We start from the raw sequence: 576,716 nt of genomic DNA, 5'->3' as shown, positions 1-576,716 counted from the left end.
CCCATACAGTCTAGCATCTTCAGTGGTGAGCTGGCTAGACTGTATGGGCTGCAGTCAGGACCTGGAAGGAGCCCATACAGTCTAGCATCTTCAGTAGTGAGCCGGCTAGACTGTATGGGCTGCAGTCAGGACCTGGACGGAGCCCATACAGTCTAGCATCTTCACCAGTGAGCCGGCTAGACTGTATGGGCTGCAGTCAGGCACCTGGAAGGAGCCCATACAGTCTAGCATCTTCAGTGGTGAGCTGGCTAGACTGTATGGGCTGCAGTTAGGACCTGAAAGGAGCCCATACAGTCTAGCATCTTCAGTAGTGAGCCGGCTAGACTGTATGAGCTGCAGTCAGGACCTGGAAGGAGCCCATACAGTCTAGCATCTTCACCAGTGAGCCGGCTAGACTGTATGGGCTGCAGTCAGGCACCTGGAAGGAGCCCATACAGTCTAGCATCTTCAGTAGTGAGCCGGCTAGACTGTATGGGCTGCAGTCAGGACCTGGAAGGAGCCCATACAGTCTAGCATCTTCAGTAGTGAGCCAGCTAGACTGTATGGGCTGCAGTCAGGACCTGGAAGGAGCCCATACAGTCTAGCATCTTCACCAGTGAGCCGGCTAGACTGTATTTGCTGCAGTCAGGCACCTGGAAGGAGCCCATACAGTCTAGCATCTTCACCAGTGAGCCGGCTAGACTGTATGGGCTGCAGTCAGGACCTGGAAGGAGCCCATACAGTCTAGCATCTTCAGTAGTGAGCCGGCTAGACTGTATGGGCTGCAGTCAGGACCTGGAAGGAGTCCATACAGTCTAGCATCTTCAGTAGTGAGCCAGCTGGACTGTATGGGCTGCAGTCAGGACCTGGAAGGAGCCCATACAGTCTAGCATCTTCAGTAGTGAGCCGGCTAGACTGTATTGGCTGCAGTCAGGCACCTGGAAGGAGCCCATACAGTCTAGCATCTTCACCAGTGAGCCGGCTAGACTGTATGGGCTGCAGTCAGGCACCTGGAAGGAGCCCATACAGTCTAGCATCTTCACCAGTGAGTCGGCTAGACTGTATGGGCTGCAGTCAGGACCTGGAAGGAGCCCATACAGTCTAGCATCTTCAGTAGTGAGCCGGCTAGACTGTATGGGCTGCAGTTAGGACCTGGAAGGAGCCCATACAGTCTAGCATCTTCACCAGTGAGCCGGCTAGACTGTATGGGCTGCAGTTAGGACCTGGAAGGAGCCCATACAGTCTGGCATCTTCACCAGTGAGCCGGCTAGACTGTATGGGCTGCAGTCAGGCACCTGGAAGGAGCCCATACAGTCTAGCATCTTCACCAGTGAGTCGGCTAGACTGTATGGGCTGCAGTCAGGACCTGGAAGGAGCCCATACAGTCTAGCATCTTCAGTAGTGAGCCGGCTAGACTGTATGGGCTGCAGTTAGGACCTGGAAGGAGCCCATACAGTCTAGCATCTTCACCAGTGAGCCGGCTAGACTGTATGGGCTGCAGTTAGGACCTGGAAGGAGCCCATACAGTCTAGGCTCAACCGATGTTATAATGAAGTCCTGAACCGAGCCGTGTCCTCATGATGTCCTAATTGGTCGGTACAATAAAGTTTATTGATAGCAGGACAACGAAACCTCTCCCACTATTGGCTGGCTGTAAGCCCCGCCCCTGGTTGCTAAGTAACAGCACTAGACATCCCGATAGACGCGGCCGGATGTTTATATTCAAACTTTGGCGTTGAGGAGACAGAGGCATACAGACAGGTGGGCGCAATCCCCGGAGCCGGGCTGCCAGGCCGTGCCCACCGCACCCTCCTCACACGGGGTGCCCGATACCTCACCGCTGGGGTCCGGCGTCCCCCGAGGAGGTTTCGTTACTGTTACCTCCCGGGCTGATGAGAGAAGCCGCGCGCACAGTGCGACCGCTTGTGGCGGCCTCTGCTGGCCGTTGCCGCAGCACCAGCCGCTGCGGTACCGCACAACATACGTGCTCAACTGCTCCATTGAGCAACTGCTCCAGAGCAGAAAACGTGTCTGTCAGCTCAGCGCCACCTACTGGCGGTATTGTGATAGATGAGGCTTTACATGTGATAAGAAATATTAGCATTGGGGAACACTACTGTCCGGCCCCTGCGGTAGAGGGGGGGGGGTCTGCGATGGTGTGACCCTGCACCTACCAGTCATAGGGAGGGTCACCAGCCCGGGGATCTGCGATGGTGTGACCCTGCACCTACCAGTCATAGGGAGGGTCACCAGCCCGGGTGTCTGCGATGGTGTGACACTGCACCTACCAGTCATAGGGAGGGTCACCAGCCCGGGTGTCTGTGATGGTGTGACACTGCACCTACCAATCATAGGGAGGGTCACCAGCCTGGGAATCTGCGATGGTGTGACCCTGCACCTACCAGTCATAGGGAGGGTCACCAGCACGTGTGTCTGCGATGGTGTGACCCTGCACCTACCAGTCATAGGGAGGGTCACCAGCCCGGGGGTCTGCGATGGTGTGACACTGCACCTACCAATCATAGGGAGGGTCACCAGCCCGGGGGTCTGCGATGGTGTGACCCTGCACCTACCAGTCATAGGGAGGGTCACCAGCCCGGGGATCTGCGATGGTGTGACACTGCACCTACCAGTCATAGGAAGGGTCACCAGCCCGGGTGTCTGCGATGGTGTGACACTGCACCTACCAATCATAGGGAGGGTCACCAGCCCGGGTGTCTGCGATGGTGTGACACTGCACCTACCAGTCATAGGGAGGGTCACCAGCCTGGGTGTCTGCGATGGTGTGACCCTGCACCTACCAGTTATAGGGAGGGTCACCAGCCCGGGGATCTGCGATGGTGTGACCCTGCACCTACCAGTCATAGGGAGGGTCACCAGCCCGGGTGTCTGTGATGGTGTGACCCTGCACCTACCAGTCATAGGGAGGGTCACCAGCCCGGGTGTCTGCGATGGTGTGACACTGCACCTACCAGTCATAGGGAGGGTCACCAGCCCGGGTGTCTGCGATGGTGTGACACTGCACCTACCAATCATAGGGAGAGTCACCAGTCTGGGGATCTGCGATGGTGTGACCCTGCACCTACCAGTTATAGGGAGGGTCACCAGCACGTGTCTGCGATGGTGTGACCCTGCACCTACCAGTCATAGGGAGGGTCACCAGCCTGGGGATCTGCGATGGTGTGACCCTGCACCTACCAGTCATAGGGAGGGTCACCAGCCCGGGGATCTGCGATGGTGTGACCCTGCACCTACCAGTCATAGGGAGGGTCACCAGCCCGGGTGTCTGCGATGGTGTGACCCTGCACCTACCAGTCATAGGGAGGGTCACCAGCCCGGGGATCTGCAATGGTGTGACCCTGCACCTACCAGTCATAGGGAGGGTCACCAGCCCGGGTGTCTGCGATGGTGTGACACTGCACCTACCAATCATAGGGAGGGTCACCAGCCCAGGGATCTGCGATGGTGTGACACTGCACCTACCAGTCATAGGGAGGGTCACCAGCCCGGGTGTCTGCGATGGTGTGACACTGCACCTACCAGTCATAGGGAGGGTCACCAGCCCGGGTGTCTGCGATGGTGTGACCCTGCACCTACCAGTCATAGGGAGGGTCACCAGCCCGGGGATCTGCGATGGTGTGACCCTGCACCTACCAGTCATAGGGAGGGTCACCAGCCCGAGTGTCTGCGATGGTGTGACGCTGCACCTACCAATCATAGGGAGGGCGCATGCAGAATGACAGGAACGCCCGATTCTTACACTATGGCTGGTCTGAACAACGAGAGCAATTGTTACATCCACGTTCCATGTCTCCTTTATTTCCTCACTAGATGGAGGCCCGATGCTATTGCATCGGGAGGGCGGTAATGTCACGATGGGGGCAGGCTTTGCAGCGTTGAGAATCTCCCCCCCCCCCATGTGCTCACTCACCTATCCACTCTCTTTCCCCATGTGCTGACTTCTACCGTCTGTGCTCTCTTCTTTGACCTGTCAACCCCATGTGCTATCCCCCTTGTCTGCTGTCTCTCTCTGTCCTGTGCTGTGTTCTCCCCTCATGTGCAGTCTCGTTTGAGCTGTGTCACCCCTGTGTCTGACCGTGTATAGAACATACCACAGCTCCTGGGCAGGGGAGGAAACAAAACACAATACTGACATTACAGCAGGGGATCCCAGAGGATACATTTTGTGAGGTAAAATATTGTTTAAAATCAGTCAGTGAAATATTTTACCTCACAAAATGAATCCTCTGTGATCCCCTGCTGTAATGTCAGTATTGTCTTTTGCTTCCTCCCCTGCCCAGGAAATGTGGTATGCTCCGTACACGGTCAGACACAGACAATTTTTAAAGTGAACTTTCATTTGTAGGAAAACCCCTTTAATGTGACCAGCTTCTTCTGCCTGTAGACATGTCGCACATCTGCAGCTGGGATCAGCCGAATGATTTACTGCGCCTGTGCAGCATTCACGCTGGCGCAGTAAATCAGACCGCCGCCATCTTTCTGCAGACAGATAGCGGCGGTCACATTAAAACTGCACATGCGCTCCTCCTGTACAAAGATGGCAGTGGTCAGTGAATCATTCGGCTGATCCCGGCGGCGGTGTGTTCGTGACAGTGTTCCGCTGTTGGTACTGCGCAAGAGGCTGCTTGCGGCGTATAATGTGTGTGTGTGGGGTGTGTACGGCGTATACAGTGTGTGGGGGGGTGCGTACGGCGTATACAGTGTGTGTGGTGCAGGCGGCATACACAGAGTGTGTGTGTGGGGTGCGTACAGCGTATACAGTGTGTGTGTGGGGTGACGGTGTTCTGCTGGTGGTACCACGCAAGAGGCTGCGTACGGCGTATACAGAGTGTGTGTGTGGTGCAGGCGGCATATACAGAGTGTGTGTGGTGTGACCGGTGTTCCGCTGATGGTATCGCGCAATAGGTTGGTACCACCTGCAGTTTCCATATTGAGACACCCATCACTTGGGTGTCCCAATTTGGCGGTTGGTGAACTTCCGCCGCTTGGAATTCTGGGATCCGGTGACATCTGGACAGAACAGGAATGTGAAGACAGTACAAGTTAATTCTATATTAGCTAGATTGTAGCTTGTGAGCAGCAGGGCCCTCTCTCCTCCTGGTATCATATGATTATTGGTATTCTCTAATGTCAATTGTCTGTACAAGTCCCCTCTAAAATGTAGAGCGCTGCGGAATATGTTGGCGCTATAGAAATAAAATAATAACTTATTGGTGCAGAGCTCCTGGCCTCACCTCTAGAGTGTGTGTGGGGCACTGAATGTTTTTGCGCAACGCTATCAAATGCTTGTGTTGGTGAATGCTGGGGCCGGCTGTGTGGTGGGGTGACTGTGGTGTTCTGGGTCCGGCTGTGTAATGGGGTGGCTGTGTGGCATGGGCCATTTGTGTGACAGGCTGGGGATGGCGATGGCTGATGCCAGCTGTGTGGTGGGCTGTGCCAGCTGACATGTGACTTGCATGTACGGTGGGTTCGTAAAGGATTCAGACCTAATTTTTCACCTTGTTTCATTGCAGCCGATTGGTAAATTAAAAAAAAGTTCATTTTTTTTCTCATTAATGTACACTCTGCACCCCATCTTGACTGAAAAACAGATGTAGAAACTTTTGCAAATTTCTTGACTTTGTGGCACTTTCTGCCATCTCCCTACTGCATCTGTGGAGCTCAGCCACAGAGATCTTGGGGTTCGTCTTCACCTCTCTGACCAAGGCTCTTCTCCCATGATTGCTCAGTTTGGCTGGACGGCCAGGTCTAGGAAGACGTCTGGTGGTCCCATACTTCTTCCATTTAAGGATTATGGAGGCCACTGTGCTCTTAGGAACCTTGAGTACTGCAGAAATTCTTTTGTAACCTTTTCACAATTCTGTCTCTCAGCTCCTTGGCCAGTTTCATTTGGTGTGACATGCACTGTGAGCTCTTATATAGACAGGTGTGTGCTTTTCTAAATCAAGTCCTATCAGTTTACAGCTGGACTCCAATGAAGGAGTAGAATCATCTCAAGGAGGATCACAAGGAAATGGACAGCATGTGACTTAAATATGAGTGTCTGAACACAGGGTCTGAATACTTATGACCACGTGATATTTCAATTTTTTTTTTTGTTTAATAAATTTGCAAAAATTTCTACATTTCTGTTTTTTCAATCAATCAGTGAAGATATGGTGCAGAGTGCACATTAATGAGAATAAAAATGAACTTTTTTGAATTTACCAAGTGGCTGCAATGAAACAAAGAGTGAAAAATTTAAAGGGGTCTGAATACTTTCTGTACCCACTGTACGGTAGCTGTTGGGGATGGGTTACAGACAAAGCATCGTGGCGCTGAGGCAGGGAATGAGTAATGTTACGTGGCGCTGGTTACATTAGTGCCGTTCACCACATTTCTAAGTGATGCGGGACAGATTGATTTCACATCTCCTGATGGAGGATCTGCAGTGTAAATTTAGTAAGGACTCGCTAGTTCTTCTCCACACTCTAGAAAGTTTGCCATGCTGTGGAGCAGCTTCTACATCCGCAGTGTTCTGATCCTGGTACAGTAGTGTATGGGGGGTTTCTCCAGGAGTGAGCTGTGCTGTACAGTGAATGCCGGCTGCACCTATCCTTACTTGTGCATGTTATTTCATCATTGGGGTTAGATGTAACAGATCTGCTGAGGGGTTTCGGAATGAAAACAGCACCAATAAGTCTGCCTGTATTAGGCTGGTTTCACACTAGAGTAAGGTAGAGCTGCGGAGGGCTGTGTAGTTCCTCCGTGAAGCTCCGCCCACTGCCGCACCTCCGTTCAGCTCCGCCTAGGTCGGCATGCGGCCTGTGTACCCTATCTTTAGCATTGGGTACGCAGGGAATGCCGATGTATGCGGATGCCTCCTCACGCGTCATTTTGACAGTGCGGCGACCGCAACAAGTTGCGTTTGGCGCAGGTCGCCGCACTGTCAAAATGACGCATGAGGAGGCATGCCGACGTAGGCGGAGCTGAACGGAGGAGGTGCGGCAGTGGGCAGAGCTTCACGGATGAACTACGCAGCCCTCCGCAGCTCTGCCATACTCTAGTGTGAAACTAGCCTTAGATGTCATACTTACTGCAGATTTTCTGGTGTGTTTATCATGGGACATAACCTCATGCATTGCTAAAAGAGAAATCTGCTGAAGAATTGACACTGCAGATTTCCTGATCCACAGCATAGGTCACTTTGTGCATGGAAAATGTCCACAGTTTTAGTTTTAAAATCCTGTTGACTTGGCTGCATGCGATTGACTATGAAATATCTGCATCGGATACGCACCGTGTGCATGCGCCATTAATGAATAACTGCAGCTGCATCCCCCTCCTCCCTGTGTTATTTAGTGCATTAATGTAGATGGAACTCGGCAGTGTGGAAAGATTCTGTAAACTATAGCTCTTAATAAATCCTTAAATCGCAAGGATACTCAAACTTAACCCCCAATAGATGCTATACGTACAGTTAGGTCCATATATATTTGGACAGAGACAACATTTTTCTAGTTTTGGTTCTAGACATTACCACAAAGAATTTTAAACAAAACAATTCAGATGCAGTTGAAGTTCAGACTTTCAGCTTTCTTGTGGTATCACTGGGGTTATATAGGGTAACGTTCCAACAAGTAATACTGGAAAAATATAGGAAAAGTCATCTTACCAGCACAAGTGTGTATCCTCCCATCTGCAAACCAACACCTCACCAGGATAAGGGTGAGGCAGCCACAACAGAGAATCCAAAGGGAAATCCAGCGAAGGGTGGACGTTGCTAAAAATAATTTTTTTTAATTTTTATTTCAAGCAGATAAAATCATTTAGCTAACATATTCTGTCCAGCACTGTATTATACTTATGAAACAAGATCAACGCGTTTCAACTTGCATCTTATTCATGATCTAACTCAAAGACCTTGTGAAAAAAATGTATTTTTCTTCTTCATTTCTCTCCTTTGTTTTCCCTTTGGAAATATAAAAAAAAGGAAAATTGTAAATGATAAATGGATCAGTACTGAGTTATATAGATCGTGTTTGGAATTTAAGCCATTTGGGAATAGTGTCCAGCATGAACATCCAGTAGTACAGGGCTGCCTGCCACTATGAATTTCGGGGCCCCATACTGGCAAAATTTTCAGGACCCCTTGAGACTCGGCCCAGGCTCCACCCCCGCCTCCACCCCTCGAACTGTCCATAGTCCCACCGCCCTCTCTTGGAAAAACTCCACTTCTCACCAATCACACATTAACAGTTCCCATCACCAGATCACACACATAAACAGCAGCTTTTGTTTTGGCCAAAAGATTTTTTAAAGCCGCCACCACCACAAGTTAGACTCTTGGCCGGTCCCTACTCTACTCTAGCCTATTAAACATTTGTTAAAATATACAATACAATTTAGGTATATTTTTATTTATTTTTCAATTTTTAAAATTACCAATAATATCACATACAGGGGACAAATACCACCGCACCATGTCCAGACCATATATTACCACCACATAGTGACCTATAATACTACATACAAGGAACAAATACCGCCCACACCATGTCCTGACAACATATTACCACCAAATAGTGATTGAATACTACAATACTGATTATTAATAAACAAAATACAATACTAATATCACCAAAAGTGCCATTATACACAGGAGATCTGTACTTAGTTTGTAGTGTCCTGGTACAGGTAATACAGTGATTACCGGTGACATTATATACAGGAACTCTGTATATAGTGTCAGTGTACAGGTAATACAGGGATCACCAGTGACATTATACACAGGAGCTCTGTATATAGTGTAGAGTGTCAGTGTACAGGTAAGACTGACTCACCAGTGACATCTCTTGGTTGAAGTCCTTCATCTTTGCTTTTCATCTTCATCTAGCAAGGACTCGTCTCTGCATGAAATAAGTTATCCAGAGCACTGCTTGCAGAACACATTACTTAATTTTTTCCCAAATTCTAAACTACACCAGATGAAGGGAAAAAAAAAGGTGACATAGTATCACTCTGCACAGTAACAGGACCGCCTCACTCATTTAAAACCGTATCCTCTCAAAAAAAAAAAATCACTGCAGTAATAATATCCCTTAATTAGCCCCTATGGTAATAAAATTCCCCATCCTGGCCCCCGTGTGTCTCATTCCTGGTTCCAGCCATATGTTCTCCTATCCTGCCCCTATGTGATGTCCCATCCTGCCCCATATGATCTCCCCATCCTGCCTCGTCTGTCCCATGATTCTGTCTCCATCATATCCATCCTGCCCCATGTCTCCACCCTTCCCCATATTCCTTCCCAACTCCCCCCCCCCCCGTGTCTCTGTGGGGAGGAGGACTCCCAGACAGTGACCGGGCCGGTACCCAGGGGACAGCCATCAAGGTTCCTGAGGGAACAATACTGGGAGAACAGTAAAGGGAGAGACATGACCGGAGTAGTCAGGGAAACGGGGCGGGACGAGGATAAAAGGAGCAGGGGGCGCGCTGAGTTGGCAGTTTGGAGAGAGTGTGACAGGAAGCTGGGTGACTGGAGGGGATACTGACAGGAGCCTGTGAGGAGGAGACTGCGCACTCACCGACAAGTGAAACGTGAGAGACTTTTACCGGAGGCCGCTTCCCGCCCACTTTCTCAGAGAGCCACGCCCGCCTTTGTGGGAGAGATCCTTTACATCAGGTCGCGGCTGTGACTACAGATAAAACGGCCACAGCGGCCTGGACACTGCCCCCCCGGCCTTCTCCCACCGCGGCAACCCCGTCATCACCGGCCTCAGGGGACGCCACTTCGCGATAGGCGACGTTAGAGGCGCATGTCCCAGTTACGGAGGGACCCTTAGCGGAGGACGGCCACCGGCCCTTTGGGGGAACTGCGTCATTACCGCACCCCACCAGCATCGCTTCTTCAGGGCCTGTTGCGCCCCACCGGCACCGTTTCTTCAGGGCCTGTTGCGCCCCATCGGCACCGTTTCTTCAGGGCCTGTTGCGCCCCACCGGCACCGTTTCTTCAGGGCCTGTTGCGCCCCACCGGCACCGTTTCTTCAGGGCCTGTCGAGCCTAAATCTTCCCGGAATATCGTGGCGTCAAGGCCACCGCATCAACGTACTCCAAGCGGCCGCATCTGCTTTCCCGAGTGACGCATGGAGGGATAAGTGGACTATAGCAATAGGTACCATAGTTTGGCCATATTCTGGCCTTCGACACCTGGACTAGCCGGGTTACTCCCAGTTACTGAGAAAAGAAGTATTGTTTATTTTGAGTCCCTGCGAGGACAGATTTGTGTTACCCCTTTTTGCCTGTTCAGCATAGCCCTAGTGGCTCCAATTTATAAAAGTTTAATTTACAAGTCATACCCTGTCTCGTGTCTCGTCACTGCATCCTGAGGACCTGCTCAACCCTACATCTCTATGCTGCCCCCATGTTTCTCCATCCTGCTGTCAAAACATATTGTGGCTTCCCGCTTTCAATAAAAATAAAATCAAAACCTTTCTCCTTAACTGGCGATGTTCCCTTCGGGCATTTCAAGCGCGGATTTGCCGGTGAATGACAATGATCTCATACGCCAGCGACGTGCGCGCTGATGTCAGCTGCCATCCTCCAATTGGCTGGCGGCTTTTAACTATTAGGCTGAGTTCACACGTGGCGTTTTTTTCGCGTTTCCGCGGCGGTTTTAACCGCGCGATTTTGCCGCGAAAAATAAGCATCCCATGCATTCCTATGGGATTCCGCAATGCTGTGCTAATGCTGCGGTTTTTACCGCGGCGGAATCGCTTCGCGGTAAAAAACGCAGCATGCTCATTATTTTGCGGAAACGCGGCGATCCCGCACCCATAGTAATGTATTGTTCCGCTTACTTCCCACATGTGGCTGTGCACAACATGCGGAAAGTAAGCAGAACAATTGCGGATGGTACCCACGATCCGGAGGAGAGGAGACTGTCCTCCGGGCTTTGGGTACCATATCCCTGCAAAAAATAGAATTTAAAATAAAAAATGTTGTTATTCTTACCTTCCGGCGTCCCGCGCAGCCTTCTCTCCACGTTCTCGTTCCCAGTAATCCTTTGCGAAAATGCCCGCGATGACATCCGTTCTCGCGGGATCGCGAAGTCTCGCGGTCATTCGCGCGACGTCATCGCGAATTACCGCGAGACGTCGCGATCCCACGAGAACGTACGTCATCTCGGGCATTTTCGCAAAGGATTACTGGGAACGGCTGCGCGGGACGTCGGAAGGTAAGAATAACACCGGTTTTTTTTTACATTTTATCTTTTACTACTGATGCTGCATAGGCGGCCTCAGTAGTAAAAAGTTGGTCACACTCGTCAAACACTATGTTTGATGAGTGTGACAACCTGTCAATCAGTTCTCCAAGCGATGCTACAGATCGCTTGGAAAACGCTATCATTCTGGAAGCTAATTACGCTTGCAAATTGCTAGTTTTTCCGCGGGAAAATCGCGGGAATTTAAAATGCGATTTTCCCGTGGAATGGAATTCCGGAATTCTCGCGGTAATTTCCGCTACGTGTGCACATAGCCTTACTTTGCCGGCCCGCATGGCAATAGAGTTTAATTGAATCGGCAGAAGCTACGCACGGGTCCTAGCGGCAAGAAGAGACTGGGCCCGACGCTGGTCCTCTCTGTTCATCGGGCTCCATTCGCCAGTCAGGACAGTAATGCCCTGATGGCGGCCCTGCAATAGTGTAAAATATAAATAAAATAAATATATAATTATATATATCTTTTACTGACACTTCTTCTGGTTCTTGTCTCTTCCCCTCCCTCCCCCCCATTTTTTTTCCTAGAGTGCTATAATTACACCTGTTTTAATTATGTTCACTAATTCTAATCAGCATGTATGCAAATTACTGCAGTAATTAACCAATAGGAAAGTTGTGTAACACTATATAGTTTACAACAGAAGGTCTTTTAGTTATTCATGAATAAGACACAAGCTGAAATGCGTTGATCTTGTCTCATAACTGTAATACAGTGCTGGACAGAATGTTAGCTAAATGATTTTGTCTGCTTGAAATAAAAATTAAAAAAAAAAATTTTTTAGCAACGTCCACCCTTTTCCTTTTGAATAAGTAATACTTGTTTAGGTTTTCCCAATTCAGCCGTGGAGACGTAGTCGCCCATGGAGCCCCATGGGAAGCCTGTAATAGGTGGACGGGCTATCTAACCCTGTCGTGCCCAGTGTATTGGCTCCCGCCCTAACAAGTGTCATACTGATGATGTAAGCCCCAAGGAAAAGACTTGTTTCCAGCGCGGTTCCACCTTAGCTACAAGGCGCCATCAGGGGAGTATACAAATCTCTCTAAAAAATGCGTCTAAGGAAAGGTCCTAAAGCGCCGGCCTCGCGTGGCGTGTGTGGGCGGAGTGCCGACCTCGCGTGGCATGTGTGGGCGGAGTGCCTGCCTCGCGACCCTTAAAATCGTCACAATTTTAAAACAGGTGGTGCAGCAAATCTTACTTAACCCTGGTAGATATTCTACAAATCATTTATGACCCTGCTGAATTGTCTCGTTTGCAGCTCTAATTGTGTCTCTGCGTTTTACATCATCATGAGTCCTCAACACCGCAGGAAGTCGAAGCAGCCGCAAAAGAGGCCTGCAGCTTCTCCTCAATCCTCCCAAAGTGCAAGGCCGTCAACTTCTCAATCTCCTCAAAGAAAGAGGCCTGCAACTTCTCGATCTCCCCAGAGTAAAATGCGGCCATCCACTCCAGGTAAAACAAAGTTGCATCTTTATTAAAGGGGTATTCCCATCTCCAAGATCCTATCCCAATATGTAGTAGGTATAATAATAGATGGGTGGACCCCTGGATGTTCGGGTCCAGCGGGTTCGGCCGAGCAATTAAGAAGGGAAAAAGAAAAAAAAAAAAGTTAGGGTACCCAAACCTGAACCCGGACATGTGTAGTGTCCCAGTACCTCCTCCTATCTGATGCAAAATATAGTTGTTGGGTGGTTACCAAAAACTTATGTCCTGTTATGTGGTTTATTCGATAAATTGTCCTGTACTGCTATCTACTGTCCAAAGTGTAAAGGTGCAAGAGTTGTGGTCACATGACACACTCTCAGCCTGGTTTCCCGCTAGAAGCTGCTGAGGGAAGAGTTGTGGAGGAGTTCCTGTCCTCCTGTGAGGAGCGATGTGAGGAGAGGGCTACTTCCTAGACTGCTCTGCCTTTAGCCTAGGTCCCACTTTCCTTAATCTTCAATCTGCCGTGAAACTGCCACAGCCTACCCCAGGAGGGCATATTTTAATCCTTATAGAGATAGAGCTGTACAAGGGCTCTTCTGCTACACTCCATGCCGTAAATGGTTCTGCCAGTGTGAGTGCCGCATGTGTACTGCATCTGCAACTGTACGCCCTGCGACAGGGACCCATATCAAGACTTATCATGAGTAAGCAGTAAACACTTTCCACAGTGAACGAAACGGTGTAGGCACATCCTAGGTGGTAGTAATATACCTGAAGGACTGTGTGAATTAATATAGTAACCCGGTATATAGCCGACAGTCAACCAATCACTTTATTCAAGCCATTAACAGGAAAGATTCCTTCATAAATGTCACGGTCACCATCACTCTTGCAACCTAAAATTTCAAGCTTGTATGAAGGACTGCGATACCATCGCTATGGACTATGTATTGTGAAGTGAACACAGTAAAGACTCACTTTTGATTACATTAATAGCCCTGTCCGCATTCATCCTTGAAACTACACACACACACACTAAGAGACAGTAAGGGCTCAGTGTGAGGGACACAGGGCTAGCAGGCCACAATGCCGCCTGTGACATTCCTAATCTTTTTATTATTGGCCGGCCCTGGCACCTATAACATCTAGTTTCCCGGGCTCTGCACATGTGCATGATAGTGCAGCAAACACTGCTTCTGATCGGCGATAAAATCATTACTGCTGTTCAGAGAATCTCTGTTCCCACATTGTCAAATGACAGTGTGTGCGCAGCTGTGATCAGAGGTATAAAGTTTTCCTCTGGTCACTGGCGCCAGCTGATGGGACTACTGCACCCATCAGCCTGCTATCGCTAATATCAGAGAGAGAGTAGGAGTCGGCTGATTGGAGTATTCTTCAGCCTGCGCTTTAAATAATTTAAAAAAAAAAAACGATATGGGTTTCCCTGGATTTATGATAACCAGCCAGGCAAAACTGACAGCTGGGGGCTGCAACCATCATCTGTCAGCGTTAACAAGGCTGGTTATCAAGAATAGAGGAGCTTTTTTTTTTTTTTTTTAAATTATTGAAAAAAAATGACGGTGTGGGGTCATTTTTAACAACCAGCCAAGCTGAAGCAGAAAACTGGGGGCTGGTATTCTCAGGCTTGTAAGGGCCATGGATATTGGGCCCATCAGCCTAAAAGTGGCAGCCTGCAGCTGCCCAGAAAAGGTACATCTATTACTTGCCCTGTAGCGGTGGCAAGTGGGGTTTATATTTGTGGGCTTGATATCACTTTTGTATTGTCTGGTTACATCAAGCCCACAGATTATGGAGAGGCCTCTTTATGACACCTATCCATTACTAATCCTATAGTTGTAAGGTAAATAAACACAGGCAAGAATAAAGTCTCTTATTTTAAGTAAAACAAAACACACTTTTACTTTAGTTTAAAACTACCTGAAGAGCCCGGCGCTGCCCGGGCATAGTAACTAACTAGGGTTAGTAATAACAAATTTATAATGAGAGATATATATATTCTCTGAGTGTAGAGCCCCGCCCACTCCGCATAGCCACATTCACTTTAATATCCCACATCATCCCGTCAGCCAGTGCCACCAGACAACTGCCACTAATATCCCACATCATCCCATCACAGACGCCAGACTACTCCCCCTAATATCCCACATCATCCCATCAGCCTGGGGTCAGAACCAGAGCGTTGAGTGGATTTGTCCTGACTTCCATACCAATGATCCCTTTAATAGAAGCCTGGGGTGAGAATCAGAGAGCTGAGGGATTTACCCTAACTTCCATACCGGAGATCCCTTTAAGAGAGGCCTGGGGTCAGTACCAAAGCGCAGAGTGGATTTGACCTCACTTCCATACCGGGGATCCCATTAAGAGAGACTGGGATCAGAGCCAGAGCGCTGAGTGGATTTGCTGTGACTTGCATACCAATGATCCCTTTAATAGAACCCTGGGGTCAGAATCAGAGCATTGAGGGATTTGCCCTAACTTCCATACAGGAGATCCCTTTAAGAAAGCCTGGGGTCAGAACCAAAGCACTGGATGGATTTGCCCTGACTTCCATGCCGGAGATCCCTTTAAGAAAGGCCTAGGGTCAGTACCAAAGCGCAGAGTGGATTTGCCCTAACTTCCATACCAATGATCCATTTAAGAGACCCTGTGGTCAGAACCACAGAGCTGAGTGGAACGGTCCTAACTGCCATACCAGGGATCCCTCTAAGAGAGGCCTGGGGTCAAAACCCTGATCCGTTTAAGAGGGAAGATGTGCCTATGGGATGGAGGATGTGTGATGGGGATATGGGCAGGGGGGGGGATTCATTTCTGTCATGTGCTCTCTGCTCCTTTCAGGGGGGCAGACAATGGCTGGGAGCTTATGTTCCCAGGGATGCTAGATTTCTCCCACCATGTCAGTGTCTGCTGAGGTGTTGTCAAGTGGGAAAGTTTGCTCATAGCAACCAATCACAGCTCAGCTACTTTTAACCAGCTCTGGTGAAATGAGAGATGCTTAGTGATTGGTTGCAAGGAAAACTGTTGCTCATAGCAACCAATCACAGCTCAGCTTCTTTTGAACAGCTCTGGTAAAATTAAAGATGCTTCGTGATTGATTTGTGTTACATACATACATACATACATTCACTTTTATATATTGAGATAACAAACAGTTAGGTGAGTGTAACTCCTAATTCCACTGAATCCCTCGTCTTCTGTAATAAAACAAAATAAAAACCAATATCCCTCACCTCTCCCTTGTTCTGTCCCATGCCGTAATCCATGTGAGGGTTGCTAGATTTCAACCTGGACTGAGCCAAGATATTACTGACCCGGCTGAGAGCCACTAATGAATGAAAGCACAGCTGAGAGCGCCAGGGCTGTGGAGTCGGAGCTCATTTTGGTGGAGTCGGTATAAAATGGACCGACTCCGACTCCTAAAATATATAATTGTGTACAGTAATTCAATGCAGAATGTGCTGAATATTTTTCTACAGGAATTTGGGAAAGTTATGAAATGTCCTATAAATGACTTTTCTATTCCTGACTTAAGGCTACATTCACAAACAGCGTTTTTCCTGCGTTTTTTGAGGATACGTTTTTCAGCTGCAAAAGCAGATCAGCTTTTTAAAAAACCGCATCACCTGAAAGGTTTTTGAGCTCATAGATAATGTTTTCAATAGCAAAAGCAAATTCGAAATCTGCTCTATCTATCCCTTTATCCATATCTGTCTATCCATATCTTTTCTGTACCAAAAAGAATGAAAGCTGGGTAGCACACAGACTAACACTGTAGGGGTGTGCAGTATGAGGTTCTGCAGCAGCCGGGGTGTGCAGTATGAGGTTCTGTGGAATAGTATGAGGTTCTGCCCCCCCCTAGGTTTGATCCTGGCTACGCCCATGGTGTGAATGTAGCCTGAGGATCTAGGGTTTCTTAGCTGAGATTGTGTGTGTGTGTATACATATATATATATATATATATATATATATATAGCTCAAAGTGTGTGTGTATGTCCGGGATAGGCATCCGCACCGTTGCAGCTACAGCCACAAAATTTGGCACAGTCACACGTCTGGACCTCAAGAGCGTCCTAAGCTATGTTGTGAGGCGAAATTTTAACCCCACGCGTTCCAATTCACCAAACAATTTTGCCCCTATCTACATACTGGGGAAAAAGTGTGTGCGCGTCAAGCCCCACCCCTCATTATGTCATAATGCCCCTATTTGCATACTGGGGAAACTGTGCGTATCAAGCCCCGCCCCTCATTACGATGGCACAATGGTTGCCATGGCGACGCTGATGTCATCATAAGTTGCAAGCCCTGCCGCCGCTCATTATGATGTCATAATGGTTGACTATGAGATGGAGGCTGTGTGATGGATATATGGGCACTGGACTATGGGATGGAAGATATGTATGACTGGTATATGGGCACGGGACTTTGGGATGGAGGATATGTATGATGGGTATATAGGCACGGGACTATGAGATGAAGGATGTGTGATGGGTATATGAGCACGGGACTATGGGATGGAGAGTATGTAGGATGGGTATATGGGCATGGGACTATGGGATGGAGGATATGTATGACGGGTATATGGGCACTGGACTATGGGATGGAGGATATGTATGATGGGTATATGGGCATGGGACTATGGGATGGAGGATATGTATGACGGGTATATGGGCACTGGACTATGGGATGGAGGATATGTATGATGGGTATATGGGCATGGGACTATGGGATGGAGGATATGTATGATGGGTATATGGGCATTGGACTATGAGATGAAGGATGTGTGATGGGTATATGGGCACGGGACTATGGGATGGAGAATATGTATGATGGGTATATGGGCATGGGATGGAGGATGTGTGATGGTATATGGGCACTCGACTAAGGGATGGAGGATATGTATGATGGGTATATGGGCACGGGCCTATGGGATCGTGGATATGTATGATGGGTATATGGGCACGGGACTGTGGGATGGAGGATAATTATAATTTGTTATAACTAACCACAGTTAGTTACTATGCCCGGGCAGCGCCGGGCTCTTCAGCTAATATATATATACACACACACTCAGTACAGACTAAAAGTTTGGACACACCTTCTCATTCAAAGAGTTTTCTTTATTTTCATGACTATGAATATTGTAGATTCACTCTGAAGGCATCAAAACTATGAATTAACACATGTGGAATTATATAATTAACAAAAAAGTGTGAAACAACTGAAATTATGTCTTATATTCTAGGTGCTTCAAAGTAGCCACCTTTTGCTTTGATTACTGCTTTGCACACTTACATAGTGTATTACATATTTAAAATTTATTACAGTTTTGTGTTCTAAAGTTGTATTCCAATAAATATATATTATGTTCTATCTAAATATCTTGATTATTGTATCATAAAACTGATTCAATGTCTGATGTTCACATTGTACTACAATACATTTTTCACTTAAATATAAGCAATATATGTGGGAGTCGGAGTCGCAGGTTTGGCTTACCCACTCCACAGCCCTGGCGAGCGCAGCCTCAGTGACTATTGGTGACCTCATAGTCAGACAGTTCAGGGGGCCCAGCTGGGAACGCAGCATCAGGGACCTGCGGTAACCTCTGATGTCACCAGTAGTCACTGAAGCTGCGCTCACAGCAGCTCATTAATCAGTGGTTTTCAGACTGTACGGTCGCATCTTGGCTCTGTCCAGGTTGAAATCTAGCAACCCTGAGACATGGATTATGATGTGGGAAAAGAACATCAGACAGTCAAGGGATATTGTTGTTTTTCATTTTTGTTTTAGTACAGGAGACAAGGAATTCAGTGAAATGGGCATTAGGTGAGTATGACTGTTATGTTATTTTTACAATTTTAATTTTTTAAATGTGTTTTTATTTAAAAAAAATATACTTTATACTTGCTGTTTTTATTTACAATATAGCTATAGGATTAGTAATGGATAGGTGTCTTAGACGCCGCTCCATTACTAAGCCATGAGTTTGATGTCACCGGACAATAGAAAGGTAACATCAACCCCACAAATATTAACCCCACTTGCCACCACTACAGGGCAAGTGGGAAGAGCCGGGCAAAGCGCATCTAATAGATGTGCATTTTCTGGGATGGCTGCTATTTTTGGGCTGGCGAGGGGGGACAATATCCTTGGCCCCTGCCAGCCTGAGTATACCAGCTCCCAGTTGTCTGCTTTAGCTTAGCTGCTTGTCAAAAATAGGGGAGACCCACACTGTTTTCTTTTTTAATTAATTTTAATAATTAACAAAACCGCATGGGGACCCCTCTATTCTTGATAACCAGTTTTGCTAATGCTGAGGGTTGCAACCTGTAGCTGTCAGTTTTGCCTGGCTAGTTATCAAAAATACAGGTGAGCCCACCCATCTCTAGTAGTACTATTATTAGCAAATGCCTCCAATTACAAAGGTAGTATAGTTTTTCTGTTTCGCTGTCTTTTCTCATGTGCAGGCATTGCAGGACCTTAGGTATCCATGGTTACGACCACTGATAAGTGACAGCTAGTTGCTAGTGGTCGTTACCATGGATACCTAAGGGCCTGCACATGAGAAAAGAAGCAAAGCGAATCAGAAAATCTAGTACATTTCTGATTGGAGGTATTTGTTAATGTTATTACAACTACTACATATTGGGATAGGATCTTGGAGTTGCGTATATCCCTTTAAATCCTTGTGTCAGTGCAGGCAGATGTAAACATTCCTGTTGCCACTAGGGGGAGCAGGTTGTATGTAAGGTGAATTTGTTAACAATGATCTCCCCCTAGTTGTCATTGCAGAAACCTTCTTATAAACTGTGATGAATTTCTTCTGGATAAACTAGGAAAGGGTAAAAAGAAGGCCACACCGCGGAAAAGACTCTACCGTCCTGGAGAACGAGCACTGAAGGAAATAAGGGAGTACCAGAAGTCTACGAAGCTTCTGTTACAGAGAGCTCCATTTTCCAGGCTGGTGAGTGGAATTGGTCTCTGTGGCTGATCTTCTGCATCTTCTGGTTTGTGATCAGTAAGAAAAGTCTTCCTTCTATCTCTTGTAGGTGAGAGAAATCTGCATGGCGTATTCCTGTGGAATGCCGTTCTCCTGGCAGGCTACAGCAATAATGGCGCTGCAGGAGGTCCGTATCCTTTCCAAATGCTTGTGTATAAGTAATGGGGGCTGAGCAGGGGCCCCCTCTGTTTTCAGAATGTCTATGTATAGGGGAGTTGCGTATTATTGGGGTCTCAGAAGCCGGACCTGAACACTTCCTTCAGCTGTGTAGTGACCATGGCTTTAACCCATTCCTTACATCTGATGTATTAGTGCGTCCTTTGTTGGGTGCTTGGAGACGGCTCCTTAGCTGAGCACACGCCACATGTCAGACTGATGGCTTCATTTAATGCTTGCGATGCATGGGGGGAGGTGTGCAGTCTCGTGCACCCATCGGCCCCATACTCTGATTTGTTGACATGGCACCCATACTGCTTGCTGTAAATTCCCGTGACTGCCATCATAGTATTGTACTATGAAGCCTAGACATAACAGCAGTGCTCATTGCTTCATAGGAGACAGGCAGCTTTCCTACACTGTAATACTGTGGTATTGCAGTAAAAAGAACAATCACAGGTTCAAGCCCTCTAAGGGAACATAAAAGTGAGGGGGAAACAATGTAAAATATAAACATTGGAATTCTGAAAAACCACAAGCATGTTTGGTATCTTTATGTGTTTTCTGTGAAAGTCCAGTCATGAAAAATAAGGCATTATTTAAACCATATGATAAATACCTTAAAGGCTCTTTCACACGTCCTGGTATTTCCGGTATCGGAGGTATCAGTGTACGTCTATGGCAATCATCTGCCGCATCAGTGCTATGGAAGCAGCTTTACTGTTTGCGCTGTTCACCGACGCTGGGTGCTGAAGATGGCTCTCATCATTCTCCCCTGCTCGCACTGCATTCAGCGCTAGCAGGGAAGAACGTTGAGAGTTGTATTCAACCGATAACAACGAGAGCAGTCAATTGCTGATGGGACTACTACTTAAATCAGCCTACACCTGCTGCCGCTAATAACAGTGAGAGCAGGAGCGGCTGATGGGAGTATTCATCAGCCGCCACCTGCGCTATAAATAAATAAAAAACAGCGTGGGTTCCCCTATATTTTTGATAGCCTTGCAAAACTGACAGCTGTGGGCTGCAACCCTGAGCTGTCAGCTTCAGCAAGGCTAGTTTTCAAGAGTAGAGGGATCCCCCCCACACTTTTTTTTTTTTTTTTAAATTAATTAAATAAATTAAAAAAAAATCTGAATAAGTTCCCAGTCCACCATTTTTTAAAACCAACCTTGCTGGTGTCCTCAGTCTGGTAAAGGGCCATGGATATTGCCCCCTCTAGGCTAAAAATAGCAGCCCACAGCCTACCAGAAACGGCACATTTAGATGCGCTTTGCCTGACTCTTTCCACTTGTCCAGTAGCGGTGGCAAGTGGAGTTGATGTCATCTTTGTATTGTCAGGTGACATCAAGCCCACGGATTAGCAATGGAGAGGCGTCTATAAGACACCTATCCAGTACTAATCCTACAGTTACTTTATACTGGCTATGTCTTTATTTACAATGTATTTTATTTGAAATAAAACAAACGGTCGGTCTGTCCCACGCCGTAATCCATATCTGGGAGATAATTCGATTTCAACCTGGACGTCTATCCAGGCTGAAAACCATTGGTGAATGAGCTACGAGCGCAGCCTCAGTGACTAGCGGTGACGTCATCGAGGTTACCACTAGTCATTGAGGCTGCGTTCCCAGCCAGGCCCTTTAACTGCGGTGACCTCAGCACCGTGAGAAAAAGTTAGTGATGAGGTCACCATAGTTCAGGGGCCCGGCTGGGAACGCAACAACGATGATGTCACCGAACCCACGCCATTTTATTTATTTATAGTGTAAGTCGGCGGCTGATGAATACTCCCATCCAAGGCAGCAGGTGTAGGCTGATGAGAGTAGTAGTCCCTTCATCCGACGCCTGCTCTCGCTGCTATCAGTTGACTATAACTCTCAACTTTCTCTCCTGCTCGTGCTGATCGCCGGCAGCAGGGGAGAATGATGAGCTATCTTCAGCACCCGGCGCTGGGTAACAGCGCTTACTGTACCGTTGCTTCTCAGGCGCCAGGTAGTGTCGCACTGAAACACGTGTGTCATCAACGTGCATGTGTGCAGGACATTTTGCGGCCTATGCTGCTGTTATACAGACATGTCAGCTTATTTTGCCCATGGACACACGGTCAGTGGAAACACAATAACGTGCACAGACCCACATGGTCTACGTGTGTAAGTGTCTCCAGTATATGTGAAAACTGTGTCCGCAACGACACACTGACATGTCCAAGAATGCTAAAGTACGTTAAAATCTGACCCATGGGCCAAGTTTGGCCCACACAGTGATTATATTTGGCCCATGATGCTTGCCCCATTATTCTGTTTGGAGGACTATGCGGGGCCCTCGTAATTTGTGGAGTTCAACATACTGTATATGTGCAGGAATTCACTGTGGGGGTATTGAACTGTGTTTGGGGGGTACTTTTGTTGGCATCATACTACATCTATAATATTCAAGCTTTTTATTATATAATCTCCATTTGCTTTTTACTGCTCGTACATAACATATTATTTCAGTACGCCCCATTTGTGATAATTATAATGTACTTTGTGGGGCAGGCCCTTTAAGTTTGTTTCCATGTGAAAAGGTTCATTATATTTGATCATGAGGAAAAATTTCTTCAATTGTAGATTCCCCCCCCTCCCAATATTTATCAAGGCTGGTCTGTGACGTTGCCTAAGTTTATTCTGGCCCTCTGTATATTTCTGTTTGACATCTCTCCCTTAAAGCAAAAAAATAATCAAAACTCCAGAATTGCGTTAATTTTCTGTCCCTGTGAGTAACCTGCGTGGCTTTACACGTGTGCCCATGGCTACAGAGTCTCTGGACTTGTCTCCCATTGAGCACATCACAACCTCCTTGTTTGGGGAATACACAGGAGCTGCCAGCAGAGGATCTTTATGTTTTGTCCAAGTGCATTCAGTGGCAGAACCTTTCTCAGACAGCCATTAATAACCTCAGTGATAGCAGCAAAGGCTGTAATTGCCGGGATTTCTGCACTTGTGTTACTGATACCTGATGCTGAATAAATTAAGATGTTTCCATATTTTTATATCGTTAATATGTCTATTCTTTTTGTGTTGCTGCTTCAATTTTGAGTAGTGTTTATCGGCTGTATTTATTTTAATATGGCACTATAAACGTACACACCCAAACACTGGGAGAACATACTAACTGACCACGGAGCCACCATCATAGCAGCTAATCTCAACCCACTAGCTCAGCAGAAAGTGAGAATTAGGATGCAGTCAGACACCTGCATTACTTGCCAGAGGATCGCACCGGACTGGCTGCCGGCTCTCCTGACCTGAGCATGACAGCTGCATAGAAATGCATCACACTGTCATACTGGGGTCAGGAGAGCCACCGGCCACACCGTGCATTGTGATGTGATCCTCGGGCAAGTGATGCATCTGTCTGACTGCACCCATCAAGGGGGAAACGGGTGAAAATGCCGGATACAAGTTATATAATTCTCTGAAATAGTGTTACCCCCTTGTGTACACATACATGGCAGGCACGCTTTAATGCTCATACGTTTTTCCTGTTTCCGCAGTCAGCTGAGGCCTTCCTCGTCCACCTTCTCGAGGACTCCTACTTGTGCAGTCTCCATGCCAATAGGGTCACCCTCCAAGTAAAGGACATGCAGCTTGCACGGAGAATCCGCGGCATGAAGGATGGGCTTGGATAATGTCATATTATAGGCATCTTTTCCAGAGTTCTTATGTTTCACAATGAGAAGTTCCCAAGAATAAAAAGTTCTTTTCACAAGTTTCAGAAAAATACAGAAGTTTAAAAAGTTTAAAAGGAAGCCAGCTTTAGCGCCCCCTGATGGCATTAGTTCAGTGCTGGCATGTTTCCAGTTACCATAAAATGTCATTTAAAACCAAAGGTTTTGCTGGTAGCAATGATAAGTAACAGTGAGGTTTTGGAAAGACACTAGTCTCATGTGTATTGGGGTTCTGAGACCTATGCAAAGCGGCACATTCTAAGTTATATTTGTATTATTTTAGTGCTTGATTTCCATTTTGTTCAGAGTTGTGTTGTGTATATTGATAATTATAATAAAGATTTCTGTGTTGTATTTCTCTCACACACGGCGGTGATCACTGACTCGTGCTTTGCTGCACTGTTCATTGGAGCAGAAGGTAGTCAGATATCCATCTTACTGTGGTATGAACCATTCTGGAATTTGGCATGTGCTTTATGTAAATTGTCACAAAGTCATGTGGGCGGGGCCTCCACTGCATATAGTCATGCAGCCCAGGCTGTAATTATACCCACATTATTGACATCCCAATGATTTCAGCAGATTGGCTCTATAAATCCTGTGCACCATTCTGTTTCCAGGGCGTGTACAATGATGTGGATGGGCTCTCTTTCAGGCCTCTAGGGCATGTGTAGTGATGTGGATGCGTTCTTTTTCCTGGGTGTGTGCAGTGATGTGGATGGGTTCTGTTTTCAAGTCTCCAAGGTGTGTTCACTGAGTGGAGGAGGTCTGTTTTCAGGCCTCCAGTGCATGTACACTGATGTGGATGGGTTCTGTTTTCAGGGAGCGTGCAGTAAGGTGGATGGGTTCTTTTTCCAGGTTGTGTGCGGTGAGGTGGAGGAGTTCTTTTTCCAGGGTGTGTGCAGTGATCTGGATGGGTTCTTTTTCCAGGACATGTGCAGTGATGTGGATGGGTTCTGTTTCCAGGCCTCCAGGCTGTGTGCAATGATGTGGATGGGCTCTCTTTCCAGGGCGTGTGCAGTGATGTGGATGGGCTATGTTTTCAAGTCTCCAAGGTGTGTTCACTGAGTGGAGGAGGTCTGTTTCCAGGCCTCCAGTGCATGTACACTGATGTGGATGGGTTCTGTTTTCAGGGAGCGTGCAGTAAGGTGGATGGGTTCTTTTTCCAGGACATGTGCAGTGATGTGGATGGGTTCTGTTTCCAGGCCTCCAGGCTGTGTGCAATGATGTGGATGGGCTCTCTTTCCAGGGCGTGTGCAGTGATGTGGATGGGTTCTGTTTTCAAGTCTCCAAGGTGTGTTCACTGAGTGGAGGAGGTCTGTTTCCAGGCCTCCAGTGCATGTACACTGATGTGGATGGGTTCTGTTTTCAGGGAGCGTGCAGTAAGGTGGATGGGTTCTTTTTCCAGGTTGTGTGCGGTGAGGTGGAGGAGTTCTTTTTCCAGGGTGTGTGCAGTGATCTGGATGGGTTCTTTTTCCAGGACATGTGCAGTGATGTGGATGGGTTCTGTTTCCAGGCCTCCAGGCTGTGTGCAATGATGTGGATGGGCTCTCTTTCCAGGGCGTGTGCAGTGATGTGGATGGGCTATGTTTTCAAGTCTCCAAGGTGTGTTCACTGAGTGGAGGAGGTCTGTTTCCAGGCCTCCAGTGCATGTACACTGATGTGGATGGGTTCTGTTTTCAGGGAGCGTGCAGTAAGGTGGATGGGTTCTTTTTCCAGGACATGTGCAGTGACGTGGATGGGTTCTGTTTCCAGGCCTCCAGGCTGTGTGCAATGATGTGGATGGGCTCTCTTTCCAGGGCGTGTGCAGTGATGTGGATGGGTTCTGTTTTCAAGTCTCCAAGGTGTGTTCACTGAGTGGAGGAGGTCTGTTTCCAGGCCTCCAGTGCATGTACACTGATGTGGATGGGTTCTGTTTTCAGGGAGCGTGCAGTAAGGTGGATGGGTTCTTTTTCCAGGTTGTGTGCGGTGAGGTGGAGGAGTTCTTTTTCCAGGGTGTGTGCAGTGATCTGGATGGGTTCTTTTTCCAGGACATGTGCAGTGATGTGGATGGGTTCTGTTTCCAGGCCTCCAGGCTGTGTGCAATGATGTGGATGGGCTCTCTTTCCAGGGCGTGTGCAGTGATGTGGATGGGCTATGTTTTCAAGTCTCCAAGGTGTGTTCACTGAGTGGAGGAGGTCTGTTTCCAGGCCTCCAGTGCATGTACACTGATGTGGATGGGTTCTGTTTTCAGGGAGCGTGCAGTAAGGTGGATGGGTTCTTTTTCCAGGTTGTGTGCGGTGAGGTGGAGGAGTTCTTTTTCCAGGGTGTGTGCAGTGATCTGGATGGGTTCTGTTTCCAGGGCGTGTGCAGTGATGTGGAAGGGTTCTGTTTCCAGGCCTCCAGGCTGTGTGCAATGATGTGGATGGGCTCTCTTTCCAGGGCGTGTGCAGTGATGTGGATGGGCTATGTTTTCAAGTCTCCAAGGTGTGTTCACTGAGTGGAGGAGGTCTGTTTCCAGGCCTCCAGTGCATATACACTGATGTGGATGGGTTCTGTTTTCAGGGAGCGTGCAGTAAGGTGGATGGGTTCTTTTTCCAGGACATGTGCAGTGATGTGGATGGGTTCTGTTTCCAGGCCTCCAGGCTGTGTGCAATGATGTGGATGGGCTCTCTTTCCAGGGCGTGTGCAGTGATGTGGATGGGCTATGTTTTCAAGTCTCCAAGGTGTGTTCACTGAGTGGAGGAGGTCTGTTTCCAGGCCTCCAATGCATGTACACTGATGTGGATGGGTTCTGTTTTCAGGGAGCGTGCAGTAAGGTGGATGGGTTCTTTTTTCAGGTTGTGTGCGGTGAGGTGGAGGAGTTCTTTTTCCAGGGTGTGTGCAGTGATCTGGATGGGTTCTGTTTCCAGGGCGTGTGCAGTGATGTGGATGGGTTCTGTTTCCAGGCCTCCAGGCTGTGTGCAATGATGTGGATGGGCTCTCTTTCCAGGGCGTGTGCAGTGATGTGGATGGGCTATGTTTCCAGTCCTCCAGTGCAGACGCTGTTCGCAGATAATGCCAAAGAGATTGGTCTTCACGAAACAATCACTGACCTCAGGGAGACCAGTCAAAGAAAACACTGCGGCAGCCGGCAAAGGCGCTCAATCAGTGAAATCCTAGGTGCATTGCTCCCTGGGAAATAGGAATGTGCAAATAAAGTCCGTGGAGCCTCATTTAAGAGTCTCAAACACAGGATCTTCCTCCAGGGAAGGAAGAGATAAGGACTAGAGAAGGACCCTTGGCTGGGTCCTTCCCTGGATGAAGATCTGGCTAGTCCCGTGGTTGAGACTCTTAAATGAGGCTCCACGGACTTTATTTGCATATTCGTATTTCCCAGGGAGCAATGCACCTAGGATCTCACTGTGATTGAGCGCCTTTGCCGGCTGCCGCAGTGTTTTCTTTGACTGGTCTCCCTGAGGCCAGTGATTGTTTTGTGATGTTGGTCTACTAGGCGTTGCTCCCACCTAGCCAGAATCCTACTCCACACTGATGAGGGGCAACACCCTGTAACAGCTGTCTGTGGATGGATACCTGGCCTTGGTATTTCCCTTGTCATATCTGTAAACTCGTAAAGAGTTGGATATTGACTTAAAGGGCCACTTAATATGGTGGTTTCCGAAAGGAGCCACTCCTTGGCTGGGTCCTTCCCTGGAGAAAGATCTGGCTAGTCCCGTGTTTGAGACTCTTAAATGAGGCTCCACGGACTTTAATGGCAATACAATAGGCAATTAGTTTGTGCCCGGAGCCCAATAAAACTGACAAATCAGCAACCAGTAGTTTAAGTATAGTGTAAAAAGCACTCAGGCCCTTAACAGGGGAAGTGAATTAATGCAAATTAGAAACACTAGAAAGACTATGCTAAGTCCCATAGTATATTGCACTTAGCCCTAATAGTGTGCATCCATGGTGCCGTGGCGATGAATGTAGCCCCCACTGGTACTTAGTCCAGTGTAATGTACTGTAACTTGTGGGTACAATATATGATAAATGGGGCAATGAACATCACCACAGGACCAGTGCCCACACAGTGACATGTGCAGTTAAATCAAAGCAGAGTAACGCCAGTACTACATGTTATAACCCATTGCACAACCACCCATTAGAGAAGGGAAGGAAATACCATCATGTGAACCTACCCATCATGTCCTGGTGGTGATAAGGCGCTGATATGTACACCCCAATGTGCGTTTCGCGGTGAAAATACCGCTTCCTTGGGGGGCGTGGCTAAAGATGTAAATAGGCCCTGTTTAAATATCTGTCCAGAAGCGGTCACATGATAAAGCAAACCAATCAGTGTGTATCGGGCATGCGCCCTGCCAGTGAGTGAGCGCTCATGAGGCTGTTACAAAGTGTGCTGACGTCACCTAGGGGGCGGCAGGTGCCGAGTCGTCACCCAGGCAACGGCCAGGATGCAAGGAAGGGAAATTCAGTGAGCTGCTGTCACGTGTGAGCGGCCGGCGCTAGACTTTCCCAGGCAACACCAGGTCCCGCCCTCCAGCAGTGTTCATAGTATATCACCGCTACTCAAAAGAAAAAAGATCACCCAGCAGGGCACATACCCACTGCAGAGGCCTGCAGGAACAGGAGAAGTCCCAATGGGACCGATTCAAGAGATGGATAGTTATAAATAGGGAAAAATAAGGTTTCCTTTCACACACACACATATATATATATACATGTCTCAAATACAATTATAAACAACAATTCTATAAATGAAAGGCATAAGACAAGTAGATAACCAGCACATTAAGAACAATCGACCACATATATTAAGAATATACCATGCATGTAAAGAAACATAATTAGATGATTCTGTAATCATTTGATCATCAGTCTTTGTTAAATCGTCCCCATAGTTCTTTGCAGGTTCCTGTGGTCATGATGGATGAAGCCTCTAGAAAACGAAATCACAGCTCGAACTACACATGTCGCTGTATCTAAGGCCGGATAAAAAATGAATGTAATAAGAAACAAACATAATTAAAAAAAATTAAAAAACAGGGAAAATAAAATTAAAAAGGAGGAAGACGCCTCTTAATGGAGAGCAGAACCACTAAAAATAGATGGTTTATAGAAAAGGTGAGAAGCTAAGCGACTCACTTAAACCATGTGGTGTCATGGTCCCAAGGACCATGATCCACCTGCATTCCTACTGAGCAAGGAGGTGTTTGATGTCGCCTCCTCGAATGCCTCTTTTGACATGCTGAATACCCCTTACTAAAAAGGATTTGGGGTCACAGTTATGCACCATCTTGAAGTGCCTGGGTATCGTTTTTAGGTGTGTCAAATTGGAAACTGCTTTGGCTGTCGAAATGTCACGGACATGCTCTCGGACGTGTATTTTGCGCTGATGGCTCGTCAAGCCAACATAAATTTTAGAACAACCGCAGGTTGCATAGTAAATCACCTGACTAGTGTTACAGGTTATATGTTGTCGTATACAGAAAGTTTTTGTGCCGTCAGCTGATTGAAATGATGATGTACGTATGACATTTCTGCATGCCACACAGTTTCCGCAAGGAAAACATCCCAGAGGGGGACCACGAGAATCAAAAGGATTTTTGGTGAATGGGATATAGTGAGAGCGTTCCTGCATATCTTTCAAGTTAGGGCTTCTCCGATATGTCATAAGGGGACGCTCAGAGACCACATTGGCCAATGAGGGTTCTGTTCTAAGAATGTTCCAATGTCTATTATGGATATCCCTCATCGTATCCCATTCCCCATTGAAAGTCGAGATGAATCTGACACTACCCTGTTGCTGTTGTTTTTTGGGGTTTGGACGTAGAAGGGTTTGTCGATTGGTCTTAGCTCTATTTAGACCCCTCTTCACACAACGATGACTGTACCCCCGGCTTAGAAAGTGGTCCCCAAGCTCACCCGCCTGATGTTGGAATTTATATTCTGATGAGCAGATGCGTCTAATACTTAAAAACTGTCCAACTGGGATGGCCCTAATGGTTGTCCGTGGGTGGCATGATTGAGCATGGAGAAGAGAATTAACCGAGGTGGGTTTTCTGTACACATCAGTCTGCAGGTATGATTGTGAATCAATCTGTATCTTGATATCCAGAAAATCCACCTCGGTATTACTAGAAGTATATGTTAGCTTGATGTTAAATCTGTTACAATTTAGACTCTCCATAAACTCATGTAATTGTTGTGATCCCTGCCACATCACGAACAGATCGTCAATGTATTGCAGCCAGCACTGCACACAGTCCACGGTCCGCCTCCCCTCCCCCGCAAAAACCTCCCGCTCCCAGTAGCCCAGGAAGAGGCCAGCGAAAGAGGGGGCACAGGCCGCGCTGTTATGAATGGGTCACCGAGGAGGAAAACAAGACCAAGCCAAGTCACAGAAAACCAGAGAGGTTGGCAACTACGTGGATTGCAGACACCTGATCCTAACCACACAACTAACAGCAGCCGTGGAGCGTACCTACGATGATTCTAGACGCCTTGTCACAGCTGGAGAACAACCTAAAGCAAGAAAAGGGGAAATCTAAAACTGCCCCAGAGCAGACACCAAAGGAAAAGACAGCCCCCACACGTATTGAAGGTGAAACAAGATGAAAACACGAACACAGGTAGGAAAATAGGCTGAGCAAACGATGGGGCCCACACTAGCTACAAAGGACAGGAAAGGAAAGATACTGTCTGCAATCATGCCAAAAAACCCTGCAAAAATGTCCAACACTTCTGATAGCAAAAAATAACCTGAAGTCACTAGACTTCTCCCACTATATCAGCACTCTGGCATTTCTGAGAACAGAACAAAAAGAGGCCAATCTAATAAGGGACAAAAAGCAAACTGGCACATACAGTGACATAACAGTGGAAATTCAGCACAGCCCCAGCCGGGGCTGGCTGACCACACAAAAAACTGAAAAAACCAAATCAAATGTGAACATTAGCAAAGACAACTTAGCTTGAGAAGGCAGGAACTGAGCTGGAAACTAAGACCTCAGGAGGCAGGAAAAAATCACCAGCATGGGAATAGGGAGTCGGCTGTCTTAAATCCAGTCTGAGACTCCAGATGTCCAATCCTCTTCCTCATTATCAGGTGGCAGGTCTCTGTCAATTAGATCAGCTTCAATACCTCCTGCCACCACCAGAGGGAGCCCGGAAAGAGAACTCACCCACATGGTGAGCGCCACTGATCGCGGTAGAGTGTCAGGGGTGGTCACGGACCGCCCCCGACACCTTAACCCCTTGCACACCGTGATCAAACACGATCGCGGTGTACCGGAGGGTTAAAGGGAAGCATCGGCAGGGAGGGACTCCCTCCGTGCTTCCCTGAGCCCCCACAGCAGTGCAATGTGCAGCGCTGCTGCGGGGGTCTCCTTCCCTGCAGGTCCCCGAATCCAGGATGGCAGGATCCAGGGGACAGATCAGCGATCTGTCACAGGACAGTGATGTCCCCCCTGGGACAACCTAATAAAGTTAAAAAAAAAAAAAGTAAAAATAATTTTTAAAAAATCGCTAAATAAATTAAAAAAAATATATATATTCCCTAATGAATTCATTTTTTGGAAATAAAAAAAAAACAATAAAAGTACACATATTTGGTGTCGCTGCGTCCGTAACAACCTGCCCTATAAAACTGTCCCATTAGTTAACCCCTTTAGCGAACCCCTTAAAAAATAAAAATAATAAACTAAGCAAAAAATAATGTTTTATTATATTACCGCCAAACAAAAAGTGCAATAACACGCGATCAAAAAGACGCATATAAATATCCATGGAACCGCTGAAAAAGTCATCTTGTCCTGCAAAAAAACGAGCCACCACGCAGCATCATCAGAGAAAAAATAAAAAAGTTATAGCTCGCAGAATAAAGCGATGCAAAAATAATTATTTTTTTTATATAAAAATGCTTTTATTGCATAAAAGCGCCAAAACATAAAAAAATTACATAAACGAGGTATTGCTGTAACCATACTGACCCAAAGAATAAAACCGCTTTATCAATTTTACCGCACGCGGAATGGTGTAAATGCACCACCCAAAAGAAATTCATGAAACGCTGGTTTTTGTTCATTCTGCGTCCCAAAAATCGGAATAAAAAGCGATCAAAAATGTCACGTGCCCAAACATGATACCAATAAAAGCGTCAACTCGTACTGCAAAAAATAAGACCTCACATGACTCAGTGGGTCAAAATTTGGAAAAATTATAGCTCTCAATATGTGGTGATGCAAAAACTATTTTTATAATAAAAAGCATCTTTTAGCGTGTGACAGCTGCCAAAAATAAAAACCGCCATAAATAGTAAATCAAACCCCGTGGTATCACCCCCTTAGTTAGGGAAAAATAATAAAATTTAAAAAATGTATTTATTTCCATTTTCCCATTAGGGTTAGGGCTAGGGTTAGGACTAGGGCTAGGGGTGTGTTGGGGTTAGGGTTGGAGTTAGAATTGGGGGGTTTCCACTGTTTGGGCACATCAGGTGCTCTCCAAATGCAACATGGCGTCTGATCTCAATTCCAGCCAATTCGCTGAATAAGTCAAATGGTGCTCCTTCCCTTCCAAGCTCTGCCATGCGCCCAAACAGTGTTTTACCCCCACATATGGGGTATCAGCCTACTCAGGACAAATTGAAAAACAACTTTTGGGGTCCTATTTCTCCTGATGCCCTTAGGAAAATAAAAAATTGGGGGCAAAAATATCATTTTTGTGGAAAAAAAATATGATTTTTTATTTTCACGCCTGGGCGTTATAAACCTCTGTGAAGCACTTGGGGGTTCAAAGTGCTCACCACACATCTAGATAAGTTCCGTGAGGGGTCTAGATTCCAAAATGGGGTCACTTGTGGGGAGTTTCAATAGTTTAGGCACATCAGAGGCTCTCCAAACGCACATGACACCCGCAGACCATTCCATCAAAGTCTGCATTCCAAAACATCACTACTTCCCTTCCGAGCCCCGACGTGTGCCCATACAGTAGTTTTCTCCCACATATGAGGTATCAGCGAACTCAGGACAAATTGGACAACAACTTTTGGGGTCCAATTTCTCCTAGTACCCTTGGGAAAATAAAAAAATTGGGGACTAAATGATCATGTTTGTGGAAAACTACGATTTTTTTATTTTCACGTCCGGGCATTATAAACTTGTGTGAAGCCCTTGGGGGTTCAAAGTGCTCACCACACATCTAGATAAGTTCCTTAGGGGGTCTAGTTTCCAAAATGGTGGCATTTGTGGGGGGTTTCTACTGTTTAGGTATATCAGGGGCTCTCCAAAGGCAACATGACACCCGCAGACCATTCCATCAAAGTCTGCATTCCAAAGCGTCACTACTTCCCTTCCGAGCTCCGACGTGTGCCCACACAGTAGTTTTCTCCCACATATGGGGTATTGATGTACTCAGAACAAATTGGACAACAACTTTTGGGGTCCATTTCCTCCTGGTACCCTTGGGAAAATAAAAAAATTGGGGACTAAATGATCATGTTTGTGGAAAAACTACGATTTTTTTATTTTCACGCCCGGGCGTTATAAACTTCTGTGAAGCACTGGGGGGTTCAAAGTGCTCACCACATATCTAGATAAGTTCCTTGGGGGGTCTAGTTTCAAAAATGGGGTCACTTGTGGGGGGTTTCCACTGTTTAGGTACATCAGGGGCTCTCCAAACGTGACATGGCATCCGATCTGAATTCCAGCCAATTTTGCATTGAAAAAGTCAAACAGCGCTCCTTCCCTTCTGAGCTCTGTCATGCGCCGAAACAGTGGTTCCCCCCCACATATCAGGTATCAGTGTACTCAGGATAAATTGCACAATAACTTTTCCAGTCCAATTTCTCCTTTTACACTTGGTAAAATAAAAAAAAATTGAACCTGAAGTATTTTTTTGTGAAAAAAAGTTAAATGTTCATTTTTTTTTAAATATTCAAAAAATTCCTGTGAAGCACCTGAAGGGTTAATAACCTTCTTGAATGTGGTTTTAAGCACCTTAAGGGGTGCAGTTTTTAGAATGGTGTCACTTTTGGGCATTTTCTATCATATAGACCCCTCAAAGTGGCTTCAAATGTGATGTGGTCCGTAAAAATAAAATGGTGTTGCAAAAATGAGAAATCGCTGGTCAACTTTTAACCCTTATAACTTCCTAACAAAAAAAAAATGTTGGTTCCAAAATTGTGCTGATGTAAAGCAAACATGTGGGAAATGTTACTTATTAAGTTTTTTGTGTGCCGTATCTCTGTGATTTAGGGGCATAAAAATTCAAAGTTGGAAAATTGCGAAATTTTCAAAATTTTTGCCAAATTTCCGTTTTTTCACAAATAAACGCAAGTTATATGAATTAAATTTTACCACTATCATGAAGTACAATATGTCACAAGAAAACAATGTTAGAATCACCGGGATCCATGGAAGCGTTTCAGAGTTATTACCTCATAAAGGGACAGTGGTCAGAATTGTAAAAATTGGCCCGGGCATTAACGTGCAAACCACCCTTGGGGGTTAAGGGTTTAATGGCCTGCAGCACCTCCTGCAGGTTAAGGGCATAGTCTCTAACAGTGTCCTGTGGTTTCTGTTTGCAGCTGAAAAATCGCATCTTTATTTTTGAAGCAGTATGAGTGTCAAATGTATCCTTTAACCCCTTTCTGACATCCGACGTACTATCCCGTCCACGGTACCCGGGTCCGTATGACCGTGGACGGGATAGTACGTCGGGCCCTTTAATGCGATACCGCGACTTTAGTCGCGGTGATCGCATTAAAATTCCGGCGCCATCTCACCTTACAGAAGATGGCGTTGGCCTCCCGGGCTGCGATCCCACCCCCCCGGCATTCAAAGCGCTGTGATTGGCTGTTCAATTCTGAACAGCCAATCGCAGCATTTCTCATTGTTTCAGCCAATCAGCTTGGCTGTAACAATGATGTGCTAAGCCCCAGATTAGCGCGATCGCCGATCTAATCGATCGCGCCAATCGCAGCGCACAGCGGCGCTATACCGCCGCTGTACCCTGCCAGTACCGACCCGGATCGGTGCTATATTAGCACCGATCTTAGCCTGGAGCCTGGTGCAGGGCCTGCAGGAGCTGGCTGGCGCGATCGATTAGATCGGCGATCGCGCCAACCACAGGGCACAGCTGTGGTCACATGTGACCGCTCTGTGCCCTGCTGGTGACCTGGGCATGACCTGCCTAGGAATCGGAGCTGTGAGCTCCGATCCTAGGCAGTTGCCATGGTCACCAGGCAGATCAGGGATTGGTTGATCGATGTAATCATTCGATCCCACCAATGACAGGTCACAGCAGCGATGTGACCGCTCTGTGACCTGCCCCTGACTTGCCTCTGACCTGTCTGCAGGCGTCCTCACTCTAGCTGAGGATTCCTGCAGAGAGGTCGGATGCAGCAAGTGCTCCTGCTGGGTATTGTGGTGCCACAACTTGTAGCGTCACAATACCTGCAGAAAGAAGAAAAAAAGAAAAAAACGCCAACCTTTAAGTGTTCCTGATCTCTGATCCCCTGCCCAATCTATCTTCACCCCCATCTATCTTCATCCCCCATCCCTCCTTCCCCCTCTTTCTACCCCCTTTTTACCCCCTCCGCCCTCCTTCATTTTTTTCACCCCCCTTTGTGCCACCTAACTACAACCCTAACTGATCCCTGCCCAATCTCTCCTCATCCACCCCAATCCCCCCATCCCCCTTCCCCCTATTTTTCCCCCCCTCCACCCCACTTTTGCACCACCTCCGTGCGCAGCCGCCGAGCGTTGATCGGTGACGCAGTTCACCGATCAACGCTCATGCTCGCTTTTTTTTCCTTAGCCCCCTTTGCGCCACCTCTGTACACATATCCCACAGCCGCAAAACTTGGATAAGTGACACACTTCACTTATCCAAGCTTGTGCCTGCCGTTTTTCATTTTTTTCACCCCCCTTTGTGCCACCTAACTACAACCCTAACTGTTGATTCCTGCCCAATCTGTCTTCATCCACCCCAATCCCCCATCTCCCCTTTTTTGTACCCCCCTCCACCCACCTTTGCCACTGATTCCAGATTTTGTGGCGGAATCATGAATCAAGTTTGACACCACCGGCCTCACAGAAATTGACCTTTTCAAAGTCTTTTTCTCTGAGGATTTTGTTAACCTCATGGTGGAGCAAACAAATTTGTACGCTCGTCAATTTTTGGAGCAAAACAAACGTTCATCATTTTCAAACTGGTCTCCTGTAGACGCAGTTGAAATGATGCAGTTTTGGGGCCTGGTCCTCCATATGGGGGTACTGAAGAAGCCGGAAATTCGGCCATATTCGAGTGTTGATATTTTATACAATACTCCAGTGTTCCGAATGGTCATGGTCCGGACGCGTTTTGAGGCCATCCACAAGTTTCTGCATTATACTGATAATGCACAGTGTCCCGCACGAGATGACCCCAACTTTGACCATCTTTTCATAGCTCGGCCGGTCATCGAACACATCAACAAAAAGTTTGCTGAAGTGTACGTGCCCCAAAGGGACATCTGCGTGGATGAGTCCTTGGTTCACTTCAAGGGAAGGCTGCGATTCCGTCAATACCTGCCCAGTAAGAGGGCCAGGTACGGAATCTAACTCTATAAGCTGTGTGAGAGTACCTCAGGGTACACCCACAGGTTTAGAGTTTACAAAGGGAAGGACACCAGGATTGAACCCCCTGAGTGTCCCCCTTTCCTGGGAGTGCGTGGGAAAATTGTGTGGGATTTGGTGCACCAACTGCTGGATAAAGGTTATCACCTCTTCACTGATAACTTTTATACCAGCATCCCACTCTACAAATCCCTCTCTGTACGAGGTACTGCAGACTGCGGTACTTTCCGCAAAAATCAGAGAGGCCTCCCGAAGACGCTACTTGGGCAGATGCTCCGAAAAGGTGAGAGCAAAGCCCAATGTAGCGACCACCTGCTGGTGGTCAACTACAAGGACAAGAGAGATGTCCATCTCTTGACCACCATACATGGTGATGGCAGTACCCTCTGCACTGTACGGGGTACCTTTACACAGGTCCGCAAACTGACATGTGTAGTGGGGTACAACAAAAACATGGGGGGCGTTGATCTCTTCGATCAACTCCTCCAACCGTACAATGCATCGAGGAAGGCCAAGGTGTGGTATAAAAAGCTGGCCGTGCACATCGTCCAAAAGGAAATGCTCAACGCATTCCTGCTGTCACAATGTGCATGCCCCAGCAATACGTCGTACCTTCAGTTCCAGGAGGTAGTGGTTAAGGCCCTGATGTTTGGCGCTCAGGAAGGAGCGGGCCCCAGTACTTCTGGAACTGAAGGTGCTCGTATTGTACCAGGTCAGCATTTTCCGGGGGTGGTCCCGCCAACCCCAAGAAAAGGTTAGCCGCAAAAAAGGTGTTGAGTGTGTTACAAAAAAGGAATACGCAGGGACACCACTTATCAATGCGACACCTGCCCCGAAAAACCTGGCCTGTGTATGAAGGATTGCTTCAAATTGTACCACACCTCCATGCACTACTAATTTACATTAGATTAGTTGGGGGCACATCTAGATTTGTTCTTTGGGGGTCTAGTATCCAAAATGATGTCACATGTGGGTTTTTTTTCCTGTTTAGGCACATCAGGGGCTCTGCAAACGGAACATGACGCCAGCAGACCATCAAAGTCTGCTTTCCAAAGCGACACTACTTCCCTTTCGACCCCCGACGTGTGCCTAAACAGTTTTTTCCCACATGTGGGGTACCAGAGTACTCAGGACAAATTGGACAACGACTTTTGGGGTCCAATTTCTCCTGTTACTCTTGGGAAAATTAAAAATTGGGGACTAAATGATCATTTATGTGGAAACAAAACAGGATTTTTCACGCCTGGGCATTATAATCTTTAGTGAAACACTTGGGGATTCAAAGTGCTCACCAAACATGTAGATAAGTTCGTTAGGGGGTCTAGTTTCCAAAATGGGGTCACTTATGGGGGGTTTCTACTGTTTAGGAACATCAAGGGCTCTGCAAACGGAACATGACGCCCGCAGACCATTCCATCAAAGTCTGCTTTCCAAAACGTCATTACTTCCCTTTCGAGCCCTGCCATGTGCCCAAACAGTAGTTTTCTCCCACATGTGGGGTATCAGTGTACTCAGGAAAAATTGGACAACGACTTTTGGGGACCAATTTCTCCAGTTACTCTTGGGAAAATTAAAAATTGGGGACTAAATGATCATTTATGTGGGAACAAAACAGGATTTTATATTTTCACGCCCGGGCATTATAATCTTTAGTGAAACACTTGGGGGTTCAAAGTACTCACCACACATCTAGATAAGTTCCTTAGGGGGTCTAGTTTCCAAAATGGGGTCACTTGTAGGGGGTTTCCACTGTTTAGACACATCAGACGCTCGTCAAACGCGACATGGCGTCCGATCTCAATTTCAGCCAATTTTAGGTTGAAAAAGTCAAACGGGGTTCCTTCCCTTCTGAGCCCTACCATGTGCCCAAACAGTGGTTCCCCCCGACATAATGGGTATCAGTGTTCTCTGGACAAATTTGACAACAACCTTTGGGGTCCAATTTCTCCTGTTACCCTTGGGAAATCAAAATATTGGGGACTAAATGATCATGTTTGTGGAAAAAATATGATTTTTTTATTTTCACGCCCGGGCGTTATAAACTTCTGTGAAGCCCTTAGGGGTTCAAAGTGCTCACCACACATCTAGATAAGTTCCTTAGGGGGTCTAGTTTCCCAAATTGGGTCACTTGTGGGGGGTTTCCACTGTTTAGGCATATCAGACGCTTGTCAAACGCGACATGGCGTCCGATCTCAATTCCAGCCAATTTTAGGTTGAAAAAGTCAAACGGGGCTCCTTCCCTTCTGAGCCCTGCCATGTGCCCAAATTGTGGTTCCCCCCCACATATTGGGTAACAGCGTACTCAGGACAAATTTGACAACAACCTTTGGGGTCCAATTTCTCCTGTTACCCTTGGGAAAACAAAATATTGGGGACTAAATGATCATGTTTGTGGAAAAAATATGATTTTTTATTTTCATGCCCGGGCGTTATAAACTTCTGTGAAGCCCTTGGGGGTTCAAAGTGCTCACCAGAAATCTAGATAAGTTCCTTAGCGGGTCTAGTTTCCAAAATGGGGTCACTTGTGGGGGGTTTCCACTGTTTAGGCACATCAGACGCTCGTCAAACGCGACATGGCGTCCGATCTCAATTCCAGCCAATTTTAGGTTGAAGAAGTCAAACGGGGCTCCTTCACTTCTGAGCCCTGCCATGTGCCCAAACAGTGGTTCCCCCCCACATATTGGGTGTCAGCGTACTCAGGACAAATAGTATAACAATTTTTGGGGTCCAATTTCTCCTGTTACCCTTGGGAAAATAAAAAAATTGTTGCTAAAATATCATTTTTGTGACTAAAAAGTGTTAGGGTCGGCGGAACGCACCAGATATATATAATAGGAGGTGCGTTTGCCGCACGGGGTCCACCGTGCGGTAGATGACAAGACCGCTGCTGGACAATGGCAGATACGCTAAAGGTGCGGTACAGCGCTCGGGTTAACGTCACCCGAGAGCTTAGGATCAGCTCTGCTCAGACACAGAGACGCCGAACATAAATAAGAGACAGTCGCTGGCCCTGTTAGCCTCACAGGAAACCAGCGGGTGGCGTTGCAGCCGCAATCGCCAATAGATACTGCTACTGCAGCGCGGCGGTAAGGATAGCCGCTGAATGACGGTGTCAGAGGAGCCGGACACCGACGGACGCTAGTGTAGGTGTGGTAAGCACAGTGGCGTGTAGCTTGCCACAACCTGGCGCTGACTAAACAAACATACTGTCACCATCTGTAATGTCAGAGGGAAGGGGTTTCATAATAAGTCAGTCACCAGTCCATGCATCCATCACCATACACACATATCAATCTGAGTCTACACTAGCGCATGACTGAGCCGCCATGCGGGCTTTTTATAGCCATGTGCTTCCGGGACCTTCCAGTACCCTGGAAAGGACCAATCAGATCAGATCCGACGCAGGGCCTGAGCATGTGACCCCTGCTCTCCAGTGAGAGGTCACCTTGCGGGCATGCCCAGTAGCACGGCAAGAGGACTTAGCCTCTGGAACGGTTCCCTGCAGAGCAGGTTGCGCTACCATTACTGCACCAGAGGTGGCAGCAACATCCAGGCTGTCAGAGCGAGTCTGAGCAGCACGCCTGGCTCGCCGTGATTGCTGAGCAGCACCCGGAGCGGTCAGAGGACAATGGGAGGCTGCTGGATGTCTGGCTGTGGATTTCTGCTGTGCAGTGTCAGGAATCCGACACCTAACATGGCCCCCGCTTCACTGCACTCAAAAGCCGCTATCAGGAGCGGTGCGTGGATGTTTTCCACCGGCTCCCAGGTTCGATCCTCGGGCCCGTGACCTTTCCAATCCACTAAATAAAATTTTTTGCCACGGACAAACCGGCGCCCTACGATGGCATTAACCTCAAACTCGTCAGACGATAAGTCTGACGACCCGGCCGATGACTCGGAAAACCGGGCCATGTGAACTGGTTTGAGGAGGGACACATGAAACACGTCCGAAATGGCTAAATGTGGAGGAAGAGCCAAGCGGTAGACCACCGAGCTAATTCGCTCGAAGACCTTGAATGGTCCAATATATCACGGCGCGAACTTAGGGGATTCGACCCGTAGTTTGATGTTTTGGGTGGAGCCACACCATGTCGCCAGGGGAGAAGCTTGGAGCGGGACGCCGATGCATGTCGGCGGACGTCCTCATCCTCTCCTTAGAGGCACGGATAGCATCCTGGGTCCGATCCCAGATGTCCCGGGCCTCCACTGCCCAGTCTGCCACCCTGGAGTCTGCGGAGGACACTGGCATCGGGACAGGGAAGCGTGGATGTTGGCCGTAGTTTAAGAGAAAGGGCGTCTGACCAGTGGAATCAGCCACCGCATTGTTTAGGGCAAATTCAGCCCAAGGTAGCAAGGATGCCCAGTCATCCTGCCTGGCAGAGACAAAATGCCGTAGATAGGTGATCAAGGTCTGGTTGGCTCTCTCGACCAAGCCATTCGTCTCGGGATGGTAGGCGGAGGACAGATTTAGCTCGATGCTGAGTAAGCTGCAGAGCTCCCTCCAAAACTGGGGACCTCAATCACTCACGATTTTGTCCGGCATGCCATGCAAATGGAAAACGTGCTTAATGAACAAAGTGGCCAGACCTCGAGCGGAAAGCAGGCAAAGTGGCACCAGATGCACCATTTTGGAAAAATGGTCGGTGACCACCCAGATGACCGTACTGCCACCAGACTTGGGCAGGCCAACTATGAAATCCATGCCAACCATCTCCCATGGTCTATCCGCCACTGGCAGGGGATACAACAGCCCCGCCGACCTCTGTCTAGAGGGTCTGTTTCGAGCACACGAGACGCATGCTTGCACGTATTCTTTGACATCTCGAGCCATATGTGGCCACCAATATGACCTTGCCAAGAGTTCGGTGGTCCGTTTATTGCCAAAATGACCACCCACCCTGGAGGCATGTGCCCAGGTGAGAACCTCCGGCCGTAGCTGAGGAGGCACCAAGGTCTTGCCTGGTGGCACTGACTCGAGAGCGACTAGAGCCACTGTCGTAAAACTCTCTGGCGGGAGAATTAACCGAGGCTCAGCCTCTTCCTCTTCCGCAGAAACCACCGAGCATGAAAGAGCATCCGCACGGACATTCTTCTCTCCGGAGAGGTAATGCAGGGTGAAGCGGAAGCGGGAAAAGAAGAGCGACCACCTAGCCTGTGGGAGTTCAGGCACTGGGCCGTCTGCAAATAGACCAGGTTTTTATGGTCTGTATATACCTGGAAGGGAACCGAGCCCCTTCCAGCAGATGTCTCCACTCTGAAAAGGCCAACTTCATGGCCAGCAGCTCCCTGTCACCGATGGAGTAATTCTTCTCCGCCGGTGAGAAGGTCTTTGAGAAGAAGAAGCATGGATGCTTCCGACCTTGAGCATCCTTCTGGAAGAGGACTACTCCTGCACCGACGGAAGAGGCATCTACCTCTAGAATAAATGGTTTATTCACATCGGGACGATGTAAAATGGGAGCGCCAGCAAAATGAGATTTTATAGCCGTGAAGGCCTTGGAGACCTGTTCAGACCAAGCGTTGGGGTTAGCGCCTTTCTTGGTGAGAGCAACCAAAGGAGCCACCAGTGTGGAAAAGTGTGGTTTAAACTGGTGATAGTAATTCACGAACCCCAAAAAGCGCTGCACCGCTTTGAGTGAATGAGGTTCCTGCCAGTCCATTACCGCTTGTATTTTGGCAGGATCCATGGCCAGCCCCTGGGCCGAGATGATATAGCCCAGGAACGGCAAGGACTCCTGCTCAAACTGGCACTTCTCCAGCTTGGCAAAAAGAGATTTCTCCCGCAGACAGTCGAAGACCCTGCAGACGTCCCTCCGGTGGGTGGTCAAATCTGGCGAAAAGATTTGTATATCATCCAGATATACCACCACCGAGGTAGAAAGCATGTCGTGTAAGACGTCGTTGACAAAATCCTGGAAGACAGCTGGCGCATTACAAAGGCCAAAAGGCATAACCAGATATTCGTAATGGCCATCCCTGGTATTAAAAGCTGTCTTCCATTCGTCTCCTTCGCGAATGCGGATCAGGTTGCATGCCCCCCACAGATCTAACTTAGTAAAGATCCGGGCCCCTCGCAACCTGTCAAACAACTCAGAGATCAACGGTAGGGGGTATTTGTTTTTAACCGTGATAGCATTGAGACCTCTGTAGTCAATGCAGAGACGTAACTCTCCGCTCTTCTTCTGAACGAAGAAGAACCCTGCACCAGCCGGCGACACCGACTTCCTGATAAAACCTCTAGCCAGGTTCTCCCGGATATATTGTGACATAGCTTCTGTTTCGGGGAGTGATAGTGGATACACACAGCCTCTAGGAGGTTCTGTGCCTGGCATGAGGTCTATCAGGCAATCATATGGACGGTGCGGTGGGAGCGTCTCCGCAGATTTTTTGGAGAAGACGTCCGCGTACTGGTGGTAGGGTTTAGGAAGCGGGGAGAGATCCACAGGCACTTCAGTGGAAGCCACCTGAAGACTGCCCTTCAGACATCTTCCCTCACAGTCTTTGCTCCAAGCCAGCATTTTCCCTGACGCCCTCTCGATATAAGGAGAGTGGCAAAGGAGCCAAGGAAGACCAAGAAGCACCTGGTCGATACCATCAGGCAAAATGAGCAGGGACAAGGTCTCTCGATGGGAGGGAGAGATAGAAAGCCTGAGTGGGGCTGTCTGATGTGTCACCTGAGTAGGCAAATGCGCACCATTAACCACCATGATGCTCAGTGGTTGGGACAGCAACACCTGGGGAATAGCGTGTTTCTGGGCGAAGGTTGAGGACATAAAATTCCCTTCGGCCCTGGAATCCACGATAACCTCTGCCTCCCAGGTGGAGGACCCACTGTCTAAGGTACCCCGGAATACCGGTTTGGGTGAGAAGGGTTTCATGTTGGACTGACCACCTCCTGCGGGCGTTTGTTCGCCCGCAAAGGACACGTGCTAGCCGAGTGACCAAACTGTCGGCACCGATAGCAACATACAGAGCTTCGCACCGGACGTGGCTTGGAATCGGTGTGGGACACCTCCATAGGTTCAGAGGGTACAAGCTCCTGTGCAGGGTATCTCAGCGGCTCGGTGAAGGTGGGAGCCAAATTAACCCTTTGTCTGGATTGTGCACGTTCCAGCCCGCGCTCTGTAAACCGGAGGTCAATGCGGGTGGAAACTGCAATCAGTTCTTCCAGACTTGTGGGAACTTCTCTAGTAGCTAGAGCATCTTTTACATGCTCAGCCAACCCTCTCCAAAACACCGGGACTAATGCTTTGTCCGGCCACTCTAATTCGGAAGCCAATGTCTGGAACCGGACTTCATAATGGCTGACAGAGAGTAAACCCTGTGTTAGAGATAATAACTGGAGTGAGCTATCGTGTGTGATCCGTGGTCCCAGAAAGACCTGCTTCAGGGCCGCGAGGAGCTGAGCAGCACCATGAACCACAGGATCATCACGTTCCCACAATGGTGTAGCCCACTGTAATGCCCTGTCAGACAATAATGATACAATAAACCCCACCTTAGCCCGCTCTGTAGGAAACCGTGCAGCCGGTAACTCGAGCTGAATAGAACACTGGCTCACGAATCTCCTACAGGTGGCGCTGTCACCCAAAAACTTGTCGGGGAGCGGGAGGCAAGAAATTGTCGGCGTGGGCAATAGTGTGGGCACACGTGAGACAGCCTCAGCGACTGTCTGGGCAGCAGCCAGCGCAGCGTTCACAGCTGAGTTGGCTCTCTCAATAGCCACCAACCTGCTCTCCAGCTGCCGAATGTAGCGCTGCAACAGGTCTGCCATTGCCAGCCAGACCCTGGCGCTAGTGTAATGTTAGGGTCGGCAGAACGCACCAGATATAAATAATAGGAGGTGCATTCGCCGCCCGGGGTCCACCGTGCGGTAGATGACAAGACCGCTGCTGGACAATGGCAGATACGCTAAAGGTGTGGTACAGCGCCCGGGTTAACGTCACCCCAAGAGCTTAGGATCGGCTCTGTTCAGACACAGAGACGCCGAACATAAATAAGAGACACGCTGGCCCTGTTAGCCTCATAGGAAACCAGCGGGTGGCATTGCAGCCGCAATCGCCAATAGATACTGCTACTACAGTGCGGCGGTAAGGATAGCCGCTGAATGACGGTGCCGGAGGAGACGGACACTAGTGTAGGTGTGGTAAGCACAGTGGCTTGTAGCTTGCCACAACCTGGCACTGACTAAGCCAAAATACTGTCACCATCCGTAATGTCAGAGGGAAGGGGTTTCATAATAAGTCAGTCACCAGTCCATGCATCCATCACCATACACACATATCAATCTGAGTCTACACTAGCGCATGGCCGAACCGCCATGCGGGATTTTTATAGCCATGCGCTTCCGGGACCTTCCAGTACCCTGGAAAGGACCAAGCAGATCTGACGCAGGACCTGAGCATGTGACCCCTGCTCTCCAGTGAGAGGTCACCTTGCGGGCATGCAAAGTAGCACGACACTAGGACTTAGGCTCTGGAGCGGTTCCCTGCAGAGCAGGTTGCGCTACCATTACTGCACCAGAGGTGGCAGCAACATCTAGGCTGTCAGAGTGAGTCTGCGCAGCATGCCTTGCTCCCTGTGATTGCTGAGCAGCACCTGGTGTGGTTGGAGAAGAATGGGAGACCGCTTGGTGTCTGTCTCTGGATTCCTGCTGTGCAGTGTCAGGTATCCGACGCCTAACAAAAAGTTAAATGTTCATTTTTTCCTTCCACGTTGCTTCTGCTCCTGTGAAGGGTTAATAAACTTCTTGAATGTAGTTTTGAGTAGCTTCAGGGGTGCAGTTTTTAGAATGGTGTCACTTTTGGGTATTTTCTGCCATATAGACCCCTCAAAGTCACTTCAAATGTGAGGTGGTCCCTAAAAAAATGGTTTTGTAAGTTTTGTTGTAAAAATGAGAAATCGCTGGTCAACTTTTAACCCTTATAACTTCCTAACAAAAAAAATGTTGGTTCCCAAATTGTGCTGATGTAAAGTAGACATGTGGGAAATGTTATTTAGTAACTATTTTGTGTCACATATTTCTCTGTTCTAAGGGCATAAAAATTCAAAGTTTGAAAATTGCAAAATTTTCAAAATTTTCGCCATATTTCTGTTTTTTTCATAAATAAACGCAAGTTATAGTGAAAACATTTTACCACTAAAGTGAAGTACAATATGTCACGAGAAAACATTCTCAGAATCGCCTAGATCCGTTGAAGCGTTCCAGAGTTATAACCTCATAAAAGGACAGTGGTCAGAATTGTAAAAATTGGCTCGGTCATGAACGTGCAAACCACCCTTGGTGGTAAAGGGGTTAATTTAGCAAAAATGTCTTTTACAGTCTTTTTATCAGTCGCTGGCCAAGATTTAACTTCTCTCTGAGCAGCGCCACTGAGCTGACTTGTAAGTATACTGACTTTCTGCTCCTCTGATATCGGGTAAATTTCAAACATGCCGCGCAGCTTCTCTTTGAAGTCACTTAAGGTGTGCGATTCGCCAGTGTACTGTGCAGCCATGTCGCACCCGGTATATAAGGCATGGTGAGAGGCAATATGGGAGCAGCAGCTGCTGCACCCTGAGTGTCGCCGAGATTAGACATCTTCCCCCCAGTTAACCCTTGCAGGAGTGCAACTCAGTTGATGCAGGTCATTGCTCCTGTAGGACTTTAGGCACGCACGGTATCCTGTTCGAATCCTGTTCATGACGCCAAAAATGACACGCTCCAGAGGCCATGGGATACTCGGCGCCGGGCCCATTAACTTCAATGGGAAATGTCACAGTGGCAGTGACCCGGTCCGTGACCTCAGGCGGTCATATAAAAGGGGTAGAATTGAATGGGAATAAAGTGATTCGTGACGCCTGTTGGAGTGTTCGACTGTAGTATAGCCGGCACTGCAGATGATCCCTGGGGGAGTAGATGGTGATGGCAGTGCAGATGTTAAACCCTCTTCAACCAGGGCAGACCCCCAGAGATTGCGATGAAAGTAGAAGGCACGGAGTAATAAAGCAGGAGACAAGGAAAGTCACTTTATCATTTACTGTAGTTCAGGTGCAGTTCAAAGGAGATATTACAACTCTCACCAGTTTACAGTCTGCTCTGAAGAATGGGAGTTATCCTTCAATCTGCTTGTGACTCAGTGTAAGCTTCCTGCTCTTCTAATCCCTTCTGAGACCAAGGCTTCCCAGAGTGTAAAACTTCCAGTATAGCCTCTACTCACTGTGTATTTCTCCTTTGGCAACTTGCAGCATGGATCCATTGTGTGAGCAGCTCAAGTTCCCACTTGCACTATCCTTCACTGATCCTAGTTCGTTGCAGTCTTTCTGGGGAGAAAACGCTATGCTGTTGGTTGTATAATCCCACACAGTCTCTCAGCTTACCACCCTGCTCTGAAAACATGGATGGTCTAGGGGCTGACACCCTGATGCTTATTAGCTCTCACTCCTGGATCAAGCACATGTGTCATCATGGCTTCCAAGAGTTCTTCTTTTCCTTCACACTGAAAACAACAGCTCTCAACTCCTTCCCCCTCCCAATTGGGGCATGTCTGCAAAGTTCTAAGCTTCAGACAAGTAAGGAAGTGAGGTCAATTGTGCATGTGTGTTGTGGTCTCTAGCAGAGAAAGCATAACTCCCATTGCTCACAAAACACATACAAAACAGTACACATTTAATCCTTTTGTGGCGATAAAGATGCAGGGCGCCACATTACCGCTTGGCTGAGGCAGTGCTACAGTGCTTCCAGGTTCTGACTGATGTGTTCATTTCAGACATGGAGGCTGAAGAAGAGGAGGAGGTGGTGCAGGAGCTGTAGACTGTCGGGGCAACCCTGACTGACGTAGGGCCCGCAATCCTCGGCATAAGGAGGATATGTTCCATCCCAAGTTCCGACAGAGTGTTGGCTTCCACTATGTTAACCCAGTGTGCCATCAGTGAGCTGTACTGTCCGTGCCCACCGGCACTTGTCCATATGTCTGTTGTTAGGGGGACTTTATCAGTAACAGCATTGTTGAGGGCACGGGTAATGTTGTGGGACACATGCTGGTGTAATGCCGGTATGGCACAATGAGAGAAATAGTGGCGACTGGGGACCGAGTACCTTGGGACGGCCGCCGACATCAAGTTGCGGAAACGTTCGGTCTCAACGAGCCTAAAAGGCAACATTTCGAGCGCAAGATGAAAAATGTGCGAATTAAGTACTGTGGCATAGGGGGCATTGACTGGGTATTTCTGCTTGCGTTCCAATGACTGGGGGAAAAAAAAGTATTATCTGGTGGATTCATGGCGCGGAACTGAGAGCTGGTGGAGAATATCCGAGCTCCACTACTCATTGCGGACTTTGAGCGTAGCGAGGCAATGTTAGGCATTGGGTTCCTGCCTCTGCACAGGAGGAAACTCGAGCCTTGCCTTCTGTGGTCTCCCATTCCTCTCCTGCCAGAGAGGAGGCTGCTCAGCAGAGATGTCAGTCCCAGTGCCTTGCCCAGGCTAAGGCTAGGCATCTGGTTGTTCCTTCTGGCTCTACTATTGAATCAAACGTGAGTCAGCAGCAAGCAGTCGCTCCTGGGACTAAGTCCTGCTTTTCCCCTACTAAGCATGCCCGTGGGACGACCTCTCATTGGAGGTCAGAGGTCACCTGCTCAGGTCCTGTTGCTGCTCCGATTGGACCACCAGGAAGGTCCCGGAAGGCTGCAGCTATAAATGGTTTACATGGCCGCCCGGCCATGCACTAATATAGAGACTTGTTGCTAAGTGGTGTGTTTGATGATGGATGTTTGAGACTGGTAAATTACTTATTACATTTCCCCTCCCTTTGATATGCATGTTTGTAGGGTTTAGGGTTCTTAGTCAGCACCGAGTACTGTCACTGCCTAGCACCGCAGTGCTCTCAGCTCCATTGACATAGTAGCGCATGAGGCCGCCATTCAGCACACGGCACCTCAGTACCGCATTTCTGCAGCGTCTGCCAGAGCGGCGCCATGCGCAGATAGTGCGCTTTCCAGCTCGAAGCTGAGGCTGGTTAGTGGCATCTGCCAGTGCGGAGCTGTACATACTTTGTTCGGTAAGCAACCGTCTGCGGCTCCCTGTGATAGTTAATAGGGCAAAGCGTACCTTAAGGGTATACCTCTGGCATCGCAGTAGCAATTCCATGCGAGAGTGGTTCTAGAGGGGCGCTGACTCCGTGTCTTGGGGCAGCGTCCTGAGACGTCACACTAGTGCTCTCCTCTCCGTAGCCTGTGAGGTATAAAAGGTTACGGTTTCTACGCCTGCAAGGGCGGACTCTGTGCAGTAATAGAGTTCGTTCCTGTTCACACTGGATCAGTAGTTTCCCGACGGTGTTCGGCTATCCCCCATCATATGCCGTCCGTTATAGTCCAGCAGCAGTTAACATGTCTGCACGGTGGACCCCGGACTGCGAACGCACCTAGCCGTTACGTATATTTAATCAGTTGCGTTCCGCCAGTCCGTAACACCGACAGTCATCATAAAAGAGAGCAACTGACAGTCATACTGTAACAGAGCGCAGCCGACAGTCATCATAAAAGAGCGCAACCAACAGTCATCATAAAGGCGCTCAATGACTGTCATCATAATAAAGTGCAACCGACAGCCGTCATTAAAGAGCACAACTGACAGCGATCATAAAAGAGCGCAACTGACAGTCGTCATAAGAGCGCAACCGATAGTTGTCATAAGAGCGCAACCGAGAGACATCATAAAAGAGCGCAACCGACAGTCATCATTAAGGAACGCAACCGACAGTCATTATAATAGAGCACAACTGACAGTCATAACAGAGCGCAACCGACAGTCACCATAAAAAAGCACAATCAACAGTCATCATAACAGCGCAACCGACAGTCATCACAAAAAAAATCAACAGTCATCATAACAGAGCACAGCCGACAGCCATCATGAAAGAGTGCAACCGACAGTCCTCATAAAAGAGCGCATCCGACAGCCATCATTAAAGAGTACAACCGACAGCCATCATAAAAGAGCACAACCCACAGTCACCATAAAAGAGCGCAACTGACAGTCATCATAACAGAGAGCAACCGACAGTTACCATAAAAGAGCGCAACCGACAGTTATAAAAGAGCGCAACCGACAGTGATCATAAAAGAGAGCAACCGACAGTCATTATAAAAGACCGCAAGCGACAGTCATCATAAAAGACAGAAACCATCAGCCATCATAAAAGAGCGCAACCGACAGTCTTCATAAAACAGCGCAACCATCAGCCATCATAAAAGAGCACAACCGACAGTCATAATATATATTTCTTCCATTTTGCTTTGTCAGCAGAAGTGGTGGTTGGCGGGGTACCTGAAGGCATACCAGTGTTTGTGGACAGTGGAGCGGGAGTCAATCTGGTGGACGCTCACTTTGTCCAGACCCATGACCTGAGGTGTAGGACGCTGGCCAAACCCCTAAGCGTCCAGGCCATTGACTCTGTCCCATTGCGCCAGGGGAGGTTGACCCAAGTCGTGGAAAATACACATCTGCATATAGGGACTCATCATGTAGAGTCCCTGTCATGCTACATCTTGGGGGGAATGCCATCACCTATCATTTTAGGCCTCCCTTGGTTGGAAAAACACAACCCGGTCATAGATTGGCGGTCTAGGGAAGTAGTCAGCTGGGATCAGTCGTGTGAGGGATGCTGCCTGGGCGCTACTGTCTCTGCCGTCTTTCTACAACCGTCCCCTTCTTCTCCAGTGGGGGCAGCAGAGGTGCTGCCAGGGAGTAGGAGCAAGTCTCAACCCTTGCCATTAGCCAACCCTGAGAGGCGGAGGCCTCATACGAGGAGGGATCGGAGGAGGGTGGTGGTTCCGGAGGAGGGTGGTGGTTGAATTGCGGGGGTGTGAGTGTGGTGACACAGGGGAACGCCTCTGTTGTCGGTGCTGTGAAGAGTTCACCAACTTGTGGCAAACGTGTGCATGGCAATAAACGTTCAGGTACGGACCTGTGTGTGAATGAGTACGTATGGCTGTCCACCAAAAACATCCGGTGGAGATGTGCTGCTGGGGTCTGGAGTTTTTGGGTGATCGGGACGTATCAGGTGTCGGCCATCCTCGGCCCGGGGACTTACCAGCTGGAGCTACCCCCAATAATGACTATACACAACTCATTCTCCAGGTCGGCGCTCTGGAGATTTGTGGTGCCTCCGGAGCATACGTTACCACTTCCATCTGCCCACGTTTGCCATAAACCTGCGAGTCAGGTGGTTGCTGAGGTGAACTCTGATGGATCTAGGCGTCCTCACCGTAGGTGGTTTACTGGTGAAGTGCAGTGTTGAGGGTCCAGATGCCGCTCATTGAAGGAGGGTTACTGTCACAATCAATTTTTGGATCTGTCAGATTCTGGATACTCTTTTATAAACTTTTTCTCTTTCAGGCCATCGGGGGGTTAATGTCAGTTTTGCCCCCGGTGGCCGCTGGTGTTACTACAACTGTAGTTGGTCTGCTGATGGGTTTTTCCCCCCGGTGGCTGCTGGTGTTACTGCATGGTGATTAATTATCTATGCAGGTGTGTGCCACTCCTTCCCTTTATAAGCCCACCTGGTGCTGCAGATTATGGTTGGTAATACTGTTAATTTGGAAACCAACCGTGGTGAAGACTGGACCTACCTGGTGCAGAGGGGGTTCAGCTTATCTGGAGCAGTGGTATTGCTGCTGAAGGGAGGAGCTATCGGGAGCAGTGGTGTTACTGCTGAAAGCTGAGTTCAGGAGCCTTACTCTGCTGCTTGGAGCATTGGCAGCAGATAAAGCTAAGTTTTGTTTTTTAGTTGCTTTAACCCTGTGGTGTCTGTTTTATCTTTCCTTTGTTTGCGGTGCAGTTCATTTTATTCCCTGTCTCACCTCCTGGGGAGGGGGCTGGGGGTTTAGCTCAGGGCTTAACAGGAGATAAGTGTCAGGAACACCGCACTGCACTTGCTCACTGAGCCAGTGCGCGTGTCCTGAGTACAAAAACTGTGCTCAAAGATACCTGTGGAGCGGGGCAGCAGCGGTGACGATGTGTGCTTCAGACTAACAGGACATGAAGCACGTGACTGCTGGGGGCGTGGCCTAAGCTCCACAGAGCTAGGAGCTGAGGAACACTCCTAGAAAGATAACTACGGGACAAGTTACCAGGGGGCATAGACAGGGACGTAAACCAGATCAAGCTGGGGTCAAAGCACGACAGTACCAAAGGGTTAGACAGAGCGAATAGTCAGGACGTAGCAATAGATCAGAAAACCAGGACGGGCAATAGACGGTACAATAGGGGCAAACGGTAACGGAGTAACGATAGCCAAGCCAGGAGGTCAGAACCGGAGAAGACAATAGCACCAAAACGTGAGACAGAGAACAGAGTCAGGGGACAGACCGGGTCATACACGGGAATCAAACAAGCAATGCAGTATACAAGCACACCAGGGGTCAGACACACAGCTAGAATAACAGTATAGCTGACAGGGAATCCTAGTCTGGAGTGAGTATAAATACCCCTCCCAGATCCAAACAGAGGCCAGCAAAATTAACCCTGAGAAAGCAGGACATTAACCATGTCCTAACCATGACAATAGGCACAGGTCGGGGACTTGGGCCTCACTACCATCAAGTGTACCCCCAAGTTAAGGAAAGTCAGGGCACCCCCTTAGCCTGAGGGGCAGTTCAGGGGCCCAGGTTCCACGTCTTCTGTTTTCCCCCTACTGCCCCGTGACAAAGGGTTTATCCACATCGGGGCGGTGGAGAATGGGAGCGTCAGCAAAATGAGTCTTGATGGAGAAGGCCTTGGAGACCTGTTCAGGCCACAACTTGGGGTAGGCTCCCTTCTTGGTGAGGGCAACCAAGGGAGCTACAAAGGTGGAGAAGTGGGGAAAGAACTGGCAGTAGTAGTTTATGAACACCAAGACGCGCTGCACCGCTTTGAAAGAGTGGGGTTCCTGCCAGTCCATTACTGCCTGCAGCTTGGCAGGATCCATAGTCAAACCCTGGGCCGAGATGATATAGCCCAGGAAAGGCAAGGACTGCTGCTCAATCAGGCACTTCTCCAACTTGGCGTACAGTGAGTTCGCCCGTAAGCGGTCGAAGACATTGCAAACCTCTCTCCGGGGGGACTGTATATCTGGAGAGAAGATGACGATATCATCCAGATAGACCACCACCGAAGAGGAAAGTATATCTCGGAAAATGTCATTTGCAAAGTCTTGGAAGACGGCCGAGGCATTACCAGATACTCATAATGGCCATCCCTGGTATTAAATGCCCTCTTCCACTCGTCCCCCTCACGGATACGTATCAAGTTGTAAGCCCCCCGCAGATCGAGTTTGGTAAATACTCTTGCTCCCCGCAACCTATCGAACAGTTCCAATAGCAGGGGCAGTGGGTATTTATTCTTAATGATGATGGCATTAAGACCCCTGTAATCGATGCAAGGTCGCAATTCTCCACTCTTCTTCTGAACAAAGAAGAATCTCGCCCCTGCTGGTGACACCGACTTCCTAATAAATCCTCTTGCCAGATTCTCCCTAATATACTGTGACATGGCCTCCATCTCCAGGAGAGACAGGGGATACACACGACCCCAGGGAGGCTCGGCACCAGGCAAGAGGTCTATAGGACAGTCATAGGGGTGGTGCGGCGGAAGAGTCTCTGCCGTTCTCTTGGAGAACACATCTGCGTACTGCTGATAGTGCTTAAGGAGCGAGACAAGGTCTGTGGGGACCTCTATGGAGGTAACCTGTACGTACTTCCTCTGACATCTACCCTCACAGGACTTGCTCCAACTAAGAATTCCCCCCGAGGACCACTCTATGTGGGGCGAGTGACAACACAACCAAGGGACTCCCAAGAGAACCTGATCAATGCCCTCGGGCATTTTAAGGAGGGACACTATATTGTGATGGGATGGAGACAGCAAGAGCCTTAGTGGAGCAGTCTGATGGGTAATCTGAGAGGGTAGAGTCGAGCTGTTCACCACCCTGATGGTGACAGGCTGGGGTAGCAAAACCAAGGGGATTGCGTGCCGTAGAGCGAAGGCCGAGGACATAAAATTGCCCTCCACTCCGGAATCCACGCAAACCTCTACTGCTAGGGTGGAGGAACCGAACTCTAGCATTCCCTTGAAGGTTAGCTTGGAGGAGAATGGTGTGGTGTCTAGTAGGCCTCCTCCTATTACCACTAGATGTGGGTGTTTCCTGAGCGCTGTGAGCACCTATTGGCTAAGTGACCAGACTGTCGGCAATGGAAACAAACTATGGAGGTTCGGTCATAGAGGGACTTAGACCCCGTACGTGACACCTCCATAGCCTCCGACGACTCGGATGCTTAATCGAGACGTTCCAGAGGTTTGGAGAAGGTTGGTGCCAAACTAAACCTCTGTCTGGACTGGGAGCATTCCAACCCGCGTTCTAAGAAATGGAGATTAATGCGGGTGGAGATGGTAATCAGCTCCTCCAGAGTGACAGGAACCTCCCGAGTGGCCAGAGCGTCCTTAACATGATCAGCCAAATCCCTCCAGAAAACTGGTATAAGGGCCTTGTCTGGCCATTCCAGCTCGGAAGCCAGCGTCTGAAATCGGATGGCATACTGGCTGACCGGGAGCGAACCCTGTGTCAACGTCAACAACTGGAGCACGGTATCGTGTGTGACCCGTGGTCCCAGAAAAACCTGCTTCAGGGAGACTAGGAATTGAGAGTTGCTCTGTACCACGGGGTCACCACGCTCCCACAGTGGGGAGGCCCACTCCAGAATCCTGCCCGACAAGAGGGGGATGACGAATCCCACCTTAGCCCGCTCGGAGGGGAATCGCGCGGCCAGCAGCTCTGAGTAGCGCATTGGCTCATGAAACCCCTACAAGAGACACTATCGCCCGAGAACTTTTCAGGCAGCGGAAGGCGGGACAATGTCGGAGCAGGGATGGCAGTGGAGACACAAGAGACAGCCTCTGTGGCCTCCTGAACAGCGACCGCAGTAACATCCGCAGCTGAGACTGACTGCTGCAAACCTGTCATCCGTCATTGTTAGCCAGACCATGGCGCTAATATGTTATAGACTGGTGGAACGCACCTAATTAAATATACGTAACGGCTAGGTACGTTCGCAGTCCGGGGTCCACCGTGCAGAGATGTTATCTGCTGCTGGACAATAATGGATGGGATATAACGGGGGATAGCCGAACAACAGTGGGAAACCACTGATCCGGTGTGAATAGGAACGAACTCTGTTACTGCACGGAGTCAGCCCTTGCAGGCATAGAAGCCGTAACCTGTTATACCTCACAGGCTACGGAGAGGAGAGCGCTAGTGTGACGTCACAGGACGCTGCCCCAAGACACGGGGTCAGCGCCCCTCTAGACCCACTCGTGCATGGAACCGCTAATGCGATGCCAGAGGTATACCCTTAAGGTATGCTGTGCCCTGTTAACTGTCACAGGAAGCAGCAGACGGTTGCTTACCGCACAGAATGTGTACAGCGCTGCACTGGCGGACGCCACTAACCAGCCTCAGCTTCAAGCTGTAAAGCAGGGGAAGAGTCCTGAGGAGATCATTTGCATATTCCCAGTGCCTTCTGGGATAAGTGAAGAGTCTCCACGAGCTCAACGATCACTGGGTTTTGGCCGTTGCAGCTGAAAAGAGGAAATCGGAAAACCAGGGGAAGAGTCCTGAGGAGATCATTTGCATATTCCCAGTGCCTTCTGGGATAAGTGAAGAGTCTCCACGAGCTCAACGATCACTGGGTTTTGGCCGCTGCAGCTGAAAATAGGAAATCGGAAAACCGCCTCATCTTTCATCGTTTTTAAGAAATCTCAACATGGAAGAGGCCAGGAGCCATTTGGTGAGCTGCATTTCTTGCTACATGTTCAAAGACTTACCAGTGGAAAAGCCAAACTTCACATGCCACAAATGCAAGCTTGTGTCCCTGTTGGAGGAAAAGTTGCAAAATCTCAAAGAGAGATTAGCTATGTTGAAGATCATTAAGGAAGGTGAAGTGTTCTTAGACAGAGCAGAATTATCTCTTCATGTTACAGAAAGAGAAGAAATTCTAAGTGCACCTGAAGAAACAGAGGAAAGGAAACATGTGACCCAGAGAAGCAGGATCAGGAGGCAGTCAGCACCCATACTTCTCAGGAACCAGTACCAGGCTCTCACGCAGGAAAACGATGAAGAAATACATCAGGATAAGGGTACCGTTACAAGTAGCGACGCACCATCGATTCCGACAACGATACGATCTGGCTAAGATCGTTTGTGCATCGCTAGTAAGCAGTCATACAGGCCCATCTTCATAACGAAGCATCAGCGATCAGCGATGTCAGTAACGACCACTGCGATCATTGGTACCGTGTCACACACAGTCTATAATAGCAATTCAGACTTTGAATAGGCGTCCTACAGCGCTATCTATATGAGTTCGGAGTCACCAACGAGGTCGCTCGTCGTTGATAAGGGGCGTCAAACACAGCGATGCATGCTGGTCAGCGTGACGCCAGCGATCAAAAAATGATCCTGAACGTTCGCGCACGATCAGCAACATCGCAGCAGGGAGCCGGTCGTTTCCGCGTGTCACACTTAGCGAGATCGCTAGCGATGTCGCTGTTGCGTCACAAAATCGTTGTCGCTTCAGTGATATCGCTAGCAATATCGCCGTGTGTAATTGGGGCTTAAGACTTTACCCACAAACAGCAACCTTGTACGCCTTCAGAGTCCTCCTGGATGGAGAAAGAAAAATGTTGTGAAGAAGTGGAGAGTGGTGGTCATGGGGGATTCCCTGTTGAGAGGAACAGAGGCCGCTATCTGCAGACCGGATATAACTTCAAGAGAAATGTGCTGTCTTCCAGGTGCAAAAATTAAAGATGTATCTGACAGGATATCAGGATTCTTCAGATCTACAGATGACTACCCATTCCTGCTACTACATGTGGGGACAAATGACACCACAAGAAACGAGCTAGAAACCATCTGCAGAGACTTTGAAAACTTATGCAAGAAAGTGAAAGAACTGGGAGTGCAGGTGGTCTTCTCTTCCATCCTCCCAGTGGATGGCCATGGAACAAGGAGGTGGAATAAGATTCTGCAGGTGAACAACTGGCTACGTCGATGGTGCCGTCGGCAACGATTTGGATTTCTGGATCACGGAGTGAATTACCTATACGATGGACTACTTGCTAGAGATGGGGTGCACCTTACGAAGACTGGAAAACATGTATTTGGAAGTTGCCTTGCTACAGTTGTAAGGAGCGCTTTAAACTAGAACAACATGGGAAGGAAAGCAAAAGGCCAGAAAATGCCATACACCTGACAAATGTTATTGAGAACTCTGCTATTAGAAGTGGAAAGGAAGAACAAAGACAAAAGAATCTAATTAATAACAATATTGGAGAAAGAGAAATCAATCACAAACTAAAATGTTTCTATACTAATGCACAAAGCATGGGCAACAAACAAGGAGAATTGGAACTACTAACACAGGAAAAGAAATATGATGTCATTGGAATCACTGAAACTTGGTGGGACAATACACATGATTGGAATACAAGACTAGAAGGATACAACTTATTTGCAAGAAACAGACTTGATAAACAAGGAGGAGGTATCGCATTGAATGTTAGAAACGCGTATATCTGCACAGAGGTTGAAGCTTCAGAGACTGGGAGTTCTGTGGAAACTGTTTGGGTAAGAATACAAGGACAGAACAATGGAAAGAACACCATTGTAGGCATTTCCTACAGGCCGCCTGTGCAAGCTGAAGATATGGATGAACTCTTTATGCATCAAATGGCCAAGTTCTCCAAAAAATATGACATAGTTGTCATGGGAGATTTCAACTATCCAGACATTTGTTGGGAATCACTCTCAAGCAAAACTAACAGGTCAAGGAAATTCTTATCCTCTCTTGCTGACAACTTTATCTTCCAAAAGGTAGGGGAGAAAACAAGGGGAACTGCTACCTTGGATCTAATCCTTATAAACAGGGAGGAAATGGTTGAGGAGGTAAAAGTGGCTGGAACCCTAGGAGGTAGCGACCATGCTATTTTAGAATTTTGGATAACTAGAGGAGGAAGACCTGTGAAGATTCAGACGTTAAGGTTAGATTTCAGAAAGGCAGATTTTAAGGGATTCAGAAAGAGAATTGGAGGGATCCAATGGCTGGATATCCTTAAAGACAAAAATGTCCAGGAAGGATGGGAAATCTTGAAAAATGAAATTCGCAAAGCACAATTGTTAACAATTCCGAAAAGAGGGAAGAATAGGAAGCATTTAAGGAAACCAGGATGGATGAACACAGAACTTAAGCACATGCTAAAAAGGAAGAAAAAAATGTTTATAAAATGGAAAGAGGGAGGCATATCTAAAGAAGAATATAATGCTGTCTGCAGAACCTGCAGGGCACAAATCAGATTATCTAAAGCTGACATTGAATTGAGGCTTGCAAGTGATGTCAAAAGCAATATTAAAGGATTTTGGGGATATGTCAAAAGTAAAAGAAAAGTCAAAGATGCTATAGGATTTTTACAGGATGAAAATGATGAAATGGTAAGACAGGATGTTGAGAAGGCCGAACTTTTAAATTCCTATTTTGCATCTGTTTTCTCTCAGAAAGGAAATGTAACATCAACTGTTCTTCACTGTCCTATTAAGGGAATAGAAGAATCCAGGATATCTATAAACAGAAAGATAGTGAGGAAACACTTAGCTAACCTAAATGAATTCAAGTCTCCAGGTCCAGATGAATTACACCCCAGAGTACTGAAGGAGATAGCAGAAGAAATTTTTGAACCCCTCTCCATAATCTTTGAAAATTCTTGGAGAACAGGAGAAGTCCCAGAAGACTGGAGAAGAGCAAATGTTGTTCCTATCTTCAAAAAGGGGAAGAAGGTGGACCCAGGCAACTATAGGCCGGTGAGTCTGACTTCTATACCATGAAAGATCTTTGAACAAATTATTAAACAACATGTATGTCAGTACCTGGATAAGAATGAAGTGATTAAACAGAGTCAGCATGGGTTTGTAACTAATAAGTCATGTCAGACTAACTTAATTTCCTTCTATGACGGAATCACTGATTGAGTGGATCAAGGAAATGCTGTAGATATAGTATATCTTGACTTCAGCAAAGCATTTGACAAAGTATCTCATACAATCCTTATTGAAAAAATGACTAAGTATGGAATGGACAAGGCAACTGTAAGGTGGATTCATAACTGGCTTAGTGATCGGACCGAAAGAGTGGTCGTAAATGGCTGCACATCCAGTTGGAAGAATGTCTCAAGTGGGGTACCACAGGGCTCTGTCCTGAGCCCTGTATTGTTCAACATCTTTATCAACGATTTAGATGAAGGAATTGAGGGTAAACTGATTAAATTTGCTGATGACACAAAGCTAGGAGGGATAGCTAATACTAGAGAAGAGAGAGAGAGGATTCAAAAAGATATAAACTGGAGCAGTGGGCAGCAACTAACAAAATGGTTTTTAACAGGGAGAAATGCAAAGTACTACATCTGGGCAATAAAATGAAAAAAGCATATACAGAATGGGAGGAATAGGGCTAAGCAACAGCACATGTGAAAAAGACTTGGGTATACTAATAGATCACAGCCTGAATATGAGTCAACAGTGTGATGCAGCAGCAAAAAAGGCAAATGCAATTCTAGGATGTATTAACAGAAGCATACAGTCTAGATCACGTGAAGTCATTATTTCCCTCTACTCCTCTTTGGTCAGACCTCATCTGGAATACTGTGTCCAGTTTTGGGCACCACATTTTAAAAAAGACATCAACAAACTGGAGCAAGTTCAGAAAAGAGCGACCAGAATGGTGACCGGTCTGCAAACCCTGTCTTATGAGGAAAGGTTGCAGGATTTGGGAATGTTTAGTTTGCAAAAGAGAAGACTGAGAGGAGACTTAATAGCTGTATACAAATATCTAAAGGGCTGTCACATTGTAGAAGGATCAACTTTATTCTCATTTGCACATGGAAAGACTAGAAGCAATGGGATGAAACTGAAGGGGAGGAGACACAGATTAGATATTAGAAAAACTTTTTGACAGTTAGAGTGATCAATGAGTGGAACAGGCTGCCATGAGAGTTGGTGAGTTCTCCTTCAATGGAAGTCTTCAAACAGAGGCTGGACAGATATCTGACTGGGATGATTTAGCGAATCCTGCTTTGAGCAGGGGGTTGGACCAGATGGCCGAGGAGGTCCCTTCCAACTCTACGATTCTATGATGACTGTCGGTTGTGCTCTGTTATGATGACTGTCGGTTGTGCTCTGTTATGATGACTGTCGGTCGTGCTCTTTTATGATGGCTGATGGTTGCAGTGTTTTATGATGACTGTCAGTTGCGCTCTTTTATGATGACTGTCGATTGCGCTCTTTTATGATGACTGTTGGTTGCGCTCTTTTATGACGACTGTCGGTTGCGCTCTTTTATGATGACTGTCGGTTGTGCTCTTTTATGATGACTGTCGGTTGTGCTCTTTTATAGTGACTGTCGGTTGCGCTGTTCTGATGACTGTTGGTTGCGCTCTGTTATGACGACTGTCAGTTGCGCTCTTTTATGATGACTGTCAGTTGCGCTCTTTCATGACTGTCGGTTGCGCTCTTTTATGATGACTGTCAGTTGCGCTCTTTTATGACTGTCTGTTGCACTCTTTTACACATCTCCCCGTGAAGCAATGCGTAATTATTTATATTCCAAAAAGCCACAATAAAATGTAAGTTTTGTACGTTGCTGAAGTTGGTTTCTTATTCGTCAGTTTCTTATTTGGCAATTTTTTCTTTTCTGTTTTTTATAGGTCATAGAATCATAGAATCATAGAATCGTAGAGTTGGAAGGGACCTCCTGGGCCATCTGGTCCAACCCCCTGCTCAAAGCAGGATTCGCTAAATCATCCCAGTCAGATGTCTGTCCAGCCTCTGTTTGAAGACTTCCATTGAAGGAGAACTCACCACTTCTCGTGGCAGCCTGTTCCACTCATTGATCACTCTAACTGTCAAAAAGTTTTTTCTAATATCTAATCTGTGTCTCCTCCCATTCAGTTTCATCCCATTGCTTCTAGTCTTTCCTTGTGCAAATGAGAATAAAGTTGATCCTTCTACAATGTGACAGCCCTTTAGATATTTGTAGACAGCTATTAAGTCTCCTCTCAGTCTTCTCTTTTGCAAACTAAACATTCCCAAATCCTGCAACCTTTCCTCATAAGACAGGGTTTGCAGACCGGTCACCATTCTGGTCGCTCTTTTCTGAACTTGCTCCAGTTTGTTGATGTCTTTTTTAAAATGTGGTGCCCAAAACTGGACACAATATTCCAGATGAGGTCTGACCAAAGAGGAGTAGAGGGAAATAATGACTTCACGTGATCTAGACTGTATGCTTCTGTTAATACATCCTAGAATTGCATTTGCCTTTTTTGCTGCTGCATCACACTGTTGACTCATATTCAGTCTGTGATCTATTAGTATACCCAAGTCTTTTTCACATGTGCTGTCACTTAGCCCTATTCCTCCCATTCTATATATGCTTTTTCCATTTTTATTGCCCAGATGTAGTACTTTGCATTTCTCCCTGTTAAAAACCATTCTGTTAGTTGCTGCCCACTTCTCCAGTTTATTTAAATCTTTTTGAATCCTCTCTCTCTCTTCTCTAGTATTAGCTATCCCTCCTAGCTTTGTGTCATCAGCAAATTTAATCAGTTTACCCTCAATTCCTTCATCTAAATCGTTGATAAAGATGTTGAACAATACAGGGCCCAGGACAGAGTCCTGTGGTACCCCACTTGAGGCATTCTTCCAACTGGATGTGCAGCCATTTACGACCACTCTTTGGGTCCGATCACTAAGCCAGTTATGAATCCACCTAACAGTTGCCTTGTCCATTCCATACTTAGTCATTTTTTCAATAAGGATTGTATGAGAGACTTTGTCAAATGCTTTGCTGAAGTCAAGATATACTATATCTACAGCATTTCCTTGATCCACCCAATCAGTGATACCGTCATAGAAGGAAATTAAGTTAGTCTGACATGACTTATTAGTTACAAACCCATGCTGACTCTGTTTAATCACTTCATTCTTATCCAGGTATTGACATACATGTTGTTTAATAATTTGTTCAAAGATCTTTCCTGGTATAGAAGTCAGACTCACCGGCCTATAGTTGCCTGGGTCCACCTTCTTCCCCTTTTTGAAGATAGGAACAACATTTGCTCTTCTCCAGTCTTCTGGCACTTCTCCTGTTCTCCAAGAATTTTCAAAGATTATAGGTCTAATTATAATTACATACAATGCAGCGAGGCGCCCTGATGTGAATACACAAAAAACAGCTACAAAATTATAAAACTGGCACAAAAATTGGCATCAAAGTGGGCACTGAAGGGCGTTAAATAAAGGGTTAAATGACTGAGCCACTGATCTCACACTGCAGACACATAGAACAGGGAGCCCCACATCAAACCCAGGACCCTCCAGCCTGGCCCAAATGGGTTCTGGGCATCAGAGTGGGCAGTCGATTTTCACAGATTTGAATAAGTAACTGATGTTTTTAAGGGGTTAAATGACTTTGGGCCACTGACCTCACACTAAGGCCTCTTTCACATTTCAGTTTTTTCCATGAGTCGCAATCTGTCAAATTTTGAAAAAAAAAAAACGGATCCGGCGAGTGATGCTGCTGGATCCGTTTTTTTCTCATAGACGGATTCCGACTGATGGCCTCACGTTTCATCCGTCATTCACCGGATCCGTAGAAAATTGTTTGTCGAGACGACGCTGTCCAATTTTTGCTAGTATGGAAGCCTATGGGCGCAGGAACCGTTGCTGTCCGATTTTTGCTAGTATGGAAGCCTATGGGCGCAGGATCCGTCGCTGTCCGATTTTTGCTAGTATGGAAGACTATGGGCGCAGGATCCGTCGCTGTCCGATTTTTGCTAGAATGGAAGCCTATGGGCGCAGGATCCGTCGCTGTCCGATTTTTGCTAGTATGGAAGACTATGGGCGCAGGATCCGTCGCTGTCCGATTTTTGCTAGAATGGAAGCCTATGGGCGCAGGATCCGTCGCTGTCCGATTTTTGCTAGAATGGAAGCCTATGGGCGCAGGATCCGTCGCTGTCCGATTTTTGCTAGAATGGAAGCCTATGGGCGCAGGATCCGTCGCTGTCCGATTTTTGCTAGAATGGAAGCCTATGGGCGCAGGATCAGTCGCTGTCCGATTTTTGCTAGTATGGAAGCCTATGGGCGCAGGATCCGTCGCTGTCTGATTTTTGCTAGTATGGAAGCCTATGGGCGCAGGATCCATCGCTGTCCGATTTTTGCTAGAATGGAAGCCTATGGGCGCAGGATCCGTCGCTGTCCGATTTTTGCTAGAATGGAAGCCTATGGGCGCAGGATCCGTCGCTGTCCGATTTTTGCTAGAATGGAAGCCTATGGGCGCAGGATCCGTCGCTGTCTGATTTTTGCTAGAATGGAAGCCTATGGGCGCAGGATCCGTCGCTGTCCGATTTTTGCTAGTATGGAAGCCTATGGGCGCAGGATCCGTCGCTGTCCGATTTTTGCTAGAATGGAAGCCTATGGGCGCAGGATCCGTCGCTGTCCGATTTTTGCTAGAATGGAAGCCTATGGGCGCAGGATCCGTCGCTGTCCGATTTTTGCTAGAATGGAAGCCTATGGGCGCAGGATCCGTCGCTGTCCGATTTTTGCTAGAATGGAAGCCTATGGGCGCAGGATCAGTCGCTGTCCGATTTTTGCTAGTATGGAAGCCTATGGGCGCAGGATCCGTCGCTGTCTGATTTTTGCTAGTATGGAAGCCTATGGGCGCAGGATCCATCGCTGTCCGATTTTTGCTAGAATGGAAGCCTATGGGCGCAGGATCCGTCGCTGTCCGATTTTTGCTAGAATGGAAGCCTATGGGCGCAGGATCCGTCGCTGTCCGATTTTTGCTAGAATGGAAGCCTATGGGCGCAGGATCCGTCGCTGTCTGATTTTTGCTAGAATGGAAGCCTATGGGCGCAGGATCCGTCGCTGTCCGATTTTTGCTAGTATGGAAGCCTATGGGCGCAGGATCCGTCGCTGTCCGATTTTTGCTAGAATGGAAGCCTATGGGCGCAGGATCCGTCGCTGTCTGATTTTTGCTAGAATGGAAGCCTATGGGCGCAGGATCCGTCGCTGTCCGATTTTTGCTAGTATGGAAGCCTATGGGCGCAGGATCCGTCGCTGGTCGATTTTTGCTAGAATGGAAGCCTATGGGCGCAGGATCCGTCGCTGTCTGATTTTTGCTAGTATGGAAGCCTATGGGCGCAGGATCCGTCGCTGTCTGACAAATGATGGAATCCGGTGACGTATTCCGGTTTTTTAACTGCGCATGCTCCGCCACTGTGTGCGGGCTATGTGTGTGTGGGGGGGCTGTGGGTCTATGCGGGGTCTGCGCAGGGGTATGGGGGTCTGTGCAGGGGTATGCGAGGCTTTGCTGGGTATTTCGGGCTGTGCAGGGGTTTGTGCTAGCCAGGCTTGAGGGTCCTGTGTTTGATGTGAGGTTCCCTGTTCTATATGTCTGCAGTGTGAGATCAGTGGTCCAAAGTCATTTAACCCTTTCATTAAGGCCCTTTTCGGACCACCTTGATGCCCATTTTTGTGCCAGTTGTTTAATTTTGTAGCTGTTTTTAGTGTATTCACATTAGGGCGCCTCACTCCATTTGTTATTAATGGGATCAGGGTTGGCCTGGCCCACTGGAGAATCCTCCGGTGGGCCCTGACTTGCTCAGGAGAGTTCATAGTGCAAACATTGCAGCTGTTATTGGCTCCTTGAGTGGGGGAGAACGATGGGCCTTCGGGATGAAATCCTCTGGTGGGCCCCAGGTTCTTCAGTCTGACACTGAGGCTGTGTGCACACGCTGCGGATTTTGCTGCGGTTCCGCAGCGGTTTTGGCCGCTGCGGACCCGCAGCAGTTTTTGCTGCGGTGTACAGTACAATGATTCCCTATGGGAATCAAAAACCGCAGTGCAGACGGTGCGGAATTTTCCGCGCGGATTATCTGCGGTTTTCAATCCGCAGAAAGAATTGACATGTCAATTCTTTCTGCGGATTCTCCTGCGGTTTGCCATCTCCTCCATTGAGGAGATGAAAAACCGCAGGGCAAAACCGCAGAGCAATCCGCAGGTAAAACCGCAGGTATTTTGACCTGCGGTTTCACCTGCGGATTGTACAAAATCCGCGCGGATGAATCCGCACCTTTTCCGCAGCGTGTGCACACAGCCTGATTGGGATGATTATTGTTTGTTGTTAGACCTATAAAAAACAGAAAAGAGAAAATTGCTGAATAAGAAACTGATAAATAAGAAACCAACTTCAGCAATGTACGTTTTAGAATTTAGGAAAAAAAATAATTTTGCCCAAATACATAAAATCTAACAGTGTGAAAACCTCCCCATCTGCCCTGTCCTGTCTGCCAGATGTTATAATGAAGTCCTGAACCGAGCCGTATCCTCGTGATGTCCTAATTGGTCGGTACAATAAAGTTTATTGATAGCAGGGAAACGAAACCTCTCCCGCTATTGGCTGGCTGTAAGCCCCGCCCCTGGTTGCTAAGTAACAGCACTAGACATCCCGATAGAAGCGGCCGGATGTTTATATTCAAACTTTGGCGTTGAGGAGACAGAGGCATACAGACAGGTGGGCGCAATCCCCGGAGCCGGGCTGCCAGGCCGTGCCCACCGCACCCTCCTCACACGGGGTGCCCGATACCTCACCGCTGGGGTCCGGCGTCCCCCGAGGAGGTTTCGTTACTGTTACCTCCCGGGCTGATGAGAGAAGCCGCGCGCACAGTGCGACCGCTTGTGGCGGCCTCTGCTGGCCGTTGCCGCAGCACCAGCCGCTGCGGTACCGCACAACATACGTGCTCAACTGCTCCATTCACTCCCAGAGCAGAAGGGAGGGTCACCAGCCCGGGTGTCTGCGATGGTGTGACCCTGCACCTACCAGTCATAGGGAGGGTCACCAGCCCGGGTGTCTGCGATGGTGTGACCCTGCACCTACCAGTCATAGGGAGGGTCACCAGCCCGGGGATCTGCGATGGTGTGACCCTGCACCTACCAGTCATAGGGAGGGTCACCAGCCCGGGGATCTGCGATGGTGTGACCCTGCACCTACCAATCATAGGGAGGGCGCATGCAGAATGACAGGAGCGCCCGATTCTTACACTATGGCTGGTCTGAACAACGAGAGCAATTGTTACTTCCATGTCTCCTTTATTTCCTCACTAGATGGAGGTCCATGCTATTGCAGCGGGAGGGCGGTAATGTCACTATGGGCAGGCTTTGCTGCATTGAGAATCTCTCCTTCCCATGTGCTCACCCACCTATCCACTCTCTCTTTCCCCATGTGCTGAGTTCTCCCGTCTGTGCTCTCTTCTTTGACCTGTCTACCCCATGTGCTATCCCCCTTGTCTGCTGTCTCTCTCCTTCCTGTGCTGTGTTCTCCCCTCATGTGCTGTCCCGTTTGAGCTGTCTCCCCCCTGTGCTCTGTCTCTCTCACCCCTGTGTCTGACCGTGTACAGAACATACCACAGCTCCTGGGCAGGGGAGGAAACAAAACACAATACTAACATTACAGCAGGAGATCACAGAGGATACATTTTGTGAGGTAAAATATTGTTTAAAAACAGTCAGTGAAATATTTTACCTCACAAAATGAATCCTCTGTGATCCCCTGCTGTAATGTCAGTATTGTCTTTTGCTTCCTCCCCTGCTCAGGAGATGTGGTAGGCTCCGTACACGGTCAGACACAGACAATTTTTAAAATGAACTTTCATTTGTAGGAAAACCCCTTTAATGTGACCAGCTTCTTCTGCCTGTAGACATGTCGCACATCTGCAGCTGGGATCAGCCGAATGATTTACTGCGCCTGTGCAGCATTCACGCTGGCGCAGTAAATCAGACCGCCGCCATCTTTCTGCAGACAGATAGCGGCGGTCACATTAAAACTGCACATGCTCTCCTCCTGTACAAAGATGGCAGTGGTCAGTGAATCATTCGGCTGATCCCGGCGGCGGTGTGTTCGTGACAGTGTTCCGCTGTTGGTACTGCGCAAGAGGCTGCTTGCGGCGTATAATGTATGTGTGTGGGGTGTGTACGGCGTATACAGTGTGTGTGGGGGGGGTGCGTACGGCGTATACAGTGTGTGTGTGGGGGGGGTGCGTACGGCGTATACAGTGGGTGTGTGGGGGGGGTGCGTACGGCGTATACAGTGTGTGTGTGGGGGGGTGCGTACGGCGTATACAGTGTGTGTGGGGGGCTGCGTACGGCGTATACAGTGTGTGTGGGGGGCTGCGTACGGCGTATACAGAGTGTGTGTGTGGTGCAGGCGGCATATACAGAGTGTGTGTGGTGTGACCGGTGTTCCGCTGATGGTATCGCGCAATAGGTTGGTACCACCTGCAGTTTCCATATTGAGACACCCATCACTTGGGTGTCCCAATTTGGCGGTTGGTGAACTTCCGCCGCTTGGAATTCTGGGATCCGGTGACATCTGGACAGAACAGGAATGTGAAGACAGTACAAGTTAATTCTGTATTAGCTAGATTGTAGCTTGTGAGCAGCAGGGCCCTCTCTCCTCCTGGTATCATATGATTATTGGTATTCTCTAATGTCAATTGTCTGTACAAGTCCCCTCTAAAATGTAGAGCGCTGCGGAATATGTTGGCGCTATAGAAATAAAATAATAACTTATTGGTGCAGAGCTCCTGGCCTCACCTCTAGAGTGTGTGTGGGGCACTGAATGTTTTTGCGCAACGCTATCAAATGCTTGTGTTGGTGAATGCTGGGGCCGGCTGGTGGTGGGGTGACTGTGGTGTTCTGGGTCCGGCTGTGTAATGGGGTGGCTGTGTGGCATGGGCCATTTGTGTGACAGGCTGGGGATGGCGATGGCTGATGCCAGCTGTGTGGTGGGCTGTGCCAGCTGACATGTGACTTGCATGTACGGTGGGTTCGTAAAGGATTCAGACCTAATTTTTCACCTTGTTTCATTGCAGCCGATTGGTAAATTAAAAAAAAGTTCATTTTTTTTCTCATTAATGTACACTCTGCACCCCATCTTGACTGAAAAACAGATGTAGAAACTTTTGCAAATTTCTTGACTTTGTGGCACTTTCTGCCATCTCCCTACTGCATCTGTGGAGCTCAGCCACAGAGATCTTGGGGTTCGTCTTCACCTCTCTGACCAAGGCTCTTCTCCCATGATTGCTCAGTTTGGCTGGACGGCCAGGTCTAGGAAGACGTCTGGTGGTCCCATACTTCTTCCATTTAAGGATTATGGAGGCCACTGTGCTCTTAGGAACCTTGAGTACTGCAGAAATTCTTTTGTAACCTTTTCACAATTCTGTCTCTCAGCTCCTTGGCCAGTTTCATTTGGTGTGACATGCACTGTGAGGTCTTATATAGACAGGTGTGTGCTTTTCTAAATCAAGTCCTATCAGTTTACAGCTGGACTCCAATGAAGGAGTAGAATCATCTCAAGGAGGATCACAAGGAAATGGACAGCATGTGACTTAAATATGAGTGTCTGAGCAAAGGGTCTGAATACTTATGACCACGTGATATTTCAATTTTTTTTTTTTTTGTTTAATAAATTTGCAAAAATTTCTACATTTCTGTTTTTTCAATCAGTGAAGATATGGTGCAGAGTGCACATTAATGAGAATAAAAATGAACTTTTTTGAATTTACCAAGTGGCTGCAATGAAACAGAGTAAAAAATTTAAAGGGGTCTGAATACTTTCTGTACCCACTGTACGGTAGCTGTTGGGGATGGGTTACAGACAAAGCATCGTGGCGCTGAGGCAGGGAATGAGTAATGTTACGTGGCGCTGGTTACATTAGTGCCGTTCACCACATTTCTAAGTGATGCGGGACAGATTGATTTCACATCTCCTGATGGAGGATCTGCAGTGTAAATTTAGTAAGGACTCGCTAGTTCTTCTCCACACTCTAGAAAGTTTGCCATGCTGTGGAGCAGCTTCTACATCCGCAGTGTTCTGATCCTGGTACAGTAGTGTATGGGGGGTTTCTCCAGGAGTGAGCTGTGCTGTACAGTGAATGCCGGCTGCACCTATCCTTACTTGTGCATGTTATTTCATCATTGGGGTTAGATGTAACAGATCTGCTGAGGGGTTTCGGAATGAAAACAGCACCAATAAGTCTGCCTGTATTAGGCTGGTTTCACACTAGAGTAAGGTAGAGCTGCTGAGGGCTGTGTAGTTCCTCCGTGAAGCTCCGCCCACTGCCGCACCTCCGTTCAGCTCCGCCTAGGTCGGCATGCGGCCTGTGTACCCTATCTTTAGCATTGGGTACGCAGGGCATGCCGATGTATGCGGATGCCTCCTCACGCGTCATTTTGACAGTGCGGCGACCGCAACAAAATGCAACAAGTTGCGTTTGGCGCAGGTCGCCGCACTGTCAAAATGACGCATGAGGAGGCATGCCGACGTAGGCGGAGCTGAACGGAGGAGGTGCGCCAGTGGGCAGAGCTTCACGGATGAACTACGCTAAAAGAGAAATCTGCTGAAGAATTGACACTGCAGATTTCCTGATCCACAGCATAGGTCACTTTGTGCATGGAAAATGTCCACAGTTTTAGTTTTAAAATCCTGTTGACTTGGCTGCATGCGATTGACTATGAAATATCTGCATCGGATACGCACCGTGTGCATGCGCCATTAATGAATAACTGCAGCTGCATCCCCCTCCTCCCTGTGTTATTTAGTGCATTAATGTAGATGGAACTCGGCAGTGTGGAAAGATTCTGTAAACTATAGCTCTTAATAAATCCTTAAATCGCAAGGATACTCAAACTTAACCCCCAATAGATGCTATACGTACAGTTAGGTCCATATATATTTGGACAGAGACAACATTTTTCTAGTTTTGGTTCTAGACATTACCACAAAGAATTTTAAACAAAACAATTCAGATGCAGTTGAAGTTCAGACTTTCAGCTTTCTTGTGGTATCACTGGGGTTATATAGGTTAACGTTCCAACAAGTAATACTGGAAAAATATAGGAAAAGTCATCTTACCAGCACAAGTGTGTATCCTCCCATCTGCAAACCAACACCTCACCAGGATAAGGGTGAGGCAGCCACAACAGAGAATCCAAAGGGAAATCCAGCGAAGGGTGGACGTTGCTAAAAATAATTTTTTTTAATTTTTATTTCAAGCAGATAAAATCATTTAGCTAACATATTCTGTCCAGCACTGTATTATACTTATGAAACAAGAACAACGCGTTTTGACTTGCATCTTATTAATGATCTAACTCAAAGACCTTGTGAAAAAAATGTATTTTTCTTCTTCATTTCTCTCCTTTGTTTTCCCTTTGGAAATATAAAAAAAGGAAAATTGTAAATGATAAATGGATCAGTACTGAGTGATTTAGATCGTGTTTGGAATTTAAGCCATTTGGGAATAGTGTCCAGCATGAACATCCAGTAGTACAGGGCTACCTGCCACTATGAATTTCGGGGCCCCATACTGGCAAAATTTTCAGGACCCCTTGAGACTCGGCCCAGGCTCCACCCCCGCCTCCACCCTTCGAACTGTCCATAGTCCCACCGCCCTCTCTTGGAAAAACTCCACTTCTCACCAATCACACATTAACAGTTCCCATCACCAGATCACACACATAAACAGCAGCTTTTGATTTGGCCAAAAGATTTTTTTAAAGCCGCCACCACCACAAGTTAGACTCTTGGCCGGTCCCTACTCTACTCTAGCCTATTAAACATTTGTTAAAATATACAATTTAGGTGTATATTTATTTATTTTTCAATTTTTAAAATTACCAATAATATCACATACAGGGGACAAATACCACCGCACCATGTCCAGACCATATATTACCACCACATAGTGACCTATAATACTACATACAAGGAACAAATACCGCCCACACCATGTCCTGACAACATATTACCACCAAATAGTGATTGAATACTACAATACTGATTATTAATAAACAAAATACAATACTAATATCACCAAAAGTGCCATTATACACAGGAGATCTGTACTTAGTTTGCAGTGTCCTGGTACAGGTAATACAGTGATTACCGGTGACATTATATACAGGAACTCTGTATATAGTGTCAGTGTACAGGTAATACAGGGATCACCAGTGACATTATACACAGGAGCTCTGTATATAGTGTAGAGTGTCAGTGTACAGGTAAGACTGACTCACCAGTGACGTCTCTTGGTTGAAGTCCTTCATCTTTGCTTTTCATCTTCATCTAGCAAGGACTCGTCTCTGCATGAAATAAGTTATCCAGAGCACTGCTTGCAGAACACATTACTTAATTTTTTCCCAAATTCTAAACTACACCAGATGAAGAGAAAAAAAAGGTGACATAGTATCACTCTGAACAGTAACAGGACCGCCTCCCTCATTTAAAACCGTATCCTCTCAAAAAAAAAAAATCACTGCAGTAATAATATCCCTTAATTAGCCCCTATGGTAATAAAATTCCCCATCCTGGCCCCCGTGTGTCTCATTCCTGGTTCCAGCCATATGTTCTCCTATCCTGCCCCTATGTGATGTCCCATCCTGCCCCATATGATCTCCCCATCCTGCCTCGTCTGTCCCATTATTCTGTCTCCGTCATATCCATCCTGCCCCATGTCTCCACTCTTCCCCATATTCCTTCCCCCCCCCCCCCCCGTGTCTCTGTGGGGAGGAGGACTCCCAGACAGTGACCGGGCCGGTACCCAGGGGACAGCCATCAGGGTTCCTGAGGGAACAATACTGGGAGAACAGTAAAGGGAGAGACATGACCGGAGTAGTCAGGGAAACGGGGCGGGGCGAGGATAAAAGGAGCAGGGGGCGCTCTGAGTTGGCAGTTTGGAGAGAGTGTGACAGGAAGCTGGGTGACTGGAGGGGATACTGACAGGAGCCTGTGAGGAGGAGACTGCGCACTCACCGACAAGTGAGACGTGAGAGACTTTTACCGGAGGCCGCTTCCCGCCCACTTTCTCAGAGAGCCACGCCCGCCTTTGTGGGAGAGATCCTTTACATCAGGTCGCGGCTGTGACTACAGATAAAACGGCCACAGAGGCCTGGACACTGCCCCCCCCCCCGGCCTTCTCCCACCGCGGCAACCCCGTCATCACCGGCCTCAGGGGACGCCACTTCGCCATAGGCAACGTTAGAGGCGCATGTCCCGGTTACGGAGGGACCCTTAGCGGAGGACGGCCACCGGCCATTTGGGGGAACTGCGTCATTACCGCACCCCACCAGCATCGCTTCTTCAGGGCCTGTTGCGCCCCACCGGCACCGTTTCTTCAGGGCCTGTTGCGCCCCACCGGCACCGTTTCTTCAGGGCCTGTTGCGCCCCACCGGCACCGTTTCTTCAGGGCCTGTTGCGCCCCACCGGCACCATTTCTGCAGGGCCTGTTGCGCCCCACCGGCACCGTTTCTTCAGGGCCTGTCGAGCCTAAATCTTCCTGGAATATCGTGGCGTCAAGGCCACCGCATCAACGTACTCCAAGCGGCCGCATCTGCGATCCCGAGTGACGCATGGAGGGATAAGTGGACTATAGCAATAGGTACCATAGTTTGGCCATATTCCGGCCTTCGACACCTGGACTAGCCGGGTTACTCCCAGTTACTGAGAAAAGGATTGTTTATTTTGAGTCCCTGCGAGGACAGATTTGTGTTACCCCTTTTTGCCTTTTCAGCATAGCCTAGCCCTAGTGGCTCCAATTTATAAAAGTTTAATTTACAAGTCATACCCTGTCTCGTCACTGCATCCTGAGGACCTGCTCGACCCTACATCTCTATGCTGTCCCCATGTTTCTCCATCCTGCTGTCAAAACATATTGTGGCTTCCCGCTTTCAATAAAAATAAAATCAAAACCTTTCTCCTTAACTGGCGATGTTCCCTTCGGGCATTTCAAGCGCGGATTCGCCGATGAATGACAATGATCTCATACGCCAGCGACGTGCGCGCTGATGTCAGCTGCCATCCTCCAATTGGCTGGCGACTTTTAACTATTAGGCTGAGTTCACACGTGGCGTTTTTTTCGCGTTTCCGCGGCGGTTTTAACCGCGCGATTTTGCTGCGAAAACGCGAAAAATAAGCATCCCATGCATTCCTATGGGATTCCGCAATGCTGTGCTAATGCTGCGGTTTTTACCGCGGCGGAATCGCTTCGCGGTAAAAATCGCAGCATGCTCATTATTTTGCGGAAACGCGGCGATCCCGCACCCATAGTAATGTATTGTTCCTCTTACTTCCCGCATGTGGCTGCGCACAACATGCGGAAAGTAAGCAGAACAATTGCGGATGGTACCCACGGTCCGGAGGAGAGGAGACTGTCCTCCGGGCTCTGGGTACCATATCCCTGTAAAAAATAGAATTTAAAATAAAAAATATTGTTATTCTTACCTTCCGGCGTCCCGCGCAGCCTTCCCGCTTCTCTACACGCTCTCGTTCCCAGTTATCCTTTGCGAAAATGCCCGCGATGACGTCCGTTCTCGCGGGATCGCGAGGTCTCGCGGTCATTCACGCGACGTCATCGCGAATTACCGTGAGACGTCGCGATCCCGCGAGAACGTACGTGATCGTGGGCATTTTCGCAAAGGATTACTGGGAACGGCTGCGCGGGACGTTGGAAGGTAAGAATAACACCGTTTTTTTTTTTACATTTTATCTTTTACTACTGATGCTGCATAGGCGGCCTCAGTAGTAAAAAGTTGGTCACACTCGTCAAACACTATGTTTGATGAGTGTGACAACCTGTCAATCAGTTCTCCAAGTGATGCTACAGATCGCTTGGAAAACGCTAGCATTCTGCAAGCTAATTACGCTTGCAAAATGCTAGTTTTTCCGCTGGAAAATCGCGGGAATTTAAAATGCGATTTTCCCGTGGAATGGAATTCCGGAATTCTCGCGGTAATTTCCGCTATGTGTGCACATAGCCTTACTTTGCCGGCCCGCATGGCAATAGAGTTTAATTGAACCGGCAGAAGCTTGCCGCTAGGACCCGTGCGCAGAAGAGACTGGGCCCGACGCGGGTCCTCTCTGCTCATCGGGCTCCATTCGCCAGTCAGGACAGTAATGCCCTGATGGCGGCCCTGCAATAGTGTAAAATATAAATATATAATTATATATATATCTTTTACTGACACTTCTTCTGGTTCTTGTCTCTTCCCCTCCCTCCCCCCCATTTTTTTTCCTAGAGTGCTATAATTACACCTGTTTTAATTATGTTCACTAATTCTAATCAGCATGTATGCAAATTACTGCAGTAATTAACCAATAGGAAAGTTGTGTAACACTATATATTTTACAACAGAAGGTCTTTCAGTTATTCATGAATAAGACACAAGCTGAAATGCGTTGATCTTGTCTCATAACTGTAATATAGTGTTGGACAGAATGTTAGCTAAATGATTTTGTCTGCTTGAAATAAAAATTAAAAAAAAATTTTTTTTAGCAACGTCCACCCTTTTCCTTTTGAATAAGTAATATTTGTTTAGGTTTTCCCAATTCAGCCGTGGAGACGTAGTCGCCCATGGAGCCCCATGGGAAGCCTGTAATAGGTGGATGGGCTATCTAACCCTGTCATGCCCAGTGTATTGGCTCCCGCCCTAACAAGTGTCATACTGATGATGTAAGCCCCAAGGAAAAGACTTGTTTCCAGCGCGGTTCCACCTTAGCTACAAGGCGCCATCAGGGGAGTATACAAATCTCTCTAAAAAATGCGTCTAAGTTAAGGTCCTAAAGTGCCGACCTCGCGTGGCGTGTGTGGGCGGAGTGCCGACCTCGCCTGGCGTGTGTGGGCGGAGTGCCTGCCTCGCGACCCTTAAAATCGTCTACAATTTTAAAACAGGTGGTGCAGCAAATCTTACTTAACCCTGGTAGATATTCTACAAGTCATTTATGACCCTGCTGAATTGTCTCGTTTGCAGCTCTGATTGTGTCTCTGCGTTTTACATCATCATGAGTCCTCAACACCGCAGGAAGTCGAAGCAGCCGCAAAAGAGGCCTGCAGCTTCTCAATCCTCCCAAAGTGCAAGGCCGTCAACTTCTCAATCTCCTCAAAGAAAGAGGCCTGCAACTTCTCGATCTCCCCAGAGTAAAATGCGGCCATCCACTCCAGGTAAAACAAAGTTGCATCTTTATTAAAGGGGTATTCCCATCTCCAAGATCCTATCCCAATATGTAGTAGGTATAATAATAGATGGGTGGACCCCTGGATGTTCGGGTCCAGCGGGTTCGGCCGAGCAATTAAGAAGGGGAAAAAAAAAAAAAAAAGTTAGGGTACCCAAACCTGAACCCGGACATGTGTAGTGTCCCAGTACCTCCTCCTATCTGATGCAAAATATAGTTGTTGGGTGGTTACCAAAAACTTATGTCCTGTTATGTGGTTTATTCGATAAATTGTCCTGTACTGCTATCTACTGTCCAAAGTGTAAAGGTGCAAGAGTTGTGGTCACATGACACACTCTCAGCCTGGTTTCCTGCGGAAGCCGCTAGAAGCTGCTGAGGGAAGAGTTGTGGAGGAGTTCCTGTCCTCCTGTGAGGAGCGATGTGAGGAGAGGGCTACTTCCTAGACTGCTCTGCCTTTAGCCTAGGTCCCACTTTCCTTAATCTTCAATCTGCCAGGAAACTGCCACAGCCTACCCCAGGAGGACATATTTCAATCCTTATAGAGATAGAGCTGTACAAGGGCTCTTCTGCTACACTCCATGCCGTAAATGGTTTTGCCAGTGTGAGTGCCGCATGTGTACTGCATCTGCAACTGTACGCCCTGCGACAGGGACCCATATCAGGACTTATCATGAGTAAGCAGTAAACACTTTCCACAGTGAACGAAACGGTGTAGGCACATCCTAGGTGGTAGTAATATACCTGAAGGACTGTGTGAATTAATATAGTAACCCGGTATATAGCCGACAGTCAACCAATCACTTTATTCAAGCCATTAACAGGAAAGATTCCTTCATAAATGTCACGGTCACCATCACTCTTGCAACCTAAAATTTCCAGCTTGTATGAAGGACTGCGATACCATCGCCATGGACTATGTATTGTGAAGTAAACACAGTAAAGACTCACTTTTGATTACATTAATAGCCCTGTCCGCATTCATCCTTGAAACTACACACACACACACACTAAGAGGCAGTAAGGGCTCAATGTGAATGACACAGGGCTAGCAGGCCACAATGCCGCCTGTGACATTCCTAATCTTTTTATTATTGGCCGGCCCTGGCACCTATAACATCTAGTTTCCCGGGCTCTGCACATGTGCATGATAGTGCAGCAAACACTGCTTCTGATCGGCGATAAAATCATTACTGCTGTTCAGAGAATCTCTGTTCCCACATTGTCAAATGACAGTGTGTGCGCAGCTGTGATCAGAGGTATAAAGTTTTCCTCTGGTCACTGGCGCCAGCTGATGGGACTACTGCACCCATCAGCCTGCTATCGCTAATATCAGAGAGAGAGTAGGAGTCGGCTGATTGGAGTATTCATCAGCCTGCGCTTTAAATAATTAAAAAAAAAAAACGATATGGGTTTCCCTGGATTTATGATAACCAGCCAGGCAAAACTGACAGCTGGGGGCTGCAACCATCATCTGTCAGCGTTAACAAGGCTGGTTATCAAGAATAGAGGAGCTTTTTTTTTTTTTTAAATTATTGAAAAAAATGACGGTGTGGGGTCATTTTTAACAACCAGCCAAGCTGAAGCAGAAAACTGGGGGCTGGTATTCTCAGGCTTGTAAGGGTCATGGATATTGGGCCCATCAGCCTAAAAGTGGCAGCCTGCAGCTGCCTAGAAAAGGTACATCTATTACTTGCCCTGTAGCGGTGGCAAGTGGGGTTCATATTTGTGGGTTGATATCACTTTTGTATTGTCTGGTTACATCAAGCCCACAGATTATGGAGAGGCCTCTTTATGACACCTATCCATTACTAATCCTATAGTTGTAAGGTAAATAAACACAGGCAAGAATAAAGTCTCTTATTTTAAATAAAGCAAAACACACTTTTACTTTAGTTTAAAACTACCTGAAGAGCCCGGCGCTGCCCGGGCATAGTAACTAACTAGGGTTAGTAATAACAAATTTATAATGAGAGATATATATTCTCTGAGTGTAGAGCCCCGCCCACTCCGCATAGCCACATTCACTTTAATATCCCACATCATCCCGTCAGCCAGTGCCACCAGACAACTACCACTAATATCCCACATCATCCCATCATAGACGCCAGACTACTCCCCCTAATATCCCACATCATCCCATCAGCCTGGGGTCAGAACCAGAGCGCTGAGGGATTTACCCTAACTTCCATACTGGAGATCCCTTTAAGAGAGGCCTGGGGTCAGTACCAAAGCGCAGAGTGGATTTGACCTCACTTCCATACCGGGGATCCCATTAAGAGAGACTGGGATCAGAACCAGAGCGCTGAGTGGATTTGCTGTGACTTGAATACCAATGATCCCTTTAATAGAACCCTGGGGTCAGAATCAGAGCATTGAAGGATTTGCCCTAACTTCCATACAGGAGATCCCTTTAAGAAAGGCCTAGGGTCAGTACCAAAGCGCAGAGTGGATTTGCCCTAACTTCCATACCAATGATCCATTTAAGAGACCCTGGGGTCAGAACCACAGAGCTGAGTGGAACGGTCCTAACTGCCATACCAGGGATCCCTCTAAGAGAGGCCTGGGGTCAAAACCCTGATCCGTTTAAGAGGGAAGATGTGCCTATGGGATGGAGGATGTGTGATGGGGATATGGGCAGGGGGGGGGATTCATTTCTGTCATGTGCTCTCTGCTCCTTTCAGGGGGGCAGACAATGGCTGGGAGCTTATGTTCCCAGGGATGCTAGATTTCTCCCACCATGTCAGTGTCTGCTGAGGTGTTGTCAAATGGGAAAGCTTGCTCATAGCAACCAATCACAGCTCAGCTACTTTTAACCAGTTCTGGTGAAACGAGAGATGCTTAGTGATTGGTTGCAAGGAAAACTGTTGCTCATAGCAACCAATCACAGCTCAGCTTCTTTTGAACAGCTCTGGTAAAATTAAAGATGCTTCGTGATTGATTGGTGTTACATACATACATACATACATACATACATACATTCACTTTTATATATTGAGATAACAAACAGTTAGGTGAGTGTAACTCCTAATTCCACTGAATCCCTCGTCTTCTGTAATAAAACAAAATAAAAACCAATATCCCTCACCTCTCCCTTGTTCTGTCCCACGCCGTAATCCATGTGAGGGTTGCTAGATTTCAACCTGGACTGAGCCAAGATATTACTGACCCGGCTGAGAGCCACTAATGAATGAAAGCACAGCTGCGAGTGCCAGGGCTGTGGAGTCGGAGCTCATTTTGGTGGAGTCGGTATAAAATGGACCGACTCCTAAAATATATAATATATTGTGTACAGTAATTCAATGCAGAATGTGCTGAATATTTTTCTACAGGAATTTGGGAAAGTTATGAAATGTCCTATAAATGACTTTTCTATTCCTGACTTAAGGCTACATTCACAAACAGCGTTTTTCCTGCGTTTTTTGAGGATACGTTTTTCAGCTGCAAAAGCAGATCAGCTTTTTAAAAAACCGCATCACCTGAAAGGTTTTTGAGCTCACAGATAATGTTTTCAATAGCAAAAAATCTGCTCTATCTATCCCTTTATCCATATCTGTCTATCCATATCTTTTCTGTACCAAAAAGAATGAAAGCTGGGTAGCACACAGACTAACACTCCTTTTTTTTTTTTTTTTCTTTTTTTCTTTTTTTTAGCACCAGTCAGGTACACCTTATAGCTGAAGGACGCCCAGGACAGGCATTGCTCGTCCTAAGTAACACATCAACATCAATTGATAGTTGGAATAAATAGACTGCATTCATCACCACATCTTCTTATGGTGCAGGCTTTATTTTCAAGTGTAGGGGTGTGCAGTATGAGGTTCTGCAGCAGCTGGGGTGTGCAGTATGAGGTTCTGTGGAACAGTATGAGGTTCTGCCCCCCCCTAGGTTTGATCCTGGCTACGCCCATGGTGTGAATGTAGCCTGAGGATCTAGGGTTTCTTATCTGAGATTGTGTGTGTGTGTGTGTGTGTGTGTATATACAGTGCCTACAAGTAGTATTCAACCCCCTGCAGATTTAGCAGGTTTACACATTCGGAATTAACTTGGCATTGTGACATTTGGACTGTAAATCAGCCTGGAAGTGTGAAATGCACTGCAGCAAAAAAAAATGTTATTTCTTTGTTTAATTTTTTTTAAAATTGTGAAAAGTTTATTCAGAGGGTCATTTATTATTCAACCCCTCAAACCACCAGAATTCTGTTTGGTTCCCCTAAAGTATTAAGAAGTATTTCAGGCACAAAGAACAATGAGCTTCACATGTTTGGATTAATTATCTCTTTTTCCAGCATTTTCTGACTATTTAAGACCCTCCCCAAACTTGTGAACAGCACTCATACATGGTCAACATGGGAAAGACAAAGGAGCATTCCAAGGCCATCAGAGACAAGATCGTGGAGGGTCACAAGGCTGGCAAGGGGTACAAAACCCTTTCCAAGGAGTTGGGCCTACCTGTCTCCACTGTTGGGAGCATCATCCGGAAGTGGAAGGCTTATGGAACTACTGTTAGCCTTCCACGGCCTGGACAGCCTTTGAAAGTTTCCTCCCGTGCCGAGGCCAGGCTTGTCCGAAGAGTCAAGGCTAACCCAAGGACAACAAGGAAGGAGCTCCGGGAAGATCTCATGGCAGTGGGGACATTGGTTTCAGTCAATACCATAAGTAACGTACTCCACCGCAATGGTCTCCGTTCCAGACGAGCCCGTAAGGTACCTTTACTTTCAAAGCGTCATGTCAAGGCTCGTCTACAGTTTGCTCATGATCACTTGGAGGACTCTGAGACAGACTGGTTCAAGGTTCTCTGGTCTGATGAGACCAAGATCGAGATCTTTGGTGCCAACCACACACGTGACGTTTGGAGACTGGATGGCACTGCATATGACCCCAAGAATACCATCCCTACAGTCAAGCATGGTGGTGGCAGCATCATGCTGTGGGGCTGTTTCTCAGCCAAGGGGCCTGGCCATCTGGTCCCCATCCATGGGAAGATGGATAGCACGGCCTACCTGGAGATTTTGGCCAAGAACCTCCGCTCCTCCATCAAGGATCTTAAGATGGGTTGTCATTTCATCTTCCAACAAGACAACGACCCAAAGCACACAGCCAAGAAAACCAAGGCCTGGTTCAAGAGGCAAAAAATCAAGGTGTTGGAGTGGCCTAGTCAGTCTCCTGACCTTAACCCAATTGAAAACTTGTGGAAGGAGCTCAAGATTAAAGTCCACATGAGACACCCAAAGAACCTAGCTAACTTGGAGAAGATCTGCATGGAGGAGTGGGTCAAGATAACTCCAGAGACCTGTGCCGGCCTGATCAGGTCTTATAAAAGACGATTATTAGCTGTAATTGCAAACAAGGGTTATTCCACAAAATATTAAACCTAGGGGTTGAATAATAATTGACCCACACTTGTATGTTTAAAATTTATTAAAATTTAACTGAGCAACATAACTTTTTGGTTTGTAAGATTTATGCACCTGTTAATAAATCCTGCTCTTGTGTGAAGTTTGAAGGCTCTAACTTATTTGCATCTTATCAAACCTGCTAAATCTGCAGGGGGTTGAATACTACTTGTAGGCACTGTGTGTATATATATATATATATATATATATATATATATATATGTGTATGTATATATAGCTCAAAGTGTGTGTGTGTATGTCCGGGATAGGCATCCGCACCGTCGCAGCTACAGCCACAAAATTTGGCACAGTCACACGTCTGGACCTCGAGAGCGTCCTAAGCTATGTTGTGAGGCGAAATTTTAACCCCACGCGTTCCAATTCACCAAACAATTTTGCCCCTATCTACATACTGGGGAAAAAGTGTGTGCGCGTCAAGCCCCGCCCCTCATGTCATAATGCCCCTATTTGCATACTGGAGAAACTGCATATCAAGCCCCGCCCCTCATTACGATGTCACAATGGTTGCCATGGCGACGCTGATGTCATCATAGGTTGCAAGCCCTGCCTCCGCTCATTATGATGTCATAATGGTTGACTATGAGATGGAGGCTGTGTGATGGATATATGGGCACTGGACTATGGGATGGAAGATATGTATGACTGGTATATGGGCATGGGACTATGGGATGGAGGATATGTATGATGGGTATATGGGCATTGGACTATGGGATTGAGGATGTGTGATGGGTATATGGGCACGGGACTATGGGATGGAGGATATGTATGACGCGTATATGGGCATGGGACTATGGGATGGAGGATATGTATGATGGGTATATGGGCATTGGACTATGAGATGAAGGATGTGTGATGGGTATATGGGCATGGGACTATGGGATGGAGAATATGTATGATGGGTATATGGGCATGGGACTATGGGATGGAGGATGTGTGATGGGTATATGGGCACTCGACGAAGGGATGGAGGATATGTATGATGGGTATATGGGCACGGGACTATGGGATGGAGGATAATTATAATTTGTTATAACTAACCACAGTTAGTTACTATGCCCGGGCAGCGCCGGGCTCTTCAGCTAATATATATATGCACTCAGTACAGACTAAAAGTTTGGACACACCTTCTCATTCAAAGAGTTTTCTTTATTTTCATGACTATGAATATTGTAGATTCACTCTGAAGGCATCAAAACTATGAATTAACACATGTGGAATTATATAATTAACAAAAAAGTGTGAAACAACTGAAATTATGTCTTATATTCTAGGTGCTTCAAAGTAGCCACCTTTTGCTTTGATTACTGCTTTGCACACTTACATAGTGTATTACATATTTAAAATTTATTACAGTTTTGTGTTCTAAAGTTGTATTCCAATAAATATATATTATGTTCTATCTAAATATCTTGATTATTGTATCATAAAACTGATTCAATGTCTGATGTTCACATTGTACTACAATACATTTTTCACTTAAATATAAGCAATATATGTGGGAGTCGGAGTCGCAGGTTTGGCTTACCCACTCCACAGCCCTGGCGAGCGCAGCCTCAGTGACTATTGGTGACCTCATAGTCAGACAGTTCAGGGGGCCCAGCTGGGAACGCAGCATCAGGGACCTGCGGTAACCTCTGATGTCACCAGTAGTCACTGAAGCTGCGCTCACAGCAGCTCATTAATCAGTGGTTTTCAGACTGTACGGTCGCGTCTTGGCTCTGTCCAGGTTGAAATCTAGCAACCCTGAGACATGGATTATGATGTGGGAAAAGAATATCAGACAGTCAAGGGATATTGTTGTTTTTCATTTTTGTTTTAGTACAGGAGACAAGGAATTCAGTGAAATGGGCATTAGGTGAGTATGACTGTTATGTTATTTTTACAATTTTAATTTTTTAAATGTGTTTTTATTTAAAAAAAATATACTTTATACTTGCTGTTTTTATTTACAATATAGCTATAGGATTAGTAATGGATAGGTGTCTTAGACGCCGCTCCATTACTAAGCCATGAGTTTGATGTCACCGGACAATAGAAAGGTAACATCAACCCCACAAATATTAACCCCACTTGCCACCACTACAGGGCAAGTGGGAAGAGCCGGGCAAAGCGCATCTAATAGATGTGCATTTTCTGGGATGGCTGCTATTTTTGGGCTGGCGAGGGGGGACAATATCCTTGGCCCCTGCCAGCCTGAGTATACCAGCTCCCAGTTGTCTGCTTTAGCTTAGCTGCTTTTCAAAAATAGGGGAGACCCACACTGTTTTCTTTTTTAATTAATTTTAATAATTAACAAAACCGCATGGGGACCCCTCTATTCTTGATAACCAGTTTTGCTAATGCTGAGGGTTGCAACCTGTAGCTGTCAGTTTTGCCTGGCTAGTTATCAAAAATACAGGTGAGCCCACCCATCTCTAGTAGTACTATTATTAGCAAATGCCTCCAATTACAAAGGTAGTATAGTTTTTCTGTTTCGCTGTCTTTTCTCATGTGCAGGCATTGCAGGACCTTAGGTATCCATGGTTATGACCACTGATAAGTGACAGCTAGTTGCTAGTGGTCGTTACTATGGATACATAAGGGCCTGCACATGAGAAAAGAAGCAAAGTGAATCAGAAAATCTAGTACATTTCTGATTGGAGGTATTTGTTAATGTTATTACAACTACTACATATTTGGATAGGATCTTGGAGTTGCGTATATCCCTTTAAATCCTTGTGTCAGTGCAGACAGATGTAAACATTCCTGTTGCCACTAGGGGGAGCAGGTTGTATGTAAGGTGAATTTGTTAACAATGATCTCCCCCTAGTTGTCATTGCAGAAAGCTTCTTATAAACTGTGATGAATTTCTTCTGAATAAACTAGGAAAGGGTAAAAAGAAGGCCACACCGCGGAAAAGACTCTACCGTCCTGGAGAACGAGCACTGAAGGAAATAAGGGAGTACCAGAAGTCTACGAAGCTTCTGTTACAGAGAGCTCCATTTGCCAGGCTGGTGAGTGGAATTGGTCTCTGTGGCTGATCTTCTGCATCTTCTGGTTTGTGATCAGTAAGAAAAGTCTTCCTTCTATCTCTTGTAGGTGAGAGAAATCTGCATGGCGTATTCCTGTGGAATGCCGTTCTCCTGGCAGGCCACAGCAATAATGGCGCTGCAGGAGGTCCGTATCCTTTCCAAATGCTTGTGTATAAGTAATGGGGGCTGAGCAGGGGCCCCCTCTGTTTTCAGAATGTCTATGTATAGGGGAGTTACGTATTATTGGGGTCTCAGAAGACGGACCTGAACACTTCCTTCAGCTGTGTAGTGACCATGGCTTTAACCCATTCCTTACATCTGATGTATTAGTGCGTCCTTTGTTGGGTGCTTGGAGACGGCTCCTTAGCTGAGCACACGCCACATGTCAGACTGATGGCTTCATTTAATGCTTGCGATGCATGGGGGGAGGTGTGCAGTCTCGTGCACCCATCGGCCCCATACTCTGATTTGTTGACATGGCACCCATACTGCTTGCTGTAAATTCCCGTGACTGCCATCATAGTATTGTACTATGAAGCCTAGACATAACAGCAGTGCTCATTGCTTCATAGGAGACAGGCAGCTTTCCTACACTGTAATACTGTGGTATTGCAGTAAAAAGAACAATCACAGGTTCAAGCCCTCTAAGGGAACATAAAAGTGAGGGGGAAACAATGTAAAATATAAACATTGGAATTCTGAAAAAACAGCATGTTTGGTATCTTTATGTGTTTTCTGTGAAAGTCCAGTCATGAAAAATAAGGCATTATTTAAACCATATGATAAATACCTTAAAGGCTCTTTCACACGTCCTGGTATTTCCGGTATCGGAGGTATCAGTGTACGTCTATGGCAATCATCTGCCGCATCAGTGCTATGGAAGCAGCTTTACTGTTTGCGCTGTTCACCGACGCTGGGTGCTGAAGATGGCTCTCATCATTCTCCCCTGCTCGCACTGCATTCAGCGCTAGCAGGGAAGAACGTTGAGAGTTGTATTCAACCGATAACAACAAGAGCAGTCGATGGCTGATGGGACTACTACTTAAATCAGCCTACACCTGCTGCCGCTAATAACAGTGAGAGCAGGAGCGGCTGATGGGAGTATTCATCAGCCGCCACTTGCGCTATAAATAAATAAAAAACAGCGTGGGTTCCCCTATATTTTTGATAGCCTGGCAAAACTGACAGCTGTGGGCTGCAACCCTGAGCTGTCAGCTTCAGCAAGGCTAGTTTTCAAGAGTAGAGGGATCCCCCCACACTTCTTATTTTTTTTTAAATTAAATAAATAAAAAAAAAAACCTGAATAAGTTCCCCGTCCACCATTTTTTTAAAACCAACCTTGCTGGTGTCCTCAGTCTGGTAAAGGGCCATGGATATTGCCCCCTCTAGGCTAAAAATAGCAACCCACAGCCTACCAGAAACGGCACATTTAGATGCGCTTTGCCTGACTCTTTCCACTTGTCCAGTAGCGGTGGCAAGTGGAGTTGATGTCATCTTTGTATTGTCAGGTGACATCAAGCCCACGGATTAGCAATGGAGAGGCGTCTATAAGACACCTATCCAGTACTAATCCTACAGTTACTTTATACTGGCTATGTCTTTATTTACAATGTATTTTATTTGAAATAAAACACACGGTCGGTCTGTCCCACGCCGTAATCCATATCTGGGAGATAATTCGTTTTCAACCTGGACGTCTATCCAGGCTGAAAACCATTGGTGAATGAGCTACGAGCGCAGCCTCAGTGACTAGCGGTGACGTCATCGAGGTTACCACTAGTCATTGAGGCTGCGTTCCCAGCCAGGCCCTTTAACTGCGGTGACCTCAGCACCGTGAGAAAAAGTTAGTGATGAGGTCACCGCAGTTCAGGGGCCCGGCTGGGAACGCAACAACGATGATGTCACCGAACCCACGCCATTTTATTTATTTATAGTGTAAGTCGGCGGCTGATAAATACTCCCATCCAAGGCAGCAGGTGTAGGCTGATGAGAGTAGTAGTCCCTTCATCCGATGCCTGCTCTCGCTGCTATCAGTTGACTATAACTCTCAACTTTCTCTCCTGCTCGTGCTGATCGCCGGCAGCAGGGGAGAATGATGAGCTATCTTCAGCACCCGGCGCTGGGTAACAGCGCTTACTGTACCGTAGCTTCTCAGGCGCCAGGTAGTGTCGCACTGAAACACGTGTGTCATCAACGTGCATGTGTGCAGGACATTTTGCGGCCTATGCTGCTGTTATACAGACATGTCAGCTTATTTTGCCCATGGACACACGGTCAGTGGAAACACAATAACGTGCACAGGCCCACATGGTCTACGTGTGTAAGTGTCTCCAGTATATGTGAAAACTGTGTCCGCAACGACACACTGACATGTCCAAGAATGCTAAAGTACGTTAAAATCTGACCCATGGGCCAAGTTTGGCCCACACAGTGATTATATTTGGCCCATGATGCTTGCCCCATTATTCTGTTTGGAGGACTATGCGGGGCCCTCGTAATTTGTGGAGTTCAACATACTGTATATGTGCAGGAATTCACTGTGGGGGTATTGAACTGTGTTTGGGGGGTACTTTTGTTGGCATCATACTACATCTATAATATTCAAGCTTTTTATTATATAATCTCCATTTGCTTTTTACTGCTCGTACATAACATATTATTTCAGTACGCCCCATTTGTGATAATTATAATGTACTTTGTGGGGCAGGCCCTTTAAGTTTGTTTCCATGTGAAAAGGTTCATTATATTTGATCATGAGGAAAAATTTCTTCAATTGTAGATTCCCCCCCCCTCCCAATATTTATCAAGGCTGGTCTGTGACGTTGCCTAAGTTTATTCTGGCCCTCTGTATATTTCTGTTTGACATCTCTCCCTTAAAGCAAAAAAATAATCAAAACTCCAGAATTGCGTTAATTTTCTGTCCCTGTGAGTAACCTGCGTGGCTTTACACGTGTGCCCATGGCTGCAGAGTCTCTGGACTTGTCTCCCATTGAGCACATCACAACCTCCTTGTTTGGGGAATACACAGGAGCTGCCAGCAGAGGATCTTTATGTTTTGTCCAAGTGCATTCAGTGGCAGAACCTTTCTCAGACAGCCATTAATAACCTCAGTGATAGCAGCAAAGGCTGTAATTGCCGGGATTTCTGCACTTGTGTTACTGATACCTGATGCTGAATAAATTAAGATGTTTCCATATTTTTATATCGTTAATATGTCTATTCTTTTTGTGTTGCTGCTTCAATTTTGAGTAGTGTTTATCGGCTGTATTTATTTTAATATGGCACTATAAACGTACACACCCAAACACTGGGAGAACATACTAACTGACCACGGAGCCACCATCATAGCAGCTAATCTCAACCCACTAGCTCAGCAGAAAGTGAGAATTAGGATGCAGTCAGACACCTGCATTACTTGCCAGAGGATCGCACCGGACTGGCTGCCGGCTCTCCTGACCTGAGCATGACGGCTGCATAGAAATGCATCACACTGTCATACTGGGGTCAGGAGAGCCACCGGCCACACCGTGCATTGTGATGTGATCCTCGGGCAAGTGATGCATCTGTCTGACTGCACCCATCAAGGGGGAAACGGGTGAAAATGCCGGATACAAGTTATATAATTCTCTGAAATAGTGTTACCCCCTTGTGTACACATACATGGCAGGCACGCTTTAATGCTCATACGTTTTTCCTGTTTCCGCAGTCAGCTGAGGCCTTCCTCGTCCACCTTCTCGAGGACTCCTACTTGTGCAGTCTCCATGCCAATAGGGTCACCCTCCAAGTAAAGGACATGCAGCTTGCACGGAGAATCCGCGGCATGAAGGATGGGCTTGGATAATGTCATATTATAGGCATCTTTTCCAGAGTTCTTATGTTTCACAATGAGAAGTTCCCAAGAATAAAAAGTTCTTTTCACAAGTTTCAGAAAAATACAGAAGTTTAAAAAGTTTAAAAGGAAGCCAGCTTTAGCGCCCCCTGATGGCATTAGTTCAGTGCTGGCATGTTTCCAGTTACCATAAAATGTCATTTAAAACCAAAGGTTTTGCTGGTAGCAATGATAAGTAACAGTGAGGTTTTGGAAAGACACTAGTCTCATGTGTATTGGGGTTCTGAGACCTATGCAAAGCGGCACATTCTAAGTTATATTTGTATTATTTTAGTGCTTGATTTCCATTTTGTTCAGAGTTGTGTTGTGTATATTGATAATTATAATAAAGATTTCTGTGTTGTATTTCTCTCACACACGGCGGTGATCACTGACTCGTGCTTTGCTGCACTGTTCATTGGAGCAGAAGGTAGTCAGATATCCATCTTACTGTGGTATGAACCATTCTGGAATTTGGCATGTGCTTTATGTAAATTGTCACAAAGTCATGTGGGCGGGGCCTCCACTGCATATAGTCATGCAGCCCAGGCTGTAATTATACCCACATTATTGACATCCCAATGATTTCAGCAGATTGGCTCTATAAATCCTGTGCACCATTCTGTTTCCAGGGCGTGTACAATGATGTGGATGGGCTCTCTTTCAGGCCTCTAGGGCATGTGTAGTGATGTGGATGCGTTCTTTTTCCTGGGTGTGTGCAGTGATGTGGATGGGTTCTGTTTTCAAGTCTCCAAGGTGTGTTCACTGAGTGGAGGAGGTCTGTTTTCAGGCCTCCAGTGCATGTACACTGATGTGGATGGGTTCTGTTTTCAGGGAGCGTGCAGTAAGGTGGATGGGTTCTTTTTCCAGGTTGTGTGCGGTGAGGTGGAGGAGTTCTTTTTCCAGGGTGTGTGCAGTGATCTGGATGGGTTCTTTTTCCAGGACATGTGCAGTGATGTGGATGGGTTCTGTTTCCAGGCCTCCAGGCTGTGTGCAATGATGTGGATGGGCTCTCTTTCCAGGGCGTGTGCAGTGATGTGGATGGGCTATGTTTTCAAGTCTCCAAGGTGTGTTCACTGAGTGGAGGAGGTCTGTTTCCAGGCCTCCAGTGCATGTACACTGATGTGGATGGGTTCTGTTTTCAGGGAGCGTGCAGTAAGGTGGATGGGTTCTTTTTCCAGGTTGTGTGCGGTGAGGTGGAGGAGTTCTTTTTCCAGGGTGTGTGCAGTGATCTGGATGGGTTCTGTTTCCAGGGCGTGTGCAGTGATGTGGATGGGTTCTGTTTCCAGGCCTCCAGGCTGTGTGCAATGATGTGGATGGGCTCTCTTTCCAGGGCGTGTGCAGTGATGTGGATGGGCTATGTTTCCAGTCCTCCAGTGCAGACGCTGTGCGCAGATAATGCCAAAGAGATTGGTCTTCACGAAACAATCACTGACCTCAGGGAGACCAGTCAAAGAAAACACTGCGGCAGCCGGCAAAGGCGCTCAATCACAGTGAAATCCTAGGTGCCTTGCTCCCTGGGAAATAGGAATATGCAAATAAAGTCCATGGAGCCTCATTTAAGAGTCTCAACCACGGGACTAGCCAGATCTTCCTCCAGGGAAGGAAGAGCTAAGGACTAGAGAAGGACCCTTGGCTGGGTCCTTCCCTGGATGAAGATCTGGCTAGTCCCGTGGTTGAGACTCTTAAATGAGGCTCCACGGACTTTATTTGCATATTCCTATTTCCCAGGGAGCAAGGCACCTAGGATTTCACTGTGATTGAGCGCCTTTGCCGGCTGCCGCAGTGTTTTCTTTGACTGGTCTCCCTGAGGTCAGTGATTGTTTTGTGATGTTGGTCTACTAGGCATTGCTCCCACCTAGCCTGAATCCTACTCCACACTGATGAGGGGCAACACCCCTTTGGTATTTCCCTTGTCATATCTGTAAACTCGTAAAGAGCTGGATATTGACTTAAAGGGCCACTTAATATGGTGGTTTCCGAAAGGAGCCACTCCTTGGCTGGGTCCTTCCCTGGAGGAAGATCTGGCTAGTCCCGTGTTTGAGACTCTTAAATGAGGCTCCACGGACTTTAATGGCAATACAATAGGCAATTAGTTTGTGCCCGGAGCCCAATAAAACTGACAAATCAGCAACCAGTAGTTTAAGTATAGTGTAAAAAGCAATCAGGCCCTTAACAGGGGAAGTGAATTAATGCAAATTAGAAAGACTATGCTAAGTCCCATAGTATATTGCACTTAGCCCTAATAGTGTGCATCCATGGTGCCGTGGCGATGAATGTAGCCCCCACTGGTACTTAGTCCAGTGTAATGTACTGTAACTTGTGGGTACAATATATGATAAATGGGGCAATGAACATCACCACAGGACCAGTGCCCACACAGTGACATGTGCAGTTAAATCAAAGCAGAGTAACGCCAGTACTACATGTTATAACCCATTGCACAACCACCCATTAGAGAAGGGAAGGAAATGCCATCATGTGAACCTACCCATCATGTCCTGGTGGTGATAAGGCGCTGATATGTACACCCCAATGTGCGTTTCGCGGTGAAAATACCGCTTCCTTGGGGGGCGTGGCTAAAGATGTAAATAGGCCCTGTTTAAATATCTGTCCAGAAGCGGTCACATGATAAAGCGAACCAATCAGTGTGTATCGGGCATGCGCCCTGCCAGTGAGTGAGCGCTCATGAGGCTGTTACAAAGTGTGCTGACGTCACCTAGGGGGCGGCAGGTGCCGAGTCGTCACCCAGGCAACGGCCAGGACGCAAGGAAGGGAAATTCAGTGAGCTGCTGTCACGTGTGAGCGGCCGGCGCTAAACTTTCCCAGGCAACACCAGGTCCCGCCCTCCAGCAGTGTTCATAGTATATCACCGCTACTCAAAAGAAAAAAGATCACCCAGCAGGGCACATACCCAATGCAGAGGCCTGCAGGAACATGAGAAGTCCCAATGGGACCGATTCAAGAGATGGATAGTTATAAATAGGGAAAAATAAGGTTTCCTTTCACACACACACATATATATATATATATATATATATGTATACATGTCTTAAATACAATTATAAACAACAATTCTATAAATGAAAGGCATAAGACAAGTAGATAACCAGCACATTAAGAACAATCGACCACATATATTAAGAATATACCATGCATGTAAAGAAACATAATTAGATGATTCTGTAATCATTTGATCATCAGTCTTTGTTAAATCATCCCCATAGTTCTTTGCAGGTTTCTGTGGTCATGATGGATGAAGCCTCTAGAAAACGAAATCACAGCTCGAACTACACATGTCGCTGTATCTAAGGCCGGATAAAAAATGAATGTAATAAGAAACAAACATAATTAAAAAAAATTAAAAAACAGGGAAAATAAAATTAAAAAGGAGGAAGACGCCTCTTAATGGAGAGCAGAACCACTAAAAATAGATGGTTTATAGAAAAGGTGAGAAGCTAAGCGACTCACTTAAACCATGTGGTGTCATGGTCCCAAGGACCATGATCCACCTGCATTCCTACTGAGCAAGGAGGTGTTTGATATCGCCTCCTCGAATGCCTCTTTTGACATGCTGAATACCCCTTACTAAAAAGGATTTGGGGTCACAGTTATGCACCATCTTGAAGTGCCTGGGTATCGTTTTTAGGTGTGTCAAATTGGAAACTGCTTTGGCTGTCGAAATGTCACGGACATGCTCTCGGACGCGTATTTTGCGCTGATGGCTCGTCAAGCCAACATAAATTTTAGAACAACCGCAGGTTGCATAGTAAATCACCTGACTAGTGTTACAGGTTATATGTTGTCGTATACAGAAAGTTTTTGTGCCGTCAGCTGATTGAAATGATGATGTACGTATGACATTTCTGCATGCCACACAGTTTCCGCAAGGAAAACGTCCCAGAGGGGGACCACGAGAATCAAAAGGATTTTTGGTGAATGGGATATAGTGAGAGCGTTCCTGCATATCTTTCAAGTTAGGGCTTCTCCGATATGTCATAAGGGGACGCTCAGAGACCACATTGGCCAATGAGGGTTCTGTTCTAAGAATGTTCCAATGTCTATTATGGATATCCCTCATCGTATCCCATTCCCCATTGAAAGTCGAGATGAATCTGACACTACCCTGTTGCTGTTGTTTTTTGGCTTTTGGACGTAGAAGGGTTTGTCGATTGGTCTTAGCTCTATTTAGACCCCTCTTCACAGAACGATGACTACCCCCGGCTTAGAAAGTGGTCCCCAAGCTCACCCGCCTGATGTTGGAATTTATATTCTGATGAGCAGATGCGTCTAATACTTAAAAACTGTCCAACTGGGATGGCCCTAATGGTTGTCCGTGGGTGGCATGATTGAGCATGGAGAAGAGAATTAACCGAGGTGGGTTTTCTGTACACATCAGTCTGCAGGTATGATTGTGAATCAATCTGTATCTTGATATCCAGAAAATCCACCTCGGTATTACTAGAAGTATATGTTAGCTTGATGTTAAATCTGTTACAATTTAGACTCTCCATAAACTCATGTAATTGTTGTGATCCCTGCCACACCACGAACAGATCGTCAATGTATTGCAGCCAGCACTGCACACAGTCCACGGTCCGCCTCCCCTCCCCCGCAAAAACCTCCCGCTCCCAGTAGCCCAGGAAGAGGCCAGCGAAAGAGGGGGCACAGGCCGCACTGTTATGAATGGGTCACCGAGGAGGAAAACAAGACCAAGTCAAGTCACAGAAAACCAGAGAGGTTGGTAACTACGTGGATTGCAGACCCCTGATCCTAACCACACAACTAACAGCAGCCGTGGAGCGTACCTACGATGATTCTAGACGCCTTGTCACAGCTGGAGAACAACCTAAAGCAAGAAAAGGAGAAATCTAAAACTGCCCCAGAGCAGACCCCAAAGGAAAAGACAGCCCCCACACGTATTGACGGTGAAACAAGATGAAAACACGAACACAGGTAGGAAAATAGGCTGAGCAAATGATGGGGCCCACACTAGCTAGAAAGGACAGGAAAGGAAAGATTCTGTCTGCAATCATGCCAAAAAACCCTGCAAAAATGTCCAACACTTCTGATAGCAAAAAATAACCTGAAGTCACTAGACTTCTCCCACTATATCAGCACTCTGGCATATTCTGAGAACAGAGCAAAAAGAGGCCAATCTAATAAGGGACAAAAAGCAAACTGGCACATACAGTGATATAACAGTGGAAATTCAGCACAGCCCCAGCCGGGGCTGGCTGACCACACAAAAAACTGAATAGACCAAACTAAATCAAATGTGAACATTAGCAAAGACAACTTAGCTTGAGAAGGCAGGAACTGAGCTGGAAACTGACCTCAGGAGGCAGGAAAAAATCACAAGCATGGGAATAGGGAGTCTGTCTTAAATCCAGTCTGAGACTCCAGATGTCCAATCCTCTTCCTCATTATCAGGTGGCAGGTCTCTGTCAATTAGATCAGCTTCAATACCTCCTGCCACCACCAGAGGGAGCCCGGAAACAGAACTTACAACTCTGTCAGCACAACCAGCTCCCTCACCAGAAGCCAGAGGCAGACCAGAAAATGAGTTCACAACACCGCCCCCATGGCAGTGCCGCACTGCTGCAGGTAAAACACGTCCCTGAACCCAAAAAAGTTGTGTGTAAGAATGTATTCAAGAAGATCACATATAGGACCATCCCAGTTGCTGCTGCTAAGAAAAAATCTACATGCATCAATGCCATCATGGTGGCGGATGCATGTATATAGCGACTCAATGTCTGCAGTGACAAGGAGCATGTCTGATTCCAAGGACATACCGTCGATCCTCGTCAGGACGTCCGTCGTGTCATGGGCATAGGAGGGAAGTGCCTCCACCAGTGGTTTGAGGTAGTAGTCAACGAATTGAAAAATGGGTTTGCACAGTCCCCCAATGCCTGACACGATAGGAAGCCCTGGCGGATCAAGGGTGTCCTTGTGAATTTTAGGTACAAAATATATAGTGGGGATCCTGGGGGACTTAGTCAGGAGGCCCTCAAAGATTTGTTTAGGAATAATACCTTGCTCAAAGGCCCTGAATAAAATTTCCTCCAAAGTGTCTGAAAACACCTTCAAAAGGTTATGGTCCAGCCTCCGGTATGTCACCCTATCTCGTAGTTGTCTGTTGGCCTCCCTTTCATAGATCTCCTGGGGCCATATCACTATGTTTCCCTCCCTTGTCCTCAGGTTTTATCACTATGTCTGAATATGATTTTAATTCATCAATTGCTTTACGTTGTTGCACTGTTAAGTTATCAAAATTCCGTCTTGTTGAAATTTCCCGGAAATCCTCCACAACCAATTTGGTAAAGATTTCCACTGCAGGACATAGGGACAAGGGAGGGAACCTAGTGGATTTTGGACATATGGACACGAGAAAAATACCTGAGGGGCTAGAATTCTGTTCATCTAGTAGTTCCTCCAGTGCACGTAGGGCCTTCTCCTCCAACTGAATGCTGCCAGATTGTTCTTGTTTATTGCCATTATGAAGTTTTTTAAGAACCAGTTTACCAGAAAATAAATGTAGGTCTTTTATGGCTGTAAATAAATCAAAAGAATGGGTAGGAGAAAAGGTTAGTCCTTTGGATAGTACATCAATCTGAATAGGAGTCAACACATGAGTAGATAAATTAATTACCTGAAGTGTTTGACTCTTGGATTTATCAACTTTCTTATGTGGAAAAGGTTTGGTTCTATTAGACTGTGCCTCTCGATTAGTACCGAACCGTGTCTCCAAAGATTTGGAGTTGGATCTAATCGACCCCTCACTGGAGGCATAGGAAGTAATTGAGGCAGATCTACCCTGATTAGGATTTCTAGGTTGTTTAGATCTACGATTCCATCTATATACTGTTTCAGATTGATAGTCGCCAAGATCTCTAGAGAATTTTTTTTGTTTTGGCCTCACAGATCTCCTCCTTGGTGAAATCAGTATCAAGCTCACAATTGAATGTCACCAGTTCATCGCCAGACATATCTTTTTTTAATGTAATTTTGTAATTCTTCTATCTCATTATCAAGGCTGGCAATTGTATTTCCATTCAGCTGGATGAGGAGTTCCATGAATCCTGTGGAACATGTGCTGGCCAAATTCTCCCATTTTTGTTTAATATCTGAATCCTCTATGGGAAAGGAAGGGAAGACCTGGACCCTAAGTCCACGTGGGATGAGACCCTTCTCAATGTATTTCTGAAGGATTGCACGGTTCCACCATGTTTTAATCCGTCTATTAAGAAGAGACCTCATTTTTCTGCCTGTCTCCTTAAGGTCTCTACCACAAGCAGCCACAAAGGTTCCGGGTTTATCATTAAAAACCTCGTCAATTTGGTTAAGTCAAGCCTGTTCTCATGCTCTATAGTTCATGTGAATCTTGGAGCGTGTAGCTATGAATAACACAGAAAAGACATATATGAAAGAAAACCTCCAAGCAAGCATTTTTAGCCCATTACTATAAAAATAAGAATTATGTCTCATGAAATCTCATTTGATAGAGACGACTCTCACCAATTTAGAGAGAAACAAGAGAATGCTGGAGTCTTTATCATGTGACCGCTTCTGACCGGATATTTAACCAGGGCCTATTTACATCTTTAGCCACGCCCCCGAAGAAGCGGTATTTTCACCGCGAAACGCACATTGGGTTGTACATATCAGCGCCTTATCAGCACCAGGACATGATGGGTAGGTTCACATGATGGTATTTCCTTCCCTTCTCTAATGGGTGGTTGTGCAATGGGTTATAACTAGAGTTGAGCGATACCGTCCGATACTTCAAAGTATCGGATCGGAATGGATCGGCCGATCTTTAAAAAAAGTATCGGTATCGCCGATTCCGATACCGGAAGTCCCATTCAAGTCTATGGGACTTCCGGTATCGGAATAAGAAAAACCCTGTTTTTGCCTTGTACAGCCTCTCTGGGGTCTGTACGGGCCTTTCGGGGGGTCTGTGCAGGCTCCGGTGGTCTGTGCCGGCCTGCCGGGGGGCTGTGCCGGCCTGCCGGTGGTCTGTGCAGGCTCCGGTGGGCTGTGCCGGCCTGCCGGTGGTCTGTGCAGGCTCCGGGGGGCTGTGCCGGCCTGCCGGTGGTCTGTGCCGGCCTGCCGGTGGTCTGTGCAGGCTTCGGGGGTCTGTGCAGGCATCGTCCGATGGGACTACAAGTCCCATCGGGCGATGCCTGCTACCATGACAGTGATTGACACATTAGCCAATGATGGGACAGTAGTAGTCCCATCATCCGGCTAATGTGTTAAATGTAAAAAAAAAAAAAAAAAAAATACTACATACATACTACATGCATGCTACATACATACTACATGCTACATACATACTACATACATACTACATGCTACATACATACTACATATATACTACATGCATGCTACATACATACTACATGCTACATACATACTACATGCTACATACATACTACATATATACTACATACATACTACATACATGCTACATACATACTGCATGCTACATACATACTACATACATACTGCATGCTACATACATACTACATACATACTACATACATACTACATGCATGCTACATACATACTACATACATACTACATACATACTACATACATACTACATGCATGCTATATGCATGCTACATACATGCTACATGCTACATACATACCACATACATACTACATACATACTACATGCTACATACATACTACATATATACTACATGCATGCTACATACATACTGCATGCTACATACATACTACATACATACTACATGCATGCTATATGCATGCTACATACATACTACATGCTACATACATACCACATACATACTACATACATACTACATGCTACATACATACTACATATATACTACATGCATGCTACATACATACTGCATGCTACATGCATGCTACATACATACTACATACATACTACATACATACCACATATATACTACATACATACAATACATTCATACAATACATACATAGACATACAGTACATATAACATAGAGTAACATACTTACCAATACTTGTCACATTGTTCCCCGAAGCCATTGTCTTTTCCGGAATAAATATTAACATAACAAACCACAAAAATACTCACCCACGATCCGAAGCAGTCCACGAGTGTGTCCCACGACGATCTTGGGTAGAGAACGGCAGCATCAGATGATGCTGCCGTTCTCTACGGGCTGCAGGAATCCAATGACGGAAGGTAGGTATCCTTCCGCACTGTATTCCTCCGCCACTTAAAAAAAAAAAAGTCCCTAGTCTCACTTTATGCCATTGCTGTGTGGGAATTTCCCACGCAGCAATGGCATAAAGTGAGACTAGGGACTTTTTTTTTTTTAAGTGGCGGAGGAATACAGTGCGGAAGGATACCTACCTTCCGTCATTGGATTCCTGCAGCCCGTAGAGAACGGCAGCATCATCTGATGCTGCAGTTCTCTACCCAAGATCGTCGTGGGACACACTCGTGGACTGCTTCGGATCGTGGGTGAGTATTTTTGTGGTTTGTTATGTTAATATTTATTCCGGAAAAGACAATGGCTTCGGGGAACAATGTGACAAGTATTGGTAAGTATGTTACTCTATGTTATATGTACTGTATGTCTATGTATGTATTGTATGAATGTATTGTATGTATGTAGTATATATGTGGTATGTATGTAGCATGTAGTATGTATGTAGTATGTATGTAGCATGCATGTAGCATGCAGTATGTATGTAGCATGCATGTAGTATATATGTAGTATGTATGTAGCATGCATGTAGTATATATGTAGTATGTATGTAGCATGTAGCATGTATGTAGTATGTATGTAGTATGTATGTGGTATGTATGTAGCATGTAGTATGTATGTAGCATGCATGTAGTATATATGTAGTATGTATGTAGCATGCATGTAGTATATATGTAGTATGTATGTAGCATGCATGTAGTATATATGTAGTATGTATGTAGCATGTATGTAGCATGTATGTAGTATGTATGTGGTATGTATGTAGCATGTAGTATGTATGTAGCATGCATGTAGTATATATGTAGTATGTATGTAGCATGCATGTAGTATATATGTAGTATGTATGTAGCATGTAGTATGTATGTAGCATGCATGTAGTATATATGTAGTATGTATGTAGCATGTAGTATGTATGTAGCATGCATGTAGTATATATGTAGTATGTATGTAGCATGTAGTATGTATGTAGCATGCGTGTAGTATATATGTAGTATGTATGTAGCATGTAGTATGTATGTAGCATGCATGTAGTATATATGTAGTATGTATGTAGCATGTAGTATGTAGTATGTATGTAGTATGTATGTAGTATTTTTTTTTTTTTTTTTTTTTAACATTTAACACATTAGCCGGATGATGGGACTACTACTGTCCCATCATTGGCTAATGTGTCAATCACTGTCATGGTAGCAGGCATCGCCAGATGGGACTTGTAGTCCCATCGGACGATGCTTGCACAGACCCCCGGACATCAGCACAGCCCCCCGGCAGGCCGGCACAGCCCCCCGGCAGGCCGGTACAGACCCCCACAGGGTGCACAGCCCCCCGGCAGGCCGGCACAGCCCCCCGGCAGGCCGGTACAGACCCCCACAGGGTGCACAGACCACCGGCAGGCCGGCACAGCCCCCCGGCAGGCCGGTACCGACCCCGGGCAGTCCACAAAGCCCCCCGGCAGGCCGGCAGAGACCCCCGGAAGGCCCGAAATGACGGCGCATCATGATGCGCACACACCGCTCATCATGATGACGTCAGGCCGTCAATCAACTTTGAACTTCCGATTCCGATGCCGAATTCCGATATTGAAAAAATATCGGAAGTCGGTATCGGAATTCCGATACAGAAAGTATCGGCCGATACCCGATACTTGCGGTATCGGAATGCTCAACACTAGTTATAACATGTAGTACTGGCGTTACTCTGCTTTGATTTAACTGCACATGTCACTGTGTGGGCGCTGGTCCTGTGGTGATGTTCATTGCCCCATTTATCATATATTGTACCCACAGATTACAGTACATTAGACTGGACTAAGTACCAGTGGGGGCTACATTCATCGCCGCGGCACCATGGATGCACACTATTAGGGCTAAGTGCAATATACTATGGGACTGATCATTCTTAGCATAGTCTTTCTAGTGCTTCTAATTTGCATTAATTCACTTCCCCCGTTAAGGGCCTGAGTGCTTTTTACATTATACTTAAACTACTGCTTTCTGATTTGTCAGCTTTATTGGGCTCCAGGCACAAACTAATTGCCTATTGTATTGCCATGACTGTCTTGTTTCTCTACAAATGCCTGTTTTTTGTCAATAAAATTTTGTACTGCTGTAGATAGATCTGGACTCCAGCATTCTCTTGTTTCTCTCTTACTGGAATCAGACAGAAGACCTTCAATGAACTGTTCTTTCAGCATTTTGTAATCATCTCTTACACTGTCTGGATCAATTTGTTTAACCCCTTACTGCCATGTGATGTGCTATCCCGTCCATGTGCCCTGGGACTTAATTCCCAGGGACGGGATAGTACGTCACAGTGATCAGCGGTGCCCACATGGTGAGCGCCGCTGATCGCGGTAGGGTGTCAGCTGATTATCGCAGCTGACCCCCGGCACAATGTGTCAGGGGTGGTCACGGACCGCCCCCGACATCTTAACCCCTTGCACACCAGAGGGTTAAAGGGAAGCATCGGCAGGGAGGGGCTCCCTCCGTGCTTCCCTGAGCCCCCACAGCAGCGCAATGTGCAGCGCTGCTGCGGGGGTCTCCTTCCCTGCAGGTCCCCGAATCTAGGATGGCGACGGGGACCTTCGGGGGCCTGCAGGGAGCTGGCTTCCTCAGTGCCTGCAAAGCGCAGGCAAGAGGAAGTCTTCTTCAATGCCTGTGACAGATCGCTGATCTGTCACAGTGATCTGTGATGTGACAGATCAGCGATCTGTCACAGGACAGTGATGTCCCCCCTGGGACAACCTAATAAAGTTAAAAAAAAAAAGAGTAAAAATAATTTTTAAAAAATCGCTAAATTAAAAAAAAAAATATTCCCTAATAAATTCATTTTTTAGAAATAAAAAAAACAGTAAAAGTACACATATTTGGTATCGCCGCGTCCGTAACAACCTGCCCTATAAAACTGTCCCATTAGTTAACCCCTTTAGCAAACCCCTTAAAAAATAAAAATAATAAACGAAGCAAAAAATAATGTTTTATTATCTTACCGCCAAACAAAAAGTGCAATAACACGCAATCAAAAAGACGCATATAAATATCCATGGAACCGCTGAAAAAGTCATCTTGTTCCGCAAAAAAAAGAAGCCACCACGCAGCATCATCAGAGAAAAAATAAAAAAGTTATAGCTCGCAGAATAAAGCGATGCAAAAATAATTATTTTTTATATAAAATTGCTTTTATTGCATAAAAGCGCCAAAACATAAAAAATGACATAAACGAGGTATTGCTGTAATCGTACTGACCCGAAGAATAAAACCGCTTTATCAATTTTACCGCACTCGGAACGGTGTAAACGCACCCCCCAAAAGAAATTCATGAAACGCTGGTTTTTGTTCATTCTGAGTCCCAAAAATCGGAATAAAAAGCGATCAAAAAATGTCACGTGCCCAAACATGATACTAATAAAAGCGTCAACTCGTACTGCAAAAAATAAGACCTCACATGACTCAGTGGGTCAAAATATGGAAAAATTATAGCTCTCAATATGTGGTGATGCAAAAACTATTTTTATAATAAAAAGCGTCTTTTAGCGTGTGACAGCTGCCAAAAATAAAAACCGCCATAAATAGTAAATCAAGCCCCCCGGTATCACCCCCTTAGTTAGGGAAAAATAATAAAATTTAAAAAATGTATTTATTTCCATTTTCCCATTAGGGTTAGGGCTAGGGTTAGGGCTAGGGTTAGGGGTGTGTTGGGGTTAGGGTTGGAGTTAGAACTGGGGGGTTTCCTTAATTTGGGCACATCAGGTGCTCTCTAAACGCAACATGGCGTCTGATCTCAATTCCAGCCAATTCTGCGTTGAATAAGTCAAATGGTGCTCCTTCCCTTCCAAGCTCTGCCATGCGCCCAAACAGTGTTTTACCCCCACAAATGGGGTATCAGCCTACTCAGGACAAATTGAAAAACAACTTTTGGGGTCCTATTTCTCCTGTTGCCCTTAGGAAAATAAAAAATTGGGGGCAAAAATATTTTTGTGGAAAAAAAATATGATTTTTTTATTTTCACGCCTGGGCGTTATAAATCTCTGTGAAGCACTTGGGGGTTCAAAGTGCTCACCACACATCTAGATAAGTTCCGTGGGGGGTCTAATTTCCAAAATGGTGTCACTTGTGGGGAGTTTCAATAGTTTAGGCACATCAGAGGCTCTCCAAACGCACATGACACCCGCAGACCATTCCATCAAAGTCTGCATTCCAAAACATCACTACTTCCCTTCCGAGCCCCGACGTGTGCCCATACAGTAGTTTTCTCCCACATATGAGGTATCAGCGAACTCAGGACAAATTGGACAACAACTTTTGGGGTCCAATTTCTCCTAGTACCCTTGGGAAAATAAAATAATTGGGGACTAAATCATCATGTTTGTGGAAAACTATGATTTTTTTATTTTCACGTCCGGGCATTATAAACTTGTGTGAAGCTCTTGGGGGTTCAAAGTACTCACCACACATCTAGATAAGTTCCTTAGGGGGTTTAGTTTCCAAAATGGTGTCAATTGTGGGGGGTTTCCACTGTTTAGGTATATCAGGGGCTCTCCAAAGGCAACATGACACCCGCAGACCATTCCATCAAAGTCTGCATTCCAAAGTGTCACTACTTCCCTTCCGAGCCCCGACGTGTGCCCATACAGTAGTTTTCTCCCACATATGGGGTATTGATGTACTCAGGACAAATTGGACAACAACTTTTGGGGTCCATTTTCTCCTGGTACCCTTGGGAAAATAAAAAAAAATGGGGACTAAATGATCATGTTTGTGGAAAAACTATGATTTTTTTATTTTCACGCCCGGGCGTTATAAACTTCTGTGAAGCACTGGGGGGTTCAAAGTGCTCACCACACATCTAGATAAGTTCCTTAGGGGGTCTAGTTTCCAAAATGGGGTTACTTGTGGGGGGATTCCACTGTTTAGGTACATTAGGGGCTTTCCAAACGCGACATGGTGTCCGATCTCAATTCCAGCCAAAAACGTCAAATGGCGCTGCTTCCCTTCCGAGCTCTGCCATGCACCCAAATAGTCATTTACACCCACATATGGGGTATAAGCGTACTCAAGACAAATTGCACAATAACTTTTAGGGTCCTGTTACCCTTGGGAAAATAAAAATTGGGGGTGAAAAGATCATTTTTGTGGAAAAAATATGATTTTTTAATTGTACCGCTGTACGTTATAAACTTCTGTGACGCCCTTGTGGGTTCAAAGTTCTCACCACATATCTAGATAAGTTCCTTGGGGGGTCTAGTTTCAAAAATGGGGTCAATTGTGGGGGGTTTCCACTGTTTAGGTACATCAGGGGCTCTCCAAACGTGACATGGCATCCGATCTGAATTCCAGCCAATTTTGCATTGAAAAAGTCAAACAGCGCTCCTTCCCTTCTGAGCTCTGCCATGCGCCGAAACAGTGGTTCCCCCCCCACATATCAGGTATCGGCGTACTCAGGACAAATTGCACAATAACTTTTCCAGTCCAATTTCTCCTTTTACACTTGGTAAAATAAAAAAAATTGAACCTGAAGTATTTTTTTGTGAAAAAAAGTTAAATGTTCATTTTTTTTTAAATATTCAAAAAATTCCTGTGAAGCACCTGAAGGGTTAATAACCTTCTTGAATGTGGTTTTAAGCATCTTAAGGGGTGCAGTTTTTAGAATGGTGTCACTTTTGGGTATTTTCTATCATATAGACCCCTCAAAGTGGCTTCAAATGTGATGTGGTCCGTAAAAATAAAATGGTGTTGCAAAAATGAGAAATCGCTGGTCAACTTTTAACCCTTATAACTTCCTAACAAAAAAAAAATGTTGGTTCCAAAATTGTGCTGATGTAAAGTAAACATGTGGGAAATGTTACTTATTAAGTTTTCTGTGTGCCGTATCTCTGTGATTTAAGGGCATAAAAATTCAAAGTTGGAAAATTGCGAAATTTTCAAAATTTTTGCCAAATTTCCGTTTTTTCACAAATAAACGCAAGTTATATGAATTAAATTTTACCACTATCATGAAGTACAATATGTCACGAGAAAACAACGTCAGAATCACCGGGATCCATGGAAGCGTTTCAGAGTTATTACCTCATAAAGGAACAGTGGTCAGAATTGTAAAATTTGGCCTGGGCATTAACGTGCAAACCACCCTTGGGGGTTAAGGGTTTAATGGCCTGCAGCACCTCCTGCAGGTTAAGGGCATAGTCTCTAACAGTGTCCTGTGGTTTCTGTTTGCAGCTGAAAAATCGCATCTTTATTTTTGAAGCAGTGCGAGTGTCAAAAGTATCCTTTAACCCCTTTCTGACATCCGACGTACTATCCCGTCCACGGTACCCGGGCCCGTATGACCGTGGACGGGATAGTACGTCGGGCCCTCTAATGCGATACCGCGACTTTAGTCGCGGTGATCGCATCAAAATTCCGGCGCCGTCTCCCCTTACAGAAGATGGCGTTGGCCTCCCGGGCAGCGATCCCGCCCCCCCGGCATTCAAAGCGCTGTGATTGGCTGTTCAATTCTGAACAGCCAATCGCAGCATTTCTCATTGTTTCAGCCAATCAGCTTGGGTGAAACAATGATGTGCTAGGCTAGGATCGGAGTACCGATGTACTCGATCCTAGAGCCGGTGCCTGGCAACGCCAGGCACCGGCAAAAAGCCCCCGGATTGGCGCGATTGCCGATCTAATCGATCGCGCCAATCGCAGCGCACAGCGGCGCTATACCGCCACTGTACCCTGCCAGTACCGACCCAGATCGGTGCTATATTAGCACTGATCTTAGGCTAGAGCCTGGTGCAGGGCCTGCAGGAGCTGGCTGGCGTGATCGATTAGATCGGCGATCGCGCCAACCACAGGGCACAGCTGCGGTCACATGTGACCACTCTGTGCCCTGCTGGTGACCTGGGCATGACCTGCCTAGGAATCGGAGCTGTGAGCTCCGATCCTAGGCAGTTGCCATGGTCACCAGGCAGATCAGGGATTGGTTGATCGATGTAATCATTCGATCCTACCAATGACAGGTCACAGCAGCGATGTGACCGCTCTGTGACCTGCCTCTGACCTGTCTGCAGGCGTCCTCACTCTAGCTGAGGATTCCTGCAGAGAGGTCGGATGCAGCAAGAGCTCCTGCTGGGTATTGTGGTGCCACAACTTGTAGCGTCACAATCCCTGCAGAAAGAAGAAAAAAAAAGAAAAAAACGCCAACCTTTAAGTGTTCCTGATCTCTGATCCCCTGCCCAATCTATCTTCACCCCCATCTATCTTCATCCCCCATCCCTCCTTCCCCCTCTTTCTACCCCCTTTTTACCCCCCTCCACCCCCCTTCATTTTTTTCACCCCCCTTTGTGCCACCTAACTACAACCCTAACTGATCCCTGCCCAATCTCTCCTCATCCACCCCAATCCCCCCATCCCCCTTCCCTCTATTTTTACCCCCCTCCACCCTACTTTTGCACCACCTCCGTGCGCAGCCGGCGAGCGTTGATCGGTGACGCAGTTCACCGAACAACGCTCGTGCTCGCTTTTTTTTCCTTAGCCCCCTTTGCACCACCTCCGTACACACATCCCGCAGCCGCAAAACTTGGATAAGTGACACACTTCACTTATCCAAGCTTGTGCCTGCCGTTTTTCATTTTTTTCTCCCCCTTTGTGCCACCTAACTACAACCCTAACTGATCCCTGCCCAATCTCTCTTCATCCACCCTAATCACCCCATCCCCCTTCCCCCCTATTTTTATCCCCCTCCACCCCACTTTTGCGCTGCCTCCGTGCGCAGCCGCCGACCGTTGATCGGTGGCGCAGTTCACCGATCAACACTCGTGCTCCCTTTTTTTCCTTAGCCCCCTTTGTGCCACCTCCGTACACACATCCCGCAGCCGCAAAACTTGGATAAGTGACACACGTCGCTTATCCAAGCTTGTGCCTGCCGTTTTCATTTTTTTCACCCCCCCTTTGTGCCACCTAACTACAACCCTAACTGTTGATCCCTGCCCAATCTCTCTTCATCCACCCCAATCCCCCATCCCCCCTTTTTTGTACCCCCCTCCACCCACCTTTGCGCAGCCGCCGAGCGTTGATTGGTGACGCAGTTCATCGAGCAACACTCGTGCTCCCTCAGCGCCAACTCGGCACACACATCCCCCAGCTGGCAAACTTTGATAAGTGACACAGTTCACTTATCAGAGTTTGTGCCTGCCGTTTTCCTTTTTTTTTTCACCCCCCCCTTGCGCCACCCCGTGCGCACATCCAGCAGCCTAATTTTGATAAGTGACACTTATCAGCTAGGGCCTGCTGTTTCAGACTTTTTCCACAGCTTTTTCTTTACAGAAAGTTTACACCAATCACTCCCCCCCCCTCACATACACATACAGTTTTCAATAAAGTGTACACCCAAGCACCATATTTACACAAAAATGTCATCAAATTCATCCCAACAGCGCTATTCAATGGAGGAGGCATATGCTATACTTGCCTCCGACACTGATAGCGAAGATGTCGATCCCACTTTTCTTTATTTTTCGGATTCTTCCTCTTCCCCCTCCTCATCTTCCTCCTCGGGTCCTGCAGAACCGCCACGCAGACGCTCCAGGACAGAAGATGAGGCAGCGCCCACCATGCCCGCAGCTAACCCACTGCTCCCCGTATGGACCTCGCCCCCTGAAAATTACGAGCCACTGATTCCAGATTTTGTGGCGGAATCATGAATCAAGTTTGACACCACCGGCCTCACAGAAATTGACTTTTTCAAAGTCTTTTTCTCTGAGGATTTTGTTAACCTCATGGTGGAGCAAACTAATTTGTACGCTCGTCAATTTTTGGAGCAAAACAAACGTTCATCATTTTTAAACTGGTCTCCTGTAGACGCAGTTGAAATGACTCAGTTTTTGGGCCTGGTCCTCCATATGGGGATACTGAAGAAGCCGGAAATTCGGCAATATTGGAGTGTTGATATTTTATACAACACTCCAGTGTTCCGAATGGTCATGGCCCGGACGCGTTTTGAGGCCATCCACAAGTTTCTGCATTATACTGATAATGCACAGAGTCCCGCACGAGATGACCCCAACTTTGACCATCTTTTCATAGTTTGGCCGGTCATCGAACACTTCAACAAAAAGTTTGCTGAAGTGTACGTGCCCCAAAGGGACATCTGCGTGGATGAGTCCTTGGTTCACTTCAAGGGAAGGCTGTGATTCCGTCAATACCTGCCCAGTAAGAGGGCCAGGTACGGAATCAAACTCTATAAGCTGTGTGAGAGTACCTCAGGGTACATCCACAAGTTTAGAGTTACGAAGGGAAGGACACCCGGATTGAACCCCCTGAGTGTCCTCTTTTCCTGGGAGTGAGTGGGAAAATTGTGTGGGATTTGGTGCACCCACTGCTGGATAAAGGTTATCACCTCTACACTGATAACTTTTATACCAGCATCCCACTCTACAAATCCCTCTCTGAGCGACATACCGCAGCCTGCGGTACAGTCCGCAAAAATCAGAGAACACGCTACTTGGGCAGATGCTCCGAAAAGCAGAGAGCAGAGCCCAATGTAGCGACCACCTGCTGGTGGTCAAGTACAAGGACAAGAGAGATGTCCATCTCTTGACCACCATACATGGTGATGGCTGTTCCCTCTGCACTATACGGGGTACCTCTACACAGGTCCGCAAACCGACATGTGTAGTGGGGTACAACAAAAACATGGGGGGAGTTGATCTCTCCGATCAACTCCTCCAACCGTACAATGCATCGAGGAAGGCCAAGGTGTGGTATAAAAAGCTGGCTGTGCACATCGTCCAAAAGGCAATGCTCAACGCATTCCTGCTGTCACAATGTGCATGCCCCAGCGATACGTCGTACCTTCAGTTCCAGGAGGTAGTGGTTAAGGCCCTGATGTTTGGCGCTCAGGAAGGAGCGGGCCCCAGTACTTCTGGAACTGAAGGTGCTCGTATTGTACCAGGTTAGCATTTTCTGGGGGTGGTCCCGCCAACCCCAAGAAAAGGTAAGCCGCAAAAAAGGTGTCGAGTGTGTTACAAAAAAGGAATACGCAGGGACACCACTTATCAATGCGACACCTGCCCCGAAAAACCTGGCCTGTGTATGAAGTATTGCTTCAAATTGTACCACACCTCCATGCACTACTAATTTACATTAGATTAGTTGGGGGCACATCTAGATTTGTTCTTTGGGGGTCTAGTATCCAAAATGATGTCACATGTGGGTTTTTTTCCTGTTTAGGCACATCAAGGGCTCTGCAAACGGAACATGACGCCAGCAGACCATCAAAGTCTGCATTCCAAAGCGACACTACTTCCCTTTCGAGCCCCGACGTGTGCCTAAACAGTTTTTTTTCCCACATGTGGGGTACCAGAGTACTCAGGACAAATTGGACAACGACTTTTGGGGTCCAATTTCTCCTGTTACTCTTGGGAAAATTAAAAATTGGGGACTAAATGATCATTTATGTGGAAACAAAACAGGATTTTATATTTTCACGCCTGGGCATTATAATCTTTAGTGAAACACTTGGGGGTTCAAAGTGCTCACCACACATCTAGATAAGTTCGTTAGGGGGTCTAGTTTCCAAAATGGGGTCATTTATGGGGGATTTCTACTGTTTAGGAACATCAAGCGCTCTGCAAACGGAACATGACGCCCGCAGACCATTCCATCAAAGTCTGCTTTCCAAAACGTCATTACTTCCCTTTCGAGCCCTGCCATGTGCCCAAACAGTAGTTTTCTCCCACATGTGGGGTATCAGCGTACTCAGGAAAAATTGGACAACGACTTTTGGGGACCAATTTCTCCTGTTACTCTTGGGAAAATTAAAAATTGGGGACTAAATGATCATTTATGTGGGAACAAAACAGGATTTTATATTTTCACGCCCGGGCATTATAATCTTTAGTGAAACACTTGGGAGTTCAAAGTACTCACCACACATCTTGATAAGTTCCTTAGGGGGTCTAGTTTCCAAAATGGGGTCACATGTCGGGGGTTTCCACTGTTTAGACACATCAGACGCTCGTCAAACACGACATGGCGTCCGATCTCATTTCCAGCCAATTTTCGGTTGATAAAGTCAAACGGGGTTCCTTCCCTTCTGAGCCCTGCCATGTGCCCAAACAGTGGTTCCCCCCACATAATGGGTATCAGTGTTCTCTGGACAAATTTGACAACAACCTTTGGGGTCCAATTTCTCCTGTTACCCTTGGGAAATCAAAATATTGGGGACTAAATGATCATGTTTGTGGAAAAAATATGATTTTTTTATTTTCACGCCCGGGCGTTATAAACTTCTGTGAAGCCCTTAGGGGTTCAAAGTGCTCACCACACATCTAGATAAGTTCCTTAGGGGGTCTAGTTTCCCAAATGGGGTCACTTGTGGGGGGTTTCCACTGTTTAGGCATATCAGACGCTTGTCAAACGCGACATGGCGTCCGATCTCAATTCCAGCCAATTTTCGGTAGAAAAAGTCAAACGGGGCTCCTTCCCTTCTGAGCCCTGCCATGTGCCCAAATTGTGGTTCCCCCCCACATATTGGGTATTAGCATACTCAGGACAAATTTGACAACAACCTTTGGGGTCCAATTTCTCCTGTTACCCTTGGGAAAACAAAATATTGGGGACTAAATGATCATGTTTGTGGAAAAAATATGATTTTTTATTTTCATGCCCGGGCGTTATAAACTTCTGTGAAGCCCTTGGGGGTTCAAAGTGCTCACCACGAATCTAGATAAGTTCCTTAGGGGGTCTAGTTTCCAAAATGGGGTCACTTGGGGGGGTTTCCACTGTTTGGGTACATCAGGGGCTCTCCAAACGCAACATGGCATCCGATCTGAATTCCAGCCAATTTTGCATTGAAAAAGTGAAAAGGGGCTCCTTCACTTCTGAGCCCTGCCATGTGCCCAAACAGTGGTTCCCCCCACATATTGGGTATCAGCGTACTCAGGACAAATTGTCTAACAATTTTTGGGGTACAATTTCTCCTGTTACCCTTGGGAAAACAAAATATTGGGGACTAAATAATCATGTTTGTGGAAAAAATATGATTTTTTATTTTCACGCCCGGGCGTTATAAACTTCTGTGAAGCCTTTGGGGGTTCAAAGTGCTCACTACACATCTAGATAAGTTCCTTAGCGGGTCTAGTTTCCAAAATGTGGTCACTGGTGGGGTTTTTTCACTGTTTAGGCACATCAGACGCTCGTCAAACGCGACATGGCGTCCGATCTCAATTCCAGCCAATTTTAGGTTGAAAAAGTCAAACGGGGCTCCTTCCCTTCTGAGCCCTGCCATGTGCCCAAACAGTGGTTCCCCCCCCATATTTGGTATCAGCATACTCAGGACAAATTGGACAACAACTTTTGGGGTCCAATTTCTCCTGTTACCCTTGGGAAAATAAAAAAATTGTTGCTAAAATATCATTTTTGTGACTAAAAAGTGTTAGGGTCGGCGGAACGCACCTGATATAAATAATAGGAGGTGCATTCGCCACCCGGGGTCCACCGTGCGGTAGATGACAAGACCGCTGTTGGACAATGGCAGATACGCTAAAGGTGCGGTACAGCGCTCGGGTTAACGTCACCTGAGAGCTTAGGATCAGCTCTGTTCAGACACAGAGACGCCGAACATAAGTAAGAGACAGACGCTGGCCCTGTTAGCCTCACAAAAAAACAGCGGGTGGCGTTGCGATGCTGAGTAAGCTGCAGAGCTCCCTCCAAAACCAAGACGCAAACTGGGGACCTCGGTCACTCACGATTTTGTCAGCATGCCATGCAAATGGAAAACGTGCTTAATGAACAAAGTGGCCAGACCTCGAGCGGAAGGCAGGCGTGCGAGTGGCACCAGATGCACCATTTTGGAAAAATGGTCGGTGATCACCCAGATGACCGTACTGCCACCAGACTTTGGCAGGCCAACTATGAAATCCATGCCAACCATCTCCCACGGTCTATCCGCCACTGGCAGGGGATACAACAGCCCCACCGGCCTCTGTCTAGAGGGTCTGTTTTGAGCACACGAGACGCATGCTTGCACGTATTCCTTGACATCTCGAGCCATATGTGGCCACCAATATGACCTTGCCAAGAGTTCGGTGGTCCGTTTATTGCCAAAATGACCACCCACCCTGGAGGCATGTGCCCAGGTGAGAACCTCCGGCCGTAGCTGAGGAGGCACCAAGGTCTTGCCTGGTGGCACTGACTCGAGAGCGACTGGAGCCACTGTCGTAAAACTCTCTGGCGGGAGAATTTACCGAGGCTCAGCCTCTCCCTCTTCCGCAAAAACCACGAGCATGAAAGAGCATCCGCACGGACGTTCTTCTCTCCGGAGAGGTAATGCAGGGTGAAGCGGAAGCGGGAAAAGAAGAGCGACCACCTAGCCTGACGGGAGTTCAGGCACTGGGCCGTCTGCAAATAGACCAGGTTTTTATGGTCTGTATATACCTGGAAGGGAAACCGAGCCCCCTCCAGCAGATGTCTCCACTCTGAAAAGGCCAACTTCATGGCCAGCAGCTCCCTGTCACCGATGGAGTAATTCTTCTCCGCCGGTGAGAAGGTCTTTGAGAAGAAGAAGCATGGATGCTTCTGACCTTGAGCATCCTTCTGGAAGAGGACTGCTCCTGCACCGACCGAAGAGGCATCTACCTCCAGAATAAACGGTTTATTCACATCGGGATGATGTAAAATGGAAGCGCCAGCAAAATGAGATTTTATAGCCGTGAAGGCCTTGGAGACCTGTTCAGACCAAGCGTTGGGGTTAGCGCCTTTCTTGGTGAGAGCAACCAAAGGAGCCACCAGTGTGGAAAAGTGTGGTATAAACTGGCGATAGTAATTCACGAACCCCAAAAAGCGCTGCACCGCTTTGAGTGAATGAGGTTCTTGCCAGTCCATTACCGCTTGTAGTTTGGCAGGATCCATGGCCAGCCCCTGGGCCAAGATGATATTGCCCAGGAACGGCAAGGACTCCTGCTCAAACTGGCACTTCTCCAGCTTGGAAAAAAGAGAGTTCGCCCGCAGACGGTCGAAGACCCTGCAGACGTCCCTCCGGTGGGTGGTCAAATCTGGCGAAAAGATTTGTATATCATCCAGATATAACACCACCGAGGTAGAAAGCATGTCGCGGAAGACGTCGCTGACAAAATCCTGGAAGACAGCTGGCGCATTACAAAGGACAAAAGGCATAACCAGATATTCGTAATGGCCGTCCCTAGTATTAAAAGCTGTCTTCCATTTGTCTACTTCGCGAATGCGGATCAGGTTGTATGCCCCCCGCAGATCTAACTTAGTAAAGATCCGGGCCCCTCGCAACCTGTCAAACAACTCAGAGATCAACGGTAGGAGGTATTTGTTTTTAACCGTGATAGCATTGAGACCTCTGTAGTCAATGCAGGGACGTAACTCTCCGCTCTTCTTCTGAACGAAGAAGAACCCTGCACCAGCCGGCGACACCGACTTCCTGATAAAACCTCTAGCCAGGTTCTCCCGGATATATTGTGACATAGCTTCTGTTCCGGGGAGTGATAGTGGATACACACAGCCTCTAGGAGGTTCTGTGCCTGGCATAAGGTCTATCGGGCAATCATATGGACGGTGCGGTGGGAGCGTCTCCGCAGATTTTTTGGAGAAGACGTCCGCGCACTGGTGGTAGGGTTTAGGAAGCGCGGAGAGATCCACAGGCACTTCAGTGGAAGCCACCTGAAGACTGCCCTTCAGACATCTTCCCTCACAGTCCTTGCTCCAAGCCAGCATTTTCCCTGACGCCCTCTCGATATGAGGAGAGTGGCAACGGAGCCAAGGAAGACCAAGAAGCACCTGGTCGATACCATCAGGCAAAATGAGCAGGGACAAGGTCTCTCGATGGGAGGGAGAGATAGAAAGCCCGAGTGGGGCTGTCTGATGTGTCACCTGAGTGGGAAAATGCGCACCATTAACCACCATGATGGTCAGTGGTTGGGGCAGCAACACCTGGGGAATAGCGTGTTTCTGGGCGAAGGTTGAGGACATAAAATTCCCTTCGGCCCCGGAATCCACGATAACCTCTGCCTCCCAGGTGGAGGACCCACTGTCTAAGGTACCCCGGAATACCGGTTTGGGTGAGAAGGGTTTCATGTTGGACTGACCACCTCCTATGACCACAGGTCGTGGGCGTTTGTTCGCCCGCAAAGGACACGTGCTAGCCGAGTGACCAAACTGTCGGCACTGATAGCAACATACAGAGCTTCGCACCGGACGTGGCTTGGAATCGGTGCGGGACACCTCCATAGGTTCAGAGGGTACAAGCTCCTGTGCAGGGTATCTCAGCGGCTCGGTGAAGGTGGGAGTCAAATTAACCCTTTGTCTGGATTGTGCACGTTCCAGCCCGCGCTCTGTAAACCGGAGGTCAATCCGTGTGGAAACTGCAATCAGTTCCTCCAGACTTGTGGGAACTTCTCTAGTAGCTAGAGCATCTTTTACATGCTCAGCCAACCCTCTCCAAAACACCGGGACTAATGCTTTGTCCGGCCACTCTAATTCGGAAGCCAATGTCTGGAACCGGACGGCATAATGGCTGACCGAGAGTAAACCCTGTGTTAGAGATAATAACTGGAGTGAGGTATCGTGTGTGATCCGTGGTCCCAGAAAGACCTGCTTCAGGGCCGCGAGGAGCTGAGAAGCACCCTGAACCACAGGATCATCACGTTCCCACAATGGTGTAGCCCACTGTAATGCCCTGCCAGACAATAATGATACAATAAACCCCACCTTAGCCCGCTCTGTAGGAAACCGTGCAGCCAGTAACTCGAGCTGAATAGAACACTGGCTCACGAATCCCCTACAGGTGGCGCTGTCACCCAAAAACTTGTGGAGCGGGAGGTGAGAAATTATCGCTCTCTTAATAGCCGCCAACCTGCTCTCCAGCTGCCGAATGTAGCACTGCAACAGGTCTGCCATTGCCAGTGTAATGTTAGGGTTGGCAGAACGCACCAGATATAAATAATAGGTGGTGCGTTCGCCGCCCGGGGTCCACCGTGCGGTAGATGACAAGACCGCTGCTGGACAATGGCAGATACGCTAAAGGTGTGGTACAGCGCCCGGGTTAACGTCACCCGAGAGCTTAGGATCGTCTCTGTTCAGACACAGAGACGCCGAACATAAATAAGAGACACGCTGGCCCTGTTAGCCTCACAGGAAACCAGCGGGTGGCGTTGCAGCCGCAATCGCCAATATATACTGCTACTGCAGCGCGGCGGTAAGGATAGCTGCTGAACGACGGTGCTGGAGGAGCCGGACACCGACGGACACTAGTGTAGGTGTGGTAAGCACAGTGGCATGTAGCTTGCCAAAACCTGGCGCTGACTAAACCAAAATACTGTCACCATCCGTAATGTCAGAGGGAAGGGGTTTCATAATAAGTCAGTCACCAGTCCATGCATCCATCACCATACACACATATCAGTCTGAGTCTACACTAGCGCATGGCCGAACCACCATGCGGGATTTTTATAGCCATGCGCTTCCGGGACCTTCCAGTACCCTGGAAAGGACCAAGCAGATCTGACGCAGGACCTGAGCATGTGACCCCTGCTCTCCAGTGAGAGGTCACCTTGCAGGCATGCAAAGTAGCACGACACTAGGACTTAGCCTCTGGAGCGGTTCCCTGCAGAGCAGGTTGCGCTACCATTACTGCACCAGAGGTGGCAGCAACATCTAGGCTGTCAGAGTGAGTCTGAGCAGCACCTGGAGCTGTCGGAGGAGAATGGGAGACCGCTGGATGTCTGGCTCTAGATTCCTGCTGTGCAGTGTCAGGTATCCGACGCCTAACAAAAAGTTAAATGTTCATTTTTTCCTTCCACGTTGCTTTTGCTCCTGTGAAGCACCTGAAGGGTTAATAAACTTCTTGAATGTAGTTTTGAGTAGCTTCAGGGGTGCAGTTTTTAGAATGATGTCACTTTTGGGTATTTTCTGCCATATAGACCCCTCAAAGTGACTTCAAATGTGAGGTGGTCCCTAAAAAAATGGTTTTGTAAGTTTTGTTGTAAAAATGAGAAATCGCTGGTCAACTTTTAACCCTTATAACTTCCTAACAAAAAAAATGTTGGTTCCCAAATTGTGCTGATGTAAAGTAGACATGTGGGAAATGTTATTTAGTAACTATTTTGTGTCACATATTTCTCTGTTTTAAGGGCATAAAAATTCAAAGTTTGAAAATTGCAAAATTTTCAAAATTTTCGCCATATTTCTGTTTTTTTCATAAATAAACGCAAGTTATAGTGAAAACATTTTACCACTAAAGTGAAGTAAAATATGTCACGAGAAAACATTCTCAGAATCGCCTAGATCCGTTGAAGCGTTCCAGAGTTATAACCTCATAAAGGGACAGTGGTCAGAATTGTAAAAATTGGCTCGGTCATGAACGTGCAAACCACCCTTGGGGGTAAAGGGGTTAATTTAGCAAAAATGTCTTTTACAGTCTTTTTATCAGTCGCTGGCCAAGATTTAACTTCTCTCTGAGCAGCGCCACTGAGCTGACTTGTAAGTATACTGACTTTCTGCTCCTCTGATATAGGGTAAATTTCAAACATGCCGCGCAGCTTCTCTTTGAAGTCACTTAAGGTGTGCGATTCACCATTGTACTGTGGCAGCCATGTCGCACCCGGTATATAAGGCATGGTGAGAGGCAATATGGGAGCAGCAGCTGCTGCACCCTGAGCGTCGCCAAGATTAGACATCTTCCCCCCAGTTAACCCTTGCAGGAGTGCAACTCAGTTGATGCAGGTCGTTGCTCCTGTAGGACTTTAGGCACGCACGGTATCCTGTTCGAATCCTGTTCGTGACGCCAAAAATGACACGCCCCAGAGGCCATGGGATACTCAGCGCCAGGCCCATTAACTTCAATGGGAAATGTCACAGAGGCAGTGACCCGGTCCGTGACCTCAGGCGGTCATATAAAAGGGGTAGAATTGAATGGGAATAATTTATGTAGTGATTCGTGACGCCTGTTGGAGTGTTCGACTGTAGTATAGCCGGCACTGCAGATGATCCCTGGGGGAGTAGATGGTGATGGCAGTGCAGATGTTAAACCCTCTTCAACCAGGGCAGACCCCCAGAGATTGCGATGAAAGTAGAAGGCAAGGAGTAATAAAGCAGGAGACAAGGAAAGTCACTTTATCATTTACTGTAGTTCAGGTGCAGTTCAAAGGAGATATTACAACTCTCACCAGTTTACAGTCTGCTCTGAAGAATGGGAGTTATCCTTCAATCTGCTTGTGACTCAGTGTAAGCTTCCTGCTCTTCTAATCCCTTCTGAGACCAAGGCTTCCCAGAGTGTAAAACTTCCAGTATAGCCTCTACTCACTGTGTATTTCTCCTTTGGCAACTTGCAGCATGGATCCATTGTGTGAGCAGCTCAAGTTCCCACTTGCACTATCCTTCACTGATCCTAGTTCGTTGAAGTCTTTCTGGGGAGAAAACGCTATGCTGTTGGTTGTATAATCCCACACAGTCTCTCAGCTTACCACCCTGCTCTGAAAACATGGATGGCCTAGGGGCTGACACCCTGATGCTTATTAGCTCTCACTCCTGGATCGAGCACATGTGTCATCATGGCAAAGAAGAGTTCTTTTCCTTCACACTGAAACAACAGCTCTCAACTCCTTCCCCCTCCCAATTGGGGCATGTCTGCAAAGCTCTAAGCTTCAGACAAGTAAGGGAGTGAGGTCAATTGTGCATGTGTGTTGTGGTCTCTAGCAGAGAAAGCATAACTCCCATTGCTCACAAAACACATACAAAACAGTACACATTTAACCCTTTTGTGGCGATAAAGATGCAGGGCGCCACATTACCGCTTGGCTGAGGCAGTGCTGCAGTGCTTCCAGGTTCTGACTGATATGTTCATTTCAGACATGGAGGCTGAAGAAGAGGAGGAGGTGGTGCAGGAGCTGTAGACTGTCGGGGCAACCCTGACTGACGTAGGGCCCGCAATCCTCGGCATGGGGAGGATATGTTCCATCCCAAGTTCCGACAGAGTGTCGTCTTCCACTATGTTAACCCAGTGTGCCATCAGTGAGATGTACTGTCCGTGCCCACAGGCACTTGTCCATATGTCTGTTGTTAGGGGGACTTTATCAGTAACAGCATTGTTGAGGGCACGGGTAATGTTGTGGGACACATGCTGGTGTAATGCCGGTATGGCACAATGAGAGAAATAGTGGCGATTGGTGACCGAGTACCTTGGGATGGCCGCCGACATCAAGTTGCGGAAACGTTCCATCTCAACGAGACTAAAAGGCAACATTTCGAGCGCAAGCAGATGAAAAATGTGCGAATTACGTACTGTGGCATAGGGGGCATTGGCTGGGTATTTCTGCTTGCGTTCCAATGACTGGGGTATAGACAACTGAAGGCTGGGCTGGGACAAGGATGTGGACGGGCTTGATGATGTGCTGGTTGACTGTGGGCAACAAGAGGTGCAGGGCTCGAGGCATCTTCACAGGCACGTGGAACTGGGGATTGTCATGTACGCAAAACAGACTGCAGACAGTGTTCCTGGAGCCTGGGGTTCTGCCCACAAAGTCAGGTGCTTGGCTGCCATGTGCCTAATCACGCTAGTGGTGGTCAGGCTGGTAGTTTTACTACCCATGCTGATGTGGGCATGGCAAGTGCTGCAAATGGCCTGTTTAAGGTTATCGGCAGAGTCCTTAAAAATAACCAGACTCGGGAATATCTAAGAGTTGGAATGCCAACTTCCGGCCTGTTGGTGTTACGGGTGACGGATGCACGTCTTCTGTCTGCGGCCACCACACTGCTTCTTCCTGCCTGTTGCGGTGATATGCCTCCTTCCCCTTGTGTGCAGCTGTCCTCGCTCTCCATGTCCTCCTGTCAGGTGGGGTCAATATCTATGTCATCCATCGTCTTGTCTTCAACATCCGCGCACAGCTCCTCCTCCTGACTTTCCGGCAATTGGGTCTCATCATCGTCCACCTCTTGTGACCGTGGCTGCTCAAAGATTTGGCAATCGCTACATGGAATATCATCTTGCCCCGCTTCAAGTGGAGCAGGCGAGAGGCCAGAATCTGCAAATGGGAAACTGAACAGCTCTTCGGAGTGTCTGTGTGTGGGATCTGTTGTCTCAGGGCACTCTTCATGATGGGAGGAAGGAGGATCAGGGTTAGTAATATCTGGTCCACACTCACGGCTACTCAGACTTGACCGTGTTGAAGACATGGTGGTGGTGGTGGCTAAGTGACAGGAAGCATTATCCGTTATCCAACCAACAACCATTTCACACTGCTCCTGCTTCAATAGTAGTGTGGTGCAGTCCCCTAGAAACCTGGACAGGAATTTTGAGCGCGAAGTTGTGGGTCTTTGCTGTGGCCCACTGTCAGCTTGGCCACGGCCTCATCTCCTCTGCATGCACCATCAGCATCATGTCCACTTCCCCATCCCTTGCCCCTTGCCTTGCCCATTAGAGTTGAGCGAAACACGTCAGCCAGATTCATAAGTCGCCGACTTATGGCAAAGTTTTTGCGCACTTTAAAAAAGCGGTCCGGCATGTAGGTGTGTTTACTCTCCTCCACTCCCTGCCGACTTTGCTTCCCCATTGACTTGCATTGGGTTTCGTGTTTCAGTCGGACCTCCGACTTTTCCCGATAGTCGTCCGATTTCATTCGACTCGACTTTTGAGAAAGTCGAGTTTCATGAAACCCGACTCGACCCTAAAAAAGGCAAAGCCGCTCATCTCTATTGCCCATTTTAAATGGACTAATGAAATATATGAAAAGTTGCCTACAATTAAATGTCTATGGAGAAAATTTAGATGTGGTAAGTAGGCCTGCAAAGTGAAGATTTTTCCAACACAGATACACCAGGCCTCAGCCTGAGATAACAAACTGTATTACTAAATTTTGTTTTTTTTTTTGATACAAAAGACTGCTGGATATATCAACAGTGACAGCCAGGCAAAAAAAAAAACCCTGTAAACTACCCAAACTTTGAGCACACACAGATAGGAGATAGCACAGACAGAGCACACCAAACAATGGGTGGCCTCTATGATTTTCTTTTGCCTAAATAATACTGTATTTTGACAAAAATGAGACTCAGGAAAAACTAAAAAATAAGCCGTAAACTGGCCTAAATTGCTGCACACACAGATATGAGCTGCACGGAGATACCACTACTAGAGTTGAGCGAAACGGGTCGGTCAAATTCAAAAGTCGCCGACTTTCGCTAAAGTCGGGTTTTGCCGAGCGAAACCCAACCATAGCGTGAGGTCGGCCATGCGGTCGCCGACCCGAGCGCCAAAGTCGCGTTTCCCATAATGCTTACAGGCGCCTTTGCTCAGCCAATGAGCAAGGACGCACACTGTGGGCAACGCGATGACATGTGCAGTGGCCACCACCATCTTAGAGAACGGCATTTCAGTGATTGGCTTGCTTTGTGGGGCGTCACAGTGGCTATAAAAGCCCTGACCGCCGACCGCCATCTTACTTCTGCCGATCTTAGCATAGGGAGAGGTTGCTGGCTGCCGCTGCTTCTCAAAAGGGAGAGTGTTAGGCAGGAAAGAAAACAGATAGGCAAGGAAGAAAAAAGAATCTGTGCTTCTGCTGATAGCAATTGTGCTGTACAGTTAGTGTGCAGTGACAGGGGAGGATTTTTGTGTGTGCAGCACCGCTGGTTATTAGGCTGCCTTACTAGGCTACCTGATAGCTGCATTGCTGTGTGCACACTGCTGTGCAGACTGCTTTTTACACAGCACTCCTACTTTTATTCTTTCTTTCTGAACAGATACAGAGAGTTCAATTTTTCCCACACCGTATTGGGGTTGTACGCTCCTCACACACTACGGTGTACCGGCTGGTATTACAGACAAATACATGCTATCTGTATGTGAGTCCTGAAAAAAATAGACGGAGCTTTACATTTTTCTATACATACACCGTATAGAGCTGTCCGCTTCTGATACAGTACCGTACATCTGCAATTTGGATTATGGTCAAATCCATACTGAGACAGCGTCTGTGTGTGACTCCGGAAAAAATAGATGGAGATTTACATTTTTCCATACATACACCGTTTAGAGCTGTCCGCTTCTGATAAAGTACCGTATATCTGCTATTTGGATTACGGTCAAATCCATACTGAGACAGCGTCTGTGTGTGACTCTGGAAGAAAATAGACGTAGATTTACATTTCTCCATACATACACCGTATAGAGCTGTCCGCTTCTGATACAGTACCGTATATCTGCTATTTGGATTATGGTCAAATCCATACTGAGACAGCGTCTGTGTGTGACTCCGGAAAAAAAATAGACGGAGATTTACATTTTTCCATACATACACCGTATAGAGCTGTCCGCTTCTGATACAGTACCGTATATCTGCTGGTTGGATTACAGTCATATACATACTGGGAGAGCATCTGGGTGTGAGTAAGGGAATACATAAAAGGAGATTTAAAATTTCCCCTACACTTTATACAGTTGTCCGCTTCTGATACTGTACCGTATATCTGCTGGTTGGATTACGGTCAAATACATACTGGGAGAGCGTCTGGGTGTGAGTAAGGGAATATATAAAAGATTTAAAATTTCCCCTGCACTTTATACAGTTGTCCGCTTCTGATACTGTACCGTATATCTGCTGGTTGGATTACGGTCAAATACATACTGGGTGAGCGTTTGTGAATAAGGAAATATATACGGAGATTTAACATTTTCACTACACCTTATACAGCTGTACGCTCCTCATATAGTACCATACATCTGCTGGTATTTTTGGTACATTTTCCCAAACATGAGGAAGTATGGTGGAAGGGGCCGCAGACGTGGGCGGAGGGGGCAGCTGGTACTGATGGTGGTGGTGGTACATCTGCTGGTTATGCCAAAAGCACAATAGCAGCTAAGGAAGGAGATGTTGACCCAGCGTCATCGTCTGGCTCAAGAAGGCCTGTAAGGTTCCCTTTTCTGGAAGTAGGTAAACCGCTTTTAAAGTCGGAGCATCAGGAACAGGTTTTGGCTTACATTGCCGAAATAGTCTCCAGCTCTATCGCCTCCTCTTCTGAAGTTTCAAAAACTGCAAGCACTGAGTCGTCAGTGCAGGCTTCTGGTCATGAACAACACCTTTCCTTGTGTCCTTCACCCCCACCAAAAGTGAAAGATGCAGCAGGCCACACTTCAGATTACTCCATGGAGCTCTTTTCACATACCATGCCAGAGTTATCAAGTGAAATCCTGAATTCCCCAGTACAAGATGAATCTGACATGGAGTGCACTGATGCACAGCCACTGCTAGATGATTCTGCTGGTACATTGACCCAGAGCACTACATTGCCCTCGCAGTCTACTGACCCAGAATGTGACCCTGATGAAACTCAGGTGCCCATTCCCGCATACTATACCACCTTACACGGTGACACAGAGGAAGGTGCAGATAAAATTGAAGAGGAGGCGATGGATGACCCAGTTGTTGACCTGGATTGGCATCCAATGGGGGAAGAGGGTGCTGCTGGCAATAGGTCAGAAGAGGAGAAGGATCCGCAGCAGGCATCATCATCGCAGCAGCGGTTATACGGCAGGCCAATAGCTGTCCAAAAACGTGTTAAAAAAACGAAAAGAGTTGCAGGACAGCTTGGCCAGATGGTTAAATTAGCACAGCATGCAAGCCCTGAAAATTTATACCATAGTAAGAAGAGTGCAGTGTGGCACTTTTTTTTACCAAAATCTTATTGATGAGGCAAAGGTTATCTGTAAGAAGTGCGGATGGACCTTTAGCCGAGAGTTAAATCTCCGAAATTTGAATACCAGTTGCATGCTTAGACATTTAACCACCATGCAGTTGCAAGCATGGATGGACTACAAAACCTCAGGTAGCACATGTGCACCTGCTCCGACTGGAGGTAGCCAGCAACGCTCCATTGCTTCCCCCACTGTAAGCCCACCGGTAAGCACACCATCAGCAAGAAATGTTGAGTTGTCGTCGCAAGGCCAAAGCAGTCAGGGAAGCACAATGTTTTTGCAACGAAAGACTGAATCTAGGCCATCACCACCATCACCATCACCAACCCCCTGTCAGTCAGTCAGGTCCACCACTAGTTCCCCCATATGCAGCTCTCAAGTCCAGCTCACCATACCAGACACTCTGAGTAGGACAAGACAGTACTCATCCTCTCATCTGCGTACACTGGCTTTGAAAGCCTACATTGCCAAACTGATCTCATTAGAGATGATGCCCTTCCGTTTGGTTGAAAGTTGTCCCACGCTATGACCTACCCAGTCGGCACTTTTCTGGAAAAGCCATCCCTGCCCTCCACCTGCATGTGAAAGACCGCATTGTCCATGCACTCAAGCAATCAGTGAGTGGAAAGGTGCACCTCACAACAGATGCATGGGCCAGTAGGCATGGCCAGGGCCGTTACATGTCCATCACTGCGCACTGGGTTAATGTGGAGGATGCAGGGTCCACAGGGGACAGCAATGGTGGGACAGTGCTGCCTAGCCCACAGTATAGGAAACAGTTGGCTGTAGGCGTTCGACCCTCCTCCTCCAGAAGCGAAAGCTCGTTGACAGAGTGCAGTCGCACGACCACGCCATCCGCAGCTGCCAGTGTTGCACCCGAGGTGTCCCACTATTGAACAGCTAGTAGTTAGCGTCAGCAGGCTGTTTTGAAGATGATGTCTTTGGGCGACAACAGATACACCGTGGAGGTACTGGCCGACTACTTGCAGCGAGAAACTGAGTCATGGCTGGGCACTCTAGATCTTGAGCCAGGCAAGGTAGTCGGTTATGATTGGGTCACCGAGGAGGAGAGCAAGACCAAGCTAAGCCACAGAAAATCAGAGCGTTTGGTAACTAAGCGGACTGCAGACCCCTGATTCTATCCACACAACTAGCAGTAGCTGTGGAGCGTACCTATGATGATCCTAGACGCCTCGACACAGCCGTAGAGCTAAATAAGCCTAAAGCAAGAAAGGGGAAATCTAAACTGCCCCAGAGCAGACCCCAAAGGAATAGATAGCCCCCAAACCCATATTGTTGGTGAGACCAGATGAAAACACAAACGCAGACAGGAAAATAGACTGAGCAAACGATGGGGCCCACACTAACTAGACAGGACAGGAAAGGAAAGACACTGTCTGCAATCACACAAAAAACCCTGCGAAAAATGTCCAGCACGTCTGATAGAAAAATACTGAAGTCGCACGACTTCACCCACTATATCAGCACTCTGGTATATTCTGAAATCAGAGTAAAAAGAGGCCAATCTAATAAGGGGAAAAACAAACTGGCACAAGCAGTAACATATGGATGGAGATTCAGCACAGCCCCAGCTGGAGCTGGCTGGCCACACAAAACTGAAATAAAGAAAACAAGATCAAATGTGAACAATAGCAAAAGAACACTTAGCTGTGCATGCAGGGACTGAGCTGGAAACTAAGACCTCAGGAGGCAGGAAAAAATCACCAGCAGGGATAGAGGGAGTCGGCTGTCTTAAATCCAGTCAGAAACTCCAGATCTCCAATCGTCCTCCTTATTATCAGGTGGCAAGCCTCTGTTAATCAGATCAGCTCCATTACCTCCTGTAACCACCAGAGGGAGCCCAGAAGGAGAACTCGCGACCCATCTGTCAATATAACCAGCTCCACTACCTTTACTAGTAACCGGAGGTAGGCCAGAAAGTGAATTCACAACAGTACCCCCCCTTCAGGAGGGCTCACCGAACCCTCATCCACACCACCAGGCCGATCAGGATGGGCCCGGTGAAAAGCACGAACCAATCTATCGGCATGAATGTCAGAAGCAGAGACCCAAGAATTATCCTCCTAGCCATAACCCTTCCATTTGACCAAGTACTGGAGTCTCCGTCTAACCAAACGAGAATCCAATATTTTCTCTACCTCATGTTCCACATTACCTTTAACGAATACAGGGTGAGGAGGCGCCACCATAGGAACTACTGGCTCCACAAACCTCTTCAGCAGAGATTTATGAAACACGTTATGGATCTTAAATGTAACTGGAAGAGCCAATCGAAAAGAAACAGGATTAAGAATCTCCAAAATCTAGTAAGGTCCAATAAATCTTGGCTTGATCTTTGGAGGCGCAACCTTCATTGGAATATTCTTTGACGACAACCAAACCATAACACCCACTTTAACCTTCGTCCGGCTGAGTAGGTACATTTGTACCTATTCCGTTTTAAAATTGCAATAACTTTTTTTCCGAAAAGCCGTAGAGGGCTGAAATTTCGTGACATCTCTGCAGTTTTGGTCCAGAATATATTGGCCAAATTTCAATAAAATATCTCCACCCCCTTCCGAGATAAGGGGTTGAGATATTTTTGCATCCATAACAAGCTGCATAGGTACAAATGTACCCTCATATATTTTGAATGAAGATAATGCAAGGAAAAAAGAATATTTTTTTAATGATAATGTTTTTTTATTATTATAAACAAGTAAAAAAACTGTTCATTTACATTATAAACTATAACTTTTTTTATTGATTTTCTTCGCAAGTAATGCATGTTGTCTTTGCTACCGAGTGTTCATCGCAAATGGGTTTCACACAAACCACACAAGACTTTCTAGTCTTACGTTGTTTTCGCCTCAGGTCTCGGCAGACAGAGCAACTACCAACAACAGGGGAGGGTCCACGACTACCATGAGGTATTTGAGGGCCAGCTGCTGCTTGCAATGCTACCAGAATGCATCGTCCAAGCACCATTTCTACTGCACCTCGAAGAAAATGGTTTCTCATCATCATTCGGTTTGTACTACGATCTTTAATTGCAGGCATACACAGCTGATTTGCGAGATCTTTCAGGAACTTTCTTCGTTGATCCTTTGTCCTGAAGCTTGGATTGTGTTCTCTGTAGATGATGTAGGATGCAAACCCAGTGACGTCAATCATATTGTAGAAAAATGGCAGAGGCCATCGTAATGTTCGTCGTTTCACAGTGTACTCTCCCAACATTTTATCCATAACATCAACTCCGCCTTTTGTTTTGTTGTAGTATTTTATTATCTCTGGCTTGGCTGCTAGTGTCTCTTCAACTTCTCCCGTCATGTGCATAGATGATAGAAGCACGATTGATTGGTTCTTCTTTGGTACATATGAACAGACTGTTGCATCATGATTGTAGGCAAAATTTGTCGAGTTTACAGGCCTTTCTTTGGCAGGCTGCATGTTGCTAGGTAGGAACCTTTTGTTTTTTCTCACTGTACCAACTAGTGTCATGTTCCAGGAGTTCAATACCTTAGCTATTTACATGGTTGTAAAGAAGTTATCGGTGGTGACATTTCTTCCAGAGCCTTTATACGAGCTCACTAGGTCCAAAACTGTTTGTTCACCAATGTTTACTTGTCGAGGACCATCAGTTGGTTTCCCAGTGTAGAGCTGACCTTGTAATGGGTAGGCGTTTGACGAGTCACAAGCCCAGAAAATCTTTATGCCATATTTAGCTGGTTTTGAAGGTATATACTGGGTAAATTTAGTATAGCCTCTAAATGGAAATAATTGCTCGTCGACGGTGATACAATTATATGGCTTGTATGCTCTCTTCAGATTTCTGTTCAGCATTGTCCAGATGTTCCGTATTGGTGCAGCTTTATCTGTTTGCACACGTTCTGCACGTGTATTTTCGTAGTCAGATCTGATAAATCTGAGTATCATCTTGAAGCGGTCATGAGACATGGCTGCACATATAAGAGGCAGAGCATCAACATTCCACATTTCCTCCAGATTCTCTTTTTTGTCTCAGTGCACACCAGCAGCAATCAGTATGCCCAAAAATGCATGGAGTTCAGTTTCAGTAAATTGCTTGAATGTTTTTTGTGGTGGCCGTTCAGAAGAATCAGGAAAACGTTGTACCAGTTCGTTGTTGTAAGCATCACAAACTCTCTTGGCCTTTCGATTCGTTTCTCGTAATATGATGTCACACATCTCGGGAGTCATGATTGACTAGAATATCTCTTTTGCTGTATACAGGTTGCTGATTGCTGCAGGGCCACCTCTTTGTCGTAGGACATTACGAGATTTTGTTTGTGCATTTGGCAGTGGATCACTACACCATTGAGTTTTATCCTTAGCAGTCCAAATGTCGCCTGCACTTTGAGGCACAGACTCATCCTCAACACTTTCGTCTGAGTCATATTCTTTTTCCTGCTCTATGACCATCTCTTGTTCAATGTCTGAATCTTCTTCAGTAACATCCACTTGTGGTACATAGTTTTCATCATCAGATGCAACATATGGGTCTTCCTCATGCTCAGAATCAGATTCTTCTAGCATTCGCATTATTTCGTCAGATGTAAATCTGTAAATATGAAAAAATGAAAAATAAATAATTTTCTGAAATACTACACAATACTACATTATTGGCTTTTCACAAAATGATACTAACCTGCAAACACGTTTTCTTGGATTATGGCGGAAACTAGATCCAGCATCATTATCACTCATGATGACTTGTTAGATGAATTTTGGCTTTGTAATTTAGTTCAGTAACACGTGGCAAGTAGAATGAAACTCGATTCTAAAGTGCAGATAAAAAAGTAAATTATTTCTAGTGATAATTATTTATAAATGTCATTTATATATTATGTAAACTGTATACGGTTTCAGAATTTTCATTCCATCTTCGACTGTTTTTTCGACCAATAGGAAAATTGTAACAGAGCCACCATCTTTATTTTGTGCTGAATATAAGTAAAACATCGTAAAACAATATGTAGATACTAATTATTATCCATTTTTCGTATAAAAATCATACCTATAGTGATAAGTTTCATACAAAATATATGTAAGCCAAGTCCAGGCTCAAAAACAATTTCTGACTGTTCTGTCCCCACATAAGGCGAATGAAGGTGTTAGATGCTGTGAGACTTTCCTACCTTCGTATCCAAGAAATTGAAGACTTCACAAGCCTAGAAATGTGTGTGCTCACAGAAATGAGATGAACAGCAAAATGGCTACAGAGAGGAGGGAGGCAGGAAGAGAAGTAGAAGCCACTCCCAGTTTGAATCAACTTAATTGACAGCAACATAAGTGAGCAGTAACAACACTGGCCAATAGATATCAGCATAACATTTGTAGCTGAATGAACTTTAGTTTCTGAAACCAAGTAAAGGAGAAAGTCTTCCCACAGTGGAGGTATATATGAAGGTACAATTGTACCTCTGCAGCCTGATAACGTTGTAAAATTATGCAGCCTGACGAAGGTTAAACCGGTGACCAATGGTCCTATGCCGGTTGGAAAACCGTTGGGCTTTTTCCTGAGAGAGGGACAACTTATCCACCACTTGGTCCCAAATCTGCTGTATTCTCCCTACCACAGTGTCCACACTTGGGCAGGTCGAAGATTCCACTTGCCCTGAAGAAAATCGAGGATGAAACCCAAAGTTACAGAAAAAGGGCGACATCAAAGTGGCAGAACTAGCTCTATTGTTTAGCGCGAATTCGGCCAAGGGCAAAAATGAGACCCAGTCATCCTGATCAGCAGATATAAAACATCTCAAATAGGACTCCAAAGTCTGGCTTGTTCTCTCAGTCTGCCCATTGGTCTGAGGATGAAATGCAGAGGAGAAAGATAACTGAATTCCCAGTTTGGAACAAAATGCTCTCCAAAATCCGGAAACAAACTGGACTCCTCTGTCCAACACAATGTTCTCAGGAATCCCATGCAACCGAACCACCTGTTATAAAAACAAGGGCACCAACTCTGAAGAAGATGGCAACTTTGGGAGTGGTACAAGATGGATCATCTTAGAAAATCTATCACAAATCACCCAGATAACAGTCATTCTCTGAGAGACAGGAAGATCGGAAATAAAATCCATTGAGATATGGGTCCATGGTCTCTTGGGCACCGGCAGGGGCATCAGCAACCCACTAGAACGAGAACAGGGTATGGATCAAGAACAAGTCCCACAGGACTGCACAAAATTCCTGACATCACAAGATATGGCTGGCCACCAAAAAGACCGACTCATCAAATCTCTGGTACCAAAACTACCTGGATGACCAGCCAATGTGGAGCAATGAATTTCAGACATTACTCTCTTCCTCCACTGGTCAGGGACATACAATTTTCCCATAGGGCAACGTTCAGGTTTGTCCTCCTGAAATTCCTCCAGGGCACGTCTCGGGTGAGATGGCAGAAAGAACTACCCCCTCATTTAGAATGGTAGCAGGCTCGGTCACAATAAGAGAATCCACAAAGAAACTCCTAGAAAAGGCATCCGCCTTAACATTCTTAGTGCCCGGAAGAAAAGAGACCACAAAATTAAAACGCGTGAAAAACAAGGCCCACCTAGCCTGTCTAGGATTCAAGCATTTGGCTGACTCAAGATAAATCAAATTCTTGTGGTCGGTGAGGACCACAACTTGATGTCTAGCTCCCTCCAACTAATGTCTCCACTCTTCAAATGGCAATTTCATGGCCAACACGTCTGATAGAAAAATACTGAAGTCGCACGACTTCGCCCACTATATCAGCACTCTGGTATATTCTGAAAGCAGAGCAAAAAGAGGCCAATCTAATAAGGGGCAAAACAAACTGGCACAAGCAGTAACATATGGATGGAGATTCAGCACAGCCCCAGCTGGAGCTGGCTGGCCACATAAAACTGAAATAAACAAAACCAGATCAAATGTGAACAATAGCAAAAGAACACTTAGCTGAGCATGCAGGGACTGAGCTGGAAACTAAGACCTCAGGAGGCAGGAAAAAATCACCAGCAGGGATAGAGGGAGTCGGCTGTCTTAATTCCAGTCAGAAACTCCAGATCTCCAATCGTCCTTCTCATTATCAGGTGGCAAGCCTCTGTTAATCAGATCAGCTCCATTACCTCCAGTAACCACCAGAGGAAGCCCAGAAAGAGAACTTGCGACCCCTCTGTTAATATAACCAGCTCCACTACCTTCACTAGTAACCAGAGGTAGGCAAGAAAGCGAATTCACTACAGTAGTCAGTGATAACGGCCATAATTTTGTGGTGGCCATAGCCCTTGCAAAACTCACACACATACCTCGCCTGGCTCACACCTTGAACCTGGTGGTGCAGTGCTTCCTAAATAATTATCCGGAGTTAACAGGCTTCTCCATAAGGTGCGAAGACTGTGCTCACACATCCGTCGCTCGCCCGTAGACTCCAGTCATATGCTCCACCTCCCAAAGCGCCGCCTAATCGTAGATGTGGCAACAAGGTGGAACTCCGCCATGAACATGGTTGAGAGGCTGTGCGAACAGAGGCTGGCTGTAATGCATTTATGGGAGGATACACGGGCAGGCAGTTTGAGGGCAGACATGGAGTTGTCGGGTGTGCAGTGGTCAAAGCTGAAAGACCTCTGTAAAGTCCTTCAGTGTTTTGAGGAATGCACACAGCTGGTAAGCGCAGACGACGTCATCATAATCATGAGCATACCACTTTTGAGTCTGCTCATGCAAGCTTTGATGCACATTAAGGATCAGGCGTCTGCAGCAGAGGAGGAACAGGAGGAGGAGGAGGAGGGAAGCCTTGCTGACAGTCATCCATTCTCTGCTCAGGGAACTGTCCTGGATGAGGTGGAGGAAGAAGAGGAAGAGGAGGAGGAGGATGATGGGGATGATTATTTTGGGGAGGAGGATGCTTCTTGGGGGGCAAGAGAAAATATTGGCTTTCCAAGGTCAGGTACAGGGTTTGTGCGTGACTGGAGGGATGTGGATTTGGCAGAAAGTGCTCCTCCACCCGCCACTGTCAGTGCATCATTGACACCTGGAACATTGACCCACATGTGTGACTATCTCTTGTGGATCCTAAAAAAGGGACCCCTGCATTGTCAAAATTATGAAGGATGACTACTACTGGTTGTCCAGCAAAGGCAAATTACAGAACATCATGCCACAGGAGAACCTAGAGTTAATATTGGCGAACAAACAAGCAACTCTGGTAAACTGTTTGTTAGAGGCATTCCCAGCACACAGCAGCGGGGCAGGTTCTACCATGAGCCGTACTGGGCCTGAATTGGCACAATATGCCTTACAGGAGCTCGCTTGCCCTGCTGGTAGTGTGCTATCAGAAAGAGTCTTCAGTGCTGCTGGATCAATCCTGACAGAAAGAAGGACCCGGCTATCAATCCAAAATGTTGGTTATCTCACCTTCATTAAAATGAACCATGCCTGGGTTTCAAAGGATTTTGTACCACCTTCCCCTGATAACACATAGGTTGACAGCAAAATGGCTCGCTTTGTCCTCCTCTTCCTCCGACTTCTGCAATTTCTCCATTTGCAGCTGCTGAACGTCCAGCCTACACCTCAACATATGCCAGTTTTTCCACCTCCCTAACTGGGCTGTACCCCCCCAGGACTGGAGTCAGCACCTGGCGCACCCGCGCAAATGCCAGGGCCCTGAGCAGGTGGGGGGCCACTCGTGGGTGACGGCACTGGCACAGGGCCCCTCATAGTACGCAAAAGTCTCAGATGGTGGGGGGGGCCCTGTGCCACTGCCGTCGCCCACGAGTGGCCACCCCTGCTTGCTCAGGGCACCAGCACTTGCAATACTTACCTCTCCCTGCTCCACCACTGTGACCTCTTCCACGTTTCCTGACAGTGACATTCAGATCAGAGAGCACGATGACGTCACATCTGTACACCATCTGCCTGAACAGTCCAAGTGCAGAGAGCTGGAATATGGCAACGCTGAGGTGTCTAGAGTCGAGCAGTGCCCAGCGGGGAGAGGTGTTTCTTTTTTTAATGTTTGGAGCTATATATGGGGAGCATTATACACTGGAGAATTATATATGGGGTCCATCATACACTTTAGCATCATAGATAGGGCCCATTATACACTGGAGCATCATATGGGGACCATTATATATGGAGCATTATATGGGCCCATCATACACTGGAGCATTATAAATGGGGCCCATCATACACTGGAGCATCATCCATGGGGCCCATCATACACCTGCGCATTATAAATGGGGCCCTTTATATATGGAGCATTATACACTGTTTGCATATTTAATTTTTTTATGTCAGGTAATTTTTTACTAAACATTTTCCAAAATTGAAAAAGCAGGTAGTCATATACAGGATATTTCCCAAATAGTGTATCACATAAACACAATAAAACACCACAGAAATCCCTCCCAACTCACCCCCTACCCTCACCCAAAAAAAACACCTCTTGTCTCTCCAGATGCATTTGGTCTCTCACAGCTACAAATTTTTTATTATATCCTCCTCAATGCTCTCATCCATGTTAATCTAGGAGGCGCCAACCCGGGTGTGTCCAACCAAGGTGCCCACATATCTTCCCATTTCTTAGTTGTTCTTCTCTTTTGATACACATATTTTTCCATATCTATATTATTATTAACTGCAGCGGTAACTTCCGTGATTGTGGGTACAGAAGATCCCTTCCAGTGAGCCGCCACCCTTTTACGACCTTGATATAATATTCGTGAGACTGCCAGCTGGTGCTCCTCCAAAAGCAGCAAAGTCTCCACCTGCCACAGAAGAGCCATTTTGGGGTCTAGTACCATTTGACATTGATAGACAGTATTAAGTAAATCATTCACACCTCCCCAAAACCTACGTAACCGAGGACAGTTCCAGGTCATGTGTATCAGATCCGCATTGGGTGTTCCACATTTCCAACAATCTGCCTCTCTAGCATAGCCCATTTTCAACAGCTGTACAGGGGTTCGATAAACTTGATGAAGCAAATAAAGATGCGACACTCTCTGTGCCTCGCTAACCGAGACTTTCGTGACTTCTTGCAATGCATCCTCCCATTCATCATCTGTTAAATCACCTACATCAACTTGCCACTTATTCTTCAGCATCTCCTAACTTGCCACTCTCTTTTCCAACATGGTTGCATATATTAAGGATATAATACCTCTTGATCCTACTCTCACCACTACTCTATCCAACAGCAGAGTTTTAGCTAGATTGCCTAGTGGAGCGAGTCGCTGTTGTGCTTCACAAGCATGTCTCAGCTGGAGATATTGAAAAAATCTTTTATTAGGGATGGAAAATGTCTGTTTGAGATCCTCAAAAGATCGAAACTCCTCTTCAGAATTAAGCTGCGATACTAGTTTAAGCCCTCTCCTCTCCCATAGCTCAAAACCCTCTAATTTATTTAGCTCTGTAAATGTCAAGTTTCTTCAGATCAGGGAATGCACCGTGACTCCCTATATTCCCAATATTTCTTTGGCCGTGTTCCATACCTTATCCATGCACTTCATTATTGGAATATTGATAGCTTGAACCTGACGGAACCGCCCTGAGTCTAGCATCTGCACCAGTAAGTCCTTTCCCACTACGCATGTAAGCATACATCCCGAGGAACTTCGCATGAAGGAATCCTCCTCCCCCCATCCTCTGAAATGCTGCAACTGCGCTGCAAGATAAGGTCAGGAACCGCTATTCCCCCCAGTTCTTTAGATGTATGCAAAACCTCCAACCGAATTCTAGGAACACTCCTCTTCCAGATAAGCTCTCTAAATATTCTGTTTATCTGATAAAAGAATCGAACAGAAATCCAAATGGGCGCATTGTGGAGGGCATACAAAGCTTGTGGCATGAGAACCATTTTTACCATGTTTGCCCTTCCCACCATACTCAGTGGTAACTTGCACCAGTCCTTTATTTTTGGATGAAATTTAGCAAGTAGCGGGGTAATATTTAAACGCTCAAAATCTTGTATATTATACCCAATATAAATTCCCAAGTATTTAAAGTCTTTGACTACATTTAATCATCCGGCCAATTCCAAGGAGTTCTCGGGAGCATCACCCACCCGCATAATTGAAGATTTCTCCCAGTTAAAACATAAACCAGAGATCACTGCGAAGGATCCAAAGGTTTCCATTGCCACCCTCAGAGAAGATGGCCACTTTCCCAAAAACAAGAGCATGTCATCAGCATACAACGCTATTTTTTCTTGCAACGACTCATACCCAAACCCCTTAATTTCAGGTGTTACACGAATTACTACTGCCAAGGGCTCAATAGCCAGAGCAAACAGTAGGGGAGACAGGGGCACCCCTGTCTGGTCCCTCTGTGTAAGTTAATTGTATTTGAGATGTCCCCAATTTTGGCCTCTGGACTCGAATACAGCAGCTGTATCCAGGCAATAACATTTTTACGGGAACCCATCTTGGCTAATATAACCCACAGATATGGCCATTCGACGCTGTCAAATGCTTTAGCAGTATCCAAAGATGCAACAGCCCTAGGTTCCTTTCCCTTTGATGGGATCTGTAAATTTAGATACAACCGCCAGATATTAATTGCACTTGATTTCTCTGGCATAAAACCAGTTTGATCTGGATGAATAATACTAGATATTACTCTAGACAGCCGCATCGCCAGAATCTTTGCAAAAATCTTGACATCAACGTTGAAAAGGGAGATAGGCCTGTATGACTCTGGAAGACAAGTATCCTTATCAGCCTTGGGGATCACCACTATGATTGCTTCATTCAAGGACCGGGGCAAGTACCCTTCTTCCCTAGCCGCCTCAAACACCTTCAACAGCTGTGGAAGCATTATATTTCAGTACTTTTTATATACCTCCACAGGCAGCCCATCAGACCCCGGTGTCTTATTCCCTGCCATAGAATCTAGAACCTCCTCTTATTCCTCCAGACTAATTGGTGCCTCCAGCCCAACAGCTTCCGATTCCGACAGAGTAGGCACACCAGCAGTCCCCAAAAAGCTACTGAGCAACTCGTCATAGAACCCGCCCTGCAAATTATATAATGTCTCAAAAAACTCGCTAAAAGTTGCTAGAATTGCCCCAGAAGATCTTTCAAGTTCCCCATTTTTGTTTTTTATCTCCGGTACCATTGCAGGGTCAGACTGAGTCTTGATCAGGGTAGCTAGTAGATGTCCAGTTCCCCCCCCTCCCCGAAATAGACCTGCCGCCGGAAGTATCGTTTATCTGCAGCTTTTGAAAGGTTATGTTGGGCTGATCGTTGTTCCGCATCTTTTAATGCGTTAAAATGTATATCCGACGGAGTTTTCAAATATTGCAATTCTGCAGAGATAGCTTCCTTCTATAAAAGTTCCTCATAATCTCTAGACTTAGTTGTAACTCTATTCAATTCCGAGATCAACAGTCCTCTCACATAAGCTTTAGACGCATCCCATAACACTGGTCTACAAAAAAAAAAAAAGATTTTTTCTGGCATGGACTTTAAGAACAGTTTTAGACTAATTTGAGGGTGCTGAATTCAAATCTGATCTTATTTCTCTATCACATCAAGTTTTTGCGCTATAGGTATATAGCCCATTTTCATGAATTCCATGAAAAATATAAGTAGTGTATGAAAGTGCCGGTTTATATGGTTCACTAAGGCAAATTTAGTTTTCATTTAGTCTCCCAATAAATGTGAGAATATCTTTGCTTTCTTTGAACATGCATAATTCCCATTTGTTATGATAAGAAAGTAAACAAACAGTTTTCAACGTATACAACAGTCGTGTGCAGGTACTGTTTTATTTATTGAAATTTTCAGTGAATTTTGATATTTTTTGTTTTTATGCTGCTGTTTTTCTGTTTTTTGTTTGTGAATCAATACCTAAGGTGTGGGGGGGGACAGAAATTCAATGAACAACTCAGGTAGCTAACAACTTTTATCTTGTACTAGCGGAAGAGCCCGGCGCTGCCCGGGCATAGTAACTAACTGTGGATAGTTATAACAAATTATAATTATCCTCCATCCCATAGTCCCGTGCCCATATACCCATCATACATATCCTCCATCCCATAGGCCCGTGCCCATATACCCATCATACATATCCTCCATCCCATAGGCCCGTGCCCATATACCCATCACACATCCTCCATCCCATAATCCCATGCCCATATACCCATCACACATCCTTCATCTCATAGTCCCGTGCCCATATACCCGTCATACATATCCTCCATCCCATAGTCCAGTGCCCATATACCCATCACACATCCTCCATCCCATAGTCCCGTGCCCATATACCCGTCATACATATCCTCCATCCCATAGTCCAGTGCCCATATACCCATCACACATCCTCCATCCCATAGTCAACCATTATGACATCATAATGAGCGGCGGGGCTTGCAACCTATGATGACATCAGCGTCGCCATGGCAACCATTATGACATCATAATGAGGGGCGGGGCTTGATACACACACACTTTTTCCCCATTATGTAGATAGGGGCAAAATTGTTTGGTGAATTAGAACGTGCGGGGTTAAAATTTCGCCTCACAACATAGCCTAGGACGCTCTCGGGGTCCAGACGTGTGACTGTGCCAAATTTTGTGGCTGTAGCTGCGACGGTGCGGATGCCAATCCCGGACATACATACATACATACATACATGCATACACACACTTGAGCTTTATATAACAGATGTACATCTGGTATAACCTGGGTATCTCCTGTATATAATTATATATGTACAGCTGGTGCAAGCTGGGTATCTCCTGTATATAATTATATATGTACATCTGGTATAACCTGGCTATCTCCTGTATATAATTCCCGGGCATAGTAACTAACTGTGGTTAGTTATAACAAATTATAATTATCCTCCATCCCATAGTCCCGTGCCCATATTCCCATCATACATATCCACCATCTCAGAGGCCCTTGCCCATATACCCATCATACATATCTTCCATCCCATAGTTGAGTGCCCATATAACCATCACACATCCTCCATCCCATAGTCCCATGCCCATATACCCATCATACATATTCTCCATCCCATAGTCCCATGCCCATATACCCATCATACATATTCGCCATCCCATAGTCCGTGCCCATATACCCATCATACATATCCGCCATCCCATAGTCCCGTGCCCATATACCCATCATACATATCCTCCATCCCATAGTCAAGTGCCCATATACCCAACATACATCCTCCATCCCATAGTCCCATGCCCATATACCCATTATGACATCATCATTACCATGGCAACCGTTATGACATAACCGTCACCACTGCAACCGTTATGACATCATAATGAGGGGCGGGGTTTGCAACCTATGATGACATCAGCGTCACCATGGCAACCATTATGACATCATAATGAGGGGCGGGGCTTGATACACACACTTTTTCCCCATTATGTAGATAGGGGCAAAATTGTTTGGTGAATTGGAACGCGTGGGGTTAAAATTTTGCCTCACAACATAGCCTAGGACGCTCTCGGAATCCAGACGTGTGACTGTGCCAAATTTTGTGGCTGTAGCTGCGATGGTGCGGATGCAAATCCCGGACATACATACATACATACACACACTTGAGCTTTATATATTAGACTAGCTGAAGAGCCCGGCGCTGCCTTGGCATAGTAACTAACTGTGGATAGTTACAACAAATTATAATTATCCTCCATCCAATAGTCCCGTGCCCATATACCCATCATACATATCCATGATCCCATAGGCCCGTGCCCATATACCCATCATACATATCCTCCATCCCATAGGCCCATGCCCATATACCCATCACACATCCTCCATCCCATAGTCCCATGCTCATATAACCATCATACATATTCGCCATCCCATAGTCCCATGCCCATATACCCATCATACATATTCGCCATCCCATAGACGAGTGCCCATATACCCATCACACATCCTTCATCTCACAGTCCTATGCCCATATACCCATCACACATCCTTCATCTCACAGTCCCATGCCCATATACCCATCATACATATCCTCCATCCCATAGTCCTGTGCCCATATACCCGTAATACATATCCTTCATCCCATAGTCCCGTGCCCATATACCCATCATACATATCCACCATCCCATAGGCCCATGCCCATATAACCATCATATATATCATCCATCCCATAGTCCCGTGCCCATATACCCGTCATACATATCCTCCATCCCATAGTCCAGTGCCCATATACTCATCACACATCCTCCATCCCATAGTCCCGTGCCCATATACCCATTATGACATCATCATCACCATGGCAACCGTTATGACATAACCGTCACCATTGCAACCTATGATGAAACAGCGTCGCCATGGCAACAATTGTGACATCATAATGAAGGGCGGGGCTTGATACACATACACTTTTTCCCCATTATGTAGATAGGGGCAAAATTGCTTGGTGAATTGGAATGTGCGGGGTTAAAATTTCGCCTCACAACATAGCCTAGGACACTCTCGGGGTCCAGACGTGTGACTGTGCCAAATTTTGTGGCTGTAGCTGCGACGGTTCGGATGCCAATCCCGGACATACATACATACATACATACATACACACACTTGAGCTTTATATATTAGATTTCTCTGCAGGATGTTTTGCTGATCTAACAATGGACTCTACATCTCGCAGAAGACAGTGCTCAAATGATCCAAATATTTTTTGTTACATCTGTGGAGACTTTACTGTGAAGACTCAGAGGCGCAACATTACTGACTTTGTTAAGAGGGTGTATTTTGCATACTTCAGTGTAAAACTTGGAGACCAAGACAAGCATTGTGCTCCTTACAAAGTGTGCAAAACCTGTATTGAGAGAGCTTGAGATCATGGTCTCAAGGAAAGAATGCTAAACTTCAGTTTGGAGTTCCTATGGTTTGGAGAGAACCAAGCAATCATTTAGAAGACTGTTATTTCTGCCTTGTTGATGTAAAAGGTTTCTATTGTGAGTTCATTTTCCCATTCACCATTGAGGTCTGATGAACTTCCTCTTCTGGTGAAGGAAGGTAGTGAGGCTGATTACCAAGCACCTGTGCAGGATGATGATGACTGAGCAACTGGAATTGCTGACTGGATATAAGGCAGCCGATGCCCTTCTGCCTTGCAGGTGATTTCTCTGAGGGATTCTAGGAGACCAGTCTGATTCCTGCTCCTCAAAAGCTAAGTTTTCTGCTCTGCTTTTTGCATTTGTGTTTTGGTTTTGTTTTGCCTTGTTTTTCTGGATTTCTGCCATTCCCTTCTGGGGTGAGCTGAATTCCTTTTTGCTCTGTCTTCAGAAAACACCTGAGTACTGATATAGTCTTTTTGAAGCATAGCGTCTTCAGGGCTTTTTTCCCTATCAGTCTGTTGGCTCTTGTTTTGATAGGGTTTTGGGCGGATTGCACACAGCAGTTTTTCTATCCTGTCCTATTTAGTTAGCTTGTGCCCCATCATTTGCTCAGCCTATCTTTCTATCTGTGTGAATGTTTTTTCTTCTTGCTTCACCATCATTATATGTTGGGGGCTGCCTATTGCTTTGGGGTCTGCTCTGGGGCAGTTTAGATTTCCCTTTATGTCTTTAGGCTATTTAGTTCTCCAGCTGTGATCAAGGGGTCTAGGGCACCGTAGGAACCCCACAAGGCCACTGCTAGTTGTTGTCGATAGGTTCAGGGGTCTGCAATCCGATAGCTGCCAACTTCTCTGGTTTTCTGGACTTAGCTAGTATTTCTGTTTTTGCCTCCTACGGTGACTCATTCATAACAGAATCCCCCGCCATACCGCAGATCCTAGGGTACTCAATAGCAGGAAAGAATTGTAAAAAAAAAAAAAAAAGTGTGTATATTTTTTCCTCTATATCTCTGAGGCCGTAGGGGGAATTTTTTTTTCTCTCAATGGAGATAAAGCAATTGTCTGATCATGTGGAGCAGCTCGCTGCGGAAGTGCGGGGAATTTCCGCCTACCTTGCTCATTCACATGCTGCTGAACCAAAGATCCCTACTCCTGATGTGTTTTTTGGGGATCGGTCTAAATTTTTGAATTTCAAAAATAATTGTAAATTATTTTATGCTTTGAAGCCTAACTCGTCAGGGAGCTCCACGCAGCAGGTTAAAATTGTCATCTCTTTGCTGCGTGGCGATCCCCAGGATTGGGCGTTTTCTTTGAAACCAGATGATCCTATTCTGACTACTGTGAACGCATTTTTTCAAGCCTTGTGGTTGTTGTATGATGAACCTAATGCTATTGATCATGCTGAAAAGACCCTGTTGGCATTGAGCCAGGGTCGAGATTCTGCAGAATTGTACTGTCAAAAATTCCGAAAGTGGGTGGTCCTTACTACCTGGAATGATAATGCCTTGGCAGCTCTCTTTCGGAAGGGTTTGTCAGAAGCCGTAAAAGATACTATGGTGGGATTTCCTGTTCCCTCTGGTCTTGACGATTCTATGTCATTAGCCATTCAGGTTGATCGGCGTTTACGTGAACGCAGGACTGCACGAGAGGTGTTGCCACCTGTTGAACAAGTGTCTGAACCTATGCAATGTGATAGAGTTTTGTCCAGGGAGCAACGTCAGGAGTTCAGAAGGCGTAATTAGCTGTGTTTTTTTTGTGGAGATGCCTCGCATATTTTTTCTGTCTGTCCTAAATGAGAGAAACGTTTTGCACACACGTTTTCTGTGGGTGGTGTTCAACCTAAGTATCTTCTGGCAATTACTCTGATCTGCTCCCTATCCACATTTTCCGCCAAGGCTTTTGTGGATTCGGCAGCAGCCCTGAACCTAATGGACTTGGATTTTGCTAAACGTTGTGGATTTCCGATGACATCTCTGCGGACGCCTATCCCTTTGAGGGGGATTGATGCTACTCCTATGGCGAAAAACAAGCCTCAGTTTTGGACCCAGGTGGTAATGCGGGTCGCCCCAGACCATCAAGAAAATTGCAGATTTTTGGTGTTGCATAATTTGCATGATACCATTGATCTGGGGTTTCCCTGGTTGCAAATTCATAATCCAGTTTTGGACTGGAAATCTGTGTCTGTGGTGAGTTGGGGTTGTGGGTGTGCCCTTAGTGAGGCTCCGGTTTTTTCCACCTCTCCTCAGTCGCATGATGTTCCTGACTATTTGGCGGACTTTTATGATGTATTTAGTGAGAATGAGTCTGCGTCTTTGCCTCCTCATAGGAGTTATGATTGTGCAATTGAACTGAGCCCGGGGTGTAAATTTCCCAAGGGTCGGCTCTTTAATTTATCTGTACCCGAGCACGAGGCTATGCGATCCTATATTAAGGAGGCATTGGAGAAGGGTCATATTAGACCATCCTCTTCACCCTTAGGTGCCGGTTTTTTTTTCGTGGCCAAAAAGGATGGTTCATTAAGGCCTTGTATTAATTATCGCGCCCTCAACAAAATTACTATTAAATATCAGTATCCGTTACCCCTGATCTCGGATCTATAATCCAGAGTTAAAGGTGCTTGCTGGTTTACCAAGCTTGACCTCAGGGGGCGTATAATCTTATCCGCATTAAGCATGGGGATGAATGGAAGACAGCGTTTAATACTCCAGAGGGACATTTTGAGTACCTGGTGATGCCTTTTGGGCTCACTAATGCCCCTTCTGTCTTCCAGTGCTTCTTGAACGACATTTTCTGAGACTTTGTGGATAAATTTTTGATTATCTATCTGGATGATATTTTGATCTTCTCCAAGGATTGGGATTCTCATGTGGAACATGTTCGGACTGTGTTCCGGATCTTGAGGGAGAATTTCCTGTATGTCAAGGGATCAAAATGCCTTTTTGGGGTACAGAGGATTTCATTTTTGGGATTTATTTTGTCTCCGTCAACTATTGAAATGGACCCGGCCAAGGTACAGGCCATTTATGATTGGGTTCAGCCCACTTCTTTGAAGGCCCTCCAGAAGTTTTTGGGTTTTGCTAATTTTTATCGGAAATTTATAGCAAAATTTTCTAGTATTGCCAAGCCATTGACTGATCTGACTAAGAAGGGTGCTGATGGGTTGAATTGGTCTCCAGAGGCTGTTTCTTCCTTTCAGGAGCTGAAGCGAAGATTCACTTCTGCCCCGGTTTTGCGGCAACCTGATGTCTCACTCCCGTTCCAGGTAGAGGTGGACGCTTCTGAGATTGGTGCAGGAGCTGTTTTGTCCCAAAAAGGATCCTGTAACATCTAAAATGAATCCCTGTGCTTTCTTTTCCTGAAAGTTCTCTCCATCTGAACGTAACTATGATGTGGGGAATCGGGAACTGTTAGCCATGAAATGGGCATTTGAGGAGTGGAGACATTGGTTGGAGGGAGCTAAACATCAAGTTGTGGTCCTCACTGACCACAAGAATTTGATTTACCTGAAGTCGGCCAAACGCTTAAACCCTAGACAGGCTAGGTGGGCCTTGTTTTTTACACGTTTTGATTTTGTGGTCTCTTTTCTTCCGGGCACTAAGTATGTCAAGGCTGATGCTCTCTCTAGGTGCTTCTTTGCTGATTCTTCTGTGGTGACCAAGCCTGCTACCATCTTAGGCGAAGGGGCAGTTCTTTCTGCTATCTAGCCCGATTTGAGACGTGCTCTGGAAGAGTTCCAGGAGGACAAACCTGAGCGTTGTCCCAGTGGAAAGTTGTATGTTCCTGACCAGTGGAAGAAGAGAGTGATGTCTGAAGTTCATTGCTCTGCATTGGCTGGTCATCCAGGTATTTTTGGTACTAGAGATCTGGTGAGTCGGTCTTTTTGGTGGCCCGCCTTGTCTCGTGATGTCAGGAATTTTGTGCAGTCCTGTGGGACTTGCTCCCGGTCTAAACCTTGTTCTCGCTCTAGTGGGTTGTTGATGCCTTTGCCAGTCCCCAGGAGGCCATGGACCCATATTTCAATGGATTTCATCTCTGATATGCCTGTCTCTCAGAGAATGACTGTTATTTGGGTGATTTGTGATAGGTTCTCTAAGATGGTTCATCTTGTACCACTCCCTAAGTTGCCATCTTCCTCTGAGTTGTTGCCCCTGTTTTTGCAACAGGTGGTTCGCTTGCACGGGATTCCTGAGAACATTGTATCTGACAGAGGAGTTCAGTTTGTGTCTAGATTTTGGAGGACTTTCTGTTCCAAGCTGGGAATTCAGTTGTCCTTCTCCTCTGCTTTTCACCCTCAGACCAATGGGCAGACGGAGAGAACAAACCAGACTTTGGAGTCGTATTTGAGATGTTTTATTTCCGCTGGTCAGGATGATTGGGTTTCATTTTTCCCCTTGGCCGAGTTTGCTTTAAATAATAGAGCTAGTTCTGCCACTTTGATGTCACCTTTTTTTTGTAACTTTGGGTTTCATCCTCGATTTTCTTCAGGGCAGGTGGAGCCTTCTGCCTGCCCAGGTGTTGACACTGTGGTGGAGAGAATGCAACAGATCTGGGACCAAGTGGTGGACAAGCTATCTCTCTCCCAGGAAAAGGCCCAGCGGTTTTCCAACTGACATAGGACCATTGGTCCCCAGTTTAAAGTTGGTGATATGGTTTGGTTATCATCAAAAAATATCGCTATGAAGGTGGCTTCTCCTAAGTTTAAGCCTAGATTTATTGGACCTTACAAGATTTTGGAGATTATTAATCCGGTCTCTCTTCGTTTGGCTCTTCCTGTCACATTTAAAATCCATAATGTGTTTCATAAGTCCTTGTTGAAGAGGTTTGTTGAACCAGTTGTTCCTGGGGTGGCACCTCCGGACCCTGTATTGGTTGAGGGTAACATGGAATATGAGGTAGAGAAGATACTGGATTCCCGTCTGGCTAGACGGAGACTCCAGTATTTGGTTAAGTGGAAGGGTTATGGTCAGGAGGATAATTCCTGGGTCTCTGCCTCTGATATTCATGCCAAAAGATTGGTGCGTGCCTTTCATCGGGCTCACCCTGATCGCACTGGTGGCGTGGATGAGGGTTCGGTGACCCCTCCTCATGGGGGAGGTACTGTTGTGAGTTCATTTTCCCCTTCACCATTGAGGTCTGATGAACTCCCTCTTCTGGTGAAGGAAGGTAGTGAGGCTGATTACCAAGCACCTGAGCAGAATGATGATGACTGGGTGACTGGAATTGCTGACTGGATATAAGGCAGCCGATGCCCTTCTGCCTTGCAGGTGATTTCTCTGAGGGATTCTAGGAGACCAGTCTGATTCCTGCTCCTCAAAAGCTAAGTTTTCTGCTCTGCTTTTTGCATTTGTGTTTTGGTTTTGTTTTGCCTTGTTTTTCTGGATTTCTGCCATTCCCTGCTGGGGTGAGATGAATTCCTTTTTGCTCTGTCTTCAGAAAATACCTGAGTACTGATATAGTCTTTTTGAAGCCTAGCGTCTTCAGGGCTTTTTTCCCTATCAGTCTGTTGGCTCTTGTTTTGATAGGGTTTTTGGCGGATTGCACACAGCAGCTTTTCTATCCTGTCCTATTTAGTTAGCTTGGGCCCCATCATTTGCTCAGCCTATCTTTCTATCTGTGTGAGTGTTTTTTCATCTTGCTTCACCATCATTATATGTTGGGGGCTGCTTATTGCTTTGGGGTCTGCTCTGGGGCAGTTTAGATTTCCCTTTCTGTCTTTAGGCTATTTAGTTCTCCGGCTGTGATCGAGGCATCTAGGGCACCGTAGGAACCCCCCACGGCTACTGCTAGTTGTTGTCGATAGGTTCAGGGGTCTGCAATCCCAAAGCTGCCAACTTCTCTGGTTTTCTGGACTTAGCTAGCATTTCTGTTTTTGCCTCCTACGGTGACTCATTCATAACAATGTTCCCAATGCCCTTCCAGAGGATTTCAGGTGTCCGTTGGTCCTGTGGGATGTGGTCGGGAACAGTTGATGTCCCTTGTGCCTTCCTCTGTGTCCCAATCGATGTGGTGAGCGTATGGTAAGGCATGGATGGAATGGTGTCAGTTGGTGGGCCACAGGCCGGTTCAGGCGTGCGAGAATTCCAGATTGCAAGTTACGGTTGAGTACTTTTGTCATCTGACTAATAAGGGTTTATTGGGTACTTCAGCGCATTGTTAGACAGGCTATGAAGGGTTGGAGGAGAGTTCAACCTAGTAATGAATGCCGGCACCCGGTATCTCTAGCTCTTCTTAGCTGACTCATAGCTATGACAGATGAGGTGTGCAGTTCCGCTTTTGAAGCAGCTCTTATGTCCGCTGCTTTTGGTTTAGCATTTTTTGGCGCCCTAAGGGTTGGGGAATTGGTTCCGCGTTCGAAGCTCGATTTGGGGTGTGGTTTGCGGTTCGAGGACGTGTTTTTTCGGAGGGGTCGGTTTGCGTGAGAATCCGTAAATCAAAGACTGATCCATTGGGTCGGGGTTCCTGAGTTTTGCTACATGCTGCCAAATCCTCGATGTGTCCGGTCGCTTTGCTTAAGGTATATGTGGCTATGAGACAAGGGGGTAGTTTTTTCTTCACGCATTTAGATTTTTCACCTTTAACCAGGTACCAATTTCAGGCCGTGTTTAATAAATGTTTGAAGGGGTTAGGGTTCCAACTGGTGAGTACGGCACTCATTCATTCCGCATTGGGGCCGCTACGGAAGCGGCTAGGGAGGGTCTTCCGGATGCGTAAGTTCAAAGGATTGGGAGGTGGCGATCAGCATGCTTTGCCCATTATATTCGTCCGGATTTGTTATATTAACGTTTTTCTTTTCCTGCAGGTTCCGTCAGACCGACTGTCTGGTTGTTGGGACATTCTTATATTTTCTGGGCTGCGCAACGGGCCGAGTGTCACCCAGGTGGACGTCACCTTGGATTTTGTGGCGTGGATTTCATGTGGAGAGGAGTTAGGGGCTTGCAATGGCCGCAAGTTTTACCAGAGGTGGTTTTGATTGCAAGAGGAGCTCGGGGGCCAGTCATTTTGGTTCTGCACGCGGGGGGAAACGATCTGTGCTCGTACAAAGTGGCGGAGCTTTTAACTATGACGCGGGCTGACATGGAGCGCTTCCATAGCTTTTTCCAGGAACTCGTTCTGGTTTGGTCTGAGATTGTCCCGAGGTCGGTGTGGCAAGGTGCTCGTGATGGTATGGCAGTTGAACGCACAAGGAGGTCGATTAATGCCCGCATCTCTAAGTTTGTGCGCGACAGGTTCGGTGTGGTCGTGCGACACAGACAACTGGAAGGGGATAATAGTGCCCTGTTAAGGCCTGACGGGGTGCATTTGAATGATATCGGGCTCGATATCTTCTTATCCGGTTTGCAAGATGGTGTAGAGCAAGCTTTGCTATTGATGGGTGGGGGTCGGAGTCCTGTTTAAAAACAGGATCCTCCATGGCGGTGAAAGAAGGAATGGCACGAAGTTACGACTCGCTGGCTGACTTGCCTGCGAATACAGAGCAGGGCATTTGGCGGCGAGCGCGTTTTAAGAGAAGTTATGTGCCTCTAAAATGGTTTAGCAAAGCATTCAATAAAGCTGTGACCGACCTTCACCCATCATTTGGTTTCTGGTTTGATTTATTATGGTTATGTGGGGCAGAGGAAATGCGTGTAGGGTTTAACCCTGGGTCGCAACAGTCTGGCGGGCACTGTACTGAGTAAGGAGAGTGCCATTGACTGTTGAGCCTCTCTTCCCCTCCCCTTCCCTCATTGAGATTGGTGTTGCCCACCCTATGCCCTGGTGGGGCGGGGATTTTTAGATTATGGGGCCAATGGGATCAGGAAGGGGTTAGCACAGCCCCTTCCTGTGGATATATATCAGTGGGTCCGAGGCCGCCCTCCCTCTTTCCTCCTGCGATCACATCCTGGAAGTGCTTGTCCCATCCTCCCTCCCTTTTTGTTATGTATGTTACTAATGTTCATTTTGTTCTGTTTGTAGTTTCCAAGTCACAGCGGTGAAAGAAGGAGTGGCACGAAGTTACCGCTCGCTGGCTGACTTGCCTGCGAATACAGAGCAGGGCATTTGGCGGCGAGCGTGTTTTAAGAGAAGTTATGTGCCTCTAAAATGGTTGTTTAACAAAGCATTCAATAAAGCTGTGACCGACCTTCACCCATCATTTGGTTTCTGGTTTGATTTAATATGGTTATGTGAGGCAGAGGAAATGCGTGTGGGGTTTAACCCTGGGTCGCAACAGTCTGGACCGTAATTGAAACAGCAGATAAACGATACTGTTTGAGAAGCGGACATCTGTATATGGTGTATGTATGGAAAATTTTAAATCTCCGTCTGTTTTTTTATGGAGTCAAACACAGATAGCATGTATTTGTCCGTGATACCAGTCGTCACACGGTAGTGTGTGGAGCATACAGCTCTATACGGTGTATGTATGGAAAAATGAAAATTTACGTCTATTTTTTTCCATAGTCACACACAGACGCTGTCTCAGTATGGATTTTACCGTAATCTAAACAGCAGATATACGGTACTGTATCAGAAGCGGACAGCTCTATACAGTGTATGTATGGAAAAATGAAAATCTCCGTCTATCTTTTTACAGAGTCACACACAGATAGCATGTATTTGTCCATGATACCGGCCGGTACACGGTAGTGTGTGAGGAGCGTACAGCTCTATACGGTGTATGTATGGAAATTTTTAAATCTCCGTCTATTTTTTTAAAGAGTCACACACACGCGCTGTCTCTGTATAGATTTGACCATTATAAAACAGCAGATATATGATACTGTTTGACAAGCGGACAGCTCTATACGGTGTATGTATGGAGAATTTTAATTCTCCGTCTATTTCTTTCCGGAGTCACACACACGCTGTCTCTGTATAGATTTGACCGTCTTCAAACAGCAGATATACGATACTGTTTGACAAGCGGATAGCTCTATACGGTGTATGGAAAAATTGAAATGTCCGTATATGTATTTACGGAGTCTCACACACACACACGCTGTCTCTGTATAGATTTGACCGCAATACCAACAGCAGATATACGATACTGTTTGAGAAGCGGACAGCTCTATACGGTGTATGTTTGGAAAATTGAAAATCTCCGTCTATTTTTTTACGGAGTCACACACAGATAGCATGTATATGTTTGTGATAGCAGCCGGTACACCGTAGTGTGTGAGGAGTGTACACCTCTATACGGTGTGTGAAAAAATGAACACACTGTAACTGTGCAAAAAATCAGAATAAAAGTTTTTTTGCTTTTAAAAAAGCAGTCTGCTCACAGCAATGCAGCTATCAGGTAGCCTTATAAGGCAGCCTAATAACCACTAGCGCTGCTGCACACACAAAAATCCTCCCCTGTCACTGCACACTAACTGTACAGTTGAAATCGCTATCAGAAGAAGAACAGTTTTTTTTTCTTTGTTGCCTAACGCTCTCCCTATTGAGAATCAGCAGCAGCAACCTCTTCCTATGCTAAGATCGGCAGAAGTAAAATGGCGGTCGGCGGTCAGGGCTTTTATAGCCACTGTGACGCCACACAAAGCAAGCCAATCACACGAATACCCTTCTCTAAGATGGTGCGTCCTTGATGATTGGCTGAGAAAAGGCGCTGGAAGCATCATGGGAAACGCAACTTTGGCGCGCGGGTCGGCGACCTCATGGCGGACCTCATGCTATGGTCGGGTTTCGTTCGGCGAAACCCGACTTTAGCGAAAGTCGGCGACTTATCAATTTGACCGACCCGTTTCTCTCTACTCTAATTATATCAATTATTTTATTATTTATTAATTAAATGTATCATACAGCCAAACACACATTATATATAACCTATCCCTAAAAAAAAACTATTGAAAACAGTTTAGGGCAGTGTGGTTCTTGCATGAAGGTTGATGAATAATTCTACAGCGCACAAATCACTATATTCCAATCACAGACATAGGTATACAATCCTATAGCATATAAACTTAAATATTTAGATCTGATCAAGAACTATGAACAAGTCACTAAAACATACTATAGATAGGTCATAGGTCGTAAGTCTGCCATGAAGAGATATAAACATGCCTCATGAAGTTATATTGCCCCCGTTTATAATGTACAAACATATGCAGATAGAACGTTCAATAGGGTTAGTGACTTAACAAATCATATGCCATAGTGTTTGTACCACACTGACCAGTACCCCAATGCACGTTTTGCGTGTTGATTTATCAGGGAGTACTGGGACAGTGTTCCTGTGGATATATACAGTATATAGCACAGATAGTGGGGTGATTCATCTGTAACCCCTTGTGTTGTGAGTTCATTTTTCCCTTTACCATTGAGGTCTGATGAACTCCCTCCTCTAGTGAAGGAAGGTAGTGAGACTGATTACCAAACACCTGGGCAGCTAGATGATGACTGGGTGGCTGGAATTGAGGACTGGATATAAGGCTGCCGACACCCTTCTTCCTGGCTGGTGATTTTCCTGCTGGATTCTTGGAGACCAGTCTGATTCCTGCATCTCAAAGCTAAGTTTTCCTGCTCTGCTTAGTACTCTTCAGTTTTGTTTTTGTTTTGCCTTGTTTTTTGGGAGTTCTGCCATCCCCGGCCGGGGGTGAGCTGGATTCCATTTTTGTCTCTGATCTGTTGATATTTTGCTCTGTCTTCAGAATATACCTGAGTGCTGATATAGTCTTTTGAAGCCTAGCGACTTCAGGGCCTGTTTTTCCTATCAGTCGGTTGGCTCATTTTGATAGGGTTTTTGCGGATGGCAGACTGCAGCTTTCCTATCCTGTCCTATGTAGTTAGCTTGGGCCCCATCATTTGCTCAACCTATCTTTCTATCTGTGTTAGTGTTTTCATCTTGCTTCACCGTCATTATTTGTTGGGGGCTGCCTATTGCTTTGGGGTCTGCTCTGGGGCAGTTTAGTTTTTCCCCTTTCTGTCTTTAGGCTATATAGTTCTCCGGCTGTGATCAAGGGGTCTAGGGCACCGTAGGAACCCCCCCCACGGCTACTGCTAGTTGTTGTGGATAGGTTCAGGGGTCTGCAATCCGGTTGCTGCCAACCTCTCTGGTTTTTCTGGACTTAGCTGGTATTTTGTTTTTTCCTCCTTCGGTGACTCATCATAACAGAATCACCAGCCATACCGCAGATCCTAGGGTACTCAATAGCAGGAGAGAATTGTAAAAAAAAAAAAAAAAAAAGAAAAAAAAAAGTGTCAGAATTTTTTTTTTTTTTTTTTGTGCATATTTTTTCCTCTATATCTCTGAGGCCATAGGGGGAATTTTTCTCTCAATGGAGATGAAGCAATTGTCTGATCGTGTGGAGCAGCTCGCTGCTGAAGTGCGGGGAATTTCCGCCTATCTTGCTCATTCACATGCTGCTGAACCAAGGATTCCTTCTCCTGATGTATTTTTGGGGGATCGGTCTAAATTCTTGAATTTCAAGAATAATTGTAAATTATTTTTTACCTTGAAGCCTAACTCGTCGGGGAACTCCGCGCAGCAGGTTAAAATTGTCATCTCTTTGCTGCGCGACGATCCCCAGGATTGGGCGTTTTCTTTGAAACCTGCTGATCCTATTCTGAATAATGTGAACGCATTTTTTCAAGCATTGGGGTTGTTGTATGATGAACCTAATGCTATTGATCAGGCTGAAAAGACCCTGTTGGCATTAAGCCAGGGTCGGGATTCGGCAGAGTTGTACTGTCAAAAATTCCGAAAGTGGGCGGTCCTTACTACCTGGAATGATGGTGCCTTGGCAGCCCTCTTTCGGAAGGGTTTGTCAGAAACTGTAAAAGATACTATGGTGGGATTTCCTGTTCCCTCTGGTCTTGACGATTCTATGTCATTAGCCATTCAGGTGGATCGGCGTTTACGTGAACGCAAAACTACACGAGAGATGTTACCACCTGTTGAACAAATGTCTGAACCTATGCAATGTGATAGAGTTTTGTCTAGGGCGCAACGTCAGGAGTTCAGAAGGCGTAATAAGCTGTGTTTTTTTTGTGGAGATGCCTCGCATATTATTTCTGTCTGCCCTAAACGAGGAAACGTTGTGCACACACATTTTCTGTGGGTGGTGTTCAACCTAAGTTTCTTCTGGCAATTACTCTGATCTGCTCCCTGTCCACATTTTCCGCCAAGGCTTTTGTGGATTCAGGAGCAGCTCTGAACCTGATGGACTTGGATTTTGCTAAACGTTGTGGATTTCCTATGACACCTCTGCGGACGCCTATCCCTTTGAGGGGTATTGATGCTACTCCTTTGGCGAAGAATAAACCTCAGTTTTGGACCTAGGTGGTAATGCGGGTCACCCCAGACCATCAAGAAAATTGCAGATTTTTGGTGTTGCATAATTTGCATGATACCATTGTTCTGGGGTTTCCCTGGTAGCAAATCCATAATCCAGTTCTGGATTGGAAATCTTTGTCTGTGGTGAGTTGGGGTTGTCGGTGTGCCCTTATTGATGCTCCTGTTTTTTCCACCTCTCCCCAGTCACATGATGTTCCTGACTATTTGGCTGACTTTTATGATGTATTTAGTGAGAATGAGTCTGCGTCTTTGCCTCCTCATAGGAGTTATGACTGTGCTATTGAGCTGAACCCGGGGTGTAAATTCCCCAAGGGTCGGCTTTTCAATTTATCTGTACCCGAGCACGAGGCTATGCGATCCTATATTAAGGAGGCATTGGAGAAGGGTCATATTAGACCATCCTCTTCACCCTTAGGTGCTGGGTTTTTTTTCGTGGCTAAAAAGGATGGTTCATTAAGGCCTTGTATTGACTATCGTGCCCTCAACAAAATTACTGTTAAATATCAGTATCCGTTACCCCTGATCTCGGATCTATTCTCCAGAGTTAAAGGTGCTTGCTGGTTTACCAAGCTTGACCTCAGGGGGGCGTATAATCTTATTCGCATTAAGCATGGGGATGAATGGAAGACGGTGTTTAATACTCCGGAGGGACATTTTGAGTACCTGGTGATGCCTTTTGGGCTCACTAATGCCCCTTCTGTCTTCCAGTGCTTCATGAACGATATATTCCGAGACTTTGTGGACGAATTTTTGATTATCTATCTGGATGATATTTTGATCTTCTCCAAGAATTGGGACTCTCATGTGGAACATGTTCGGACTGTGTTCCGGATTTTGAGGGAGAATTCCCTGTATGTCAAGGGATCGAAATGCCTTTTTGGGGTACAGAGGATTTCATTTTTGGGATTTAGTTTGTCTCCGTCAACTATTGAAATGGACCCGGCCAAGGTACAGGCCATTCATGATTGGGTTCAGCCCACTTCTTTGAAGGCCCTCCAGAAGTTTTTGGGTTTTGCTAATTTTTATCGGAAATTTATAGCTAATTTTTCTGGTATTGCCAAGCCATTGACGGATTTGACTAGGAAGGGTGCTGATGTGCTGAATTGGTCTCCGGAGGCTGTTTCTTCCTTTCAGGAGCTGAAACGAAGATTCACTTCTGCTCCGGTTTTGCAGCAACCTGATGTCTCACTCCCGTTTCTGGTGGAGGTGGACGCTTCTGAGATTGGTGCAGGAGCGGTGTTGTCCCAAAAAGATCCTGTGACATCTAAAATGAATCCCTGTGCTTTCTTTTCCCGAAAGTTCTCCCCATCCGAACGTAACTATGATGTGGGGAATCGGGAACTGTTGGCCATGAAATGGGCATTTGAGGAGTGGAGACATTGGTTAGCGGGAGCCAAACACCAAGTCGTGGTCCTTACTGACCACAAGAATTTGATTTACCTGGAGTCGGCCAAGCGCTTGAATCCTAGACAGGCTAGGTGGGCCTTGTTTTTCACACGTTTTGATTTTGTGGTCTCTTTTCTTCTGGGCACTAAGAATATCAAGGCAGACGCCCTCTCTAGGAGTTTCCTTGCTGATTCTCCTGTTGTGACTAAGCCTGCTACCATCTTAGGCGAGGGGGTAGTTCTTTCTGCCATCTCGCCCAATTTGAGACGTGCTCTGGAAGAGTTTCAGGAGGACAAACCTGAGCGTTGTCCCAGTGGAAAGTTGTATGTTCCTGACCAGTGGAGGAAGAGAGTGATGTCTGAAGTTCATTGCTCTGCATTGGCTGGTCATCCAGGTATTTTTGGTACTAGAGATCTGGTGAGTCGATCTTTTTGGTGGCCCGCCTTGTCTCGTGATGTCAGGAATTTTGTGCAGTCCTGTGGGACTTGCTCCCGGTCTAAACCTTGTTCTTGCTCTAGTGGCTTGCTGATGCCTTTGCCGGTGCCCAGGAGGCCATGGACCCATATTTCAATGGATTTTATCTCTGATATGCCTGTCTCTCAAAGAATGACTGTTATTTGGGTGATTTGTGATAGATTCTCTAAGATGGTCCATCTTGTACCACTCCCTAAGTTGCCATCTTCCTCTGAGTTGGTGCCCTTGTTTTTGCAACAGGTGGTTCGCTTGCACGGGATTCCTGAGAACATTATATCTGACAGAGGAGTTCAGTTTGTGTCTAGATTTTGGAGGACTTTCTGTTCCAAGCTGGGAATTCAGTTGTCCTTCTCCTCTGCGTTTCACCCTCAGACCAATGGGCAGACGGAGAGAACAAACCAGACTTTGGAGTCGTATTTGAGATGTTTTATTTCTGCCGATCAGGATGATTGGGTTTCATTTTTGCCCTTGGCCGAATTTGCTTTAAATAATAGAGCTAGTTCTGCCACTTTGATGTCACCTTTTTTTTGTAACTTTGGTTTTCATCCTCGAATTTCTTCAGGGCAGGTGGAGCCTTCTGCCTGCCCAGGTGTTGACACTGTGGTGGAGAGAATGCACCAGATCTGGGACCAAGTAGTGGATAAGTTGTCTCTCTCCCAGGAAAAGGCCCAGCGGTTTTCCAACCGGCGTAGGACCGTTGGTCCCCAGTTTAAGGTGGGTGATATGGTTTGGTTGTCATCAAAAAATATCGCTATGAAGGTGGCTTCTCCTAAGTTTAAGCCTAGATTTATTGGACCTTACAAGATTTTGGAGATTATTAATCCGGTCTCTTTTCGGTTGGCTCTTCCTGTCACATTTAAAATTCAGAATGTGTTTCATAAGTCCTTGTTGAAGAGGTTTGTTGAACCAGTAGTTCCTGTGGTGGCACCTCCTGACCCTATATTGGTTGAAGGTAACATGGAATATGAGGTAGAGCAGATACTGGATTCCCTTCTGGCTAGACGGAGACTCCAGTATTTGGTTAAGTGGAAGGGTTATGGTCAGGAGGATAATTCCTGGGTCTCTGCCTCTGATATTCATGCCGAAAGATTGGTGCGTGCCTTTCATCGGGCTCACCTGGATCGCCCTGGTGGCATGGATGAGGGTTCGGTGACCCCTCCTCAAGGGGGAGGTACTGTTGTGAGTTCATTTTTCCCTTCACCATTGAGGTCTGATGAACTCCCTCCTCTAGTGAAGGAAGGTAGTGAGACTGATTACCAAACACCTGGGCAGCTAGATGATGACTGGGTGGCTAGAATTGAGGACTGGGTATAAGGCTGCCGACGCCCTTCTTCCTGGCTGGTGATTTTCCTGCTGGATTCTTGGAGACCAGTCTGACTCCTGCATCTCAAAGCTAAGTTTTTCTGCTCTGCTTTGTACTCTTCAGTTTTGCTTTTGTTTTGCCTTGTTTTTTGGTAGTTCTGCCATCCCCGGCCGGGGGTGAGCTGAATTCCCTTTTTGTCTCTGATCTGTTGATATTTTGCTCTGTCTTCAGAATATACCTGAGTGCTGATATAGTCTTTTGAAGCCTAGCGACTTCAGGGCCTGTTTTTCCTATCAGTCGGTTGGCTCATTTTGATAGGGTTTTTGCAGATGGCAGACTGCAGCTTTCCTATCCTGTCCTATGTAGTTAGCTTGGGCCCCATCATTTGCTCAACCTATCTTTCTATCTGTGTTAGTGTTTTCATCTTGCTTCACCGTCATTATATGTTGGGGGCTGCCTATTGCTTTGGGGTCTGCTCTGGGGCAGTTTAGTTTTTCCCCTTTCTGTCTTTAGGCTATATAGTTCTCTGGCTGTGATCAAGGGGTCTAGGGCACCGTAGGAACCCCTCCCACGGCTACTGCTAGTTGTTGTGGATAGGTTCAGGGGTCTGCAATCCGATAGCTGACAACCTCTCTGGTTTTTCTGGACTTAGCTGGTATTTTGTTTTTTCCTCCTTCGGTGACTCATCATAACACCCTTGAGTTAATGGACACATGCATGCAAAACATTGTACGTCACTTCCCATGGCTGACGCCATTGTATGTCACACTGCGCATGTCAGCTTCTGTGGGATAAATGTAGAAACATGCTCTGTGGGTCATATTTGTTAGCTTCTGTGGGAAAATGTGCAAACATGATATGTGGGTAAAATTTGTTATCAGCTTTTGTGGGATAAGTGTGCAAACATGTTCTGTGAGTGAAATTTGTAAGCTTCTAATGTAGGGGTATTGTGGCCCATGCTCTGTGGGTGACATTTTTAACTGGACTGCCAGTAATGAACCTCAGTCTCTATGGGGGCACTGTTAAATTTTTTATGTAATTCATTTACTTCCTATTTTACCATGAATGCTATGGTGACAAAACTCCTTTAAGTCATTTTCAAATCCACATTTGTTTGCCTGCCAATTGTCCTGCTCTTGCCCCCAGTTTTCTTCCTTTTGCAGCCCCCTAGCCCTTACTCCAACCATTTTACAACACTGAAGTTCTGGTCATCATTGACTTAAATGGGGTTCAGAGTCCAAGATCAAGTTTGGGTCCTGAACAGGACTTTTTAAAAAGTCTGCCCGAACCTGGTGAACCTGAACATCCACAGGTTCACTCATCACGTGGGTTCACCCATTTTTTGTGCTTATTAACACTATTGGATCAGTAAAGCAATTCTTTTATGAAGATGTTAGTTCCGGCTATCGCTTGGACTATTTCTATTATCGTGCTACATCCATGACGCCACAGAGGCCTACTAATCGGAAGATGAGTTGGGGATACAGTAACGCTAGTGAAAACCTTTAGGAGAAGGCTATTACATCCTTGCTTTTAACTACATTATGTTTGAACTAGTCTGGCAAGATAGCGCCCAAACATGAAAGTTCCGTGTGTGCTTCATGTATATGGCATGTCTTTGATGGTATTTTGCTCCACCATGACCTGTCAGCCATTACTTCCTAGACTTCCTCCCTGATGTCACTGTCTTACTTCCTGCATGTAATTGTCCCGGAAGAGATGAATTCCGGTGAGTTCAACTTCTACAACCCATTCACTAATGATTGTTATATAATTTGCTGAACATCATAGCCATGGAATGATGAGGTGACTTCAAGATTTAGTCTTAACCCATGGAACACACCAGGAAGCCCGGCTTGATAGAGGAGAGGACCCTGCATACTTCACATGGGACGGTATTTCCTGACAACATTTCAGGCAAAAAAAAAATTTTTCATTGACATAACTAAACAAAGACGGAAATTTAACGTTACCCTACAAAAAAGGAACAATATATGTGCAACTAAAGAGTCAATAGCAGTGTGAGAGAGAATTAGCTTAATGGATATTTGACATGGACCATCGCACATGTAGAAAGCCGCAGTCCACTCCCTAGCTCCGGGGAAATCAATTTGGGAAAAAAAGGGAAGAACATGACACAAGTGGCTTGGGAAAACAAAACACTTATATTAGAATGACATTGTGGGTAGGTAGAAACTTGACTTGTTTCGACAGTGCAACACTCCTAGTTGCAGCATTAGATGCACCGATGCACAGCTGAAACGCATTCACTTTCTACCTACCCCCTATGTACTACTTTAACATAAGGGTGGAATAAAGTAAGTTTTTATTTATTCCACACTACTTGTGCCATCACCTCCGCATCGTTATAGTCATTGTGTGTGTACACTACATTTATGGTACGTCATTTATGATGACTTTATGCAATAAGGTAGGCTGTGATCAAATAATTATTCTAGATACAACAACAGAGTATATTCCTGAGGGTGCCAGGCACAGTCTGCACACATGGCCAACAGCACTGTGACTTAGCCATATTATTTTCTGTATCTTACAGCACTATAAAGTAATACTATACACAACCTGTCCTGGATAGGGAGAGATACCTGCTAACAGAATTATAGCAAAATCTGAAGGACAAATCTATGGCCTTACAACACAGGCCAGTAATGCTCCAGATTAGAGGTGGGCAATTCATTTTCCCAACAGGCCACATGAGAAAGCATGACTGTTGTGGTGGCAGAACCAAGAAGCTGACATTAATTCTGCCAAACATTAATATTAACATAATGATTAATATTTGATATTACTATTATCACTTAATATTTTGCAGAATTAAGTATGCTGGCATCCCTTATATACCTTATAAGCCCGCACACAGCCCCCTTGTACAGTATGAGCCTTTACATATCCCCTGCATACAGTACAAGCCTCTGCATAGCTTCCTATATACAGTATGAGCCCTCAAATAGCCCTCTATATACAGAATGAGTCACCAAATACAGTATCCCCGTATATACAGTATGAGCCCCTACATAGATTTCTTTATACACTATGAGGCCGTACATAGGTTCCAATATAGAGTGTGAGCCCCGACATAGCCCCTATATACAGTATGAGCCCCTACATAGCTTCCTAAAAACAGTATGAGCCCTCATATAGCCCCTATAAACAGTATGAGCCCCAACATAGCCTGCTATATACAGTATGAGCCCCTACATAGCCCACGATATACAGTATGAGCCCCTACATAGCTTCCTATATACAGTATGAGCCTACACATATCCTCTAGAGATGAGCGAGCACTAAAATGCTCTGATGCTCATTACTTGAACAAAGCAATGCCTAATGCACGAATGCTCATTTTATCATTTCGAGTAACGAGTATAATGGGAGTCAATGAGAAAGCCAAGTTTTTTCCAGCAGACCCTACAAGGAGGTCTGTACGGCACTGAAAATGTTGAAATGGATGGAAAAAGTGCTGAATGGAAGTAGGACAGCATGAGGAAGACCCCTGGAAGCATCTCTGACTCCCAGATCACTGCTGAGAACAATGGTGTCACACTTTTACTCCACTTTAAGGACTGACCATAAAACATTCAAAATCAAAGAGAAGATAGAGTCTTCAGGAAAAAATATGTTAAGCAACTTTCTTTCCTGTGTAATGACTTGTAGATAAGTCAAAATTAAAAAAAAAAAATTAGTAAACCAAAATTGACAATTTTATTAAAACATTGGAAATGTCAGTGTAATTTATGGAGGAAGCAAGAAGTGTCAAAAATAATGGACTCACGGGGACTCAGATACACCCTTGTATTAGACATAAAGGAGAGCATCATACACATTCTGTTCATATTTTTTTGTAGTTGTACTCCAAGACTCATAAAGGCTATGCACTAAGTGGAAAGCCTGCCAAAAATTACAAGCAGAGTCATTCATACACCCTTGAAGACACAACTATAGTACCTCGTTTAAATATTGGGAACAAAGTGTAGTTGTGGTACTTTTACAGTCATAAAAGTTCTGCACAGTGCAAAGCCTGCCAAAAATTCCAAGCAGGGTCATTCATATACCCTTGAAGGCACCAAATGGAGTGTCTCATAAAAAAAATAAGAAAGTGTAGTTGTGGCACTTGTACACACCTAAAGGCTTTGCACACAGTTCAAAGCCATGAAAACATGATAAGGAGGGTAATACAGTCATCCATAGACCCTTGAAGGCAACAATTAGCGGGCTTCATTAAAATATTTTTTAAAGTGTAGTTGATGTACTTTTACAATCATAAAGGCATTTTGCAAAGTGCAAAGCCAGGAAAAAAATATAAGTGTAGTCATCCATAGACACTTAAAGGCAACAACAGGTGGACCTCATGCAAACATTGAAGATTAATAACACTTTATGTGCTGCTGTCACCTGGCTTTGTGGAAAAGTTGAGTCCCACTAGATGAAGGCCGCAGAGGAATTAAGGCCCCGTCACACATAGCGATCTCGGTAGCGAGATCGCTGCTGAGTCACAACTTTTGTGACGTAACTGCGATCTCACCAGCGAGATCGCTGTGTGTGACAGCGATCAGCGAGCGGCCCCCCTGCCGGTATCGCTGAACGCTGGAAGAAACCTCTGGACATTTCTTTGGTCACTGGGCTCCCGCTGGCCAGCACGCATCGCTGTGTGTGACAGGCGGGAGACCAGCGATCAGGTGTAAAAAATAATAAAAAAAATAAAAAATATAGTTATTCTCACCTTCCGACGTCCCGTTCAGCCATCCTGCCTCTCTCCACGCTCCGGTCCCAGTGATCCTTTGCACGAATGACCGCGAGACTTTGTTATCCCTCGAGACCGTGACATCTCGCGGTCATTCTCGCAAAGGATCACTGGGACCGGAGCGTGGAGAGAGGCAGGATGGCTGAACGGGACGTTGGAAGGTGAGAATAACTATATTTTTTATTTTGATTCTATTTTTTACAGGGATGGCCAGTGATGCCGGGCGCTCGGCATCGCTGTGCTGATCGCTGGTGAAGCTGTCTGTGTGACAGCTCACCAGCGATCACATAGCGACTTACTAGCGATCCTGACACCTTGATATCGGTGTCGGGATCGCTGGTAAGTCGCTTAGTGTGACGGGGTCTTTAGGGAGTATGCTGATTTTGTCAAACATCTTTAAAAACTTTTCCCTCCTTATCTAAAACACCTGGTCATCAGGGTCTGGATGCTGGGAGGGTGTCATGAAATTGGCCCAGGCTTTTGACAGTGTGCTCCTGACTCTGCTGTAACTGTTATGTGTCTTCCTCACCTCTCCTCCTTGGTTGGGTAAGAAAGCTTGCACCCTGCCGCTGGCGTTGTCTGATGGGAGTTTTTTCAACATATTTTCCACAATGGCCTTCTGCTATAGCACCATTTTAGTAGACCTCTCTGCCCCTGGAAGGAGAGAGGCAAAGTTCTCCTTGTAGTGTGGGCCCAGCAGGGTTATCAACCAGTAGTCATTTTTGTCCAAGATGAATGTAATGCTAGGGTCACAACAAAGGCAGCAGAATATAATGTCCGCCATATGTGCTAAGGTCCCTATTGCCAACACTTCCCAATCTCCACCAAGATAGCAACTCTCTTCCTCCATTTCTTCCTCCTCATTCCCTTCCTTGGCTAATCCATGTAGGAGAGATGTGACAACGCTTGTGTGGGTACCAACCTCTTTTGTGCTATCAGCCAGCTCCTGTTCCTCCTCCTCAGCCTCCACCTTCTCACTGTTACCCAGTCCGCACTGAGTAGATGAGATGAGGCTGGTGTTATGGACTAACCCGAGTTGGAGTAGTGATACCGGCAGGTAGCATAGGCAGGGAATCGCCATAGGTCCGTAATGGAGCAGCAGTGTAGTTGGGAGGATAAGCAAGAATCATAGTCAGGAAATAGCCAGAGGTAGGTGCAAGGAGCAGCTGTCACGGTCCTGTTAGGGTCGGCGTGCAGTCACCGCTGAGCAAGGACTCACCCACACTGCAGAGGGGCTCGGGGTCAGACACGGCCGGATAGCTCAGGCAAACAGGACCTGGAGAAGCTGAAGTCAGTGAGCAGTAAAGGACCTAGGGTCATGTGACTGCAAGGGGCGGGGCTTAGCGTCCTGCTGCCAAAGTCAGACAAACCCGGTAATACACAGAGATAACAGTAAAGTACCAGGGATGAGACAGAACGGATAGTCGGGGACAGGCAGTGGTCAAAGCCAAACAGACATAGAAGGTACCAAGCAGAATCCAACAAGCAGTATCCAGAGAACAGGCCGAGTCGTACACCAAGTTATCAGGCAAACAAGAACACAGCACAAACACACCCAAGGGTCAACACACTCTGCCAAGGGCAAAATTACAGAATAAGGAGCGGAACATAGGCAGAAGCACAGAGCGGGGTCAGAGAGAGTAAAGGACTAGCAGCGGAGCATAGGCCGAAGCCCAGAGCCAGGTCAAGGGAGAACCTTGAGAGTAGCCAGGAAACATGCTAGAGAGCACGATAGGACAGAGTCTAGCAGCGGAGCGTAGGCCGAAGCCCAGAGCCGGGTCAAGGCAGAACCTAGAGACTAGACATGGAATGTGCTAGCGAGCACCAGAAGACAGAGTAAGGAAAACCAGGCAAAGACAGGGAACATGAGAAGTACTACATGGCTCAGAATAGCAAAGACCAGGCATGGCGAAACAGGCAAGGCAGAGAACATAGGAAGTACTACAAGGCAAAGCATAGCAAGGACACAACATGGTGAAAACAGGCAAAGGCAGAGAACATAGGAAGTACTACAAGTCAAAGCATAGCAAGACAAGACATGGCACAAACGACAACACAAGACATGGCACGAGAGGCAGAATACAAGCACAGAGCGTGTGCAGAGAAGCACTACAGGGTAGAGTGCAGGGGCACAGAATACAGAGAGCGACCGAGCAGACCAAGCAGCCATGCAGGGAAGCAACACGATACTCAGGCCCCGACCATAGGAAAGGGCAGTCTGATATAGGGCATTAGCACCTTCACTTCCGGTTCAGATCCTCCAGGATCATAGAGAGGATCACATGGTAGAGTCCTCCAAGACCATAGAGAGGAACATAGGAAAGTTCACATGGTCAGGGTCTCCAGGATCAAAGAGAGGATAGTTGGATCAGACTGTGCTGGAACATAGGAAAGGTCACATGATCAGGGTCTCCAGGAACACAGAGAGGATAGCTGCAAGCAGAGCAGAGACGGCTGGTCACACAGCAACGGCGTGTAGCCATGAGGTAAAGCACACATGCGCAATGGCAGGCAGCCATGAGATGAGGCACGCGTGCACACTGCTCCAGGCATCTTGCAGCACAACAGTCATGAGGTGCGTGTGCACACTGCTCCAGGAGTCATGCGGCATAACAGACATTGCGGGCATGATAGTTCGGTGCGCGTGCACACTGCTCCAGGGTTCATGCGGCATAACAGATATGGCAGGCATGACAGCAGCAATGTAGTTGGGAGGATAAGCAGGAATCATAGTCAGGATATAGCCAGAGGTCAGTACACGGTGCACCAGTATACTTGGGAGGAAAAGCGGGTAGCATAGTCAAGATATAGCCAGAGGTCAGAATCAGCAGTAGAATCTTGAGGATAAGCAGTGGTGGAAATACGCTAGACTAAAGGCTGGGAGCTCAATAATCTCGCAAGGAAGGAAGTGCAGTGCCAGGTTTAAGTAGTGTGTTCAATCAGGAGAGCACAGGGTTGAGCCAATCAGAAAATTTGGGTGGAGACAATCAGGAACTCAGGGTGGAAACCATCAGGAACAACAGAGGTACTAGTATCTGGTTTACTAAGGAACTGTCCAACCAGCTGGATAGCTCAGAGTGAAGAGCTACCGCCTAGTGCACAAGAGCTGCTAAGTTTGAGTGCTGACAGTACTCCCCTCCTTTCAGGATAGCCTCTGGACATCTTAGGCTATTGCCTCTCTGGATGTCTCTGGTGAAAGGCTCTTGTAAACCTGTGTAAGCAGGTTGTGGGTGCAGTGATGCAATGGAGGCAGAGCAAGGGTTAACAGATTAACAATTTAATTTGAAACAATAAAGAGTCTCCTCGCAGTGAGATAACAGTTAAATTGCAAGAGAAAATTATAATGTAACAGCAGTCCAGTTATCAACTTATCGTGTCCTTAGGTTACTCAGCTGCAGATGATTCGTTTGGGGTTGTAGTACCGGCAACAGACGGCATTGTGTCCTCAGCTGAGGTTCCAAAACTAACAGTCCAACTTCTAGAGGCCACGGGCGGTCTCTGGTTGTGCCCACTGAGCCCCTTGTCCATAGATCTGTGCTGCTAAAGTATAGAGAGCTGCAGAGATCCCGGTATCAGACATGGGCTGATGCGCGCTGTCCAGCAGAGGGGACCACATCTTAATATCGTGTAGCCGACTCACGTTTCCCTGCACGAGCATGGTCTTACTCTTAGCCGGGCGTACGGCGCTGTCCACACTCACTGCTCCACTGGAGTGTCCAGGAGATCTTGGCCGCAATACGTCACGGTGCTACTGTTCTGGGTGCAAAGCGCGCTGATCACCAACCTGCACTCTCTCTCACTGCAGAAAACTGACTGCGGCTTCACATGCTTTCAGTTCTGCTTCCGGTTTAAACACGCCTCCTCTTCCCGGCTCATGGGACCTGTTCGGTCTCCTATTCCTTCCCCCGGATAACATGGGATGCAGCCTCAACAGTTCCGCACCTGGTCCAATTCAGGTACCCGCAGCCTGATCTTCCTCCTTATACCTGGGTGCCTGGAAGTTGCCCTCCGGCTCCCCAGAATTATCTTCTGGTCTGTAACCCCTCTATTGCACCATATATTGCAATCTTCCTCTAAATCTTCTAGAGTCCAGAATTTTATCTACAATGTACTCTTCTTCACCATGGACTTTTTCTTGTGAATGAGGTGGCCGAGTTCTTCCTGGAAAAGGGTTCTCACTGAATGGTTTGAGCAAGGATACATGGAATACAGGATGTATTTTCAAGCTGTTAGGAAGTTTTAAACGGAAAGCAACTTGGTTAATTTGTGCAGAAATGTGAAAAGGTCCTATGAATTTTTGACCCAATTTAGAAGATGGTACGTTAGTTTCCAGATTTTTTGTAGATAGCCAAACCTTGGCAACAACCTGAAAGGGAGGAGGGGCTTTGCAATGTTATCCACTGTTTTTTTTGTAATCTTCTTGGGCCTTTTGTAACATCTCGATTAGTTCTTCTTGAGCTTTCTGCAACTTTGTAAGTCTGTCAGTACAAGCAGGAACCAAAGTATTCAAAGGAAAATTAGGAATAAATATTGGATATAAGCCATAGTTAACAAAAAATGGGCTTTGGGATGTAGAACTGCACTTGGAGTTATTATAGGCATATTCTGCTGTTGAAAAATGAACCATCCAGTCATCTTATCAGTAAGAAAGACAGTAGGTACTGAAAGTTTTCCGACCCCTTTACATTTTTCACTCTTTGTTTCATTGCAGTCATTTGGTAAATTAAAAAAATGTTAATTTTTTTCTCATTAATGTACACTCTGCACTCTTGACTGAAAAAAAACAGAAATGTAGAAATTTTTGCCAATTTATTAAAAAAGAAAAACTGAAATATCACATGGTCATAAGTATTCAGAATTTCAGAGCCTTTGCTCAGACATTCATATTTAAGTCACATGCTGTCCATTTCCTTGTGATCTTCCTTGAGTGGTTCTACTCCTTCATTGGAGTTCAGCTGTGTTTAATTGATTTGTAAAGGCACACACCTGTCTATATAAGACCTTACAGCTTACAGTGTATGTCAGACCAAAAGAGAATCATGAGGTCAAAGGGACTGGCCAAGGAGCTCAGAGACAGAATTGTGGCAAGGCACAGATCTGGCCAAGGTTACAAAAGAATTTCTGCAGTACTCAAGTGTGCTAAGAGCACAGTGACCTCCATAGTCCTTAAATGGAAGAAGTTTGGGACCACCAGGAGTCTTCCTTGACCTGGACGTCCAGAAAAAACTGAGCAATCGTGGGAGAAGAGCCTTGGTGAGAGAGGTAAAAAAGAACCCCAAGATCACTGTGGCTGAGCTCCACAGATGCAGTAGGGAGATGGGAGAAAGTACCACAAAGTCAAATATCACTGCATCCCTCCACCAGTTGGGGCTTTATGGCAGAGTGGCCTCGATGGAAGCCTCTCCTCAGTGCCAGTCAGTCCACATAGAGTTTGCTAAAAGACATATGAAGGACTCCCAGACTTTGAGAAATAAGATTCTCTGGTCTGTTGAGATTAAGATAGAACTTTTTGGTGATAATTCTAAGTTGTATGTGTGGAGAAAACCAGGCACTGCTCATCACCTGCCCAATACAATCCCAACAGTGAAACATGGTGGTAGCAGCATAATGCTATGGGGGTGTTTTTCAGCTGCAGGAACAGGACGACTGGTTGCAATTGAAGAAAACATAAATACGGCCAAGTACAGAGATATCATGGATGAAAACCTGTTGGCAGCTGATTATTCAGGATGCTCTCCAAGCGTGTGACAATAGAGTTTCTTTATTCAGGAACAAACAGGAACAATATATGATAAGCTTAGCAGATCAGGAATAAATCATTTGTGTGTCTCTGTCTGTGCAGTATCTACAGCAGGCTGCTTCTCTCATACACAGATACAGGAAAAAGGAAATACAGTCACATGCTCTTGCTGTGTGAACCTCTGGGAGTTTCTTATTTTTTTGTTCTAACTTTATAAACAGCATACAAATCTAGCAACTAAACACTCATAGACAGGAATGTAGTTGGTGCACCAAACATATTCCAACACCCCCACTCAACAACTACTTAGCCTGTTAGTTCCATTGCGGTTCTAAAGTCCACAACTTGGCTCTTGATAATGGCTTTGTCATACCATCAGCTATCATCTTGTCAGACTCGAGTAAACGAACTCGAGTACACCACGTTCCACTAAGTCACGTAAGTGGTGATATTTTACATCAATGTGCTTAGTCCTTGCACTAATCTTCTCACAGCTGGCAAGTTTAATGCATCCTTGGTTGTCCTCATAGATAACTGTTGGTTGAGCTAATGGCTTGCCGAAATCTTTCAAAAGTTGCTTCAACCAAATTACTTCTTGACTTGCATAAGCAGCAGACATATATTCTGCTTCTGTAGAAGCTAATGCGACTGACACTTGTTTTCTGCTGGACCAAGAAATTGAATTTTCTCCTAACTTAAACAAGTAGCCAATTGTTGATTTCCGACCACTTGAATCTCCAGCCCAATCTGCATCCATATAACCTCTGAGAGTGAGAACTGATGCAGCTATCTTAAGATTTAGCCTTTGAGTTTCTTTAAGATATTGAAGAATTCTCTTAATTGCATTCAAGTCTCTTTGGTGTGGCTTGCTTACATGTTGACAGAGAATTCCAACTGTGGCTGTGATATCCAGACGAGTTGTGGTTGCTATGCACAAAAGCGCTCCCACTGCTTGACTGTAACTCTCATTGCTGGATAGAAGATCTTCTTCTCCTTCCAATTTTAAGTAGGACGGATCCGTTGGTGTTGACGCACGTTAGACATCTGACAGTCCAAACTGGTTTAGTATTGCGGAAATTCTAGAACTTTGGTTGAGAAAAAAAACTCCCATCTTCCTCTCTCTGGATTCGGATTCCCAAATAATATGTCACATTTCCAAGGTCCTTAGTCTCAAAGTGCTGCTTAAGAATTTCACCTAGCTTTGCAATTTCTTTTTCATCTTGATGAGACATTATTACATCATCTACATATAGAAGAACATACAACCACTCCTTAGCTACATTTTTTATATACAAACATGGATCAGCTTGAGATCTTTTAAATCCTTCATCCATCAAAACTTTGTTCATTTTTGAACAGCTCTTGCTGTCTACTTAAGTCCATAGAGATATTTTTTGCATTTTACAAACAAGGTGCTCTTCACCCCGTTTAATATATCCCTCAAGGTTGGCTCATGTACAACTCTTCTTCAATGTCACCATGAAGGAAGGCTGTTTTGATGTCAAAATGTCTCACTGTCATCTGTTGAACTGCAGCTAAGGACATCAAAGCTCTGAATGTGGGTTGCTTCACAACTGGAGAAAATGTGGCATCATAATCTTCACCATACTTTTGCGAGTACCCTTTTGCGACCAATCTTGCCTTAAACTGGTGAACTTTACCTTTTGATTCATATTTATTTTGGAAGACCCACTTACATCTGATAGCTCTTTTTCCTTGTGGTAGCTCAGTAAGCTCCCATGTCTGGAGTTGGTGAAGGAATTCCATCTCCTCATTAGCGGCATTTATCCACTTCTGGTTCTCGTGGACAGGCAGTTTTTGCATCTCTTGCCATGACTGTGGCTCTGGTTCAGGAAGTGTTCTAACCATATAAGAAAGGCATCTAGCTGGGATACCTTTGTTTGGCCTTTCTGATCTCCTAACTGGAGGTTGACTTGGTTCTTCTGTGTATTCCTTGGTGGATTCAGAGATTATCCACACTTCATTGTTTTCCTTTTCGGCATCTGCGTTTGGTGACTAAGATTCTTTTTCTTGCTTCTTAGGTTGAATAACTGGTTTTACTTCATGGGATTTGAGTGATACAGAGTTTTCATCAATCACTACATCTCTACTGATAGTTACTGTGTTGGTCTCTGGGTTCAGGATTCTGTATCCCTTTTGAGTTTCGTTATAGCCCACCAGAACTCCTTGCTTTGCATGTGATTCTCACTTGGAACGCTTTTCTTTGGGAACATACATAAACGTTTTGCTTCCAAATATCCTGAGGTGCTTCAGGTTAGGCTTCTTGCCCTTCTATAGCTCATATGGAGTTTTATTTATGGCTTTACCTGGCGCTCTATTTTGAAGATAGCAAGCTGTCATGATGGCTTCTCCCCAATACTTTGTAGGTAGATTCGCATCAAAATTTCAAAATGGTTTGTACCTTACCACTTGTATATTCGGTTCCATTATGTGCACACAGGGCTTTTAGCATTCTTCCAAGTTTGTTAAACACTACAGCAAGATATTCTTCAAGTTTATGTGGAACTTCATCCTTACTGTGAAGCAGGTAGGCGACTGTATATCTGGAGTAGTCATCAATAAATGTGAGAAAATATCTCTTCTTGCTAGGAGTTTGAACACTCATTGGATCACATACATCTGTATGTATCAGATCCAGAGGCTGTGCAGATTTAGTGGTGCTTATTTTAGGAAAGGATTTTCTGGACATTTTCTCTTTAAGACAGCTAATGCACTTAATCATTTGACTACACTGGTTGATTTCAAAACCGTTTGCAAGTTGAGCTAGCTTCCTTACTGCTTCTGGGTCTCTATGCCCAAGACGTCTGTGCCATACATGAATAAAGTTCTTATGTAGATCTTGTCTAGCACTGAACACTCTTTCTTTGCATTTTAGCTGATAAAGTTCATCTTGGATTTTTCCTTCTGCAAGAGTGTGACCCTTCTTTGAGATGATGCAGCTGTTATCTTTAAAAGTAACTACATTTCCCTTTTGTATTAGCTTCTTTACTGACAGAAGATTGCTTTCAAGGCTGGGAACAAAGAGAACATCCTTTATTGGGTCTTTCTGCTTTGTGCTGAGGAAACTGGACAGTGGAGGTACCTTTCACCTACTCTTTCTGAAGTTATAGAGTGACCACTAGCTAAGATGACCTTTTCTGTCTTGCTTTCATTATGGTCAGTTAAGAAATCCTTGCTATTTGTCATATGGCTGCTTGCACCAGAATCTATACACCATATATGTTTTTCAGATGGGCCTGTACTGGCATTAAATGCAGTTTCAACACATGCATAATCTTCCTTTACAGCTGTATTAACCCTTTGATGACTGCTCTGCTTTTTAAACTGACTCATTCTTGCTTTCCAAATTCTGCAGTCTGCTTTATGTGGCCAGGCTTTATAGAGACAAAACATTCACGAGGTTCTCTTAGATTGCTGTTATATTTAGGGAAATCCTGTGTCTTTAATGCTGTTTCTGCTATGGATTAATTACTGCTGCTTACATGCTGCGTTTTTCTCTTGAATTCATCCATAAGTTTGCCTTTAACATACTCTAGTGTCAGCTCATCATCTGGCCGTGCATCAAATACAGTCACGAGTGTGTCATAACTTTCTGGAACACTACTTAATAGAAGTGCAGCAACATGAAAATCTTTAATTTATTCTCCAGTACCCCTGAGACGCTCCACAATCTCTAGGGTGTTTGGGCATATTCTGTCCATCACTTAGCTTAGACTGATATAGTTTTCTCATGAGATAAAGCTTATTGCTGAGATTTGATCTTTCATGCACTTTCTGTAACTCATCCCACATCTCCTTTGCAGTTGCACACTTGCATATATGCGCAATCTGATTATCATCTACACTGAGGGAGTCTGTGCTTTGTGCTTTCAGATCCTCCTCTAGCCAATCATTCTGGTAATGGATGAGGCATTTGTTCCTGAGCATATTTCCATGTACATTCTCTTATGAGCAGCATCTTCACCTTGAATTTTCAGGACTGGTAGTTCTGGTTAGGGAAGCTTGGCACTGAAAACTTGACAGGTTTGCTGCTTGTGGACATCTTCTCTGTTGCTCTGTACTGCTTTTGCTCTGGGCTTCTGTTGCTGTGGTACTCTGGGGTTCTGTGTCAATCTGGGCCCATAACCTGTTGGCAGCGGATTATTCAGGATATCCTCCAAGCATGTGACAACAGAGCTTCTTTATTCAGGAACAAACAGTGACAATATATGATAAGCTAAGCAGATCAGGAATAAATAATTTGAGTGTCTCTATCTGTGCAGCATCTACAGCAGGCTGCTTCTTTCTTACACAGACACAGTAAAAAAGGAAATACAGTCACATGCTCTCCCTGTGTGAGCCTCTGGGAGTTTTTTTTGTTCTAACTTTATAAACAGCATACAAATCTAGCAACTAAACACTCATAGACAGGAATGGAGTTGTTGCACCAAACATATTCCAACAAAACCTCTTCCAGAGTGCTCTGGACCTCAGACTTGGCCGAAGGTTCACCTTCCAAGACAATGACCCTAAAATAACAAAGAACAACTCTGTAACCATTCTTGACTGGCCCAGCCAGAGCCCTAAACCCAATTGATCATCTCTGGAGAGACATGAAAATGGTTGTCCACCAACGATCACCATCCAACCTGATGGAACTGGAGAAGATCTGCAAGGAAGAATGGCAGAGGATCCCCAAATCCAGGTGTGAAAAACTTGTTGCAGTATTCCCAAGAAGATTCATGGCTGTACTAGCTCAAAAGGGTGCTTCTATTCAATACTGCGCAAAGGGTCTGAATACTTATGACCATGTGATATTTCAGTTTTTATTTTTAATTAATTTGCAAAAATGTATACATTTCTGTTTTTTTCATTCATGATGAGATGCAGAGTGTACATTATTGAGAAAAAAATGAGCTTTTTTGAATTTACCAAATGGCTGCAATGAAACAAAGAGTGAAAAATTTAACAGGGTCTGAATCCTTTCCGTTCCCACTGTAAAACAGAGCATCTATTTTTCGAGTGTTTAATTAGTTGTTTCAGTCTGGCCATTGGATTGAGGATGGAAGGCAGTAGTGAAATTGACAGTAAATCCTAAAGCTCTACAGAAGCTTTTCCAAAATTTTTGCTGTAAACTGAACAAATCTAGCAGAAATTACATTGTCATGAATTACATGCAGCCTAAATATCTCTTTGACCACTAATTCTGTGGTTTGTTCAGCGGTAGGAATTCCTTTAGTTAGAATAAAATGGCCATCTTTGTGAGTCATTCCACCACAACAAGGATAACAGTAATTTCAGTAGATGGACATTGGTCCACGATAAAATCCATTGAGATTGATCATCAAGGCTTGGGTGGAACTGAAAGACGTTGAAGGAGTCCTAGTTCAGAAGATCATGGCGTCTTGTCCCATGCACATGTTAAACAGGAGGAAACATATTTTCTCACATCCTTCCTACCATTAGGCCACCAAAAAGAATAAAGCAGTAGTTATTGCTTTTTCATGACTCCAGGGTGTCCTACAAGTTTATAGTCAAGGACAAGTTTGAGGACTTTAAGTTGAGCAGATTTTGGAAAATATAATTGGTGGTTCTGCATCCAAAACCCCTCCTTAAAAGAAAGGTCATCATCTTTAGAAGGAAAGAAGTCATTTTGGTATTCATCCTTAATCGTTGTTAAAAATTCTTTGGCGTCCAGTATTCCCCATTGCCATTTCTTGAACCAGGCTGATAAGAAATGATAAAATTAAACTTGGAGAAAAATAAGACCCAATGTGCTTGTCTTGCAGACAACTTCTTAGCTGTACAGATAAATTCTAAATTTTTGTTGTCAGAAAGGATGATTAGCCCCTTCCAAAAGATGTCTCCATTCGGAGAAGGTGACTTTAATAGCTAAAAGTTCTTTAATTCCAATGTCATAGTTCTTTTCTGCAGGTGACATGGTATGAGAAAGGAATGCACATGGATGAAGCTGCATTTTGTCTCCAACTCATTGTGATATAACGGCTCCCATGACAGAGTCTGAGGTGTCTACTTTGACAACAAATGGCGGTTTAGGATTTGGATAGACTAGCAATGGTGCGGAAGTAAAAAGTGTCTTTAGTTTGTCAAAAGCCACTTGTGCCTCTGGGGACCAGGAAAACATTTTGGGTTTTTTTGTGAGTGAAGTAATTGGTAAAATGATTTTTGAAAAGTTTTTAATGAATCTTCTGTAGAAATTTGCAAATTCTATAAAGTGCTGAAAGTCTTTTAATGTTCTTGGGGTAGGCAAGTCAACTACCGCTCTGATTCTACTGGGATCCATGCTCAGACTTTCTGGGGAGATGACATATCCCAGAAATTGAGTTCTGGTTTGTTTGAATTCACAATTTGCAAGTTTGATATAGAGATGGTTGTCCTGGAAAGGTTTCAGGACTAACTGGGCATTTTAGTATAGTTTCGGAAGGAAGTTGACTCAAATAGCTATATTACAATTAATAGCTGTCATCTACTATTCTGGTTAACAAACATTCCAAAAAGCCAATTCACCCGTCTTAACCCCTTAACCCCCAAGGGTGGTTTGCACGTTCATGACCGGGCCAATTTTTACAATTCTGACCACTGTCCCTTCATGAGGTAATAACTCTGAAACGCTTCCATGGATCTCGGTGATTATGACACTGTTTTCTCGGGACATATTGTACTTCATGTTAGTGGTAAAATTTCATTCAAATAACTTGCGCTTATTTGTGAAAAAAGCGGAAATTTGGCAACATTTTTGAAAATTTTGCAATTTTTCAACTTTGAATTTTTATGCCCTTAAATCACAGAGATATGGCACACAAAAAACTTAATAAGTAACATTTCCCACATGTTTACTTTACATCAGCATAATTTTGGAACCAAAATTTTGTTTTGTTACGAAGTTATAAGGGTTAAAAGGTTCTCATTTTTGCAACACCATTTTATTTTTATGGACTACTTCACATTTGAAGCCACTTTGAGGGGTCTATATGATAGAAAATACCCAAAAGTGACACCATTCTAAAAACTGCATCCCTCAAGGTGCTCAAACCCACATTCAAGAAGTTTATTAACCCTTCAGGTGCTTCACAGGAATTTTTTGAATATTTAAAAAAAAATGAACATTTAACTTTTTTTTCACAAAAAAATACTTCAGGTTCAATTTTTTTTATTTTACCAAGGGTAACAGGAGAAATTGGACTGCAAAAGTTATTATGCAATTTGCCCTGAGTATGCTGATACCTGATATGTGGGGGGAAGCACTGTTTCGGCGCATGGCAGAGCTCAGAAAGGAAGGAGCGCCGTTTGACTTTTTCAATGCAAAATTGGCTGGAATTCAGATTGGAGAGCCCCGATGTACCTAAACAGTGGAAACCCCCCACAAGTGACCCCATTTTGGAAACTAGACCCCCAAGGAACTTATCTAGATGTGTGGTGAGAACTTTAAACCCCCAAGGGCTTCACAGAAGTTTATAACGTACAGCCGTACAATTAAAAAATCATATTTTTTCCACAAAAATGATCTTTTCTCCCTCACTTCTTATTTGTCCAAGGGTAACAGGACCCTAAAAGTTATTGTACAATTTTTCCTGAGTACGCTGATACCCCATATGTGGGGGTAAACCACTATTTGGGTGCATGGCAGAGCTCGGAAGGGAAGCAGCGCCATTTGACTTTTTTGGCTGGACTTGAGATCGGACACCATGTGGCGTTTGGAAAGCCCCTGATGTACCAAAACAGTAGAAACCCCCACAAATGACACCATTTTAGAAACTAGACCCCCCAAGAAACTTATCTAGATGTGTGGTGAGAACTTTGAACCCCCCAAGTGCTTCACAGAAGTTTATAATCCCTGGGCGTGAAAATAAAAAAATCGTATTTTTTCCACAAACATGATCTTTTAGTCCCCAATTTTTTTTCCCAAGGGTAACAGGAGAAATTGGACCTCAAAAGTTGTTGTCCAATTTGTCCTGAGTACGCTGATACCCCATATGTGGGAGAAAACTACTGTATGGGCACACGTCAGGGCTCGGAAGGGAAGTAGTGACATTTTGGAATGCAGACTTTGATGGAAATATCTGCGGGTGTCATGTTGCTTTTGGAGAGCCCCTCATGTACCTAAACAGTGGAAACCCCCCACAATTGACCCCGTTTTGGAAACTAGACCCCCCACGGAACTTATCTAGATGTGTGGTGAGCACTTTGAACCCCCCAGTGCTTCACAGAAGTTTATAACGCCCGGGTGTGAAAATAAAAAAATCTTATTTTTTCCACAAACATGATCTTTTAGTCCCCAATTTTTTTATTTTCCCAAGGATACCAGGAGAAATTGGACCCCAAAGTTGTTGTCCAATTTGTCCTGAGTATGCTGATGCCTCATATGTGGGAGAAAACTACTGTATGTGCACACATCGGGGCTCGGAAGGGAAGTAGTGATGTTTTGGAATGCAGACTTTGATGGAATGGTCTGCGGGTGTCATGTGCGTTTGGAGAGCCCGTGATGTACCTAAACAGTGGCAACCCCCCACAAGTGACACCATTTGGGAAACTAGACCCCCTAAAGAACTTATCTAGATGTGTGGTGAGCACTTTGAACCCCCAAGGGCATCACAGAAGTTTATAACGCCCTGACGTGAAAATAAAAAAATCATATTTTTTTCCACAAAAATGATATTTTTGCCCCCAATTTTTTATTTTCCTAAGGGTAACACGAGAAATTGGACCCCAAAAGTTGTTTTGCAATTTGTCCTGAGTAGGCTGATACCCCATATGTCGGGGTAAAATACTGTTTGGGTGCATGGCAGAGCTTGGAAGGGAAGGAGCACCATTTGACTTTTTCAACGCAGAATTGGCTGGAATTAAGATCAGACGCCATGTTGCGTTTGGAGATCACCTGATGTGTCCAAACAGTGGAAACCCCCCAATTCTAACTCCAACCCTAACCCCAACATACCCCTAACCATAATCTCAGCCCTAACACTAGCCCTAGCCCTAACCCTAACCCTAGCCCTAACCCCAGCCCTAACCCTAACCCTAATGGGAAAATGGAAATAAATACATTTTTTTAATTTTATTATTTTTCCCTAACTAAGGCCGGTTTCACATTAGCGCATTTTCAGCGCGCGCACGGCCGGGGGTAGCTCCGCCCCCGATCCGGCTCTCTGCCCGGCGTGCCCGCCCCTTGCTTGTAGCGCCGCCTCCTAGCGGACAGCGGCGCCTGCGATCGGCGCACCCTATCTTTAGCATAGGGTGCGCAGATCGTGCGCAGGCCGTGCGCTAGTTGCGCTTTGACCTGCGCTGCGCACTTTTGACGGTGCGCCGTGCGCGCCAAAATCCGAAAAGTTTGATTTTGGCGCGCACGGCGCACCGTCAAAAGTGCGCAGCGCAGGTCAAAGCGCAACTAGCGCACGGCCTGCGCACGATCTGCGCACCCTATGCTAAAGATAGGGTGCGCCGATCGCAGGCGCCGCTGTCCGCTAGGAGGCGGCGCTACAAGCAAGGGGCGGGCACGCCGGGCAGAGAGCCGGATCGGGGGCGGAGCTACCCCCGGCCGTGCGCGCGCTGAAAATGCGCTAATGTGAAACCGGCCTAAGGGGGTGATAATGGGGAGGGGGGTTGATTTACTATTTATGGCGGTTTTTATGTTTGGCTGTTGTCACACGCTAAAAGATGCTTTTTATTGTAAAAATAGTTTTTGCATCGCCACATATTGAGAGCTATAATTTTTCCGTATTTTGATTCATCGAGTCATGTGAGGTCTTATTTTTGGCCGGACGAGTTGACGTTTTTATTGGTACCATTTTCGGGCATGTGACATCTTTTGATCACTTTTTATTCCGATTTTTGGGACGCAGAATGAACAAAAACCAGCGTTTCATGAATTTCTTTTGGGGGGTGCGTTTACACCATTCCGCGTGCGGTAAAATTGATAAGGCGGTTTTATTCTTTGGGTCAGTATGGTTACAGCGATATTTATGTCTTTTTTTATGTTTTGGCGCTTTTATGCATTGAAAACAATTTTATATAAAAAATAATTATTTTTGCATCGCTTTATTCTGCGAGCTATAACTTTTTTATTTTTTTGCTGATGATGCTGTATGGTGGCTCATTTTTTGTGGGACAAGATCATGTTTTCAGCGGTACCATGGATATTTATATGCGTCTTTTTGATCGCGCGTTATTGCACTTATTGTTCGGCGGTGTGATAATAAATCATTATTTTTTGCTTCGTTTTTTATTTTTATTTTTTAAGGGGTTTGCTAAAGGGGTTAACTAATGGGACAGTTTTATAGGGCGGGTCGTTACGGACGCTGTCACATCACAGATCGCTGTGACAGATCAGCGATCTGTCACAGGCATAGAAGCAGATTTCCTCATGCCTGTGCTTTGCAGGCACTGAGGAAGCCAGCTCCCTGCAGGGAAGGAGCCCCCCACAGCAGCGCTGCACATTGCGCTGCTGTGGGGGGCTCAGGGAAGCACGGAGGGAGCCCCCTCCCTGCTGATGCTTCCCTTTAACCCCCAGTACAACGCGATCGTGTTTGATCGCGGTGTGCAAGGGGTTAACGTGTCGGGGCGGTCCGTGACCGCCCCTGACACATAGTGCCGGGTGTCAGCTGTGATAATCAGCTGTCACCCGGCCGTGATCAGTGGCGCTCACTCTGTGAGCGCCGCTGATCGCTGTGACGTACTATCCCATCCCTGGGGATTAAGTCCCAGGGCACATGGATGGGATAGTACGTCACATGGCAGAAAGGGGTTAAACAAGATTGTACTAAAATTTCTGATTTTGTGGAGGAAGCTCTTTTTTTCAGTAAAGGCTACACTATTGACTATAGAAACCTCTACAAAGGATGCTCAAAATACAACAACTAGAAACAGTTTGATTTACAACAGTAAATCACCATCAAAATCACTAAATCTACAAGAACAAATTCATCAAATTCCCATTAGGAAGAAGTGTTATGGACTTCGAAATGCGTTGGTAAATAAAAGGTCAATTTATCTACATGATCTGGATCTGAAATTCTGTCTAGCAGCGCACAGTCCAAGAATTTTATTCCATAAAGAAATATACAAATATTGGCATATCCTCCAGCAAGATAACATAATAGGGGACTTTTTACCATCACACCCTAAGATTGTATATAGACATGCACCAACTTTGGACTTAAAGATTGCACCCACTAATAAAGACTAAAATACATCAGTTATTAAAGGGAAACCTGGCCTTCCAGGATAAGGCGGATTTACTTCATGTAGTTTTTGTTCATATTGCAGACAGTGCACTAATAGTAGAACGAACATAATCAATTTCAGCAATAGAGAAGGGACCGAGGAGTTCTGTATTAAGGATATCATCACATGTTCAACTAGGTGGGTCATATATGTAATAAAATATCCATGTAATAAGATTTATATTGGATGGACAATAAGGAAACTGTCAGAAAGAATAAAAGAACATATGAATAACATTAAAAAAGGAATTTTGGGCCACCCCCTGTCAAGACATTTCAAAGAGAAACCAATCCTGTAGGGGTCTCATTTTTTTCAGCATCCAAATTATATATAAACCCTAGCTGAAGTGCCCAGGCATAGTAACTAACTGTGGTTAGTTGTAACAAATTATATTTCCCCCTCACCTCTCATTTTCCCCTCACTCCTCTCATTTTCCCCCTCTGACCTCTCATTTTCACCTCACACCTCTCATTTTCCGATCACTCCACTATTTTCCTCTCACGCCTCTCATTTTCCCCTCACTCCTCTCATTTTCCCCCTCTGACCTCTCATTTTCCGATCACTCCACTATTTTCCCCTCACGCCTCTCAATTTCCCCTCACTCCTCTCATTTTCTCCTCACTCCTCTCTTCCCCTCACACATGCACAGCAACTTCCTGTTATGAGTCACAACCACCAAAAATGATCAAGTTGGAGTACGTTTACTACGAGTGGGCCCAGATGATGGTTTCTTCCAAAAAAATACATTATTGGTTTGGTAATCCCTCGTGTCACGATTAAATTTAGACATTTGAACCTCATTAATCTTTTTAACAGCAATGTCCAAGGTCTTCTCAATCTGAGTTTCAAAATTCTTAAAAATTTCCGAAGGACACTGTGCTCTTAGATTGGCCAATATAGTATCAATAGAAGAATCCAAAGTCAAAAGGGACTTTGAATTTAAATCAATCAACAATTGCATAAGAGATAAAGAACAGTTACTGCATGACTCCTCCCACATCGAGACAAATGTTTCGTCTTCCACAGGAAATGCTGGAATAATTTTAATACGTAGCCCCCTAGGTATTAGCTTACGAGACTTGTACTTCTCAAGAAACGCACGATTCCACCAGATCTTGGTCCTTTTCACCAAAAGAGTTTTAAGGTTAGAGAATTGATTGTCCCAATTCAGACTGGTAGATGGCTGTGACTCAGTGGTGTCTCCACCAAACACCAGCTCAATTTCATTAAGCCAAGATTTTTCTTTGGCTTTATAGTCCATACTGCTGAGATAACAAGGACCTGTGCAAAACACAGCAACAACAATGAAAAATGAACTCAGCAGACATAAGGGTATCATTATTTATAAAGATAAAGTATTATATTATATGAAGTGACATAGTAGGACCCCAAATAATGGACAAAATCAAGGACTGATCGCTATACAACATACAAATCACAACCACCAAAAACGATCATCAAGTCCAAAGTAATCAAACATAGAAATATTTTATTAAATAAATTACAAATATGGAGACAGATACATGGTGATATACACCAAAATGCTATGTGCAGTTTAACATGAGCACAGCTGTGTTACCCATGAGGCTCCTCCCTTTCCCTTGCCTCACAGGAGAAACTCCATTCTAGAAACAATGGAGCTAGATGTAGCCTGTGCCTGAAGGCGGTGGCCCTGATTGTAGCTCATAGTGGCTGGGACATCGCAGCCGGTGAGTTTTGCAGGATGGTTTTCGAAGTGAATGTGTCTCCGCCCGTATGCGCTAACAACATGAGCCGTGTGGCCAGGGCTTTGTGTGTGGAGTGAGTGTGGCTATGCTGAGTGGGCAGGGCTATGTGGAGAGGGCGTGGCTTGATACATACACTCATCTTTATATATATATACAGTATATATATATATATTAGAGAGGCTGAAATTATATAGAACAAATGTCATGAGCAGAATCAAAATGGGTTTTCTTATTAAACAGTTTAGCTCCAAAAGGTCTGAATTATGATTTGAAACTAAATGCTTTTTAATCCCCCTCCCCTTTTTTCCCTCTTTATAATTTTTTTATTTGTTGTTTGTATTAAAGTAAGAAAATAAAAAAACAGTAATCAAAAATTTTTTTATATATTTTTTATATTAAGTGCTATCGGTCATCACATCCTTTATCGTTCCTCCACCACCCCATACTGCCTGTCCTTGTCCCATTTGCCCCCTACCCCCTTTTCTATTTCCCTCTTCTTTCCTTCCATTCGTACACAGTATTATATTTAATAAAGAAATTTTAGAAAAAATCTTTTAACATGTCTATTACATTATCACATTAATATAATTTATAGTTGAAATACACAAAAAGAAAAATAGGCTCATGTAATTTGCATCTTGCTGCACTAATTTATGTACATGTAATCGAAGTACATGTATCAAAGTATGCTGGCAGTTATAACATGGCTGAATCTAACACGCATCTCTATTCTCTTCATACAGGTATTTAACTATTTCCAGCAACTTCACTGATTCCAACCTATATCATTCATCTTTGCAGCATATATAATGGTATACAGTTATTTCAACTCACCCTGCTTGTCCCCTTATGCTATTGAGATCAAGTAACTTTTCAAAGTGGTTTATGATCCATGTAGGCCTGGACACTTGTTTATCTGCTAAATACATTTATTGTGTCCTGCTGTCCTAACTTAGTTTGATTGATTGCTAACGAGTAAGGAGAGGAAAAAAAAAGGAAGATCTTAGAACTGGCCTTCTATAAATTCAGAGGTAGCCTGGGGATGCATTTATGTACATGTAATCTGTTAGGCGTCGGGCTCCTGTCGCTGCACAGCAGGAAAACCTGAGCCTTGCTTCTGGCAGTCTCCCATTCCTCTCCAGCCACAGAGGAGGTTGCACAGCAAACTCGTCAGTCCCGGCGCTCTTCCCAGACCAGCTCCGTGGGTTTGCTTGCTGTTGCCACCTCTGGCACAGCTATGGCAATACATGCTGTTCAGCAGCGAGATTTTCCAGGAACTAAGTCCCCATGTCGGGCCACTGAGCATGCCCGTGGAGTGATCTCCCATTGGAGATGGAAGGTCACGTGCTCAGGTTCTGCTCCTGTTCGGATTGGTCCATCCGAGAAGCCAGGAAGGTCCCGGACACTCGCGGTTATAAAAGGTTTGCATGGCCGCTTGGCCATGTGCTAGGATAGACTGTATTTTCAGGCTATATGGAGTGAGTGATGTATGCACATATGAATGTCTCTGGTGACTGACTCATTATGAAACCCCTACCCTTGGTACGCATGTGTTGTGCAGCCTAGCCTGCTAGCGCCCAGGCTTAGGTGTAGGTAGGTCAGAGTTTTAGTCAGGCCTTAGTCTTCATCAGTGACTTGGCACGCCTCAGTGCAAGTGCTCCACACTCCATAGCCAGCGTCTATAGCGGTGTTCGTGGTAGCGACGCCGCATGCTCAGTGGGCCTAGAGGGACTCTAACCCTGTATCCTTGGGGTAGAGTTCTGTGGTCGTTTTCTATGCGCTCTTTGGCCAGGCTCTGTGAGCTAAACAGGCTCTGGCATCCACGTTCAGTGGTTGTGCGGCTCTGTGCATTAACAGAGTTCACGCCTGCTCACACTGGGTGACGTAACACACGTGTGACTGTTTTCACGCCACTCTATTCTTCCACCATTGTCTATTAGCAGTGTACCACCTCTGCACGGTGGACCCCAGGCTGCGAACGCACCTTCTACTTTATAATTTGGTGCGTTCCGCCAGCCCTAACATTATCCTAGCGCCAGGGTCTGGCTAGGAATGGCGGACGAACAGCGACTGCATAGGTACATCTAGCAGCTGGAGGGTAGGTTGGCAGTGCTGGAGCGTTCCACCTCAGCTGCGGATGTTACCTCGGTCGCTGTCCAAGCAGCTACAGAGGCTGTCACCTGTGTATCCACAGCCAGTCCTGCCCCGACCTTGTCCCGCCTCCCGCTGCCTGAGAAGTTCTCGGGTGATAGTGCTTCATGCAGGGGTTTCGTGAGTCAGTGCTCCATTCACCTGAAGTTGTTGGTCACACGATTTCCCTTCGAGCAGGCCAAGGTGGGGTTTATCATCTCCCTCCTGTCGGGCAGGGCCCTGGAGTGGGCCACCCCGCTGTGGGAGTGCGGGGATCTCCTGGTACAGAATGCCACCCATTTCCTGGTCGCTCTGAAGCAGGTGTTCCTGGGCCCTCGGGTCACGCACGATACCGCACTTCAGTTGCTGGCTCTAACCCAGGGTGCGTCTCTGGTCAGCTAGTATGCCATCCTCTTCAGAACTCTGGCTTCGGAGCTGGAGTGGCCAGATAAGTTTCTCATACCTGTATTCTGGAAAGGCCTGGCTGATCATGTCAATGACGCCCTGGCCACCAGGGAGGTGCCCACCACTTTAGAGGAGCTCATCTCGGTCTTTACCCGAATTGACATTCGCTTCACTGAGCGAGGGCTGGAGCGCTCCAGGTCCCGCCAACGATATAAGTTGGCTCCAAATTTTGCTAGACCACTGGAACCTCCCGGTCAGCATCCCGAGCCTCCAGAGGCCATGGAGGTGTCCTGCACGGGATCCAGAGCCCGGTCCGCACGGGTACCTCCAGTCTGCTTCCGCTGTCAGCAGACTGGGCACCTTGCTAACCAGTGCCCACAGCGCTCGGGAAACGCTACCGTCTAGTGGTTATCAGAGGGGGCTGTTGTGAGTTCATTTTCCGGTCCACCAGTTGTGAGTTCTCCTTCCAGGCTCCCTCTGGTGGTAACTAGAGGTAGGGAGGCTGATTTAATCAGTAGCAATCTGCCACCTGTTAATGAGAATGACGATTGGACTTCAGGAATCTCAGACTGGATTTAAGACAGCCGACGCCCTAGTCTGATGCTGGTGATTCCTTCTGGCTTGTCAGGTCTTTGTTTTCAGCTCTGTTCCAGTCATCTAAAGCTAAGCTTTTCTGCTAATGTTCACACTTGATTTTGTTGGTCTATTCAGCTTTTTGTGTGGTCAGCCAGCCCTGGCTGGGGCTGCGCTAAATTTCCACTCTTATTTATCTGTATTTGCCAATTTGCTTTTTGTCCCTTATTAGATTGGCCTCTTTTTGCTCTGTCTCAGAATATTTCAGAGTGCTGATATGGTGGGAGATGTCTAGTGACTTCAGGGTTAAGTTTGCTATCAGAAGTGTTGGACTTTATTTTTGTAGGGTTTTTTGCAGATTGCAGTGTCTTTCCTTTCCTATCCTTTCTAGTTAGTTTGGGCCCCATCATTTGCTCAGCCTATTTTCCTGCCTGTGTTTGTGCTTTCATCTTGTTTCTCCGTCAATACATGTGTGGGGGCTGTCTTTCCTTTGGGGTCTGCTCTGGGGCAGTTAGTTTTCCCCTTTTCTTGCTTCAGGCTTATTTAGTCCTTCGGCTGTGACGAAGCGTCTAGGACCATCGTAGGTACGCTCCACGGCTGCTGCTAGTTGTGTGGTTAGGATCAGGGATCTGCAATCTGCATAGTTACCAACCTCTCTGGTTTTCTGTGACTTAGCTTGTTTTGTTTTTTTCTCCACGGTGACCCATTCATAACAGAATCACCAGCCTTACCGCAGATTTTAGGGTAATCAAAAGCAGGAAAAAGTTGTTTAAAAAAAAAGTGTCAGAAATTTTTTTTTATTTATTTTTTCTCTTTTTTTTTTCTGGGGCCGTAGGAGGATTTTTTTTTCCTAATGGAGATTAAGCAATTGTCTGATTATGTGGAGCAACTTGCTGCTGAAGTGCAGGGAATTTCCACCTACCTCATTCAGTCACATGCTGCTGAACCTAAGATCCCCACTCCTGATGTGTTTTCTGGGGATCGGTCAAAATTTCTGAATTTTAAGAGTAATTGTAAATTATTTCTTGCCTTGAAGCCTAACTCATCGGGGAGCTCTGTGCAGCAGGTTAAAATTGTCATCTCCTTGCTGCGATCCCCAGAAATAGTATGAGAGGTGTCTCCACAGAAAAAACACAGCTTATTATGCCTTCTAAACTCCTGACGTTGCACCCTAGACAAAACCCCATCACATTGCATAGGTTCAGACATTTGTTCAAAAGGTGGCAGCGCCTCCCGTGTAGTCTTACGGTCACGTAAACGCCGTTCAACTTGAATGGCTAATGACATAGAATCATCCAGACCAGAGGGAACAGGAAATCCCACCATAACATCTTTTAAGGTCTCTGATAAACCCTTCCGAAAGAGAGCTGCCAATGCACTATCATTCCACGTAGTAAGGACCGCCTACTTTCGGAATTTTTGACAGTATAACTGTGCAGAATCCTGACTTTGATGTCACCCTTTTTCTGTAATTTTGGGTTTCATCCTCGATTCTCTTCAGGGCAAGTGGAATCTTCGTCTTGCCCAGGTGTGGATACTGTGGTTGAGAGAATGCAGCAGATATGGGACCAAGTGGTGGATAAGTTGTCACTCTCTCAGGAAAAGGCCCAGCGATTCTCCAACCAGCATAGGACCATTGGTCCCCGGTTTAAAGTGGGTGATATGGTTTGGTTGTCGTCTAAGAATATTCCTATGAAGGTTGCATCTCCAAAATTTAAGCCAAGATTTATTGGACCTTATAAGATTTTGGAGATTCTTAATCCTGTTTCTTTTCGATTGGCTCTTCCAGTTACGTTCAAGATCCATAACGTATTTCACAAGTCTCTGTTGAAGAGGTTTGTTGAGCCAGTGGTTCCTATGGCAGCACCTCCTGACCCTGTGTTGGTTGAAGGCAATATGGAATATGAGGTTGAGAAAATTTTGGATTCTCGTTTGGTTAGACGGAGACTCTAGTATTTGGTCAAATGGAAGGTTTATGGCCAGGAGGATAATTCTTGGGTCTCTGCCTCTGATATTCATGCCAATAGATTGGTTTGTGCTTTTCACCGGGCCCATCCTGATCGGCCTGGTGGCGTGGATGAGGGTTCGGTGAGCCCTCCTCAAGGGGGGGTACTGTTGTGAGTTCATTCTCTGGTCCACCAGTAGTGAGTTCTCCTTCCTGACTCCCTCTGGTGGTAACTGGAGGTAATGAGGCTGATTTAATCAGTAGAAATCTGTCACCTGATAATGAGGATGACGATTGGACCTCAGGAATCTCAGACTGGATTTAAGACAGCCGACGCCCTAGTCTGGTGCTGGTGATTCCTTCTGGCTTGTCAAGTCTTGGATTTCAGCTCTGTTCCAGTCATCTAAAGCTAAGCTTTTCTACTAATGTTCACACTTGATTTTGTTGGTCTATTCAGTTTTTTGTGTGGTCAGCCAGGCCCGGCTGGGGCTGCGCTAAATTTCCACTCTTATTTATCTATATTTGCCAATTTGCTTTTTGTCCCTTATTAGATTGGCCTCTTTTTGCTCTGTCTCAGAATATTTCAGAGTGCTGATATGGTGGGAGATGTCTAGTGACTTCAGGGTTAATTTTGCTTTCAGAAGTGTTGGACTTTATTTTTGTAGGGTTTTTTGCAGATTGCAGACAGTGTCTTTCCTTTCCTATCCTTTCTAGTTAGTTTGGGCCCCATCGTTTGCTCAGCCTATTTTCCTGCCTGTGTTTGTGCTTTCATCTTGTTTCACCGTCAATACATGTGTGGGGGCTGTCTTTCCTTTGGGGGTCTGCTCTGGTGCAGTTAGTTTTCCTCTTTTCTTGCTTCAGGCTTATTTAGTCCTCCGGCTGTGGCAAAGCATCTAGGACCATCGTAGGTACGCTCCACAGCTGCTGCTAGTTGTGTGGTTAGGATCAGGGATCTGCAATCTGCATAGTTACCAACCTCTCTGGTTTTCTGTGACTTAGCTTGTTTTGTTTTTTTTCTCCTCGGTGACCCAATCATAACATTCCTGCGACAGACACCGGAGGAATAGAAGTTGTCCCCACTTTATTCCCACACAAGACTTGGGGGCACAACAGCAACGATAGCGAGCCGGGACTTGGTAGCAAGGAATTCCCGAAGCAGGCTCCAGCTGTCTGCTGTACAAGTAGAGTTCAAAGAAACATCTGACAGGAGGAACTCCAGTGTAACTCAGTACTGAGAGTACTTCACTATAGGCGCAAAAGGGAGACGTTCAGAAAAGGCATTTATGTTGGCGGAGTGTTGGTGCAGAGTACTTCATCTTGCCTGGTGTTTGGCTGAGCCCTTAACCTGGAGGACACGGCACCGAGGCAGGCACCTGTATGCATCACAGTCTGTGAGTAAAGCTTTGGAACTACATGCCCTGGTGTCCTCCAATTATTCCTGTGCCAACATACTCAGGACTGCTACATCACTGTGCCTGACACCGCACCATCTACTTCTCCTCCCTATCTCTTCACCTACACTGCCCTGGGACTACTGCCCTACCTGTGGAGGGCCACAACATCATTGCTGCACCACACCATCTGTCCCAGGGGATCTGTCTGCAGTGTCGGCTGAACATCTTCATTGCCGAACACCACAGGTGGCGTCAAGAAAATCACTCACTAATAAACTTTAGTCATAATCCACACACTCAACATTCCCCTTTTACAATGGACGCCCAAGGCCACGGACTGGATCACCACAGCTACCGTGACAACTCCCATTGAAATCCACCGGGCCCGGCTCAGAGTACCCCACAGCCCTGGGAGGGCGATCCACAGACGTGTTTTCCAAGAAGGCGGCTGAGACCCTTCCGCCACACCGCCCTTACGACTGTCCTATTGACCTCTTGCCTGGTGCTGAATCTCCCCGGGGTCGAGTAAATCCCCTATCTCTCCCAGAGACAGAGGCTCAGTATATCAGGGAGAATCTGGCAAGAGGATTCATTAGGAAGTCGGTGTCACCGGCGGAGCAGGATTCTTCTTTGTCCAAAAGAATGGAGAATTACGTCCATGCATCGATTACAGGGGCCTTAACGTCATAACCGTTAAGAACAAGTATCCTCTGCCCCTGATATCGGAACTGTTTGATAGGCTACGTGGAGCGAGAGTGTTTACTAAGCTCGATCTGAGGGGAGCCTATAACCTGATTCGCATCCGTGAGGGGGACGAATGGAAGATGGCTTTTAACACCAGAGACGGGAACTATGAATATCTGGTGATGCTCTTCGGGCTATGTAACGCTCCAGCCGTCTTCCAAGACTTTGTGAACGACATCTTCCGGGATATGCTTGCCACCTCAGTAGTAGTTTATCTGGACGATATGCTCAGTTATTCTCCAGATATTGACTCCCACCGGAGAGATGTTTGCAAAGTGTTCGATCTCCTGCGGGCCAACTCTCTTTATGCCAAATTGGAGAAATGTGTGTTTGAGCAGGAGTCCTTGCCTTTCCTGGGCTACATCATCTCAGCCCAGGGTTTGGCCATGGATCCTGCCAAGCTACAGACAGTGATGGATTGGCAGGAACCCCTTTCTCTCAAAGCGGTGCAGCGCTTTTTGGGGTTCATAAATTACTATCGCCAATTCATTCCCCATTTCTCAACTTTGGTAGCGCCCTTGGTGGCCCTCACCAAGAAGGGTGCAAATCCCAAACTGTGGTCGGAGACTGTCTCCAAGGCATTCGCCTCCATTAAGTCCCACTTCGCTAGTGCTCCCATTCTACATCGCCCTGATGTAGATAAGCCATGCATCCTGGAGGTGGATGCCTCCTCCGTCGGTACTGGAGCGGTCCTTTTTCAGAAGGACTCACAAGGTCAGAAGCACCCATGCTTCTTCTTCTCTAAGACCTTCACACCGGCGGAGAGGAATTATTCCATCGGGGACAGGGAGTTGCTAGCAATGAAGCTGGCCTTCTCAGAGTGGAGACACATCCTGGAGGGAGCTCGCCGCCCATTTCAGGTGTTCACCGACCACAAAAATGTGGTCTATTTACAGACAGCCCAGCGGCTGAATTCTCACCAGACCAGGGCGTGCGTCTCTTGTGCCCAGAATCGGCCCTCTCGGCAGCGGCCCACTGGGTTACTCTATCCTCTGCCAGTTGCGGACAGGCCCTGGGAGATGGTCGGTATGGACTTTGTGGTGGGTCTGCCTAAGTCCAGCGGCAGCACTGTCATTTGGGTGGTCACCGATCATTTCTCCAAGATGGTGCATCTGGTACCACTCTCTCGGCTACCATCGGCACGGGGTCTGGCAGCGTTGGTTATTAAACATGTTTTCCGCCTGCACGGCATGCCGGATATGATTGTCAGCGACCGGGGTCCTCAGTTTGCGTCTCGGTTGTGGAGAGAGCTCTGTTCTCTGCTCAGCATTGAGCTAAATCTCTCCTCGGCCTATCACCCCGAGACGAGCGGGTTGGTTGAGAGAGCCAACCAGACACTGGTGACATATCTGCAACATTTTGTCTTGGCTAGGCAGGATGATTGGGCACCCTTGCTGCCGTGGGCGGAGTTTGCCTTGAACAACGCTGTGGCTGACTCCACTGATCAGACCCCTTTCCTCTTAAACTACGGCCAGCATCCGCGCGTCCCCGTGCCCATGCCTGTGTCGTCCACCGACTCTAGAGTGGCAGACTGGGCGGTGGAGGCACGTGACATTTGGGATCGCACGCAGGATGCTATCCGGGCCTCCAAGGAGAGAATGAGGTCCTCCGCTGACACTCGCCGGTGCCCGGCTCTGACCTTCGCCCCTGGCAACTTGGTCTGGCTCTCCGCGTGAAACATCGGGCTGCAGGTGGAATCCGCTAAGTTCGCACCGCGCTATATTGGTCCTTTCAAGGTCCTCGAGCAGAGCAACCCTGTGGTCTATCGCCTGGCTCTCCCACCACACTTGGCCATCTCGGACACGTTTCATGTGTCTCTCCTTAAGCCGGTTCACATGTCCTGGTTTTCTGAGCCATCTGCCGGGACATCATACCTGTCGTCAGATGAGTTTGAGGTCAATGCCATAGTGGGATGCAAGATGATGCGGGGCAAAAAATTTTATTTGGTGGATTGGAAGGGTCATGGTCCAGAGGCACGGACCTGGGAGCCAGTGGAGAACATCCACACTCTTCTCATTGCGGAATTTGAGCAGAGCGAGGCTCAGAGAGGAGGGGGCCCTGGGGGGGTAATGTTGGGCGTCGCGTTCCTGTCGCTGCACAGCGGGAATCCCGAGCCTTGCTTCCGGTGGTCTCCCATTCCTCTCCAGCCACAGAGGAGGTTGCTCAGCAAACTCGTCGGTCCCGGCGCTCTGCCCAGACCAGCTCCGTGGGTTTGCTTGCTGCTGCCACCTCTGGCACAGCTATGGCAATACATGGTGCTCAGCAGCGAGATTCTCCAGGGACTAAATCCCCATGTCGGGCCACTGAGCATGCCCATGGAGTGATCTCCCATTGGAGATCGAATGTCACGTGCTCAGGTCCTGCTCCTGTTCGGATTGGCCCATCCGAGAAGCCAGGAAGGTCCCGGACGCTTGCGGCTATAAAAGGTTCGCATGGCCACTCGGCCATGCGCAAGGATAGACAGTGTTTTCAGACTATATGGAGTGAGTGATGTATGCACGTATGAATGTCTCTGGTGACTGACTCATTATGAAACCCCTACCCTTGGTATGCATGTGTTGTGCAGCCTAGCCTGCTAGCGCCCAGGCTTAGGTGTAGGTATGTCAGAGTTTGAGTCAGACCTTAGTCTTCATCAGTGACTTGGCAAGCCTCAGTGCCAGAGCTCCACACTCCATAGCCAGCGTCTATAGCAAACGGCCACAGAACTCTACCCCAAGGACACGGGGTTAGAGTCACTCTAGGCCCACTGAGCGCGCGGCGTCGCTACCATGAATGCTGCACGCTCAGTGGGCCTACAGGGACTTTAACCCCGTGTCCTTGGGGTAGAGTTCTGTGGTCGTTTGCTGTGCGCTCTTTGGCCGGGCTCTGTGAGCTAAACAGGCTCCGGCATCCATGTTCAGTGGTTGTGCGGCTCTGTGAATTAACAGAGTTCGCTCCTGCTTACACTGGGTGACGTAACCCACGTGTGACTGTTTTCACGCCGCTCTATTCTTCCGCCATTGTCTAGCAGCAGTGTACCACCTCTGCACGGTGGACCCCGGGCTGCGAACGCACCTTCTACTACTTTATAATTTGGTGCGTTCTGCCAGCCCTTACATAATCGAAGTACATGTATCAAAGTACACTGGCAGGTATAACATGGCAGTTAGACAGGGCAGGAGACAGGTAAGACAAATAAATAAATCTACTCCCTGTACATTTGGACTACCACAAATATTTACCATATGCATTTGTGTAATTTATATCCTGGCCGCTGCATTCACACACATCCACCGCCCTGGCATTAACTCTCCACACTCCATCCATATTGGCCCCTCACTCCTTTCCTCTCCTATGTATAGCACTCACGCTTTTTTCACATTGCTACACAGCACAGATCCATTCAGTCCCACCATTCAACATCAGAGACGCTCTCACAAATCACTTAACCATCCGCTCACTCTTTCTATCCTCCTTCTCCTAGTCTCAGGAGGCATTGCTCCCAACCCTGGTCCCCCATGGTATAGAAAATCAAACCCCCCAACTGCTACACTCAGAAACCCCTCTAATCTTATTAATATTCCCTGCATGCCATCTGTCTCTCTTAATTGTGCCCTTTGGAATTTTCGCTCAGTGTGTAACAAACTCGCCTTCATTCATGACTTTTTCCTTTCTAATTCTCTTAACCTTCTGGCTAACCTGGATCCAGCAGTCAGACACTACCACTGCTGCTGCTCTTTCATATGGTGGACTACACTTCTCTCATACCCCAAGATTAAACAATAGAGCAGGTGGAGGCATTGGTCTGCTCCTATCACCAAAATGTACCTTTCAGGTTATCCCTCAAGTACCCTCACTCGTCTTCCCTTCTTTTGAGGTCCATGCCGTCAGACTCTACACCCCCTTCTCCATGCGAGTGGCGATGGTATATCGTCCTCCAGGCCCCTCCCATCAGTTCCTGGATCATTTTGCTACTTGGCTTCCACATTTTCTCTCCTGTGACATCCCTTCCCTTATCATGGGCGATTTCAACATCCCCATTGCTCTTCCCCCTCCCCATTTGCTACTCACCTTTTATCTTTAACCTCCTCGTTTGGCATTTGTAGCTTACTAATTTTCCAACACATGAAGACAGAAACTCCCTCGACTTGGTCTTCTCTCGGCTTTGTGCAGTGGATGATTTTGCAAACTCCCCTCTCCCGCTCTCTGACCACAACCTTCTTTCATTCTCTATCAAAAACTGCCAGGCTGCTCAGGTCACCCCCACTGTCCATATTTATAGAAACATACAGGCCATTAACACCCAGAAACTTATGAAGAACTTGCAGTCTTCTTTGGCCCCTATCTCCTCCCTCTCATGTCCTGATTCTGCATTGAAGCATTACAATGAAACACTTCAAAGTGCCCTGGATGAATTTGCACCTCCTATAAATAGAACACCACAACACAGATGGCGACAACCCTGGCACACCCTGCAAACACGTTTCCTGCAGCGGTGCTCCAGGTGCGCCGAACCTACCCAAAGATTTCAACCATTATAAGTTTATGCTTCGAACATACAACACTGCCCTTCACCTCTCAAAACAAACCTATTTCAACACCCTCATCACCTCACTGTCCAATAACCCTAAATGTCTTTTTGACACATTTCATTCTCTACTCAACCCAAGAGTACAGGCCCTAACCACGGAGTTTCGAGCTGACGATCTGGCCAATTACTTCAATGAAAAAATTGACCAGATCCAACAGGAAATTATCTCCCAATCACCTCATACCATGCACTGTCATCCCTCCCCCACTGCATCAAGCTCACTTTCTGATTTTGAACCAGTCACAGAAGAAGTAAGCAGGCTCCTTGCATCTTCTCGCCCAATCACTTGCACCTGTGACCCATTTCCATCACATCTCCTCCAGTCCCTTTCCCCTGCTGTTACCCCTCACCTAACTAAAATATTTAACCTCTCTCTCTCTTCTGATATCTTTCCCTCCTCATCTAAGCATGCCATCATAGATCCATTAATTAAAAAAAAACAACCCTCGACCAAAACTGTGCTGCTAACTATAGATCTGTCTCTAATCTTCCCTTCATCTCTAAACTCCTGGAACACCTGGTCCACTCCCATCTTATCCGCTATCTCTTTGATAACTCTCTTCTCGACCCTCTCCGATCCGGTTTCCGCTCTTTACACTCTACTGAAACTGCCCTCACTAAAGTCTCTAATGATCTAACAGCTAAATCAAATGGTCATTATTCCATGCTAATTCTCTTGGATCTCTCTGCAGCATTCGACACTGTGGATCATCAGCTCCTCCTCGCTATGCTCCATTCCATTGGCCTGAAGGACACCGTTCTCTCCTGGTTATCCTCCTATCTCTCTGACCGCTCCTTTACTGTATCTTTTGCTGGCTCCTCCTCCTCTCATCTTCCCCTTACTGTTGGGGTTCCTCAAGGATCAGTCCTAGGCCCCCTCCTATTCTCTTTGTACACTGCCCCTATTGGTCAAACAATCAGTAGATTTGGTTTCCAGTACCATCTTTATGCTGACGACACCCAATTATACGCTTCTTCTCCTGACATCATGCCTGCCTTTCTAGAAAACACCAGCGATTGTCTAAACGCCGTCTAACATCATGTCCTCACTATATCTGAAACTGAACCTGTCAAAGACTGAACTCCTTGTGTTTCCTCCCTCTCCTGATGTACCTATACCTGACATTGCCATTTCTGTGTGTGGTTCCACTATTACTCCCCAGTAACATGCCCGTCGTCTTGGGGTCATACTTGACTTCAAGCTTTCCTTTGTCCCCCACATATGATCACTGGATCGCTCTTGTTATCTGCACCTCAAAAACATTTCTTGAATTCGACCTTTTCTTACTTTTGACTCCGCAAAAACTCTTACTGTATCTCTTATTCATTCTCGTCTCGACTATTGTCTCTTCTAATCGGTCTCCCTCTTACCAAACTCTCCCCCCTCCAATCTGTCTTGAATGCTGCTGCCAGGATCATATTCCTCGCCAATCATTACACCGATGCCTCTACCTTGTGCCAGTCATTACACTGGCTACCGATCCACTCCAGAATCCAGTACAAACTTATTACCCTCACCCACAAAGCTCTCCATGGCTCAGCACCACCCTACATCTCCTCCCTTGTTTCAGTATACCATCTTACCCGCGCCCTCGGTTCTGCTGATGACCTGAGGTTAGCATCCACAATAATCAGAACCTCCCACTCCCGTCTCCAAGACTATACACGTGCTGAGCCAATTCTTTGGAATGCACTTCCCAGGTCAATACGATTAGTCCCCAATCCCCACAATTTTAAGCGTACCCTGAAAACTCATTTATTCAGACTGGCCTACCGCCTCAACACATTAACCTAATCTATCCCTGTGTGGCACAGCCAAAAGTTTCTACCATAACCAGGTTCCCCGCATCATGTTCCCACATGCTTTATACATCCATTAGCCCTCTGTGTCTGTACTGTTACACACTTAACATTATGGCTGGTCCAGACAATCAGGGCAACTGTTACCACCCACCTTTCGTGTCTCCCTTATTTTCCTCATAGATTGTAAGTTTGCGATCAGGGCCCTCATTCCTCTTGGTATCTGTTATGATCTATGTGATTATTGTTATGCTGTAATGTTTATTGTCTGTACAAGTCCCCTCTGAAATGTAAAGTGCTGCGGAATATGTCGGCGCTATAGAAATAAAATTTATTATTATTATTATTACTATGCATGCAAAGAGAAAGATGGAGTAACTAGGTGAATATAGTAAAAATACGTCTTTATTAATTAACATATATATTATTCAATACAAAAATACAGAGATTAAAATGACACCACAAGATGAAAGAACAGAATAGCCCGGGAAAAGCACCCAGCCACAGGATATCAGGTAATATAGCAATATATATAGAGAATAGCCACATCTATATAAATAACCAATGTCTGCTAATTCCCCATCCCCCCAAATGGGGGTCACTGCGCCACATTGTCAATCAATTGTAACCACCTAGTGTGCACAGATAAATTTAGCGTGGCCAGTTGAGAAAATATCTTACCAGATATACATGGAGGCTGAGTGAGCCCAGGACCAGGTAGGGAAGACACCCGACGCGCGTTTCGCGTGACTACAAGCACGCTTTCTCAAGGGCAGTATGCTTGTGGCGCAGTGACCCCCATTTGGGGGGATGGGGAATTAGCAGACATTGGTTATTTATATAGATGTGGCTATTCTCTATATATATTGCTATATTACCTGATATCCTGTGGCTGGGTGCTTTTCCCGGGCTATTCTGTTCTTTCATCTTGTGGTGTCATTTTAATCTCTGTATTTTTGTATTGAATAATATATATGTTAATTAATAAAGACGTATTTTTACTATATTCACCTAGTTACTCCATCTTTCTCTTTGCATGCATACCTATTGGAGTGGGTGTTTCAGGTGTTTTTCCTGATTTAGGGTGGCTATTTATAGCCTTAAACCCTATTCTTTGACATAGCTATAATGTCACTGAGGTTTTTGCATTTAATTTTATTATTATTACTAGTTCTCATCCTACTAGAAATAGTGTGCAGTACGCACTAAATCCGATATTGGTGGATCGAGGGAGAAATTTCTACATGTGCTTGGAGAAAAAAGGCGGGGAACGAGCCTATAAAACACCGCTCAGTGCTATCCTGCACAGATACCCTGGGGAAGGAGGCCCATGTATTCCCCAAAATGCACGGGTTAGCTTTTTGGTCTTTCTGACACTCCGTAGCCGTAGCCCTGTGACATCACATGCCATCTCGCGCACTGTCGGCCATCTTCTTCCTGCCGGGTATCCAGGGACACTTCCAGTCAGTGTCCGTGGCTCTGTAAGCAGGTTGTGGGACGCAGTGATAGGCAGGAGACAGAGCAAGGGTTAACAGAAGTTAATTTAATAGAACAGAGTTTTCACTCCTCACAGGGAGGTAAATGGTTAAAGGGTGAATAGTAGGAATAATAACTGTAAAACAAGGGTAGTCCAAAGAAAATAACTTATCGTGTCATGTATGATTCTCTTTAGGAAATGATCCTGCAGGTGTTATAGCTCCGGCAGAGACTGGAGGGTGAAGTCCTCAGATGGAGTTCTTTACACGGTAGTCCATCTTCTGGCGGGAGCGGTCAGTCTCCGGTACCTTCCGCTGAGCCCCTAGTCCATAAACACGTTCGGCCGGAGCAAACAGGGCCGCAGCACCTTTGGAGTCCAATGGGAACGGTAGTGGAGCAAGTGACAGGAAGGCCGTAGGAGTCCATCCAGTATTCGGCTTTCCCTCCTGTGCACATGCGCAGTACTCACAGTCATGGAGTGCATGGCATGTCTATCTCTGGTAGTCACTGGGCACCCCACACCTCTCAGCGCAGCAGTCCCTCTGCAGGTGGACAGCCTGTCGCGGCACTGGTACTCGGTGGACGGATCGCGCTGCTCACCTGACTGTGCGCTGCTACGGGTTGATGCCAAACTGCCTGCTTCTGCATGCGCTTTTCTTTTTATGTAACCCCACCTCCCCTGGTCATGAGGATGATCCGGCTCCTCATTTCTTTCCCCCGGCAACAGGGGAGGCAGCCTCAACAGTTCCAGACCCAGCCCGGCACGGGTACCTGCAGCCCGGTCCTTTTCCTTACAGCTCTACATGTGCATCCTTCTATCCGCACCAGATGCCTCATTTGTCATGCTGGACCATATTGACAGTCAGCTTTTCCCAGAGGCTGCACGGCTTCACACCTGAATGCTACAACTGCAGGGTAGGTTACATGCCTCATAGGAATGATTGAATATCTTACCTGCTATCTAGATTTTTCAGCACTCACAGTTTAACCTTTTGCCAGCTCTAAGATTTACAATTTAATTATCTGCCAAATTCATGCTTGGGCAGGTCTACTGTATACCTAATTACCAATAAGTATATATGTAGTTTTCATATTACACTTTAATTATATCCATCTTTGTGTTAGTTGCGAGTCCTCAAAGCATATCCCCTAAATAGCCATCTCTTCCTGCCAGATAGTGTCTCCACAAGCAATACTAGTGCGACAAACAACTTATTTTTATTTTTCTTCAACCCTTGGATTTACCACACAGAATCCAAATTTTGTCTGCAGCTTACTGCTTTCCTGTTTTTCCTTTATCATTTCCGTAGTGAGGGTGCTAGTGTTTTCTGCATTATTCTTTTTCCTATACCTACTGAATGTTCATCACTACCATGGTCCCTCTGACAACTCCTCCTGCTAAGAAAGAAAGAAATGGTAAATGGGCATGGTTTGGGGTGTGGCCAGGGAAATGGCCAAAATTTGCGGGCAAAGCATGATCTGTCCCTCTTTCTGTTCTTTGAGAGTTGGGAGCTACGCATTTGGCATACTTGAAATCAGTGAGCCAGAGGTAGCACATCTCTAACACACTGCATCAGACAATGTTTCAAAGTTTGGCTTTGGCTCATTTTCCCCCAAATACCCCACATACCTCACTCACAGATTTACTAGTGTCACAGAAAAGGAGATTCAAAACAGCCAAGCTACCAGACATCCATGATTAAAGGCATGTTTCTAAAATGACTACTTGGTCTTATAAAAACGTAAACATATATTTATTAATTTGTGCCACTGCCAATATAAATACCAACAACATATATTTTAAATCAGACTCATTTTGAACATATCACCTCCCTAAGGATTCACTACCAAGCTCTATTTGCAATTCAGTAGCCATACAAATCATCCTATAGTTCCAGAGGCCCTGGTTGATTCTGCATTGTGCTGTCTCTTTCAGGTGGCATTTTACCAGCATAGCTGAGCTGTGTCTACAATGGAGCTTCTACTTTCCAAGAGGAGTGATAAACTGCAGGATTGTCTGTATATAGAGGGGATAGAATGGAAAGATATACTGCAGTATAGGCTGTATATAAAGGGGAAAGAAAGGAGAGATATACTGCAGGACTGGCTGTATATAGAGAGGATAGCATGAAAATATATACTGCAGGATAGGCTGTAAAGGGGACAGAAAGGAGAGATATACTGCAGGATTGGCTGTATATAGAGGATAGAAAGGAAATATACAGTGGGGCAAAAAAGTATTTAGTCAGTCAGCAATAGTGCAAGTTCCACCACTTAAAAAGATGAGAGGCGTCTGTAATTTACATCATAGGTAGACCTCAACTATGGGAGACAAACTGTGAAAAAAAAATCCAGAAAATCACATTGTCTGTTTTTTTTTCATTTTATTTGCATATTATGGTGGAAAATAAGTATTTGGTCAGAAACACGCAATCAAGATTTCTGGCTCTCACAGACCTGTAACTTCTTCTTTAAGAGTCTCCTCTTTCCTCCACTCATTACCTGTAGTAATGGCACCTGTTTAAACTTGTTATCAGTATAAAAAGACACCTGTGCACACCCTCAAACAGTCTGACTCCAAACTCCACTATGGTGAAGACCAAAGAGCTGTCAAAGGACACCAGAAACAAAATTGTAGCCCTGCACCAGGCTGGGAAGACTGAATCTGCAATAGCCAACCAGCTTGGAGTGAAGAAATCAACTGTGGGACCAATAATTAGAAAATGGAAGACATACAAGACCACTGATAATCTCCCTCGATCTGGTGCTCCACGCAAAATCCCACCCTGTGCGGTCAGAATGATCACAAGAACGGTGAGCAAAAATCCCAGAACCACGCGGGGGGACCTAGTGAATGAACTGCAGAGCTGGGACCAATGTAACAAGGCCTACCATAAGTAACACACTACGCCACCATGGACTCAGATCCTGCAGTGCCAGACGTGTCCCACTGCTTAAGCCTGTACATGTCCGGGCCCGTCTGAAGTTTGCTAGAGAGCATTTGGATGATCCAGAGGAGTTTTGGGAGAATGTCCTATGGTCTGATGAAACCAAACTGGAACTGTTTGGTAGAAACACAACTTGTCGTGTTTGGAGGAAAAAGAATACTGAGTTGCATCCATCAAACACCATACCTACTGTAAAGCATGGTGTTGGAAACATCATGCTTTGGGGCTATTTCTCTGCAAGGGGGCCAGGACGACTGATCCGGGTACATGAAAGAATGAATGGGGCCATGTATCGTGAGATTTTGAGTGCAAACCTCCTTCCATCAGCAAGGGCATTGAAGATGAAACGTGGCTGGGTCTTTCAACATGACAATGATCCAAAGCACACCACCAGGGCAACGAAGGAGTGGCTTCGTAAGAAGCATTTCAAGGTCCTGGAGTGGCCTAGCCAGTCTCCAGATCTCAACCCTATAGAAAACCTTTGGAGAGAGTTGAAAGTCCGTGTTGCCAAGCGAAAAGCCAAAAACATCACTGCTCTAGAGGAGATCTGCATGGAGGAATGGGCCAACATACTAACTACAGTGTGTGGCAACCTTGTGAAGACTTACAGAAAACGTTTGACCTCTGTCATTGCCAACAAAGGATATATCACAAAGTATTGAGATGAAATTTTGTTTCTGACCAAATACTTATTTTCCACCATAATATGCAAATAAAATGAAAAAAAAAACAGACAATGTGATTTTCTGGATTTTTTTTTCTCAGTTTGTCTCCCATAGTTGAGGTCTACCTATGATGTAAATTACAGACGCCTCTCATCTTTTTAAGTGGTGGAACTTGCACTATTGCTGACTGACTAAATACTTTTTTGCCCCACTGTATACTGTTATGATTGGGCCACCGAGGAGGAGAGCAGCCCAAGCTAAGCCACAGAAAACCAAAGAGGTTGATAACTAAGCGGATTACAGACCCCTGATCCTATCCACACAACTAACAGTAGCCGTGGAGCGTACCTACGATGATCCTAGACGCCTCAGCACAGCCGGAGAGTTAACTAAGCCTAAAGCAAGAAAGGGGAAATCTAAACTGCCCCAGAGCAGACCCCAAAGGAATAGATAGCCCCCAAACATATATTGTCGGTGAGACAAGATGAAAACACAAACGCACGTAGAAAAATAGACTGAGCAAACGATGGGGCCCACACTGACTAGACAGGACAGGAAAGGAAAGAGACTGTCTGCAATCACACAACAAACCCAGCAAGTCCAACACGTCTGATGCAAAAAATACTGAAGTCGCACGACTTCGCCCACTATATCAGCACTCTGGTATATTCTGAAAGCAGAGCAAAAAGAGGCCAATCTAATAAGGGACAAAAACAAACTGGCACAAGCAATAACATATGGATGGTGATTCAGCACAGCCCCAGCCGGAGCTGGCAGACCCACACAAAACTGAAATAGACAAAACCAGATCAAATGTAAAAAGAATAGCAAATGAGCACTTAGCTGAACATGCAGGGACTGACCTGAAAACTAAGACCTCAGGAGGCAGGAAGAAAATCACCAGCAGGGATAGAGGGAGTCGGCTGTCTTAAATCCCAGTCTGAAACCCCAGATCTCCAATCGTCGTCCTCATTATCAGGCGGCAAACCTCTGTTAATCAGATCAGATCCGTTGCCTCCAGTAACCACTAGAGGGAGCCCAGAAAGAGAGCTCGCAACCCCTCTGTGAATTTGAGCAGCTCCACTACCTTCAGTAGTAACCAGAGGTAGGCCAGAAAGTGAATTCACAACAATATACTGCAGGATTGCAGGATGGCTTATGTATAAAGGGGACAGAAAGAAGAGGTATACTGTAGGATTGGCTGTATATAGAGTGGATAGAATGGAAAGATACAGTATACTGCAGGAAGGGCTGTATATAGAGGGGATAGAATGGAAAGATATACTGTAGGATGGGCTATGTATAAAGGGGACATAAATGAAAGATATGCTGCAGGATGGGCTGTATACAGGAGGCTGGGAGGAGAGATATAATGCATTATGAAGATCTGTGTACAGAAAATAAAATAGGTAGTGCTGTGTATGTCTCCTGATACTGAGAGATCAGTGATATGAACCTGCAAATGCTGCTCTACTGATGTCAATAACAAAGAATTATATTTTATCATACGCATCAAAGGAGCGCCATTTGTAGTTTCACCTCACTGATCTGTTAGCAGCAGGTAACACACAACTCTGCAATGCTGCTGTGGACAGGGCCGATTTTAGACAAAGTGGGGCCCTGGGCAAAAGTTTAAAGCAGGGTCCAATCCCAAATGCTCACATATTGCTCCATCACACAAAAATATGTCGGTTGCAATTACATGCGCTGAGTTCAGGCTGTTAAATGAGCGTGATCGGCAATATTGAAGTCGCTCGACGCTTGTTTCCGGGCCTCTTTACACCGACTGAGGAAGAAAGACGGGCACAGAACGATCACTAGTTGATCAATCTGTCCCCATACAGTATCATGTTATCAGCAGCATATCTGCAGTTTACACGGCGATGTGAGGCTGAGAACAATGATTTCTATTTCGGCATAAACAATCCAATCACCGGATGAATAAGTAGAATTTTGCTAATTTTTGTAAGATTGCCGACATGTGGATGCTACATACACACTGTATGTTACACACATATACCGTATATACCCGAGTATAAGTCGATCCGAGTATAAGTCGACCCCCCTAATTTTGCCACAAAAAACTGGGAGAACTTATTGACTCGAGTATAAGTCTAGGGTGGGAAATGCTCCATAGATTATTCCCCCATATGGTGTCCTCAGAAGAAGCTCCATAGATTGTTCCCTCATATGCTGCCCCCACAAGAAGCTCCAGATTATTCCCCCATATGCTGCCCCCCCATAAGAAGCTCCATAGATTGTTCCCTCATATGCTGCCCCCACAAGAAGCTCCATATTGTTCCCCCATATGCTGCCCCCATAAGAAGCTCCTTAGATTGTTCCCCCATGTGCTGCCGCTGCTGCATGTAAAAATAAAAAAATGACATACTCACCTCTCCGTCGCTGGGTGTCAGATTCTCACCTGTCCTGCGCCCATGGCTGCTCACCGCTATCTGCCACGTCATCAGTCAGTGACGTTCAGACTGCAGGGGGCGCGGCGCGCACTAATCACGTCACCGCACCCTCTGCTGTCTGAAGTCACTGACCGATGACAGACAGCAGCAAGCAGCCATGGACGCAGGACAGGTGAGTATCACTATACTTACCCGTCCTGACGCTGTGTCTTGAGCCCCCAGCTTCTCCGCGCTCTCTCTTCCTGCCTTCAGCGGTCACGTGGTGCCGCTCATTAAACCTCATCAATATGCGCATATTGATGAGTTTTAATGAGCGGCACCACGTGACCGCTGAAGGCAGGAAGAGAGAGCACGGGGAGAAACTGGGGGCTCAAGACAGCGTCAGGACGGGTAAGTATGACCTGACACATCCGCCCCCTCCGACCCCCTTTGTATATGACTCGAATATAAGTTGAGAGGGGGACTTTCAGCCCAATTTTTTGGGCTGAAAATCTCGACTTATATTCGAGTATATACGGTATATACACACACATAGCACACACACATAGCACACACATGTATACACCAAGGACATACACACAAATGTATGCACAGAGCACATAAACACACATTTACAGTATGTATACACAGTACATACACACATATGTATACACAAATCACATACACACACATTGTAAGGTAGCGCTTTCATTCAAGGTTGGGGACACTCGCTTGGCAGCCAATAAATCACATCCGGCATGGGTTTCTTAACATAACTCCAACAGTCCATGCGGTTTATTAGGCATCATAAACCCACAGCAGCAACATAAAGTTCATATAAACAGCATAGCGTCCATGACAGAGCTTCACTCTTCTTATCCTGTGGTCACACAGGTTGTGCAATGTCCAGTACACAGGCTCTCTAGTCTCAGAGTTATATCCCCTGTCTGGATTTACCTCATGGCTGCTTCTCAGTGCAGACATTCATTCCCTCCAGGGAACTATCAGGCACGTGCAGTCATTAAACACAGCCACTCCACGTGCTGTTAGGCAGGAAACCCCATCTCCCAGTGGGACTTTCCACAACGGACCAGCCGGGTCCAAGCATTCACTCATGTGACCTACCCTGGCCACCTTATATGGTCTGTAGCCATGCCCACTGGGTCACATGGCTGTGACCTCATCTCAGGTCCTACAAGCATTCATACATTCTTTAGTATGGCATTCTAGACACACCCCTGGGTGATTTGTAGGTAGCTGGTCTGGCCCGTCTCTCCAGCTACCTGAAGACTTCTCCCTGACACATTGCAATGAAAGATCAGCTCTGCTGATCAGCACGTAAGCAAGCCTTCATCTCAAGGCCACCCACCTTCAGATACATTACGATTATTCAGCATCCTACTCCTATCAGGACACTGGAAATGCTTATACGCCTGTCCTGGGACACCCACACAGCGCCCCCTAGCAGACACAGTGGTCATTACACCACATACCTCCCCCCTCTGTTCAAACTTGTGGGGTTGAACACACAACATTACCTGGGATCTCGAGTCCGGGTGTTAGGAGTGGCAGAAGGCACTAAATAAAAATTATAACTAAAGTGCCTTCTCCACCCGGTATCCACCGTGCGGCAGATGGTAAGACCGCTGCTAGGAGATGGCAGAATATAAGGCGATAGAATGCACAGGGTTATTACGTCACCTGGTGCACTGGGCAAGCTCAGTTAAACTCACAGAGCTGCCAGCATAAACAGAAATAGAAAAGCGCTGAGTCTGTTTAACTCACAGGGACTCAGTGACACAGACGCGGTAAATGGTCGCAGGAGAGGTGAAGGCTGACGGCACCAACTCCATCTAGACCTACCGTAAACGTCTGTGGCAGAGACGTCGCAACTGCGGATGTACACTGCAACTGCAGCGCGGCAGGAACGCAGCCGCAAAGAGGACGCTGCTATCAGGCAAGCGCAATACTGACGCTAGGCTGCTGTGGCAGGGATGCAATGGCGCGCTGGCGCTGTAACTGACTAGACTGACACTCTGTCACCATTCGTATTAACCAAGGGAAGAGGTTTCTTAATGAGTCAGTCACCAGTCCATGCATCCATCACCATACACACACAGCATAATATGCTACACTAGCGCATGGCGGAATGGCCATGCGCACTTTTTATAGCGCACGGAACCTTCCGGAAATCTCCAGGAGTCCAGGAAGAGCCAATAGGATCCGGAGCGGGACCTGAGCACCTGACTCCCGAAGTCCAATAGATGGAATAAAGGACTTAGCTTCTGGAGACAGTTGTTGTGAGACAATCTCCTCAGCAATCCCTTCTGCTGCAGCAGATGGGCAGAGATTGCAGCTTGTGAGAATCTGGGTTTCTGTATAGATGTGTCAGAAACCAGATTCCTAACATTACCCCCCCTCCTAAGGCCCCCCTCCCTGAACCTTCCGATCCAACACCTTGTGCCTAGCGGTGGCACAGGGCTCAAACTCGCCTATAGATGAGCTTGGTGTCCTGGTTGGTGACATGGTAACCCGGGACACATGGAAGGTACCAGTGGAGGCAAGGTCGCCCGGGTTTAGGAGGGAAATCTGGGAAATGGCAGGAGCGGAAGTGGCCGGGGCACACTGCCACGTATCGACGGTCGTCGCCCCACTCCGCCTAGAGAGGCTATGCCGAGCACAAGAGGTACATGCCTGAATGAACCTCTTAACATCCCGAGCCCTATGAGGCCACCAATATGCTCCGGCTAAGAGCTTCGAGACCTGCATGTAGCCTCGGTGGTGAGATGCATTGGACGCATGCGCCCAAGCGAGTACCTGAGCCCTAAGATGAGGAGGGACAAAGGTCTCGACAACTGGCTCAGACTCAGACCATTGCGGGGAGCTGGCTTCTGGAGAAACCGCACATACGTGGTGACAACCGCAAACAGATTCCTGGTCTGAGTCCGTATTAAGATCGGTACGAGACACCTCCATGGGCTCAGGAGGTAGGACCTCTGGCTCAGGTGGCTCCAGCAGCTCAAAAAATTTGGGAAGTGGAGTACCCTTCCGTTTTGAGTGAGCACGCTCTAAGCCGCGCTCGGAAAAACGGAGGTCAATGCGCGAGGAGATGGAAATCAACTCTTCCAAGGTCGTAGGAATCTCTCTGGTAGAGTGTCTTTAACATGCTCCACTAACCCTTTCCAAAAGACTGGGATAAGGGCGCTATCAGCCCACTCCAACTCGGACGCCAGTGTACGAAAACGTACGGCATACTGGCTCACCGAGAGGGATCCCTGAGTGAGTGCGAGTAGCTGCAGGGAGGTGTCATGTGTGACCCGTGGGCCGAGGAAAACCTGCTTGATTGCCCAACAGTAGAGATATAATGAATGCCACCTTGGCCCATTCCGTAGGGAATTGTGCAGCCAGCAGCTCCAGATGGATCGAGCACTGGCTGATAAAACCCCTACAGGAGGCGCCATCGCCGGAAAACTTATCGGGCAACGGGAGGCGGGTAAATGTCGGCGCAAGGGTGGACATAGACAAACGTGCTACTGCATCAGTTAACGCCTGTACGGCAGCATCAGTAGCTTGTGCAGCTGAGAGATACTTCTCAAGGGCAGCCACTCGGTCGCCGAGCTGCTTAATGCATTGCAACAGTTGCTGCTGATCTGCCATCCCTAACCAGACCCTGGCGCTAGTGTAATGTTAGGAGTGGCAAAAGGCACTAAATAAAAATTATAAATAAAGTGCCTTCGCCACCCGGGGTCCACCGTGCGGCAGATGGTAAGACTGCTGCTAGGAGATGGCAGAATATAAGGCGATAGAATGCACGGGGTTATTACGTTACCCTGGTGCACTGGGCAAGGTCAGTTAAACTCACAGAGCTGCCAGCATAAACAGAAATAGAAAAGCGCTGAGTCTGTTTAACTCACAGGGACTCAGCGACACAGACGCGGTAAATAGTCACAGGAGAGGTGAAGGCTGACGGCACCAACTCCGTCTAGACCTACCGTATACGTCTGTGGCAGAGAAGTCGCAACTGCAGACGTACACTGCAACTGCAGCGCGGCAGGAACGCAGCCGCAAAGAGGACGCTGCTATCATGCAAGCGCAATACTGACGCTAGGCTGCTGTGGCAGGGATGCAATGGCGCGCTGGAGCTGTAACTTACTAGACCGACACTCTGTCACCATTCGCATTAACCAAGGGAAGGGGTTTCTTAACGAGTCAGTCACCAGTCCATACACACACAGCATAATATGCTACACTAGCGCATGGCGGAACGGCCATGTGCACTTTTAATAGCGCATGGGACCTTCCGGAAATCTCCAGGAGTCCAGGAAGAGCCAATAGGATCCGGAGCGGGACCTGAGCACCTGAGTCCCGAAGTCCAATAGGAGCTCGTCCCGTGAGCATGTGCAATAGATGGAATAAAGGACTTAGCCTCTGGAGACAGTTGTTGTGAGACAATCTCCTCGGCAATCCCTTCTGCTGCAGCAGATGGGCAAGAGACTGCAGCATGTGAGAATCTGGGTTCCTGTATAGACGTGTCAGAAACCAGATTCCTAACACCGGGCACTCATTACACCTTGCCCCACAAGTCGACAAAACCGTCTCCATCTGTCATCCGGCCTCATCTCTACGTTAGGCCTCCCCCGCCCCCAGCAGTCAGAATATCGGCCCTGATCTTTGGCCCTCCAGTCACAGTCTGTCTGCGTCATCAGACACTGTTTAGTCTCACAGGGCCTAAGGTCTCTCAGCCTTGTACTGCCTGTCGCACTGCCACTTGCTGACATTCTTCGGCCACCTGCCATGTCACTACTTGGAGGAACCCTTCGGGTCCTTACATCTTGGGTTGAAGGCGGCCGCCACCTGGTGTTCCATACCTCTTTATTGATCCGCCAATGGTCCAGCCTCAACAGCTCAATCTCTTGCAGGTACCCCACTCGATACTCCAAGAGCACCCGAGTTTCTCAGGCTTTCCACGGAGCCAACCACCATGATGGGGATCCTACCCTCTTCACTGGATACCTGGTCTTCATCATCAGGAGGGATTCTCACCCTCACCACACAGGAGATATTTACAAGGTCTTGCATTACCTTCCCGAGTCTTCCAATGATTCTCCCAATCAGACCTTTGGGTACTGGAATCACATCTTTCCGCAAACCCAGCTGAACCATAGCCTCCCTTGCTAACTCTAGGCGTTGAGCAGCTTTCATATTACTCCGCCTGACCAACTGTTTGGCGTGGAGACATTGCAAATGCATTTCTTTCAGGACAGCTACTCGGTTTGCTGTATCTTCTCTGGCTGATATTATCACCAACTGCTGAGTCTCAGGTGCCCAGTGCACCTTACACGCCTTGACCGCCTCTTTAAAAGCCGCATGCACACCTTCCTCAGCACAGGCTTCTTGCATGTCTTCGGATACCTTGATCACAGATTTGAAGGTCGTGGTCTTGGTCTCTTCCTGGACAGAAGGCTCTGGCTTTACCATGTACACTTCCCTCACTACAGTTCTTAGTTCACAAACTTCATGAGACTTTATCTCCTCAGACCCTTTGCTAAGATGGGCACTGGCAGCTCCGTCTCGATATCACTCATGCTCGGCCTCTGTAAGTCTTCGTCCAAGCTCTTCTTCCGCAGAAGACCTCTTACAGTTTCTTTGAGCTCCAAGACTTCTTTCTAGAGCTCCTCGACCCGGTGCTCGGCCATTTGCCTCAGGACTCTTTCTCGTTTGACATGTTCTTCCATCTCTTCCCTAAGGGTCTTGTTCACGCTTTGCCAGGTGGACAGGTGACCTTTGAGCTCAGAGACTTCCTTCTGTAGCCCTTCTATTCTATGCTCGCTTTCTCTCTCAGTGCCACAGTTACCCCCAGAGTCTGAGTTACCCCGACCTGCCGAGTCATCCCTCCAGTTACCCACTAACCGTGTGTATACTTCAGTCGTCTTATCAATCAGGTCACCGTCAGTCCTGTCACGAGACATCAGGTTTGTCCGTTGGGCAGACGTACCCCTTCTTTCAGTCACATCTACCTCTGACCTGTCCACGTCAGGAGCCGTCACCATCTTAATATCTGTTAGGCCTCTTTCACACTTCAGTTTTTTGCATCAGTTATAATCCGCCAAAAAGGCGGACAAGCGGATCCGTTCTCAACTGATGTGAACGGATGGCACAGGATCCGTTTTTAGACGGATCCTGAAAATGAAGAAAGAGAGAGAGAGAGAGAGAGAGAGAGAGAGAGAGAGAGAGAATTTTTTTTTTTTTGTCCGGCACCCAGAAAGAAATTCGGGTTAAATCAGTGTTTGCAGGATCCGCCAGAGAAAAAAACGTTACAAGCTCCGTTTTGAAATTTTTGAGGATGGTGACGGACAGCAACTTTTGGCGGATCCTCACAAAAAACGGATGCAACGGACAGCAATCCGTCACAATCCGCCATTAATGCAAGTCAATGGGAAAAAAACGGATCCTCAAAAAAAATTTGAGGATCCGTTTTTTTTCAAAACCTAGCGGATTGTGACTGATTGTAAAAAACGGAAGTGTGAAAGAGGCCTTAGCCCAACAGTAGAAACGTCTCCAACCTCCTGCCATATATCATCAAACACGATAAAGTCCCGGCCCCTCTCCAAGGCATACACTAAGTCAGGTGGTATCCTGCCACCTTGGCACTCACCACTTGTGGACCCCTCAAACATTACTCTGTCTACCGCATAGTTCACCGTGACCCCATGTTTACAGCGTACCTGGACCATTTTCTCAGCCAGCCAGAAAGTGAGAGGAGTTCCTGTCAGAGTCACCTGACTCTTTGAGTCCAGCCGACCCGAGTCTCCTTCTCGGTGCAGCATTATGGTACACACCTGTGGCCCGTCGTTATCTGGAAAGAATATCCCACATTCTGAAAAAGTCATACACTAACATTGCTGTTCCTCTTTTGTCACACCGGCCCCTCTCTGGACCACCCCGATTTGGGTCACCGCCCCCCTCTGGGACTCCACCCCCTTTTGGGCTACCACCCCGATTTGGGCCACCGCTCCCTTTCGGGATTTTCCCTTGTCCGTTCTACAGGTCTCCTTAGACCACAGTTCACACACAACAGTTTGTCTCTTTTACGATACCACACAAGTTCTTGCTGGCACCACCACAGCTCCTGCTGTCACCGATCTCTGACACCTCCATCTGCCATTCACACACAGCTGCTGGTGTCACCTTCATAAACCCACCGAGTTACAGGAAGCCGCTTGTCCCTTTCGTAACCCCGCCGAGTTATAGGAAGCCGCTTGTCACCTTCATAACCCCGAGTTACAGCAAGCCGCTTGTCACCTTCTTGACCCCACTGAGCCACCGCAGGCTGACTTGAAAGGGAAAAGAAAAAAAAACACACATGCAACACAAAACTCACGTGTCCTGTCTGTGTGCTCTTCAGGATGTCCATCTCCTCTCCTGAGACCGTCCAACACACAGGGCGCACCGGGTGCTATTCAGGGAGCCGACCCTCCTCCCAGGGTTTCCCAACACACCGGCCTCACCAGGTCCAGGGGCTCAGCGGGTGCTATTCAGGGGCAATTAATGAACTATCGGATGCAAAATACTACACAAAATTAGATGCTGATCCTTCCAAGAAACATATTGAAGAATACCATAGGTTGATAGACACTGCCTTTAACCAAAACATTCTAAATAAAAGGGCAAAACATTTCCTGACTAACAAAAATCCGAATACAGCCCTCTTTTATCACCTGCCCAAGGTGCATAAAAATCCTGCGAAATCTCCCGGAAGACCCATCATTTTGGGTATCGGATCATTAACCAGCCAGCTGTCGCATTATATCAACTTGTACTTACAGGATCTAGTCAGAAAATTACCTTTTCTCCTAGACTCCAGTCAATTAATAAAAGAATGCGAAAATTTTGTTTGGGAAGAAAAGTACATGTTTATAACTTTAGATGTACATGCCCTTTACTCCACTATTGAACATATATTGGGAATTTATTCAGTTTCACATTACTTGAATGGGATAGCAGATATGCCAGAACAGCAGAAACAATTTTTAATAATGGGTTTAAAATTCATATTAGAACATAACCTTTTTACCTTCCAGGGGCAATTGTATATACAGCGGCTTGGCACCGCAATGGGGACTTGGGTAGCGCCAAGTTTCTCAAATCTTTTCATGGGATGCTTCGAGTCCTCATCGCCCCTGTGTCAGCAACCTTACTGTAACAACATAATATATTATCGTCGTTTTATTGATGATTTAATTGTATTTTGGAAAGGCGCTGAAGTGGAAGCTCAAGAATTTATTGTGGCATTAAACAGGAATGACTGGGGTATTACTTTTTCTGCAGAGGTTAATAAGGAAAAAATAAATTTTCTTGATCTAAAAATATCCCATAAAAATAAAAAAATTTGCACGAAAACATATTTAAAGAGAACTGACACAAATGGTTTCCTCGATTATCGAAGTGCACACCATCAAAAATGGAAGCAAAACATTCCTTATAGCCAATTCCGCAGAATTAGGAGAAACAATACAAATAAGGAAGATTATGTGGAACAATCGAAAATTCTTATTGATAGGTTTACAGATAAGAAATATCCAAAAGTATTAATCATGGCAGCATACAGAACTAATCTAGAAAGGACTCAGCAGGAGTGTTTATCTAGAGAGAACAATAAAAACAAGGAAGTGGAAGAGGCGATAACTAGGAGAAAAACCTGAGCAGATAATTAATGTAAACAAAAATAGGAATAAGGAAAGAAAAAAAGATGGGTGGCAGTACAATTTTATTACCGCTTTTAATCATAGTAATACAGAGATAAGAAATATTTTAAATAAATATTGGTACTTGTTGGAAAAGGATACATTTTTAAAAAAACTTTTATCAGATAGACCCAATATTAGCTTTCGTAGGGGCCAAACGGTGAAGGGTATAATTGCCCCTAGTAATCTCAGAATGACCAAAGATAAGGAACGGGAATGTATAAAGAAAAAAGAAAAAATTAGGATAAATGAAACTGATGCTTTCAAACTGGGTATCTATCGATGTGGTTCCCGAAAATGTTGTACCTGTGAAATTATCAGTCATATGACTCAGTACATTACATCGTATAGTACGGGTGAAACCATAGCAATCACGCAAAAATTAACGTGTGATAGTGATTTCGTTATATATGTTATCACCTGTGCCTGTGGGCTGCAATATGTGGGTCGGACCACTCAGTCCTTACGATCCCGTATGAATGGCCACAGACACAATACTAAAAATGGTTTTTTAAAGCAGAGTTTATCCCGGCACTTATGTTTGAAGCATAATAAAACATTCAATATTTCCGTCACTCCACTGGAGCAAATACCTGAGAATTGTACTAATAGGATACAAAAGCTAAACCGGAAAGAATCATATTGGATCTTCCGTTTGGGTACATTATACCCGGATGGATTAAATGATGTTATAGAGGGTATATGATATTTAAATTAAAAAAAAAATCGACAGGTATGAAATTGAATACGAGTTTTATACATGTATGAATGAAATATCGAAATTTTCCATTTGGTTTTTGGAAACAGTCATCACATGGAAAAAAAAAGGAAGAGTTTTAAATTTTGCTATAATGTACATGTTTGTAGGATTTTATATTTTTGTATCAAATCACACTTCAGTATGTTTAATAACATTTTAAAGAAATTTTACACATAGTATTATATTTATAGTGTTTTCAGAAAAGGAAAAAAAAAATTTTAGTGTGAAAAATTTGTTTGGAATATTTTTATATATATACTTTTTAATTGTTTTTTTATGTGAACATTTTTTGTGTGAAACTTTTTGTGTAACATTTATTTGGTATATGGGTTTTGTTCGATTCCTCAGAGTGCAAAATCCTGCATATCTGAGTATCTGGGTGTGTCTGAAAAACAGACCTTTCAGCTCCCACCAAAAACCACATGCAGGGAGATCTGCTATAAAATGTGTTCAGACAGATTCGTTTATATTCTTGACATTATACCTGAGGAAGACTCTTAGGCTACTTTCACACATCAGGTTTTCGGCGTCAGGCGCGATCCGGCGTCGTGCCGGAATGCCGGATCCGGCAAATGTTTTGTAAAACCTGAAGTGCCGGATCCGGTTTTCTGCCGGATCCGTCTTGTTCTTGACAGACAAAACCGGATCCGTCTCATCCGGTTCATCCGTTTTTCTATCTGTTTTTCTATCCGTTTTTCGACGGATTACGCCGGATCCGGTTTTTAAAATTGACCCTTGTGGCCTTCCGAACGGGATTGGCTACTGGAAAACTAGATATAGCATGTTCCTACAGCCCTTCTTTGACAGGTTGTAGAGAAGAAAGTGCAGGTTGGAGAGAAGAGCAAGTTACTGGCGAAGATGGATGTTGTCATTGGAAATATTACCACTAGAAGTTCTGTGACGGTTTCAGGGACAATTTTCCACTATACTTTATGTCACCTCAAGGCAGAGTACACTGGGATGACAGAGTGTGAAAGATTTGTGCCCTAAACTTGTGTACCTTCTGGACCAACAGTATATACCTTTGCCAACCAAAGTTGGCTATCTTGTCATGGTCTTACTATTTTTAGCTTTAGGCCACAGGTGTGTACCTGGTTGTGTTTTATGCAAAGTATTTCACCTTTTAACAAAAGTTGTGTACATTGGTAGGAAATCACCAACAATAAACACAACTTTTTAGGTGAAATACTTTGCTTCAAACACAACCAGGAACACAACTGTGGCAAAAAGCTAAAATTTACCCACAGTTATATACCTGGTTTTGAATACCTTTTTACCTTTGAAATACCCTGTATTTAACCTTTTTTTAAAACATAGTTCGCCGCAGAAAGAAATGACAGACAACCATTGTGAAACGATAATTTAACTTTTATTTAAATTTTTTTTTTTTTTATGTTTTTAAAGTGCAAAAAACTTTTTTAATAAAGGTTTTAAACCCAATGGGCATTTTTATTACAACAAAAAAACATTACAAATCTGTGTACTGTGGGGTGGAAATACTGCTGGAGGGGCTGCGGGACACTTCGACACTGGGTGTGTGGAGAGAGGACTGGGATCATGGTGGGGAAGGAACAGTTAGAGGTGAAGGTGTGGAAAAAGCTACAGAATGGGTGGACATGTGGGAGGCAGAAGAGGTGGTGGGCGGTGGAGTGGAGGGTTGGGCAGGGACTGTAGGAGCAGATGATATTGATGGAAAGTTGTATGGGGAAGGAGTTTGGTACGGGGAAGGAGTTTGGTACGGGGAAGGCGTTTGGGACGGGGCAGGTTGCTGGAAGTGGGGAGATGTCTGGTACTGGTGAGGTTGCTGGTATGTAATAGGAGGGGGAGGATGGAAAGTGGCTGGAGGGGGTGCAGATGTAATAGGAGGGGGAGGATGGAAAGTGGCTGGAGGGGGTGCAGGTGGAGGAACTACAGTGGTGGGAGGTGGAGATTGGGAGGTAACCTGCTGTAGAGCACCGTGGCACGAATGCATTACATGCATCTGCTGGGTAGGAGATAGTGTTGCCATGCGCTCCACAACAGACCTGAAAAAGGTGTGGTTTGGCGAAGATCTTGCTTCTGAATGCATGGTTTTCAGAAGTGTCTTCACCTCCAGAATGCTGGAGTTGATCTGCTGAAAGCCTGCGGAGATTTGCTCTGACAAGACTTTGAGACAGTTCTGGAAAGATGCATTCAGATGCAATAACTCTTGCGCATAACTCTTTTCCTGACCCCTCTGCCGCTGCCGCCCAGTACCCGCAGGTGTACTAGAGGCGGCAGGGGGAGAAGGGTGGGGTAAAGGGAAAGCGATCTCCTCACCAGCAGCTTCATGTAATGTAGGCGGCCACGATGCTCCTGTGCTGGTGGATGGGACAGATGGGTCGAATGTGTGGGAAGGCTGGGAAGGTGCAGATGTACCGGGGCGGTCGAAGTGTCCCTCGGTGCCGGTCTCCTCAGGGATCGCCTCAGAAGGGTCCAATCGTGCAGGCTCCCGAGTGCTGCTCACCGTGCTGTGTAATAAAGAGAAAAAAAACAATTAAAATACTGACATGGTATGGCCCTGGCTGAAAAAAAAAAGTTACATCTAACATTTTTTTCACATGTGGTGTGTAATATTTACCTTCTGGTGAGCATTGTTTCCCGGAGGAACGACAGGGCTTGTGCGTACTTGTACTTGCTCCTGCGTCCTCCAGATCCACTCGGGGCCCGCATCTCTTTATTGAACTCCTTCTTGAAACGATCCCTCACAGACCGCCACCGATTCACAATTCTGTTCCCTGAAACGAGAAAGGAGTGGTTAGTATACAACATCAGTGTTTCACAAACTCCAGTCCTCATGGTCCCCAGGGGTCATGTTTTCAGGATTTCCATAGTAAATAGAAATCCTGAACACATGATCCGTGGGGACCACGAGGACTGGAGTTCGGGAAACACTGGTTTACATCAAGCAACCGTTACTGTATATACTTACGCTCTTTAATCTGGGCCCGAGCTTCGAGGTCCTCCCAGCGGCCCACAAGGAGAGAACAGATTTCCTCCCAGAGTCGTCGGGTAATGATCAGGTCAGCGTGGCGGCGGTCAGCCATATTCCAGAGCGGCTCCCTTTCTCTGACGAGATCGATGAGGCGGTCCACATCAATCCCTCCATCCTCACCGTCAGAGTCGGGAGCACGCTGTGAAGGCTGTTAAAGAAAAAGACAAAAATAACATAATTAGCCTCCACAAAAGAAATGAAATAAAAAGTGCAAAAAAACAAAGCAAAAATATTTATACTTACACGCTGGTGACCGCCGCGTTGCTGTCGCCGACGACCCTGGGAGGCACTGCGAGGACCTCTTGGCCGAGCACCAGATTGGGAAGACTAGAGAAGAAAACAAAAAATGTTATGTCTTTGGATGTAGGCATTTGTTTTCTGTGTGTGGTCTGCAGAACATTGTTTTCTATGTGTTGTGTGTAGTGTGATGTTGTGTTTCTGCGTTTGATGCAAAAAACTTACCAATTGTGAGCCCACTCCAGGTGTCTGTCCACCCCTTCCTTCTTCTTCTGGGAGCTCCTCTTCATCTTGTGATTCCTGTTTTGAAATAAAAGGCAATGAATAGACATATATTACAGAGATGATGGATTTTGGAAATAAAAACTTACCGTCAAACGCTGACGATGCGAGGGAGGGCTCTCAGAAGAAGATGTGCTGTCCTGTTGATGGCCAGACTCCATGGCTGTGGGTATTGCTGCTGCCAGTGATGCCATTTCTGCTGCTGCTGCTGCATCTCTTTGGCGGCTGTTGAATAGAGAGAAACAAAGGGCCAATGAATATCTTGATATTCCATGGCCCTAGTTTGGAGGAATGGGGGATTTGATAATTACCGTCTCTCATCTGCTTCTGGACTCCCCTCCCGTTCAGCATGCTGCTCCATTTGGGGTGGTGCTGATGGTACTGCTGCTGCAGATGTCTGCTGCCTTCTCCTGCTCCTGGTTCTTGGCTTGGGTGGCATGTTGGGTGTGGCTGAGGGTCCCATTGTCTTGCTTTTATATATCTCCTGTGGGCAGAGTTACTGAGCATGCTCAGACCAAAAAAACCGGATCCGGCCACCGGATCCGGCTTTCGCCGGATCCGGCGCATTGCGGCGCTCATAGGCTTTCATTGTGTGAAAAAGCCGGACGCGCCGGATCCGGCGGGTACGGCTTTTTCGCCGGAGACAAAAAACGTTACAGTAGACGTTTTTTCCAGACGCCGGATCGCGACACATTGCGACACATTGCCGGATCCGGCGAAAACCGGATGAAACGCATGGCCATCCAGCGCGATCCGGCGCAAATGCAAGTCAATGGGGGGGAAACCGGATCCGGCATTGCATTTCGCCGGATCCGGTTTCTGTCAAAAGCGCCGGATCGCGCCTGACGGCGAAAACCTGATGTGTGAAAGAGGCCTTAGCAGTCGAAACCGGTTGTATTCTATTTTGAATTAAAAATAAAAATCATCCTTGAATCTAAATATCAAGTTCCATCATCATCCTTCAGGAGCGCATATTGCTGGGAAAAACATTCACCATATGTTTGACATAACTAAGCTGTGACAATGTGTATATGCGATACCTGAGTTGTTTAACAGGACACACCAGGATACAGCTGGGTTTATGAGATATTTTCTGGTCCTTCATTAAGAAAAATTATAAGGCTGTGTAGCACAGGTTGCTATTTTATTTGCACTATTGCACGGGCACTTTTTCGCCACTTTACAGTTTTTAATATTTAAATAAAAGTTGTTTTAATATTATTCATACCAATTTGCTGCAGAGTCTCCTAAATTCACACAGCGTACAAGGACGGTGCCATCCCGCACAGTGGCCACGGTCCGTGCGACCAATATCCCTGACGGTAGCTGGTCGGCTCCGCTGGGTTCCACTTGCACCTCTACCCCCTCCAGGGGGATACCTGCTCAGACAGGCAGGGGGAGCACGGTCTGTCCAGGGAGCAACACTCGATTAACAGAGGCGGGGGAGATGATCTTGCCTATTTCCTTCCCGTCGCTGCATATTTCCCGGACCTGAGCTGTTCGTATCACCTGCTGAAAGATCTTCCTCTGAGGGATCTGGTCACTCCATTGTCACAGGAACTGGTCTGGGGACTCATTGAAAAGAATACTCCCGAGGTCTTTAAGCACGTTCATGCCCAGGGTTATGGTATGATCCTTAGCGGCTTCTCCATCTACTAGCAATACTCCTTTTCTCCCCACATCTTTTCCACAGACTTCTACTGTATGTTCAGCCACACAACCCCTGCGACCGGGATGGGTAAATGGTTGGCTGCCGTAAGCTTGATGATTGGGCCCCATTCTGGCCGCAGTGCCTCCATGAAGTGGCTGCGGAAAATTTTTTCGGGCATGGTGGTCAACTGCGAGCCGGTGTCTACCGGTGTCTATCAGACACCGCAGGGTTCTCCCATTGATTTAGGCCCAGACCAGGGGGCACGTGGAAACAAGGCTGGTGGAACTTTTATTACTCCTCCTCTGCTCTTCACGCTCCGGGTGGTGTCGCTCGTGCTTGGGGCCACCTAGTTTAACGTGGCCGGGGGGGGTTGTCGGCTCTGCTGGGGACACGACCGGGCAATGTGGCCGGGCTCTCCACAGTTATAACATGTGAGGGAACGTCTCCTCTAGGTAACTGCAACTTCTCTTCGGGGGACAGCTCCTCTGTCTCGCACCATTGAACCAGGCCTCTCTGCCTGGGTTCTCCTTGAAGCCGCCATTTCTTTACAGAACTGGCTGATCTGCAATCTCAGGTCTTCTACCCATCGGTGGACTTTGTCTGGGGTGGTGGTTGCCTCCCCGCTCCGCACCTTTCTCACCGGCTCTGTTACGTCCTGTTCCTGTTCGCGCGTGCGCACCACACTACCAACTTCAGAGAAGGTCATGTCTGGTTTTACCCGCAGGCGCTCTCGCATAGCCTTCTTCATTATTCCGTCACGCAGCCCCATCACCATCTGATCTCTGAGCACGTCTACTGACCTTACACCTACACCGTCCTTCCGTCTAATAGCAGTATAGGGCTTCATGAACTGAGTCACTGTCTCCCCCTCTCTTTGCACCCGGTGAAAGTCGCATACGGAGTTCCCCTACGTCAGTCGGGTCCCCATGTGTCTCCTCAAGTATGCGCAGCACCTTGTCCAGTGTTTCTTTCCCGGGGGGACCTATGCATGAGAGTTTCGTGCCTCCCCCTCTAAGGCCATCAATGCTATCTCTGCTTCCAGTGATGGTGCCAGGGGATGCATCCGCAACAGCCCCTGGATTCTCTCCATCCAACTCCACAACATCACATTGTTTCCAGTAAATCTTGGAAAATTATTCAACATGGCTCCCAGGGAAATGCTAGTCCTGGGGCCTTCCCTGACTTTTGACAGAGCTGTATGTATACAGAGTACCGAGCCACATACAGTTGTGGCCAAAAGTATTGACACCCCTGCAATTCTGTCAGATAATACTCCGGTTCTTCCTGAAAATGATTGCAAATACAAATTCTTTGGTATTATTATCTTCATTTAATTTGTCTTAAATGAAAAAACACAAAAGAGAATGAAGCAAAAAGCAAAACATTGATCATTTCACACAAAACTCCAAAAATGGGCCAGACAAAAGTATTGGCACCCTCAGCCTAATACTTGGTTGCACAACCTTTAGCCAAAATAACTACAACCAACCGCTTCCGGTAACCATCAATGAGTTTCTTACAATGCTCTGCTGGAATTTTAGACCATTCTTCTTTGGCAAACTGCTCCAGGTCCCTGATATTTGAAGGGTGCCTTCTCCAAAGTGCCATTTTTAGATCTCTCCACAGGTGTTCTATGGGATTCAGGTCTGGACTCATTGCTGGCCACCTTAGAAGTCTCCAGTGCTTTCTCTCAAACCATTTTCTAGTGCTTTTTGAAGTGTGTTTTGAGTCATTGTCCTGCTGGAAGACCCATGACCTCTGAGGGAGACCCAGCTTTCTCACACTGGGCCCTACATTATGCTGCAAAATTTGTTGGTAATCTTCAGACTTCATAATGCCATGCACACGGTCAAGCAGTCCAGTGCCAGAGGCAGCAAAGCAAACCCAAAACATCATGGAACCTCCGCCATGTTTGACTGTAGGGACCGTGTTCTTTTCTTTGAATGCCTCTTTTTTTCTCCTGTAAACTCTATGTTGATGCCTTTGCCCAAAAAGCTCTACTTTTGTCTCATCTGACCAGAGAACATTCTTCCAAAATGTTTTAGGCTTTTTCAGTAAGTTTTGGCAAACTGCAGCCTGGCTTTTTTATGTCTCGGGGTAAGAAGTGGGGTCTTCCTGGGTCTCCTACCATACAGTCCCTTTTCATTCAGACGCCGACGGATAGTACGGGTTGACACTGTTGTACCCTCGGACTGCAGGGCAGCTTGAACTTGTTTGGATGTTAGTCGAGGTTCTTTATCCAACATCCGCACAATCTTGTGTTGAAATCTCTTTTCAATTTTTCTTTTCCATCCACATCTAGGGAGATTAGCCACAGTGCCATGGGCTTTAAACTTCTTGATGACACGGCGCACGGTAGACACAGGAACATTCAGGTCTTTGGAGATGGACTTGTAGCCTTGAGATTGCTCTTGCTTCCTCACAATTTGGTTTCTCAAGTCCTCAGACAGTTCTTTGGTCTTCTTTCTTTTTTCCATGCTCAATGTGGTACACACAAGGACACAGGACAGAGGTTGAGTCAACTTTAATCCATGTCAACTGGCTGCAAGTGTGATTTAGTTATTGCCAACACCTGTTAGGTGCTACAGGTAAGTTACAGGTGCTGTTAATTACACAAATTAGAGAAGCATCACATGATTTTTTGAACAGTGCCAATACTTTTTTCCACCCTCTTTTTTATGCTTGGTGTGGAATTATGGCTTTAGGACAATTCTTTTTGTGTTTTTTCATTTAAGACAAATTAAATGAAGATAATAATACCAAAGAATTTGTGTTTGCAATCATTTTCAGGAAGAAACTGAGTATTATCTGACAGAATTGCAGGGGTGTCAATACTTTTGGGCACAACTGTATGCATACAAAGGGCATATACACAAACACATATAAATACACAGAGCACATACACACATATATGCAGTATGTATACACAGAGCATATACATACATATATAGTATGTATACACAGAGCACATCCACACATATACAGTATGTATACACAGAGCACATAAACAAACACATATACAGTATGTATACACAAAGCACATACACATATACAGTATGTATATACAGAGCACATACACACACATATAGAGTATGTATACATAGAGCGCATACACACACAGATAGACAGACACATACGTTCATTCATATCACTGAGCTATCTCTGTCATACAGGATGGATCTTGCAGAGAGACACTTTTTGTAACCACTTACAGTGGGGGATAAAAGTATTTAGCCACCAATCGTGCTAGTTCTAAAAAGATGAGAGAGGCCTGTAATTGACATCATAGGTAGAACCCAACTATGAGAGTCAAAATGAGAAAACAAATCCAGAAAATCACCTTGTATGATTTGGCAAGATTTATTTTGCAAATTATGGTTGAAAATAAGTATTTGGTCACCTAAAAATTTGCAAGATTTCTGGCGCTCACAGACCTATAACTTCTTCTTTAAGAGGCTCCTCTCTCCTTCACTCATTACCTGCAGTAATGCCACCTGTTTGAACTTGTTATCAGTATAAAAGAGACCTGTACACAACCTCAAACAGTCACACTCCATACTCTACTATGGTGAAGACCAAAGAGCTGTCGAAGGACACAAGAAACAAAATTGCAGCCCTGCACCAGGCTGGGAAGACTGAATCTGCAATAGGCAAGCATCTTGGTGTGATGAAATCAACTGTGGGAGCAATAATAAGAAAATGGAAGACATACAAGACCATTGATAATCTCCCTCGATCTGGGGCTCCACACAAGATCTCACCCCGTGGCGTCAAAATGATCACAAGAATGGTGAGCTAAAATCCCAGAACCACATAGGGGGACCTAGTGAATGACCTGCATAGAGCTGGGACCACCATAATAAAGGCTACCGTCAGTAACACACTACGCCGCCACAGACTCAGAACCTGCAGTGCCAGACATGTCCCCCTGCTTAAGCCAGTACATGTCCGGGCCCCTCTGAAGTTTGCTAGAAAGCATTTGGATTATCCAGAAGAGCATTGGGAGAATGTCATATGGTCTGATGAAAACAAAGTAGAACTGTTTGGTAGAAACAAAACTCGTCATGTTTGGAGAAGACAGAATGCTAAGTTGCATCCAAAGAACACCATACCTACTATGAAGCATGAGGGAGGCAACATCATGCTTTGGGGCTGTTTATCTGCAAAGGGCCTAGGACGACTGATCTGTGTACATGAAAGAATGAATGGGGCCATGTATCGTGAGATTTTGAGTTCAAACCTTCTTCCATCAGCAACAGCATTAAAGTTGAAACGTGGATGGGTCTTTCAGCATGATAATCCCAAGCACACCACCAGGGCAATAAAGGAGTGGCTTCGTAAGAATCATATGAAGGTCCTGGAGTGGCCTAGCCAGTCTCCAGATCTCAACCTCATAGAAAACCTTTGGAGGGATTTGAAAGTCCGTGTTGCCCAGCGACAGGCCCAAAACATCACTGTTCTAGAGGGGATCTGCATAGAGGAATGGACCAACATACCACCAACAGTGTGTGCCAACCTTGTGAAGACTTACAGAAAACATTTGACCTCTGTCATTGCCAACAAAGGATATACCGTATTTTCCGCTTTGTAAGACGCACTTTTTTCCCCCAAATATGAGGGGAAAATGGGGGTGCATCTTACAAAGAGGATATACCTGGGGCTGCGCTGTCCCCAGTTCTTACCGCCACCGCTGCACTCTGTTCCCCGGAGGTTGCCGCCACAGCCGCGCTCTGTCCCGTTCAGCGTGAGAGGTCTCTGCCGCTCCATGCCTGCTTTCCTGTGGATTTCTTCCTGGAAAATGGCGGTGGGTGTAAGAATCGGGGGACAGAGCGCGGTAGTGGTGTCAAATACCAGGGACCGAGCACTGCGGTGGCAAGCACTGGGGGACAGAGCACGACGGTGGTGGCAGGCACCGGGGGACAGAGAGCGGCGGTGGTGGCAAGCACCAAGGGACAGTGCCGGAGCAGCAAGCATCAGGGGACAGTATCAGACACCGGCACACTGCACATCAAAACACCCCCTCATCCCAGCAGCAATGTTCCACTCCGGCCTCCTCCATCACCACCCCCGGTAAGCAATAAGACGCATGGATTATAAGATGCACCACCATTTTATTAAAAAAAGTTTTTTTCCTATTTTTCTCCTCAAAATTTGGGGTGCATCTTATAATCCGGAGCGTCTTATAAAGCAAAAAATACGGTATAACAAAATATTGAGATGAACTTTTGTTAATGACCAAATACTTATTTTCCACCATAATTTGCAAAATAAACCTTGCCAAATCAGACAAGGTGATCTTCTGGATTTGTTTTCTTTTTTTGACTCTCATAGTTGCGGTCTACCTATGATGTCAATTACAGGCCTCGCTCATCTTTTTAAGTGGGAGAACTTGCACAATTGGTGGCTGACTAAATACTTTTTTCCTCACTGTATACTCTGACCAAGAGATGGGGATTCTAAACACAGGAGTCCTTATATTAAGTAAGAATGGCCTAAAATGTTTAATAAAATATGTTTTACAAACTGGAGAGTCAGTAAGAAGAACATTTTCATAGGATCATCTACTTAAATGTTATTTGTAACAAAGAGCTCCTATACACTTCATACTAAAGTCTATTCTACACAAAAAAGTTACAGTTAGGTCCATATATATTTGGACAGAGACAACATTTTTCTAATTTTGGTTCTAGACATTACCACAATGAATTTTAAATGAAACAATTCAGATGCAGTTGAAGTTCAGACTTTTAGCGTTCATTTGAGGGTATCTACATTAAAATTGGATGAAGGGTTTAGGAGTTTCAGCTCCTTAACATGTGCCACCCTGTTTTTAAAGGGACCAAAAGTAATTGGACAATTGACTCCAAGGCTATTTCATGGACAGGTGTGGGCAATCCCTTCTTTACGTCATTCTCAATTAAGCACATAAAAGGCCTGTAGTTGATTTGAGGTGTGGTGCTTGCATTTGGAAGGTTTTGCTGTGAAGGAAACATGTGGTCAAAGGAGCGCTCCATGCAGGTGAAACAAGCCATCCTTAAGCTGCAAAAACAGAAAAAACCCATCCGAGAAATTGCTACAACATTAGGAGTGGCAAAATCTACAGTTTGGTACATCCTGAGAAAGAAAGAAAGCACTGGTGAACTCATCAATGCAAAAAGATCTGGGTGCCCACGGAAGACAACAGTGGTGGATGATCGCAGAATAATCTCCATGGTGAAGAGAAACCCCTTCACACCAGCCAACCAAGTGAACAACACTCTCCAGGAGGATGGCATATCAATATCCAAATCTACCATAAAGAGAAGACTGCATGAAAGTAAATACAGAGGGTTCACTGCACGGTCCAAGCCACTCATAAGCATCAAGAATAAAAAGGCTAGACTGGACTTTGCTAAAAAAAATCTAAAAAAAGCCAGCACAGTTCTGGAAGAACATTCTTTTGACAGATGAAACCAAGATCAACTTCTGCCAGAATGATGGAAAGAGAAAAGTATGGCGAAGGCATGGTACAGCTCATGATCCAAAGCATGCCACATCATCTGTAAAACACGGCGGAGGCAGTGTGATGGCTTGGGCATGCATGGCTGCCAGTGGCACTGGGTCACTAGTGTTTATTGATGATGTGACACAGGACAGAAGCAGCCGAATGAATTCTGAGGTATTCAGAGCCATACTGTGTGCTCAGATCCAGCCAAATGCAGCCAAACTGATTGGTCGTCGTTTCATACTACAGATGGACAATGACCCAAAACATAAAGCCAAAGCAACCAAGGAGTTTATTAAAGCAAAAAAGTGGAATATTCTTGAATGGCCAAGTCAGACACCTGATCTCAACCCAATTGAGCATGCATTTCACTTGTTAAGACTAAACTTCAGACAGAAAGGCCCACAAACAAACAGCAACTGAAAACCACCACAGTGAAGGCCTGGCAGAGCATCAAAAAGGAGGAAACACAACGTCTGGTGTGTCCATGAGTTCAAGACTTCAGGCAGTCACTGCCAACAAAGGGTTTTCAACCAAGTACTAGAAATGAACATTTTATTTACAATTAGTTAATCTGTCCAATTTCTTTTGGTCCCTTTAAAAACAGGGTGGCACATGTTAAGGAGCTGAAACCCTTCATCCAATTTTAATGTGGATACCCCCAAATGAAAGCTGAAAGTCTGAACTTCAACAGCATCTGAATTGTTTTGTTTAAAATTCATTGTGGTAATGTCTAGATCCAAAATTAGAAAAATGTTGTCTCTGTCCAAATATATATGGACCTAACTGTATATTTGAATTATTAAGCACCATCCCGGTTTTCGAAAATCCATATGACAGCACTTCCTGTATTGTGTTAGTATGGGTTCAGTAGGGTGGTGTTTAGTGGAAATGTAAAACTTAAAGGGGTTTTCCCACAAACAAAGTTCATTTTAATCTACTCTTTAATCAATAGATCTCGAAATAAGAATAATTTGCACAATTTTATGTGATAAATAAAATGTTCCTGTGCTGAGATAATCTTATTAATGTGCCCCTGCTGTGTACTGTGTAATGGCCGTGTCCTACAGTAGAGGAACATGGTCTAATCATACCACAGCTCCCGTGCAAGGGAGGGAGCAAGAGAATATACAGACAGTACAGCTCGGGATCACAGCTGATACTTTCTGTGAGGTAAAACATATTTTATAAACAGGCAGGGAACTGTTTGTCCTCACAGGAAGAATCAGCTGTGATCCTGTGTTGTCCTGTCTGTATATGCTCTTGCTTCTCCCCCTGCCCAGGAGATATGGTATGATCAGACCATGTTCCTGTATGATATCAAAAAACTGACCGTCACATCCAAACACAAATTGGGTCTGAACAGGTGCTTAGCTAGCGTCGCCAACTCATATACAATCATACAAATAAAGCAGCACTCTGTAGCGCTATAACATGCAAACATGAAATATGAAAATTGAATTGCATTACTGCACTAGAAATATGACAAATTGAGAATGCTTAGCGCATAAATTGGCCAATTCATGTGTACCTGCCAGCCACGATAATGCGATTCTCGTTACCAGGACCTAAAGCCAATCCTCTCTTAGACAGTCTACATCTCTCTGGGAATCTAATGTGAATCTTCTCTTAGACTAAAGTCTATATCTTTGTGGAGGGGTAGGATCCTGCTGAAATTAAAAACGCCTGAGGCTAAAGGCCCTGTCACACTAAGCGAGATCGCTAGCGAGATTGCTGCTGAGTCACTAGAACTGTGACGTTATAGTGATCTTACCAGAGAGATCACTGTGTGTGACAGTGACCAGCGACCAGCCCCCCTGCCGGGAATCACTGATCGTGCCCAAAATGTCTGGACATTTCTTTGGTCGCTCATGTCCCGCTGAGTCGCTTGTATAGTCACGTTTGACACCTAGCCTAACAACCTCGTTAGCGACTCAGAAGCAAGACAAGGCGGGGATTAGCGTTCTCGTTTCCACGCCTACCTCGGCTCTGCTTGGTGGTCACTACAGCATCCTGATTGGCGGGCTTCCTTTTAAAAGAAGCTAACAAAGTAGCGCTTCAGTTCTTTGTTCCTGACCCGGGTGTGTCCAAGTTGAGATCCTGTTTTTGTCCAACGGCTGCAACTCCATTTTGGATCATCTGCTCTTCCATCTTCGTTGCTTCTCTAGCCAGTTAATGGTAGGTATTTTTTGAATGAAATGGAGCGCTAGTACATCACCTTCTTTTAAATGCACGGCCAATCAGGACGCGGTAGCATCCACCATTCAGAGCTGAGAGGGCGTGAGAAAGGGAGCGCAATCCACGCCTGTGTAAATACAGCGTCACACAGTACATCCCTCATCGAGGTGTGAATCGTCAATGGAACATGCAATGCGACAGGGTCCCAACGACATCGTTACAAAGGTCGCTATGACACGCTAGATCGTTGCTCAGTCGTTGGGTAGATTGGACTGTCTGACATCTCAATAGCGACCACATAGCGATGCGGCAACGATCCCTGTCGTGTCGTATCGCTGTCGGGATCGTATCGCTAGGTGTGACAGGACCTTAGGGGCAGAGTGCTCAGTCAGAAGGCAAATACAATACCAATAAAATGTAATATAATTTTATGGTACCAATAAAAATGTCAACTCATCCTGCAAAAAACAATTCCATACATGACACTCTGGGTCAAAATATGGAAAAAAATCATAGCTCTCAAAATATGTATAACAAAAATGGGGCGCACCAACTGTACCAATCACAAATATATAAATGAAGGTTTAGGTGCAGCAACAGTGGAATAATAAACATGAGAAGAGAAGAAAAAGAACCACTGCAAATAGCGCACACTGAACCAGTACAAAAACAATGTTTTATTGATGCAGCAATACAATTAAAAACATAATAAAAACATATGAAGCATCCCACAATATATAACAGTGAAGTATGGCATATCACAATTATAGATTATGCTGTAATAACCTGTATATCAACCATGTGGTCCAACCTCACTGCAATTAATCACAACAACCACCCCATAAACCTGCTCATGGAGACCAAGGGCCCTAATATTGCACAATCGCTGCATGAAATAATTCCATGCATGTGTCCCTAAATATTCACTGGTTAGGGCACACAGGCCATAATAAGCCAACAGCAATATGGCCAATGCCCACAATCCAATATTCAATTGTACCACACAAAAATTACTCCAGAGCAACCAATAATAAGGTCGCAGTGAAAATACAGCGATAACCAAGTGGGTGCTACACCCAGGATCATACCCCACGCGTATCGCCGCAACCCATGCGGCTTCATCAGGGGATGCTTCATATGTTTTTATTATGTTTTTAATTGTATTGCTGCATCAATAAAACATTGTTTTTGTACTGGTTCAGTGTGCGCTATTTGCAGTAGTTCTTTTTCTTCAGCTCTCAAAATATGGTGATGCGCAATCAAAAGCATCTTTTAGTGTGTGACAGCAGCCAAACATTACAACCCGATATAAATCTAGTATCACTGTAATCGCAACAACCTGTCACGGCCCCCATGCCTTCTGTCACGGTCCCCGGGCCCCCAGTCACGCTCCCCGCCAGGCTTCCCATCGCGCGTGGCCATACTTACCCCGCGCTGCAGCCTCGCTCCCTCCAGCCCCGGCGTCGGCGTCCCTCTCTGACCGGCCCGCATCCGGGGACGTCGCTGCAGGCCTTGCGCATGCGCCGTAGGCCGCGGCCGGCTCTCAGTTCCTTATCTTGTCTCCGGTGGTGCCCTGACCCAGTAGCACCGCCGGACCAATGGGGGCACAGCGGCAGCTACATTAGGCCACCCTCCCTTAGTGGAGGTGCCTGACTGTTGTTGTTTTCTCAGCACTGTAGGCTCCGTGGTTCCGCCTGGCTTCAGGCTCCTTGCCATTAATCACAGTGTGCTTCCTTGCAGTCCTGCTCTCTGACTCCAGTCCTGCCTACCAGTCTCCGTACCTGCTCCAGTCCTGCTTACCTGTGTCCGTACCTGCTCCAGTCCTACTTACCTGTGTCTGTACCTGTTCCAGTCCTGCATACCAGTCTCCGTACCTGCTCCAGTCCTGCCTACCAGTCTCTGTACCTGCTCCAGTCCTGCTTTCCTGTGTCCGTATCTGCTCCAGTTCTGCCCGCCTGTGTCCGTACCTGCTCCAGTCCTGCCTACCAGTCTCCGTACCTGCTCCAGTCCTGCCTACCTGTGTCCATACCTGCTCCAGTTCTGCCTACCTGTGTCCGTACCCACTCCAGTCCAGCCTACCTGTGTCCGTACCTGCTCTAGTCCTGCCTACTGGTGTCTACTCCAGCAGTCCTTATTCAGTTCCTCTTTCCCGTCTTCTTCTCAGTATTCCATTCCGAGCCGCCCCTCTTGGTTCCGGCTACTGTGGCATTTGAACCCCTGGACCTGCTCCAAATGGTCCCTGTATAGGGGTCGGCTTCACCTGGTTGCTCGTCCGGGGTCCCTCGGTGCCACGGTCCAGAGGGTCCACTCCAGGAATCCCGCCTTGTCTTGTGCGCAGCTAACAGTACAGTCAGGCCATGGATCCTGCCGGTGTTTCAGCTCCCGGTCAAAAGGAGTTGCTCTTTTTACGGGAGAACCAGGGGCGCATCATGTTGGTCATGAAGTCCATGGAGTCCCGCCTATCTGCTCTTCAGGCTGCCGATTTAGGAAATGCCGCCCAGCTGGCCAGCCTCCAGCAGGAGTTGAGCCAGCAGCGGGACGCTCAGTCCCATATTTTGTCGTATATGACTTCTGTAGACAACCGTCTGGGAGACCTCCAGTCCGCCGCCGCAGCCTCGGCCGCCATTCCCAGTCCCGCTTCATTTCCCTCTCCTCACCTTGCCAAACCACCCCGGTACAGTGGTGACCCCAGTGTAGAGGGTTTTTAAACCAGTGTGGCTTGCATTTCGAGCTTGAGCCTCACCAGTATCCCTCCGATAGGGCCAAGGTGGCCTTTATCATGTCCCATCTGGAGGGGGAGGCCTTATCCTGGCTAAATCCTCTCTGGAAGAGTGATGATCCCATGGTCTCTAATATTCCGGTTTTCCTGGACAACTTTCGTAAGGTGTTTGATGAGCCAGGATGGATAGCCTCACTTACTGAGTCACTTTTCAACCTCCACCAGGGCACCCTGACAGTTGGTCAATACGCCATTCGGTTCCGCACCATGTCTTCCGAATTGGGATGGAATAATGCGGCATTGGTCGGAGCCTTTTGGCGTGGATTGTCGGGCAGGATTAAGGATGAGTTGGCAGGTCAGGATACCCCTACCACCCTCGAGGACCTCATCTCCATGGCCAGTCGAATCGACCTCCGGTTCCAGGAGCGCGCCCGAGAACCTGCGAGGGACAGGAGGCCCATTAGACCTGCCCCGACCGCTAATCGGTCCTTTAGTCCATGCCCGTCTGGTCCTGTTCACACTCCGCCTCCTGAGCCCATGCAGGTAGACCGGGTCCGGATGGCAGAGAGACATCAGAAAGAGAGACGGGAGCAGGGTCTCTTGTCTTTATTGTGGAGGAGCATCCCACTTCATCCGCTCTTGTCCCGAGAGACCGGGAAACTCTTCAAACTTGGCCAGGTAAGAGAGGCCTTCCTAGGTGATTATGACTCCTCTCAAGCTCTTACATTTTTTCTTTTACTTTCAGGGGAGATGCGTGGGTCCGAGGTGGCCTACGTGGATTCGGGCTCTGCAGGCAACTTCATCCGGCGTGAAGTAGTGGACAAGTATCGTATTCCCATGGTTACCCTGAAGATCCCCCGGGTCATCGCTTCCGTTGACGGCAGCCCACTACTAGAACCCATCACCGCGGTCACAGAGGAGGTTGTCTTGCAAGTCGGCGCTCTCCACCGAGAAAAAGTGGCTTTCTACGTGTTGCCCGACTTGTCTCATGCCATTCTACTTGGCTTCCCTTGGTTACGGACACACCAGCCGGTACTCAACTGGTCGTCCGGGGAGGTTTTGCGCTGGGGAGATCCGTGTCAAGGTCGCTGTCTGAATCCCATTCATCCGGCTGTTCCCGCACGCCCACCTCGGGAGCTCTCTGGGCTTCCCTCAGCCTATTGGGCTTATGCAGAAGTCTTTGACAAGAAGGAGGCAGAGGTTCTTCCACCACATCGACCCTTCGATTGTCCTATCGAGTTAATCCCAGGTTCTATTCCTCCTAGGGGTAGGATCTATCCACTGTCTCCTGCAGAATCCGCAGCCATGTCTGAGTACGTCACGGAGAACCTAGCCAAGGGATTCATTCGGAAGTCTTCATCTCCCGCAGGCGTCGGTTTCTTCTTTGTTAAAAAGGACAGTTCGCTGCGCCCATGCATCGACTATAGAGGATTGAACATCATTATCAAAAACCGGTACCCACTCCCACTCATCCCGGAGTTGTTTGACCATCTCAGAGGGGCACGCATCTTCTCCAAATTGGACCTCAGAGGGGCGTACAATCTCATCCGCATCCGTGCCGGCGATGAATGGAAGACCGCCTTTAACACCCGTGACGGTCATTATGAGTACCTGGTGATGCCATTCGGTCTGTGCAATGCCCATGCAGTGTTCCAGGAGTTCATCAATGAGATCTTTCGGGATCTCCTGTACTCCTGTGTTGTAGTATACCTGGATGACATCCTTGTCTTCTCCTCTGATCTTCCATCTCACAGGAGGACTGTCCGCCTGGTTCTTCAGCGTCTTCGGGAGAATCGTTTGTATGCCAAGATGGAGAAGTGCCTGTTCGAGCAAACCTCACTGCCATTTCTGGGCTACATCGTCTCCGACTCCGGGCTGCAGATGGATCCCGAGAAACTGTCCGCCATTCTCAAATGGCCTCGCCCCGTCGGCCTAAGAGCCATCCAACGTTTTCTGGGATTCGCCAACTATTATCGACAATTCATTCCGCATTTTTCCTCACTCTCCAAGCCAATCTCCGCTCTTACCCGTAAGGGGACCTCTGCAAACTCCTGGACGCCAGAGGCCGAAGAAGCCTTCCAGTCGCTAAAACAGGCTTTTTCCACGGCTCCCGTGTTGACCCATCCCCAGAGCAGCAAACCTTTTATGCTGGAGGTGACGCTTCCTCGACTGGTGCCGGGGCTGTCTTATCCCAGAAGACCGTTTCGGGCCGCCTACGCCCCTGTGGATTCTTCTCCAAGGCCTTCTCCCCTGCCGAGTCTAATTACTCGATTGGCGACCGCGAGCTTTTGGCCATCAAATTGGCATTGGAGGAGTGGCGTCACCTTCTGGAGAGAGCTGTCCATCCATTTGTTGTTTACTCGGACCACAAAAATCTAGCCTACCTCCAGTCCGACCAGAGACTTAATCCTCGACAGGCTAGATGGTCCTTGTTTTTCACTCGCTTTGATTTTGAGCTTCACTTCTGCCCTGGAGACAGAAACACTAAAGCAGATGCCCTATCCAGAGTCTTTCAACCAACAGAGGCTGGGGAGGAACCTTCCCACATCATTGACCCCACGAGGATAATCACTGTGGCGCCGTTGACTCTGCTTTCTCCACCTCCGGGCAAGACTCTTGTGCCAGAGAACGTCAAAAGGAGAGTTCTTCTATGGGGGCATTCCTCCAAATGGGCGGGTCACGCCGGAATGGGGAAGACCCTTGCTCTCATAACTCAGTATACTGGTGGCCTACTCTACGCCAAGATGTGGCAGACTTCGTTGCCTCCTGTTCCTCCTGTGCTAGGAATAAGACACCTCGTCATCCTCCATTTGGCCTGTTGCTTCCTTTGCCGGTGCCTACATCACCTTGGGAGAATATCGCTCTTCTGGGTGTACGGTGATTCTTGTGGTCGTGGACTGCTTTTCTAAAATGGCTCATTTCATTCCTTTAAGTGGCCTTCCTTCTGCACCTGGATTAGCCAAGATTTTCGTCCATCAGATTTTCAGATTACACGGCCTACCTCGACGAATTGTGTCTGATCGTGGAGTACAGTTTACGGCTAAGTTTTGGAGAGCGCTTTGCAAACTTCTGGATATATCCTTGGATTTTTCATCTGCCTATCATCCGCAGACCAATGGGCAAGTAGACCGAACTAACCAGACGTTGACTGCATACCTTTGACATTTCTCCAACGCCCATCAGGATGGATGGGTTGATCTGCTTCCATGGGCGGAGTTCGCCTACAACAATCATGCTGGCGAATCCTCTACCAAATCGCCCTTTTTCGTGGTGTTCGCCAAACATCCTAATATACCTCTTCCTGTCACCCCAACCTCCGAGGTACCGGCAGCCAACTCCCTGTTCCAGGAATTCTCTGAAATCTGGTCCGAGACCAACTCGGCCCTCAAAAGGGCCAGCAAGCGAATCAAGAACCACGCAGACAAGAGCAGGTTGGATCCTCCACCGTTTCACATTGGGGATAAGGTCTGGCTTTCGTCCAAGTACATCCGACTAAAACTACCCTCTTACAAGCTGGGCCCCCGATACATTGGCCCTTTCGAGATCCTGGAACGGGACAATGAAGTCGCCTACAAGTTGAGGTTGCCTGCTTCGCTCTGCATCCCGAACACCTTCCACGTCTCTCTCCTGAAACTTGTGGTTCTGAATCAGTTCCATCCCTCGCCTAGTCCAGCCCCTCAGCCGATGGGTGCAGATGACACTTTTGAGGTAAGAGATATTCTCGCCATGAAGAGAGTTAGAGGGAGGACCTTTTTCCTTGTGGACTGGAAAGATACTTACCCCGCGCTGCAGCCTCACTCCCTCCAGCCCCGGCGTCGGCGTCCCTCTCTGACCGGCCCGCGGCCGGTGACGTCACTGCGGGCCTTGCGCATGCGCCGTAGGCCGCGGCCGGCTCTCCATTCCTAATCTTGTCTCCGGCGGTGCCCTGACCCGGTAGCACCGCCGGACCAATGGGGGCACAGCGGCAGCTATATTAGGCCACCCTCCCTTAGTGGAGGTGCCTGACCGTTGTTGTTTTCTCAGCACTGTAAGCTCCGTGGTTCCGCCTGGCTTCAGGCTCCTTGCCATTAATCACAGTGTGCTTCTTTGCAGTCCTGCTCTCTGACTCCAGTCCTGCCTACCAGTCTCCGTACCTGCTCCAGTCCTGCTTACCTGTGTCCGTACCTGCTCCAGTCCTGCTTACCTGTGTCCGTACCTGTTCCAGTCCTGCCTACCAGTCTCCGTACCTGCTCCAGTCCTGCTTACCTGTGTCCGTATCTGCTCCAGTTCTGCCCGTCTGTGTCCGTACCTGCTCCAGTCCTGCCTACCTGTGTCCGTACCTGTTCCAGTCCTGCCTACCAGTCTCCATACCTGCTCCAGTCCTGCCTACCAGTCTCCGTACCTGCTCCAGTCCTGCCTACCTGTGTCCGTACCTGCTCCAGTTCTGCCTACCTGTGTCCGCACCCACTCCAGTCCTGCCTACCTGTGTCCGTACCCGCTCCAGTCCAGCCTACCTGTGTCCGTACCTGCTCTAGTCCTGCCTACTGGTGTCTACTCCAGCAGTCCTTATTCAGTTCCTCTTTCCCGTCTTCTTCTCAGTATTCCATTCCGAGCCGCCCCTCTTGGTTCTGGCTACCGTGGCATTCGAACCCCTGGACCTGCTCCAAACGGTCCCTGTATAGGGGTCGGCTTCACCTGGTTGCTCGTCTGGGGCCCCTTGGTGCCACGGTCCAGATGGTCCACTCCAGGAATCCCGCCTTGTCTTGTGCGCAGCTAACACAACCTAAAAAATAAAGTTGCCTAATCACATACAGCATACCACATGAGGAACTGCGAAAAAAAAAAATATAAAACCAATTCTGCCTCTCAAAGATCGCAGTAAGGCTCAGCGCACATTTATCCTGCACTCTGCACTGAGCGCTTACACCGGGGTTTCCGTGTAAATCTCTGAAATACATGATTCAGACAGAACCCTCAATGGAAGATTCCCTATAATATGGCAGATGGAGGCACTGTGGGCGCCGTCTGGCGGTGTCCGCCTTTTTAGGATTGCATAATAGGGCCGTTAGCTACAGTTTTGTGCACTTATGAAAAGGACACCGCTGACCAGAGGCCAGATGGAGTCCAGAGTCACTCTGCTGCCTCATTACAGTGAATGGATCCCTCGGGGTTTTACCTGAATCATATCACTCAGAGATTTAGATGGAACCCCAAAGCAAGTGGTCAGCGAACAGTGCCGAACAAATGTGATCCCAAACGTTATATAAAATGTTCCCAATAAAAGCTTCACCTCAATCCACAAAAAAGCAAGTCCCCACTCGGGTCCGTCATCTGTTAACCGAAATATAGGGGGCTTCCACATTACTGATAGAACACATGCTCTGGAAAAGCGAAATGGCTCCTCACCCGCCAAAAGAAATTCAGCAAATTCTCTGCTCCCAAATTCAAATGCCCCCTACCTTCTTAGCCCCACAGTGTACCTAAACCACATAAAGTGTCTACATGTTTGGCATTTCTGAAGAAATGAGAGCCCGCCTAACTTACCGGTGCATGCCTCCAGAAGCACAGGCTGGGCATAATGTACTGGTGACTGTAACATACTGGTCACTACAACGTACTGGTCACTACAACAGAAGTTTGCCATTTTCACTTGTTACGTGTTACAGAACCACTCAGCACCCAGAATATGTTGTGCAGTTATATGTATGTATAATAGGTTCTATGTGAGATGCATGTCCCTAATGCATCAGCCCACAGGCTGCGCCCCTGGGCAGAGGGGACCCGATATTCTCCTTTTGTCCGCCCTCCCCCACCTTTGTAATTCCCACAGTAAACATTGGCAGGCTCTGGCCACCTGCGGCTTTTGTAATGTATGTCTGGCCTGCCGCTTTGCTATTGGCCTGCCCTCTGTATCTGTATGATATATTCTGTGTCCTGTGAGTAAAGTGTTGTCAGACTGGAAATACGTGGAGAAGCAGTGATCTTTTATATGCGCCCATGTAACCAAGGAATTCCAGCCAGCGTCATTCATTCAGACTCCAGACAACGCAGAGCGGACCTCCGAAAACACAGGGTGGTACTGAAAGAGGTACCCCAGCCTGGGTAGACCCCGTTACACTGGTGGCAGACAGTGGGATTTGATACCCCTTCTACAGGAGGAAAGGAATGAATGGAAAATAACTACCAGAAGTTAAAGAGGACTACATTAAAAGATCTGGTGGAAGCCCGAGGGTTGATCGCCAGCAACAAAACAAAAGCGGATTTGATAGCAGCCATCATGGAACACGACAGTGCAGCGCCCCCCAATGTGAATGTGGAGGAGACCGAATTCCAGAGGGAGGTAAAGAACAGACTGGCGTTCTATGGCCTAAACCCTGCAGTAGAGATCATACGAGAGGTGATGGCTGATGTGCGTACTGATCTGAAGGGAAAGATGGCCGACCGGACCAGGATAGAGCTAGCCAAGATGGAGATGGCAGAGCGGACCAAAGTGGAGCTGGCCAAGATGGAGATGAAAGAGCGGAGAGAGGAGAGCCAGCGAGCAGGGGGAGCTCTGGCCTTCGACCAGGTACCTTCAACAGTAAGCCACAAAAAGATCCAGTATAATGCCTTCCGACAGTTGGGGGAGGCAGAGGAAGACATTGATGGCTTTCTGCAGGACTTTGAGCGGCAGTTTGCCCTTCATCAAGTGAAGCCGGAGGAACGGGTTCAGATTCTGGCCAGCAAGCTGACAGGCCGGGCAGCGGACGCCTTTCGCACGGTTCCTGATGAGAACTGTATGGACTATGAGCGGATCAAAGAAGTGATCTTGGCCCGGTATGCGCTGACACCAGAGGCCTACCGCCAAAAGTTCCGCAGACTTATAAAATGCGTAACCGACACCCACGCTGAATGGGCCTGTAAATTACGGCGGTCACTGCTACAGTGGGTACAAGGGAGCCAAGCAACCACTAAGGAGGATGTCCTCCAGCTCTTCCTGTTAGAACAATTCTTTAATGGACTAAACCCCGAGACAACAGCTTCGACAGGTCGTGTGGGTTAATGGGAAATGTATGCAGGGACTAAGAGATTCTGGGGCAACTTTGACCCTTGTGAAGCCTCATCTCGTCCGAGACCAAGAGAAGACGGACCGGACAGTGGCAGTCCGTGTAGCAGGGGGAGCTATACATCGACTGCCCACTGCCACGATTCACCTGAACTGGGGAGTCGGGGATGGCCTTGTTGAGGTCGGCTTGATGGAGGATTTGCCTGCAGACGTCTTGCTGGGAAATGACTTGGGACCCATGTTGTCTGCATTATCGGTGGCCCCTCTGACTGAGACCTATCCTGTGACCACCCGGAGACAAGCTCGAGCTGCGGAGGCGGAATAACACTCAGAGGAGGCTCAGGTAAGACATCCCAGCCCTACATGTATTCCTATAGCCAGACACATTTCTTGGGCCACCCCCAGATGAATTTAAGAGGGAGTTACTTGTGGATCCTTCATTAGAGGGATATTGTGGGAAGGCACAGGAGGGGAGAGGAGTACTGGAAGGGGAACAGTTTGTATGGAAGCAGGGACTCCTCTACCGGATCACAGAGCAGCACCACACAGGGACGAGCCCCACTATAAAACAACAGCTGGTAGTTCCCAAGAAGTATAGGCAGGAGTTACTGCGAATCTCTCATGATATACCCTTGGCCGGGCACTTCGGCGTCAGTCGCACCAGGCATCGTCTGACACAAAACTTCTTTTGGCCAGGGGTAACCTATAATGTTCGTCAGTACTGCCAGACCTGTGACAGTTGTCAGCGCATTGGCAAGAGGGGGGATAGATGCAAGGCCAAATTAAGCCCCCTCCCCATTGTGGAGGAACCATTTAGTCGAGTAGCGGTCGATCTGATAGGGCCGTTAGCCAAACCCAGTCCGTCCGGGAAAAGGTATATATTGACAGTGGTAGATTATGCCACACGGTATCCAGAGGCGGTTGCGTTACCTAACATACTGGCAGAAACGGTGGCGGCCGCCCTGCTCCAGGTTTTCTCACGGGTTGGATTTCCCCGGGAGATTATCTCGGACCAGGGTACCCAGTTTACAGCAGAGGTGACCAACCAACTGTGGAAGCTGTGCGGCGTAAAGTCCATTAGAAGCGCCCCGTACCACCCGCAAACCAATGGGTTGTGTGAACGCTTTAACGGGACATTAAAACAGCTCATTGGGACTTTTAACAGGACCTACAGGGACTGGGAGAAATTCTTGCCACACCTCCTGTTTGCCTATCGGGAGGTGCCCCAAGAATCCACAGGGTTCTCCCCGTTCGAGCTGGTATACGGGAGACGGGTAAGGGGACCCCTAGACTTAGTGCTGGAACACTGGGAGGGGGAGGGCCTCATAGAAGGAGTACCTATTGTACCCTATGTGCTGGAATTCCGGGACCGCCTGCAGGAGCTGACCCAGGTTGTACATGAGAACCTGCAGGCGACCCAGCGGCGCCAGCGCGTATGGTACGATCGGAGGGCCAGAGAGCACACTTTGGAAATAGGACAGAAGGTCCTGGTGTAACAGCCCACTAAGCAAAATAAGTTTCAAGCTGCATGGCAGGGGCCCTACCTACCTCCCCTAGTGGGGAAAATAGCCGACACAACCTATAATGTCAGCGATTGTGATGACCCCAGGGTTATCCGCATGTTCCACGTGAATATGCTGAAGCCCTACCAGGAGTGCCCTGAAGAGGTAGTGGCCATCTGTGCACCTGAAGCAGAGGATTTAGCCGGACTTCCCTTGCCGGATGTCTTAGGGGAAAGGACTTAGTTTAAAACATGGGACCAGGTACACTTAGGTGAAGACCTAGGCCCCCGGGAGAGACAGCAGGCGGAGGCGTTGTTGAGGCTGCGACAGAGGATGTTTTCAGAGAGACCGTGGTACACTCACCTGGCACAACACAAGGTTGAGACCCAGGATCAGACCCCCCTACGACAAAACCCCTTCCGCGTCCCTGAGTCTGTACGAGAGGGGATGCGACAAGAGATACAAGAGATGCTGCGTTTAGGGGTCATTGAAGTGTCAGATAGTCCCTGGGCATCCCCTGTAGTGTTAGTGCCCAAGAAGGATGGGACTACACGGTTTTGTGTAGACTATCGTAAGCTCAATGAGAAAACAGTGACGGATGCATACCCCATGCCGCGTGTGGATGAGTTGTTAGACCGGCTGGAGGGGGCAAAGTATTTGACCACCATCGATCTATGCAAAGGCTACTGGCAGATTCCCCTTAGTCCTGACGCTATTCCCAAGTCGGCATTTGTCACCCCGTTCGGCTTATTCCAGTTTCGAGCTATGCCATTCGGGATGAAGAATGCCCCGGCGACCTTCCAAAGGCTGGCTGACCGGCTTCTGGATGACCTGGATGACATCGCCATCTACAGTGCGACATGGGAAGAGCATCTAAATCACCTAGAGACAGTATTGGACAGGATCCACCAGGCTGGAATCACCCTGAACCCAAACAAGTGTCACGTGGGCAAAGCAGAGGTTCAGTATTTAGGGCATTGGGTGGGAAGTGGGAAACAGCGACCAGAACCAGCCAAGACTGAGGCCATAGCCAAATGGCCCATCCCACGCACTAAAACCCAGGTCATGGCGTTTCTAGGGACAGCGGGTTATTACAGGAAATTCGTTCCCAATTACAGCAGCGTAGCCAAGCCCCTCACTGATCTGACCCGTAAGAACCAACCCCGCCAGGTAACCTGGACCTCAGAGTGTGAGGAAACCTTCCGTCAACTAAAGGACGCCCTCACCAATACCCCTGTATTGGCCGCACCCGATCCAACTAAACGTTTCCTGTTCACACAGACGCTTCTATGTTTGGATTGGGGGCAGTACTGAGCCAAGTCGGGCCCGTACGGCCAAGAACACCCGGAAGCTTACCTGAGTCGGAAACTACTGTCCCGTGAAGTAAGCTATGCGGCCATCGAGAAGGAGTGCCTGGCGGTAGTATGGGCACTCAAGAATTTACAACCATATTTGTATGGACGACAGTTTTCCCTCCTAATGGACCATAATCCCCTAGTCTGGCTTAATCGGGTCTCCAGAGACAACGCCAGATTGCTGCGGTGAAGTTTAGCCCTACAACCTCTGGACTTCACCATCCACCACAGACCCAGCAGTAACGCCGATGGACTAAGTCAACAAACGGAACTTGTACCAACACCATAAACTTCGGTCATCCCCAAACCGATCCGTTGAGGATCAGACTGTGTATGCCGATCACGTCGCTGAAAAGGGGGAGCCATGTTACGTGTTACAGAACCACTCAGCACCCAGAATATGTTGTGCAGTTATATGTATGTATAATAGGTTCTATGTGAGATGCATGTCCCTAATGCATCAGCCCACAGGCTGCGCCCCTGGGCAGAGGGGACACGATATTCTCCTTTTGTCCGCCCTCCCCCCACCTTTGTAATTCCCACAGTAAACATCGGCAGGCTCCGGCCACCTGCGGCTTTTGTAATGTATGTCTGGCCTGCCGCTTTGCTATTGGCCTGCCCTCTGCATCTGTGTGATATATTCTGTGTCCTGTGAGTAAAGTGTTATCAGACTGGAAATACGTGGAGAAGCAGTCATCTTTTATATGCGCCCATGTAACCAAGGAATTCCAGCCAGCGTCATTCATTCAGACTCCAGCCAACGCAGAGCGGACCTCCGAAAACACGGGGTGGTACTGAAAGAGGTACCCCAGCCTGGGTAGACCCCGTTACATCACTCAACAGTGAAAATGTCTGCAGTGTGTATCCTATAAGTGTGTATCATACAAGCGTGAGATATGAATTAATCCAGAACGATGTATACAGACTGTGTCCTGCCATCTGCCACCATCGCACTCTAACAAGCATGTCTTTTTGTCTATTATCCCTACAAGTATGTCACTCAGCTTTCCACACAGACTCTTCTTACCTCTGCTCCTAGTATTCACTTGGTATGTCAGCCAGCTTTCCACACAGACTCTTCTTACCTCTGCTCCTAGTATTCACGTGGTACGTCACTCAGCTTTCCACACAGACTCTTCTTACCTCTGCTCCTAGTATTCACTTGGTACGTCTTTCAACTAACCCCTGCTTTACCCCAGTGTTATTTATGAGCTTGTTTACTTTGGCTTGATCATATGCATCTATTCCACTCTTAATTCTCTGACCAAAACTGAGCACAGATCACTCCTCTCTGCTTCACACCTGAATGCACTTTGTAGAACATATATTGCATAGCACAAGTCTGCTAAGACTTTAGTCTGCAGTGTGTATCCTATAAGTGTGTATTATAGAAGTGTGAGTAGGAATTAATCCAGAATTGAATAACAAGAAGATTGAGCACACAAATGAAAATTTATTGTCCAGTGTAGAACCACAAGGCAAATACCACCACCATACAAAAAGGCAAAAACAAGGAAAACTCATTTGAAAGAGATTATCTTCCGCAAGGTTTTGGCACAAGCATGCCTTTTTCAAGCAGAATCTGATATTGAAGAAGATTACAGGTAACGGGACCTAGTCTCCGTTCATGCCTGCATGGTGTGGGGTTGATGATAGCGAGTCCCAGAGTAAGTCTTTCAATTGAGTTTTCCTTATTTTTGCCTTTTTGTATGGTTGTGGTATTTGCCTCGTGGTTCTACATTGGACACTAAATTTTCATTTGAGTGCCCAAGCTTCTTGTTATTTGATTGCTACTTATAGACCTAGGAGCACCACCTCTGAAGTTCAGTGAGCACCCCTTATATTCCCTAAATTAATCCAGAATTGAACCAGAAGGGAACTGAAGGTTACTGGATACAGTCACTGTAAACAATGTTTCTGTTTGTTTTCACTCTCACCCTTATAATCCTTCACTTTCTGATAACCCCTCTAATCCCTTCACCAAGTAAGGAACTGTTCATCTCTTCTTCAATCCTCCCCATCCATCTTAACTCCTCCTCAGAACTGTTCCTCCACATACAATCCTCTGTCTCCAAACACAGACAACTGCCTCATGCTCTCTCCTGCTAACACTTTCTCCGCTTCTTTTCACTGCTGGTGATATCTCTCCAAATCCTGGTCCTTCTCACCACATCCTCAGTTATTTCTACCTCCGATCCACGCTCTATAACAACTTTCCGTAACCTCTCTAACCTTATACCCATTCGCCCGGCCCTCACTTCCCCAGTCCCACTAACAGGAGCTCTATGGAACGCTTGCTCTGTCTGCAACAAACTTTCCTACATCCATGATCTTTTTATTACTAACAAACTTTCCTTCCTCGCCATCACCGAAACCTTGCTCATCCCCTCTGACACAGCCTCTGCTGCTGCATTTTCATATGGTGGATTCCACCTTTCCAACACCCCCTGCCTCAGCAGCAAGAATGGTGGAGGAGTTGGTTTTCTCCAGTCAGATAACTGTTCCTTCACCCCAATCCCATTATCATCCTCTGTTACCCTCCCTTCCTTTGAGTTGCACTCTTTGCGCGTCTACTCCCCCACCAACCTCCAACTGGCTGTCATTTACTGCCCCCCAGGGCCAGCCACCACCTTCTTTTACCACTTCACCACCTGGCTACTTCATTTCCTCTCTGCTGACACCCTGACTATCATCTTGGGTGACTTCAACATCACAATTGACACTTCCCTCTCAGCTGCCTCTAAGCTTCTATCTCTCACTTCCTCCTTCGGCCTCACTCAATGGTCTTCTGCAGCCACTCACAAAGATGGCTACACACTGGACCTCTTCTTCACCCGCCCCTGCTCCCTATCTAACCTCTCTAACTCACCTCTTCCTCTTTCTGACCACAACCTACTTACATTTTCTTCCCTCTCCTCTCCAGATCCACAGTCCCCACCCCACAAACTTGCACACCCTCGCAGAAATCTTAAACACCTCGATCTACACTCACTGTCTGAATCTCTTCTCCCTCTTACAGACATAAGTTCCCTACACAATGTGGAAGCCACTGCCACTCTTATAACACTACAATAGCTATAGCTTTGGAATCAGTTGCCCCTCTCACACGTACCAAAGCTCGCAAAATCAACAGACAGCCCTGGCACACTAGCCTGATCAAAGAACTGAGATGGGCTTCCAGGGCTGATGAGCAGAGATGGAAAAGATCCCATTCCAATGAGGACTTCATCGCATTCAAACAGTCCCTCACTTCCTTCAAGGCCACACTTGCAACAGCAAGATTGATAACATCAGAGACAGTTTTGGTCGACAACCCCCAGAGCCCTTCCTCCTAACTGCCTAGCCCTCCTCCTCCAAAACCAACTTCTCCACCACTACAGAAGATCGACTCTCCACTCTACTCTCAAGATCACATCTCACTACCTGTGCACTTGACCTGATCCCATCCCACTTCATCCCAAATATCACCACAGTCTTCATCCCAACCCTAACCCATCTCTTCAACCTATCACTAACAACTGGTGTTTTCCCCTCAAGCTTTAAACATGCCTCAATCACACCTATCTTCAAAAAGCCCTCTCTTGAACCATGCTCTGTATCTAGCTATTGCTCTATATCACTTCTCCCCTATGCCTCAAAACGACTGGAACTACATGTCCATCTTGAATTGTCCTCTCACCTCTCTTCTTGCTCCCTCTTTGACCACTTACAATCTGGCTTCTGACCACACCACCCCTCTGAAACTGCCCTAACTAAGGTCACCAATTACCTGTTAACCACTAAGGCCAAGCGACACCACTCTGTCCTCCTCCTCCTGGACCTGTCCTCTGCCTTTGACATAGTTGACTGTTATGAGTTCATTTTCTCCTTCACCTCTGATGTCTGATGAACTCCCTCTGCTGGTGAAAGGAGGTAGTGAAATTGATCTGGATAGGAAGAACCTGTCATCTGAATAGGTGGAGTGTGATTGGACATCCGGAATTTCTGAGTGGATATAAGGCAGCCGACGCCCTGCAGGACTGCTGGTGATCCTTTCTGCTCTGAGCTCTGGCATCCAGTTTAGTTCCTGTCTACTAAAAGCTATGTTTTTTGCTCTGCTATTTTTCCATGAGATTTTGTCTGTTTACTTAGTGTTTGTGTTCAGCCTGCCCTGGTTTGGACGGGCTGAACTCCATTTTTGTCTCTGATCAGTTGATCTCTTTGCTCTGTCTTCAGAATATACCTGAGTGCTGATATAGTGATTTTGAAGTCTAGTGACTTCAGGGCCTTTTCTAACAGACGTGTTGGACATTATTTTTGGCAGGGTTTTTTGCGTGATTGCAGCCAGCATCTTTTCTGTCCTTTCCTATCTAGTTAGTTGGGCCCATCATTTGCTCAGCCTGTCTTTCTGTCTGTGTTTGTGTTTTCATCTGTTTTTCACCGACAATACATGTTGGGGGCTGTCTATTGCTTTGGGGTCTGCTCTGGGGCAGTTTAGATTTCCCCTTTCTTTCTTTAGGCTTACTTAGCTCTTCGGCTGTGACGAGGGGTCTAGGGCACCGTAGGAACCCCCCAAGGCTACTGTTAGTTGTGGTGAATAGGATCAGGAGTCTGCAATCCGCTAGCTACCAACCTCTCTGGTTTTCTGGACTTAGCTTGTGTTTTTGTTTTTTCCTCCTCCGGTGACTCATTCATAACAGAATCACCAGCCATACGGCAGATTCTAGGGTACTCAATAGGAGGGAATTGTAGAAAAAAAAAGTGTCAAAATGTTTTTGTTTTTTTTGTATATTTTTTCCTCTGTTTCTCTGAGGCCGTAGGGGGAATTTTTTCTCAATGGAGATTAAGCAATTGTCTGATCATGTGGAGCAGCTCACTGCTGAAGTGCGGGGAATTTCCACCTATCTTGCTCATTCACATGCTGCTGAACCAAAGATCCCTACTCCTGATGTGTGAGCTCCGGGGAGCTCCGCGCAGCAGGTTAAAATTGTCATCTCTTTGCTGCGTGGCGATCCCCAGGATTGGGCGTTTTCTTTAAAACCTGATGATCCTATTCTACCTAATGTGAACGCATTCTTTCAAGCCTTGGGGTTGTTGTATGATGAACCTAATGCTATTGATCAGGCTGAAAAGGCCCTGTTGGCATTGAGCCAGGGTCAGCATTCTGCAGAGTTGTACTGTCAAAAATTCCGAAAGTGGGCGGTCCTTACTACCAGGAATGATGGTGCCTTGGCAGCTCTCTTTCGGAAGGGTTTGTCAGAAACCGTAAAAAATATTATGGTGGGATTTCCTGTTCCCTCTGGTCTTGCCGATTCTATATCATTAGCCAATCAGGTTGATCGGCGTTTGCGTGAACGCAAAACTGCATGAGAGGTGTTGCCACCTGTTGAACAAATGTCTGAACCTATGCAATGTGATAGAGTTTTGTCTAGGGCGCAACGTCAGAAGTTCAGAAGGTGTAATAAGCTGTGTTTTTTTTGTGGAGATGCCTCTCATATGATTTCTGTCTGCCCTAAATGAGAGAAACGTTTTGCACACACATTTGCTGTGGGTTGTGTTCAACCTAAGTTTCTTTTGGCAATTACTCTGATCTGCTCCCTGTCCACATTTTCCGCTAAGGCTTTTGTGGATTCGGGAGCAGCTCTGAACCTGATGGACTTGGATTTTGCTAAACGTTGTGGGTTTCCTATGACACCTCTGCGGACACCTATCCCTTTGAGGGGTATTGATGCTACTCCTTTGGCGAAGAATAAACCTCAGTTTTGGACCCAGGTGGTAATGCGGGTCGCCCCAGACCATCAAGAAAATTGCAGATTTTTGGTGTTGCATAATTTGCATGATACCATTGTTCTGGGGTTTCCTTGGTTGCAAATCCATAATCCAGTTTTGGATTGGAAATCTTTGTCTGTGGTGAGTTGGGGTTGTCGGTGTGCCCTTAGTGACGCTCCTGTTTTCTCCACCTCTCCCCAGTCGCATGATGTTCCTGACTATTTGGCTGATTTTTATGATGTATTTAGTGAGAATGAGTCTGCGTCTTTGCCTCCTCATAGGAGTTATGACTGTGCAATTGAGCTGAGCCCTGGGTGTAAATTTCCCAAGGGTCGACTTTTCAATTTATCTGTACCCGAGCACGAGGCTATGCGATCCTATATTAAGGAGTCGTTGGACAAGGGTCATATTAGACCATCCTCTTCACCCTTAGGTGCTGTGGTTTTTTTCGTGGCCAAGAAGGATGGTTCATTAAGGCCTTGTATTGACTATCGCTCCCTCAACAAAATTGCTGTTAAATATCAGTATCCGTTACCCCTGATTTCTGATCTATTCTCCAGAGTTAAAGGTGCTTGCTGGTTTACCAAGCTTGACCTCAGGGGGGCGTATAATCTTATTCGCATTAAGCATGAGGATGAATGGAAGACGGCGTTTAATACTCCGGACGGACATTTTGAGTACCTGGTGATGCCTTTTGGGCTCACTAATGCCCCTTCTGTCTTCCAGTGCTTCATGAATGATATTTTCTGAGACTTTGTGGATAAATTTTTGATCATCTATCTGGATGATATTTTGATCTTTTCCAGGGATTGGGACTCTCATGTGGAACATGTTCGGACTGTGTTCCGGATTTTGAGGGAGAATTCCCTGTATGTCAAGGGATCGAAATACCTTTTTGGGGTACAGAGGATTTCATTTTTGGGATTTATTTTGTCTCCATCAACTATTGAAATGGACCTGGCCAAGGTACAGACCATTTATGATTGGGTTCAGCCCACTTCTTTGAAGGCCCTCCAGAAGTTTTTGGGTTTTGCTAATTTTTATCGTAAATTTATAGCTAATTTTTCTGGTATTGCCAAACCATTGACTGATTTGACTAAGAAGGGTGCTGATGTGCTGAATTGGTCTCCAGAGGCTGTTTCTTCCTTTCAGGAGCTGAAGCGAAGGTTCATTTCTGCTCCGGTCTTTCGGCAACCTGATGTCTCATTCCCGTTTCAGGTAGAGGTGGACGCTTCTGAGATTGGTGCAGGAGCTGTTTTGTCCCAAAAAGATCCTGTAACATCTAAAATGAATCCCTGTGCTTTCTTTTCCCGAAAGTTCTCCCCATCCGAATGTAACTATGATGTGGGGAATCGGGAACTGTTGGCCATGAAGTGGGCATTTGAGGAGTGGAGACATTGGTTGGAGGGAGCTAAGCATCAAGTCGTGGTCCTCACTGACCACAAGAATTTGATTTACCTGGAGTCGGCTAAGCGCTTGAACCCTAGACAGGTTAGGTGGGCCTTGCTTTTTACACGTTTTGATTTTGTGGTTTCTTTTCTTCCTGGAACTAAGAATGTCAAGGCAGACGCCCTCTCTAGGAGCTTCTTTGCTGATTCTCCTATTGTGACCAAGCCTGCTACCATCTTAGGTGAGGAGGTAGTTCTTTCTGCCATCTCGCCCGATTTGAGACGTGCTCTGGAAGAGTTTCAGGAGGACAAACCTGAGCGTTGTCCCATTGGAAAATTGTATGTTCCTGACCAGTGGAGGAAGAGAGTAATGTCTGAAGTTCATTGCTCCGCATTCACTGGTCATCCAGGTATTTTTGGTACTAGAGATTTGGTGAGTCGGTCTTTTTGGTGGCCCGCCTTGTCTCGTGATGTCAGGAATTTTGTGCAGTCCTGTGGGACTTCCTCCCGGTCTAAACCTTGTTCTCGGTCTAGTGGGTTGTTGATGCCTTTGCCGGTGCCCAGGAGGCCATGGACCCATATTTCAATGGATTTTATCTCTGATATGCCTGTCTCTCAGAGAATGACTGTTATTTGGGTGATTTGTGATAGATTCTCTAAGATGGTCCATCTTGTACCACTCCCTAAGTTGCCATCTTCCTCAGAGTTGGTGCCCTTGTTTTTGCAACAGGTGGTTCGCTTGCACGGGATTCCTGAGAACATTGTATCTGACAGAGGAGTTCAGTTTGTTTCTAGATTTTGGAGGACTTTCTGTTTCAAGTTGGGAATTCAGTTGTCCTTCTCCTCTGCATTTCACCCTCAGACCAATGGGCAGACAGAGAGAACAAACCAGACTTTGGAGTCGTATTCGAGATGTTTTATTTCCGCTGATCAGGATGATTGGGTTTCATTTTTGCCCTTGGCCGAATTTGCTTTAAATAATAGAGCTAGTTCTGCCACTTTGATGTTACCTTTTTTTTGTAACTTTGGGTTTCATCCTCGATTCTCTTCAGGGCAGGTGGAGCCCTCTGCCTGCCCAGGTGTTGACACTGTGGTGGAGAGAATGCACCAGATCTGGGACCAAGTGGTGGATAAATTATCTCTCTCCCAGGAAAAGGCCCAGCGGTTTTCCAATCGACATAGGACCATTGGTCCCCAGTTTAAGGTTGGTGATATGGTGTGGTTATCATCAAAAAATATTGCTATGAAGGTGGCTTCTCCTAAGTTTAAGCCTAGATTTATTGGACCTTACAAGATTTTGGAGATTATTAATCCGGTCTCTTTTCGTTTGGCTCTTCCTGTCACATTTAAAATCCATAATGTGTTCCATAAATCTTTGTTGAAGAGGTTTGTTGAACCTTTTGTTCCGGGGGTGGCACCTCCAGACCCCGTATTGGTTGAAGGTAACATGGAATATGAGGTAGAGAAAGTACTGGATTCCTGTCTGGCTAGACGGAGACTCCAGTATTTCGTTAAGTGGAAGGGTTATGGTCAGGAGGATAATTCCTGGGTCTCTGCCTCTGATATTCATGCCAAAAGATTGGTGCGTGCCTTTCATCGGGCTCACCCTGATCGCCCTGGTGGAGTGGTTGAGGGTTCGGTGACCCCTCCTCAAGGGGGAGGTACTGTTGTGAGTCCATTTTCCTCTTCACTACTGAGGCCCGAGGAACTCCCTCTTCTGGTAGAGAAAGGTAGTGAGCCTGATTATCAAACACCTGAGTTTGATGATGATGACTGGCTGAGTGGAGTTACTGACTGGATATAAGGCTGCCGACACCCTTCTGCCCTGCGGGTGATTTCTCTGTGGGATCCTTGGAGACCAGTCTGAATTCCTGCTCTTCTAAAGCTAAGTTTTCTGCTCGGCTTTTTGCATTGGTGCTTTGACTTTGTTTTGCTTTGTTTTTCTGGATTTCTGCCATTCCCTGCTGGGGTGTGCTGAATTCCTTTAGCTCTGTCTTCTGAAAATACCTGAGTGCTGATTTAGTTTTTAAAGCCTAGCTGCTTCAGGGTCTTTTTCCATATCAGCTGTTGGCTTATGTCTTTGATAGGGTTTTGGCAGATTGCAGACAGCAACCTTCCTTTCCTTTTCTGTTTAGTTAGCTTGGGCCCCATCGTTTGCTCAGCCTATCTTTCTATCTGTGTGAGTGTTTATTCATCTTGCTTCACCGTCATTATTTGTTGGGGACTGCCTTTTACTTTGGGGTCTGCTCTAGGGCAGTTTTGATTTCCTTTTCTGTCTTTAGGCTATTTAGCGCTCCGGCTGTGATCGAGGGGTCTAGGGCATCGTAGGAACCCCCCACGGCTACTGCTAGTTGTGTTGATAGGTTCAGGGGTCTGCAATCTGATAGTTGCCAACTTCTCTGGTTTTCTGGACGTAGCTTCTATTTTTGTGTCTGCCTCCTACGGTGACTCAATCATAACAGCAGGGGCATCAGCAACCCACTAGAATGAGAACAGGGTTTAGACCGAGAACAAGTCCCACAGGACTTCACAAAATTCCTGACATCACGATAAGGCGGGCCACCAAAAAGACCGACTCACCAAATCTCTGCTACCAAAAATACCTGGATGACCAGCCAATGCGGAGCAATGAACTTCAGACATCACTCTCTTTCTCCTCTGGTCAGGAACATACAATTTTCCCATCGGGCAAGGCTCCGGTTTATCCTCCTGAAATTCCTCCAGGGTGCGTCTCAAATCGGGCGAAATGGCAGAAAGAACTACCCCCTCACCTAGGATGGTAGTAGGCTCGGTCACATTAAGAGAATCAGCAAAGAAACTCCTAGAAAGCGCATCTGCCTTAACATTCTTAGTGCCCGGAAGAAAAGAGACCACAAAATTAAAACGCGTGAAAAACAAGGCCCATCTAGCCTGTCTGGGATTCAAGCGTTTTGCCGACTCCAGATAAATCAAATTCTTGTGATCGGTGAGAACCAAAACCTGATGTCTAGCTCCCTTCAACCAATGTCTCCACTCCTCAAATGCCCACTTCATGGCCAACAATTCCCGATTCCCCATGTCATAGTTGCGTTCAGATGGGGAGAACTTACGAGTAAGAAGGCACAAGGATTCATCTTAGAAGTCACAGGGTCTTTTTGGACAAAACAGCTCCTGCACCAATCTCAGTAGCATCTACCTCCACCTGAAATGGAAGTGAGACATCAGGTTGCCGTAAAACTGGAGCTGAAGTAAATCTCCGCTTGAGCTCCTGAAATGCTGAGACAGCCTCAGGACACCAATTCAGCACATCAGCGCCCTTCTTGGTCAGATCAGTCAGTGGTTTGACAATACCAGAAAAATTACCTATAAATTTACGCTAGAAATTAGCAAAACCCCAAAACTTCTGCAGAGTATTCAAAGAAGTAGGCTGAACCCAATCATTAATGGCCTGTACCTTGGCCGTGTCCCTTTCAATAGTCGACGGAGACAAGATAAATCCCAAAAATGAAATCCTCTGTACACCAAAGAGGCATTTCGATCCCTTAACAAACAGGGAATTCTCCCTCAAAATCTGGAACACAGTCCGGACATGTTCCACATGAGAATCCCAATCACTAGAAAAGATCAAAATATCATCCAGATAGATGATCAAAAACTTATCCACAAGGTCTTGGAAAATATCATTCATAAAGGACTGGAAGACAGAAGGGGCATTAGTGAGCCCAAAAGGTATCACCAGGTACTCAAAATGTCCCTCCGGAGTATTAAACGCCGTCTTCCATTCATCCCCGTGCTTGATGCGAATAAGATTATACGCCCCCCTGAGGTCAAGCTTAGTAAACCAGCAGGCACTCTTAACTCTGGAGAATAAATCAGACATCAGAGGTAACGGGTACTGATATTTAACAGTAATCTTGTTAAGGGAACGATAATCAATACACGGTCTTAATGAACCATCTTTCTTGGCCACAAAAAAAACCCAGCACCTAAAGGTGACGAGGATGGTCTAATATGACCCTTCTCCAACGACTGCTTAATATAGGATCGCATAGCATCATGTTCGGGTACTGATAAGTTGAAAATCCGACCCTTGGGAAATTTACACTCAATTGCACAGTCATAACTCCTATGAGGAGGCAAAGACGCAGACTTACTCTCACTAAATACATCAGATAAATCGGCCAGATAATCAGGAATATCATGAGACTGAGGAGAGGAGGAGAAAACAGGAGCGTCCCTAAGAACACACTGACAGCCCCAACTGACCACAGACCCAGATTTCCAATCCAAAACAGGATTATGAGTTTGCAACCAGGGAAAACCCAGAACAATAGTATCATGCAAATTATGCAGCACCAGAAATTTACAATTTTCTTGGTGGTCTGGGGCAACTCGCATTATCACCTGGGTCAAAAACTGAGGTTTTTACTCTCCGCCAAAGGAGTAGCATCAATACCCCTCAAAGGAATAGGCGTCTGCAGAGGTGTCATGGAAAAACCACAACGTTTAGCAAAGTCCAAATCCATCAGATTCAACGCTGCTCCAGAATCCACAAAAACCTTAGTGGAAAAAGTGGATAAGGAGCAGATCAGAGTAAATGCCAAAAGAAACTTAGATTGTACACCACCCACAGCAAATGTGTGTGCAAAACGTTTCTCTCATTTAGGACAGACAGAAATAGCATGAGAGGCGTCTCCACAGAAAAAACACAGCTTATTATGCCTTCTAAACTCCTGACGTTGCGCCCTAGACAAAACCCCATCATATTGCATAGGTTCAGACATTTGTTTAAAAGGTGGCAGCGCCACACGTGTAGTTTTACGTTCACGTAAACGCCGATCAACTTGATTGGCTAATGACATAGAATTATCCAGACCAGAGGGAACAGGAAATCCCACCATAACATCTTTTACGGTCTCTGATAAACCCTTCCGAAAGAGAGCTGCCAATGCACTATCATTCCATGTAGTAAGGACCGCCCACTTTCGGAATTTTTGACAGTATAACTCTGCAGAATCCTGACCCTGGTTTAATGCCAACAGGATTCTCTCAGCTTGATCAACAGCATTAGGTTCATCATACAACAACCCCAAGGCTTGAAAAAATGCATCCACATTAGTCAGAATAGGATTTTCAGGTGTCAGAGAAAAAGTCCAATCCTGGGAATCGCCGCGCAGCAAGGAGATGACAATTTTAACCTGCTGCACAGAGCTCCCCGATGAGTAAGGCTTCAAGGCAAGAAATAATTTACAATTATTCTTAAAATTCAAAAATTTAGACCGATCCCCAGAAAACGCATCAGGAGTGGGGATCTTAGGTTCAGCAGCATGTGACTGAATGAGGTAAGTGGAAATTCCCTGCACTTCAGCAGCAAGTTGCTCCACGCGATCAGACAATTGCTTAATCTCCATTGGAAAAAAAAAATCCTCCTACGGCCCCAGAAAATAAAAAAAAGAGGAAAAAATATATATAAAAAAAAATTCTGACAATTTTCTCCTGCTTTTGGACCAGAGAATGAACTCACAACAGTGAACTGGAGCAACACAAATAAAAGTAATTCTGTAGCATCCATAATGAGTCCACAATGAGTCCACACAAAGGGAGCAGATCCGGGGGCACCACGTGGCAATCCGACGCCAGGAAAATAGAAATAGTCCTTGGGTGAACTCAATGTATCCAGCAGATGAGGGACACAACACGCTACCACATGGCAGCTTCAAACAATTCACACGGTCACTGAGATCTCGCCTCAGCATAAGGTCCCAGCCCTTCATAGGTTACCACACATGAGTCTATTGTCCTATGTCCTGGGATCAGCCCATCAGTGGGGGAGGTACACACCAACTTTTAACATGTGGCTACATTGCAAGGTTTCCAGAAGCTATCGGCTCAAGTCTTACAGGTTTTGTGTATTGGAAGAGTCTCATGCTGAGAAGAACAAAGACACAATCCCCCACTAGATGTAGTACAAGTGAGGTGGACCTAGGGCTTATTACATTACAGTCCGGGAACACAGGCTGGGGGAGGAACACGCTGTTACAATCGGTTCTCCCAGTGGGTCATGACAACTGCAAACCATAACAGTAAATTCTGGCGCTCCTTGCCTTCTGAATTTTGCACTGTCCCTGAAAAATATTTTCCGATTACATATAGGGTATTGGCGCACTCAGGAAAAAATGGAACTCAGTTTGTTGTAAAAAAATTTTCTATTAGTCCTTAGAAAAATTAAAAACTTGGGGCTAAAACATTTTAGTGGTAAAAATGTAATTAATTCTTTCTTCACCGCTCAATGGTATAAAATTCTGTGAGGCACATGTGGTGTCAATATGATCACTGCACCCCTGCATGAATTAATTGGGGAGTGTAGTTTGTAAAATGGGTTCACATATAGGAGTTTTCTGTTGTTCTTGCACCCCAGGGGCTCTGCCAATGTGACATGGCATCCTCAAACCATTCAAGCAAAATCTGAACTCCAATATGATGCCTCTTCCCTTCTAAGCTTTGCACTGTACCTCAAAAGTAGTATTCCCCTACATATGGGGTATCGGCGTACTCAGTAGAAATTGCACAACAAATTTTATTTGCAATTTCTCCTGTTACCCTTAAAATTTGGGGCTAAAATAACATTTTTGTGAGGAAAATGTGATTTTATTATTTTCACGGCTCAACGTTATAAACGTCTGTGAAGAACCTGGGGGTTCAATGTGCTCACTACACATTTAAATACATTCCTTGAAGGGTCTAGTTACCAAAATGGGGTCACTTTAGGAGGGGTTCCACTGTTTAGGCACTTCAGGGGCTCTTCAAATGGGACATGACGTCCGCTAATGATTCCAGGATATTTTACATTCAAAAAGTCAAATGAAGCTCCTTCCATTCTGAGCCCTGTTGTGTGCCCAAACAGTAGTTTTCTCCCTCATATGGGGTATTGCCTTACTCAGCAGAAATTGCACTACAAATTGGATGGTGCAATTTCTCCTGTTACCCTTATGAAAATGCAAAATTTGGGGCTAAAATAACATTTTTGTGAGGAAAATATGATTTTATTATTTTCACTACTCAACGTTATAAACTTCTGTGAAGCACCTGGGGGTTCAAGGTGCTCACTACACATCTAAATACATTCATTGAGAGGTCTAGTTTCCAAAATGGGGTCACTTGTGGGGCTTTCCCCTTTTTAGGAACATCAGGGGCTCTCCAAATGGGGCAAGATATCTAGTAATGATTCCAGGATTCCAGGAAAAATTAAAAGTTGGAAAATTGCAAAATTTTTTAAATTTTCGCCAAATTTCCACTTTTTTTTTTACAAATAAACGCAAGTCATATCGAAGAAATGTTACCACTGTCATGAAGTAAAATATGTCACAAAAAACAGTCTCAGAATCAACATGATACATTGAGTTATTACCTCATAAAGTGACACTGGTCAGAATTGTAAAAATTAGCCTGGTCATTATTGTGCAAACCACCTTCGGGGTTAAAGGGGTTAATGCCTTGGAAATTCTGCCTGATAACTGTCTACACATTTAGGAATTAAGGAGGTCCCTTAACTATAATGATAAATTATAGATATGATTATTTTTATAGTTTGTTAGTAAATCCATTATGAATATCTGAAGAATGAAGCCTGCAGGGGGCGATCATGCTACTTTTCTATGGCTATATCAAGGATATCAAACCTTTCACCTACATGCAATTTTTTTTATTTACCATGTTCACTAAATGCTAAAACTGACCTGCCAATATGATTCTCCAGGTCATTATGAGTGCGCAGATATCAAACATGTATAGTTTGTTTTATTTAAGTGGTGAAAAAAAAATCAGAAATTTGTAAAAAAAAAAAAAATAATGCAGCTTTTGATACTATTTTCTGAGATCCATAGCCTCTCCATTTTTCGTGATCTCGGGTTGGGTGAGGGCTGAGCTGACATTTTTAGGCTACTTTCAGACTTGCGTTAGCTCCTCCTTTGAGCGCATGACGCTGCATGCAACTGGCGTACCCTATGTTTAGCGTTGGGTACGCTGGCCGTGCGCTGGTATGTTTTTGCCGGCGCATGCACCCTTTTTGCGCTGCGCCGACGTGTGCCAAATGCACCGTGTTGCATTTTTGTGCACTCGGCGCAGCGCAAAAAGGTCGCATGCGCCAGCGAAAACATACCAGCGCACGGCCAGCGTACCCAACGCTAAATATAGGGTACGCCGGTCGCATGCAGAGTCATGCGCCCAGAGGAGGAGCTGACCGGAGGAGGCCCGGCCAAGGGCGGAGCTTAGCGGCGGCCCTGCGCTGTACCTCCTAACGCAAGTCTGAAAGTAGCCTTATTTATACAATTTTGGGGTAGATACAAAGTATTGATCACGTGTTATTGCATTTTATTGCAATGTTGTAGCAGCCAAAAAAATTTAATTCTGGAGTTTTGATTTTTTTTTTCTCATTAAATGGTTTGCCAAACAGATTAATTTACTTTATATATTGATAGAACGGACGATTCTTACATCAGCGATACCAAATAAGTGTATTTTTTAATTGCTTCATTTTTATTGGGGCAGAAGTGGGGTGATTTGAACTTTTGAGCGTTTTTTTTACTTTTTTAAATTTTGAAAAACTTTCTTTTTTACTGTATTTAAAAGTTCCCTTAAGGAAGATGCTGTCATCTGATCGCTTGTGCTATTCATAGCAGGGCTTCAGCACTCTGTGTATATGTGTGTGTAAGTGCTCTGTGCATAAACACTGTATATGAATGCATGTGCTCTGTGTATACATATGTGTATATTTTCTCTGCATACAGATTGTGCATATGTGCTTTGAGTATACATGTTGTGTCTATGTATGTGCTGTGTTTACATGTGTATGTGTTTTGTGTATACATATGTATTAAATCAAACAATATTCCCGACTAACATAATATCTACTGCCGGAAAAAATTGAAGAGATCCAGAAAAAATATATCTTTAAAATAATCAATTTATTAATAATATATTGAAAAATGCCCAAAAGGAGGCGCGAAATACCCTACAACAATCATATATGAACAGGTATAATAGTAGTAAGGCACCTAATTACCCCAACAAAAATCACACAGATGCAGGTATTGCACAGTATAAGGGGTTAATTAAAGTTATAAACAATTCACAACAATCCTCAAAATGGTCTGCTATATATAAATGGTTAAATACCTAGATGAGTCTAAGGCTGTGTGCACACGATGCAGATTTGCAGCGGATTTTACCGCGCAGAAACGTTGCATATCCGCATTGTGATGTACAGTAGCCTTAAAATCAATGTACAACAAAAACCGCTGTGCAGACGCTGCGGATTTTTCCGCGGTACAAAATCAGCAGCATGTTACTTCTTTTGTGCGGTTTTCCATCTCCCCTGTCACCAAATCCGCAGGGGGAAAACCGCGATGGAAAACCGCACAAAAACCGCATGAAAACCACATGAAAAATGGAAGAAATCCGCTGGAAAAATGCAGGTCATTTGACCTGCGGATTTCTTCCATTCTGCGCGAAAAATCCGCAGGGCCAAAAAGTACGTCTGCACTCAGCCTTAATCTAAGATTCCTAGGCGGCCCAATGCATATAAATGGTAAAATATAGCGGCAACATGACGGTAAAGTCTAAGTCCTCATATTAATCCACCTAAATGAACCGCTCCAAAATAGACCAAATTAAAGGTAGTATAACCAAAATTATATGCCTTGAATAACAATACCTGGTCACTGTAAGCACAGATAGACGTGGGCGCCGCAGCCTCCTCCACCTTCCACGTTTAGATTTTCTGCGGGATCCATTCTGAACCTTCGTGGACCATCATTTTGGAATTCGTGCAGGATACATTCTTAGAATTGATGGACTTTGTTTCTGATCAAGAAAAATTTATGGATATACTTGTTGTATGCCTCCTTAAGAATACTGGATTATTTGTTTTTTAGCTCGTGTATTATATTCTACTAGATTATGGCCCGATGCTATCGCATCGGGAGGATGCGATAGCATCACACCTCTTGCCATGTTAACCCTCAACACACACACTCCTCAACACACACTCCTCTCACCTTTCACCATCTCCACTCACGTCCACTCACTCCTTCACTCCACATACGAGCCCTTCTCTCACTCCGTCTCTCATACTCACGCCGTCATCGCCGCTGCTCCACGATCCCCGACATCTTCTTCCGCCGGCGCCATCCTGGATCCAGACGTTGTCCACGCCGGCAACATGTTCTTGCGGCGACGCCATCTTGAGCATCGTGAAATCCCGCGATAGTCAAGATGGCGTCGCCGGAAGAACATGTCGGCGGAGTGGACGACGTCGGGATCCAAAATGGCGTCGGCAAAATCTCGCGATTTTCCCCGACGCCATTTTGGATCCCGACGTCGCCCTTGCCGGCGACATGTTCTTGCGGCGATGCCATCTTGAGTATCGCGGGATTTTGCAGATCCAAAATAGCGTCGCCGCAGGAACATGTCGCCGGCGTGGATGCCGTTGGGATCCAAAATGGCGTTGGTCGAAATCTAGCGAGATTTCGCCGACGCCATTTTGGATCCCGACGTCCTCCACGCCGGCGACATGTTCTTGCGGCGACGCCATCTTGACTATCGCGGGATTTCGCCGATCCAAAATGGCGTCGCCGCAAGAACATGTCGCCGGCGTGGAGGACGTCAGGATCCAGGAGGGCGCCGGCGGAAGAAGATGTCGGGGATCGTGGATCAGCGGCGATGACGGCGTGAGTATGAGAGACGGAGTGAGAGAAAGGGTCGTATGTGGAGTGAAAGAGTGAGTGGAGATGGTGAAAGGTGAGAGGAGTGTGTGTGTTGAGGAGGAGTGGTGTGTTGAGGGTTAACATGGAAAGAGGTGTGCGGTGACGTCACCGGTTACAACTGGACGGAAGTTGTTACAACCGGAAGTTGCTTAGGGCATTTATTATTATAGATGGAGCCTTAACCCCTTTCTGCCATCCGACGTACTATCCCGTCCATGGTACCCGGGCCCGTATGACCATGGACGGGATAGTACGTCGGGCCCTTTAATGCGATACCGCGACTAAAGTCGCGGTGATCGCATTAAAATTCCGACGCCATCTCACCTTAGAAAAGATGGCGTCGGCATCCCGGGCTGCGATCCCGCCCCCCCGGCATCCAGAGCGCTGTGATTGGCTGTTCAATTCTGAACAGCCAATCGCAGCGTTTCTCATTGTTTCAGCCAATCAGCTTGGCTGAAACAATGATGTCCTAGGCTGGGATCGAGTACCGATGTACTCGATCCTAGAGCCGGTGCCTGGCAACGCCAGGCACCGGCAAAAAGCACCCGGATTGGCGCGATCGCCGATCTGATCGATCGCGCCAATCGCAGTGCACAGCGGCGCTATATCGCCACTGTGCCCTGCCAGTACCGGCCAGGATCAGTGCTATATTAGCACCGATCATGCTGGAGCCTGATGCAGGCCCAGTAGGGCCTGCAGGAGTTGGCTGGCGCGATCGCCGATCCGCCAACCACAGGGCACAGCTGCGGTCACCATGTGACCGCTCTATGCCCTGCTGGTGACCTGGGCATGACCTGCCTAGTAATCGGAGCTGTGAGCTCCGATTCTAGGAAGTTGCCATGGTCACCAGGCAGATCAGGGATTGGTGGGATCGATGTAATCATTCGATCCCACCAATGACAGGTCACAGCAGCGATGTGACCGCTCTGTGACCTGCCCCCTGACCTGCCTCTGACCTGTCTGACCTGTCTGCAGGGGTCCTCACTCTAGCTGAGGATTCCTGCAGAGAGGTCGGACACAGCAAGAGCTCCTGTGCTAGGTATTGTGGTGCCACAGCTTGTAGCATCACAATCCCTGCAGAAGAAAGAAGAAGAAGAAAGAAAACGACAATTGTAAGTGTTAATTGATCCCCGATCCCCTGCCCAATCTATCTTCACCCCCCCAATCTATCTTCATCCGTACAATGCATTGAGGAAGGCCAAGGTGTGGTACAAAAAGCTGGCCGTGCACATCGTCCAAATGGCAATGCTCAACGCATTCCTGCTGTCACAATGTGCATGCCCCAGCGATACGTCGTACCTTCATTTCCAGGAGGTAGTGGTTAAGGCCATGATGTTTGGCGCTCAGGAAGGAGCGGGCCCCAGTACTTCAGGAACTGAAGGTGCTCGTATTGTCCCAGGTCAGCATTTTCCGGGGGTGGTCCCGCCAACCCCAAGAAAAGGTAAGCCGCAAAAAAGGTGTCGAGTGTGTTACAAAAAAGGAATACGCAGGGACACCATTTACCAGTGCGACACCTGCCCCGAAAAACCTGGCCTGTGCATGAAGGATTGCTTCAAATTGTACCACACCTCCATGCACTACTAATTTACATTAGATTAGTTGGGGGCACATCTAGATTTGTTCATAGGGGTCTAGTATCCAAAATGATGTCATATGTGGGTTTTTTTCCTGTTTAGGCACATCAGGGACTCTGCAAATGGAACATGACGCCAGCAGACCATCAAAGTCTGCATTCCAAAACAACACTACTTCCCTTTCGAGCCCCAACGTGTGCCTAAACAGTTTTTTCCCACATGTGGGGTGCCAGAGTACCCAGGACAAATTGGACAACGACTTTTGGGGTCCAATTTCTCCTGTTACTCTTGGGAAAATTAAAAATTGGGGACTAAATGATCATTTATGTGGGAACAAAACAGGATTTTATATTTTCACGCCTGGGCATTATAATCTTTAGTGAAACACTTGGGGGTTCAAAGTGCTCACCACACATGTAGATAAGTTCCTTAGGGGGTCTAGTTTCCAAAATGGGGTCACTTATGGGGGGTTTCTACTGTTTAGGAACATCAAGGGCTCTGCAAATGGAACATGACGCCCGCAGACCATTCCATCAAAGTCTGCTTTCCAAAACGTCATTACTTCCCTTTCGAGCCCTGACGTGTGCCCAAACAGTAGTTTTCTCCCACATGTGGGGTATCAGGGTACTCAGGACAAATTGGACAGCAACTTTTGGGGTCCAATTTCTCCTGTTACTCTTGGGAAAATTAAAAATTGGGGACTAAATGATCATTTATGTGGGAACAAAACAGGATTTTATATTTTCACGCCTGGGCATTATAATCTTTAGTGAAACACTTGGGGGTTCAAAGTGCTCACCACACATCTAGATAAGTTCCTTAGGGGGTCTAGCTTCCAAAATGGGGTCACTTATGGGGGGTTTCTACTGTTTAGGAACATCAAGGGCTCTGCAAATGGAACATGACGCCCGCAGACCATTCCATCAAAGTCTGCTTTCCAAAACGTCATTACTTCCCTTTCGAGCCCTGACGTGTGCCCAAACAGTAGTTTTCTCCCACATGTGGGGTATCAGGGTACTCAGGACAAATTGGACAACAACTTTTGGGGTCCAATTTCTCCTGTTACTCTTGGGAAAATTAAAAATTGGGGACTAAATGATCATTTATGTGGGAACAAAACAGGATTTTATATTTTCACGCCTGGGCATTATAATCTTTAGTGAAACACTTGGGGGTTCAAAGTGCTCACCACACATCTAGATAAGTTCCTTAGGGGGTCTAGTTTCCAAAATGGGGTCACTTGTGGGGGGTTTCCGCTGTTTAGGCACATCAGACGCTCGTCAAACGTGACATGGCGTCCGATCTCAATTCCAGCCAATTTTAGGTTGAAAAAGTCAAACGGGGCTCCTTCCCGTTTGAGCCATGCCATGTGCCTAAACAGTGGTTCCCCCCCACATATTGGGTATCAGCATACTCAGGACAAATTTGACAACAACTTTTGGAGTCCAATTTCTCCTGTTACCCTTGGGAAAACAAAATATTGGGGACTAAATGATCATGTTTGTGGAAAAAATATGATTTTTTATTTTCACGCCCGGGTGTTATAAACTTCTGTGAAGCCCTTGGGGGTTCAAAGTGGTCACCACACATCTAGATAAGTTCCTTAGGGGGTCTAGTTTCCAAAATGGGGTACTTGTGGGGGGTTTCCACTGTTTAGGCACATCAGACGCTCGTCAAACGTGACATGGCGTCCGATCTCAATTCCAGCCAATTTTAGGTTGAAAAAGTCAAACGGGGCTCCTTCCCTTCTGAGCCCTGCCATGTGCCTAAACAGTGGTTCCCCCCCACATATTGGGTATCAGCGTACTCAGGACAAATTTGACAACAATCTTTGGAGTCCAATTTCTCCTGTTACCCTTGGGAAAACAAAATATTGGGGACTAAATGATCATGTTTGTGGAAAAAATATGATTTTTTATTTTCACGCCCGGGTGTTATAAACTTCTGTGAAGCCCTTGGGGGTTCAAAGTGGTCACCACACATCTAGATAAGTTCCTTAGGGGGTCTAGTTTCCAAAATGGGGTCACTTGTTGGGGGTTTCCACTGTTTAGGCACATCAGACGCTCGTCAAACGTGACATGGCGTCCGATCTCAATTCCAGCCAATTTTAGGTCGAAAAAGTCAAACGGGGCTCCTTCCCTTCTGAGCCCTGCCATGTGCCTAAACAGTGGTTCCCCCCCACATATTGGGTATCAGCGTACTCAGGACAAATTTGACAACAACCTTTGGGGTCCAATTTCTCCTGTTACCCTTGGGAAAACAAAATATTGGGGACTAAATGATCATGTTTGTGGAAAAAATATGATTTTTTATTTTCACGCCCGGGTGTTATAAACTTCTGTGAAGCCCTTGGGGGTTCAAAGTGGTCACCACACATCTAGATAAGTTCATTAGGGGGTCTAGTTTCCAAAATGGGGTCACTTGTGGGGGGTTTCCACTGTTTAGGCACATCAGACGCTCGTCAAACGTGACATGGCGTCCGATCTCAATTCCAGCCAATTTTAGGTTGAAAAAGTCAAACGGGGCTCCTTCCCTTCTGAGCCCTGCCATGTGCCTAAACAGTGGTTCCCCCCCACATATTGGGTATCAGCGTACTCAGGTCAAATTTGACAACAACCTTTGGGGTCCAATTTCTCCTGTTACCCTTGGGAAAACAAAATATTGGGGACTAAATGATCATGTTTGTGGAAAAAATATGATTTTTTATTTTCACGCCCGGGTGTTATAAACTTCTGTGAAGCCCTTGGGGGTTCAAAGTGGTCACCACACATCTAGATAAGTTCCTTAGGGGGTCTAGTTTCCAAAATGGGGTCACTTGTTGGGGGTTTCCACTGTTTAGGCACATCAGACGCTCGTCAAACGTGACATGGCGTCCGATCTCAATTCCAGCCAATTTTAGGTTGAAAAAGTCAAACGGGGCTCCTTCCCTTCTGAGCCCTGCCATGTGCCTAAACAGTGGTTCCCCCCCACATATTGGGTATCAGCGTACTCAGGACAAATTTGACAACAACCTTTGGGGTCCAATTTCTCCTGTTACCCTTGGGAAAACAAAATATTGGGGACTAAATGATCATGTTTGTGGAAAAAATATGATTTTTTATTTTCACGCCCGGGTGTTATAAACTTCTGTGAAGCCCTTGGGGGTTCAAAGTGGTCACCACACATCTAGATAAGTTCATTAGGGGGTCTAGTTTCCAAAATGGGGTCACTTGTGGGGGGTTTCCACTGTTTAGGCACATCAGACGCTCGTCAAACGTGACATGGCGTCCGATCTCAATTCCAGCCAATTTTAGGTTGAAAAAGTCAAACGGGGCTCCTTCCCTTCTGAGCCCTGCCATGTGCCTAAACAGTGGTTCCCCCCCACATATTGGGTATCAGCGTACTCAGGACAAATTTGACAACAACCTTTGGGGTCCAATTTCTCCTGTTACCCTTGGGAAAACAAAATATTGGGGACTAAATGATCATGTTTGTGGAAAAAATATGATTTTTTATTTTCACGCCCGGGTGTTATAAACTTCTGTGAAGCCCTTGGGGGTTCAAAGTGGTCACCACACATCTAGATAAGTTCCTTAGGGGGTCTAGTTTCCAAAATGGGGTCACTTGTGGGGGGTTTCCACTGTTTAGGCACATCAGACACTCGTCAAACGCGACATGGCGTCCGATCTCAATTCCAGCCAATTTTAGGTTGAAAAAGTCAAACGGGGCTTCTTCCCTTCTGAGCCCTGCCATGTGCCCAAACAGTGGTTCCCCCCCATATATTGGGTATCAGCGTACTCAGGACAAATTTGACAACAACTTTTGGGGTCCAATTTCTCCTGTTACCCTTGGGAAAATAAAAAAATTGTTGCTAAAATATTATTTTTGTGACTAAAAAGTTAAATGTTCATTTTTTTCCTTCCACGTTGCTTCTGCTCCTGTGAAGCACCTGAAGGGTTAATAATCTTCTTGAATGTAGTTTTGAGTAGCTTCAGGGGTGCAGTTTTTAGAATGGTGTCACTTTTTGGTATTTTCTGCCATATAGACCCCTCAAAGTGACTTCAAATGTGAGGTGGTCCCTAAAAAAAATGGTTTTGTAAGTTTTGTTGTAAAAATTAGAAATCGCTTGTCAAATTTTAACCCTTATAACTTCCTAACAAAAAAAAATGTTGTTTCCCAAATTGTGCTGATGTAAAGTAGACATGTGGGAAATGTTATTTAGTAACTATTTTGTGTCACATATTTCTCTGTTTTAAGGGCATACAAATTCAAAGTTTGAAAATTGCAAAATTTTCAAAATTTTTGCCATATTTCTGTTTTTTTCATAAATAAACGCAAGTTATAGCGAAAAATTTTTACCACTAAAGTGAAGTACAATATGTCACGAGAAAACAATCTCAGAATCGCCTAGATCTGTTGAAGCGTTCCAGAGTTATAACCTCATAAAGGGACAGTGGTCAGAATTGTAAAAATTGGCTCGGTCATGAACGTGCAAACCACCCTTGGGGGTGGAGGGGTTAATGATAGGTTTTTTTCCAATATTATAGTATACACTTACTGTAGAGAATTTTTCATTTACTCCTTTGTGTATTTTTGTAATTCTCTACTTATAATTGAGTTTGGTTATTCAGGATTTGGGATATAATAGAATGGATCTCTGTGGTTAATTTAGCTCTTTTTTATATGTGTTTTTTTGCACTAATGCACACTTGCACTGATGCACATCTGCACTTTATAATATCCAGCTGGGTTTGAAAGAAATACTATTGCTAATTATACACTTTTTATATTTAAAAAAATATTTTTTTAAAATATTTTTTATTTAAAAATATATATTTTATATATGTTTATATTATTCACATTTCAGCACTTTTACTTATACGCGGTGATTTGTGCGATTATGCATTCACTAAATAAATGTACTTATATTAACTTATATTAGTGTTTGACATTGTTTATTATATATTGAGTATGATCTCTCTCTTGATTGTGCGCCTGCGAGGTCTGGTCATTGCCGTTCAGTTCCGGGAGTGCTCTAATTAGTGGATCTCGGGCTTATTTAGCTGGCGGTCTATGAGAGCGCGTCACTGGAAGTGATGTTTACACAGCGGTGTCCGACAACGCATGCGCCGTTAACATCAGATAGAGATGTTAAACGAGTCACTTCACTTCTCACGGCGCTTAGTGATTGGATATTGGTGCTATTTAACACAGCCCGCCCGTCACTGGAACATGCCCCCGGAAGAAGCTTGTTGTGAAACGCGCGTTGGGGTGGAGGAGGCTGCGGCGCCCACGTCTATCTGTGCTTACAGTGACCAGGTATTGTTATTCAAGGCATATAATTTTGGTTATACTACCTTTAATTTGGTCTATTTTGGAGCGGTTCATTTAGGTGGATTAATATGAGGACTTACAGTCATATGTTAAAGTTTGGGCACCCCTATTAATGTTAACCTTTTTTCTTTATAACAATTTTGGTTTTTGCAACAGCTATTTCAGTTTCATATATCTAATAACTGATGGACTCAGTTATATTTCTGGATTCAAATGAGGCTTATTGTACTAACAGAAAATGTGCAATCTGCATTTAAACAAAATTTGACTGGTGCAAAAGTATGTGCACCCTTATCATTTTCTTGATTTCAACACTCCTAATTCCTTTTTACTGACTTCCTGAAGCACTAAATTGGTTTTGTAACCTCATTGAGCTTTGAACTTCATAGCCAGGTGTATCAAATCATGAGAAAAGGTATTTAAGGTGGCCACTTGCAAGTAGTTCTCCTATTTGATTCTCCTATGAAGAGTGGCATCATGGGCTCCTCAAAACAACTCTCAAATGATCTGAAAACAAAGATAGCTTTTCAGGGGAAGGATACAAAAAGTTGTCTCAGAGATTTAACCTGTCAGTTTCCACTGTGAGGAACATAGTAAGGAAATGGAAGAACACAGGTACAGTTCTTGTTAAGCCCAGAAGTGGCAGGCCAAGAAAAATATCAGAAAGGCAGAGAAGAATGGTGAGAACAGTCAAGGACAATCCACAGACCACCTCCAAAGACCTGCAGCATCATCTTGCTGCAGATGGTGTCACTGTGCATCGGTCAACAATACAGCGCACTTTGCACAAGGAGACGCTGTATGGGAGAGTGATGCGAAAGAAGCCGTTTCTGCAAGCACGCCACAAACAGAGTCGCCTGAGGTATGCAAAAGCACAATTGGACAAGCCAGTTACATTTTTGGAAGAAGGTCCTGTGGACTAATGAAACAAAGATTGAGTTGTTTGGTCATACAAAAAGGCGTTATGCATGGAGGCTAAAAAACAGCATTCCAAGAAAAACACTTGCTACCCACAGTAAAATTTGGTGGAGGTTCCATCATGCTTTGGGGCTGTGTGGCCAATGCCAGCATCGGGAATCTTGTTAAAGTTGAGGGTCGCATGGATTCAACTCAGTATCAGCAGATTCTAGACAATAATGTGCAAGAATGTGACGAAGTTGAAGTTACGCAGGGGATGGATATTTCAGCAAGACAATGATCCAAAACACCGCTCCAAATCTACTCAGGCATTCATGCAGAGGAACAATTACAATCTTCTGGAATGGCCATCCCAGTCCCCAGACCTGAATATCATTGAACATCTGTGGGGTGATTTGAAGAGGGCTGTCCATGCTCGGCGACCATCAATCTTAACTGAACTGGAATTGTTTTGTAAACAGGAATGGTCACAAATACCTTCATCCAGGATCCAGGAACTCATTAATAGCTACAGGAAGCGACTAGAGGCTGTTATTTTTGCAAAAGGAGGATCTGTGAAATATTAATGTCACTTTTATGTTGAGGTGCCCATACTTTTGCACCTGTCAAATTTTGTTTAAATGCAGATTGCACATTTTCTGTTAGTTCAATAAACCTCATTTGAATCCAGAAATATTACTGAGTCCATCAGTTATTAGATATATGAAACTGAAAGAGCTGTTGCAAAAACCAAAATTGTTATAAAGAAAAAAGGTTAACATTAATAGGGGTGCCCAAACTTTTACATATGACTGTAGACTTTACTGTAATGTTGCTGCTATATTTTACCATTTACCGTATATGCATTGGGCCGCGTAGGAATCTTAGATTTAGACTCATCTAGGTATTTAACCATTTATATATAGCAGACCATTTTGAAGATTGTTGTGAATTGTTTGTAACTTTAATTAACCCCTTATATTGTGCAATACCTGCATCTGTGTTATTTTTCGTTGGGGTAAATAGGTGCCTTACTACTATTATACCTGTTCATATATGATTGTTGTAGGGTATTTTGCACCTCCTTTTGGGCATTTTTCTCTGTTTTTAATATATTATTAATAAATTGATTATTTTAAAGATATATTTTTTCTGGATCTCTTCAATTTTTTCCGGCAGTAGATATTATGTTAGTGCGGAATATTGTTTGATTTAATATGTCTAAGAAGTGCCGGAGTATTATTCTCATTGGACAATACTAGTTTAAGTATACATATGTATGTATATATATTTTCTGTGTATTTGTGCATATTTGCTCTGTGAATACATGTGTGTATACACGTATGTGTGTGTAACATGCATTGTGTGTATATGTGTGTGCATTCACCCAAAGACCAGTGGTTAGACTGAACTTGCCAACCAAACACTCAAACTTCATAGCCTAAAACCTCATCCCCTGTGTCGGAGTGAACTTTCTTTTTGGACCTTTAGGCTGTGTGCAAACGTTGCGGTTTTCTTTGCATTTTAGCGGCGTTTTTCCGCTGCGGAATCGCCGTGAAAACGCAAAGAAAACGCATCCCATGCAATCCTATGGGATTCCGCACATGTGCTAATACTGTGGATTTTTCTGCTGCGGAATCGCATAGCGGAAAAATCCGTAGCATGCCCATTCTTTTTGCGGAATTGCGGCGATTCCGCACCCATAGGAATGCATTGATCAGCTTACTTTCCGCATGTGGCTATGCCCACCATGCGCAAAGTAATCGGATCATGTGCGGATGGTACACAGGGTCTGGAGGAGAGGAGACTGTCCTCCAGGCCCTGGGTACCATATCCCTGTAAAAAATAGAATAAAAGATAAAAAATAGTGATATACTCACCTTTTGGCGGCCCCTGAGTCCTTCCCGCCTCTCACCACGCCCCCGGCATCTTCCGGTCCCAGTAATGCTTTGCGTGAATGACCGCTGATGATGTCGCGCTCTCACGAGCGCGACATCATCTCAGTTCCTTCGCGCAAAGCATTACTGGGACCGGAAGATGCCGGGGGTGACACAGAACAGATCGGGGGCCGTCGGAAGGTGAGAATACAATATTTTTTATTTTTTTATTATTTTAACATCCTATTTCCAAGCGATGCTAATCGCTTGGAATGCGCAAGCATTCCGCAAGCGAAAAACACTTGCAAAACGCTTGTTTTCCGAATTCGCATGCGTTTTACCCGTGGCGGGAGTGCGGAAATATTTCCGCAGCATTTCTGCAACGTGGGTGCATAGCCTTAAGATGGCGATCCTGTGCTCTCTTTTGCCACCGAGTTTCACATTTAGGCTGGAGTCACACACAACGAATAAAAAAATCGATCCCATTTTATCGGTACGAAATCGCACAAAGAATTCATGTCCAGGGATCCGTCTGTCATCCCATTTTCCGGCGAGGAACCGATTTTATTCGCATCTAAGCATCAAATTGACATCCAATGCCAATGCCTGATGCTCTTTCCTGTTGACTTGGAGAAGTCTTGTGATTTAATCGCAAGTCACACGTGTGGTGCGTTTTCAATGCGATTTTTAATCGCATCCATAGACTTGCATTGTCGAATCCGATCCGAAAATCGGTGACAATCGCAGCATGCTTCCATTGTCTCGGTCCGAGGAACGGATCCGATAAAAAACGCATGATGGGAACAGTACCATAGAATAACATTGGGACGAATGCCGTGCGATTTTTTATCACATTGCATTCGTCCGATTTAATCGCTAGTGTGACTCCGGCCTTAGATAGATAGTCAAGGGCATGCCGTATACTATTGGGCCTGTGAGTCGGGTTTGCCCAATAAAGCTCATCAGGCCCTCTGCCCAGTCATCACAATTTCAGCAGTACCTACATCCCTAGGACTCAGATGCTATTGAATAAAATGGTGGATTAAGGGGCCAAAAGCTTCATGTAACACCATTCTGCCAGTGCCTGTGAGCCTGAGACTCCGTGTACTGCAGTACATCACTACTCTGCATCTGTAGTGCTGCGCCTCAGAACTCACACTGCATAGGCCGAAGCCGCATGCCAGTGGAGTGGGGCAACGTGAATATGGTTTTATTTTTAAATGTCAATAACTGTGGGGACATCAAACTAAGGCTATGTGGACACGCTGCGGTTTTTGCTGCGGATCTGCAGCAGTTCTGCAGACAGCATACAGTAGCATGTAAATCTATGTGATTTACAATCTGCTGTGCACATGCTGCGGATTTTTAACTGCGGAAAAGCTGCGGTTTTGAATTTGCAGAAAGAAATGACAGGTCACTTGTTTTCTGCGGATTCTGCTGCGCTTTACCATCTCCTCCATTGTAGAGATGATAAACCGCAGGGAAAAACTGCAGGCCAATCCGCAGGTAAAACCACAAGTCATTTTACCTGCGGTTTTACCTGCAGTTCCGCATATACAAATCCGCAGACCAATCCGCAGCGTGTGCACATAGCCTAAGGAGGGGCTGTGGGGCCCATTATACTGAGTGGGAGGTACTAGTGGGGGTCATTATACTGAGTGGGGAGCTGGTGGGGGCAGTTATACTGAATGTGGGGCTGTGAGTCCCCCCATACTGAGTTGGGGACAGTGGGGGCTCCCATACTTCATAGGGGCCTCATACTGAGTGGTGTCCTGTGGGGGGTCCTCATTCTGTGTAGGAGGCTGAGGTTGCCCTCATGCTGTGTGATGGGCTGTGGGGGCCATAATACTGAGTTGAGGACTGTGTAGGTTCTCATACTAAGTGTGGGCTTCATACTGACAGGCCATCATACTTTGTGGGGACCATGATGCTGTGTGTGTGTGGGTGGGACATCATATTATACGGGGTGTGCAATAGAGGCATCATATTGTGGGAGTATTATACTATGTTAGTGGCACTGTGGGCACATCACACTTTGCTGTAGGCACTGTGGGAACATTGTAGTTTGCTTTATGCACTGTAGAGACATCATACTTTGCTCCAGGCACTGCGGGGACATTATACTCTACTGGAGGCACTGTGGGGACATTGTACTTTGCTGGAGGCACTGTGGAGACATCTCACTTTACTGGAGACACTGTGGAGACATCTCACTTTACTGGAGGCACTGTGGGGACATCTCACTATACTGGAGGCACTGTGGAGACATCTCACTTTACTGGAGACACTGTGGAGACATCTCACTATACTGGAGGCACTGTGGAGACATCTCACTTTACTGGAGGCACTGTGGGGACATTGTACTTTGCTGGAGGCACTATGGAGACATCATACTTTACTGGAGGCACTGTGGTGACATTATATTTTGCTGGAGGTACTGTGGGGACTTTGTACTTTTCTTCACGCACTGTGGAGACATCATAATTTTCTGTATTCACTGTGGTGATGTGGCGCCCCCAGGAGTATGGTCGCCACAGTGGCATTACCTTCCTCCTAGGGAGTGTGATGTCATGCTTGGAAGCAATAAAGTGTCTCTCTATCAGTTAAATACAACACACAGCACAGTTCCCACTCCAGGCCAGCAGAGGGAGCTCTGAACCAAAACTGTGGGAAGAGCTGCTCTCTGGGGGCCAGGAAGGGGAAATTAGTCAGTTCGTGTGAGGAGGGAAGCTGGAAGATTGAGCAGAGTTCAGGCTCACTTCTAGTTGTAGTGCATGATATGGAATCCGGTCTCCAAGGTTGCATGAATACTGATGTTCCTGCAGCAGAAACTGGAGGAATAGGAAGCTGTAAATGCTCTGTTCCCACATAAGACTCAAGGCCTAACAGCAATGTGTGAGCCAGAAGAAGAAGGCTACAGCTGTCTGCCATACAAGGGAGTTCTAAAAGAGGACAAGCAAGTGGAACTTCAGTGTAACACCGTACTGCAAGTACCTCACAAAGCACTAGAAAGGAGACTACACAACCCATCTGCATAGAGAGATTCCTAAGTTGCTTCCAAGCTGGCCAGCCTCTGTTCCATCTGTAATCTGGACCCTGGACAGCACTTACAAAGCACAGTAAAGATAACGGAAACTGCACCCTGTTGTGTCATTGCATTCTTCCTGCAAACCTTCCAGCACTGCTACATCTCTGTGCCAGACTACACCCTCTTCCTCAACACCTATTACCACTGCCCTGGGACCACAGCTCCACCTGTGGGGAGCTATTACATCTTGCTGCCTTATACCATCTGTCCCAGAGGATCTGCCTGCGGCATCGGCTTAACCCCTTCATTGCCGATCACCACAGGTGGCATCACGTATCATCCACTTATAAACTTTAACCAGCCACTCTTAACCCCTTTTACATGGACGCCCAGGGCCACGGACCGGATCACCGCTACCCTTGACACTTCCATCTGAGATACCGGCCCGGTACCGAGTACCCCACTGCCCTGGCGGGCGATCCATTTTGGCGTCACGAACAGGATTTACGGAGCCCGGTGTCCCCGAGTCCTGTGTGCCAGAGACTGTGTTGTGTGCCATAGACTATCTGCACAGTTGTCGCCATTACCCCGCTGCTTGGCGCACGTGGGAAGCCAAAGGGGCGGGCCATCGTGGGCGGAGCCAGCCAAAAAGCGCGAAAAAGTGAAGTGCTGCGCGGGAAGAGGCCAGCGCGTGGGAAGTGAGGAGCAGAGGCCTGCAGTCCCGGCGTCGCCCGATCATCCAGCTTACAGAGCGGCAGCCGGTAAGCCAGCACAACCCAGGGCCTGGCCAAACGTTAACTGGGGGGGAGGAGAATGTCTGAGGCAAGAGCAGATGCAGCGGTGGACACCACCGCACCCCCCACAGCACCGCAAGATGCAGGGGCCAGCGCAGCTGCGGCTCCAATGGCACCGCAGAATCCAGCAGCCAGCGCTGCCTCCAGAGCACCGCAAGAATCAGCGCCCACCGCAGCAGTCCCCATAATGCCGCTGTCCATGCCCTATATACCGGGAGCAGCCTGGCTACCGCAGTACTCAGGGGAGTCACATACCCTGAGTGAATTTAAAGAGAGACTGTGCAGTTTGTTTGAGGTGTATCCTCTGTCTGAAAACCAAAAAGTGAACATCCTTATTGGGCAGCTAACTGGTGCAGCACAAAGAGAAGTAAAAGCCTGGCAGGACACTGATAAAGAGACTGTTGAAAAGATCCTGGCTAAGCTAAGAAGCACCTTTGACACCCGCACTGCAGCTGAAATAAAAATGAGATTCTTTGGGCATAAGCAGAGAGCGCAGGACAGTATACAGGATGCTCTTAACCTGAAGGAGGCGCTGCGAGCCATAAAGCAGATTGACCGAGACAGTGTGAAAGATGGAGACAGACTGTTAAAGGAGCAATTTATTGAGGGCCTCCTATCCAGTACCCACAGAGCACAGCTGCGCATCATAGCCCTACAAAACCCTGACCTAGACTTTGCAGACTTCAAAGACAGGGCTATCCGGGTGCTGCATGAACCAAATGTCAGCCGTCCAGCGCCCTCTAGGCGCCCAGCGATCACATACCACCAAGAAGCAGCATCTTTCCCACCCAGCTAAGTGGGGGCTGATGCACAGACTCTGGATAATGATCCATCTACAGAACTAAGCCTTCAGGTCCAAGAGCTGGCCAAAAGTATGGCTGCACTTGCTAAAACTGTGCAGTCCATGCAGGTGTCCTCATAGGAGAAGATCCAGCTGCCCTCCAGTCCAGAGGATGTCCCGTGGCTACGGAAGAAGAGGATCCCGCCACGCCGAGGGAGAGACAACAATCGCTATGACCAGGACGGATGTCCCATCTGTCGTCGCTGCTGCAAGGCAGGCCGCATCGCAAGATTCTGTTATTTAAACGAGCAACCCCTGGGGCAGAGGGCCAACCCCCAGGAGTAGGACCACAAGGCCCAAAGAACTGGCGAGCCAAGTATGTTGGAGGGCGACCGGTCCTCCCAGTGGTGATTGACGGCATCCCCATGAACGCTTTGCTGGACACTGGCTCTCAGGTGACAACTATGCCATATATCCTTTACAAGTGGTATTGGGCTGACTCTGACCTTACTCGTGGCCCAAGTGATGAACTCACAGTAGTTGCTAGCAATGGTCAGTCTTTACTGCAAGTAGGATGTAAAGAGATTACCATTAAAGTGGAGCGAGTAGAGTTAAAATCTCAAGGTCTGATAGTTGTAGACATTGATCGACGAGAATGTAACCCAATGATGACCTTAGGTACTAATGTGATTGAAAATTGTCTTGCCGAGGTTATTGTTTTGTTGCAACAGGTGGCTGAGACTGCTGGTTCCAGTGAACAACGAGTCCTGCAGAAGGAGATCAAGGCCCTAATGAAAAGACAGCAGGTAGAACTGTCTGGCGGAGAAATTGGCAGCGTCAGAGTGAGTGATCCTTTCCCCATTGAGATACCCCCCAGATGTGAAATGTAAATTTGGTGTCGGGCAGCCATAGGCCTCACAGGAAAAGATTACCAAGCATTGGTAGAGCCAGTGTACTCTGATAGCCGGCCCACAGTCCTGACAGCCTGAGGGGTAGTCGATGTCCGCAAAGGGAGAGTACCCGTACGTCTCTTGAATTAGTGGGGAAGAGGAAGCCACAATACCTCGGTATGCCACAGTTGCTAAGCTGCTTACTGTCAGTAACAATGCAATACGGGCAGCAGAGCCCTTGGTCTCTCATCCGACCAGGTGGAGGACAAAGGCTCTGTAAAGCAGCTGGAGGAGTGGTGTCAGCAGCTGCATGTGGGAACTGACTCCACCTCGTCATACCAAAAGAGTGGGTTTTACTGAGTGACTCAGGAGTATGAGCGGGTATTCAGTAAACACCCTCTAGACTTTGGGATGGCAAAAGGGGTTCAACACCATATCCCCACTGGAGATCATCCACCCATTAAATAGAGGTACCGACCTATACCCCCAACACAATACCAATGTGCCAAAAGTATGTTGCGGGAAATGAAGGAGGCTGGGGTGATCAGAGACAGTTGTAGCCCCTGGGCAGCTCCAATAGTCTTTGTGAAAAATAAAGATGGTACCATGAGAATGTGTGTTGATTACAGGAAAATTAACAACATTACACATAAGGATGCCTATCCATTACCCAGAATTGAAGAGTTATTAGGTGCACTTAAGAGACTCTGTAAGAACCTTTTGAACAATCACAGTTTGTTCTTAATGGACAATTGGGCCACAGGACTATGTGTGGCCAAAACTATCTTGTATATAGTTACCAACTTGCTCAGGAATTGGACCATGGACATTGACGCATGGACTAATCGTCATCAGGACTATTTTTGAGCTTTGGTTTTTGTAATTTTTCATTTTTGAAATCTTGTTACATTTACAATTGTTCATTTGTTAATATGTTTTACTTGTTTTCTTCAGTCTGGAATTACTGAATTGCACTAGGGGGGAATGCGGCGCCCCCCAGGAGTATGGTCGCCACAGTGGCATTACCTTCCTCCTAGGGAGTGTGATGTCATGCTTGGAAGCAATAAAGGGTCTCTCTATCAGTTAAATACAACACACAGCAAAGTTCCCACTCCAGGCCAGCAGAGGGAGCTCTGAACCAAAACTGGGGGAAGAGCTGCTCTCTAGGGGCCAGGAAGGGGAAATTAGTCAGTTCGTGTGAGGAGGGAAACATGTGTGGATGTGAGGAGAAGAGCTGGAAGATTGAGTAGAGTTCAGGCTCACTTCTAGCTGTAGCGCATAATCTGGAGTCCGGTCTCCAAGGTTGTATGAATACTGATGTTCCTGCAGCAGAAACCGGAGGAATAGGAAGCTGTAAATGATCTGTTCCCACATAAGACTCGGAGGCACAACAGCAACGTGTGAGCCAGAAGAAGAAGGCTACAGCTGTCTGCCATACGAGGGAGTTCTAAAAAAGAACAAGTGGAACTTCAGTGTAACACAGTACTGCAAGTACCTCACAAAGCGCTAGAAAGGAGACTACACAACCCATCTGCATAGAGAGATTCCTAAGTTGCTTCGAAGCTGGCCAGCCTCTGTTCCATCTGTAATCTGGACCCTGGACAGCACTTACAAAGCACAGTAAAGGTAACGGAAACTGCACCCTGTTGTATCATTGCATTCTTCCTGCAAACCTTCCAGCACAGCTACATCCCTGTGCCAGACAAAAAACCCTCTTCCTCAACACTTATTACCACTGCCCTGGGACCACAGCTCCACCTGTGGGGAGCTATTACATCTTGCTGCCTTATACCATCTGTCCCAGAGGAGCTGCCTGCAGCGTCGGCTTAACCCCTTCATTGCTGATCACCACAGGTGGCACCACGTATCATCCACTTATAAACTTTAACCAGCCACTCTTAACCCCTTTTACATGGACGCCCAGGACCACGGACCGGGTCACCGCTACTGTGACACTTCCATCTGAGGTACCGGCCCGGTACCGAGTAACCCACTGCCCTGGCGGGCGATCCAGTGACATTATACTTTGCTGGAGGTACTGTGGGGACATTGTACTTTACCTGAGGCACTGTGGAGACCATACTTTTCTGGATTCACTGTGGTGACATTATACTTTGCTGGAGGTACTGTGGGGACATTGTACTTTACTTGAGGCACTGTGGAGACCATACTTTTCTGGATTCACTGTGGTGACATTATACTTTGCTGGAGGTACTGTGGGGATATTGTACTTTACTTGAGGCACTGTGGAGACCATACTTTTCTGGATTCACTGTGGTAACATTGTACTTTGCTGGAGGTACTGTGGGGACATTGTACTTTACTTGAGGCACTGTGGAGACCATACTTTTCTGGATTCACTGTGGTGACATTATACTTTGCTGGAGGTACTGTGGGGACATTGTACTTTACTTGAGGCACTGTGGAGACCATACTTTTCTGGATTCACTGTGGTAACATTGTACTTTGCTGGAGGTACTGTGGGGCATTGTACTTTGCTTGAGGCACTGTGGGGACATCGTACTTGGCTGGAGGCACTGTGGGGACATTGTACTTTACTTGAGGCACTGTTGGGTCATCGTACTTTGCTAGAGGCACTGTGGGGACATTATACTGTATGTGTGGGGTGAAACTCTTTTGATACCATACTCAGTGTGTGGGTGGAGGCATTTTGACGTAAATGGTGTATTACTAAAGGTACTGTCACACTTAGCGATGCACCAGCGATCCCGACCAGTGATATGACGCAGTCGGGGTCGCTGGTGCATCGCTAAGTGGTCGCTAGTAAGCTGCCACACAGGCAGATCTCACCAGCGACATAGCAGCGGTCGGCGGTTGTTACTTACCTGTCAGACGCGGCGATGAAGACGTCCTCCTGCCCGTGTCCACGCGTCGCTCGTCGCCACAGCAGGAAGCTGACGACGAGAAACGGTCCAGGACGTTCTCGCGTGATCAGCGATAATCAGCGGTGGAGCCGGTCGGAGGTAAGTATCAGACACAGCGATATCGCTAGCAATATCGCTATAACGTCACAGAAACCAGTGACGTTATTGCAATATTGCTAGCGATATCGCTTAGTGTGACAGGCCCTTTAGGGGCTTAAATAGAGACATAATTACTCTGTACACATCACATTACATGTCATTCTCCCGGTTTATAGACGTTTGACTCCACCAAATATATATACTTTTTCTTTTTTGCAAGGGTGGCATCATTGGAACTTTGGCTATGGGCCCCATGATTTTTGATGTGGCCTAAGCCTAAATGTGCCACATCAATTCACATAGGCTGGATTAAAAAATAAGTTGTAGGATATGCTATCTTGTTCATTGGTAGAAGAATCTGTGTGGTATTTCTATAATGGTAGATTGAATATTTTTTCTGTATCACTTGTATAAACGAAGTTAAGGGACAGAAAGGAACCCCCACGCTAAGTGCATCCGTGGTGTTACCTCAGGCAGCTCAGCTCTGCTGCATCTCGGTGCCAGTGCTGTGCAGGCTGCTCTGTCTTCAGGCTGACGAGGTCGGCTCCTATATGAATGTCCTTATTTAGTCAGCAGCCTGTGAGGTGGCGCAGTGCTCTGCATTCCCACAGCTCAGGCAGACATCACACGATGGGACTATCTCCGTCCTGACTGCCAGGCTTCACCAGCAGAGTCCCCACTCGTCAGTGACAGGGGTCAGGATGGCGGTGTGATGTGTGCCTGGAGGAGCGCAGGCTGACAATGACCCCTCAGGAGAAGACGCCTAGCAAGGACCTCGGGTGGTGGCTCCAGGAGGGCGGCAAGGTAGGGACTGTCATTCCTTACAATTACCTCAGAGTATGGAGGCTGCACACAAGGGCTCCTGACAACCCTGGTGCTAGCAGGTCTGCTGTTTGTATATAGAATATTATTATCTGCATATTCTTGGGATAATTCGTTCAGATACATATATCATATAGCATTACATGGGCCGCGTACTGTGCACCTGCCCTTACCTGTCAGGGTTGTCAGCTGCAGCTACAAAGAGCGAACCTCGTGTCCCATGTCCCCTAGTGAGGTTGATGTGTCTGTGTCAGCTTCTGCAGATTGTAATTTCTGTTAGGGCTCGTTCACACTGTGGTTTTTCATGGAAAGCTCTTGTACCCATGATTTTCTATAGGGCTGTGCACATGTCCGATTATTCTATGGGACATGCACGATTTGCCTCTGGGAATCGGATGACCCTCGCCCCTTCATGTCTATGGGTCTGGGAAACAAATGGGACTGCAATCATCATAAAAACTGCAGGTCATCATAAAAACAGTGTTATATGGATAGTCTCATTAAAGACATTCATAGCATACAGTTGTGGCCAAAAGTATTGACACCCCTGCAATTCTGTCAGATAATACTCAGTTTCTTCCTGAAAATGATTGCAATCACAAATTCTTTGGTATTATTATCTTCATTTAATTTGTCTTAAATGAAAAAACACAAAAGAGAATGAAGCAAAAGGCAAAACATTGATCATTTCACACAAAACTCCAAAAATGGGCCAGACAAAAGTATTGGCACCCTCAGCCTAATATTTGATTGCACAACCTTTAGCCAAAATAACTGCGACCAACCGCTTCCGGTAACCATCAATGAGTTTCTTACAATGCTCTGCTGGAATATTAGACCATTCTTCTTTGGCAAACTGCTCCAGGTCCCTGATATTTGAAGGGTGCCTTCTCCAAACTGCCATTTTTAGATCTCTCCACAGGTGTTCTATGGGATTCAGGTCTGTACTCATTGCTGGCCACCTTAGAAGTCTCCAGTGCTTTCTCTCAAACCATTTTCTAGTGCTTTTTGAAGTGTGTTTTGCGTCATTGTCCTGCTGGAAGACACATGACCTCTGAGGGAGACCCAGCTTTCTCACACTGGGCCCTACATTATGCTGCAAAATTTGTTGGTAATCTTCAGACTTCATAATGCCATGCACACGGTCAAGCAGTCCAGTGCCAGAGGCAGCAAAGCAAACCAAAAACATCAGGGAACCTCTGCCATGTTTGACTGTAGGGAACGTGTTTTTTTCTTTGAATGCCTCTTTTTTTCTCCTGTAAACTCTATGTTGATGCCTTTGTCCAAAAAGCTGTACTTTTGTCTCATTTGACCAGAGAACATTCTTCCAAAACGTTTTAGGCTTTTTCAGGTAAGTTTTGGTAAACTCCAGCCTGGCTTTTTTATGTCTCGGGGTAAGAAGTGGGGTCTTCTTGGGTCTCCTACCATACAGTCCCTTTTCATTCAGATGCCGACGGATAGTATGGGTTGACACTGTTGTACCCTCGGACTGCAGGGCAGCTTGAACTTGTTTGGATGTTAGTCGAGGTTCTTTATCCATCATGCGCACAATCTTGCGTTGAAATCTCTTGTCAATTTTTCTTTTCCGTCCACATCTAGGGAGGTTAGCCACAGTGCCATGGGCTTTAAACTTCTTGATGACACTGCCCACGGTAGACACAGCAACATTCAGGTCTTTGGAGATGGACTTGTAGCCTTGAGATTGCTCATGCTTCCTCACAATTTGGTTTCTCAAGTCCTCAGACAGTTCTTTGGTCTTCTTTCTTTTCTCCATGCTCAATGTGGTACACACAAGGACACAGTCAACTTTCATCCATGTCAACTGGCTGCAAGTGTGATTTAGTTATTGCCAACACTTGTTAGGTGCCACAGGTAGGTTACAGGTGCTGTTAATTACACAAATTAGAGAAGCATCACATGATTTTTCGAACAGTGCCAATACTTTTGTCCACCCTCTTTTTATGTTTGGTGTGGAATTATATCCAATTTGGCTTTAGGACAATTCTTTTTGTGTTTTTTCATTTAAGACAAATTAACTGAAGATAGTAATAACAAAGAATTTGTGTTTGCAATCATTTTCAGGAAGAAACTGAGTATTATCTGACAAAATGGCAGGGATGTTAATACTTTTGGCCACAACTGTATCACTAGCATGTTGCACTGATTGGCAGGGATTAGGGCTCTGTTTGTCGCTAGAATGCAGTGTCAGTGGCACTAGCGGCACACTCAGAGGCGTATCTAGGCTTTCTGGCACCCGGGGCAAGAATTTGGTTTGCGCCCCCCCCCCCAAGTACATATGCGACTTGCACAGTTAGTCATGTACCCACGAGCTGCTCTCCCTAATCCTCTCAATGTTCAGTAAAAAACTGAAAGCAGGAAGAGAAGCTCGTTGTCCACAGGACCATAACTATGAAAATCGCATATGAGTGAAGTTTCTATGTGATGGCACTGGAACCTGCAGAGCTGAATCCTGACATTGCAGGCTTCTGAATTCTCACAACTAATGCACTGCACACTTTTAGGATTCTCCCTTGCCGATATACAGTCATGTCAGCACAAGTATGTGATTTGTATACTTCTGGCCACATTCCAACTAGACGTGCCCGGCCTCGCTCTGTTCATTTTCATTGAGTGAGGCCACACACGTCTAGTCAGCATGTGACCGCATGTATGTAAATTACCGGCATGAGAGAATCCTGACAGCGTTCAGTGAGCACTGTGAGAATTCAGAAGTCTGCAGTCACATAGAATGACTGCAGACTCAGCACAGACCTGGACAACCCCTTTAATGTTCCTAACAAATAAAAACATGAGAATTAGTCAGTATCACAAATAATATTTACATCCAGGTACCTGATAGATGACGTCGTCTCTGCAGTCGGTCTCCTTTTCTTCTTCTTGTCCAGACCACACGATGAGTTTTCTCATCAACAGCTGTGTCTGTAGACGTCCATCTTCTCCGGTCTTCTGCAGCAAATCTCCACACGATCCCCTTAAAGATAGAAGTGTCTTTATAATGCTCCTAAATAAAAATGTCTGCAATATACTGTCGCCTCACACTATTCCCCTCCCTCCTCATACTGTCTCCTCTAACATCCCCTCTGTTCACCATACTGTCTCATATATTTACCCCCTCACTCTCTTTACTGTTTGCCCACACATACCCCCGACTCCCCATACTGTGTCTGCACACATCCCATCACCCTCACTCCCCATACTGTGTCCACATACATTAACCTGTTCACTCCCCATACTGTCTGCACCCATCCCCCATAGTGTTTCCTCATACATACTCTTCATTTTGTGTCCCCAAATCTCCCCACACATATTAAATCCCCCATCCCTCACACACATTAAATAACCCCCCATCCCCACTCCAAATCCCTCACACACATTAAATAACCCCCCATCCCCACTACAAATCCCCCCACACATTAAATAATCCCCCATCCCCACTCCAAATCCCTCACACACATTAAATAACCCCCCATCCCCACTCCAAATCTCCCCACACATTAAATAACCCCCATCCCCACTATAAATCCCCACACACATTAAATAACCCCCCAACCCCACTCCAAATCCCCCACACATTAAATAACCCCCATCCCCACTCCAAATCCCTCACACATTAAATAACCCCCCATCCCCACTCCAAATCCCCCCACACATTAAATAACCCCCCACCCCCACTCCAAATCCCCCACACATTAAATAACCCCCCAACCCCACTCCAAATCCCCCCACACATTAAATAACCCCCCATCCCCACTCCAAATCCCTCACACACATTAAATAACCCCCATCTCCACTCCAAATCCCCCCACACATTAAATAACCCCCCATCCCCACTCCAAATCCCTCACACACATTAAATAACCCCCATCTCCACTCCAAATCCCCCACACATTAAATAACCCCCATCCCCACTCCAAATCCCCTCCCACACATAAAATAACCCCCCATCCCCACTCCAAATCCCCCCCCACATTAAATAACCCCCCAACCCACTCCAAATCCCCCCACACATTAAATACCCCCCATCCCCACTCAATCACCCCATCCCTACTCCCAAATCCCCCCACACATTATGTATCCCCCACTCCAAATCCCCACACACATTAACCCCATCCCCACTCCAAATCCCCCCACACATTAAGTATCCCCAATCCCCACTCATTAACCCCCCCACACATTAACCCCCATCCCCACTCATTAACCCCCCATACACTAACCCCCATCCCCACTCATTAACCCCCCCACACACATTAACCCCCATCCCCACTCATTAACCCCATCCCCACTCACATTAACCCCCATCCCCACTCATTAACCCCATCCCCACTCATTAACTCCCCCACTCATTAACCCCCCCACACACATTAACTCCCACACATTAACCCCCATCCCCAATCATTAACTCCCATCCCCACTCATTAACCCCCCACACATTAACCCCCATCCTCACTCATTAACCCCCCACACACATTAACCCCCATCCCCACTCATTAACCCCCCCACACACATTAACACCCCACAAATTAACCACATCCCCTCTTTATCCCCCCCACACATTAACCCCCATCCTCACTCATTAACCCCCCTTTCCCCACTCATTGACCCCCCACACATTAACCCCCATCCCCACTCATTAACCCCCCACACACACATCAACCCCCATCCCCACTCATTAACCCCCAACACATTAACCCCCATCCCCACTCATTAATCCCCTTCCCCACATTAACCCCCTTCCCACATTAACCCCCATCCCCACTCATTAACCCCCTTCCCCACATTAACACCCCCCATCTTCGGTGTCTTCAGCTCCACAGTGGAGCACTTACCACCAGCGTTCGCTCTGGGCGCCGGGGAGTGACGTCAGCAGCGTGATCACATGACCTGATCATGCTGCTGACGTCGCTCTGGCTCAGCGGTCAGAGCTTCAATTGTACTGGCGTCTGTATAGATGCCAGTACAATTGTTCTCTGGGAGCCGGCACGTGCACCTTCTCTGCGCCAGCTGTCAGCTTGACAGCTGACACAGAGAACCGCCGACTCTCAGGCCGGGGAGGTGGCAGAACGCAGCCGCCAGGGAGGACACTGCGGACCGCTGCATTAGGCAGCACGACTGCTCCCCCTGCCGGCTGCGCCCGGGGCAACTGCCCCGGCTGCCCCCCCTAGATACGCCCCTGGGCACACTTTACTACTTCTGCTCTGTTTCCTCCAGGCAGACCATGCTGATCAGAGATTGGGAAACGTTTTTAACGTCCTTTATGAGACAAATAGATATCGGGAATCGGTAAGATAAACTGCCTTATGGGCTATTTAAATTCACACTTTCACAATTCATTTCGATAACATGGCAAACTCTAGAAAAAAAATTACACTTTTCTCTGTAGGGTTACGTTTTGTTCTTCCCACAAGCTGATTATATGAAATATGCATGTTTGTGTAAAACTTTTTTTTTCTCCCATAATCATTTTATCTAAATCGTAGTTTTAAAGAGAATGTGTCAGCTCTGTTTTAGCTAATAACTACATTCCTGAAATTAAAAAAAAAAAACTTTTAGAGCATTTTTTCTTGCTGTTCTTACTAAGTCTACTTTCACATTTACATTTTTAAAATCCGGCGGGCTGCAGCGAAAATGTGTCAAACCTTATCCGGTAGAAGTCGCAGCCTGCCGGATCATCTGTTTAGGCCAGAGACGGTGCAGGAGAGGGAGAGGGAGAGAGAGTCTTCGGGCATGCGCCGTGGAAAAAAGCGGTCCGGCACTGTCAAAAAACGTTGCAGGGAACGTTTTTTGCAGACGCCGGACAGGCATTTTTTGCCGTATCCGGAAAAAGCCGGACAAGCCGCTTGGCCATCAGGCGCAATGCGGCGATAATGCTGGTTTATGGGAAAAAAGCCGGATCCGGTGTCAACCGGCGCCAGATCCGGTTTTTACATTTTTCGACGCATCGCGCCTGATGCTTAAAAACAGAAATGTGAAAGTAGCCTAAAATTGAATATTTTCTTTAAATGTAAAAGAATCTCTAGAAATCTTTACTTTTACTGTTGATAGTCAGTGCAATATATAGCATGCTTCTTTTAACAGCGACCTTTAGTTTAGCATTAGAGTTACTTTAAGATCACTCCTAGAAAGTCTCAAATATAAGAACACCAGGTACTGAAAACTTGAAGAAATTGGTGCATATTTTATAATGAAAGCATTCCCACAATTACACAGAAAGCCAGTCCCTGCTTCGATTGCATGAGAACACTAATTACACTAATTACGGTACTAGAGGGTAAGGGTGGGTAAACAGAACTCAGAGCTTGGACCTCGCTTTGTAGGATATCTGTTTTGGAAAGGGAATAGGGCACTTGAGGAAAGCCATGGAAAGGACTGTAGACCAGCTACACAGAATAAAGGAATTCTATATGTGGTCTCGTGCGCTCCAGAAAACTGTATGCTAGGGAAAGTGGTAGAAGGAAGTCTAAGAACTAGGGTGGAAGCAGAATCCATCCTCATCCATTTAATCCTTTCAGTACTGCAATGTTCAGCAATGAAAGGGTTAAAACCCTGCCCCATGACAGCTTGCAGTCCAGCTTCTTCTTTTCAGCCATGGGACTTGCAGGAACGGGATGTTTACCTGGGCCTAAGAAAAATAAAAACCCTCAGAACTGGTGGGTTGAACTTGCACAAAATAACACTTAAGGGTCCTCTATGTCGAGGGATTCCTGTTTTGGAGGGGCAGTTCCCCGGTGCCAGGAGCAGGATCCATCACTACCCTTAATGCAGGCATAATGTTTTGCCTGCCGTCCATTTATGCTCTTCTCTGTCGTCCAATTTGTCCAGAGACACTCATCTTGGGAAGAGACAAGGGATGGAAGTACAGCGTGAGATCCTACACTCACAGCCCATCTCATATCTCTGATTAAGACTCTTCTTTTGGGTTTGAGTGAGAGATTCCCATGGCACAATGAAGTCACACAGTGTGATATGCATTTTACCATTTCCCTCTGCCTTACCTGCAATCAAATACTCCCTTTTTCCTCCAGTCTCCAGTGTCACTCCACATACAGCTGATGAAGGAGCAGTAAAGATGTACTGTATATCCTCGGTTGATCCCTTGAACATCTTAATTTGTTTGATTTTATACTGGATTATTTTGATGGGATTTCCATAGACATCATTCCCACTGTCAACCTCTTTACTCACAATGGCCTTTGCTCTGATCACTATGTCCGTGTTACAGAAGGCCTGCTGTGGGTGTACGGGGGAGCTGCTGCACGCGTCAGTCACTCGCTTTGAGGGCCACAGGAGAAGCTGAAGGGCCACAGGGGCCAGGAGGCCGGAAACCGGGGCCGTCCACATTCTCAAAGCCACATGTACGACCAGGTAGGAAGAGAGCGGATCACTGGATGTCCCGGACTGTGGCTTCTGTCTACGCCTTGACTGGAGTGAGAGGGGCTTTGGGGCGCATACTTCACCTCCTTCTGGGCCTCAACTCTTCATCTTCTATCTCAGTAAAAACATGATAATAAAGTTACCCCATGAATTATATGGGCAGATTTATGCTTTGGTATAACTATGCAGTTTCATACCTATGTCAACTCATGTTAGTAAAAAAAGATGAGCCCAGTATATTTTTTTTTCTATACTCATACACTATTATGATGTTTCAACACAATTGGATTCTGATATGTCCAGGCTTGGACTGGCCCACACGAGAGGAGAATCTTCTGGTGGGCCACCACCCTCCTATATGAGCATCACTTGGCACAATATAGTTGAATCACTGTGTACAGACAGAGGCTGCATTTTATTCATGCAACAATTTACCCAGATCATTGTTACATACATGGGTGATTGAGGATAATGTCACATTTTCATGTAGTTGAAAAGTGGGGCCCTGCAGTTGATTACTGGTAGGCCCTTGGCACCCCAGTCTGACACTGGATGAGTCCCATTCAAATGCTTGTTAAAAGGATACCCTTATGGTATGCATTTGTTCATTAACAGTCTAGTGTATATTTTTTACTATTTCCTCTCTGTGCAGTACAAATGACTTGTGAATCGAGTATCACGTCATAAATTTCTGCAGATTCAATAGGTCCTGAAAGTAACGGAGTGGCCCACAGAACAACAGGTGAATCCTCCAGTGGGCCCCAGAACTCTATACGTACTGTAGTTGGTACAGTATTCTTGATCCACTATGTACAAAGGCAACATCATTCATTTAGCAAACTATCCAGTGTACTATATAGAAGGATATACACTTGTGTGAAAGAGGGCAATGAAATATAGGCATGCAGCTGATCGGCGATCCGCCAGAGTGAGGGTTATTGGTGAACTTCTGACTCCCCAGTCTGACACTGGGTCATGATGGATGTTTCTTTGTTAAAAATTTTAATACGAAAGAAAGAGAACTTGAAGACTTTTCTCGACACATTTGCCTCCAGTTGTAAAGAATAAAGTTGATAAATAAGTACACGGGCCAAGTGCCACTGATGTGCATGAGTAATGTTTCCGAATACTGCCAGGAATGCTGCGTTACTAACACACAGGGTCAGTCTCACAAGGTGATGATCATAACTGGTAAGGCATCAGCGGCATGTAGTAATGAAGTCCAGATGTCGGGAGCTGTGTTTATTCAATGGAGAAGACTCAGTGCCAAGCCGCTAACAATTGTATTACATGACGGTAATCAATATCTTACGATAAGAAAGACCGAAAGACAGCCAACATAAATTATACCATTACCAGAAGCCACAGTCCTTTGATATTGGTAGCAGGTTACGTGCCATCATGTGGTTGTGAGTCAAGATCTAAGGCTCACTGTCCTCCAAAAGCCTCTTGGAATTAGTGGCTATGTAAGGACAAACTTGTTAGTTGTTTTCCTGCCTTGTGATCAGAAGCGTCGAGTTGTGTGCTTACATTTTATCCATCTAATTTAACATTTATCTTCAGACTGCTCAAGCAAATCCAGCAGTGTCCAAGCCCACCATCTATGAAGCTCTGCTGGCATCTGCGCTTTTTATTTTCCTACTTCTGCGCTTTCTTCTAGAACAAGGAAATTGACAGCAGTGTCAAAAACCATTTGAATGCCTGTAATGGAGTCCATTCAGTTTATGCCAGTCGCATATCGTACAGCACCATTTTAGCTGACATTGATGGTATCTGTGATGGAAAGCCAAGTAATATATTTATTGAAGGGAGCCCAGTGTATAAGAGTAGCATAAAGTAGTGATGGACATGCCCTGATTTGTCACTTTCTCGTGTTCTTTCTTAGGTTTCATGAAATTGCTGTTCATTAGATGAAGCATATATCCTCTCTATTAAACTAGGTCCGTTAAAAAACTGGACCAATTTTAGTAATGTTCAGATTACTTTTTTCATAGATCAAATGTCCATGGGAAAAATATCACAGCATGCACTAGTCTTTGGATAAGATATTTAAAGGGGACCTGCCACCAGTCTTTTCATGTATGAACCAATATCACCACCTTCCCCAGTGCCTGTGCTGCATTCCACAAAGTTCTATATTATGTCCGGACTTCCCTGTGTAGCCCCCAAAAAACCTTTTGAAGTGCTCCAATGAGGTATGAAAACTCAGACGGTCCTGTCCGATGGTTAGAGATGGGCGAACCTGTGGATGTTTAGGTCCTGTGAGTTCAGCCGAACATTTTAAAAAAGTTCAGTTCGGGTACCCAAACTCGAACCCGAACCCGGATCCCATTATGGGGGGCGCGAACATCAGGTGTTTCCCACGCTGTCATCTGTAATGACCAGTAAAGGCTAAGCAAACAGCTGCAAACTGATATTAATAGCCTGGGAACCTTTATGGCTATTGGCCTTTTCCCAAAATATTAACATCAGCCTCCAGCTGGTGACTTTCCCTCTGCTGGTTATGAAATTTATGGGAGACTCTACGTCTTTTTTTTTTTATTTATTTTTTTATTTATTAATAAGTACAGCAAAATACACACCCAGGGTAACCTTGTTCACTGCCTCCAGTTGTTCCAGCAGCTGGAAATGCCAGTAACCTTAAAATGTCCCTCAAAATGTCCCATGAGGTTTATGGGCCTTGCAGCTGCCGGAAGACCTGGTGGCTTTGAACTCTGGTAACCTTACCTGAACTCCCAGCCACCCGGTCTCATGGTAGGTCGATTGCCGGACTGATGAATGCCGGAGTGCCAGACTCGCGGTCTGGGGACTGATGTGAATATTCTGGGAACGGGAAAATAGCCATAAAGTTTCCAAGGCTATTAATATCAGCTCACAGCTGTTTGCTTAGCCTTTTTGGTTATTATGGTTATGATGTGGGGGTCCCCCCTGTAACCAATAACGAGCAAAGGTTAGACAGATGCAGAGTGATATTAATTGAAAAGAGGAGAGAGCGACACGCATCGGACCAGACAGCCCAGTATAATGCAAGGTCTTTTTTTTTTACCTTAAATTGGAGTCATATGTGCAGCATTCTATAATGTTGTCACATGGGGCTGAAAGGTGGTGCCTGTAGATTATATGGGAAAAATGGTGACAGGTTCCCTTTAACCTTTAACCAGTCTTTTGTAGGATGATTTGTGTGCTTTAGATCGTGGTATTACTGTGTGATCCTTGTTCTTTTGAGAGTCAGGTTATGGACAGATGTCCTGATATTTTCCTTTAGAATTTACTTTTATGATTCAGAATTAATTGTTTCTTCAATTATGGCAGCCGTTCTGGCCCTAATGCTGCAAACCAGACCATGATACCACCATCTTGTTTGACAGATGATATAACGTTTTTATGCTATTATGCAATGTTTCATTTAAACCAAAAAGCTCTTCAGTATTTTGCTCTCATCAGTCCAAACAACATTATTCTGATAACTTTCTGGTTTGTCCTGGTGATCTTTAACAAACTGCAGATGGGCAGTAATGTTCCTTTTTAAAAGCAGTGACTTTTTCCCTGCAGTAATACCATGCACACCAGTGTTGTTCTTTGTCTTCCTGTTGATGGACTCATGAACATTCACATTAGCTAATTTGAGAGAGGCCTTTAGTTGCTTAGGGTTTGTTTTTGGCCAGTGGTAGCCCATAAATCTGTGCAACCATTACACGTTTTGCTCTTAAAGTGATGTTTCTTGATTGTCCTCTTCTGAGGAGGTAATGGTCTTGAATTTCCTCCATTTTTGCACAATCTGACTGTGAAGTGATGGAGTCCAAACTCCTTTGAGATGGTTTTGTATCTTTTCCAGCCTGATGAGCATCAACTACTCTTCTTCGAGGTCCTGAGAAATCTCCTTTGTTCTGTACATGATACACTTTGACAAACATGTATTATGAAGATGAGTCATTGATAAGTCCGTGTTCTTTAAATAAAACAGGTTGCCCACTCACACCCGAGTGTCATCCCATTAATTGAAAACAAAAGACTCTAATTTCACCTTCAAATTATCTTCTAATACTAAAGTTTCTTATACTTTGCCACTCACAGACATGCGATATTGGATGATATTCCTTACTTAAAAAATGACTAGGCCAAATATTATCAATTCATGTATTTTATTTGTATTTTTTAATCTACTTTTAGGACTTGTGTGAAAAATCTTCAAGTATTTTAATATATGCAAACTGATCCATGATCCCAACATGTTGCGTTTCTGTGCTTTCGACGGGGCAGTGTAGACGTGGGGACACTTTGATGGTGTAGTTTCCGGCGCAGGGGATGTAGCAGTGCTGGCAAACGCAAGAAGGGAGGGAGGACACCAGGGCCTGCAGTTTCAACGCTTTACTCACAGTTCTTGGTAACCACTGGTGCCTGCTTCCATGCCGTGTCCTCTGGGGCAGAGACTCAATCAACCTCCCGGGCAAGTCAGGATTCTCCTCTCCAACACTCCGCCAACATGTACCTGTCCTGAACGACTCCGCTATTGTGCCTATTAGTGTGAAGAGCTCCAGTACCGTGGTTACTCTGAAGTTCCTCCTGTCAGATGTTCCTAACAACTCTACTTGTATGACAGACAGCTGTAGCCTGAACAGGGACCTCCTGGATCCCGGCTCTCTATCCGTGTTGCTGTTGTGTCCCAAGTCTTGGATGGGAGTAATGCATTTACAGCCAACTACTCTACCGGTGTCTGCTGCAGAACCATAAGTGTCCATACAACCTCGGGGACTGGGCACTGGCCTTGCGCTGAGAACCTATAGGCAGGGTTCCTCTTCCAACCCACAACTCCTCTCTGTTCTCCTACTCCTTAGTTCCGCACTGTTCCTTCTCTCTCTTATGGAAGCTTAGGTTGCAGTTCTACGTCTTTCTCCTTCTGTTCTTTTCCCATGCCAGCTGGCTCAGGTCACTGAGGCAGCTGCAGCACTCCTTCCTCCATCCCTCTTCCAGGGATCCGTCCTCAGACTCTCCTGACTGACTGACCTCTAGACTGATCTCAGACTGATCTGTAATTCTAAACTTTCCCACTCTTTTATATCTAACTCCACCCACCTCCCAGCACACATTGTGTTACAAAGCAAGAACCCACGAAAGGTGCTCTGCTACCCTCTAAGCATGAAGCCGCAATCTGGTCCATTGCTGAACTATCCTGTGTGTGGGAACAGGTGTTGGAGTGTGGAAAGGAGTTCCCAACTTACCTAGTTGGTGGGGCACTACACCTTAGGAGAAGGTGCAGTACCTCTGTGGCGACTGAGCCTCAGGGGCGCCACACAGGATGCATGCAGAAGTAGGCAGAGCTAAATGGAAGAAGTGCGAAAGTAGGCACTAACTGCCCATTAGGTAAATGTTGTTGCGACTGGGCCTTAAGTAGAAAGCGTTCTGGCGCATGTCCTACCACCACTGATGATTGGTGGATGTTTTTTGGATGTTTCTCTGTCCATGTTGCTTCCTCCACCTCCGCTTCCTCCACCAACTCTGTTTCTGGTCAGCTTAACACCTGCACCACTAACTTCAGCAGAGCCAGGGGGAAACAACAGCATGTGGTTCTGTAACTAGTGTGTTTGGGGGAAAAGTCATACACCTGCAGGACCAGTGGACGGGGATCGCCTTGTCTGCACTGCAGTGCCACTTCTGCCTTCCCGCTCACTGTCTCATATGCGACATTTCCAGAAGGTGGAACACATGCTGGAGAAACTGTGTGAGCAACAGCAGACAATAGTGAAGTTTGAGCTGCAGTGAGTCGCTCTGCAGAACAATACCACTTCATGACCAACGAGTTGACCTCCATGCAGGACGTGTGTGACGTGTTGTGCTGCTTCGAGTACTCCATGAACATGGCCAGTGCTGATGATGTCATTATCAACATTAATATCTCCCTTCTATGTTTACTTGAAAAAACACTTCAGGCGATGATGGATGAGATGGTGGCACAGAATGAAGATTACTTCAGAGACATATGGAGGAGTCGTATTATAGATGGCTTTGTAGGTCAGTGTTAACGGCTTGAAGTGGATAGTTGTGGAACTGGCAGACAATAAAGGGATTTGCAGATGGGAGAAGTGGAGGATTGGTGAGGACAGAAGTGGATTAGTAGGGCAGGAGTTAAGGACAGACTGGAGAGGTGCGATGATGTGATGGAGGGTGATGAGGTTCTAGACCCCACATGGACTCAAGGCCATACAAGTGATGTGGAAAGTTGGCAGGAAAAGGTCGTGGTCATGTTGCCCCACCTGCATAGAAAAAGAGGTAGCAGGGTGCAAAAGAGTCAATGCCAGCCACTAGCCATTAATTTGGCTGCTACTGAAAAACGGAACTGCAGCCCTAGCTATTACATCAGCTGCTATTTGAGTGGCGAGGCTGGCCCCCTAGCCATTAAGTTAGCTGCTACCAAGCACCGCAGTCATGCCCATGGCCATTAAGTCAGCTGTATCTGTCCATGTTGCCTACTCCTCCTGCTATGCTTCCTCCATCATCTTCTCATGCGGTCAGAAAGTGTGGGCCATCTTGTGCGAGCTTTAGGAGTTCTCACCCTGATGCTCACCTGTCTTCGATGCAGTGTCACCTCTGCCTTCCTGCCTCATATGGTTTCATGTATCCAGACAATACACCTCTCCCAGAGGACAGCTTGTCATTGCCTTTGGGCAGCCTGGGACACAAGCCAATGCATGCTGGTGTGCCTGTGCAATGACCAACAAGTTATCTGGAGTGTTACAAGTGCAGATTAATGGGAAGCCACCCTGCTGGATCCCCACTAGAAGCACAATGTGCCATCCTGACTTCCTTCACTGGAGCATAATTGGAAAATGTGGAAATATAAGCTCACGCTGGTAGACTCACTACTGATGGCATCTTCACCAGACAGCGGGGGCTCAGTGGAAGCACAAGTCAGAGGAGAAGGAAGTTACAAACGCAGCTGGTGCGCTGGCATCACCTCGAAAGGGAGGGTTAGCATGGCCGAAATGTGGAAATGCTTCCTCAGCACTCCACAACATCTGGCACCACCATCTGATACTGTCCATATTAACAGGAAGCTGCATTCTGGTTATGCCTGTGTAGTAACTCACTCGCGATTAATAGGTTAGACACTGATAACCCACAACTGACCCTGCCGGTTCCTGAACAGACTAGATATCCTGACACCGTAGTTTTTAGTGGTACCTGTGGGTATAGAGATAGATCTAGCCACAGAACTAGGAGATGGCAACTCGAACCATAGGGCAGAAAAAAGTGTTAACCATAAGGCAAAGCAGAGTGTGAACCTAAGGGCTGAGCAGAGTGCGAACCGTAGGGCAGAGTGCGAACCGTAGGGCAGAGTAGAGTGTGAATTAACAAAAAGAGGAGAAGTGAAGTGTGCTGAACAAAGGAAAGATGTTACAGTGAGTAAAGTAAATAACAAAATACCAAACAAAGAATAAACAATTACAGCCTACATTTTTTAATCAAAACCATTTTTATTGTGACAATCACAATTTCCAAGCAATACATATTACATTCTTGTATTACATAACACTGTAAATCCATCTATTTTCAAGACATTGTTATAATCATACCTGTGTTATATCATGGTATAACCTTAAAATTTTATTGTAAACCAATTAACAAAACTTTCCCTCCCCCACCCAATTAAACTGTTAATTACAGCCTACTTACTAAATAAAAGCATAAGATTGGTGTAAAGTTTAGCAAAGAAACAACAAGGCAAAAGTCCTTAGTTCAAAGCTCACAGACTGGCTTCAAACATCAATACAATGTCAAAACATGTAAATGAATCTATCTCCAGCAGGAAATTCCCACTGGGGTACAGAATCTAAAGCTGTACCCAAAAGGTGATAGATGGACAATTGAAACCACCTGTGTTAAGCTAGACAGACTGCAGCCAGAAAACAACCCAAACACCTTGAGAAAAGGTGTTTTTCCTGTTGCTCTTCAGAAAGAGAAGCCGATCACAAGACACAAGCTCAAGGGATCAAATCCATGAGCATGAGAGTGTCAAAAACATGGTGGAAGAGTATGTGTCCACAATTCTTCGCATAATGAGCGATGGGTCTTGCCCATTTAACTTCTGGGTGTCCAAATTGGACACATGGCCTGAGCTTACCTTTACGCCTTGGAGGTGCTGACCTGCCCTCCAGCAATTGTACTGTCGAAACGTGTGATTACCACGACAGGAGGTGTGATCTACAACCAACATGGGCAAGCGCACATTTGTTAAAATGAACCAGGTGTGGATCTCACAGTACTTGTCTGTGCCTTTGGCTAAATAAGGAAGTATACCAGCCACACTCAGCTATTGTTAGACTCCACCGCAGCTTGTTTGATCTATTTTCCATTCACAATGTTTTCAGGCCTCCCCAAATTAAACTAAAACTAAAACCAAACAAATGTTTTTTCCGCAAAGAACATCCACAGAGGCTTTTTTTCAGAGTACTACCACAGAGACATGTGCAGTGTACACATACAGGGTTTTTTGGCACAGTACTCCCACAGACACAGTTGCAGAATAGAAAAATGTGTTTTTATGCAAAGTATTATATTTTAGACACACTACTCGCAAAAAACCCACTGCAGAGTACAATTATTTTTTAGGCCCACAAATGGCAAAAATACAGCTGCAGACTAGAATTATTTTTTAGGCAGACTTCTCCTATAGACACAGCGGCACACAAAAATTAATTGTTTGGCCCAAAACTCCTATAGACACGGCTGCAGAGTATACATTTTTTTTGGCCTAAACTCTTACAGACTCAACGGCACAGTTTAATTATTTTTTAGGCCTCATACTCGCACAGACACAGCTGCAGAGTAAACAGGATTTTTGGAACACTATTACCACAGACAGGGGTAGAGAGTGTACACAGTGGCATTTTGGTACAGTACTCCTACAGACGGTGTTGAAGAGTACATGCAGAGGCTTTTTGGCACAATACTCCCTCAGAAATGGGTGCAGAGTACATAGTCTTTTTGGCGCCGTACTCCCATAGTCAGGGTTGCAGAGTACACACAGTGGCATTTTGGCACAGTATTCCCACAGATGGGTTCGCAGAGTACACACAGAGGTTTAAAGGCACAGTACTCCCACCTAATTGAGTGCAGAGTACATACAGTGGCTTTTGGCACCGTACTCCCACAGGCAGTGTTGAAGAGTACAGACAGAGACTTAAAGGCACAGTACTCCCATAGAATTGGGTGCAGAGTACACACAGCATCTTTTTGTCATAGTTCTCCCACTGAGGCACATGCAAAGTACTTAAAGCAGATTTTAGAAATAGAGCACTAACTAACACTGTCACTCACTCCAGCTGCCTCCTGTCCCTATACTAATCAGAGCAGAATGGCGGAGGAACTCTTATTCCGGCCTTTATACAGGCCGGGTCACATAGTGTGTCGGCCAATCACAACCATTCCAATACTTAGTATGGCTGTGATGGCTCTAGAACAGCCACAGCCAAAAAGCTTGTTCATTGCCTGTGTTGTAGCCTTTCAACAAGCTTTATTCATCTACCAAATCCGAACAGGAAAACGAACATACAGTACAAACTTTGAACTTTACCATTTGGGTTCGCTCATACCTACCCACTATACAATTATATAAAAATATAGGTACATTTGTGAATCAGGATTATGTAATATTTGAATGTAGCAAAATAGTGGGCCACCACAGTCAGCGTTACTGATGGACCCATGGCCCCCCAGTTCGATGCTGAGTGTAGTTTAGTTGCATTGCTTAAAAGGAGTTCAATTTACATGAAATCAACCTCATGTTTCATCAGGGGCTCAAGTAATGCCTGAGGTCATTCCCCATGCTTTCACTGCAGTTCTGCCTGTTCACATCAACTGTAATATGTAAATATAAGACATAACAGTGTCATCAGGAAGCCTGGACACTGGTATCTGTCTTCCATTACACCAAAGATATGAGCTACAAGTAATAAAACTACCAGTGAGGAAAAGGGGCAATCAATGTAGCTAAGACATGTATAGAACTGTGTATGGAAGAAATCCAAATCATATTGTCAGAGAGTAGGAATCTACTTTTTCATGCTTTAAACTTAATTTTTACCCTGAATTATTTTTGTAACTTCCTTGCGTTTCCCCCTTCATTTTTTCATACGTGACCAGTCACAGTCTCATTTTTGTTGCTTTCTGTGTGTTTAAAGCAGCACCAAGCAAATCTTTCTTTTGCATTATTTTGCTTGGCAGATGGAGATGATGTGAGATTACACGCACTTTAAATGATGGGAGGCGCGCTAGGGTTTTACAATTAGTGACTCACAGCCGGACCCTGGCAATTCATGTTGTTCTGTCTTCTTACACGTTCTCTCAGTGTGCAATCTGATATACAGCAGAAACCTTCTGTCTTCCAAAATAAGCAGAACGTTCTCTGTAGTCTAACTTGTTTCTTGGTCAACAGATGAATGTGGAGCACCTGTCAGGGCCGTGGGGATACTCGGTATCGGGCCGGTTCTTAAGGGGATGTGTCACGGCAGCAGTGACCCGGTCTGTGGCCCTGGGCGTCCAATGAAAATGATGATAAGGGGATGATTATGTTTATGAAAGATAGTTCGTGATGCCACCTGTGGTGCTCGGCAATAAGGTGCTGGCCGACGCTGCTTGAAGAGACTGCTGGGGCTGATGGTGATGCAGCAGAGTTGGTACAGCTCTCCACAGGTAGAGCTAAGTCCCAAGGCAATTATATTATAAAAGATGGTGATGATGGATGTAATGCAGGGCAGGTGACGCAGTAAATAACTCTGAGGACACAGCAAGGCAACAGCTTCCTTTACATTTACTGGATGTTCTGAGGTGCAGAATGGAGCACTGGTACAGGTGGAAATTTAGATTTGGGCAGCCTGGATGCAATTTAGGATCCTCTAAGCCAGATGGTGTTGGAGGCCTCCTTACTGCACTGTTCTCTGAGGTCCTTGCTGCCTGAATCTATGCTCAGTTCTATGTTCCTTACTGTCCTGTGGTACTTGCCCATATGGCAGGCAGCATGAGCTTATTGCAGGTGTTGCTCCTCTATCGCGGCTCCGGGCTCTGATATGCTGCTGTGCCTTCAGGCGTATGATGGGCCAGGAGGCCTGCAGTCTCCTGCCCTCCAGATTTGGCTGCTGGGACTGTTGTACATGTCATGAAAACAAACAAAAGCCAGCTCACCAAGTGTTCACCGCAGACCTCGGAGCTCCGTCTGGACTGACGTGTAATCAATAGGAAAAAGCAATTAGTTCCAGCTGCGTGTAAAAAATTTCTTCTTTATTTCAACATTAAAATTATGTCATCTTCATAGTAAATGCCATACACATGGACACGGCAACGCGTTTCGATCTGTAAGATCTTTGTCAGAGCCAACTTTTGGCTCTGACAAAGATCTTACAGATCGAAACGCGTTGCCGTGTCCGTGTGTATGGCATTTACTATGAAGATGACATAATTTTAATGTTGAAATAAAGAAGAAATTTTTTACACGCAGCTGGAACTAATTGCTTTTTCCTACTGTTGTACATGTGCACCCATGGACTCCGGTGTCTGGTTTCTAGTGCTCTGCCCTGGAGTAAGCTTGGTCACAGCTCTAATCCCCAGGCTTTCCTAAACTTCCACTTTCCTCTCTCTTCACTCTGCTCTTGGGACAAGCTCCTCACAGCTCCTGTCCCTTGTACAGACTCACACAGACTGCAACTAACTAACTCAACTTCCAGCGCAGAACTTATAGGAAAGCTCCCCTGAAACTGGGTTTAGAGCTCCCCCTTCTGGTCTGGAGTAGGAAAAGTGTTCGATGTTGGTATTACCCGGCTAAGGCTGGTTTCACATTAGCGTTTTTTTGCGCAGCGCTTCGTGCGCGTCCATGCGCACCTTTGTTTAACATGGCGTGCGCATGGTCTTGCATTTGCACCCGTTCATATGCGTTTTCGTGTGCATGCGTTTCTTCACGGTGTGCGCCTCGGTGTGCCAGACGCAACCTGTTGCATTTTTTGGTGCGCCGAAAGGCGTACAAAAAAGCATGCACATGCTTACGCACGGAATGCAACAAAGCAAAGCATTACAGTCTATGGGAACCCATGTGTTTTAGTTTAGGAGTTAACATGGAAAGAAAAGGGTTAAAACACATGTGCCTAAAAACGCAAACGCATGATGCATTTTTGTATGCGTTTTTATTGCGCACGAAGTGCTGCGCAAAAAACGCTAATGTGAAAGTAGCCTTAGGGACTCCTCCTTGCTTCCAGGCATGTCATCACCCCCTATGAGGGAGGCAGTGCCATTGTGGCAACCGGACTCCTGGAGTGCCACAGATGTAAAGAATTGAAATGTGTGGATGTGGTAAAATTGCAAGGATACAACTAACAGGTATAAATCATGAGCTTAGAACATCAGCACACTATGACATTTACAATTACCAGTGAAAGCACACAGCAAGATGGAACTTGTACATGTGAACACATGACTTAGTAACAATCACTGTCGGATTTAACAACATATCTGAATACACAATACCATAGAACAGAGATCGTTCCCTTACCAGATATACTTTATTTTGTTACTAAAACTCCATTAGCCTGGCTAATGGAGTTTCAGTAACAAAATGCAAGAGAAGGTTTTACACAACTGTTCTGCTAGACTGGTTCTTACATAATGACTGCTTCACCAGGACCTTCTTACCCAAAATGCTTTGGTTTTTCCCACAATGCAATTGACAAACAACTTATTATACAATTAAAAATCACCAAATGGTGTTATTACCACATTAGACATCACAAACAGAGCTTATTAAAGTGACAACAATAATTTTAACCTTGTCTTTTGCCCTAATAGGCAGAGCACATTTTCCATTATAGAGTACAAAGACTGTAACCAAAGATATCCAAAAGGTAATAATGTGCTCAGGATGACTTAAATAACTTTCAAAAATTGTTTTATATTGCAAGCCTAGTGATAGAATAATGGTGTAGATAGTAGTAAAAAACAAGAGAGTATGAGGTTGTTATTCTGCACGTCACATGGGATGCTGGATCTACCTGGCAGCTAATATTAGTGCGTTTACAGGGTCATAACAAGTAATCATGGCTACCTGTAACAAAGATTGATAAGGAGGCCTTTCTTTATAACCATCTTCAACAGAATCTGTGGTGGGAGAGAAGAAAGGCTGAAGATTCAAGGAATGTAACAATTCCACATCCATCAATGAGCACAAGGACAGAATTACTGGACAAGAAGAAAGGGGCACTGCTGCGTATACCACTGGGCTCCGCAATGTGAGGGTTAAAAACCTCTCCTAACAAAGAAAAAAAAGTAGCTCAGATTTTCCACTTAGGAATCTGAAAAAAAGTGCTTGCCACTGATCCAGACCATTAGACAGATATTTTGGGGTCAGATATAGTTGAGAAAGCGTTAAACAGATGACATATTTCAACAAGTACTTATATTTACTGGTATGCTTAATTTAAGAAGTCTACTTATCCATAATTTGTGTTGTGTATCCGTGTGTTGTGTGTGTATGTGAGCATGTATGTGTAGGAGGGTAAGCTATTATGTCTCTCATGCCTCCCTTCCCTCTGATTGTCATCCAGTTCTTAATGTTTACAGATTATTGCCTGCGGTACTGCTACACGTCTAATTATGTATTGCCGCTCATTACTTATGGTATTGCCACTTGAATATGTTACCATTATATGGACAACTGTGTATATTGTAGGGATTCGACTCGCTCAAGTGCAGCAGGAGACAATCATGAGACAGGTCCTTCCCAAAGTTCATGTGGTTTATTCACTTCATAAACCCACAAGGCAGCGTAACACTGAAAAGTAACCTTCAGCTCAGGCAAAGAAACACAAAACGTCCGTGGTTTGAGACTCGGACCAAGAGTCTCAGCACATGCTGGGAGCTGTAGTCCTCCCCATATACAACTCTCTGTAGTGTCCCACCTGAACACATGGAAGTCTGTCCACACTCAGACAGACTCTCTCACACTCCCTCACATGTGCCAAACACCTCAATTACATAGCCCTGTAACCACACCCACAGGTGATCACATGGCTATGACATCACTAAAGGTTGTATTGCACATAGACACACACAGGCTTCCCTGACACAGTGTAACAGAAAGATCAGCAGTAACTCTGCTGATCAATACACCCTGGGGCCTGCATCCCAAGGCCACCCACCTTGAGACCCATAATGGTCATTTAGGACCCTGCTCCTGTTACCACACTGAATGTGCCTGTACACCCATCCTGGGACACCCACACAGCGCCCCCTAGCTGACATAGTGGTCACTACACCACAATATATATTGCCTCATGATTCTGTATGATAATATTGCATGTATATTATGTGTCATTTGTGTATGTATAGTCAGGGAAAGTTAGTGTATCCTTCTTGGGACATTAGAGGAGGGCACTTTTAGTATATAGTTCCTCATAGGTTGAGTAGTTGTAATTATGTTGCGGGCCCCTAGGTGGGGGCATACTAGTGGGATCTGATAGGAGGTTCATAGAGAGTTAATTGTAGGAGGGGCAGCCGAGAGTCAAGGTTAGTGCTGAAGAGTGGTTTAGTCAGATGGGGCCAGGGTGACCAAGAATCCACATGGGCTATAGGCCCAGACAGCTTGACAGTCGTTAAGTTGTTATTGCCCAGGTCACTTACGGCCACTGCAGGTCTTAGCAGTGGGTCAGAACAGGAAAAGGAAGATGTGGCGTCTCACCACCTGGGCCAATGCTTTTAGGGCAGAAGTTCGCTAGACTAAGGAGATGAAAGGAGTTGGAACTTCAGCGAGATCGTTACAGAGAGGCCGGATGCTTCATCGGGGGTCACCAAATGTAGTGATTGATGAATTCATGTCTGGGGCAAAACAGTCTGAAGGAAATGTCATTGTAGTGAGGTCAGACCTGGAAGGGACTGGGAAGCAGTCTAGTACGGTCTCGTCCGGGTGTGTACTGCACCGAAATGACAACAAGCAAGGGAAAGATCAGGAAGCAAGCAAATTTTATGATGTACCAACTGTGGATGTAACGTGCAAAATCCTCAGTAAAGAACGTGTTAAAGTTGTCTCTGACTGTGTCTCCATTGATGGGGGTTGCCTAGAAGAGGGACCATTATGGCCTGGGAAGTGCCCAGGTGAAGATGAATCTGGAGATGCAGGTATGCCAAGGAGCATAGTATTGTTTCATGTGGGAGAAGGGCTGGACGCAGCTGCCACCAGAATACAGGTCACGACTACGGTTCTCGCCCTACCTTACATATGTACAGTGGGTGCGGAAAGTATTTAGACCCCTTAAATTTTTCACTCTTTGTTTCATTGCAGACATTTGGTAAATTCAAAAAAGTTAATTTTTTTCTCATTACTGTACAATCTGCACCCAGAAAAACTGAAATATCACATGGTCATAAGTATTCAGACCCTTTGCTCAGCATTGAGTAGAAGCACCCTTTTGAGCTGCCACAGCCATGAGTCTTCTTGGCAATGATGCAACAAGTTGTTCACACCTGGATTTAGGGATCCCCTGCCATTCTTCCTTGCAGATCCTCTCCCGTTCCGTCCGATTGTATGGTGAATGTTGGTGGACAGCCATTTTCAGGTCTCTCCAGAGATGCTCATTTGGGTTTAGTTCAGGGCTCTGGCTGGACCAGTCAAGAATGGTCACAGAGTTGTTCTGAAGCCACTCCTTTGTTATTTTAGCTGTGTGCTTAGGGTCGCTGTCTTGTTGGAAGGTGAACCTTTGACCAAGTCTGAGGTCCAGAGCACTCTGGAAGAGGTTTTCATCCAGGATATCTCTGTACTTGGCCGCATTCATGTTTCCTTCAATTGCAACCAATTGTCCTGTCCATGCAGCTGAAATACACCCCCATAGCATGATGCTGCCACCACACTGTTTCACTGTTGGGATTGTATTGGGCAGGTGATGAGCAGTGCCTGGTTTTCTCCACACATACTGCTTAGAATTATCACCAAAAAGTTCTATCTTCATCTCATCAGACCAGAGAATCTTATTTCTCATAGTCTGGGAGTCTTTCATGTGTTTTTTAGCAAACTCTATGTGAGCTTTCATATGTCTTGCACTGAGGAGAGGCTTCCGTCAGGCCACTCTGCCATAAAGGCCAAACTGGTGGGGGGCTGCAGTGATAGTTGACTTTGGGGAACTTTCTCCCATCTCCCTACTGCATCTGTTGAGCTCAGCCACAGTGATCTTGGGGTTCTTCTTTACCTCTCCCACCAAGGCTTTTCTCCCACGATTGCTTAGTTTGGCTGGACTGCCAGGTCTAGGAAGACTTCTGTTGGTACCAAACTACTTCCATTTAAGGATTATGGAGGCCACTGTGCTCTTAGGACAGTTCTGTCTCTGAGCTCCTTGGCCAGTTCCTTTGATCTCATGATTCTCATTTGGCCTCACATGCACTGTGAGCTGTGAGGTTTTATATAGACAGGCGTGTGCCTTTACGAATCAAGTCCTATCAGTTTAATTAAACACAGCTGGGTTCTAATGAAGGAGTAGAACCATCTTGAGGAGGATCACAAGGAAATGGACAGCATGTGACTTAAATATGAGTGTCTGAGCAAAGGGTCTGAATACTTATGACCATGTGATATTTCAGTTTTTCTTTTTTAATAAATTTGCTAAAATTTCTACATTTCTGTTTTTTTTCAGTCAAGATGGAGTGCAGAGTGTACATTAATGATAAAAAATGAACTTTTTTGAATTTACCAAATGGCTGCAATGAAACAAAGAGTGAAAAAATTAATGGGGTGTGAATACTTTCCGTACCCACTGTATGTATGTTTTTCTATACGTACATACGTGTGCGCAGGGTTTTAAGAGTTGACTAGCTGAGGTGAATCCTCGAAGCCTAATGTTTGTGTGGGAATAAGGGCCACGGGCATCAGTGCAGCAGGTGGGTGTTGCACGCAGGAAACAGGTGGCAGAGTTACTGGAAGCCACAGGTAGACCAGAGACATCTGACAGACTGCAAACAGGTAGCTTAGTTACCAGAAGCCACTAGCTGAGATAGTGAAATCTGTTGGCAAACAGTAGGCATTCTGGGTACTGCAGACAGGTAGTGGAGTTATTGGGAGGCAAAGGGAGACAGGAGACATCCTGGACATTGCAGACAGGTAGCAGAGTTACTGGAAACTTCAGGAAGGCAGGGGACATCCTGAAGATCACAGAGAGGTATCAGAGTTACTAGAAACCACAGGGAGAAAGTAGACCGCAGACACGTAGCATGGTTACTGGAAGCTGCAGGCAAACCGAAGATGTTCTGGACACTGCAGGCAGTTAGACGGTTTACTGGAAGCGACAGGCATACCAGAGATGTCAGGGAGACCCAAGGTATCTGAGTATCTGGAAGCCACAGGGAGGTAGGAAACTGCAGAGAGGTAGCAGGGTTAGTGGAAATCACAGGTAAACAGGAAACAACCTGGAGACTGCAGACAGGCAGCAGAGTTGTTGGAAGATGCAGGCAGACTGGAGACGTCCGGGAGACTGCAGACAGGTAGCATAGTTACTGAAAGCCACAGGCAGGCATGTAGCATAGACAAAATCAAAGTCTTAATGAAGTTCAAGGATCTGCAAGCACACAGGAGAAGTCCTGGAAGCCGCAAGCAGACACATAGAAGAATCAATGGAAGCCATAAGAGGACAGGATATGTCCTGGAAGCCGCAAGCTGACACATCGTAGAAGCCATGGAAGTCATAAGGAGACAGGCAAACTAGAAGTGTTAATGAATTCCTGGAAGTTGCAAGCAGACAGAAGACGTCCGGGAAGCTGCAGATGGGTATGTAGCAGCAAAGCCGCAATCGGACAGAAGACGTCCTGGAAGTCACAGGCAAATACTGAAGCTCTGGAACCGCAAGTGGACAGGAAATGTCCTGGAAGCTGCATTCAGACATGTGGCAGAGGAAAACTAAGTCTTAATGAGGTCCTAAAAGCTGCAGGCGGACACATAGCATAGATCATAGGAGACCAGGAACAGAATTATTTCATCATAACTGTCAAATATTAAAAAATTTTAAGTGTGAAATAATAGGCAACAGGTGATGGCTGAACACTTAAAGGGAACCTGTCATGTTGAAAATGGAATCTGATCTGCAGGCAGCATTTTATAGCGCACAATTTGCTTAGGAGACTGATGTGCATGTTTGTGGGAAAGGTTTCATTAAAACTTGCATTTTAATCATAGGAATCCCTGGTACTTATATGGCTATGCGTCCAGTGGGTTGTCTTATTCAGTGATTGACAGTCCTCCCTGTATGACTGTGGTTGTAGAGATACTGTAGCTGTCAATGACTAGTTAGACTCCTCTACATACAAAACAGGGATTGCAATTAATGAAATCTAAGCTATACTGAATCTTTCCCCACCATCCTGTATATCATTCTGTTCTGCTTCTTTATTCCATGCTGTCCACAGATGGCACTTCATGTACAATTTGACAGGTGCCCTGGGTTTACATGAGGTTCTGCACATAAGTCATTTGGTGATTGCTCCAGGCCCTTATAAAAGGATCAAAGCAAACTTTATGGGGACTGATGGTTTTGAATAATAGTTACAGTCAAATTATTGGCAGCATATCCCTTGTTACAGATGTGCTGCTGACGGCTATGATTTTAGGATTCCCATAAATGATGCAATAAGTCAGTGAAGAAGCATTCTCATGTCTATCTGATCTAATGGAGCCATTAGCTGTTATCGCTGTACGGTCTTGCATGAATTCATTTACATGATATGAGTATATTTCTACATGTAAGGGATTGTGCCTATCGGTAAACCATTTCTGTATTCCTTATTAAGATATAACGAGTAACCTCAGACTTGTGGACTTGACACATCTACGTTATTTCTAATTCTCCCTTCTTTTAAAGCTAATAGTGTATGAGACAGCGCCACTGGTGTAGTACATGAGGGGAGATATGTGTCACAAAAATTGCTTTCTTGTGTGATGTGAAAGCCATAAGTGTTATCTCCAGCATGATATGTGCTGAGAGCAATCCAGTTGCTATATGGGCATGGCTTTTATCGGTGGGTAGGTCGGAGATGAGCAGGACGCCTACCCACCATATCTCCACCTCCGGGGTGTGGCTGGAGGGGAAATAAATGTCCAGCTGGATTTTTTTTTTCTGTGTTCGGTGTTGTGTAGAGGCAAGCGAGAATTAGAATGACGCTCCTGAGAGAACTGCCATATGTGTTGGCCCAGGAGTGCTGGGCAGGACTGTTTATAAACTTTTTGTTTCCTTTTGAGTCAGAAAGACTGTGGTTTTTGTTAACCTTTTGTGGTTTATGACACAATAAACCATCTAGTGACTTTAACCCACATGTGCCTGTGTCTGCCTCAAGGAGCAGTTAAGTGAGCCGACCTGCCACAAGTGATGTTTTGAATGCGGGCAAACATTCCAGGAACACGTGTAGCAGCAGTGGACAAATCGTATGTCCTGGGTTAAGGCAGCTATCGAGATGGAACAGCGGTCAGACAAAATGGACGATCTACTCAAGCACCTGATCCTGAGCCAGCAGCAACAGCACCATGTGCAAAAGGGCAATAACAATGGGTAGTCAGAACATGGTCCAAAGGACAGCAGCAGAAGATCAGAACTTAGCACAGGGAACAGGCGAACACACACCAGAGAGCAGAAGTTTAGAACAAGCTTTTGACTGGCAGTGATTTGGGCAAGATGGCTCACCTAAATAGCAGGGCAGCTACCAGGAACAGGGAGCACCTGTGGATATCTCTGCACCATCCAATCTCAGATAGGTCAACAGAGCTGTCAATCAAAGCACCGACAGATCAGCACACCCCAGCACAGGATAGGATGACAGAGCTATCCATCACTGAGTGCCAGACACTCTGAGCAGAGGAATCGTGACATGCTGGATGATTTCCTCAGTACACATCACATTGTGGGTTATAGTTCAATTAGTGAAAAAATGTACAATTGGTGGAGAAAGATTGAGCAGCAATCTTCAAGTCTGACCCGGGATTCTCAATTGGATTAAGGTCTGGGCTTTAACTAGACCACTCCAAAACATTTACTTGTTTCCCTTTAAACCACTCGAGATGGTGTTCTTGGGGTGATGAGCTGTGTTAGTTTGGCATCAGACATAGCGTTTACCTTGGTGGCCTAAAAGTACAATTTTGGTCTCACCTGACCGCAGCACCTTCCTTCAAACATTTGGGGAGTCTCACACATGTCTTTTGGCAAACTCAAAATGAGTCTTACAATTTTTACGTGTAAGTAAAGGTTTTTTTACTTCTCACTCTTTCATAAATGCCACCTCTATGGAGTGTACGTCATATTGTGGTCGTATGGACAGATACTCCAGTCTCTGCTTGGGAACTCTGCAGCTCCTTCAGGGTTACCTTTTGTCTTTGTGCTACCTCTATGATTATGCTCTCCTTGCCCAGGCTGAGAGTTTTGGTGGGCTCCTTCTCATGGCAGGTTTGTTGTGGTACCACGTTCTTTCCATTTGATGATAATGGATTTGATGGTGCTCCGGGGGATCATCAGAGATTGGGAGATTTTTTTTATAACCCAACCCTAACTTGCACTTCTCAACAACTTTGTCCCTGACTTGTTTGGAGATCACCTTGGTCTTCATGGTGTTGTTTAGAGAACTCATTCTTTTGTCTTCATGGTGTTGTTTAGAGAACTCTATGGTCTTTATGGTGTTGTTTGGAGATCTACTTGGTCTTCATGATGTTGTTTGGAGATCTGCTTGGTCTTCATGTTGGTGTTTGAAGATCTCCTTGGTCTTCATGGTGTTGTTTGGAGATCTCCTTGGTCTTCATGGTGTTTGGAGATCTCCTTGGTATATATTTTGTTGTTTGGAGAACTGTTTGGTCTTCATGGTGGTGTTTGGAGATCTCCTTGGGCTTCATGGTATTGTTTGGAAATCTCCTTGGTCTTCATGGTGGTAATTGGTTAGTGGTGCCTCTTGTTAATGGTGTTGCAGCCTCTGTGGCCTGTCAGAAAAGGTAAAGTATATATACTGACAGACATGTGACACTTAGATTGCACACAAGGGGACGTCCTGTCACTAAGCATGGGACTTTTGATGGCAATTGCATCACCAACCACACAACTGAGAAACCGATACCAAGGCCTTCTGTAGGATGAACAGGGCACCCTAATGATGAGGCACTACCAGCAAGCAAAGAAGAAAAGGGCACACAACAACACCCAGAAGTGACAACAAAAAGTACAGTCAATAAGCAAAGAAGAGAGGCAGTGGTGGGAGACTCACTACTGAGAGGCACAGAAGCAGCCATCTGCAGACCAGACATAACCGCAAGAGAAGTATGCTGCCTCCCAGGTGCGAAGATCAAGGATGTGACTGATAGGATACCAAAGCTCATCAGTTTCAAGGGCATCCAACCATTTCTTCTGATACATGTTGGCACCAATGACACGGCAAAGAAGGACCTACCAACAATCTGCAAGGACTTTAAAGAGTTGGGGAAGAAAGTAAAGGAACTGGATGCACAGGTAGTTTTTTCTTCTATCCTTCCAGTAGACAGGCATGGCACCAGGAGATGGAACAGGATCCTTGATTCGAACAACTGGCTAAGACGATGGTGCAGTCAACAAGGATTCGGATTCCTAGACTACAGTGTGAATTACCTGTACAACGGGCTCCTCGCCAGAGATGGAGTACACCTCAACAAACATGGGAAACACATTCTCCAGAAGACTCTCTACACTCATCAGGAGGGCATTAAACTAGAAGAGGGGACAGGAGCAAAAGTATTAGACACGAACATGAAGCCAGAAAAGATACTGATGAAGAATATGAGGTGCGTGAAAGAAGATCCAAGACAACATACTCAGAAGAGAGGTAAGAAAATTTCTAAAACAATCCACAGGGAGGAGATTGGAACAAAGCAAAATCCTGTAAACTGCATGCTCGCAAACGTCAGAAGCCAGGCAAACAAGATGGAAGAACTAGAAGCAGAAATATGGTAACTATGACATAGTGGGAATAAACCGAGACATGGTTAGATGAAAGCTATGACTGGGCAGTTAACTTACATGGTTACAGTCTGTTTAGAAAGGATCCTAAAAATCAGAGAGGAGGAGGGGTTTGTCTTTATGTAAAGTCTTGTCTAAAGACCACTTTATGGGAGGATATTAGCGAAGGGAATGAGCATGTCGAGTCCATATGGGTCGAAATACATGAAGGGAAAAATAGTAAAAATATTCTCAGTGGGGTCTGTTACAGACCCCAAACATAACAGAAATCATAGAAAGTCTACTACTAAGGCAGATAGATGAAACTGCAACCCATAATGAGGTCCTTGTTATGGGGGACTTTAACTACCCGGATATTAACTGGGAAACAGAGACAGGCGAAACCCATAAAGGCAATAGGTTTCTGCTAATTATCAAGAAAAAATATCTTTCACAATTGGTGCAGAATCCAACCAGAGGAGCAGCACTTTTAGACCTAATACTATCTAATAGACCTGACAGAATAACAAATCTGCAGGTCATTGGGCATCTAGGAAATAGCGACCACAATATTGTTTTTCCAATAAATTTTATTAAAATTTATAATAACCGGGAAAGGGAAAGGGTAGGGGGAAAGGGAAATAATGCATTGTCATGCAATCAATCCATAAAATACATAGAACAGATAGATATTTGTCAGATCAAAAACATAGTCAAAATATTTTACACAAATATAAAATAGAAATAAAAAAAAAAAAAATGCCCTTATGGAAATAGTTCTATCCAACAGTTCCATTTACAAGCAAATTTGTTAAAGCAGTTATTTGAAATAGTAATTTTATTTTCATAAGATTTATGTAACAAAGTTTTATTAATTAAATCTTGTAATGAGGGAATATTAGGGGACTTCCAAAAAAAGCAATATTATTTTTGGTAACTAAGAAAAAGTAAAGAATAAGTTGTCTTAAGGATGGATTGAACTGATCAATGCCCATAGAGAGTAAGGCCAACTGAGGGGTTAAAATAAAATCATTAATATTTAAAATTTAACCAACCAAGGACTCAACCTCTATCCATAATGGTCTATACTTTGGACAATGACCAGTATATGTGAAATAGAGAACCAATCTGTCCACATTTTCTCCAAAAATTTGGGGAGTTGTCTGAGTTGATCTTGGCTAATCTAGAGGGAGTATAGTACTATTGTGATAATAGTTTATATAATGACTCTTGGAGAGTCATTGAAATAGTGGAAGAGTACATTGTTATAATCGCCTTTTCCCAATCGTCTATCTGTACTGAAAGGTGGAGGTCCTCTTCCCATTTAATCATGTAAGGTGATTTACAAAAGGTTTGATCCAAGTTAAACCATTTATAAGGGTATTGAATGCTCCAAAAAATACTATTGTTATGATTGAGTCACCGAGGAGGAAAAAACAAAACACAAGCTCAGCCCAGAAAAACAGAGAGGTTGGAAACTAGCGGATTGCAGACCCCTAATCCTATCACACAACTAGCAGTAGCCATGGAGTGTTCCTACGGTGATCCTAGACACCTCGTCACAGCCTGAGATCTATACAAGCCTAAAGAGAGAAAAGGGAAAAACTGACTGCCCCAGAGCAGACCCCAAAGCAATAGGCAGCCCCCAACATATAATGACGGTGAAGCAAGATGAAAACACTAACACAGATAGAAAGATAGGTTGAGCAAACGATGAGGCCCAAGCTAACTAAAAGGACAGGACAGAAAAGCTGCTGTCTGCAATCCGAGAAAACCCTGCTAAAAATATTACCAACACAACTGATAAGCAAAAAGGACCCTGAAGTCACTAGACTTCAAACCTTATATCAGCACTCAGAATATTCTGAAAGCAGAGCAAAAGAGAACACTGATCAAGGAATAAGAATCCAGCACACCCCCGGCCGGGTATGGCTGAACTCAAAAAACAAGGTAAGCAAAACCAAAACTAATAAGTTCAATAGCAGAGCAAAAACTTATCTTTGGGAAGCAGGAATCAGACTGGTCTCTGCAATAACCTCAACCAAAGAAAGAGGGAGTACTTTAATAATTTCTGATTTAGGAATGTGCCTTCTAAGTCTGAATAATTTCAGCCAAGCTTCCGAAATTGCTAAGAAAATAGAATGTTTAATAGGGAAAGTCCCTTTTCTGATAAGCAGATTGAAAATAATTCTGTTTAGTGGGGTATCTTTATTGAAAAATAATTCCAAGTCAATCCAAGAGGGTTTATATAGGCTAGGTCACCACCAAATAGACTGCTTTATGAGATTAGCATAATAATATGCTGTAATGTTGGGCAGACCCATTCCACCATGTGGTTTGCTTTTAAATAATTGATTAGTAGCAATCCTAGCCCTTTTATTATCCCACACAAAAAAATTAATATGAGATTGTAGGCTGGTTAAAAATGAGGTCGAAACAGATAACGGGAGAGATCAAAAAACATATAATATTTTGGGCAAAATAATGGATTTGACAATTAAATTTTTCCCCCATCATGAAAGTCTTGTATCATTGTAAAAATTAAAATCCTTAATAATAGAATTAATAAGATCACTGAGATTAGTAGAGATCAAAGAGTTAATATCCCTAGAAAACTTTAAACCTAGATATACAAAGTCTTTCTCTGCCCAGCTCCATGGGGATATGTAAACTTTTAACTTCTTGAATTTGAGAAGAGTTTAAATTAAAATGTAGAATTTTAGATTTGGTGACATTTTTAAAATATGAGATAAAAGAGAATTCATTTAGTAAATTTTGAATTTTATTGATGGATTTAGATGGTTCTGTCAGGGTTAATAATATAAAATCAGCGTATAAACTAATTTTATAGTCTCTGGAGTTAGTACTAATACCTTTAATATCTTGGTCATCCCTAATTAATTGAGCAAGGGGCTCTACTGCTAAAGCAAATAATAAAGGAGAAAATGGGCATCCCTCTCTAGTTCCATTAGTAATTTTAAAAGGGGTGGAAAGATGATTATTAACATAAATTCTTGCTTGTGGATTGGAATAAAGGGCCATAATTTTTGTAATACAGGGGATGTTAAAACCGAATTTTTGTAGAGTACAATTTAAGTAATTCCAATTCAAGCGATCAAATGCCTTTTTAGCATCTAAGGAAATCACAGCAGAACAAAGTTTTTGGGAATTTATTAATTTAATTATGTTTATTAATCGTCTGGTACCTTCAACAGACTGTCTGTGTTTTATAAAACCAATTTGATCGTTTGAAATTAAACTGGGCATAATACAATTTAGTCTATTAGCAATGATCTTGGAATAAATTTTTAAATCAGTATTAATGAGGGAAATAGGCCTATAATTTATTATTTGGTCTGGGTTTAAGTTTGGTTTAGGAATAAGAATTATATGAGCTTCAAGATTTTCTTTCGGGAATGCACCTGTAGATGCAGCAGCATTAAAAATCTACGTTAAATGGGGTACCAGAATCTTGCTGAAAGATTTATAATAGTTATTACTATATCCATCAGGACCAGGCGCTTTATGGGAGTGAAGTTGTTTTATAATATTACATGTTTCTTCGTCATTAAAAGGAGAGGATAGAAACTCCAAATCATCCATAGTAATCTTAGGAAGATTTATTGAGGATAAAAAATCTTTAATCGTTTTCTCATTGGGAGTAGGATGGGAGGGATTCTCATTTAAAATTATATAATTTTTTATAGAATTCTGCAAATGAATTAACAATTTTGTGGGTGTAGAAGTGTAATTCCTTTGGGGGTAGTAATTTTATCAGTCCTGTTTCGAATTCTTTGTATTTTGATTCTATTGAACATAAATTTAGATGGCTTGTTTAAAGACATGTAAAATTTAAATTTGGAATTTTTGACTGCCGAGTCGTAAAAAGAGAATATCGTGGCTTTCAATTCATTTCTTAATTTTAATAGATTTGATTTTATTTTGGGACAAGAGGAAGAAGTATTAGTCAGAGACCATTCCTTATCTTTAATCATGGACTGTAATTCCTTGATTTTATTTCTGTTGAATTTTCTTTATTTTAGATGAGATTTGTATTAAGGTACCTCTAATGACCGCTTTATGAGCATTCCACTGTAAAAAGGGCTTCGTAGAATCAAAAGGGTTTTCTCTAAAATAATTAGTTAGGGCCAGTGAAATTTCTTTATGTTATCTGAAATTTTGAAATATTGAGGAATTACACTTCCATAAAAATTGATTGTTAATTGTATGGCCTTCTTCAAATTCAGCAAACTATGGGGCATGGTCAGAAACAGTCTTACTACCTATAGAAGTGGATTTGAATCTAGGGAGGGAAAATATATCTGTCAGGATAAGATCTATCCTTGAAGCAGATCTGTGAGAGCCAGAAATCTTGATTGCTTGTTTCTGACCAAATACTTATTTTCCACCATAATATGCAAATAAAATGAAAAAAAAACAGACAATGTGATTTTCTGGATTTTTTTTTCTCAGTTTGTCTCCCATAGTTGAGGTCTACCTATGATGTAAATTACAGACGCCTCTCATCTTTTTAAGTGGTGGAACTTGCACTATTGCTGACTGACTAAATACTTTTTTGCCCCACTGTAAATGAGTGTCAGAGAAATAGGAATATTCCTTCGATGTGGAATTAAGACATCTAAATCAGTCAAATAATTCATTCATAAAAATCCAACAATTTAGTGAGGGAGATTTGCATCTATTAGTAGAGGATGAATCAAGAATGTTATCTGGTACAATATTATAGTCTCCTAACATCAGTAAAATACCTCTTTTAATTTGATCAACTTTTAGTTATTTTATTTAAAAATTTAATTTGACCCTTATTTGGGACGTATAGATTAACTATTGTGTACATTTGAGAGTTTAGATTACAAACCAAGATATGGTAGTGTCCATTAATATCAGAAACCTTTTCTAACAATTCAAAAGATAAAGAATTCCTTATCATAGTGATGACTCCCGCCTTCTTTGAGGAACTTTACGACTCAAAACTAATAGGGTAATTTCGTACAGAAAATTCTGGGTGATTATTTAGTTTAAACTTTGACTCTTGTAAAACAAACTATGTCTGCTAAAGATTTGAAAATTTCTCTCTGGATGGTAAAACGTTTATTAAGACTATTAAGGCCCCTTACATTATAAGAACACAACTTAATAGTCATATTACTAAACAATGGACCGTTGGTTAATTACAAAGAAAACTAAGGGCTTTTGTATAAAAATAAACTACAAACTATGAAACAAATAAACACAAAATACAAATCTCTAGAAGGAATCCTACACCACGGATTCTCCTTCTGGTGTGGGGGAAACGTCCGTGTGGTGCACTATTCGAGGAAACAGCCTCTAATGTAAGAATAAAATGGCCCAATCTAAACTTAGCGCACCACTGAAAAGTAAAACACTTAAAGCATCATGAAATATTAAGCAATAACCAATTCAGGCAGCATAACATTTTAGATCAGAATATACATTTTATATCTCAAGTAACATGTCTGGAGCCTGGAGAACCATTTTTGCCCTAATGAAGCGCAAAGCCATTCATCTTCAGGAATTCATACCCATCTTTCGGTGAGAATACGACAGATGTCTTTCCTTTAAAATTGATCAACAGTTTTAGAGGGAAACCCCACTTATAGTGGATTTCTTTGTCTCTTAAGATTGATGTAATGGGTCTAAGAAGCTTTCTTCCCTCAGTGGTCTCTTTGGAGAGGTCAGAGAATAGCTTAAGATGACCATAAGGTTCTGGGAAGCCCTTTTTTACTTTGACATAGTTCTGGATCCTTTCCTTGATATGGTAAAAGTGAAACCGCATTATAGTGTCTCTTGGTAATTCTCTTGGGATATTAGATGGTTTTAGAAGCCTATGGATATGGTCCACTATTAAATCAGAATCAGATAAATTTGGCAGCATGTGTTTGAAGACAGATTTAATATAATCAGGAAGTCTATTAGGGGTAACATCCTCCGAAATACCCCTAATTTTGATGTTATTTCGTCTTGACCTATCTTCTATGTCAGCCAATTTAAGCTTTAGTTTCTGAAGCTCTACCTCTGTATCTTGTTTCTCCTTTGAAGTAATTTCATATTTTTTTTCCATATCCGATAGTATTTTTTCCTGGTTTTCCAATTTAGTAGTGAATACTAGAGTTGAGCGAAACGGGTCGAAAAAATTCAAAAGTCGCCGACTTTTGGCAAAGTCGGGTTTCATGAAACGAAACCCGACCCTAGGATGAGGTCGGCCACGAGGTCGGCGACTTACGCGCCGATGTCGCGTTTCAAAAGTTTGTTTTGCGCTCTTTTTCAGCCAATCAGGATCCACGGACACTGTGGGCAACGTGATGACATAGGCACGGGTCACCACCATCTTTCCGAAGGGCATGCAAGTGATTGGCTTGCTTTGGTGGGCGTCACAGGGGGTATAAAAGGGCGTGCACGCCGACCGCCATCTTACTTCTGCCGATCTTAGTATAGGGAGAGGTTGCTGCTGATTCTGTAGGGAGAGCATTAGGCAGGGAAGAAGACAAAAAAACTGCTTCTGCTGCTAGCGATTTGGCCTGCACAACACACAAGTCACTGTGTGTGCAGTGCAAGGGGAGGCTATATTGTGGTGTATCAGTGGTGTTGGTTGTTGGGCTGCCTTTTAAGGCTTCCTGACACGCTGGCATTGCTGTTTACCCACTGCTCCACAAACTGCTTTTTTAAAAGCAATCCAATCTCCCTTATCCTCTCGTCACTTTGGTCACAGGCAGCTGTGCCATCGAGCGTGTCACATAGCGCTCAGATATCAGTGGGCCGCACACAATCCACAAGTGTCCACTGTCCACAAGTGTACGCAGAGATTCAAAATCTCCATGATCCTCTCGTCACTTTGGTCACAGGCAGCTGTGCCATCGAGCGTGTCACATAGCGCTCAGATATCAGTGGGCCGCACACAATCCACAAGTGTCCAGTGTCCAAAAGTGTACGCAGAGATTCAAAATCTCCATTATCCTCTCGTCACTTTGGTCTCAGGCAGCTGTGCCATCGAGCGTGTCACATAGCGCTCAGATATCAGTGGGCCGCACACAATCCACAAGTGTCCAGTGTCCAAAAGTGTACGCAGAGATTCAAAATCTCCATTATCCTCTCGTCACTTTGGTCACAGGCAGCTGTGCCATCGAGCGTGTCACATAGCGCTCAGATATCAGTGGGCCGCACACAATCCACAAGTGTCCAGTGTCCAAAAGTGTACGCAGAGATTCAAAATCTCCATTATCCTCTCGTCACTTTGGTCACAGGCAGCTGTGCCATCGAGCGTGTCACATAGCGCTCAGATATAAGTGGGCCGCACACAATCCACAAGTGTCCAGTGTCCAAAAGTGTACGCAGAGATTCAAAATCTCCATTATCCTCTCGTCACTTTGGTCACAGGCAGCTGTGCCATCGAGCGTGTCACATAGCGCTCAGATATCAGTGGGCCGCACACAATCCACAAGTGTCCACTGTCCAAAAGTGTACGCAGAGATTCAAAATCTCCATTATCCTCTCGTCACTTTGGTCACAGGCAGCTGTGCCATCGAGCGTGTCACATAGCGCTCAGATATCAGTGGGCCGCACACAATCCACAAGTGTCCAGTGTCCAAAAGTGTACGCAGAGATTCAAAATCTCCATTATCCTCTCGTCACTTTGGTCACAGGCAGCTGTGCCATCGAGCGTGTCACATAGCGCTCAGATATCAGTGGGCCGCACACAATCCACAAGTGTCCACTGTCCACAAGTGTACGCAGAGATTCAAAATCTCCATTATCCTCTCGTCACTTTGGTCACAGGCAGCTGTGCCATCGAGCGTGTCACATAGCGCTCAGATATCAGTGGGCCGCACACAATCCACAAGTGTCCACTGTCCAAAAGTGTACGCAGAGATTCAAAATCTCCATTATCCTCTCGTCACTTTGGTCACAGGCAGCTGTGCCATCGAGCGTGTCACATAGCGCTCAGATATCAGTGGGCCGCACACAATCCACAAGTGTCCACTGTCCAAAAGTGTACGCAGAGATTCAAAATCTCCATTATCCTCTCGTCACTTTGGTCAAAGGCAGCTGTGCCATCGAGCGTGTCACATAGCGCTCAGATATCAGTGGGCCGCACACAATCCACAAGTGTCCAGTGTCCAAAAGTGTACGCAGAGATTCAAAATCTCCATTATCCTCTCGTCACTTTGGTCACAGGCAGCTGTGCCATCGAGCGTGTCACATAGCGCTCAGATATCAGTGGGCCGCACACAATCCACAAGTGTCCAGTGTCCAAAAGTGTACGCAGAGATTCAAAATCTCCATTATCCTCTCGTCACTTTGGTCACAGGCAGCTGTGCCATCGAGCGTGTCACATAGCGCTCAGATATCAGTGGGCCGCACACAATCCACAAGTGTCCACTGTCCACAAGTGTACGCAGAGATTCAAAATCTCCATTATCCTCTCGTCACTTTGGTCACAGGCAGCTGTGCCATCGAGCGTGTCACATAGCGCTCAGATATCAGTGGGCCGCACACAATCCACAAGTGTCCACTGTCCAAAAGTGTACGCAGAGATTCAAAATCTCCATTATCCTCTCGTCACTTTGGTCACAGGCAGCTGTGCCATCGAGCGTGTCACATAGCGCTCAGATATCAGTGGGCCGCACACAATCCACAAGTGTCCAGTGTCCAAAAGTGTACGCAGAGATTCAAAATCTCCATTATCCTCTCGTCACTTTGGTCACAGGCAGCTGTGCCATCGAGCGTGTCACATAGCGCTCAGATATCAGTGGGCCGCACACAATCCACAAGTGTCCACTGTCCAAAAGTGTACGCAGAGATTCAAAATCTCCATTATCCTCTCGTCACTTTGGTCACAGGCAGCTGTGCCATCGAGCGTGTCACATAGCGCTCAGATATCAGTGGGCCGCACACAATCCACAAGTGTCCACTGTCCAAAAGTGTACGCAGAGATTCAAAATCTCCATTATCCTCTCGTCACTTTGGTCACAGGCAGCTGTGCCATCGAGCGTGTCACATAGCGCTCAGATATCAGTGGGCCGCACACAATCCACAAGAGTCCAGTGTCCAAAAGTGTACGCAGAGATTCAAAATCTCCATTATCCTCTCGTCACTTTGGTCACAGGCAGCTGTGCCATCGAGCGTGTCACATAGCGCTCAGATATCAGTGGGCCGCACACAATCCACAAGTGTCCACTGTCCAAAAGTGTACGCAGAGATTCAAAATCTCCATTATCCTCTCGTCACTTTGGTCACAGGCAGCTGTGCCATCGAGCGTGTCACATAGCGCTCAGATATCAGTGGGCCGCACACAATCCACAAGTGTCCAGTGTCCAAAAGTGTACGCAGAGATTCAAAATCTCCATTATCCTCTCGTCACTTTGGTCACAGGCAGCTGTGCCATCGAGCGTGTCACATAGTGCTCAGATATCAGTGGGCCGCACACAATCCACAAGTGTCCACTGTCCAAAAGTGTACGCAGAGATTCAAAATCTCCATTATCCTCTCGTCACTTTGGTCACAGGCAGCTGTGCCATCGAGCGTGTCACATAGCGCTCAGATATCAGTGGGCCGCACACAATCCACAAGTGTCCAGTGTCCAAAAGTGTACGCAGAGATTCAAAATCTCCATTATCCTCTCGTCACTTTGGTCACAGGCAGCTGTGCCATCGAGCGTGTCACATAGCGCTCAGATATCAGTGGGCCGCACACAATCCACAAGTGTCCAGTGTCCAAAAGTGTACGCAGAGATTCAAAATCTCCATTATCCTCTCGTCACTTTGGTCACAGGCAGCTGTGCCATCGAGCGTGTCACATAGCGCTCAGATATCAGTGGGCCGCACACAATCCACAAGTGTCCACTGTCCAAAAGTGTACGCAGAGATTCAAAATCTCCATTATCCTCTCGTCACTTTGGTCACAGGCAGCTGTGCCATCGAGCGTGTCACATAGCGCTCAGATATCAGTGGGCCGCACACAATCCACAAGTGTCCACTGTCCACAAGTGTACGCAGAGATTCAAAATCTCCATTATCCTCTCGTCACTTTGGTCACAGGCAGCTGTGCCATCGAGCGTGTCACATAGCGCTCAGATATCAGTGGGCCGCACACAATCCACAAGTGTCCACTGTCCACAAGTGTGTGCATAAATTCTAAAACTCCCCTGTCCTATAGACACCTTGTACCTTGTTTTACATTACTATATAGTTTGTTGGATTTTGTCTACATTTCTACCAAAAATGAGGAAGGCTGGTGGAAGAGGCCGTGGAATTGGGCGGGGGTTGGCAGCTGGTAATGATGGTGTTGGTGGTGGATCTGATGGTAGTGGCAAGAGCAAAATAGGACCGAATGCAGGAGGTGCTGACCCTGCGTCATCGTCTGGCTTCCTAAGGCCTCGAACGCTTAGTTTTCTAGGAGTTGGCAAACCGCTTTTAAAGGCAGAGCATCAGGAAAAAGTTTTGTCTTACATTGCTGACTCAGCCTCCAGCTCTATTGCCTCCTCTTCTTCAGTTGTAAAAAGTAAAAGCACTGAGTCGTCATTGGAGGCTCATGTTCATGAACCACACCTTTCCTTGTGTCCTTCACCCCAACCAAGATTGAAGGATGACGCAGGCCATACTACTGATTACTCCATGGAGCTGTTTTCACATACCATGCCTGGATTATCAAGTCAAATGGTGAATTACCCAGGCCAAGATGAATCTGACATGGAGTGCACTGATGCACAGCCGCTGATGGATGATTCTGCTGGTACATTCACTCAGAGCACTACATTGTCCTCGCAGTGTACAGAGCCAGATTTTGACCCTGATGAGACTCAGGTGCCCCTTCCCGCACACTATACCACCATACACGGTGACACAGAGAAAGGTGCACATGACATAGAAGAGGAGGTGATGGATGACCCAGTTGTTGACCCAGATTGGCATCCATTGGGGGAAGAGGGTGCTGCTTCCAATAGCTCAGATGAGGAGCATCCACAGCAGACATCGACATCGCAACAGCTGTTATCTGGCAGGCCCGGAGCACTCCAAAGACAGGTTCCAAACATCAAAAGAGTTGCTGGACAGCTTGTCCAGAGGGTCAAAAGATCACAGCGTGCTAGGCCGCAAAATGTCTGCCAAAGTAGGAAGAGTGCAGTGTGGCACTTTTTTGAACAAAATCCTCATGATCAGGCCAAGGTTATCTGTAAGAAGTGCGCAAAGACCTTTAGCCGAGGGAAAAATCTGAAAAATTTGAATACCAGTTGCATGCTTAGACATTTAACCAGCATGCACTTGCAAGCGTGGACACAACACCAAACCTCAAGTGTCACATGTGCAACTGATCACAACGAAGGTAGTCAGCAACGCTACATTGTTTCCCCCACTGTAAGCCCACCGGTTAGCACAGCAGCAAATGTTGAGGTGTCGTTGCAAGGCCACAGCAGTCAGGGAATCCCACTGTTATATCAACGAAAGACTGATTCTAGGCCATCAGAAAGAACACCAACTCCATCACCATCATCAACCCTCTCTCAGTCCGCCCTGTCCACCGCTACTTCCACCATATGCAGCTCTCAAGTCCAGCTCACCCTCCCAGACACTATGAGTAGGTCAAGAAAGTACTCAGTCTCTCATCCGCGTACACTGGGTTTGAACGCCCACATTGCCAAACTAATCTCGTTTGAGATGATGCCCTTTCGGTTGGTGGAAAGCACAGCTTTCCGCGAACTCATGGCCTATGCAGTACCACGCTATGACCTACCCAGTCGCCACTTCTTCTCTCGCAAAGCCATCCCAGCCCTCCACCATCATGTGAAAGACCGCATTGTCCATGCACTCAAGCAGTCAGTGAGCGGAAAGGTGCACCTCACAACTGATGCATGGTCCAGTCGGCATGGCCAGGGCCGTTACGTGTCCATCACTGCGCACTGGGTTAATGTGGTGGATGCAGGGTCCACAGGGGACAGCGGTGGTGGGACAGTGCTGCCTAGCCCACGGTATAGGAAACAGTTGGCTGTAGGCGTTCGACCCTCCTCCTCCTCCTCCTCCTCCAGAAGCGACAGCTCGTCCACAGAGCGCAGTCGTACGAGCACTCCATCTGCAGCTGCCACTGTTGCACACGATGTGTCCCCCTATCGAGCAGCTAGTGGAAAGCGTCAGCAGGCTGTGTTGCAGATGATGTGTTTGGGCGACAGACACATCGCCGAGGTGCTGGCCGAGTACTTGAAGCGACAAACTGAGTCATGGCTGGGCAGTGTACATCTTGAGGCAGGCAAGGTAGTTAGTGATAACGGCCGTAATTTTGTGGCAGCCATAGCCCTTTCAAAACTCAGCCACATACCTTGCTTGGCTCACACCTTGAACCTGGTGGTGCAGTGCTTCCTCAAAAATTATCCGGAGTTAACAGCCCTGCTCCAGAAGGTGCGAAGACTGTGCGCGCACATCCGCCGGTCGCCTGTACACTCCGTTCGTATGCAGAAGCTGCAGCGATTGCTCCACCTTCCCAACCATTATCGACATTGCAACAAGGTGGAACTCCACCCTGCACATGGTGGAGCGGCTGTGTGAGCAGAGGCAGGCCATAATGCATTTGTGGGAGGATACACGGCCAGGCACTTTGAGAGCAGACATGGAGTTGACAGGTGTGCAGTGGTCGAAGCTGAAAGACCTCTGTAAAGTCCTTCAGTGTTTTGAGGAATGCACACGGCTGGTAAGCGCAGACGACGCCATCCTAAGCATGAGCATCCCACTTATGCGTCTGCTCATGCAAACTTTGACGCACCTTAAGGAGCAGGCGTCTGCAGCCAATGTTGATGAGGAGGAAGAGGAGGAGGGAATCCTTGATGACATTCAGCCATTGTCTGCTCAGGGACCTCTCCTGGACGAGGTGGAGGAAGAAGAGGAGGAGGAGGAGGAGGATGATGGGGATGATTACTTAGTGGAGGAGGATGCATCTCGTGGGGCAAGTGAAAATGTTGGCGTGGCAAGGTCTGGTACAGGGTTTGTGCGTGACTGGAGGGATGTGGATTTGCCAGAAAGTGCTCCTCCACCCAGCACTCACAGTGTATCATTGACACCGGGAACATTGGCCCACATGTCAGATTATGCCTTGCGGATCCTAAAAAGGGACCCCCGCATTGCCAAAATGATGAACGATGACGACTACTGGTTGGCCAGCATCCTGGATCCACGCTATAAAGGCAAATTACAAAACATCATGCCACAGGAGAACCTTGACCTAATATTGGCTAATAAACAAGCAACTCTGGTAAATCGGTTGCTTGAGGCATTCTCAGCACACAGCAGCGGTGATGGTTCTCACACGAGCCGTACGGGCCGGGGGCAGCTTGGCAGAGGTGTTCGTGGTGCACACAGCAGAAGTGGCGTTGGAGACAGGGGTTTCATGACAATGTTGTGGACTGATTTTTCAAATACCGCTCACACAACTGGTAATACTGCATCGATGGAAAGTGACAGGAGACAGCAGTTGTCAACTATGGTTACAAACTACTTTTCCTCCCATATCGATGTTCTCCCACACAGGTCATTCCCCTTTGACTATTGGGCCGCTAAACTGGACACCTGGCCTGAATTGGCCCAATATGCCTTACAGGAGCTCGCTTGCCCAGCTGCAAGTGTGCTATCGGAAAGAGTCTTCAGTGCAGCTGGATCAATCCTGACAGAAAAAAGGACCCGTCTGTCAACCCAAAATGTGGATGATCTAACCTTCATTAAAATGAACCACGCATGGGTTTCCAAGGATTTTGTCCCACCTTCCCCTGATGACACATAGGGTGACAGAAAAATGGCTTGCTTTGGTCCACCTCTTCCTGGTACTTCACCTATTTCGCCTTTTGCATCAGTTGAATGTCCAACATCAACATATGCCACTTTCTAAAACTCCCTAACTGTGCTGCCTCCCCCCCCATGGCCGGGGTCACCACCTAGCGCACGACACCGTGCGAGTGCCGTTGCCCTGGACAGGTGGGTAGGCCGACTCTTGGGCGCGGGCACTGGCACAGGGTCCCTCATAGTGCAATCAAGTGTCTCTGACGGCGGTGGTGCACGCCCGCCGTCAGACACACCGCTGTACTATGAGGGGCCCAGTGCCAGTACCGACGCCCACGAGTGGGCCCCCCTTGCTTGGCCAGGGCCCCAGCATTTGCAATCTTTACCTCTCCCTGCTCCTCCGCTGTGTAATCTGGGCCGTCAAATCCATACTGTGCCTGACACCGTCTGAGCCTGCCTCCTGAGACATATATTTTGAATGTGTACGCTATCCATACATGTTATCCGGGGATACGGTACCCCTTCTAACCTTTGTGCAATGACGTGCAATCCATACTGGGCCTAACACCGTCTGAGCCTGCCTCATGCTGTATAGACATATATTTTGAATGTGTACGCTATCCATACATGTTATCCGGGGATACGGTACCCTTTCTAACCTTTGTGCAATGACGTGCAATCCATACTGGGCCTAACACCGTCTGAGCCTGCCTCATGCTGTATAGACATATATTTTGAATGTGTACGCTATCCATACATGTTATCCAGGGATACGGTACCCTTTCTAACCTTTGTGCAATGACGTGCAATCCATACTGGGCCTAACACCGTCTGAGCCTGCCTCATGCTGTATAGACATATATTTTGAATGTGTACGCTATCCATACATGTTATCCGGGGATACGGTACCCCTTCTAACCTTTGTGCAATGACGTGCAATCCATACTGGGCCTAACACCGTCTGAGCTTGCCTCATGCTGTATAGACATATATTTTGAATGTGTACGCTATCCATACATGTTATCCGGGGATACGGTACCCCTTCTAACCTTTGTGCAATGACGTGCAATCCATACTGGGCCTAACACCGTCTGAGCCTGCCTCATGCTGTATAGACATATATTTTGAATGTGTACGCTATCCATACATGTTATCCGGGGATACGGTACCCCTTCTAACCTTTGTGCAATGACGTGCAATCCATACTGGGCCTAACACCGTCTGAGCTTGCCTCATGATGTATAGACATATATTTTGAATGTGTACGCTATCCATACATGTTATCCAGGGATACGGTACCCTTTCTAACCTTTGTGCAATGACGTGCAATCCATACTGGGCCTAACACCGTCTGAGCCTGCCTCATGCTGTATAGACATATATTTTGAATGTGTACGCTATCCATACATGTTATCCGGGGATACGGTACCCCTTCTAACCTTTGTGCAATGACGTGCAATCCATACTGGGCCTAACACCGTCTGAGCCTGCCTCATGCTGTATAGACATATATTTTGAATGTGTACGCTATCCATACATGTTATCCAGGGATACGGTACCCTTTCTAACCTTTGTGCAATCACGTGCAATCCATACTGGGCGTGAGAACGGCTGGCGAGCTGTTAAGCAAGCTACAGCACCTGTCCAGACAAGTACAGGGATTCCCTAGCGAGGAGACTTATTTGATTGTTTTCTATGTTGGGACAGCAATTTTTGGGGAGCACTATACTCTGGAGAATGATAGATGGGGCCCACCATACACTGGAACATTCCAAAGGTGGACATCAGACACTGGAGCAGCATTTACAGGGCCCATTATACACTAGAGCAGTAGAAATGGGGCCCATTATGTTTGGAGCATTATTTGGGCCCATAAGACAGTGGAGCTTCATCCATGGGGACCAACATATACTGTAGCATTATGTGGAGTTCATCATATACTGTTTCAAACATTATATGGGACCAATGATTTTGTATGGAGAAATAGATGGGCCTCGTCATGAGATGTAAAAAGTGAGGTATTTTTCATTGTACTATACCGCTATTTCTCTGCCGTATCGGAGCATGATGAGTTGTGGTATGTGTTAAAGGGGCGCTCTTTCGCCCAGGGCACATGAAAACCTGCAGCCAGCCCTCCCCCCCCACAAATTTAGCCAAATAACCCCCATTTTTCAGTGCGTAACTTGTATTATGAAGTTAATTAAGGTTGACAAGCTTAAGTAAGAAGAATTGATGCTTTTGGCATTCAAATGGGCACTGTAGGCGTGTTTCCTGTCCTCCTCTCACTGCCGACTTTTATTCCCCATTGACTTACATTGGGTTTCGTGTTTCGGGACGACCCCGACTTTTCCCTATAATCGGACGATCTTGCTCGACCCGACTTTTGGAAAAGTCGGGTTTCACGAAACGAAACGCGACCCTAAAAAAGCAAAAGTCGCTCAACTCTAGTGAATACATCCAAGGTTTCCTTGAAAATTTTGGTTTGTTTGTCAAGATCTAATTTAAGTCTAGCGTTAATTTTATCGGCAACACTGGTCATAAATGCCTCTATGGAGTGACTGTCAAAAGATTCAGGAAATACCGTACTTGATCCCATCAAACTTAAGCGAGATTTTTTGGGACTAGAATTTGGAGAGTAGGTATTAGAAAATTTGTCTGATGAATTAGTTGCAGAGGAACAATCATTGCCCCACTCTTTCAAGCCTTTCCTTTTTGATGAAGATGCTGAATTCATGCCTTCAGGATCGGTGGTCTGAAGCACAGAAAATTTGTTGTGGACCTCCAATTTAGAGCTTTGAGTCTCCATCAAAGGTTGTTGTCTGTCTTTTTAATTGGAGATCTTGATTTCCTTGGGCTCCCACAGATAGGGGATGTTTTTAACGGAATATGACTAAGTCGATTGCTTCTGTTATTGTTTTGTGTTTTTGATGAGGATTAGCTTTTATTGTTAAGGCCCTTTTACATTTAGCGATGCACCAGCGATCCGACCAGCGATATGACGCGGTCAGGATCGCTGATGCATCGCTAAATGATCGCTAGTGAGCTTTCATACAGAAAGATCTCACAGCGATGCAGCAGCGACGCAGCGCACGATACTCACCTTTCACACACAGCGATCCTGACGTCCTCCCGCCCGCCTCCACGCGTCGCTCATCGTCACAGCAGGATGTCTCAGCAGGAAGCGCCCGACGAGAAATGGAGCCGGACAATCTCGCGCGATCAGCGATGGACAGCGGGGGAATCGGTCGTTGGTAAGTATCACACATAGTGATATCGCTAGCAATATCGCTATAACGTCACAAAACCAGTGACGTTTTAGCGATATTGCTAGCGATATCGCTTAGTGTAAAACCCCCTTTAGACATTTTCCAGATATTTGTAACTCTTATAAATGTGAGATAAAATAGACTGTTAAAATAGATCAGCTAATAAGAATTACTCTATTAGTCCAGAACTGATCTATTCAATTGTGTACTTTAGGGGTTAAATATAAGCTTTAAGTTTCCTATAACTCTGCAATAACAATTCTTAATACTCCAAGAGAATAATATATAAAGAACAATAAAACCCAACAGCAAACTGCACCAGATAGCCAAAATAGTAGGTATATGCTAATAGATAGGAATTCTCATAAAGTCATTCATGTGTGGTAACAATATCAGTAAATACCTTCGATGAGGTATCACAGAAAGAAAATAATGTTAAAATTATTCACAGTATGAAACTCAAAAGAAACTAAATTGCCTGTTCAATTGGCTGTATTAGTAATGTCCATTCACCTGCAGTGAGTCAAAATTGTCAATTAGCAGATTGCGCTGAGGAAAATTACGATGAATAACGACCTCTTAAAATCCACTTCAGCCTCTGTTATTATCTGAGCGAGGCTAATGTAAAAAACTGAATAACAATTCCACTGTATGAACTGTAAAAGTAATTCTGACCACCGCTATTGCCCACAGCAGCTCGGTGTTATCAGCCGCCACCGGGAACCGGGTTTCTTAGTAAAGCTGATGAAAACTCCAATGAATAACAACCTATTGTAATCCTCTGTAGCCTCTGTCTTTATCCGAGGGAGGCTAATGTAAAAACTGAATGACAATTCCTCTATAGGTTGAATAGATGTCACCACTGAGGTGTCTGTATTTTACCTCAGAAGAAACAGTCTCCAAGTGATTTGATGTCAATTAATCACAAAAATTTCGATGAAGAATTAATCCATCACATAAAAGAGAGCAAAATTGCAAACTTATACTGAATTTTATGATAAATAAATTAAAAAAGTCAGTCATAAGAAGTTTGTCAACTGTGAGGCAATTAGGCCTCAATGTCACAGCACAGTAAACAGCTGATGTTATATCCTCACAGGAAAAATATCTTAAATGTGAACATTTTCCTCCAAAAAGTGGGTAAGATGTTTAACAGATGTTCCTTGACATTTTTGTGAGGAATTGTGATTATTGGCCAAGTTTTTGTATATTTTAGAGGAAATTACCTCAGAGCACCAGACAAGTGCAACTCATGCCATCACTGTCCTAGGCCACGCCCCCCCGCAACCACAATATTGTACAGTTTCACTTGTCATTCGCTAGGGGGACATGTCAGGGAGTCACAAAAACACTGAACTTTAGGAAGGCAAAGTTTGACCAGCTTAGAGATGCCCTTAATCTGGTTGACTGGGACAATGTCCTCAGAAATAAGAATACAGAAAATAAATGGGAAATGTTTAAGAACATCCTTAATAGACACTGTAAGCGGTTTATACCTTGTGGGAATAAAAGGACAAGAAATAGGAAAAACCCAATGTGGCTAAACAAATAAGTAAGAGGGGCAATTAACAGTAAAAAGAAAGCATTTAAACTACTAAAGCAGGATGGCACCGTTGAAGCTCTAAAACTATAGGGAGAAAAATACTTCATCTAAAAAAAACTAATTAAAGCTGCCAAAAAGGAAACAGAGAAGCACATTGCTAAGGAGAGTAAAACTAATCCCAAACTGTTCTTCAACTATATCAATAGTAAAAGAATCATAAGTGAAAGTGTAGTCCCCTTAAAAAATTGTGAGGAAAGAATGGTTGTACATGAAGAGGAAAAAGCTAATATATTAAACACCTTCTTCTCTACGGTATTCAAGGTGAAAAATGAAATGCTAGGTGAAATGCCAAGAGACAAAGGAAACCCTATAATAAGGGTCACCAATCTAACCCAAGAAGAGGTGCGAAACCGGCTAAATAAGATTAACATAGATAAATCTCCGGGTCTGTATGGCATACACCCACGAGTACTAAGAGAACTAAGTAATATAATAGGCAAGCCATTATTTCTTATATTTAGAGACTCTATAGCGAGGGGGTCTGTTCCACAGGACTGGCGCATAGCAAATGTGGTACCAATGTGGGCTCTAAAAGTGAACCTGGAAATTATAGGCCAGTAAGTCTAACCTCTATTGTTGGTAAAATATTTGAAGGGTTTCTGAGGGATGTTATTCTGGATTATCTCAATGAGAATAACTGTTTAACTCCATATCAGCATGGGTTTATGAGGAATCACTCCTGTCAAACCATTCTAATCAGTTTTTATGAAGACTGGACCAAGGTGAGCCATTGGACGTGGTATATCTTGATTTTTCCATAGCGTTTGATACCGTGCCACACAAGAGGTTGGTACACAAAATGAGAATGCTGTGTAAATGGGTAACTGGCTTAGTGATAGAAAGCAGAGGGTGGATATAAATGGTATGTTCTCTAACTGGGTCGCTGTGACCAGTGGGGTACCGCAGGGGTCGGTGTTATAACCTATTCTCTTCAACAAATTTATTAACGATCTGGTAGAAGGTTTACACAGTAAAATATCGATATTTGCAGATGATACAAGACTATGTATAGCAGTCTATACAAGAGAAGATAGTATTCTGCTACAGATGGATCTGGATAATTTGGAAACTTGGGGCGAAAGGTGGCAGATGCGGTTTAACAATGATAAATGTAAGGTCATATACATGCGAAGAAAGAATCAATATCACCATTACACACTGAGCGGGAAACCACTGGGTAAATCTGAAATGGAGAAGGACTTGGGGATCCTAGTTAATGATAAACTTACCTGGAGCAGCCAGTGCCAGGCAGCGGCTGCCAAGGTAAACAGGATCATGGGGTGCATTAAAAGAGGCCTGGATACACATGATGAGAGCATTATACTGCCTCTGTACAAATCCTTGGTTAGACCACACATGGAGTACTGTGTACAGTTTTGGGCACCAGTGCTCAGGAAGGATATAATGGAACTAGAGCAAGTACAAAAGAGGGCAACAGAATTAGTAAAGTGGATGGGGAACTACAGTATCCAGAGAGATTAGCAAAATTAGGATTATTTAGTTTAGAAAAAAGACGACTGAGGGGCCATCTAACAACCATGCATAAGTATATAAGGGGACAGTACAAATATTTCTCTTAGGATCTGTTTATACCAAGGAATGTGACGGTCACAAGGGGGCATTCTCTGAATCTGGAGGAGAGAATGTTTTTCCACCTACATAGAAGAGGATTCTTTACTGTTAGGGCAGTGAGAATCTGGAATTCCTTGCCTGAGGAGGTGGTGATGGCGAACTCAGTCGAGGGGTTCAAGAGAGGCCTGGATGTCTTCCTGGAGGGTAACAATATTGTATCTCACAGTTATTAGGATCTTTATCTTTAGAAAAACGTAGATCTTAGGATTTATTCTGATGGAATATAGGCTGAACTGGATGGACATATGGCTTTTTTCGGCCTTGCTAACTATGTTACTATGTTACTATGTTACATTGCTTGCACCAGAAATTTTTAGAGGCTTAGTAGCAAAAGGGATGAATACATGTGCATATTCCAATTTTTAGTTATTTGATCCCATTTAGTGCTGATGTATGACACACAAATTGGATTACAAAATTATTTAAACACGGATTGTAATGTAACAAAATAATGAAAAAGCCAAGGGGAAGAATACTTTTGCAAGCCACTGTACATTTGAAAAATTGGCATGAGGTCATGTATACTTTTTGCATCATCGCATAACATGTTTAAAAATTTTTTTAACCCCTTAACAACTGCCGAAAAGTTTTTTAATGGTGGCAGTTAAGGGTACTAATTCCTCTGTGCTACTTCTTAACAGTGCTGAGAAATAGGGGTATGGCGCCCCTCAGCGGGGGTAGCTGAAACCCTGGAAAACATGATTCAGGTCAGTTTTTACTGTTTCCTGTCACCTGTCACATGATCGCCGTTATTCGCCGAATAACGGCTATTGCAAAAAAAAAGTCCGATTTTCAATTCATTTCTCTCTCCTCTGATATGATCTAGCATATCAGAGGAGAGAGAAATAGGGTCCCTCCCTCCAGGAAGAAAATGGCAGGTGTATGTGCAGTGCACCTGCCGAAATCTGCCGGTCGGTACCCACCAACAATAGATTTTTCCTGTTGGTTCATTTTGATCACTGTGATAGACCCTATCACAGTGATCAAAGTAAAAAAATAGTAAATCAAACCCCCCCTTTGTCACCCCCTTAGTTAGAAAAAAATAATAAAATATTTTTTTTTATTTTTTCCATTCTTTGTAGTTAGGGTTGGGGTCAGAGCTGTGGTTAAGGTTTTGTTAGGGAAAGGGTTTTGTTAGGGTTAGAACTGTGGTTAGGGCTGTGTTAAGGGTTAGGGTTGGAGTTAGGGTTGTGTTCGGGTTGGAGTTAGGGCTGTCTTAGGTTTGAAGTTAGAATTGGGGGTTTCTCTATTTAGACACATCAAGGGATCTCCAAACGATGGTGCACACCATAAATTCCATCAAATTTTACGTTTGAAAAGTCAAACTGTGCCCTCTCCCTTCTGAGCCCTGCCATGGGCCTAAACAGTGGATTTCCCCCATGCATGGGGTATTGCTGTACTCAGGAGAAATTGCACATCATATTTTGGCATACATTTTCTCAGGTTACTCTTGTGAAAATAAAAAAGTTTGGGTCTAAAGTAAATTTTTTGTGGAAAAAGTTATTTTTTTCCTTCCGCATTGCTTTAGTTCCTGTGAAGTACCTGAAGGGTTAATAAATTTCTTTAAAATGGTTTTGAGTACCTTGAAGGGTGAAGTTTTTAGAGGTCTTTAGAATGGTGTCACTTTTTGATATTTTCTATCATATTGACCTATCAAAGTCACTTCAAATGTGACATGATCCCTAAGAAAATGGTTTTGCAAATTTGGAAAAATCAAAAATCGCTGGTCAACTTTTAACCTTTATAATGTCCTAACAACACTTATGTTTCCAAAATTGTGGTGATGTAAATATGACATGTGGGAAATGTTATTTATTAACTATTTTGTGTGACACCACCCTCTGATTTAAGGGCACCATAATTAAAGTTTGAAAATTGTAGAATTTTCAAAATTTTTGCCAAATTTCTTTTTTTTTCATAGATAAACACAAGTCATATTGAATAAATTTTACCACTAACATGAAGTAGAATATGTCACTAAAAACAATCTTAAAATCAGTGGTATCCCTTGAAGCGTTCCAGAGTTAAAACCTCCAGGACTGTTTAGATAAGGTAGACACATGTCTTATTAGTTTTCCTTAAAATCATACTGGTAAATGGTCCTATTATTATATGCCTTTAGTTAGGCTGTGTCACATCTTTTTGTATCCCCAGATGAAGGAGGGTCGAAACACACACAGGGTCTAAGATGGGGTCAACGTGAAGACACATTCTATTTTTGTTTTTGGATTTGATTATAATGCATCTGATTCTTTATATTCTTGCTATTGATTTAATTTTATGCATTACATTAAATTTCTAAAGATCTGACATTTACAATTGCATTGTAATTACCGTATTTTTTTAATTATATGATACACTTTTTTTCTGCCCCAAAAATCCAAACATAGCTTCCGGGGAGGGAGGGGGGCTAGATCAAGTGTGGTGGAGTGGAGTACTGCCTATGCAGAAAGCTAGCGGCATTGGCAGGAATTAGGTTTGGCTGGGAATCTGGGAGGAGAGGGTGTTCAGAGGTCCGAGACTGTGGTGGGCCCCAGGCTTTCAGGAAATGTCCCCAAACTTCCCATTGTTTTCACTGCAGTGGACTTCGGGAAAATGACCACTGGAGGCCTCCAAAATATTGGCTACCAAGATCTCAATCTGTGCATGTATCGACTGAGTTGGTCATTTTCTCAAAGTTCACTGCAGAGTATACAATAAGACATATTGGTACTCCCCTGACATTTTCTAAAAGCTTATGACCTGCCGCAGCCTTGCACCACCGCACACCCTCCCCCCAGCCCAGGGCCCGCAGCATCACCCCATTCCAGCTGTCGGCGCCAGCTTCTTGCAGAAGAGACCATGCCTCCTGGAACCACCGCAGCTGCCCTCCTACCGGTAAGCTACCGCAAGATGGTATTATAAGTCACACCATTTTATTAAAAACATTTTTTTCCTATTTTTCCTTCCCAAAATTTTGAGGTGCGTTTTATGGTCAGATGCTTCTGATAGTCTACAAAATACTGTAAATTTGTGGATATATATATGTGCATATATATATACCTATTATCATCAATAATGGTAGCATTCTGCCATCCGGTGACTGACTACCCCTTGTATTGTTTTATTACCTTCATTATCTTGTGTCTGTCATTGGCCTCTCCTTGCTTTCATTGCTTCTTGATTTTAATTATTAATAGAGTTGAGCGAATATGTTCGGATTCGGTAGCCGAATATGAATTTGACATATATTCGTGCCTTATTGGTACCCTATTCGTGCCGAATTTATGTTTGATGATCGGTTCCGAACATATTAGTTCATTTCCACTCCCATTGACTCCAATGACATTCAGCTGTGTGCAAAAACAATATTCGCTGCTGACCGTAATCATAACCGAATTCTGAAAAATTTGCTCAACGCTAATTATTAACTTTTAATTTTTATTGTACAGTATATTTGGGTACCTCAATAAAATATTTATTCTTTATATATTTGTTTGATTTTATGATTATTATGGACTAACACTATGATGTTTTGTGTCACATCTCTACCCGGACTGTTGTGAGTTCATTTTCCCCTTCGTCACTGGGGTCTGGTGAACTCCCTATTCTGGTAAAGGAAGGTAATGAGCCTGATTATCAGGCACCTGAGTCTAATGAGGATGACTGGCTGAGTGGAGTCACGGACTGGATATAAGGCTGCCGACGCCCTTCTGCCCTGCGGTTGATTTCTCTGTGGACTTCTAGGACACCAGTCTGATTCCTGCTCCTCTCAAGCTAAGTTTTCTGTTTTGCCTGTTAAGCTTTTGGTTTTGTTTTTTGTTTTCCTTGCTTTTCTGTATTCTGCCATTCCCTGCTGGGGTGAGCTGAATCTCCTTTTGCCTGTAGCTCTGTCTTCAGTATATTCCTGAGTACTGACATAGCTTTTTGAAGCCTAGCGTCTTCAGGGCCTTTTTCTCTGTCAGTCTGTTGGCTCTTATTTTCATAGGGTTTTTCACGGATTGCAGACAGCAGCCTTCCTGTCCTTTTCTGTCTAGTTAGCTTGGGCCCCTCTTTGCTCAGTCTATCTTTCCGTCTGTGTTAGTATTTTCATCTTGCTTCACCGTCATTATATGTTGGGGGCTGCCTATTGCTTTGGGGTCTGCTCTGGGGCAGTTTAGATTTCCCCTTTCTTTCTTTAGGCCTATTTAATTCTCCGGCTGTGATCGAGGGGTCTAGGGCATCGTAGGAACCCCCCACGGCTACTGCTAGTTGTGTTGATAGGTTCAGGGGTCTGCAATCCGATAGCTGCCAACTTCTCTGGTTTTCTGGACTTAGCTAGCATTTCTGTTTTTTGCCTCCTACGGTGACTCAATCATAACAGAATCACCCGCCATACCGCAGATCCTAGGGTACTCAATAGCAGGAAAGAATTGTGTTTAAAAAAAAAAAAAAAAAAGTGTGTGTATATTCTTTCCTCTATATCTCTGAGGCCGTAGGGGGAATTTTTTTTTTCTCTCTCAATAGAGATAAAGCAATTGTCTGATCGTGTGGAGCAGCTCGCTGCGGAAGTGCGGGGAATTTCCGCCTACCTTGCTCGTTTGCATGCTGTTGAACCAAAGATCCCTACACCTGATGTATTTTTTGGGGATTGATCTAAATTTTTGAGTTTCGAAAATAATTGTAAATTATTTTTTGCCTTGAAGCCTAACTCGTCTGGGAGCTCCGCGCAGCAGGTTAAAATTGTCATCTCTTTGCTGCGTGGCGATCCCCAGGATTGGGCGTTTTCTTTGAAACCAGATGATCCTATTCTGACTAATGTGAACGCATTCTTTCAAGCTTTGGGGTTGTTGTATGACAAACCTAATGCTATTGATCAGGCTGAAAAGACCCTGTTGGCATTGAACCAGAGTCGAGATTCTGCAGAGTTGTACTGTCAAAAGTTCTGAAAGTGGGCGGTCCTTACTACCTGGAATGATAATGCCTTGGCTGCTCTCTTTCGGAAGGGTTTGTCAGAAGCCGTAAAAGATACTATGGTGGGATTTCCTGTTCTCTCTGGTCTGGACGATTCTATGTCATTAGCCATTCAGGTTGATCGGCGTTTACGTGAACGCAGGATTGCACGAGAGGTGTTGCCACCGGTTGAACAGACGTCTGAACCTATGCAATGTGATAGAGTTTTGTCTAAGGCACAACGTCAGGAGTTCAGAAGGCGTAATAAGCTGTGTTTTTCCTGTGGAGATGCCTCGCATATTATTTCTGTTTGTCCTAAACGAGAGAAACGCTTTGCACACACGTTTTCTGTTGGTGGTGTTCAACCTAAGTTTCTTCTGGCAATTACTCTGATCTGCTCCCTGTCCACATTTTCCGCCAAGGCTTTTGTTGATTCGGGAGCAGCGCTAAACCTAATGGACTTGGATTTTGCTAAACGTTGTGGATTTCCGATGACACCTCTGCAGACGCCTATCCCTTTGAGGGGGATTGATGCTACTCCTTTGGCTAAAAATAACCCTCAGTTTTGGACCCAGGTGGTCATGTGGGTCGCCCCAGACCATCAAGAAAATTGCAGATTTTTGGTATTGCATGGTCTGCATGATGCCGTTGTTCTGGGGTTTCCCTGGTTGCAAATTCATAATCCAGTTTTGGATTGGAAATCTGTGTCTGTGGTGAGTTGGGGTTGTCGGTGTGCCTTTAGTGAGGCTCCGGTTTTTTCCACCTCTCCTCAGTCGCATGATGTTCCTGACTATTTGGCGGACTTTTATGATGTATTTAGTGAGAATGTGTCTGCGTCCTTGCCTCCTCATAGGAATTATGACTGTGCAATTGAACTAAGCCCGGGGTGTAAATTTCCCAAGGGTCGGCTCTTCAATTTATCTGTACCCGAGCACGAGGCTATGCGGTCCTATATTAAAGAGGCGTTGGAGAAGGGTCATATTAGACCATCCTCTTCACCCTTAGGTGCCGTTTTTTTTTTGTGGCCAAAAAGGATGGTTCTTTAAGGCCTTGTATTGATTATCGTGCCCTCAATAAAATTACTATTAAATATCAGTATCCGTTACCCCTGATTTCGGATCTATTCTCTAGAGTTAGAGGTGCTTGCTGGTTTACCAAGCTTGACCTCAGGGGGGCGTATATTCTTATCCGCATTAAGCAGGGGGATGAATGGAAGACGGCGTTTAATACTCCGGAGGGACATTTTGAGTACCTGGTGATGCCTTTTGGGCTCACTAATGCCCCTTTTGTCTTCCAGTGCTTCATGAACGATATTTTCCGAGACTTTGTCGATACATTTTTGATTATCTATCTGGATGATATTTTGATCTTCTCCAAGGATTGGGATTCTCATGTGGAACATATTCGGACTGTGTTCCGGATCTTGAGGGAGAATTCCCTGTATGTCAAAGGATCGAAATGCCTTTTTGGAGTACAGAGGATTTCATTTTTGGGATTTATTTTGTCTCCGTCAACTATTGAAATGGACCCGGCCAAGGTACAGGCCATTTATGATTGGGTTCAGCCCACTTATTTGAAGGCCCTCCAGAAGTTTTTGGGTTTTGCTAATTTTTATCGGAAATTTATAGCAAAATTTTCTAGTATTGCCAAGCCATTGACTGATCTGACTAAGAAGGGTGCTGATGTGTTGAATTGGTCTCCTGAGGCTGTTGCTTCCTTTCAGGAGCTGAAGCGAAGATTTACCTCCACCCCTGTTTTGCGGCAACCTGATGTCTCACTCCCGTTCCAGGTAGAGGTGGATGCAGGGCCGGCTCCAGGATTTTGAGGGCCCCGGGCGAAATAGTCTCAGTGGCCCCCCCCCTTGAACACATACCACGATTCATGATGCACAGATACAGCAGAGAAATATAGGTATAGTACAATGCCAGATTTCACTTCTTACATGAGTGATAGCTATTGTAAATTATATTGTGTAGGGCCTAGTAGAGCACTATGGTTCCAGCCTTTGGGGAGTGGGGGCAATAGTAGCGTATTTTAGGGCGCCAGCCTCTGTGGTAAGGCAGGGCTTTTCAGGGACAGAACTGGGTAACAAACATCGTCCTTTTCCTGCTGTCCCTTACTTTGGTTGTACATTTTGAATTTGTGTTGGAACTCCGGTGAGTTTCCCTAGTGTGGCCTTTTAATGTCTTTGTCATTTTCTTATTTTTTTTTTTTAATATACTCAATAAAGATTATTTTTCGAAAGTGCATTTTTTTTGGTTTATGGACTCATAAAAACGGATGGTGTGCGACTACTCCTTACAACTTGGAGATGGGAATGGGAAGAAGCCGTTGTACCATCAAGTCTGCAGTTTCTCGCTATTGCACCATTCTAGAAACATGAAGACAAACTGCAGACAAGTCGCCCCCTCCCTGCATTGGAGTCTGAACTGTAGAGTGGGACTTGTGGAAGGGTGTAAATTCCTGGATCATCACTAGCTTGGTCCTGGAGAATAATGGTTGAGGCCGGGGTCTGTAGTTTGGAGACATTGGAGGTTGTTGGTGTGCTAGGTCTCTTAGGTGGCCGAAGCGAGGAACCTCACTGAGCTCCGGGGCCCGGGTGCCACTGCCAGCTGGAGCTGCCGCAGCAGGAGCCGCCGGCGCCACCACTCACTGTCATGGAGCAAAGACCGAGGAGCCTCACTCAGCGAGCCGCAGCACCAGCCACTCACTAGGTGTCATGACTCAGGAGATGTGCGCCGCCCGTCACCGGTGTCCGGTCGCTGCCCGGTCCCTCTGTGTCCAGAGAGAGGCGCGCAGCGCACTTCACAAGCTCCTCCTTCCGCCCCGTCCTGTCTCCGCCTTGTCACTTCCTCCCTGCGTCCCACACGTGACAAGAGACAGGGGAGGGGAGCTCTCCACCAATCAAAGGACACTCCTGGGCTGCTGCTGGACTGCGATTGGCTAACGGCGCGCGTCTCCTGCCGGCGCCACTGAATCAGATTTATGGTCGCATTCCCCAGTAGCCAGACAGTGTGTCACCACGTGTGGGCCCTTCCGTCGCGCCAGGGCCCCGGCACTTGCCCGGGTACGCCGGGTGCTGACACCGGGCCTGGGTGGATGCTTCTGAGATTGGTGCAGGAGCTGTTTTGTCCCAAAAGGATCCTGTAACATCTAAAATGAATCCCTGTGCTTTTCCCGAAAGTTCTCTCCATCTGAACGTAACTATGATGTGGGGAATCGGGAACTGTTGGCCATGAAATGGGCATTTGAGGAGTGGAGACATTGGTTGGAGGGAGCTAAACATCAAGTTGTGGTCCTCACTGACCACAAGAATTTGATTTACCTAGAGTCGGCTAAACGCTTGAACCCTAGACAGGCTAGGTGGGCTTTGTTTTTTACACATTTTGATTTTGTGGTCTCTTTTCTTCCTGGAACTAAGAATGTCAAGGCAGACGCCCTCTCTAGGAGTTTCCTTGCTGATTCTCCTGTGGTGACCAAGCCTGCTACCATCTTAGGCGAAGGGGTAGTTCTTTCTGCCATCTCGCCCGATTTGAGACTTGCTCTGCAAGAGTTCCAGGAGGACAAACCTGAGCGTTGTCCCAGTGGAAAGTTGTATGTTCCTGACCAGTGGAAGAAGAGAGTGATGTCTGAAGTTCATTGCTCTGCATTGGCTGGTCATCCAGGTATTTTTGGTACTAGAGATCTGGTGAGTCGATCTTTTTGGTGGCCCACCTTGTCTCATGATGTCAGGAATTTTGTGCAGTCCTGTGGGACTTGCTCCCGGTCTAAACCTTGTTCTCGCTCTAGTGGGTTGTTGATGCCTTTTCCGGTCCCCTGGAGGCCATGGACCCATATTTCAATGGATTTCATCTCTGATATGCTGGTCTCTCAAAGAATGACTGTTATTTGGGTGATTTGTGATAGGTTCTCTAAGATGGTTCATCTTGTACCTCTCCCTAAGTTGCCATCTTCCTCTGAGTTGGTGCCCCTTTTTTTTGCAACAGGTGGTTCGCTTACACGGGATTCCTGAGAACATTGTATCTGACAGTGGAGTTCAGTTTGTGTCTAGATTTTGGAGGACTTTCTGTTCCAAGCTGGGAATTCAGTTGTCCTTCTCCTCTGCTTTTCACCCTCAGACCAATGGGCAGACAGAGAGAACAAACCAGACCTTGGAGTCGTATTTGAGATGTTTTATTTCCGCTGATCAAGATGATTGGGTTTCATTTTTGCCCTTGGCCGAACTTGCTTTAAATAATAGAGCTAGTTCTGCCACTTTGATGTCACCTTTTTTTTGTAACTTTGGGTTTCATCCTCGATTTTCTTCAGGGCAGGTGGAGCCTTCTGCCTGCCCAGGTGTTGACACTGTGGTGGAGAGAATGCACCAGATCTGGGACCAAGTGGTGGATAAGTTATCTCTCTCCCAGGAAAAGGCCCAGCGGTTTTCCAATCGACATAGGACTATTGGTCCCCAGTTTAAGATTGGTGATATGGTGTGGTTATCATCAAAAAATATTGCTATGAAGGTGGCTTCTCCTAAGTTTAAGCCTAGATTTATTGGACCTTACAAGATTTTGGAGATTATTAATCCGGTCTCTTTTCGTTTGGCTCTTCCTGTCACATTTAAAATCCATAATGTGTTCCATAAGTCCTTGTTGAAGAGGTTTGTTGAACCAGTTGTTCCTGGGGTGGCACCTCCAGACCCTGTATTGGTTGAAGGTAACATGGAATATGAGGTAGAGAAAATACTGGATTCCCGTCTGGCTAGACGGAGACTCCAGTATTTGGTTAAGTGGAAGGGTTATGGTCAGGAGGATAATTCCTGGGTCTCTGCCTCTGATATTGATGCCAAAAGATTGGTGTGTGCATTTCATCGGGCTCACCCTGATCGCACTGGTGGCGTGGTTGAGGGTTCGGTGACCCCTCCTCAAGGGGGAGGTACTGTTGTGAGTTCATTTTCCCCTTCGTCACTGGGGTCTGGTGAACTCCCTATTCTGGTAAAGGAAGGTAATGAGCCTGATTATCAGGCACCTGAGTTTAATGAGGATGACTGGCTGAGTGGAGTCACGGACTGGATATAAGCCTGCCGACGCCCTTCTGCCCTGCGGGTGATTTCTCTGCGGACTTCTGGGACACCAGTCTGATTCCTGCTCCTCTCAAGTTAAGTTTTCTGTTTTGCCTGTTAAGCTTTTGGTTTTGTTTTTTGTTTTCCTTGCTTTTCTGTATTCTGCCATTCCCTGCTGGGGTGAGCTGAATCTCCTTTTGCCTGTAGCTCTGTCTTCAGTATATTCCTGAGTACTGACATAGCTTTTTGAAGCCTAGCGTCTTCAGGGCCTTTTTCTCTGTCAGTCTGTTGGCTCTTATTTTCATAGGGTTTTTCACGGATTGCAGACAGCAGCCTTCCTGTCCTTTTCTGTCTAGTTAGCTTGGGCCCCTCTTTGCTCAGTCTATCTTTCTGTCTGTGTTAGTATTTTCATCTTGCTTCACCGTCATTATATGTTGGGGGCTGCCTATTGCTTTGGGGTCTGCTCTGGGGCAGTTTAGATTTCCCCTTTCTTTCTTTAGGCCTATTTAATTCTCCGGCTGTGATCGAGGGGTCTAGGGCATCGTAGGAACCCCCCACGGCTACTGCTAGTTGTGTTGATAGGTTCAGGGGTCTGCAATCCGATAGCTGCCAACTTCTCTGGTTTTCTGGACTTAGCTAGCATTTCTGTTTTTTGTCTCCTACGGTGACTCAATCATAACACCGGACTTGCCCCAGCGACATCTGCTTCAGTCGGTAGGTGCTGCAGTATTCACTCTGATGGATGAGATGTCATGGCCAGTAGCTCTGGGTTGCACAGATTCTATGTAGAGAAGGATTAATGTGGCTGGGACCTGTGGTCAGGATAAAGGATGTGTGTGCTATCCATTTGGGTAGAAGCAATCAGAATCCTTCTACGACCAATGGAACAGTGCCACACCCTACTTAAACTCCCAGTTTAGTACTGGGAATTTCCAGATATTTTGCTTGGAATCTTCCCTTCATTCCGAAACTATTACTTGTTGTGTTAACCCTGTTCTTAACCTGGTTTCTGACTCTGACTGTCTGTCTCTGTGATCCCTACTGCAAGGAGTTTGTATGTTCTCCCCATGTTTGCGCAGGTTTCTTCCGGGTTCTCTGGTTTCCTCCCACACTCCGAAGACATACTGATAATGATTTACATTGTGAGCCCCATTGAGGACAGCAATAAAAATGTCTGTAAAGTGCTGCGGAATATGATAGCGCTATATAAGCAACGCATAATAATAAATATATAATCCCTCCTGATCTTCACCTTAGCTTGACTTATTACATTTTGACTGATCTCATGGCATTCAAACCCAGCTATTCTTTTGGCTACTTTTTTGCCTTCTGATTCGGTCTCTAATTTTATCCCTTCTGTCACTAACAAGAAGGACTATCCTTATCTCAGGCCTTCTCCTCCAGCCAGGAGGTACCCCATAAATGGACCCCATTTTAAGTCCATGTCCCTGTATAGGTGTTAAACGTTGAAGGCTGGGTTTCCTCTGCTAGACAAAGTGGTTAGTGGCTAGTCTATCCGAGCTAGCCTCTTGTAAATCATGTGCCAGCTGCAGTCCACTGCGGCATTTATTTCATTGCATTCACAATAATTCATCTCAACTGCTGCTATAAAAGCCTTGTTGCAAAATGCCTGTGTGTAGTTCCAGCATTTAAAGGAACCTGTCAAGTTGATTTTACTCCTGTAACCATTGGCATGGCTATATAGGTTTCTGTGCAATAATAAATATAATACAGAACTTCTAGAAATCTGTCAGATATTAGAAATAGAGTTTTAAAGCAATATGCAAATTATCCTGGAACTGCATTGGGGCGTGGTGACGCACTCAGAGTATCATCATGCCCCCAATACCCTTCCAATATCGTTTATATGTGGCTTCAAAGCTTCAATTCTAATCACCAGCAAAATATTGAATTTCTACAGGACAGATATGATGTTCAGTCTCGGACCTACAGAACCACACCACTAGTATATAGAATGTATGAGACTTAGCCAAAAAGGCTTTGACCTTTAGTCCTAGTCACTTTGTAAGTTGCTATATCAGAAATGAGGGAGTAGTTCTGTAATTTTTTTTCTACTCATTTTTCATGTGGGAAAAATGTAGCATTTTATAGCACCTGCAGAATGAATGACATTTCTGAAATCTCATGCGAATGCTGCTTATTTTTTTCCTTCTGGACATGAGCCATTAAAGAGTTTTTTTTGTTTGTTTCTTAATTTTTTTCCAATCTGTAGCGAGTTTCCTTATTTTCTGCAGAAATAATAGCTGCAAATACTGAATGTGTGCACATAGCCTTAGGCTATGTACCCACATATGCAGAAAATTCCTGCTTAAAAACAGGACTCCTTCCCAGATAACACGCATTTTTTTCCCCGTGCGTTTTTTGCGTGATTTTTGAGCTTTTTTTATGCGTTTTTTTTCCGGAGGGTCCCCAGTCTCATAGAAAATAGTTAGAAATGCGGATTTTTCTGTGAAATTAATGAGCATGCTGCATTTTTTACCGCGATGCGTTTTTTTGGCGGAAAAAAGCGCATCAATATGCACAAAAAGTGCAGAATTCAATAAAATGAATGGGATGCTTCTTGCAAGCATTTTGTAAGCGTTTTTGCCGGTAAAAAACACTTAAAAAACGTAAAAAAAAATGCTTATGTGTGCACACACCCTTACAGTTATTTCCTGGGTACGATTGGAAAGTTCTATAGAACCAGAATATGCTAAGAAAATTGTTCTCTTTTTATCCAATACCTCAAGATAGTAACCAGAGAAGTAAGAATATGATAATTATTTAAGGACATTTAATTACATAAGTGCCGTGCACTAAAATAAAACTAGTGTTTGTTTTGTTTTTCTATTTGTTTTTTTTTTTCCTTTGATCTTACTGTCTTTGTCTCATTTATTGCATTACTCGTTATGACGTCCTCTGCACGACTTTGAGATATTACATGTTACCACTTTAGATAAACTATGGGTGATTTACTGTGGGAAATACATTTTGACATTTCTCTTTGTTTGGCTTTTTATGTTCTTATATTTTTGGAAGCTGCTGTACGATGTCAAAGTGACCAAATAAGAGGTCAACACTGGAATCTTTTACGTAATTTCAAAGTACACAAAGACAAATGCACAAGAAGTACACATTCATCCTGTCCTTATGCTGCATAGCACCATTTTTCCTGTTGGATCTTTAATTGGTCACTGTGGATGATGTACAAGGTATTGGTATTGGAGAAAAAAGATAAGATTAAATGAATTATCATTCAAGAACTGTATCACCCTGACTTTTAAGGAGTAAACTGCCAGAATGCCTTACCTGCCACATCACTGACCTGAGTCTCTATAAATGGATTTCAGATGTAGAAAGTAGTAAGTTCCTCCCAATAAGACACCACTAGATTAACAAGACATAGGGAGGATTTAGCCATTGGTCATATTTATTTTACTAGTAAAAAGAACTGATCAAGCCTAAAATAAACCAAAGAATACAGCAGTAGTCAACATCTGCAAAGATGTGTGGAAACATTAACTATGTGCATTACTGCTATAGAAAATATACTTATAAGATGAAGGTACTTAGTGCACAAATTGTCCAATTATTATTATTATTATTATGCATTTATATAGCGCCATTTATTCCATGGCGCTTTACATGTGAAAAGGGGAAATATAGACAGGTATAGTAAACATGTGTAAGACAAGGGACACACAAGTACATAAGGAGAGGGGACCATGCCTGCGAGGGCTCACAGTCTACAGGGATGGGTGAGGATACAGTAGGAGAGGGTAGAGCAGGTCATGCTGTGGTTCAGTAGACCAAGGATCATTGCAGGCTGTAGGCTTGTCGGAACAGGTGGGTCTTCAGGTTCTTCTTGAAGGTTTCCGTTGATGGTGAGAGTCTGATGTGTTTTGCGGTAGGGAGTTCCAGAGTATGGGGGAAGTACGGGAGAAGTCTTGTATGCGGTTGTGGGAAGAAGAGATAAGAGGGGAGTAGAGAAGGAGATCTTGAGATGATCGAAGGTTGCGTGCGGGTAGGTACCTAGAGACCATGTCACAGATGTATGGAGGAGACAGGTTGTGGATGGCTTTGTATGTCATGGTTAAGGTTTTGAATTGGAGCCTCTGGGCGATAGGAAGCCAGTGAAGGGCCTGGCATACGGGGGAGGCTGGGGAATAGCGGAGAGACAGGTGGATTAGTCGGGCAGCAGAGTGTAGGATGGACTGGAGCCGAGCCAGAGTGCTAGAGGGGAGGCCAGAGAGTAGGAGGTTGCAGTAGTCGAGGCGGGAGATGATAAGAGCATACACTAGTGTTTTTGTGGTTTCATGGTTGAGGAATGAGCGGATCCGGGAAATATTTTTGAGTTTGAGGCGGCAGGAGGAGGCGAGGGCTTGGATATGTGGTTTGAAAGAGAGCGCAGAGTCGAGGATCACCCCAAGGCACCGAGCGTACGGGACTGGGGAAATAGAGCAGCCGTTGACATTGATGGATAGGTTTGGTGGAGGGGTAGAGTGAGATGGGGAAAGATGATGAATTCTGTTTTGTCCATGTTCAGTTTGAGAAAGCGAGCAGAGAAGAAGGCTGAGATAGCAGACAGACATTGTGGGATTTCAGTCAGTAAGGAGGCGAGGTCGGGTCCAGCTAGGTAGATCTGCGTGTCATTGGCATAGAGGTGATACTGCAAACCGTGGGATTCTATGAGCTGTCCCAAGCCAAAGGTATACATGGAGAATAGTAGGGGTCCTAGGACAGAGCCTTGGGGAACACCGACAGACAGGGGGCGAGGTGAGGAGGTGGTGTGTGAGAGGGAGACACTAAATGTTCGGTCTGTTAGGTATGATAAGATCCAGGATAGGGCCAGGTCTGTGATGCCAAGAGATGAGAGAGTCTGTAGCAGGAGGGAATGGTCTACGGTGTCGAAGGCAGAGGACAGGTCCAGGAGAAGGAGGACAGAGTAGTGTCGCTTGCTCTTGGCGGTTAGTAAGTCGTTAGTGACTTTAGTTAGGGCAGTTTCAGTTGAGTGATGCGGTCGGAAGCCAGATTGTAACCGGTCAAAGAGGGAACAGGAGGAGAGGTGGGAGGACAGTTCAAGATATGCATGCTGTTCCAGTAGTTTTGAGGCGTAAGGGAGAAGAGATATTGGTCGATAGTTAGACACAGAGGATTGGTCAAGGGAGGGCTTTTTGAGGATGGGTGTGATTGAGGCATGTTTGAAGAATGAGGGAAAGACACCATTTGTAAGTGAAAGGTTGAAAAGGTGTGTTAGAGATGGGATGAGGACTGTGGCCAAGTTAGGGATGAGGTGAGACGGGAGTGGGTCGAGGGCACAAGTGGTGGGGTGTGATCTTGACAGAAGGGTCATGGTGGAGAAGCTGGCTTTTGCAGAACAGGGCTGAGCGGCTAAGAGGGGCACTGAGGGCTGCGGGCCAAAGTTTTGTCTGATCGTGTCGATCTTCTGCTTAAAGAAGGAGGCAAAGTCTTCTGCAGAAATGAGAGGAGGGGGAGGAGGTGCTGTGGGACGGAGTAGAGAATTGAAAGTGTTGAAGAGCTGTTTAGGGTTGTGAGACAGGGAGGATATGAGAGATGCGAAGTAAGTTTGTTTTGCGGCAGAGAGCGTGGACTTAAAGCTGGCAAGGGACTGCTTGTATGCGTTGAAATGCTCAGTAGAATGGGTTCTCTTTCATCTCCGCTCAGCGGCCCTGGAAACCCGTCTCAGTTCTTTGGTCAGGCTGGTGAGCCAGGGCTGCCTGTTGATTGTTCAGGTTTTGCTCTGCATGAGTGGGGCAGCCGAATCAAGCGTTGCTGTTATTGTGTTATAAAAGGTGGCAGCAGCATCTGTGTCATGAAGGGAAGCTATGTCTGTAAGAGGGAGAAGGGATTCAGAGAGTGATTGTAAATTGAGGTGTTTGAGATTCCTGCGAGGGTGAGCGAGTTTATGGAGCGGGGGTTGCGCAGTAGGAGAGGAGAGGGAGGAGAATGTCAGTAGGTTGTGGTCAGACAGGGGGAGGGGTGAGTTATTGAGATTAGTGCAGGAACAGAGGCGGGTGAAGATAAGGTCCAGCGTGTGACCATCTTTGTGAGTGGCCGCAGAGGACCATTGAGTGAGGCCGAGGGAAGCCGTGAGTGATAGAAGTTTAGAGGCAGCCGGGGTGGAAATGTTAATGGGGATGTTGAAGTCGCCCATGATGATGGTGGGGATGTCAGCAGAAAGGAAATGGAGTAGCCAGGTGGTGAAGTGGTCGAGAGAGGTGGAGATGGCTAATTCTGGGGGGATGGTAGATAACAGCCAGTTGGAGGTTGGAGGGGGAATAGATGCAGACGGAGTGCACCTCAAATGAGGGAAGAGTAGCGGAGGGTGGCAAAGGAATTGGGGTAAAGGAGCAGGTATCAGACAGGAACAAGTCAACTCCTCCAATTCATGTGTGGCCTATTACAGACATGATTAGGGTACACTAACCATTTCTATCAGATAGACTTCTCCTGAGCAGGTCGGATCTGAGGCTAATTAAAACCAACCTTAGGCCTTATTCACATGTCCTTCTTTCAAAATGTATGTGAAAGAAATGGTATCATTGTCTTCAGTGTCTTGGATCAGTATCATCAGTGTCATGGATCAGCGTCATCAGTGTCATAAATGTTTTGGATCATTTTCTTCAGTGTTTTGGATCAGTGTAATCAGTGTCTCGGATCAGTGTAATAAGTGTCTTGGGTCACTGTCATCGGTGTCTTGGATCAGTGTAATCAGTGTCTCGGATCAGTGTAATAAGTGTCCTGGGTCAGTATCATCAGTGTCTTAGATCAGTTTTGCCAGTGTTTTGGATCAGTGTCAGTGTCTTGCATCAGTGTCACCAGTGTTTTGGATCAGTGTCATCAGTGTCTTGGATCAGTTTCATCAGTGTCAGTGTCTTGGATTAGTGTCACCAGTGTTTTGGATCAGTTTCATCAGTGTCTTGGATCAGTGTCATCAGTGATTTGGATCATTGTCATCAGTGTCATGGATCAGTGTCGTCAGTGTTTTGGATCAGTATCATAAATGTTTTGGATCATTTTCTTCAGTGTTTTGAATCAGTGTAATCAGTGTCTCGATCATTGTCATCAGTGTCTCGGATCAGTGTCATCAGTGTCTTTGAACAGTGCCATCAGTGTCTTGCATCAGTGTCACCAGTGTTTTGGATCATTGTCTTCAGTGTTTTGGATCATTGTCATCAGTGTCTTGGATCAGTGACATTAATGTCTTGGATCAGTTTCATTAATGTCTTGGATCAGTTTCTTCAGTGTCTTGGATCAGTATCACCAGTGTCTTGGATCAGTGTCATCAGAGTCTTGAATCAGTGTCATCATTGTCTTGGATCAGTGTCACCAGTGTTTTGGATCATTGTCATCAGTGTCTTGGATCAGTGTCATCAGTGTCTTGGATCGGTGTCATCATTGTCTTGGATCAGTGTCACCAGTGTTTTGGATCAGTGTCAGTGTCTTGCATCAGTGTCACCAGTGTTTTGGATTAGTGTCATCAGTGTCTTGGATCAGTTTCATCAGTGTCTTGGATCAGTGTCATCAGTGTCTTGGATCAGTGTCATCATTGTCTTGGATCAGTGTCACTAGTGTTTTGGATCAGTGTCAGTGTCTTGCATCAGTGTCACCAGTGTTTTGGATTAGTATCAACAGTGTCTTGGATCAGTTTCATCATTGTCTTGGATCAGTGTCATCAGTGTTTTGGATCATTGTCATCAGTGTCATTGATCAGTGTCGTCAGTGTTTTGTATCAGTGTCATAAATGTTTTGGATCATTTTCTTCAGTGTTTTGGATCAGTGTAATCAGTGTCTCGGATCAGTGTCATCAGTGTATTTGAACAGTGCCATCAGTGTCTTGGATCAGTGTCATCAGTGTTTTAGATGAGTGTCAGTGTCTTGCATCAGTGTCACCAGTGTTTTGGATCAGTGTCAGTGTCTTGCATCTGTGACACCAGTGTTTTGGATCAGTGTCAGTGTCTTGCATCAGTGTCACCAGTGTTTTGGATCATTGTCATCAGTGTCTTGGATCAGTGTCATCAATGTCTTGGATCAGTTTCAATAATGTCTTGATCAGTTTTATTAGTGTCTTGGATCAGTTTCTTCACTGTCTTTGATTAGTACCAGCAGTGTCTTGGATCAGTGTCATCAGTGTCTTGGATCATTGTCATCAGTGTCTTGGATCAGTGTCGTCAGTGTTTTGGACCAGTGTCATAAATGTTTTGGATCATTTTCTTCAGTGTTTTGGATCATTGTCATCAGTGTCTTGGATTAGTGTCATCATTGTCTTGGATTGTTAGGTTGAACAATAAACGATGTTCAATATTTGCCTGCTCCTGGCCCAATGGGTATTGGTCAGTGGCCACTAAAAGAATCACACCACACCCAGTCGCATGTAATCTCTCTTTGATCAATATATGGCATAGCTCCAAGAGAGCAAGAGTGAGAGAGCGTTTATTGATTCAAACATAGGTTTATATGTGCCTTGTAAGGGGGCTCGGTTAACTTTAAAATGGGAGTGTTTGGATGTTTTCCATTGGTTAGTGGGTTGGGCAGTAAGCTAGTCCGGGCGGATCCATGAGGTCATCAGGCTGGGTTGGTCCATGAGGTCATCACAGTGGGCGTCATCGTGGGTGTATCCATGTAGCACATGGTGGTTGGCCAAACAGGAAATTCCAGTTCCAATAGAACATGGCATGAAGGAAGCAGGAAATGGCAGCCATCTTTAGTGTCACACTTCGATCTGAAAAAGCTCATATAAGGTGAAATAATACACTTGAGGTTAATTAAGTATTTGAACTTAAGGCTCTCTTCAACAGGATCAGTGTCATCAATGTTTTGGATCAGTGTCATCTGTATCTTGGATGAGTGTCATCAAAGTTTTGGATCATTATCTTCAGTGTTTTGGATCATTGTCATCAGTGTATTGAATCAATATCATCAGTATCTTGGATCAAAGTCATCGGTGTCTTGAAGCAGTGTAATCAGTGTTTTGGATCAGTGTCATCAGTGTCTTGGATAATTGCCATCAATGTTTTGGATCATTTTCTTCAGTGTCTTGGATTAGTGTCATCAGTATCAACACTGTTTTGGATCAGTGTGTCACCAGTGTCATTGGTGTTTTGGTTCAGTGTCATCAGTGTCTTGGAACAGGTTTATCAGTGTCTTGGATCAGTGTGTCACCAGTGTCATTGGTGTTTTGGTTCAGTGGCATCATGTCTTGGATTGGTGTCATCAGTGTTTTGGATCATTTTCATCAGTGTCTTGGATCAGATTCATTAATGTCTTGGATCAGTTTCTTCAGTGTCTTGGATCAGTATCACCAGTGTTTTCGATCATTGTCATCAATGTCTTTGATCAGTGTCGTCAGAGTTTTGGACCAGTGTCATAAATATTTTGGATCATTGTCTTGGATCAGTGTCATCAATGTTTTGCATCATTATCTTCAGTGTTTTGGATCATTGTTGTTAGGTGTCGGATTCCTGGCACTGCACAGTGGGAATCCAGAGCCAGACATCCTGCAGTCTCCCATTCCTCTCCGACCGCTCGGACTCCTGCTCAGCAATCTCGGCTGGCCAGGCATCTCCCTCTGACTCGTTCTGTGAGCCTGAATGTTGCTGCCACCTCTGGTGCAGCAATGGTGACACAACCTGCTTTGCAGGGAACTGCTCCCGAGGCTAAGTCCTCATGCCGTGCTACTAGGCATGCCCACAACTTGTCCTCTCAGTGGAGAGCAGGGGTCACATGTGCAGGTCCTATGTCGGATCTGATTGGTCCTTCCTATAGTACTGGAAGGTCCCGGAAGCACATGGCTATAAAAAGCCTGCATGGCGGCTCGGCCATGCGCTAGTGTAGCATATTATGCTGTGTGTGTATGGTGATGGATGCATGGACTGGTGACTGACTCATTTGAAACCCCTTCCCTCGGTTATTACGAATGGTGACAGATTGTTGAGTAGTCAGCTCCAGGTTGTGGCCAGCTACACGCCACTGTGCCTCCTGCACGACACACTAGCGTCCGACGGTGCTCGGTCGTTCCGGCGCCGTCGCTCAGCAGCGATAGTTATTGCCGCGCTGCGGTTGCAGCGTTCTTGGCGTCTGCGGTTGCAGCGTCATTCGCTGGGTATCCTGTGAAGTAAACAGGGCCAGCGTCCTCATACAACTCTGTTGTTTTAGCGACTCTGTGTGTGAACAGAGCCGTACTTAGCGTTCGGGTGACGTTAACCCGAGCGCAGTACCTCACCTTTCGGTGCATCCGCCATTACTCAGCAGCGGTCTTGTCACCTACCGCACGGTGGACCCCGGGTGGCGAACGCACCTCCTATTATTTATATCTGGTGCGTTCCGCCGACCCTAACAATTGTCATCAGTGTTTTGGCTCAGTGTCATCGGTGTCTTGGATCAAAGTCATCGGTGTCTTGGATCAGTGGCATCAGTGTCTTGGATCAGTCACCAGTGTCTTGGATCAGTGTCATCATTGTTTTTGATCCTTGTCATCAATGTTTTGGATCATTGTCATCAGTGTTTTGGATTATTTTCTTCAGTGTCTTGGATTAGTGTCATCAGTGTCATCAGTGTCTTGGATCAGTTTCATCAGTGTCTTGGAACAGTTTTATCAATGTCTTGGATCAGCGTCTTGGATCAGTGTCATCACTGTTTTGGATCAGTGTGTCACCAGTGTCACTGGTATTTTGGTTCAGTGGCATCGGTGTCTTGGATCAGTGTCATCAATGGCTTGGATCGGTGTCATCAGTGTCTTGGATTGGTGTCATCAGTGTTTGGTCTGTGTGCATCTTTTTACCATTATTCTGGTCATAACTGTTTTTCACGGATGAATGAATAAATAAATGAGAAAGCTTCTTCTAAACTTTTCAATGTTAAATACTGCACGACACAAACTACATTGCAGCCATCTCCGTGCTGGACGTGTTTTTCACAGACCCATAGACTTGTATTGCCACTTTTCATCAGTGATATGGATATGTCTTTGATACAAAGGCACACAGCTTGTGAAGAAAGACATGTTTACAGGAGGATAGATTATAATGGATGTGTTGTATGCATGAAAAAACGCATACAACATGGATGTTTGACTGAGGCCTAAAACCGATTAGAGGAACGCTCAGCCAACTAATGAGGCAGTCACTACCTCTGCACATGCTACATAGAGGAGGTGCTCTGCATTTTTTTGTAGTTTCAAAACTAAAATAGTTTTACGTCACAAGATAAAAGCGACTTATTTAAGAAACAATAAAGGCTACTCAACTATGTGCTGTACTTTTTATGATGAATATCATGACCATGTAGTGCTATAGTAAGGATTATGCTGTTGTATGAAAATACAATTTTGAGAGTCAAGTTAGCCACTTTATTGGACCATTTTTTTTATCTTGAAAAGTAGTGTGGAAGATTAGCTGCTTAGCAGTAGGCAAAATGGGATAAAATGCGGTAACAGGCCATGACACAGACGTTATCCCCAAACAATGCTTCTTCTGTTCTTTACTGTTGATGTGCAAAATAAATATAATTCAACAGGGTTTTACCTGAGATTCTATTTGAGGTACTTCTTCCCCTGCATGGTGTTGACTAATTGTAAGTAGGGAACAAAATCCAGTGCAGGAAAAAAGAACACACCCTCACAATAGCTTAGAACAGGCTTCTCCTGTGTGAGACGCATAATCATAGACAGTCCTGTTCTGACTGCAGAACTGAGGGTGATCACAAATTACCGGGAAGAGAGAAAAGATGAGTATGATTACAAATATTTTTTACCTTTCCTCTCACAGTAGTCAGTGTGGGGAAGGGAGAAACATTAGAGCTGACAGCCCTGTGAAAGGAGAGCTGCAGATGTGTTTTTAATGGGACAAATATCTGCAGTACAGCCCCTTCCATTCTTACTGACTGCTGTGGGATGAAATCTGCATTTATCCCACACAGACCATTGTACACGTGCACTAGTTTAGTGACTTAGATTGATCACTGTGTAATTTGCTGTGCACATAGATTCTTCTGAACATAGCCTAAAGTATACATTTTGCCAGTGTAAACCTATGTTCTTTCCAAATGTAGTCTGCAGATGAAGCCTAAGGACTGGAGTCTTTATTAATTGCAGCTGGTGTTTTCGTGTGTATATTCATTCTTCTAGGGTTTCCCTTGGGTTAGTGTCATGTAGAGATAATCTGATAAATCCATCCACTCAAATTCGAGTCGAATAAAGCAGAAATTCACAGACCCCCTAAAATTAGAACTGTTTCCGATTTGATTAGTGCAGAAAGTGAAAAAAAATGCTGAAAGCTTTTTCACATACTGCTAAAGAGTCAATAGTGGACAATTGACCTCGATCACAGTTAGACAGGTTTCCCATAATGTTCTACAGCAGGGGTGGGCAATTAATTTTCCCGAGGGGCCACATGAAAGACCATGACTGTTGTGGAGGGCTGAACCAATAGCTTGAAATTAATTCTACTCAATATTGATTTATTAATATTAATTGTATCACTTAATATTGAGCAGGATTAAGTATGCTGACACCCCCTTATATATATCTTTGAACCCACGTACAGCCCCTTCTATACAGTTGTGGCTAAAAGTATTGACACCCCTGCAATTCTGTCAGATAATACTCAGTTTCTTCCTGAAAATGATTGCAAACAAATTCTTTGGTATTATTATCTTCATTTAATTTGTCCTAAATGAAAAAACACAAAACAGAATGAAGCAAAAAGCAAAACATTGATCATTTCACACAAAACTCCAAAAATGGGCCAGACAAAAGTATTGGCACCCTCAGCCTAATACTTGGTTGCACAACCTTTAGCCAAAATAACTGCGACCAACCGCTTCTGGTAACCATCAATGAGTTTCTTACAATGCTCTGCTGGAATTTTAGTCCATTCTTCTTTGGCAAACTGCTCCAGGTCCCTGATATTTGAAGGGTGCCTTCTCCAAACTGCCATTTTTAGATCTCTCCACAGGTGTTCTGTGGGATTCAGGTCTGGACTCATTGCTGGCCACCTTAGAAGTCTCCAGTGCTTTCTCTCAACCCATTTTCTAGTGCTTTTTGAAGTGTGCTTTGGGTCATTGTCCTGCTGGAAGACCCATGACCTCTGAGGGAGACCCAGCTTTCTCACACTGGGCCCTACATTATGCTGCAAAATTTGTTGGTAGTCTTCTGACTTCATAATGCCATGCACACGGTCAAGCAGTCCAGTGCCAGAGGCAACAAGCCAACCCCAAAACATCAAGGAACCTCCGCCATGTTTGATTGTAGGGACCGTGTTCTTTTCTTTGAATGCCTCTTTTTTTCTCCTGTAAACTCTATGTTGATGCCTTTGCCCAAAAAGCTCTACTTTTGTATCATCTGACCAGAGAACATTCTTCCAAAACGTTTTAGGCTTTTTCAGGTAAGTTTTGGCAAACTCCAGCCTGGCTTTTTTAAGTCTCGGGGTAAGAAGTGGGGTCTTCCTGGGTCTCCTACCATACAGTCCCTTTTCATTCAGACGCCGACGGATAGTACGGGTTGACATTGTTGTACCCTCGGACTGCAGGGCAGCTTGAACTTGTTTGGATGTTAGTCGAGGTTCTTTATCCAACATCCGCACAATCTTGCATTGAAATCTCTTGTCAATTTTTCTTTTCCGTCCACATCTAGGGAGGTTAGCCACAGTGCCATGGGCTTTAAACTTCTTCATGACACTGCGCATGGTAAACACAGGAATATTCAGGTCTTTGGAGATGGACTTGTAGCCTTGAGATTGCTCATGCTTCCTCACAATTTGGTTTCTCAAGTCCTCAGACAGTTCTTTGGTCTTCTTTCTTTTCTCCATGCTCAATGTGGTACACACAAGGACACAGGACAGAGGTTGAGTCAACTTTAATCCATGTCAACTGGCTGCAAGTGTGATTTAGTTATTGCCAACACCTGTTAGGTGCAATAGGTAAGTTACAGGTGCTGTTAATAACACAAATTAGAGAAGCATCACATGATTTTTTGAACAGTGCCAATACTTTTGTCCACCCTCTTTTTTGTTTGGTGTGCAATTATATCCAATTTGGCTTTAGGACAATTCTTTTTGTGTTTTTTCATTTAAGACAAATTAAATGAAGATAATAATACCAAAGAATTTGTGTTTGCAATCATTTTCAGGAAGAAACTGAGTATTATCTGACAGAATTGCAGGGGTGTCAATCCTTTTGGCCACAACTGTATATCATATTAACCCCCACAGCCCCTTATATACAGCATGAGCCTTACACAGCCTCCACATCTACAGCATGAGCCTCACACAGCCTCCCCATATACAGCATGAGACCCACAGTCTCCCAATATATAGCATGAGCCTCACACAGCCTCCCCATATATACAGCATGAGCCTCACACAGTCTCCCCATTTACAGCATGAGCCTCACACAGCCTCCCCATATACTGCATGAGCCCCACACAGCCTCCCTATATATAGCACCACAGTCTCCCGATATACTGCAGTTTCCCAGTATACTGCATAATGCCCCACACAGCTTCCCCATATACTGCATGAGCCCCACACAGCCTCCCCATATACTGCATGAGCCCCACACAGCCTCCCCATTTACTGCATGAGCCCCACACAGCCTCCCTATATATAGCACCACAGTCTCCCCATATACTGCATGAGGCTCCACACAGCCTCCCCAGATACTGCATGAGGCCCCTAAAGCTTCCCCATCTACTGCATGAGGCCCCATACAGCCTCCCCATATACTGCATGAGCCCCACACAGCGTCGCTATATATTGTATGAGCCCCACACAGCCTTACTATATACTGCATGAGCCCCACACAGCCTTCTCATATACAGCCTGAGCCCAACACAGCCTCTCCATATACTGCATGAGCCCCACACAGCCTCCGTATATACAACATGAGCCCCACAGTCTCCCCATATACTGCATGAGGCTCCACACAGCCTCCTCATATACTGCATGAGCCCAACACAGCCTTCCCATATACAGCACGAGCCCAACACAGCCTCTCTATATACCGCATGAGCCCCACACAGCCTTCGCATATACAGCATGAGCCCCACAGTCTCCCCATATACTGCATGAGGCTCCACGCAGCCTCCCCATATACTGCATGAGCCCAACACAACCTTCCCATATACAGCACGAGCCCAACACAGTCTCCCTATATACTGCATGAGCTCCACACAGCTTTCCCATATACTGAATGAGGCCCCCATAGCCTCACCATGTGCACATGTCACCCCCGTAGCCTCCTGATGTGCAGCATGACACCCCATAGTCTCCCCATGTGCAGCATGACAACCACATAGCCTCCCCATGCACAGCAAGTCACACTCAATAGCCTCCCAATGCGAATCACGATGCCCCATAGCCTCCCCATATGCTACATGTCACCCCCATAGCCTCCCCATGTGCTAAGTAACCCCCATAGCCTCCCCATGTTCTGCACAACACCCCCATAGCCTCCCCATGTACTGTACGACAGCTCCATAGAATCCCCATGTGCTGCATGTCACCCTCATAGAATACCCATGTGCTGCATGTCACCCCCATAGAATCCCCAAGTGCTGCATGTCACCCCCATAGAATCCCCATGTGCTGTCTGTCACCCCCATAGAATCCCCATCTACTGTCTGTCACCCCCATAGAATCCCCATGTGCTGTATGTTACCCCAATAGAATCCCCATGTGCTGCATGTCACCCCCATAGAATCCCCATGTGCTGTCTGTCACTCCATAGAATCCCCCTATGCTGTCTGTCACCCCATAGAATCCCCATGTGCTGTCTGTCACCCCCATAGATTCCCCTTGACTGTGTCACCCCCATAGACTCCCCAAGTGCTGTGTCACCCCCATAGAATCCCCATGTGCTGTCTTTCACCCCCATAGAATCCCCATTTACTGTGTCACCCCCATAGAATCCCCATGTACTGCATTTCACCCCCATAGAATCCCCATGTGCTGTCTGTCACCCCCATAGAATCCCCATGTTCTGCATATCACCCCCATAGAATCCCCATGTACTGTCTGTCACTTTTCTCTCTTCTTTATTCTCTTTCCTCTTTTCCTTTCTTTCTTTTTCTCTCTTTTCTCGCTTCACTTTTCTCTCTTTCCTCTTTTCCTTTCTTCCTTTCTCACCTTTCTCAGCTTTATAAACAATAAAACATATTGGATACCGTTTGGAAGGACAACAAAATGTTCTAAGCACCTTTCCATAGTAATTACACTATGTGAGATTTGCTGTGAATACATTTGCATGAAATGATAAAAAATTGAAAAATTTGCTGAGTCTGGTGAATTAGAATTGCAAAAGGTTTTGATCTTGTATTTAATTATGTTTGATATTAGAGAAAATGCTCACTGCGTACCGCTTTTTAGCTGCTACATTCTACATATATTTATTTCATAATTTGCCTTGAATGTATTGGATTACAGTCTAATATTTTTTTACAGAAGAAATTCTAAGGGCAGTGTAGTGAAAACCAGTCCACTGGATGTTGCTTTAAACCATAAATGGGTTTAGAATGGACAATATTAGAAGTTGTCATGCCAAGAATTACAGACGTGGAGCTGGCAGTTCACTGATGGATAACGCGCAGTTACAGAGACGAGTAGGTAAACTCGTAGGTGTTTCCCTGGAAACATAACAAAGCGACTGAGTTGTTGATGAAGTTGTCCAAGTGACAGGTTTGAAGTTGAAGCCCAGGCAAAGCCAACATCCATTACCCAATATGGCCTCACTGCGGGGAACAACTCCCAGTTTGGAATGACTTATTATGAAGTCTTAAATGTTAAAGAGAATGCGCCTCCAGCGTGATGTGAGACTCAAAACGAAAAACCCCGACTGCTAGAAAGATTTCAATCCCTTGACTTGCAGAAATTTTAACTGTCTCACAAACTCAGAGAGATAGTCTAGTGCTACATGAAACCAACTGTATTAAAACCAATAAATAGTTAAAATATAATAAGGGTATGTTCGCACACAGTTTTGTATTATATGGATTTCAAGGTGAAGTGTGCCCCAAATACTATTCACTCGGAATTCCATGCAGCCATTCATAAATCTACTGTATGTTTGAAAAAAAAAATCTGCTCATTTGAAAAAAATTCTTGTCATTTATTAAAGTGAATTTTGCCTGATGTGGCTAATCTATGTGGGGACCAATGGGCGTTCAAACTGTAAATCCAAGGGTCAGCCTCAAGATTCTGGAACAAATTCTCTGTAAAATTTTTTGTCTAGTTAATGTAGGATTTTTTAGACTTAAAGGGGTATTCTCAACTACAAGATACTATTCAATATGTAGTAGGTGGAATAATAATAATATTAGCAAATACCTCCAAATAGAAATGTAGCATATTTCTTGAGATTAGCTATGTCCCTAACCCCATATGCAGGGCATTGCGGTAGTGTCATGGGGATACCACAACAGAGTGGGATCAGACGATCGCAACCTCTGGTGACACATACAGTCATGGCCAAAAGTTTAGAGAATTACACAAATATTAATTTTTACAAAGTCTACTGCTTCATTTTTTCTAATGGCAATTTGCATATACTCCAGAATGTTATAAAGAGTGATCAGCTTAACAGCAATTACTTGCAAAGTCAATATTTGCCTAGAAAATTAACTTTATCCCCCAAAACACATTTCAACATCATTGCAGCCCTGCCTTAAAAGGACCAGCTAACATCATTTCAGTGATTGCTCCATTAACACAGGTGTGGGTGTTGATGAGGACAGGGCTGGAGATCAATCTGTCATGATTAAGTAAGAATGACACCACTGGACACTTTAAAAGGAGGCTGGTGCTTGGCATCATTGTTTCTCTTCTGTTAACCATGGTTATCTCTAAAGAAACACGTGCAGTCATCATTGCACTGCACAAAAATGGCCTAACAGGGAAGAGTATTGCAGCTAGAAAGATTGCACCTCAGTCAACAATATATCGCATCATCAAGAACTTCAAGGAGAGAGGTTCCCTTGTTGCCAAAAAGGCTCCAGGGCGCCCAAGAAAGACCAGCAAGCGCCAGGACCGTCTCTTAAAAGTGTTTCAGCTGCGGGATCGGGCTACCAGCAGTGCAGAGCTTGCTCAGGAATGGCAGCAGGCACGTGTGAGTGCATCTGCACGCACTGTGAGGCGGAGACTCTTGGAGCAAGGCCTGGTCTCAAGGAGGGCAGCAAAGAAGCCACTTCTCTCCAGAAAAAACATCATGGACAGACTGATATTCTGCAAGAGGTACAGGGAGTGGACTGCTGAGGACTGGGGTAAAGTCATTTTCTCTGATGAATCCCCTTTTTGATTGTTTGGTACATCTGGAAAACGACTTATTCGGAGAAGACCAGGTGAGCGCTACCACCAGTCTTGTCTCTTGCCAACTGTCAAGCATCCTGAAACCATTCATGTGTGGGGTTGCTTCTCAGCCAAGGGAATGGGCTCTCTCTCAGTCTTGCCTAAAAACACAGCCATGAATAAAGAATGGTACCAGAATGTCCTCCAAGAGCAACTTCTCCCAACCGTCCAAGAGCAGTTTGGCGATCAACAATGCCTTTTTCAACATGATGGAGCACCTTGCCATAAAGCAAAGGTGATAACTAAATGGCTCAGGGAACAAAACATAGAGATTTTGGGACCATGGCCTGGAAACTCCCCAGATCTTAATCCCATTGAGAACTTGTGGTCAATCATCAAGAGACGGGTGGACAAACAAAAACCTTCAAATTCAGACAAAATAAAAGCATTGATTTTGCAAGAATGGACTGCTATCAGTCAGGATTTGATCCAGAAGTTGATTGAGAGCATGCCAGGGAGAATTGCTGAGGTCCTGAAGAAGGGTCAACACTGCAAATATTGACTTGCTGCAATAACTCATTCTAACTGTCAATATAACCTTTTCTTACTCATAATATGATTGCAATTATATTTCTGTATGTGATAAAAAAATCTGACAAACACACATAAAAACCAGAGGGCAGTAGATCATGTGAAAATATAATATTTGTGTCATTCTCTAAACTTTTGGCCATGACTGTACAACTTCAGTAGTTAGAATGGCTTCACCATCCTATTAGCAATTCTGGCTTTCTTTGCTATGGTGCTGCAAGGGTTAAACTGCTTAGTTGGAATCCTGTAGTTCTCTGTCTTCGGTGGTATCAGCTGTTCTGAGTTAATTTCTCTCAGCATATATAAGAACTCTCCTCCTTGCTTCTGACTTTCCCAATGATAGTTCAGTCTGCTTGGTTTGGTGTTGGAGAAGTAGTTCATGTTTTTGGAGAGTTGTTTTGGAGATTGCTGATTGAAGTTGGTTAGAATGCTTATGCTTATTCTCACCTATTTGGTTTCTCCTACCTATCCCTCCCCTGTTTTCCACTCTGCTGTTTTGTGAGTGTATTTTTATGATTTTAGTTTTCTTTTATTCCTGTCTATCTTTCCTTGTCTGTCTGGTTAGTGTAATTCTATACATTTCATCCCCCCACCTTCCTGGGTAGGAGAGGGAACAGATAAGGGCTAAGATAGGAGCATATCTGTTAGGAACGGCGGAACGCACTAAATAAAAATAGTAAAGTGCGTTTGCCACTCGGGGTCCACCGTGCAGTAGATTATATGACTGCTGCTAGGTAATGACAGAAGAGCAATATGGCGGTATAATGCACACGGCTTCAACTTCACCCAAAGTGCGCAGAGCGGGCTCTGTTCACACACAGAGACACCGCAACAAAAACATACAAAAACGCTGAGCCTGTTAGTGTCACAGGCCTCAGGTAATAGGACACTGCCACTCGACGACAAAGCTAGAAAGCAAGCGCAATGTCGGATGCTAGCGTAGAGGTGTGGTGTGCACAGTGGCCTAAGGCTTGCCGCTGACTGCTAAACTAATTCCCTATCCACATCCGTAATATCAGAGGGAAGGGGTTTTATAATGAGTCATCAGAAACATACATCCATCACCATTCACACATAGCAAGTATAGTCTATACTAGCGCATGGCGGAACGGCCATGTGCGCTTTTTATAGCCGTGCGGGACCTTCCAGATCTCCAAGATGGACTAATGAGATCTGGAACAGGACCTGGGCACATGACTCCCGATCTCCAATGGGAGATCGTCTCGTGAGCATGCCCAGTAGGAATACAGAGGGACTTAGTCTCTGGAACGGTCTGCTGCAAAGTAATCTCCTCTGCAGTAGAAAGACAGCAGGAGACCGCAGAATGTGAGGCTCTGGATTCCTGCAGAGCAGATGCAGAAACCTGACGCCTAACAATATGAACATACATGACCCCGGCGTCTCCACCTTCTGTGGTAATCCGTGGGACAGGGATAGACTAAGGCACCCTTTATTTCAAGGGATCAAGTAAGCACAATGTCAGGCTGCTGCAATGCAGGTATGGGCAGACTCCACTAGATAGCAATAGAGTGGAGGAAGGAGTGCACACTCCCAGGGCACACCTGTGAAGCAGCAGTGATGGCGACCACCAGGTGGCAGCAGACGAGTCAGACTAGCCGGGTCAGAAAATAGACTGTAGCACAGTACCGGAGGAATAAGCAAACTCTAGGTCACAAACAAGCTGAAGAGATCAGAGCCGGTCAGGATCGGATAAGGCAAAGACAAAAAGACAGAAGCAGGTCCGAATACAAGCCAAGTCAAAAACCAGGGAGTCAACAAACTTACGGTGAAACACTGAGTAAGGACAGACAGAGGGAATAAACAGACATGGGACAAGTCAGGGATCACAGCAGGACAAATCAGGATATACCAGAGTCAGATACACACGCCGTAGGCAGAAGTATAGCTGACACCGCCTGAAGGATGCAGCGGAGCTAAATAGCAAACCTGAAACCAGACTGAGGCTGAGAAAAGTTAACCCCTGATATGATCAGACTGAGACAAGGGAAGACAGGACTCAAAACCCGGTCTGGATCATGACACACCCACAGTCCCTAGTCACTGTGTGATAAGTGGCATAGGTATCCATGGCTAAGACCACTAACAACTAACTGTCACTATACAGTATGAGCGATCATAACCATGGATACCTAAGAAATGGCAATGGCCTGCACATTGTGTAAGCGACATAGCTAATCAGAAGAATTATTCTAATTGGAGGTTTTTGCAAATATTATTTCACCTACTACATATTGGGATAGGATACTGGAGCTGGGAATACCCATTTAAATACAAAGTCAACATGAATGTACCCTAATCTAGACTTTCTGTCGAGAAGATTTAATTATTCCAACCAATGTGAATTTTATGTCAAAGCATGACTATTAGGGGCACTGTTCTACTAACATAATCTCATGAAGTGTGAGTTTGGAAATCATATAACGCCATCAATTCAGTGTGTAGATCTTGACCTATAGCTTCTTAGATTACATTATTAAAAATTAGTCCAAAGTGGGAAACTTTTGTGAATCTACATCATTTAAAAATCTTCTTAGCGAGCATTATAACGGTTGGCAAACATTGTATATTTTTGTAATAGAACTTTTAAACGCCACTTTACAAATACTTTTAGCTCAAGTTTACGCAATGAACAGATGTGTAATCTGGTGCCGATGTAACCATTTACATCTGTTGTATCACAACCATTTCAATATCAGGATTTGGACATGAAATTAATATTACATAGAATTAGAGCCATTGATGAGGGATAAAACCAATAATAAGCATCAGGGCTGGTGGCATCTCGGGGGTCTCTTCATTATGGGTACTTCATTTTGCAACACTAATATCAGTTTGTGTTTATTCATTCACTTGATGAAATGCCATGAACCACTGAAATATTAGATATGTAATTTATTTAGTAGATTAAAGAAAAAAAATGTACAAACAACAGAGACATGTCTCTGTTTGTCAGACTCATTTTCATTCCTTCAACCCCTTCACGAAATATGACATATATTTACGTCATATTTTGTGTCCTTGACTTTGATGCGGGCTCAGGCACTGAGAACGTTTCTTTCCTCACACATGATGATTGATTTTGCCAGCTGTCATGTACCTTTAACAGCTGCTGGCCAGTTAAATCTCACAGTCAATCTCTGACAGCGGGATTTAATCCCGCCCATCGTTGGGGGGCACCAATGGGCTATCATGAAAGCCGGGAGTTGGCATAAGACCCTCGTGCCTGTCATTGCGATACTCCTGTGAATAATGGCTTGTGGCTGGCGTTCATAGATTATGATTTCTGCTACACAGAGAAGGGCTGAAGTATGTGTAATACAGGCGATCGGATGATCGCAGCTTCAAGTCTTCTAAGGAGACTATGGAAGCCAGTCAAAAAAAAAAGTTATTAACAAATATAAAAAAAAGAAACACAAATTTCATATCAACCCCCCTCACGTTTGCCTCTTTCAAAATAAAACAATTTAAAAAATACACATATTTGGCATCGTTGCATTCAGAAATGTCCGATCTATCAAAATATGAAGTAAATTAATCTGTTTGGTAACTGGCATAACAAGAAAAGAAAATCGAAAATCCAGATTTATGTTGTGATACTTTCAAAAGAGGGTGCTACTAGCTGCCAACCATGCAGGGTGCACAAACTTTTGCATCTGTCCATTTTCCTTTTTGTAATTTTTAAAATGGAGAAGATGAAAATTTATATATAATTTTGCCTAAAATACAAAGCAAAGGTGTCATCTGTAACTTTAGCTCTCAATTTACTTAACTATTCACAATAGCAATAATTTTGACCAGGAGTGCCCAAACCTTTACATGCCACTGGTTATTGCGCACCTTACAACAATAGTTGTGTTCTCCTATTTCTAGCTTGTGTATTCCCATTGTTTGTGTACAGATCCGATTCAGGATGCTTATAAATGTTTCCACTTCCTTTCGGTTCTTTTATTTTCAAGGACATTGTCCCAGTTTATAGCAATTAGATCATGTTTTCCTGAAATTTGGTGTCCTTGTAGATCCTCAACTATAAATCTTATTAAAGGATAATTAAAAACTTTTTGTTTTGTGCTCACTATTACCCAAGTGACCCCCAACCTGTATATTTGGTATGTGGTCCAGTCTATTGGTCAATATTAGGTCTGGCAGTGCCCTTTTTCTTGCTGGGTCCTGAACTAGTTGTGAAAGGTAATTTTTCTTTTATTCATTACGTGTTTCCTTTCCCCGTCCTGCATGTTTCTGCTCCCCAATTCATGTCTGGGTAGTTGAAGTCCCTCATAATAATGACTTCTCCCTGATTCGCTGCCTCATATATTTGCTTTATGAGGATATTTTCTGCCACTTCTATTATATTTGGAGGTTGAGTACAGTCCTCTGTCATTAATTTATTATTGTTTCTTCTTCCTCCTATCCTCACTGTCAAAGATCTGGGTGGTCACGCTGAACCCACCACGCTGTGTTTTGTCACAAATAGCTCTATGCTGCCCCCTATTGTCAGGACAATTACACAATTGACGGACGACTAACGGAGGAGGCTGTTTCCACTAATAGGCCAATTATTGGGAAGGTAACAGTGAGCTTATAGTATAAACACCTCCGATTCCAGTGCATGAAATATACAGCTTTTGCAAAAATTAAGACAAGCCTGCAAAATTTTCATTTTGTCTGATTTTTCTCTTTATAGGTATATATTTGAGTAAAATGTAAATTGCTCTTTTATTCTATAAACTACTGACAACATGTCTTTGAATTTCAAAGCGCTAAATTTTGTATTTATTTTCAGAAAATGAGAAATGGTCAAAATAACCAAAAAATGCAGAGCTTGCAGATCTCAAATAATGCTAAGAAAACAAGTTCATAATCATTTAGAAAAAAACAATACTAATGTTTTCACTTAAGAAGAGTTCAGAAATCAATATTTTGTGGAATAACCATGATTTTTAGTCACAGCTTTCATGCGTCTTGGCATGCTTTCCACCAGTCTCTCACACTGCTTTTGGGTGACCTTATGCCACTCATGGTACAAAAAAGTAAGCAGTTCTTTGTTTGATGGCTTGTGACTATCCATCTTCCTCTTGATTATATTCCAGAGATTTTCAATGGCGTTCAGGTCTGGAGATTGGGCTGGCCATGACAGGGATTTGATGTGGTGGTCCTTCATCCACACATTGATTGACCTGGCGCACTGTCCTGCTGGAAAAACCAGTCCTCAGAGTTGGGGAACATTGCCTGAGCAGAACCAATCAACTGTTTTTCCAGGATAACCTTGTATGCGGCTTGATTCATACATCCTTCGCAAAGAATAACCTGCCCAATTCCAGCCTTGCTGAAGCATCCCCAGATCATCATCAATGCTCCACCAAATTTCACAGTGGGTGCAAGACACTGTGGCTTGTACGCCTCTCCAGGTCTCTGTCTAACCATTAGATGACCAGGTGTTGGGCGAAGCTTAAAATTAGACTCATCAGAGAAGATTACCTTATTCCAGTCCTCTATGGTCCAATCCTTATAGTCTTTGGCAAACTTCAGCCTGGCTCTCCTTTGCTTCTCATTGAAGAAAGGCTTTTTTCTTACTTTACATGACTTGAGCCCTGCCTCTAGGAGCCTGTTACGAACTGTTCTTGCCATGTACTTCACCCCAGCTGCCATTTGCCATTCTTTTTGTAGGTCACTTGATGTCTTCCTGCAGTTGCTGAGTGACATTCGAATAAGATGACGGTCATCTCGATCAGTGGAGAGTCATTTTCGCCCTCTGCCGGTTTGTAGCTTTATTGTCCTCAATGTCTGCTGCTTGACCTTGTTGTAATGGACTGCCATCTTAGAAATTTGGAAGGATGGAGGCAACATGATGCTCACTGTATCCCTCTGCTAGTAAAACCAGAATTGAGCCCTTTTTTTCCTCACTCAAGAGTTTTCTTTTCAACTCCTTTGGCATGATTAAAAGTTATTTTTTTATTCCTATTACTTCTGGGATATTGCTAGCAGTTGTTTTGCCATCCAGCTTGTCCTATTGTAAGAGGATTGTGAACACCACAGCAGGGTTTTTGATACTTTCCTTCGTTAAATAAGATTTGGTTCATGCGATCACCTAATCAGTAGCTCATTAAGTAGAATGAGGTGTACTCTGGTTGCAATTCAACTGACACTGGAATAGAATGGCTGTCAGACATGTAGAGAAGCTGATTTTTATAAAACTGTGCAGTGGTCTCTTAATTTTTACAGATATGGTCACTGCTAACTCCACAATAACCCGAGAAAGATTTTTAGCTGCCACCACAAATCATTTATAGGCCGATTGGATGCCTGGTTTCAGGTTGTGTATGCCTTTGAAGAGTGTGGTTTATAGAACAAAAGGAACACAACTTTTACATTTTATATTTAATCCAGAAAGATAGGCAGTGTTTATAAGATATATACAAAAGATTTTTTAAAGGGGAAACCATCTGCTCATCTCTAGTCCCAGCCGTCTCGGATACAGTGGACAGTCCTGGAGTCTCAAGTGTCTGCTGAATTTCCCTCACTACAACGGCCCCTCTGACAACTCCTCCTGCCTGGGGAGAAAGAAATGGCAAATGGTCGTGGATTCAGGTGTGGCCAGGGGCGTGGCCAAAATTTGCCGTGCCACATATTTTGTCCCTTTTTCTGTTCTCAGAAGTTGGGGTGTATGCTGAACATATGCATCGAGTTGTTTGAATAAACAAAAAAAAGGAGGATTTGGTGCTCATCACACTCTTGTGTATTGAACATACTCTCTCATCTCCATATACTACTGATACTACATGGAGCACAGTCCAAGCCTACAATTTCAATCACAAATTTCTCTCTTTGGTGGCACAGGGGCCTCAAATATACTTGAGACTTGAGCCAGACCAGGAGCGGTGCTAGAGTAATAAATTATTCTTATAAATTAAAGTGATTGTCTAGTGTCTTAGAAGAGAAGTGAGAGAAGACAGCTGAGTCAAGTTGACATGTGACCACAAATATGTAAATCGCATCCATGTGATCATGTCACTGCCCTCTGCATGGGGAATACAGGGGAACCGTGACAGTGTGTCACTAGTCTGACAACTCCTTTAATTTTTTTGTTTCAGTTGTACGTTGTGTGTAATTACCACTATTATTATTTATTACTATATTGCCATTTACTGTATTCCTTGGCTCCTGACATGTGAAAAGGGGTGTACATGACAAAAACAAATACAATAATCTTGAGCAAAATTTTGTCACCGGCTGGTACAAGAGGAGAGAAGACGCTGCCCGTGAGGGATCACAGTCTACATGATTGTGATGGCCTGTTACCATGGATCTAAACACTGTAAGAAGTGTGGACTAGAATGTTGTGTTTCTACCTCTGAAGACAAAAATTGATTTGTGTGTATTATGTATTGTTTCTTTGTATATGTTGTTTCATGTGAAGTGTAATATGTATAGTGTATAAGTAATGCTGATAGTGTACAGTATAGGATAAGTGCAGGGTAAAACATAGTTTAGGGCTTAGGACATAAGATAGTGACTTTAGTTAGATAGCGACATTAAGAAAAAGAAAGAGTTAATGTTTGGCACTAGCCCATAGTAGGAGTGGCTTACTGTTTCGGGACACTGTGCAGGTTGCCTTTGTTACTGGGCACTAAAGGTTGCCTCTGTTATGGGACACTGTGTAGGCTCCCTCTGTTACGGGACACTGTGCAGGCTGCCTCTGTTACGGGACACTGTGCAGGCTGCCTCTGTTACGGGACACTGTGCAGGCTGCCTCTGTTACGCGACACTGTGCAGGCTGCCTCTGTTACGCGACACTGTGCTGGCTGCCTCTGTTACGGGACACTATGCAGCTTGCCTTTGTCACAGAACTGTACAGGTTGCCTTTGTTTAATGTCTCTGTATAGGCTGCATTTTGTATGAAGAGCTTTACTGGCAGCCTCTCTTTTAGGGCACTGTGCAGGTTGATCATCTGTTGCTATTGGTAACTGAGTATTATGTAGAGACTTTATGTCTGTATAGCAAATGATATTCATCATGCTAGCTATATCTAAACTATGTATTGATTAAATATACTAATTACAGTATTTGCTTTTTTTTTTTACAGAAAATGAAGGCCTCGGTACAAAGACGACGCTCTTCTTCTGCCATAACCAGGGCCCTGAGCAGAACCAAGCCCCATCTCCATCCCAGGTATAGCATTTACTAAAAACACTATTATTTCCTGAATGATATCAATTACATATATGAACCTATTCAAAATATCATTATGTAATATCTATAAATGAGTTAGTGTTTGGTTACAGTGCTTCGAAAAAGTCTTCATACCCTGTAAACGCTTCCAAACTTTTTCACGTTGTGTTGGTATCACATAAAATCCATTTAAGTTTGTGGACGTAATATGAAATAATTTGGAAAAGTTCAAAGGGTGTGAATACTTTTTCAAGGCATTGCAGGTTTTAACATAAGAGTTTAGAGTCAGCTAACAGTGCTCACGTAGGTACACAACACATTACAAAGGTGAGCTTCTCCATGTGATGATCAGGATATTTTGCAGATTCTGGATGGAAAGAAATATTTTTACTCACTGACAGCCAGCAAAAAACTGCAGTGAGCAGTGGAGTAAAGAGTCCAATGTGCCCCAATGCAAAATTTGGACTTGGACCCCCCATGTTGGTCAGATGTATGGGCCCTTGTAGCTATCTAAATCCTATAAGGACATACGAGTTGCACCCCTCTCCCATTTTGTAGTATATTTTGCTGGTATATGTGTCCTCCATTCTATGCCCATTCTAGTACAGTATATGTGGTCAGTAGGTATGTTTTTTTTTATTTTACTAGGTACATTAGGGGCATTGAAAAGGCAACCCCTTTAACATACAGTAAGAATAACTATTGCAGATTTTTTTTGTATTAGCTGACAACCCCTTTAACAAACAGTATGCAACAGTTTACTTCACTTCAAGTTTTTCAGACACATTTTATTTTTTCTACAATCTGTTCAGGCAGGTCTCAATTGGTTAAACTCTTTACGTTTAATTTATTTCAGTGAATAAACACAAATTCATCACTTCTTACAGGGTTTTGCTTTTATTTTATTATATTTATTCATTGTATGGTAACAAAAAAATGGCCTGTGAACAACATTCTCAGAGGTGTCAACGTTTCATAAATTTTTTTTTCTGAAAAAAAAAATGAAAATTTTGGTTTGTGATGACATTTTTTAAGCCCATTAACTATTTTATTTTAACATTCATGGAGCTGTGTAAGGGCTTATTTTATGTGTAATGAGCTCATGTTTTTATCTATACCAATTATGAGTACATTTGATGTTTTCATCTATTTTTATTGCATTTTTTTATAGCGGTGAGGTGCCCCAAAGTACAAAATTCTGGCATCTTTAATTTGTTGTTCTCTTTATTGTATGAGATATTGAATTTTGTATGTTGAAAAGCTGGATAGACTGAATTTTTATGGATATGGTAATATGAAATATGTTTGTTTTTTCAATTATTTTTAATGAGGTAGAAGGAGGAGTGATTTAAATATTTTTTTTTATTTTTTTATTGTTTACTTTGTTTTTAAGCCATTGACTTGAAACTGCAATTGTCTAATCATTTATTCAATATCCTGCAATTCCACAGTAATGCGGTATATAAGATAAATCCCTTTTCCTATGAAGCTTAGCCTGTCACAGGAGAGCCAAAATGTCAGTAACAAGAGACTTGAAATGTATAGGTATAATGGTCCTAACATTAATATAGATGTATTAATCCTTAACTTGTCATACTTTATTAGCATAGCACATAATGTAGCATGTCATCTCTCAAGTTATGGATCTGTATAGGATCAGAACCAAGAATGATACATAAATAGAAAACCAGAGCTAACACGAGTACATGAATACATCCTCAGAACCACCATCAGTACATGAATACAGTACCAGAACCATCAGCAGTACATGAATACATAACTAGAACCATCATCAGTAAATTAGTACAATCTTAGCTCATCAATCAAGTACAATTGCATGGCATGAACCTACAACTCCCAGTATCACTTTAACAATTATAAGGTATAAACTGGTAGTTGCTATTGATTGATCGTGCATCGGGTGATTGACTGCCTTTTTAGATTTGTTCACTATTATCGTCCAGTGTATATGCACCATAAAGAGTAACAAAATATTAGAGATATTTTTTATGTTTTATACCCTTCAATCAGAGCAGATTGGTGTGGATCCGAGTACACAGTTCAGTAGACAGAAGCACAAACACACAATGGAGCAGGGACGCAGGAGAAAGTCATAGGCACTGTGCACTACTGTCTTGTGATATATGCACTTATATGAGATCTTTCCAGCTACCAACAGAGATTTCAGAACCAGGACCAGCATGAATGCCAAATACAGCCCTGCCCCTGTAGCCAGGGCCGGTTTTAGGCAAAGTGGGGCCCTAGGCAAAGTTTAAAATGGGGCCCCAAATGCTAACATATTGCACATCACACAGAAGCATTTCGATTGTATTTACATACACTGAGTTCAGGCCGCTAAATGTGTGATCGACAGTATTGAAGTCATTCAACATTTGTTTCCCGGCCTCTTTACACCGTCTGAGAACGAATTATGGGGATAGAACGATCACTAATGGATCACTAACAGATCACCATACAATATCTTGTTATCAGCAGCACATCTACAGTTTACACCCCATAGTTCTCTATAATATAATGTGCCCCATAGTCCTCCATGCAGTATAATACACTCCTCTATCCTCCATATAGTATAATACACTCCCCATAGTCCTACATATAGTATAATACACTCCTCATAGCCCTCCATATATTAAAATACACTGCTCAGTCCTCCGTATAGTATAATACACTCCTCATAGTTCTCCATATAGTATAATGCACCGCCATAGTCATCCATGTAACAATTTACTTCCCATAGTATAATGCACCCCATAGTTCTTCATATAATGTATTCCCCATAGTCCTCGATACAGTATAATGCAGTCCACATATAGTATAATTCTGCCACCCCATAGAGCTTAATGCAGCCACCCCACAGAGTATAATGCAGCCCCGCGATACAATATAATGTAACCCCCCATAGAATATAATGCAGCCCTTCTCTTATAGTATAATGCAGCCACCCCTTAGAGAATAATGCAGCCACTCCACAGAATATAATGCAGCCCCGCGATACAATATAATGTAACCCCCATAGAATATAATGTAGCCCCCTCATAGTATAATGAAGCCCCATTACAATATAATCTAGCCCCCATAGAATATAATGCAGCCCCCATAGAATACAATGTAGGCTCCTCATATAGTATAATGCAGCCCCCTCAGAGTATGATGTAATCACCCCCCCATAGAATATACTAAATATAATACAGCCCCCATAGAATATAATGTAGCTCTTCTCTTATAGTATAATGCAGCCACCCCTTAGAGAATAATGCAGCCACTCCACAGAATATAATGTAACCCCCCATAGAATATAAAGCAGCCCCCTCATATAGTATAATGCAGCCACTCCATAGAATATATGGCAACCCCCTCATAGAGTATAATGCAGCCCCTTATATAGTATAATGTAGCCCCTCCATAGAATACAATGTAGCCCTCATAGTATAATGCAGCCCCCAAAGAATATAATGTAGCCCCCTCATAGTATTATGAAGCCCCATTACAATATGATCTAGCCCCTCGATCGAATATAATGCAGCCCCCCCATAGAATACAATGTAGGCTCCTCATATAGTATAATGTAGCCCCCTCAGAGTATGATGCAATCACCCCCCATAGAATATAATAAATATAATACAGCCCCCCATAGAATATAATGTAGCCCCAAATAGAATATAATACAGTCCACCTCCCCATAGAATATAATGTAGCCCCCCATATTATATAACACAGCCTCCCCCATATAATATGATGTAAAATATACCCACCATGGTATATAACACAGCCGCATAGTATATAGCACAGCCCCACATGGTATATAGCAAAGCCCCACAAGGTATATAGCACAGCACCACATGGTATACAGCCCAACATGGTATACAACCCAGCATGGTATACAGCCCAGCCCAGCATGGTATACAGCCCAGCATGGTATACAGCCCAGCATGGTATATAGCTCACCATGGTATACAGCCCCCACCCCCCTGAGAATGTCCCCACAGTCCAGTACTCACATTGATTAAAAAAACACACTCCTCACCTTCTCCTGGTGCCAGCGCTGCTCCCGGCTGTCTTCTGTTTCCTGCCTGGTACACAGTGAGTGCACGATGACGTCATCGCACACCCGCTGTGTGTCGGAGGCAAAGTGGGGAATGATGGGAGAGGGAGCGTCAGCTGACGCTCTCTCCTCCATCATTGCCTTGAACTGTGTCGGTGTCTATGACGCCAATATAGTTCAATGCGGTGGGGGGAGTCAGCTCTGGGGGCAGGTGGCTCCCCTGCCTCACAGGGGCCCCATAGTGGCTGCGTGATGTGCCACTAGCTGGGGGCCCCTGGAGGAGTGGGGGCCCTAGGCAGCTGCCTAGTCTGCCTGCCCCTAACTCTGGCCCTGCCTGTAGCCTATATTCAGTCAGTGACAGTATCAGAGATGAATACATCTGGTCTGGTTCCAAAGAATGATAATTTTCCACAGTAGACGAATTAATGTACGAAGACAGCTGAAAGTCTTTTCATTCTGTTTATCAGACCTCTTTTGTATAAATGGTTCCTCGTGGTGTTTATTTTGAGGTTAAGAGTTTCTTCGGAGCACTAATAGTCAGACACATGATCTTGATATCTTATTACAGTGTCCCTCTGGCTCATTCTTCATATACAGTACTTGTATGACATGTTTGATGCATTGTGAAACTAGTAATGAATTTATTTCTTGGAATAATACAAGAGAAAGTTGTTTAATAACATTTTACACTTTCCATCTGTTACAGAACTACAAACTGAGATTAGCACTGAATGTTGTTAGTTACAATTGTTTCCGTGTTAATAATAGTGTAATCTACGCTGAGTATACAACACATTATCGTACATGTTCTTCAATGTTTGAGATGACTTTACTTACCGGGGTGCTAGGTCTGTATGAGGGGGTCTAGCTCCACAAAACAAAAGGATCACTGCAGCACAGAATACTTTAAAAACACCCGTAATCCAACACACTTGTATTTCTCCTTCCCGCAGCAATAACTTCTGGATTTTTAAAAAAATACTGCACGTTTTTAGCTGAAGACTGTCATGTGAATACAACTGTAGAGTAATTCTGAGGGGCTGATTGTCTTGTGTTCTTGCACATGATTTTAGACTGGAGGCATTGTGGTTATTTTGTAGAAGCAAGTGGACTTATGTAGTATTTATAGTTTTACTTTAACGTGAAAACGTTGTTTTAATTTTCATTTCAAAAATCAATAGTGCACATTGGCAACTTTGTATAATATTCCTAGAAAAAAATCTGCTTTTCTCCTCCTGGATAGACTCTTTATTCATGGGTAAAAGTTGTGTTCACTGAAAATAGGAAATGACTGTTAATGCTTAAAACAATCTATATGCAAATTGCCTCTTCAGAGAGGAATTACAGAATTACAACAATCTATGTAGAGTAGGTGGAGGAAGAGCTAGAGGCAGACAGATATTCTGCTGCAAGTTCTCCTGAGGTGGAAGGAGCTAGAGGCAGACAGACATTCTGCTGCAAGTTCTCCTGAGGTGGGGGAGCTAGAGGCAGACAGACATTCTGATGCAAGTTCTATTGAGGTTGGAAGCGCTAAAGGCAGACACAGACATTCTGCTGCAAGTTCTCCTGAGGAAGGGGAACTAGAGGCAGACAGACATTCTGCTGCAAGTTCTCCTGAGGTGGAAAGAGCAAGAGGTAGACACACATTTTGCTGCAAGTTATCCTGATGTGGGAGGAGCTAGAGGCAGACACAGGTGTTCTGCTGAAAGTTCTCCTTACGTGGGAGGAGCTAGAGGCAGGCAGGGATTCTGCTGCAAGTTCTCTTGAGGTGCGAGGAGCTAGAGGCAGACATTCTGCTGCAAGTTCTCCTGAGGTGGGGAAGCTAGAGGTATACAGACATTCTGCTGTTAGTTCTCCTGAGGTGGGAAGAGCTAGAGGCAGACACACACACTCTGCTTCAAGTTCTCCTGAGGTGGGAAGAGCTAGAGGCAGACAAATATTTTGGTGCAAGTTCTCCTGAGGTGGGAGGAGCTAGAGGCAGACACTGACATTCTGCTGCAACTTCTCCCTAGGTGGAAGGAGCTAGAGGCAGACACTGACATTCTGCTGCAAGCTCTCCTGAGGTGAAAGGAGCTAGAGGCAAACCTAGAGGCAAACACTGACATTCTGCAGCAAGTTCTCCTGAGGTGGGAAGAGCTAAAGGCAGACAGAGATTCTGCTGCAAGTTTTCCTGATGTGGGAGGAGCTAGAGGCTGATACAGACATTCTGCTGCAAATTCTCCTGCAATTGCAATTACAGTTCTCCATACAACTTTAAGAGCATCAACTGTCATTTATCTCAATAAGGGCTCATGTGAGTGACTGATTTTATCGGTTGAGTGGTTCCTGTGGTTTTCATAGATAGCACTCGTGCCTATGATTTTCTATAAGGCTGTTCACATGTCCCATTTCTTCCTGAGACCGTGTGATCCATGGAAAAAATTGGAGATGTGTCCGGTTTTGATCTGAGCGTCAGATCAAAATCTGCAATGCAAGTCTATGCCCGTGAAAAAATCAGATCGCACTCGGATGACACTCGGTCCGATTTTCATGTATCAGTAATGTGAAACTACCCTAAAGGGAACATCTATGTTTACCAAAGATAGATTTTACCCATGAATTGAGAAGTTTGAAGAGTAAAGATCAATCCTGTGAGAGAAAGAAGCACATTTCTCTAATAATAAATTACAAAGTTTCTTATTTGCATGTTTAATATTAATTGTATGGCAAAATAATGTAAAGGACTTTGACATTTTTTTTTCCCAGTGGGGCTAAGAACTTACCGGTAGATAGTTGCTGACTACCTGCCTATTCTGCCCTGCAGTGATCTTTCCCAGCTCACGTGATGATTCTATTGCTTCCATGAACAGACCAGTAATTTCACTTCCTTTCTGCTCTGTCAATGGGGCATCCCAGCCGACATTATGCTGATTGATAGCCTGCTCCCCATGTTTACGAAAACGGGGATCCAGGTATCAATCAGCATGACATCGGTCTTGACCCCATTGACATAACAGAAGATAAGGAACTGTTCTGTTGATGTGACATCCCAAGAAGCAGCAGAAATATGTCAGTACTCAGGAGCAGTCTGTGACCGCTCTGAGCCAGAAGAGATCATTGACAGACTGGTAGTTAGAAAATAACTGCAGATAAGTTCTTGGTCCCATAGAACAAAGTTGTGGATAAACCCTATAAACATTTATATAAACAGCCATGAACCTGTGCCTTCACCTACTTCAAGTCCAAAGTTTTTAAATAGTGATATTTCTATGGCCAACTCTTTCAGGCTACTTGCATAATTAAGGACATTAAAATATGTAAAATCTTACTGCATCAGTTGTATAGCGAGGATCGTATAGTATAAACTGGAGAACTTAAAGGCTATGGACACCTATTACATTGAATAAAACATTTGACTATGTGGTATGGCGACTGGTCATGTGGTTAATAGGTGGTATGTATCACATAGGCGGGTGGCCTCTGTGATGGAAGCCTGAGCTTATTTGGCTCAGCAGATCTACAGCTGAGGGTTGATTATATGTTGGGCAGGCTTCCAGGTGACTCGGAGTAGATGGGTGGGTCCAGTCTCCTAAACTCCCACACTCAATGGGTGTGTTTCAACACACAAGATGGGACCTGTGTTGTTGGCAGGGGTGGCAGTGTTGGCTAGTCTGAGTCAGAGTGAGGAGGCCTGTGATATACCTCCAGAGAAGACAGCTTGGCAACCACGAGTGATACTGACCGGGGTCAGCGAGAAGTGTTTGTAGGTTGCCTCTGAGGATAAAAGGTAAACGGGAACCTGTGTGGTCGCTGACAGTCAACGGACAGTAATCCATAGTACGTACATGGGGGCTGCACGTTAGGAAGTTCCTGGAGAGTGGTTTATGCTGTGTTCCAGGGTTCCCCAACTCCAGTCCTCAAGGCCCACCAACAGGTCATGTTTTCAGGATTTCCTTACTATTGCCCAGGTGATAATTGCATCACCTGTACAATACAAGGGAAATCCTGAAAACATGATCTGTTGGTGGGCCTTGAGGACTGGAGTTGGGGAACCCTGCTGTGTTCTAATAAACCATATGGACTTTTTAACCCTGAATGTCCTGGTATATTCTTCTATTAGGTCTGGCGGAACACACCAGATTATAAAATAATAGTAGGTGCGTTCGCAGCCCGAGGTCCACCGTGCAGAGGTGGTACACTGCTGCTAGATAATGGCAGACGCTCAATATGGCGGTATAATGGCGGAACACACGTGTGTTAAATGTCACCCGATGTGCACAGGGCGAACTCTGTTGCTTCACAGAGCCGCCGAACCGCTAAAAACAAATACCGAGCCTGTTCAAGATCACAGAGCTCGGGGAGATGAACGCTCAGTATATGGTCACAGGACTCAGGCTCAAGGATACAGGACCAGCATCCCTCTAGACCTACTGAGTCGCAACCCCCAACGCCACTAACTGAGGCTGACTGCAGCGGAGCGACAGTGACTGCTGCGATATGATAGTGCCCTATAGTAGGCAACACCATCAGACACTAGTGCTGTGGACTGATGTGCACTGTGCCTATAGCTTAGCCACCGACTGGCGCTGACTCTAATACTGATACCCTAACCACATGCGTAATATCCAAGGGAGGGGAATCTTAATAAGTCATTCACCAGGTACATGCATCCGTCATCATCCACACATATAGCAACTAGAGTCTATACTAGCGCATGGCCGAGCGGCCATGCGAGTCTTTTATAGCCGAGACCTTCCGGAACCTTCCAGATCCCCCTGATGGACCAATCAGAACTGGAGAAGGACCTGAGCATGTGACTCCCGATCCCCAATGGGGAATCGTCCCATGAGCATGCTCAGTGGAGCGACGGAAGGACATAGATTCTGGAGTCTTTTGCTGCAGGCCAGGGTGCATTGTCATACCTGAACCAGAGGTGGCAGCAGCTATCAATCCCAAGCTGCTGGTCTGGGCAGAGCACTAGGACCAACGAGACTGCTGAGCAGGCTCCACTGTGGCTGAAGGAGAATGGGAGACTGCTGAGTGCAAGGCTCTGGATTCCTGCTGTGCAGTGGCAGGAACCTGACGCTTAACATTCTTCAGTGACCAGCCGATTGAGTACTCCCCGTTCACAACATATATTAGTGGTTAATTAATAAAATTGCTATTAGCTTTAGTCCACAATCTTAATTCCTCCAATCATTTTCACGCCTCCTGATATACATTTTGTAGGATGAGCCAAGTTCGACATTTTTCCTTTGTGAGAGAGTCTCTCGCAGTAATATAGGCTGGATGTGAGGTGACTGCGCCTCCTTAGAAAGATCTGCCAGCACATTACCACAATGGTCTCTCTGTTAAAAATGTGTTGTTTTCAGGAAGTAATTGTAGGCAAAATTGCTTCAGCCTCCAGCCCAGGGACAGAGGTAGGAGCTCCAGCGTTATCTCTAGAAGACCAGGAGAAAGTTCCGATATAGATTTTGAGATATATGTAGACAATGTTACATAAGGAAGAACGTTTTAGGAGACCAACCTCAGATCAATGCGAGATAAAGACATATGAGTTATGTCTGCGATACGGCAATGGTGCTTGTTCAGCTACTTATACACCTCACATTGCTGTTAGGCGCAGGGAAGAAATGGTCATGGTTTGCTCAATGTTCATTTTAAAACATTCAGTTGCAGAAAGTGACAAATCTGTCACACATGAACATGTCCTCACAGTGATTGGTACCAAGTACCGCACACTGAGAGGATAGTCAGCGGCAGATAGACGTAGACACGTAGGCTCTTGGACCTGCCAGCTGACAGATGTCACAGGGAACCCGACTGCTCACATATACTCCCTGATCCACGGGCAGCATTTATCACACCAAAGCTGCATGATGTCAGCCACGGATGTGTAACTCTGAAGCACTATGGCGTATCAGAGAAGAACATAGTTTAGTAGTTGCTGTGGACTGAGGCGCACTGGAGACTAGTCAGACAAGCGGGTCCCTGGTGGCTTCTCCCTGCCCTCCTGTGTTCATAATGCGCCTAGAGAAAGGATGCCATTTTAAAGGGAACCTGTCAGTGGATTCATGCTACTCAAGCCACGGACAGCATTAATCATAGTGTGGCAGCCAGGTGTATTACTTTCTGGAACGCTCCGGCATTTCAGAGAAAATATGCTGTGAAGATCCAGGTGGATATCATTGTCGGAGACTAGTCTGACCAGCTCTTCCCAGCGCTGCCACAGGTGATTGACAGGTCTCTTACTATGTGCACTTGAGAGAGAGACCTGTCAATCACCTGAATGGCGCTGGGAAGAGCCAGCGATTAGTGGAGCTAGACTACCCATCTGGTCTCTGGCTCTCGTCTTCATCCAGATCTTTAAAGTATATTTTCTCTGAAACACCAGTGCCTTTATGAGAATAATATACCTGGTGGCAATCCCGCAGCCAGACAAGGATTCATAGAACTGAGTGGAGAGAAAGAGGCATGTAAATGTCAGGGATCACCAAAGAATATTATCTAATAATCTTTTATTGTAACACCAGAACACAAAATGAAAACATTAAAAACAATTAAAACTGCAAGAATGCAATCATGTTAGTACCAAAACCCATAAGGGTTATGCCCCTGCACAGACCCCACATGCAAAGTGCTTTGTACAAATAAGCAATAACAAAATTAAAGTGGTACACAGTATTCCACCATATAGTTGTACTTAAAATGCATAGCCAATTTACAAGATCCCAAACATGCAGATGTGGAGAGAAGAACTCCCAGACAGTGAAAGGACAGGTACCCAGGGGACCGCCATCAGGGTTCCTGAGGGAACGATACTGGGAAGACAGTAAAAGGAAAGACTTGATTGAAGTTGTCAGGGAAACAGGAGGCGGGGCAAGCTTAAAAGGAGCAGGGGGCGCGCTGAAGTGGCAGTTGACAGAGAGCAGGACAACAGACAGGAAGCCGTGTGAGACAGAGAGGACGAAGGGAGCAGACGGTGTGTTGTGGAGAGACCGACAGGGGCCTGTGAAAGTGTAGAGGTGAGAGGTCCGGACTAGGGGGGGTGATCCCTCGTTATACCGCGCAGAGACGTACAGAGACAATTGGAGGCAACATTCGGGTACAACAGGTCCAGGTTTATTCGCTTGCCGTCCGCCTGACGACCTCTGAAGTACACCGCACTTCAATTCACTTCACTTTCCTGAGCCTCCGTTTCTAGGCCCGCTTTACACACCGTACCTTAGCACCAGGGACGTACATGCACGTACCGTCCCTACTTCACTTTATGACGCTGCTGACAGGTCCGTCACTGTGGCCGCCTTAGGCCTGTAAACCAACAGCGCTTCCACTAATCAGTCGTCGTGTCAAATACGGTGTCTCACACCCAGTGCCTCGTCCCTTCTGTGGTTCTTCCTGTCAGGACCACCCCCCTGACGTTCTCTCTCCTCAGTCCCCCTGGTCTGGATTCACCTCACAGCGCACAGACTGTCGCAGTCCTCTTGTCACTGGAGCTCCCCCCTGGGGACTGGAACCTTCTGGAACCCTCCCTCAGTATTTATAGCTCTCCCGGTCCCCTGTCACTGTAACCACGCCCCCCATGACCAACGGTTTCTAAAGCCCTAAGCTGTTGTCAAGTCCTTTGCTCACACTCCTCCCTGCCATCTAATGGTCAACCCAAGGTACTGCACGTCCACTACACTTTCCTAGCTGTTTCCCCACTGTAATAACTGACACCTACGTACACTGTGCAAACCTTTCCTTCTTCACTCTGACTAGTCCGTCCGTCCGTCAGGTCACCTTCCCTACAAAAGGAAAGCTGCGGACTCACCCACTAGTGACACGTGAGAGACTTGTACCGGCGGCCGCTCCCCGCATACGGGCCCATACAGCGACTCCCGCTGCTTCCCACCCTGTTGTGACAAGGCGGCTACCTCAGGTGACCGCAGCGACGACAGACCATTCCTTTACAGCAGTCAGGACACTGCCCCCCTGCCTTCTCCCACAGCTGCGGCACTGTCATAACCGGCTCCAGGGGGCGCCTCCTCGCTACAGGCGGTAGTAGAGGCCCCGGTCCGGTTTGCTCAGGGACCCTGAGCAGAGGTTGGTGAACAGTTATATTTTGAGACTGCGTCATAACCCCACGGTGAGACGAGAGCCGCAAGGAGAGGCCTGTTGCACCCATCGGCACAGTTTCTTCAGGGCCTGTTGCGCCCCACCATCACAGTTTCTTCAGGGCCTTTTGCGCCCCACCATTATCGTTTCTTCCGGGCCTGTTGCGCCCCACCATCATCGTTTCTTCAGGGCCTGTTACGCCCAGCTTCATCCCGGAATATCGAAGCATCAAGGCAGCCGCATCAGTGACCTCTACACGGCCACGCCTGTGATCCTGACAGACCCCTGGAAGGATAAGTTTATTATAAGAGATAAGGACCCCCCAGTTTGGTCATACGTGGCCTATAGCACCCGGGCCAACCGGGTTAGTCGCATTACCCATAAGAAAGTGTTGTTAGGTTTGTTGAGTCCCTGTGTGGACTGGTTGCTGTTAATACTTTTTTTTTTTCTCAATATAGCCCCAGCGCCTACAGTTTATAAAAGTTAATTCCACAAACCACATTCAGTCTCGTGTCTCGTCACTGCATCCTGCGAACCTGCTAGAACCCTGCACTTGGCGTAGTCAGCAGGATGCAGTTTCCGGGCACAGACAGTGGTGCCCCAGATCAGGGTAGAGCTGTAAACTCTACAAATGATGAGGGTTCTCGTACCAGCATATCATTGGGGGCCATGCTGAACAACCTGCCTAGATTTTCCGGCTCCAATACTATGTTATGGAGCTGGACAGAGCGGATGCGGGGACTCTTTCGGATGCACCCAATGACCCCTGATCTGGAGGTGGCACTCATGGCACTGGACGGGGAGGCGCAGAGGTCAGTGATGTTGAAACCTCCGGGTCACCGCAACACTTTTGAAAAAGTGTTACAGATAGTTGAACAGACCCATGGGGACCCTACTGATGTGGGAGAGATAAGAACCCGTTTGTTTAGTCGGATGCAAGTAGAGGGGGAGACTATCACAGAGTATATGAATGTCCTCCAAGAATTGCATAGAAAGGACGGGGTAGGGGCAGGACCTGTTGACATTACCCTCCGTGACCTACTGGTGACTGGTTTGCGAATCCATTAGTCAAACAGGCACTGCAGGAACAGATCAGGATGAGGTGGGAAGTCAGGCACGTGATCGAGAGAAGGAGCAGGGGATGGCGGTCCCCGTGGGGAAAGTCCGAGGTGTGGAGGCCTCCGCGAATGTAGTCAAGGAGCCTCAGTGGGTGGAAGAGATGAAGCAAGAGCTGAAAAGTATTAAGTTCGAGTTGGTCAAAGTAAAGAGAAGAACCGAGACCGGGACTGGACGACCTGGCTTTAACCCTGGCTTCTGGGGATCACGCTCCCCGCGGGGTGGTCAACCTACAAAGGCCCGGTGTTTTGAGTGTGGAGAACCAGGCCACTTTGCCCGAGAGTGTCCGCGGCGTGGGAGATACCCACCCCGGCCGCCATTAAACTAAAGGGCTCCGGGCTTGGGGACGCCGCTCGGAGATGAAAACCACAACTAGGGGTGGTGGAAGTCCCGAAGATTTGGTAGCAAAATGCCCGGTGGTTTGGGCAGAAGTGGAGGGCCGGGCCGTCCAGTGCCTGGTGGACATGGGGTCACAAGTAACCACTATGCCCGCAACGTATTTTCAACATAACTTCCTGGAAGCAGCAAGGCCTCAGTGGGGTCCCGTGATCAGACTAGTAGCTGCCAACCAACTGCCGGTCCCAGTTGCCGGGGTGGTGTGGGTGCAAGTGACGCTGTGCGGTAAATCCCTTGGTCGCAGAGAGGTGGTACTGACTCAAGGAGAAGCTGATAAGCAACACCCCGTCACCCTAGGCATGAATGTTCTACAAGAGTTCGGCAACCTACTGCTCAATGACCCTACACAGAGGATTCTGAAGCAGTGGGGTTCTCGCACAGCCCAGGGACAGGTATTCCAGCAGCTGGTGCGGGGAGCACGGGTACATAACCTTGAAGACCAAGACACCATTCTGAAAGCACGGACTGTGCTGGCCAAACTAGTAAGGCCTTTAGAAGAAGTGCTGCCAGTTCCTGCGGTTCAACTACAAGCACACCCTGAGGATCCTTGGGAAGTAACAATACGAACCTTACAGGCCCACAAAGATTTTGGAGCAGATGCGGGCCGAGCTTTCTGGATTAACTGCAGCCCAACTCTCACAGATAAAAACATTGCTGGGACAGTACCATGAAGTATTTGCTAGTCATGAGGACGATTTTGGGTGTACCACCGCCATCACTCATGAAACCCCCACAGCAGGAGCAGCCCCTATCCGGGAACGATATCGACAGATTCCGCCACAACTCTATCAAGAGGTGAAAACTTTGCTGGCCCAAATGCTGCAAAAAGGGGTGATACGGGAAAGTCAAAGCCCCTGGGCCGCCCCAATCGCGAAGAAAGATGGTACACTACGATTTTGTGTGGATTATCGTAAACTGAATGCTTTCACTATTAAAGACTCATATCCACTGCCCCGCATAGAAGAATTCATGTCCGCCTTGGGAAAAGTTACATATTTTTCAACCCTGGACGTGACCAGTGGGTACTGGCAGGTGCCCATGTCAGAAGAAGATAGAGCCAAGACGGCGTTCATATTGCCCATGGGACTGTTTGAGTTTAATCGGATGCCATTTGGGCTGGCCCTGGGACCTTTCAGCGATTGATGGAGCGGTGTCTGGGAGATCTCAATTTTGAGGCTACGTTGATCTATGTGGACAACATCATCATCAATGCCGCCACCTTTGAGGACCACCTGAAGCGGTTGGGACAGGTACTCAGCCGGTTGCAAAAGTACAGGTTGAAGGTGAAGTGTTATGAGCTCATTTTCTGCTCCACCAGTTGAGAGTTCCCCTTCTGTTCTCCCTCTGGTGGTGACGGGAGGTAGTGAGGTTGGTTTAAGTGCTAGTGATCTGCCACCTGGTGAGGAAGATAATGATTGGATCTCTGGAGTATCAGACTGGATATAAGACAGCCGACGCCCTATCCTGTTGCTGGTGATTCAGTCTGCTTCTCGGGTCTAGGACTCAGCTCTGTTCCAGTCTTTCAAGATAAGTTTGTTTTTTTGCTAATGTTCACACTTGCTCTTGTTGGTCTTTTCAGTTTTTTGTGTGGTCAGCCAGCCCGGCTGGGCTGTGCTGAATTTCCACTCTTATTTGCCAAATTGCCCTTTTTTTGTCCCTTGCTAGATTGGCCTCTTTTTGCTCTGTCTCAGAATATTTCAGAGTGCTGATATAGTGGGAGAAGTCTAGTGACTTCAGGGTTAATTTTGCTATCAGTTGTGTTGGACATTTTGTAGGGTTTTTTGGCAGACTGCAGACAGTGTCTCTCCTGTCCTTTCTAGTTAGTCGGGCCCCATCGTTTGCTCAGCCTATTTTCCTGCCTTTGTGTGTGTTTTCATCTTGTTTCACCGTCAATACATGTGGGGGGCTGTCTTTCCTTTGGGGTCTGCTCTGGGGCAGTTAGTTTTCCTCTTTTCCTGCTTTTGGCTTATGTAGCTCTCCGGTTGTGACGAGGCGTCTAGGACCAACGTAGGAACGCTCCACGACTGCTACTAGTTGTGTGGTTAGAATCAGGGATCTGCAGTCTGCATAGTTACCAACCTCTTTAGTTTTCTGAGACTTAGCTTGTGTTGTTTTTATTTTCTCCTTGGCTACCCGTTCACAACAGTGAAGCCTCAGAAATGCCACCTATTTCGTTCTCAGATTGAGTATCTGGGTCATGTCGTTTCGGCAGAGGGTGTGTGGCCATCCCAGGAGAAGGTTGCTGCTATCCAGGAATGGCCTACCCCCGAGACGGTGAAAGATGTGCGGGCTTTTCTGGGGTTAGCCGGATATTACCGTCGCTTCTTAAAGAATTTTGCATGTCGAGCTCGAGCCCTGCACGACCTGCTGAAGGGGGTTCCCGCTGGGGCCAAAGGGCGAAAAATCCAGTGGCAACACCCTCAGGAAGAGGCATTCCGAGACCTCAAGGCTGTGCTCTCGGATGCCCCAGTGTTGGCTTATGCTGATTTCTCTCACCCGTTCATCCTGCACACTGACGGGAGTCTTCACGGGCTGGGGGCTGTGTTGTCACAGGTTCAGGTTGGCCGGGAGAGAGTGATCGCATATGGAAGTCGCTCACTCCATGACTCCGAGCGTCACCCTGACAATTACAGTTCTTTTAAGCTCGAGCTCCTCGCAGTGGTGTGGGCTATGACGGAGAGATTCGCAGAGTACCTAGCGGGCTCCGAGGTGGTAGTGCGAACTGACAACAACCCGCTGGCTCATTTGGAAAATGCCAAATTGGGGGCTCTGGAACAGCGATGGGTGGCCCGGATGGCGAAGTATAATTATAAGATTATCTACAAAAGAGGGGCCGAGAATGTCCATGCAGACGCCCTCTCCAGGATTCGACATACAGTTGGCCAAAAGTAGAGTTGAGCGAAACGGGTCGAAAAATTTCAAAAGTCGCCGACTTTTGGCAAAGTCGGGTTTCATGAAACGAAACCCGACCCTAGGATGAGGTCGGCCACGAGGTCGGCGACATACGTGCCAAAGTCGCATTTCAAAAGTTTGTTTTGCGCTCTTTTTCAGCCAATCAGGATCCACGGACACTGTGGGCAACGTGATGACATAGGCAGGGGTCACCACCATCTTTTAGAAGGGCATGCAAGTGATTGGCTTGCTTTGGTGGGCGTCACAGGGGGTATAAAAGGGCGTGCACGCCGACCGCCATCTTACTTATAGGGAGAGGTTGCTGCTGATTCTGTAGGGAGAGCGATAGGCAGGGAAGAAGACAAAAAAACTGCTTCTGCTGCTAGCGATTTGGCCTGCACAACACACCAGTCACTGTGTGTGCAGTGCAAGGGGAGGCTATATAGTGGTGTATCAGTGGTGTTGGTTGTTGGGCTGCCTTCTAAGGCTTCCTGACATTCCTGCATTGCTGTTTACCCACTGCACCGCAAACTGCTTTTTTAAAAGCAATCCCAATTTTTTTTTTTGTCCTGCTGAGAAGAAAAAAAAGCTGCTTCTGCTGCTAGCAATTTGGCCTGCACAACACACCAGTCACTGTGTGTGCAGTGCAAGGGGAGGCTATATTGTGGTGTATCAGTGGTGTTGGTTGTTGGGCTGCCTTTTAAGGCTTCCTGACAGGCTGGCATTGCTGTTTACCCACTGCTCTGCAAACTGCTTTTTTAAAAGCAATCCAATCTCCCTTATCCTCTAGTCACTTTTGTCACAGCTGTGCCATCGAGCCTGTGACATAGCACTCAGATATCAGTGGGCCTCACACAATCCAAAAGTGTCCAGTGTCCAAAAGTGTGTGCAGAGATTCAAAATCTCCCTTATCCTCTAGTCACTTTGGTCACAGCTGTGCCATCGAGCCTGTCACATAGCGCTCAGATATTCATTGGGCCTCACACAATCCAAAAGTATCCAGTGTCCAAAAGTGTGTGCAGAGATTCAAAATCTCCCTTATCCTCTAGTCACTTTGGTCACAGCTGTGCCATCGAGCCTGTCACATAGCGCTCAGATATTCATTGGGCCTCACACAATCCAAAAGTGTCCAGTGTCCAAAAGTGTGTGCAGAGATTCAAATCTCCCTTATCCTCTAGTCACTTTGGTCACAGCTGTGCCATCGAGTCTGTCACATAGCGCTCAGATATTCATTGGGCCTCACACAATCCAAAAGTGTCCAGTGTCCAAAAGTGTGTGCAGAGATTCAAAATCTCCCTTATCCTCTAGTCACTTTGGTCACAGCTGTGCCATCGAGCCTGTCACATAGCGCTCAGATATTCATTGGGCCTCACACAATCCAAAAGTGTCCAGTGTCCAAAAGTGTGTGCAGAGATTCAAAATCTCCCTTATCCTCTAGTCACTTTGGTCACAGCTGTGCCATCGAGCCTGTCACATAGCGCTCAGATATTCATTGGGCCTCACACAATCCAAAAGTGTCCAGTGTCCAAAAGTGTGTGCAGAGATTCAAAATCTCCCTTATCCTCTAGTCACTTTGGTCACAGCTGTGCCATCGAGCCTGTCACATAGCGCTCAGATATTCATTGGGCCTCACACAATCCAAAAGTGTCCAGTGTCCAAAAGTGTGTGCAGAGATTCAAAATCTCCCTTATCCTCTAGTCACTTTGGTCACAGCTGTGCCATCGAGCCTGTCACATAGCGCTCAGATATTCATTGGGCCTCACACAATCCAAAAGTGTCCAGTGTCCAAAAGTGTGTGCAGAGATTCAAAATCTCCCTTATCCTCTAGTCACTTTGGTCACAGCTGTGCCATCGAGCCTGTCACATAGCGCTCAGATATTCATTGGGCCTCACACAATCCAAAAGTGTCCAGTGTCCAAAAGTGTGTGCAGAGATTCAAAATCTCCCTTATCCTCTAGTCACTTTGGTCACAGCTGTGCCATCGAGCCTGTCACATAGCGCTCAGATATTCATTGGGCCTCACACAATCCAAAAGTGTTCAGTGTCCAAAAGTGTGTGCAGAGATTCAAAATCTCCCTTATCCTCTAGTCACTTTGGTCACAGCTGTGCCATCGAGCCTGTCACATAGCGCTCAGATATTCATTGGGCCTCACACAATCCAAAAGTGTCCAGTGTCCAAAAGTGTGTGCAGAGATTCAAAATCTCCCTTATCCTCTAGTCACTTTGGTCACAGCTGTGCCATCGAGCCTGTCACATAGCGCTCAGATATTCATTGGGCCTCACACAATCCAAAAGTGTCCAGTGTCCAAAAGTGTGTGCAGAGATTCAAAATCTCCCTTATCCTCTAGTCACTTTGGTCACAGCTGTGCCATCGAGCCTGTCACATAGCGCTCAGATATTCATTGGGCCTCACACAATCCAAAAGTGTCCAGTGTCCAAAAGTGTGTGCAGAGATTCAAAATCTCCCTTATCCTCTAGTCACTTTGGTCACAGCTGTGCCATCGAGCCTGTCACATAGCGCTCAGATATTCATTGGGCCTCACACAATCCAAAAGTGTCCAGTGTCCAAAAGTGTGTGCAGAGATTCAAAATCTCCCTTATCCTCTAGTCACTTTGGTCACAGCTGTGCCATCGAGCCTGTCACATAGCGCTCAGATATTCATTGGGCCTCACACAATCCAAAAGTGTCCAGTGTCCAAAAGTGTGTGCAGAGATTCAAAATCTCCCTTATCCTCTAGTCACTTTGGTCACAGCTGTGCCATCGAGCCTGTCACATAGCGCTCAGATATTCATTGGGCCTCACACAATCCAAAAGTGTCCAGTGTCCAAAAGTGTGTGCAGAGATTCAAAATCTCCCTTATCCTCTAGTCACTTTGGTCACAGCTGTGCCATCGAGCCTGTCACATAGCGCTCAGATATCAGTGGGCCTCACACAATCCAAAAGTGTCCAGTGTCCACAAGTGTCTGCAGAAATTCTAAAACTCCCCTGTCCTATAGACACCTTGTACCTTGTTTTACATTACTATATAGTTTGTTGGATTTTGTCTACATTTCTACCAAAAATGAGGAAGGCTGGTGGAAGAGGCCGTGGAATTGGGCGGGGGTTGGCAGCTGGTAATGATGGTGTTGGTGGTGGATCTGATGGTAGTGGCAAGAGCAAAATAGGACCGAATGCAGGAGGTGTTGAGCCTGCGTCATCGTCTGGCTACATAAGGCCTCGAACGCTTAGTTTTCTAGGAGTTGGCAAACCGCTTTTAAAGCCAGAGCATCAGGAAAAAGTTTTGTCTTACTTTGCTGACTCAGCCTCCAGCTCTATCGCCTCCCCTTCTTCAGTTGTAAAAAGTAAAAGCACTGAGTCGTCATTGGAGGCTCATGTTCATGAACCACACCTTTCCTTGTGTCCTTCACCCCAACCAAGATTGAAGGATGACGCAGGCCATACTACTGATTACTCCATGGAGCTGTTTTCACATACCATGCCTGGATTATCAAGTGAAATGGTGAATTACCCAGGCCAAGATGAATCTGACATGGAGTGCACTGATGCACAGCCGCTGATGGATGATTCTGCTGGTACATTCACTCAGAGCACTACATTGTCCTCGCAGTGTACAGAGCCAGATTCTGACCCTGATGAGACTCAGGTGCCCCTTCCCGCACACTATACCACCATACACGGTGACACAGAGGAAGGTGCACATGACATAGAAGAGGAGGTGATGGATGACCCAGTTGTTGACCCAGATTGGCATCCATTGGGGGAAGAGGGTGCTGCTTCCAATAGCTCAGATGAGGAGCATCCACAGCAGACATTGACATCGCAACAGCTGTTATCTGGCAGGCCCGTAGCACTCCAAAGACAGGTTCCAAACATCAAAAGAGTTGCTGGACAGCTTGTCCAGAGGGTCAAAAGATCACAGCGTGCTAGGCCGCAAAATGTCTGCCAAAGTAGGAAGAGTGCAGTGTGGCACTTTTTTGAACAAAATCCTCATGATCAGGCCAAGGTTATCTGTAAGAAGTGCGCAAAGACCTTTAGCCGAGGGAAAAATCTGAAAAATTTGAATACCAGTTGCATGCTTAGACATTTAACCAGCATGCACTTGCAAGCGTGGACACAACACCAAACCTCAAGTGCCACATGTGCAACTGATCACAACGAAGGTAGTCAGCAACGCTACATTGTTTCCCCCACTGTAAGCCCACCGGTTAGCACAGCAGCAAATGTTGAGGTGTCGTTGCAAGGCCACAGCAGTCAGGGAATCCCACTGTTATATCAACGAAAGACTGATTCTAGGCCATCAGAAAGAACACCAACTCCATCACCATCATCAACCCTCTCTCAGTCCGCCCTGTCCACCGCTACTTCCACCATATGCAGCTCTCAAGTCCAGCTCACCCTCCCAGACACTATGAGTAGGTCAAGAAAGTACTCAGTCTCTCATCCGCGTACACTGGGTTTGAACGCCCACATTGCCAAACTAATCTCGTTTGAGATGATGCCCTTTCGGTTGGTGGAAAGCACAGCTTTCCGCGAACTCATGGCCAATGCAGTACCACGCTATGACCTACCCAGTCGCCACTTCTTCTCTCGCAAAGCCATCCCAGCCCTCCACCATCATGTGAAAGACCGCATTGTCCATGCACTCAAGCAGTCAGTGAGCGGAAAGGTGCACCTCACAACTGATGCATGGTCCAGTCGGCATGGCCAGGGCCGTTACGTGTCCATCACTGCGCACTGGGTTAATGTGGTGGATGCAGGGTCCACAGGGGACAGCGGTGGTGGGACAGTGCTGCCTAGCCCACGGTATAGGAAACAGTTGGCTGTAGGCGTTCAACCCTCCTCCTCCTCCTCCAGAAGCGAAAGCTCGTCCACAGAGCGCAGTCGTACGAGCACTCCATCTGCAGCTGCCACTGTTGCACACTATGTGTCCCCCTATCGAGCAGCTAGTGGAAAGCGTCAGCAGGCTGTGTTGCAGGTGATGTGTTTGGGCAACAGACACACCGCCGAGGTGCTGGCCGAGTACTTGAAGCGACAAACTGAGTCATGGCTGGGCAGTGTACATCTTGAGGCAGGCAAGGTAGTTAGTTATAACGGCCGTAATTTTGTGGCAGCCATAACCCTTTCAAAACTCAGCCATATACCTTGCTTGGCTCACACCTTGAACCTGGTGGTGCAGTGCTTCCTCAAAAATTATCCGGAGTTAACAGCCCTGCTCCAGAAGGTGCGAAGACTGTGCGCGCACATCCGCCGGTCGCCTGTACATTCCGTTCGTATGCAGAAGCTGCAGCGATTGCTCCACCTTCCCAACCACCGCCTCATTATCGACATTGCAACAAGGTGGAACTCCACCCTGCACATGGTGGAGCGGCTGTGCGAGCAGAAGCAGGCCATAATGCATTTGTGGGAGGATACACGGCCAGGCACTTTGAGAGCAGACATGGAGTTGACAGGTGTGCAGTGGTCGAAGCTGAAAGACCTCTGTAAAGTCCTTCAGTGTTTTGAGGAATGCACACGGCTGGTAAGCGCAGACGACGCCATCCTAAGCATGAGCATCCCACTTATGCGTCTGCTCATGCAAACTTTGACGCACCTTAAGGAGCAGGCGTCTGCAGCCAATGTTGATGAGGAGGAAGAGGAGGAGGGAATCCTTGATGACATTCAGCCATTGTCTGCTCAGGGACCTCTCCTGGACGAGGTGGAGGAAGAAGAGGAGGAGGAGGAGGATGATGGGGATGATTACTTAGGGGAGGAGGATGCATCTCGTGGGGCAAGTGAAAATGTTGGCGTGGCAAGGTCTGGTACAGGGTTTGTGCGTGACTGGAGGGATGTGGATTTGCCAGAAAGTTCTCCTCCAACCAGCACTCGCAGTGCATCATTGACACCGGGAACATTGGCCCACATGTCAGATTATGCCTTGCAGATCCTAAAAAGGGACCCACGCATTGCCAAAATGATGAACGATGATGACTACTGGTTGGCCAGCATCCTGGATCCACGCTATAAAGGCAAATTACAAAACATCATGCCACAGGAGAACCTTGACCTAATATTGGCTAATAAACAAGCAACTCTGGTAAATCGGTTGCTTGAGGCATTCCCAGCACACAGCAGCAGTGATGGTTCTCACACGAGCCGTACGGGCCGGGGGCAGCTTGGCAGAGGTGTTCGTGGTGCACACAGCAGAAGTGGCGTTGGAGACAGGGGTTTCATGACAATGTTGTGGACTGATTTTTCAAGTACCGCTCACACAACTGGTAATACTGCATCGATGGAAAGTGACAGGAGACAGCAGTTGTCAACTATGGTTACAAACTACTTTTCCTCCCATATCGATGTTCTCCCACACAGGTCATTCCCCTTTGACTATTGGGCCGCTAAACTGGACACCTGGCCTGAATTGGCACAATATGCCTTACAGGAGCTCGCTTGCCCAGCTGCAAGTGTGCTATCGTAATGAGTCTTCAGTGCAGCTGGATCAATCCTGACAGAAAAAAGGACCTGTCTGTCAACCCAAAATGTGGATGATCTAACCTTCATTAAAATGAACCACGCATGGGTTTCCAAGGATTTTGTCCCACCTTCCTCTGATGACACATAGGGTGACAGAAAAATGGCTTGCTTTGGTCCACCTCTTCCTGGGACTTGACCTATTTCACCTTTTTCATCAGCTGAATGTCCAACATCAACATATGCCACTTTCTAAAACTCCCTAACTGTGCTGCCTCCCCCCCCCATGGCCGGGGTCACCAACTAGCGCACGACACCGTGCGAGTGCCGTTGCCCTGGACAGGTGGGTAGGCCGACTCTTGGGCGCGGGCACTGGTACAGGGTCCTTCATAGTGCAATCAAGTGTCTCTGACGGTGGTGGTGCACACCCGCCGTTAGACACACCGCCGTACTATGAGGGGCCCAGTGCCAGTACCGACGCCCACGAGTGGGCCCCCCTTGCTTGGGCAGGGCCCCAGCATTTGCAATCTTTACCTCTCCCTGCTCCTCCGCTGTGTAGTCTGGGCCGTCAAATCCATACTGTGCCTGACACCGTCTGAGCCTGCCTCCTGATGTATAGACATATATTTTGAATGTGTACGCTATCCATACATGGTATCCGGGGAAACGGTACCCTTTCTAACCTTTCTGCAATCACGTGCAATCCATACTGGGCCTAACATCGTCTGAGCCTGCCTCCTGAGACATATATTTTGAATGTGTACGCTATCCATACATGTTATCCGGGGAAACGGTACCCTTTCTAACCTTTGTGCAATCACGTGCAATCCATACTGGGCCTAACACCGTCTGAGCCTGCCTCCTGAGACATATATTTTGAATGTGTACGCTATCCATACATGTTATCCGGGGATACGGTACCCTTTCTAACCTTTATGCAATCACGTGCAATCCATACTGGGCCTAACACCGTCTGAGTCTGCCTCCTGAGACATATATTTTGAATGTGTACGCTATTCATACATGTTATCCGGGGAAACGGTACCCTTTCTAACCTTTGTGCAATCACGTGCAATCCATACTGGGCCTAACACCGTCTGAGCCTGCCTCCTGAGACATATATTTTGAATGTGTACGCTATCCATACATGTTATCCGGGGATACGGTACCCTTTCTAACCTTTGTGCAATCACGTGCAATCCATACTGGGCCTAACACCGTCTGAGCCTGCCTCCTGAGACATATATTTTGAATGTGTACGCTATCCATACATGTTATCCGGGGAAACGGTACCCTTTCTAACCTTTGTGCAATCACGTGCAATCCATACTGGGCCTAACACCGTCTGAGCCTGCCTCCTGAGACATATATTTTGAATGTGTACGCTATCCATACATGTTATCCGGGGATACGGTACCCTTTCTAACCTTTGTGCAATCACGTGCAATCCATACTGGGCCTAACACCGTCTGAGCCTGCCTCCTGAGACATATATTTTGAATGTGTACGCTATCCATACATGTTATCCGGGGAAACGGTACCCTTTCTAACCTTTGTGCAATCACGTGCAATCCATACTGGGCCTAACACCGTCTGAGCCTGCCTCCTGAGACATATATTTTGAATGTGTACGCTATCCATACATGTTATCCGGGGAAACGGTACCCTTTCTAACCTTTGTGCAATCACGTGCAATCCATACTGGGCCTAACACCGTCTGAGCCTGCCTCCTGAGACATATATTTTGAATGTGTACGCTATCCATACATGTTATCCGGGGATACGGTACCCTTTCTAACCTTTGTGCAATCACGTGCAATCCATACTGGGCCTAACACCGTCTGAGCCTGCCTCCTGAGACATATATTTTGAATGTGTACGCTATCCATACATGTTATCCGGGGAAACGGTACCCTTTCTAACCTTTGTGCAATCACGTGCAATCCATACTGGGCCTAACACCGTCTGAGCCTGCCTCCTGAGACATATATTTTGAATGTGTACGCTATCCATACATGTTATCCGGGGATACGGTACCCTTTCTAACCTTTGTGCAATCACGTGCAATCCATACTGGGCCTAACACCGTCTGAGCCTGCCTCCTGAGACATATATTTTGAATGTGTACGCTATCCATACATGTTATCCGGGGATACGGTACCCTTTCTAACCTTTGTGCAATCACGTGCAATCCATACTGGGCCTAACACCGTCTGAGCCTGCCTCCTGAGACATATATTTTGAATGTGTACGCTATCCATACATGTTATCCGGGGATACGGTACCCTTTCTAACCTTTGTGCAATCACGTGCAATCCATACTGGGCCTAACACCGTCTGAGCCTGCCTCCTGAGACATATATTTTGAATGTGTACGCTATCCATACATGTTATCCGGGGATACGGTACCCTTTCTAACCGTTGTGCAATCACGTGCAATCCATACTGGGCCTAACACCATCTGACCCTGCCTCCTGAGACATATATTTTGAATGTGTACGCTATCCATACATGTTATCCGGGGGATACGGTACCCTTTCTAACCTTTGTGCAATCACGTGCAATCCATACTGGGCCTAACACCGTCTGAGCCTGCCTCCTGAGACATATATTTTGAATGTGTACGCTATCCATACATGTTATCCGGGGATACGGTACCCTTTCTAACCTTTGTGCAATCACGTGCAATCAATACTGGGCCTAACACCGTCTGAGCCTGCCTCCTGATGTATAGACATATATTTTGAATGTGTACGCTATCCATACATGTTATCTGGGGATACGGTACCCTTTCTCACCTTTGTGCAATCACGTGTAATCCATACTGGGCGTGAGAACGGCTGGCGAGCTGTTAAGCAAGCTACAGCACCTGTGGTTTGCACACGTAAGTTTTTCATTTTTTCAGGAATGACGGTTAGGCCTAATTCCGGAACTGCGGTTGACCTGCACTTACTGGGAAATCATTGTTCGCGGGTAATAATTGTAATCAGTGATCCCCATCACTAACGTTGTTCAGCGGGTTATCTGCACCTGTAAGCGACAAACGCTGGCCTTTTCAGTGTAGCGCACATGCAGCCACGGACATGTAAGGGCATGACACACCAGTTATTGGCCAATCTCATGTGCCAGAGCCTCACGTGTCCCTCTAGTAAGCCGGACTCGGACCGCGGGGCATGACGGAGTCTCGTTCATTAACGGAATTAAGCTTGCAATGTGTGCATCTTTTCTGTAGCTGGCATGGTTGAGGTTTCCCAGGTGGAGTCGAATTTAACCGTAGGCTCCACTCCTGGTGGTGCCCTTCTGGACATTCCTTTAAGGTTCAGCTTTGCAACCATACTGCCCACGTAAAACAAACACTTTGCCTTCATGAACGCTGTTTGGAGGGTCATGACTCGTGGGAATAACGCCGCCCAATCAGTTAACCTGCTAGAGAGATCCTTCGTTGCTCCCAAGCATGACATCACACTCCCTAGGAAGAAGGTAATGCCACTGTGGCGACCGTACTCCTGGGGGCGACACAAGTGCACTGATGCCCAGCCACTGCTCGATGAATCTGCTGGTACATTGACCCAGACCACTACATTCCCCTCGCACGCTACACGACCTGAATCTGACCCTGATGAAACTCAGGTTACCCTTCCCATATACAGTTCCATCTTACACGGTGACAAAGAGGAAGCTGCAGATGAAAGTGCAGGTTCGGCCCACCCGCCATCAGACACACCACCGTACTATCAGGGGCCCTGTGCCAGTGCCGTCGCCAACGAGTGGGCCCCCCCTGCTTGCCCAGGATCACAGCACTTGCAAAGTTGAAATACTGTGCAGTGAGATGGAAGATGGGGACGACGAGGAATCCAGACAAGTACAGGGATTCCCTAGCGAGGAGACTTATTTGATTGTTTTCAATGTTGGGACAGCAATTTTTGGGGAGCACTATACTCTGGAGAATGATAGATGGGGCCCACCATACACTGGAACATTCCAAAGGTGGACATCAGACACTGGAGCAGCATTTACAGGGCCCATTATACACTAGAGCATTAGAAATGGGGCCCATTATGTTTGGAGCATTATTTGGGCCCATAAGACAGTGGAGCTTCATCCATGGGGACCAACATATACTGTAGCATTATGTGGAGCTCATCATATACTGTTTCAAACATTATATGGGACCAATGATTCTGTATGGAGAAATAGATGGGCCTCGTCATGAGATGTAAAAAGTGAGGTATTTTTCATTGTACTATACCACTATTTCTCTGCCGTATCGGAGCATAATGAGTTGTGGTATGTGTTAAAGGGGCGCTCTTTCGCCCAGGACACATGAAAACCTGCAGCCAGCCCTCCCCCCCCACAACTTTAGCCAAATAACCCCCATTTTTCATTGCGTAACTTGTATTATGAAGTTAATTAAGGTTGACAAGCTTAAGTAAGAAGAATTGATGCTTTTGGCATTCAAATGGGCACTGTAGGTGTGTTTCCTGTCCTCCTCTCACTGCCGACTTTTATTCCCCATTGACTTACATTGGGTTTCGTGTTTCGGGACGACCCTGACTTTTCCCTATAATCGGACGATCTTGCTCGACCAGACTTTTGGAAAAGTCGGGTTTCACGAAACGAAACGCGACCCTAAAAAACCAAAAGTCGCTCAACTCTAGCCAAAAGTATTGACACCCCTGCAATTCTGTCAGATAATACTCAGTTTCTTCCTGAAAATGATTGCAAACACAAATTCTTTGGTATTATTATCTTCATTTAATTTGTCTTAAATGAAAAAACACAAAAAGAATTGTCCTAAAGCCAAATTGGATATAATTTCACACCAAACATAAAAAAGAGGGTGGACAAAAGTATTGGCACTGTTCAAAAAATCATGTGATGCTTCTCTAATTTGTATAATTAACAGCACCTGTAACTTACCTGTGGCACCTAACAGGTGTTGGCAATAACTAAATCACACTTGCAGCCAGTTGACATGGATTAAAGTTGACTCAACCTCTGTCCTGTGTCCTTGTGTGTACCACATTGAGCATGGAGAAAAGAAAGAAGACCAAAGAACTGTCTGAGGACTTGAGAAACCAAATTGTGAGGAAGCATGAGCAATCTCAAGGATACAAGTCCATCTCCAAAGACCAGAATGTTCCTGTGTCTACCATGCGCAGTGTCATCAAGAAGTTTAAAGCCCTTGGCACTCCAGGACGGAATAGAGATGAAGAATTAGAAGGAGAGGAAATACCGTTCGCTCTCACTGCTGCCGTGCTCACAACAGACAATAAAAAAATATCTTCCTCTGAGTCCCCAAGGGGCATATTAGAACAATCCTGGGATAAGTGGATACAACAGCAACAAGATGACGAAGAGGTTGGCCTTCTCAGGACATGGGTTGCCGCTGGGCAATTACCCCCTGACTCTCAACGGCAAAATTTGACTCAAGACCTGTTGCTTATGCTGCGACAATGGGAGAGGTTGGTTATCCGAAAGGGATTATTGTATCGTAAAATAGCATCACAAACAACCTCAATGATGATTTGGCAGGTGGTTACGTCAGAAGCCCAACTTCACGTACTGGCTCTGGAGGCTCACGAAAAAGGGACCCATTTCGGAACAAAAAAAACTTTGCAATGGCTGCAACGGAAAGCTTACCACCCGCACTTGCCGGCTGTTGTGGACGAAATTTGCCGGACCTGCCGCTTGTGTGAACTAGCCAAACCACCCGCTTAGCGAGCCGCAACACAGACTATTGTGACCTCAGCGCCCCTTGAGCTCCTGACGGTGGATTATCTGACAATTGGGCCCGCATTTCAGGGATACGAACACTGTGTCGTTAAGGTAGATCATTTCACCAAGCTCGCTGTGGTCACCCCCACTCGGGATCAGACCGCAGAGTCAGCTGCCTCCTCCATTTGTAGAAACTTTATACAAGTATACAGCTGTCCTCAATGAATACATTCTGATTAGGGAGCATGTTTTTTGGGGAAAGTCATGGAAGAACTACATCACCTCTATGGAATTGACAAATCCCGGACCACACCATATCACCCGCAAGGGAATGGGGCTTGTAAACGACATTAATTCAGATGTTGCGCACTCTGGAGAGTGACAAGAAGGCCCGTTGGCCCGAATATGTTTCCGAATTAGTTTGGGTCTATAACAATAGGGTACATCGAGTGACTGTCTATACCCCCTATTCCCTGTTGTTTGGACGAGAAGGTAAAGGGATCACGGAGGTGGAGTTAGACCCCGAAGATCCTCAGCCCTGGACTGGAGTGTTGTCTTGGGTCCGAAATCATCGCCATCGGCTGCAAACTCTTCACCGAATTGTACACACCAAGCTCTGAGACTGGGAGCACCCAGGGAAGAATGCAACCCTGCCTCCTCACCTCCAAAGTGGGGACCGGGTGCTTGTACTAGATCAACGCCCCCAGAACAAACTGGAGCCGTGTTGGGAAGAAAGTCCTTATCGGGTCTTACGCCGTATCCATCCGGACGGACCGGTGTACGAAATACGACCCGAGGAGGATGAAACACTGCCCACTTGTGTTGTGCATCGTAATATGTTACGCCCATGTACTTCCTCCGACCTGAAGCAACCGGAGCCTATCCCGTCGACATCTGAACCGTCTTCCGTATGTTGGGACCCGGACGACGACAAAGATTGTCTCCCAGGACCCGGAGGCCCTCCACTCAGTAGTGAATCATCTGACACAATTAGCCCACCCGCACCAACCAGCCCACCGAAGTCCACCACCCCAGATGACTCTACCTCCGTCGAACTTAGACGCTCCGAGCGGTCAACAGCCAGCAAACCCCCTGAACGATATGAGCAAGATCAATTCATATGGCAACGAACATTGAAACCTCTACAGACCGATCTCAATAGACTAAGGCCCTCGCCTGAGGACTGGTGAGCTTACAGGGTGGAGGAGTGTGGGGAGAAGGACTCCCAGACAGTGAAAGGACAGGTACCCAGGGGATCGCCATCAGGGTTCCTGAGGGAACGATACTGGGAAGACAGTAAAGGGAAAGACTTGACTGAAGTTGTCAGGGAAACAGGAGGCGGGACAAGCTTAAAAGGAGCAGGGGGCGTGCTAAAGTGGCAGTTGACAGAGAGCAGGGCAACAGACAGGAAGCCGTGTGAGACAGTGAGGACCGAGGGAGCAGACGGTGTGTTGTGGAGAGACTGACAGGGGCCTGTGAAAGGAAAGCTGCGGACTCACCGACTAGTGACACGTGAGAGACTTGTACCGGCGGCCGCTCCCCGCATACGGGCCCATACAGCGACTCCCGCTGCTTCCCACCCTGTTGTGACAAGGCGGCTACCTCAGTTGACCGCAGCGACGACAGACCATTCCTTTACAGCAGTCAGGACACTGCCCCCCTGCCTTCTCCCACAGCTGCGGCACTGTCATCACCGGCCCCAGGGGGCGCCTCCTCGCTACAGGCGGTAGTAGAGGCCCCCGTCCGGTTTGTTCAATGACCCTGAGCAGAGGTTGGTGAACAGTTATATTTTGAGACTGCGTCAAAACCCCGCGGTGAGACGAGAGCCACAAGGAGACGCCTGTTGCGCCCATCGGCACAGTTTCTTCAGGGCCTGTTGCGCCCCACCGTTACAGTTTCTTCAGGGCCTGTAGCGCCCCACCGTCATTGTTTCTTCAAGGCCTGTTGCGCCCCACCGTCATTGCTTCTTCAGGGCCTGTTGTGCCCCACCGTCATCGTTTCTTCAGGGCCTGTTGCGCCCCACCGTCATCGTTTCTTCCGGGCCTGTTGCGCCCCGCCATCATTGTTTCTTCAGGGCCTGTTGCGCCCCACCGTTACAGTTTCTTCAGGGCCTGTAGCGCCCCACCGTCATTGTTTCTTCAAGGCCTGTTGCGCCCCACCGTCATTGCTTCTTCAGGGCCTGTTGTGCCCCACCGTCATCGTTTCTTCAGGGCCTGTTGCGCCCCACCGTCATCGTTTCTTCCGGGCCTGTTGCGCCCCACCGTCATTGTTTCTTCAGGGCCTGTTGCGCCCAGCTCCATCCTGGAATATTGAGGCGTCAAGGCAGTCGCATCAGCGACCTCTACGCAGCCACGCCTGTGATCCTGACAGACCCCTGGAAGGATAAGTTTATTATAAGAGATAAGGACCCCCCAGTTTGGTCATACGTGGCCTATAGCACCCGGGCCAGCCGGGTTAGTCGCATTACCCATAAGAAAGTGTTGTTAGGTTTGTTGAGTCCCTGCGTGGACTGGTTGCTGTTAATACTTTTTTTTGGTTGCTCAATATAGCCCCAGCGGCTACAGTTTATAAAAGTTATTTCCATAAACCACACTCAGTCTCGTGTCTCGTCACTGCATCCTGCGAACCTGCTAGAACCCTACACAGAGACTGTACAAAAAATGTAGCAAGTATAGCTCTATAGCTAGAGTAGAGAGAGAAATCACCCCAAAGAAAGAGGTAGCAGAGCGCCACATACAACCTTAGTCACAGAGGCAAATGCCAGCATGAATGAAAGTAGAGCAAGACCGCTCATGCAGTGGGGGTTGAGAGGCATGGGGTGGAGGCAGGGGCACAGAGAAGTTGCCTGATGCGTTGCACCAGTAAAACTGGCTTCATCAGGCGCGCTCCTGATGAAGCCAGTTTTACTGGCGTAACGTGTCAGGCAACTTCTCTGTGCCCCTGCCTCCGCCCCATGCCTCTCAATCCCCACTGCATGAGCGGTCTTGCTCTACTTTCATTCATGCTGGCATTTGCCTCTGTGACTCAGGTTGTATGTGGTGCTCTGCTACCCCTTTCTTTGGGGTGATTTCTCTCTCTTCTCTAGCTATGGAGCTATACTTGCTACATTTTTTGTACAGTCTATGCAGGTTTGGGATCTTGTAAATTGGCTATGCATTTTAAGTACATCTATATGGTGGAATACTGTGTACCACTTTAATTTTGTTATTGCTTATTTGTACAAAGCACTTTGCATGTGGGGTCTGTGCAGGGGCTTAACCCTTTTGAGTTTTGGTACTAACATGATTGCATTCTTGCAGTTTTAATTGTTTTTAATGTTTTCATTGTGTGTTCTGGTGTTACAATAAAAGATTATTGGATAATATTCTTTGGTGATCCCCGACAGTTACATGCCTCTTTCTCTCCTCTCAGTTCTATGGCCCTTTAGCATGTAACAGGTGATCCCGTGCAGTGGTGCCCTCTATTGTTGGTAAATCAGACAAGGATTCATGGCGCCCATGGCATGGCCACCATGAATCACTAGACAGGTTCCCTGTAAGCTTTTCAGCTGAGCACCATTAGGAAACAAGTCTCGTTCAAGGACAGTCCAAGGTCAGATAGTTAGCGCTAAAGATAAGGTTATAAAATGTATGAAGGGAATTGTTCTTTTCCTGTTGTTTCAGTATCACGCTCTGAAGGACTCGGTGCCCTGCGCATCCTGTTGGGTTTCCTGCAGAAATTCTGCTCAGATAAAATCTTCATCATAGTTTCTTGTTCTTGCCAAGTATCATTTTAGAACAGGAGCCGAGTCCTAACTGCGCGGTTCCCCCGGGTACCAGGTAGTAGACATGGAGGACTGCTTGTTCTTCTGGGTGGTGACTTCTACCAGTCTGGAGATCAGTCCTTAAAATGATCCTACCTTTTCCTGTAAACTACTTTGATACTTAGACCCTTAACCTTATGTTCTGTCCTTACAACATTTTCCAAATTTTGCTGCTGTTCATTTTTAGAGTTATGTATTAAAGCAATGGAAAAATATCAGGTTGTGCCAGGATGTTCTCGAGAGACTAAGAGACACTTCATTCATCTGTTTCTCAAAATAGATGTCTTAGTGGGATAGCTGATGATGTGAAAATGTGAGAACGAAGAAGCGAAACATTCCTCATCTATATTTACAAGTAGAAGCAAATCTTGAGTGGAGTTGGTCAGAGAGAGTAATGTAGTTGGTGAAAGCGAGTAATGTATTTGGTCAGAGCAAGTAATGTAGTTGGTCAGAGCGACTAATGTAGTTGGTCAGAGCGAGTAATGTAGTTGGTCAGAGTGAGTAATGTATTCGGTCAAAGCGGGTAATGTAGTTGGTCAGAAAGAGTAATGTAGTTGATCAGAGCGAGTAATGTAGTCAGTGCGAGTAATGTAGCTGGTCAGAGCGACTAATGTATTTGGTCAGAGCAACTAATGTAGTTGATCAGAACGAGTAATGTAGTTGGTCAGAGCGAGTAGTCAACACACACAGAAACACCTGTAAATCCCACAATATCATAAAACCTCAATAAAATATTATATATATAGTGATTACCAGGTGCACTGTGAAAATTAGTGGAAACCACTCTAACAGTAGGAAAAACAAGGAAAAATCCTCTGAAGAAGGAATCTAATTCTGAAACGCATGACGGGGTGTGTGCTGTATTAATACTGGCGGACTGTAAAGGTGTGGTGTTTGCAGGTACGCAGGATGCAGTGACGAGTCGTGAGACAATTCGGTGCTTTCTATATTAACGTTTATAAGACTAGAGGGAACTTTCCTCAGTCCCGGCCTGATCACCAAAAGGGGTAACACGGGTTGCCCTCGCATGGGTTCTATACAAGCAAACACAAACGGGTAGAACACGACTATTTCCGGCAACAGCCGGTCACTATAGGGCCACGGTATGGCCGACTACGGGTCCTTAATTATAAAGTCAACTTAGCCGTCCAGACGTCCCTCGCCTTTCGGGTTGGTGGTCTTTCGGCATAGTAGTTGCTGGGCCAAGTTGCTGAGGCGATGACGAAGTCTGATGACACTGGAGCCCCACAGGCTCTGGCGGAGTCCTTGGATGGTTGGGCCGCAGCCCCTGGCCTGGGGCAAGCGGCAGCGATGTGTGGTGGCGAATAACAGGCCACCTGAGCAGTTAACGGCTGCGATGGGGGGTCCGCGGTCAGCAGAGGCCCGGCCCCTGCTGCGGACCGGAGCGGGACAGTGGTGGCCGCCGGCGGTACTGTACTTGCCGCGGCCACTGGTGAGAACAGGGCAGCTGCAGGTGGCGGGGAACAGGCCGCAGCCGCGGGCTGGGGCGAGACGGCAGCGGCCGCAGGTGACCGCGGGTAGGCCGCAGCCATGGGCTGAGGGGTAGCGCCAGCGGCCGCGGGTTGAACTGGGGCCGCAGTGGCCGCGGGCTGGAGTGGGGCAGCAAGTCCCGGATAATCACCTCGGTACCGTCCTTCTGGAGTCCTCGGTGAGCGTCCTCCCTGGCACTGGTGAGTCACTCTCGCTTTCAGCCGCTCCCACGGTCTCCTGCTGTCTCTGTGTCGGTCTGCTGACTCATCGTCCCGGTAATTCCCCGCCTCTTTTGTACTGGTCCCTCCTCCAGCCCATCTGTCTGTCACAACGGTCCGTCCCTGAATTCTGCCCCCCCGGGGACAGTTTCCCCCGGAACCCAGATGACGGCTCCCTTGGTTCCGGCCCAGACACTCGACGGGGGCCGTTCCTCCCACAAAGGTACAAGCCCCTTCTCTTGATTCTGCATTATCACTCCCTGCACTTAAAGCACTTTATGTGCCACATTGGTCTTACTTGCTTTTTTGCACTTATGCACTTTGAATTGTTTTTATATTTGAGAGTATTTTCTCCTCACATGTTTATTTTGATTATTTATCTGGAAGTTTTTTCTATTTTTTACTCTCTTTGGTATACACTTCCCCTGTGGATGTAATATACATTTGTTTGTGCTTACCTTTTTGCCTTACACATTTTTTGGGATATGAATATTTGAATCAATTTCCTTGGGGCTCTATATGTGTTCATATAGCTTGATTGATTTTTATGTGACCAATTATTCTCACTCTGCTTTCTCACTTGGTCCCCCCGCTCAGTATTTGATACATATATATATTTTTATTATTTTATATTATTTTGTATGTATTCCTAGAACCGGCACATGTTTTATTTTATTTTAATGTAGTACTACTGTTTGCCATTTTGTGAAATAAAGGTAATTTTATTGGAACACTCCTTTGTCCAGTATTTCCTGTAGTCCGCTGTTTTGGGTACTTTTTCCTTGGTTTTCCTCAGAGTGAGTAATGTACTCGGTCAGAGTGAGTAATGTAGTCGGTCGGAGCGACTGGTGTAGTTGGTCTGAGCAAGTAACGTAATTGGTCAGGGTGAGTAATGGAGTTGTCAGAACGACTAATGTGGTTGGTCAGAGCGACTAATATAGTTGGTCAGAGCGAGTAATGTAGTTGGTCAGAGCGAGTAATGTAGTTGCTCTGAGCGAGTAATGTAGTTGATCAGAGCGAGTAATGTAATCAGTCAGAGAGACTAATGTAGTTGTTCAGAGCGAATAATGCAGTTGGTCAGAGCGAGTAATGTAGTTGATCAGAGCGAGTAGTGTAGTCGGTTGGAGCGAGTAATGTAGTTGGTCAGAGCGACTAATGTAGTTGTCTGATCGAGCAATATAATTGGTCAGAGTGAGTAATGTAGTTGGTCAAAGCGAGCAATGAAGTTGGTCAGAGCAAGTAATGTAGTGGGTCAGAGCGAGTAATGTAGTTGGTCAAAGCGAGTAATGTAGTTGGTCAAAGCGAGTAATGTAGTTGGTCAAAGTGAGTAATTTGGTTGGTCAGTGTCATGATCCATGCTGGATCATGACAGATAAAATGCACTAGTAACCTTTTTTTTTCCTTAAGCTGTGGTGCTTAAAGATAGTTTTGCCCCCGGTGGCCATTAGGGTCATTGCACTGTGGTGGTTTCAGTTCTAGTTTTGCCACCGGTGGCCGTTAGGGTCATTGCACTCTGGTTTCTTTAGTTTAGTGCATGTGATTATAAAGCAGGTGTGATTGCTCTGGCTCTGCTATAAAAGAGTGTCAGGTGTTGCAATCACTGTTGGCGATAGTGGTCATTTCCAACCATCCTTGGTGGAGGAAGGAGCTAGAGAGAGTTCCTTGCAGCACAGTCAGAGTCTTGGTGTGGAAGGAGTCACAGAGGGGATTTCCTTGCAGCTCTGACAGAGCTTGGTGGCAGCTATTTAGGAGGAAAGCTGCATTCTGGTGGTGGACTCTGTTGCTGGGAGCAAGAGCAACAGAGCAAAGCTAAGTGGTGTTTCCCTGTTTGTATTTTTCCCTATCGTGGGGCCCACCATTGTAACTGTTTCCCCTTCCCCCGTGTCTTGTCGTTTTAGTTACCGGCCTGCGGGTCGTGTCACAGAGGACAGTTACACGTGCCGTGTCTTGTTGTCTTAGTCACCGGCCTGCGGGTCGTGTCACACAGAACTGGTCCACGTGACATTATCACCAACCATAACATTTTTCTCTGTTGAGCCATGGGCCAAGTGCAGACCGGTGAGCAGTTGCTGCTGGTCCTCACTGAGGTTAGTGAGGAGCTGAATGATGTGCTTCAGCAGCACCTGCAGCGGAATTATGGGTCTGAGGCCTATCCTCTGCCTCCGGAACATACATTGCCAATACCAGCGGTGCTCGTTTGTCATAAACCTGAAGTGTAGGTAGTTGCTGGGGTGAACTCTGGACCTGGGCATCCCTGCTGTAGGTGGTTCCCTGATGAGGAGCGGTCTTGAGGGTCCAGAGGCCCCTCATTAAGGGGAGGGTACTGTCATGATCCATGCTGGATCATGACAGATAAAATGCACTAGTAACCTTTTTTTTTTCTTAAGCTGTGGTGCTTAAAGATAGTTTTGCCCCTGGTGGCCATTAGGGTCATTGCACTGTGGTGGTTTCAGTTCTAGTTTTGCCCCTGGTGGCCGTTAGGGTCATTGCACTCTGGTTTCTTTAGTTTAGTGCATGTGACTATAAAGCAGGTGTGATTGCTCTACTATAAAAGAGTGTCAGGTGTTGCAATCACTGTTGGTGATAGTGGTCATTTCCAACCATCCTTGGTGGAGGAAGGAGCTAGAGAGAGTTTCTTGCAGCACAGTCAGAGTCCTGGTGTGGAAGGAGTCACAGAGGGGATTTCCTTGCAGCTCTGACAGAGCTTGGTGGCAGCTATTTAGGAGGAAAGCTGCATTCTGGTGGTGGACTGTGTTGCTGAGAGCAAGAGCAAAAGAGCAAAGCAAAGTGGTGTTTCCCTGTTTGTATTCATACATATCGCAGGGCACACCATTGTAACTGTTTCCCCTTCCCCCGTGTCTTGTCGTTTTACTTACCGGCCTGCGGGTCGTGTCACACAGGACAGTTACACGTGCCGTGTCTTGTTGTCTTAGTTACCGGCCTGCGGGTTGTGTCACACAGGACTGGTCCACTTGACAGTTAGAGCGAGTAATGAGAAGGTTTTTCCACCAACATAGAAGAGGATTCTTTACTGTTAGAGCAGTCAGAATCTGGAATTCCTTGCCTGAGGAGGTGGTCATAGTGAACTCAGTCGAGGGGTTCAAGAGAGGCCGGGATGTCAACAATATTGTATCATACAGTTATTAGGTTCTTTAGAAGGAAGTAGATCTGGGGATTTATTCTGACGGAATATAGTCTGAACTGGATGGACAAATGTCTTTTTTCGGCCTTGCTAACTCTGTTGCTATGTTACTATGCAATGTAGTTGGTCAGAGCGAGTAAAGTAGTTGATCAGAGCGAGTAATGTAGTTGATCAGAGCGAGTAATGTTGTTGATCAGAGCGAGTAATGTTGTTGATCAGAGCGAGTAATGTAGTTGATCAGAGCGAGTAATGTTGTTGATCAGAGCGAATTATGTTGCTGATCAGAGCGAGTAATGTAGTTGCTCAGCGAGTAATGTAGTTAGTCAGAGCGAGTAATGTAGTTGATCAGAGCGAGTAATGTAGTTGGTCAGAGCGAGTAATGTAGTTGGTCAGAGCGAGTAATGTTGTTGGTCAGAGCGAGTAATGTAGTTGCTCAGAGCGAGTAATGTTGTTGATCAGAGCGAGTAATGTAGTTGGTTAGAGCGAGTAATGTAGTTGGTCAGAGCGAGTAATGTTGTTGGTCAGAGCGAGTAATGTAGCTGATCAGAGCGAGTAATGTAGTTGGTCAGAGCGAGTAATGTTGTTGGTCAGAGCGAGTAATGTAGCTGATCAGAGCGAGTAATGTAGTTGGTCAGAGCGAGTAAGGTAGTTGGTCAGAGCGAGTAATGTAGTTGCTAAGAGCGATTAATGTAGTTGGTCAGAGTGAGTAATGTAGTTAATCAGAGCGAGTAATGTAGTTGCTCAGAGCGAGTAATGTTGTTGATCAGAGCGAGTAATGTAGTTGGTTAGAGCGGGTAATGTAGTTGGTCAGAGTGAGTAATGTAGCTGATCAGAGCGAGTAATGTAGTTGGTCAGAGCGAGTAATGTAGTTGGTCAGAGCGAGTAATGTAGTTGGTCAGAGCGAGTAATGTAGTTGCTCAGAGCGATTAATGTAGTTGGTCAGAGCGAGTAATGTAGTTGATCAGAGCGAGTAATGTAGTTGGTCAGAGCGAGTAATGTAGTTGGTCAGAGCGAGTAATGTAGTTGCTCAGAGCGAGTAATGTAGTTGGTCACAGCGAGTAATGTAGTTGATCAGAGAGAGTAATGTAGTTGATCAGAGCGAGTAATGTAGTTGGTCAGAGCGAGAATTGTAGTTGGTCAGAGCGAGTAATGTAGTTGCTCACAGCGAGTAATGTAGTTGGTCACAGCGAGTAATGTAGTTGCTCAGAGCGAGTAATGTAGTTGGTCAGAGAGAGTAATGTAGTTGATCAGAGCGAGTAATGTAGTTGGTCAAAGCGAGTAATGTAGTTGATCAGAGCGAGTAACGTAGTTGATCAGACCGAGTAATGTTGTTGATCAGAGCGAGTAATGTAGTTGATCAGAGCGAGTAACGTAGTTGATCAGAGCGAGTATTGTAGTTGGTCAGAGTGAGTAATGTAGTTGGTCAGAGCGAGTAATGTAGTTGATCAAAGCGAGTAACGTAGTTGATCAGACCGAGTAATGTTGTTGATCAGAGCGAGTAATGTAGTTGCTCAGAGCGAGTAATGTAGTTGGTCAGAGCGAGTAATGTAGTTGATCAGAGCGAGTAATGTAGTTGGTCAGAGCGAGTAATGTAGTTGATCAGAGCGAGTAATGTAGTTGGTCAGAGCGAGTAATGTAGTTGGTCAGAGCGAGTAATGTAGTTGGTCAGAGCGAGTAATGTAGTTGGTCAGAGCGAGTAATGTAGTTGCTCTGAGCGAGTAATGTAGTTGGTCAGAGCGAGTAATGTAGTTGATCAGAGCGAGTAATGTAGTTGGTCAGAGCGAGTAATGTAGTTGATCAGAGCGAGTAACGTAGTTGATCAGACCGAGTAATGTTGTTGATCAGAGCGAGTAATGTAGTTGGTCAGAGCGAGTAATGTTGTTGATCAGAGCGAGTAATGTAGTTGGTCAGAGCGAGTAGTGTAGTCGGTTAGAGCGAGTAATGTAGTTGGTCAGAGCAACTAATGTAGTTGTCAGATCGAGCAATATAATTGGTCAGAGTGAGCAACGTAGTTGGTCAAAGCGAGTAATGTAGTTGGTCAGAACAGGTAATATGGTTGGTCAGAGCGAGTAATGTAGTCGGTTAGAGGGAGTAATGTAGTCGGTCAGGATGAGTAATATAGTCGGTCAGAGCAAGTAATGAAGTTGGTCAGAGCGAGTAATGTAGTGGGTCAGAGCGAGTAATGTAGTTGATCAGAGAGAGTAATATAGTTGTCAGAACGAGTAATATAGTCAGTCAGAGCGAGTAATATAGTTGGTCAAAGCGAATAATGTAGTTGGTCAAAGCGAGTAATTTGGTTGGTCAGAGCGAGTAATGAGAAGGTTTTTCCACCAACATAGAATAGGATTCTTTACTGTTAGGGCAGTGAGAATCTGGAATTCCTTGCCTGAGGAGGTGGTCATAGTGAACTCAGTAGAGGGTTCAAGAGAGGCCGGGATGTCAACAATATTGTAACATACAGTTATTAGGTTCTTTAGAAGGACGTAGATCTGGGGATTTATTCTGACGGAATATAGTCTGAACTGGATGGACAAATGTCTTTTTTCGGCCTTGCTAACTCTGTTGTTGTTACTATGTAATGTAGTTGGTCAGACCGCGTAAAGTAGTTGATCAGAGCAAGTAATGTAGTTGATCAGAGCGAGTAATGTTGTTGATCAGAGCGAGTAATGTTGTTGATCAGAGCGAGTAATGTCGTTGATCAGAGCGAGTAATGTAGTTGGTCAGAGCGAGTAATGTAGTTGATCAGAGCGAATAATGTTGTTGATCAGAGCGAGTAATGTAGTTGCTCTGAGCGAGTAATGTAGTTGGTCAGAGCGAGTAATTTAGTTGGTCAGAGCGAGTAATGTAGTTGATCAGAGCGAGTAATGTAGTTGGTCAGAGCGAGTAATGTAGTTGCTCTGAGCGAGTAATGTAGTTGCTCTGAGCGAGTAATGTAGTTGATCAGAGCGAGTAATGTAGTTGATCAGACCGAGTAATGTAGTTGCTCTGAGCGAGTAATGTAGTTGATCAGAGCGAGTAATGTAGTTGGTCAGAGCGAGTAATGTAGTTGATCAGAGCAAGTAATGTAGTTGGTCAGAGCGAGTAATGTAGTTGATCAGAGCGAGTAATGTAGTTGATCAGACCGAGTAATGTTGTTGATCAGAGCGAGTAATGTAGTTGGTCAGAGCGAGTAATGTTGTTGATCAGAGCGAGTAATGTAGTTGGTCAGAGCGAGTAATGTTGTTGATCAGAGCGAGTAATGTAGTTGATCAGAGCGAGTAACGTAGTTGATCAGACCGAGTAATGTTGTTGGTCAGAGCGAGTAATGTAGTTGGTCAGAGCGAGTAATGTTGTTGATCAGAGCGAGTAATGTAGTTGGTCAGAGCGAGTAGTGTAGTCGGTTAGAGCGAGTAATGTAGTTGGTCAGAGCAACTAATGTAGTTGTCAGATCGAGCAATATAATTGGTCAGAGTGAGCAACATAGTTGGTCAAAGCGAGTATTGTAGTTGGTCAGAACAGGTAATATGGTTGGTCAGAGCGAGTAATGTAGTCGGTTAGAGGGAGTAATGTAGTCGGTCAGGATGAGTAATATAGTCGGTCAGAGCAAGTAATGAAGTTGGTCAGAGCGAGTAATGTAGTGGGTCAGAGCGAGTAATGTAGTTGATCAGAGAGAGTAATACAGTTGTCAGAACGAGTAATATAGTCAGTCAGAGCGAGTAATATAGTTGGTCAAAGCGAATAATGTAGTTGGTCAAAGCGAGTAATTTGGTTGGTCAGAGCGAGTAATGAGAAGGTTTTTCCACCAACAAAGAATAGGATTCTTTACTGTTAGGGCAGTGAGAATCTGGAATTCCTTGCCTGAGGAGGTGGTCATAGTGAACTCAGTAGAGGGTTCAAGAGAGGCCGGGATGTCAACAATATTGTATCATACAGTTATTAGGTTCTTTAGAAGGACGTAGATCTGGGGATTTATTCTGACGGAATATAGTCTGAACTGGATGGACAAATGTCTTTTTTCGGCCTTGCTAACTCTGTTGTTGTTACTATGTAATGTAGTTGGTCAGACCGCGTAAAGTAGTTGATCAGAGCAAGTAATGTAGTTGATCAGAGCGAGTAATGTAGTTGGTCAGAGCGAGTAATGTAGCTGATCAGAGCGAGTAATGTAGTTGGTCAGAGCGAGTAATGTAGTTGGTCAGAGCGAGTAAGGTAGTTGGTCAGAGCGAGTAATGTAGTTGCTCAGAGCGATTAATGTAGTTGGTCAGAGTGAGTAATGTAGTTGATCAGAGCGAGTAATGTAGTTGCTCAGAGCGAGTAATGTTGTTGATCAGAGCGAGTAATGTAGTTGGTTAGAGCGGGTAATGTAGTTGGTCAGAGCGAGTAATGTTGTTGGTCAGAGTGAGTAATGTAGCTGATCAGAGCGAGTAATGTAGTTGGTCAGAGCGAGTAATGTGGTTGGTCAGAGCGAGTAATGTAGTTGGTCAGAGCGAGTAATGTAGTTGGTCAGAGCGAGTAATGTAGTTGGTCAGAGCGAGTAATGTAGTTGCTCAGAGCGAGTAATGTAGTTGATCAGAGCGAATAATGTAGTTGGTCAGAGCGAGTAATGTAGTTGGTCAGAGCGAGTAATGTAGTTGCTCAGAGCGAGTAATGTAGTTGGTCACAGCGAGTAATGTAGTTGATCAGAGAGAGTAATGTAGTTGATCAGAGCGAGTAATGTAGTTGGTCAGAGCGAGAATTGTAGTTGGTCAGAGCGAGTAATGTAGTTGATCAGAGCGAGTAATGTAGTTGCTCACAGTGAGTAATGTAGTTGGTCACAGCGAGTAATGTAGTTGCTCAGAGCGAGTAATGTAGTTGGTCAGAGAGAGTAATGTAGTTGATCAGAGCGAGTAATGTAGTTGGTCAAAGCGAGTAATGTAGTTGATCAGAGCGAGTAACGTAGTTGATCAGACCGAGTAATGTTGTTGATCAGAGCGAGTAATGTAGTTGATCAGAGCGAGTAACGTAGTTGATCAGAGCGAGTAATGTAGTTGGTCAGAGTGAGTAATGTAGTTGGTCAGAGCGAGTAATGTAGTTGATCAAAGCGAGTAACGTAGTTGATCAGACCGAGTAATGTTGTTGATCAGAGCGAGTAATGTAGTTGCTCAGAGCGAGTAATGTAGTTGGTCAGAGCGAGTAATGTAGTTGATCAGAGCGAGTAATGTAGTTGGTCAGAGCGAGTAATGTAGTTGGTCAGAGCGAGTAATGTAGTTGGTCAGAGCGAGTAATGTAGTTGCTCTGAGCGAGTAATGTAGTTGGTCAGAGCGAGTAATGTAGTTGATCAGAGCGAGTAATGTAGTTGGTCAGAGCGAGTAATGTAGTTGATCAGAGCGAGTAACGTAGTTGATCAGACCGAGTAATGTTGTTGATCAGAGCGAGTAATGTAGTTGGTCAGAGCGAGTAATGTAGTTGGTCAGAGCGAGTAATGTTGTTGATCAGAGCGAGTAATGTTGTTGATCAGAGCGAGTAATGTAGTTGGTCAGAGCGAGTAATGTAGTTGGTCAGAGCAACTAATGTAGTTGTCAGATCGAGCAATATAATTGGTCAGAGTGAGCAACGTAGTTGGTCAAAGCGAGTAATGTAGTTGGTCAGAACAGGTAATATGGTTGGTCAGAGCGAGTAATGTAGTCGGTTAGAGGGAGTAATGTAGTCGGTCAGGATGAGTAATATAGTCGGTCAGAGCAAGTAATGAAGTTGGTCAGAGCGAGTAATGTAGTGGGTCAGAGCGAGTAATGTAGTTGATCAGAGAGAGTAATATAGTTGTCAGAACGAGTAATATAGTCAGTCAGAGCGAGTAATATAGTTGGTCAAAGCGAATAATGTAGTTGGTCAAAGCGAGTAATTTGGTTGGTCAGAGCGAGTAATGAGAAGGTTTTTCCACCAACATAGAATAGGATTCTTTACTGTTAGGGCAGTGAGAATCTGGAATTCCTTGCCTGAGGAGGTGGTCATAGTGAACTCAGTAGAGGGTTCAAGAGAGGCCGGGATGTCAACAATATTGTAACATACAGTTATTAGGTTCTTTAGAAGGACGTAGATCTGGGGATTTATTCTGACGGAATATAGTCTGAACTGGATGGACAAATGTCTTTTTTCGGCCTTGCTAACTCTGTTGTTGTTACTATGTAATGTAGTTGGTCAGACCGCGTAAAGTAGTTGATCAGAGCAAGTAATGTAGTTGATCAGAGCGAGTAATGTTGTTGATCAGAGCGAGTAATGTCGTTGATCAGAGCGAGTAATGTAGTTGGTCAGAGCGAGTAATGTAGTTGATCAGAGCGAATAATGTTGTTGATCAGAGCGAGTAATGTAGTTGGTCAGAGCGAGTAATGTAGTTGGTCAGAGCGAGTAATTTAGTTGGTCAGAGCGAGTAATGTAGTTGATCAGAGCGAGTAATGTAGTTGGTCAGAGCGAGTAATGTAGTTGGTCAGAGCGAGTAATGTAGTTGCTCTGAGCGAGTAATGTAGTTGCTCTGAGCGAGTAATGTAGTTGATCAGAGCGAGTAATGTAGTTGATCAGACCGAGTAATGTAGTTGCTCTGAGCGAGTAATGTAGTTGATCAGAGCGAGTAATGTAGTTGGTCAGAGCGAGTAATGTAGTTGATCAGAGCGAGTAATGTAGTTGGTCAGAGCGAGTAATGTAGTTGATCAGAGCGAGTAATGTAGTTTATCAGACCGAGTAATGTTGTTGATCAGAGCGAGTAATGTAGTTGGTCAGAGCGAGTAATGTTGTTGATCAGAGCGAGTAATGTAGTTGGTCAGAGCGAGTAATGTTGTTGATCAGAGCGAGTAATGTAGTTGATCAGAGCGAGTAATGTAGTTGGTCAGAGCGAGTAATGTAGTTGATCAGAGCGAGTAACGTAGTTTATCAGACCGAGTAATGTTGTTGGTCAGAGCGAGTAATGTAGTTGGTCAGAGCGAGTAATGTTGTTGATCAGAGCGAGTAATGTAGTTGGTCAGAGCGAGTAGTGTAGTCGGTTAGAGCGAGTAATGTAGTTGGTCAGAGCGAGTAGTGTAGTCGGTTAGAGCGAGTAATGTAGTTGGTCAGAGCAACTAATGTAGTTGTCAGATCGAGCAATATAATTGGTCAGAGTGAGCAACGTAGTTGGTCAAAGCGAGTAATGTAGTTGGTCAGAACAGGTAATATGGTTGGTCAGAGCGAGTAATGTAGTCGGTTAGAGGGAGTAATGTAGTCGGTCAGGATGAGTAATATAGTCGGTCAGAGCAAGTAATGAAGTTGGTCAGAGCGAGTAATGTAGTGGGTCAGAGCGAGTAATGTAGTTGATCAGAGAGAGTAATATAGTTGTCAGAACGAGTAATATAGTCAGTCAGAGCGAGTAATATAGTTGGTCAAAGCGAATAATGTAGTTGGTCAAAGCGAGTAATTTGGTTGGTCAGAGCGAGTAATGAGAAGGTTTTTCCACCAACATAGAATAGGATTCTTTACTGTTAGGGCAGTGAGAATCTGGAATTCCTTGCCTGAGGAGGTGGTCATAGTGAACTCAGTAGAGGGTTCAAGAGAGGCCGGGATGTCAACAATATTGTAACATACAGTTATTAGGTTCTTTAGAAGGACGTAGATCTGGGGATTTATTCTGACGGAATATAGTCTGAACTGGATGGACAAATGTCTTTTTTCGGCCTTGCTAACTCTGTTGTTGTTACTATGTAATGTAGTTGGTCAGACCGCGTAAAGTAGTTGATCAGAGCAAGTAATGTAGTTGATCAGAGCGAGTAATGTTGTTGATCAGAGCGAGTAATGTTGTTGATCAGAGCGAGTAATGTCGTTGGTCAGAGCGAGTAATGTAGTTGATCAGAGCGAGTAATGTAGTTGCTCTGAGCGAGTAATGTAGTTGATCAGAGCGAGTAATGTAGTTGGTCAGAGCGAGTAATGTAGTTGATCAGAGCGAGTAATGTAGTTGGTCAGAGCGAGTAATGTAGTTGATCAGAGCGAGTAATGTAGTTGATCAGAGCGAGTAACGTAGTTGATCAGAGCGAGTAATGTAGTTGGTCAGAGTGAGTAATGTAGTTGGTCAGAGCGAGTAATGTTGTTGATCAGAGCGAGTAATGTAGTTGATCAGAGCGAGTAACGTAGTTGATCAGAGCGAGTAATGTAGTTGGTCAGAGTGAGTAATGTAGTTGGTCAGAGCGAGTAATGTAGTTGATCAAAGCGAGTAACGTAGTTGATCAGACCGAGTAATGTTGTTGATCAGAGCGAGTAATGTAGTTGCTCAGAGCGAGTAATGTAGTTGCTCAGAGCGAGTAATGTAGTTGATCAGAGCGAGTAATGTAGTTGGTCAGAGCGAGTAATGTAGTTGATCAGAGCGAGTAATGTAGTTGGTCAGAGCGAGTAATGTAGTTGGTCAGAGCGAGTAATGTAGTTGGTCAGAGCGAGTAATGTAGTTGGTCAGAGCGAGTAATGTAGTTGGTCAGAGCGAGTAATGTAGTTGATCAGAGCGAGTAATGTAGTTGGTCAGAGCGAGTAATGTAGTTGATCAGAGCGAGTAATGTAGTTGGTCAGAGCGAGTAATGTAGTTGATCAGAGCGAGTAACGTAGTTGATCAGACCGAGTAATGTTGTTGATCAGAGCGAGTAATGTAGTTGGTCAGAGCGAGTAATGTTGTTGATCAGAGCGAGTAATGTAGTTGGTCAGAGCGAGTAGTGTAGTCGGTTAGAGCGAGTAATGTAGTTGGTCAGAGCAACTAATGTAGTTGTCAGATCGAGCAATATAATTGGTCAGAGTGAGCAACGTAGTTGGTCAAAGCGAGTAATGTAGTTGGTCAGAACAGGTAATATGGTTGGTCAGAGCGAGTAATGTAGTCGGTTAGAGGGAGTAATGTAGTCGGTCAGGATGAGTAATATAGTCGGTCAGAGCAAGTAATGAAGTTGGTCAGAGCGAGTAATGTAGTGGGTCAGAGCGAGTAATGTAGTTGATCAGAGAGAGTAATATAGTTGTCAGAACGAGTAATATAGTCAGTCAGAGCGAGTAATATAGTTGGTCAAAGCGAATAATGTAGTTGGTCAAAGCGAGTAATTTGGTTGGTCAGAGCGAGTAATGAGAAGGTTTTTCCACCAACATAGAATAGGATTCTTTACTGTTAGGGCAGTGAGAATCTGGAATTCCTTGCCTGAGGAGGTGGTCATAGTGAACTCAGTAGAGGGTTCAAGAGAGGCCGGGATGTCAACAATATTGTAACATACAGTTATTAGGTTCTTTAGAAGGACGTAGATCTGGGGATTTATTCTGACGGAATATAGTCTGAACTGGATGGACAAATGTCTTTTTTCGGCCTTGCTAACTCTGTTGTTGTTACTATGTAATGTAGTTGGTCAGACCGCGTAAAGTAGTTGATCAGAGCAAGTAATGTAGTTGATCAGAGCGAGTAATGTTGTTGATCAGAGCGAGTAATGTTGTTGATCAGAGCGAGTAATGTCGTTGATCAGAGCGAGTAATGTAGTTGGTCAGAGCGAGTAATGTAGTTGATCAGAGCGAATAATGTTGTTGATCAGAGCGAGTAATGTAGTTGCTCTGAGCGAGTAATGTAGTTGGTCAGAGCGAGTAATTTAGTTGGTCAGAGCGAGTAATGTAGTTGATCAGAGCGAGTAATGTAGTTGGTCAGAGCAAGTAATGTAGTTGGTCAGAGCGAGTAATGTAGTTGCTCTGAGCGAGTAATGTAGTTGCTCTGAGCGAGTAATGTAGTTGATCAGAGTGAGTAATGTAGTTGGTCAGAGCGAGTAATGTAGTTGGTCAGAGCGAGTAATGTAGTTGATCAGAGCGAGTAATGTAGTTGGTCAGAGCGAGTAATGTAGTTGATCAGAGCGAGTAATGTAGTTGGTCAGAGCAAGTAATGTAGTTGGTCAGAGCGAGTAATGTAGTTGCTCTGAGCGAGTAATGTAGTTGCTCTGAGCGAGTAATGTAGTTGATCAGAGTGAGTAATGTAGTTGATCAGAGCGAGTAATGTAGTTGGTCAGAGCGAGTAATGTAGTTGATCAGAGCGAGTAATGTAGTTGGTCAGAGCGAGTAATGTAGTTGATCAGAGCGAGTAATGTAGTTGATCAGACCGAGTAATGTTGTTGATCAGAGCGAGTAATGTAGTTGGTCAGAGCGAGTAATGTTGTTGATCAGAGCGAGTAATGTAGTTGGTCAGAGCGAGTAATGTTGTTGATCAGAGCGAGTAATGTAGTTGATCAGAGCGAGTAACGTAGTTGATCAGACCGAGTAATGTTGTTGATCAGAGCGAGTAATGTAGTTGGTCAGAGCGAGTAGTGTACTAGGTTAGAGCGAGTAATGTAGTTGGTCAGAGCAACTAATGTAGTTGTCAGATCGAGCAATATAATTGGTCAGAGTGAGCAACGTAGTTGGTCAAAGCGAGTAATGTAGTTGGTCAGAACAGGTAATATGGTTGGTCAGAGCGAGTAATGTAGTCGGTTAGAGGGAATAATGTAGTCGGTCAGGATGAGTAATATAGTCGGTCAGAGCAAGTAATGAAGTTGGTCAGAGCGAGTAATGTAGTTGATCAGAGAGAGTAATATAGTTGTCAGAACGAGTAATATAGTCAGTCAGAGCGAGTAATATAGTTGGTCAAAGCGAATAATGTAGTTGGTCAAAGCGAGTAATGTAGTTGATCAGAGCGAGTAATGTAGTTGGTCAGAGCGAGTAATATAGTTGGTCAGAGCGAGTAATATAGTTGATCAGAGCGAGTAATGTAGTTGGTCAGAGCGAGTAATGTAGTTGGTCAGAGCGAGTAATGTAGTTGGTCAGAGCGAGTAATGTCGTTGATCAGAGCGAGTAATGTAGTTGGTCAGAGCGAGTAATGTAGTTGGTCAGAGCGAGTAATGTAGTTGGTCAGAGCGAGTAATATAGTTGATCAGAGCGAGTAATGTAGTTGGTCAGAGCGAGTAATGTAGTTGGTCAGAGCGAGTAATGTAGTTGGTCAGAGCGAGTAATGTCGTTGATCAGAGCGAATAATGTTGTTGATCAGAGCGAGTAATGTAGTTGCTCTGAGCGAGTAATGTAGTTGGTCAGAGCGAATAATTTAGTTGGTCAGAGCGAGTAATGTAGTTGATCAGAGCGAGTAATGTAGTTGGTCAGAGCGATTAATGTAGTTGGTCAGAGCGATTAATGTAGTTGGTCAGAGCGAGTAATGTAGTTGCTCTGAGCGAGTAATGTAGTTGATCAGAGCGAGTAATGTAGTTGGTCAGAGCGAGTAATGTAGTTGATCAGAGCGAGTAATGTAGTTGATCAGAGCGAGTAATGTTGTTGATCAGAGCGAGTAATGTTGTTGATCAGAGCGAGTAATGTAGTTGGTCAGAGCGAGTAATGTAGTTGATCAGAGCGAATAATGTTGTTGATCAGAACGAGTAATGTAGTTGCTCTGAGCGAGTAATGTAGTTGGTCAGAGCGAATAATTTAGTTGGTCAGAGCGAGTAATGTAGTTGATCAGAGCGAGTAATGTAGTTGGTCAGAGCGAGTAATGTAGTTGGTCAGAGCGAGTAATATAGTTGGTCAGAGCGAGTAATTTAGTTGATCAGAGCGAGTAATGTAGTTGGTCAGAGCGAGTAATGTAGTTGGTCAGAGCGAGTAATGTAGTTGGTCAGAGCGAGTAATGTAGTTGGTCAGAGCGAGTAATTTAGTTGGTCAGAGCGAGTAATGTAGTTGGTCAGAGCGAGTAAGATAGTTGGTCAGAGCGAGTAATGTAGTTGATCAGAGCGAGTAATGTAGTTGGTCAGAGCGAGTAATGTAGTTGATCAGAGCGAGTAATGTAGTTGGTCAGAGCGAGTAATGTAGTTGATCAGAGCGAGTAATGTAGTTGATCAGAGCGAGTAATGTAGTTGATCAGAGCGAGTAATGTTGTTGATCCGTGCGAGTAATGTAGTTGGTTAGAGCGAATAATATAGTTGGTTAGAGCGAGTAATGTAGTTGGTTAGAGCGAATAATATTGTTGGTCAGAGTGAGTAATGTAGTTGATCAGAGCGAGTAATGTTGTTGATCAGAGCGAGTAATGTAGTTGATCAGAGCGAGTAATGTCGTTGGTCAGAGCGAGTAATGTAGTTGATCAGAGCGAGTAATGTAGTTGATCAGAGCGAGTATTGAAGTTGATCAGAGCGAGTAATGTAGTTGATCAGAGCGAGTAATGTTGTTGATCCGAGCGAGTAATGTAGTTGCTCTGAGCGAGTAATGTAGTTGGTCAGAGCGAATAATTTAGTTGGTCAGAGCGAGTAATGTAGTTGATCAGAGCGAGTAATGTAGTTGGTCAGAGCGAATAATGTAGTTGGTCAGAGCGAGTAATGTAGTTGGTCAGAGCGAGTAATGTAGTTGGTCAGAGCGAGTAATGTTGTTCGTCAGAGCGAGTAATGTAGTTGGTCAGAGCGAGTAATGTAGTTGGTCAGAGCGAGTAAGATAGTTGGTCAAAGCGAGTAATGTAGTTGATCAGAGCGAGTAATGTAGTTGGTCAGAGCGAGTAATGTAGTTGATCAGAGCGAGTAATGTAGTTGGTCAGAGCGAGTAATGTAGTTGATCAGAGCGAGTAATGTAGTTGATCAGAGCGAGTAATGTAGTTGATCCGTGCGAGTAATGTAGTTGGTCAGAGCGAGTAATGTAGTTGGTCAGAGCGAGTAATGTAGTTGATCAGAGCGAATAATGTTGTTGATCAGAACGAGTAATGTAGTTGCTCTGAGCGAGTAATGTAGTTGGTCAGAGCGAAAAATTTAGTTGGTCAGAGCGAGTAATGTAGTTGATCCGTGCGAGTAATGTAGTTGGTCAGAGCGAGTAATGTAGTTGGTCAGAGCGAGTAATGTAGTTGGTCAGAGCGAGTAATTTAGTTGATCAGAGCGAGTAATGTAGTTGGTCAGAGCGAGTAATGTAGTTGGTCAGAGCGAGTAATATAGTTGGTCAGAGCGAGTAATTTAGTTGATCAGAGCGAGTAATGTAGTTGGTCAGAGCGAGTAATGTAGTTGGTCAGAGCGAGTAATGTAGTTGGTCAGAGTGAGTAATTTAGTTGGTCAGAGCGAGTAATGTAGTTGGTCAGAGCGAGTAAGATAGTTGGTCAGAGCGAGTAATGTAGTTGATCAGAGCGAGTAATGTAGTTGGTCAGAGCGAGTAATGTAGTTGATCAGAGCGAGTAATGTAGTTGGTCAGAGCGAGTAATGTAGTTGATCAGAGCGAGTAATGTAGTTGATCAGAGCGAGTAATGTAGTTGATCAGAGCGAGTAATGTTGTTGATCCGTGCGAGTAATGTAGTTGGTTAGAGCGAATAATATAGTTGGTCAGAGCGAGTAATGTAGTTGGTTAGAGCGAATAATATTGTTGGTCAGAGTGAGTAATGTAGTTGATCAGAGCGAGTAATGTTGTTGATCAGAGCGAGTAATGTAGTTGATCAGAGCGAGTAATGTAGTTGATCAGAGCGAGTAATGTCGTTGGTCAGAGCGAGTAATGTAGTTGATCAGAGCGAGTAATGTAGTTGATCAGAGCGAGTAATGAAGTTGATCAGAGCGAGTAATGTAGTTGATCAGAGCGAATAATGTTGTTGATCAGAGCGAGTAATGTAGTTGCTCTGAGCGAGTAATGTAGTTGGTCAGAGCGAATAATTTAGTTGGTCAGAGCGAGTAATGTAGTTGATCAGAGCGAGTAATGTAGTTGGTCAGAGCGAGTAATATAGTTGGTCAGAGCGAGTAATTTAGTTGATCAGAGCGAGTAATGTAGTTGGTCAGAGCGAGTAATGTAGTTGGTCAGAGCGAGTAATGTAGGTGGCCAGAGCGAGTAATGTAGTTGGTCAGAGCGAGTAATTTAGTTGGTCAGAGCGAGTAATGTAGTTGGTCAGAGCGAGTAAGATAGTTGGTCAGAGCGAGTAATGTAGTTGATCACAGCGAGTAATGTAGTTGGTCAGAGCGAGTAATGTAGTTGATCAGAGCGAGTAATGTAGTTGATCAGAGCGAGTAATGTAGTTGGTCAGAGCGAGTAATGTAGTTGATCAGAGCGAGTAATGTAGTTGATCAGAGCGAGTAATGTAGTTGGTTAGAGCGAATAATATTGTTGGTCAGAGTGAGTAATGTAGTTGATCAGAGCGAGTAATGTTGTTGATCAGAGCGAGTAATGTAGTTGATCAGAACGAGTAATGTAGTTGATCAGAGCGAGTAATGTCGTTGGTCAGAGCGAGTAATGTAGTTGATCAGAGCGAGTAATGTAGTTGATCAGAGCAAGTAATGAAGTTGATCAGAGCGAGTAATGTAGTTGATCAGAGCGAGTAATGTTGTTGATCCGAGCGAGTAATGTAGTTGGTCAGAGCGAGTAATGTAGTTGATCAGAGCGAATAATGTTGTTGATCAGAGCGAGTAATGTAGTTGCTCTGAGCGAGTAATGTAGTTGGTCAGAGCGAATAATTTAGTTGGTCAGAGCGAGTAATGTAGTTGATCAGAGCGAGTAATGTAGTTGGTCAGAGCGAGTAATGTAGTTGGTCAGAGCGAGTAATATAGTTGGTCAGAGCGAGTAATTTAGTTGATCAGAGCGAGTAATGTAGTTGGTCAGAGCGAGTAATGTAGTTGGTCAGAGCGAGTAATGTAGGTGGCCAGAGCGAGTAATGTAGTTGGTCAGAGCGAGTAATTTAGTTGGTCAGAGCGAGTAATGTAGTTGGTCAGAGCGAGTAAGATAGTTGGTCAGAGCGAGTAATGTAGTTGATCACAGCGAGTAATGTAGTTGGTCAGAGCGAGTAATGTAGTTGATCAGAGCGAGTAATGTAGTTGATCAGAGCGAGTAATGTAGTTGGTCAGAGCGAGTAATGTAGTTGGTCAGAGCGAGTAATGTAGTTGATCAGAGCGAGTAATGTAGTTGATCAGAGCGAGTAATGTAGTTGGTTAGAGCGAATAATATTGTTGGTCAGAGTGAGTAATGTAGTTGATCAGAGCGAGTAATGTTGTTGATCAGAGCGAGTAATGTAGTTGATCAGAACGAGTAATGTAGTTGATCAGAGCGAGTAATGTCGTTGGTCAGAGCGAGTAATGTAGTTGATCAGAGCGAGTAATGTAGTTGATCAGAGCGAGTAATGAAGTTGATCAGAGCGAGTAATGTAGTTGATCAGAGCGAGTAATGTTGTTGATCCGAGCGAGTAATGTAGTTGGTCAGAGCGAGTAATGTAGTTGATCAGAGCGAATAATGTTGTTGATCAGAGCGAGTAATGTAGTTGCTCTGAGCGAGTAATGTAGTTGGTCAGAGCGAATAATTTAGTTGGTCAGAGCGAGTAATGTAGTTGATCAGAGCGAGTAATGTAGTTGGTCAGAGCGAGTAATGTAGTTGGTCAGAGCGAGTAATATAGTTGGTCAGAGCGAGTAATTTAGTTGATCAGAGCGAGTAATGTAGTTGGTCAGAGCGAGTAATGTAGTTGGTCAGAGCGAGTAATGTAGGTGGCCAGAGCGAGTAATGTAGTTGGTCAGAGCGAGTAATTTAGTTGGTCAGAGCGAGTAATGTAGTTGGTCAGAGCGAGTAAGATAGTTGGTCAGAGCGAGTAATGTAGTTGATCACAGCGAGTAATGTAGTTGGTCAGAGCGAGTAATGTAGTTGATCAGAGCGAGTAATGTAGTTGATCAGAGCGAGTAATGTAGTTGGTCAGAGCGAGTAATGTAGTTGATCAGAGCGAGTAATGTAGTTGATCAGAGCGAGTAATGTAGTTGATCCGTGCGAGTAATGTAGTTGGTCAGAGCGAGTAATGTAGTTGATCAGAGCGAGTAATGTAGTTGGTCAGAGCGAGTAATGTAGTTGATTAGAGCGAGTAATGTAGTTGATCAGAGCGAGTAATGTAGTTGATCCGTGCGAGTAATGTAGTTGGTTAGAGCGAATAATATAGTTGGTCAGAGCGAGTAATGTAGTTGGTTAGAGCGAATAATATTGTTGGTCAGAGTGAGTAATGTAGTTGATCAGAGCGAGTAATGTTGTTGATCAGAGCGAGTAATGTAGTTGATCAGAGCGAGTAATGTAGTTGATCAGAGCGAGTAATGTCGTTGGTCAGAGCGAGTAATGTAGTTGATCAGAGCGAGTAATGTAGTTGATCAGAGCGAGTAATGAAGTTGATCAGAGCGAGTAATGTTGTTGATCAGAGCGAGTAATGTAGTTGGTCAGAGCGAGTAATGTAGTTGATCAGAGCGAGTAATGTAGTTGATCAGAGCGAGTAATGTAGTTGGTCAGAGCGAGTAATGTAGTTGATCAGAGCGAGTAATGTTGTTGATCCGTGCGAGTAATGTAGTTGGTCAGAGCGAGTAATGTAGTTGGTTAGAGCGAATAATATAGTTGGTCAGAGCGAGTAATGTAGTTGGTTAGAGCGAGTAATGTTGTTGATCCGTGCGAGTAATGTAGTTGGTTAGAGCGAATAATATAGTTGGTCAGAGCGAGTAATGTAGTTGGTTAGAGCGAATAATATTGTTGGTCAGAGTGAGTAATGTAGTTGATCAGAGCGAGTAATGTAGTTGATCAGAGCGAGTAATGTCGTTGGTCAGAGCGAGTAATGTAGTTGATCAGAGCGAGTAATGTAGTTGATCAGAGCGAGTAATGTAGTTGATCAGAGCGAGTAATGTTGTTGATCAGAGCGAGTAATGTAGTTGGTCAGAGTGAGTAATGTAGTTGATCAGAGCGAGTAATGTAGTTGATCAGAGCGAGTAATGTAGTTGGTCAGAGCGAGTAATGTAGTTGATCAGAGCGAGTAATGTTGTTGATCCGTGCGAGTAATGTAGTTGGTCAGAGCGAGTAATGTAGTTGGTTAGAGCGAATAATATAGTTGGTCAGAGCGAGTAATGTAGTTGGTTAGAGCGAATAATATTGTTGGTCAGAGTGAGTAATGTAGTTGATCAGAGCGAGTAATGTAGTTGATCAGAGCGAGTAATGTCGTTGGTCAGAGCGAGTAATGTAGTTGATCAGAGCGAGTAATGTAGTTGATCAGAGCGAGTAATGTAGTTGATCAGAGCGAGTAATGTTGTTGATCAGAGCGAGTAATGTAGTTGATCAGAGCGAGTAATGTTGTTGATCCGAGCGAGTAATGTAGTTGGTCAGAGCGAGTAATGTAGTTGATCAGAGCGAGTAATGTAGTTGGTTAGAGCGAATAATATAGTTGGTCAGAGCGAGTAATGTTGTTGGTCAGAGTTAGTAATGTAGTTGCCATTTAGAAGACTTTGCTATGAAAGAAAGTGAGCTGAGTGTAGGAATGGATCATGTTGGACTAGTGCAGGAGCAGATATACCGCATGTCGCACCGTAACACTGAAGTTGCGCCCAATATAAATCTAAAAGCAGATTCTTGCTATTTCACTTTAGGCTGGACATGCAGTATTGAAAATGGAATTGTGATATTTAGTGTGAGACAGACTCGGGAAGTTTTTATGTCAAAAATGTAAATCATGCAATTCACAGTTGTCCCAAGACAAGGACTGTAGGGGGATGCTGTTCTTGACCGCCTTCATGTCCCACCCGGCAGTGGAATGATGTTGTACCCGGTCCGGTGCAGTGAGAGCAGCTGTTCTTCTATGTATAATGTTCTCCATATCATATTCACATTCATACTTTTCAAGGAACACTAAACCTGAATATTAAAAGAAAGCACAGTTGACCCTTCTGTTTGTCAGTCTGCACCATTCTCTGTTTGATTCTGAAGCAAACATTTCTGATGAGTCCTGCGGAAAACACAGGGGTTCGTTTTCTGCCAATCTGCTCCATTTTTGCATTGTGACCAACTGACGGGTCGTCCTAAGTAATATATGAAGCTTAACACTCTTTGTGTCCTAGAAGAGAGCTGGCAGGGGAGAGACTTCTGCTGTAGCTAGTTGTCTCACAGCCAGACACAGGACAGTCAGGAGAAGGGAAGACAAAGCAGAGATCATGGATACATGTATAAAATTCATTTATATTTGTCAGTTTCAATTTTAATATCAGACAAAAGGAGATTAAAGGGAGGATTCGGAGAAGAGTCGTTTTATGTGTTATACTTTTTTTGTTTAGTATTTCTAGTCTAGTAGTACTGTACCGTATATATCAGCAGTAATGATACATCTTACTGATTTCCCAGGGAGGTCAATCTGCTACCTGGCCATTCTGACAATGGACTTCTCCTCGGAGCTTTCTGTGGCCCCAACAACATGTTCATCCTGAGAGAAAAAGTGCATCTCTCAAGTGGATGGAGGACGCAAGAGAGACATCTGTTCCTATTCACTGACTCCCTGATTATCGCCAAGTCCAAGTGAGCAAACCCAACAAGATTATACTACTAACTATATCTACTATGTGTGCAAATATCTATATATTCTATTATATATTACACAGTCTCCTCTCATTATTTATATTCCCGCCGCTTATTACACAGTGCTGACTCTTGTTACACTGGGGAAAATAAGTATTTGATACACTGCCGATTGTGTAAGTTTTCCCACCTACAAAGAATGGAGAGGTCTTTAATTTTTATTGCAGGTACACTTAACCTGTGAGAGACAGAATCTAAAAATAAAATCCAGAAAATCACATTGTATGATTGTTAAATAAATAAGTTGCATTTTACTGCATGAAATAAGTATTTGATCACCTATTAATTGCACTTGTTTGAACTCGTTACCTTTATAAAAGACCCCTGTCCACACAATCAATCACACTCCAACCTCTTCACCCTGGTCAAGACCAAAGAGCTGCCTAAGGACACCAGGGATAAAATTGGAGACCGGCATAAGGCTGGGATGTGCTACAGGACAATAGGCAAGCAGCTTGGTGAGAAAGCAAGAACTATTGGTAGGATGGGACATTAAACCATGATGGGGCACAGGATAGGAACGTTAAACCATGAAGTGTCCCAGGATAGGAACATTAAACCATGATAGGGCCCAAGATGGGACATTAAATCTTGAAGGGGCCCAGGATGGGATATTAAACTATGAAAGGGTCTAGGATAGGAACATTAACCCCCCTCTCTGACATCCGACGTACTATCCTGTCCATGTGACCTGGGCCTGTCTGACCATGGACGAGATAGTACGTCATATCTTTATTGAGTCCACTGCGACAGAAGTCACGGAGATCGCATTAAAATTCCGGCGCTATCTTACCTTTAGGAAGATGGTGTACTCAATCCTAGACTGGTGCCTCGCCCAAAACCACTCATATTTGCGCGATCAACGATCACATCGAGACACATGGCACATGGGGGCAGTGGGCGGTCTCTGCCTGTAGGTCTTCCTGAGATCCTCCGGGACTCGCCTAATGTTCATAGCATACCAGCCTCTCAGACCTTCGTGTCTGCTGAAGGTCACATGATCTCCCGGGCTCAGGTTTCTGGCAGGGTGTCCTTTTCTCAAATAAGGTTCTACGTCTCTCCGGTTGAAAAACAGATCGGAGATTCGACTAGGGTCATGGATAAAGCAGACCCCCTCTCATGATTCACATTCAGGATGTGGCCCCAACCTGCCGCATCTCTGGGATTGTAGTGCCCGGCTCTGACCTGTTCCATCCGGTCCAAATCTGCACCTAGTACCGCTAGCTGGCGCTGCTCCCTCTCCCGGTGTTCAGCTGCCAGTTGCCGGATGGTAACTTGACAACTAGCCCAGTTCTCATCATCCTCCTATTCCTCCCGGGACCGATCCAGGCTGGTTTTGTACCACGGCGCCACCGTCAGGGGTTCCGGTGTTTCCCCCCAGGGACAGGCATCCCGGTCCCAGACCAGATCTAGCACAACCTGGCCAGCCGCTGCGACCGCGGTACACCCCAGGGCCTTCCCAGGTGTAGGGGCATCAGACATACCTGGAGCCTCCTGGCGGTGTGGTCTCTGCTCCGGTGCAGGTGTAGTGGCGGTGGGCGCTGCCCGGTGGGACACCGGGGACGGCAGTGGAGCTAACGGCGGCCCCGGGTCCGCGGGGGTCTCTGTAGGGACCTGTGTGGCCGCATCAGGTCTGGACGGGGGCTTCTCTTCCTCCGCTTCAGCTCCCTGTGCTGTGTACAACTCCTCCGGTAGTAGCGTCATGGAGGGAGCTCCGGATGCTGCCGGTGGTGTGATGGTGGCGGCAGGCTCCACGGAATCTGCCTGGGGAAGCTCCTGTGCAGCAGCGGCGGGTACCGGTGTCGCGGGTACCGCAGGTGTAGGCCCCTCCTGGGCGCGCTGCAGATTCAATGTCCATAGCGCTTCCTGTCTCAATTGCAGGCGGCGCATCAGCTGGGCAATTTTGTCCTCCAGCTGCTGGCGGGTCCTCCTTGAAGCAGGGTCTGAGCCTTCAGCCATGGCGTCGGGGAGATCCACCTCCCCGCGCTCTGCAGGCTTCCTTCCCTCTTCTTCCATCATAGCGTTCTGGCGTTCTTCTTCCTGTCTCGGCTCTTTTCCTGCCACTGGCTTCTGCTCCTCCTTCTGGGGGCGGCGTCTTCTTCCAGCTCCTCCATACCAAGCCAGTATACGAACCCCTCGGGGGGTGGGCCATGTTGCTGTCACATAGTAATTCAGGCAGGGGAGGCCCAAGACTGTTCGCGGTCTTTTCCTAGGACCTCCCATATCGTCACGCCCTTCTTCACCACGCCAATGGCCATTTTAATGTTCATTTTACAGTCTATTAAATTGGGTCTTCTCAAAAGTTTTAAGTCCAACAAATCTTAGGCACACAGAACCCGATGGCATCGGGTCTCATCATCCTGTTTGTGACGCCAAGTTGGGTCGCCCTCCCAGGGCTGTGGGGTACTCGGTACCGGGCCGGTATCAGCAGGATGTGTCACAGCAGCCCCAAGTAATGGGGGAATGTAATGGTTTGAACGAATAGTTCATGACGCCACCTGTGGTGTTCGGCAAGTGAGATATTAAGCCGACGCTGCTTGAGATCCTCTGGGGCTGGTGGTGTGTTGCAGCCAAGATGGTGAAGCTCCCCACAGGTGAAGCTGTTGCCCCAGGGCAGTGTGGGTATGGAGTTAGAGGAGAGGCACAAGCGGTGTAGAAGCTGGTACCCAGATGTAGCAGGGCTGGATGCGTTGGCGCAAGAATGAATGGAGGACACCAGGGCTTGCAGTTCCAAAGCTTTAGTCACAGTCTGTAGTACACACAGGTGCCTGCCTCCGTGCCGTGTCCTCCGGGTCAGGGACTCAGTCAACTTCCAGGCAAGATGGAATGCTCCCTTCCAACGCTCCGCCAACATGTGCCTTTCTGAACGTCTCCTCTATAGCGCCTTTAAGTGTGACGTACTCCCAGTACTGAGTTACCCTGGAGTGCCTCCTGACAGATGTTCCCAAGAACTCTACTTGTACGGCAGACAGCTGTAGCCTGCTTCGGGGACTCCCTACTCCTGAGTCCCGGCTCACTATCCAAGTTGCTGTTGTGCCCCCAAGTCTTAGATGGGAGTAGTGCATTTACAGCCCACTACTCCACCGGTGTCTGTTGCAGAACCATAAGTGTCCATACAACCTCGGGGACCGTGCCCCGGCTTTGCGCTTAGAACTCCTAGGCAGGGTTCTTCCTCTAACCCACGTCCTCTCTGTTCCCTTTTACTCCTTCGTTCTGTTCTAATCTCTCTCTCTTCTGGAAGATCAGGTTTCAGTTCAATGTCTTTCTCCTTCTTTCCTTTCCCATGCCAGCAGACCCAGGTCACTGAGATCTGCTGCAGCATCTCCTTCCTCCATCCCTCTTCCAGGGATCTCCTTTCCTCACTCCTCTCTGAGTGGCTTCCTCTCCCAGACTGACCTGTAATTCTAAACCTTCCCGCTCTTTTATGTATTCTCAAATCCACCCTCCTCCCAGCACGTTTCGTGTTCCAAGCAGGGAGCCACCAAAGGTGCTCTGCTACACTCCAAGCAGAGAGCCCCAATGTGGCTTTCCTGAACTACTCTGTTGTGTGGGGTGCGAGTGTTGGAGCGTGGTCAGGAGCCTCCAACTTACCTGGATGGTGGGGCACCACACCTCAGGAGGAGGTGCAGTACCTCTGTGGCGACTGAGCCTCAGGGGCGCCACATATATAATAAGGGACTGCCCCATAAACAACTAGAGAGGATGTTTCATAATAAGGGGACATAATAAAAGATGAAACTATGTAAGTAAAAATGGCGCTATAGATAACAAGAAAGTACACTATATACTAAAGTACGGTGCTATACATAATAAGTCTACATTACAGGATCTGTGTGAAGTGTCTGTGTGCATCCCGATTTTTTTTCTCGAACCACACACAGACTTTAGTAATGGACGAACCATGCTTGGTTTAATTTTCCATGCGCTTCTCAGCAGGATTGTGGCTGCATCAACGGTGAGCTGACTCTCCTGTTCCCCTTCTCCACTTGTTTCCTTCATAGTATAATGTCCTCCATCTTGGACTCGTTCATGCTATAATTTACCCCAACCTGGGCCCTTTCATGGTTTAATGTCCCATCCTGGGCCCCTTCATGGTTCAATGTTCCTATCCTGGGGCCTTCAAGGTTTAATGTGCCATCCTGGGCCCTTTCAAGGTGTAATGTTCTAATCCTGGGCCCCTTCATGGTTTAATGTGTTATCCTGGTCCCCTTCAAGGTTTAATGTCCCATCCTGGGACCCTTCATGGTTTAATGTTCCTATTCTGGGCCCCTACATGGTTTGATGTTCCTAATCTGGTACCTTCATGGTGTAATGTACCCATCCTAGGCCCCTTCATGGTTTAATGTTCCTATCCTAGGCCCCTTCATGGTTTAATGTTCCTCTCCTGGGCCCCTTCATGGTTTAATGTTCCTATCCTGGGTACCTTCATGGTTTAATATTCCTATCCTTGTCCCCTTCAAGGTTTTTTATTGTTCCTATACTGGGCCCCTTCGTGGTTTAATGTTCCTATCCTTGGCCCCTTCATGGTTTAATGTATCCATCCTGGGCCCCTTAATGATTTAATGTTCCAATCTTGGATCCCTTCATGGTTTAGTGTTTCTATCCTGGGCCCCTTCATTGTTTAATGTTCCTATGCTGGAACCCTTCATAGTTTAATGTACTCATCCTGTGCCCCTTCAAAGTTTAATGTTCCTATCCTAGGCCCCTTCATGGTTTAATGTTCCTCTCCTGGGCCCCTTCATGGTGTAATGTTCCTATCCTGAGCCGCTTCATGGTTTAATGTTCCTATCCTGGGTACCTTCATGGTTTAATATTCCTATCCTGGGCCCCATCAAGTTTTAATGTCCTATCCTGGGCCACTTCATGGTTTAATGTTTCTATCCTGGGTCCCTTCATGGTTTAATGTTCCTATCCTGGGCACCTTCAAGGTTTAATGTCCCATCCTGGGCCCTTTCCAGTACTAATTTCCCTGTTCTGTTCTTTTCCAACATAGCTTAAAAAAAAGATTCTTCTAACCTTCCTCCTCTCCCCACAAATGCACCGTCCTTTTGTATGGTATGCAGCTGACGTCACTGCTGTGCACCACCTATGATGTGCTGCCGGCCTGTGATTGGCTGTTGACTTGTATTGGAATACAGGCAGCTGGAGGGTCTCTGCGCTGCAATACATATCAGCCACATGTGAGTCCTCGGAATTTGACAAAGAGCTGTTCTATGGTACCCAAGTGCAGCCACTAAACAATGTCACAGCGCGATCATGTTTCTTCACACGGTTTAGTGGCTGCAACGACAGGTACTCAATATCAGTGCAATGGAAAACTCCTTTAAAGGGCATCAGTCAGTAGGATAAATACTCCTAAGCCGTCTATATATGGGCACGCAGGTCATAGGAAGTTGAAGAACAGGACACCTCGATATCTGCGATCTGATGTCTTATCTCAGACAAATCCACATTTTTCTGATATGTAAATGAGCTATTCAGATCTCTGGGATGGACACAGATCTCCCTGAGGATCCGCCTTCAGAGATTATTGTAAATGACAGGAGGTGTTACCAGTGTGAGACATGTAGATCAGGAGAGCGGACTGTCAGTCATTACGTGTCTCACACTGGTAAACTGGTAACACCCTGTCATTTATAATAATCTCTGGAAGCGGCTGCTCACGGAGATCTATGTCCGGCCCAGAGATCTTTACAGCTCATTTACATATTAAGAAAAATGTGGATTCTTTGAGAATAAGACATCAGATCGCAGATATCAAGATATCATTTTACTCAACTTTCCATGACCTGCGTGCCCATATAGATGGGTTATGAGGGTTGATCCTACTGACATATTTCTTTTAAGTATGACTTATAGCAGGCTGTGTTATGTGGATCCATAATATGGCCACGTCCATGAGACCATAATCTCAATGACTTCTATTTGACTACTTACAAGCAAGTATGAAATAGCAGATGGAAAAGATCTGATAGTCATTTTCATAACTATATAAAATGTATACCTACATATAACCGGTCATCTACATAAAATTGATGCTATAGATCAATAGATTAGTTAATCTATTGATTTCCATGTGTTCCATAAATTTCGAGTTTCTTTTTTCCTTCAGGTCCCCTAGCATGAAGCTTAAGAGACAAGTCCGACTGAACGAGATGTGGCTCTCAACATCCCTTGGAGAAGTGTCTGAAAAAAAGCATTGGCCTGAAGACTCCTTTGTGCTTGGCTGGCCCACAACAAACTATGTGGTCACATTTAGGTACAGTCATTACAGCCATGGGGCAAAAGTCGCACTAATGTTTCTGTTTTAAATCAAATTACAGCAATTTGTAATTCTATATTTGTGATTTTTAAGTTCACATAAATGGAACCAGTCATGAAAAACAGCCTGGCCTCCGCACTGAGAGCCCGGCTACTGGGAGGAAATGAAAACTTTATTCCTCCATGCAGCCCCTGGCTTTCAGTCATAGAGGCACAGCTTCAGTTACCCCCTTAGTACTCAGTGAGCAGAGGCTGTAAAAAGGCCACGGTACTGACTGACAGCCAGTCAGCACTGATGCACTGTAGAGCCGGCTGTAAGTCAGTGCCGGGGTTTGGTAACAGCCGCTGCTCACTATGCACTGAGCTAAGATGGAAGCCGCGCCTCTATCACTGAAAGCCCGAGGCTGTCTCGTGCAATTAAGTTCATTTCCTTCCGGTAGCCGGATTTTCAATGCAGCAGCTGCATGACTTTAGAAAGCTATTAACTTGCAGATTAACCGCACATTTGCAGGATAGTAGCATTTTTTGTCAAAACAGGTTCCCTATAAAAGGAATTTGTCACCAGGTTTTTGCTACCCTCTCTGAGAGCAGAATAATGTATTGCCATAGATCCTCAGATTATGTGGCAAAAACTTGGTAACAGATTCCCTTTAAATATGAACTAATATTCAGAAGTTAGAGTCAGTTCAAAGACGGCAACTGGATCATTACAAAGGATGGAGGCCTATCCTATATTACACAGGATGGGGGACTCTCATATATTACATGGGATGAAGGCTTCTCATATATTACACGGGATGAATGCCTCCCATATATTACACTGGATGGAGGCTTCTCATATATTACATGGGATGGAGGCTTATATATTACATGGGATGGAGGCCTCTCATATATTACACAGGATAGAGGCCCCTTCTATATTACATGGGATGGAGGCTTCTCATATTTTACAAGGAGTGGAGGCCTCTCATATATTACACAGGATGGAGGCTTCTTATATATTGCATGGAATAGAGGCCCCTTCTATATTACATGGAATGGAGACTTCTCATATATTACACGAGATGGAGGCCTCTCATATATTATATTACACGGGATAGAGGCTTCTCATATATTACACGGAATGGAGACTTCTCATATATTACACGGGATGGATGCCTCTCATATGTTACACAGGATGGAGGCTTCTTATATATTACACGGGATGGAAGCTTATATATTACACGGGATAGAGGCCTCTCATATATTACATGAGATAGAGGCTCCTTCTATATTACACGGGATGGAGGCTTCTCATATATTACAAGGAGTGGAGGCCTCTCATATATGACACGGGATGGAAACATCTCATATATTACATGGAATGGAGACTTTTCATATATTGCATGAGATGGAGGTCTCTCATATATTACAAGGGATGGAGCCTTCTCATAAATTACACGGGATGTAAGTCTCTCATATATTACACAGAATGGAGGCCTCTCGTATATTACACAGGATGGAGGCTTCTTACATATTGCATGGGATAGAGGCCCTTTCTATCTTACACAGAATGGAGGCTTCTCATATATTACACGGAATGGAGACTTCTCATATATTACACGGGATGGATGCCTCCCATATATTACACAGGATGGAGGGTTCTCATATAATACACAGGATGGAGGATTATATATTGCACGGGATGGAGGTCTCTCATATATTACACAGGATGGAGGCCTCTCAAATATTACACAGGATGGAGGCTTCTCATATATTACACGGCATGGAGGCCTCTCATATATTACACGGGATGGAGGCCTCTCCAATATTACATGGGATGAAGGCCTCTAATATATTACACGGGATGGAGGCCTCTCATCAAATTTGTTAGTACAGAGGAGCAAGATGCCGAATCTGCAAGTTCTCCTGGAATGACAGCTATAGTTCTCCATAGAATATTATGAGCACCAGCTGTCATCTTCTATCTCAGTAATGGGAAAATCTATACTCAATAAACACAGATTTTACAATCAGTTAAGAATTTTGAGAGTAAATGATCCATCCAGGAGGAGAAAGAAGCAGATTTCCCTGATAAGATACTGTATGTTACAAAGTTTCTTATTTTTACCAGAACTATTGATTTATGAGGTATAAAATAATAATTAAACCGACAGCGACAGTGACAATATACTAATGTGCTTCTCCCTGTGTGGCCCCAGCACATACATACATACACATATGTATATATACAGTGGGTACGGAAAGTATTCAGACCCCTTTAAATTTTTCACTTATTGTTTCATTGCAGCCATTTAGTAAAATAAAAAAAGTTCAATTTGTCCTCATTAATGTACAGTCTGCACCCCATCTTGACTGAAAAAAACAGAAATGTAGAAATTTTAGCAAATTTATTAAAAAAGATAAACTGAAATATCACATGGTCATAAGTATTCAGACCCTTTGCTCAGACACACATATTTAAGTCACATGCTGTCCATTTCCTTGTGATCCTCCCTGAGTTAGTTCTACTCTTTCATTGGAGTCCAGCTGTGTTTAATTTAACTGATAGGACTTGATTTGTAAAGGGACACACCTGTCTATACAAGACCTCACACCTTCCAGTGCATGTCAGACCAATTGAGAATCAAGAGGTCAAAAGAACTGGCCAAGGAGCTCAGAGACAGAATTGTGGCAAGTCACAGATCTGGCCAAGGTTACAAAAGAATTTCTGCAGTACTCAAGATTCTTAAGAACAGAGTGGCCTCCATAATACTTAAATTGAAGAAGTTTGGGACCACCAGAAGTCCTCTTAGACCTTGCCGTCCTGTCAACCTGAGCAGTCGTGAGAGAAGAGCCTTGGTGAGAGAGGTAAAGAAGAACCCCAAGATCATTGTGGCTGAGCTCCACAGATGCAGTAGGGAGATGGGAGAAAGTTCCACAAAGTCAACTATCACTGCAGCCCTCCACCAGTCGGGCCTTTATGGCAGAGTGGCCTGACGGAAGCCTCTCCTGTTGTAAATTCGCTTTCTGGCCTCCCTCTGGTTATTACTGAAGGTAGTGGAGCTGGTCAGATTGACAGAGGGGTTGCGAGTTCTCTTTCTAGGCTCCCTCTGGTGGTTACTGGAGGTAATGGAGCTGATCTGATTTACAGAGGCTTGCCACCTGATAATGAGGATGACAATTGGAGATCTGGGGTTTCAGATTGAGATTTAAGACAGCCGACTCCCTATATCCCTTCTGGTGATTTTTTCCTGCCTCGTGAGGTCTGATGTTTCCAGCTCAGTCCCTGCATGTTCAGCTAAGTGTTCATTTGCTATTCTGTTTGCATTTGATCTGGTTTTGTCTATCTCAGTTTTGTGTGGGTCAGCCAGCTCTGGCTGGGGCTGTTGTTATGAATGAGTCACCGTAGGAGGCAAAAATAGAAATACTAGATAAGTCCAGAAAAACCAGAGAGGTTGGCAGCTATCGGATTGCAGACCCCTGAACCTATCCACAACAACTAGCAGTAGCCGTGGGGGGTTCCTACGGTGCCCTAGACCCCTCGATCACAGCCGGAGAGCTACATAGCCTAAAGACAGAAAGGGGGAAAAACTAAACTGCCCCAGAGCAGATCCCAAAGCAATAGGAAGCCCCCAACATATAATGACGGTGAAGCAAGATGAAAACACTAACACAGATAGAAAGATAGGTTGAGCAAATGATGGGGCCCAAGCTAACTACATAGGACAGGAGAGGAAAGCTGCTGTCTGCCATCCGCAAAAACCCTATCAAAATGAGCCAACCGACTGATAGGAAAAACAGGCCCTGAAGTCGCTAGGCTTCAAAAGACTACATCAGCACTCAGGTATATTCTGAAGACAGAGCAAAAGATCAACAGATCAGAGACAAAAATGGAATTCAGCTCATCCCCGGCCAGGGATGGCAGAACTCCCAAAAAACAAGGCAAAACAAAAACAAAACTGAAGAGTACAAAGCAGAGCAGAAAAACTTAGCTTTGAGACGCAGGAATCAGACTGGTCTCCAAGAATCCAGCAGGAAAATCACCAGCCAGGAAGAAGGGCGTCGGCAGCCTTATATCCAGTCCTCAATTCCATCCACCCAGTTATCATCTAGCTGCCCAGGTGTTTGGTAATCAGTCTCACTACCTTCCTTCACCAGAGGAGGGAGTTCATCAGACCTCAATGGTGAAGGGAAAAATGAACTCACAACACTCTGATATTCATGCCAAGATTGGTGCGTGCCTTTCATCGGGCTCACCCTGATCGCCCTGGTGGCGTGGATGAGGATTCGGTGACCCCTCCTCAAGGGGGAGGTACTGTTGTGAGTTCATTTTCCCCTTCACCATTGAGGTCTGATGAACTCCCTCTTCTGGTGAAGGAAGGTAGTGAGGCTGATTACCAAGCACCTGGGCAGGATGATGATGACTGGGTGACGTGAATTACTGACTGGATATAAGGCAGCCAGAGTGATAGAGTTTTGTCTAGGGTGCAATGTCAGGAGTTCAGAAGGCGTAATAAGCTGTGTTTTTTTGTGGAGATGCCTCACATATTATTTCTGTCTGCCCTAAACGAGAGAAACGTTGTGCACACACGTTTTCTGTGGGTGGTGTTCAACCTAAGTTTCTTCTGGCAATTACTCTGATCTGCTCCCTGTCCACATTTTCCGCCAAGGCTTTTGTGGATTCAGGAGCAGCTCTGAACCTGATGGACTTGGATTTTGCTAAACGTTGTGGATTTCCGATGACACCTCTGCGGACGCCTATCCCTTTGAGGGGTATTGATGCTACTCCTTTGGCGAAGAATAAACCTCAGTTTTGGACCCAGGTGGTAATTCGGGTTGCCCCAGACCATCAAGAAAATTGCAGATTTTTGGTGTTGCATAATTTGCATGATACCATTGTTCTGGGGTTTCCCTGGTTGCAAATCCATAATCCAGTTCTGGATTGGAAATCTTTGTCTGTGGTGAATTGGGGTTGTCGGTGTGCCCTTAGTGATGCTCCTGTTTTCTCCACCTCTCCCCAGTCGAATGATGTTCCTGACTATTTGGCTGACTTTTATGATGTATTTAGTGAGAATGAGTCTGCGTCTTTGCCTCCTCATAGGAGTTATGACTGTGCAATTGAGCTTAACCCGGGGTGTAAATTCCCCAAGGGTCGGCTTTTCAATTTATCTGTACCCGAGCACGAGGCTATGCGATCCTATATTAAGGAGGCATTGGAGAAGGGTCATATTAGACCATCCTCTTCACCCTTAGGTGCTGTGTTTTTTTTTTCGTGGCTAAAAAGGATGGTTCATTAAGGCCTTGTATTGACTATCGTGCCCTCAACAAAATTACTGTTAAATATCAGTATCCGTTACCCCTGATTTCTGATCTATTCTCCAGAGTTAAAGCTGCTTGCTGGTTTACCAAGCTTGACCTCAGGGAGGCGTATAATCTTATTCGCTTTAAGCATGGGGATGAATGGAAGACGGCGTTTAATACTCCGGAGGGACATTTTGAGTACCTGGTGATGCCTTTTGGGCTCACTAATGCCCCTTCTGTCTTCCAGTGCTTCATGAACGATATATTCCGAGACTTTGTGGATAAATTTTTGATTATCTATCTGGATGATATTTTGATCTTCTCCAAGAATTGGGACTCTCATGTGGAACATGTTCGGATTGTGTTCCGGATTTTGAGGGAGAATTCCCTGTATGTCAAGGGATCGAAATGCCTTTTTGGGGTACAGAGGGTTTCATTTTTGGGATTTATTTTGTCTCCCTCAACTATTAAAATGGACCCGGCCAAGGTACAGGCCATTTATGATTGGGTTCAGCCCACTTCTTTGAAGGCCCTCCAGAAGTTTTTGGGTTTTGCTAATTTTTATCGGAAATTTATAGCAAAATTTTCTAGTATTGCCAAGCCATTGACGGATTTGACTAGGAAGGGTGCTGATGTGTTGAATTGGTCTCCGGAGGCTGTTTCTTCCTTTCAGGAGCTGAAGCGAAGATTCACTTCAGCCCCGGTATTGCGGCAACCTGATGTCTCACTCCCGTTCCAGGTAGAGGTGGACGCTTCTGAGATTGGTGCAGGAGCTGTTTTGTCCCAAAAGGATCCTGTAACAGCTAAAATGAATCCCTGTGCTTTCTTTTCCCGAAAGTTCTCTCCATCTGAACGTAACTATGATGTGGGGAATCGGGAACTGTTGGCCATGAAATGGGCATTTGAGGAGTGGAGACATTGGTTGGAGGGAGCTAAACATCAAGTTGTGGTCCTCACTGACCACAAGAATTTGATTTACCTGGAGTCGGCCAAACGCTTGAACCCTAGACAGGCTAGGTGGGCCTTGTTTTTTACACGTTTTGATTTTGTGGTCTCTTTTCTTCCTGGCACTAAGAATGTCAAGGCTGACGCTCTCTCTAGGAGCTTCTTTGCTGATTCTCCTGTGGTGACCAAGCCTGCTACCATCTTAGGCGAAGGGGTAGTTCTTTCTGCCATCTCGCCCGATTTGAGACGTGCTCTGGAAGAGTTCCAGGAGGACTCACTAAATACATCATAAAAATCCGCCAAATAGTCAGGAACATCATGCGACTGAGGAGAGGTGGAAAAAACCGGAGCCTCACTAAGGGCACACCGACAACCCCAACTCACCACAGACACAGATTTCCAATCCAAAACTGGATTATGAATTTGCAACCAGGGAAACCCCAGAACAATGGTATCATGCAAATTATGCAACACCAAAAAGCCTGATCAATAGCATTAGGTTCGTCATACAACAACCCCAAGGCTTGAAAAAATGCATTCACATTAGTCAGAATAGGATCATCTGGTTTCAAAGAAAACGCCCAATCCTGGGGATCGCCACGCAGCAAAGAGATCACAATTTTAACCTGCTGCGCGGAGCTCCCTGACAAGTTAGGCTTCAAGGCAAAAATAATTTACAATTATTTTTGAAATTCAAAAATTTAGACCGATCCCCAAAAAACACATCAGGAGTAGGGATCTTTGGTTCAGCAGCATGTGAATGAGCAAGGTAGGCGGAAATTCCCCGCACTTCCGCAGCGAGCTGCTCCACACGATCAGACAATTGCTTTATCTCCATTGAGAGAAAAAAAATTCCCCCTAAGGCCTCAGAGATATAGAGGAAAAAATATACAATTTTTTTTTTTTTTAACAATTCTTTCCTGCTATTGAGTACCCTAGGATCTGCGTTATGGCTGGTGATTCTGTTATGAATGAGTCACCGTAGGAGGCAAAAACAGAAATACTAGCTAAGTCCAGAAAACCAGAGAAGTTGGCAGCTATCGGATTGCAGACCCCTGAACCTATCAACAACAACTAGCAGTAGCCGTGGGGGGTTCCTACGGTGCCCTAGACCCCTCGATCACAGCCGGAGAACTACATAGCCTAAAGACAGAAAGGGAAATCTAAACTGCCCCAGAGCAGACCCCAAAGCAATAGGCAGCCCCAACATATAATGATGGTGAAGCAAGATGAAAAAACACTCACACAGATAGAAAGATAGGCTGAGCAAATGATGGGGCCCAAGCTAACTAGATAGGACAGGATAGAAAAGCTGCTGTCTGTAATCTGCCAAAACCCTATCAAAACAAGAGCCAACAGCTGTTAAAGAAAAAAGCCCTGAAGACGCTAGGCTTCAAAAAAACTATATCAGTACTCAGGTATTTTCTGAAGACAGAGCAAAAAGGAATTCAGCTCACCCCATAAGGGAATGGCAGAAATCAAGGAAAACAATGCAAAATCAAACCAAAACACAAATGCAAAAAGTAGAGCAGAAAACTTAGCTTTTGAGGAGCAGGAATCAGACTGGTCTCCTAGAATCCCTCAGAGAGATCACCAGCAAGGCAGAAGGGCGTCGGCTGACTTATATCCAGTCAGTAATCCCCGTCACCCAGTCATCATCATCCTGCCCAGGTATGTGCTTGGTAATCAGCCTCACTACCTTCCTTCACCAGAAGAGGGAGTTCATCAGACCTCAATGGTGAAGGGGAAAATGAACTCACAACAGGCTGTGCTGAATCACCATCCATATGTTACTGCTTGTGCCAGGTTGTTTTTGCCCTTATTAGATTGGCCTCTTTTTGCTCTGCTTTCAGAATATACCAGAGTGCTGATATAGTGGGCGAAGTCGTGCGACTTCAGTGTTTTTTGCATCAGACGTGTTGGACTTTTAGCAGGGTTTTTTGCGTGATTGCAGACAGCATCTTTCCTTTCCTGTCTTGTCTAGTCAGTGTGGGCCCCATCATTTGCGCAGTCTATTTTCCTGCCTGCGTTTGTGTTTTCACCTTGTCTCACCGACAATATATGTTTGGGGGCTATCTATTCCTTTGGGGTCTGCTCTGAGGCAGTTTAGATTTCCCCTTTCTTGCTTTAGGCTTAGTTAGCTCTCCGGCTGTGCCGTGGCGTCTAGGATCATCGTAGGTACGCGCCATGGCTACTGCTAGTTGTGTGGATAGGATCAGGGGTCTGCAATCTGCTTAGTTACCAACCCCTCTGGTTTTCTGTGGCTTAGCTTGGGCTTGCTCTCCTCCTCGGTGACCCATTCATAACACTCTCCTCAGTGCAAGACATGAAAGCCCTCATAGAGTTTGCTAAAAACACATGAAGGATTCCCAGACTATGAAAAATAAGGTTCTCTGGTCTGATGAGACGAAGATAGAACATTTTGGTGATAATTCTAAGTGGTATGTGTGGAGAAAACCAGGCACTGCTCATCACCTGCCCAATACAATCCCAACAGTGAAACATGGTGGTGGCAGCATCATGCTATGGGGGTGTTTTTCAGCTTCATGGACAGGACAATTGGTTGCAATTGAAGGAAACATGAATGCGGCCAAGTACAGAGATATCCTGGATGAAAACCTCTTCCAGAGTGCTCTGGACCTCAGACTTGGCCGAAGGTTCACCTTCCAACAAGACAATGACCCTAAGCACACAGCTAAAATAACAAAGGAGTGGCTTCAGAACAACTCTGTTACCATTCTTGACTGGCCCAGCCAGAGCCCTGACCTAAATCCAATTGAGCATCTATGGGGATGCCTGAAAATGGCTGTTCACCAACGTTCACCATCCAACCTGACGGAACGGGAGAGGATCTGCAAGGAAGAATGGAAGAGGATCCCCAAATCCAGGTGTGAAAAACTTGTTGCATCATTCCCAAGAAGACTCATGGCTGTACTAGCTCAAAAGGTGCTTCTACTCAATACTGAGCAAAGCGGCTGAATACTTATGACCATGTGATATTTCAGCTTTTCTTTTTTAATAAGTTTGCAAAAATTTCTACATTTCTGTTTTTTTTTCAGTCAAGATGAGGTGCAGTGTGTACATTAGTGAGAAAAAAATGAACTTTTTTGAATTTACCAAATGGCTGCAATGAAACAAACAGTGAAAAATGTAAAGAGGTCTGAATACTTTCCGTACCCACTGTATGTGTATATAGTATATACACCTGACTCCAGGACGTCTTGCATCGCAGGACTGTCTTATCCGCTCCATTAATAAACAGCACATTGTATTTATAGGGCGATCCTCCTCTATGTAGAGAATAAAGGAATAAAACACAATGTTCAGGTCAATGAAGATAAATAGAAAAAGAAACTTGGCAAGAAGTAAGATTGACATCAGGAGAAGGAAACGCAGACTGGACAGGGCTGAGAATAGCCTCAGGAAGGGCATCTGCTTGTGTTGTGGATGGGAGGAAGGAACCGGGTCACGACTGGGAATGTGGTAGAGACCGCAGTGGTTTCATGTCGCACTGCATTGTTTTCTGTTGTAGTTCCTCCGAGACGAAGGAGAAGTGGCTGTCAGCGCTGCGCTGGTAAGAGCAAACTCCATCCTAACTCTTTCATCACCAGGAGGAACAACGATGCTCCATTTATTGGGTGCATCATAGACATAGATCACTTTCCTGCTTTAACTGTGTTCTTTTTTGAGATATATATCTGGTGGTCGACACCAGTAATGATGGCAGCAGGTTTACCATGGATGAGTTTATTTTATACCAATATGTTGTATCAGATTAGTAAGGTGGACATTAGAGTAGACTGTGTCAGGACTTCCAACATTTAATGCCCACCTTCCACTGTCAGAAGTTGAGGGGAGATGAAGCGGCTGTTCGGTGGATTTCAAATTGATATAATTTTCTTATATTTTTATTTGATAATTGCTAATTAAAGGGAATCTGTCAGTAGATTTTTGCTCTGTAATCTGAGGGCAGGAGTTAGGGGATGAGACTCTGATTCCAGTGATTTGTAACTTATTAGGCTGTGTGCTGTTTCAGTACAATGAGTGCTTTATCAGCAGCAGATTATCACTACAGGACTACAGCTTACGTACATCCTGGTCCAACTCTGATTCCAGCAGTGATTAGCAGCCTACTGTCACTATATAAAGCTGTGGTGTGGGGCAGTGTCAGCTTTCTGAGCTCTACTGTATCTTCATCTAAAAACCGATTGTATCACAACTTTTGCACCCAGTAAAAAAAGTGACAGATCTTTGGAATCAGGGCCTTTTGCTCTACGTTACGCTGCTCTCAGGTGACGTAGTAACAGCCGGCTGACGGGTTCCCTTTAAATAACTGATAATTCTCGTTATGATGTGCATGTTTTATTTCCAGGCATATTAATGAGATGAAGAAAGAGGAATATTCCAGGAGAATCCCCATTAGTGTTTTGTACCTGGATGCAGACGAGTTCATGTCTGTGAGTAGAGATTGTCTATGTCGGTCATGATAGATTATTCCTAGATGTGGAAATCGTTTGTGTTGGGGCTCATACACATCACCATCTCTCGTACATGTGCTGTCATGTATCGGACTCTTCATGGGTGGTACCTGTACATATGATAGTTTATGGGGTAGTTTACATGTCCAATTTTGTCCGTGGACTGAGTGATCTGCACAGAAACACAGAGACTTTTCCTATACTGATCCGAGTGTCGGATCAAAGCGAATCAATGCGAGTCTATGGACTCGTCAAAGAAAACGGGCAGCATTCAGATGCCATCCAAGTGCTGCTTGTTCTTCATGGATTGTTTGATAGGTGAAGCCTGAGAAGAGAAACCTTTATCATAAGTTTGTTTTTTCATCCAAGAAAAACTGATAAAACTCTTATCAAACCTATAAAGCCCTGATGAGGAAAATCACTACGAGGAAAATCAATGCCTTGTGAATTGCGCCTTATTCGGAGATTTCTCAGTGATGCATGTAGTACGGTACATTTGCATAAAGTGCGAGGCATGTCAGATATTCCACCAATACAAATGTCGCACCAAACAATGCTACCGATCTGTAGTCATTTTAGTTTCTTTAAGGACTGGTGCAGACATCGCCATAGAGTCTCTCATCCAATCAGACTGTGATCGCAAAGGCTTCATTCTCTCAGATGAGGAGAATATGGAGGAAAAAAAATGTCTTCACCTTCACCATTCTGTGAGGCTGCGGAAATTAGGCTACACTCAGATGCCATCCGAGTGAAGCCGATGGTTTCCACAGGCTCATTGACTGGCATGGCCGGCTATCATCCAAATGTCGAATCACACTCAGGCATATAGCGATTTCCTGACCAAGGAATGATCTGAAATGTGCACGACCCCATAGAATAACATTGGTCCAAGCGCAAACCACTCAGACCGATAATGCGGTGTTCTGCATCTGTCCTAGAACAAATCATTTCTATTTTATAAACCACAACTTTCACTTTTTTAATGTTCATACAACTAGTGAAGAGAACATAGACATAATAGTACACTCTACGACTGACATGACTTTTTCTTTTGGATGCTTTCTCTAAGGCTGGAGTCACACTAACCTGCGCAAAATACGGTCAGTATTTTACATGCGTAATACGGATGACAGACCCCTAAACAGTGCTCCGTATGTCATCCGTAAGCAAGGTGTGGTCGCGTATTTTGCGCATGTCAGCATCCGTTTGTAATCCGTATGGCATCCGTATGGTGAGATTTTCTCGCAGGCTTGCAAAATGGACATATAATGGAGCCCTATGACAGTTTTAATAAAGAAATGAAAGAATAGATATAGACACATAGAATACATATATATATATATATATATATATATATATGTATTCTATGTGTCTATATCTATTCTTTCATTTCTTTATTAAACCTGTCAGTGTGAGTTTACTGTATCGTGCACTGAATTGCCGGCTTTGCTAAAAGACACCGGGTGCGTATTTCTCGCAGGTCACATGTGTGGTCCGTGTGTAATCCGTATTTTTTGCGCACCCATAGACTTGCATTGGCGTATTATGGGCGTAGTACGCTGACAATCGCAGCATGCTGCGAGTGGCACGGAGCGTAGGATACTGAGGAGAAATATACGGCTGGTGCGAGTGACCCCATAGAGAATCATTGGTCCGTGTCTAATGCGTGCTTTTTGCGCCTATCACTCTCCCGTATTCCTTGCCAGTGTGACCCCGGCCTAAGGCTACTTTCACACATCAGGTTTTTGCCGTCAGGCAGGATCCGGCTATTTTTAGAAAAACCGGATCCGGTGTAAATTTTGGAGAACGGATCCGTTTTTCTGCCGGATCCGTCCAGCAGGTTATATCTGTTTCCTGGGGGCTGGCCAATTGGATCTGAGCATGCGCAGACTTAAAAAAAACGTATCCGGTGGCCGGATCCGTCTTTTTCCGGATCCAGCGCATTCCGGCGCCCATAGACTTTCATTGTGGCAAAAGGCCGGAAGCGTTGGAACCGGCGCTGTCCGGTTTTTCGCCGCAGACAAAAAACGTTACTAGAGACGTTTTTTCCAGATGCCGGAATCAAAATTTTTGCCGTATCCGGCAAAAACCGGAAGAAACGGAAGGCAATGCGGCGTGATCCGGCACTAATACCATTCAATGAGAGAAAAACTGATCCGGCGCCTGATTTTGCCGGATCCGGTTTTTCTAAAAATAGCTGGATCCTGCCTGACGGCAAAAAACTGATGTGTGAAAGTAGCCGAAGGCTATGTGCACACGTATGCAGAAAATTTCTGCATAAAAACCGGACTCCTTCCCAGAAACCGTGCGTTTTTTTCTGAGCGTTTTCCGCGCAAACAATGCGCGGTTTTGCCCCAGGCACATAGAAATAGCCAGAAATTAGGAAAAATCAGCGAAATTAATGAGCATGCTGCGTTTTTTACCGTGAAGCGTTTTTTTCTCGGAAAAAACGCATGAATATGCACAAAAAGTGCAAAATGCATTAAAATGAATGGGAAGCTTCTTTTAAGCGTTTTTTAAGCGGATTTTTTGGCAAATCCGCGAAAAAAACGCTGTGGGTGAACACAGCCTAAATGGTCAACATATAAAAATGATCTAAAGAAATAAAAAAAAAATGCCAGTGTTAGTGCACACCTTGTACCGGACGCAGAAGTTGCCTTCATGCTTAAGGGCTCATTCCCACTTGCGATGAAATCGGACGAATGCAATCTGATAAAAAATTGGATTTAATTCGGACCAATTTTGTTCTATGATTCTGTCTTCATCTGCGTTCTTTTTCCAGCTCGGATCGGATCATGATCGGACTGGAAAAAAATCGCAGCATGCGGCGATTGTCATCAGAAAATGGATTGCATCCTGCAATAGAAGTCAATTGGTGCAAGAAAAAAATCACACAGCACTCGGACCATGTGAGTGCTGTCCAATTTATACGCATCGGTGTCCTTTGAAATATATATGTATTTATATTACATAGACAGAGAGAGAGATATAGAAGAAAAGCTGGTAATTCATATGCGCTGTACAGTAAAATCACACTGACAGGTTAGAATAGAGTAGATATATACACATAGAATACATGCATATATACAGTATATCTATAATATAACGGGCTAAGCGTCACTCTGTCTGAAACCTTTATAGACTGCGCAAGCAAGACGCACCTGCGCAGTCTGGCTCCAGACAGAATGAGGCATCCAGCGGTGAGGAGTATGTATGGCATCGGAGATGGCGGTACGCGTACACACTGCATACCGCTATTTCCGGCGCCATACTTACATACTTACCTGACTGGGAGGAGCGATGCCGCGGCGCTTCTCTTCGGATGGAGACCGGAGCAGGAGTGCGGCCGGAATCGCGCATGCGCATAGCGCGATCCGGCGCCATCTTACTGAAGACACATTGGCAGTGTGTCTTCAGCAATATGGAGCCAGACAGCGCTATGGGCATGCGCGTACTCTGGCGTCAGACTCCTCCCCCGACCTCCAGCAGAACGTGACAGCGCTGGAGCACAGGAAAGAAAGGGGAGTATAAATGTTTTTTTTTTGTATGTGTGCAATTTAATAGTGGTGAGGGGGACCATACATATCTGGATGGGGGGTGAGAGGTAGCATGCATACCAGGATAGGGGGTGAGGGGACCATGCATACCAGGATTGAGGGTGAGGGGACCATGCATACAAGGATAGGGGGGTGAGGGGACCACGCATACTACAAAAGGGGGGTGAGGGGACCATGCATACCACGAAAGGGGGGTGAGGGGACCATGCATACCAGGATTGGGGGGTGAGGGGGCCATGCATACCAGGATGAGGAATAGGGTGCCATGCTTACCAGTATTGGGGGGGTGGGTGAGGGTACCATGCATACCAGGATAGGGATGAAGGGTGCCATGCACACCAGGATAGGAGGGGGCAGCACATACCAGTATGGGATACCACATACCAACAAAAATGCTCACCACCCGGGCGTAGAACGAGTTCATAGCTAATATATATATATATATATATATATATATATATATATATATATATACATATACACACACTGCTCAAAAAATAAAGGGAACACTTAAACAACAGAATATAACTCCAAGTAAATCAAACTTCTGTGAAATCAAACTGTCCACTTGGGAAGCAACACTGTTTGACAATCAATTTCACATGCTGTTGTGCAAATGAAATAGACAACAGATGGGTTGTGATCGAGGGGTCTAGGGCACCGTAGGAACCCCCCATGGCTACTGCTAGTTGTTGTTGTTAGGTTCAGGGGTCTGCAATCCGATAGCTGCCAACTTCTCTGGTTTTCTGGACTTAGCTAGTATTTCTGTTTTTGCCTCCTACGGTGACTCATTCATAACAGGAGTGGTTCTGCAGGTGGGTACCACAGACCACATCTCAGTACCAATGCTTTCTGACTGATGTTTTGGTCACTTTTGAATGTTGGTTGTGCTTTCACACTCGTGGTAGCATGAGACAGACTCTACAACCCACACAAATGGCTCAGGAAGTGCAGCTCATCCAGGATGGCACATCAATGCGAGCCGTGGCAAGAAGGTTTGCTGTGTCTGACAGCGTAGTGTCCAGAGGCTGGAGGCGTTACCAGGAGACAGGCCAGTATACCAGGAGACGTGGAGGGGCCATAGGAGGGTAACAACCCAGCAGCAGGACTTCTACCTCAGCCTTTGTGCAAGGAGGAACAGGAGGAGCACTGCCAGAGCCCTGCAAAATGACCTCCAGCAGGCCACAAATGTGCATGTGTCTGCACAAACAATTAGAAGCCGACTCCATGAGGATGGTCTGAGTGGCCGACGTCCACAGATGTGGATTGTGCTCACAGCCCAACACCTTGCTGGACGCCAAATCACCAAGATTGGCAATTTCACCACTGGCGCCCTGTGCTCTTCGCAGATGAAAGCAGGTTCACGTCTGTTTCAAAACACCAAAATCCAGGGCAGGTTTTCCCTAAACCTGACTTGGACACTAGCATGTCCAAGACCTATACTTATTTTTATTCTGCATTGCAATCACAACCACACCTGTGACCGCAATGCACTCTGAAGCTGGAATCTGTGGCCTGGAGGACCCGACCTGGAGGAAACGGACCGGCCCCACTTCCTTCTTGCAGTTAGTTTAAAAAAATAAAAGCCTATAGCTACTTTTCCTGAACAATGCCCAGGCCAAATAGCTTGACCAGGTCAACGTTTACTTTAATTTTGCCCTGTTACTTACAGGCATCCTGCTGGTCTAATAGGGCTCCGTCCGCATTCTGGGAGGAACACACAGCGACCCCTACATGTGACACCGGTCACTTCCTCATATTCTGTACATATATTGTATAGTGCCCCGATACGTCTGTACATATATTGTACAGTGCCCCGATACGTCTGTACATATATTGCATAGTGCCCCGATACGTCTGTACATATATTGTATAGTGCCCCGATACGTCTGTACATATATTGTATAGTGCCCCGATACGTCTGTACATATATTGTATAGTGCCCCGATACGTCTGTACATATATTGTATAGTGCCACGATACGTCTGTACATATATTCTATAGTGCCCCGATACTTCTGTACATATATTGTATAGTGCCCCGATCCATCTGTACATACAGTCATATGTAAAAGTTTGGGCACCCCTATTAATGTTAACCTTTTTTCTTTATAACAATTTTGGTTTTTGCAACAGCTATTTCAGTTTCATATATCTAATAACTGATGGACTCAGTTATATTTCTGGATTCAAATGAGGTTTATTGTACTAACAGAAAATGTGCAATCTGCATTTAAACAAAATTTGACCGGTGCAAAAGTATGGGCACCCTTATCATTTTCTTGATTTGAACACTCCTAACTACTTTTTACTGACTTCCTGAAGCACTAAATTGGTTTTGTAACCTCATTGAGCTTTGAACTTCATAGCCAGGTGTATCAAATCATGAGAAAAGGTATTTAAAGTGGCCACTTGCAAGTAGTTCTCCTATTTGATTCTCCTATGAAGAGTGGCATCATGGGCTCCTCAAAACAACTGTCAAATGATCTGAAAACAAAGATTATTCAACATAGCTTTTCAGGGGAAGGATACAAAAAGTTGTCTCAGAGATTTAACCTGTCAGTTTCCACTGTGAGGAACATAGTAAGGAAATGGAAGAACACAGGTACAGTTCTTGTTAAGCCCAGAAGTGGCAGGCCAAGAAAACTATCAGAAAGGCAGAGAAGAAGAATGGTGAGAACAGTCAAGGACAATCCACAGACCACCTCCAAAGACCTGCAGCCTCATCTTGCTGCAGATGGTGTCACTGTGCATCGGTCAACAATACAGCGCATGCATAACGCCTTTTTGTATGACCAAACAACTCAATCTTTGTTTCATCAGTTCACAGGACCTTCTTCCAAAATGTAACTGGCTTGTCCAAATGTGCTTTTGCATACCTCAGGCGACTCTGTTTGTGGCGTGCTTGCAGAAACGGCTTCTTTCGCATCACTCTCCCATACAGCTTCTCCTTGTGCAAAGTGCGCTGTATTGTTGACCGATGCACAGTGACACCATCTGCAGCAAGATGATGCTGCAGGTCTTTGGAGGTGGTCTGTGGATTGTCCTTGACTGTTCTCACCATTCTTCTTCTCTGCCTTTCTGATATTTTTCTTGGCCTGCCACTTCTGGGCTTAACAAGAACTGTACCTGTGTTCTTCCAATTCCTTACTATGTTCCTCACAGTGGAAACTGACAGGTTAAATCTCTGAGACAACATTTTGTATCCTTCCCCTGAAAAGCTATGTTGAATAATCTTTGTTTTCAGATTATTTGAGAGTTGTTTTGAGGAGCCCATGATGACACTCTTCATAGGAGAATCAAATAGGAGAACTACTTGCAAGTGGCCACTTTAAATACATTTTCTCATGATTTGATACACCTGGCTATGAAGTTCAAAGCTCAATGAGGTTACAAAACCAATTTAGTGCTTCAGGAAGTCAGTAAAAAGTAGTTAGGAGTGTTCAAATCAAGAAAATGATAAGGGTGCCCATACTTTTGCACCGGTCAAATTTTGTTTAAATGCAGATTGCACATTTTCTGTTAGTACAATAAACCTCATTTGAATCCAGAAATATAACTGAGTCCATCAGTTATTAGATATATGAAACTGAAATACCTGTTGCAAAAACCAAAATTGTTATAAAGAAAAAAGGTTAACATTAATAGGGGTGCCCAAACTTTTACATATGACTGTATATTGTATAGTGCACCGAGACTTCTGTACATATATTTTATAGTGCACCGATACTTCTGTACATATATTGTATAGTGCACCGAGACTTCTGTACATATATTGTATAGTGCACCGAGACTTCTGTACATATATTGTATAGTGCCCCGATACATCTGTACATATATTGTATAGTGCCCCGATACTTCTGTACATATATTGTATAGTGCCCCGATACTTCTGTACATATATTGTATAGTGCACCGAGACTTCTGTACATATATTGTATAGTGCCCCGATACATCTGTACATATATTGTATAGTGCACCGAGACTTCTGTACATATATTGTATAGTGCCCCGATACTTCTGTACATATATTGTATAGTGCACCGAGACTTCTGTACATATATTGTATAGTGCACCGAGACTTCTGTACATATATTGTATAGTGCCCCGATACATCTGTACATATATTGTATAGTGCACCGAGACTTCTGTACATATATTGTATAGTGCACCGAGACTTCTGTACATATATTGTATAGTGCCTTGATAATTCTGTACATATATTGTATAGTGCACCGAGACTTCTGTACATATATTGTATAGTGCCCCGATACTTCTGTACATATATTGTATAGTGCACCGAGACTTCTGTACATATATTGTATAGTGCACCGAGACTTCTGTACATATATTGTATAGTGCCCCGATACATCTGTACATACATTGTATAGTGCCCCGAGACTTCTGTACATATATTGTATAGTGCCCCGATACTTCTGTACATATATTGTATAGTGCACCGAGACTTCTGTACATATATTGTATAGTGCACCGAGACTTCTGTACATATATTGTATAGTGCCCCGATACATCTGTACATATATTGTATAGTGCCCCGATACTTCTGTACATATATTGTATAGTGCACCGAGACTTCTGTACATATATTGTATAGTGCCCCGATACATCTGTACATATATTGTATAGTGCACCGAGACTTCTGTACATATATTGTATAGTGCCCCGATATTTCTGTACATATATTGTATAGTGCACCGAGACTTCTGTACATATATTGTATAGTGCACCGAGACTTCTGTACATATATTGTATAGTGCCCCGATACATCTGTACATATATTGTATAGTGTACCGAGACTTCTGTACATATATTGTATAGTGCACCGAGACTTCTGTACATATATTGTATAGTGCCTTGATACTTCTGTACATATATTGTATAGTGCACCGACACTTCTGTACATATATTGTATAGTGCCCCGATACTTCTGTACATATATTGTATAGTGCACCGAGACTTCTGTACATATATTGTATAGTGCCCCGATACTTCTGTACATATATTGTATAGTGCACCGAGACTTCTGTACATATATTGTATAGTGCACCGAGACTTCTGTACATATATTGTATAGTGCACCGAGACTTCTGTACATATATTGTATAGTGCACCGAGACTTCTGTATATATATTGTATAGTGCACCGAGACTTCTGTACATATATTGCATAGTGCCCCGATACTTCTGTACATATATTGTATAGTGCCCCGATACTTCTGTACATATATTGTATAGTGCCCCGATACTTCTTTACATATATTGTATAGTGCCCCGATCCATCTGTACATATATTGTATAGTGCCCCGATACTTCTGTACATATATTGTATAGTGCCCCGATACTTCTGTACATATATTCTATAGTGCCCCGATACTTCTGTACATATATTGTATAGTGCCCCGATACATCTGTACATATATTGTATAGTGCCCTGATACTTCTATACATACCTGTATAATGTATAGTGCCCCGATACTTCTTTAAATATATTGTATAGTGCCTTGATACTTCTGTACATATATTGTATAGTGCCCCAATACATCTGTACATATATTATATAGTGCGCCGATACTTCTGTACATATATTGTATAGTGCCCCGATACATCTGTACATATATTGTATAGTGCCCCGATACTTCTGTACATATATTGTATAGTGCACCGAGACTTCTGTACATATATTGTATAGTGCACCGAGACTTCTGTACATATATTGTATAGTGCCCCGATTCAGCTGTACATACTGTATATTGTATAGTGCCCGGATACTTCTATACATACCTGTATAATGTATAGTGTCCTGATAATTCTGTAAATATATTGTATTGTGCCCCGATACTTCAGTAAATATATTGTATAGTGCCCTGATACTTCTGTAAATATATTGTATAGTGCCCCGATACTTCTGTACATATATTGTATTGTGCCCCGATACTTCAGTAAATATATTGTATAGTGCCCTGATACTTCTGTAAATATATTGTATAGTGCCCCGATACTTCTGTACATATGTTGTATAGTGCCCCGATACTTCTGTAAACATGGACTTTTATAGCCCCATCCTGGATCTGCCCCATCCACCTTTCCTAGAGCCCCTTCCCAACATCCCTACAGTCCCTTTCCCTATTCCCTTCTGTACACTTGCTTTGGCAAAACCAATGTGTATTTATTCCTGCCAATAAAGCTTCTTTGAATCTTGAATCTTGTGCCCCGATACATCTGTACATATATTGTATAGTGCCCCGATACTTCTGTACATATATATTGTATAGTGCCCCGATACTTCTGTACATATATTGTATAGTGCCCCGATACATCTGTACATATATTGTATAGTGCCCGGATACTTCTATACATATATTGTATAGTGCCCTGATACTTCTGTACATATATTGTATAGTGCACCGATACCTCTGTACATATATTTTATAGTGCCCCGATACCTCTGTACATATATTGTAGAGTGCCCCGATACATCTGTACATATATTGTATAGTGCCCCGATACTTCTGTACATATATTGTATAGTGCACCGAGACTTCTGTACATATATTGTATAGTGCACAGAGACTTCTGTACATATATTGTATAGTGCCCCGATTCAGCTGTACATATATTGTATAGTGCCCCGATACTTCCGTAAACATGGACTTTTATAGCCCCATCCTGGATCTGCCCCTTCCACCTTTCCTAGAGCCCCTTCCCAACATCCCTACAGTCCCTTTCCCTATTCCCTTCTGTACACTTGCTTTGGCAAAACTAATATGTATTTAGTCCTGCCAATAAAGCTTCTTTGAATCTTGAATCTTGTGCCCCGATACATCTGTACATATATTGTATAGTGTCCCGATACTTCTGTACATAAATTGTATAGTGTCCCGATACCTCTGTACATATATTGTATAGTGCCCCGATACATCTGTACATATATTGTATAGTGCCCCGATACTTCTGTACATATATTGCATAGTGCCCCGATACATCTGTACATATATTGTATAGTGCCCCGATACTTCTGTACATATATTGTATAGTGCCCCGTTACATCTGTACATATATTGTATAGTGCCCCGATACCTCTGTACATATATTGTATAGTGCCCCGATACCTCTGTACATATATTGTATAGTACCCCGATAATTCTGTACATATATTTTATAGTGCCCCGATACCTCTGTACATATATTGTATAGTGCCCTGATACATCTGTGCATATATTATATTGTGCCCCGATACTTCTGTACATATATATTGTATAGTGCCCCGATACATCTGTACATATATTGTATAGTGCCCGGATACTTCTATACATATATTGTATAGTGCCCTGATATTTCTGTACATATATTGTATAGTGCACCGATACTTCTGTACATATATTGTATAGTGCACCGAGACTTCTGTACATATATTGTATAGTGCACCGAGACTTCTGTACATATATTGTATAGTGCCCGGATACTTCTATACATACCTGTATAATGTATAGTGTCCTGATAATTCTGTAAATATATTGTATAGTGCCCTGATACTTCTGTACATATATTGTATAGTGCCCCGATATATCTGTACATATATTCTGTAGTGCCCCGATACTTCTGTACATATATTGTATTGTGCCCCGATACTTCAGTAAATATATTGTATAGTGCCCTGATACTTCTGTAAATATATTGTATAGTGCCCCGATACTTCTGTACATATGTTGTATAGTGCCCCGATACTTCTGTAAACATGGACTTTTATAGCCCCATCCTGGATCTGCCCCATCCACCTTTCCTAGAGCCCCTTCCCAACATCCCTACAGTCCCTTTCCCTATTCCCTTCTGTACACTTGCTTTGGCAAAACTAATGTGTATTTAGTACTGCCAATAAAGCTTCTTTGAATCTTGAATCTTGTGCCCCTATACATCTGTACATATATTGTATAGTGCCCCGATACTTCTGTACATAAATTGTATAGTGTCCCGATACCTCTGTACATATATTGTATAGTGCCCTGATACTTCTGTACATATATTGCATAGTGCCCCGATACATCTGTACATATATTGTATAGTGCTCCGATACTTCTGTATATATATTGCATAGTGCCCCGATACTTCTGTACATATATTGTATAGTGCCCCGATACTTCTGTACATATATTGTATAGTGCCTCGATACTTCTGTACATATATTGTATAGTGCCCCGATACTTCTGTATATTTATTGTATAGTGCCCCGATACTTCTGTACATATATTGTATAGTGCCCTGATACTTCTGTACATATATTGTATAGTGCCCCGATACCTCTGTACATATATTGTATAGTGCCCCGATACATCTGTACATATATTGTATAGTGCCCTGATACATCTGTACATATATTGTATAGTGCCCCGATACTTCTGTACATGTATTGTATAGTGCCCCGATACATCTGTACATATATTGTATAGTGCCCCGATACTTCTGTACATATATTGCATAGTGCCCCGATACATCTGTACATATATTGTATAGTGCCCCGATACTTCTGTACATATATTTTATAGTGCCTCGATACTTCTGTACATATATTGTATAGTGCCCCGATACTTCTGTACATATATTGTATAGTGCCCCGATACCTCTGTACATATATTTTATAGTGCCCCGATACATGTGTACATATATTGTATAGTGCCTGGATACTTCTATACATATATTGTATAGTGCCCTGATACTTCTGTACATATATTGTATAGTGCCCCGATACTTCTGTACATATATTGTATAGTGCCCCGATACCTCTGTACATATATTGTATAGTGCCCCGATACATCTGTACATACAGTATATTGTATAGTGCCCCGATACATCTGTACATATATTGTATAGTGCCCGATACTTCTGTACATATATTGTATAGTGCCCCGATACTTCTGTACATATATTGTATAGTGCCCCGATACATCTGTACATATATTGTATAGTGCCCCGATACTTCTGTACATATATTGTATAGCGCTCCGATACCTCTGTACATATATTGTATAGTGCCCCGATACTTCTGTACATATATTGTATAGTGCCCCGATACATCTGTACATATATTGTATAGTGCCCCGATAATTCTGTACATATATTGTATAGTGCCCCTATTCTTCTGTACATATATTGTATAGTGCCCCGATACTTCTGTACATATATTGTATAGTGCCCCGTTACATCTGTACATATATTGTATAGTGCCCCGATACTTCTGTACATATATTTTATAGTGCCCCGATTCTTCTGTAAATATATTGTGTAGTGCCCCGATACTTCTGCACATATATTGTATAGTGCACCGAGACTTCTGTACATATATTGTATAGTGCCCCGATACATCTGTACATATATTGTATAGTGCCCGGATACTTCTATACATATATTGTATAGTGCCCTGATACTTCTGTACATATATTGTATAGTGCACCGATACCTCTGTACATATATTTTATAGTGCCCCGATACCTCTGTACATATATTGTATAGTGCCCCGATACATCTGTACATATATTGTATAGTGCCCCGATACTTCTGTACATATATTGTATAGTGCCCCGATACATCTGTACATATATTGTATAGTGCCCGGATACTTCTATACATATATTGTATAGTGCCCTGATACTTCTGTACATATATTGTATAGTGCACCGATACCTCTGTACATATATTTTATAGTGCCCCGATACCTCTGTACATATATTGTATAGTGCCCCGATACATCTGTACATATATTGTATAGTGCCCCGATACTTCTGTACATATATTGTATAGTGCACCGAGACTTCTGTACATATATTGTATAGTGCCCCGATTCAGCTGTACATATATTGTATAGTGCCCGGATACTTCTATACATACCTGTATAATGTATAGTGTCCTGATAATTCTGTAAATATATTGTATAGTGCCCTGATACTTCTGTACATATATTGTATAGTGCCCCGATACATCTGTACATATATTCTGTAGTGCACCGATACTTCTGTACATATATTGTATTGTGCCCCGATACTTCATTAAATATATTGTATAGTGCCCTGATACTTCTGTAAATATATTGTATAGTGCCCCGATACTTCTGTACATATATTGTATTGTGCCCCGATACTTCAGTAAATATATTGTATAGTGCCCTGATACTTCTGTAAATATATTGTATAGTGCCCCGATACTTCTGTACATATGTTGTATAGTGCCCCGATACTTCTGTAAACATGGACTTTTATAGCCCCATCCTGGATCTGCCCCATCCACCTTTCCTAGAGCCCCTTCCCAACATCCCTACAGTCCCTTTCCCTATTCCCTTCTGTACACTTGCTTTGGCAAAGCTAATGTGTATTTAGTACTGCCAATAAAGCTTCTTTGAATCTTGAATCTTGTGCCCCGATACATCTGTACATATATTGTATAGTGCCCCGATACTTCTGTACATAAATTGTATAGTGTCCCGATACCTCTGTACATATATTGTATAGTGCCCCGATACATCTGTACATATATTGTATAGTGCCCTGATACTTCTGTACATATATTGCATAGTGCCCCGATACATCTGTACATATATTGTATAGTGCTCCGATACTTCTGTATATATATTGCATAGTGCCCCGATACTTCTGTACATATATTGTATAGTGCCCCGATACTTCTGTACATATATTGTATAGTGCCTCGATACTTCTGTACATATATTGTATAGTGCCCCGATACTTCTGTATATTTATTGTATAGTGCCCCGATACTTCTGTACATATATTGTATAGTGCCCCGATACTTCTGTACATATATTGTATAGTGCCCCGATACCTCTGTACATATATTGTATAGTGCCCCGATACATCTGTACATATATTGTATAGTGCCCTGATACATCTGTACATATATTGTATAGTGCCCCGATACTTCTGTACATGTATTGTATAGTGCCCCGATACATCTGTACATATATTGTATAGTGCCCCGATACTTCTGTACATATATTGTATAGTGCCCCGATACTTCTGTACATATATTTTATAGTGCCTCGATACTTCTGTACATATATTGTATGGTGCCCCGATTCTTCTGTACATATATTGTATAGTGCCCCGATACCTCTGTACATATATTTTATAGTGCCTCGATACATGTGTACATATATTGTATGGTGCCTGGATACTTCTATACATATATTGTATAGTGCCCTTATACTTCTGTACATATATTGTATAGTGCCCCGATACTTCTGTACATATATTGTATAGTGCCCCGATACCTCTGTACATATATTGTATAGTGCCCCGATACATCTGTACATATATTGTATAGTGCCCCGATACATCTGTACATATATTGTATAGTGCCCGATACTTCTGTACATATATTGTATAGTGCCCCGATACTTCTGTACATATATTGTATAGTGCCCCGATACATCTGTACATATATTGTATAGTGCCCCGATACTTCTGTACATATATTGTATAGCGCTCCGATACCTCTGTACATATATTGTATAGTGCCCCGATACTTCTGTACATATATTGTATAGTGCCCCGATACATCTGTACATATATTGTATAGTGCCCCGATAATTCTGTACATATATTGTATAGTGCCCCTATTCTTCTGTACATATATTGTATAGTGCCCTGTTACATCTGTACAGATATTGTATAGTGCCCCGATACTTCTGTACATATATTTTATAGTGCCCCGATTCTTCTGTAAATATATTGTGTAGTGCCCCGATACTTCTGCACATATATTGTATAGTGCACCGAGACTTCTGTACATATATTGTATAGTGCCCCTATACTTCTGTACATATATTGTATAGTGCCCCGATACTTCTGCACATATATTGTATAGTGCCCCGCTACCTCTGTACATATATTGTATAGTGCACCGATACATCTGTACATATATTTTATAGAGCCCCGATACTTCTGTACATATATTGTGAAGTTCCCCGATACTTCTGTACATATATTGTATAGTGCCCCGATACTTCTGTACATATATTGTATAGTGCCCCGATACATCTGTACATATGTTGTATAGTGCCCCGATACTTCTGTACATATATTGTATAGTGCCCCGATACATCTGTACATATATTGTATAGAGCGCTGATATTTCTATACATGTATTGTATAGTGCACCAACACTTTTGTGCATATATTGTATAGTGCCCCGATACATCTGTATATATATTGCATAGTGCCCCGATACTTCTGTACGTATATTGTATAGTGCCCCTATACTTCTCTACATATATTGTATAGTGCACCAACACTTTTGTACATATATTGTATAGTGCCCCGATACATCTGTATATATATTGCATAGTGCCCCGATACTTCTGTACATATATTGTATAGTGCCCTTATACTTCTGTACATAAATTGTATAGTGCCCATATACTTCTGTACGTATATTGTATAGTGTACCGATACTTCTGTACATGTATTGTATAGTGCCCCGATACATCTGTACATATATTGTATAGTGCCCCGATACTTCTGTACATATATTGCATAGTGCCCCGATACATCTGTACATATATTGCATAGTGCCCCGATACTTCTGTACATATATTTTATAGTGCCTCGATACTTCTGTACATATATTGTATAGTGCCCCGATACTTCTGTACATATATTGTATAGTGCCCCGATACCTCTGTACATATATTTTATAGTGCCCCGATACATGTGTACGTATATTGTATAGTGCCTGGATACTTCTATACATATATTGTATAGTGCCCTGATACTTCTGTACATATATTGTATAGTGCCCCGATACCTCTGTACATATATTGTATAGTGCCCCGATACATCTGTACATATATTGTATAGTGCCCCGATACATCTGTACATATATTGTATAGTGCCCGATACTTCTGTACATATATTGTATAGTGCCTCGATACTTCTGTACATGTATTGTATAGTGCCCCGATACATCTGTACATATATTGTATAGTGCCCCGATACTTCTGTACATATATTGTATAGTTCCCCGATACATCTGTACATATATTGTATAGTGCCCCGATACTTCTGTACATATATTGTATAGTGCCCCGATACATCTGTACATATATTGTATAGTGCCCCTATACATCTGTATATATATTGCATAGTGCCCCGATACTTCTGTACGTATATTGTATAGTGCCCCGATACTTCTGTACATATATTGTATAGTGCACCAACACTTTTGTACATATATTGTATAGTGCCCCGATACATCTGTATATATATTGCATAGTGCCCCGATACTTTTGTACATATATTGTATAGTGCCCCTATACTTCTGTACATAAATTGTATAGTGCCCCTATACTTCTGTATGTATATTGTATAGTGTACCAAGACTTCTGTACATATATTGTATAGTGCCCCGATTCTTCTGTACATATATTTTATAGTGCCCCGATACTTCTGTACATATATTGTATAGTGCCCCGCTACCTCTGTACATATATTGTTTAGTGCCCCGATACTTCTGTACATATATTGTATAGTGCCCCGAGACTTCTGTACATATTTTGTATAGTGCCCCGATACTTCTGTACATATATTGTATAGTACCCCGCTACCTCTGTACATATATTGTATAGTGCACCGAGACTTCTGTACATATATTGTATAGTGCCCCGATACTTCTGTACATATATTGAATAGTGCCCCGATACTTCTGTACATATATTGTATAGTGCACCGAGACTTCTGTACATATATTGTATAGTGCACCGAGACTTCTGTACATATATTGTATAGTGCCCCGATACTTCTGTACATATATTGTATAGTGCCTCGATACTTCTGTACATATTTTGTATAGTGCCCCGATACTTCTGTACATACTGTATATTGTATAGTGCACCGAGACTTCTGCACATATATTGTATAGTGTCCCGATACTTCTTTACACATATTGTATAGTGCCCCGATACTTCTGTACATATATTGTATAGTGCCCCGCTACCTCTGTACATATATTGTATAGTGCACCGAGACTTCTGTACATATATTGTATAGTGCCCCGATACTTCTGTACATATATTGTATAGTGCCCCGATACGTCTGTACATATATTTTATAGTGCCCCGATACTTCTGTACATATATTGTATAGTGCCCCGATCCATCTGTACATATATTGTATAGTGCACCGAGACTTCTGTACATATATTGTATAGTGCACCGAGACTTCTGTACATATATTGTATATTGACTTCTATAGCCTCATCCTGGATCTGCCCCATCCACCTTTCCTACAGCCCCTACCCAACATCCCTACAGTCCATATCCCCATTCCCTTCTGTACACTTGCTTTGGCAAAACTAAGGTGAATTTAGTCCTGCCAATAAAGCTTATTTGAATTTGAATTTCTATAGTGCCCCCAATACTTCTGTACATATATTATATAGTGCCCCGATACATCTGTACATATATTGTATAGTGCCTCGATACTTCTCTACATATATTGTATAGTGCCCCAACACGTCTGTACATATATAATAATAATAATATTTATATAGCGCTAACATATTCCGCAGCGCTTTACAGTTTGCACACATGGGGCTCACAATCTAGATTCCCCATCAGTATGTTTTTTGAGTGCCCCGATACTTCTGTACATATATTGTATAGTGCACAGAGACTTCTGTACATATATTGTATAGTGCCCCAATACTTCTGTACATATATTATATGGTGCCTCGATACTTCTGTACATATTTTGTATAGTGCCCCGATACATCTGTACATATATTGTATAGTGCACCGAGACTTCTGCACATATATTGTATAGTGTCCCGATACTTCTTTACACATATTGTATAGTGCCCCGATACTTCTGTACATATATTGTATAGTGCCCCGCTACCTCTGTACATATATTGTATAGTGCACCGAGACTTCTGTACATATATTGTATAGTGCCCCGATACTTCTGTACATATATTGTATAGTGCCCCGATACTTCTATACATATATTGTATAGTGCCCTGATACATCTTTACATATATTGTATAGTGCCCCAATACTTTTGTGCATATATTGTATAGTGCACCGAGACTTCTGTACATATATTGTATAGTGCCCCAATACTTCTGTACATATATTGTATAGTGCCAAATCCATCTGTATATATATTGTATAGTGCCCCGATACGTCTATTCATATATTGTATAGTGCCCCAATCCATCTGTACATATATTGTATAGTGCCCCAATACTTTTGTGCATATATTGTATAGTGCACCGAGTCTTCTGTACACATATTGTATAGTGCACCGAGACTTCTGTACATATATTTTATAGTGCCCCAATACTTCTGTACATATATTGTATAGTGCCCCGATACTTCTGTACATATATTGTATTGTGCCCCGATACTTTTGTGCATATATTGTATAGTGCCCCGATACATCTGTACATATATTGTATAGTGCCCCGATACTTCTATACATATATTGTATAGTGCCCTGATACATCTGTACATATATTGTATAGTGCCCCAATACTTTTGTGCATATATTGTATAGTGCACCGAGACTTCTGTACATATATTGTATAGTGCCCCGATACTTGTGTACATATATTGTATAGTGCCCCAATCCATCTGTATATAAATTGTATAGTGCCCCGATACGTCTATTCTTATATTGTGTAGTGCCCCAATCCATCTGTACATATATTGTATAGTGCCCCAATACTTTTGTGCATATATTGTATAGTGCACCGAGACTTCTGTACATATATTGTATAGTGCACCGAGACTTCTGTACATATATTGTATAGTGCACCGAGACTTCTGTACATATATTGTATAGTGCCCCGATACTTCTGTACATATATTGTATAGTGCCCCGATACTTCTGTACATATATTGTATAGTGCCCTGATACATCTGTACATATATTGTATAGTGCCCCAATACTTTTGTGCATATATTGTATAGTGCACCGAGACTTCTGTACATATATTGTATAGTGCCCCAATTCTTCTGTACATATATTGTATAGTGCCAAATCCATCTGTATATATATTGTATAGTGCCCCGATACGTCTATTCATATATTGTATAGTGCCCCAATCCATCTGTACATATATTGTATAGTGCCCCAATACTTTTGTGCATATATTGTATAGTGCACCGAGTCTTCTGTACACATATTGTATAGTGCACCGAGACTTCTGTACATATATTTTATAGTGCCCCGATACTTCTGTACATATATTGTATAGTGCCCCGATACTTCTGTACATATATTGTATTGTGCCCCGATACTTTTGTGCATATATTGTATAGTGCCCCGATACATCTGTACATATATTGTATAGTGCCCCGATACTTCTATACATATATTGTATAGTGCCCTGATACATCTGTACATATATTGTATAGTGCCCCAATACTTTTGTGCATATATTGTATAGTGCACCGAGACTTCTGTACATATATTTTATAGTGCCCCGATACTTGTGTACATATATTGTATAGTGCCCCAATCCATCTATATATATATTGTATAGTGCCCCGATACGTCTATTCTTATATTGTGTAGTGCCCCAATCCATCTGTACATATATTGTATAGTGCCCCAATACTTTTGTGCATATATTGTATAGTGCACCGAGACTTCTGTACATATATTGTATAGTGCACCGAGACTTCTGTACATATATTGTATAGTGCCCCGATACTTCTGTACATATTTTGTATAGTGCCCCGATACTTCTGTACATATTTTGTATAGTGCCCCGATACTTCTGTACATATATTGTATAGTGCCCCGCTACCTCTGTACATACACTCACTGGCCACTTTATTAGGTACACCATGCTAGTAAGGGGTTGGACCCCCTATTGTCTTCAGAACTGCCTCAATTCTTCGTGGCAGAGATTCAACAAGGTGCTGGAAGCATTCCTCAGAGATTTTGGACCATATTGACATGATGGCATCACACAGTTGGCGCAGATTTGTCGGCTGCACATCCCTGATGCGAATCTCCCGTTCCACCACATCCCAAAGATGCTCTATTGGATTGAGATCTGGTGACTGAGGAGGCCATTTGAGTACAGTAAACTCATTGTCATGTTCAAGAAACCAATCTGAGATGATTCGAGCTTTATGACATGGCGCATTATCCTGCTGAAAGTAGCCATCAGATGTTGGGTACATTGTGGTCATAAAGGGATGGACATGTCAGCAACAATACTCAGGTAGGCTGTGGCGTTGCAACGATGCTCAATTGGTACCAAGGGGCCCAAAGAGTGCCCAGAAAAAATTCCCCACACCATGACACCACCACCACCAGCCTGAACCGTTGATACAAGGCAGGATGGATCCATGCTTTCATGTTGTTTACGCCAAATTCTGACCCTACCATCCGAATGTCGCAGCAGAAATCGAGACTCATCAGACCAGGCAACGTTTTTCCAATCTTCTACTGTCCAATTTCGATGAGCTTGTGCAAATTGTAGCCTCAGTTTCCTGTTCTTAGCTGAGAGGAGTGGTACCCAGTGTGGTCTTCTGCTGCTGTAGCCCATCTGCCTCAAAGTTCGACGCACTGTGCGTTCAGAGATGCTCTTCTGCCTACCTTGGTTGTAACGGGTGGCAATTTGAGTCACTGTTGCCTTTCTATCAGCTCGAACCAGTCTGCCCATTCTCCTCTGACCTCTGGCATCAACATGGCATTTCCGGCCACAGAACTGCCGCTCACTGGATTTTTTTTCTTTTTCGGACCATTCTCTGTAAACCCTAGAGATGGTTGTGCGTGAAAATCCCAGTAGATCAGCAGTTTCTGAAATTCTCAGACCAGCCCTTCTGGCACCAACAATCATGCCACGTTCAAAGGCACTCAAATCACCTTTCTTCCCCATACTGATGCTCGGTTTGAACTGCAGGAGATTGTCTTGACCATGTCTACATGCCTAAATGCACTGAGTTGCCGCCATGTGATTGGCAGATTAGAAATTAAGTCTTAACACACAGTTGGACAGGTGTACCTAATAAAGTGGCCAGTGAGTGTATATTGTATAGTGCACCGAGACTTCTGTACATATATTGTATAGTGCCCCGATACTTCTGTACATATATTGTATAGTGCCCCGATACATCTGTACATATATTGTATAGTGCCCAGATACTTCTATACATATATTGTATAGTGCCCTGATACATCTGTACATATATTGTATAGTGCCCCAATACTTCTGTACATATATTGTATAGTGCCCAATCCATCTGTATATATATTGTATAGTTCCCCGATACGTCTATTCATATATTGTATAGTGCCCCAATCCATCTGTACATATATTGTATACTGCCCCAATACTTTTGTGCATATATTGTATAGTGCACCGAGACTTCTGTACATATATTGTATAGTGCCCCGATACTTCTGTACATATATTGTATAGTGCCCCGATACTTCTGTACATATATTGTATTGTGCCCCGATACTTCTGTACATATATTGTATAGTGCCCCGATACATCTGTACATATATTGTATAGTGCCCCGATACTTCTATACATATATTGTATAGTGCCCTGATACATCTGTACATATATTGTATAGTGCCCCGATATTTCTATACATATATTGTATAGTGCCCTGATACATCTGTACATATATTGTATAGTGCCCCAATACTTTTGTGCATATATTGTATAGTGCACCGAGACTTCTGTACATATATTGTATAGTGCCCCGATACTTCTGTACATATATTGTATAGTGCCCCAATCCATCTGTATATATATTGTATAGTGCCCCGATACGTCTATTCTTATATTGTGTAGTGCCCCAATCCATCTGTACATATATTGTATAGTGCCCCAATACTTTTGTGCATATATTGTATAGTGCACCGAGACTTCTGTACATATATTGTATAGTGCACCGAGACTTCTGTACATATATTGTATAGTGCACCGAGACTTCTGTACATATATTGTATAGTGCCCCGATACTTCTGTACATATATTGCATAGTGCCCCGCTACCTCTGTACATATATTGTATAGTGCCCCGATACTTCTGAACATATATTGTATAGTGCCCCGATACATCTGTACATATATTGTATAGTGCCCCGATACTTCTATACATATATTGTATAGTGCCCTGATACATCTGTACATATATTGTATAGTGCCCGGATACTTCTATACATATATTGTATAGTGCCCTGATACTTCTGTACATATATTGTATAGTGCCCCAATACTTTTGTGCATATATTGTATAGTGCACCGAGACTTCTGTACATATATTGTATAGTGCCCCGATACTTCTGTACATATATTGTATAGTGCCCCAATCCATCTGTATATATATTGTATAGTGCCCCGATACGTCTATTCTTATATTGTGTAGTGCCCCAATCCATCTGTACATATATTGTATAGTGCCCCAATACTTTTGTGCATATATTGTATAGTGCACCGAGACTTCTGTACATATATTGTATAGTGCACCGAGACTTCTGTACATATATTGTATAGTGCACCGAGACTTCTGTACATATATTGTATAGTGCCCCGATACTTCTGTACATATATTGCATAGTGCCCCGCTACCTCTGTACATATATTGTATAGTGCCCCGATACTTCTGAACATATATTGTATAGTGCCCCGATACTTCTGTACATATATTGTATAGTGCCCCGATACTTCTGTACATATTTTGTATAGTGCCCCGATACATGTGTACATATATTGTATAGTGCCCGGATACTTCTATACATATATTGTATAGTGCCCTGATACTTCTGTACATATATTGTATAGTGCCCCGATACTTCTGTACATATATTGTATAGTGCCCCGATACCTCTGTACATATATTGTATAGTGCCCCGATACATCTGTACATATATTTTATAGAGCCCCGATACATCTGTACATATATTGTATAGTGCCCCGATACTTCTGTACATATATTGTATAGTGCACCGAGACTTCTGCACATATATTGTATAGTGCCCCGATACTTCTTTACATATATTGTATAGTGCCCCGATACTTCTGTACATATATTGTATAGTGCCCCGCTACCTCTGTACATATATTGTATAGTGCACCGAGACTTCTGTACATATTTTGTATAGTGCCCCGATACTTCTGTACATATACAGTATTGTATAGTGCACAGAGACTTCTGCACATATATTGTATAGTGCCCTGATACTTCTTTACATATATTGTATAGTGCCCCGATACTTCTGTACATATATTGTATAGTGCCCCGCTACCTCTGTACATATATTGTATAGTGCCCCGATACTTCTGTACATATATTGTATAGTGCCCCGATACCTCTGTACATATATTGTATAGTGCCCCGATACATCTGTACATATATTTTATAGAGCCCCGATACATCTGTACATATATTGTATAGTGCCCCGATACTTCTGTACATATATTGTATAGTGCACCGAGACTTCTGCACATATATTGTATAGTGCCCCGATACTTCTTTACATATATTGTATAGTGCCCCGATACTTCTGTACATATATTGTATAGTGCCCCGCTACCTCTGTACATATATTGTATAGTGCACCGAGACTTCTGTACATATTTTGTATAGTGCCCCGATACTTCTGTACATATACAGTATTGTATAGTGCACAGAGACTTCTGCACATATATTGTATAGTGCCCTGATACTTCTTTACATATATTGTATAGTGCCCCGATACTTCTGTACATATATTGTATAGTGCCCCGCTACCTCTGTACATATATTGTATAGTGCCCCGATACTTCTGTACATATATTGTATAGTGCACCAATACTTCTATACATATATGGACATATGGACTTCTATAGCCCCATCCTGGATCTGCCCCATCCACCTTTCCTACAGCCGCTACCCAACATCCATACAGTCCCTATCCATATTCCCTTCTGTACACTTGCTTTGGCAAAACTAATGTGTATTTAGTCCTGCCAATAAAGCTTCTTTGAATCTTGAATCTTGAATCTAGTGCCCCAATCCATCTGTACATATATTGTATAGTGCCCCGATACTTCTGTACATATATTGTGTAGTGCCCCGCTACCTCTGTACATATATTGTATAGTGCCCCGATACTTCTGTACATATATTGTATAGTGCACCAATACTTCTATACATATATGGACATATGGACTTCTATAGCCCCATCCTGGATCTGCCCCATCCACCTTTCCTACAGCCCCTACCCAACATCCCTACAGTCCCTATCCATATTCCCTTCTGTACACCTGCTTTGGCAAAACTAATGTGTATTTAGTCCTGCCAATAAAGCTTCTTTGAATCTTGAATCTTGAATCTAGTGCCCCAATCCATCTGTACATATATTGTATAGTGCCCCGATACTTCTGCACATATATTGTATAGTGCCCTGATACTTCTGGACATATATTGTATAGTGCCCCGATACTTCTGTACATATATTGTATAGTGCCCCGATACTTCTGCACATATATTGTATAGTGCCCCGATACATCTGTACATATATTGTATAGTGCCCCGATACTTCTATACATATATTGTATAGTTCCCCAATACTTCTGTACATATATTGTATACTGTATACACATTGATCTTTTCTGTAGGTCTGATACTAATTATCACTGTAGGAATCACAGTTATATGTGGCGATATCACTGCACTTATCATCCTCATTGTAAGCCCCCAACCTTCGTTACAATTCTTCTTTCTTGCTTACTCTGCTGAACAGATGGTAAACAAGCCCCATATGTGATCACTTCCCCAGCACCATGACATCAGCTCACATCTGGGAGGGAAGTGAGAGCCGCCGACTCTTCCCTTATCGCTGACATCCACAGGCAATGATTACAGACACTGGTGACTTTCTGCACTTTGTTTTCTGCTAAATGTTATCAGATATTCATTGTGTGATACAATTACTGTGTGCTGTCCATCTATGGGGTAATGGATGACAGCAGTATGTGATGGTGCTGAAGGTGTAATCTGCGGCTCACGGCCTCCGCACAGAATGGCTCCTATATTTGCCTATGTGGCGCCCCTGAGGCTCAGTCGCCACAGAGGTACTGCACCTCCTCCTGAGGTGTGGTATCCCACCACCCAGGTAAGGTGGAGACTCCTGACTACTCTCCAACACCTGCACCCCACACCACAAAGTGGTGTAGCAAAGCACCTTCGGCGGCTCCCTGCTTGGAGTATAGCAAAGCACCCATTGGTGACTCCCTGCTTGGAACACGAAACATGCTGGAAGGTGGGTGGAGTTAGTTTACATTACAAGGAGTGGGAAGAGTTTAGGATGAGAGGTCAGTTGGTTATAGAGTTGGAGAGAAGAAGATCCCCGGAGAGAGGGATAGATGGATGGAAGTGCCGCAGCAGATCCCAGTGACCTGGGTCTGCTGGCACAGGAATGGGAGAGAGAGCAACATAGACTGAAAGCCTGATTCTCCATAGAGAGGAAGATCAGTACGGAACGTGAGGAGTAAAAGAGAACAGAGGATGTGGGTGAGAAGAGAACCCTTCCTAGAAGTTCTAAGCGCAAGGCCGGGGCCCGATCCCCGAGGTTGTATGGATAGTAATGGTCCTGCAGCAGACACCGGAGGAGTAGAAGTAGTGACCACTTTATTCCCACACAAGACTTGGGGGCACAACAGCAACAGGATAGTGAGTCTGGACTTAGTAGCAAGGAGTCCCCGAAGCAGGCTACAGCTGTCTGCCGTACAAGTAGAGTTCTTAAGAACATCGGACAGGAGGCACTCCAGTGTAACTCAGTACTAGGAGTACTTCACTTAAAGGCGCTATAAGAGGAGACGTTCAGAAAGACACATGTTGGCGGAGTGTTGGAAAGGAGTATTCCATCTGGCCTGGAGGTTGATGGAGACTCCTGACCACACTGAAACACCTGCACCCCACACCACAAAGTGGTGTAGCAAAGCACCTTCGGTGGCTCCCTGCTTGGAGTATAGCAAAGCACCCATTGGTGGCCCCCTGCTTGGAATACGAAACGTGCTGGGAGGTGGGTGGAGTTAGTTTACATTACAAGGAGTGGGAAGAGTTTAGGATGAGAGGTCAGTTTGTTAGAGAGTTGGCGAGAAGAAGATCCCCGGAGAGAGGGATAGATGGATCTGCCGCAGCAGATCCCAGTGACCTGGGTCTGCTGGCACAGGAAAGGGAGAGAGAGCAACATAGACTGAAAGCCTGACTCTCCATAGAGAGGAAGATCAGTACGGAACGTGAGGAGTAAAAGAGAACAGAGGACGTGGGTGAGAAGAGAACCCTTCCTAGAAGTTCTAAGCGCAAGGCCGGGGCCCAGTCCCCGAGGTTGTATGGATAGTAGTGGTCCTGCAGCAGACACCGGAGGAATAGAAGTAGTGACCACTTTATTCCCACACAAGACTTGGGGGCACAACAGCAACTGGATAGTGAGTCGGGACTTAGTAGCAAGGAGTCCCCGAAGCAGGCTACAGCTGTCTGCCGTACAAGTAGAGTTCATAGGAACTTCGGACAGGAGGCACTCCAGTGTAACTCAGTACTAGGAGTACTTCACTTAAAGGTGCTATAAGAGGAGATGTTCAGAAAGACACATGTTGGCGGAGTGTTGGAAAGGAGTATTCCATCTGGCCTGGAGGTTGACGGAGTCCCTGACCCGGAGGACACGGCACGGAGGCAGGCACCTGTTTGTACAACAGACTGTGAGTAAAGCTTTGGAACTACATGCCCTGGTGTCCTCCACTTATTCCCTGTGCCAACTTGTCCAGCACTGCTACCCCCTCTGCGCCTGACACTACACCATCTACGTGTCACTTCACTTACTCTGCCCTGGGACTACAGCCCTGCCTGTGGAGGGCTATAACATCACTGCTGCACCACACCATCTGTCCCAGAGGATCTGTTTGCAGCGTCGGCTTACATCTTCATTGCTGAACACCACAGCTGGCGTCACGAATCACTTATAAACTTTCGTTACCATAAGCACACTGAAACAACCCCTTTCACAATGGGCTCCCAGGGCCACGGGCCGGGTCACAGCTGCCGTGACATCTCCCATTGAAGCTCATCGGGCCCGGTACCGAATACCCCACAGCCCTGGGTGTGAGGGCGTCCCACCTATATCTACGGATTCTCTTATTTGGAGCTTTGCTTCTAGTCTGATAATAAGTGGTAAGATTGGAAGAACTCATTGCGTTAGGATTTATGCAGCTTTTCAATGTGTTCAATATATAAATCTAGAAAATGTAAAAAACCCAAGCATTGAAAACAGTAGAGAAGAATTGACTTTTATCATAACTGGTAATGGGCAGCGTGATCCATATTGCACCAGGGCTAGACATGTCTCAACTCTTCAAATGGCCGCATATCCCGAGGCTGAGATAAACTCCAGGGTATTGGGAGAGAGGAACCATCGCTTTATGTATCAATCACATACGAGGAAATAAGAAAACTCTGCAATGTATCTCATTAGAGAAATCTGCTCTGTTCTCCTCCTGGACGGATCTTTCATTCGCTGTTCCTGAGTAATATCCGTCTTTTCTGTTTCTTTCCCAAAGTCACATACATTACCTAAAACAAATGGCAGTAAGTGATCCTGTCAGGAAACATGTGTCATTGTTGTGTTCATTTCTACTGTACGTGACGTCTCGCTCTTCTGTTATACCAGAGAACCACCATTACTGTATGCAACACGGATGATGCCGAAAAGGTGATTACACAGGCAACTCAACAGCTGGGGATCCCAGTAAGTACCTAGACTTATATATATACAGCACAATGGGTGATAATACAAATTTCTGATCTTCAAGGTTTTTAGAATTCTGTAGGAACTTTCTATAAAGTGGTTAACCCTAGAGTTGTTGTGGATGTATTCGCACATCCCATCCCATCGGTTGCGGCAGCTTTCTGTGACCACTGGACGGGAGAGCGAGTATCATCCCTTACCTTACCTTATTGATTATCTATCCTGGTGTGACGCCATTTGTGCATCACACTACAATGATGACATTACAGCAGGCCAACTAATGAAAAGAAGATCTGTGGATGTCATAGGTAGGAGGCAGTACTTGCTCCCCTGTCCACCCGTGATGAAACGCTACCGTGGCAGATGGAACGGGATGAGCAAGTTCCCACCAATTCTAGTTGTCACCTATCCTGTATATCTGAAACTGAACCTGTCAAAGACTGAACTCCTTGTGTTTCCTCCCTCTACTAATGTACCTATACCCGACATTGCCATTTCTGTGTGTGGTTCCACTATTACTCCCCAGCAACATGCCCGCTGTCTTGGGGTCATACTTGACTCCGAGCTTTCCTTTGCCCCCCACATTCAATCACTGGCTCGCTCTTGTCATCTGCACCTCAAAAACATTTGTAGAATTCGACCTTTTTTTACTTTTGACTCTGCAAAAACTCTGACTGTTTCTCTTATTCATTCTCGTCTGGACTATTGTAACTCTCTTCTAATCGGTCTCCCTCTTACCAAATTCTCCACTCTCCAAACGGTCTTGAATGCTGTAGCCAGGATCATATTCCTCACCAATCGCTACACCGATGCCTCTACCTTGTGCCAGTCATTACACTGGCTGCCCATCCACTCCAAAATTCAGTTTAAACTTATTACCCTCACCCACAAAGCCCTCCATGGTTCAGCACCACCCTACATCTCCTCCCTTGTTTCAGTATACCACCCTAACCGCGCCCTCCGTTCTGCTGATGACCTGAGGTTAGCATCCTCAATAATCAGAACCTCCCATTCCCGTCTCCAAGACTTTACACGTGCTGCGCCAATTCTTTGGAATGCACTTCCCAGGTCAATACGATTAGCCCACAATTTTAACGCTACGTGCACACGTTGCAGATTCGCCTGCGGGTTTTTCCACGTGGATCCGCAGGTAAAACTGCAGGTAAAGTGACCTGCGGTTTTCCTGCGGTTTCACACCTATACTATGTTAAAGGTGTGAAACCGCTGCGGAAACCACCCAAACAATTGACATGCTGCGGTTTGTAAACCTCAGTAAAACCGCTCGGAAAAAAACGCAGTGTGAGCACAGCGGTTTTGAAAAGCCATAGGGTTACATGATACTGTACCATGTCTGCGGAACTGCTGCGTTTCCGCAGGGCCAAAACCGCTGCGGAAACGCAGCAGAATCCGCAACGTGTGCACACAGCCTAAGCGTGCCCTGAAAACGCATTTATTCAGACTGGCCTATCGCCTCAACACATTAAACTAATCTATCCCTGTGTGGCACAGCCAAAATTTTTACCATAACCAGGTTCCCCGCATCATGTTCCCACATGCTTTATGCATCCATTAGCCTTCTGTGTCTGTACTGTTACACACTTAACATTATGACTGGTCCATACAAACAGGGCAACTGTTACCACCCACCTTTCGTATCTACCTCTTTCCTCATAGACTGTATGCTTGCGAGCAGGGCCCTCATTCCTCTTGGTATCTGTTATGATCTATGTGATTATTGTTGTGCTGTAATGTCTATCGTCTGTACAAATCCCCTCTGTAGTGTAAAGTGCTGCGGAATATGTCGGCGCTATAGAAATAAAATGTATTATTATTATTATTATTATCCTATAGGCTCGTATAGGCGACCATATGTTTCATGAGATCACACTTGGACCAATGTTATTCTATGTGGCCGTGCACATATCTGATTTTTTCCATGGATCACCACTTTTCCTGAGCACTGGGCAATCCCCAAATGTCTAGCTGACAATGAGCGGAGCAGGGGTGCCCATGTTTGCCCTTCGCTCCCTTCTGATCGGGTCCTGTAGATCCAGTCTCTGGATTAATGTGAATGCCAGCGCTCCCTCCCCAGTGATTAGAAACGTATCACTTATCCTACTGTGATAACATTTTATCATGGCACAAGTCTTACAGATTTATGTTAGCTTAGTCTAAGGGCAGAGTCACACTGCCGTATTTTTCGTCCGAGAATCGGATTGTAAAACTCGCACTGGCTGTCTGCTCTCCTGACCTGAGCTTGACAGCTGCATAGTAATCCATCACGCTGTCATGCTCAGGTCAGGAGAGGTGCCGGCCAGTCCGTTCAGTGCAATGCGATTATCGCAGGAGAAATACACCAGTGTGACTCTGCCCTAAGGGTATGTGCACACGTAGTTTTTAGGTGCTGCGGATTTCTCCCCGTGGATTTCTCCCCTCGGATTTTATAAAATCCGCAGGTAAATTTCAGGTCAAAAGACCTGCGGTTAACCTGCGGATTAGGCTGTCGTTTTGCCCTGCGGTTTATTATCTCTACAATGGAGGAGATGGCAAACCGCAGCAGAATCCGCAGAAAAGAAGTGACATGTCATTTTTTTCTGTGGATTTGAAACCGCAGGCAAAACCACACGGTATATTCTGCAGCATGTGCACTGCGGTTTCCATTTTACATAGAGTAAAATGGTACTGTACAACGCAGCTAATTCTACTGCGGACCCGCAGGGCCAAATCCGCAGCAAAATCCGCAACGTGTGCACATAGCCTAAGGTGTGCCCCAAATGTTGTGTGAGAGCCTGCACCTCCACCAGATCGCAGGTCATCCAGCCAATGCCCGGCTCATTTATTAAAACCAATGTTACTTTATTAATACTTCTGGTGCTTTTATTGATATTTTGGATAAAAGAAGATCGCTCTCTTTTGCTCTCCTATTAAATAAATAAGGTTTTTCTTCTTGTTTTTGTCCAGGGCCGGCCGAGTGACCACCACCTGTGGGTAATGTCTGGAAAGGATGAGTCTCCATATCCACTTTTTGGTGAGGGCCTTACTTAGCATCTGAACCACAGGTTCACTCGTCATGATCGGATCCACTGTTCCATTACTTCTGCTCTTTCTGACCTGCTGTCACTCACACTGGATGATCTGGTGAGGTTACAGTTCTGTGTGATAATCAATATAAGAATATTCCCATCAGGTCATGAACACCCGTACAGTATCGCTATGAGCTGCCTCAGGGGATTAATGGCCATGCCTAGAGGAAGCAACAATAATCTTCTGTTTGGTACAGAGGGTCCAGAAGACGTGTGTCTTGAGCAATTCCCTCAGGAAAGACTCTGCCAGTTCATCATAAAGATGAAGCCACAAGTTCCTCTAGACGTGAGGAGGGGTGAGGATCTCTGAGAGCTTCTGCTTTCTCTTAGCCCAAAAATGCTAAAAATACATATAGAGTTCTAGAATTTCTATCTGATCTACAATGTGGACAGAATGTAGATATTAATGTATCTTATTAATCATTACTAATATAGAACCAAGCTCTTTTAAAGGACGTGTTCACAACTAGGACAACCCCTTCTTAAATTGTATATTCCCCCTTGTAAAAGAAAAACTACCCCATACTTGCCTTCCATACCCAGCCATGTTCTAGCAATGTTGGCGTCAGGTCTCCCATGTCTCGTGTGACATTGTTATGCCACTAAAGCACTGCAGCCAATCAGCAGCCAGTATTAGGCTGCAGTGTTCACACCTCCACTGGACGACCAAGGTCCATCCACTGGATGAGGGAGCACAGCAACTCAATATTGGTCACTGATTGGCTGCAGGGCTTACATGGCATAACAATATCACCTGAGCCAATATGCTGATTGGCTGCAAAGCTTACATAGCATGACAATATCACATGAGCCGATATGCTGATTGGCAGCAGGGCTAACATGGCTTAACAATGCCACATGAGCTGATATGCTGATTGGCTGCATGGCTTTCTTGGCATGACAATGTCACATGAGCCGATATGCTGATTGGCTGCAGAGCTTACATGGAATGACAATGTCACATGAGCTGGTATGCTGATTGGCTGCAGGGCATGATAATGTCATATGAGCGGATATGCTGATGGGCTGCAGGGTTTACATGGCTGGACAATGTCATGTGGACAGATATGCTGATTGGCTGCAGAGTTTACATGGGACGACTATGTCACATGAGCCGATATGCTAATCGGCTGCAGGGCTTACATGGCATAACAATGTCATTGTGGCCGATTTCGCTGGAACAGCGTTGGTACAGGAGGTGAGTATATGGTGTTTCTATGTTATAAAAGAGACTATAATATTTACGAAGGGGTTGTCTAAATAGTGAACAATCCCTTTAAGTGTTTTGCTATATGTATTTTACTACAGGTTTCCTGCGTATTTAAACGTAATGTGTCACTAGGTATCTGAGAGCAGCATGAAGGAGGGAAAGGGAAACTGATTTCATGGATGAGTCACTTAGTTTACTGGGGGCAGCAGTTGTGATACAATCATATTTTTTTTCTGCTGCAAATGTATCAGTACTCGAAATTCTGAGCTTTGTATAACCCCGCCCATAGCACTGACAGTTTTATATGTACACTGTGCATAGGCAGAAAGCTGCTAATCAGTGATGAGGGCGGCATTATACAGAGAAGGAGAACTAGTAGGCACGAGACACATAGTCCTCTAGTGATAATCTAATGCTGACAAAAAACTGATTTTATTGAAACAACACACAACTCAGTAAGTGACACATCACTGGAACCAGTGTCTCTTCCTCTACATCAGGCTAATCTTAGGTTATATAATATTAACCTGCTGACAGATTCCCTTTAAAGTATAACTAAACTTTGGATTGCATTTGTATACTTTTTAAGCTTGTAAACTCAATGCAGATCGTTGGTGGTCTGGGTCCTGGGACCATCACTAATTGCTGTGTTGACTGCTTAGAACTGTACTGATCAGGAGACAGCCCAGCCACAACAGATGTGCAAGGAATTTAAGGACCTAGAAAATATTTTTGAAGAATCTCCAAAGTTTACTTACTTAAACATTTCATAATCTACAAAAATTCTGAAAAGTTATTAAAAATGCATGAAAGTATTTAACACAGTAATCATTTTCATTTAGAAGCCACCCAAAAGCATCACCAGAGGAAGAAGTCGCTAATAGACTGGGCGCTGAGAAGGACGGGCAGCACCACGTTAAGCAGCCCGGCTTCACATTCACCGCTCACACCTCGCAAACTTTTTGGTCACTCCTTGTCATCGGTGTGTCCTAACGGCAATCTACCCAAGCCCATCATGGTGAGTCACGATGATTAGGCGTTCATTCCGAGAGCTGTAGACATTGCAAACTAGAAGAGCCAGAAAGTCCTGACACTTCTTTTCCTCTGTACCAGTAAATCTTCTCCTTTAGCTCCTCAGTGTAATAATAAATACACAATAGCATCTCCTGTGATCCATAATGAATGGAAAGAATAAATGGAGAGAGGGAATTGTTGCAAATAGCTGCTACATTTTGTTTATGGTAAATACATATTTGCCAAACCAACGTGTTGTTAGTATTCCAGTATGCCTCATTGTTACTCTGAATCCTGCAGGATATGCTTCTACTATTATATGAAGAAGGACCAAACACTAGGGGCATCTTCAGGCGCTCAGCCAACGCCAAGACCTGCAAAGAGCTTAAGGAGAAACTGATTTCCGGAGACGAGGTCCACATGGACGGAGAATCTGTCTTTGTAGCAGCTGCAGTGATAACGGTACAGAATTATTGCTCAATATAAAACTATACTTACTGTAAGTGTTTTGTGTACATCAACTGGCCAAGGAAAATAAGTATGAGGCCACATTACAGAGATGCTTCACATACCACCACCAGCCACATTTTTTGCAACCTCATCTGAGAGCAGCATTGTGTAGAGAAAGATGCCCTGATTCCAGTGATGGTTCACTTAGTTTACTGGGTGCAGCAGTTTTGATACAATCACAGTTTTCTCTACTGCAGTTCTAGCAGATCTTGGAATGCTGAGCCCTCTATAACCCCTCCCCCACCACCGATTGGCAGCTTTCTGTGCATAACCTCACCAACGATTGGCAGCTTTCTGTGCATAACCCCGCCCACACCATTGATTGGCAGCTTTCTGTGTATAACTACGCCCATACCACTGATTGGCAGCTTTCTGTGTACACTGTATGTAACAGAAAGCTGATAATCAGTTGTGGGGATGTGTTTGGACTAGGAGGCATGAGACACTTGGTCCTGTAGTGATAATCTCCTGCTGATTAAACACCTAGCCAGGTAAGTGACACATTGCTGGAATCCGGACCTCAGATACTACATCATGCTGCTCTCAGATTACAAAGCAATAGCCTGCTGACAGATTTCCTGCACATTATTTGTGTATCGTCATGCACAAAACCTGTAAAACAGTAAGGTCCTGCTGAGCTCATCCACCGCAAAGGGTCAAAACTTTTGGTGCACACAAAAGTCTATGTCCAAGAACATTTCCAGTTTCATGCTTTATAACAAGCTATCCTACTCGTTTTCTTTGGGCAGTTCCACTTCATCGGAATTCTGCCATCACTGCAGATATTGGAACCTCCTTTCCCTCACTTTGCCAGCACGCATTGCAGCTATTGTTTAATGGCTAATCTGCCTGCACTGCCTAACTCTCCATCCTGCCTGTAAGCAGTGTGACAGACAGGTAGTGCACAGTGAGACAGAATGGAGGCATCTAGTGGCAGGTACTTTGGAGAGATTTTTCACGTTAAAATGTGACTACATTTTTTTAATATGTTTTGAAGCCCCTTAAGTGCTCTATAGATTGCTGAAGACCTTAGGACCACTGTGTGGATGTGTTTAGCTCATCGGGCAAAAGCAATCACGTCTGCGGTAGCAGAAGCACAGTGATGTACGGACGTACAGACACACAGACTTTCTATTGAGCTGGTGTGGGAGCTAAGCTCTTCTGCCCTGAGATTTGATCAATTAGTGGGTGTCACGGGACATAGACCCTCATTGATCTATAAGGGCATTTAAGAGCTACAAAATTTCAAAAATACTGTACTTATAAAAGACTAGTAACACATTAGGGTGTGTGCACCTGACGTCTGACGCCTTGTTCAGAAGAGCCCTGTAAGAGCAATCAGAAAACGTCCAAAAGAAGAAATGTTGGCACTACCATGTAGAAACAACCAATCAAGCACTCAGAAAACAACCAAAAAGACACACAAAAAATGCGTTGGGATGAAAAACGCTGATGTGTTCTGCAGGGTCTGCCTCTTGGAACACTCCAGGTTTGCCCTAATGTAACAGACGTTATGTGCACAGGTCTCAATGATGTCATTTTTAATAAGGATGTGTGGTTACATCATCCCTGATGGAACCTCAGCAAATGACGTCAAGATTAGGCCTTGCTCAGTGCCGTACAAAACATTGCTCAAACGTCTAAACATCTGCCTGAAAGGAACCTTCTAAAGTCATCGAGCTGTTTATGGTGTCGCTATGTGCCAGGCCAGTGATGTCAGCCCCAGCTAGATTACACAAGCCGGAGGAACGCAGTTACCATCGGTCAGCAGGACCATATGTGACTCACAAGGACGTGACTGTGTGTGATGTGTTCTGTAAGGACATGCTCTCTGCATCATGTTGAGGTCTAGTATTATATTAAGTAAAGCATCATTAATGTGTTTATCCATCACTTCAATCTCTTTGCTTCCCCTTGTAGAATAATAACATTTATGCTCACCTCCGGTACCGGAGTCATTCCAGTGGTGTTAGCACTGGCTCTCACTGGGATCGCATAGCATTATGTCACAGGATCCCTGCTGCCAGTCAGCACTAGCTCTCCCAGGGATCGCATAGCATAATGTCACAGGATCCCTTCTGCCAGTCAGCACTGGCTCTCCCAGGGAATGCAAAGCATTATGTCACAGGATCCCTTCTGCCAGTCATTGCTGGCTCTCCCAGGGATCGCATAGCATTATGTCACAGGATTCATGCTGACAGTCAGCACTGGCTCTCCCGGGGATCACATAGCATTATGTCACAGGATCCCTGCTGCCAGTCAGCGCTGGCTTTATTCTCCTGTCTCTGGACATCCGGAGCTGCAGCTCTCATTTCCTCAGGATGTCTTGACTTATCCAAAGGCTTAGGAATAAAGCTGACTGGCCACAGGGATCATGTCACATAGCAATGCTAGGTGATACCAGGGAGAGCCAGTGCTGACAATGCTGGAATGTCACTGGCACCGGAGATGAGTATAAGGACGCAGTCAAACAACCATATAACATGGACGATGAAGGCAGTGCATGGACTGGCTGACAGATGTCCTGACCCAAGCGTGACAGCTGCAGAGAAATACATGCAGTCACGCTCCAATGAGGAGAGCCGCCGGCCAGTTTGAGCAATGAGATGTGATCATCGTCCGTGCTATATGGCTGTATGACTGCATCCTAAGTGTTATTATTTACAAGGTGCAGCATAGGGATTGTAAAGGGATTGTTCAAGTAGTAGACAACCCCTTTAATTGAATTGAAAACGAGACGTTTGTGATACATCACCTGTGTGTTTAATGCTTCTCAGTAATTCATTTCTACAACTATCTGTGATTGCACGCACAATGCATATGCTAATATACAATTTGTTTGTGTCTCTCTCTTCTGATGAACTGACCATCATACTACATATATATTTGATTTAGGATTTTCTGCGCAATATTCCTGACAGTATTCTATCCTCAGACATGCACAGACTATGGATGGAGGCTACAGAAATTGAGGAACCTGAGTATAAGATAAAATTAATAAAAAGGTCAGTCTATTTCATGAGACTAAAGGCCAGTTCGTTATAGCATTTACACTGTTTTTACCCAGTTTTTGGTGTTTTGTGACTTTTTTGTTCTTTGCACTAAATTGCGCCTTTTTTCAAGTCTATTTTGTATGTGTTCTCCTGTACTTTTGTTTTGTTTGCAATTATGGTCAAAATTTAAGCTTTCAAAATGTTTTTAATCTGACAAATCATTTGCAACTTTTCAAACACCAGCAAAGATTTGTAGCTAATGTGCTGCCGTCCCGACCTGGAGTGATTTTATGTCCACCGGACATTTTGGTACAATTTTTTTTACATTTAGAAAAACGTGTAACATTTTGGTGTAAAAAGCAAACCACGGGTAGGGGCACCACCATCAATGAATAATATAGTGGGATCCAACCCAGCCCATTCAAAGAGAATGTATATACAAGACCAAAGAAACAGGGATGGGCTATATGCGGGGGATCACCACAGACAATAATTCGGCTTTTAGGTAGACAGTTTTATTGAACATGTATAGACCACACATAGGTTAAAAACATAAAAAAGTCACACATGTGACTTGACAAAGACAAACTGGCTCACAATAGAACCCACACCCTATAGGTACCCTCCACAAGAGACCTGTCTATATATAAACAGCATACCAGTTGGTGGATGGATGTGGTGATTTGAGATGGAATAAGTGGGCTTACAATAATGCCCGTCTATCTGAAAAGAAGAAAATCACCGTTATACAGATAACAATGTACTCCCTAAAATAGGTTCCATATGTATGACACATCACCATAATCCACAATGCCCATCAAAGAAATATGTATGCGTATGCCCATGAATGAATAAGTATATCCTAAACCCCATATAGGGGACGACAAGGCACAACACCAATGATAGGTGGAGACAAAAGCCCCATGAATGTTGATATATCAAATAGCATTAAAATACAAAGCCCATGTGGAGTGACCTGGGGAGAGAAGATACCCGACGCGTGTCGCCACCCGCAGTGGCTTCGTCAGGGGTACTGAGTGCAGCTATAGCACGTCATTAAATACATGAAGTTTGATGATTAGTGACGCACAGCTGCGTCGCTTACCAGGCTAACATAGAAGAAGATAGGCATCTTGTAGACACAGGCGCCGGTGATCAGCCGTAATCAAAAAGCCCTGCACAAGCGCCGGCATGTGGCAACCGGAAGTACGTCACAACACCTGAGTGCCATGTGAGCCAGTATGTTTGATCACTGCGCATGCGCCGGCGTACAATAACAGGAATTGAATCACCGATCCCAGTTGCCATGTCGACTCATACACAGGGTCACTGCGCATGTCTCAAGACATATAATCGCATCAATAACCAAACAGCGGCGGATGTGAAATAGTAAATTCCATTAATCTAAATTAACAATTATGCGCATACATAAACCACCAGCATAGTTTTATTTGAAAAAAAAAAAACACACAATAACTATATATATATATAATGCCTATCCAGACCCACAGGAAATGAACACTAGTTCGTTGCTGGCATACAATAGCAGGAAGTGAGTCACAGATCACAATTGCCGTGTCAGCCCATACACAGGGTCACTGCGCATGTCTCAGGCCATACAATCGCATAAATGGCCAAACAGCGGCGTATATAGAATAGCAGATTCCATTAATCTACATTGGCAATTATGCACCTATGTAGGCAGCTAATAAAAAGGAATATCTTTATTTGAAAAAAACAATAACTACACATGTATATAGCGCCGGCTCATATTAACAGGAAATGAACATCAGTTATCATGTCAACCCATGCATAGGGTCACTGCGCATAGCAGAGAACGGATAATCGCATCAGAAATTGCCGTAATTTAATTGACACCTATGCGCATGCTTGAACATCTTGTACGAACAGCATGTGATTGTGAACAGACATTGACCAGATATGTATAAGTATAACGCTCAAATAGGCCATCGGGCATAGCTGGAATGCCCCACAATGCACATGCACCAAAAAGCCAATACAATTCAAAAGTGCGCAGATCGATTACACATAAATGTGCTGCCCCCTTGACAATAAACATCGTAGAATATACAAATGAATGTAGCATTAAATGCGCATAGGTGTCAATTAAATTACGGCAATTTCTGATGCGATTATCCGTTCTCTGCTATGCGCAGTGACCCTATGCATGGGTTGACATGATAACTGATGTTCATTTCCTGTTAATATGAGCCGGCGCTATATACATGTGTAGTTATTGTTTTTTTCAAATAAAGATATTCCTTTTTATTAGCTGCCTACATAGGTGCATAATTGCCAATGTAGATTAATGGAATCTGCTATTCTATATACGCCGCTGTTTGGCCATTTATGCGATTGTATGGCCTGAGACATGCGCAGTGACCCTGTGTATGGGCTGACACGGCAATTGTGATCTGTGACTCACTTCCTGCTATTGTATGCCAGCAACGAACTAGTGTTCATTTCCTGTGGGTCTGGATAGGCATTATATATATATATAGTTATTGTGTGTTTTTTTTTTTTCAAATAAAGCTATGCTGGTGGTTTATGTATGCGCATAATTGTTAATTTAGATTAATGGAATTTACTATTTCACATCCGCCGCTGTTTGGTTATTGATGCGATTATATGTCTTGAGACATGCGCAGTGACCCTGTGTATGGGTCGACATGGCAACTGGGATCGGTGATTCACTTCCTGTTATTGTACGCCGGCGCATGCGCAGTGATCAAACATACCGGCTCACATGGCACTCAGGTGTTGTGACGTACTTCCGGTTGCCACATGCCGGCGCTTGTGCAGGGCTTTTTGATTACGGCTGATCACCGGCGCCTGTGTCTACAAGATGCCTATCTTCTTCTATGTTAGCCTGGTAAGCGACGCAGCTGTGCGTCACTAATCATCAAACTTCATGTATTTAATGACGTGCTATAGCTACACTCAGTACCCCTGACGAAGCCACTGCGGGTGGCGACACGCGTCGGGTATCTTCTCTCCCCAGGTCACTCCACATGGGCTTTGTATTTTAATGCTATTTGATATATCAACATTCATGGGGCTTTTGTCTCCACCTATCATTGGTGTTGTGCCTTGTCGTCCCCTATATGGGGTTTAGGATATACTTATTCATTCATGGGCATACGCATACATATTTCTTTGATGGGCATTGTGGATTATGGTGATGTGTCATACATATGGAACCTATTTTAGGGAGTACATTGTTATCTGTATAACGGTGATTTTCTTCTTTTCAGATAGACGGGCATTATTGTAAGCCCACTTATTCCATCTCAAATCACCACATCCATCCACCAACTGGTATGCTGTTTATATATAGACAGGTCTCTTGTGGAGGGTACCTATAGGGTGTGGGTTCTATTGTGAGCCAGTTTGTCTTTGTCAAGTCACATGTGTGACTTTTTTATGTTTTTAACCTATGTGTGGTCTATACATGTTCAATAAAACTGTCTACCTAAAAGCCGAATTATTGTCTGTGGTGATCCCCCGCATATAGCCCATCCCTGTTTCTTTGGTCTTATTTTGGTGTAAAAAGTTGCAAAAGTGGTTAAAGACAGAAAAAAATGCAAATTTAGGCTAGTTTCACACTAGCGTGTGGAGGAGCTTTGGAGGGATGCGGACTTCCTCTGTGAAGCTCCTCCCACTGCCGTGCCTCCTCCGTTCAGCTCCACCTCCGTCGGCATGCGACCTGCATACCCTATCTTTAGCATTGGGTACGCAGGTCGTGCCGATGTATGCAAATGCCTTCTCATGCGTCTTTTTTGCGACGACCGCAACAAAATGCAACACGTTGCATTCGGTGCAGGATGCGGCACCGTCAAAACGACGCATGCGGAGGCATCCGCATACATCGGCACGACCTGTGTACCCAATGCTAAAGATAGGGTATGCAGGCCGCATGCCAATGGAGCAGGAGCTGAAAGGAGGAGGCGCGGCAGTGGGCGGAGCTTCACAGAGGGAGTCCACAGCTCCTCCATACGCTAGTGTGAAACTAGCCTTATTTAGCAAAAAAATTCACGAATCAAGTGTCATTTTGAACAATTTGGTGCAAAAATGTCAGAAAATACCACAAGATAAAAAAAGAAAAGTGACTTAAAAAAACGAATGCTGAATCAGGCCCTGCATTTTTAGGTTTGTATTTCTACTTCCTCAGTTAAGTTACATTTCATCTACTGAATTAATTTTATCCAGACCAAAATGTGTTTCAGGGTGCTACATGAGGTAAGGAAATGATTGAAAGTAAAAGTATATTGTGGAGACACGGGGGGTCGACTAGCGCCCAGGTCTGCTAGGCAAAACCGCATGGACCTGGGGTCGTCCCACCGAACGCCCCCTCTCCTTTTAACGTAGGCATAACGCTAGTCAGACAACACAGGGTGAGGGTAAAGCAGTGTGGCAATGCTTTATTGAACCACAAAACAGACAGATAACACATAGAACAGTCCCAGCATAGTACCCAATCACTGACTGGGTGGATCAGGGAAATGCTGTAGATATAGTATGTCTTGACTTCAGCAAAACATTTGACAAAGTATCTCACACCTTCCTTATTGAAAAAATGACTAAGTATGGAATGGAAAAGGCAACTGTTAGGTGGATTCATAACTGGCTTAGTGATCGGACCCAAAGAGTGATCGTAAATGGCTGCACATCCAGCTGGAAGAATGTCTCAAGTGGGGTACCACAGGGCTGTCCTGGGCCCTGTATTGTTCAACATCTTTATCAATGATTTAGATGAAGGAATTGAGGGTAAGCTGATTAAATTTGCTGATGACACAAAGCTAGGAGCGATAGCTAATACTAGAGAAGAGAGAGAGAGGATTCAAAAAGATATAAATAAACTGGAACAGTGGGCAGCAACGAACAGAATGGTTTTTAACAGGGAAAAATGCAAAGTACTACATCTGGGCAATAAAAATGAAAAAAGCATATACAGAATGGGAGGAATAGGGCTAAGCAACAGCACATGTGAAAAACACTTGGGTATACTAATAGATCACAGACTGGATATGAGTCAACAGTATGATGGAGCAGCAAAAAAGGCAAATGCAATTCTAGGATGTATTAACAGAAGCATAGAGTCTAGATCACGTGAAGTCATTATTGCCCTCTACTCCTCTTTGGTCAGACCTCATCTGGAATACTGTGTCCAGATTTGGGTGCCACATTTTAAAAAAGACATCAACAAACTGGAGCAAGTTCTTTTCTGGAGCAACCAGAATGGTGACCGGTCTGCAAACCCTGTCTTATGAGGAAAGGTTGCAGGATTTGTGAATGTTTATCTTGCAAAAGAGAAGACTGATAGAAGACTTAATAGCTGTCTACAAATATCTCAAGGGCTGTCACATTGTAGAAGGATCATCTTTATTCTCATTTGCACAAGGAAAGACTAGAAGCAATGGGATGAAACTGAATGGGAGGAGACACAGATTAGATATTAGAAAAAACTTTTTGACAGTTACAGTGATCAATGAGTGGAACAGGCTGTCACGAGAGGTGGTGAGCTCTCCTTCAATAGAAGTCTTCAAACAGAGGCTGGACAGACATCTGTTTGGGATGATATAGTGAATCCTGCTTTGAGCAGTGGGTTAGACTAGATGGCCCAGGAGGTCCCTTCCAACTCTACGATTCTATGATTCTAAGTTGGTGCACATTACAGAGTCTCACCCTTCCGCTGACCCACCAGGATAATGGCAGATGTTACTTCAGAGCTCCCAGGGTCGACTACCACCCCTGTGGCGCGCACACAGAGAGAAGGTAACAACAAGCGTTCGGGTACAAGGCCAGTTGATTGGAGGGCCACAACCTGGCTTCATCTTCCAGGGTCGACTACCCCACTTGTGGCAAACACATAGGAGGTAACAACAAGCTTAGGAAGTTGACAGTCCATTGAGGTACAATGCCAGTTGACCCGATGGTCACAACCTGGCTTCTCTGGATATCTCCAAGGAGCCAGGCAACCGGCGGATGCTGTCATGAACCAGGGGTGTGAAGTTGCCCCCAGTTCATCTGGGATTTATTATATCCCACTTTCCAGGTCCGGTTTGGAACTTGCAGGTCTCTGGTGCCCCTTTACACTCAGGTCAGTCAGGGAACTACACCTAGGATAAGCAGTCACTAAAAAGGCTGCCTTGTCGTGTACTGGCTATTGAGCACTCTGCAGTGAGGGCAGTCTGTATATCCCCAGTCTCAGGCAGGAATTACACACGTAAAACCTCCATTTCGTCACTGCCAGAATCTCCCAAATACCCTAGAACACACTTTTCTGCCACCAGCTCCTCATTCTACAATAAAATCAATATCAGGTCAAGAGCCAATCCACATGGTAGCATAGTATTAGCACGGAGAACGTGGCGATATGTTATAGAGCAAGGAAATCGAAACTAGTAAATTTGATAGATTTACTCCAGAAAATATAGGCAGTGTTTACATAAATATAAAAGATGTTACAAATGAGCCAATTTACTTTATATGCAGGCAATTACAAAATAAAAATGGATTAAAAGATGAACTTACACTTATCAGTCAATGGCATGCCATGTGGAGGAGGGGGGAGGGGTTCCCAAAGGCAAAAGATTCCGTCCACAGCATGGATGGAAAATAGCTGTCCTCCCCCAGGTACTGAGCACCTTGCAAAATGGCCGTTCCTGTTTTATAGTTAGCCTATAAACTTAGGGACTTCCTGTGTGCTGACCTCAGCGGTGGCTGGATACGTCCCCTTTGGAAAGTTATGAACAACCATCTATTGGCCATAACTCTAGGGGGGGAAGCTCGTAGAGGGACAACGGAAGTATTATATGTCTGCTTACAACATCATCTTCCATTTGAGACTTAGCATATCTCTAGGTATTACGGGGAAGCATCTACCCTTTTCTCAGTTTCTAGTGAGCGAGGAGATCCAAAAACACAATGGTCAATAGCTTTAATCATGTAGATCTCAAAAATATAGGTTTCTTGCCTCTATGACCAATCTGTAGTATCAATAGTATATTCACATTGAAATGAGCAGAGGAACTTCCAAAACAATGCGCTTCTAACTTTCTGCGTCCGGCTTGAGCCGGCCATATGAGGGTCTCACATTACACAAAGCTGGAGTAGTTAGAGGGAGGAGTGAAGAGAGCGCAGCTGCGAGGGGGGAGGGGGAATTACACGCAGGCAGAGAGAACTGCAACTGTGGACCAGGACAACACAAACGTAATGGGGGAGGTGCAGCATGTCAAACCCAGTATAGGCAGCGGAAAGTTCTGGAGCTGTACTCGAACCCCTGGAAAATGGTTCATATTTTCATGACAGATCCCAATTCTGGCTTTCTCCAAATGTATACATGGTTTAGCGATGGTCATTGGAGCAAATCTGTGTTCTTCCAACTGGGGTCTCGGTCCCCTAGGATGTTTCCTGTAGAATGATAGATCCGTGTCCGTCATGATGGAGCCATGATGTATTGGCAGCAGTCCTGTAAGGTCCCCTGGATGTTTGGATGTCTTGGCAGAATCTCTGAATGTCTCTCTCTCTGTCTCTTAGTCTCCCTATACAGAGGCATGTAACCTATTTTTATATTTAACAAGTGTCCTTCATCCAGGGCCCATGCTCACATGCGAGAAACTTGGACGAGTCTCGCACGTCAATACCCAGCACTGCCACCAGCACTCAGGAGCGGAGCGTTCAGCTGCATGTATTTCTATGTCGGGTATTGATGTGGTGTGAGACTCGTCCGAGTTTCTCACATGTGAGTATGAACCCTAAAGGGTAAGAATGGAGATGAGGTCAAGTAGCATTACATGATTACCGTATTTAATCTATTTGCACAGTTTTTCCTCCTCTGTTTTCAAAGTCACCAAATTATCTGGCCTACACAATGCATAATAAGCATATCATAATTCAAATATATCCAAAAGATGAAATTAAAGTGCTAGACACTCTAAATATAGAAACCCACACTATCTGTAACAGTATTTTACTGCCCAGGGATACAAAGTGATTCCAGCAAAGGTGATAAAATCATGATTTATTGAGTGGGAATAAACCTCTAAAGGGGAATGTGCTAAGGGAGGCTGGGTCAACCATACATGTCAAAGTACTGGTGACATAAAAATGCAATTCATGAAGTATATAATTAGTTAGCTGTATTTACCGATCTGTCCAGTTCTGTCTTTTTAGTGGTGTCAAAGTCAGAGGTTGTAAAGAATGTATAAAGTGCTTAGTGCAATAAAAGAATCCAGTAGATTTCCACTTCTTGACAGACTGTCATACAGGCATATAGAGTGATGGGACTTGAGGGGAGACCAGGACAGTCACACATCCCCAACCGCTATGCCATTTCGCGAACGTTTCTTCTGGGGGGGGTGGCTCTATAGGAGCAAAGCATAATGATAATGGTGCTAATAATTGATGCCCCTACTAATGTTGTATAAACATACTAAGGACAGGATTTAGGTTTGCTTAATTAATATAACTCAGGCTTCTCTTTCCAGCTTGATGGAGCAACTTCCAGAAGCAAATTTCCTCTTGCTACAGCACGTGTTTGCTGTACTGAATCACATTGGAAAGAGCTGTGAAGAGAATCAGATGACAGCGTCCAACCTCGCTCTCTGCATAGCTCCAAATATGTTGTGGCTGCCTTCTGTCGGCGACCCTGAAGAGGAGAGCAAGTCAACGAAAAAGGTACCCGAGGAACCACAGATAAATCTAATGCATATAGCAAAAAGATTGCTTAGGAAATGTGTGAGCTTGATTTGTTGCTAGGAGCGATGGAGATAGCACCCAATTTATTATTGCATTTGTACCTCTTTTTTGTCTAGTTTTTGGTGCTTTGTGCCTAATTCTTGTTTTAATTTGCCACTTTTTTTAAACCGCTTTTTTCTTTTTTTATTTTTTTTTTAGTTCACTGTTGTGTGAAAGGTTTGTGGTTTCCAGATCTTTTCACCTAATTCGTATTTTGCAACATTTGAAAAGTCTCAATTTTTTGGCGCAAATGCTTTCCAGTCCCTCTTTACCAGGAGAGGCTTTATGTACACTGGAAATTTTCATACAATTTTTGTAGACTCTTTGCGGTCTTTTTGCAATAAAAATATAATATAATAATATACACAATGTATGAAGGGCACAGTTACCTAAATACTCCAGCAGGGAGTTACCAAGCCTAGTAAATAACAGTTTCCCAAAGAAAGTCAGAATAAATAATTATTCCAGAAAACTTAGGTTTTCAAACAGATGATTCGGCCGAGCCTGTCACCACGAATACTCTTCGGTCCCGAGTCTCCAAGACCAGCAGTTTTCTTGCTAGTCTTGATGAGAGTTGGTGGTGGAGTTAGACCTTCTGATTCATGAAGGTAGTGCCACCTCTTCATGAATCTGGATCATCTGATGAGTGGAGTGCATCTCCATGCGCTACACAAGATTTCTCATTCCAGTTCGGGACCGGGGTAAGACTTCTGGCGTAGGTAACACCACAGCTCAACATGAATCAGACGAGCTGTGGAGTCTCACCATGACCTAGCTACATGCATTTCAGTGGAGCTGTGGAAAACGCCAAAATTTTCAAATTTTGGAGATGAACTTGGAGTTGCTCCAAAATGTAGTGACTTTTTACAGATTTTATGCCATTTTTTGGGTGGGCAGAAAAGCTTCTGTGAATTGGGGCCTATTTTATATTATTTGGTTACTGAATGTCTGAATGGCACAGACACTTAGCAACAATCCCAATTTGGCTGGGACTATCCTGTGAACCAGAGCAGAAAACGTGGTGTTCTACCCTCATGGCAACTCCAAAAGAAAATTTTTTTCTTTTTGAAAAGGGATCCACAAACAGGATATGATGTTACTTGCAATATTCCCAGAAACTGACCCAGTGCTGTTACTCTGGAGAGACAGGGAACGCCTTCTAATAAATCAAATGCTAGTAATGAATAGCTATTATGTATATTTGCTATCTATTACAATCTAAGAATCCTAAATATAGATATATTTCCTGCAGTGATGGAAATAAATAGTAAATGTCCAGGGAAGGTGGGGATGGCGGCTGATGTCCACCGCGCTGCCCACGTTATATTTAGCATGTCTGAACACTTTGCTCCTTTTAGCGGATTTCCTCAATATCTAAACACTTAGTTAGAGAACACCTTTTATTAGACCAAGTCAATGTAAATGTTAAAATTGTGCAAAAAATGTTTTCCTTATTTATTTTGTTAAAATTGGGTCCATGAAGTTCTAAGAAAATCATATACTCACCTAATGGACCAATGTTCAGCACACCACTGCTCGTGTCTTTCAATATAATAATAATAATAATAAATTTTATTTCTATAGCGCCGACATATTCTGCAGCACTTTACATTTCAGAGGGGACTTGTACAGACAATATGCATTACAGCATAACAATAATCACATAGATCATAACAGATACCAAGAGGAATGAGGGCCCTGCTCGCAAGCTTACAATCTATGAGGAAAAAAGGGGAGACACGAAAGGTGGGTGGTAACAGTTGCCCTGAATGTATGGACCAGCCATAATGTTAAGTGTGTAACAGTACAGATGCAAAGGGCTAATGGATGCATAAAGCATGTGGGAACATGATGCGGGGAACCTGGTTATGGTAAAAAACTTTTGGTTGTGCCACATAGGGAGAGATTAGGTTAATGTGTTGAGGCGGTAGGCCAGTCTGAATAAATGAGTTTTCAGGGCACGCTTAAAATTGTGGGGATTGGGGACTAATCGTATTGACCTGGGAAGTGCATTCCAAAGAATTGGCGCAGCACGTGTATAGTCTTGAAGACGGGAGTGGGAGGTTCTGGTTATTGAGGATGCTAACTGTTTTGAATGGGTCACCGAGGAGAAAAAAAACAAAGCAAGCTAAGCCACAGAAAACCAGAGAAGTTGGTAACTATGCAGATTGCAGATCCCTGATCTTACCACACAACTAGCAGTAGCCGTGGAGCGTGCCTACGATGTTCCTAGATGCCTCGTCACGGCCGGAGGACTACATAAGCCTAAAGCAAGAAAAGGGAAAACTAACTGCCCCAGAGCAGACCCCAAAGGAATAGATAGCCCCCACACATGTATTGACGGTGAAACAAGATGAAGGCACAAACACAGGCAGGAAAATAGGCTGAGCAAATGATGGGGCCCAAACTAACTAGACAGGAAAGGAAAGGTAAGTCACTGTCTGCAACCTGCAAAAAACCCTACAAAAATAATGTCCAACACTTCTGATAGCAAAATTAACCCTGAAGTCACTAGACTTCTCCCACTATATCAGCACTCTGGAATATTCTGAGACAGAGCAAAAAGAGACTGAACTAGTAAGGGACAAAAAGCCAATTGGCAAAATACTGATAAATAAGAGTGGAAATTCAGCTCAGCCCCCAGCCGGGGCTGGCAGACCACACAAATAACTGAATAGACCAACAAAATCAAGTGTGAACATTAGCAGAAAAACTTAGTTTTAGATGACTGAAACAGAGCTGAAAACCAAGAGCTGACAAGCCAGAAGGAATCACCAGCAACTGAATAGGGCGTCGGCTGTCTTAAATCCAATCTGAGAATCCTGAGATCCAATCGTCATCCTCATTCTCAGGTGGCAGATCTCCACTGATCAAACCAGCCGCACCACCTCCCGAATCAGAGAATGAACTCACAACAGCTAACCTCAGGTCATCAGCAGAACGGAGGGCGCGGGTAGGATGGCATACTGAAACAAGGGAGGAGATGTAGGGTGGTGCTGAGCCATGAAGAGCTTTGTGGGTGAGGGTAATAAGTTTGTACTGGATTCTGGAGTGGATGGGTAGCCAGTGTAATGAATGGCACAAGGTAGAGGCATCGGTGTAACGATTGGCGAGGAATATGATCCTGGCAGCAGCATTCAAGACAGATTGGATGGGGGAGAGTTTGGTAAGAGGGAGACTGATTAGAAGAGAGTTACAATAGTCGAGATGAGAATGAATAAGAGAAACAGTCAGAGTTTTCGCAGAGTCAAAAGTAAGAAAAGGTCGAATTCTAGAAATGTTTTTGAGGTGCAGATAACAAGAGCGAGCCAGTGATCGGATGTGGGGGACAAAGAAAAGTTTCGGAGTCAAGTATGACCCCAAGACAATAGGCATGTTGCTGGGGAGTAATAGTTGAACCACACACGGAAATGGCAATGTCGGGTATAGGTACATTAGTAGCGGGAGGAAACACAAGGAGTTCAGTCTTTGACAGGTTCAGTTTCAGATATAGTGAGGACATGATGTTAGGCACAGCGTTTAGACAGTTGCCGGTGTTTTCTAGAAAGGCTGGCGTGATGTCAGGAGAAGAAGAGTATAATTGGATGTCGTCAGCATAGAGATGGTACTGGAAACCAAATCTACTGATTGTTTGACCTATAGGGGCAGTATACAAAGAGAAGAGGAGGGGGCCTAGGACTGATCCTTGAGGAACCCCAACAGTAAGGGGAAGATGAGAGGAGGAGGAGCCAGCAAAAGATACAGTAAAGGAGCGGTCAGAGAGATAGGAGGAGAACCAGGAGAAAACGGTGTCCTTGAGGCCAATGGAACGGAGCATAGTGAGGAGGAGCTGATGATCCACAGTGTCGAATGCTGCAGAGAGATCCAAGAGAATTAGCATGGAGTAATGACCATTTAATTTAGTTGTTAGTAGATCATTAGAGACTTTAGTGAGGGCAGTTTCAGTAGAATGTAAAGAGCGGAAACCGGATTGGAGAGGGTCGAGAAGAGAGTTTTCTGAGAGATAGCGGATAAGACGGGAGTGGACCAGGCGTTCCAGGAGTTTAGAGATGGAGGGAAGATTAGAAATAGGTCTATAGTTAGCGGCACAGTTTTGGTCGAGGGATGGTTTTTTAAATAGTGGATGTATGGTGGCATGTTTAAATGAGGAGGGAAAGATACCAGAAGAGAGAGAGAGGTTAAATATTTTAGTTAGGTGAGGGGTGACAGCAGGAGAAAGGGGCTGGAGTAGATGTGACGGAAATGGGTCACTGGTGCAAGTGGTTGGGCGAGAAGATGCAAGGAGCCTTCTTACTTCTTCTTCTGTGTCTGGTTCAAAATCAGAGAGTGAGCTAGATGCAGTGGGGGAGGGAGGACAGTGCATGGTATAATATGAGTTTACACATTTCACATTACACATATGAGTTTACACATTTCATCTCCCATTGAAAGACATCATTAGATTAATGCATGGACCTGAAGGACTGTGTGCAGAGTCTGTAATGGCACTGCATTGGGGAAGCTACCATCCTTCTGAGGGTCTGGACTGCCGGGAGAGCCCTAGTCACAAGGGCAGTGATCCCAGTAAATTAGAGTCAGTAATGAGCGGTCATAGCGGAGCACTTAGGAAACAACCCAGGGGCAGACCAGGATGTCAGGTCTCCACCGCAGCTCCAGCCGAAAACCCCCGATGGAGGATGGGAGCAATGAGAATATGGAAAACGGTCTTAGGAGCGCAGGAAAGAGACTCAGACGAGAGATGGGGTTAAACCACAACACATTTCAACGGAGGATCCGTCTTCATTAGGTGGATTTTTATTAATGACATAGGGGATGGGGTATTTATATGGGAAGCAGCCAATCACAATAGTCACAACAGTCACATATTATAATGACAGTCACATGTTACAACAAAATTACATCATATAATACAATCCAAAAGAAGATCTAAACAACCCATATAAAACATAAGATAAAACAGCATGAGCTAACTATGTTTTTAGTGTATAAAATATGTGAAAAGGAGCAAAAATAAATATAGATAAAAAATAGATAAAAATTAATAACAGGTTAGTAGACCAATAAAAAGACCAATAAAAAGCAAGAACCCATATTAATAATAAAAAGCAGATTAATAAAAGCTTGTAAACAATAGCACATAATTAAAACGCACTGATGATAAAAAAGGCAAATAAAGTTATCTGGTCACCTTATCAATAGTTAAATTCAAACCTTCAGGGGCAAGTGTGCCAAGCTTGAATATCCAAAAGCTTTTTCTATTGATTAAGCTGTTAAAGCGATCAGCCATGGTATCAGGTATGTGGTCAATAATCGTTAGTTTCAAAGTTTTTAGATTTTTTTGATGCACAGTTAAAAAATGTTTATAAAGGCTGTGCAAGAGAAAGCCATTTCGGATATTCTGTCGATGCTTGTTCAATCTAGCATGCATCGTTTGTATGGTTCGACCTGCATACTGTAGGCCGCAACCACAGTCAATAAAGTACACCACAAAAACGGATTGACAAGAAAACAAAAAACGAATCTGAACTGAGAAAAGTAAATTAATGTGTATGCACAATGTAAGTGCATATTACCACATGACCATTAACCAGAGAAAACAAAAAGCAAAACACACAAATATCCTGAACTAAAAAGTAAAAAATAAACTGCAAATAATGCATAAAGGTAATAATAATAATAAGGGTATTTAGTAAACATAATTTTAATCAAAATAATGTACAATCCATCCCGCCACGTCACGGCAACCCTTGTGGGACAGTCCCTACTCTAGTATTTAAAACCTTTTCACTTGCCAAGTGGCGTGAATGTGAACAAGGATCCAGCGGCTGAACCACTAGTAAAAGCTTAGGCCAGACAGGATGGTTTTCCCAGCTCAGAAAGAGGGCGGTCACACCCTTATATGCACTGAATGCACAATGAAATGAATAAAAAGCGAATCTGAACTGAGAAAAGTAAGTCAATGTGTATGCACAATGTAAAGTTATCTGGTCACCTTATCAATAGTTAAATTCAAACCTTCAGGGGCAAGTGTGCCAAGCTTGAATATACAAAAGCTTTCTCTATTGATTAAGCTGTTGAAGTGATCAGCCACGGTATCAGGTATGTGGTCAATATTCGTTAGTTTCAACGTTTTAGATATTTTTGATGCACAGTTAAAAAATGTTTATAAAGGCTGTGCAAGAGAAAGCCATTTCGGATATTCTGTCGATGTTTGTTCAATCTAGCATGCATCGTTTGTATGGTTCGACCTACATACTGTAGGCCGCAACCACATTCAATCAAGTACACCACAAAAACAGATTGACAGTTGACATGAAAATTGATTTTATATGAGGTACCTGTAGTATTGGATTTAAATTCATGTACCCCATTTAAAATGGAAGTGCAGCAAAGACATTTGGGGGCTCTACATGCATAGCAACCAGGGTGGTTGAGAGAAATTGGGAGAGAGGATAGGGTACCTGAATGCATTCCAGAGTGCCAAAACTTTCACACAGAAAGACTGTATAAGTAGAATTATTATCTCTCTATATAAAACTGAATGTATGTATGTATGTATGTATGTATGTGTGTGTGTATCACCAGCCAATCACAAAGCATCTTTCATTTCACCAAAGCTGTTCAAAAGAAGCTGAGCTGTGATTGGTTGGTATGTGCAACAATTTTCCTTGCAACCAATCACTAAGCATTTCTCATTTCACTTGAGCTGGTTAAAAGAAGCTTAGCTGTGATTGGATGCTATGAGCAAGTTTTCCCACTTGACAACACCTCAGCAGACACTGACATGGTGGGAGAAATCTAGCATCCCCGGGAACATAAGCTCCCAGCCATTGTCTTCCCCCCAGAAAGGAGCAGAGCACATGACAGAAATGAACCCCCCCGTGCCCATATACACATCACACATCCTCCATCCCATAGGCACATCTTCCCTCTTAAAGGGATCATTGGTATGCAAGTTAGGGCAAATCCACAGCATTTTGGTACTGACCCCAGGCCTTTCTCAAAGGGAGCTCCGGTATGGAAGGCAGGGCAAATTCATCCAGTGCATTGGTTCTGACCCCATGCCTCTCTTAAATGGATCCCCGGTATGGAAGTCAGGGCAATTGCCTTCAAATGCTCTGATACTGACCCCAGGCTCTCTTAAAGGGATCTCCTATACAGAAGTTATGGCAAATCCCTCAGTGCTCTGATTCTGACCCTAGGGTTCTATTAAAGGGATCATTGGTATGCAAGTCAGGGCAAATCCATCCAGCGCTCTGGCTCTGATCCCAGGCTTTCTTAAAGGGATCCCCGGTATGGAAGTTAGGGCAAATCCACGCAGCGCTCTGGTTCTGACCCAAGGCCCCTCTTAAAGGGATCCCCAGTATGGAAGTGAGGGCAAATCCACTCTGCACTTTGGTACTGACCCCATGCCTCTCTTAAAGGGATCCCTGGTATGGAACTCAGGGCAATTGCCTTCAAATGCTCTGGTTCTGATCCCAGGCTTTCTTAAAGGGATCTCCGGTATGGAAGTTAGGGTAAATCCCTCAGCACTCTGATTCTCACCCCAGGCTTCTATAAAAGGGATCATTGGTATGGAAGTCAGGGCAAATCCACTCAGCGCTCTGGTTCTGACGCCAGGCCTCTCTTAAAGGGATCCCCAGTATGGAAGTTAGGACCGTTCCACTCAGTGCTCTGGTTCTGACCCCAGGCTCACGGGAAGATGTGGGATATTAGGGGTAGTAGTCCGGTGGCTCTGGCTGACGGGATGATGTGGGATATTAGGGGTAGTAGTCCAGTTGCTCTGATGGGATGATGTGGGATATTAGGGGTAGTAGTCCGGCGGCTGTGACGGGATGATGTGGGATATTAGTGGTAGTTGTCCGGTGGTTCTGGCTGATGGGATGATGTGGGATATTAGGGGTAGTAGTCTGGTGGCTGTGATGGGATGATGTGGGATATTAGGGGTAGTAGTCCGGTGGCTCTGGCTGATGGGATGATGTGGGATATTAAGGGTAGTAGTCAGGTGGCTTTGACGGGATGATGTGGGATATTAGGGATAGTAGTCCGGTGGCTCTGGGTGACGTGACGATGTGGGATATTAAGGGTAGTAGTCCGGTAGCTACGGCTGACGGGATAATGTGGTATATTATAGTGAATGTGGCTATGCGGCATGGGCGAGGCTCTACACTCAGCTTTATAGTGTATAATTGGATGGATTTGCCCTGACTTCCATACCGGAGATACCTTTAAGAGGGAAGATGTGCCTATGGGATGGAGGATGAGTGATGTGTATATGGGCATGGGAGGGGGGTTCATTTCTCTCATGTGCTCTGCTCTTTTCTGGGAGGCAGACAATGACTGGGAGCTTATGTTCCCGGGGATGCTAGATGGAGAAATCTAGCATCCCCGGGAACATAAGCTCCCAGTCATTGTCTGCCTCCCAGAAAAGAGCAGAGCACATGAGAGAAATGAACCTCCCTCACAACACCTCAGCAGACACTAACATGGTGGGAGAACACCATGTTAGTGTCTGCTGAGGTGTTGTCAAGTGGGAAAACTTGCTCATAGCAACCAATCACAGCTCAGCTTCTTTTAACCAGCTCTGGTGAAATGAGAGATGCTTAGTGATTGGTTGCAAGGAAAACTGTTGCTCATAGCAACTAATCACAGCTCAGCTTCTTTTGAACAGCTCAGGTGAAATGAAAGATTCTTCGTGATTGGTTGGTGATACACACACATACTTACATACAGTGCATACATTCAGTTTTATATATAGAGATATGCGTTCTCGCTTTTTATTGGTCTTTTTATTGGTCTACTAACCTGTTATTAATTTAATTAACCCCATCTCTCGTCTGAGTTTCTTTCCTGTGCTCCTAAGGCCGTTTTACATATTCTCAGTGATCCCAGTAAGGCAGCTTCCCCAGGAGTGAGGACTGGCAAGGAGTCAGCGTGTGGAGGAGCTCCAGGAAAGTAACTCCACATAAAGAGGGTTTAATAGCGGCAGACATGTATCTGCCATTGAAACAGACTGTTGGTGTTTGTGGTGTTCCATGGACGTTAATGAACTATTCAGCATGCGCTCACCCACGGTAACTGGACGAAGTGCGAAGTCCAGCGTGTTTAGTGACTGCGAGTTAAAGCCGTATGCTATAAAGTGCTATGGTCTATATGTTAGGTCTGTGATGTGCAACACGCCTACGGTGCGGTTTATGATGGTCAAATAAACTGAAATAAGACTGTTTTGTGAGACAAACATGCCTGTATGCTTTAATCCCGTTGCCAAGTGAGTGTCCCCCTACACATGCAGTAAGCGCTGTCTTACAATATATAGCACAGGAGGAGTGGTACTGTGCAGTGTATATATACAGGACAGGAGAAGTGGTATTGTGCAGTGTATATACAGGAGAAGTGGTATTGTGCAGTGTATTTATACAGGACAGGAGAAGTGGCACTGTGCAGTAGGGTGACCGCAAAAAATCGATGTCGGAATTTTGTCCGTCTGGACCCCACAAAACGATTCCCCTTTCCAGATATTGAGATAGCCAAAATTTGAGCTCGATCAAACGACGTTAACCCGTGCCGCTCGTCGCTCAAAGTTTGAAAAAATCCAAATTGAGGTATTTTAAGATTTAGGTATTTTGCATAGTCTGTTAGACTATAAAGAATGTGACAACAACATTGCAGAAATAGCCCTGACCAAATTTTCGAACCATTTGTGGTATTTGAATGCTGAGTTGGTGGGATTATCGTTTTTTGATCCCACCATTACAGACAATGAAAAGTTGTTAATGGCTAATAAATTGCTCAGTAGCACAGCAGGAGCATGGAGCCTTGCACCCGGCGGGCTCCCATTCTTCTTCTGCCGCAGTGGAGCCTGCTCAGCAGATTCATCAGTCCCAGCGCTCTGCCCAGGCCAACTCTGTGGGTTTGCTTGCTGCTGCCACCTCTGGCACAGCTATGACAATGCATGCTGCTCAGCAGCGAGATTCTCCAGGGAATAAGTCCTCATGTCGGGCCACTGAGCATGCCCGTAGAGTGATCTCCCATTGGAGATCGAGGGTCACGTGCTCAGGTCCTGGTCGTGTTCGGATTGGCCCATCCGAGAAGCAGGGAAGGTCCCAGACGCCCATGGCTATAAAAGGTTTGCATGGCCCATGCGCTAGTATAGACTGTATTTACAGACTATGTGGAGTGAGTGATGTATACACGTATGAAGGTCTCTGGTGAATGACTCATTAAGAAACCACTACCCTTGGTACGCATGTGTTGTGCAGCCTAGCCTGCTAGCGCCCAGGCTTAGGCGTAGGTAGGTCTGAGGTTGAGTCAAGCATCTGGCCTCACCAGGGATTCGGCACGCCTCAGTGCACGTGCTCCATAGCCAGCGTCTATAGTGGCGCTCGCGGCAGCGACGCCGCGCGTTCAGTAGGCCTAGAAGGACTCCAACCCCGTGTCCTTGGGGTAGAGTTCTGTGGCCGTTCACTGTGCGCTCTTTTGGCCGAGCTCTGTGAGTTAACAGGCTCCGGCATCTACTTTCAGCGGTGGTGCGGCCCTGTGCAGTAACAGAGTTCGCCCTGTTCACATTAGGTGACGTAACCCACGTGTGACTGGTTTCACACTGCTTAATTCTTCCGCGATTACTTAGCAGCAGTGTACCACCTCTGCACGGTGGACCCCGGGCTGCGAACGTACCTACTATTATTTTATAATTTGGTGCGTTCCGCCAGCCCTAACAAGGCCCATGATCACTCTGGATGAACTGCAGAGATCTACAGCTGAGGTGGGACAGTCTGTCCATAGGACAACAATCAGCCGTACACTGCACAAATCTGGCCTTTATGGAAGAGTGGCAAGAAGAAAGCCATTTCTCAAAGATATCCATAAAAAGTGTTGTATAAAGTTTGCAACAAGCCATCTGGGAGACACACCAAACACGAAGGTGCTCTGGCCAGATGAAACCAAAATCGAACTTTAAAAGATAAAAAATCGGGGTATATTTACCTTCCGACTTCCCTCGCAGCCTCAGCGGCGCTCCCGTTCCCAGCGATGCCTTGCGAGACCTGTGATGACGGTCTCGCGTTGCTATAGTGATCTCACGAGACCGCTAGAGTAACGCGAGACTACGTCATCACAGGTCCTTGCCGCAAGGCATTACTGGGAACGCTGAGGCTCGGGAAGGCTGCGCATGACGCCGGAAGGTAAATATACCCCGATTTTTTTATTTTTTATTCTTTTTTATTACAGGGGTATGGTACCCAGGGCCTGGAGGACAGTCTCCTCTCCTCCACACCGTGGGTACCATCCGCACATGAGACGCTTAACTTTGCGCATGGTGGGCATAGCCACATGCGGGAAGTAAGTGGTTCTCATGCATTCCTATGGTTGCGGAATCGCGGCAATTCTTTGCAATTCCGCAAAAAGAATGAGCATGCTGCGTTTTTTTCAACGATGCGGTTCCGTCGCGGAAAAAAGCGCAGCATTAGCACAGCATGTGCGGAGTGCCATGGGAATGCATAGGGTGCGTTCTGTATGAGTTTTTAAACGTTTTCGCAGCGTTTTCGCACCAAAAATTGTGGCAAAAACACTTAAAAATCGCATCGTGGGCACACAGCCTCACAAGATCCAATGTTAACCAATCTGAAACAGGGATATGCGGTGGAACAGGACAGCGCCGCAGCTTAGTCAAGAAGTGAGTATAATACCAGAAAATTTGTCTATTTATGCCTCTTTAATGAATAAATGTGATGCAGCTGAGTACTTGGAATAGCGCTAGGAGCGCGAGCGCAGACTGACAATGAGGACGGAAGTGGGGCACGAAAACCGGAAGTGGGGCACATACAGACCAAAAGAAGAATAAAATGTAAAAAAACGCCCATGCTAAGCGCATAACATGCGCTAACAACTTACAAGTGCCCACCGACTGTTCACAGCTCTAAAGATCGATAAATATGATACAGCCGGACCCATAAGGTCGCGCTGAAGGTGCGCATGCGCAGACCGTCAAAAGGGATGGAAGTGGGGCATATTGTAACCGGAAATGAGGCAAAATCAAAGTTTGAATCCCGAGGTTATCCGGATTCTGTGTTGTCCTTCTCATCTTTACCTACCGTATATCCAAACCGATCACTAAAGCTAATAGAGTGGCCTTTGTAAATACATATCATCCATTTATGTACCTTTTTCACAAAGTCAACCACCAACATTGGCCTCTTCTTTCCAATTCCTATCCTCAGATCTCGGAATTTCAAGATCCATTGTTGATTTGCTATAAAAAATCTCCTAATTTACGTGATTTATTGGTGAGGGCTGATATCGGTAGTTTACGTGATGTAAATAGACAAATGCTACGTAGACCACAGCGCAAAGGGACCTTTCCGTGTCTACATTGTATACAATGTTCAAACATTACGAAGGGTGATACATTTACTCATCTTCGATCTGGGAAGATTTTTTCTATTAAGGACTATCACAGTTGTGATTCATCGTACGTAGTATATTTGATTAAATGTCCGTGCGGTCTCAGATATGTTGGGGAGACCACCCAACATATCCGAGACCACATTTCACAACATAAGTCAACTATTCGGTGCAGGAGAACTCTACTACCCATTCCAGCTCATTTTATTTCCCATAACCATAATATCTCTCAACTTCGCTGTCAAATTATAGAAAGTGTACCTTTGGCTAGACGAGGGGGTAATAGAATACAGAGATTAAAAGAAAGAGAGGTATATTGGATATTCATGCTTCAAACGTTGGAGCCTTTCGGTCTAAATCGTGATTATGAAGTTTTTCACTGATTTTTGTTCATAATATATATCTAATATATAAAGCTCAAGTGTGTGTATGTATGTACAGTGCCTACAAGTAGTATTCAACCCCCTGCAGATTTAGCAGGTTTACACATTCGGAATTAACTTGGCATTGTGACATTTGGACTGTAGATCAGCCTGGAAGTGTGAAATGCACTACAGCAAAAAAGAATGTTATTTCTTTGTTTAATTTTTTTTTAAATTGTGAAAAGTTTATTCAGAGGGTCATTTATTATTCAACCCCTCAAACCACCAGAATTCTGTTTGGTTCCCCTAAAGTATTAAGAAGTATTTCAGGCACAAAGAACAGTGAGCTTCACATGTTTGGATTAATTATCTCTTTTTCCAGCCTTTTCTGACTATTTAAGACCCTCCCCAAACTTGTGAACAGCACTCATACATGGTCAACATGGGAAAGACAAAGGAGCATTCCAAGGCCATCAGAGACAAGATCGTGGAGGGTCACAAGGCTGGCAAAGGGTACAAAACCCTTTCCAAGGAGTTGGGCCTACCTGTCTCCACTGTTGGGAGCATCATCCGGAAGTGGAAGGCTTATGGAACTACTGTTAGCCTTCCACGGCCTGGACAGCCTTTGAAAGTTTCCTCCCGTGCCGAGGCCAGGCTTGTCCGAAGAGTCAAGGCTAACCCAAGGACAACAAGGAAGGAGCTCCGGGAAGATCTCATGGCAGTGGGGACATTGGTTTCAGTCAATACCATAAGTAACGTACTCCACCGCAATGGTCTCCGTTCCAGACGAGCCCGTAAGGTACCTTTACTTTCAAAGCGTCATGTCAACGCTCGCCTACAGTTTGCTCATGATCACTTGGAAGACTCTGAGACAGACTGGTTCAAGGTTCTCTGGTCTGATGAGACCAAGATCGAGATCTTTGATGCCAACCACACACGTGACGTTTGGAGACTGGATGGCACTGCATACGACCCCAAGAATACCATCCCTACAGTCAAGCATGGTGGTGGCAGCATCATGCTGTGGGGCTGTTTCTCAGCCAAGGGGCCTGGCCATCTGGTCCGCATCCATGGGAAGATGGATAGCACGGCCTACCTGGAGATTTTGGCCAAGAACCTCCGCTCCTCCATCAAGGATCTTAAGATGGGTCGTCATTTCATCTTCCAACAAGACAACGACCCAAAGCACACAGCAAAGAAAACCAAGGCCTGGTTCAAGAGGGAAAAAATCAAGGTGTTGGAGTGGCCTAGTCAGTCTCCTGACCTTAACCCAATTGAAAACTTGTGGAAGGAGCTCAAGATTAAAGTCCTCATGAGACACCCAAAGAACCTAGATAACTTGGAGAAGATCTGCATGGAGGAGTGGGCCAAGATAACTCCAGAGACCTGTGCCGGCCTGATCAGGTCTTATAAAAGACGATTATTAGCTGTAATTGCAAACAAGGGTTATTCCACAAAATATTAAACCTGGGGGTTGAATAATAATTGACCCACACTTTTATGTTTAAAATTGATTAAAATTTAACTGAGCAACATAACTTTTTGGTTTGTAAGATTTATGCATCTGTTAATAAATCCTGCTCTTGTGTGAAGTTTGAAGGCTCTAACTTATTTGCATCTTATCAAACCTGCTAAATCTGCAGGGGGTTGAATACTACTTGTAGGCACTGTATGTGCGTATGTCCGGGATTGGCATCCGCACTGTCACAGCTACAGCCACAAAATTTGGCACAGTCACACGTCTGGACCCCGAGAGTGTCCTAGGCTATGTTGTGAGGTGAAATTTTAACCCCGAGCGTTACAATAAATCAAACAATTTTGCCCCTATTTACATAATGGGGAAAAACTGTGTGCATCAAGCCCCGCCCCTCATTATGATGTCATAATGGTTGCCATGGCGATGCTGATGTCATCATAGGTTGCAAGCCCCGCCGCTCATTATGATGTCATAATGGTTGACTATGGGATGGAGGATGTGTGATGGGTATATGGGCACTGGACTATGGGATGGAGGATATGTATGATGGGTATATGGGCACTGGACTATGGGATGGAGGATATATATGATGGGTATATAGGCACGGGACTATGGGATGGTGGATATGTATGATGGGTATATGGGCACGGAACTATGGGATGGAGGATATGTGATGGGTGTATGGGCATGGGACTATGGGATGAAGGATGTGTGATGGGTATATGGGCACTGGGCTATGGGATGGAGGATATGTATGATGGGCTGGGATGATTTAGCGAATCCTGCTTTGAGCAGGGGGTTGGACCAGATGGCCCAGGAGGTCCCTTCCAACTCTACGATTCTATGATTCTATGGTATATGGGCATGGGACTATGAGATGAAGGGATGTGTGATGGGTATATGGGCACTCGGCTATGGGATGGCGAATATGTATGATGGGTATATGGGCATGGGACTATGGGATGGAGGATGTGTGATGGGTATATGGGCATGGGACTATGGGATGGAGGATATGTATGATGGGTATATGGGCACTCAACTATGGGATGGAGGATATGTATGATGGGTATATGGGAACAGGCCTATGGGATCGTGGATATGTATGATGGGTATATGGGCACGGGACTATGGGATGGAGGATAATTATAATTTGCTTTAACTAACCACAGTTAGTTACTATGCCCGGGCAGCGCCGGGCTCTTCAGCTAGTATATATATATTAAAAAAAAAAATTCTCCTTTAGTCTTTATTCATTAGTGTGATGGGGTGAGGGTGCCTCTTCTTCTTGTCTTTAGTCCTTTTTCCTTATTGTTTAACACTTTATGACTCATTATTTAATTTTTTATATAATGATCAGTTTTTGTATTTGCAATGTATTAATTTATACATCTGTTTCTATTAAGATGATTGACCTATATTTCAATAAAGTAATTCTCTTTTGTCTTTTTTTCTCTACAGACCTAATCGCAGGAGTATGGTATTCACTTGTTGGTTTATTGATATTCACTTCATCAATGATTGGATGCTAATAATGGCTTGTTCCAAATATAAAAAAAAAAATTGCCAATTTTTTTCCCCCTTTTTTTATTTTTCCCTTTTTTCCCCCTTTTTTATTTTCCATTTTTATTTTTCTCTTCTTGATTAATAAAGCATTATATCATATTATGTCCTATTATTAGAGCTCTCCTTGTGTACATATGTGATCCTGCATAGATGTGCTGCCAAATTACCCTTTTTTTACATAAATTTCTATATATTTACATTTCCTTCCCTTTATTGATACTTGTATGAGGTTTATCCCTCTAGATAACGGGCGTTATCTGTTTCAAGCGCTTAGCATAAGCGCAGTTTCCCATTATATCGTTCCCTATTTCCCTGTAGTCTATGTATGCCTCATTTCCGGTTACAATATGCCCCACTTCCGTCCCTTTTGACGGTCTGCGCATGCGCACCTGGATCGCCCTCGCCCAGGGCGGTGGGGTACTCGAAGCTGGGCCTGGTGGATTTCAATGGGAGTTGTCACAGTGGCAGGCACCCAGTCCGTGGCCCTGGGCGTCCATTGTAAAAAGGGGGGAATGTTGAGTGACGGAATAAAGTTTATTAATGAATGTTTCGTGACGCCACCTGTGGTATTCGGCAATGAAGATGTTAAGCCGACGCTGCGGACAGATCCTCTGGGATAGATGGTGTGATGCAGCAATGATGGTGTAGCCCTCCACAGGCAGGGCTGTTGTCCCAGGGCAGTGTAGATGAAGAGATAGGGGAGAGACGTGAACGGTGCAGGGCTAGGCACAAGGATGTAGCAGTGCTGGGTGTGTTGACGCAGGAATAAGTGGAGGACACCAGGGCATGTAGTTCCAAAGCTTTACTCATAGTCTGTTGCAGGTACAGGTGCCCGCTTCGGTGCCATGTCCTCCGGATCGGGCTCAGCCAACTTCCAGGCAAGATGAAGTCCTCCTTTCCAACACTCCGCCAACATACCGTATGTGCCTTTTCTGAACGTCTCCCTTTTGCACCTATAGTGAAGTACTCACAGTACTGAGTTACACTGGAGTTCCTCCTGTCAGATGTTCCTATGAACTCTACTTGTACGGCAGACAGCTGTAGCCTGCTTCGGGGACTCCTTGCTTCTAAGTCCCGGTTCACTATCATTGCTGTTGTGCCCCCAAGCCTTGTGTGGGAATAAAGTGGTGACAACTTCTATTCCTCTGATGTCTGCTGCAGGACCATTAGTATCCATACAACCTCGGGGACCGGACCCCCGCCTTGTGCTGTGAACTTGAGAAGGGTTCTCCTTTAACCCTAATCCTTAGTCCTCCTCTCCTCAAGTTCCATACAAATCCTTTTTTCTTGTGGAGAGAGTCAGGCTTTCTATCAATGTTCCTTTCCTGTGCCAGAGGACCCAGGTCACTGAGGTCTGCTGCAGCACTTCCTTCAATCCATCCCACTCAGGGGATCTTCACTCACTGACTGCCTGAGTCAGACTGACTAAATTCTAAACTCTTCCCGCTCTTTTGATGCTAACTAACTTCACCCGCCTCCCAGCATGCTTCGTGTTCCAAGCAGAGAGCCACCAAAGGGTGCTTTGCTACACTACTATGTTGTGTGGGATGCAGGTGTTGGAGTGTGGTCAGGTGTCTCCACCTTACCAGGATGGTGGGGTACCACACCTCAGGAGGAGGTGCAGTACCTCTGTGTGACTGAACCCTCAGGGGCCCAACATACCCCCCGGTCGGTGCTGGAGGCTCCATTATTCTCTATGTGGAGTGCGGCTCTGCGGGTGGAGGTCGGTGCTGGAGGCCCCATTATTCTCTATGTAGAGTGTGGCTCTACGATTCGTGACCCCCGTCACGTGACGAGGGGGGCCCACAGAGTCTGAACTGCCCCGGGCCCTGGCTACCCTTAATCCACCCCTGGTGGGAGGCACTCACTCTTGAACGTTGCAAAACAACTTAACAGACTATCTATAATTACCTAATTTTAAAGTGCTATGAAAATAAACTTACTACCAGTTCAGGTCAACACATTTTTGTTCTCTTTATCTTTCACATTTTCTTTTACTATCTCTGTTAGATATGGGTGACAACCGTTGATGCCTGGTTCGTCACCTGCATTCAAATCTTTATTCAACATTATCAAATTCTGTAAAATATCCATTCCTAGTCCAATACCTAAATACTACTATCAAGTAAGCTCTCTATAAAATCTGTCAACATTTTTGTAAGACACATCACCCAATACTGCACATTAAGACATCTATAATTCTTGCACGTGTTGGACACGGCTCCCAGCCGGGATTTCTTGCAGTGTCCTTGGATCGGAGCTATGCTCCATGATGAGGTAGTTCTATTCATAAAAGATCTATGTAAAACCAAGAGAGGGCACCTAAAGAGGTGCAACTATATACATTACAGTTCTGGATCATTCAGTGTCCATGATCTCCACAGTTCAATGAAAATGCTGCCAATAAAACTGGGCAACCTGGAAAAACATGATGAACAAACAAAAGCAAAAATAACTTTAAGGCACAAAGGTGCAAATACCCTCCTGGGTAACAACTAGTCAGTTACTGGAGTGTTTCCTTATTGGGGATCCCCTCCTGGGGTGGTAGAAGCTGGTCACTTTGGCTGCTTCCAGGGGAGAACTGAAGGGCTTCCTTTTCTTGTTGATTGTCCACAAATTGTAGGTATTCCTTCTCCCAAGGGGTTAAGTTGGTGGCTGCTGGTGCAGATGGAATGGCCACGGAAGTAACTGTTGTCTGTGAGGGTAGCATTTCAGCTGCTGCTGGTGGTGATTCCGCAGGAGTTGCAACGGGTACCAGTAGATGTTGTTCTCCAGTTTCAGGTGGTACCACAGTTAGCACTGTCACTGTAGTTTTTGGCCTAACGTCTGGTGGCACCAATATCTGTGGCCGCTCGTAAGGTGAAAGGCGTGGGTCCAGATTCTGCGGCAAAGGGAACCTGTGATGCATATTAATACCCGTCTGCGGTTCAGACTCTTCCACCAAACCCACAAGATGCTGAATGGGACGTGCCTGCTCCAGCCTCACTCTTCTCAGCAGGGATTTCTTCCACTTTGCCATCGCAGTCAACTTAATGCTTCTAAATTGAGAGCATAGCTCTTCCAATTGTCCCATGTTGAATTCAAGCATGCCGGCTGCAGTGCGTGAAAACTCAAGGGGTAACCCGTTGGCAGGGTGGCGGTCATACCTGGAGCTTCCTGGTGGTGTGGTGTCGGCTCCGGTTCGGGCATCGGGCGGCAGCCGGTGGCAGCGGTGGTGACTTGAGCTGCCTGGTCAAAGGCGGGAGACGGTGGTGGAGCGGATGGCGTCTCTGGGTCTGCAGGGGCCTCCGGTGGAACCTGTGCAGCCGCGCTAGGTCCAGGCAGGAGTCCAGCTTCTCCCTGCTCAGCTCTCGGGCCCTCCGGTACCTCCTCCGTGCAGGCGGCGCTCAGTGGCGGTTGTAGCAGGGAGATGGTGACAGGCGCTGCCGATGGCATCGCAGCAGCCTCCAGCCTCCGGTTCCGCAAGTGCTGCCGGAGGGAGGACCAGGGCATCCTCGGTGGGTACCGGTGGTGCAGGTACCGCGGGCGTAGGTACCGGTGATATAGCAGCGGCAGCGGGTACCAATGGTGAGGGTACCGGTAATGGAGGTACCGATGGTTTAGGCCCCTCCTGGGCGCGCTGCCAGTTCAGAGTCCAGAGAGCCTCCTGTCTCAGCTGCAGGAGGTGTGTCAGCTGGGTTATCTCGTCCTCCAGCTGCTGGCGATTCATTGTGGAAGCAAGGTCGGAGCCTTCAGCCATTGCCCTGGGGAAGTTCAGCTTAACCTCCTTGCTCTCTTCGGGCCTCCTTCCCCCAATATGGCCTTCTCGCTCTCTTCCTCCTTCTTCCCGGGCTCTTTTCCATCCACTGGCTCTCGCCCCTCCTTCTGAGGGCGGCGTCTTCTTCCTACTCCTCCATACCAAGCCAGTATCCAAACCCCTCGGGGGGGTGGGCCATGTTGCAATTGCATAGAAGTTCAGGCAGGGGAGGCCCAGGACAGTTTGCGATCTTTTCTTAGGACCACCCATGTTGTCACTCCCTTCTTCACCGTGGCGGCCATTTTGAGAGTCCATTTTACAGTCTATCAATTTGGTGATTCTGCACATTTTCAACAATGTTTAAGTCCAATAACATTCAGGCACACAGAACCCGGTGGCACCGGGCTTCGTCATCCTGTTCGTGACGCCAGAAAATGGATCGCCCTCACCCAGGGCGGCGGGGTACTCGGAGCCGGGCCTGGTGGATTTCAATGGGAGTTGTCACAGTGGCAGGGACCCGGTCTGTGGCCCTGGGAGTCCATTGTAAAAAGGGGGGAATGTTGAGTGATAGAATAAAGTTTATTAATGAATGTTTTGTGACGCCACCTGTGGTATTCGGCAATGAAGATGTGAAGCCGACGCTGCGGACAGATCCTCTGGGACAGATGGTGTGGTGCAGCAATGATAGTGTAGCCCTCCATAGGCAGGGCTGTAGTCCCAGGGCAGTGTAGATGAAGAGATAGGGGAGAGACGTGAACAGTGCAGGGCTAGGCACAAGGATGTAGCAGTGCTGGGTGTGTTGACGCAGGAATAAGTGGAGGACACCAGGGCATGTAGTTCCAAAGCTTTACTCACAGTCTGTTGCAGGTACAGGTGCCCGCTTCGGTGCCATGTCCTCCAGATCAGGGGCTCAGCCAACTTCCAGGCAAGATGAAGTCCTCCTTTTCAACACTCCGCCAACACATGTACCTTTTGTGAACGTCTCCCTTTTGCGCCTATAGTGAAGTACTTACAGTACTGAGTTACACTGGAGTTCCTCCTGTCAGATGTTCCTATGAACTCTACTTGTACGGCAGACAGCTGTAGCCTGCTTCGGGGACTCCTTGCTACTAAGTCCCGGCTCAATATCTTTGCTGTTGTGCCCCCAAGTCTTGTGTGGGAATAAAGTGGTGACAACTTCTATTCCTCTGGTGTCTGCTGCAGGACCATTAGTATCCATACAACATCGGGGACCGGACCGTGGCCTTGTGCTGTGAACATGAGAAGGGTTCTCCTCTAACCCTAATACTTAGTCCTCCTCTCCTCACGTTCCGTACAAATCCTTCTTTCTTATGGAGAGAGTCAGGCTTTCTATCAATGTTCCTTTCCTGTGCCAGCGGATCCAGGTCACTGAGGTCTGCTGCAGCACTTCCTTCAATCCATCCCACTCAGGGGATCTTCACTCACTGACTCCCTGAGTCAGACTGACTAAATCCTAAACCCTTCCTGCTCTTTTGATGCTAGCTAACTCCTCCCGCCTCCCAGCATGCTTCGTGTTCCAAGCAGGGAGCCACCAAAGGGTGCTTTGCTACACTACTATCTTGTGTAGGATGCAGGTGTTGGAGTGTGGTCAGGTGCCTCCACCTCACCTGGATGGTGGGGTACCACACCTGAGGAGGAGGTGCAGTACCTCTGTGGCGACGGAACCCTCAGGGGTGCCACACACCTTCAGCGCGACCTTATGGGTGTGGCTGTATCATATTTATCGATCTTTAGAGATGTGAACAGTCGGTGGGCACTTGTAAGTTGTTAGCGCATGTTAATGCGCTTAGCATGGGCAGTTTTTTTATATTTTATTCTTCTTTTGGTCTGTATGTGCCCCACTTCCGGTTTTCGTGCCCCACTTCCGTCCTCATTGTCAGTCTGCGCACGCACTCCTAGCGCTATTCTAAGTACTCAGCTGCATCACATTTATTCATTAAAGAGGCATAAATAGACAACTTTTCTGGTATTATACTCCTTGACTAAGCTGCGGTGCTGTCCTGTTCCACCGCATATCCCTGTTTCAGGTTGTTAACATTGCATTTTGTGAGGATTTTTTTTCTATACATAAGATATTACACTTATGGCGGCCTCTTATGGGCTTCATTTCATTTTACAAAAAATCTTTTTTGTTATTTTTAGCAATCTGAATCTCTAATTTGTAGCCACACAGGTATATATATATTTTTTACTGTTCTATATACCACTCTATTGTGATACCAGAAACTGCCTTAGGTTGTAGTTATTTTGGATATGAAAAAAATTTCTTTCTTTTATGGGAACTGCCTCCAATGATGGTTACTCTATTTGTGGTCATTATACCATAATTTTGTTATCTTGTTTATATGTCAAAGTATTATCATTATTACTTGAATTTTTTCATATTAAATACCAGTCAACAATTTATTATTTTCTAATTTATGTATCAAAAATTTTTTTTTGATTGGATGTAATTTTCATGTTTTATTTAGATAAAATACCCTTGAAAAAGGCCAGTATGGCCGAAACGTTGGGCATTGTGTGACTGCTATTTACAATAAAAAATAACGCATATCAAAAGAATCTTTTATAGCCTCAGGTTTATTATTATTATTATAAGATTGCAATTTTCCTGACGGCTGGGTTGTCTTTTCCCATTTCTAAAAACAGTTCGGCTGTGTTAGACGCATATTGCAAAAACAATATTCGATTCCAGTCGTATTCGGAACCGAATCTGAACAAATTAGCTCATCTCTAGTCTTGAGGACTGAAGTTGAGAATCACTGCACTAGAAGAAGAAGCTAGAAGACTGGTGGAGGACACATGTAGTTGTGTGGAGAACCAGTACCTGTTTGATTTTCTATTTTCACACCACCAAGGGTCCATTCAAAAGTACAAATATTTGGTGGACAACCCCATTATCTAGGGAAAGCAAAAGTTCAGAGTTGTAATAGTTTTCTAGCTGAACGGTTTCTCTGCTCGGCTTATGCAGGTGGCTCTTCTTGTGCAGTTCCTGATTGAACATTACGACCTTATCTTTGGACAAGATGCTGCATCGCTTTTCAGTAAGCACAAAAAGCAGGAATCACGAAGCATAGACGACTTGTCAGGTAAATTGGTAGAAATGCATTAACATTGCTGCATGCCGGTAAAAAACTAAAAATATTAAAATGTCAGATCTGCACAATGAGACGGCAACATTTTCTTCTTTCTCAAATTTTTATATTTTTCCATCTACTGTCTAACATGGTACAAAGATAGATTTTTCTGGTAAAAACCTAAGGAGTGTTGCAGAGTATGTGGCTTGATCTCCACAAGTTTTTTCCAACCCACTATGAAGCAGACCTCCTCATTTTCAATAAATGGTGGCTACTCATTAAGGTCAGTATGTAGTTCTCTGGTGTCAGTACAAAGCCCACTGGAGTAAGATGTTCCTCTTGGTCACACTTCTTAACAAGTGCTGTTCCTGTGCCAGAAATCTCTGCTGTGGGCTTCTCTTTCTCCAGACTTGTCCGACCTTGGTTCCGTAATCTCGTTTTCTTCACACTCCCATTCACATATTCAGTGCAGTAAACCTCAAACTAGCGTGCAACGCTCTACACTGAAGATGTGACAGTAAAGTGAAGAAGACGTCAACCAAACAGACTAGTCTGGGGGAAAAGAATCCCCATCAGAATAGTCATTACTAATTTGTATATACTGTACAATAAAAGTGATTTTTCCCTTACATATCAGTAGAGTTTGGGGGCAGTATGGATTGATCATAATTCAGCATTAGGGCTGTGAAACATACTAGTGGTAATTTTAGGCACTTGACAGGTTTCCTGTAACTAAAAGATCACAACCCCTTTATCCTGGTCGGACATGGAATCAATCAGCTCGGCCATCGTGACCTGTGGAATGTTGAGAAATTGGAGTGGAAAAGCTGTAGACGTTCTCCACAGGAAGCTGCTTTTGTGAATGTTGTCTCCCTACATACCAAGCATGGGGCAGACATATACTAGGGTAACATACGATTCATCAGGGGATTGACACCCATGGAAGCATCCAGATGCTTTTTTGCATTCTAAAGTAGATCTTTCCAGTGTGAGAAGGAGAATTATTTTTCATGAACAGAAGAGATGTTTTATCAGCAGTCACACTAAGGGTATGTCCACACGTTGCGGATTTGTTGTGGATCCCTAGCGGATTTGCCGCTGTGGATCCACTGCAGATCCGCAAGTGATTTACAGTACAATGATAACCTATGGGAAAAAAAAAATTGGCTGTGCACACGCTGTGGAAAATTGCACACGGAATCCGCAGTGGTTCACTTTCTGCAGCATGTCAATTCTTTGTGCGGATTCTGCAGAGTTTTTACACCCATTCCATTATAGGAATCCACAAGTGTAAAAACGCATGCCAAAACCGCACAAAATCTGCAATAAATCCGCATAAAAAACACGCAGATTTTGACCTGCGGATTCTGCCAAGATATGTAAATTCTGCGCTGAAAATTCCACACAGCAATCTGCAACGTGTGCACATACCCTAAGAAGTTTGGGAGAAGATAAGCCAAGGCTATGTGCACACGTTGCGGATTCACAAGCGGATTTTTCGTGCGGATCCGCAGGTAAAACCGCAGGTAAATTGACCTGCGGTTTTCCTGCGGATTGGCCAGCAGTTTTCCCCTGCGGTTTGACACTTGGACAATGGAATAGGTGTCAAACCGCAGCGGAATCCACAGAAAGAATTGACATGACATGTCAATTCTTTCTGCGGATTTAAAACCGCAGCTTTTCCGCAGTGAAAAAACTGCTGCATGTGCACTGCGGATAGTAAATCCCATAGACTTACATGGTACTGTACACTGTCTGCGGAACTGCTGCGGATCCGCAGAGGCCAAATCCACTGCGGATCCGCAGCAGAATGCGCAGCGTGTGCACATACCCTAATAATACAGATTAAGTAAGAGGACTTTCCCTACATGACACCCAGATGAAATTTCTGCTGTATGATAATGACCTCGTGCTGTTATCACCAACCGAGAAAGGCCTCCAAGATCATCTGAAAATTCTAGAGACCTTCAGCAGCACATGGGTACTGTTAGTCACCCAGAAGAAAACTAATATCATGGTGTTCCAGAAAAGAAAGCAGAAACCTACTGGCCATCCTAACTTTGTTATAGACAACTGTCCACTTACAGAAACCAACAAATACACCTACCTGGGCCTAGAACTCATCCAGTCAGGGAGCTTCAAGCAAGCCATAGAGTTACTGAAAGACAAGGCATCCAAAGCCTTCCATGCCATCAGAAGACCATCTCAAGGTACCAGTAACCGTCTGGCTAAAAATATTTGACTCCATCATTGCCCCAATCTTTTTGTACAACAGTGAGATCTGGGGTCCATTCTCATACCCAAACTGGTCAAAGTAGAACGCTGGGTCAACTGAAATATTCCACCTAGAGTTCTGCAAGCATCTTCTCCAAGTCCATCGGAGCACATCAAGCAGTGCCTGCCAGGCAGAGCTGGGCAGATTCCCACTACACCTTGCAATCCTGAAGAAGGCGCTGTCTTTCAAGGCACATCTATAAAGTAGTAGTCCCAGCTCCTACCATCACAAGCCTTCCTATACCAGAAAGCCTCCCAACATAAAGTTCCCAAAGCCAGCCTGACCAAGCCATCAACCTACATGGCCTGACAAAAGGCAAAATCCGGAAGATGGTACACAAAGTCAAGGAGGAATATCTCAGCATCTGGAGGAATGACATAAACAAATCCCAGAAACTGACAATATACCGGAAACTACAGCGGGAGTACAAACTGGCCCCATATCTAGAGAAACTAGAAAACCCCAAAGAGCGACAGATTCTGAGCTGGTGCAGACTGAGCGCCCACGGCCTACTCATCGCAACCGGGCAGCACCGACAGAACTACAAGCCCTGAGAGAGCAGACTCTGCCAGCATTGCCCCCAGGAGGCTGTGGAGGACGAGGCCCACTTCCTGCTGAGGTGCCCCAAATACTCCGCAGTGAGGGACACTCACTTCAAGAGACTGTCTGATCTCCTGCCAGACTTCACCTCCATGGAGGAGGAAGAGAAACTGCCAATAATACTGAGGGAAGAGGAAAGTGCAGCCACCATAGCAGTGGAATAATTCAATGCGTGCCACAGACTAAGAGGAGACTGATATGACATGGACAACTATACCCCACCCTGGACATGTCCCTATCCCCAGACTAAGAGGAGACTGATATGACATGGACAACTATACCCCACCCTGGACATGTCCCTATCCCCAGACTAAGAGGAGACTGATATGACATGGACTTCTATACCCCACCCTGGACATGTCCCTATCCCCAGACTAAGAGGAGACTGATATGACATGGACTTCTATACCCCACCCTGGACATGTCCCTATCCCCAGACTAAGAGGAGACTTATATGACATGGACAACTATACCCCACCCTGGACATGTCCCTATCCCCAGACAAGAGGAGACTGATATGTCATGGACCTCTATACCCCACCCTGGACACGTCCCTACCCCCCCCAAAAAGCCTGATATGTCATGGACTTCTATACCCCACCCTGGATATGTCCCCCTATTATTTTACCCTTTGCTTTGGCAATGCTAACATGTACTTAGTCTTGCCAATAAAGCTCACTTTAATTGAATTTAATTGAATTGTAAGAGACACAGCACTGGAATCAGGCCTCTGTTACTATTTTATTTGGGCCCCAGATTGTGAAGCATGAAATACTGCCAGATTCCTGATGCCAGTACTGTGTCTCTTACTGGACTTCTTGCCACAGTTTTGTTAGAATCACTGTTTTATCTGCTAGATCTCTGCTACACCTCACAAAGTTGAGCCCTGACAAATCTCACCTATGCTACTGATTATGCCTACACTGTGTATGGGCAGAAAGCTGTCTATATATTGGGAGAGGTGGTAGCTGGAGCTCATGAATATCAAGGGCTACGCAGCTCCAGCTCATCACTAAGAAGTCTAGAACAGCTGCAGGACATAAAACAGTGTTTTCTGAAAAGTTCAGCCAAAATCCTAAAATGGGCCCAGCATTTCATTAAAGAGAATCTGTCAGTAGGTTTTTACTGTGTAATCCGACAGCAGCATAATATAGGGCAAGGAAGCCTGATTCCAGCGATGTGTTACTTACTGGGCTGCTTTGTGCAGTTTGGATATAAGCCCTGTTTTATCTTTTGTATATGTGTAGGGTTAGTGGGGCGAGCTGGGGGGTGGTCCCTCTTCTTACCACGCAGAGACGAAACAGAGACGAAATGGAGGCAGGTACTGGGTACAACAGGTCCAAGTTTATTTTCGCGCGCCGTCCGCCTGACGGCCCTCGCAGCACATCGCCATATCTCTCTCTCGACCCTCCGCATCCAGAGCCGCTTCACAACACAGCACAGTACCTCACTCATGGCCCTCTGTAGCCGCTTCACACACCGTGTTTCTCGCCTGGGACATATATATACGTCCTGTCCTTTTTTCCTTTCCTGACATAGTGACAGCTTCCGACACTGTGGTTGCCCTAAGCCTAATCACCAACAGTCCGTTCACTGGTCAAACGTCGTTCTTTACACGGTGTGCCTATTCCCTTTAACTCGTCTCTGTTGCGGTGCATCTGTCAGGACCACCCCCCTGTTGTTCTCTCTCCTCAGTCCCCCTGGTCTGGATTCACCTCACAGCGCACAGACTGTCGCAGTCCTCCTGTCACTGAGGCTCCCCCTGGGGACTGGAACTTTCTGGAACCCTCCCTCAGTATTTATAGCTAACCCGGTTCCTTGAAACTGTCACTGTAACCCCGCCCCCCATGACCAACGGTTTCTAAAGCCCTAAGCTGTTGTCAAGTCCTTTGCTCACACTCCTCCCTGCCATCTAATGGTCAACCCAAGGTACTGCACGTCCACTACACTTTCCTAGCTGTTTCCCCACTGTAATAACTGACACCTACGTACACTGTGCAAACCGTTCCTTCTTCACTCTGACTAGTCCGTCCGTCAGGTCACCTTCCCTACATATGTATTGCAGCAGTTGTCAGAATGCTGAAATGTGTATAACCCCTCCCACACCACTGATTGAGAGCTCCTGTGTATATTGCTAACAAGCTGCCAATCAGTGGTAGGGGCAGGGTCACACAGATTAGCTGGACTGGCCTGCAGTGATAATCTCCAGTTGATAAAACACTGATTGTATTGAAACTACAACCCACAGCCTATCAAGTCACACATCACTGGAATCAGGCTTACTTGCTCTATATTTTGTTGCTCTCAGAATAAATAGCAAAAACCTGGTAACAGATTTTCTATAATATAACTTTTTAGCTTGTTTTGCTCTGTTTTTTCATGCAGACCTCCAAAAGCTCTGTATATATATATATATATATATATATTTAAAGGGAATCAGTCATCAGATTTTTACCACCTAATCTGAGAACAGCATAATTTAGAGACACAGACTCTGATTCCAGCGATGAGTCACTTACTGGACTACTTGCTGTAGTCAATAACAAATCAATATTTTATCAGCAGAATATCTCTAGATGACTAGGAAACCTGCTGCTGTCTAACACCACCCCCACCATTGATTGGCAGTTTATGCACAGTGTACACAGAAAGCTGCCAGTTAGTGATGTGGACGGGGTAATACACAGCTCAGCAGGACATGACAGTGGACTTATCAAAATACAGCAAGAAGCCTAGTAGGTGACACATTGCTGGAATCAGGGTCTGTGCCCCTCCATAATGTTTATCTCAGATGGGAGAGCAAAAATGTAGTGACCCATTCCCTTTGACAATTACAGCCTGTGGTCATCACTAGTGTAAACATGAGAGTTCACTGCTTACTATTATACATTGTATTTAAAAGCGCAGTCTCAATTTATTAAATTATCAAGTTGTCACAAATAGGGATGAGCAAGTATACTCGTTAGGATTCGGTACTCGGCGAGCAATGCGGTACTCGCGGTACTCAAATCCTAGCAAGTAACTTTCACAACTCGTCTCGCAATATTCGGATCTCTCGCCTGGCATGTGTTAGTCAATCACAGTAAAGCCGCCGTCTTCTTTGTTGTAGCATTACTGTGATTGGCTGGCCGCGCAGTGTCATAGTCATAGCCTACGAGTCATAGGCTTTGACTATGTGTGTGCGGAGAATGTGTGCGGGGGTCTGTCTGTGGGGCTGTGTTTGTCTTCGGGGCTATGTGTGTGTGCGGGGCTGTGTATGTGTGCCGTGTCTGTGCGGGGCTCTGCCAGGCTCTGTGGGGCCTGTGCCTGCTGTGAGGGCTGTGCGGTGCCTGTGCCGGGCCGTGCTGGCCTGTGCAGGCTGTGCGGGGCCTGTGCTGATCTGTGCGGGGCCTGTGCCAGGCTGAGCGGAGCCTGTGCCAGGCTGTGCGGGGCCTGTGCTGGGCTGTGTGGGGCCTGTGCCGGGCTGTGTGGGCTGTTTCCTCTTCACAGCTTTTATGTTTTTTTGTATTCTTTTTATTTGATTATTATTTTCTCACATTTACTTTGTAGTAACTGATGAAGGTCTAATTGACCGAAACGTTTGATTTGGTACTACAATAAATTATCTTCACAGCACTAAGTTGAGTGCCAGGTTTTCATTTGCTATATACATGGTTTGGGAACCTACCTCGGCACCCCTTCAGTTGTGCATACAGTGTTTTCTATTATATTGTGTGTGGGCTGTGTCGGCATCGTTCGATGGGACTACTTGTCCCATTCAGGTATGCCCGCTACAGTGACAGCATTAGCGGATGATAAGAAAGTAGTATTCCCATCATCCGGCTAATGTGGTGAATGTAAAAAAAAAAGACATACAGAACATACAACATATAGCATACAGTACATACACATAACATACAACACATAACATAGAGTACATACTCACCGCACACACCTAATTCCCCGAAGCTTTCGTCTCCTGCAAATATTATTAAAATAATAAACCAGCTGTGAGCTGATATTCATAGCCTGAGAAGGAGCCATGGGTATTACCCCCTTCCCAGGCTACAAATATGGGCCCACCGCCGTCGACTTTCCCCCTCTGGCGTAGAAAATTGAGTGGGAGCCCACGCCATTTTTTTTAAAATATATATGGCCGGTACAGGCCGGCATGGCCTGGCAAATGCTCCGCACAGGCAGTCCCAGGCCCCGCAAAGCCGGCGCAGAGCCCGGTAAGGCCCGGCACGGCCTGGCACAGGCCCCGCACAGCCTTTGTACAGGCCCGGCATGGCCTGGCACAGGCCCCACACAGCACTGGCAGAGCTCAGCACAGCACCAGCAGAGGCTGGCACAGGCCCGGCATAGACCGGCACAGTCCCGCACAGGCCCCGCACACACACACAGCCCCACAGATCCCCGCACACATTCTCCACGCACACGTAGTCTCCGCCGACACACATTTTCCGCCCTCACACATTCTCTGCCCATTACCCGCATTTCCCATAGACTTACATTGGATTCGCTACTTGTTACGAATACCCGAGTATTAGGAGCTACTTGTAACGAGTACAGCGAGTCCGAGCATTTTACTACTCGCTCATCCCTAGTCACAAACACACTTGTCGTGACGTGGGGGTGCACCTGCAAGAGTTCATTTATCTCCTGTCACTCAATCCAGCACATAGGCTATAAAGTGAGCATAAATTGAACCCTGACACAGTCTGCACACGTCGGTTACTTAAAGCTGCTACCACTCATCAAACACATGGGGTGATGAATCCCCAAAATATGCTTCTGTCAATCAAAAAAGGCTATACACTCTCTGAAAGGCTAAGGATTCTTGGATCAAAATTATTAAACATTTTAAGCTTTAATATAAAAATATACAGTGCTTACAATAAGATATAAAAGGGTAAAAATAAAGCGACATACAAATATGCAAAACAGTTATGAAGTAAAAAGGGAGAAATAACAGAAAGATCTAAATGTTTCCGTCTACATTTATCTTCTGTTTCCTTAAGGGAAGGAGAAATGAATTATTGCTCACACCAGCATATGCAGGCCACACACAAGAACATGTGAAACTGATAACTGAGCAATAACAGTTCCTTTGCTCCCTTTAATAGTGTCTGTAGGTAGCCAGTATGCGATCTTTTAACTATACTGTATGTCTGTGTTGGAGATTTGAAAATCTCTGATCTTTATGAAGATATACTATATTAATAAATCAGTGCAGAATTTTGAACTTGTTTATATTACAAAAGTAACAAAGTGATGTTAAATTACAGACAATTACTTATCATTGTGTAATTTTCAATCATTATTTACAGCACTGCTTTTCTATAATTTTCCAGTTATCCAAGGACAAAATTCCTCAGATGAACTCGAATTTGCATCTTCAGACCTGGACAAGTCCATTACAAATTTATTGAAAGATGAAGATGGTATGTTTGATGAGTCTTTGCTGTTAGAGGAGAAAGAAGATTGGGATTTGTTTAGTGAAATAGCAGCCTGCTACCAAAGCAAAACAAAGATGGACATCCTAGAATGCTATGACAATGAGCGACTAGTTGGTTCTGGTTCTGCGTGCTTCCTGAGTCCATCCAGAGACAGATGTTCCTCAGAACCAAGTGTCTGTATCAGCTCTAAGCATCTTGTCGAAAACCATGAACCAGTTGCTCGCCAGTCTAGCTGTGATGCCACGATGATACACAATCACATTGATTACATAAATCAGTTGAAGCAACTGCAGCTGGAAAGTCAGAAATTAGTAAATGAAGAATTTGGCTGTACAAAAAACCCTCAGCATGCCTTTTGGAGGTCAACTCAGGCATGTACAATAATGAAGGAAAGAAATCAACAGAAGGTGAATAGTTCTAGCAGGTCAAGTTTTTCAAGCCTTTCCTCTACTACCACCTCTCCCTCCGTCTCCTCCTTAAGTTCCTTGGACAGCGCTTTCTCTTATTGCTCCGAGTCCCCTGTATTCAGTCCCAGTGACGTCTCCTCTCTTCCTTTTATGTTTGGCACTTCAGCCAGACTGCGCACACTCTCCCCAGAAATCACAAGAAAAAAATTGAGAGAGTGGCACATACCTATGACTACTCTCTTCGGTGGCAACTCTTGTGATCTTGATACTTGGGAAATGCAGTGGGAGAGGGATAGTACAGTAGGAGATGATTATGGAGCCAATTATGAAGCCCCAGTTCACAGTGACATTCCAAGAATATCCTTAGATAAGGGGTCAAAACAAAATTTCATCTTCCAAGCACATGACAAAGAAATTGTAAAAGAACTTAATAATTTCAGAGCTGAAGATGGCCCTGCGGATAGTCATTGCATGCCCAAGGAAACTTCTGTCAAACATATTGAAATCAGAAGGCACGAGTCTTCCAATGATAAGGGTCTCCAGCATTCAAAAGTGACTTTCTTCATGTCTCCAAATATCATATCAGTGAAGAGTAGAACTGACCAAAATCTAGACATCGATTCTAATAGTTCCATTTCCCAAAGTCCAAAACTCCAGATTCCGAAGACTGTGTTTTATGGTCAAAACACTCCACTCATACTACAGTCTGTATGTAGAAAGCAGCACCCAGAAGTGGAGAAGTTTTGTGGATCGACACAACCCAAACATGTTGTACACAATGGCCCTACAAATGAGTCAACACCCAATAAGACATCAGAGGACATTTCTACAGTTGCTATAGAAAATGAGGGAAAAAAAAGTGAGCAGAATGCAAAAGATCCACGAACAGAAGAGTCCACCAGGGTCAATGCACAAAATAAAGGCCAAAATAAGACCATAACCTCCTTCAGCCAGAGTATTCGTATAACATTACCATCTTCTGTCAAGAATACTGTGAAGGACTATTTCAAGTATACCGATGCCAAGTCTTCAATTAGTTCCCAAGAGGTGACTGCGGAAAGTAACCTGACCCAGAATAGAACAGAGAACTGTAGTTTTCAGGTTACAGAAGACTCCAGTAAGACAAAGGAGCATGACTGTTTGGTAGAGGACTATTCTGTGTAAAATGGTTGACAAATGCAAATATGTTTTTTTTGTGTAAAGTAGAAAATGTTTCTTCCAAAGAGAAGATTGTACAGAGATCAAGAGGTGTACAATTCTGCCGTACAAAGCTTTCCTGCCAGTACTAGGTTTACTCTACGTATTTGACTGCTGAGTGTGAAGAATCTTCTGAGGCCGATTTACTAAGAAATGTATCATAGTTTGGTCCAAAAACTGTCTTTGATGGTTTTCAGCCTATTTACTATGTGTTTGTAAGATGTTTTTCATCATGGTAACCAAGGAGAAGGAAAGTGGTTGGAGAAAGAAAGTGGCTCAAACTGTGAGTCAAAATTGTACTGAATTTTTTTGTAACTTAATTGAAAGTAAGTCAAGAAATTGATGGTGTGAACTTAGAACAGACAGTCTAAGGGTGTGTGCACACGTTGCAGATTCTGCTGTGGAATTTTCCGTGCAGATTTTGCTAAATCCGCAGGTAAAATGACCTGCGTTTTACCTGCAGATTTAGTGCAGTTTTTGTGCGGATTTCCCCTGCAGTTTTACACCTGCGGATTTATAGAGCAGATGTAAAACTGCAGCATAACTGCACAAAAGAAGTGACATGCTGCAGTTTTGAAACCGCACCAAATCTGCGCGGAAAAATCTGCAGCATGTGCACAGCGTTTTTTGCTTTACATAGCCTTAAATGGTACTGTACATCACTTGCAGTTCTGCTGCAGTTCTGCAGGGCCAAATATGCTGCAGAACTGCAGAAGAATCCACACCGTGTGCACATACCCTAAGGCTATGTGCACATGGTGCGGATTCTGCTGCGGATCCGCAGCGGTTTTGGCCCTGCGGGTCCGCAGCAGATTTAGGTGTGTTGTACAGTACCATTGTTTTTAATGGTAAACTGAAAAACGCTGTGCACATGCTGCGGATTTGCTGCGGGTTACAATCTGCAGCATGTCAATTCTTTGTGTGGATTTCGCTGCGGTTTCACACCTATCCATTATGAGGTGTGAAACCGCAGGGCTAAACCGCAGGCTAATCCGCAGATAAACCGCAGGACTTTTGTCCTGCGGATTTACCTGCGGATTTTTCCACAAAATCCGCACAACCTAAAAACTACGTGTGCACTTACCCTAAGGGTGGCGACATTTGGCACCCACCATGAGCGCCTTTTATAGATTTGCAACATTTTAATACTGTCCAGTCTAAGGCTCCAATTCTTCAAGACCAGCGATGTTTGCACCGTTCTTGTGCTGGAGTCAAATGCTCCTGATTCATTAAGAGGTGCAGGCCTCTGGGCAAATCCGAGTGTCTGACAAGTGTTGCGTACCTTCATGCGCCTCATCAAAAAATCTTACTCCAGTTGAGGGCTGAGTTGAATGAAATGAATTAGATGATCCGCACCTCAGTCCTGTCCTAGCCCGGCCTTGGTTGGCATGGTTGGGTGAATTTGTTGTAAAAATGTCAAGAGTTGCTATATTTTTGTACAACTTTGTGTTGACTGCGACTTTTCAAAGCGAATTGCACTTTACTAAATCAGGGCTTACGTTTTCATTGTCTAAAATTTGGACGGCTTCAGTAAATTAGGCCATTATAATTTACTAGATGGTGGCCCGATTCTAACGCATTGGGTATTCTAGAATATGGCCAGCGGGGGGGTTATACTCACCTTCCGACGGCCCCCCGATCTCTCCACGCTCCCGGCATCTTCCGATCCCAGTAATGCTTAGCACGAAAGACCGGAGATGATGCGCAAAGCATTACTGGGACTGGAAGATGCCGGGCCCGTGGTGATAGGAGGGAAAGAGTCCATGGGCCATCGGAAGGTGAGTATATCACTATTTTTTATTTTAATTCTATTTTTTACAGGTTTATGGTACCCAGGGCCTGGAGGAGACTCTCCTCTCCTCCGGACCCAGGGCAGAAAAAGCCACCGGAGACCATCTGCCTGTCTGAACAGTCTCCAGCGCGGCTCGGTCACTGGCAGCCAGGGCAGCAGGCGGGGAGAAGCCACCGGAGACCCGCTACCTGTCTGACCAGTCTCCAGCATGGCTCGGTCACCGGCAGCCAGGGCAGCAGGAGAGGAGAAGCCACCAGAAACCATCTGCGAGATCATCTAGTCTCCAGCGCAGCTTGGTCACCGGCAGCTTGCCGATGATGTTTTTCTCTGATACGCCGCAGCATATCAGAGTCAGACATACTGGGCTGAGATCACACAGCCGGCGCCGGCTCACTGCTGCCTGCTGATCGCGCTGCTTGTATCAGCTGTCAGATTCCCTTTAAAGAGAATCAGAATCGAGATAACAGAGTTTCCAACTTCCGCCCATCTGTGAAACAAGTAATTTGTGAATATCAGTGCATTATTGGCCGTAATACTGTATATTTGGGAACATGAATGTCGACAATGGTTTGTGAATGTGATTAGAAAGAAGTTATGGTAAAGAGTGATTGTCATTAACCCTCGAGATTTTATGAATGTGACACTAGGAGATTACCAGGATATTTACAGTGTGTTTACGTTGTAGGTTATTGTTGCCAGATGGATTTATTGTGAAGTGTATCAATACATGAAAGGTAAATTGACAATTTCTGGCTTGTAGCTTAGTCTGCTAAAGGAAGACATTTTGACTCTCCTGATTTCTATAAATAAGTGTATTCTCCATCAAATGTGGTATAATCTCTTCCCGGCTCACTATCCAGTTGCTGTTGTGCCCCCAAGTCTTGTGTGGGAATAAAGTGGTCACTACTTCTATTCCTCCGGTGTCTGCTGCAGGACCATTAGTATCCGTACAACCTCGGGGACCGGGCCCTGGCCTTGCACTTAGAACTTCTAGGAAGGGTTCTCTTCTCACCCACGTTCTCTGTTCTCTTTTACTCCTCACGTTCCGTACTAATCTTCTATGGAGAGTCAAGCTTTCAGTCTATGTTGCTCTCTCGTTCTCTACTTCCTGTGCCAGTAGACCCAGATCACTGGGATCTGCTGCAGCACTTCCATCCATCTATCCCTCTCTCTAGGGATCTTCTCCCTCTCCAACCAACTACCGACTCTCCGACTTAAACTCTTCCCGCTCCTTGAAAATGTAATCTAACTCCACCCACCTCCCAGCACATTTCGTGTTCCAAGCAGGGAGCTACCAATGGGTGCTTTGCTATACTCCAAGCAGGGAGCCACCGAAGGTGCTTTGCTACACTACTTTGTGGTGTGGGGTGCAGGTATTGGAGTGTTGTCAGGAGCCTCCACCTTACCTGGATGGTGGGGCACCACACCTCAGGAGGAGGTGCAGTACCTCTGTGGCGACTGAGCCTCAGGGGCGCCACATAGATGGGCGGTGCTCTCCTGGAAATTGACAGTTCAGACCTGCGGCATGGTCGCACCTCTTGTCTAAACTATGCTCTCTCCCAGGCTGCAAGAAGATACAGTTTTGCCACGGCAGCAGGAAAGCCGGAAAGCTGGCTAAATCCAGAAATCAGATCCGCTTCAAGGCATAGCCCCTGCTGCACCACGTGCTCCTTGGCTAGGTAACTGACCAGGTTGGCTTGTAACTAGGGATGAGCAGATGTATAGAAGATCAGGTTTGTCTGGTTTGACCAAACTTTAGTCCAAAATTCGGTTTGGGTATCAGAACTGTACCCGAACCTGAACCCAAACCCCATAGAAATCAATGGGGACTTGAACATTGGAGCTGGAAAATCTCTCTCAATTGTAAAGATACTAGTTTTCACAAGCACTTTGCAATTTTATGAACCCTTTAATCCAGATCACTATGAACACTTTTCTGGTCACAAGTGTCCGTCATCCAGAAACAACAATTCAGGACACCTGGCATTGCTCCTCTTAGCAGTGTTAGAAAATATCTGCAAAATTTTGTTGTAACGAAAAGCAAGTGATATCGGGCCATTGGACATGGACGGCATAACAAACAGTGCTGTGGGATTAGTGCAGACACAGTATTACGGACACTGCAAGAGAGGCAGAAATGTGATGAGAGTCATACTGAGAGCGTCACTTATAGAGGAAGTATCAGCCGGAAGAATTACATCAGGATTTCATTGTAAAGGGTTGTTTTTTTTATGTTGCTATAAAGATATAATAAGAATTCAATTCCCACTGTAGTCAGTAAAGCACTGACAATACAGCGACATTTCCTGCTTCCACAGCTCGCCGGCCAGCTTTGCCATGTACACTGTGACAGGATGAGAAAAGTTATCTTCTTAACATCACTTAAAGGGGCATTCTCAAGTCTTAAAGTGTTCTATCCAAAAGAGGGGGTGTCCCTTTTTTTTTTTTTAGAAAACAATAAATTTATTTAAAAATGTATAACTTGCAGCCCCGTACGGGACACATCACTGGAATCAGGGTCTCTGCCCCTACATTATACTGTTCTTAGATTAGGTGGCAAAATCTGACAGATTCCCTTTATACAGAATTTGTCACAAAGTTTTTCCCCCTTACCCGAGAGCAGCATGAAGTAGGGGCAGATACCCTGATTCCAGTGATGTGTCACTTACTGGACTGCTTGCTATCATTTTAATAAAATCATTTTAATAAAATCATTGTTCTCACTACTGCAGTCAGTAGTGCTATGAATGCTGAGCTCTGCATAACTCCGCCCACACCATTGATTGGCAGTTTTCTGAATATACACAGTGTACAAGCTGCCCATCAGTAATAGGGGTGGGGTTATACAGAGCTTAAAAAAATGGAGGACTACTTGGCAGCAGATTTACTAGTTCTCTAGTGATATCTCCTGCTTATAAGACAGCGATTTTATCAAAACTACAGCAAGCAGCCCAGTAAGTGACACATCGCTGGAATCAGGATCACTGTCCCTACATTACACTGCTCTCAGGTTAAGTGAAAAAAACTTGGTGACAGATTCCCTTTAAGACACACGGAGAGTTGCTATGAATCCAAAACTGCTGCATTTCTGAAAGACCAAATTTGCTCTGATTAGTTGCGATTGGCGGCCTGACATTTCCAAACTTAATGATCTGCAGAATTAGTCCGTATGTCGTTATCTTCTGGATGTGGGTTTATTTTTACAGTTATTTTATATAACACCCCCCTCACATTTCTTTTTCCCTTTCACCACTATGTAAATAAATTGCTGATATTCTCCACTTGTCAGATGCTCAGGAGGCTCGGAGATTCATTGCGTATGTCGTTCCCAGGGAAAAGGAAAAACATCTTGCGTCTCTAATCATTCTCTTGGGGAAAAAAATGTAACCTAAGCGCAGAACTATGCTTACAAAGAGTGAGAAGTTCTGTCCGGCATTTCCCATTGTGTCCGGGCAGCATCCAGACTAATGGAGGTGCAAAGTAATGAGCAGGAGACACCATATGTAGATGACGATGTGTCCAGGGCGCGTCGAGGCGCAGAACTCTCGGAACACTTATACTTTAAGGATATGTACATAGTTTTATCTGTTTCACCGGTTTTCATTCCTTTTTCACAGTTGAATCGGCTTTAATAAAGTTACATAGATTCTTCACTAAAATGTGGCAGCGGGTTGTTATTATTATAGTAATGTTATTTATTATTGTATTATATTAACTGTATTTATTACATTACTAGTATTATATTAATGCTTAATACTTTATTATTCCATGATTGTATTAATGTTATTCAATATTATATTAATATCACATTGATGTTACTTTATTATTACATTATAATTATATTCATGTTACTTATTTATAATAATAATTATTATCCAATGATTAGGGTCATTTAACAGAATAGTGAAACTTAATGCAGCCATTCCTTGGCTCTTTGCCTTTTGTTCACTTCTCATAAACTCTGCTAAATCAGTGCACAAATAACATGCACATTGTGCTGCTTGGCGGTGACTTGGTTAATAAGGCGTGCAGTGACAACGCTTGGGTTTCTTTCTCAAACTTGTATTTTTAGCCATTTTCCTGCTTGTCTGTGGGCATCAGATTCACATGGGGCCCGTCAGGTATTTGGACTAAGGACAGACTGGCGTCTATCGGAGTGGCGGATGTGTTTACCCAGCGGAGGCTCGTGCTGATACTCGCCATTACTTGGTGCTTCTCATGACGCAATGTTTTTGGAGCGGCTCCAAGCTGAGTGGACTCTGCTGCATCTCGGGCATGTCTCCATTTTGTACCTTGGGAACAGGGAGGGAGTTAAAAAATAGCATGAGAGCGGCTCAGACGTTCCAGGCAAAGCAAAGAAGGGCCTTGTGTTTGGTGTGATGTGTACTTCCTTTGAGTACATGAGGAAAAGCAAACTACAGAATCCCCAACAACGCCTGCTCCAGCGGGGATGAAACATTAAGGGGCTGTCTGCTCCCGATTCCTGGCTATGTAGCCTTATGAAGAGACCTGAGTAGTCTCGAAAGCTTGCAATGTGTTACCATCTTTTCAGTTAGCCATTAAATGGTATCAACCACTGAGGACTCTCAATCCTGAATATTTTTCTGTCTACTGGCTAATACGGTACAAAGATATACTGCTATTCTTTGTGCAGTTGGCCAGTCTTGTGTGGTCATGTGCCTGTAAGGAGATGGACATACTGCCCCATACCTCCCAACCTTTGTAGTAAAAGGGATAAATTATGTGGCGAACATAACGTGACAAGACTAATTTTGGCCCACGCTCCTGGCCACACCCCAATCTACACCTATTTACATTTCATTCTCCCCTGACAGGAGGAGTTGTCAGAGGGGCGCTGGCAGTGAGGGAAATTCAGACGACATCTGAGACCCAAATCCGGGACTGTCTGCTGTATCCAGGACAGTTGGGACTAGAGATGAGCGGATGGATTCACAGGACTCTGGTCCAAGTCAGGGGTACCTGGAGGCTGGATGGAAGGCCGCGAATCTCTCACCTCCCAGCATCCCCGGTTGCTTTTGATCACTCAGGGCCGGCAGGACGTCATCTGTGCGTTCTGCTCATCTCTAGTTAGGACCTAGGGATTCATTTTTGTTCCCACATTCACAGTCGGAGCCGCCAGAACTTTCTCTTATTTATGTAGCATCACTATACGACACCCGTTTTTTTTGTGTCTGTAAGGCCGTGTTCACACGGTGCAGAAATACTGTGTTTTCTGGAGGATCCACACCAAACTACACAATAACAATCTGCTCTGATTATTGCATTTTTTTCTGCATTTTATGCCTTTTTTCCCGTTATTTGATGCGTTTTTTTGGTGTAGATGTGAAGTCGCGTTATTAATGTGCTTTTTATAGTACAGAAAAGCTTTAATTCTGCGTTTAATAAAGTATCTTCAATTATTTTAATGCGTTTTTAGGCTCCCCATAGAAGCCTCTATAGAGAAGAAAAGCACCAAAACTGCACAGTTCAGCCACTTATTTGGACCACAGGGGGCACTGCTTTCATAAAATCACATACACTTTGCTTGGACAGATAAACACAGCAGAATATATTTGCAAAAAAAAAAAGTGGCAGAAAAAACACAGCATTTATCTTACATGTGTACAAGGTCTAAATGTCGAAGCAAAGTGGATGTGCTTACATGAAATCTCCGCTCTCAGTGGTCTAAAAACGCGGAACTTTGCGGTTTTGGTGCATTTTCTTGTCTATAGGCTTATATGTGCATCCTGAAAATAACACAAGGAAAAAAAAGTGCTGTTGCATTTTTAAGTGCAGAATCAAACTTTTTTGTACCTTTGAAAAAGCAGTAAAAACATGGATTCACATCTGCACCAAAAAAATGCATAAAAAATGGGGGAACACATAAAATAAACACAGCAAACGTACAATAATTAGTTAGAGAAGATTGTTATTGTGTTGTGTGATGCGGACATGTGCAGAAAAAATGTAGAAAAAACACAGTATTTACGCTAAGTGTGAACACGGCCAGAGCGTCACATTTTTATTATTTGTGTCTCAATTGAACCCTTAAAAAAGTATTAATCAAGTCATTTTTTACATCATTTACTGATTCCCCTTCATAATCTGATTGCTGTATTGTGCGGGCCGTTGCGATTACAGGGACATCAAATATGTTATTTGCTGATAAAGAAGCAAATTAAAACTCTAACATTGTAGTTGTTTCATTAATTATATAGGAAGAAAAATAATTCTTGTATTCCCCTCCTAGAAGCCAGAGACATAAAAATACCCTGCTATGTACAGATGTATCCGTACAATCTGCCTGTAGAGTCAGAGCCTGCAATACAGATCAAGTATACAAAATCCTCCCAGTGACATCACCAGATCCCATCGCGCGGTAGCTTCAGCTCCTGCATGTAATGTTGAGGGTTGTGTGTGTGTGACCTGGGGAAACACAAAAAAAGAAAAATTGACATTTTGTAAATGCTTTTTATTATTTTTATAGGAACAAAAAATCTGACCTTCACCTCAGTATACAAGTACAATGAAACTGCTGCATGCAATATATAATCAGCTGCTGCGTTCACTGCCTGCAATACATCTCAAGATTACCAAATTCTCCTATATTCCTTTTTGATGGCTGTGGCTCATAGCTAAAGCTGCATCCTGATAACATGGAGACGTGAATTTGAATACTGTGAAGACCCAATCACAGGAGAAAAAGTATGAATATTATAATTTAATTTATGTCAGTGCATAGAAATGTGCCCCTATTCCCCCAAGGAGGAGGAGCTATGGAGAGATGAAGACATCGGAGAAAGGGTAATTGAAGCTTGAACGGATCCTTCAAATCGGGACAGTTGGGAGATATGCTGCTCATGTTCCCCCATGAAGAAACAAGTGTTATTGTAATGTGAATTATGACTTGTGTTAGTGATGTTGCTAGAATGTGAAGTATGACAGGAGGGATAATGTTTGAGACTAGCCCAGAGTGGAAAAGGCCTGAGATAAAGGGACAAGAAACAGGTCCTGTTAAAAAGGAACCAGAGTGCATAGAGAAAGAACCTAAGGTCCAATGAGAGCAGTGTTACTTTCCTGGGTGTCCTTTGCAGGGAGAAGAGACTGGGAGAAGGAGATAGAGTGATCCAGAGCAGAAACAAGGACATTTTCTAAGAGACAGAGTGACCGATCGGCATTGGGTCCTGGGAGAGAATGCCTAGCAGTACGGCCCAGAGTTTATAACTCCTAAAGGTAATGAGCTTAGACAGGACTAAGCACACGAAATTAATAGAGTGACCTGGGAAGGAGTTCCAGAGCCTCAGTAATAGAGAAGATAAGTACTGGCCATACTGGTGTGGGGGTTGACCGAAGACCTTGTGGCAACAAAGGGTTAATGTGAAGTGTTATATCAAGGAAAATCCCAGTATGTAACCAGGGCTCCCGTATAGTGATTCTCGTAGATGTTATATATAAATGTCTGCTTTATTGAGATAATAAAAAATTACAGGACAACATGTTTTGACTCCTACACCCTGGACTCCTGGAGTCTTCTTCAGGTCTTTGAAAAATAAATAATATGAAAAGATCAGCCACACTCTCTTTTTATGCATTCACCTTCCAAAAGATCAAATAGGGCGGAGTACTGGAGGAGCTCTAAAGCCCCACCCAGATGAATGAAAAAAACACCCTATACCAAAGGGACAAATCGTCCCAGAACATGTTCTCATTAATGCACTAATTTGCTTGTATCTATATATACACAATGTATAAGGAACTACCATATAAAATACCATAAAAGAAAAAGCAAAAAAAATCCTTCTCCAAAAAATGTTTTTTTTCATTTTTTTTTGTAAAAAACCAAAAATTTTTCTTTTTTCCTTTCTTTCACTCCACCCTTCTTTTTTTTACTTTTGTCTTTTTCTTTCTTTCCCTTTTCTCTCTCCTTTCAATTTCTCTAACAATCATAAATATTCATAATAACAAAATAATCATAAAAAAAGTATTCAACCGATATCAAAACCATTATACTGTCCCTTCTACAATATTATTCAGACTTTCTCTACCACATCCATTGGGAAACAAAGTTTGGAGCTGATAAATCCAGAAAGATTCTTTTCCTGTTTAGCACTTGGTTCCGATTTGGTATATTTTCTTGAACATGTTCTACAGGAATCACTGTAATATCAAGCTTTTTTTGTTGTTTAAAGGGAATCTGTCACCCTATTTTTCGCCTATCAGCTGCCTGCAGTTCACAGGCGCCGGACCTCTCCCGGCGCCTGCGCACTGCAGGACTCTGCTCTGCCCTCAACAGGGCAGAGCAGTGTGTCTGCGCAGGAGCCACGACAGGCAGCAAAGAAGAAGACGTCACCGTTAGAAGAAGGGAGGAGCCGCATGGGACCGTGACACCCATCGGACCCGGACCGCCCTTGCGTGAGTATAATCTAACTCATTTTTCTTATCTTTCAGGTTACATCAGGGGATTATCTACAGCATTACAGAATGCAGTAGATAAGCCCCTAATGGCGCTGCCGGCAGCTGATAGGCGAAAAATAGGTGACAGATTCCCTTTAATTAACAAGTATCTAGATAAACTGTATTGGACTAAGCCGACTTTAGTGTTGTGGCGATGTCCATTCGTTCTAGCATGTAGCATTTGGGTTGTGCGGCCGACATATTATAGGCCGCACGAACGAACAGATCACTACATAAATCACAAAAGTTACTTAGACTTCAGTAGTGAAGCTGATCTTTTATTCCGTACATTGGGATTACGCCGCCTCCACTTATACACCTGCTTTGTTGATTATCCATAGTATCACGTGCAAGTTTTTTTGCCTGTGTTTCCCACTCCTCAGACTGGTCAGGAATGCATTAAAAGAAGTAATAACCTCTGATGTAGCATCTCGTTTGAAGGAGGTGTACAATTCATCAAGTTCTGTTTCATTTTTGACAATAGAGTTTCTTATTAAGTTCAATTAATATTTTTAAGAATTTTTGCTGTTTGCTGTGTTTAATAAAATTTGTATTATATATGCTATGTCCCATCAGCCAGAGCCACCGGACTACTACCCCTAATATCTCTCATCATCCTGTCACAGCTGCCGGACTACTACCCCTAATATCCCACATCATCCCGTCAGCCAGAGCCACTGGATAACTACCACTAATATCCCACATCATCCCGTCACAGCCGCCGGACTACTACCCCTAATATCCCACATCATCACATCAGCCAGAGCCACCGGACTACTACCCCTAATATCTCTCATCATCCTGTCACTGCTGCCGGACTACTACCCCTAATATCCCACATCATCCCGTCAGCCAGAGCCACTGGATAACTACCACTAATATCCCACATCATCCCGTCACAGCCGCCGGACTACTACCCCAAATATCCCACATCATCACATCAGCCAGAGCCACCGGACTACTACCCCTAATATCCCACATCATCCTGTCAGCCAGAGCCACCGGACTACCCCAAATATCCCACATCATCCCATCAGCCAGAACCACCGGACTATTACCCCTAATATCCCACATCATCCCGTCAGCCAGAGCCACCGGACTACTCCCCCTAATATCCCAAATCATCCCGTCAGCCAGAGCCACCGGACTACTACCCCTAATATCCCACATCATTCCATCAGCCTGGGGTCAGAACCAGAGCGCTGAGTGGAACAGTCCTAACTTCCATACCGGGGATCCCTTTAAGAGAGGCCTGGCGTCAGAACCAGAGCACTGAGTGGATTTGCCCTGACTTCCATACCAATGATCCCTTTAATAGAACCCTGGGGTCAGAATCAAAGCGCTGAGGAATTTGCCCTAAATTCCATGCAGGAGATCCCTTTAAGAGACCCTGGGGTCAGTACCAAAGCGCAGAGTGGATTTGCCCTAACTTCCATACCAATGATCCCTTTAAGAGACCCTGAGGTCAGAACCACAGAGCTGAGTGGAACGGTCCTAACTTCCATACCGAGGATTCCTTTAAGAGAGGCCTGGCGTCAGAACCAGAGCGCTGAGTGGATTTGCCCTGACTTCCATACCAATGATCCCTTTAATAGACACCTAGGGTGAGAATCAGAGCGCTGAGGGATTTACCCTAACTTCCTTACCGGAGATCCCTTTAAGAGAGGCCTGGGGTCAGTACCAAAGCACAGAGTGGATTTTCCTTAACTTCCATACCGGAGATCCCTTTAAGAGGGGCCTTGGGTCAGAACCAGAGTGCTGAGTGAATTTGCCCTGACTTGCATACCAATGATCCCTTTAATAGAACCCTGGGGTCAGAATCAAAGCGCTGAGGAATTTGCCCTAAATTCCATGCAGGAGATCCCTTTAAGAGAACCTGGGGTCAGTACCAAAGTACAGAGTGGATTTGCCCTAACTTCCATACAAATGATCCCTTTAAGTGACCCTGAGGTCAGAACCACAAAGCTGAGTGGAACGGTCCTAACTTCCATACCGGGGATCCCTTTAAGAGAGGCCTGGGGTCAAAATCAAAGCACTGGATGGATTTGCTCTGACTTCCATACCAATGATCCCTTTAAGAGAAACTGGGGTCAGAACCACAGAGCTCATTGTGTGATGATTTACCCTCTTTTAAGAGTTTGATAATCCACTCCTTTGTTTCAATTGACATCTCTCGTGTTGGAGCCATGATTCATGTCAGTCCACTTGGTGCAACAGCTCTCCAAGGTGTGATCACTCCTTTTTAGATGCACACTAACGAGCAGATCTAATTTGATGCAGGTGTTAGTTTTGGGAATTAAAATTTACAGGGTGATTCCATAATTTTTTCCTCAGAATTGAGTGATTCCATAATTTTTCCCCTATGCTTGGTTTAAAAAAGTAACCATTACTGACTACCACATTTTTTGTTCTTGATTTGTTTTAGTGTTTCTTAAAGTCAGAAAGTTGCCATTTGAAATGACTTTAGTTTTGTGCCATGCCTGTGATCTGCTTTTTTTCTACAAAATTTAACAACTGAATGAACATCCTCCAAGGACAGTGATTCCATAATTTTTGCCAAGGGTTGTATAAATGCCCCCCCCCCCAAAAAAAAAAGAAATTCATGAATTGCTGGTTTTTGTTCATTCTGCCTCCCAAAAATCGTAATAAAAGCAATCAAAAACTGTCATGTGCCCAAAAATGGTGCCAATAAAAATGTCAACTCATCCCGCAAAAAACAAGACCTCGCATGACTCTGTTGGCCAAAATATGGAAAAATGTAAGCTCTGAAAATGTGGTGATGCAAAAACTAGTTTTTGCAATAAAAAGCATCTTTTAGCGTGTGAGCGCTGCCAAACATAAAAACCCCAATAAAAAATCTTGCTATAAATAGTAAATTAAACCCCTTTTTAGTTAGGGAAAAATAATAAAATAAAAAAATGCATTTATTTCCATTTTCCCATTAGGGTTAGGGTTAGAACTAAATTTAGATTTGGGGCTAAAGTTAGGGTTAGGTTTGGGGCTAAAGTTAGGCTTAGGGTTGGGGCTAAAGTTAGGGTTAGGCTTAGAGTTGGGGCTAAAGTTAAGGTTGGGGCTAAAGTTAATGTTAGGGTTTGGATTAGGGTTAGGGTTGGGATTAGGGTTAGGGTGTGTTAGGGTTAGGTTTGTGGATTGGCTTATGGCTAGGGCTGGGATTAGGGTTAGAGGTGTGTTGGGGTTGGGGGGAGGTAGAATTGGGAGGTTTCCACTGTTTAGGCACATAAAGGGCTCTCCAAATGCGACATGGCGTCCGATCTCTATTCCAGCCAATTGTGTGTTGAAAAAGTCAAACAGTGCTCCTTCCCTTCCAAGCTCTGCTGTGCACCCAAACAGTGATTTACCCCCATATATAAGGTATCGGCATACTCAGGACAAATTGGAAAACAACTTTTGGGGTCCAATTTCTCCTGTTACCCTTGTAAAAATAAAATATTGGGGAGAAAAGATCATTTTTGTAAAAAAAAAATATTTTTTTTTTACGGCTGAATGTTATAAACTTCTGTGAAGCACTTGGGGGTTCAAAGTGCTCACCACACATCTGGATAAGTTCCTCAGGGGGTCTTCTTTCCAAAATAGTGTCACTTGTGGGGGTTTCCACTGTTTAGGCACATCAGGGGCTCTCCAAATGCGACATGCCGTCCAATCTCAATTCCAGCCAATTTTGTATTGAAAAGTCAAACGGTGCTCCTTCACTTCCGAGCTCTGCCATGCACACAAACAGTAATTTGCATATATGGGGTATTAGCGTACTCTGGACAAATTGTACAACAACTTTTTGGGGTCCAATTTCTCCTGTTACCCTTGGTAAAGTAAAAAAAATTGGATCTGAAGTACATTTTTTGTGAAAAAAGTTAAATGTTCATTTTTTTTTAAACATTCCAAAAATTCCTGTGAAGCACCTGAAGGGTTAATAAACTCCTTGAATGTGGTTTTGAGCACATTGAGGAGTGCAGTTTTTAGAACGGTGTCACTTTTGGTTATTTTCTATCATATAGAGACCCCTCAAAGTGACTTCAAATGTGATGTGGTCCCAAAATAAAATGGTGTTGTAAAAATGAGAAATCGCTGGTCAACTTTTAACCCTTATAACTTTCTAGCAAAAAAAAAGTTGGTTCAAAAATTCTGCAGATGTAAAGTAAACATGTGGGAAATGTTACTTATTAAATATTTTGTGTGACATATCTCTGTGAATTAAGGGCATAAAAATCCGAAGTTGGAAAATTGCAAAATTTTCACCAAATTTCCGCTTTTTTCACAAATAAACACAAGCATATAAAAGAAATGTTACCCCTATCATGAAATACAATATGTCAAGAGAAAGTAATGTCAGAATCACCAGGATCCATTTAAGCTTTCCAGAGTTATTACCTCATAAAGGGACAGTGGTCAGAATTGTAAACATTGGCCTGGTCATTAACATGCAAACCACCCTTGGGGGTAAAGGGGTTAAACATCAAAAAAGTTTAATATTACGGTGATTCCTGTGGAACATGTTCCTGAAAATATACCAAAATCCGAACCAAGTGCTAAACAGGAAAGAATCTTTCTAGACTTATCAGCTCCAAACTTTTTTCCAATGGTTTGAATGATGTGGTAGAGAAAGTCTGAATAATATTGTAGAAGGGACAGTATAATTGTTTTGATATCGGTTATTTTTTTGTTATGAATTGTCTTGATCCCGCCGCTGACACCAGTATGTCACAGACGGAGGGATGTGATGCACTGCCGACACACGGCTATCACAGGCACAGGGGGGCTTATCTTAGATAACCCATCGCTGGCACCATGAGATAAAAACAGCAAGCTAGTCTTGCCCTAACAATTTATCGCAGGGGGGTTATTTTGGATGTTTCCACCACTGCTAACAATCTTCCATGAACTGCGGAGATTTATGTATATCCCACTTTTCAGTTCCACTTTGGAACTTGCAGCTTTCCGGCGCCCCCTTACAATCAGGTCAGTCAGGGAACTACACCTGGGTTAATTGGTCGCTGTCCGGCTGCTTCAATGAGATCTGGCCACCCGGCACGCTGCAGTGAGGGAATTATAACATACTCTGGCCACAGCCACCCAATTAGCTTATAAAATCCCATTCCATCACAGCCAGCAGAACCCGGGGCCCAGACCACACTTCGCCGCCACCAGCTATGATTCTATTAATCAGTGAGTTAATTAAGAGGGTCCATAGCAAACCCCCAAATTACTAGCGTAATTATCTTAAAGGCGCGTAAATTTGTCTTAGAGCATGAAAACAGAGCTAATAAGTTTTATAATTTATTCCCAAAAGGGCAGTGATTACACAGCTAAAAGATGTTACAAAGTTGAGACATTAGATATGTACAATGCAAATATAAAATAAACGGGATTAACATAGAGATTAACACTTACATTTGCTTAGATGGTCTTTAGGCTAACCATGTGGGGAGGAGGCAGAGCCACACGTCTCCACTCATCTGAGTTCCTTTTGGCATGAAATCTCCAGCTCGAATGACCAATTTTTAGGGAGGGCATACCTTATCCCTTTGGGTCTGTGACATCACTGGAGGGGCAGTCTGGGGAGGGTCCTCCCCCTTCTCTTGGAGCTAGAATCTGACTACTAAACTTATAATGACTATATCTCGCAGAGGGTACCTCGTATAAACACGCACATAGTCTCATCTTATCCAGCGTGTCGCTGGCATTCATCCACAACCAAACGTGAAGTCGTTATGTCACACCGTTTAGGAGAAACCCATTTCTCGGCTTCTGCTGGGGTTAGAACTTCGCAAGAACCACCGTAGTGAAGCCGGATTGGAGTACATCGCAGAAATGTCCGTTTCATTTTTCTGTCGCGAACGGGGTCCGAGCTATAGCTTCGCTAATATCTCCCCTTACTTGAATTCGCCGTATGGTAGAGAACAAAGAACATCCTTTCCACTTAGCTAATTAACATTCCTTAGCTGTGGAGAGGGGAATGTTTGCACAGGAAGTGTCTGGTGTAGGGTTACAAGCAGGCACAGAGCTGCGGCGTGTGTGTGTGAGCTGTGGGTGAAAAGAGGAGAAGCCGCAGCTGCTGACAGGCAAATTCTCATCTGTATATTTATGATTGTTTTTGAGAAAATGAAAGGCGAGAGAAAAGGGAGAGAAAGAAAAAGAGAAAAGTAAAGACAAAGAATGGAGGAGTGAAAGAATAGAAAAATAAAAATTTGGGGGGATTTTTTAAAAAAAATTTAAAAAATAAAATAAAACATTTTTTGGAGAAGGATTTTTTTTCCTTTGCTTTTTATTTTTATAGTATTTTATATGGTAGTTCCTTTACATTGTGTATATATAGATGCAAGCAAATTAGTGCATTAATGAGAACTCTGCCCTATTTTATCCTTTGGAAGTTGAATGTATGAAAAGAGAGTGTGGCTGATCTTTTCATATTATTTATTTTTTGAAGACCTGAAGAAGACTCCATGGTGTAGGATTCAAAACACATTGTCCTGTAATTTTTATTACCTCAATAAAGCAGACATTTATATATAACATCTATGAGAATCCCTATACGGGCACTGTCAGTGCCAAGTCTCCCAACAGTATGATGACACATCTGAGGGTTCATGAGGATTCCGGGGCAGTCTTAGGCCTAAGGCTTTGTCTCAATCTGTATGCTGCAGTCGTGTGTTAACTATTTAGAAGAGGGGTTTCAGGACAAAGAGAACAAAGTTCAGGCCCACAGCAAACTGGGAGAGAAGACGTAGAACCACGGGTTGAGTAAAGGACTCTTGCTAAGCTGAACTCTAGTGTCGAGCCGGATTATGGTGGAGGCAGTGGCGTAGCAACTGTTTGTGGCGCCCGGGCCGGTCGAAAAGTTTGCCGCCCCTTTGGTCGTTGAAGCATCCAAAGAGCCCACACTACACTCAAAGATCTAATTTTTAGTCTGCTACTAACTCTGCTGTTATTATTTCTACATTTCTAGACTTTCATCTTCTTTCAGTTCTCTATATATATGTAAGAGATCTCTGGGAGCATATACATCTACAGTGACACCCCAGGACCAGGTGGGCAGAAATCTCTGGGCAGTGCCCAGTGGGCACATACACATCTACAGTCCCTGCCCAGGCACATAGTCCACAATCCTGGTGGCCATTCCATAAGAATATTCATTCTTTGTAGCCAGATGTGCCCATCAGCCCGGGTCAGCACAGAGCCCACCCCGCACCAGTGCCACACCACACACCCACATAGACAGCGTCAATGTGACATGCACACAATGGATGTACGTACACAGTCAGGCAGGCTTTGACTCCTGTGCCCTCTTACCAAAAAGCGGGTGGGTGGATCCGGTGCCCTGATCAATGGCCCCCCGACCCAGGACAAGTCTGTTGGTAACTTGGTAGCTGCCATCAGCGGTGTTCGCAGGGCCGGAAGTGCGCTGCCACGCCCACGGTGGAGACACACAGAGACAGGTCCTGCTGGCTGCTGTTGCTGCACTGTGCCTCCGCGTTTCTCCCACAGAGGAGAGGAATTGCTGCTGCTGTCGCGCCGCCCCAACACACGTGCCGCCCGGGGCAGACCGCCCCCCACGCTACGCCCCTGGGCTGCAGTATAGACATCACAGGAGATATGGGGCTGCTGTATAGATGTCACAGAAGGCATGGGGCTGTGGTATATACATCACAGGAAACATGGCGCTGCAGTATAGAAGTCACAGGAGATATGGGGCTGTGGTATAGACGTCACAGGAGACATGGGGCTGCGGTATAGACGTCACAGGAGACATGGGGCTGCGGTATAGATGTCACAGGAACCGCTGCTGTCTTCTTCTTTGGGACAGAAGAGTACAAAGTATTTTCCTGACATTGGTTAGCTGTCAAATCGTAGCTGCTGACCAGAGCACTGAAATCTGGCGGTATCTGCCTGGGGTCCGGTGAAAAGATCATTTACAGCCTGCGGGGATCCCCACCCCTGGGCTAGATAGTCATAAACACCAGACTGACCAAACATCATGGACCACTGTGATAAATCTGGGACATTTAGCCTTCCTATTCTGCAGCTGTTATCATTCCACCAGCTTCACTCCCTCACTAGTTTGAGGCTGGAGCTACATGGGACTTTAGATCGCTCTGCGCTGCAGCTACATTGCGGTGCCTTACAGGTGACTGGAGTCAGATTCCCGGCTTTAATAAAATGCCAAGATCAAAAATAAAAAAAAGTGTGGTGGTTTTCTCCTTTCATTAGAAGTTACATTGTCTCCACAGCTGATTCCTGTGATGGTGAGCTTATCCTCTTATCCTTCCACTAAAGAAAATTAATAAACGTGGCCGAGCAGCAAAGCACAGACGAGAGAGCTGTGTGCGCCCGCCATGTTTGTGAAGCCACTAAGTAAAAGCAGACACAGCTCAGTTCACGTTTCCCTCTAGCGACAACTTCCTGAAGTGGAAACTAGCAATCTCGGCTCCTGTTTGAGCATGCGCAGTAGAGACTTACCTTTACAGCGGGACAGTTTGAAAGGAGGAAGTGGCTGTATCTCCAAGGTAACGGTGCAAGAAAGCCTGCAGGAGCATTAGGAGCTCAGACGTCAGAAGCCGCTTATGTATTTGAAGACTTAGGCAAAAAAGTGAAAGAACTGGGAGCGCAGGTGGTCTTCTCTTCCATCCTCCCAGTGGATGGCCATGGAACAAGGAGGTGGAATAAGATTCTGCAGGTGAACAACTGGCTACGCGATGGTGCCGTCAACAAAGATTTGGATTTCTGGATCACGGAGTGAATTACTTATACGATGGACTACTTGCTAGAGATGGGGTGCACCTTACGAAGACTGGAAAGCATGTATTTGGAAGTCGCCTTGCTACACTTGTAAGGAGAGCTTTAAACTAGAACAACATGGGAAGGGAAGCAAAAGACCAGAAAAAGCCATACACCTGACAAATGCTATTGAGAACTCTGCTATTAGAAGTGGAAAGGAAGAACAAAGACAAAAGAATCTAATTAATAAAAATATTGGAGAAAGAGAAACCTATCACAAACTAAAATGTTTCTATACTAATGCACAAAGCATGGGCAACAAACAAGGAGAATTGGAACTACTAACACAGGAAAAGAAATATGATGTCATTGGAATCACTGAAACTTGGTGGGGCAGTACACATGATTGGAATACAAGAATAGAAGGATACAACTTATTTGCAAGAAACAGTCTTGATAAACGAGGAGGTGGTGTCGCATTGTATGTTAGAAACACGTACACTCACTGGCCACTTTATTAGGTACACCATGCTAGTAACGGGTTGGACCCCCTTTTGCCTTCAGAACTGCCTCAATTCTTCGTGGCAGAGATTCAACAAGGTGCTGGAAGCATTCCTCAGAGATTTTGGACCATATTGACATGATGGCATCACACAGTTGGCGCAGATTTGTCGGCTGCACATCCCTGATGCTAATCTCCCGTTCCACCACATCCCAAAGATGCTCTATTGGATTGAGATCTGGTGACTGAGGAGGCCATTTGAGTACAGTGAACTCATTGTCATGTTCAAGAAACCAATCTGAGATGATTCGAGCTTTATGACATGGCGCATTATCCTGCTGAAAGTAGCCATCAGATGCCTGTTCTTAGCTGAGAGGAGTGGTACCCAGTGTGGTCTTCTGCTGCTGTAGCCCATCTGCCTCAAAGTTCGACGCACTGTGCGTTCAGAGATGCTCTTCTGCCTACCTTGGTTGTAACGGGTGGCAATTTGAGTCACTGTTGCCTTTCTATCAGCTCGAACCAGTATGCCCATTCTCCTCTGACCTCTGGCATCAACAAGGCATTTCCGGCCACAGAACTGCCGCTCACTGGATTTTTTTTCTTTTTCGGACCATTCTCTGTAAACCCTAGAGATGGTTGTGCGTGAAAATCCCAGTAGATCAGCAGTTTCTGAAATACTCAGACCAGCCCTTCTGGCACCAACAATCATGCCACGTTCAAAGGCACTCAAATCACCTTTCTTCCCCATACTGATGCTCGGTTTGAACTGCAGGAGATTGTCTTGACCATGTCTACATGCCTAAATGCACTGAGTTGCCGCCATGTGATTGGCTGATTAGAAATTAAGTCTTAACACACAGTTGGACAGGTGTACCTAATAAAGTGGCCAGTGAGTGTATATCTGCACAGAGATTGAAGCTTCAGAGACTGGGAGTTCTGTGGAAACTGTTTGGGTAAGAATACAAGGACAGAACAATGGAAAGAACACCATTGTAGGCATTTACTACAGGCCGCCTGTGCAAGCTGAAGACATGGATAAACTCTTTATGCATCAAATGGCCAAGTTCTCCAAAAAATATGACATAGTTGTCATGGGAGATTTCAACTATCCAGACATTTGTTGGGAATCTCTCTCAGGCAAAACTAACAGGTCAAGGAAATTCTTATCCTCTCTTGCTGACAACTTTATCTTCCAAAAGGTAGGGGAGAAAACAAGGGGAACTGCTACCTTGGATCTAATCCTTATAAACAGGGAAGAAATGGTTGAGGAGGTAAAAGTGGCTGGGACCCTAGGAGGTAGCGACCATGCTATTTTAGAATTTTGGATAACTAGAGGCGGGAGACCTGTGAAGACTCAGACGTCAAGGTTAGATTTCAGAAAGGCAGATTTTAAGGGATTCAGAAAGAGAATTGGAGGGATCCAATGGCTGGATATCCTTAAAGACAAAAATGTCCAGGAAGGATGGGAAATCTTGAAAAATGAAATTCTCAAAGCACAGTTGTTAACAATTCCAAAAAGAGGGAAGAATAGGAAGCATTTAAGGAAACCAGGATGGATGAACACAGAACTTAAGCACATACTAAAAAGGAAGAAAAAAATGTTTATAAAATGGAAAGAGGGAGGCATATCTAAAGAAGAATATAATGCTGTCTGCAGAACCTGCAGGGCACAAATCAGATTATCTAAAGCTGAAAATGAATTGAGGCTTGCAAGAGATGTCAAAAGCAATAATAAAGGATTTTGGGGATATGTCAAAAGTAAAAGAAAAGTCAAAGATGCTATAGGATTTTTACAGGATGAAAATGATGAAATGGTAAGACAGGATGTTGAGAAGGCTGAACTTTTAAATTCCTATTTTGCATCTGTTTTCTCTCAGAAATGAAATGTAACATCAACTGTTCTTCACTGTCCTATTAAGGGAATAGAAGAATCCAGGATATCTATAAACAGAAAGATAGTGAGGAAACACTTAGCTAACCTAAATGAATTCAAGTCTCCAGGTCCAGATGAATTACACCCCAGAGTACTGAAGGAGATAGCAGAAGAAATTTTTGAACCCCTCTCCATAATCTTTGAAAATTCTTGGAGAACAGGAGAAGTGCCAGAAGACTGGAGAAGAGCAAATGTTGTTCCTATCTTCAAAAAGGGGAAGAAGGTGGACCCAGGCAACTATAGGCCGGTGAGTCTGACTTCTATACCAGGAAAGATCTTTGAACAAATTATTAAACAACATGTATGTCAGTACCTGGATAAGAATGAAGTGATTAAACAGAGTCAGCATGGGTTTGTAACTAATAAGTCATGTCAGACTAACTTAATTTCCTTCTATGACGGAATCACTGATTGGGTGGATCAAGGAAATGCTGTAGATATAGTATATCTTGACTTCAGCAAAGCATTTGACAAAGTATCTCATACAATCCTTATTGAAAAAATGACTAAGTATGGAATGGACAAGGCAACTGTTAGGTGGATTCATAACTGGCTTAGTGATCGGACCCAAAGAGTGGTCGTAAATGGCTGCACATCCAGTTGGAAGAATGTCTCAAGTGGGGTACCACAGGGCTCTGTCCTGGGCCCTGTATTGTTCAACATCTTTATCAACAATTTAGATGAAGGAATTGAGGGTAAACTGATTAAATTTGCTGATGACACAAAGCTAGGAGGGATAACTAATACTAGAGAAGAGAGAGAGAGAGGATTCAAAAAGATATAAATAAACTGGAGAAGTGGGCAGCAACTAACAGAATGGTTTTTAACAGGGAGAAATGCAAAGTACTACATCTGGGCAATAAAAATGAAAAACGCATATACAGAATGGGAGGACTAGGGCTAAGTGACAGCACATGTGAAAAAGACTTGGGTATACTAATAGATCACATACTGAATATGAGTCAACAGTGTTATGCAGCAGCAAAAAAGGCAAATGCAATTCTAGGATGTATTAACAGAAGCATACAGTCTAGATCACGTGAAGTCATTATTTCCCTCTACTCCTCTTTGGTCAGACCTCATCTGGAATATTGCGTCCAGTTTTGGGCACCACATTTTAAAAAAGACTATAAACAAACTGGAGCAAGTTCAGAAAAGAGCGACCAGAATGGTGACCGGTCTGCAAACCCTGTCTTATGAGGAAAGGTTGCAGGATTTGGGAATGTTTAGTTTGCAAAAGAGAAGACTGAGAGGAGACTTAATAGCTGTCTACAAATATCTAAAGGGCTGTCATATTGTAGAAGGATCAACTTTATTCTCATTTGCACAAGGAAAGACTAGAAGCAATGGGATGAAACTGAATGGGAGGAGACACAGATTAGATATTAGAAAAAACTTTTTGACAGTTAGAGTGATCAATGAGTGGAACAGGCTGCCACGAGAAGTGGTGAGTTCTCCTTCAATGGAAGTCTTCAAACAGAGGCTGGACAGACATCTGACTGGGATGATTTAGCTAATCCTGCTTTGAGCAGGGGGTCCCTTCCAACTCTACGATTCTATGATTCTATCAGGAGGAGAAGTGTCAGCAGTGCGCACGTCGGGGAACCTTCTGCTGCTGTAAGTTCGGCATTGCCTCTATGATGGTGGCTGCTTTGCTGTCATCTTTGTGATCGGTCGCATCAGTTTGAGTCATGGAGCACTGCTGCTGCCACGCCGCACCCACACACGTGCCGCCAGGGGCGGACCGCCCCCCCGCCCCCCCACGCTACGCCACTGGGTGGAGGAGAGAAGACCAAGAACAAGTGAAGAGAAAGGGATTGAATTTGTGTGAGGAAAATATTACCCATCAAGGAAACGTTTGAAAAGATAAATACCCACCATCTGCTGTATGTAACCCTCCCAAATTAATGTTCAGTAAAAAGCTTATTTATGAATGGTGGTCTTCCTCATTGGACTGAGAAACATCTAGGCCTCAGAAACCAATGTCTTACATTATATGCAGCCTGCACGATCATAGCGCCCTCACAGCACAAGTCCACACACCCAGCTAGGATCCCCACCTTCATGTAATGTGCCAGGATGTAAGAGATGAGTACCTCGCCCATGGCTAACGCTCCTCAATACAATTGAGAACCTCCTCTGCTGATCACAAGGAGAACTGCAGCTCAATGTAATGAGAGCTCCCCCTGCTGATCACAACGAGAACTGCAGCTCAGTGTAGTAAATGCCCTCCCTGTTGATCATAAGAACTGATTTTCAGAAAAGCGACTGCTCCCCCTGCAGATCACAAAGGGGAACTGCAGCTCAGTGTAATGATGGCTCTCCTTGCTGATCACAAGAACTGCAGCTCAGTATGAGGAGCATCCTTAGCTGAACGCAACTAAAACTTTAGCTCAGTGTAGCTAGCGTTTTTCCTGCAGAACACAAGAACTGCAGCTCAGTAAAACGAGCTGATTACAACTACTGCTGTAACTTATTATAATCAGAGCTCCTCAGAGCTCCTCCTGCTGATCACAATGAGAACTGAAGCTCAGTGTAGCGAGTAGAGATGGGCAAACAGTAAAGTTCGGGGTCCGTACCAAATACCCAATGTCCGTGCATGTGTGTGGAATGGCCAGGGCCGTAGTACTGGCAGAGATTAACGTTCAGGCGCCCCCTGACCTCCCGACACATAAAAACAGTGTCCATTACTCAGCATACCTGTGGCTTCACTCTCTGCTCTGTCAGGGTCTCCTCTGCGTTTCTGAAGGCTTCCTCTAGACGGATCCGCACAAATTGAGACAGTCCATTTCAACTTTCAAATGAACAACTTTACAGGTTTCCTTACGCAGCACATACATATTCAACACAGCATTACCCCCCATCCTTTAGAGCACTTAAAGCTCCTCCTGCTCATAGGGACGCAAAATAGTCTTGCAAATTAGTAAAGTGCAACAAGCACAACGTCCTTTCTTCCAGCATATGAAGATTATTCAACGGCATGCTTCTTGTGCCACTCTGTCCCCCTTGGGACTCCATGCCCAGGTATGTGCTGACGATTCTGCAGCCACAGATGTTGTTGGTTGCCAGGAGGTGGCAGATGCAGTGTGGGACTGAGAGGCGAATGAGGCATAGGGCACCGACCGAAACTGATCCGGGCCCACATAGAGCTCCATATCCTCCCTGTACACAGGGTCACTGCCACTGCAAAATAGCCCCTAGGACAGTCCTCTTTGTAAAAGGAGATCCAGTCCCCTTCTAATAGGGGTCTCCCAAATTTCACAGAGACGGTGTTCACATACACTTTGTCATTTGTTCCTGCCTCTCATGAAGCCGTATCCTTGGTTTACCTTGGTGTGGATCAACTGCCCGTGATTATGGCACCCTGCCATAGCGCCCACTCCTGGTTGACGCAGCTCTGCCCACACTTCTTTCTCCCATTGTTTCTTTCTCTGGATGATCTCATCTATCCAGGCGGCCTGCCCAGGGGTGGGAAAAGGGACCTCCTCCGGGTGGTGGAAAGGCAAAGCACCCAGGGATGTGGCTCCGCTGGAGGTAGGCCCGGCCTCTGGTTTGTGAGGTTGAGATACAGACCTTCCATCAGGGGTGAGGTAGTGGGCAACAGCTTCCGCGGCAGTGGGCCTAGGTAAGGACCATCGCTCTGAGGTCAAGGGCAGAGGTGAACGCACCCTCTCCTGCTCTCTGACGCTAACCGCGCTCGTCCCGGGACCGCTGTATCTCTACGCTGCTGCAGCTGCGCACTCCAGGGCTTGAAGGTAAAAATCCAGCTCTGTTTCCATCCTCTCCGCTGGGGCGGTCGCTACTTCCGGCTCTCCAGCCTCCAATCCCGGGCGAGATGGTTCTGGCTCTCGCTGAAGTAGTTCCGGCACCTGAAGACGCTGTGGTTCTGATGGATGGTGTTGTTCCGGCTCCGGCTGCTGTTGATACTGCTCTACCAATGACACTAGAAACTGGTGAGTCCAAAATTCGTCCGCTACTCCTCATAGCCAGTCGGCCTGAGTATTCTCCTCTTCCTGACGCCACTTACACTCTACGCCGCCTACACCCCCGCAGTGCCCAGTGCACGAGTGCTCCATCACTGCCGCTACCAGATCACTCAATGGCGCCGCTCAGCTGCCCTCAGCGTTTCCTTCTGTACCCCACCCATTCCAGGGTGGGGCCACCTCCGACCACTCCACTCATTTTCCCGTATTTGGTAGGGAGGGGCGAGGCCTTTCTCTCTTCATCTGCTCCCACCAGGGGTGGACCAGTGGATGTAACTCGGCCTGTTTTGATGCCAGTTCTGCATCAATATGCCCACAAAGGGTGAGGTCCAATTCGTTGTTCTCTCTTTTGGCGCCAACCTCCACCATCTTCATGGTCACCATCTTGGTCATGATCAATGTGTCTTTTTCACTCAAAGTCCCAATCACATCTGAAGCACTTGTCATTTTCAAAACATCAACTTCTTTCTTCGCGGTTTATCCGCATTGCAAGGTAGCGGCATCCTGCCGACTATGTCAAGTGTGAGGGAGAACCAGGGCCATAGTTGTGGCAGAGATTAATGGTTCAGGCGTGCCCTGACCTCTCATCACATAAAAACAGTGTCCATTACTCAGCATACCTATGGCCTCACTTTCTGCTCCGTCAAGGTCTCCTCTGCATTTCTGAAGGCTCCCTCTAGAAGGATCCACACAAATTGAGACACAATCCATTTCAACTTTCAAATTAACAACTTTACTAGTTTCCTTACACAGCATATCCATATTCAACACAGCATTAACAGCAGGTTCCACAATGCACATTTCTTCCTCTTCCCCTGTACTCCTTTCCTTGTCACATGGCACTTGCCTTGGTCAGATCTTATCATACAGTTCCTCAGCATCCTCCCTGTCCAGACTTACATTGCTTGTGGGTTTCCTCAGCCGTTTCGCCCTGGATCTGAGGGCATCAGCCCATGCTATAAGCTGCCACATAGTGAGCGACCTACCCGTCTGTACTGCCGTACTTCTCTCACAGCTCCAGTTCCTACTCTAGCTGCAACTGCTCCCTTTGCTGCTGTCCTGTCCCACTGATACTGGATGGCTGGGCTGCTTCTTCTTAAATGTTACATGGTCACAATGGTGCCCGGGCTATAGAGCCCACCCAAGCTTACTGGGTGCCCTGGCCCCAAATGAATCTAATCAGGAAGTCCTCCTGCCTTAACTACAGTGACCCCTCCTATGTTAGCTTTGTACAACCAATGATCTCTGTGTGTTAGGGACGGCGGAACGCACCAAATATAAATAATAGGAGGTGCGTTTGCCGCCCGGGGTACACCGTGCAGTAGGTGATAAGACCGCTGCTGGACAATGGCAGACTAGCTAGGAGGCGGCGCACTACACTCGGGTTAACGTCACCTGAGGTGCTAGGCGTGGCTCTGTTACAGGCACAGAGACACCCTAGAGGAAATAAGGCGTAAGCGCCGGACCTGTTAACCTCACAGACGTGTGGCGTCGCAGCTGCGAATGCCAAGAGATGCTGCTGACTGCAGCGCGGCATAAACTGAGGCCGCTTAATGTCAGTGCCGGGGAAGCGGTCACTGACGGATGCTAGTGTAAGGTATGGTAGCTCAGTGGCGCATAGCTAGCCACTACCTGGCGCTGACTAAACCAACACTCTGTCACCATTCGTAATATCCGAGGGTAGGGGTTTCAAATAAGTCAGTCACCAGACACATGCATCCATCACCATTCACACATAGCATAATAAGTCTACACTAGTGCATGGCCGAGCCACCATGCAGGCTTTTTATAGCCATGCGCTTCCGGGACCTTCCAGTACTTTGGGAGGGACCAATCAGATCCGACGCAGGACCTGAGCATGTGACCCCTGCTCTCCACTGAGAGGTCACCTTGCGGGCATGCCCAGTAGCACGGCGAGAGGACTTAGCCTCTGGAGCGGTTCCCTGCAAAGCAGGTTGCGCTACCTTTGCTGCACCAGAGGTGGCAGCAACATCCAGACTCACAGAGCGAGTCTGAGCAGGACGCCTGGATCGCCGAGATTGCGGAGCAGAACCCTGATCGGTCGGAGGGGAATGGGAGACCGCTGGATGTACGGCTCTGGATTCCTGCTGTGCAGAGTCAGAAATCCGACGCCTAACATTACCCCCCCTCCTTGGGCCCCCCCCTCTGAGCCTCGCTACGCTCAAAGGCCGTGATCAGAAGTGGAGCATGGATATTCTCCACCGGCTCCCAGGTCCGAGCCTCCGGTCCATGACCCTTCCAATCCACCAGAAAAATTTTTTTGCAACGGACAATCCTGCGTCCCACAATGGCGTTAACCTCGAACTCGTCAGATGACAAGTCTGACAACCTGGCAGATGACTCGGTGAACCGGGCCATATGAACTGGTTTGAGGAGGGACACATGGAAAACGTCTGAAATGGCTAAGTGTGGAGGAAGAGCCAGGCGATAGAGCACCGAGCTGATACGCTCGAGAACCTTAAAAGGTCCAATGTATCGCGGCGCGAACTTGGGGGACTCGACTCGCAGTTTGATGTTTTGAGTAGAGAGCCACACCATGTCGCCGGGGGAGAAACGTTGAGTGGGTCGCCGACGTGTGTCGGCAGTCGCCCTCATCCTTTCTTTAGAGGCCCGGATAGCATCCTGAGTGCAATCCCAAATGTCACGAGCCTACACTGCCCAGTCTGCCACCCTGGAATCAGCGGAGGACACTGGCATCGGGACAGGGACGCGTGGATGTTGGCCGTAGTTTAAGAGAAAGGGCATCTGACCAGTGGAATCGGCCACTGCATTATTCAGGGCAAACTCAGCCCATGGTAGCAAGGATGCCCAGTCATCCTGCCTGGCAGAGACAAAATGCCGCAGGTACGCGACCAAGGTTTGGTTGGCTCTCTCAACCAAGCCGTTCGTCTCGGGATGGTAAGCGAAGGACAGATGTAGCTCGATGCTGAGTAGACTGCAGAGCTCCCTCCAAAACTGAGACGCGAACTAGGGGCCTTGATCACTAGTGATTTTGTCCGGCATGCCATGTAAATGGAATACGTGCTTTATGAACAGAGTGGCAAGACCACAAGCGCAAGGCAACCGTGCGAGTGTTACCAGATGCACCATTTTGGAAAAATGGTCGGTGACCACCCAGATGACCGTACTGCTGCCAGACTTGGGCAGGCCAACCACGAAGTCCATGCCAACCATCTCCCAGGGTCTATCCGCCACTGGCAGAGGATACAAAAGCCCCGCCGGCCTCTGTCTAGAGGGTCTGTTCTGTGCACATGAGACGAATGCTTGTACGTATTCCTTAACATCTCGAGCCATATGTGGCCACCAATATGACCTTGCCAGGAGTTCAGTGGTCTGCTTATTGCCAAAGTGACCACCTACCCTGGAGGCATGTGCCCAAGCGAGAACCTCCAGCCGTAGCTGGGGAGGCACCAAAGTCTTGCCCGGTGGCACTGACTCAAGAGCAACTGGAGCCACGGTCGTAAAACTCTCTGGCGGGAGAATTAGCCGAGGCTCAGCCCCTCCTTCTTCCGCAGAAACTACCGAGTGTGAGAGAGCATCCGCACGGACGTTCTTTTCCCCTGAGAGATAATGCAGGGTGAAGCGGAAGCGGGAAAAGAAGAGCGACCACCTAGCCTGACGAGAGTTCAGGCGCTGGGCCGTCTGTAAATAGACCAGATTTTTATGGTCCGTATATACCTGGAAGGGAAACCGAGCTCCCTCCAGGAGATGTCTCTACTCGGAAAAGGCCAACTTCATGGCTAGCAACTCCCGATGGAGTAATTCTTCTCCGCCGATGAGAAGGTCTTTGAGAAAAAGAAGCAGGGATGCTTCCGAACTTGAGCATCCTTCTGGAAAGGGACTGCTCCTGCACCGACGGAAGAGGCATCAACCTCCAGAATAAATGGCTTATCTACATCGGGACGATGTAAGATGGGAGCACCAGCAAAATGAGATTTTATAGACATGAAGGCCTTGGAGACCTGTTCAGACCAAGCGTTGGGGTTAGCTCCTTTTTTAGTGAGAGCAACCAAAGGAGCCACCAGTGTGGAAAAGTGCGGTATAAACTGGCGGTAATCATTCACGAACCCTAAAAAGCGCTGCACCGCTTTGAGTGAATGGGGTTCCTGCCAATCCATCACCGCCTGCTGTTTGGCAGGATCCATAGCCAACCCCTGGGCCGAGATGATATAGCCCAGGAACGGCAAGGACTCCTGCTCAAACTGGCACTTCTCCAGCTTGGCAAAAAGAGAGTTCGCCCACAGACGGTCGAAGACCCTGCAGACCTCTCTCCGGTGGGTGGTCAAATCTGGCGAGAAGATGAGTATGTCATCCAGATAGACCACCACCAAGGCAGAGAGCATGTCACGGAAGATGTCGTTAACGAAATCCTGGAAGACAGCAGGCGCATTACAAAGGCCAAAGGGCATGACCAGATATTCGTAATGGCCATCCCTAGTATTAAAAGCTGTCTTCCACTCGTCTCCTTTGCGAATGCGGATCAGGTTGTACGTCCCCCGTAGATCTAATTTTGTAAAGATCCGGGACCCTCGCAACCTGTCAAATAACTCAGAGATCAACGGAAGAGGGTATTTGTTTTTGACCGTGATAGCATTGAGACCTCTGTAGTCAATGCAGGGACGTAACTCTCCGTTCTTCTTCTGTACGAAGAACCCTGCACCTGCCAGCGACACCGATTTTCTGATAAAACCTCTAGCCAGGTTCTCCCGGATATATTGCGACATAGCCTCTGTCTCAGGGAGTGATAGCGGATACAAACAGCCTCTAGGAGGTTCTGTGCCTGGCAGGAGATCTATCGGGCAATCGTAAGGACGGTGCGGCAGGAGCGTCTCCACAGACTTCTTAGAGAAGACGTCCGCGTACTGGTGGTAGGGCTTCGGAAGCGCGGAAAAATCCACAGGCACTTCCGTGGAATCTACCTGAACACTGTCCCTCAAGCACCTTCCCTCACAGTCCTTGCTCCAACCCAGTATACTCCCCGAAGCCCAATCAATATGAGGGGAGTGGCAACGGAGCCAGGGAACCACGAGAAGCACCTGGTCGATGCCATCAGGCAAGATGAGCAGGGACAGGACCTCACGATGAGTGGGTGAGATAGAGAGCCCAAGTGGAGCTGTCTGGTGGGTCACCTGAGATGGTAAAGGTGCACCGTTAACCACCCTAATGGTCAGAGGTTGAGGCAGTAACACCAGTGGAATAGCATGTTTCTGGGCGAAGGTTGAGGACATAAAGTTCCCTTCGGCCCCAGAATCCACGGTAACCTCTGCCTCCCAGATGGACGCCCCACTATCTAAAGTGCCCCGGAACACTGATTTAGGGGAAAAGGGTTGCCTATTGGACTGACCACCACCTACGGCCACTGGACGTGGTCGTTTTTTCGAGCGCTGTGGACACGTGCTAGCCGAATGACCAAACTGTCGGCATTGATAGCAACGTACGGAGCTTCGCATCGGACGTGGCTTGGGGCCGTGCGAGACACCTCCATAGGTTCGGAGGATGAGAGCTCCTGTGCGGGATCTCTTAGCGGCTCGGTGAAGGTGGGAGCCAAATTAACGCTACGTCTGGATTGTGCACGTTCCAGCCCGCGCTCCGTAAACCGGAGGTCAATGCGAGTGGAGACGGCAATCAGTTCCTCCAGACTTGTGGGAACCTCCCTGGTATCTAGAGCATCTTTGACGTGCTCAGCCAACCCACTCCAAAATACCGGGACTAGTGCTTTATCCGGCCACACTAATTCGGAATCCAATGTCCGAAACCGGATGGCATAATGGCTAACCGAGAGCGACCCCTATGTTAGGGATAATAATTGGAGTGAGGTATCGTGCGTGATCCGTGGTCCCAAAAAGAACTGCTTCAGGGCCGCGAGGAACTGAGCAGCACCCTGAACCACGGGATCATCACGTTCCCACAATGGTGTAGCCCACTGTAATGCCCTGCCAGACAGCAATGAGACGATAAACCCCATCTTAGCCCGCTCTGTAGGGAACCATGCAGCCAGTAACTCAAGCTGAATAGAGCACTAGCTCACGATCCCCTACAGGTGGCGCTGTCACCCGAGAACTTGTCGGGAAGCGGGAGGCAAGAGATTGTCAGCCTGGGCAAAAGTGTGGGCACACGTGAGACAGCCTCAGTGACTGTCTGGGCAGCAGCTAGCGCAGCATTCGCAGCTGAGTTGGCGCTCTCAATAGCCGCCAATCTGCTCTCCAGCTGCCGAATGTAGCGCTATAGCTGCTACAGGTCTGCCATTACGAGCCAGACCCTGGTGCTAGTGTAATATTAGGGACAGCGGAATGCACCAAATATAAATAATAGGAGGTGCGATCGCCGCCCGGGGTCCACCGTGCAGTAGGTGATAAGACCGCTGCTGGACGATGGCAGACTAGCTAGGAGGCGGAGCACTACACTCGGGTTAGCGTCACCCGAGGTGCTAGGTGCGGCTCTGTTACAGGCACAACGATGCCCTAGAGGAAATAAGGCGTAAGCGCCGGACCTGTTAACCTCACAGGCTGCCGGTGTGTGGCGTCGCAGCCGCGAACGCCAAGAGATGCTGCTGACTGCAGCGCGGCCTAAACTGAGGCCGCTTAACGTCAGTGTCGGGGAAGCGGTCACTGACGGACGCTAGTGTAAGGTATGGTAGCTCAGTGGCGCATAGCTAGCCACTACCTGGCGCTGACTAAACCAACACTGTCACCATTCGTAATATCCGAGGGTAGGGGTTTCAAATAAGTCAGTCACCAGACACATGCATCCATCACCAATCACCATTCAGACATAGCATAATAAGTCTACACTAGTGCATGGCCGAGCCGCCATGAGGGCTTTTTATAGCCATGCGCTTCCGTGACCTTCCAGTACTTCGGGAAGGACCAATCAGATCCGACACAGGACCTGAGCATGTGACCCCTGCTCTCCATTGAGAGGTCATCTTGCGGGCATGCCCTGTAGCACGGCGAGAGGACCTCTGGAGCGGTTCCCTGCAAAGCAGGTTGCGCTACCTTTGCTGCACCAGAGGTGGCAGCAACATCCATACTCATAGAGCGAGTCTGTGCAAGATGCCGAGATTGCTGAGCAGAACGCTGAGCGGTCGGAGGCGAATGGGAGACCGCTGGATGTACGGCTCTGGATTCCTGCTGTGCAGTCAGAAATCTGATGCCTAACATTGTGCCCCATCTAGTGGCCTGAAAGGATTACTGCACTTTCCCTATAATAAAACAATATACATTGTGGAGCAGCAGCAAGAGTACTATACATAGCAAGACAAGTATGTACATTTATACAAATATAAGCAAAGAGTGTATTTACACTAAGGACAGGAGTGGAGTATTACATGGTCCCAGGACACTCCTTACACATGAACCCTGAACATGAACTTCTCCAGGAAGTCCATGTTACTGTTTGGGCTTGGCACCCTGAGCATCAACTGTTTCCCAAGCTGTAATCTGTGTGACAGCATGAGAAACACCAGTGGCTCTGATCTGCGGTAAGTTAGTTAACGCCGGTCAGAGAGCTGTGGTTCCCACGCTGTCATCTGTGTGTTCTTATCGATGGTTAAATCATTACTGATGGTCAGAGAGCTGGGGTTCTCACACTGTCAGATGACAATGAGAAGCCAGCGGTAAAAAAGTTACCGTCGGTCACTGACGTCGTCTGATAGAGTACTACTCTCTTCAGCATACACCTGCTGTTGCTGAACACAACAAGAGCAGGCACTGCTGATGGGATTATTCATCAGCCAGCACCTGTGCTATAAATAACTAAATTTAAAAAATGCTGTGCGGCCTCTTTTATTTTTGATAACCAGCACAGGCATGATGCGGCGAGTGGTGCCATAAGTGAGATTACTGGGTGTCATCAGGTATGAATTCCATTGACCTTTCTCATGGGAACTCAGCGCTACATGCTGTAGGAGCATGATTACGTTAATGTCTCAGTGTGAGCCGACTGGCGTAGATAACGGTCGCATCACTGATGTGTTCGATATCCAAATCATCCGGATCTTCATGGTACAGATAAGGATTATCTTGATGTCGGATAAGTGAGGGATATGGTTGTTTATTATTTTTCTTCTTTTACAGTAAATATGAGTATTAGTGGACTCTTTGGGTCTTCCAGAAAAAACAAGTGCAGCGCTCATAGCCACTGAGGGAATGAATGGATTAGTGGTCAAGTCACACATGATGCTCAAGTCTAATGGGGATAAAAGCTCCATTCTGCCAATCGGTGCAGATCATAGCAGTCGCACCCCAACCAATCAATACATTATCACTTATCTTGTGGAGGGGTGATTACTTGTTTTCACAGGAGAACCCCAGTAAGTGCATGTCTGCAGCTGTGTTCCAAGTATTTAACCCCTTTCTGACGTTGGGCATAATAATACGCCCATGTTGGACTCTCTCTCTTTGATGTGGGCTCCGGAGCAATATCTCTAACATGGCGTGCACAGTGTTTAGCGATTGCACGCGTTCATCAGCGTTTGCGTGCGCTGCGCATTTTCCAGGTGTGCGTCCAGATGCGCCATACGCTACATGTTGCATTTTTTGTTCTGCCCAACATCGTTAAAAAATAACGCACGTGTGGGCACGGTATGCGCAAAAAATAGCATTGCAGTCTATGGGGTCGCTGGCATCCGCTTGGATGTGTGCACATCAGCGCTTTTTGCGCGCACGTGATTTCAGTAAACAATGTCTAGACACTTGTTTAAACCTCCCCCTAAACAAGCAACATTGTTTGGGAGTAGTGTAGTTAAAAGAAGGTGTCTTCAGGGCCACACCACTACAGCCTTGAAGATAAGAGCAGCTACAGACATCAAGAGAAGAGCAGCTACAGACAGCCTTGAATAGAAGACCAGACAAGAGCCTTGGATTCAAGCTTCAGCAGCCAAAATGTGAGTATTCTTCAACATAATGTCTGTGTGTCCTGTACAATTTACTATGTACTAATGTTTTTTGCACACGTAGTTTTTTGGGTGTGCGGATTTTGGAGAGAAAACCACAGGTAAATCCGCAGGACAAAAGTCCTGCAGTTTATCAGCGGTTTTGCCTGCGGTTTTGCCCTGCGGTTTTACACCTCATAATGGATGAGGTGTAAAACTGCAGCGCTTCTTCACCAAACAATTGACATGCTGCGGATTGTAAACCGCCGCAAAACCGCGTGGAAAAATCCGCAGCATATGCACAGCGGGTTTTTTTTCCATTGAAAATAAAGGTACTGTACAACGCAGCAGAATCTGCTGCGTTTCCGCAGAGCCAAAACCGCTGCGGAAACGCAGCAGATTTCACTACGTGTGCACATACCCTTACATTTCAGCATGTCTTCTTCTGGATCGGCCTATTCCCCATCCACTGGCCCAAGCAGATCGTGAGGTGAGGATCTTGCTGCCTTTGGGTAAGTATAGCTGCTGCATCTAGAAATGTGTAATAATTTTTTTTTCTTTACAGACATCGGACACGGCAAGTGAGGCCGAAGAGCAGCCTGAGCGGAAGCAGCCTGAGCAGGAGCAGCGTAGCCAAGTCGCCGCGATGAGACGTAATGTACGTATATAGTATTTCAATGTTCCTTTGTTGTTTTTTTTGTGTTTTTTTTGGTCCTGATTTTCATCTTCTATCTTCCTTCTTTTAATTCTATTTTTCTATCTTTTTCATTCTCCAAAATTTCCAAGATTATAATTTTTTTTGTTTGTTCTAGGTTCAACAACAGGATAAAGAAGGCGTGTACATTGATAACAACGCCATGATCTGCCTTGTTGAGGAGCGTATCCCGTTGTGGGACAGTCGTGACCAGCAGTACAAGGACACAGTGGTGACCCGGCGGCTCTGGAATGAGGTGGCCACAGCGATGATAGAAGGCTGGGGCAGCACCTCTCCAACTTCAAAAAAGGTGTTCAGTAAGTATAAAGCTGCTCTGTAATGCTGCATTGACTCTTGGTCTTGAAGGTACTGGTGTGTTTGTTGCAATATATATTCTTGCATCAAACACATCAGTCCCCTCATGATCAACAGTGATTGCTTTGTGTATTGCACTGCTGTCTTTATTCTGTTTTCACTCTTGGTCTTGAAGGTACTGGTGTGTTTGTTGCAAGACATATTCTTGCAGGAGACACACGAGTGTCCTCATGATCAACAGTGATTGCTTTATGTATTGGACTGCTGTCTTGATTCTGTTTTCACTCTTGGTCTTGAAGGTACTGGTGTGTTTATTGCAAGATATATTCTTGCAGGAGACACATGAGTGTCCTCATGATCAACATTGATTGCTTTATGTATTGGACTGCTATCTTGATTCTGTTTTCACTCTTGGTCTTGAAGGTACTGGTGTGTTTGTTGCAAGATATATTCTTACATCAAACACATCAGTCCCATCATGATCAACAGTGATTGCTTTTTGTATAGAATTATTTTGTGATGCCGCATTGACTGTTTGGAAAGTTCACTCAGGTTTGTGTGCTGATAATGATGTTGGCATCAGTGCATTGCATAACGTTTTTTCTTTGTTTTTCCTACAGTGAACAAGTCCGCACACGTTGGCGCTCGATGAAGGACCGCTTCAACACTGGTGTTTGTGCTGAGGGACAGGTTCGCAGTGGTTCAGCGGCAAGGACCAGAAGAAAATATCGCTATTGCAAGTTGGCGTTCCTGAGACCGGTCCTTGCCACCAGAGTGTAAGTCTAATTTTTTTTTTTTTTAACCTGTCCTTTTCTATTCCACAGCTGATGCTTCTTGAAATGCATGATAGTAATGTATTTCCTTTCTTTCTACAGCACCTGGAGCAGCACCCTGCAACCTGTCCCTGGAGTGGTCCTTCATCGGACGACCTCGGACCCGTCCCAGCCATCCGACAGCCAGGAAGCATCTTGCAGGTCAGCAACACAGACAGCTGGTGACCAGTGAGCTGGTCAATCAGGTGTCCCCCTGTCCCAGGTCTCTGCCACTGGTTATGCGGGCACTACCTGCCAGCAGCAGAGGGCCTTGGACAGGCCAGTCATGCCCGAGTTCATGCACTTGAGCGAGGCCTTTCAGGCCAGCCTCAAGGCGCTGTCCGCCAGAGTGGAAAGCGGTTTTTCCATGATGGAACGTGGTTTTAACCACATGGAACACCGCTTCCACTCTGTCGACCAGCGCCATGACCGTCTGTAGGCCGACCTCAACAGACCAGCGCACCATTTTTTCAGTAAAATTGAACGGGGCATGGCGGAACACCTTAGTCCTGAGCGACAGCTGAGTGTGTTACAGGCCTGCAGCACTGCTTACTTGCAGGCTGTGCAGCAGAATCGGTATGTGCAGCAGTCAGTGGTGTCATTTCCAACAGTGCCACCACTGACTCGCTACACCTCGCTACCGACTTCTGCTGCATACCACTGCACGGCCACCTGCATTCCAAGCCAAGCCGGACACCACTACACCACCCCAAGTCCGAGTGCTGCTGGACACTCCTCCGCCACCACCACTATGGCAAGCACTGCTCCTGTCTGGAGCACCATCACCGCCACCGCACCACCTGCTTGGAGCACCGCCACCACAGAACCTGCTTTGGCCACCGACACCTATTCTCCAGTTCAGAGCACCGCCAACATTTCTCTGTCTAGGAGCATTGACACCACCACTCAACAACATTCAAGGAGCACCGCCACCACTCCTCATCATAGGAGCACCGCCACCACTCCTCATCAAAGGAGCACCTCCACCACTCCTCATCAAAGGAGCACCGCCACCACTCATCAAAGGAGCTCCGCCACCACTCCTCATCAAAGGAGCTTCGCCACCACTCCTCAAAGGAGCACCTCCACCACTCATCAAAGGAGCACTGCCACCACTCCTCATCAAAGGAGCATCGCCACCAGTTCTCCTCTCAGGAGTCCCGCCAACACTTCTGCTCGGAGCACCGCCAAGACTTTGTCTCCTAGGATCACCGCCACCGCCACTTCTTTGAGCACCGACACAAGTTTGTCTCCTTCTCGGAGCACCTTCACCGCCACCACTTCTTTGAGCACCAACACAACTTTGTCTCCTTCTAGGAGCACTGCCACTTCTAGGAGCACCGCCACCGCCACCACAGAGCATCAGAGGGGTGACCCACATTCCATCTTTTACAGGTCAACGCCACGGTCCATCAGCTCAAGGCGGTCGAGCAATGTAAGGCGGTCACACAGTGGAAGTCGGTCCAGGCAGGATACTCCTGCGCCAAAGGAAAAAAAAAAGACTTTGTCCATCCACCCTCTCCTCCTAATGTGTCTCAACCTGCCTCCATGTCTATCCCAGAGCTCCCTTCCCCTGTAGTTTCATCGCCCCTTCTCCTAGAACCCCTTCCTCAACTTCCAGCCGTTCCTCGTCTCTCCACACCCCCAAAGTATCCCAATCTATCCCAAACGTGATTCATAATAAAATTGTTTTTGTTTTTTTGTAAAATAAATGTGCAATTCTGCGTTCAAAAAATATGGTTTGATTAATTTGTCTTTTGCCGACTACACACGGCGCCGTACACACACTGTGCCATACACTTAGCGTTTTTGACACCAGATATTTCCATTACTGAGACATGTTGCTTGTGTCAGTCTTGGAGATATGTGTTGTCAAAAAAACAAATCTAGATTACTTGTATTTTCACCACCAGTCTCTTCAGTCTTCTATTGCACAGACTGAATGGAGTCAGGTTCCCAAAGTCCAGTCCTCAAGGCCCACCAACAGATCATGTTTTAAGGATTTATTTTTTTGTTGCTCAGGTGAAGCAGTTATCACCGGAGCAATGGAATTCCTTAAAACATGATCTGTTGGTGGGCCTTGAGGACTGGAGTTGGGGAACCCTGAAATAGAAGATGTGTTGAGTGCAAGGCATATCTATTCTTACCTTGCCTATTTTTTTTATTACGATCATCATTTAACTATTTTTGAGACAAGGCAAGGGACTGTAGATATACCTTGTAAATAACCACATACTCTATTACGTGTGTGCTGAATAAACTGATGACATGATGGTGAAAACAAGGCCGGAATCACACACAGCGAGATACGGCCGAGTCTCGCAGGTTAAAACCAAGCTCTGGCGCCGGCACTCCGGAGCGGAGCGTGCAGCTGCACAGCAATACATGGAGCTGCACACTGCGCTCTGGAGTGCCGGTGCCAGAGCTCGGTTTTAACCTGCGAGACTCGGCCGTATCTCGCTGTAGTGTGACTCCGGCCTTAATGTTATATTTACTTCAACAATACCCTGGTCTTGTATCATAACGATTACACCTGGGCAGGTGATTACACATGAGTTTTAACCTGCAGCGTTGCTTCAGTCGACATATATTTGTGGAAGACTGTAGCGATGCTGCAGTTTAATGTGTATTCTCCTGACCATGTGTGATAACTTTGTGTAGTCGTCCTCACTTCAGCATGACACCAGGCCTGGGTATTGTAGAAGTTGTATAAACTTTATTATGTCTCCAGTGTGTTTTCAAACTCAAGCCACAGTGGTGATCCTACAAATAATATTTATAGTCACATTTTAAGGTGTCATAAAAAGTGAAGGATGCCAGTGCATTCACAAATCACTAGTTGTAAAATCGGCCCATGTGACACAAATATTAGTTGTAGTATCTCCACCGTCACTGCAAATTGAACACACACTGTAGAGATGATAAAGGTCATACAACTTGTGTGTGTAAGTATAGACACCTGGTCAGGAGTATTGGTAAATTCATAATGCACAAAACACAGCATCATAAATTCACTGGTACACCTGGCCACTTGATAATAGTATTGGGAGTGTAAAAACACATAGTGCACTCAGTACAGGTATCAAAACAGTTTTTTTTATTAACATACCAACAAGAAAAATGTTTTACACCATTTGCTCTTACCATTCAACTCGTCCTACATCTGAGTTGAAGTAGGCCACAAATTGGTCCCTCATTTGCCCAACTTCAATGGATGACCTAAGAGGGTGCTGAGTAAATTCAGGCAATGGGTTAGGAGTAGTGTTGAGTGATACCATCCGATACCGTGAAGTATCGGATCGGATTGGATCGGACCGATACCCAAAAAGTATCGGGTATCGCCGATTCCGATACTAGAAGTCCCATTCAAGTCAATGGGACAGAAATATCGGAATTAAAAAAAACCCTTTCTTTACTTGCACATCCTGTTCGGAAGGGGGGGAAGAGTGTGGGCGGTGCGTGGGCGGACACTGTGCGTGTCTGTGTGTGCGGGGCCTGCCGGGGGTCTGTACGGGCCTGCCGGGGGTCTGTGCGGACTGCCGGGGGTCTGTGCTGGCTGCCGAGGGTCTGTGCGGACTGCCAGGGGTCTGTACGGGCCTGCCGGGGGTCTGTACTGGCTGCCGGGGGTCTGTGCGGACTGCCGGGGGTCTGTGTGGGCCTGCCGGGGGTCTGTGCCGTCGGCCGGGGGTCTGTGCGGACTGCCGGGGGTCTGTGCGGGCCTGCCGGGGGTTGTGTGTGTGTGTGCAGGCATCGTCCGATCGGACTACAAGTCCCATCGGGCTATGCCTGCTACAATGACAGTGATTGACACATTAGCCAATGATGAGACAGTAGTAGTCCCATCATCTGGCTAATGTGTTGAATGTAAAAAAATATATACATACTACATACATACTACATATATACAACATTCATACAACATACATACATACTACATACTACATACATACTTCATATATACTACATTCATACAACATACATACTACATGTATACTACATTCATACAGCATACATACATACTACATATATACAACATTCATACAACATACATACATACTACATACATACTACATATATACTACATTCATACAACATACATACATACATAGTACATACTACATATATACTACATTCATACAACATACATACATACTTCATATATACTACATTCATACAACATATATACATGCATACTACATACTACATACATACTACATATATACTACATTCATACAACATACATACATAGTACATACTACATATATACTACATACATACTACATACATACTTCATATATACTACATTCATATAACATACATACATGCATACTACATACTACATACATACTACATATATACTACATTCATCCAACATACATGCATACTACATACTACATACATACTACATATATACTACATTCATACAACATACATAGTACATGCTACATATATACTACGTTCATACAACATACATACATGCATACTACATATATACTTCATTCATACAACATACATACATGCATACTACATACATACTACATATATACTACATTCATACAACATACATACATAGTGCATACTACATACATACAACATGCTACAGACATACAAAATACATACTACATACATACTACAGACATACAGCATACAAACTACATACAATACATTCATACATTCATACAATACATACATATAGACATACAGTACATACAACATAGAGTACACACTCACCATCACTTGTCACTTTGTTCCCCGAAACCAGTGTCATCTATAAAAAATATGAAAATAACAAACAAGCGATATACTCCCTGATCCGCAGAAATCCACGAGTGTCCTACGACGATCTCCCGTGGAGAACAGCAGCATCAGCTGATGTGACCGCTCTCTAGGGGCCCCAGGAATACAAAACCAGGGGAAGAGTCTTGAGGAGATCATTTGCATATTCCCAGTGCCTTCTGGGATAAGTGAAGAGTCTCCGCGAGCTCAACGATCACTGGGTTTTGGCCGTTTCAGCTGAAAAGAGGAAATCGGAAAACCAGGGGAAGAGTCTTGAGGAGATCATTTGCATATTCCCAGTGCCTTCTGGGATAAGTGAAGAGTCTCCGCGAGCTCAACGATCACTGGGTTTTGGCCGTTGCAGCTGAAAAGAGGAAATCGGAAAAACCATTTGGCTCATCTTTCATCGTTTTTAAGAAATCTCAAGATGGAAGAGGCCAGGAGCCATCTGGTGAGCTGCATTTCTTGCTACATGTTCACAGATTTACCAGTGGAAAAGCCAAACTTCACATGCCACAAATGCAAGCTTGTGTCCCTGTTGGAGGAAAAGTTGCAAAATCTCGAAGAGAGGTTAGCTACGTTGAAGATCATTAAGGAAGGTGAAGAGTTCTTGGACAGAGCAGAATTATCTCTTCATGTTACAGAAAGAGAAGAAATTCGAAGTGCACCTGAAGAAACAGAGGAATGGAGACATGTGACCCAGAGAAGCAGGAGGATCAGGAGGCAGTCAGCACCCATACTGCTCAGAAACCAGTACCAGGCTCTCACGCAGGAAAACGATGAAGAAATACATCAGGATAAGACTTTGCCAACAAACAGCAACCTTGTACGCCTTCAGAGTCCTCCTGGATGGAGAAAGAAAAATGTTGTGAAGAAGAAGTGGAGAGTGGTGGTCATGGGGGATTCCCTGTTGATCCTCTCAGAGGCCGCTATCTGCAGACCGGATATAACTTCAAGAGAAATGTGCTGTCTTCCAGGTGCAAAAATTAAAGATGTGTCTGACAGGATATCAGGACTCTTCAGACCTACAGATGACTACCCATTCCTGCTACTACATGTGGGGACAAATGACACTGCAAGAAATGACCTGGAAACCATCTGCAGAGACTTTGAAGACTTAGGCAAGAAAGTGAAAGAACTGGGAGCGCAGGTGGTCTTCTCTTCCATCCTCCCAGTGGATGGCCATGGAACAAGGAGGTGGAATAAGATTCTGCAGGTGAACAACTGGCTACGTCGATGGTGCCGTCAGCAACGATTTGGATTTCTGGATCACGGAGTGAACTACTTATACGATGGACTACTTGCTAGAGATGGGGTGCACCTTACGAAGACTGGAAAGCATGTATTTGGAAGTCGCCTTGCTACACTTGTAAGGAGAGCTTTAAACTAGAACAACATGGGAAGGGAAGCAAAAGACCAGAAAAAGCCATACACCTGACAAATGCTATTGAGAACTCTGCTATTAGAAGTGGAAAGGAAGAACAAAGACGAAAGAATCTAATTAATAAAAATATTGGAGAAAGAGAAACCAATCACAAACTAAAGTGTTTCTATACTAATGCACAAAGCATGGGCAACAAACAAGGAGAATTGGAACTACTAACAAAGGGAAAGAAATATGATGTCATTGGAATCACTGAAACTTGGTGGGACGATACACATGATTGGAATACAAGACTAGAAGGATACAACTTATTTGCAAGAAACAGACTTGATAAACGAGGAGGGGGTGTCGCATTGTATGTTAGAAACGCGTATATCTGCACAGAGATTGAAGCTTCAGAGACTGGGAGTTCTGTGGAAACTGTTTGGGTAAGAATACAAGGACAGAACAATGGAAAGGACACCATTGTAGGCATTTACTACAGGCCGCCTGTGCAAGCTGAAGATATGGATGAACTCTTTATGCATCAAATGGCCAAGTTCTCCAAAAAATATGACATAGTTGTCATGGGAGATTTCAACTATCCAGACATTTGTTGGGAATCTCTCTCAGGCAAAACTAACAGGTCAAGGAAATTCTTATCCTCTCTTGCTGACAACTTTATCTTCCAAAAGGTAAGGGAGAAAACAAGGGGAACTGCTACCTTGGATCTAATCCTTATAAACAGGGAGGAAATGGTTGAGGAGGTAAAAGTGGCTGGGACCTTAGGAGGTAGCGACCATGCTATTTTAGAATTTTGGATAACTAGAGGCGGAAGACCTGTGAAGACTAAGACGTCAAGGTTAGATTTCAGAAAGGCAGATTTTAAGGGATTCAGAAAGAGAATTGGAGGGATCCAATGGCTGGATATCCTTAAAGACAAAAATGTCCAGGAAGGATGGGAAATCTTGAAAAATGAAATTCTCAAAGCACAGTTGTTAACAATTCCGAAAAATAGGGAAGAATAGGAAGCATTTAAGGAAACCAGGATGGATGAACACAGAACTTAAGCACATGCTAAAAAGGAAGAAAAAAATGTTTATAAAATGGAAAGAGGGAGGCATATCTAAAGAAGAATATAATGCTGTTTGCAGAACCTGCAGGGCACAAATCAGATTAGCTAAAGCTGAAAATGAATTGAGGCTTGCAAGAGATGTTAGAAGCAATAATAAAGGATTTTGGGGATATGTCAAAAGTAAAAGAAAAGTCAAAGATGCTATAGGATTTTTACAGGATGAAAATGATGAAATGGTAAGACAGGATGTTGAGAAGGCTGAACTTTTAAATTCCTATTTTGCATCTGTTTTCTCTCAGAAAGGAAATGTAACATCAACTGTTCTTCACTGTCCTATTAAGGGAATAGAAGAATCCAGGATATCTATAAACAGAAAGATAGTGAGGAAACACTTAGCTAACCTAAATGAATTCAAGTCTCCAGGTCCAGATGAATTACACCCCAGAGTACTGAAGAAGATAGCAGAAGAAATTTTTGAACCCCTCTCCATAATCTTTGAAAATTCTTGGAGAACAGGAGAAGTGCCAGAAGACTGGAGAAGAGCAAATGTTGTTCCTATCTTCAAAAAGGGGAAGAAGGTGGACCCAGGCAACTATAGGCCGGTGAGTCTGACTTCTATACCAGGAAAGATCTTTGAGCAAATTATTAAACAACATGTATGTCAATACCTGGATAAGAATGAAGTGATTAAACAGAGTCAGCATGGGTTTGTAACTAATAAGTCATGTCAGACTAACTTAATTTCCTTCTATGACGGTATCACTGATTGGGTGGATCAAGGAAATGCTGTAGATATAGTATATCTTGACTTCAGCAAAGCATTTGACAAAGTCTCTCATACAATCCTTATTGAAAAAATGACTAAGTATGGAATGGACAAGGCAACTGTTAGGTGGATTCATAACTGGCTTAGTGATCGGACCCAAAGAGTGGTCATAAATGGCTGCACATCCAGTTGGAAGAATGTCTCAAGTGTGGTACCACAGGGCTCTGTCCTGGGCCCTGTATTGTTCAACATCTTTATCAACAATTTAGATGAAGGAATTGAGGGTAAACTGATTAAATTTGCTGATGACACAAAGCTAGGAGGGATAGCTAATACTAGAGAAGAGAGAGAGAGGATTCAAAAAGATTTAAATAAACTGGAGAAGTGGGCAGCAACTAACAGAATGGTTTTTAACAGGGAGAAATGCAAAGTACTACATCTGGGCAATAAAAATGGAAAAAGCATATATAGAATGGGAGGAATAGGGCTAAGTGACAGCACATGTGAAAAAGACTTGGGTATACTAATAGATCACAGACTGAATATTAGTCAACAGTGTGATGCAGCAGCAAAAAAGGCAAATGCAATTCTAGCATGTATTAACAGAACCATACAGTCTAGATCACGTGAAGTCATTATTTCCCTCTACTCCTCTTTGGTCAGACCTCATCTGGAATATTGTGTCCAGTTTTGGACACCACATTTTAAAAAAGACATCAACAAACTGGAGCAAGTTCAGAAAAGAGCGACCAGAATGGTGACCGGTCTGCAAACCCTGTCTTATGAGGAAAGGTTGCAGGATTTGGGAATGTTTAGTTTGCAAAAGAGAAGACTGAGAGGAGACTTAATAGCTGTCTACAAATATCTAAAGGGCTGTCACATTGTAGAAGGATCAACTTTATTCTCATTTGCACAAGGAAAGACTAGAAGCAATGGGATGAAACTGAATGGGAGGAGACACAGATTAGATATTAGAAAAAACTTTTTGACAGTTAGAGTGATCAATGAGTGGAACAGGCTGCCACGAGAAGTGGTGAGTTCTCCTTCAATGGAAGTCTTCAAACAGAGGCTGGACAGACATCTGACTGGGATGATTTAGCGAATCCTGCTTTGAGCAGGGGGTTGGACCAAATGGCCCAGGAGGTCCCTTCCAACTCTACGATTCTATGATTCTATGACGGGAGGTAGGTATCCTTCTGCACTGTATTCCTCCGCCACTGTAAAAAAATAGTCCCTAGTCTCACTTTTGGCATTGCTGTGTGAGAAAGTTCCCATGCAGCGTTTGCCATAAAGTGAGACCAGTGAACTATAGTAACCTCTCAGTGATGCAGTGCAGGAGATCGTCGTGGGACACTCGTGGATTTCTGCGGATCAGGGATTATGTTGCTTGTTTGTTTTTTTCATATTTTTTATAGATGACACTGGCTTCGGGGAACAAAGTAACAAGTGATGGTGAGTATGTACTGTATGTCTATATGTATGTATTGTATGAATGTATGAATGTATTGTATGTAGTATGTATGTAGTATGTATGTAGTATGTATTTTGTATGTCTGTAGCATGTTGTATGTACTATGTATGTATGTATGTTTTATGAATGTAGTATATATGTAGTATGTATGTAGTATGTAGTATGCATTTATGTATGTTGTATGAATGTAGTATATATGTAGTATGTATGTAGTATGTAGTATGTATGCATGTTGTATGAATGTAGTATATATGTAGTATGTATGCATGTTGTATGAATGTAGTATATATGTAGTATGTATGTAGTATGTATGTATGTTGTATATATGCAGTATGTATGTAGTATGTATGTATGTTGTATGAATGTTGCATATATGTAGTATGTATGTATGCTGTATGAATGTAGTATATATGTAGTATGTATGTAGCATGTATGTATGTTGTATGAATGTAGTATATATGAAGTATGTATGTAGTATGTATGTATGTCGTATGAATGTTGTATATATGTAGTATGTACTATGTATGTATGTATGTATGTACTATGTATGTATGTTGTATGAATGTAGTATATATGTAGTATGTATGTAGTATGTATGTATGTTGTATGAATGTTGTATATATGTAGTATGTATGTAGTATGTAGTATGTATGTTGTATGAATGTTGTATATATGTAGTATGGATGTATGCCCTATGAATGTAGTATATATGTAGTATGTATGTAGTATGTATGTATGTTGTATGAATGTAGTATATATGAAGTATGTATGTAGTATGTATGTATGTTGTATGAATGTTGTATATATGTAGTATGTATGTAGTATGTATATTTTTTTATTTTTTATTTTTTTTACATTCAACACATTAGCCGGATGATGGGACTACTACTGTCCCATCATTGGCTAATGTGTCAATCACTGTCATTGTAGCAGGCATAGCCCGATGGGACTTGTAGTCCCATTGGACGATGCCTGCACACACACACACAACCCCTGGCAGGCCTGCACAGAACCCCGGCAGTCCGCACAGACCCCCGGCAGCCGGCACAGATCCCCGGCAGGCCCGTACAGACCCCCGGCAGTCCACACAGTCCCCCAGCAGCCGGCACAGACCCCTAGCAGGCCCGTACAGACCCCCGGCAGGCCCGCACAGACCCCCGGCAGTCCGCACAGACCCCCGGCAGCCGGCACAGACCCCCGGCAGGCCCATACAGACCCCCGGCACAGACCCCTCACAGCTGGCACAGACCCCCGGCAGGCCCGTACAGACCACCGGCAGGCCCGTACAGACCCCCGGCAGGCCCGCACAGACCGCGCATCATGATGCGCCCAGACCGCGCATCATGATGACATCATTTCAGCAGCCAATCACAGCCATAACAGTGGCTCACTGCATTATGGGAACTTCCGATTCCGGTATCCGATATTGTAAAAATATCGGTACTTGGTATCGGAATTCCGATACAGCGAATATCGGCCGATACCCGATATTTGCAGTATCGGAATGCTCAACACTAGTTAGGAGCAACATCATCAAGATCTAAGTTCGGGTGCTCTCTAGCCATGACAAAATTATGTAGAACCACACAGGCCTTCACCACCTCATCCACTGTTTCCAGTTTCAGATTAATTGCTGTGCCAAGAATGCCCATCAGGATACAAGTATACCAAAGGCACACTCAACAGTTCTTCTGGCCCTGGTCAGCCTGTAATTAAAAATCTTTTTGTGTGGTCCAAGTCCCGGCTGGAGTAGGGTTTGAGCAGGTTTTGGCACATCTGGAATGCCTCATCCCCAACTATTACAAAGGGCTGTGGAGGACCTTCGGTGTTGGGAAGAGGCAGTGGCATGAGGAAATTGAACTGGTTTCCATACAGCCTCCGGCCCATGTCCGAGTTCTTAAAGCCTGGGAATCATTTCAACGGCCAAATGCACCAATGTCCACTGCAATAAACATACAGTCTGCATCAGAAATGGCCATGAATACTGTAGAGAAGTACTTTTTATAGTTGTAGTACTCAGATTCAGTTCTTTTTGGCATGATAATCCAGATGTGTTTCCCATCAACCGCTCCCAAACAGACTGTCCAGAATTTTTCAGCGATTTCCAACCACTTTTCTGCAGTGGGCAGGAGCATGAATTCTGGACAGAGAATGTTCCACAAAGCCCGGCAGGTGTCCGCTACAATTCCAGACAACGTGGATATTACAATCCGGTACTGGAAGTGGAGAGAAGAGAGGCTCTCTCCAGTAGCCAGGAATCTGGGAAACCAAGAAAAAACAAAAGTTATTATTTATGCATATGGATTTTTAAAACACCAAAAATAAACTTAAAAAAAATCTTAAAAATACATCTGCAGCCTTTTGTTCACTACATGTCATAAAAAAAAACCGCAGCCTTTTGTTAACTATATGGCAGAACTATAATTCTGCCAGCTTTGGAATAGTACATGTCACAACCAAGAAAATTATGCAGGCATTGGTTTTGCAATACTACGTACCGTAATGTGACCAGGAGCCATTCCTCAGGAGGACTCGCACGACGGAGCTGTGTGTCCTGTCTCTGGATGGCTTCTTGGACACGACCAAGCAAATCATTAAAGGTTTGTGGGGACATCCGGGTATAGCCATTAAATGTCTCCGGGTTTGACTGTAGCTCACTGAAGAGGGTTTGGTACGCTCCACGGCTCTCCCGTAGTTCAATAATGGGATGTATCAACAAACGCTGCTGCTGCCGTCTTCGCTGCCTCTCTCTCTCCCTTTGTTCATGGCAAGCAACTGCATAAGCCTGAGCCATCCTGATGTCCAGATCTAAGTCAAAGTAAAAACTCTTCCAGCGCAGATCCATGTTTTACAAAGGAAAATGCAAGTAAATGTGAAGAATTCAGCTGTAAACAGGGTCTATACAAAGAATTCCCATAACACACGCCCACTGCTGTCCCATTGGTGGAGTGTGTTGCAAGAATTTTTCAAGGATTTTTCTCCTGTGAAATGTGACACCTAGACTACCATAGCGCATAAAAAGCGAAAACGTAAAAACGCTTACAAACGCATAAAAACGCTGCAATTTTTTGTCGTAATGCACACGATAATGCTACAAAAAAACGCTGCGTTTACAAGCTTTTGCACGCAATTTTGGCATGTGTATCGTGTGCACTCGAAACGCTGCGCAAAAAGGCGCAAGTGTGAAACTAGCCTCAGTTAGGGAAAAATAATAAAATTAAAAAATGTATTTATTTCCATTTTCTCATTAGGGTTAGGGTTGGGGTTAGGGTTAGAGTTGGGGCTAAAGTTAGGGTTAGTGTTGGGGCTAAAGTTAGGGTTAGGGTTTGGATTAGGGTTGGGATTAGGGTTAGGGATGGGATTAGGATAAGGAGTGTGCTGGGGGTTCAAAGTGCTAACCACATATCAAGATAAGTTCCTTAGGGGGTCTACTTTCCAAAATGGTGTCACTTGTTTGGGGTTTCCACTGTTTAGGCACATTCGGGGCTCTCCAAACACGACATGGCGTCCGATCTCAAATCCAGCCAATTTTGCATTGAAAAGTCATATGGCCTTCCATTCCTTCTGAGCTCTGCCTTGCGCCCAAACAGTGGTGTACTTGCATATATAGGGTATCGGCATACTCAGGACAAATTGTACAATAACTTTTGGGGTCCAATTTCTCCTGTTATCCTTGGTAAAATAAAACAAATTGGATCTGAAGTAAATTTTTTGTGAACAAAAGTTAAAAGTTCATTTTTTTTAAATCAATCCATAAAATTCCTGTGAAGCACCTGAAGGGTTAAAACACTTCTTAAATGTGGTTTTGAGCACCTTGAGGGGTGCAGTTTTTAGAATGGTGTCACTTTTGGGTATTTTCTATCATATAGAACCCTCAAAGTGACTTCAAATTTGATGTGGTCCCTAAAAAATGGTTTTGTATATTTTGTTGTAAAAATGAGAAATTGCTGGTCAAATTTTAACCCTTAAGACTTCCTAACAAAAAAAATTTGGGTTCCAAAATTGTGATGATGTAAAGTAGACATGTGGGAAATGTTACTTATTAACTATTTTGTGTGACATATTTCTCTGTTATAAGGGCATAGGGCATAAAAACTCAAAGTTTAAAAATTGCAAAATTTTCCAAATTTTCGCCAAATTTCCATTTTTTACACAAATAAAAGCAAGTTATATCAAAGAAATTTTACCACTATCGTGAAGTACAATATGTCATGAGAAAACAGTCTCAGAGTCGCCAAGATCCATTGAAGCGTTCCAGAGTTATTACCTCATAAAGGGACAGTGGTCAGAATTGTAAAAATTGGCCTGGTCATTAACGTGCAAACCACCCTTGGGGGTAAAGGGGTTAAATACAAAAGAACCTAGACATATTTGGTGTCTATGAACTCATAAGCAGCTGGAGAATAATAATGGCAGGTCAGTTTTAGCATTTAGTGAACATGGTAAAAAAAAAAAAGCAATTGTCGAATTGCACTTTTTATGCAATTTCACCGCACTTTGAATTTTTTTCCTATTTTTCAGCACACAATATGTTAAAACCAATGGTGTCGTTCAAAAGTACAACTTGTCCTGCAAAAAAAAAACATTACATGGCCATTTTGACCCAAAAAAATAAAATAGTTATGTCTCTGGGAAGAAGGGGAGCAAAAAACAAAAACGCAAAAACAGAAAACGGCACCGGGTTAAGGGTTAATCTCTAATGGAAATAAAGGATCTTCTCCTAATTAATATCAGAGAGAACAACTGACCACCATACACAGCAATCCAATATACCAAGACCAATACCATCACATACAAGGGACAATTACCTCCACATCATGACCAGACAACATATTACCACCACATAGTGCCTGAATACAATACTGATCATGAATGCAAACCACAATACTAACAACACTGTTATTACCATCAGTTACATTATACACAAGAGCTAAGTATATACTACATAGAATCATAGAATCGTAGAGTTGGAAGGGACCTCCTGGGCCATCTGGTCCAACCCCCTGCTCAAAGCAGGATTCGCTAAATCATCCCAGTTAGATGTCTGTCCAGCCTCTGTTTGAAGACTTCCATTGAAGGAGAACTCACCACTTCTCGTGGCAGCCTGTTCCACTCATTGATCACTCTAACTGTCAAAAAGTTTTTTCTAATATCTAATCTGTGTCTCCTCCCATTCAGCTTCATCCCATTGCTTCTAGTCTTTCCTTGTGCAAATGAGAATAAAGTTGATCCTTCTACAATGTGACAGCCCTTTAGATATTTGTAGACAGCTATTAAGTCTCCTCTCAGTCTTCTCTTTTGCAAACTAAACATTCCCAAATCCTGCAACCTTTCCTCATAAGACAGGGTTTGCAGACCGGTCACCATTCTGGTCGCTCTTTTCTGAACTTGCTCCAGTTTGTTGATGTCTTTTTTAAAATGTGGTGCCCAAAATTGGACACAATATTCCAGATGAGGTCTGACCAAAGAGGAGTAGAGGGAAATAATTACTTCACGTGATCTAGAATGTATGCTTCTGTTAATACATCCTAGAATTGCATTTGCCTTTTTTGCTGCTGCATCACACTGTTGACTCATATTCAGTCTGTGATCTATTAGTATACCCAAGTCTTTTTCACATGTGCTGTCACTTAGCCCTATTCCTCCCATTCTATATATGCTTTTTTCATTTTTATTGCCCAGATGTAGTACTTTGCATTTCTCCCTGTTAAAAACCATTCTATTAGTTGCTGCCCACTTCTCCAGTTTATTTAAATCTTTTTGAATCCTCTCTCTCTCTTCTCTAGTATTAGCTATCCCTCCTAGCTTTGTGTCATCAGCAAATTTAATCAGTTTACCCTCAATTCCTTCATCTAAATCGTTGATAAAGATGTTGAACAATACAGGGCCCAGGACAGAGCCCTGTGGTACCCCACTTGAGACATTCTTCCAACTGGATGTGCAGCCATTTACGACCACTCTTTGGGTCCTATACTACATGGCGTATAGTGTCAGTGTACAGGTAATACAGTGATCACCAGTGACATTATACACAGGGGCTCTGTATATAGTGTATAGTGTACAGGTAATAAAAGGATCACCATTGACATCATACACAGTAGCCCTGTATATGGTGTATAGTGTACAGGTAATACAGGGATCACCAGTGACATTATACACAGGAGCTCTGTATATAGTGTACAGGTAATACGAGGATCACATGTGACATTATACACATGAACTCGGTATACAGTGTATAATGTACAGGTAATACAGTGATCACCAATAGCATTATACACAGGAACTCTGTATATAGTGTCAGTGTACAGGTAATACAGTAATACAAGGATCACCAGTGACATTATACATAGGACCTCTGTATATAGTGTATAGTGTATAGGCAATACAAGGATCACCAGTGACGTTATATATAGAAGCTCTGTATATAGTGTCAGTGTACAGGCAATATAGTGATCACCAGTGACATAATACAGAGGATCTCTGTGTATAGTGTCAGTGCATAAGTAATACAAGGATCACCAGTAACATTATACACAGGAGCTCTGTATATAGTATCAGTGTACAGGTAATACAGTGATCACCAGTGATATTATACACAAGAGCTCTGTATATAGTGTCAGTGTACAGGTAATACAGTGATCACCAGTGACATTATACACAGGAGCTCTGTATATAGTGTGAGTGTACAGGTAATACAGTGATCACGAGTGACATTATACACAGAGGCTCTGTATATAGTGTATAGTGTACAGGGAAAACAGGGATCACCAATGACATTACACACAGGAGTTCTGTATATAGTGTCAATGTACAGGAAATATACAGTGATCACCAGTGACATTATACACAAGAGCTCTATATATATAGTGTCAGTGTACAGGCAATACAGTGATCACCAGTGACAGTATACACAGGAGCTCTGTATATAGTGTATAGTGTACAGGGAAAACAGGGATCACCAATGACATTACACACAGGAGCTCTGTATATAGGGTCAATGTACAGGTAATATACAGTGATCACCAGTGACATTATACACAGGAGCTCTATATATAGTGTCAGTGTACAAGAAATACTGTGATCACCAGTGACATTATACGCAGGACCTTTATATATAGTGTCAGTGTACAGGTAATACAGTGATCACCAGTGACATTATATTGTCACAGGAGCTCTGTATATAGTGTATAGTGTACAGGTAATACAGTGATCACCAATGACATTACACACAGGAGCTCTGTATATAGTGTCAGTGTACAGGTAATTGTATTGCCAAGTTCGTTAACACTAAGGTTCGGATACGGCTTTAAAGAAGGCTACTACTTGTGGTATAACACAATTTTATTTCAAAGTACAAAATTAAAGGAATAGTATGATTGAGTACACTTTTGTATATTTCAACATACAAAGGTTAAGTACAAAGATTAAATACATATAATGATTAAGTACTTTTACTCACATCATCCATCACCAAGAAGCTTTTAACCATCATCCATCTGGAAATTCAGAGAAGCAACACCAAGACAGAGAACACCTAGGAAATTCATAACACTGCACGGGCATCCCCAATTATGCAGGTATCAACACTGTGCACGAACAGGTATCCAAGTTTTTGCTCCTGTCTTAGCCATGTTGCTCTGGCCTTATATAGTGATTTACACTGTGTAGTGACTCTAGTTTCACCCTGCCCTTCAAGTGGCCAGCTTTCAAGATCGGATGAAACTGAGATACCATGGAATTGTCAGACAATGGGCCATAATCCCTTAGAATATAAAAGCCACAAGGATTTAGATAAAACCACCACAGACAGAGGTTAAGTAAACCTTAATGTTTTACAATAACAAACAACAAACATATAGAAACTCAGAACTGTTTGTGAAGTGAATAAACAAACAGTTCTCAAGATTGTGTCACTATGAGCATTGTCTGTCTAGCTAAGTGTTTGACCAGAAATGCAGCTATGTAATGGTCTGAATGCATCCTGCATATTTCAATATGGACTCAAAATAGCCATTTTTATATTCACATTACAGTAATATACAGTGATCACCAGTGATATTATACACAGGAGCTCTGTATATAGTGTCAGTGTACAGCTAATATAGTGATCACCAGTGACATTATACATAGGCGGTCTGTATATTGTGCACAGGTAATACAGTGACCATCAGTAACATTATACACTGGAGCTCTGTATATAGTGTCAGTGTACAGGTAATACAGTGATCACCAGTGACATTATACACAGGAGCTCTGTATTTAGTGTCGGTGTACAGGTAATACAGTAATCACCAGTGACACTATACACAGGACCTCTGTATATAGCATACAGTGTATAGTGTCAGTGTACATGTAATACACTGACTCACCAGGGACGTCTGTAGTTGAAGTCCTTCATCTTTGTTTTTCTTCTTTATCTGTGGGAATTTAACTTGGAGTGTAGGGGCTGGGTTATTCTGCCCACATATTGCTTTCTGCATTTAACATAAATAACAAATTCTGCAGTACAGTTCAATTGTTGTTTGATATTAGACTTCTCATTAGTGGTCGTTGATTTGACATAGTCACACCCATGATTTATGATATGACAACACAGGCAGTTTCTAATACCGCATTTAAAAATACCATTGGGTATAAATGTTAGTCACAGGAAAATATTTGACATTTTTAGAAAGAATTGGTATATACTGCTTAGTGATCCAGTTTTGGGAAAAACTTTCCCTAGAAATCCTGGCATTACATTTTGTAGGACCCCCACATTATGGCCCCAGTCATTTCAATCAAACCCAATGATATTTCTAAATGCAGAATTAGAAACTGCCTTTGTTATCATACCATAAATCATAGGTGTACTATGTCAAATCAATTACCACTGAGAAGTTTAATATCAAACAATAATTGAACTGTACTAAAGAATTTCTTCTTAATCCAGCGTAGACCGCCATCACTTCTTCCAACCAGGACTCATCCCTGCAGAAAATAAGACACAGTTATCTATAGCTGATCGCTTCCAGAGCACATTCCCCACTTTTTTCCCCAACTTCTACACTATGTGAGATGAAGGAAAAAAGGGACATAACAGGATGCCTCTTTTGTTCCCCCTGTAAGGTTCTCAGTCTCTTTGGACATGTTTTTGAAACTTAGGTTTTTCCGTCAGCCATTTTGCTTTCTGTCTTGCTACAGCTATCTTGCCCTCGGTTAGTATGGAGTTTCCAGCTTTTATGTTCCTGCCCTGATTCTCTCCCTTTTGCCTTTTAAGCAGCCTCAGCTGATCAATCTGTGCTTCAGAATCAAGTCTGCTGTTAGCCTGTGACCTGGCTCCTGGAAGCCTTGGACTTGGTACTCCAGCCGCCTGCTGCTGAACTTGGGAACACTTGTGGTCACTGGAAATTTGCTGCCTGCTAAATCCACAGTTACAAGGGAAGTAACAGAGAGAGACCTTTAGAGTCATAGAATCGTAGAGTTGGAAGGTCTGGTCCAACGCCCTGCTTAACCCCTTCACCCCCAAGGGTGGTTTGCACGTTCATGACCGGGCCAATTTTTACAATTCTGACCACTGTCCCTTTATGAGTTCATAACTCTGGAATGCTTCCATGGATCCTGGTGATTCTGACATTGATTTCTCGTGACATATTGTACTTCATGTTAGTGGTAAAATTTCATTCAAATAACTTGCGTTTATTTATGAAAAAAACGGAAATTTGGCGAAAATTTTGAAAATTTCGCAATTTTCCAACCTTGAATTTTTATGCCCTTAAATCACAAAGATACGGCACACAAAAAATGTGATAACTAACATTTCCCACATGTTTACTTTACATCAGCACAATTTTGGATCCAAAATTCTTTTTTGTTAGGAAGTTGTAAGGGTTAAAAGTTGACCAGCGATTTCTCATTTTTCAACACCATTTTATTTTTAGGACCACATCACATTTGAAGCCACTTTGAGGGGTCTATATGATAGAAAATACCCAAAGGTGACACCATTCTAAAAACTGCACCCCTTAAGGTGCTCAAAACCACATTCAAGAAGTTTATTAACCCTTTAGGTGCGTCACAGGAATTTTTTTGAATATTTAAAAAGAAATGAACATCTTACTTTTTTTCACAAAAAAAATAATTCAGGTTCAATTTTTTTTATTTTACCAAGGGTAACAGGAGAAATTGGACAGCAAAAGTTATTGTGCAATTTGTCCTGAGTACGCTGATACCTGATATGTGGGGGGGAACGACTGTTTCGGCGCATGGCAGAGCTCAGAATGGAAGGAGCGCCGTTTGACTTTTTCAATGTAAAATTGGCTGGAATTCAGATCGGACGCCATGTCTCGTTTGGAGAGTCCCTGATGTACCTAAACAGTGGAAACCCCCTACAAGTGACCCCATTTTGGAAACTAGACCGCCAAAGGAACTTATCTAGGTCTGTGGTGAGAACTTTGAACCCACAAGGGCTTTACAGAAGTTTATAACGTACAGCGGTACAATTAAAAAATCATATTTTTTCCACAAAAATGATCTTTTCACCCCAATTTTTATTTTCCCAAGGGTAACAGGACCCTAAAAGTTATTGTGCAATTTGTCCTGAGTACGCTGATACCCCACATGTGGGGGTAAACCACTATTTGGGCGCATGGCAGAGCTCGGAAGGGAAGCAGCGCCATTTGACGTTTTTGGCTGGAATTGAGATCGGACATCATGTCGCGATTGGAAAACCCCTGATGTACCAAAACAGTAGAAACCCCCCACAAATGACACCATTTTGGAAACTAGACCCCCTAAGGAACTTATCTAGATGTGTGGTGAGAACTTTGAACCCCCCAGTGCTTCACAGAAGTTTATAACACCCGGGCGTGAAAATAAAAAAATCGTATTTTTTCCACAAGCATGATCTTTTAGTCACCATTTTTTAATTTCCCAAGGGTACCAGTAGAAATTGGACCCCAAAAGTTGTTGACCAATTTGTCCTGAGTATGCTGATACCCCATATGTTGGAGAAAACTACTGTATGGGCACACGTCGGGGCTCGAAAGGGAAGTAGTGACGTTTTGGAATGCAGACTTTGATGAAATGGTCTGCGGGTGTCATGTTGCCTTTGGAGAGCCCCTAATGTACCTAAACAGTGGAAACCCCCCACAAATGACCCCATTTTGAAAACTAGACCCCCTAAGGAACTTATCTAGATGTGAGGTGAGCACTTTGAACCCCCAAAGGCTTCACAGAAGTTTATAATGCCAGGGCATGAAAATAAAAAAATCGTATTTTTTCCACAAACATGATCAATTAGTCCCCATTTTTTTTATTTTCCCAAGCGTAACAGGAGAAATTGAACCCCAAAAGTTGTTGTCCAATTTGTCCTGAGTACGTTGACACCCCATATGTGGGAAAAAACTACTGTATGGTCACACATCAGGGCTCGGAAGGGAAGTAGTGACGTTTTGGAATGCAGACTTGGATGGAATGGTCTGCGGGTGTCATGTTGTCTTTGGAGAGCCGCCAATGTACCTAAACAGCGGAAACCCCCCACAAATGACCCCATTTTGGAAACGATACCCCCTAAGGAACTTATCTAGATGTGTGGTGAGCACTTTGAACCCCCAAGGGCTTCACAGAAGTTTATAATGCCCTGGCATGAAAATAAAAAAATCGTATTTTTTCCACAAACATGATCAATTAGTCCCCAATTTTTTCATTTTCCCAAGGGTAACAGGAGAAATTGGACCCCAAAAGCTGTTGTCCAATTTGTCATGAGTACGCTGACACCCCAAATGTGGGAGAAAACTACTGTATGGACACACGTCTGGGCTCGGAAGGGAAGCAGTGACGTTTTGGAATGCAGACTTTGATGGAATGGTCTGCGGGTGTCATGTGCGTTTGGAGAGCCCCTGATGTACCTAAACTATTGAAACTCCCCACAAGTGACCCGATTTTGGAAACTAGACCCCCCAAGGAACTTATCTAGATGTGTGGTGAGCACAGGGCTTCACAGAAGTTTATAACGCTCGGACGTGAAAATAAAAAAATCATTTTTTTCCACAAAAATGATATTTCTGCCCCCAATTTTTTTATTTTCCTAAGGGTAACAGGAGAAATTGGACCCAAAAATTGTTTTGCAATTTGTCCTGAGTAGGCTGATACCCTACATGTGGGGGTAAAACACTGTTTGGGCGCATGGCAGAGCTTGGAAGGGAAGGAGCACCATTTGACTTTTTCAACTCAGAATTGGCTGGAATTGAGATCAGACGCCATGTTGCATTTGGGGATCCCCTGATGTGCCCAAACAGTGGAAACCCCCAATTCTAACTCCAACCCGAACCCCAACACACCCCTAACCCTAATCTCAGCCCTAACCCTAGCCCTAACCCTAGCCCTAACCCTAACCCTAACCCTAGCCCTAACCCTAATGGAAAAATGGAAATAAATACATTTTTTTAATTTTATTATTTTTCCCTAACTAAGGGGGTGATAACGGGGGGTTTGATTTACTATTTATGGCGGTTTTTATATTTGGCAGCTGTTGCACGCTAAAAGACGCTTTTTATTGTAAAAATAGTTTTTGCATCACCACATATCGAGAGCTATAATTTTTCCGTATTTTGACCCACCGAGTCATTTGAGGTCCTATTTTTTGCGGGACGAGTTGCCATTTTTATTGGTACCATTTTCGGGCACGTGACATTTTTTGATCGCTTTTTATTCTGATTTTTGGGACGCAGAATGAACAAAAACCAGCGTTTCATGAATTTCTTTTGGGGGGGTGCGTTTACACCGTTCCGCGTGCGATAAAATTGATAAAGTGGTTTTATTCTTCGGGTCAGTACGGTTACAGCGATACCTCATTTAGGTCTTTTTTTATGTTTTGTCGGTTTTATGCAATGAAAACTATTTTACATAAAAAATAATTATTTTTGCATCGCTTTATTCTGCGAGCTATAACTTTTTTATTTTTTCGCTGATGATGCTGTGTGGCAGCTCGTTTTTTGCGGAACAAGATGACATTTTCAGCGGTACCATGGATATTTATATGCGTCTTTTTGATCGCGCGTTATTACACTTTTTGTTTGGCGGTATGATAATAAATCATTATTTTTTGCTTTGTTTTTTATTTTTATTTTTTAAGGGGTTCGCTAAAGGGGTTAACTAATGGGACAGTTTTATAGGGCGGGTCGTTATGGATGCGGCAATACCTAATATGTGTACTTTTATTGTTTTTTTTTATTTCCAAAAAATGGATTTATTGGGGGAATATTTTTTTTTTCTAATTTATTTGGCGATTTTTTTAAATTTATTTTAACAATTTTTTTTATTTTTTTAACTTTATTAAATAGTCCCAGTTGGGACATCACTGTCCTGTGACAGATCGCTGATCTGTCACATCACAGATCACTGTGACAGATCAGCGATCTGTCACAGGCAGTGCAGAAGGCTTCCTCATGCCTGCGCTTTGCAGGCACTGAGGAAGCCAGCTTCCTGCAGGCCCCCGAAGGCCCCCGTCGCCATCTTGGATTCGGGGGCCTGCAGGAAAGGAGCCCCCCGCAGCAGCGCTGCACATTGCGCTGCCGTGGGGGGCTCAGGGAAGCACGGAGGGAGCCCCCTCCCTGCCGATGCTTCCCTTTAACCCCCGGTACACCGCGATCATGTTTGATCGCGGTGTGCAAGGGGTTAACGTGTCGGGGGCGGTCCGTGACCGCCCCTGACACATTGTGCCTGGTGTCAGCTGTGATAATCAGCTGACACCCGGCCGCGATCAGCGGCGCTCACCACGTGGGCACCGCTGATCGCGCTAGACGTACTATCCCGTCCATGGGCATAGGGGCCCGGGTCCCATGGACGGGATAGTACGTCTGATGTCAGGAAGGGGTTACAGCAGGATTCGCTAAATCATCCCAGACAGAGGAGTAGAGGGCAATAATGACTTCACGTGATCTAGACTGTATGCTTGTTAATACATCCACTCTTGACTCATATTCAGTCTGTGATATATTAGTATACTCAAGTTTTTTTCACATGTGCTGTTGCTTAGCCCTATTCCTCTCATTCTGTATATGCTTTTTCATTTTTATTGCCCAGATGTAGTACTTTGCATTTTTCTCTTTTAAAAACCATTCTGTTAGTTGCTGCCCATTGCTCCAGTTTATTTATATCTTTTTGAATCCTCTCTCTCTTCTCTAGTATTAGCTATCCCTCCTAGCTTTGTGTCATCAGCAAATTTAATCAGTTTACTGTTGTGAGCTCATTTTCTCGTTCACCTTTGATGTCCGATGAACTCCCTCTGCTGGTGAAAGGAGGTGGTGAAACTGATTTGGATGGGATGAAACCTGTCACCTGAACAGGTGGATTGCAATTGGACATCCGGAATCTCTGAGTGGATATAAGGCAGCTGACGCCCTGTAGGGTTGCTAGTGATTTCTCTGCTCTGAGCTCTGGCCTCCAGTTCAGTTCCTGTCTTCTATAAAGCTAAGTTTTGCTCTGTTATTGTTCCATGAGATTTTGTCTGATTTGCTTAGTTTTGTGCTCTGCCAGCCCCGGCTGGGGCTCTGCTGAATTTCCGTTTTTGTCCCTGATCGGTTAAATCTCTTTTGCTCTGTCTTCAGAATATATTGGAGTGCTGATATTGGGATTTTGAAGTCTAGTGACTTCAGGGCCATTTTTCCTATCAGACATGTTGGGACATTTTTGGTAGGGTTTTTGCGGATTGCAGCCAGCATCTTTTCTGTCCTTTCCTATCTAGTTAGTTGGGCCCCATCGTTTGCTCTGCCTGTCTTTCTGTCTGTGTTTGTGTTATCATCTGTTTTCACCGACAATACATGTTGGGGGCTGTCTATTGCTTTGGGGTCTGCTCTGGGGCAGTTTAGATTTCCCCTTTCTTTCTTTAGGCTTATTTAGTTCTCCGGCTGTGAAGAGGCGTCTAGGACCACCGTAGGAACGCTCCACGGCTACTGTTAGTTGTTGTGAATAGTATCAGGGGTCTGCAATCCGCTAGCTTCCAACCTCTCCGGTTTTCTGGACTTAGCTTGCATTTTTGTATTTTCCTCCTCCGGTGACTCATTCATAACAGTTTACCCTCAATTCCTTCATCTAAATCGTTGATAAAGATGAACCTGTTGTGGAACTTCTGCTGTGCTAAAAGTTTACTCTGGCCTGCTGTGTCTCCTGCCCTGTATCTGCAAACTGTGTGAACCCTTTTGATTACTTGTATGAAGTAATACAAGTCCTTTCTAATCGCACCTGTGTGTCCTGTGTTTTCCTCGCACCCAAGCACAAGACGGTACATGAACTGTACGCTATACAACACACCCTCCTTGGAAATCATTTTCCTAAAAAGTAAATTTTATTACAGTATTAATAATGTCCCTAATTGAACCCTAAAGAAATTATGTTCCCCACTTGTCACCATAAACTAATATAGCATATATCTCATTCTGGCCCCCAAACAGTAATTAAGTCCCTCATGCTGGCCCCCTATGTCCCTTGTACAGCCTAGCCTTCTATGTCCCATGTGCAGCCAGGCCCCCATATATGCAGCCTGCCCCCCCCAGGTATCCATACTGGTCCCCATATGTCCTTTGTCATGGTCCCCCCATATTTTCATCGAGGCCCCCATATGTTTCTTGTCCTGGCTCCCCATATACTGTATGCATCCTGGCCCCCATAACTCCCTTGTCCTGGTCCCCTATATATCCCTCTTGTCTCCCATACATCCACCCTTGACCCACACATATCCATCCTGGCTCCCATATAGCCATCCTGGTCACTCATCTATCTATCCTGGCTCCACATCTATCTCTCCTGATCCCTTGTCCTGGCCCCCCATATATCCGTCCTGGCTCTACCAGATATCCATCCTGGCCCCTTCATATATCCATCCTGGCCTCTTCATATATCCATCCTGGCCCCTCCATGTATACATCCTTGCGCCTCCATGTATACATCCTGGCTCCCCCATATATCCATCCTGGCTCCCCCATATATCCATCCTGGCTTCCCCATGTATCCATCCTGACCCTCCCATATATCCATCCTGCTCCCATATTTCAATCCTGACCCCCCATCTATCTATCCATGTTCCTTGTCCTGGCCTCCCATATATCCGTCTTGGCCCCCCATATATCCATCTTGGCCCCTCTATATATCCATCCTGGCCCCTCCATATATACATCATGCTCCCTCTGCTGATCAACAATGAGAACCAAAGCTCAGTGTAGAACATGCTCCACCTGATGATCACAATGAGAACTGCAGCTCAGTTAAGCACATGCTCCCACTGATGAACCCAATGAGAACCAAAGCTCAGTGTAGAAAGCGCTCCACCTGCTGATCACAGTTAGATATGAGCAAACTTGTTCAGAAAACATTAGCCAATCTTCGTCAGCACAGGCATAGCACATTCAGATTTGTGTTCGCTTTCACAAGCATTTTTACTCAAAGTTGGCAAAATTTGGTCACAGTCCGATAAATCACCACTAATGCTTTTATTATTACTTGGCTAGGATAGTGGTGCTGTATGATAAGTGTGGGGGGATGCGTTTTATGGGGGAGTAGGTGTGGAGACGTTAGAAGAGCGCATGGAGAGGTTAAAGGAGCGGCGTGTTTTGTTTTTTTTTCCCTTAACTTTATGTGTGTTGATTCCGGCAACCAATCAGGGCGCAGAAACCATCCACAACTTCATGACACAAGATCTGTGATTGGCTGTCAAAGTCACATGTATCTGGCCATAAAAAAGCGGACATATTGTTGTGCTGGCGCCATTGTCTCAGTGTCACAATGCAGAGATATCGCATCTGAGCTCGTGCAGTATGTCTTTTTGCATAGTCTAGGCCAATGCAGTCCAAACGTGCTGCACAGATGAAGGACCTCTGCACCCTTTTGCACAGTTTGGAAATGGCTACTAAGATGGTTAGCGCTGACGATGCCATCATCAGCATTGCTATTCCAGTAATCTACATGCTGGAGCACACTTTGAATATTCTGCATGAGGAGGTGGTGGTCTCAGAAGAAGAGGAGGAAGCAGAGGAGGATGTGGAAGGGATAACACTGTCTCAAATTTCCAGACTGTCTTCATACAGGCGCCACGGGAAGGTGGCTTACAGTGATGAAAGGGGCTCATGGTGCCAGACAAACTGTTAGTGAAGGTGCTGTATTCGAGGAACAAATGGAGAAGGACGAACTGATGGACCTGCAACAGTCTGGTGATGAAGAGGATAATGATCCCCTCTCTGTTGTTCGTAGTTGACAGAAGGGGATGGAGGAAGCAACTTTTAATGTTACCCTGCCACCAACACACCATGGACTTTGACCTCATGAAGGCGCCAGAGACATGAGCGCCTTCTTGCTGAACTATCTTCAACATGATGCCCGTATTCTTAGGGTTATAAATAGTGTTCACTACTGGGTTGCCACTCTGTTAGATCCACAGAACAAGAGTAAATTTAGCCAGATGCTTCCCCCCGGAAAGGGATGTGTCTGGAGTATCGAAACACATTTGTGGAAATCTTAAGAGTGATATTCCGCAAAACAGCAGTGAGGCACACAGTGTGTATCCCAGTTCTAGATGTCAAACCCTGGAAACATCAAGCCATCATTGCAAAAACATTAGCAGCAGCAGTGTAAGTAGCATAAGCAATTTCTGTGAGTTGTTTCACACATTTTTCAGACCATCGCATGCACCAGCAGAACAGAGTACAAGTCTGACACATTGTGAACGACTGGAAAGGATGGTGCAGGAGTATCTGGAGCTCAATATCAATGCCATCAGGGGGAACATGGACCCTTTAGCATTTTGGTCTTTAAAAATGGAATATCAAGTACCCTGCTTTACAGCAGGAGTCTGTGCACGAGATACAAAAGGACAGGAGGTGAGAGGGGAGTGCTGCAGTGAGCTTACCTGCTGGAGTGCAGGGCCTGAAACACATGACCACTGGGGGAGTGGATGGAGGCAAAGCCAGATGCCGAGTAGTGGCGATGACCGGCAAAACCGGAGAGTAGTCTGTTATGAATGGGTCACCGAGGAGGCAAAAACAAAACAAGCTAAGTCCCAGAAAAACCAGAGAGGTTGGTAACTATGCAGATTGCAGATCCCTGATCCTAACCACACAACTAGCAGCAGCCGTGGAGCGCTCCTACGATGATCCTAGATGCCTCGTCACCGCCGGAGGACTAAATAAGCCTAAAGCAAGAAAGGGGAAAACTAACTGCCTCAGAGCAGACCCCAAAGGAAAGACAGCCCCCACACATGTATTGACGGTGAAACAAGATGAAAACACAAACACAGGCAGGAAAATAGGCTGAGCAAACGATGGGGCCCAATCTAACTAGAAAGGACAGGAAAGGAAAGACACTGTCTGCAATCTGCCAAAAACCCTAGAAAAATAATGTCCAACACTTCTGATAACAAAATTAACCCTGAAGTCACTAGACTTCTCCCACTATATCAGCACTCTGAAATATTCTGAGACAGAGCAAAAAGAGGCCAATCTAATAGGGGACAAAAAGCAAATTGGCAAATACAGATAAATGAGAGTGGAAATTCAGTACAGCCCCAGCCGAGGCTGGCTGACCACACAAAAAACTGAATAGACCAACAAAATCAAGTGTGAACATTAGCAGAAAAACTTAGCTTGAAATGACTGGAACAAAGCTGAACACCAAGAGCTGAAAAGCCAGAAGGAATCATCAGCACCAGAATAGGGCGTTGGCTAACTTAAATCCAGTCTGAAATTCCTGAGGTCCAATCGTCATCCTCATTATCAGGTGGCAGATCTCTACTGATTAAATCAGCCTCACTACCTCCTGTTACCACCAGAGGGAGCATGGAAGGAGAACTCACAACTGTCAGACCAGAAAATGAACTCACAACAGTACCCCCCTTGAGGAGGGGTCACCGAACCCTCATCCATGCCACCAGGCCGATCAGGATGGGCCCGGTGAAAAGCACGAACCAATCTATTGGCATGAATATCAGAGGCAGAGACCCAAGAATTATCTTCCTGGCCATAACCCTTCCATTTGACCAAATACTGGAGTCTCTGTCTAACCAAACGAGAATCCAATATTTTCTCTACCTCATATTCCACATTGCCTTCAACCAACACAGGGTCAGGAGGTGCTGCCATAGGAACCACTGGCTCAACAAACCTCTTCAACAGAGATTTGTGAAATACATTATGGATCTTGAACGTAACTGGAAGAGCCAATCAAAAAGAAACAGGATTAAGAATCTCCAAAATCTTATAAAGACCAATAAATCTTGGCTTAAATTTTGGAGATGCAACCTTCATAGGAATATTCTTAGACGACAACCAAACCATATCACCCACTTTAAACCGGGGACCAATGGTCCTATGCCGGTTGGAAAATCGCTGGGCCTTTTCCTGAGAGAGTGACAACTTATCCACCACTTGGTCCCATATCTGCTGCATTCTCTCAACCACAGTGTCCACACCTGGGCAGGACGAAGATTCCACTTACCCTGAAGAGAATCGAGGATGAAACCCAAAATTACAGAAAAAGGGTGACATCAAAGTGGCAGAACTAGCTCTATTGTTCAACGCAAATTCGGCCAAGGGCAAAAATGAGACCCAATCATCCTGATCAGCAGATATAAAACATCTTAAATAAGACTCCAATGTCTGGTTTGTTCTCTCAGTCTGTCCATTGGTCTGGAGATGAAACGCGGAGGAGAAGGATAACTGATTTCCCAGATTGGAACAAAAGGCTTTCCAAAATCAGGAAACAAACTGGACTCCTCTGTCGGACACAATGTTCTCAGGAATCCCATGTAACCGAACCACCTGTTGTAAGAACAAGGGCACCAACTCAGCGGAAGATGGCAACTTTGGAAGTGGTACAAGATGGACCATCTTCGAAAATCTATCACAAATCACCCAGATAACAGTCATTCTCTGAGAGACAGGAAGATCAGAAATAAAATCCATTGAGATATGGGTCCATGGCCTCTTGGGCATCGGCAGGGGCATCAGCAACCCCACTAGAACGAGAACAGGGTTTAGACCGAGAACAAGTCCCACAGGACTGTACAAAATTCCTGACATCACGAGATAAGGCAGGCCACCAAAAAGACCGACTCACCAAATCTCTGGTACCAAAAATACCTGGATGACCAGCCAATGCGGAGCAATGAATTTCAGACATCACTCTCTTTCTCCACTGGTCAGGAACATACAATTTTTCCATAGGGCAACGCTCAGGTTTATCCTCCTGAAATTCCTCCAGGGCGCGTCTCAAATACCCCTCAAAGGAATAGACATCTGCAGAGGCGTCAGGGAAAAACCACAATGCTTAGCAAAGTCCAAATCCATCAGATTCAACGCTGCTCCTGAATCTACAAAAGCCTTAGTGGAAAACGTGAATAAGGAGCAGATCAGAGTAATTGCCAAAAGGAACTTAGGTTGTACACTGCCCACAGCAAATGTGTGTGCAAAACGTTTCTCTCGTTTAGGGCAGACTGAAATAGTATGAGAGGCATCTCCACAGAAAAAACACAGCTTATTACACCTTCTAAACTCCTGACGTTGCGCCCTAGACAAAACCCCATCACATTGCATAGGTTCAGACGTTTGTTCAAAAGGTGGCAGCGCCTCCGGTGTAGTTTTACGTTCACGTAAGAGCCGATCAACTTGAATGGCTAATGACATAGAATCATCCAGACCAGAGGGAACAGGAAATCCCACCATAACATTTTTTTATGGTCTCTGATAAACCCTTCCGAAAGAGAGCTGTCAATGCACTATCATTCCATGTAGTAAGGACCGCCCACTTTCGGAATTTTTGACAGTATAACTCTGCAGAATCCTGACCCTGGTTTAATGCCAACAGTGTTCGCTCAGCTTGATCAACAGCATTAGGTTCATCATACAACAACCCCAAGGCTTGAAAAAATGCATCCACATTAGTCAGAATAGGATTTTCAGGTGTCAGAGAAAAAGCCCAATCCTGGTGATCGCCGCACAGCAAGGAGATGACAATTTTAACCTGCTGCGCAGAGCTCCCCGATGAGTTAGTCTTCAAGGCAAGAAATAAAATAATTTACAATTATTCTTAAAATTCAGAAATTTAGACCGATCCCCAGAAAACACATCAGGAGTAGGGTTCTTAGGTTCAGCAGCATGTGACTGAATGAGGTAGGTGGAAATTCCCTGCACTTCAGCAGCAAGTTGCTCCACACGATCAGACAATTGCTTAATCTCCATTGGGAAAAGAAAAATCCTCCTACGGTCCCAGAGAAAAAGAGGAAAAAATACATAAAAAAAAAATTCTGACACTTTTTTTTTTTAAACAACCTTTTCCTGCTATTGAGTACCCTAGAATCTGTGGTACAGCTGGTGATTCTGTTATGAATGGGTCACCGAGGAGGAAAAAACAAAACAAGCTAAGTCCCAGAAAAGCCAGAGAGGTTGGTAACTATGCAGATTGCAGATCCCTGATCCTAACCACACAACTAGCAGCAGCCGTGGAGCGTTCCTACGATGATCCTAGATGCCTCATCACCGCCGGAGGACTAAATAAGCCTAAAGCAAGAAAGGGGAAACTAACTGCTCCAGAGCAGACCCCAAAGGAAAGACAGCCCCCACAGATGTATTGACGGTGAAACAAGATGAAAACACAAACACAGGCAGGAAAATAGGCTGAGCAAATGAAGGGGCCCAAACTAACTAGAAAGGACAGGAAAGGAAAGACACTGTCTGCAATCTGCCAAAAACCCTAGAAAAATAATGTCCAACACTTCTGATAACAAAATTAACCCTGAAGTCACTAGACTTCTCCCACTATATCAGCACTCTTAAATATTCTGAGACAGAGCAAAAAGAGGCCTATCTAATAGGGGACAAAAAGCAAATTGGCAAATACAGATAAATGAGAGTGGAAATTCAGCACAGCCCCATCTGGGGCTGGCTGACCACACAAAAAACTGAATAGACCAACAAAATCAAGTGTGAACATTAGCAGAAAAACTTAGCTTGAAATGACTGGAACAGAGCTGAACACCAAGAGCTGAAAAGCCAGAAGGAATCACCAGCACCAGAATAGGGCGTCGGTTGACTTAAATCCAGTCTGAAATTCCTGAGGTCCAATCGTCATCCTCATTATCAGGTGGCAGATCTCTACTGATTAAATCAGCCTCACTACCTCCTGTTACCACCAGGGGGAGCCTGGAAGGAGAACTCACAACTGGTAGACCAGAAAATGAACTCACAACAGTAGTCTGAATGTGCCAAAGTCAAGCCAGGAGGTGGATGAAGTGTCAAAGAAGCACTGAGAGTGGTCAGGAAGTAGCAAAAGGTCAGGTAGCCAAAGATAGAGGTGCAGTACAAATGGGGCAGAAAGGAGATAAGTAAGAGTACCAAGCCAAAGGTCAGATCCAGAAACAGACAGTAAGCACAGAATCACAAAGCAATGCACAGAATGAGAACACGGACCTGATCATACACGAGGTGGCAAATGGACTACACAGTCAGCAAGCACACCAGGGGGTCAGACACACAGCCAAAACAGATGTATCACCGACAAGGATCCCCAGACGAAGGCAGGTAAATATAGCTCTCCCCAAATCAAAGGGAGGCCATACAAAATTAACCCTGAGAGGACAGGGAAGGAACCCTGACCACAACCATGACATGGAAGAGTCTGAGCTCGCCTCTCACGTTTTGGAGATTTTGTCATGCCAGGCAGCCAGCGTTTTCTCAGAACGTGTCTTCAGCGCTCCTGGTGGTATACTGACAGATAAGCACTGGCCCCCGAAAGTGTGGACCATCTAACTTTCTTCAAAATGAACAAGTCATGGATCTCCAATGACTTTTGCACACCAGTCACAGACTGGGCAGACTAGGCGATGGTGTCATTTTTACTGTCATGTATTGATCTTGCGTTATTGCAGTCTGTGCCATCTTTGTGATGTCTTCTGTGTCTGCTGTTGCTATTGCTGTTGATGTTACAAACAATTTTTTGAAATGTGGAGACTATGTTGGGTCTCCATCTTGTGGGTTGCCTGTATTGGAAGGTGTGTCAGAGGCCTATAATACTGTTTCTACTCTGTGGAAATTGATGCCGCTTTAGTGGTGTGTGATAATTTTTTGAAATATGGAGACTAAAAGTTCATTTTCCATCTGGTGGGTCTCCTTCTTGTGTGTTGCCTTTGTAAGTAGGACTCCTAGACAGGCAGGCATGCACTCACTTTCAGTCAACTACCTGTGTTACTTTCCTTATATTTTTTTACCAATTTTATTGCAAGAAACTGATGTTTGTGACATCTCAGTGTGGCTGGAAGAATAATACTGTAGAAAAAATTGTAGGTGTTGCATGAGGTATCAGATCTCCCAGCTAAGAAGGCTTACATTACTCCCTTTACCACCAGGTCATCACTGAAACTTCAGTTCCAAGCTGTAAATGCTGGACCAGACCCTGATACCTCATGCATGGCCCATGGCTGACAGCTGCTCTGCCATTTGAAAATTTGTACTGTGGGTCAATTGATGTCACTTTTCATGGTGTCTGCCCCTAATTTTATCTGTTTTGGAAGCTTTTTATCAAGGTGTTGTGCATACATTTGGTTTGGCCTACCAAATCAACAACAAATCGAACCGAACCTTGAAAGGTTGGTTCATCTCTAATCACAATGAGAACTGCTTCTCAGTGTAGCGAGCGCTCCCCCTGCTGATAATTTTATTTCTATAGCGCCAACATATTCCGCAGCACTTTACAGGAAACACAAGGAGTTCAGTTTTTAAAAGATTCAGTTTCAGATAGAGGGAGGATGTGATGTTGAAGATGGAGATAGCAGAAAGACAATCACTGATGTTTTGTAATAATGCAGTTGTGATATCTGGAAATGATGTGTATTGGTGACATCAGCATAGAGATGGTACTGGAAACCAAATCTACTGATTGCTTGTCCAATAGCAGCGGTATACCAGGAGAAGAGGAGGAGGCCTAGAACTGATCATTGAGGAATCCAATCAGTAAGAGGAAGATGAGAGGAGGAGGAGGAGCCAGCAAAAATACAGTGAAGGAGCTGTCAGAGAGGTAGGAGGAGAATCAGGAGAGAATGGTGTCCTTGAGGCCGATAGTGCGGAGCACAGTGAGGAGGAGCTGGTGATTCACAGTGTCCAATGTCGCAGAGAGATCCAGGAGATCAGCATAGAGCAGTGATCATTAGATTTAAAGGGAACCTGTCAGCAGGATTGTGCACAGTAGCCTAGAGACTTCCAAAGGAGAGAAAAAATAGAAAGTAGGAAATAAGCCTCACTGTGTGATGTATGGTTGGTTGCTTCTTAATAGTGCAGCCGGGATCCAAGTCCATTGACCATTGGATGCATTTAGAAAAAAGGAAAGAAAAAAGGATCCATAGGCTGGATACAAATAACATTTGCTTTTTATTTTATTCCATTAAAAGGAAAAAAGTTTTGTCCAGACAGATTAAAAAGAGTCCAACATTCTGATGCATTTCTGGCCGTAGCCCTTAGTCTGGCACTTAGTCTTGCTCTTCCCACTTGCCCTGTAGTGGTGGCAAGTGGGGTAATAGTTGTGGGGTTGATGTCACCCCCCGAGGTTATTAATGGAGAGGTGTCATTAAGACGCCCCTATTACTAACCCCATAGTCAAATTGTAAAGAAAACACAGACACTCAGTAAAAAATTCTTTAACTAAATTAAGGACAAGTAGGAAGAGCGAGGCTAAGTGCCAGAATTGGCGCATCTTAGAGATGCCCTTTTTCTGGGGTGGCTGAGAGCTGATGTTCTAACCAGGGGGAGCAATATCCATGGTCCCTTCTTTGGCTATTTATATCAGCTTGCAACTGTCTGCATAGCTTTTGCTGGCTATTAATTATAGGGGGAACCCACGTCATTTCTTTTAGGGTCCCCCATTTTAATAGCCAGGAAAGGCTAAATATACAGCTGTAAGCTGATATTAATAGCCTGGGAAGCTCCATGGATATTACCCCCTTCCCAGGCTATAAACATTTGCCCTCAGCCGTTGGCTTACCCTCTGCTGATTACCAAAATTGCGCGGGAGCCCACGCATTTTTTTTGGAAAAATAATCTTTCAATTAAATACATGTCCAGTAATTTGCAAACACACTATACGAATTGTATTTGTCACTGACATATATATATATCTACCTATTCCATTTGTCTTTACTGTATGTAAACCATCTCATCTATATATGTTATTGGATTGTATTTGTCGTATTTCATCGCAAATGGGAATGAGCCCTTAAAATGATACCTGGTGATAAAATCCGCCTTGTGGCTGTTTCTTAGGCTGGGGTCACACTTCCGAGTGTGATGCGAGAAACTCGTGTTAGGGTGTGTGCAGATTCTACCGCGGATCCGAAGCGGATTTGGCCTTGCGGGTCCGTAGC

General features: G+C 45.2%; 3 protein-coding genes and 1 pseudogene across 5 annotated transcripts; 3 read left to right on the top strand and 1 right to left on the bottom strand.

The window, feature by feature from the left end:
- The first annotated feature begins 12,520 nt into the window (after positions 1 to 12,520).
- LOC141087487 (histone H3-like centromeric protein A) lies at positions 12,521 to 23,929 on the top strand. 2 transcript variants are annotated; one of them, XM_073573040.1, is made up of 5 exons: positions 12,521 to 12,707; positions 18,489 to 18,524; positions 19,535 to 19,662; positions 19,748 to 19,825; positions 23,393 to 23,929. In XM_073573040.1, exons 1-5 carry the CDS (start codon positions 12,545 to 12,547, stop codon positions 23,525 to 23,527), a joined length of 540 nt encoding a protein of 179 aa, XP_073429141.1. In that variant the 5' UTR covers positions 12,521 to 12,544; the 3' UTR covers positions 23,528 to 23,929. The 2 variants fall into 2 exon arrangements, with proteins under 2 accessions (XP_073429141.1, XP_073429142.1); XM_073573041.1 differs by lacking the exon at positions 18,489 to 18,524.
- A 40,748-nt stretch (positions 23,930 to 64,677) lies between these two features.
- On the top strand, positions 64,678 to 86,947 carry LOC141087486 (histone H3-like centromeric protein A). 2 transcript variants are annotated; one of them, XM_073573037.1, is made up of 6 exons: positions 64,678 to 64,787; positions 74,078 to 74,268; positions 81,513 to 81,548; positions 82,559 to 82,686; positions 82,772 to 82,849; positions 86,411 to 86,947. In XM_073573037.1, the coding sequence occupies exons 2-6, from the start codon at positions 74,109 to 74,111 to the stop codon at positions 86,543 to 86,545; spliced, it is 537 nt and encodes a 178-aa protein (XP_073429138.1). In that variant the 5' UTR covers positions 64,678 to 64,787; positions 74,078 to 74,108; the 3' UTR covers positions 86,546 to 86,947. The 2 variants fall into 2 exon arrangements, with proteins under 2 accessions (XP_073429138.1, XP_073429140.1); XM_073573039.1 differs by lacking the exon at positions 81,513 to 81,548.
- Positions 86,948 to 267,818: 180,871 nt separating this feature from the next.
- On the top strand, positions 267,819 to 512,155 carry LOC141087485 (uncharacterized). The gene is made up of 15 exons (XM_073573036.1): positions 267,819 to 268,030; positions 354,631 to 354,716; positions 410,127 to 410,297; positions 416,470 to 416,616; positions 426,379 to 426,420; positions 427,219 to 427,303; positions 455,586 to 455,663; positions 458,625 to 458,691; positions 458,851 to 459,042; positions 460,799 to 460,974; positions 461,271 to 461,432; positions 464,376 to 464,485; positions 472,984 to 473,173; positions 495,763 to 495,880; positions 504,077 to 512,155. Exons 1-15 carry the CDS (start codon positions 267,968 to 267,970, stop codon positions 505,750 to 505,752), a joined length of 3,363 nt encoding a protein of 1,120 aa, XP_073429137.1. The 5' UTR covers positions 267,819 to 267,967; the 3' UTR covers positions 505,753 to 512,155.
- Positions 274,603 to 275,407, bottom strand: LOC141087582 (metalloproteinase inhibitor 2-like; annotated as a pseudogene).
- Positions 512,156 to 576,716: the final 64,561 nt, after the last annotated feature.

The sequence above is a fragment of the Dendrobates tinctorius genome, unplaced genomic scaffold (assembly GCF_039654945.1).
Source record: "Dendrobates tinctorius isolate UK_male_01 unplaced genomic scaffold, ASM3965494v1 ptg000034l, whole genome shotgun sequence".
Classification (NCBI taxonomy): Eukaryota; Metazoa; Chordata; class Amphibia; order Anura; family Dendrobatidae; genus Dendrobates; species Dendrobates tinctorius.
The sequence above is the reverse complement of the archived record's forward strand: the minus strand, read 5'-3'. Positions and strand labels throughout refer to the sequence as shown.

Bases quoted from the DNA above. Each gene is read 5' to 3' on its own strand.
- LOC141087487 (XM_073573040.1), top strand. From the start codon at position 12,545: ATGAGTCCTCAACACCGCAGGAAGTCGAAGCAGCCGCAAAAGAGGCCT. The intron at 12,708-18,488 runs GTAAAACAAAGT...TTTTTGTTTTAG, and splicing joins AATGCGGCCATCCACTCCAG to TACAGGAGACAAGGAATTCA. The intron at 19,663-19,747 runs GTGAGTGGAATT...TATCTCTTGTAG, and splicing joins GAGCTCCATTTTCCAGGCTG to GTGAGAGAAATCTGCATGGC.
- LOC141087486 (XM_073573037.1), top strand. From the start codon at position 74,109: ATGAGTCCTCAACACCGCAGGAAGTCGAAGCAGCCGCAAAAGAGGCCT. The intron at 82,687-82,771 runs GTGAGTGGAATT...TATCTCTTGTAG, and splicing joins GAGCTCCATTTGCCAGGCTG to GTGAGAGAAATCTGCATGGC. The intron at 82,850-86,410 runs GTCCGTATCCTT...CTGTTTCCGCAG, and splicing joins CAATAATGGCGCTGCAGGAG to TCAGCTGAGGCCTTCCTCGT.
- LOC141087485 (XM_073573036.1), top strand. From the start codon at position 267,968: ATGACCCCTCAGGAGAAGACGCCTAGCAAGGACCTCGGGTGGTGGCTC. The intron at 459,043-460,798 runs GTGAGGATCTCT...ATTTTCATTTAG, and splicing joins TCCTCTAGACGTGAGGAGGG to AAGCCACCCAAAAGCATCAC. The intron at 495,881-504,076 runs GTAAATTGGTAG...ATAATTTTCCAG, and splicing joins AAGCATAGACGACTTGTCAG to TTATCCAAGGACAAAATTCC.